A 468018-nucleotide genomic window follows, 5' to 3' on the forward strand; every position below is an offset into this window, starting at 1 on the left:
TCTATTTTATTTTAATAGGAAAAATATCATCGGATCGTATAATTTACTATTATATTACCTAACCTTACTTTACTATATACGCGTATTAGTAATACGCTTATACCTAGCTTTATATTTATTATATGATATTCCACACTATTCGTACAATAGTATACCTAGTACTATTTTATATAGATCGTTTAGACTATTCTAATAATACCTCTCTTATGTATTTTAATAGGAAAAATATTATTGGATCGTATAATTTACTATTATATTACCTAACCTTACTTTACTATATACGCGTATTAGTAATACGCTTATACCTAGCTTTATATTTATTATATGATATTCCACACTATTCGTACAATAGTATACCTAGTACTATTTTATATAGATCGTTTAGACTATTCTAATAATACCTCTCTTATGTATTTTAATAGGAAAAATATTATTGGATCGTATAATTTACTATTGCATTACCTAACCTTACTTTACTATTTATATATATCACTAACACCTTTATACCTAGCTTTATATTTATTATATAATATTCTATATTACTCGTATAATAGTATACCTAATACCATTCTGTGCAGGTCGTTTAGACTATTCTAATAATGCCTCTCTCGTTTATTTTAATAGGAAAAATGTTATCGGATCGTACAACTTACTATTATATTACCCAACCTTACTTTATTATCTATATACATTACTAACACCCTCACACCTAGCTTCACATCTATTATATAGCATTCCACACCGCTCGTACGATAATGCACTATATACTATTCTGTGCAGCTCATTCAGGCAATTCTAATAATATTTTTATTTTCTATTTTAATAGGAAAAATCTTATCGGATCGTACAATTAAATTCTTTAACGGATCCTACCCCCTGTTTCCAAAGTGGGGCATTTTTTTTGGTGCGCTTTTCAACGGATTATACTACAATCCATCGGAGAATAATTGATAGGGACTGCGGTTACCGGAGCGGAAGCTCGGCCTCCGGAAGCAATCCGAGGTCCCGGAAGGCTAAGCGCTAAGGCCGGTACCCTGCAGTGGTTAAACGGTAGCGGCAACGTGGCCTGCAGTGGTTAAACGGTAGCGGCAACGTGGCCTATAGTGGCCAAACGGTAGCGGCAACGTAGCCTGTAACCTTATATTTAGATAGCGCACTTAGCGGGCGTTCAGGCCGGGAAACGCGCGTTTAGGCCCGGGAACGGAATCACCCTCGGGGAGCAAGTAAGAGGCCGATAGCCTATAAGACCTCTACCTTACACCCTATCCACTGTGGTATTTTTTAGTCTATAAGGTTCAATTAATATACTAGTTTACCACACTCATTAGTGCCTCACAAGCCTATATTACAGTGATTCTCTTTTATATATTACAGGGCACCGCCCCTGTAATCCTTCTTCCTTCAGTGCCACGGCAACTGTCGAATACCGCAGTTAAAGTCTTCTTCGCTCTTAGTGTACTGCGCCGATAGCTATTTGAGCCTACATTTACAGGCCTTAATAGCATCTATTTCAACACTTACCTTATCGTACTCCCTAAATACTTCTTTAAGTTTAGCTTTAAAGGTATAGTAGCTTTTAAAATATTTTATAGTAATTTTCTTTTAATCCTCCGGCTTTTACTTATAGTAGTCGTCGAAAATAAGCTCGAACTATATAAAAGCCTTATCCTTAAGCCTAATAACCGCGAAAATTACCTTCGACTTTTTATTAATAAACTAATTTAGGTATTAACGAAAATAAATCTTAAGTTAAATTAAAAACCCTTTAAGCTCTGCCTTTTCTACTTTATAGCGTTCCGGTATCGGGAACTTAATAATCGATTTAAATATAATCGAAATAGCGAAAACTTATTTTTAAGTTTATTAAGCCTCGTCCTCGAGTTCTTTAAGACGCTTAAAGACTTATTTTACAGTAAAAGGTATAGGTTTAGTAAAAGGTCCCTCGGCGCCTGGGCTAAACGGGACGCCTCCTATTTAAACGTTTTTAAATCCGGCTATAATAGTAAAAAAATATCTTTAACTTATCTATAATAGAATTAAAATAAATATATAACGTATAACGAACCCCTATCTAGAACCTTTAAAAGAGATATTAATTAAAGGCACTTTTAAATAATCTTAGTTCGGTATAGCTAAATAGTATATAATAGTAGCTTATCTCTATTATAATAGTTTAAATACTAACGATTATAATTTATATTATATATTACGGAACTATTGATTTATACTAGCTAGTTCCTCCGTATATATAGTCCTTATACTAAACTATAATTAGTCTTTTAAGGCTACTAATTCTTTCTACTTAGCTTACTTAGTGCCCTAATTATACTAATTACTTTACTTAGTCTACTTAGTACCCTAATTACACTAATTACTCTGCTTAGTTTACTTAGTGCCTTAATTATACTAATTATTCGTCCTTTACTGTAATTAGCTCCCTTATACGTTCTCTTAATTAGCCCCTATTTCCGCGGCCCTATAACCGTCCTATACTAGGGTTATAATAGTAAGGCAAAGGTCTTATAGGCTATCGGCCTCTTACTTATTCCCCGAGGGTAACTCCGTTTCCAGGCCTAAACGCGCGTTTCCCGGGCCCGAACGCCCGCTAAGTGCGCTATCCAAATATAAGGTTAGGAGCTACGTTATAGGCCACGTTGCCGCTACCGTTTAACCACTGTAGAGCACGTTGCCGCTACCGTTTAACCACTGTAGGGCACCGGCCTTAGCGCTTAGCTTCCCGGGACCTCGGATTGCTTTTAGAGGCCGAGCCTCCGCTCCGGTTACCGCAGTCCCTAAATACTGCTGATTCAAGCCATTGTGTGGCCTCTGAGGCCCTATAATATATAGGGCTCAAATACACTATAAAATCTACAAACAAAAGCTGTATTTTAACATATATAATAAATATTTTTAAAATCTTTTTATAAAAAAAATACTTTTATATTATATAAAGGACCAGGCTATTATTATTAAAAAGCTTGAAGGATTTTTAGTCAATCGTTTTTTAGTAACTTCGAATAGAATTAAGTAACTGACTTTATTAAACGACGACTTTACTATTATATTGTCACGGTTTTGCGAGACAGTGGGGCCACGAGAGCCAATTAGGGCTGGACCGAGCGATCGAGAGGGGCTCACAGTCCAGTTGGACGGAATGGACAATAAGGTGGGGACCGGGGACCGGGGCGGAGCTCACGGCCCACGGTCCAGTATCGGCCAATCAAGAGTGGACCGAGGACCGTCTGTAAGTCAATGGTCCACGGTCCCAAGGTCTATATATACGGAGGAACTGGCTGGAGTAGATAGACAGTTCCGCAGTATGCAATACAAGTCACAATCGTTGGTACTTAGACTATTGTGATTGAGACAAGCCATTTGTTATATATTATTTAGCTATACCGAACCAGGATTGTTCAGAAGTGCCTTCGACTAGTATCCCTTTCAGCGGTTCTACATAGGGGTTCGTGACAATATTACATGGAAACCAGTCGCTTTCTTTTCCATTCCTCTATATCTCTATGCTTCGGTTACTCTATTGTACCATCAGGACGCAGCTTTGTAATATTTGAACGCCGCGGAGCTAAGACGGCCGCCGCGGCGCTTGTCTCCACAGCATTCATAAATATGCGCGCAGAGATGCTAGACAATTTACTTCCTTCATCAAACCTTCCATCTCAAATTCCCAACATAATGGCGCCTACTTACTTAATCGTTGGTGCGACTGGCAACACCGGCCAAAGTGTTGTGGAAACCTTGTCCAAGCTTTCAACATGCGCTGTCATCGCCTTGACACGATCGCTGCACAGTCCGGTCGCAAAACATCTCGCGATTCTCCCAAATGTTCAAGTCCTCGAAAAGAACTGGATGGATATCACGGCACAGTGGCTACGTGAGCACGAGATAGAAAGGGCCTTTGTCGCAACTCCTAGCCAGCCAAGTCAGTTTGCCGAAGAAACCACATTCCACGTTGCCGCTCTCAAAGCCGGCGTCAAATACGTAGTGCGCATTTCGACAACAGCAGCCAACGTCAGACCTGACTGCGAAGCCTATTATCCGCGCATCCATTGGGCAATCGAGGCTTTGCTCAGCACACCAGAGTTTAAGCCGCTGCAATGGACGTCTCTCCAGGCCAACAACTTCTCCAGTTTCTGGTTAGCTACCGCAGCCGAGTTCATCAAGCAATATCGCAAGACGGGTAAACAAGACACACTTCGGTTGGTGGCATCAGAGGATGCACCTGTTGGGACTGTCGACGCCAACGACGTGGGAGTTTTGGCGGCGCATCTGTTATTGCAAGAGGACGTCTCACCACATAACAACGCCAAATATGTTGTTAATGGACCTGAGGACATTACGGGAAGACAGATCCTTGAGTTGGTTGAGAGGTACATCGGCACCAGCGTGGACAACGTCATCTTCAAAGATATGTCGTTTCTTGATTATGTGATTGGTGCGACTCAAGGGTCCCAAAGTGTTTTGATGTCTATGAAGCATGGCCCAGAGACAGCGTGGAATGGGGAGTGCACAGCGTCTGCCACAAGTGAGGCAGTCTTGAAGCTGGCTGCGCCTACTCGGACACCAGCCGACACTTTGAAGGCAATGCTGCAGGAATGATGCCGTGGATAGTTACCTAGGCAGGATAGTGCGACATATTCTTGGCATTTACAAACCATACCATGGGTAAAGTTCCTCTCGACCTTTGAGTATCAAATTTTTATCTAATAGAACAAACTCCACTATGTCTTGTTGAAGAAAACCGCAGACAGTGATGCTACCTATCCAACTGATTGCTTTCAAATGACGTGAAATGTCAGCTTACCATAATTTCGTCCTGCGGACTTCGTGATTCTATGCCTGCCTGAGATGTGGATTCCCTGGAAGTGTTTGAAGCCCTGGCGGTATTAGTACAACCTGGAGAATTCTTCATGACACGCATAAACTTACATTCACCGCCTCTTCCAACAATCTCCCCTTCAACCTGTGTTGGTTTCGCGCAAGCCACGCCTTCTGCAGCAGACTGGAACTCCAACGCATGACACCGATCGTTAACGCAATCATCCCCCAGCACAGCATCCATCCCCCGCTGAAGAGCATCTCCCTTCCAGCCAAAGATATAGTCACCGTGCTGTCCATACCCTATGCTATCAATTGACATCTTAGGCAAGCTCACACTTTCAAGACATTGGCCACTTACCCGTCACCAAAGCTGTACACAAACGGCTGCCTCTTGGCTGTCTCATCAAAATAAGCCGGGTCATTGAACTGTGATGTATCCCACAGCATTTCATACATCAACTGTGGGATTCGCACCGGGTGTGTCTCTGGGCAGGCCTGACCGGCCAGTCTCCCTCCTCCGACAGGGCTGTATGCAACATGTGAACTGTGGTCGGGAGAATCCAAGTTTTTACCGTCCCAACAAGATGGGAATATCACAGAGCCCCGAATACCACCAGGGCACACTTTCGTCGGCAGCTCAGAGCTATCAGCAGAGTCACACGGGGTGAATCCTGTCGTGTTGCCATTGCAGCGGTGGCAGATGCCGGGGAAGGTACGGTCTTTTGACGTGATGTCTGGCGAGCCGGCGAGCATTCTGAAGCCCTGAGACACCAGTCAGGCTGGAAGATTGCAACCTAAAGATCTTGAAGGGGAAACTCACTGGGGGAAATGCTGTCACTTTTCCGTTACCAGATGTACTGCCAAAAACGGATGTCATGTAATAGACCGTAATCCCTCCTCCTACTGGATGACGGACTCCATCCAGTCCCACAAAGTTTGGACGTTGAGGAACAAGCTTGAAAGAGCCATTTTCTGGAGAGCGAAAATAGAGAGAGGCAGTCCAGTAGTTGGAGAAGTCTTCAGAATACGTGCAAGTGGTGCAAGTGGATGCCCGAGAGGGTTCCATCTCTGAAGGATCCATCTGGACTTGTCAGCGCCATTTGCTGCCATCAAAAGCAAGGTCCATCCTACTGTCACGTTGAATGAGTTTCCACCCACGATCTGGTGTGTATGTGGTGAAGGGCTCAAGCCGGGATTGACCAATGGATCCGTCCTCTCGATGACAAGCTGAGAGCACGCGAAGCGGAGGAGCTTGCCAACAATGACATTTTGAGAGGTTACAAGAACAACCTGAAGGAGTAGGCCCGCAAAAATGAATGTGAAAATCATGATTAGACGGGAATTGCTTGATCAGAAACTATCAGCAACAAGCATATTGAGACTGAACCGGGGGTCTGCCGGTTATAAGTAGACTGTGCCAGGTTGCCGCTCAATAAATGAAGACACCACCCTCCTCCAGCGTTGCAAGGAGCGGCCAATTGAAACTTGGAAGCAATTAAGTTTCGGGGGATATATCCGAGAGGCTATCGAAACCCTCGGCATAGTAGAGCTGGAGTTGTGAGGAGACAGCATACACAACTTACTTGATATACCTTACGTCCCAGTTGGCAAACAATGTTTCCTGTCGACCCAACCTGGGAGCTTAGCACACTCTCTTTGGACAGGTTCGGTCACCTGTCCGATTAGAACACCTTTCCCAGAAAATAAATTGTTTGTTTTCTTTCCGGAATACCTTGCTATTACAAAGTACTCTATACCTGGTAGCTATCGAAGTATATGGATAAATGTCAAAAGTAGTGCACCCCTAAACCGGGATGGAACCACCGGCAGTCCTGGCAGCACCCTCTGATGCAGACAGAAAAAAACATAATCTTCATTTCGGAATGATAGTTAAAGGGGTCATATCCTACTACTTCCATGCCAAAAGCTCTCCATTCATAACCCCAAACCACGAACCCTTCTTCTCCTTCCATTCATGACAAGCTTTGACAAAGTCATCAACTTCCTCGGGTGTTGCATGGCCTCCTCCGATAGTCCTTTCCCGAAGCTGGCTTCCCTCCCTGAATCTTTCCGCACAACTATCGCCAAAGAATTGGACTGCCTCCTCCTCCGAGAAGCACCATGAACTTGCCGTGCTCTTCACCTTATGCTGTTCAAACCCAGCTTCCAGTGCAGCGCTCTTCAAGCCCATCCCCATGTCTGGACTGCCTCCGGTCTCGAGAATCGTGCCCGTGATCGCCTTCTCCCACATGTCGAGTCTCTTATCCACCTGAAACCACCTGGTTGTGCTCATGATCATCTCCTTGCATCCAACGACGCCTCCTGGCTTGAGCACTCTTCGGACCTCTTTCAGTGCAACAGTGGCGTCGCAGGGCAGATGCATAATGACCATGTGTAAATGTACGACATCGAAACTATCGTCCTCAAACGGTAGGCGAGAGGTCACATCTCCGACCACAAAGTTGCCATTGCCAAGGGAGCGAGAAGTAAATGTGCTGCGTGCTGCATTGAGAGCCGACTCGGTGATTTCGACGCATGTCACCCTCCCTTGAGGCACGAGAGCGGCCAAGTCGGCAGATATGGTTCCTGGTCCGCACCCAATGTCGAGAATGTCGAAGTGGGACTTGATGTGAGGAATGAGATACGCTGCATCCCGCTGGGCGGTGCGCCGAGAGTGAGCGGCGAGAACGGCGGCTGAGTGGCCGTGAATGTATTTGTCTGCCATTTTGGATGATTGATGGGAAGAATCACCTGAACTCAAGCCGCGGCCGGCATGGAGATGGAGATCCGAAGAGGCCTACCCCACCCTGCGTCCAACTTTGCAAGGTTCTGAGTCAGCAAGGATGCCGAGTTGTTTCTACACTATTTCCACTACAACGTCTTAAGCCACGTCATGATTGCCCTTGTCATGACCCCATCCTGATATCCCAAAGCAGCATCGAGCACCGCTTGGACGTGCGCCTCACCTTCACACTCGACCATGATCCTCTCCCCACTCCCCAGTTCCTCCATCCAGTCTTTATTCTTTTCCTGTTTCGCAATCACGGTCCGGGTATTGGCGTACGACTCCCCGCCAAAGAATCTACAGTCGTCCAAAAACACTTCTGCTGTCCCAACCGTGATGAACAGCTTCTTCACCAACCTGGCCCCACCTTTTCCTTGAAACACAGCCTGCCACACCTTGTCTGCTCCCTCAACTCCGCACAGATTTGCCCAAACCTCCTTTTCATCCCCCTTCCAAGCCTCTCCAAACTCATCCACCTGTATTCTGGTCAGGTAATCTCGCTTTTCATTCATTTTGTAGCTTCCCATTGGGGAGTCCATCGACTCCTTGTGCAGTCTGACAAACGGACTAATCATCACCGCGGCCTGGAACTCTTCACCACTTTTGATCTGGAGCTTTGGGGCATAAGGGCTAGGGTTCTGGATGTGGGACAATACTGATCCAACCAGCGTACCACCTGCACTGTCGCCCGCTAAGATAATGTCCTCGGCAGAGATGCCGAGACCAGAGGAGGTGCACATAAGATAGGAAAGGGACGCCACGCATTGGATGAGCTGTGCTGGGTATGGGTGTTCCGGGGCTAGGCTGTATTCGAGAATGATGATTTGCTTCGCTCGAACTGAATGGCCACATGCGAGGATAAAGGGCATGTGAGGGGATCGCAATGGATTCACGAAACCACCGCCGTGAAAGTAAAGAAGCGTCGGGGCTTTCCCAGACCTGGATTTGGCTTCGACATTGCCCAGTGTCAAAATATGCAACACTGCTGGCGGCAAAAGAGCAGGATGAAGCTCGGTCAATGAAGCTGGTAAAGTGACGATCTGGTGTGCGATCTTGTGCTTGCTGCAGTAGTCCTTGATTGTGGATCCCGTGGAAACACGACGGACCAGCCATCTGAGCAGAGGGGTGGGAAATATGCTTCTTTGCGTGCGCAGAAATGTCAGGGCGCAGTTTTGGCGCCAGTGAAGAGATTTCTGGTTAGAAAACAAAAATGCTAGCGACCATTTTGTTACTGTTGATGATTAGCTGCTGTCAACGGGTTACAATGCGAAAAACATACAGAAGAGGGGAAATAAGGCAACCAAGGAGATCCAGTCAAGGACCTCCGGACTGGCGTCTGGGCGCAACTTCTGTTTTGATGTCATCTTTGACAAATTCACGAGAAATCGGGCCCCGAGGTGCCTAAAAACTATTATGCATCATTGGGCTTTATCAACTGCTGTCATTCAACTGTTGAATGGGTTGAGGTCCGAAGGAACCGAACAAAGTCAGGCCTCGGCAATGGCGGAAGCCGCCTACCTATTTTTAGCTTAGCCTCGGATGACGATGGACGCTAGCTCTGAACCCTTTTTCCAACGTCTCAGACGGTGAGGATACCCGCATCAACACTTTTTAACAAGAACTACAGGTCTCCCCAGATCATATTTCCAAAAGGTTGAAAACATACCATGAAAAGGGGACCATTTCATCTGACATAGCTCACAATGCTGTGCAGCAGACCCACAAAATCGAGCCCAGAATCTCTTTCACAATGTCCCTCAGCTCCTTGACGTTGAACAGCTGGGCAATCCTCCCGGCACGATAACTAAAGAAAAGGAGGAACCTACACGCGAACTATCCAAAATGCCTACTCGCTATACTCGCCTCAAAAGCAAAGAAAAAATACGAATGGTAAGAGCGTGTCCTCTTAAGGGTAACGATGACCAAGGACCTATTTGCGAGATATACCGCAGCGACATTATTCGGGCTCGCCGCAATGGTTACACGGCTCTTCCTTTTCCGGCACCCAACCAATCAAGATCGTTTTCCAAAACAAATATTGCCTCTGATCCCATATTTAAACAAGCCCTGCATCGAGCTTTGTGGCATTCAAGGTCTCCAAAACTCTCCAAGAAGCTCTGAGAACACTTCATCAGTCAAGCTTTGACGGTCATCTATGGGTAGACATGTTCGTATCAATCGTTGAGCATTGTTACCAGGCTAGGTACTTTGGCGCAGAGCATACCTATAAGGAGCCTCGTCAGTAGAGGTATGGCTTGAAAGCAATTCGAGACACAGTTCCAATATTTTGTTGCAGGACGACAATGTTTTAACCGATCAGCTTGTAGCCAATGTCGACCCAGAAACAAACCTCCTTAAACTAAAGAGTGAGAGTATAACCACATCGAGAAGACCAGAGCACCAGTGCTTCGTCACATTGCTTTGCGTATTGACGGTAATAAGCTGGCAGAGTTTGTCGTGAATGATATCATGCGATCCGGTATACTGTCTGCTGGTATTGAACAGCGAAGGCCGAGAACAAGAGAACATATCTTACAATGCTCCGACAGGACAAGATTGGCCACATTTTGGCACCCTCATGCTTGACCTCGGATACTTGTTGCAGCAAAGCTTTGCTGCCAATACCGAACTGAAACCTACTTTCTCTGCGCTCCTACATCGGTGTGAAAGGTTGAGCAACATCGACTGGTTCCGACGGTTGGGTTGGTGTTTGGGTAACTGGATGGTGCCGACGATCAGCTTTTAGGAAACAGGTCATTACCTTGTGTGATGGGCACAGTTATCTAATCCCCCGAGCTCCTGAGACCATAAGGTGTAGGCCAGCAACCCAGAAGTTCGAGACATACGTAAGGCCTTGATCCATGAATCGAGTTTAGATTTCTAGATTTCTATCAAATTCGACTACCATATTCCCTGTCCAATCAGTGTTACTTTCCAACCAAAATGTCGGTAATTTGGTTGTCGTCGGGAATGAAGTCAAGAGTAGAAATGAGCTGGCCATTGGAGAACCACGCCATCTGTCAATTCTCTCCCATTAGGGTAAAAGACGGGCAGCATCACGAGGAAATAACACCGTCTCGCGAATGTCTTCCAAGCCCAAGAAACCCTGTACAAGACGGTTAATACCCACTGCAGATAAGTCAGCACGATTCCCATGTCGCAAGGATCAACACGAAACACCTACACCCGAAGCCTCCCCAAGGAGGCATGCCAATTTCGTGGGCTGTCATGTACGGCCTCCATTCCGGCGTTTCCGGCTCAATCGGATGAGGTCGGTTGGCAAATGCGGCTGCTAGGTCTTCAGCGCTGTGGAGTAGTCGGCATCCAGTAACACATTCCTGTCCTCTGAGAATGACATCGAAAGATTGGGTTGTGTCATCCTGTTCATCAGAGGGATAGATATTGCAGGACCTCAAATGTTTCGGGAAGTGAGTGATGAAGAAAACATCGGTTGGAGGGCTGACGTGGGATTCTTCGCTGGCGAGGAATCTGCCGAGTGCTGCTTCTTCGCTCCTAGTGAAGTCTTTGTCATCGTCGGACTCAATACCTATAAAGTCTCTCAGAAGAGTTTTGGCTTCATTGAAACGGATGCGTGGGAGCTTTCCACTCTTCCCAAGACCTAGCTTGAAAGTGCCAGCTAGGGGGTAGAGTCGTTTTGCGGTGTTGGTGAGCGCAGTGTATTTGTCCTGACTCTGCAAAGAGTGTAGAAGTGATACCAGTAGACTATCAGCAAAATCGAGGATCTCTATCCAGCTATGCTGAAGATTGAATACAAGTTCCAGCATGGTGAACTGTGACCAAATCAGCATTTTCCAAACCAAGAAAAAGGAGGATTCTCTACCTCCGTGAGATGTCTGCCATCAGAAACGGGCTCCCTCCGAAAAACTGTGTGAAAGTCGTAGACGCGCTCCAGGTCGGCTGAAAGTGCCATTCCAAGGTGTATCTCACCTGTTGGCGCCAATCTGGCTGTCCTGCCGAAGTATGGAACTGTAAACAAGTCGTCCTCCTCTCCTGGGAATTCGTAGCCAACAAGTGCAGGGGTTGGGACGTGGTAAAAGTCATGGAGCTTGAGGTATTCCACTGCCAGCTCATGGACCCCCGAGAAAAGCTTGAAGATTGCTGCTGTTGCAGGAACACGAGCATCCAGGAGTCTGTTGTCGAGTCTCTCTTCGATTAACTTCGTACGAGATTGGATCGAAGCTAGAACTTCCCCTGAAGCTCCATGAAGGACATTGCTATAAGCACCTGGAGTCTTGGCGGCCGACAGGTAGTGGATATCGCAGAGCTCGATTGGAGTGATGTCAAAGTCAGTGTCATGAGCCACCGATCGAGCGGTAACCCGAACAAGTGACTCTGGCGTTAGAAAGCTGACGGTATCGAAGACACCATTGTCAAGGCCATTTTTTGATTCCACTGTAGCTTGAAGAAAATGCCCATTGGCGCATCTGAACAACACCGCAACTGAATTGCTGTCATCGGATAGAATTGGGCTGTTGTGAACGCGGACATCCAAAGACCTGGTGTCGGTGTCGTCGTTCGACAGGTGAAATGGTGCAAGTTGGGATGACATCTGCCTAGCATTAAGCATCGTGCACTGTTGTACGGTATTGAATAAGATTACTTTCCTTTGAGATCAGGTTGAGGGGGGGTAATTTCAAGAGTAAATGCCATGTGTCACTAGATAATGATGGAATTTATGGCAATAGCGGCGGCCTGAACATCTCGGTCAAGAGGTTTGGCCAAGCATGTTGAATCGGACTTGTGCACTGATGGTAGCACGAAGCTGAGCAAGACAGGTAGCGCTTGGTAAGAGTTTGCGGGGGTTAGTCGTTCTGCGTGGATGCAATCCTGCCTCATGGCACCCCAACCAGGTATAACACCCCAGAATGGTTGTTGATGAATGACATTGCGTGCCTTAGGTTGTCCTCGCTTTAGAATTTTCTATGACTTTCAAAATGGCCATTGATACACCCACTTCCTCAACCAAGACCCTCGAGCTTGAGGTTGTTAGATACGAGCAGCTCAGGCGCAACGACAACGCCGAGGTGAGGAAGCTAGCCCAGGCCTTGTCTGACCAGGGAATGCTGTTCTTGGACCTCCAGGGATCCACGGCAAAGCAATTCCTGAAAGACCTGCAAACCGTGATACAGCATCAACGAGCCTTTTTTGAACAGCCGCAGGAGGAGAAGTCCAAATATCACACGGGTATTCGATACAACGGGTGGGTACAGGCCGAAATTCTTCTTTTCTACTCATCGCTAATCCAGGCCCTTTTCTCAGATTTTACACTTCTCCCATTGGTGTCGAAAAGATTCACCTTGGTCGCAAGGAGCAAATGGCAGGGGACCGGTCTCAACTTCCCGAAGCACTTCAGCTGGTGGCAGACAAGGTCGAAAATGTCTCTTCGTTCATCGATAAGATACTCCGCGAGATTGGCATGACGTTGGCAAGCTCGATGGATGAACGATTCCCGGCCAGTTTGCAGGACGCCACCAGACCCGGCCAAAGTCATCTAACATTGGGCATCTCAAAGGCACGTGCCGGGACACCTCTAATGGACGGCCACACCGATGACGGTTTCCTCACTCTCACGTTCTATGACGAGCCCTTTCTCGAAGTCTTGGATAGGTCTACAAACGAGTGGAAGTTGGTTGAGGTGAATCGCAACATGCCAATTCTGAATGTAGCTGCCCAGTCGGCAAAGAACTCGGGAGGTCGGCTGTACAACCCCTGGCATAGGGTGAAGATGGGGGAGAACGAGATAAACTTGGTCATGTTTGATCTGTTTGAAGATTCAAATTAGTAGACTGCTAAGCTTGAGACCTTCGTTTTTTGTCTTTGGACGGGATGGCAATGGGTTAGTAGCAATACATATCATACCTAGATATCAAACACAAAAGCCACCTCATGTTTTTTGCGACAAAACCTTTACAACTATGGTTTAGGTACCCAGATACACCCACAATTTCCATCTGCTTCTTCTCAACCCAAGACCAACAGTCGGTCGATTTCTGCCCGTCCAAGATCATACCCAGTGACAAACTCACAGCATCGGAGCCCATCCCTCTTCAGCTCCGCCCAACATGTCTCAAAGCCAGTGGCCTTCCGTTGGATCATTTCTGACAGACAAAGCCTCTCCCTTCTTCCCAGCAACTCTCCATTGTCAGCCACCCATTGCTCCAAATCAAGAAAAGCACGCGCCAGACCAAGCAAAAAGACGCTGTTGATCATCGGGTGCTGAGCCCACCCTAAAAGGTCATGGGAAAACCTGCCGGAGTCATTGAGGTTCTCATCTTCTGGACGGCCAATTATGTCTCCTAAACAGGTCGGCTGTGGCAAACCCCTATTCTTCATCATTTCGAGACCCAGGGCCACCAGGTCGGGGCTGTAGCCAGGCCAATGCTGCTCATCCATGCAGGCAATACCTGTGCCCACCGGCTTGTAGCCCTTTTCTGCTCGCAATATTTGCAAACAGTTGGACACCAGGGGTGTGATTGTCTGGTGAGGGGAGCTGATGATATTTTCCAGGAGTCCTGCATGGGCAAACCACAGTGGTAGTAGGGCGTCTATTTCAACTGCCGACTTGTGTATCTGGATTGGTGACTTTGGCTCAAAATCGTTCATCTCGCACAGCGACCAGGTTCTCGTGACGGGAAAAGTCGGATGGCTGACCGCAGCATCATGACGCGAGGGGTCAAACGTCTTTTCCAGGCTCTGATAGCCACCAACAAGCCCCCAATAAGCCTCGCCCATATCCTTGCCATGTGGTCTGAGGGAGTCAATCCAGTTCCGAAGCAGTTCAGTCTCGACATGAGTGAAAGCACCAAACATCCTCCCTCTCCAGCCCAGCTCCCGCATCAAAAGGCTCTTGCTGCTGTCACCTCTGCATACCCATGGCTTGGAGTCTGCCAAGGCGTCAAGGAACTCATCTTTCCAACCGTCATCATCCTTGGGGCTCGAAGGAGGAGCAGAAAACCAAGATGACAATTTTCTTTTTCCGATCCGGGCGCGACTCGTGCAATGAATCTTGGTGGCAATGGTGGCTTTCTTGCAGATGATGTCAACCAGCTTGTCCTCATAATCATCCACGGTATCCCTGTCATCGAGACTCTGCCCGAGGCAATAGCCAGCCTGCACACGCCTCCACGCTATCTGCGGATCCATGATGCCCGTGTTCTGAACAATCTCCATAAAGTGTGCAATGTTGCCAATCGCCATCGCGCAGTGACCCGAGTGCGCGTTGTCGATCGAAATGTGCAAAGCATAGTAGTAGGGCGAGATCCCAAACTCGGGCAGCTCCTTGTTGGCTTTCAAGACCCCAATGGCAGGCTGCTCGTAGTGGAGATTAAACCCCAGAATCTCGGGTAAAAACTCGTTAGGAAAGACGGAAATGAGGAGTTGTCCAATGGCATATCTCCAAATCGTCTCATCCTCCATGCCATGGCGTGGGTGTGTGAAATCGAGCGAGTCGCCGTTGGGCAGGTCCACACCCACGCTCTGGAGAAGCTCCTTGTAGAGCAATATGTGGTTCTTTTCCAGATCACCATCACCAAGCTCTTCTGAAAAGATTTGCCAAGCATCCTTTGTCACGCCCCGAAAGGCGAAGGGGGTTGTGACCTGATGAATCCGTGCGAGCCATGCGCCATCGGTGTAGTTCCACGGTGCGCTGTTCTTGAGAAACATGCAGGCTTCTTCGAAGCTTTTGAACAGCTCAGGTCCACCACCAAGCTCCCTTCGACGCATGTAGGCTTCGAATTCCAGACCCACATCGAGCTGGATATCTTGGATGAAGCTTTGGAGACGGGAGGCATCAAAGGTCGCGATGTTGAGAATGCTGGGAGATCGGTCCTTGTACTTGGCCATCCGGAGTCCTTGTTCGAGTAACGAAAGCAACGTTTCTCGAACTTGGGGCAGGATTTCTGGGAACCGCTCCAGATTTTGAACTTTGTGGTAAAGATCTTTGAAGTGACGCATTCGTTGCTGCCGCTTTCTTTCTAGGCGTGGTGACTTGGGCTTTTCGTCGGTCAATATCGCTATGTGGCCTGTTGTGGAAGCATTGGACCAAGTTGGGAACGAGAGTCGTGGTTTTCGCCATGGGAACGAGATGTAAAGAAAACAGCTAAGAGGGACAATTATCAAGAGTAAAGATTCCAAGTTTAACATGATGGAGCAATTTTCTTGTGACTGAAAGCGACGAGATGTGTGCTTCCATTACGAAAAAGGAGATCGATCTCTGTGGGCATTCTATATCTAGTATTCAGGGCTTCCTAAGCTCTTTCATCCCGCGTCCCGCACTGAGTCATGTCAGCAACTCTTGTTGGGAGCGTGATGGATATGACCCTACAACGTATGGAATCATGGGTCATGGTCGGGTTCCGCAGTAAACAAGGTGCAAGTAAATGGAGACTGTTGATCCGAGAATCCGAACTGCTAAGGTCGATTAGCTGCCATACAAAGCTATCACGAAATAAGTAGCACGGACCGTCACTACGACGCAAGGTTTCTTGGTAATCATTTCAATTATTGAGCCTCCCTACTGTGATCAGATCTAGCCAAAGCCTGGTCCAAACTCTCCAACAGACTGGGTACAATGCTGTCCCCGAACAAATGGGGATGTACGTCCATAAGAGACCTCAACGCTTCTAACAGTCCTAGCAGCTGTCGAGAGTGGAATGTGATGGCTTCATCGAACTTTGACGCCACCCCTGGTCCACGTCTTTGGATCCACACTGTGCTGTCCAAAAGACTACTGAGAGCAAGACTATCCCAAAATATACCCCCTTCCATGATACCCTGAACAGGGGAATAAACGGTGTAAACTATTCTCGAAGCAGGGGGTATGATGAGTATATCGTCTTGCTCCAAAATAAAAGCCCTTTGTGTATCACTTCTCTCAAGACTCTTCAGCGCAGGGTCCGTATCAGTGTCAGAAAGAGAGGCAAAGATGCAAATTTTGAGACCCTCAAGATTACGCAACCAAACCCCACTCATGGTGGCAAAGGATGGCCCAAAGCAGACATGGGGAAGGGTGACGGCGTTGAAGTCGGTTCTGATCTCAGGCAAAACCTCGGGGCTTCCAAGTTGTTGGCATGCACTGGCACTCCTGCTAGTGCGTAGTCTGAGTCGCTCTACCAGATAGTCTAGTAGACGGAAACGTGGAAGCATGGTCAATAAAGGTCGATGCGAGTGGGTCATGTTTCTGAGATTGGAGGTGCCTCGATCGTGAACAGAGTTGGCAAGTTCATCCTTCAATAAACACAAAGAATCAAGCATCGCGTGCATACCAGAATCTAGAAAGGTTTCCTTGATGATCACTGGCTTTTCGAACACTTGGTGTGCTTTAGCGGCCTGGATAGCTTCGTTGGAGGTGAGATAGAGCACATCAGCATCCATGGGAGATGCAGCACGACCGGGCAGGACCGCATTGCCTTGCGTCCACATTGAGGCCCATTTTGTGGCTGCCTCCAGCGGTGGTGCCTGGTCTTGGTGGGTTTCAAGGGGCTCCTGCCGGGCCTCCTTTGCAAGCATGCTGTCGATATAAGGCATAATTGTAGGGTAATATTGGTTATGAAGCGTTTCCTCCAGGCTGGCCAAGCATTTTCCTGTGATTGGAGCCGTTCCAAGATATAGAGCTGCTGAGGTGTACAGGTCGGCTTCCAACTCGCTGGATTGTGGTGAGGTTGGGCTAGGTTCCGAATGGATTCGGGATGGGCTTGAAAAGCTGGGGGTTGTGGGTTCTGATGTTATGGTCAAAGGTTGATGTTGCCCAAAGGAGTTCATCGCTGAGGGCGAAAGGAACAAGGCTGAAGATTGCCAACACATGGGATCGTGCATATCGATGCTGTAGGACAGGTCTGCGCTGTTCCAGTCCCACATCGAGTCAAAGAGTGGCATCGCTTCTGAAGGCGCGGAGGACATCTCCTGGAAGTTCTCTAGCTGATTCAGCGACACGTCTAAGCTGGGCTGTGTGTCCCGAAGTTGGTCTTGTGCAGGTGCTATCTGAGCATCTCTCGGGCCATCATCATCGCCTGTACTCACTTCCGCAGGCGAGGTTCTCAGCGGCATGGTATGCTGGTGTCTTGGCGAAGATGGCAGGCAAGCTTCGCCCCGAGCAGCGAGAACGCCGAACCGGTCCCTTCGCAAAAGATGGGCCGCATAGTGACCGGGTCTGATGTCACGCAAGAAGACTGTCGCCTGTGCGTCCACGGCGACACGGCCATCCTGACTGGCTACCCACAGATCCTCCATTTTGCCATCAACTGTCGTCGAAGCCAATGTAATCAGATCAAAGTCGCGATGGGGCTGCAGAGGAGCCTCGTTCAACGTCTTTAACCGGCCACCAAGAAGCGCCTGTCGATGTCGCTGTAATAACACAGCATTGAGGCGCGGCAAAAATTCGTTGAAGAAGTCGGGGTAGCTTGTTGCAGACGCTCGGAGCATGTTCATTTGTACCTGACTAGCACAATTCCAAGCATAGTGAAACACCACGTCGGGAGACCAGAGCGCAACAATAAATGCGAGGTTTCGTAGACGGTTGTTTTCATTGTATGCCCGTTTTCGCTTCTTTTTGGTAGCCTCTTCACGCTTGTTTCTGTCTGCCAGGTGGGATAAAGCCAGCAGCTCTTTCCACTCTGGTTCTCTATTTGCCTGTGATCGATGCGAAGAAACGATCCTGGCCACAGAGCAAAACGTAGAGATGCGTGTGTCGAGGTGGTCACATTGGTCAACAAGGCCGTCGCGAATGCTTGAAAATGTCGAGATGGGCGCGTTGCTAGCCCATGCTTGATACAGCTCCTCGAGCCACGCTCGAGTCTCCTGATCAAACCCAAGGCTGGTGTCATGACCAGGCTGAAGCTCCCAACCCCTATTCAATCCCTGTCAGCGTTTTTGTGAGCACGGGCCGTGGCCGCAGCAACTGGAACTTACTTTGACGGTGGGCCGTGCACCATCCCCTTGATAGGTATGAATTTCGATGAGATTTTGCGGCGTTGCTGTAGGGCTGGGCATAAAGGCGTACGGAAAGCCCTTGGAGGAAGCTGAGAGCCTGTTGAGGGTATGGGTGTAGCCCTTGGAGGAAGGAGGTCCGACATCTCAAGCAGAAGAAGGGTGGGTGACAATTGTTCATGTATGCCTCGATGTAACTTGGCGTACTTTTTGCCTCAAGTCCTCCACTTCGGACAATCCCTCCCTCCCTGTTAATATGGCGTCATGTTGAAGTTCTGTTTGGTGTGTTCTGGCAATAGGAATCCTTCACATTGCTGTCAACAAGAAGGCAACATTGTGAGAATACATGTCAAACAGCATAACCCACGCTCCCATCTGACCAGTAAGGAAGCAGAGGGACAAAATATGAGGTAATGAAAACTGATGTATGTAAGCCGGATACTCGGGGCCATCATGCAGAGGCCTTGATGGAGGTACTTTCAAGGCTGAAGCCTGCCAAAATGCCAGGACAAATTGTACTATACGCTGCTGTGTAACTCATGGCACGGATGATCCGCGAAAGACATGGGGTAGGCCCATGCATCATTGAGACGCTGAGCGGGGTGCCTGTGAAGATGCCAAGAGCTAGATGCGGTTTATTAGGTGGTTTGAGGGCTGTGGGGCGGGCCGTCTGAGGCGCGTGGCTGCTGAACCGTTGGTGTCTCTGTTTCCCTCCGCTCCGCACACATCCAACCACTCACATCCGAGACGGACTCACATGTTCGCAGTTGGGCCTCACCAACGGCTTCCAATTCAGCGGTCCCCGGAGTTGAAAACCCTATGGGGCTCTCGGCGCTGTCCCGTGTTTCGGTCTGCGTGTCTTCCTTGGTTCTTTGAGCTCCGCGCCGCAACGGTGAATGAGAAATGGGGCAAACATTCCCTACAGTACACCGACTCGATCCTGCCTCGTGGCACCTGCCTCTAAGGTAGAAACATCCGCTCTACTATGCCTCCAAGGGATATGACTAGCTCCAACGCGGCTGCTGACTGGAAGCTGGAACGAGATCCGGGCCCCGATTTGCCCGATGACACACCAAAGCTGAAAGGGGCATCGGTTTAAAATGGACCTGTTCTTTGACGAACCTGTCGTGCTGGATGGCGAAATTGAATGCAAATGCACCTGCATCTTCTATTCTCCAACCTGCGCTGCAACACAACCGCATCTCGCCATCAAATCGACCTCACTCCCTCACCGCCGGCTGATTGACGACAACCAGCATCTAGAGATATGCAGCCTTGAGAAGCCAGCGACCACTCACGTCCTTGCCCGCATCGCACAACATGGCGACCAAAACGACCACCGTGACCGAGTTGCACACCATCTCGTTCGACCCCTCCACCACAAACTCGGGCGCGACTTCACGGAAAAGCCAGAGCCGCGATGCAACAGTCGTGGCTTCTGATTCAGAACCAGAGGCATCTCCAATCTCGCCCAAGTCAAGGCCGGCTCTGCTGCCCAAAGGCCGCGCCATCATCGTGACCACCCAGCTTTGTGGCCTGCTGTTCTTCAGCAGCTTCTGCAATGGCATCATCGTCATCGCTCTACCTGCCATGCACTCGGAGCTGGGTCTACAGGAGAGCCTCTTGGTTTGGCCCACCTCGAGTTACTATCTCACGGCCGGTTCCTGTTTGTTGCTGGCCGGCTCCATCGCCGATGTTGTCGGTGTGAAAAAGGTCAACCTCGTTGGCTCTTTCCTCAGTTCCATCTTTGCTCTGGCCTGCGGTCTGGCACAAACTGAAGGTCAAATAATAGCATTCCGGGCCCTTCAGGGCATCACAAACGCCATCATTGCCCCCTCAGCAATATCCATCATCTCCAATAGTGTGGCCGAGGGCCGGCCGCGGAACATGGGGTTTGCATGCCTCGGATTCAGCCAGCCGCTCGGGTTCAGTCTTGGCTTGGTGCTCACGGGGGTCATGACAGACACGGTGGGGTGGCGGCCAGCCTTCTACCTTGTAGCCGCCTGCAGCATAGTTTTGTTTACCATTGGGATATGGTCACTTCCGCAAGACATTCACTCATCCGGTAGCCAATCCGTTCTGAGGCGGCTCGGAGGTGAGATCGACTGGATCGGAGTAGGCTTGGCCAGCATGGGGCTGGCCATGTTTTCATACGTTTTAGCGTAAGCATTAACACCTGTGAAACATTCTGCGGGCCTGCATAAGCTAATTGAGTGATGCTTCTAGATCCCTGTCTGCCAACATTCAGGACATTCGTCAGGCTGTCACCATCGTTTTGCTCGTAATTTCTGTCTTTTCTGTTCCATCTTTTGTGGGGTGGATGCACTACCAGACCAGGAAGAACCGCACAGCACTGATCCCGAACTCTCTCTGGCGAAGCGGTGTGTTTACGAGCGCCTGCGTCATGGTTATGCTGACCAACGCTTTGATCAACTGCATGGAGTTGTATAGCAGTCTATTGTAAGCCTGTTTCCGAAGCTTCATGGTTTATGTCTAACGCGTTGTCTCCTTACCTTAGCTTCCAAACCATTCAGGGACAGTCTGCTCTGACGGCGTCCCTTCAAGTGCTTCCCTCTTTGGTAGCCGGGATTATCACCAGCATTCTCACGGGCATATTTGTCAACCGCATGCCTGTATTCTGGACCGTCCTCATCACTACAATCGTCAGCACTGTTTCGGCCTTGTTGATGGCCCTGGTCCGTACCGACCAAGTATATTGGGAGAACGCCTTTGTTGCGCAGATCCTCTCACCCATCAGCTGTGACCTTCTCTTTACAGTTGGCCTCCTGATCATTTCGGATGTTTTCCCGAAGCACATGCAGGCTTTAGGCGGCGCAGTGTTCAACACGTGTGCTCAGCTTGGGGTCGCCATTGGGCTAAGTGTGACGCAGGTCGTTGCCTCATCGGTCACAAACAACTCGCAATTTGACAACAAATCATCCCCCGAAGCCCTTATGGAGGGATATAGGGTAGCTTTTTGGATCATGTTTGGTTGGATGGTGTTTGTTTGTGGGGTATGCGCTGTTGGATTGAGACGAGTGGGTGCAATTGGTGTCAAGCGTGACTGATGCATTGTTGGGTTGTCCGATGATTGGTGTTCAAGCTTGTTCAATGGGTAGACTGATAGATTGGTAGACGGACGGGCCTATAGATACAGCATTCTTCGGTTGGAATTTAGGCACAATAGATAGGCACATACTTTGCAGAATCGAGTCTAACGCAGATGTATGTGCCCGTGAAAGGGAGCTGGGTTGTAGCTGTATCAACCGGACTCGCCCTCGGATTTGAGCCAACTTTGCATATGTATATGCCGACCAAGGGACATCCCGCGGCGATTTCACACTCGGGAACTTCCCCTACCTGGAATGATATGCATGACGGATGTCATGCAGACTGGATGCATCCATGATCTCCCCGATTGGAAGAATGCGACGGGCGAGTAGGAACAGTGCCGCTTGATGACTTCGGCAAAAACTAGCCTCCGACTGTGCAATACATGTACTGCTAAGAGGCTCAGATGGTCTACCTGGTATGCAGTGACTTTTTGCTCTTCTTATTAGCCACATGGGTAGGAATTCATGCCGGGTGGGGCGGGGGTCGCTCTCCTCCCTACTTTTACGTTCATCTCGTATCCGTAAACAACACTTGAACCAAGTCACTTGCAGGTCGATCAGCTCGACTCATCAGTTGTGCAGCGAAGGGCAGAATTGTATATGCATTGGTTCCATACCTGGTATGGAGGGGTAACCTAGTCGAATGTCTATTGCTTTCCAGTACACTCGTCTCCATGACAGGATTGGTATTTCCCACCCGCAGAGATAGCAAATGCTTCGGACTTTGAAACATTTGAACGATGTACCATTTTCGTTGTGTCGATAAGTTGGTAGATACTATCACTTCTGTGTCTTCGAGTTGACAGCAAATCGTATTGACAACGTGGAACTTCCTTGATCCTCCGCTGTGCAGTATCGTGCTCACAACGCTCCAACTAAATCAAAATCAATGTCACACAGCTTACTGTTTCTAAGAATAGTCCTGGTCGACAGTACGATGCTATCGGTGACCCAGGGCAACTACAAATCAGCATCCGATAGAGCTGAAAGGTTGATGCGGGTTTTTGCTGATGCTTTGTCCCAACCGTAACAAAAAAGCAATCTGTGTCGGGGTACTTAAGAGACTGGGTGATTGATGCGGCATCAGCTTCTATTGGACTGAGTGGAAGTCTGGCTTTTGATGCCAAGTCGGCCGTGGTGTTCTATCATTCTACCATTAGCCCGCCCGACTCCCAGTGTTTCAGAGGATGAAGCGGTGGGTGGTAGATTCCCATGTGTGAGCTTTTGGTTCTGGCTGGGTTGTTTTGAAGTTAGAGTCTCACCGTTGATGCATGTAGGTAGTTCAGCTCTTGTTGGGCAATCTTTAAGCTATTACTTAAGTTCAGACTGTGTTAGATGATGACGTTGCCATGGTATCCTTTCTGAGAGAATGGACTTGCGGTTGCTTTGGAGTGGCCATGAGTGAAACGTCTGTTTAGGTACCCCTGAGTTGGTTATATGCGATGTGCAGGCTTAGGTTGGCTGAAGAGTGTGTATGCGATGCAGGGCCCGTGGTGCCTTTGCAATCATAGAGGTCAAGGTAATGGATTCCATCCTTAAAGATCGCGGTGAAAATTCCCAGCAATGAACGCTACACAAGTTTTCAATTCTTATGATCCATGGTATATAACATGACAAATTCCCAGTCCAGTGACTTGCGCCAGTATGTCCGTCTCATAACCCAGCTTCTATCCCTACCAGTAACAGAATAAACAAAAACAGTGTGCATGTACCATCCACTACCTATACCGTCTGTTGCAACCTGCCGACCATGAACTGATCCAAAAACAGTAAGCTCTGGTCCATATTATCCTTGAGCAGCGACTTGCCCGCTGTCATGGGCAATCTCTCGGGTGCGGACTGTGTGAGATACACCTTGGCTCTGGTACGGTGCGCAGATCGAAAGACCTATCTTCTGTTAGTAAACAAAGCAACATAGGTACCAGGTATGTATCAGTATCAGAAGCTTACCCTCAGCCTTTTGACAATATCCTCGAACTCCTTCTTGATCTTTCCATCAACCCCCTCATCTGCCAACTGGCCCCTAAAGGTATGCTTCTTGACCACTTTGCAGAATCTTCTCTGCAAGAGAGGGACATTTCTTTCCTGGATCAGCCTGGGCAGGTACGCCTCCAATCCCAAAAACGCATCCAGGGCTTGGAACAGCAAGACCTGATTTCCACTCAGCCCATCAAACTTCTCCCACTCTCCATTGGTGTTATTCTGGTGTCCCACGCCCCAGGCATAAAACCCTTGAACGCGGCTCAGCCACACTGATCTCGCAATCTTGGCGTCGTGAACTCGGTCGTAATAGCTGCTTAGCAAAGGGCGTAGCTGGCCTTTGATGTCACGGACATGTTCGAGACAAGACTCCTTGTCACCCCGGGCGTATGTCACGATACTTTCGACAATGGAGCAGTAGATTGGTACACCTAGCACTTCGACCTCCTGAAAGATGCGGGCGAATTCCTCCTCTGAGGACTGAATAAGAGTCGAGAGGCCGGTATTGATCTTGAGGACGTAGCCTCCAGCTGGGTTGAAGTTGAGAACCAGGTTAGACATGTTGTTTCCGGATTCGGAATCGAGACCAAAGTGCGACTGCATGGAGTTCCAGGGTATGACGAGTTCCATGGGGAGGGCAATGGACTTTTCGAGTTGGGCGAGGCGGACTACTGGGATGCTTGCCCATCTGATTTTGTTAGCCACATGGATATCTTTGTGAACCCAGTCCAGACATGGACGACATAGGACGCTTACCTATAAGCATGTCTACACCAAGCCACACAGCAGTAGAACCCATTGTAAGCATCCCTGGGGAAGACATCCCATCTTCCAGCATCGGCCGCTTGTAGCAGTCTCTGAACTTCAGCCAGGTCAACCTTTTGACTCAAAAGCTGAGCGAAGCGTGTCCTGAACTCGAATATGCGCCTTTCGTTGATGTTGTCGTCAAGAGATGCATTCTCCGCTGGTAGGAGGGGAGCCATCTCATGGTAGATGTCTTTATATGCCTGGAGGCATGCGGGCCATATCTTTTCATTGTGATTGGATCTCGGAGGCCAGCAACCAGCTCCATCCTGTTGAACAAGGGTGGAGAATGATGAGGCGACTTCGTGGCAGTCAGACAGGTCGTGGATGGTGTCGAGCTTCTGTTTATTGAAGGCGCATGTTGAATTGTAGGTGTTCGTCGAATCTGAAAAGACTATGCCCGATCGAGTGAATCCTTTGAAAAGATTGAAGGACGGAATGGTGTGCTGAGACAGGCGCTTCATGAGCCATGGCCTCCATGGCGTAGACACTATGAGCGTAAAGATGCTCCCAAGAACGGAGAGGAAGATAAACTCTGAGAGCGGAGTCATGGCCAACTCCAGAGTCCTTAAACGATCGATATGACTTGCACGGTAGAAGGTGGTAGAGTCTGTGTAACTGGTCTAGTTACCAAGTAATTCGGAATAGATAAAGAGGTAGATGCGGAGGTAGACGATCAGCATCAACAGCAGTCGAGGGATTTTATATACAACAACCGACAACAGTCCTAAGGATACCAATACCCCCTCCCGGGTTCGGAACGGGCGCAAACTGCAGAAAGCCAGGGCTGAACGAATCACCTACAGGCCACTTACAGAGTGCCACTTTTCAGGCCTTGAACAATACCTTGATTACGCCTGTTTGTTCCTCGAGCGCTTGGATACCGCCAGTACCGGTGACATGGTTGGTGTGGGCACCATCGTCACTATGGATCAGGGCTTACCGAGCATATAGTATGTCTCTCCAGGGTATTCCGGATCCCGGATACCTTGCCTGACCTTTAGAACATGGTCCGCAACCTCACCCATGCCCACCCATGAGTCCCGGCAGTTTGGGTGGATATCTCACCAAAATCATACCACACCCTCCCACGCCAACACACCGGGACGCCCATGTCGGTAAGTCGCCGACCTTGGGCTCCCACTTGGAAACATCAAGGGGTCCTGGGCAGGTGGAGAGGACGGCTCTTGTGACACTCGGGAAGGATGCTCAGTCCATTTCGACCCAATGATAAGGAGTGACAAGACCGCTTTCCCCTCCCAGCCGAGTGGTCAACCGTCTTTCCTCCTTGGGATGTTCCCATGTGAATTCCCGTGACCTGAATTTGGGCTTCTACTGGAGTGGAGTGGAGTGGTAGCCGAGACGAAAGAGGGGCCCTCGTTGACGACTGGAGACGCTAGGAAGGGGAATAAAAAAGCGCTTCTTGATGCCTAACAGCTCAACGGTGCCGGTCACCGAGTAGACAGCATACCCTGGCCACAACGTTGAGGATTTCCACGTTCTTGGGTCTTCCAGGGTGGCTTGCTTGCTTTGTCTTGGTGGTGGCTGTTTCTACCGATTCCGACTTTTGCCCGTGCAGATTCCGCTAGACTGAGTGAGACCCCAGCGTCAGTAATCGTACACGTGTTGCCCACATCTCGACTCCCTGACAGCTTGTACCGTGGACTTGCACAGACCAATCGGCCAGCTTGAAAGGCAGGAATTGGTCTGTGAGACCCCCAAATCCAAGCCGGCACGTCCCACGGTTCACGGTGCGTGCCGCGGAAACTGCCAGTCGGGGCATGGTAGGTACCCTCTTGAATCAAGACACATCAATATTAAGGCACGTTGCCATGTCTCGATTCAAGACCCAGCGGTGGAAACAACGCACAGCGGTGGCTTGCTCGCCCATTTCGAGCTAGAAATTGCCAATGGCTTCAGAACATTCTGCGCTCAGCCCTTTTCCGCTGCCTTGCCTGCTGTCTGTTCCTGCTAGCATGACATGTGCTGCAGGAACCAAACAACGAGTGCTGTCCATGCTCAACCGTGCAGGCATCCATCAGAAGCTATCCCTGCGGTACTGAAGAGTTTTCAGCCACAATGCCCTACTGAAAGCAAGCTGACGTCGGTCAGGGACGTCTGAGTTGGCCGGGCCCAGCCTACATGCACACACTATGTCATCCTCCAAGTGGGAATGCCAACCGGCATCGAACCTGGCACGATTTGTGCAAGATCCAGAGATGTGCGAGACTCGAACCCGACTGTACTGACCGAGGGTTGAGATGACTGGCTGTCATGCTCTTGCCGAATCACCGTCACACAACTTGAGAACAGCTTGACAGGTGAATCGAGTGATTCTGAAAGAAGACCTGATGTTTAAGGGGAAAACATTCTCAGCATAAATTTGTCCATCGCCATAAAACAATTGTTCAGCCATAGACACTTATCCAGATCGGGATACGATCTGCTTCAGCAGAACAATGGAAGCGAGAGACACGACCCCTGAAAACACCAAAGCTGAATTTCCATGCCAAGACACGGCACGCGATCCTTGGCTTCCCGACCCCAACCAAGAACAACGCCAATCGGCACTGCTCTTAACGCGGTGCTACACGCGGGAAAGAATAAAAAACCACCCCCTGATGTACCAGCGCGGCGAGCAATCGATCAGTGACATTGTCGCTGGGCCAATGTCTCGGCGGGACTGCCAGAAAACCCAGTCAGAGAAGAGCAAGCGAGGGCTAATGGTGAATGATGCTTGCAGACACCAAGGGGCTACTCGGCCATCTGGGAGCGACCACATGCAAGTGCTGTCCAGTCAAAATCCTCAGCACAAAGCGGGCCTCTGGGGGCAATTCACAGGATGCGGGAGATCGCCCAAGACCATTGGTACCATTGGTTCAGTCTCTGACAGATCTAAATCGTGCTGTTGGGCGGCACGCTCTCGTCCCCTAAACCGATTCGAACACAAGCCTCTCGCGAATACCGGTCTTCCATTTCTCCTGGAGGCGATATGCTGCAGAACCAGCTGTAACAGGCAACTATCGTTGTTGAGCCCCGCAAATAATCTATGTGACTACAGCACTAACACCACACTAACACTCGAACAAATAGTCTGGGTCGGAGGCTTGCTAAACATTGGATGGAAAGCTAATCTTCATCACAGCCATGGGGAAAAAGCAAATACCAATGGCACAAAGAAGATGGACAGAAAACAAGCAGCCTTTCCTCACTCCTCGCCGCCGGTGGGCTTTTCCTCTCCACTGTTTGCTCACACGGCTGTGGAAGCAGAGGTGTCACGCGGGGAGGCCTTCTTTTGATCACCACCAATCCTTCAACTTCCACACTCATTTTCGGCCTTGAATATTGGAGAACTTTTACTCCCTCGTGCTCACTTCTGCCGCTCCTTGGCGTGACAAAATCCGCATTCCACTCGTTTTATCCATTTTCTAGCGCTCAAACAAGACCATGTCGAACTCGGGAGCGTGGGGCGAGGCGCCGCTCGGCGTGAACCTGGCGGAAAATCAGAACGGGGATATTATCGGCTCAGTCGTCGGCATCATGGTCCTCGGGCTCAGCTCCGTCGTTTTGCGGCTTTTTACACGGCTGATAAACAAGGGGCCGGGTCTGGCTGCCGACGACTATGTTATTCTTTTTGCAGCGGTGAGTACTTGAAAACGAAGAGGATGCCGTGGGGAACAAGGACAGGCTTTGCTGACCGGCTCACCGTAAATTCAGGTTATGGGCATTGGAACGGCGGTGTGTTGCCTCATCAGTGTTCCCTGGGGTGGCGGAAAGCATCTTTGGGTGGTCACCCATGAGGAGTTCACCAAGCTGTACCAAACCACCTACGCCTTCGTCATCGTTTACATCACTTGCATCTCGGCAACCAAAGTCTCCATCTTGCTATTTTACCGCCGTGTGTTTGGGACAAACGTGATTTGGTACATCGTCTTTGGCTTCACCTGTGCCCATTGGGCAGAAGTGACCATCACATGGCTCGCAGGGTGCAGGCCCATCGACTACTACTGGCGTCAGTATACCGACCCAACGGCCACGGGATCATGTATCGACGCACCGTTGTTTTACTTTTGCAACGGCATCATCGGATTGGTGATTGATGTGGCCATTCTTTTGGTGCCGATTCCCACAGGTATGTTCCCATTGTTTCCACTCGCCCGGTGACTCTCACATGGATCTCAGCTTGGCTCTCCGGAAGTCCTCACACGGTATCCCATGCTAACCACCAAAATCCCATCACAGTTTGGAAGCTCAACATGCCCACCACCAAAAAGGTGTTTGTAGGCGGAATCCTTCTCCTCGGCAGCTTGTGCGTGAATTTCTGTCTTCACCCCTCCCCATGCCCCTGCTCCGGCCACCCTTCGGTATCCGTGCTGTGTCTCGGTCACGCCGACCCCTTCCCCTCAGCTTGACTGTAACCTTGTTTGACCTTGCCACTGATGCCTTACCATAGTGTGTGCGTGGCCTCGGCCATCCGAATCGTCATGATGGACCAGCTCGTCAAGTCCCCAGACTTCACGTGGGCCATGTCCAAAGTCTTCATCTGGTCCTGCTGCGAGCCATTCATCGGCATTGTCTGCGCTTGCCTCCCCACCTATGCACCCTTGGTCAGACGCTGGTGGAGGGGTGAGCTGTCGGGATACCCGGACACGCCCAAAGTGTACATGTCGGATAAGCCCAGTCCGTCCAAGGCTGGCCACAAGATCAGCGGTAGGAAGCACCACGGGGGGCTGGATGCAACTCTGCGAGGGGACGACGAAATCGAACTGACGGTGGACATCTCGGGCGAGCCGGGGCATCATCTACCGGGACACCAGCGACAGGGTGACTCGAGAGACTCGTCAAAGACTTGTGTAAACGGGAAGAGTAGTCCAGAGGACTCATATCAGAACGAGATCATGGTGAGGAAGGATTTTTCATGGAGCAGCAGTGTCTAAGGCTAGGCACAGTTGAGGAGTTTGCATGGGTGGAATGCATAATGGGAGGAGGGACCGGCGTTCTTTAATGGAGGAGGTTTTCTTAACACTTTTTCACTTCGACATACACAAAGTTAGACATGGCCACTACAGGCCTCTCATCAAGCAGAGCATTCAACACAGCCATTCTCTTCTACAAAGTTCGGTGTGATCCCATATTCAGCAGGCTCCGGGAAGCCACACGGGCCATCCGAGTGGTTGAGAGCAGAGCTCCAACCGCTGACCAGTGCTAGCCAGGATCACATGTCGCGATCAACTGAGCAAGGGTGTCCTTTGAGGAGGCTCAAGTCCTGTGACACACGGTAGATGCAGGATTCATGAGGTAGACCAAAAGAACAGAGTGCTTCATTTCGTTTTCTATCCTCGACCGTTCATTCCCAAGAGATCGTCTTTTACCAACTCCACGATATTCTAAATCACGACTTCAAAATTCGGCTTGTCCTTTGCTCCCTGAAACCACTCCCAGGTCTTGGCCGCGATGCGAGTCGGATTTCTCACTTCGTCCTCCGGCGCAACCTGACCAGCAACGTTGATCACACCAATATGCACGCCCTCGGGTGTATACGACAGATTCAAGCTTTGCACAAGATTCCTCTGAGCGGCCTTGGCCAAGGACAGGTTGAAGAGCTGAGGGATTGGGTGATACGGCAGGGCAGAGCTCGTCACGATGAGCGCAGGCCGGCTTGAAGCATCCGCTTTGGCCAGCGACACAAGGTGTGGTATATACCGCTGTGAGACAATGTACAGAGCGCTGACATTGATCTTGGGAGCCGTTAGCAACTTGCCATTACCGTTCCCGCGCAGCGCGACTCACCTTGAAGTCGTACTCGACATCCTCGAGGGGATGGGTCAATAGCGCCGATGGGAGAACACGAGCGGCGTTATAAAACACCACATCAGGCTTGCCAAAGGCGGCATCGGCGTCGTCGAGTGCTTGGAGGAGGGAGTGCGTGTGTGTGACATCGACCGCGTATGTCCTCACATTTATCTGGCTGCTGACAGTGTTCAGGACGGCTTTTTTCTCTTGTTCGAGTTGCTCGGCGCGTCTGGCAATCAGGACCACATTGTTGTACCGCTTCGAGGCAAACAGCGTGGCCACCGACCGGCCAATACCAGGCCCAGAGCCAAGCACGAGGAGAGTTCTGCCAGGAGACATGTCGACCGTGTTGTGGGTGGTCAAAGAAGAATGGTAATACAAATTGGGAGGATTGATGTCTCAAGAGAAACCCTATAAGTACCTATCGGGTCCAAGAGGCTCCTGAAGATCGGTATTTGAGGAACTGAAATTGTCCATCATGATTGCTTCTTCCTCCCAAAATGGGCTAGGTGACCAAGGTCGCTGCGGATGAGGGGCTCGGCGACCCCAGGCCTTTCCCTTTTGGTTTGCTGCAAGCGCCTTCAGATGTGAGCTTCACCACGTCGTTGGCTCAATGTTGCATGACCCTGCATGCATACAATCTCCCGATACGGTCTCAGCTCGCAACCAGCTTGACCGCTATCCGACTCTGCGTTCCTGGAACACACTGTGCCGTCTGCACCGAACGCTGCCCGGTCAGCGTCGCGGACGCCGAGAAACGGCCCTCACATCCATTCCACATGGTCCCGAGACAGGCCCAGATCTCCGCATGAAATTTGGGAGAGTGCAAGACGGGACTGTTTACATACTAACACTCTTCCTCGCCAGCAGAATGATAATACAAACCTCCAGTCTCTTCGGGCACTCCCGACCTCAGCTCCATGCTTGGTTTGGTGACAAACATCACTGCCCCGATGGCAACAGCGACAAGACTAGCGACATAAAACCACGGCAGCCCGATCCAGAATCCCGACTTTTTCATGCCTACATTGAAGCACCAAGCTAGTACTGGTCCGCCTATCAGCGCGCCGCCAGTCTCGAGCATGCTAATCACGGCGTACAGCCTCGACGTGTGCTGGGGGTCAACATAAGCCGTCGAAATAGCCCGGCCAAGTGGCGCGCTGCCCGACCCAAGGGTATGAATGGTCAGGCCAATGAGGAACACTGCTATTCCTGTGCTGAACCCCTGGACGAGAGCTCCTGTCGCCATGAGAGCCAGTGACACCCTTGTCAGCACGAGATCCTTTGCGAAGATGGAAACCCCATATCTGCCCGTCGGATCGGTAATCAGCTTTCCTACACGAGGCAGCACAACCAGGACAACCAAGTGAAGGATGCCCAGCGGGGGCGTAAGCAGGTAACTGGTCTCGGCCAGCGTCCAGCCAAAGTATTTACTGACATGCTGGGCAAGGGTTGTCGAATACGCAGCAAAGATGGCAGGCTGTATGAGGAAGAGTGCCAAAGAGCTCAACAGCTGCCTATTCTTCAGCAGGGACAAAGAAACCCCAAACTCGTTCATCGCGTGTCGGAGCTTTTTCGAGAGTGGCTGTCGTCCTCGTTGTGCCGCTTCTTTCAGTTGGACGGGCAAGGTTTCGGGAAGGAAGAGCAAGGCGCCGAAGATGAAGGGAGTGAGAGCAAAGACGAGGGCAATGGGACACCAAGGACCGATGGTTTGCATGAGAATTCCGGCCAGGAACGGGCCTACCAAGGTTCCTGACACAGCGCCAAAGGAAAGATATAAGAAGCCGATAGCTCTGAAGGTCGGTCAGTGGCAGGCAGAACATGGGCTTGGGATCTACTCACCTATCACTTTCTGTACTGACGTCGGATGCCATTGCATTGAGCGAGTTCATGGCGACGGGGACGCCTCCGCCGATTAGAAAGAATAGACAGCCCATCACGACGAGGTACATGTTGGGTGCCACCCCAAAGAACAGTAAGAGTGGCCCCCATCCAAATCCAATGACGATGCCAACATAGGCGAGGGCGAATGTAGGCTTACGGCCAATTCTAGATTCATGTTGTTAAATTGAGTAGTCAAGACATCTCTGATCAGGCTGCGTACCGATCGGCGAGAACACCATATGGCAAAGCCGCCACAACACCAACCAGCGAATTGATCATGGCTGAGATACCACCAAGCAAAGCAAGCTCCTTCTGCACACCGTCGACTTTGCACATGTGCTCGTCGATAGGCTCGGAAGGGTCTTTGTCGTAATAAAGGTGGCAAAAAGCATCTTCGAGAAGACGGAACATCGGAATCATGTACATCATGCCGCTGGTGACAATGGCAAACGTGAGCAGGGACAGCAGCAAGATGATGCTACCGGAGCTTTGGACCTGGAAACGCGCTATGATTCTGTGCCATTGTGGGGGCTGCTGTGCCGGCTTTGAGCGTGTGTGTTGATAGTAGATAGCATCGGCTGCCTGTTCATCTTCAAGACTCAGCAAGGGCTCTGCTTCGATGAACTCGGGATTGGTGCTGCTAATGGTCGGCATGGCGTCTTGTGGTGTTTACCCGCGCAACTCGACAGGCCATAACAAAGCAGGAATTGTAAGTAGAGCAAATCAACAAAAGTTCTTCTGAAAAAGCCATCATAAATATGGAAGACGACGTTGCCAATTCCACCCCTGAACAAGCTGACGAGGCAATCAAGCTAATCTTCATGGGTCAGGGCTGGTTAAACGCAATATGCGGGATACGAAACACGATGCCAAGCCGCCTGAGGTCTTAACATGCTCTCTTACAATAGAATTGTCCAACTGTTAGGGCACTTCAGCCCTCTAATCTTGGCTGTCTTGGCGGCTACCAGCTCCGCCATGGGCCCACATGCCATGATCACAGGGTGGGTGGGGTTGACGGGAGCTGATGATCCTTGGGACGGAATTAACCGTCTGAGCCTCAAGGGCTCGACCTGTGGGGGTTCTGTGCCTCCCGCCGGGCGCGTGTTGGTGTCATGCTCGACGTGTCTTGTCTATATGACTGGTCATCATTTCTGCCCGATCCAATCGTCCCAGTGCCCGACAGGCAGCTGTGAGATGGCTGTTGCATGTGGCTATGAAGGGCTGCTGGCTGACCACCCTTCGCGGCGCACAGGCTGCCTGCTTTAAAGCCGTCATTCTTGCTGTTCATTTTTGCCATCTAAAACCTGTCTCATGCAGCTGGCAAAACCTCAACAGGAACCATGTACTCCGAATCCAAAGACCGTGTTGCACATCGCGGAAACTCGCCGTTTGTCCTCGGCGCTATGTCGTCGGCCCTTGTTGAGACCAACAATGAAACGCAGGTTCAACCATACACACCCGCAGAGCAGGCAGCGAACAGATATGCCACGCCAAAGTTCCAGGGTCAAAACACCACCTCTTATTCTGTCATGGTCGAAGCTCACAACGACGAGCCGCTTCACCAGCGACTCTCCACAGCCCAAGATACTCCCCACGACAAGGGCCCGAAATTTCTCGACTGGGTGCAATTCGAAGAAGCTACTCTTCCTCCGCGAGAAACCGCCCGAAAGTCCCGTCTCGAAAAGATATTCTCCCCGCTCAACTCGGTCAAAGCCGAACTCCCTGGCCACATCAGCATTGAAGGCTTCGGTGGCATCGCCGAGACGACTCACAACCTCTTCCGCTCTGTCAAAAAAGACGATTTCATGCGATCTGAGCGCATCATCCACCTCCCCAAATCGGCCGTCGATAAGGCATCCAAACGGGAGCTTGAAAGACTGGAGAATGAGCTCTTTGACCTGACAAAGTACAACGGGGATAGCTGTGACTACCTAACCGTTGTCACTTGGGCCGAGGAGGGGATGTCGGGCACCGTTACCCTCTTTAGAGTCATTTTCGAGGGCGAAGACGAGATAGTTGGGCTCCAGCCTGTAGCGGCGATGCAAAACGTCCCCAACCCCGTGCTGGTGAAAATGAGAACCCACGAGAGGATCCAGAGAAAAGCGGTATTTGTACCAGCTGACAAGGAAGCGGAAACGTTCAAATGGACGGCAACTTCGGCGCATTCGAGGGGGAGAAAGCCGTCTTATGTCAGGCTTGAAGGTGGCAACAGTGACGACCGACGGCCCTTTTCACCTGCATTGAGGGATCTTCGATCAACCAGCCATAGCCGAAGCCATAGCCGTCATGGTGCGCTGGCGGACGCAGATGGGGTTCGTGCTACAGTACCGCAATTTGTAGCTTTGATGCACGGACATAGAGCCTTGTTGGAGGAAGTCGAGTCGAGCAGCACGAGGCAGGTGATAACAGCAGACGGTGAGGCTCTGCCAGCTGTCACTCTGCTCAAACGCCCACGATCGAACCCGCACGAGGGAGACAGTGTGCATGTGGCTGTTTTGGTTCCAGATCAGGCTGCCTGGGCTGACAGGGAGATGCTCTGGATCGGTGAGGGTATTCTGGAGCTGCGGAAAAGAAAATACTGGGGCCTCATTGAGCGGCCGAGAAGCCGGAGCAGGAATAGAAGCAGAAGCAGGAGCAGAAGTGGAAGTCGGGACCAAAGTCAAAGTCGAATGCCAGAAACCCATTCACGCCATTCCAGTGGGGATCACGCCCGTCGGCGAAGTCGTAGCCGCATCCGCAGTCGGAGCCGAAGTCACTATGGTCACGACTCGAGGAGTCGTAGCAGACACCTTGCACTGGACCCTTTTCTATAGGGGGCGTGCTGTTTAATTTGGTACCCCGTCATCATTGATGTTTTAAAATTGGTCATGACGATAGTTTATTAGACTGTCAGGGCTAAGATCGTAGATCAGTCACCTGATAGGATGCTCAGATCCAGAAAAGCAAACCGAGTATTACTCATTATCATTCATGAACCTCTGGAGCCATCGATTCCGCCCGGTAAAGCTTCTGAATTTCTTGCCAAAGATCCTAAAAGAGCAAAGATTAGCATTTGTCCCACAAGGGATGAAGCAGAACTACTTACCATAACGGGATTGTCAACAAAGTGACAAAGACAAACAGCGCCCCGAGGATACAAAACACAACAAGCGGACCCTGCTGTTGCAGCCACCCATTGACAAAGTAGGTCAAGCCAAATGTCAACAGATTCCTAGTATTTATGGCCACAAATGCCTCTTCGTTCAGTTCACGGTAACTGTCCACAATGTATCCAAACACACAGGTGGCGGCAAACACCAAGCTCATGTTGGCCAGCCCAAAGCACAGCACTGGACCTGACCAATGTGTCTGGTACTCAATAGAGGCGCCAAATCCAAAAAAACCAACAACTCCCGTTATCAGAGAAACGGCCATGAGAGGGAGACGAAACTCTGGCTCGTAGATTCCCCTGTTTTTCTTGGTGAGGTAGATGCAGATCCAATCGTTAAGAGGACCTGAAATGAGCTCGCCGATGATGGTCAAGATGAACGGGGATAAGCTGATCAGGCCGGTCTGACTGATGGTGAAGTTGTATGGAGGGTTTACAAAAATGACTGCGTTCACGACGGAAAAAACGACAATCCAAGTGATGACGGTTCCTGAATATCGTGAGTGGGGCTGACAACTCAGGGGTTCAGGGGCTCAGGGGCAATCCAAAAAGGCCCACTCACCGTATACTAGGAATCCCCAAAACACAGCTGGATAAAACAACAATACCACGGGTCTCACAAACGGCTTCCACCCCGGAGCTCGAGAGTACCGCCCAGTATAGACCCTCAACGACTCCCAATAAGTATGCTTTCTCTCGGCCGCTTCCAACCTTGCCTGTTCGGTGACATTCGGCCCATGTCCTCCCTCAGTAAAAGAAGAAACATGCTGCAACTGCACCTCATGCTCCCTCCCCAGCCTCATCTTCCTCACACTGCCCTCTTCTGTTTCTTCTTTTCCCTTTGCCACAGGCACAGGAACAACCGCGTCCCTCCTATAGGCCGTCTCCGGTACTGCAAGAATAACACCCAACCCCAAAACCCCAAACAGAATCGCGCACACCCCAAACGTCCATTGGTACCCCTCCCGCTCGATTATATACCCAGCCACCAACGCGCCCCCGCTGATTCCCGTCAGCAAAAATAAATTCCACACCGCAATCCTCGTCGCCCGCTCGTGAACGAAGTACAAGTCTCCAATTGTGCACTGTACCAAGACCTCATAGGGTGCCATGCCGATACCCGCAATAATTCTACTTGCCAGAAAGGAGTCGTACTCCTTGACTGCAGCGCCCCAGATGCAAGTAATGAACATGATGAGGATAGCAACGAGGTAGATGGGTCGGCGGCCGATGATTTTGGCTAAGGGGTTGGTGATGAACAACCCGAGGCCTATGCAGAGGATGAGCCAGGCGGTAGACTGGGCGAGGGCGTCAAGGGTAATGTCAAGGTTGTGGGCTATTTCGACAAAGCCGGGGGACAGCATGGGACCGTAGGCTCCGACGACGGCGGCGGAGAGGGAGGTAATTAGGAGGATGAGTTCCTTTCGCCATTGTGGCCACTGGTCCGGTGTGTGTTAGATTTGGGGGAGGAACAGGGCAGAGGAAGCTGGACGTACGTTGAGGGGGTCGTTGGGGCTGTCAGATGGCTGAGGGACGAGAATCACGTTTTTGTAACGGCCGGTGCCGTGTTTCAGTTGATCTCGTGGTATGCAGGAAAATTCGGGAGGGAGGTCATCTTGGTCAGACATGAAAGCTGTGGGCAATTCCCACGTTAGTTGGCCTAGGTGTTCCAGTGGTGGTTTTGGTTTCGCAGAGAAAGCTTACCCGTGCCAGGCACGACTTCCATCTTTTTACAGTCCAGTATTCCGAAAGGCATGTTTGCAACCAGTACTGCGACTTGTGAAGCCGCAGCTGCAGGGGAAGAGGAAAAGCTGAGCAGTGTAGAGTAGCGGCAAGCAGTTAAAATAGTCCACCCTGTGGTCGAACCTTGGGTCTGAGCGGGGAAGGCACGCGGATATGGGATGGAAACAACAAAATGGACGACGACGACGTGAAGCACAGACCCGGAAACTCTGAACCGCGCGCCAATCTCCCCACATTGAGGAGACGATCGGTCCCTGAAGGCAGGTTGAAAGCACTCGTCAACACAAACAAATACTCTTTTCCCTTGTCCCATCCTAACATCCTGCTTATACCTACTTCCTTCCACAGACTTCCCCACACGAATCACGACCCCGGTGTAACGCTTCATGAATTTGTTACCATGCCCGCTACCTATGCAATATACATTCGGAAAAATTCAGGTTAAAGTCAAAGTCTCGCGGCATCCAAAAGCTCCTAACCATGGCTGACGCTATTCTACACCCCTTGCACCAACGACCCGCCGGCAAAAAATGATGTCGGTACTCCGTAATCTTTGCTTTTGTCCCATCCTGCACAGTTCTCCAACTTGACTCCAGATTAATTACATGCGGGGAACGAAATTGTGTGTGGCAAGCGGCAGTTGGGGTAGTGCCAAGGTGTGGCTTAAAACAGGTGTCTGGGTTGGGTAACATTTAGAGCACATATGGACACTGCTATGTAGAATCAATGAAGATCGTGGGATGAAGAGGTACAATTGAAGAGTGCAGCCAGCCATGTGAGAAGTCCTACAGCCAATGACTCCTCCAGATGCAAAATGCGCAGACGGCGTGCGTTCCCAATCGATCGACTGCGCACACTCCCACAACAGCTCGTCGAAGGCAGCTTAAAGTATCCTTTTGGAGAGGAGACGCTCTGGGTATGTGTCGTTTGGCTTTACAAAGTTGAGCCAGTAGCTTAGTGAGCGGGTGAGACAGCATCCGCTGACTGTATCTGAGAGGAGGTGACAGAGAGGGTACCTCAAACGGGTCGTTTTCGTAAACGTCTAGCATCTTGGCTGCCTCGCGCTCACAGTGAATCCAGTCATTCTGAATGATGCAGAGGACGTCGATCCAGATATATTCAAGGGCCTTTACTAGGTACTGTGTGAGCCCGATAACTTCCCGGATGGTCTTTAGAATGCCATCCCAACATGTCCATCTAAGCCCGTCCACCTAGGTAGCTTTGGTCGTAGTAAGTGTCTGCGATAAGCCCCAGTAGTAGTTCAGTGCAATATTCGGTCGAAGTTGGCTGTTGTATCTCAAACCCAACTTCGATCACCCGAGTACTAGATACCAAGGTAACGGAGCAAGAGTGTTCATTCCGCACTCGGTATGCAGTGATGCCGGATTCGATGGGGTTAACTAAACTGAGACAATTCTGCGGCTCTTCACGCTGTTAGTGAGGAAAATATCATCAAATCCATAATAGGCCCACCTCCAATCGTTTTGAATATGTCTATGTAATAATACCTGTGGTCACAATCGAACTGGTACTGTATCGCCAAAGGAGTCATCCCCAGGCCACGACGTAACCGTTGTCGCCGATTTTAAAGAATTCTCCGTCAAATGCCTCCAGTGGCTCGATGATAACCCAGTCTTAATCGCTGCATACCACAGCTGTCTCGCAGAGCTGGTCAAGATAGGTGTGAAGGGTCAAAGTCGTCTGGCGTTGTGATGGCACGTCGAGCCATTCGCCATTCTCGTCGGCACATGGTGGATCGTTTGGCATTCAGGTCCGTCGTAGGTAGGAATGGAATCAATCCATGTCGAACATGGCATACATAAATGAAGCAGTAAAAGCTCTCTCGGTTCCTTAACAAATGCAAAGAATAGCCTCAAAAGAGGCCTATGATATTGATACTGGGTTGCCGCCAGTCCAAAAAATACTGGACATGCCTCCGACGGCCCCTGTGTCCGCTATATCCTATACTAAGGCTCTACTATCCAAGATAGTCTGAGTATGCAAGGTTGAAGAAAGAAGATATAAGACAAATATATGCAAAGAAAAGAACAAATCACCAAGCTCCCCAACCCCCCTCCTCATCGGTATCGTGAGCAACTCCAACGACCCAGAAAATCTTTGTCTTTCCACAAAAGCACTCGCACAACGGGGTATGTTGTCTCATCTACGCAAAGAAGAATGACTCCTTGTATCACATGCCGCCCATTTCCTCTTCAACCCCCTTGCCCCTGTCCCTGACCTGCTTGCGTTGGTTGCCCTATCCCCCAGAATTTGAACCCGGCCACCCATCTTTTGTTCCTGGCTTGCTGGGCGGTCCAAAAAGATAGTCACCGACCCGCATCTGTGTCCTGTTCTTTGCCCTTGCCCTTGTCCTCGCGCTTGACCTCTGACGTTGGAGCCGGCGACGACTCGCTCTCGGCTTCATCCCTGCTCCGCTTCCTGGTGTTGCCTGTCCTCTTGGCCATGTAGAAGTCGTACCGGTCGGGAAACAGGATGATGTTGGCCAACCTGGCGACTTCAGCCTCGGCCCTAGTGACAGAGTTGGATTTGCCGGCAGCTGCGGCGGCGACAGAGTCGTCCATCTCGACATCGGCATCCGGGCTGCCACCGTTGATGTCGGCGGGCGGCGTGGGTGCAACGTCAAAGGGCGCAAGACCCATGGCTTGCAGTCCCGCTGGCCCACCAATCTCGGCAATCTCGGTCTCACCAACACGACCAATGTGTGTCGCCTCGCTTCCGAGCCCGCTGCCGGTGGAGTCAAAGTCGGGACTGGGGTGACCTCGCTGAAAGGTCTTGCGCTGGCGTGCAAGGTAGAGGGCGTTGTTTTGTGTGAGCGGCGCGGCCGGGACGTAGACGAGGATCGAGACGGGGCGGCTAGGGGGCTTGTCTTCATCGCCCATGGGCGGCGGCGTTGGTGCGCGGCTCGCCATGACGTTGGGGTTGGAGGTGATGTGATAGGCCAGGTCGGGATGCCAGACAATGTAGTCGCCCGTCTGCAGGGTCGGGATGGTGACAAGAGTCTTGCGAAGGTGCAGGTGAGGATGCCACAGCTCCGTCAACCGTTGCGCGTGGCCAGGAACAGCACCGTGGATGATGGTGGATTGCTCCTTGTCGAGCGCCCAGTTGGACGGGTCCAGGAAGGCTTCCCACTCGGGGCCATCACGGCGTTCTGGAGCCTTGGTCTTGGGGGAAAAGAAAGGACGGAGCAGAAAGTAGGCGGTGGCCAGCTTGGGGCTAGGGAGCAGGCGTATAAGACCAGGCTCGATGGTGCTCAGGGCGACGACACCCTGGTACATGCGGAAGACGCTGCATGCGCCGTAACCGTTGTAGAGATCAGACGTGGCGCTGACCCGGTGGGTTGGGTCCCATGGGTCATACTTTTCCCACTCGCCGTTGAACACAGCCTGGTAGGTGCCTCCACGCCCATATCCGTCGGGCTCCCAGCGCTCCAAGCTGCCATTGTCGACCTGCGCAATCACGGTGGACGAGGCAAAATCACCCAGCAGCTCCAGTTCGAGCGCAGCCTTTTGCGCCTCCTCGTCCGGGGTCAGGCTTTTGCTGTCGTTTGCCACACTATCGTCTTCGGCCTTCTTCTTCTTGCCAGCCGGCGCATCCGGACCCACCCCTCCGATGTTGGCGCCGTGGATGCGCAAACGATCGGCATAGGCGATGGGGAAGCGCGTGACCATGCGGTCGTCGGCGTTGTTGTCCCACAGCGACATGGCGAATTTCTGGGCAGCCATGACGCGGGGATGGGCGCGGGTGCGCACCTGGGCGGGGGTCCAGAAAAAGTCAAAGCATGTCGGATCCTGGGGCGTGGGCTCCTTGAAGTCGGTCTGCTTCTCGAGATACTTGACCGTCTCGTCGATGGTGACCTGTGCGTCGGTGCGGGGCACGACCCCGCGGATCAGGCCCAGGCCGTAGCGCTTGAGATCGCGAGAGAAGGCAGCCCTGCTCTCGGCATTGTCCATGTCGGCAAAGTCGATGCTTGGCGTGAGGTGGGAGCCGCGCTGAGCAATGTCGTCGACCTCGTCTCGCAGGGCCTCGATCAGACGGGCCCACGAGGCCTCGAGCTCGGCCTCATGGCCCTCGACGAGGCTGCGCTTGATCTGGGCGAAACGGGTGGGCAGCGGGACGGGCTCCTTGCCGTAAAAAGACAGCACGGGGGGCTCCATGGCGTTGGAGGTGCTGCTGACGGGGACGGGCCTGCTGCTGCTGCTGCTGCTGCGGGCAGAAGCAGCGAGGAAATCAGCAGCGGTTAACGGGGGAGGACCATCGCTTTTTATTAGCGGGGCGGCAAAGGTGGCCGTAAGGTTGCGGTGCTTGAGCTTGGAGAGCCTGCGGGGGCGCTGCTGGTGCGGAAACAAGGGGAGGTAGGCGGCGCTGAGACTTCCGTTGGTAATTGGATTTACGGAGGACAGCTGGAAGGACGGGGAGGTGGGCGGCGGGAGCGTGACGGCTGGGGCAACTGGTGGTGCCGGAGACTGCGGGCGTTGAGGGTGGTGGCAGGTCGTGCGCCGTCGTCCGCATTGGTTGCACCGAGCTCGTGCCTCGAGACCCATGTCGTTAATACCAATCGGGTTATTGCCAGCCGGACCGGTTCCAGCGAGGGCCAGCGGTAGCGGTTCTGTTGCTGGCATTATTGGCCCTGCCACCGTTGGCCCCAGCACGTCGTGTATCGTAGATTTTGGCGGGGAGGAGGCTGTTATTGTGGTCGACGCCCTCGTCGAAACATGGACGGCGGCGCCGCTTGCTGAGCTTGCCATTGTGCCCGACTGATCATCGAGTCTGTCTGCGGTCCTGGTCGAAGGTCGTACTGCATGAGTTGGAGAGAGGAATGGGGGTGGTGGGCAGCCCTCTGGACTTTTACGGCTTCTCGCTTCCTGCTCCCTCTCGGCGGGCACGCCTCTCTGGGGAAACTTCGGCCCAACTCGCAGCTAGCACTTTAGCCTTGCTCCTCCGAGATGCCTGTCCCTCTCGCAGGTTGTCTCGATTCGACTCCAGTCCAGCCCAGTCCACCAGTCCAGTCGTCTTGTTGCCCCTTTCCCTCGATGCTGCCTCGGTCTTGGTTGCTGTGTCTTGGTCTTGGTTGTGGATGTCGGGTGTTGGTGTCGATCAACGTCGTCCGAGGTGTCAATCAGTCAGTCAGTCAGTCAGTCAGTAGCAGCAGCAAGCTGGAGGCCAGTGTGTGGATGCATCGTCGAGTAATAAGGCAGCCCAGGACTTTGGATGTCGGGCCAGCCAAGGCGTCGGAACAGCGACGGGCATCAATATAAAGAGAGTCCCTCGTTATCTTTAGGCAGAATGGTGGGAGAGCGGGCTCTGCGGCCGGAACCGCTAAGCATTCTCGCCAAAGCATCCAGGGCCTAGATGCCACTGGGTGCCAACAGCACTCGGTGCATCGATTTCCGCCGTCGCGTTTCCATCCCACTCCCACTCCCGTCTCATCAGCAGCTCTGAGGTGGATGGATTTCAAGTTCCAGTTCCAGTTCCACCTCCACCTCCACCACCAGGTAGGGCCGTTGGACCGTCTTCGAGCGACGAGCCAGGCCCTGTCCCGGCATGATGCGCTAAAACGGTGCTGTCTGTGGGGGTTGCTTCCCCGCGGCTCCAGAGGCAAGAAAAATGGTCTGGAGAAGGAACGCGCATCCGGAATAATTTGGTCTTTTGCGCCATGCACGCAACATCCCCCCGCCGCCATTGGTCCCAGCAGCCCGCAGTGGGGCGCTTGTCGGAACGACGACTCCGCATCGCCTGAAGAGAGTGGCGCCGCTCAGCCGCCTCACGGCCCGCCATTCCCAAGCTTGAAGCTTCGGGCGGCATCCGAACGCGACTCCACGGATGGATACCCACTCGGTATCCAAAACAATACTGCAGTAGTACCGTGAGTACCTTTGCTCTGCTCTTCTCATTATCTAGTCTACCTGACCTCATGTGACTTCATGTAACAGGAGTATCCGCAATCCTCAAACAATTCAGCCTCTTTCAAGTGCCATCCGTCTCAGATTTATCTTTTTTTCCCTCTCTTCTGGTCTCCTCACCTCACGGCCCTTCCAAGGGTCCTACATACTCCATGCCGTACCCGTCAAGCACGTTTGATTCCATGTGCAGACGGCACAGACTCGGAATTGCCCCTCCTTCGCTTCCCGGGTGCTTGATCTGGTTGCCCAGAAACATCCCATCAAACGCCGTCCAATCTCATCCAATCCGTCACATGTTCATTCATGCCTTGAGCCGGTGTTCACCCGGATGGCCCAGGGGGCTGAGGGACCAACTCCCGTGTGAGCCGGGGAATAGGGGTGACACCTCAGTCCGCCCTGTCTGAATCGGGAACACGGCTTATACCGACTACTGCTGCGTCCGGAGTAAAAGCTTGTTGTATTATCGAGCACTCCAGCTCGTCAGTGACTAAGCTTCAGCTGATTGTCTTGACACTTTGGCCACTGCCCCTATTTGCGAAAGCCGTTAAGCCCACCGGCACAATCTCAACGCTCCCCAGTTGTATACATAGGTACTACAGCTAATTACCATCATCCCGAACCCATACAACTTCAACTCCCGCGTCATCGGTCACCAGGGGGCATGTCCTCCCGCCCAGCTCACGCTATACCCAAAAGCACCGCCAAAACCTCGGAGCTCACCTACCTCCCAACGGCGTCCTATTAGGCATCGTGTCCTTTTTGTGACTTATTTCTCTCGTGCCTTGTTCCCTACCCAAAGTAGCCTTGACACCAGCGCCGGTCGCAAATCCTAGGTCATCACGACGGTTGACCCCAGATTCATCAAGCTCACCAGGACAGACTCGGAGCATGCCGATGTTGATGCCACCACCCGTGGCGATCCCATCTCCGTCGTGGACATCACAGATCCTCCCCTCTCGGCACGATTTGCTTTCCAATCTGGTGGTAGCCTTCCCTCCCAGAGTATTATTGCGCCTGTCATGTCGTGTTGCCCTCCCCCGGATACAGAGCAATGTATCCTTCCCACAGCACAAGGTCACAACCGCCCATCCGTCCGCGTACCAGCCTGACCTGCTCTCATCCGTCCTGCCCCCCTCTCTCTCTCCACAAATCCCCATGATGAGATTGACGAGTGGACAAAGCCCCGCAGCCTGTCCAGTCAAATCTGGAGAAAAGGGTAGCATTGGCCGTCTCCAATTCTCGAGCTTGGACTTTGCTGGCTGCTTGACAGAAAGCGGTATGAGCACCACCTTGTTGCTCCCTCCGGCTGCTTCGTCGACCCCCAAAAGCCTAGTCTATTCAGGCAGGTCCCGGCGTGGACAAGACGGGGGAACAACCGAGGTTATCTCACCTCTCGTTTGAAACTGCCTACTTGGATGTTTGAATTCGTCATACTCGTACGTTGTGTAATGTCATCCTTGCTTGTGATTTCAACAGCACAAAGAAAAGAAAAACTGCAGTCACACGATCTGTTTAGGAAAGGTATCGAACCCCAGAAAATTCATCACTACTAAAGCTGTAAATCACCCAGTAACCCACGTGTAAGCCACGCAAAACCAAGGATCATCTTTTCTCTCCCCCAGACATCCCCGGGTCTGACCTCCATAGTCAGGATAGCAAGCATATTTATACTTTACGTCAGTGCCGTGAACACTATCCGAGTCCCCCACTCACAAACACTTCTTCCCCTCAGGCACCTACATGTCAACGGTCACGGACGTTGAGTCCCCCCCCCCTTCGGTACCGGCCCATCCTCATTCTATCCCGAGCGCTCTCAGCCATACGACCATGCCCTAGTCTTCAAACTTGACCAAGAAAGCATGGAAGAATATGACCAAGTGCACGCGTGATGTACCTCGCTTATAACAAAACAGCAGACTAGGCACTACACCCAAATCCCGCCCCCATTCAGCTTCCCCTCATCATCCTCATTCCCTGAGAAAGAAAGGAAAAAAAAGCACAAGCACCACCCGTTCATGCCAGTCCCCAGAAAGGCAGCAAGCTCCCGCACTACCATCCAGTTCTCACGCATCACGTAATGTCACCCTCCTTCTCTCTGATTCAATCTGTTGCTCCCCCATGTCAAAAATAGCTAGAGCCCATCTGGAGGAAATCAGGTACCAAGATAGATGACGATAAAACCATCTCTGCTCAACCAATATTTAACCACTGGCACATTCAAAACCACACCTACATGCTGAGCTGAGCCAACAAGTTTGAGCTCGTGGGGGCCCCTTTGAATATCGAGATGCGTGTGCTCCTCGAGGCCGGTATCGGACAACCTTGCGAGCGACTCGATCTTGAACAGGATGGAACAGTTTGATTGGCGCACTCGGCGAATGCGCTTTGTCGTGGGCAGCCCAGGTCAGGTAGAGAGAGAGCCTGATACCGAGGCGGCTATTAATTGGACTCTTTCTATACCTAGTTGGATTCAAGATAACTATGTACAAAAGTGGATCTAATGCCCTTTGTAATCCGCATCTACCAACCATCGTACACCTTTAAGCATACCCGTTGCTGACAAGCCACTGCTTGACACCCTCGGCGTCCCTCGTCTTGTATGCCGCGCGTCCGCGAATCTTGTCCTTGACCTGCTCCAGTGTCCGGTCAAAGCCCTTGGTGTCCTTGCCAGCAAAGAACGCCTCAATCTCCTTGAGCGTCTCAAGATCGTTAAACTTGGGCAAGCTCACGTTGATCATGCGGTCCACAAGAATAGGGTTGCCCGCCAACTTGCCGGTAAACTCATCCCAGTTGTCACGGATGTACGCCCACATCAGCGGCCTGGCCGCGCGGTTGCCAGCAAACATGCCAGAGAGAATGTGCATATCGGCGCCGGGGATCGAATCGGCCGCTGCTGCCGGAGGAGAAGAGTTGAAAAGGAAGGGCAGCAGGACCTTCTTGATGACCTCGACGTCCGTGGTGCGGCCGAGAGCTTGGAGGCAGATTTCTTTGCCGTCAATAGCTGGGGTAGTGTACCACTCCTTCTTCAGCGCAGCCACAGCATTGGCCGGGTCTGTGACGATGGCGGAGTGGTATACGGGCGCACGGAGGTTGGCTGGGATGGGCGACTGCTCGGGGTTGGCCTGGTACGCTGACCACCTTTCAAAAGCACCCTTGCGAATTCTGACCACGACTGTTAGCAAGAATATCGAAATTTGATTCAGAAAAGCACATACTCTTCATGCGAGTTAGACACCGCCGTGAGAAGCAACCTCTTGCGAAGCAGACCAGTGTTGAAGTCCTCGCCCTCCTTGGCTTCCCATCCCACCGTCTTGAGAGCGTTGTCAATGACCTCAAGGGTGAGCTTTTCCAAGCCAGCCTTGACTTGCTCGTCATCACCAAAGATAGACTTGATTGTTGCGAGAGAGTCCAAAGCCTGGCTGAGCACGCGGTAGTGAGTCTCCTGCTTTAAGCCTTGCACAAAGGACAGGAGAGCAGCTGTGGTGGCATGGCCTGAAAATGCAAGGTCGGCAGCAGATCCAGTGATAAAGATCTTGTCCTCTGTTGTGAGATGGTCGAGCTGGGTGCCGAGACGCTTGAGCCGGGACTCGGGGTAGTTGACACGGTAAAAACCAGTAGCGCCTGCGTTGAGCTGATAAAAGTCGTTGCTGACACCATCAATGGTAGACTCCTTGGTGGTGAGCGCCAGCGGCTCGATTCCCTTGGATCCCGTCTTTCCCTTGAGGGAAAGTGGCACCCACCAGGTGGTCTGGTCGTCCTCGGGCTTGACATCACCAGTAGACAAGAAACGGGACTGCTTCACAGAAATCCTTTGGTCTTCCTCGGTGACCGTCAGGACAGGGAAGCCGACTTTTTCGATCCAATTCTGCATCAGAGTGTTGACATCGGTGCCGGATGCTTCGCTCAGAGCGGCCCACAGAGCCTCCGTCTTGGCGTTGCTGTACTGATGCTTCTTGAGATAGATGGCAATACCCTTGAGGAAAGTCTTGACGCCGAGGTGGGACGCCAACATGCGGATCATGGAGCAGCCCTTCAGATAACTGATCTTGTCAAAAATTTGGTTCACATCCAGCGCGTCGCGGACCTCAACCTGAATAGGGTGGGAAGACCGAACGGCATCCAGGGAAAAGGCTTGGTCCATCCCCTCATTGATGAATTGCGGCCACACATCCCAGTCAGGGTGAAGATGGTCGGTTGCCAACCAACCGGCCCAAGTGGCAAAGCCCTCGTTGAGCCACAACTCGTCCCACCAGTCCATGGTGACGAGGTTGCCAAACCACTGATGGGCGAGCTCGTGGGCAACGACATAAGCGATGCGGTTCCTGAAGCGAGCCTCGGACAGCTTCTCGTCAAAAAGGATGGCTGTCATGCGGTAAGTAACCAGACCCCAGTTCTCCATGGCTCCGTGAGTAAACTCGTGTACGGCGAGAATGTCGCTCTTTGGAAGTGGATAGTCAATCTCAAACCGCTCGGAAAAGTAGTCAATGATCTTGGGAGCGTGCTGAAGGGCCCATTGACCTTGCTCCTTTAGACCGCGAGTGGTGTACACACGAACAGGAATCTTCTTTCCATTGTACTCTCTGTCGGTAAAAGCTTCAATGTGCTCAAAATCACCAACAGCCCAGGCCAACAAGTAGGTGCTCATGATGGGACTGCGCTCGAAGGAAACAAGCTTCTTTCCTTGGGTGGCCGGCTTGGTCTCCTTAACAGGCATGTTGGACAGGGCCACTTGGTCGTCGGGAATCTCGATGGCGAAGTCAAAGGTCGCCTTGAGGTTGGGCTCGTCAAAGCAGGGGAAAGCGCGGCGGGCATCACAAGACTCGAATTGAGTGCTGAGCATGTAGTAAAACTCATCATCGTGGGGAACACTGGCGGCCGGGGGAGCAACGGGCTTGTACTGGCTGCGGTAAAAGCCGGCCATGTCATGGTTGAGCTCGCCGGTGAACTCGACGGTCAGCGAGGCCTTGGGGGATGCCGGCAACTGCTCGGCAAAGGTGATGGTGGACCGCTGGGACTTGGTGTCCTCGGTGAAGTTGCTGGACTCCCATGACTGATCACTCTTGCTCTGGCTAATTTCAATCCTGGAGTTGAGAAGCTTGAGCTCGAGAGTGTTGAGGACAATCTCGGTGGTGGGCTTGGTGAGTTGACCTTCAATGCTGCACACGGGTCGGTCAGCATGCTACCCAATCCTTGAAGAAATCAAGGGGACCTACGTGACGGTGCCCTTGTATGACCAGGTCGTGAAGTCCAGGTCCGTAATCACCAGGTCGTAGTGGACCGGCTTGAAGGTGTCAGGGAGAATGTCTCTGTCCGTCATGGCTGCTCGTCTCCTCTGGTGCGAGGCGTGAGAGCAAGATCGGAAGCTCGTGAGAGCGACAGCTGGTGACGGGCGAATGGGCAGTCGACGCGGGGTAGCTCTCTTGGGATTGGCCGACAGTGACGACACAAAACGGGCGGGTGCAGACGGTCGAAGGGCAACAAACGTGGCTGAAGGAGAGGCACAGCGGAGAGGGGTAGATGGGATCAAAAAGCGTCCTCTGGCGAGAACGGTGGATGTTGACCTGAACATGAAAAGAAAAGATGACAGAAACAAGTCCAGTCAAGCTTTGGGAAAGCTGCAGAGCACTTGACCAACCCCACCTCAGCTCTCGCAACCGCGCCTCACCCGAAGCTGTGCTGGCAGATGGCCCCTCACCTGATGGACGGAGTGGAGGGGATGGCGGCAGTTGACGCAACCGATGAAACGCTAGGCACAAGCAGGGCCGCTTTCAATGCGCAGGATCAGTCCAGATTGGGGTCTGAATAGACAGCTGTGGAAGGGACGCTCCAGCGAGAAACAGTCAAGTGAACCGAAACAGAGCTTCCGGATGTGGGTGGGTCCCCGGGATCGAAGATTGATCGAAGCTTCGGGCGGAACGGGCGGGGTTGCAGCCCCTCACCGGTGGATCCCGGTGATGGCATGGAGATGTGGAATAGATTGTTGCAAAACACAGGCTGGAAGCACAAAAGATAACCATGTTCAATTCTGCCAAGGTATCCATGATAAATGGCCAAGCCGGCCCGCATGAGTCCTGCCCGGCCCATCACATCATAGCATCACCAGCCAGGTGACAAAATGGTGACGATCCATGTTACGTAGTGTCCCGAATTCCCAGTCCCAACTCCCAGAACGGAATGCAGATAAGAGCTGCGAGTCCAACCACCACCTAGGTAAAATAGGTTGTTGTCGCTGGCTCTGGAGAAAAGCGCTCGACCTTGAGAAGCAAATGAAATAGAAAGGATAAAAAGCACCACCCAATGACGACCTTAGTTCCATGCAACCCATCTAGTTCCCGGAAACCTCACTCTCGGCCTGCTCGGCTACCTTATCCCACCACACACCATGAGCCTCCCGATCGACAACCGACACCTTTCCAAGCATCTCCACCATATCCCTCACCTTGTCCACAAACTCGGCCAGACCCAATCCTGCCAGCTTCTCCCCTGCCGTGCTGGTGAATTTGACCTTGTCACTGGTGCTCACAGCTGCCAGCCGCGCGAGAATGTGGCCTCTGAGTCGTCCAAGCAGCAGCCTCAGGACCGGCTCTCTCACCTCGTCCTGCCGTGACTGCGTGGCCGCTTCTGCTCCAGCAACCAGAAACTTGCTGACCAAGGCCTTGAGCTGTCCCCTTGTCGCCGCCGGCATCGACCGTCCCGCCTCGAGCGCCGCCATGATGCCCTCCACGGCAACGTCGAGTGCCAGATCTCCCTGCTGCTCGCTCCTCTCCAGCACCGCAAAAATCCTCTGGGCTTCGTTACGCCAAGGGGCTCGGACGTCGCGCTTCAGCAGGTTTTTGCACTGCAGCAGGATGGCGCCAGTGATGACGATCCGTCTTGTCAAGCGCCCTGCTTCCACGGCGCGCTTGTGGTCAAGGCGAAGCATCTCTGGCATGTCGTCCAGCGCCACAGGTGAGAGCTGCGTAAACAAATTGACCAGGAGCTGCGCGTATATGCGGTTTGCTGTCAGCCGGGAAGAAGGGTGGTTGACGCCCTCTGGGTCTCTCCTTGAGACTTCAGCCAGCAGCTTTTGCTGCGTAGCCTTCCATGTCCGCAGCGCGACCGATAGATCAAAGTGTCCAGCTTCGAGATCCGAGGCGAATGCTTTCGCCTCGTAAACCGGTGCTTGCGTCACGAGTTTCGGCGCCGCAAGCTGGAGTAGGTAGTTGGCATAGTCGCTGAGCATGACGTCGATGAAGCCATTCAAGGCTTCGAGACGGTCAACGTAGTTGCCTTGGCTGAGCTTCTCCTCGGTGAGCTTCTTCACTTCTTCATCACGAACAGGTGCACAGAGTTTGGGCAGTAATGTTCCCATCGCCTCAAAGAACTTTTCGTACGAAAAGCTCCCCATGGCGAATTGCTGCTTGGCAGTTTCCGTGTCGAGCAGCTCGCCGATAAAGGTATGCATTGAGTTCCCCGGCTTCACCAGCCGCTGAAGCTTCTCTCGAATAGACTCGGCGACCCTGAGGAGCAAGAAAAAGTGCGCCTCTTGGTTTTGCGTCTGCATGGTAACTCGCATGTCCTCAAAGATTGGGTTGAGTAGGCCTGCCTGTTGCTCGTGATACTCGTGTGGCTCGGTCCGGAACTCCTTGTTGATGGCTAGCTCATGGACAACAATCCTGTTGTCAGGCAGCAAACTCTTTTGGCTGGGAATGATGACATTGACCTTGAATGTGTCGCGCTTTCTGGCGGGTGTTGACGGGGGAGTCGGCATTTGACTGGAGGCATTTTGTTGGCTGTCCTCTTCCACACCAAGCACGCCCATGGCAGTCTCGGTCACTGAATGTTCGGCAACACGAGGCTTCATGTCGCCAACAGGCTTCTTTGCCTTGGCCCTCCGAGCAGCCTTGACGGCGTCCGCGACCATTTGCTTGCCCCGAGTCGGACCGGCCAGCTTCTTGATCCTGACCAACAAGAGGAGCTGGTTGTCACGAATGCTCTTCTTGTACACCTGATCGACCGACCCGTCGGTGCTGTCCTTGACTGATTCCCAAATGGCATCAAGTTCCACAAACTGCATGACCATCAATTCCACAAGTGAGCTGGAGTCCCGAGCTTTCCATGCTATAAAGGCATTATAAAATGTTGCATAGACTTCGGGAAAGCTGGTAAAGAGTAGCGGCGGAGGGGTATAATTGTTGAAGGAGGTCAGCCGCCCGAGAATATTCTCAAACGATACAAGCAAGTCCCTGGCCTTGCCGACCAGCTCTTGTGACTGCGGATTCGGTAGCTCGTCTTTGGGTATTGGCTTTGACAGACCCGAGCCGTCCTGATCCGATTCCTCGACTGCCTGGCCTTCCTTATTGCTGAGCACTTGAGATGGGTGCCCCAAGATGAGAAACGCACTCAAGAAAGTCCGTACTGCCGCCATCTCCTCCACAGACCCCTGTTTCCCCTCGTCGAGGCCGCATATTCGCAGTATTCTGGACGTAACAAGAAGTACCTTTTCCTGAGACAGCAACACAGTGACCTTGTCAAACGATGTTTCCCTAACCGCATCAATCGACAGCCCAAGCGCAGAAAACTCGGCAACCGCTCGTTGCCGCTGGAGGGCTCTCCACCACCACTGAATCTTGGAAACTGCTGCATCCTCGGTCAATGGGGCTGACTCGCTGAGCTCCATCCCACCAGTCTCGGTATCGGCGTTGGGCATGGACTCGACAGGAGGAGATTTTCGCGTTCCCAAGCTCTGCCCACGCTCCCTCCCCCTAATCTTGGCCGCATTCCTGTTTCTAAACTCTTCCCTTCTCCTCTCAGCCTCTGCCAGCCGCTCCTCCATTTGTGACTTCATTTTTCTCGCCTCTTGCTCCCGCTTCTCCTTCATGGTCTCGGCGACAGCCTTGGCGCGCTTGACCTCCTCGGCACAGGAGGCAGCGATCTCGGCCAGGTTGCGCTCCCGGGCCTGGGCAGCAGCAAGCGCTCTCTCTTCACTGGCGCTCGTGTCCTTGGTGACAGCCTTTGCGATGGCTGCGCGCAGGCGCACCTTTTCGGCATGGGCGGCGCGGTCTGCGAGGCGGGCCTTTCGGTCCTCGAGAATGGACGCTCGACGCAGGTGCTGGGCTACATATTTGCTCTGGGGACCGCCCTCGAGGCTGTAACCATGTGACGATCGGGACTGGGCCGACGAGATGCTGTTGCGGCGAGAAGAGGCGGCGCTGTCTTTTCGTCGCGTCTGGTTTGTCGGGCGGTAGAAGAGGCGGGCAGCGATATGGGGAGGTGGGGTCGAGATCTTGGCGGCGTCGGCGTCGCCCTCGACGAGATCGATTTCTTCGTCGGGTGGTGGGAGAGAGAGATGGACAGGATCTGGGGTGCCGGCGGTGGGCGATCGGATCGATTCCTCGAGGTTCCTTTCGGGCTCGGTCAAGTCGAGCGACGGTCGCCGCATCGCGCTCGCCTTTGTTTGTGTTGTTGTGGTGGGCAAATCTTTGTCGTGTGTGCGGCTGGCGCTGGCGCGATGGGAAACTCAGCAAAAAGTGATAATGGCACAATTGGGAGGTGGAGAAGGGCCGTTATGTCATGGATCGATGGTCCTAGAGATGCAGCTTGCAGCTTGCAGCTTGCCTGCTTCGTGGGGTTGTTGCAGTGCCCGTCCTGGTGACAAAGAGAAGATGACAGAGACAAGAAAAAGAGACCGTGAGCCGGCGGAGGGAGGGAGTCAAAGAGAGCGTAAATAACTACTAACAGGAGGTCCGTCTCCCTCCTCTTGCCGAAAACAACCTGGAAGCGAACGGTGCTGACACAGACGCGGTCAAGATGATGCGAACAAGAATAGAAGGCTGGGGAACCTTGATGACGAACAGCCGAGCTCGGGCCATCCTGCAGCCTGGTTGCACAACGACGATGCATTGTGCCAAGCCCTGCCGTTGCTTCGTCCTCTGACAGAGTCGCACCCAAAAAAACTCCCACGGCCGACGTTAGCGGATCTTTGTTTCAACGTCAAAGACACCAATTATCCCTTCCCCTGAACCGAGCAAAAGAGCTAGTGCTCCCGGCTCAGACCGTCATTGTCTGGTTTCTAGATGACGAGTCGAGCCGAGACGGCATCACCTCCCCTCCAGCCTCTGCTCCTCCCATCTGTCACCCTCAGCATCGAGCTCCACCAACGAACTGTGGATGGTCCCTGGCCCCTTCCTCCCATTCGAAGCATGTAGCTCATGCACCAGTTCTCCGTTTCTGCCATAGTGTCCCCAGCTGCTGTCACCCGGTAGCTCGGGCGATACCAGCATCCAAGGTCCAGTATACGGCGAGTTGAACATGGTCCATCGATCTTTATTCTCTCGCTTTTCCCGTTCCTCTACTTCCACATCCGCTTTCGTCGAGTTCTTTCGACCTCTTTCGCTGGGCGTGTCACGGCTAGTTGTGACGACACGGGCGAAGATGCCCCTTTTCCCCTCTGTGCCCCCGGGCCACTTCCAACTCCTCGCCCACCTCGATGGAGTCCATGAGGTGATTGACTCTCTCAGTTTAACAAATGCTGACCTCGAAAGGCCTGTCTCTTGTGCTGACTTGGTTTCTAAAGTCGCAAACTTGGTAAGGGGAGGGCCTCTGTTCCTCGGATCATGGACTGCCCCAAACAAGCTCTTGTTTTTCAACCTTCGGCTTTGTTGCATCTTCCGCTTTTGTTTTCGGCGCCACATGAGGTAGGCTACCTCACACGCTACAAGGAGGGCCACGGCGAGGATTAGACCTATCGTGAGAGCTGCTGCTTGGCCAGAGGACATGTTTTCAGAGTTGGCTGTGCCGTCCTCGGCTGTTGGTAGCGGGAGGAAGGATGTGGTCACTGTTGTGTTGTCGAGGTTTGTTGGGATGTGCGTTGGTGCTGGGCTCCTTGTATGGAGGGTTGTCTGTGCCGAGGTGACAGGATTGCTTTCTGGCTCGGCTTGTACAGTCTGAGAAGAGTCCGTGATAAAAAAAGCAGGACTGCAAAGTTCAGGGTCTGCAGAGGCGTATCCGCCCTCTTTGGTTTGCGGTTTGAAGCGGAGGACATAACGAGTCTTGGTCGATAATGTTTGTGGGGGTATGTTGGGTGTTTTCAGGTTGATTGATCCGTCATGGCCGAGGTTGATTGCCCCTTGCGCACACTATCAGCACTGAGTGGCCGTGAGCAACAGATCAAACTTACTGGCAAGGCACAAAGCCATGGGGTTGACCTCGAAATTCCATGTTGTCAACCAGAGGTCATACACAGTATTGTTGAGGGCATTCCAAGATATGGGAATGTTTTGTCCATGCGTGTAAGACTCTGAAAAGTCCGGCTGCTTTCCGCTCGGCACATTCCAGAGGTATTGTCGTTGGGCATCACCTTGTCTCCTTTCCACTGAAAATAAACGCCTCCAGGTTGCCGACATACTGACAATGCATAGGGATATGAAAAAATAGAAATAGACGCGCTGCGAGTTGGCAATCCCACGGGACTGCGAGCCGCGAGGCCTTTATGTTGGTGATACCATCCGCCATTCCAGCCAAGCGTTGCCCGCACTCGAATGCAGTTGCTCTCCAACATGGTGGTGGTTCACCACGCGGTGTGCCCAACAAGCCTCGATCGGGCGGTGATAACCAGGTTGAGTGAAATGGCTGCAGGACCGCTTGGCCGCATTGGGGTGCTCCTGAGCGCGCCAACGAATGGAGACGACGGAATACCCGCAGAAGCGCGACTTCAAACCAACATGGCTATGAAGAAGGATATCTCTCTCTCTTGGCCCTGCGGTAGTGACCTGACCGCCATTGGTGGCCTAGCCGTCGCTGGCGCTTATACCAGACTGCCGGGTCTGTCATGGTGTCCTTTTGACCACTCATTCACGCCCACTAACACGTCCAAGCTGGGTAGAGCTTCTTGAAAGCAAATCTGCCTGGTCGCCAATCTGCGACAATATCCAAGGCTCATCACGAAGCCGACACGTCGTCGCTGAATACACAGCAGAGAGACGAAACCACGAGCTAGGTGTGTCAAAGTGGCCCTTGAGCCATATGCATGCACCCCTACATTATTCCGACCAACATGCCATGGACTGCAACACTGAATGTGCTCGTGATCATGGATCTGAGGTTACCTGGTAGAGATAAGCAACATGTCCTCTGCTCCAGTGCCATGATACCTCTGTGTCCAAATATGAGCCAAGCGACAGGGGAAAAAACCAAAAGGTTAAAGGGGGGCAAAACAAAGCGAAGGTGGGAGAAAGGCAAAATTGATCGCGGCAGGGATCGAACCTGCGATCCTCTGCGTTACAGGTGCTAAACAAGCTTGTAAAGCAGATGCCTTAACCACTGGGCCACGCAACCTTGGATGGAGATATTAGTCAGAGCTGTGACCTACGTTGTGGGCTGGAGTGGGGTGCGGGGTATGCTTTGAGTCTACACTAGGACATGATTGATTGTATTTATGTTTTCATCCTCTTTGTGATAAAGGATGCCATCACATAACGAATTCCGGTTGCTTCAGGTTTGCTTGGGTACCTATTTATGTAACAATGTATGCCAGTAAGAAATGAATGTCATTTGCCACGCTCTTGGAAACACCTATTGGTGGTCTGGAAAGCACTTATGAGGAGAGAGCCGATTACATCACACAACACAGCGTTCTGTCTCACTGTTTCACATACATATCGGAATCCCATATCCTCGGAAATGCACGTCCCTCTGCACTCTCCAAAAGCAGGCTGTACAACAGCGGCGTTCAGCCAGCCAAGAGCCTGGGCTTTGCTCGTCAGCTCGTCGCCAAGCCCCCAAGACTCGCCTTTGACGATGCAGAACGAGAATTTCGCTGGGCGCCAAGAGTCTTGGGATCCTCATGATTACCAACAGAAGGACCTGGCCAAGGCTGGGCGAAAGAATCATCATGCACCCTCTGGTCGGGAATAAATCTGCTTTTAAGCATTGCTCTCCCTCTTACCTCTGCTGAACCTGGAAGAAGGGACCATTCGTTCTTTCTCGACTGGTCACTATCTGGCGGCAACCTTATCACCGCCGACCACTCCCTGCCTTTGGTACAGCAGCGTCCACAACAGCACCCAGAACGACGACAATGTTATGAGATCGCCCCTCCGCTGCTTACAGGCTCGTATGACGGAGATCGCGGCTAAATAGCGTCATCCATATATCAGATCCAGGAGGACTCGCCTAGGAAGTCGACAGTCGCCGTTTTCAGTCAGAGCATCATGGACTCGCCACATCAACATCCGAGGAGAGTTGTGGACCAAGATGCAGCAATCATATACGAAAGCGACTCCGAGGCTGGCGTGTACCAACAGGGACGACGGCAACACCGAACAGACACTATAGAGCGGCAAGGAAACAGCAGACCAGATGTTTTATTCTCCAGAAAGCTGAAGCCATGGTACACGGCCCGCACAATCTTGGGCATCTTTTGTGCCGTGCTCTCGCTTGCACTATTGGGATTGGGAATCAAACTGGCCGTCAAGTATGAGTCGGCACCGCTCATTCACGTCACTGTGGCCTTTACAGTCTTTACGGTATGTTTGTCTGTTTTGTGTTAAAAATCTCTGCACGATGCTGATCAACAACAGGCCGGGGCATCCCTCCTATGGAGCTTGTTTGAATTCATCGCCATGTGCACCCGCGCCCAGAGAAGGGGCATCTACCCCGGCGCCCACGTGGGCGTGCACATGGGTCTCTGCCTCGTGTCTGTTGCGGTGGTGGGCTACGTCGGTATCTGGGTGTCGCATGGGCAGGACAGTCGGGTCGAGGCAAGCAGGAACAGGCTGGAATACTCGCCCTTGTACCACATGGGGGTGGTGATATTGATTGTTTCATCTGTGTTGCTGTTAGTATTCCTGTCCTAGTTGTCGACATGAGCGTAGCATCAGGGGACTAACGACAGGTCTAGACTTGTTCATTTTGTTATTTCCATCCTGGCCTGCCAGGAACTGAGGCGGAAAGATGACGGGGCTGTGCACAGAACTGTTGTCACGGTTCGATATGACGGAGTCGGCCCTACAGGAACGGCGCGACCAATGGGTTACCGGACGACGCCGGAAACGATTGGTCTGCCAGCCTACACGACTAGGGACCATCGGGATGAGGCAGCAATGATTCGATCTCCACCTATTGTGATAGCCAGGGGTGATTTGGGTGTGGAAATCATTGAAACTCCCACTACGACTCAGACAGTCTTGGGGGAGACAGAGATGGACGGACCAGAGGAGAAAGCACTCAGGTCGTCAAAGCGGTAATGGTAGAGGGTTTCCTACCACACGTCAGTTATGAACGCAATGCGATATACCTAATGGCTAATCAATACATGTGTATCCTACATGATATGGGTGACTACATCAAGAAATGTGTCAACTTCTCCTGAGAATTTGCCAGTTGGGAAGTCCGGGGCAAGCTTGTCCGAAGGATTCGATAGCTGCAAGACTACGGCAGATACGGCCCGTGCATGTGGCCTTTGGCTCGCTCTCGTCATCTTTCACTTTTCCCAACACCTTGTAGTTGTTTTCTTAGCCGGCATGCAATTACATATATCCCCTTCATCATATGCCCTTTTTCGCTGTACGTATCTCAGGTTGTTAAAGTTGTGTTTGTCTTTCCCAATCATGCCGACGGGAAACTAAGGAACGCCGGGACGACGAGCGGGGGTAGGCACCAGGGTTGCATCGAGAACTGTAGGAGACTTGAGAGCTCTGAATTTTGCGCTTTTGGTGCTGTCCATGAAAAGGCCAGAATATTTCTGGAGGGTTTGATCAGTTTGCCCTCTCAGGCAAAACACCAAACATCAGCATTCACATTCCTCGCAGTCAATCTCGTGGTGAAAGCAACTGGGAGCACGTGGGGGGAGGGGACACCGGGCCAGACCCTTGGGATAAAAATAAGAACTTAGCGTCATCCAAGCTCTCGGTGACATTGCGCTATCTAGCAAACGCGGGGCAAAAGAGACCTGTATCTCTCAACCTGCAACTGGAATGGTGTGTCTAAACTATGGGTAAAAGAGCCTCATTAGCATTATTTTTTTTCTTCATCGTGTTATGCTCGCGGTAGAGAATATTTTTGCCCCGGTATGGTTTGCCAAACACAGGCGGTCCCTTATGCAGTGAGATCAGATGCAACCGTGACAGTCAGCCCCTCACCAATCCCTCCCCCAACAGACAGTGCTGCTGCGCCGGCCGCCGGGGAAGAAACCGGTGAAAATTTCCTGAGGTTGAGTGGCTCTGCGCCGCAGGCGATGTATGGGATTTGAATAGGGGTTTTTGTTAGATTCTCTCTCGACAACAGTTCCAGGTTACACACCTCTGGTCCACAAGATGACGAAGTTTGTCGAGTCCCTGTCGAGGCCGGAGTCAGGTTGTTTAGGACATCGTGTACACGGACACCAGTGTTACCTATTTGATCCGGGGAGTCTACATGTATTTCGAACACTTTTGTACATCGAAGAGCTCTTCATTACTCCGTAGACCTGTCCACAACCGCATCATCAACTGATACCCGGATGTCTTGAAGCGCACTGTCAGAGGCCCCTCGTCAGCGCTAGCGTCGGTCTTCAGGGCTGATGATCCATGTGGGGCATGGATGGCATGGCTGGGACCCTACGGGGCCGTTCCCGAAGACCGAACGCGCAAGGTCCGCCCATCTTCATCATTCAGGAACCAGTTAATGGGCGGGTGAAAAATAACGATTCAGACGTTGAAACAAGTCGTCGGGAGTGACCTGAGGGATACCTGACATGGGACATGCCCGGCCTACACACTACTGACTGAGGTGTCGCATGGAAGATCGCCCAGCAGAACAGGTTTGGCTGCTGGAGGGTGCCTGGTTGGAAGTGGGTGGTGCAAGGTTTCTGGCAGGTACCACCCTCCTGTCGTGCATCATTAGCGCCCGACCCTCTGGAGCAACACCCCATGAGGCCCCAATCAATCCTCAGCATTTGCGGTGCACGCAGAGCTGAAGGCCAGAATCTCGTATTTCCTCCGTTCATTTCCCACGCACGCTCTCTTTATCAGAGTGTTTCGCTGGTTCTCTGGCTTTTCTGTCTTTGTGATCCTTTTGCTTTCTCCCCTCCAACGTCCCTCTCCCAGTCCGATGTGCTGCTGAGCTGGAGATGCTGCAGCCTGTCGCCGTCTGTGTCCCGCCGCCATCCCATCTCGATGATTTCACAACATAAATACACCGGTTCGCCCGCCAGAATGCCGTCTCGGAGGTCGTCTGTCGCGATCGCCTTCATCGCTCTTAGTTTCCTGCTGCTGCTCTACACATCGAGGAGGCTGGGCAGCTGGACGCCCTACAACGAGCCTTATCACCACGAGACCGATCCCCACAAGAGCCAACATGCGCCCCAGGGAGATGGCGCCCACGATACCAAGCCCGTACCGTCGACACAGGCCCCCGCCGTCGACCCCCTGTGCGAAGGGTTCCCCGACACCAGCAACATCCTGCTCGTCATGAAGACGGGAGCGTCCGAGTCGTTTGCGCGTGTGCCCACCCAGATGATGACCATGCTCAAGTGCCTCCCCGACTTCCTCATCTTTAGCGACATGGACCAAAACATTGGCGGACAAGAGATCCACGACAGTCTGGCCACGGTCCAGGAGGCTGCGCAGGAAGACAACTCGGACTTTGACCTGTATCGCCGACAAAAGTGGTGCGAGGTCGACCAGGAGAACTGCAACAAGCTCGGCAACCCGGCCCGGGAAGGGTGGAACCTTGACAAGTACAAGAACGTCCACATTGCTGAGAAGGCGTATAACATGCGGCCCAACTACGACTGGTATCTGTTTGTCGACGCCGACACCTACGTGCTGTGGCCCAACCTGGTCGAGTGGCTGAAGCAGCTGAAGCCGACCAAGAAGGTCTACCTGGGCAGCGTCACGCTGATCAATAACTTCAGCTTCGGACACGGAGGCTCGGGTTACATCGTCAGCAAGGCGACCATGGACGACTTCATCGGCAACAACCCGGGTGTCGGCAACCAGTACGATATGAGAGCAAAGCGCGAGTGCTGCGGCGATTACATCTTTGCCCTTGCGCTTAAGGACAAGACGGAAGTCGGGGTCCAGCAGATGGTAAGTGTCTCCCTCCCTGCATTGGCATGCTTCTTCCTTGGCACGCTCGCTCGCGTGGTGTCTTGGATCCCGATCGCTTCCAGCATTCTGGGACGAGGCTAACAACTGGACTGCAGTGGCCCACCATCAACGGCGAAAAGCCCGCCACTCTTCCCTTCGGCCCATCGCATTGGTGCCACCCCATTGTCACCATGCACCACATGAACGCCGAGGAGATCAACACCTTCTGGCACTTTGAACGGAAGCGATACCACCGCCTCGCGCAGTCTGGCAAAAAGACCGAAACGCTTGTGATCCGCGACATCTTTGACGAATTCTTGGCTCCCAAACTGAACGAGACACGCGAGGATTGGGACAACAACGCCGACAATCGCTTCTACCTCGACCAATCCAACGACCGCAAGTGGGAAGACTGGATGACGAACCGCATGAAGAAGCAGGACCAGTACAACGAGCACGAGAAGAAGGCACACGAGTCGTTCGAGGCCTGTGGTGCCGCCTGCAAGAGCTTGGGCAACGAGTGCTTCATGTACAGATACAAGGATGGTGCCTGCAGTATTTCCAACTCTTTCCAGCTTGGCAAACCCCTGAAGAAGGGGGCAGACAAGGACCGGACCATGAGCGGCTGGGACGTCGAAAAGATCAAGAAGTGGGTGGCCGATCAACCGGCATGCGACAAGATCCGTTGGCCCGAGGTCAAGACCAACTAGAAGGAGGAGTTGTCATCATGGTCGCCAATGGGAGTTTCATTCCGATTCAAGGCAAAAAACACACATTCATGAGCCATCAGCTCTGGGAATTTTAGGGATAAGGACTGCTTTGGCGTTTGGGTTGGCTTTGACGGGCGCTGTGGCATACTGGGTAGGTATAATGAAGGAAGGGAAAGACAGGACAAAGGAAGAGGAGCTCGCTGGTACAGGACTCCATCAGCATCATTGAACAAAACACGACAAAAGCGGCGGGAATAGATTTTTTTGGGGGGCACTTTTACAACCAGCGGCATCTGACAAGCAAGCAGGCGAGCACGTACATTGGTCATTTTCTCTTGATAGAATTTGTTTGACGGCATCTCTCCACTTCAACAATTGTATAAATCTGCTTTGGCATATGTAGATGAATGCAACCATGTAGACAACAGTGTGTGTTTGGGTTGTTGAAACAAGTGTTGCCACTCCCTTGGATTGGGTACCATACGGCAAACCAATAATCCCGGCGTGAGACACAGATCAAGACATGTTTTATTGCCCGTCTCATTTTTATCCAGCTTCACCTTCCCTGCTTCCCCAGCCCTCGTTCACGGCTCCGACTAGATATACGGCTGCAGACTAGGCAAAACCCGATCATACGCCACACTGGACGGCGGCTCCATTGCAAACATGTAGTTTCCCCACCATGGGCCGCCTCCCCACCAAGCCCAGCCAGTCCAGACATCGTTGTTCTGCTGCAGGTAGCTCAGCATTCCTGTCAGGGCAGCAATGCAGTTGGTGTTGGCCCCGCCGGCTGTCTCTCCGAGGAAGCCCTTCTTCTTATTCTGCTTCAGCCACTCGGTAGCAGCACGGACACGTTCAGCGCCGATGGTGCGGGAAACGCAGGTTTCCGAGGTGCCGGAGCCGTCGCTGTCAAGGTACTGGTGCATTTGGTAAATAATCTTCTCGCCCGTCGAGCCGGCTGGATCACGGAGGGAGAGGAGGTTGGCTCCGTTGCCCGAGGATACCTATGGGCGAGTATGGTTAGTGCCAAGACTGACAATGAAAAGGGGCAAAATAGGGGGCGTCACCCAGGTCCAAGCGCCAGTCCAAGAGTTTCCTTCGACCATGATGTACTGAGCCGTCGCTCCCGTGGCACGGATGGCGTCGATAGCAGCTTGGTTGAGGCGGCGGACTAGATCATCAGCCATGTCGTGATACTCGTTGTTGGTGTCAAAGATGACCTTGTCGTTGTTGACGAAGAGCTTGGCAATGGTGGTCCACCAAGCCGCGAAGCCAGCTACATCGGTTATGACATTGTTGTAGTAGCGGCCAAAGTTGTGGGGGTCAATGATGGCATAGGCGCCTTTGCTGGTGACATAGTTGACGATCTGGAGCTTAATTAGCGACCTATCAAGAACAGGACACGTTCACTGGGAAACTACATCAGTCAGGCCGCTGGCATAAGTGGCATCAAGTGGGCCATCAAGCCTGTTGGGAACAATGCGTTCCCTGACAAGGTGTCAGCGCTTTTGACTGGAGTACGTTATGTTGAATGTGCCAAGGTCCACTCACATCATGAAAGCAATGCGGAAAGTGTTGAATCCCTTGCCCATCAAGGCCTATCCCGTATCATCAGTTTTAGAAGCTACACAAGCAATCTGCCGTGTCGGATCAAGACTTACATCGATACTCGACCTCACCGGCCAGGTGTAGTGTTTTCCAAGCTGGCCAGGCAGAGTATCTTTTCCGAACTCAGCACCGGATTGGTTGACGCCAACGAACTGGAACTTGGTTGCCCGCTTGGTCGGGGCATCACAGACTGGCGCCGGAGCCGGGGCCGCCAGCGCTGACCCGACGGCAGCGGCGCCGAGAAGAAAATTGAGAAGCTTCATGGCGAACTCTCACACGATGATGGAGTGACAAGTTCAACATAACACCAACACGGCAGACTCATTTTTATACCAATAGTCAATATTTCCATTCAGTCTTGACGACTGCAATCAAAACATCACCAGACCACCGGAAATACCCCCTCCGCCCTCGCGATGAGAAAATAAAGTAAAGTTGATTAGGAGCTCTGCGCTGCTCAGATTTCCCTGAAACATTACGCCACGAGCGAGGCTCATATTCAGGCATGTCGGCGAGCACATAATTCGCGAGTGAAAGAGGCTCCAATCGGCGCCTTGGGAGGTATCTCGTCACCAAGATGCCGATGCAGACTTGCCAACAGCCGGGAATCGTCGTTGGAGAGTCTGTGGGGTTGACACTCTGCTCAAGGCCCGAATGGGGCTGCTTCCTCCGCCCTCCTCGAATCAGCCGTGAGAGCGCCATCGAGGGGATGGTCACAAGAAACAGATCAGATGGGCCGTTGAGCTCGTAGTGGATATTCTCACTTTAGCAAGTTCAATAACAAGATTGACTCGCGATAAATTAGAGACTGGAACGACAAAACGTTGATCACCTAAAGATCGATGATACAGATTACCTTAGTTAGGTAGGTACTTGAGGCTCGGTCCAAGTCATCAGACAAGGCTGCGATGTTTTTGCCTGTAAGGGAGGCTACTATTTCCCCCTGACTGGTATCTACCTTAGTCAGGTAGTAGGCGCCGATGTCATTCAGGTAGGTCAGATGATGGGGTACACTGTAGCGAAATCGTAGCCCTTTGCCTAGCGATCGCCTAGATACAACAATGACCGGTATGGCAAAGCGCCGCAAATTAGCATTGCTATAGTTGCACTAGCTTCCTTGGCGACACACAAGCCGTTGAAAATGCCGATCTAGATACAGGGCCGGGAGTAATCCGGCAACCGGAACAGGGGGGCAGAGCCGGCCCGCATGACCTCTGCCTTAACACCGATTTGAGCCGAATGTTTCGACCCCCTTTCCCCTCGTGGTTGGTGGGCATGTTGGTGTTACACTCTCTCCAAATCCTCATTAACTCGGCCAGCTGATCGACCGATTCGCGTTGAAATTTAGGACGGTACAATCGGACGTCAAGCCGCCCGGCAACGCTCTTAGCAACTGAACTCACCGGAGAAAAGTGGAGAGCAGATGGCCGGACTCCGGGTCATTCCGGGATGCAGACGAGGCTTGCACTTTGGAGGTACCTGTGGACGGAGGGTGACCTTGCAGACAACACGACAGTTAAGGCCACTAGGGCAGCCAGGAAGCAGCCGCCGACCATATTCTGCCACCACAGCATCAACACCGAATGGAAGAGGATGGGGCCGCAACGCATTCATTACCTCGGGGGCACTGAGTCTCGTTGGATTCGGAGCAGGTGTCATGTTCGGCAAGGGATACTATGAATTAATGCAACCAAAGGCTGAATGGGATTTGAACACGCCGAATATCCCCAAGGCTATCACGTATGCCAACCGATTCGAGATGCTGCATGCTGCCGAGGAGATTGCCCGACTGATAGGCCAAGATTGTGTCAGTTACGACTCTGATGTGTTGGAACATCACGGACACTCTGACTGGTCTACTTCCAACTCCTCAGAAAGAGCCGTCGCCGTAGTCTATCCTCGGACGACAGAGGATGTGTCTACCATCGCCCGGATATGCAGCAAACGCAAAGTCCCCATGATCCCTTTTGGAGCTGGCTCGTCGGTTGAGGGCAACTTCAGCCAGCCTTATTCAGGAATCTGCATCGACTTCACCAATATGAATAAGGTGATATCGTTCCACCCGGAAGACATGGACGTGGTAGTCCAGCCAGGAGTAAACTGGGTCGATCTCAACAACAAGATTGCCCACACCAACCTCTTCGCGCCGATGGACCCCTCCCCCACAGCCACCGTCGGTGGCATGGTCTCAACTAACTGTTCTGGCACCAATGCCTTCCGCTACGGAACCATGAAAGACTGGGTCCTCAACCTCACCGTTGTCCTGCCTGACGGCCAAACCGTCAAGACCCGTCGACGACCAAGAAAGACCTCGGCGGGGTACAATCTCACCTCGTTATTCGTCGGTGCAGAAGGGACTCTGGGCATTGTGACAGAAATCACCCTCAAACTCGCCCCTATACCGCAAGACACCTCCGTCGCCGTGATCCCCTTCCCCAGCATCAACGACGCCGCCGCAGCCGCCACCTTGCTCATCCGATCTGGCATCTCCGGCCTTGCCGCTCTCGAAATCATGGACGACGCCCAGATGGCCATCCTCAACAAGCACGGTAGCGCCACCGTCCGCCAACGCCGCTGGCAGGAGAAGCCCACCCTGTTTATCAAATTCTCCGGCACCACCGAAGCAATCAAATCCGACATTTCACGCGTCTCATCCCTCGTGGCACCTTTCAGTGCTCACCAGCCCATTTTTGCCAGATCGAAAAAGGAGGAAGCCAATCTCTGGGCTGCGCGCAAAGAAGCCTTGTTCACCATGGTTAATATCCGCCCCGAGGGAACAGAGATGTGGTCTACCGACGTTGCGGTGCCCATCTCGCGGCTTGCCGAGATCATCACCTGGTCCAAAGAGGAGTGTTCCAAGCTGGGCATTTTTGCCAGCGTCATTGGACATGTGGGGGATGGCAACTTTCATGTGGCTATGATGTATGACCCGAGGAATGCAGGGCAAAAGGAGGCAGTGGGGAAGACGGTCAAAGAGATGATGAGGAGGGCATTGGAGATGGAGGGGACCGTGTCGGGGGAGCATGCTATTGGGATTGGCAAGAAGGGTAGCCTCAGGGACGAGTTGGGGGTGGAAACGATTGGGTTGATGAGGGCGTTGAAGAGGGCTGTGGATCCCGATTGGATTATGAACCCAGGGAAGGTGTTTGACTAGCGTTGTTCTTTATCTCGCTCATATATATTAGGTAGTGGTATTTTTGGTTGAGTAGGTAGACACTGTTCAACACCCAAAGCTCGGGTATCATCGCGAAATGCCATATTCATTATCTACGCCCTGCCCTTAGTTGCCCAATGACCTCCTCTCCTACAAACACCGCCACAGTTCCGATCAAGACCCAGGCCCCGACATACCAAGCCCAGTCACCCACCACACCAAACACCAAGCCCCAGATCAAACCATCGAATACGCACGACGCAAAGCTCTGGCTCACTGCACCAGGACACACCTCAACCACAGACCGGCCGAACAGCAGCTGTTTTGCTTGCCAGAGCCCTATGATGGCCCTCCAGATTGCATACAGCGTAAAAACTGCCCAAACAGCATCTCGAAAAGTGATGAAAGAGGGATTTTGGATTTTGAATGAGACTTCGTATAGGATCGGGCTGAAATAGGTTTGCCGCCGTGGTTGACGTTTGTGGACATAGTCCGGGTTGGGTTGGAATTCGACCGGCGGCATTGATACTTGGTGGTATAAATGTGTTGGTGAATGTAATACATTGGTAAAAACTTTATTAGGGATGGGTAGCAAATCACATGGGAGTTCGGGTTCTTTCTATTAAATGCTGCCTGGGGGAACCACGCAATCCAGGAGACGTGCCAAGAGTCGAATGGCCATCGAGACCCGCAAAGGTGGTACTAAGTTATCGAACATCCATCCTAGCTACAACCAGACGCGCAATCTAATTATTGTCTTTCAGGTCATGGTCAACTAAGCCTTGTTTTCGCCATCGCGCGTGACAGTCTCAGCCAAACCAGGCTGCTCCCCCTTTTCTTTTCTAGCAATGACAGCCTCGATCTCGGCAGCCAAGCGAGACTCGCCCTTTCTGGTGTTCCACGGACGTGGCCCGTCCTTAGAGAACATGACCTCAATCTCCTCCAACGTCTTACCGCAGGTCTCTGGGTAAAACACCCAGAACCAGATCGCCGCGGCAACGCACAAGGCGCCAAATATGATAAAGAGCTTCCAGGTAATGTTGACAAAAGCTGGTGGCGTGAACATGCCCAAGGCAAAGTTGAAGACCCAGTTGGACAGAGCCGCCATCGACATGCCTGTGGCACGGGTGCCGAGGGACCACACTTCAGCAGCGTAGATCCAGCATACTGGAGCCAGCGTAAGGGCGTACACCACGATCAGGAGATACGAGAAGGTGATGACAGTGTTGGCCGGGGCGCCCGAGTGAACAGCAATGACAATGTTGGCATTCGGGGGGTTGCCAACTCCACCAGGAACGTCGGTGTGGTTGCCACCCATGACACCGCCGATGACGAAGTGGCAGAAGCCCATGCCAAGAGCTCCCCAGACAAGGAGAGTGCGACGGCCAGTCTTGTCAATGAAAAGCCTGTGAAGAAGTGTCAGTCTTTGGGTTGTTGCCGACCAAACGAGAAAGTACTTACCACATGACACCTGTAAAGATGATGAAGACGGCATACTGAATACCCGAAGTAACCATGGCCACATCGCCCTCCAACCCGGCCATCTGGGCGATATATGTCAGGTAATACACAATGACATTGGCACCAGCCAGTTGCTGCCACGCCTGTACCGTCATTCCCGCCATGGTCCTCTTCCACATTCCATTCTTGAAAAACTTCCTCCACCCCTTTCCAGCCTCCCTCTCCGCATTCATGACTGTGACAATCTCTTCCCACTCGGCAATCACCCTCGGATCCTCAATATTGCCATCCGCCTGGATGTTTGCCAGCGTCCGGATCGCTTCTTCATCCCTCCCCACTTTGGCCAACCATCTGGGGGACCGGGGCAGAAAGGGCAGCCCAATAATGAGGAGAACGCAAGGAATAAACTGCGTCCCCCACGCCGTCCGGAAGCTTGCCGTCCCCGGGATACTCGCACACGCATAGCCGATAAAGTACATGATCAAAATGCCAAACTCGATGGCGAGCTGCTGGATAATGACCAGACTCCCTCTCTTTTCCGCTTTGGCGATCTCAGCCAGGTACACGGGCACCTGAGCGGACGTGATACCAACCGTGAATCCGTTGAACACTCTGCCCACGATCAGCTGGCCGACGTTTTGGCAGGCCACCTGCACAGATGTCCCAATGAGCCAGAATAAGCACGCAAACATGATGGAGTCCCTCCGGCCAATCTTGTCCGAGATGGGGCCTGCGACGGCAGAGCCAAGGACGGAGCCGGCGGCGAGGGCGGAACCGATGGCACCTTGGATGACGCCCGAGGGATTGTTGAAGTAGGTGATGTACTGGTTCGTGACGACGATGGCCGACATGGACGAGATGTCGAAGCCGAAAAGGGCACCGCCCAGGGTGGCGATGATGGCCACGAGGTGGACATTGTAGATAGTGGGGAGCTTCATCTTGGGCATCCTGTCTAGGTGTCTGAGCCCCTTGGGTGCTGCTGATGGTGACACACAAGAGCTCAGGTGGGAATAAGCTTAAATAAATGGAGGAACCACCAGGCTGGTCGATGGGAGCAGAGGAGGAAATTCTTGACGTTATCTATCTCGCTTCACCATATGGAGGTCTGGATCGGCCGACCAATATTACCCTTTGCATCCTCGCATCCTCGCATCCTGCGTGAGGGGAGAGACATACAACCGTAGACGCGAGCCAATGCGGTCAGGCCGCTGCGACCAGGAAGAGGCATGGTTGATACAAGCAAGTTGAGCCGTTCTGGATGTTACCCTGATGGTCGTGCGTGCCTGTGGTCCAGGAAGCGTCAAGATGGTGGTGGAGCGAGGGAGGTTGGAGGAAATGACGGATCCCGCCAATCATGGGCCGGACCGTTGCGACGCAGCGGAAGTATGCCGTGGCATACCGTTGAGACTGTGACCGTCGATGCACCGGGTTTCGCAGCCGTGATAGGCGCGCTTCTGACCCATGCTCGGATGAATGTAGCATTGACGAGCAGGTCACTACCGCCTTCGGCAGTTTTATCGACGATACCTGACTTGCTGTCGATCGGTGGATGTGTCTCCAGGAATTTTCCCCGGCTTTTTTACCCCAACTTTTAGGTGGAGAGGCGGGGGCCTGATCACGGCGTGTTCAGTCAGTGTTTACTGTGTGGAGATGGAATGTGCCAAACCGGCGTCATATTTTCTGATCAGACATGGCAGCTGGCTGCCATTTTCCCGCAATACAAGATCCATCCGTCTACCAACATGATCAAGCGGCAGTGATGTACTGGCTGTGCGCCCGAATCCGGTTGCCATACTTGTACAACACCCACGGCACTGGAACCAACACAACGGAGATGAATCCCAACAAACTGCTGGCCCATCCGGTACCCAAAGACGAGAATAGCTGCACGGTAAACAGAGGGAAGGCACCTCCAAAGGCATACCTCAACAAACTGTTGGCACTGAGCGCACTCGCGCCGTGCAGCGAGCCATACGAGTTCATGATGTACAGGGCACCGCTGCTGTACACCATGATGTTTCCCACAGCAAAGGGCACTGCGGCCACGACAGGGCTCGCCCAGTGTGCGCCTGCGTTGGCGGACCACCCGAACCAAAACAAACTGGCTGGATTGAGGGCGCTGCCCACCATGGCGCCGTAGAGACGGTGCTCAGGTGGCACTTTGCCAACCCCATACTTGGTCTCCAATGCGGGATACGTGCGACGGTCAATGTAGACAACCCCAACGAACCCTACTACGCACCCCAGCGCGATGGAGAGAAACGTGAGGCCTTGCTGGCCCGGGGTGAAGTTGTAGTGGCCGCCAGGGCCAAAGATGTAGGGAAATGCGGCAAAGAAGCTGTAGAAAACGGCAAAGTTGAAGGCCATGTAGATGGTCATGAAGAGCACGATGGACTCGACAAAGAGCATCTTGAACGGCTTGAGAAGAATACGCTGGAGGATGGCGCGGGATGGCGGAGCGACCTTGGAGGACCGCGTGGGTGTTTTCTCGTTTCGGGTGCGCTTCTCCAGAATGATCTTTTTGTAGGTTTCGGACTGCGGAAGGGCGTACAGGTAGTTGAAGACGATCATGAAGAGGATAACCCATTGAAGCCATCGCCATCCCTTGGCCTCGATCAGGTAGCCGCCGACAACAGGCCCAAAGGCCGGCCCCAGAAAAGGCGAAACAAAGTAAAAAGGATACACGACGCCGGCGAGGGTGGGCCGCCAGAGATCGGCATTGGTGCCGCCGCCCACCGACACCACGGCACTGCCAAAGAAGCCAGCAAAGGTGCGGCAGACAATCAGAGTGACAAAGTTGGGAGCCAGTCCAGAGCCCAGGGTGAACAGGCCAAAGATGGGAACTGTCGTCAAATAGACGATCCTGCGGCCGTAGTTCTCGCTGACAGGGGCAGCAATGATGGCGCCGAGACCAAGGGCCCAGAGGAAGAGGGAGAGGCCGAGCAATGATTCGGTGCGGGACACGTTGAACTGCTGTGATATGTCGTTGGTACCCGAGGTGTAGACCGAGGAGGCAAAAGAGACGTTGACGCAGAGGAGGGCCGGAATGCTCGTCATGTAGAGGCGCTTCCACAGGGGCCAGTTGTAGGGACAGTCGGCATCATCAGGGCCTGTCCAGTCCAGGTCAACCAAGTCGCGTGCCTGAGGCGCTCGGGAGGGGAGAGTCATGGCGGTCGAGCGTAAAGGTGAGTGTCCTGGTGATGTGAGCAGTCCATGTTACCCACCTCACATCACATACCTGTCGACGATGATTCATCCTGTCGGTTATTCCCGTTGCGTGCCCGGGTGTTGTTGGTTGACTGTCGACGTTCCCTGACGGAAGCTTGGCTTGATGCTGCTTGTGGGGACTCGGACGAGGGAGGAGCTTTGACCACTACGAAAGACCAAGTTGTTGCACGTGACAGCGCATGATCCATGCCAACTTGGAAGGATCCTGGAAAGTCACTCACCCTCTTCCTCCCTCATCCTCACCACTGGTGACAATGAACAATGGCCGACCTCACAGCTGTCCCGGGCGAACTGCCCAGAATGATATGCCATGAGCTCGACGAGCCGTCTGACGATTCAACCTCCATCGAAACATGACTCGGTTAGGGTTATTACCCACCGGAAGGAAGTCGGGTAAATATCACGTGCCCGCGCGAAGGTTTCGCGAAGAGGGCTGTTTACACAATACACTTCAGCCTTGCTGTGCTGTTTGTCGTGGCAGCTCTCCAGCATCAACAACAATGGCTACCTTCATGAGCCTGCTGAACGAGACCTTTGTCCAGGATTTGCAACGAGGTGCGCGATTTCGAAACCCTCGCCGATGTCCTCAACACTCTGCGCCTTGTCCCGTACCGCCCGCCGCCTCGCCGTCGTCGCTGAAAGGCCCCTGTACGAAGTCGGATAGAGAAGTTCAAGGCTCTTCCCCTGGCATGAGCTGCCCACACCGGCCACACCGGCACTGGGCGCAAGGCGCTCGAATACAGCGCTGATCCCAATGCCTGCTTCTAACTCTACTACTTATCTAGAACACTAAGTACACTACGGGGTTACGTTTTTAATCTTTTAATTAGTCTATTTATAAATATCTCCGGAAAAACTAAATCGTTTAAAACTTCGTCCCGCTGCCCTACAATCCGGAAATTACTACGAGAGTTCGGCTTTGTATTCAGGATATTATCGATTGTTTTATAGTCTTTAAAAGTACTTTCTAAATCTATAATTATAAGTAATGTTAAAATACAGCTTTTGTTTGTGGATTTTACAGTGTATCTAAGCCCTGTATATTACAGGGCCTCAGAGGCTATACAATGGCTTAAATCAGCAGTGTTGAGGGACTATAGTACCGGAACGGAGGCTCGGCCTCTGGAAGCAATCCGAGGTCACGGAAAGCCGAGCGCTAAGGCCGGTACCTTATAGCAGTTAAACGGTAGCGCAATTAACGGGCGTTCGGGCTCGGAAACGGGCGTTTAGGCCCGGGAACGGAGTTACCCTCAGGGAACGAGTAAAAGGCCGATAGCCTATAAGACCTCTGTCTTATATCCTATTCGCTATGGTATTTTGTCACAGTTAACCCAACAGCAGGCCGCGCCACATGTGGGGCGCAGGACGCCCCTAACCTATCGTTAAGGAGGTCAGGGGATGACCAATCAGGGGTAAGCAGAAGTGCTATGGCGCCAAGGCTCATGAGCACTCTGCAGGATGCAATGTGCTAGGAGTGATCAGAGGGATAGCACGACGAGCACTTCGCAGGATGCAATATGCTAGGAGTGATCGGGGCCGTAGCAGGGCGAGCACCTCACGGTCCTGAGGTCTATATATACGGAGGAACTGGCCGGTGTAGATAGACAGTTCCGCAGTATGCAATTCAAGCTTGTATTCACGGTATCTAGTGTTTACATTGAGACATCTTGTTGTGCACTGTTTAGCTGCACCGAGCCACGATTATTCAGAAGTGCCTTCGACCAGTATCCCTTTCAGAGGTTCTGGATAGGGGTTCGTCACACGTTGCATACTCACTTCAACTCTGTCACGGATAAGTTAAAGGCGTCTTTTTACCACTATGGCCGGACCTGAGAATGTTCAGATGGGAGGCGTCCCGCCTAGCCCAGGCACCGAGGGACCTTCCAGACATATACCCTCTACCGCAGAGCAGGTCATCAAGCGCCTCAAAGAACTCGAGGACGAGGCTCAGCAGACCCGGGAGCAGATTTTCGCTATCTCGACTACGTCTAAGTCGACCATTAAGTTCCCGGTGCCGGAGCGCTATGGAGGAGAAAAGGCCGAGCTTAGAGGGTTCTTAATCCAGCTTAAGACCTATTTTCGTCAACACCCAGACCAGTTCACCAACGAAGAGTCGAAGGTGATCTTCGCGGCCACCAGGCTCAAGGATAGGGCTCTCGCGTGGTTCGAGCCTATCCTCGACGACTACTACGAGCAGGAGCGGGAGTACCAAGAGAAGATTACCGTGGAGTGCTTCGAGAGCTACCGTGCCTTTGAGGCTAAGCTTAAGGAGGTGTTTGGGGAGTACGATGAAGCAAGGCGCGCGCAGGGGAGGCTCTTGAGCCTGCGCCAGACACGCTTAGCGGCTGACTACGCGGCTCAGTTCAAAATCGATAGCCTGCGTAGCACTATCAACGATGAGGGATTAATGCAGCTCTTCTACTATAGCCTCAAGGAAGAGGTGAAGGATGAGTTATATAAGGAGTCAAGGCCCGATACCATCGATAAGTATATCGCCATAGCTATACGGATCGACGATCGGCAGTTCGAGCGTCGTACGGAGAAGAGGAACTACGGCAGGGGTACCTACGGTAACAACCACAAGGGACACTTTGGCAATAACCGTCTTAACGATAAGCGTAAGCGGAGATACCCCAGCACTAGCTACTCCGGTACTATATACTCGGGACCGATAGACGTCGACGCCATACAACAACAGAGGCCATAAGGCCGGGGCTAGGGCAGAGATAACCTTAAGTGTTTCAACTGCGGCAAGATAGGATACTTTAAGAAGGACTGTAGGGCACCTAAACGGCTCGGATGGAAGAAGGAGATCGTATTAACTACTATATCGAAAGGACCGAGGGTTATGGAGGTAGTAGCCATCGGGTACTAGCAAGGCGGAGCGGCAAGCTCCGAGGAAGACTCTAACTGGCACGCCGGACAAGAAGATATAGAGTTCCAGGAGGTGAAGGAAGCCCTGGAAAGGCCAAAGGCGGAGCACGAGGAAGGAGATCTTCAGATACAGGCATTGCAGGATTAACTGGCACAGATCGCTACGGAAGTCACTACGGAGGTCGCTAAAGACGAGGGTCTTACGCAAGGACCTACCAGGTGGACAATACCAGAGAGGCAGTATGGCAAGCACGGAATCACTGTCTCACAGGATACATCACAGCCTGTGAAGCTCTTATATAAGAGCTGGGAAGAGTACTGGAAAGGCAGGAAGGTCGCCAGCATTGGGATCGCGAAGTTGCTAAGGGATACACCAACACCCACATAGTATACACCCTGTGAGGGAGATACGGCACAGCTTCATCCCAGGTATCCGGAGTATTAAAGAGTACCTTGGTTCCAGTGTATTATACACGGATATGTGGAGCACCACCAGAGCAAGTCGCTATACGGCCACTGGCCGGTACGTAAGGTGGGTAAGGAGGGCAAACCACAGCCAGTTAGAAGGACTATGGCCCGATGGGAAAAGGCCTAACAGAAGGACCTAAACGACTACGTCTTATAGAAGGTTTAGGACCCGGTTGAACTAAAGGATGGCCTTTAGGTTATACAGATCGCACTAAGGTATGCGAGGTGCTGCGTCGAATACGTAGACGGTTGGAATATAGACGATAGCGTACGCTCGTGGGAGGAAGTGATACTGGGATGGTGCCCAAGCCTAGACTACGCTATATACCTGCGGGAGAAGGTTAAGCGATATTATTAAGCTAAGACGCCCAAGACCAAGCAGAAGAACCGCTATCGAGCATGGATGCGAGAGAATGCCAGAGACGGAAGATGGGAGGAAGCTAGGCGGGCATGGTTGAAAGACTTCGTGTTACTGGATAACCCGGGGCAGGAGGACGCTCTTAAACAATATAACCGCTTAGGAAACGACTCGCGGCCCTTCGCGGGGGCCGTTAACCTCTAACGGACCACGAACGACATCTTCGAAGGCATTAGCGTAAGGCGAAGGTATGGGACAACGACCCGGCGCTTGTTAGCGAGGTCGTTGCCGTATAGGGAGGAGGTAAGAAAGATAAACGCCTCTGGGTTACTGCACGATAGAGGGATCTCTAGGCAGTGGCACTGGTAGACGGTAGTGCAGAGACGAACTTAATTTCGTTACAGTTCGTGTACTAGGCCCGTATACTATAGAAGAAAAAGAAGGAATGGATAGTTATATAAGGTCCATTTCCTACGCAAAAGGTCTATAGGGAGACACTACCCCTGGATATCACAGTCGAAGGAAAAACGATATTAGTTATATTCGATATTATAGATATAGGACCCTCAAAGGATATAATCCTGGAGCAACTATAGTATAAAGACTATAACCCAGATATCGATTGGAGGGATAGTGGCCACCTACGACCAAGAGAGCCTTAGAAGTATCTAACCAACGATAGAAGATTAGGAGCACGCACAGAGCAGAGTGCAGGACGAGCATCCTCCACGGCACCACCGTAAGGAGCATAGAAAGTAATAATGTATTCTATCGATACAGGCGGCAAGATCGAAGAAGTAGGGTTGACGACGTTGGTGGAGATATCGGAGGTTAATAAATATGCTTACTACAATAACGTGGAGAAAAGCGAGAAAAAGGCGGTACCGGTGGAATATCGAGGATACCTAGCCTTTACGGCTAAGTATTTAGAAGGGCTTCCAGAGCGAGGACCGTAAGACTACGAGATTAAGTTAAAAGAAGGAGCCAAGCTACGGCTATTTAAGGTCTACCATACCAACGATAAGTAGAGTGAGGAGCTACGGAAATACTTAGACGAGAACTTAAAGAGAGGATATATTAGGGAGTCTATATCGCTAGTAGGGTACCCCGTATTCTTTATACCGAAGAAGGATAGTGGCTTACGACTATATATGGACTACCGCTAGTTAAATAACGAGATAGTGAAAAACAGTTACCCGCTACCGTTAATATCTAGGTTACGGAGTTAACTAGTAGGGGCGCGATACTTTATACGCTTAGATATACCTATCGGGTACGCCCATATACGGATTAAAGAAGGAGACGAATGGAAGATAGCGTTTCGCATACCCTATAGTCATTTCGAGTATCTCGTAATACCATTCGGGTTAACCAATGCGCCCGTAACGTTCTAATCTCTCGTTGACTATACTATACGGAAATACCTCGATAAGACAGCAGTATGCTATCTCGACGACGTTCTTATCTACTTACGTACTCTGGAGGAGTATAAGCGATACGTACGAGAGATACTTAACGCGCTATACGAAGCCGGACTCTCCGTTAATAAGGAGAAGAGCGAGTTCCACGTACAGAAGATAGTATATCTGGGATATCTGATATCGCCAGGTGAGGTTCGTATGGAATCTAGGAAAATTGTGGTAGTTAAGGACTGGCCTATACTGCAGTCACAGACATACGTTAGGGAATTCTTAAGGTTTACGAACTTCTATTAGATATTTATCCGTAGGTACGCAGGTATCGCGCGGCTACTTAACTACTTAACTAAGAAAGACGTAGAGTTCCGGTGGGGGCAGGAAGAGGAGCAGGCTTTCCAGGAGCTAAAAGAGGCTATTCTGAAGGACCCGGTGCTCAAACTGCTAGACCCCAGTCGACCATTCGAGGTCGAGGTAGACGTATTAGACTATACTATCGGTGGACAGCTAAGGCAGCGAGACGATGACGGCAAGCTACACCCGGTAGCCTTCTTTTCGAAGAAGCTTGATGGAGCACGTCAAAACTATCTAATCTACGATAAGGAACTACTTGCTATTATCGAAGTATTCGAGGAGTGGAGGCTATACCTTAGCGGTACTAAGTATAAAGTGCAGGTCTATACGGATTATAAGAATCTGCGGTACTTTACTACTACGAAGGTCCTTAACGTACGGTAGACACGATAGTCAGAGTTTCTCTCGGAATTTAATTTCCAGATTAATTATAAGAAGGGTTCGGAGAACGCCAGGGCAGACGCACTTAGCCGGCGAGCCGACCACCACAAGGATGCACCCAGGGAGTTACCACCACTACTTGAGGAGGCGCTAGATGGTACCCTCAAGCATCCACTATAGCCGTGGATGGAGTGTTGCGCAGTGTATCGCGAGAAGGCTACTTCTAGTAAATACTAAGGGAAGTTGGGCAACGATATTACAGAGTAATACTGGTAGGAAGAGCTGGAGCTACAGGGCATCCAGAAGGACAGTTAGGGAAGACTGTGGTATAAGAACCGAGCGTACGTGAGGCCAGGTGATAGGACGGTATTAGTGATGGAGATTTATGTATTAAAGCTCGGAGGATATATGGGTATCGCTAAGACTATGGAAAAGATTAAGTAGCACTTTGACTGGCCAGGGATTAAGGACGACGTTAAAGAAACTATTTAGTTATGCCACACGTGCGAGAGAACGAGGGTTGCGAGGTATAAGCCTTATGGATTTCTGGAGCTATTGCTGGTAGCAGAACGGCTATAGAGTTTAGTTACGATAGACTTTATTACTAAATTACTAGAGTCTAAGGATACGGTAACCGGCGTTAAATACGATAGTATATTGACGGTAGTCGACAGGCTTACTAAGTGGGCATACTTCCTGCCTTATAAGGAGACCTAGTCGGCAGAATAACTGGCGGATATGGTACTACGGTATGTTACATTAATATATATATAGCTAAAGGAGTTTATTATAGACCGCGATACTAAGTTCGTATCGAAGTTCTAGAGAGCGTTAATAACGAGGCTAGGGGTAGTAAGTAAGGCGTCTTCGGCCTACTACCCTCAGACGGACGGTTAGACGGAACGGCTTAACTAAATCGTGGAACAGTACCTACGGAATTACATTAATTTCGAGCAGGACGATTAGGTTAAACTATTGCCTACGGCACAGCTAGTATACAATACATCGCCAACTAAGACGACTAAAGCCATACCGTTCTTCGCGAACTTCGGCTACGAGACAGACCTACGGCAGGGACCTGCGGTTAAGGTGCCTAGGGCTGGGGTTAAGGCAGATAAGATGCATATGCTTTACGGTAAGCTTAAGTAAGAACTGGAGTTTGTAAGGGAAAGGATACGGAAATACTATAATACTAGAAGGCTCGAGGGACCTCGCCTTAAGGGGGGGGACATGGTATTCCTTTCCACACGTAATTTACGTACCAAAAGACCTAGTAAGAAGCTGGACCACAGGAGAGTGGGCCCGTTCAAGGTTAAAAGGAAGATATCGGAGACGGTATTTAAACTGGAGTTACCCCGTACGATACGTCTACGGTCATACACTTTCCATATCTCACTTCTGGAGCCCGCACCATAGGCAAGTAAGGCCAATACATAGGTAGTGGCGGAGGACGAAGAAGAAGAGTACGATATGGAAGAAATACTGGATTTACGGTTTAATAGAGGCCAATTAGAGTATTTAGTCAGTTAGTTAGGATATCCGGCTATAGATAACTCGTGGGAACTATAGGTATACCTAAATTGCCTAAATAAGTAAAAAGAATTCCACTAACGATATCCGGACCGACTAAAACCCAAGTAAGTAAAAAGACTCGGCCCCGGCTTATAGCCAAATAGCTATAAGACGGAGCCAAAAGAACCTCGACGGGAGTCGAACCCGCGCCTTCGACGTAGTGGCCGACGTGCAACACATTACACTACGAGGTTAAAAGGTGTAAAAGGGACCTAGGTATAAAGACTACCACGCATCTCAACCACCTTAGGAGGTAGAAGGTGCGCCCTCGGCAGTATCCTGAGGGGTTAGGAAGGAAGGACCGGCCGTGCCCGGGTCCAGAGAAAGGTCAGGCGGCTAGTTAAAAGCTAAAGAAGGGTCCAGGAAGGGAAGATCAGGGGGAGTAGCAAAAGCGTTCGCCGCCGGCGGGCCATGCGGGGTAGCAGGCCGCGCGGGAGACTCTCTCTCTTCCTCATCAAGGAGCCGAGACTCGCGACGAAAAGCAGTAAGGGCCCGAGCCTTAAGGATACGCGATTATGCTTTAAAACGAAGAAGCTTACTTAAGGTAGCCTGTTTTTCGGCATCCAGGCGTTCCTTCTCCCTAATTAAAGGACGAACTACGGGACCAGTTAACGAGGGAAGGGAACGGCCGAAGAGGAGACTTACGATCTACACTATGGACGTTATAATAGGAACGACTCGACTTAATATACGGGAGACACCGCTCGTATCGAGGAGAAGCCACACACTCGAGGTTATTCTTTTTATAATAGGTGCACTCGGGTATAATGAAGCCGAATTTCTCGAGGAAACGTACTTAATCGCGGCGACGGTCGGTACTCGTACGAGTTAATTTCTTTATACGATTAGACATAACGGCCAGGATAAGAAGGGAGAGAAAGGCTTACTATAGAAATGCGGAAGAAATAGGGATCGGTAACTATTTCAGGAACACGGTCGCCGGGGCGTCGACCTGGGAAGAGGGGCATCATATCACAGTTAACCCAACAGCAGGCCGCGCCACATGTGGGGCGCAGGACGCCCCTAACCTATCGTTAAGGAGGTCAGGGGATGACCAATCAGGGGTAAGCAGAAGTGCTATGGCGCCAAGGCTCATGAGCACTCTGCAGGATGCAATGTGCTAGGAGTGATCAGAGGGATAGCACGACGAGCACTTCGCAGGATGCAATATGCTAGGAGTGATCGGGGCCGTAGCAGGGCGAGCACCTCACGGTCCTGAGGTCTATATATACGGAGGAACTGGCCGGTGTAGATAGACAGTTCCGCAGTATGCAATTCAAGCTTGTATTCACGGTATCTAGTGTTTACATTGAGACATCTTGTTGTGCACTGTTTAGCTGCACCGAGCCACGATTATTCAGAAGTGCCTTCGACCAGTATCCCTTTCAGAGGTTCTGGATAGGGGTTCGTCACATATTTCTTAGTCTATAAGGTTTTAAATTAATATACTAGTTCACTATACCTATTAGTACCTTATAAGCCTATATTATAATAATCCTCTTTTATATATTATAAGGCGCCGCCCCTATAATCTACCTTCTTTTAGTGCCACAGCAATGGTCGAATGCTGCAGTCAAAGTTTTCTTCGCTTTCAGTATACTGCGCCGATAGCTATTTAAGCCTATATTTACAGGCCTTAATAGCATCTATTTCAACAGTTACTTTTAGCGCTTATAAACACTTTTTATTTTTTTTAAATTTATAAGGTTAAATAACGTTGAAAATAGTTTTAATTAGCGGTTTAAATTATAGAAAATTCGAGATATTTAGTGTGAAATTTTATATATTCGAAAGCCTAAAAATAAATAAATATATAATTCTTATGTTATAAATTAGTTTTATATTTTAAATATATCAAAAAGTTATTATTAGTTTTTGTGAGAGCTATTAGTTATAATCTTTAATATTTAAATTAAAACGATTCCGAACACGGTTTTTATTATTTTTACTTTACCGCTTTATGTTACAACCCTGGTGCAGGACGGTTGTGGGGCCACGGGAATAGAGGCTAATCAAGAGAACGTATAGGGAAGCTAATTATAGTAAAGGACGAGTAATCAGTGTGATTAGGGCACTAAGCAGACTAAGCAGGGTAATTAGTGTAATCAGGGCACTAAGTAGTCTAAACAGGAGTGATTAGTGTAATTAGGGCACTAAGCAGACTAAACAGAGTAATTAGTATAATCAGGGCACTAAGCAGACTAAGTAGAGGGAATTAGTAGCCTTAGAAGACTGGTCACGGCTTAGCATAAGGACTATATATACGGAGGAACTGGCTAGTGTAGATAGATAGTTCCGCAGTATGCAATTTAAGTTGTATTCACGGTATTTAGTATTTACATCGAGACAAGCTATTGTTGTATACTGTTTAGCTATACCGAACCAAGATTGTTCAGAAGTGCCTTCAACCAGTATCCCTTTCAGAGGTTTTAGATAGGGGTTCGTCACACTTTAGTAATTAACGAGATTCTTCTCTTTAAATAATATATAAGTAAAACGTTAAGTATAGTATATAATCTATATATTATTAAACGTATTTAAGTTAAGGTAGTAAATAAGCTAGTATATATTTAATGTTAAGTAAGGAGGAGGTTAAGCTAATAGGCATAAATTCAAGGTTTTTAAGCAGGATAAGCAAACTTTGAGCAGGGTGAGCATACCCTAAATAGCCCCTAAGCAAACCCTGAGCTGGGTGAGCAGACCCCAAGCAAACCCCAAGCTGGGTGAGTAAACCCTGAGCAAACTATGAGCTGGGTGAGCAGACTGGAGCTGAAGATGAGCCGGTCCTGAGTTTTGCTTGATTTAGTTTGGATAAAGCCGATAAGTCACGTGGCAAATTGTGAGCAGATTCCGGTGTTGTTACAGCGCCGACAGATTATATGGAAATATTGTTGCTTGTTCAAAATCTTGAGTCCAGGTGTAAACATTCACCGCAGGAATAACCAGGGCGAGTCTGTGATCAGTTACCTACAGCAGCTACTGGCCCCCGATGCCGATGGAGACCATGGTCAAAAGGAGGGAGTGATTGAGAACGGATTGGAGCATCTCAATAAACACTTTGAGACTGTTCTGGGCGAGGATGGAGGTGAGACAATTGTTTGAAAGAGACGCCGTGCACAGGTCAGGCTGGTTAATGGTACGGAATGAAGACTTTTTGCATGGCGCTGGAAGATTTTGGATATATGATTGTGTATGAGAAACCCACCTAAACCCAAGCTAATATCGTTGTCTGGTGAACTTGCGTGGGATGATGCAACGAAATGTGAATTATGACATTTGTGTCGATTTGTGTCTTGGCATTCCTTTGTCACACCCAATCGACAGGTTACCCAAGTATGCAGCGGTTCTGAGGGTGGTCGTTCGGTCGATGGCCTTGAAACACTTGAAGGGCGGGAGATCCAGCGCAGATGACTCGCCCACTCTGCTTCTGCCACACTCCCGCGCGTCTTGCTGCAGTATTCGGCGTAACGCGCGGCCCTCCCTGAGCTCTGATGGCTTACCAAACTGCCGGAAGCCCCCAAGTGCCGGTGGAAAGTCAGGGCGGGCAGCGGGTAGCGAGTCCAAACGAATCAGTAGCTAAGACATCCGATCCAGCGCACGGCTCCATGAACAAAAGCTGAAAGCTGGTGCCCATCTCCACATCTCCAGCTCCGCCGTAGGTGGGCATGATCATTGACGCTTTTGGAACCTCTTGATGACATGCCGGTTGGGACGGGATGCGGGGGGTTTGCGCAGTCAGGTGGTTTGTGGCGCGGGGGTGCCTGGCGCCGGACGGGTGCTGCAGCGCCCTGTAGTGTTTGGTTGAGTCCGTATTAGCGGCAGTCCCACGGCACCGTCTTTGGACGGACCCGGGAGCTTCATCAACTACCTGTCCGGCCACCAGAAAGGTCCTGCATCGTCAGCACCGGCCGCATATCGCTCTGTACGACACCGATATGAGGGGTATATTACTCCCGTCCTTTGCCTGTCTTCTTTCTGGGCTTCTCACCAGTTCGCAGTCGTTTGCATGAGAGGAGAACGTGACAGCAGCATCCACCGCCCAGAAGTAGCAACAACACCCCCGCCAAGCAGTTGAGACGCAGGTGAAACATTGAAACAAAGATCTTCCTCCTTGTCTTTCGCCTGGCAGCAGAAATAAATACCTTTGTTCGACCTACACAGAGAACTCTTGTGTCTCTGTCTTTGAGGTTCTTTTTTTTTGGCAGTTTCTGCTTTGGCATACCACAAAGGGAGGAAAGATATATTCATTACGACCGACCGTTGACCGATCGGCTGGCACTACATCCCATTTTGTTTCCTTTTGCCTATCTTTGAACTTCTTAATTCTGTCTTTTTTCCCTCTCGATTCATGCTTTTGCGGCCTTATCTCTATTAATACACCCCGAATAGTCATTAATCATGGACAGCAAGACGGTGTCTTCCCGCCTGCGAGAGCTGGTCAAGGTTCGTGCCCTTATCCTTTCCCTCTTCTGCCACAATGCTAACATTGCTATAGTTTCTCGGAACAGTCAAGGGCGATCTCGCCAACGTCACCGGACCTCCCTCCCTCCTCGCTCCCTCGTCCGTCGTTGAAGTCGGCCACTGCTGGGCCCAGCGTCCTGCCGTCTTTGCCGCCCCTGCCCACGAGCCCCTCCCCGAAAAACGCTCCCTGCTAGTCCTCAAATGGTTCCTCGTTGCCCTCAAGAGTCAACTCTACGTCGCCGGTTCCCCTGGCCCGCAAGCCGTCTCGATCAAGAAGCCTCTGAACGCCTTTCTCGGAGAGCTATTCCTCGCATCGTGGACCGACGAGGAAAACAAGGCATGCACCGAGCTCATCGCCGAGCAGGTATCTCACCATCCCCCTATTACGGCGATGCACGTCATCGACCGTCAAAACGGTGTCAGGGCCGACGGGTACGCTAGGGTGGAGATGACATTCAACGGAAACGTGAACATCAGACAGGTTGGGCATGCAATGGTGCACATTGATCGATATGACGAGGATCATTTAGTGCCGCTGCCAGATGTGAAGATCAGAGGATTCTTGGGCGGGTGCATGTACCCAGAAATCACTGGGACGTATACCCTGCACTCGAGTGGCGGGTACGTGTCTCAGGTCAAGTTCTCTGGAGAGGGGATGATCAGGGGAAAGAGGAACTCCTTTGAGGCAAAGGTGTACAAGAAGGATGATACCAAACAGAGGGCCATTTACACTCTCTCGGGAGTCTGGAGCGACGGGTGGGTGGTCAAGGATGCGCAAACTGGGGAGGTCCTGGAGATGTTCAAGCATGACGCGGTGGAGAATGAGCCGGTGCCCATGGATATCATTCCGGTGGAGCAGCAAGATGACTGGGAGAGCCGTAAGGCGTGGGGCAAGGTGCTGAATGGGATGGCCATGGGTAATCTCGAGGCTGTCACGCGGGAGAAGACCAAGATCGAAAAAGCGCAGAGACTGATGAGGGCTTTTGAGGAGTCAAGGGGCGAGACATGGGAGCCGCTGCTCTTCCAGTCCATTTCAGCGGATGATTTTGAGGTATTCCATCGCTTGGCAGATGGTACAGGTCATCAGTTGGCTGATGAGAGAACCAAAGGGGTGTGGAGAGTGAAGGATACGCAAGTCAAGAACCTCCAGAGGCCCTTTAGAGCTGGTCTCACGCCGCTGGGGTATTAATGCTAGTGAGTTGATATGGGTTCCACATAGCGTAGGCGTTGGTGGCTGTTTGTTGTTTTGGATGGATAGCGATATCGGACATGGTTTATTCACACGATTGATTATAATTCTGTTATCGGTGTCTTCATTCTGTGTGCGTCGGCCAACGACATGAGCTTTTTTTAACTTTCAATCGCCATATTTAATTGTATCGAGTCGGATCGTCATACAGGGACGGCTAGGTCCTAGGATAATTTGCTATCTGTGCAATACACTGCACCCTCTAGACTTTAGACTATCTGGTGTATAACTACAAAATATGCGCCACGCCAATCCTGGACTATCTTATGACACCTTGACCCATAGGTTGACTTATAGACAGACTTGCTCGAGGAGAGCCGATCTTCACCATGTTCGACATATCTGTCCAATTACAATACTCCAGGGTCACAAACGGTATTTTTCATGACTTTCCAGAGCCACAGTAAGGGGGGGAGCCACTTACGAAAGTGTCACACCAGGTCACTCTTCTAGTATTTTCTATGGGAGTGCACTTGGCCTTGCATTTCCACTGCCTTCGAGGCTTAGGCTAATATTTTCTGTTAAGTGAAGACATTTGGCCTTGGCCTGGCCTCAGCTACCCTCACAAAATACTGGCAAATTTCTGGCATTCAAGCCTGGTTTTATTGAGAGTGCTGCCCCCTGTGCCCCCCTTGTTAGGTGGCCCCGGCAAGTACCAGACGAACGTTTATCATCCTAGAAGGTTGTACAATCATCTTCACAGGCGCCGCTCAATGTGACAGGTCAATCTTCTTCACATAAGGTAACCCCTGGTTAATTGGGTAGGCAGTAACAAGTTTTTGTTGCAACCTGCGTGGCAACAGAGTGAGGATAAAAACTGCATTTCAAGATGCTCATTGGCCAGACCAAACATCTCGACCTCTTTTCTTGTTGAAAAGGAGGGTGACATATCCACCAGATTCAGCTACCAGCTCGTAAATCATGCAGCCAAGCTACAGAATTAAATCAAGTATAATTAATATTCAATTATTATTACATAATTAAATATTTTAATTATTTCATGTTTAATTCAATTACTTAATTATTTCACTATTTAAGCACTAGCTTCCTTCTATTTTTCATCTTTTGAATCTCTTTCTTTACCTACCAAAGTTCGAACTTCTTTGTGCTACCTATCCAAGTGCACACCTCCCTCTTACTTGGACTCGGGGCAAATAGCAGCCTCGCATTCACCGTCTACAATACATGCAACGCATCGACCTCTTGTCTGCCATTCGTACACTCGACGTCTCCATCCCCAGTGTTGGGGGAGAACCTCTCTCAGTGCAACTAATAGCCCACGCCAACAAAACACGACAGTGGAAGTTCCTCCTAAAGCCCAAGACACCAAGCCAGGGCCCAGGAATGGATCAAATGGTGAAAAAGTACCCGATCTGGCCCCTTGCCTTCGGCCAGTACCATCCCAATCCATCATGCCTATCGTCAATCCCTCTCATCAACTCGATGCCAGATCTGCGCGACATCCACTGGCATTGCCGGCACGTCCACAGCGCCCTCCCCCTCCCAGATACTTTTTCCTCCCTCATAACCAATTCCAAAAGCCCCCCATCAACCTTCACCTCTCCATCACTACTAGAGACGACCGACGTCCCAACCCACGCCTCCTCCAGCTCCTCTCCCAGCTCTTGACCTACCCGCTCACCCCGAACCTGACCTCACTTAAAATCAACATAATTTACTACACCCAAAACTACACCCGCCAAATCCTTCACCCCCTAAAAGCCATCCTCTGTTACGCTCCTAATCTGCAAAAACTTTTTCTCGACATCTGGTACCACCGCGGCGCCAGCGGCCCGGGCACTCTAGACGAGAAATACTTTGGCTTCGGCTTCACATCAGCCGAAAAACTTGCCACCAAAAGGCTAAAGCATCTTACAATCCACGCCTACCCATTTGGCCGCCCTGCCGTGGCAGGCGAATTAAATTGGAACACCGAGGGCTAACCACCAAATACATCCCCGGAGGTCGACTACTGGGCCAGAGAATTTTACTGGGGAGCACTGGAGACACTCCAGCTGTTGGACGTGGGGTGGATGGGGACAGACAAGATATTGGCCAGCGTGGAACTAGCGGGAAAGCTGGGGACCTTGAGAGAGCTGAAGCTGGAAGGGCTGTACGGACCTGGGATGACGCCCTCGCAAGTGGAGGGCTCGGCTAACAGAGGCTATGTTGAATGGATCCGGGGTTTCTTGCGGTACTTGCCACAGAGAAGACTGGAGCACATCAGTTTGCCGTTTGTAGGGGAGATGTTATTCCAGCGGAGGCAGTTACGTGGTGTGGAAACACATTGACGAGACTGGATATCACACGTTCTGCAGTGACAGATGATCTTTGGGTTTTGGGGAGGAACCTGTCGCGGTTGCGGGAGCTGAGGATTTGGTGTGAGAGGCAACACGGCCAGTCGGATCATGGCGATGGCGGTGAGGGCAGATGGCCGGAAACAACGTTTGGTGTGCTGGCTGATGCAGGCAACTTTCCGTCTTTGCGAGATTTGCACTTTACCTTTGAACTTGGGTTCAAAGAGAAGCAGATACAGCCGCCGTTGACCGAGGGGATACATGGTGGTCGTCGCAGTGGTCATAAAAGCCCTTCTCTGCAGCGGGTACATTTGTCCGCCGAACTTCCAAAGAGGAGGAATGACCCAAGCCGCTTTCGAGGCGTCCTGGATGCCGAAGAGCAAAGGCCTCTGCTAAGAACGCAATGAGCTTTGTATGCTCCGCACATCTTGATACCGGAGGAGTGAAAATCAAATGTCCTAAATTGGTCAATGCTGGGTTGTCTGAGGAGAAACTACAAAGAGCGTGGGCACTTGTGATGAAATATCAAGTCGGGGATCATGGAAACCGAAAGATTCAAGAATTAGAAGACAAGGCAGTGGCAATCTTGGAAATAGAGGGCGAAAAGGCGGCCATGGGAGATAAATATTGGGCCCTTGTAGCCGCACTCAAGGGTCCCCAGTGGGGTGATTAACGAGGGCAATTATACGGTATGACAGGTCCTTCAGAGGCGCGCCCGGACATTGCTCGCCTTGCTGATATCGTAACCCAGTTCTTCTGCAATGCCTAGGCCGGCCGCCCTTCCAGAAAAGATGCACCCGCCCAAAAAGGTCCCCTCCAGACTGTTGTAGCCGTGCACGCCTCCACCTCCAAATCCGGCGACCTCTCCTGCAGCATACAAACCATTGAAGACGCTGCCATCAGCCTTCATCACCTGGCTCTTCAAGTTTGTTTCAATACCGCCCAGTGTCTTTCTTGTCAACAGGTTCATACGGACTGCGATGAGAGGCCCGCTCTTCTTCTTGTCCAACAGCTTGTGCGGTGGCGCAATGCGGCTGCGCTTATCGGGCCAGTAGGTTCTCGCCGAGTTGATGAGCATGGTCTGGGCATCCTTGGAGAAGGGGTTGTCGAACTGGCTGTCTCGGGTCTCGACCACGTCCTTGATCTTCTGGTAGTCGAGGGGCACGCCTCCCGGGATCTTGGCCACCAGCTGGTTCATTCCCTCCACCAAGTCCTCCAGATTGTCCTTGACTACAAAGTCGACACCATGCTTGACGAAGTTTTGCACGGGAACGGTGCCCTTCTTGGAAAGGACGCGCTGTGTCAAGACACCCCAGACAGACTTTCCAGTGACATCTGGGTTTTGTTCCGACCCTGACAGGGCAAACTCGCGCGCAACGATAGCCTGGTCGGTGATAAACCAAGTATAGTCGTGACCGGTGGAGCAAATATACTTGAGCGTGCCGAGGGTGTCACAGCCAGGGAAGAGGTGGTTGGGCAGCCGCTTGCCGTTGGCATCGAGCCACAGAGACGATGGTGCAGGCAGCACACGAATCCCGTGGCCAGGCCAAATGGGGTTCCAGTTTGCCAACCCTTCTGTGTAATGCCACATGCGATCCCGGTTGATGATATTCGCGCCGGCACTTTCTGTAATATCGATCATCCTCCCGTCAACATGATGCGGCACCCCAATGACAAAGTTTTGGGGGACCTTGGGGCCCAATCTGTCGACGGGCCACGCGGCTTTCACCTTGTCAACATTTCCACCGATGCCCCCCGATGTGACGAGGACGGCAGCTCCGTGAATCTCAAATTGGTCGACTACGGTTCTTGACGACTTGACACCTCGAGGAGAGTTGTCCTCTTCGAGTATGCTTCCCTTCACACCCACTGCTCTCCCTGTAAGCTCATCCAAAATAATCTCGTCGACACGGTGTCGGTGTCTGAACTCGACGGTCCCCTTCTTGGCGGCCTTCTTCACTGGCTCGGCAAAGACCCTAACAACTTCAGGGCCAGTCCCCCAAGTCAAATGGAATCTGGGCACCGTGTTTCCATGACCATCTGCTCGTCCATCACCTCTTTCAGCCCAGCCAACGTTCACCAAGAACCCCAGTCCTCGAGCTTTGACATAGTCCTCCATTTCATCAGTAGCGAAATTGACAAATGCCTCCGCCCACTTTCGTGGCCAGTAATCCTCCTTCTCGCGGTCAAACTGGGCCGAGTTGAACCAGTCCTTCATTGCCAGCTCTCTAGAATCCTTGATGCCCATTCTTCGTTGGTAGGAAGAGTCGACGCAGAAGATGCCTCCCAAAGACCAAAACGCTTGGCCGCCAACATTGTTTGCGTTTTCTTGATCGAGGAGAAGGACGGGAATGCGAAGACGGGAGAGCTCAAAGGCAGCGACGAGACCGGCGAGGCCTGCGCCGACAATGATGACGGGCTTTTGGTCCTTGCCCGCGGACGGGTGTCGTTTGGGCATTGTCGTTGGAGAGGGGTGGTTGACGGGATGAAGTTATCGAGCAATTGTCGAAGAGGAGATACTCGGATCACTCGGAATGGGTATATCGGGGCAAAGCAGGTGCTTTGAGGCGGTGTCAGCTCGGTTCGTTCGGTTGGATTCGGCACCGACGCTGGAATTTGGCCTGAATTTGTAGTGTAAGCACTGGCAATGGCGACTGAGAAGAATAACAAAGGACAAGACCAAACATATGCTCAGGAAGGGCCGAGCAGGATTAAGACTGGTAGCCCCATGGCGGCGTCACGCGCGGTGCAACGCCAAGATTCAAGCCAGCCTCGGTTCGTTTGACTGATGGCAACGGATGGGCGTGGTGCGATTCAAGGTCCAACATCCCCCGCGTTGCGACGGTTGACGATTGCCAGCGCTGCTTGCTCTCAGTCGAGTGACATGGATCAGGGTTAGGGTCATATCCCAGTTCTGCCCCTTGCTATACCCCGCTTCCCCGCATTCCGCCTGGAGCTGCCAAGTCAGTCAGTCTCTCGGAGAGTCCACTCTGGATATTCTTACTCCAACGACTGTTCATCTTTTTTTGATTAGAAGTGCTTTCATTGCCTGGGATCGCCGACATGTCTTCACGCTTATAACAGCAAAAGGTCTCTACGATAACGTTCTCTCTGGTGATGAGCAAGGATTGGTGAGTCTATGCTCCGCTCCTGCAAGACATCACTGACCGAGATGCAAGCAGACGGTCACCGTTGTATCCAACTTTACACCTCCGCCAAGAACTCATGATGCAACTCCTCATTGTAACCCACACGACTGGAAAGACGGACACTTGCAGTTAACGTCTTTGACCACTGCGATATCTTGCAAAAATACCATAGTGCTCACGAACAGCCACGACTCTCCATGTCTCTCAATCACAAGGCTGGCGATGGGAACCATACCTACCCACTGCCACTACCACTGCCCCACAACAAGATGGCATAACACAAACACGCCTCGATGATAACTCCTCGGGGTAATCCACAGATCCAAGAACTACTCCTCATTCTCGCCCGTCAGGGTCCATGTAAAGGGAAATGCCGGTCGCTGTGGTCTAGGCCAGTAACCCCCCTGAATGGCTGTGCCGCGGTAACATATTAAGCTCACTTCTGGGTGCAACCGTCGTGGCCACTCATAATCGAGACGGATGTTGATCGTTACAGCTTGTCAACAGAACCGCGGCCAATCATGGGGCAAGACCGCTCGGTGAAAGAACCAGCTGAAGACCCCCCGCCGTTGCGGTGCGGCATTGAACCCCGATGACACCCTTTTACCGGTAAGTATAGTACGTGCATTATCTGAGAACAAGGTGAGATGCGTATTTTCTGCCTGTCGGTATTCTAGATGACCCGCAAGGAGATCTCTGTCCCTTTTCGAGAAGCCCGAAGCCTTGTCTGGAAGGCTCGTTATATAGCACTGACCCCATCACTCATGGCAAACCCGATCGTCGTCACCCTCGTGGTCCTCCCCGGCTAACTGATTTATCTGTCTACCTCGAATTGATTTGTTCCCTCTATCACCATGGTAGGTGTCGATATTCACGAAAAGCCAAAGGAAAAGAGATCCATCCGCACATGGACCCCCTGGCTCGAAATCGTGGCGCTCTCGGCCATTCTTATTTGTATTATCTGCTCAGCCGTCGTTGTCACCGTCTCTCATGATCAAGAAGTCTCAACCTGGCGCATCAGCCCGGCTGTGTGGCTCGCCATCTTTTCGGCCATCTCTAATGTGGCTTTCAGCTCTGCTCTGGCCGCAGGCATTGCCGTACGTTTCTGGCTCCGTGCTTCGGGTGGCACTCAACTCTCCCAGCTTCATTACATCTGGGATCATGGCCGCGGTCTCGGCTTCTGGCCCGCCATCAAGTCCGGCTCCGAAGCTCGCAAAGTAACCCTCATCTGTACCATCGCATACCTGGTTCAGTTTGCTTCGGGCCCTCTGTTTCAGCGATCAACCCACACCTTGGCTCAGAACCGGGTTGTCCAGCAGAACATGTTCTTTGACATTGCCAACAGAATACCCGATGGATGGTCGGGAAACTGGCAGTCAGACAGGACAGTCATTCACAACAGGAGGGTCATGTCGCAAACCCAAGCCTGGTACCGCAATGACTCCATCACTGTACCATCTACGGAAGGATATGTATGCGACGGCACTTGCTCCGGGTCGGTCCGCGGTGCGGGTTTTGTATACACGTGTGCCCCTACCACTTACCAGCCCCTTGACTTGTCAACAAACGCCTCACACAAAGCCACCGTCTTCCACATCCGAGCCGAGCTAGTTGCTGACGAACGGTCCGAACCATTACTCACTCTCTTGACCAAACACATTGACAAGCTCGAGGGCAACTGCCAAGCCACTGTCAAAATCGATCGCTGCAACATCACCGCCGCCGTGGTGGAACATCCCGTCATCATCCAAAATTCCACCGCGTGGTTTGATCACTCTGCTCTCAAGTTCAATCAGTCACTGCCCATCATTTCACCATACATTTCCGCCGGTGACTCCCTCACCACGCCGATCAACTCGGGAGTCGGTCCGCTCGCCGGCCTGCAAGCCTTTGTCTCTGGGCACATGTACGATAATGCGACCACAACCTTTAATCCGACCCTCAAGAAATGGCTCTTTGCTGGACCGGGGCCGGGAACATTGGCCGACGTCTTCTTCAGGGCTGAGCCTTGGGATTTTGGGAACCACAGTCTCATCAGCTGTGGGCTGAGCTGGGACAGCCCGACAGAATATGTGCTTGCAAATCTGCACGAGTGGCAGTTTCGCGTGGCCGAGAGAGTGGGCAGGGGTACCGAGAGGCAGAGCTTTGAAGTCACCAAAACGGTTCCGGTCTTGGTGTTTTGGAGCGAGAAGCAGTATCTGGGCCCAGCGTTGGCGGTTGCAATACTGGGGTTGCTCTTTGTGGCGAGTCTCAGTTGGGGTTGGTGGAGGCTTGAGAAGCCGGTTACGCTCAGCCCTTTGGAGACGGGCAAGGTGTTCGGTGGTGGCATCTTCAGGGGTGTCAGGGGCGATGCCACTGTCAGCGAGATTTTGAGAGAGGTAAGGGATATTGAGGTAAGAGTTGACACCGAGAGTGGGGTTGGTGCAGACGATCGGATCACACGGGTAGAGGTCGAGATGCAAAGACCCAACAAGGTGTACACCACGGGGTCTGGCTCCGGAATCTATTTGTCCGAAGGGATCGAAAGGGGCGAAGGATCTCAAGGCGGGTCAGTTGCAGGTAGCACACGAGTGCAGAGTCACCTGGGGCAGGCCTAATGGACGGTTTGCAACAGTTTGTTTCTCTGGAGCTGAACCTGGATATCTGAGCTGTTCGCGTCGAGTTCTTGCACTACCCATGACTTCAATAGCCACGACTCAGCATCCGAGATATATACGTTCTCACGATAGACACTATCAGGCACTATGTAAAGACTGTTCCTTCAGACACTCTCTCGCACCTGTTTCCACACCCTCCATATCGGATTTCAGTTCGTTCACATGCCAGGAAGCTTGTCAAGCCCTGTTACTCTTGTTAGTCTGAACTTTCTCTACAGAGCAAACAATCAAGAGGGGAAAACTTACAGCCATCGATGTTCTCCTTCACGGTCGTGGTCTGCAGCTTGCAGTTATTGGCCTGCGCCACGCTCTGCGACTTGATCCCGTTGCTCAACAGCGGCGTCGAGTCCATGGCTCTCTGCAGAGAATCGCCCTTCCAACCAAATAGATAATCGGCATGGGTCCCGTATCCCTTGCTATCGCCATAACTCCAGACAAAAGGCTGAGAGCCATCTGTAGGCCAGAGGTCCTTGTTGTTGAAGGGGGTGGTGTCCCACATTGTCTCCAACGCCACCTGCGGCATCCGGACGGGATGGCTGGAGGGGCATGGGCCGGCGTTGGTGAAGGCACCCTTGCCGGTGTTGTACATGTGGTCTTGGTGGTTAGGGCTGTCGAGATTCTTGCCGTCCCAGCAGGCGGGGAAGTGGTGAATGGCCATGATGCCGGCTGGGCAGGGCTCCTTGGGGAAATCGGCCGTTTCGGGGAAGCGGGTCATGACGTCCTTAAGGCAGGTGTAGCGGAGGCCGGGGTTGTTGCCGTTGGTGGCGGTGGGCGAGCCGACGGTCATGCGGAAGCCGGGCTTGAAGGCGGTGATCTTTTGCTTACCGTTGGAGTTGAAGTCTTGCTGGAGGTAGTAGACTGTCATGCCCCCTGTCAAGGAGCCGAGTAGGGCGTTGGGGTATTGTCCCACGCGCTTGTAGGAGCCGTTGCGGGCTTTGAAGTACATGACGGCGGTCCAGTAGTTGGTAAAGTCCTCGCTTGTAAATTGGGTTAGCCTGAAGTGAAGATGATGACATTCGATGAGAGGTCAGGATATCTACCTGAAGGAACAAGTGGTGCAGGTGGCCTTCTCGGCGATGTCAACCTTGGGGTCCATGCTTGCGTTAAAGGCGTTCCCGCCAATGATTTGGTGGACATGAGACGAGGGGACCTTTCCGGGCTCGACGATGGGATCAAGGCGCTGAACCGTCAAGGTTGCGCACCCGAAACGGAGGTACGCTTGCGCCGGGGCAGCAAACCCAAGTGCGGCGAGGGAGTTCCACTTCATGATGTTCTTTGTGATGACGATGATCCACGATGATCGTGGGAACAAGACAAGGCTACAAAACAGGTCGAGTCCAGGTCTAAATACCTGACGGGTCTTTGTATTCTGCTATTCTTGTCATTCAACCTTGGGTCAGAGCGGCAGCCGGCCTACAGGATGCATTCCCAGCGTGGTTGCCGCCACCGCGTTCATAGCTCCCCTTTATCCAGACATCATCCACGTCGGCATGACCTGCTTGGGCCTTCGTCCCAGCTCTATATCCCCGCATTCTTGAGTGTTTGGTTCGTCCAATAACCATACTTCTCCCTCCCCTCAATCAAATGTTTCTACCTCTCAAAGATCTTTTACTGGCTGCTGAACAATCACTAGGTAAATAGAGGACACATCCATTCTGCCACATGCGGCAACTTTGATACCGATTGGTTGCCGCCAGGATTTCATACAAGGCCTGAACAAACTGTAAGTAGGAAGACAATCTCTAGCAAGTACTCGGGTTGGTGGCCTTTCATTTAAGCTTCGTCTAAATCCCTGTGCACTACTCGGCTCTCCTTCCGAACCCGAGGACAGACCAGGAAACAACAGGTTGTCACGGCAGTTAAGCAATTGGATGGGCTTGTGTGCTGCATATCAAGCTCTCTCGCTTCTTGCTCGGCAAACCTCGTTGACACCGGCAGATTGCTCTAGATTGAGTGGGGCATTCGGATGTGAGTTCCGCTGTCGGTAGAGGCAAGGGGAATGCCGGAGGTAGGTTGTTGAAAGGGGGGTGAATGATCAACATTTACTGGGCAGAAAGATAGCTAGCTGTAAGCAAGTGGGCAAGAGTTCAGTTTTCGAACAAGTCTCTATTCATAGATTGCAAAGCTGGCTGCCCGAGCCTTCCTCCAGTGATAAGCGCATTTAACCGACGTACTGTTCTTGAATGATTCAAACAGTTGCGGGTACGCTGTACTCGACCCTACCTACCTACCTTGCGTATCTAACTTATTGAGGCTCCGCTGTTTCGAGTGCTGAGAAAACAGGGGGTTAAATACCTGGTACCCCCGAGTTTCAGTAGGTATGTATATTTCCATCTCTATTCATTTACAAATTGAAAGTAGCTGTGTAAGCCCTATCGACAGATCTCCCTCACTCAAACGCCAATAAAGCCATGATCCCCTTACCCCCGCCCGTAAAGTCAAGTTGGCTGCTTGTTCATATGTATCGTTATTCATTGCTGAACATCTCTGTGTTGTTTACTCTGACCTCTTCGGGCGTGAGCCCTTCCAAGTGTTGTCTTTTCTGCGTCCCTTTTCCTCCCTACTCTTGCTGTTCCATTTTTCTGACGCTATCGAGTGTCGTTTTGGTACCTAGGCAGTAAACCTATTGACACCATCCCGGTGTCTATTTAAGCTCTGATCCCACCCGCTCGTGATCTCATTCGGGATTTGTGCATTCTGGTACCGAATCGGACTTGACGGTGAAGCTGTGAGACGCTAGGTATCTTGCGACGGGCGATATTCCGGCGCAGAAGCCTCGCCTTCCTCGAGCGTGTAGATGATCCACCGTTTTCCAAGCTGTGTAGACGGGATGGCAAGAGTCAAGGCTGTTGATGTCAGAGCTGGCCCTATGATCTTTGGTGATGGCCTAGTAAAAGTAAACTTAGGTGACATGGACCTGGGTACCTTTGGCTCCTTTGGCTTTAACTCCTTCATGGTCAACTGTGGCTGTGAAGGGGTGGATGGAATTGATTTTCGAGGTAGCAATGAGGGTGACTCTGGAGCATCTTGCTCATCATCGTCGTCTTCGTCCTCCTCGGCCGCAGTTGAGGCTTCGCCTGTCGGTATTGCAGAAGAGGATTCAGGCCCCGGGTTTGATTTCTTGCCACTGCACGCCTTGACATATCGATGTCTCTGAAGCAATGGCAAGTTTTCTTTAGTCAGTTTCCTTAATAGGTACAAGATAGCCAAAAGACATACCTTGAGGGCATCTTTGCGTGAAAAGCACTTGTCGCAGTGAGGACAAGGAAACGGTTTTGTGGCTGAGTGTATCCTTCTGTGTCGTTTGAGATCGTGGTTTCGGCTGAAACACTGAGTGCAAATATCACATTTGAATGGTCGATCTTGCTGAGAGGACTCTCTTGACACCGGATAGACACTCCCTCCTACCCGCACGTTGAACTCATGATACGGCCCACCTGAACTGCCTATTGATGGGAGTGACGGAGGCGGTTGACCCAATCCTTGGGGCATATACCCTTGATGCTGATGAGCTACCATTCCGGCGGGCGGAGCTAGAGGCCCATTATGCGCGGGATAATGGCTTGGATGTAGTGAGGGGGGATACTGGGAAGCGGGCGGAAGAAGACTGGTGATGGGAGGAAGCTGACCTCCGAATCGGGATGGAGAGGATGATTGTGGCGGAGATCCGGGCAATGGCTTCCGTGCGTAATACTGTTCCTGGGATCCCGAGTCTTGGTGTTGTGAAGATAGCTTTGAATTCCATGCCGGTTGGAACCCGGGGCTGCTGGCAGCGGATAAAGAGTAGGCAGAGCTGGGGGAGTGTAGGTCGCTTGCCTGGGGGCTTCTATCGTCGGCCCCAGAAAGCGGAAAGCCGGATGACGGCGGGAGCGAGAAAGGGGGCAGTCCATCGCGGTACTGTTGTCTTCTATCATAAGATCTCGGTGATGATTGTTCCGCCATTTCTTCAGCAATTCCCTACATAACACAGGAAAGTGAGATGTTCTGGGAAAGACAGAGAGTGTCCAGTGTGACTGGGCCCGTTAGTCCTGGTCCGCATCTCAGCTGAACAGACCCCCGTCCCTTGAACAGGTGTGGCTGCGCCGTAATAGGCATCGCGCAAAACGCGCTTCCTTGGCGACAGCCTCTCAGAAGCTAGCACCGGTCATTTATTGCATGCCGAGCCCTGGTATTTCTTCTTTTTTACCTCATCCCGCACGGGAAGCCTAAGTCAGATGTGGTGCGACATTGTTGGACCCGTGGAAGCCACTGACAGAAGACTGAACACCGCAGACCATGGCGCGGAGTTGCAGCGGTACCCTTGGCAGAACGCCTCTTTTCTAAATCAGCATCATATACCTGACGTCTTGTTGAGATCCCCCCCTTGGCAGTCAGTCGTCTCTTATGCTTTCTGTGAGATGTCAGTATCTGAGCTACCGATTCGGTCTCTGCCACGCCACCAAGAGGTCCCCTCCGATGGCTGGTACGTCGCTCACCTATCGAAGCTAAGAAGCACCCGGTGATGTACATGCATGGCGTGACGCCACCAAGCCACGAAGACACCGAGTTAACTGAAAGACGGACGAAAAACTCCAGGAAGTGTCTTTCACGGCGCGGCGCCGGCCAGAACAATCCAGATGTTTCAAGTGCTGCGCCTCAGGTAGACTTTGGGGACCAATTATTGTGGATAGACTGGTGTAAGACGCGCGCCGTGTGGTCACACAAGCTGTCTGGGCGCTGAACATACATGTAAGCTATTTAGGTAAGGTGCGGAACGACACCGCCTGACATTGGGACCTCGCATACTGGCAAAAGAGGCAGAAGATCATCATTATGAGGCTCTGCCGACCTCTTTGGTCACGAGCAGCCAACTCGGATTACTTTTGAAAGGACTGCAACATTTCGCTTCATCCAATAACAAACAGTTGGCGGGTTGGGCAATGTTCTTGCACACGGCTAGAGCAGTCTAGGGGTTCAGGGGGCGGGAATTGCAGCAGACTTCCCACCATTGCTTCATGTTTTATAAAGCTAGCTTTCGTCGCTGCAGTCAACAAATCGGAGACCATATCGATTTAATCGGGTATGGTGTAGCGGTAACATCGTTGACTCTCACTTCTCAGAAGTGTCTGTTCTCTCAACAGCCCCGGGTTCGACTCCCGGTATCCGAGTCTCTTTTTTCCCACACTTTCTCACTTGCACAGACACATCATCTTGATACACATGCAATTTTTTTTTTTTGGAAGACTGCCTCGCTATTTTTATGCTTTCTTGCTCAATCAAACCCATAACGCCCCCTCCCACAACTCCATTATTCAAACCCATCGACGCCATTGTATGTGGCGAAATTATGGCAGGCTCAGGAACAGCTTCAATAATTTGGGATAGATGGGCGTACTGTTACATGTTACTGTTAGCAGAGCTCTGATGAAAACCAAGACTGTTTATTGAAGCTTACCCAAGTCCAGTGACTGGGTCCCAACCCTCTTTCACCGGGAAGCCGTTGCTCCCACATCCTGGGTTTGATCCAGAAGTGATGTCAGTGAACACTTCGGGATGATCATACTGCCTCGCTGTTAGCATTGTCTCTTCATCGCCCCTTTCGAGATACTGACCAAAACTTGGTGGATAAACCCGACTGGCCGCTTGCCTCGGACTAATCTCTCCTCGTTGATCAGAGTAAGGATAGAAGCCCAAACCGGTACCGCCACCGAGGTACCACTCATGCTATCAGCATATCCTCTGAGAACAACCCTGTAGTTGTCTCCAATGGCCGAAACATCAGGATAACCTCTGCCGCCTTTGTTGAACCTCTTGCCCCTCTCTTTTCCCAGCACACTGCCCAGCAAACTTGGCTCCCATCCCCACTGCGTGGAGGCTGCTGTAGCCGTTAGGTTGTATCCCAGCTCTGTGACGTTGGCCCGCTTCAAATACGCAGCCACGTGCTTCTCCTGCCATGGCGGCCTCATGAAGACATTTGAAAATCCCCCTCCAGAAGCAAATCTCTCTGTGGCTGTCTCGATGAACTTGCCCTTATTCTTGGGGTCGGCCTTGACCAGTGTAGCACCCACGCTCAAAACATAGGGACAGTTTCCCATGATTCTTGGAGAGAACACCTCTCTATTCGGGCCTAAACAGCCAGCCTGAGGGTCCCCCCTCCTTCCACCGACGCCATAGTCGCCAGAGGACTCTACCACAGTGACCCCCTGCAGTGAAAGCTTCAATATCTCCATGCACTGCCTGCGGGTGTAGGACTCTGGCCAGGCGTGTTCGAAGCCCGAATAGGAGATGGATATGACGTTTGTTGGGCGGTAAGTGCCGCACATCAAGTCGCCTTGGTAACCGTATCTGTCGTTGTTCGGGTTCGGGTACTCGGGATCGCGGCAGGAGTCGTCAGCACAATTTCCTGTCTGATTGAAGGCGGCCATGGTGCAAAAGGAGCCATCGATGGCGTCAAAGAAGGCTTTTTTCTCGTCAGTATTTTGATCAACGCACGTTAGCAATGAAGCCACTCACTATTGAAGAAGCCAGGGTATCTTGTATCAGCACGAGTCTGGTCTTGCTGGTACCATTCGTCGTCTGTTTGGAATAGAACAGTCTTTTGAGGCCATACCAACGGAATAGCCACTTGGAAATCAAGATTGGCCTCTTCTCCTGCTAGCTGGGGATCCTCAATCGGGCCCTCGGCGCCGTTGATCGACTTGAGTTCGGGATGAGTTCCTTTCGGGATCCATGGAGCGACATATTTCCAATAGGTATCCATGTCTTGTTGATTGTAGTGCTGAGCGAGACCTTGAAAGATACCTAACTCGTTGCCTTTAGTCGCTTTCGTTCCAGCTGGGATTTGATACTGGTCTATCACTCATTAGCTGCTTACATCTCTCAGTCAAACATTTTGAACCTACTTCGGATACATTGAGGCGTGATGTCCACATCACAGCCCTCTGTTACCTCGAACTCATCTTCATTCTGGTCCGGCTGGATATTTCCGGCTGGTTTGGTGGCAGTAGGAGTAGACACGCTGGTGGTGCTTGTCGCCCCTGACCCTCCCTGTCCCTTTCCCTTGCCTCTGTCTTTGTCTTTATCCTTATCTTTGCCCCCCTTCTTTCGTCCTTTGCGGTCACCCGGGCGTCTTCCCTTCTCGTACCAACTATCGTACCAGACCGACCCTCTCCGTCCCACCATCCTCTTGACAATCTTCTCATCATATCCACCAGCCATCAATTTGATGCCGGGAGTTATGTAATCAATGTGATGCGAAATGTTGTGAGGAACATGATATCTGTGAAGCATTTCGTCAGCAAGATGATCTGACATGGAAGGAACGCGTTGGAAAACAAGCGCTCACTCTGAACAGGCAATGTTTGTTACCCCAGATTCAGGGTGTTCATAAACATGAAACCGAGCAAAAAGCAGTTTCTCGACCTCCTGAACCGGCGCGTCGAACTGAATCCACTATTTCGCACCCGTCAGTACGTTAATGCCCTCAACTTCCCAACCACTCGACCTGTGTAAACTCACCTGCTTGTTCCCCGACAATCCTAGCCTTCTTTCTTCCACGCCCGAGGCCTTCAGCCACTGCTTGACCTCGCCCACCGCCTGTGTTCCCGGCGCAAAGAAGTCGACCACCTCTCGAGCAGTCAAGTGCTTCCCGTAGTTCGGCGATTTCGGATCCGATCTACTCCGTTTTCACGTCAGCCTTTTCCCCAAATAAAAGAAAGAAAAACAGAAAAGTTACACACATGTCCATTAGCAACTTGTGCGCCCGCTCCTCCTTTTCCCGCCCCTGTTTCAAGCCAATTCTCACAGGCAACGCCACCCCATCCTTGACCAGATCCCTCTTCACCCAGCCCTGGAGTTGCCCGTCATGCTGCCGTTCGTGAAGATCATGCGACCTCGGCACGATCAGAGGCCTCCCTGACCTCGCTGTCGTTGGGCCGCCCTCCACCAAAAAGGCCAGCCCCTGGACACTGGCGAGAGTAAGAAGAACTGATCGAAGAAGCATGCTGAATGGGCTTTTCCGCCGGAGTGTCGAGGAATCAACGGAAAAAAAGAACACGGGCAACAAAGGGAATAAGGAAAGCAACAGAGTCGACGGAAGGAAGGGGAGACCCAGAGCGCATCGACTGACCGAGGTAGCTTGACGGCACCGTTGATGACCGACGGGAGCTCATACTTATATTGATTCCCTAAATAGAACAGAGCCATCCTACAGTTTAATATCCCCGATGTGGGCCTGGCCGAGGCCCTTTCCCCAATTCCAGGTTGCCTTCCCCTTGGAAAGTCACCAGCAGTTACATCCGATCCCCAGTTCCAGAAATGTCGTTGCATACCTAATCGTCCTCCCATTGGAACGCAATGCACCTCTGCTGATATTGGACCTGACAAGGACAAGGCAATGCCACTGCGGAGGGCACGTGGCGAGTTACACAATCAATTTTCCCAGTTGCGTCCAGGTCCCTAAAGAAGCAATAACCTCACCAAGGTCTCGAAAAGCCACTACTATATAAAGACACTATTTTAAGCAATGCCTTTCGATTGTTTTTTATCCCCGAGGACGGGCAATCTATTCTGCCGGGTCTTGCATCGGCAGCCCGCTTAGGTTCTCTGCATCCGAACCACTCAGATTGCTTAATGCCCGCCCCTCCCCCCTTTTCTCCCCCTGAGCCTGGACTATGGCGTCCTACCTAACCACCTAGGCAGGACACCACCAGCTATCATGACAAACAAATAAATGGAAATGTGGCAATTGAAAGCCAAAGGTTCTTGTTCAATCAGAAGATTTTCCTGCCGGTAGAGATCAATCCGGCAAGAGTGTGGATCGCAAGTGGCAACGCCGGATAAATGCCCCCAACGCAAGACATCATCATCTCTTTAACACCCGCCGGTACCAAACCTCAAAAAATAAATTGCTCGGAGCCTCGGAGGCGTACCGAAAACTCGACAGAACCACGCTTCGGCTTGAGCGTTGAACCGCCACAAGTGCCACGTTGGTACCCGGACTTGTTGGTTGACCCAGCGTGACGATATCAACCTGAATCTATCGCACGCTACCTTGCCAAGACACTCTCCCGTTAGACAACTAGCGGTACCCGAACCCGATGATAAGTATCTCCGATGCTTCGGGTTTTTTTGGGCCCGTCCGTGTTGCAAGACACACGACTGCGAGACCTGAGGAACGATAATGCCTTTTGATCAAATTTTTCTTCTTCATTCAGCTCCTGCCGAGATATGAATCCCAGGCAGCAGACTCACGGCTAAGATTATCCTATCCCAAAGCGTGGCCTGATCATATTACCGCCTCCTTTCTCTTCCCCTAATCCTCCGTCGCAATTCCATCCGGCCACCCATAGATAGTGATGACATTCGTTCCCATGAATGATGTCAAGGGGAAAAAAAGAAAAGGAAAAAAAAACCCAAAAAAAAAAAGAAAAACCAACCCCTTCAAAGCCAGCTCCCTCAAATATGCAGAGCATCAATATTCGCAGCAATGTACTGCTTGGCCCCCTCACGGAAATCATCCTTCAGATACCCGTTCCGGTTGTTGAAGAACTGAATGAGCCTCTTGTCCTTGGTGTTCCACGTCGGCCAGTTCTCCTTCACCTTGCTCTTGGCGCTCGTGCCGCCCGACGCGTCGTTGGGGTCGAGGTTGTAGACAAAGTTGGCATAAAAGTTCTGGATGCTCTTGCTCGCGTAGTTGGGCAGGATGCCATAAAAGACCTGCAGCAAGTCGCTGCCGTGGAAAGTGCCCAGGATGGGGGTGCCCTCATTGTAGCTGGCCAGGTAGGACCAGACGGGGACGTTGGGGTTGGCGGCGATGGCGTACTCGATGAACACACGGCGGGTGAGCGTGAAGACGATGTCGCCGAGGAGAGCAGCCAGGCGCTTGAAGCCGGGGTAGATCTCGTTGAAGAGGCCGGAACCAAAGGGTGAGCCGGCTGAGATCAGGGGCGAGTACTGGCTGACCAGGCCCTTGACCTGTTGCGCGGTGGCGCCGTGGAAGAAGTATCCCCTGAGGTAGTCTTCGAGGCGGCTGGTGGTGGTGACATTCTTCTGGAAAAGCGAGAAGAGGGTGCCCTCGTCTTCTTGGTCGCCGATGATCATGGGCACGGCGGCGTACTTGCCAGCCTTGACAAGACGGTCGGCGCTGTCGGTCAGAGCAACACCGTCAGGGCGAGGCAGGTAAGAAAGAGCCACCGAGCTGTAGGAGAGGATGGCCGGGACAGAGTTGGCGGTCTCGAGGAAAGTCTCGTAGGGCAAGTTGCGCAGGCAGTTGAGGGTGTCAGCAGCACCGCCGCAACCGGAACGGGCAACCACAGTGTCGTAGATCTCCTGGCCCTTGGGGCAGTCGACGGGGTCAGCAGGGACAATGCTGCCCGAGTTCATGATGGCACCGCGGAACAGGGGCTTGCCCTTGTAATTGATGTTGCCGTCGTAGAGAGACATCTGGTTCCACACAGAAATGGCACCGGCCGACTCGCCCCAGATGGTGACCTTATCTGGGTCACCGCCAAACGCAGCAATGTTGTCGGCGACCCACTCAAGACCCATGCGCTGGTCAAGATGGCCAAGGTTGGCAGAGCCGTCCTGGAGGACTTCCTTGCCGGGCATGAAACCAAAGGCGCCCACACGATAGTTGACAGCAACAAACACGTAGGGCTTACCGGCGGCCATGGCATTGGAGACAAGCGGGCCTCCGTCATACATGGAGCTCCATCCAAGCTGCATGAAATGTTAGTCAAATGTTCTGAGCTTTCTCACCTTAAGGCTTTTTGCTTACCTCGAAACCACCACCGTAGATCCAAAACAGGACTGGCAACTTATCGCCGGCCTTGGTGCCAGCTGGGCGGATCACGTTGATGTTCAAGCAGTCCTCACTGATCTTGAGTGCCTTTTGAAACAGGGCAGTGTTGACAACCGTATCAATGACTTTGGCGAGCAGATCCTCCGAGTCGGTATCGGCCAAGAACTGAGGGCAGGCAGCGGCGATGCCGCCAGCGTCGTATGTGCCGAACGAAGCGGTGGTTCTGACGGGAGGCTTGAGGCGGAGAGGACCAACGGGGGCTTCGGCGAAGGGAATGCCATTGAAGGCTTCCGTGTTGATGCGGCTGACACCGACAACATTGCCCTGAGCAATCGAGACAGTGGGCCTGGCTCTCTTCTCCAAAACCTGAGTGGGAGGCTCAGGGGGGGCAGCGAGGGCCTGGCCAACGAGGGCCGCGGCGGCGACGAGAGTGGCGACGCCCTTCATGGTGTTTGCCGGACAAGAGGGAACAGGAAGGGGTGAGAGGAAGATGGATGAGATTCCCTGGCTGACGAGTCCTCATACCCAAGGAGGGCGGCGAGGGACGAGATCTATATAGCTCTTCTGCTATTCCATCTTGTTCAACAGCCACGGAGTTTGTGTCCACCTGTAATCTCAACGACAAGAGCTTGTACCCGCCTTGCTGCACTCCACCATCGTGGGTCACCGTGACATGGCAGGGCTTCCCCAGAAAAAGCTCCCATGTACATACGCGGACATGGTCTCCACCAAGCCAGCTGACTGACTGGCATCAAGGAGATATGTACAGGATGGGCAAGCGGCCGCGGGCAGCATCGGGCGGACTGCCGTTGCGGTACCGCTCCGAGGCGCAGTGATCTGGTTTTGGGGTTTCACTCTGAGCGGCTCTGGGTTTGTATGTACAGTCCAGGAAACAAATGATTGTTAGGACAAGACAGGAAGTCTGGGGTCCTGCACCAACAGCCATTGGAGGCTAGGGTGGTACCGCGAGATTCTGGGGGTTGGGTATGAAAACCTCCCACTCGCCCAGCCCTTGCCGTGGGGGAAGGCAATGGCCGAGAACGCCAGTGGTCACCTGGCGGTCTGGCGGATGATGGAAGGTGGTACTGAGAATGTCTAGCGCTCCCTCTTACGCGCATCCAGTAGTTAATGAGTCGAAGAGAAAGCAGAGTGGAAAGGCGCAAGAAAGCAGTCGACAAAAACACTGCGAAGCCGTCGTCAACCGTACTCCAACGGGCATGTGAAGAAGCTTTTGGTGCCTGACGCTAGAGGAGCCTCGGCTTGAGGGGATAGGTTGGACCGTTAGAAAGAAAGCTGATAAGTTGCGGTAAGTAGATCGTGTGCTGTAGATCCATTTCCTCGACTGGCCGGTACGCTAGAGGAAAGGCACTATCGAGGCACACTTCCCCGCAATCCGTACTCGCGCTCGCAACGGTCCTGCGTGAGGGGTAAAAGTGGCAGTCAACGCCTTGGAAAGAATAAGATCTTGGAACGACGGCCCTGAATCACCGGGGTGTGAGGTGGTCAAGCGAGGATATGGTGGTGAGGATCAGGGAAACTGTTGAGGAAAAGTGGATCTTTTGGATTCAAAGAACTGAGTGATATCAAGGTAATTATTGTTTTTACCGCCTCGAGCGTCAAGGTACCTTACCCACGAGGGCTATTCCATACAGCGCCTTGTGTGTACCCGCGACAGTGGAAGAGTCGGACAGTGCAGTCGGTGCGAGATGTGCCAGCGCCCGGTCCCTGCTGCAACGTGGGAAGTTGGAAGGCACGGGACGGGAGTTGAGCTGAGGTTGACTTCGGACGGATCTGGGGAAGTTGTGCTCAGGGTGGGGTTGTCGAAGAGTTGGGGAAGATATTGCGGGGAAGCCGGCCCTCTTTTCCCAATCCGTTTGCGACAGCCGACGCCATTCAGGTCTGGGGGAAGGCATTCGTCGCTCCGCCATCCATGAATAGCTCCTTGGCACTATGACGGCAGACCATCCGTAGTCTGTACAATGGCCACTCGTGAGTTCAACGTTTGACAAGGGCTCAAGGAAAAAAGAATTCAGACTCGGGTATCCACCGACTGACACGATGTTGCAAAGCAGTCTGTTGGCCAATATAGCGACTCGTCCACGTCTCCACGATGGTAATCGGGAATTACAACACAAAAGCCCGAGACTCGGAAGGGCACAAAATGCCAGGGCCCACCACCCGTACACAGTCGCCGATATCCCATGGAAGTCCACAGCATTAGAGCTAGACTGAGCTCGTACGATCTTCGAGTCTCGAGTCTCGGAGCATCCTCCACTCAATCACAATCCCGTCCTAGACTCTTCATGTTCCCCGATGACGAACACGAACCGCCCCTGCCACCGTCGTGCTGCCCTGCCTTCCAGGTTGTTGGAGAAGCCCAAGTGCGGGGGGGGGTGTATTAGTGCCTGGCCAAGCTCATCACAGTAGGAATCTCTTGTTTGAATTCTCCGACGACGGGTGGCGCCGGTACCTAGTCAACTCATCAACCTTCATCTCCAACTTTCAGATGTCAATCACATCAAGGTCAGGATGCTGCCGAGGTGCGAATGCCATCTCAAAGTAAACAAGGATTTCTTCTGGCAGTTAGGGTCGAGGGTTTGTATGTTTTTGATATCAAGCTGTGACTTGCCTTGCCTTACCCCGGAGCCCAGGACACCTAGAAGCAGCTCACACACTGAACACGATTAGAGACAAGAAAACACCACCATCTACGTTGCCAGGAAGACTCTCAGTGCCATTCACAAGCCAAATCTACACCTCCCAAGAACTAGCTCCAGTAGAGACACCAGAACCAACAGATGGAGGGGAGGAGGTCACCGAAAGAAAAAGCTAATGCACCCCGCACCCGCCAGACTACGCTAAGGACGTTGTATAGGTACATGTCTTCCCCAGATTTCCACAAGTGAGGTTGGCCGTGATTTTTATTAGCAACTAGGATGTCACCTTACCCGAGACTCAGGTACGTTTTGAGCATGTGAAAAGGCGCTCAACTGGGACAACCAGGTATCTAACTTGGAAAAGGCCCTGCCCTGACGATCTGTCGTCAGGCATCCGGCTACTTCCCTTTTCAGCAAGGAGTTGTTTTACCCCTGAACATCGGAATAAAGTAAGTACAAAGCTGGAAATGCTTGCGATGTTAGGGAGCCCATGGCATCTGGTCCGTTCCCACTTAGATATTCAGATCGAGATGCTTTTCTCCTGCCTTCCTTTGGGTACCTATAACACTGTTTCCAGGTCAGTTCCCAGTTCACCCTAAATCGCAAGTGATGCACGGTACGTATATGGGAGCCATTGACCAATGTTTGTCTCTTGAATCCAATACAGTGCATTTGCCGGCAGCTTTTGATTCCATGAAGCGGGGAACGACTAGTTGGCAGAAGGTATCATCTTTTCATCTGTTGCCGAAATAATTGTTATCATACCTAGGTAAAGCTCAAGCAGTCGCCCTGAAATACAGCTCTTTCCCATGTCCCCAGTATGGTAAAGCGTTCAGCTTGTTCATCAATGAAGGAATACTTTTCGTAACTGGCAGAATTGGATGTCTTCACACGCTAAAGTATCTTATCTTTCTGGACGTCTTCGCCCTTCGAGCGGACATTAAAAGAGTAATAATGACCTGTCAAGAATAGGTGCCCAGTTCAGCTACATGTACCTTTTTAGTGTTGTTCTATATCTGTACTCGAAGAAGGTAGTTAGCTTCCAAGAACGCTACCTCTTCAAAATATGTTGTCCTTGGCTCTTTCATGTCTGTCTTGGTTCAAGTATCATCTTATGATCTTGCTATTCGCCGGGCCTTCAGAATCGGCCTGTCAGCCCCAGCGAGTGGTGTTGAAAATCTTGGCAACTCGATTTGCTTTTTCAAGTTCACATTTGGCTCTGATGGCTTGCTATGCTATAGCAGGTACTATATACTAATAGGCATCGTCAGCTTCCTCTGCAGAACATCAAGAGATGGCCCATGCTCCACCGTTGCTTCTTCCGCCGAGATTGATGTCATTGCCGCTGCAGGATCCCATGAGGCTCGCAGGGATCTGCAACGGGCCGCAGCCGTGACAGCTTCAGACGAATGAACCCTTGGTCTTAGCCACCCTTGCCAGACGGCATTCCACAGTGGGGACACTTTTCCTTTCCAATTCCTTCATGATAATGCGGCAGGAGAAAACAATCATGAGAGAAAACGCCGATGTCATGTCCAAAGAGAAAAGCTGTCATCAAGGCTGTGACAAAACCATTGCTGGCCCATCCATGGCCGACAGCTTGTGCATAAGAAGTGCAAGAGATATCTAATAAGCCTCCGTAATCCCAAATCCAGTCAACGCCTGCCTACCATCATGCTTCATCATCCACTGCGTATCAGGCGCGTTTATGCCCTTGTCCAGGCTTCCAACCATTGCTATAAGAAAGCAAAGCGGGGTATCCGTGGGCACATGTACAATACATCAAAAATCGAAAAAAAAAACACCCCCTTGCTATTTACAGTCGACTCATTCCCTTTTCGTTTCATTTCAGCTCCGTCATCCCTTCCCTGTGATGTTCGAGTGTGTTGTGATGATGCGGCGAAAATCAGGCAGAGCAAAAGCAAAAAGCTAGGAAGATCAATCCTAGCAAACCTCCAAGGTCCCAACCGACCTCGCCGTCCGTCTCCTCTTAGCACTTGGACTGAGCAGAGGTCGGTCGTCCGAGCTGGGAGGCTCCTCCTCAAAACTACTGTTCAACATTTCCTCAAGGGGTTGCCTTTCCTTATCACGACGCCGCTTGAGCTTGCGCTGGCTGATGATGTGAGCAAAAACAGGCAGTTGCTCGGGCGTAGGCTCGACGAGGGGGCCGTGAAGGTCGATGAACTCCGGGTTGTCAAATGGTGAAACCCCTGAGATCTCTGACCCGAGGGCCTTGGCAAGACGTTCCTTGAGGCCGAGAATAGGCCACACCTTGACTGGCGTGTAGGTGATCTTCATACCGAGCCCGTCTTCACTGTCGACCAAAGGGGTCTTGTGAGGGGTCATGAACCTCTCCAAGAATGCTGCGGTGATGACGGCCGTATAGACAATGAAGTGGGGGTCGTTTTCTTGTCCCTCGTCGTGGGTGATGAGCTGGACCTTGATGTCACGGAACTGCGGCATGCGCAATCGAACACCCCTCTGGCTATCATGCGCCGAGCTGCTCGGCGTCATCCTACCACTGTAGGCGGGTATGCGGTAAAAGTGTGCTTGCGCCATAGCGAGAAGGGTGGCAACGATGTAGGGGTCATGGTCGATGTTGGCGGGGATCAAGAGCTTGGAGCGCAAGGCCTGCAGCCGTGCAACAGGCTCGTTGAATATGCCGTTGGGGCCAGAAGCAATGCGGAAGAGGTTCTTGCGAATGGCGGCAAGTTGCGACCGGTTGACATAAGCCAGAATAGGGAGGTTTGGCGCATACTCGGAGTCGGATCTCACGAGTGTGTGTGGATCCAGTGTAGCCATGGAGTCGAACGAGGCATCCCGGCTGGCAGCGCTCTTCCAGACACAGGGCAAACGAACCGCTTTTCGGAAGGCCTTCATGCCGAAGAAGAGGTCGAGTTCGGCCGATGTCTTTGCCTTGGACAAGGTGTGAGGGAAGAGGGTCGACATGACATGCTTGATGGCGCGATTCTTGCAAAAGAGCTTGGTAGGCGACGGGTCGGCCTGGACGAGCACCTGCAGCTCTGTCGTCAAGACGCGCGCCATGTGGGAGGGCTCAAGCCATCTGCCGTCGAGGTTCTCTGGGACAGGCTTCTCAATGGTGGGGTGCCTGTCGAACTGGACGCCAAGGAGTTCCGAGTGCCGGTCAGTCCAGCACATGGGCATGGCGTAGAGGGAAGTGCCTGCATTGTCGTGCATGATGTCGTACAGAGAGCCTGGATCGGGACGTATGATGCGGGTGCCGGGCCGCGGACCACGGCGTGATGAACGGGCCTTGGGACTTGCCGGCTTCGGCTGGGACCTTGGTATTGGTTCCGGGGCCGGAGGGGACACTGAGCGACTGTTGAGTTGAGGCGGGGTGGGTTCGGTGATGCGACGGGGCGAGGAGCCCGCGTCGCGTGAAGTTGTCGTCATGAGAGCAATGTTGCGCAGCTGACCCAGAAAGCTGCCGCTGAAGAGAGAGCTGTCGGAGGAGCAACGGGGTAGCGCGTGTCAGTAGGGAGTGCCTATGGCGCTGCTGATATGGAATTTCGACTTACTCAATTGCGAGCATGGAGCGGATCGGTGTTTGTGGTCGCCTTGAGGCTTACCAGGGGTGGCGGTGGGTGGATTCTCTGGCAGCCCTGTTGACGCGATTTTCGTAACGGGACCCCACAGGAAAACACACCTACACCCACAAAATGTACCGAATCCAAGGAAAGCGATCAGGCGATGAGGTGGCAGAAAATGGCAAACTGTCGTGTGTTGTTGTTATCGTGATGCGACAGCAGCAGTGTGTCTTCTTTGTCCACCAAGAGCTGGGCAGGACGGGAAAGGGCTGGGTTTAAGAAACGCGGCCGGGCAGGGCACGGGGGGTGGGAGAAAACCCCCTCTCCATGATGAGAGCCCGCCCTGCCTGCTGCGGGCGTGGCGACCGCCCACACAATTTGCACTTCTGCAGCCAACAGGCTTGCATTGTGCCCCGATTGTGCCGGTTGCAGCGACACGCTAGTACACGGAATCCCGTGACATGGTCGCCCAATGCGGCTTAGCCCGGCAACCAGGCATCGACGTGTTCGATCGCAGCCCAGCCACGAGCCCGAAATCCTCAACGTTTTCGTCACCATCGGGCCTTTGGGCTCTTGGTGTCTCAAGATTTGAGATCTCTTTCTCTTGTGTTCACCACCAAGATGTGCAGAACACCCAGAACACCCAGAACACCCGCAAAAAGAAAAGCAATCTCGGAGCACTCTATCTAGCTGAATGTCACTTTCATCATGCGTGACCAAGGATGACCAAGGTCCGACAGGAAGGAGGGCACACAAAACCGCAAATGTTTGGCGTCATCAGATGAATTGCCAAGAAAGGGTCACCTTTCGTTTAACCGGGGTGAGCCGACCAATTAAGCCGGGCTTATCCACACTCGCCGCCCCATTGCTCGCACAGCCGCTCGCAGGAAGTGGTGTGGCTGCCTGCGATGAGTCTTGGTGTGTCACGTGTGTAAGGTAACCAAAGAAGTCTTGATGCCTGAAGCCACAAGCTGATAAACTCACGAGCCACCTAGCCCGGGAGATGGTGAGCCACAGCGCCACATTTCAAACAGTCTCCACTTTCGACGTCAGGGTTCCAGGTTGACCATGTGCCAGATCTCCCAGCAACAGCCTGGCGAAGCACCAAAGTCAACCCCGCAAGGCTGCGACCGTTGATTGATTGACCTAAGCTGCGTAAGCCGAGTTGGCACTGAAGCTCCAAGCTCCCTGACGAGAACCGCATTCGCATTCCATCACACATCAAAACAAGCTGCTCTGTTCAGAGCGCAAGGCCGTCAAGATGCCAGTACGCAAACTGCCATTCCCAAATCCAATTCACTTCGAGCCCCTATCTCCGAGCTGGCTTCGTCCCACCGCCTTCACCCCCTATTTCCCAAGCTCTACCTTTGCCAGCCAGCTCGCTAACATGTCTCCCACCGCCACCACCAGGCCTATAACTCCATGTTCAACACCGACCCCAACCCGCCCCGTTTAATAGGCAACTTCCCCCTCCTCCCCCTCCGAACCAAGATCCGCGGCCCCGTCTACCCGCTCCCTTTCCCCGAGCCGGCCCTCCCCGAGAATGAGTCCCCCGACCAGGACTCAGAGTCCTACGACATCCTCGACGAGGTCCTCGCTCTCTTCCGCGCCAACACCTTCTTCCGCAACTTTGAGATCCAGGGCCATGCCGACCGGCTGCTAATCTATGGCATTTGGTTCGTCTCGGACTGCCTGGGCAAGATCAAGCCGACGGCGTCGAGGAGGGAGGCGACCAAGGAGGTGAACAACTTGGCGTTGGATACCAACTTTGCCATTCCGGGCGACCCGAGCTGGCCGTTGAGACAGGTACACTCCATTCCCTCAATGTTGCTGTGTTGAGTTGAAGGATAAGCTGACTGAATATTGGAAACCAGATGTACGAGCCTCCCCGCGACAGACAAGACGCCGAGGTCCTTAGGCAGTACATGATGCAAGTCCGACAAGAGCTGGCGGAGCGGTTGTTGGCGAGGGTCTATGCCGATGATGAGACACGACCGAGCAAGTGGTGGTTGAGCTTCACCAAGAGGAAGTTCATGGGCAAGGGTCTTTAAGCGTGTTTGTTTCTTTGATAAGACATATAACAATGTACTACAGTGATTCAAGGTGGTGAGCGGGCGCAGCACAAAATTACTTTTTAATTCTGCAAATGGTATCTATCCGACGCCAGGATGCAACCCATCCAATTTTTGCTGTGTCGAGGGCCTGGGTATCTGAGATTATAAACCCCCTCTTGAGTGATATTCCGTGTTGCTTGACCACGATTATACCTCCTCCACCTTCGCCTCACCGTCAACCTTCCGTTTCTTGGTCGGTGATGCGACATCACCTGTCGCAGCATTCTCGGGAGCCGGAGTCCCCTCCGTATCCAGAGGCGGTAAGGTGTCGGCTCTCTTCCGCTTCCCAACCGTAGCACTATCCTCCTCCTCGCCCGTCGCTGGTGTTTCAGCTGGCGTGCCCTCCCCGTCTATCTTGGCAGCCTTTTTGCTACTGCTGGGTTGAATCTTCTTGAACTTTCCTCTGGCCTCCACTCTGCCCTCGGCTGGCTTTGCCCTCCACGCAGTAAAGACATACCCGTCGGCTCCTCCACGCTCCGTCATAAGGGGATGTGTTCTCATGGGCAACACCTGCCATCTTCTGGCGCGGCTGGTCTGTATGCTCACGCCCTGAAGTAAGGTAGGATTCAACGGGAACTGCTCGTTCCCTTCCCAGCGCTCCAATTCCTCCAGGCTCTTCCCTACCGTCTCGGGCACGTTCCCGCTTGTCCAGGCGGTGCGCCGGGGGACGCTGAAGCAGTCAGCCAACGCAGCCAATGGCTCAATGGAGGGCGAGTAGATGGCAACAGGGGCTCCGCCTGCCAACAGTGGAAGGGTGTGCTTGAGAATGGAGATGGGGTCCATGGACGAGGCGCAAACTAGACCTGAGAAGTTACCGGCACGCGTTGAGTCGACAATGTACCGAGTGCGCGCAAACCGACGGCGCTTCCGGTGAAAGTTACCCCGACGGCTAGGCTTCCATGAAGCCAGCTCCTCTGCCGACGCTGTCGGTGGTTCGGTAGAATATGAGGTGTCAAGCTCAGGCTTGAGGAGTTGTAACCAGGTGAGGTTGAGGAGGTGGTTGAGAAGAGGGTGGGGTGGGTGATTTGGTGCTGTGATGTCAAAGTTCCAGTAATTGAGGAGCGAGAGGTTTGGCTGGCTGGTGCTGTGAATGACTGTGAGGGTATTGGTTTGGGAGAACGGAATGGCAAAGTCGGACCCCCTGGGCCTAACCTTTTGCTTCTTGTTGGTTGTCATCTTGGGCCTTTCAGGTACTGTCGTTTCCGGCACCACAGCTACCATGTCAACATCCCCATTTTCCTGCGCGGTTCCATTATGAGTCTGGGCGTCTGTCTTGACGTCCTGCTTGGCCTCTCTTGCCGGTGCCTGTTCAGCCACAGTCGCGTCTTCGCCCTCCTCCTCCTTTGGGTATAGCACCCCCATTCTCTCAGCCATGGCTGCCACCAACATGCCGCAGGTATCGTCAACCACCAGCCACCTGCCCTTGAGCTCATCTGGTTGAATTGGAATGCACGTCTCCTCGCCCTGGTCGGTCCGAGAGTGGGGGTCGTCAATCATGCTGTCCTCGCCGCCGTAGTGCACATTTCCCCAGCATCCGACAAGCCCAAACATTTCGGCGCGCATGTCCATGATCTTGCTAGCATCCTTCTCCTCCAACTGCCATTGCGCAAAAGTAGCGACGTCGATGGGGATGACCTGAAAGCGGCGGATGTACTTCTTCGTCTTGAGTAGCTTGTACTTGGCCAAACTGAACGTCGTCTTCTGGTCGAGGGCTGTATGAGATAACATCAGCTTGGCGATTACATCCTTGCCGGCATTGTTTCCCTCCCGCTTGAGCTCCTCGATCTCGTCGTGTGTCAACTTCTGGATGGCGCTGTCGTCGATAACTTCGCGGCCGGATCGAGCAACGATATTACCCTGCTCGTCCACCAAACTGAACTCTTCGCCCTCGGTCGCGGTCAGCACGGCATTGACATCTCGGTCTTCCGCAGTGGTCTTTCCTTCGGCCTCATCCTCTTCGGCGATGACCTCGGCGTGGAGCTCGCTGGCGGGAACGATTCGAAGACGGGAAAAAGCCTCTTCGGGAGTCTTGTCTAATACTTCGAAGGTGAGATGATACGGGCGACCGAGAACAAGGTTTGCGGGAAATGCGCCATATTTTCCTAGGGAGATCGTCCTGTTGATTCAATGTCAACAATGGCCCATGGCTTGGGCGACCAGCCGTCGCAAAGGGATGGGAAGGCGAGGGAAGAACCTACGTATCTGGAACGATTTGGATGATCTTTGTTGACCCTGAGGGCAGCTTGAGGCCAACCCAGGCATTGGGGCGGATGAGGGAATGCATGCTGTACACAGTCTCAACACGGTGAAGCTGTATTGGAAAAGGTCAGATGCAACGACATGGATGCATCAATTGCGACTCCCGTCAAGAGGCCCAGAAAAAATTTCCACCAGGGGCTGCAACCTCAGCACATTGCGGGGCGCTTTTGGCGGGGTTGGGGGACCTGGGGAGCAGGTACCTTGACGGCCACTGATAAGAAACCTGGAAGCTTATCGCTTTCACTGAACAACTGCCCGGGATAGCACGTATACTGAGAGTTAAAATCAATGACAATCTATGCATTAGTTTAATAACCAAACCCACCAGTCTACTCCAACTACTGTTTCTTGTTTCATCCACAGTCCTGTCCTTCCCGCATCTCTCGTCACCGGGCAGCCCACGTATAACATCACATCGTCCTGTCTTGAACCATTCGACTTCGGCCCTGTGTCTCCATTGACAAGCTCAACCAACAACAAAAAACCCAACAACACCCAAGCCCATGGCCAACACCAACTTCGACGTCTTTCTTTGCCAGGCCTCAGAGCTAGCCTCTTCATTGACTGTCTGCTTGGCCTGGACACAGCTCAACGATCCCGAACTGTCATGAACCTCGCCGCTCTCCGCAAAGTGCGTCCAAGTCATCAGCACTGGCCAGATCATGTGCTCAGCCTCCCGAATCGACGAGCTATTCCCCTTCTCTGTTGGGCTCGACCCAGCCGCGAAAAACAATGAGCTCCTATCCGCAGCCAGCGGGTTCACGCCGTTCTCATTCTTGCTAATCGGCGTAATCTCTACCATCCGTTGTCAGCTCAGCCTCTCGCAATAGAAGAACAAAATACTAACCATAACCCGTCCCAACAGGACTATCGCCCTCCACCCCCACCAACCTGAAATACTCCTGACAAACCGCGGGCACACTCACATCACTACAACCTCCTTCCTTCCCCCCGTTCCCCGCCAACCCATTCACCTGTAGCTGATTGATGCAATCACTCGGCAGCATCTGCTCACACCCCCCATCACCACCATCTTTCAGAATCTGACTCGTATTCCCCGTCCCCTGAACCAACCCGCCCGTGAACACCATGGCGCAAACCCTCCAGGTGCTGGCATTAAACGCCGGAACTAGCCCCTCGTCAGGCGGGATGATTTTGAGCGTCGTGGTCGTCATGAACTGCTTCTTTTTGTCGGATAGGGTAGACGCCACACCGGAAAGGGAAACATCAGGGGTGATTCCTATCTCCAACGCCCAGCCTTGCACCCGGGAGGCGGTGCCATCTGCTGCCCCGGCGGGGATGGAGAGGTTGTACCCCGTGATGGGAAATGAGGCGTTGGAGATGGAGTTGAATCCCCTGATGGTCTCGAGAAAGGGAGCAGCCGGGAGACCATAGGGGGCAGAAGACAAGGGAGAGGTGCCGCCGACAAAAGATTGGGCAAAGGAGGAGCGGGGCAGGAGCAGCATGAGGAGGGAGAGCGGGATCGAGTATGAGGACATGGCGATGATGTGCGGTTCCAAGATGGCTGTGATCTAAAGGAACAAGAAGAGAAGCTTGAAAAGGAGGTCGTCGGTCGAGTCCATTTTATGTCTCTCTCCTCCACAAACAAGGAGGGGCGAGATACACGCGCAATGTACCCAAAGCAAGCAGAGGCCTAAGAATAGAAGATTGTATTGGGCTGGTGGATTCTTGGCTGGATGGATTGGAGGCTCTGGCGCAACAACATCGGGGATCGAAAGAGAGAGAAAAGGCCGAGAGATATAGCCAGTGACAATACCACCGGCAGGATGTCTTGCAGCTTCTCGGACAATCACCTGCAAGGAGAGAGTCAGAGCACTACATACTCGGGAGCCGTGAGACGGACTAACTATGCAGGCAGAACTGTTGGCAGGTCTATGGTGAACATTGAAGAAAGTAGAACCTGTTCTTCCTTCTGGCGGGTACCCCTCCATTGGACCTTCACTTCTCCTGGACCAAATGACAAACGTCCCCAGGCCTCTGACGAAATGGCCGATCAACAGAAACACAACGGTTCCTCTAGCTATCTCGGTACCTTACCACGCTAACAGAACACAGTTCAACGGCGGAGTTGCAGCAAGGGGGGCGGAAAGCTTAATCCCACCTCGGCCGGGCCGCTGGGTTGTTAGCTCGCCGTCTTGGTGCTCGAAACCCTTGACAGATCAACCCGTGACCCCGATGCCCGGATGCTGCAGAACTCCAAAGTTGAATTCTTTGCTTGTGATCGTCCCCAACCAGTCCCTTGCCAACCGCCCCAAGATGAATGGCACGACAAGGTAGGACAATTTCTTGATTTTTCTTCTATCCACTCCCTCTTCTTCCAAACCACTCTAGACTCGCTAGCTAGCAGACAAGATCGAAGACCAATTACCACCCATCGACGCCGACCAGTGCTCAAAACTGTGTCATACGACCCAGAAACAACAGATTGGCTGGTAGGCTGACTGACAAAAAGTATACAGACAAACAATGTGACGAAAAACGACACTGACCAAACAAGTGAGAGGACGAAGGGGATATCATAGGTGTTAATATATGACACAGCCACAGCAGTAAAATGTTGTTGTATATACGAACACATGTCAGTCAACATCAGACCCATACCCAAGCCAAGAAAACACACAGGAAAAAAGAACCCAAAAGGAAAAAAAAGCCAGATACACCAAAAGTGACAAAAGGAGATGTTTAATCCCCAAAGCTCATCCACGCCCAGGAACCAACGGCACTTCCGAGAATGAGGATGGTCAAGATGGCCGCGCCCGCCCTGTCGCCGTTGGTGATGGGGGCGAGCGGCTCACTCGGACCTCTGGACCTGGAACCAGCGTTGTAGTTGGGCTTGCTCAGACCTGTGATGTTGTTGGCCGGAGGAGGTGCGTCGTCAATCAGCAAGCTGGACACAGCAGCCAACACATTCATCTGCTCGCCAGCGCCGCTCGTCTTGTCGACGGCAGGATCAACATAGACACCCTCCCTCCAGTAGAAGCCGCACCTCCGACCCGTGTCACCTCCTGTGCACTGCTTGACAGCAGCTTCGGTAGACGTCCTCAAGACCGGGAGGATCTTGTCCCGGGTATGCGGGGCGACCTTGGTGACCACGGACAGCCAGCGGTGGACGTAGCCCTTGAACGACAACATGTCTGCCGTGCAGGCGCCCTTGCGGCCCTCGCAGGGAATTTCGTAGGCGATATCGTCCTCGAAGAAATCGCGATGCATGCCCTCCCACAGCTTGTCGACTCTCGTCTTCCAAATCTCACTGCCGTTGGTGTAGTTGTACATGAAGGCGCTCCCGTGCAGCAAGAGGGCAGCGTTGTAGCTGAACTGGGCTTTGTTGATGTCGGTGCAGTTGTGCTCGACGTGGCCACCGTCATACACACGCCAGTCCTTGTGATCAATATACCCTACATCCCACAGCCACTGGAACGTCTTGTCAGCCCAGTCGGCATATGACTGGTTGAAGGTGTAGGCTGCCAGGCGGGCGCCCAAGTCAAAGAAGCAGCCGTTGGCAATGGTGTTCTTGTAGTTGTAACCTGCGTTCATGGGGGGAACCTGCCATCTCAGACCTCCGTTGCAGGTGTTGTCGTGTCTTTCGGGGGCGGCTTGGGTGTGGAAAACAGCCTGGGCCAGGGCGAGCCACTGGGGCTGGCCCTCTGGCGGATTGGGGAATTTATTCTCGGCCGCCAACATGGCACTCATGCCCCAGAAACCCTGGTCGTCGTTGCCCAGCGAGGCCGTGTGGTTAGGCGGCATGTAATCCTCGTCGGGACCGACCTGGTGAATCATGCCTTCGGTGACTACCTTGTTGTAGGACTCGTCGCCTGTCAGAAACCAATAATCGACGTAAGTGCCCATCATGGCTCCTCCTTCCCACCAGTAGTAGTCGCCCTTGTGTTCTGTGGGGGGGCCGGGGAGAATGCCGGGAATTTCACCCGACTGGTTGCCCTTGTAATAGAGCATGAGGTCGTAGGCGAGCGTGGCGGCGGACTCCTTGATTTCGGCTGCAAACAACAAAACAGTCAACATCAATTCATGGGATTCTCTCGACATGTGCTGGGTCGGGTCGGTACCTTTTGTGCCCAGCTTATAGACGGTAGCTCGTGCGCCAGGAAGCAAGCAGCTTGTGGTGGCCAGCAGCGCCGTCAACCATCGCGACGGGCTTTTCAGTGCTGGCGTTGTCGCCATTTTCGCGGCTGTGGTTGTTGCAATCGCCCAATCTTCTGTATCTGCTATAATATCCAACTCGAAAGTTTGGGTGATCTGGGGGTATGCGTCGTTGTCGTTGGTGGTCAAATCCGGAATAAGCTCGCGCTCAGGTTAAAGCGAAAGCTGGAATAGGGGAACGAGCGTGGGTTTGGTGGGAGTAACGAGTGTGAGGTGGCGGTGGTGGTGATGACCAGCACCTGGTGTTTACCTAGTTCATCAACATATATACCTTACAGGTGATGATGACGGAGGGACGGTGTTGACGATGATAACGGCGATGGAGGCGGTGGAGGAGGTGGTAGATGGAAAAGAGCGAAGCCAGGTGGAAAAGGCATGGTTTCAGGAGGTGGGAGGGCCAAGATGACGCGAAGAAACACCTCCTTGTCGCTGCTTGGTATTCTCGTTTGGCGCTTGGCTTCTTGGCTTTTCTGTTTTTTGGCTGCAATGGCTGGGCATCGGCGAGGCGGTGCACGCTCACCTCCACTGTTGACGGTGCCATTGGCTGTTGCATTTGCTCTCCCAGCCTTGGCGGCCATCAGGAACACTGCGATGCAGGTGGGCCTCTCTTTTTTTCTCGATGATATCCCTCGAGTTCCAATACTCTACAGTTCATTCCGGGCACTAGATGAGTCGTGGATGCTGCGCCGTTAGTCGATTCATCATTTTCGTTGCGCCGTCAGCGCCGGACACGTGGATATCAGCATCGAAGAAGCTCTGCCCGCTGCTGCTGGTGAGGTGGGCAGGGGAATACGGAAGCCAAGATGCACAGAGAGGCCACCTCAAGATCCCAACCTGGAACCCCCACCACAGGCCCCACATGCAACTGATCAACCCCAGAAACCGTGAAAACCCATCCCACCGATGTTCCAGACCCTCCAAACCCTGTTTTAATTCAGATCCAAGCGCCCCCAACGACTTCAACAGGAACGATAAGATATATGTACGTGTGGTAGCCCTCTGCTACACGGACTTGTCCCTGTCGTTCTCTGGCTATCTACCTGAGTCTCGGTGGTACACTGGTTGTCAACGCCGCCCACCTCACTTTGGCCAATTTCTTGTCTGAAATCTCGACTAACGCCTTGGAGACTTGGAAAACACTTGGAAGCTGTTGGCATACGTCAACCGGTACGCTCAACGGCTTTTTCTGCCAGCGATCACCTCTTGTTCGGAATTGTTGGCACGCGCGTCCCCGACAGCTAGCAATATCACAATTCGCGTATCCGTATCTGATGTGGCTGATTACATCTCGTGTTCAGTCATGGCTTAGACCGACAATGCATACTTTTTGTCTATTTACATATCCTGTCCATTTACATACATCAAAAAAGTTACTGGCGCACACACTAGCGCTCCCTATCTACCTAGTTGTTTGCCGTCTTGTCGTTGTAGTAATGGATCTGTCGGGGCAATGTCAGTTGGCACCATCTCAATCACTCAAGTAATTATGAGGGGAACTCACAGTATGGTCGGAGCACCCTGCAGGCGTTTGATAACCATAAGCGCCCGTGTTGATGAACAACTGCTGGTTCTTGCACACAAGCCAGGCTCCGACGTTCTGCCTCCTGATGCTCGGCACGCTCCACGTGAGGGTGTCTCCCTGCCACGCAAACGTCCCAAACGTCGACTTGGTCGTGTTGAAGAAGGTGGCCAGAGTACGAGGAGGGTTGGCCTTGTCGGCCGGCTCCTCCACCCAGAGATACAACGGTGGGTTGGATACCTTGTTGACTAGCTGTCCACCCTCGATGTTGAACTGTCCTGCCGTGGTGTGTGACTCGAGGATAGCGATGCCGGGAACATTCGCGGGCTTCGTCTGGAGGTATTTGTGATAGTTTGGAGGCGTCACGCCACGAATCCAATAGGCACCTTGCTGGAGGGTGGTGGGAGAGGGCGTGGAGACTGGTGTGTCTGCTTGAGCAACAGGTGAGGCTAGGCAGGCGCCCGCGCTGAGCAGGATGGAGACAATGGTTGACTTCATGGCGGTGGCGTTACCGGCGAGAGTCTTGGGTTGTCGACAAGCTTTGAGATGGAAGGTTAGCTGCACCTCGGCTTTTAAGGGGTCCCTCGGTCGGAACGACGCCGATCGGATGATCGAAGATCAATATAAGGCTCAATATATACACCGGGGCCTTTGCCTCCTGGCGAGCGCTTTGCTGGTGGAATTAACCTCTCCGCCGGTATTGAGCTGCTTTAATCCCGCGTCCCGTGAGAGGGGCGCTGCTTTGTGAACAGGAAAAGGTAGATCGGCTGCTCTGCTAGATCCGGGTAAATGGCCTCGACATGAAATGATCGATTGTTACTACCACATGAAAGAAACAGACTAATATTGAAAATATACAAGAAGCCATGTCCTCCACACATGAATATGTACACCAATACAGCTCGTCCCGATGTCCCTGAACCCCTGAATCCTTCACGTAATCACCTCAGCCTCGCGATGTTCGCATCTCGTAAACATTCTCCCGTCGCTTCCCTTTGGCGTGCATATCAGCAGGAGCCTCCACCACCGGCACCGTCCCGGGACTGATAGGCTCTCCCTCATAAGGACTCAGTGGCCAAGTGTTGTTGAGAGGGTGGTTATGTGTAGGAGGTGCAGGTGCAGGCAAGTCTTGCCCCCACACGGGCTTGATCATACTACTTCGGGTGCTTTCAAAAGGATTGCGCTCTGAAAAAGCCGGTCCCGGTGATGGACTCGTCAGTGCGAACCCCCTGGGATAAATCGCGTCATAGTAATCCTGAGCTTGCTGGCGATTCTGCTTCTTCTTGCGGCGTCTGCAAAGAAACATGATGAGCAGAGTGAGAATGATGACCAAGATTAGTATCCCGCCTATCACCGCCCCTGCGATGACGCCCTGGGTCGTACCAGGCATGTCCATAGGTCGGGAGCTGGGTGTTGTCGACGCGGAAGGCACGGGACTGGCGTGGATCATGGCCTGCTGCCAATGTGGTCTCTCACCGCATCCGACCATGGTCTGGAACGGACGATCGTGATATGTCAGCGTGTTGCAAAAGACCGAGGCAGGATTGGTGCTGTTTGATCCAGGTCAGGTTGTTAGAGACGACGCCTCAAATGTTCTTAGGACACCGTACACGTACCAACAGGTTGTATGTGGACCAAGATTATTGCAACGCCCACGACTGAAGTCGCCGTTGTCTAAGCAGGCTGTGGCGACATCGCAACCTACTGATGTTGGACAGCAGCCCACATGGTCTTGAGCGGTACTACAAACCAACCCTCCGTTGCATGTTATAGGCTTGTCTATTGAGCCATGTTGGACCAAAGCAAAGAGGCAGGGTTTGGAACGTAAGCAACGTACTGATATCGCCTTGAATATAGACACAGGTAGTGAGGGCATTTTGTCTCAACAACAGGCCCCGCGGACTAGGAGAAGGGTTTGAGGGACGCCGTAGGAGCGGGTGCCTGTGCTGGTCCATGATCCCAGTCAGGAGCCTCTGCGCGGAAATGCGTGGGCTTTGCCGCATGCCATCTTGATTCCGGCGTGAGAGCACCTTGAAAGCTTCTATGGGGACCTTCGGGGACCCCGTGATGAGCTTCTCCAAAGTGGGCTTCAACTCGGAGAATGAGTGAGAGGAAGAAGAGCCACATAACTCGGAAGGTTAAAGTTGGTACGGTCAAGCCCATGTCGGACATAGGTATTCGCAGAACTGGACGAGTGGAAATGAAGACATTCAGCAATTCTGTATCTTTGATCCACCTAGTGCTTGAAGGGCTTGCGAAAGTCTGGCCCGACAGTCTGGACAGGTCAACTGAGCGGGGCAGAACAAAGACTAGATCTCCACAAAGACCTTCAGTAGCTGGTGAAAGCTAGATATGAGCTCCTGGGAAGCTTTATTCAGAGCCTCATTCAGAGACCGACCATGTGTGCCGTGGCGTACGCGTTCTCTCAACTACAAAGAAAACCTCGGGAATTTTGCACAAATCAGGGCATTTCTGTCCTACCTAGTAGAATGCTGACTCAAGTACCTCGATTGCGCGCTGGCCAATGCACCGGCATGTGTGGGAAAAGGGGTAATTCAGGGGTAACCAAGATTTGTTCCTATAGCACGGCAGAGAACTCTAAATGGCCAAAATGTCTCATTTTCCTCACCAAAACCAGCTATTATTAAGGTGCTGTTATTCTATGTACGTATTCATTAGGCATTATTTCATGTCATGGCATCTGTGCGAACTTTGGCTCATTGACTCAGATATCGATCCATCTTGCCATCCATTTGTCAACAGCCTCCTTGGCCTCATCAACCAGCCCAAGTTCTGTCAAACTGTTAGCCCCCCATCCAAATGTTATCAGAGCCATCAGATGAAACTTACCCAAAAGAAGCTGAACACCACCTCTGATACCGCTCTCCAAAGCAGAGGCAATCCAAGCATGCGTGTAGCTGGTGTGCTCGCCGACAAAGATCAACTGTGTCCATGTGTTAGCTTTTTATCATGTCAGTCTTGAGCAAGGCAGGAAGACGTACCCCATCATAAGTCTTGAAGTACTCGGGAATATACAGCTGATGCTGTCCAATACTTGGGTTCGCCCAGCCACCCCTGGTGAGCTCGTCTTGAGCCCAGCACCGCCTGTTGTACCGACCAGTGTACAGCTTCCTCGTCTCCTCGCCGTGGATCTCGGTCATGGCGTCCAACACATACTGGACGTGCTCTTCTTCTGACAGCGACTCGAGCAGCGCGCCAGTGTCATAACTCGCCAGAATGGAAGCGGGCCCGGTGCCGTTGATATTGTAGGATGGGTAGCAGATGGAGCCGATACCAGGGATGTCGGTGGAGGTGCTGCAACTGCCGAGGATGGGGTTGGCGTACTTCTCCCAGAAGCGGGTCTTGTACTCGAGGGCGACCTTGCAGGCGTTGGCGTACTCGAGCTTGCGGATGGCGTTGGAGATGGTGGCAGGGAGGGTGGGCATTCTCCAGGAGCGGACGACGGAGAAGGGAGCAGAGATAATGGCGTAATCGTAGCCGGCAGAGGAGAGATTGGACTTCTTCCCACTGCGGGGGTTGCTGTCTCGGTAGGAGAGCTGGACCTTCTTGGAACCCGTCTTGGAGTCGGTGGAGAAGGCAACACGCTCGACGGCGCGGTTCATGATGGTATCCTTGTTGACCAACGGGTGAAAAGCCAAGGGAAGACGGTTGAGGCCGCCATCGATGGTCTTCCAGGAGGCGGCTCGGAAATAAGCGCCGCTGTAGATGCTGGACCAGTAGCTGTGATCGCTTCCGCCAATAACATCTGTGTCGTTGAGGCTACCTCCAAGGTGGTGTGTCAGGAAAGCAAACTCGGACCACGTATCACCTCCAAGACCCTTGAGACCGTTCTCGATCCAGTCCTTGTGAGCCTTGAACATGTTGTTGGCCACATCCGCATACACACTGCTGGGAGGCATGTACTCGCTCAGGGCCGCAGCCAAAGCGATGGTCGAGTTGTCCCGGGGCATAGAAGGGGTCCCCAAGGAAGGATCGGCCGCAATCTGGGCAGAAGTTGGTGGTAGACCGGATGGGAGCTTGAAACCGTTCCTGTAGACCAGTCCGTTTGGTGAGCTCTGGTACCAAGGCTGGAAACTGACGGTGAGGTTCTTGCTGTTCTTGTTCAGTTTGTTGATCTCCTCGGCGACCTGGAAGACGATCTGAGAGTCGGTGATTTCGAGCGTGCTGTTGGTTGCTGGATCATTGTAGGTCCAGGGGAACCGCATCGGGCCCATCTCCTGGTAGGAGTAATCAAAAGCCTTGCCGCGCAGGTACTCGGTGTGAACTCTGCCACCAAGACGGTTGCCGGCCTCAATGATCTTGACATTCTTGAGGCCCGCTTGAGTGAGGACGAGATAGCTCATCAGCCCAGACATGCCGGCACCCACAATGGCAACCTCCTTCTCCTTGGCGGCCTTGACGTCAATGGGCCCCGGTTGTTGGTCCTGGAGGAGCTTGACACCCTCGAACCAGGGACCGAGGGTTTCAATTCCCGTGGCGTTGGTCATGGCGATGGCTGTGGATCGTTAGCAAGTGAGGTGCGTCTTGTTTCACCAGAGTTGAACTGACCAGCTCGCTTCTCTGCTCTCTTTGCGTGGCGATTCTCGAGGAGCTGAGGCTCACTCCTCCCCAGAAGCTGCCCGGCGGAGTTCCAGGCGGAGAGGCATCCCCCAGACTCAGACCTCTCGGGAAGCTTCCACACAAGGCGTGTCTCCTGTCTCTTTCCCTGGATCTCGCCCACGGTGTGATGGGCATCTCTAGCAGAGAGAGATGAGCAAGAACCGTAGGAAACGGTGACAGGACCGGCCACGTCTCTCTCGACAAACAGGTGGACGTTGCCAAGGCGAGAGGTCACGGCATGGCGAATCTCGAGCCTGACAGGGTGGCTGTTGAGGTTGACTGAAGCAGCAGCAGCACCTCCGAGGAGGAGGAAAGATGTAAAGCCGACCATTGTGAGGAGAGGGGGGTGGTGGGACCTGGTCGTTCTACCCGGAAGTCAGTCTCAGCAGGCCTGGGGCTCGGGGTCTTTTATACGGAAGGGTGCCCTCAACATGGCCGTACCGACTTACCATCCCGAGCTCGGAGAGGTGAAGCCTCGGAACATGGACGAAGAGTCCGCCCACGCATAATCGGATCAATTGCTCCATCGATACACAGTTCCCCTGTTGAGGTCAGGTGCGGGATGGACGCCTGCCCGACAGCTAACGCCCGGTTTGTGTAAATCTTTGACAAATCGTGCCTCTCCCCCGCGAAGAAGGCGAATACCTACCCTGGTGTGTTCTGTTCTGATTGACTGCTTTGGGAGAAGATGGAGGGGCGGTTAGCAGCGTGGGTGGATTGGATCCTTGTCAGACTTTGTCCCCAATCCCTCTTCACCATCGTACCGAAGGATCCGAGAGGTGGTCTTTTGCGCTGTGCAGTTGCAGTAGTTATCGGGTCTAGTAGATATCTGCATATCCTGGGGAAGTTCGCTTGGAAGACGACCGTTGTTATCCGTATCTTGGCCCCCATGCTGGTGGAGCGCCCCCCCCATTCCTGTTCGGGAAGGTGGTTGATTTGTCAACAGCAGGACACAGCTAAAGGAGCAAAACTCCATCTTGTTGTCGTGATAAGGCGCGCTTTTCTTGATTCGTTTGTTGCAATTGGTCATGGGTTGTCAACGGCTTCGTTGATGTTATACCAAAGGCGTAGAGGGACCCGTCTCTGATTCCGAGGTGGTCAGCCGGGAGAACTCCATTTCCGAGTGAAAAGGCTACGTAAGGTAGCTTGCGTAAACAGATACAAATCTACCTACATATCTTTCCATCTTATCAGGGGCTCCTTTCGCATCATCGTTTAGCTCGTGTGCTAATAAGTCTCTCGTACTTCGGGTTGCCTGCCGGTTGTACAAGCAGTTTCGATGAGAGGTTCCGTCGTGTCTAGCTAACAAAGAAGTACCATCGTGAAGGTTGTTATCTCGCTTGCCCATGATGAAGAAGCAAAAAGCAAATTGGCAAAGGTGGCTTTGGCAATATGAAGTAAACAAACAGAGTATAAAAATAGGGGTAAAAACCGAGGCCTGTCAGTCGCAATGAGCCGGTTACATTGGGCGCAAGGCGGGTAAGGTAAAGGTAAGGTAGGTACCCTACCTACGGAGCATTGCATGGTGCTAAGGTAGGTACCAGATGACGCAATTCGAACCAGAGTTTTGATCTGAGAAGCTATAATTAAGGCATGAGCAGAGTCTCATGCGCCTAGATAGAGTCTAGTCCCAGTACCCACACGTTGATAGGTCTTTATCAATGTCCCTCGCCCCGTGTCAAACTCCTCCCATGAAACCTTGCCAGCCAACTATTCGCCATCATCACTCTGATTCTCTTGCCCCAGATCATGAAAACGAAGACCATCATGTTGTTTACCACCAAGATGGGGACGAAAGCCGCCACAACAATCGTGACATATCCATGCTTGAGGATCCAGTTCAACAGCTCCCCGCTAAAACCAAAGCTGATGGCCTGCTTGCCAAGGTTCATGATGATGAGCATCTCGCTCAAGTTGGCATTGTACGAATCAACCGCATAAGCCAATGTGAGTGTGAAGTAAAAGTAGCCAGCCCACTGGGTGATACCGATCGCGATGAAGTAGCATATCCAGTGGAGATCTCTGGCTGCAGCCATACCAAAGAGAACTTGGCCTGCCGGAGCAACAAACGCGGCAGGAATGAGAACCCCCAGTCTCATTTCGGCTTCTCTGATGCCCCCATTCCTCCTTGTGAGCCTCGCGGCCAGGATATCGGATGCCGGGAGTAGAGGAAGAGCAAGGCCGAAGCCAATAAAAGTTGCAATGGCGCTCAGACCAGAATTTGTCTCGGGCCAATTGTATGGGGGCTGGACAATCTTCAACGGGAAGACGAAGTTGAAGGAGAAGCCGCACAGTCCAATATAGATGCCGTAGGTGGCGATGACCCAGAAGGTGGAAGGAACCAAGAGATGGGTGAAAGCTCTGAATGGCATGGCCCAAAAGTCACACGTGTAGTCGAACTTGTCCGGGAAGATACTGAGCTGCTGTTTCCAAGACTTGCGCCGGGGTAGGACAAAATTGCCCGACAGCTCTGCAGTCTCTGGCTGCCGCTTCTTCTCATTGCCTTCTGCCGTGGTCGCAGCCGACGTCACAACCTCGAGGTTGCTCCCACTTGACGACCCACCTGACGGAGCAACAGGAGCTCTGAAATACAACGACTCTTCCACAAAAAGAAAACACAAGAGCAAAAGCGCGACACCAAAAGCCAGCTCGACATAAAAGAACAAGTTCCACGAATACCCGGCCGCAAGCATAAACCCGCAAAACATCGGCCCAGTTGCTCCCAGACACAAGGCAACCGTATACCACCCCAACTTCTTCCCTCTCTCGTGCAAGAAGAAGATGTCATTCACCAACTGTACCGGCAACGCCTCGCAAACCCCACTCCCAAAAGCATGCACAATCCTCCATGCTAGCAAACCCCCATACGTCGTCGATTGACTCGCCCCGATGATCCCCCCAATATATGCCACCAGGCTCAGCAACATGACCGGTCGCCTCCCGTACCTCTTGTACAACGGCACCAAGATCACACTCCCAAAACCGAAAATCAAGTTGGGGTAGTTCACCAGCCCTGCCGCCGTGTTGGGATCGACGTTGAACTGAGCGGACCAAAGCCCGATGTACACTGCCGGTCCGAGCAAGGCAGAGATTCCCAGAAAGGAAAAGGCGCAGGCGCAAAACATGATCATATGTTTCTTGAACTTGGTCCATTGTAAGGGGTCGTTGGGGTCGGCCGAGGGGACAGGGAAGAGGGCCTGGCCGTAGTGGGTTTCTTCACCCTCTTTGGCGGCGAGGCTCACGGTGCCTGGGATGGACTCCTCGTGGGCGTGGCTGTGGGGATCATGGCGGATGGCGATGGCCATTTTGGGTGGTATGTGAAAGAGGGCAATGTGCTTTTGTCAGATGTCTGTCACCCAGATTACCAAACTGTTGACACAGACGTCAGCAGTGGTATGTCTTGACACTGGACATACAAGAAAAGGTAACCAGATGGCACCCGGGGAAGGGAATCAGGAGGATATTATAGGTAAATCCCATCGAGAATGATCAGCCGGCCACGCGAACGATCCTGCAAGATATATACATTCCATCCAACCCCCTCATTCAACAATAGCAGTAGGAGAGTTGGACCGACACCACCGAGCTTCCTCGGACAATGAAAAGGCGAACTGGTTGCACAACAAGTACTTACGCCCCCAGGAATTACGCTGGTAGCTGCCGTGGCGACATTGTAAGATCTACATTCGGAAGATGGCAACCTGCAATGGCACGAGCCAATACTGGCACACACACACGTATATACAGTACCGCGGGAGGATGTCAGCCGGTACACCCACCTCATCTGCACGAACCATGCTCCAGATAGTGGGCATACTCAACCACGTGGTGAATGTGTATGTTAGAGTTGCCTAATCCCCCCTCATTTGCCTTGGTTTGTGACTTAGCGATAAAGCAAAACAGCAGGAGTAAGATACATGCTCACCGTGTAACCTTATTCACAAGGGAAATCTTGGGGGTAAAACCACAAGACAACATCGATGTCATGTCCACAGAGAAGCATGCACCTACTCGGACGGATTAAAGGATCAAACTGGATGACATTTACCAAAGTCTATACATCAAAAACCGCCTCAATCTCCTTCTCTGGCTGTCAGATTTGGAGATTGGAGGTACCAGGAGTGTGTTTCCTGCCAAGAACATGGGGAAGACGGTTGCTGTCTATCTGACCTGAAAGTGCCGGCTTGGAAGCCGACATGCGTTATGCTCTTGGCTCTGAACTGTCCGCTCCATGTCCATTAGATTCACCCATCGCACGGCATGTTGTGTTTATGCATAGTTCTCGTCCAATGTTTCTGTAGGTACTCCGCTTTGGGACGGTCTCTTTTGATCTGTTGGCCGTTTATTTCAGAACTTGTTCTGCGTCAACGGACGTCCAGTATAGATACTAACATGATTTTGTACGACCAACGAGCTTGTGGAACCAACCCTAGTGCTGGAAATTGTGTTACTACCTAGGTAGATCGGTGTTTAATGCGAGGAGTTGGGTTCTGTTCGAGAACTGACATGGTTTATAGTCGCCACGGCTTCAGTAACGGGCAGCTTATCTCCGCAAAGCTCTACGAAGCTGGTTTCGTAAAAACACCAGCACATATCGCACATAGAGCTGTACAACAACGTGGCTCGGAAATTCATTTCAGGCAGTCCGAACCGGCCTGAAAAATCCCTTTGTGTGTCTGCGATGTACCTCAAGTCACCAAAGAGCAAAAAAGGGCGTGTCTAACCCGCTCTATCCAGCTCAAAACATTTCCTTGGTTCGTCATGTTGTGTAACCCCAACATCAAAAAAACATCAACGGTCAGATCCAATCGGCGGCTATTAGAACGGCCGAATGGCCCGTCCCCCTCTTGCAGACGCCTTCGGTAGACGCTTAAGGGACACCTGGCCAGAGAGTCTCGGGCAAACATGGTACTGTGTTGATAAATCACGAACTGCGTGGATTTGAGGTACTCCAGAGAATTGTTTTTTAGCATGATAGGATTCATGACTGCATTGAGCCGTCAAAAATCTTGTTATCAGCGATGAAACATCACCGAAGAAGGGGGGCAGATTAAAAGTTAGGAATTAAACCGGCATATGGAACTCGGGATCAGGTGTGCAGTGTGCAAGACTCCATCCGAGGGTATATATCTATATTTACACATGAACCACCCAAAATCTCTTCCTGGGGGTATCCCGCTCAAAGTAGCAGGCCTTAGGCAAGGAACATGAGGGCCCACCCAGCCACTGCAGCAGCCAAAAGACCAGTGGCGGAACCGGTCACACCGGCGCCGCTGGTGTCGTCCTGGTACTCTTCAGCGGTCGTCTGCTCGCAGATGCCCGAGTCCTTGAGCGCATCGGCGGGGACATAGACCTTGGGAACGCCGTTGTTCATCTTCATGTCGATAGTGCCCGACATGCCAGCCTGGTTGGACTGGCAGGTGAGGACCTCAACGACCTTCTGATCGGCCTGGAAGCCGCCAACGGTGAGCAAATGTTTGCCGCCCTTGGAGCTGTTGTTGGTGATGCAGTACACGATCTGACTGCCGTAGGAGCCCTTCTTGGTGCAAAAGTAGTTGTTGTTGGCCTCAAGGATCTCGGAGGCGGTGTTGACATAGTCCTTGTCGAGCTTGATGATGTGGTTGCGCACCTTGTTGAGCGTGGCGGTGAGCTTGTACAGGGGCGACTCCTTGTCATAGCCGGACTGCCAGAGAGGCTCACGGTTGTGAGGAGTCTCGAAGCCGTTAAAGTGCTGCTCCTGGCCCTGGTACACGGTGGGAACGCCGTCGTTGAGGATAACGTAGGTCATGGCGTTCTTGGCAATGGCCATGTCACTGTTCTTGTTGGCGAAACGGGGCATGTCGTGGTTCTCGACAAAGGTGCCCAGGGCAAAGGTGTCGTTGCAGTTGTTGATGGCCTGCTTCTTGATCTGGGCGAGCTTCTCGAAAGAGCCGCCGTTGAAGCCCTCGATGAGCTTGTAGTAGTCGAGATAGTTGGGCATGCCGGGCAGGAGATCCAGAGTCTGGTAGCGGCAGAAGTCCTCGGTCTCGCCCGTCAAAACCTCGCCCCAGGCAAACACACCCGAAGACTTGACAAAGCCGGGCAAGAACTCGTCGTTGACGTGCTTGGCGGCGTCGATGCGGAGACCGTCAATGGAATAGTTGCTGACAAGACCCTTGATCCAGCTGTTCATCTCCTTGATCACGAATTCGTTGCGGGTGTCGAGATCGGCAAGGGCAACGCCATAGGGGTAGAGCCAGCAGTCTTGGTATTCGGTGGCGTTCAACCAGCCCTCCTCGGTGACATTGCAGTAGGGATGGAAGTACTTCTCGTCGTTGAAGGGGTTGAACTTGGAGTAATCGACCTTGGGAGGGGGGTTGTTGTCGAACTTTTGGGCCATGTGGTTGACGACAACATCGGCCATGAGGTAGATGTCGCGCTTCTTGAGCTCGGCCACCAGATCCTTGAAGTCCTTCTCGGTGCCAAACTTGTCGTTGAGGGCATACAGATCGGTGGTCCAGTAGCCGTGGTAGGGGTCACCGGCGGCAGTGTGCTCCTCCATGTTCTTGTTGATGGGGCTGATCTGGATGGCCGTGAAGCCCATGTCTTGGATGTAGTCGAGCTTGTTGATCAAGCCTCTCCAGGTGCCACCGCAGAACTCGTGGGCCTCACACTCGTGGTCGATGGAGCCATCGGTGCGGGCATAACGGTCAATCATGACCTGGTAGACGGATCGTGTCTTCCATTCCTCAGCGTCGGCAGCAAGGCCGAGGCCAGAGAAGGCCAGACTGGCAACGCCAGCCAGGCTCAAGAGTGAAGCTCGCATGGTGGGTGTCTTGCTGTCAAGCAGAAGCTGAGAATATCCCAAAATAGGAAAGCGACGATACTTGTAAGACGGGCAGTGAAAAGCTGGTTCGGATGCACCGGTGTCTTCGGCCCAATATTTTTTTTCTTCCTCCTTCCTTGTTATTTATGCTTAGTGAGTGACTCGGGTCAGATACCCCCTTCTTTCTTCGTCTTCTTGCTTCTCGTCCTAACACATTGGGGCCGAAAGGCAAAAAAAAAAAAAAAGAGTGTGAATACGCCTAAGACGGCGTTTTTGGGAATGTGTGTATAAAGCGAATGTAGGGAATAAACAACCGTTGAGGTGTCAAAGATGACTGGCGTCAGGTTGGACAGACTCTGGGGAAAATAAAAGGGGGGGGGCCCAGGGGGAGGGAACACCGCGTCTCTACAGGACGCTACGGACACGCTTTTCGACCCGACACCACTGTGCTGGGCATGTCGGGAGGGCCCCGGGGACACCGGCCAGTGGTTGACATTGGGGAGAAGGGGGCAGGGGGGGAGGGGGGTGTGTTCATGGGGTGTCCATGCAACGGGACAAGATGAGAGATGAGGAGATGAGCCTACCAGCCAAGACAGTCCAAGAAGAGGCTGGACACTGTGCATTGCTTGCGAGAATGGGGAACCAGTAGGGGACCCCTGCCACGCCGACTCGTGTCAGTCGAATGTTGACCCATCCGGTCTCCGCTTTAAACTGCAGGCTTTTTCTTGGACTGAAATTAGGGGCGTTTCTGTTTTTCTCATGTAACGGTTCTGCCGGCGGCAGTGTTGCAGTAAGGCATCCGTACCTACTAACTAACATGGCTTCCAAGTTCTATCTACCCTACACATCTATGGTCGGGATAAGCTTCCGAGGCGTGCGGTGTTGAAGAGGCACAGAGGGTTAAGTCATCCTGCCGTTGAACCAAGCCGTTGTCGGGTGTTAGTGTATGCCAGATGGCAGACCTGCTTGCCAGGCGGGATGGGGATGCCAGCGCGCGCGCGCCGCGGTGTGGCGTCGAATGACGGAACACTAGCCAGGTAGGTACCGGTAAGCGAAGGGGTGTGGACCTTTTGTTCATTCTTGGCGCACCACTCTTTTCAGGAACTCGAAGCCGCCGACCGAAACATCTTCTCCAGAGAAAAAAAAAGGAGCACCAGCAGCAGAAGAAGAAACACGAAGGCCACTAACAGCTGGCTCCATCCCGGTCATTTCGTCGTTTCGGCCTGTCAGTGTCAGCAACACAGAGACATCCACGACATTCTTCTCTTGCAGTGAGTGCCATCAACCCAGGGCAATGGTCCAGAACGACACCAAAGCAGCAGGGACATTTCTTGTCGTCGCGCTGGGCAGTCGACAGAGGCCGTGGCAAGGCGCGAACAATCACGCAAAGACTTCTTCTTTTCCGCTTTCCGAAGCCCGATCGAGCGGGTCGCATCGAATCTGCCGCGGTACCTCCTCTGCGATCCCTGTCTGCGCACGCTCGTATCGAATCAAGCTGCCAGGGCCCAATGGTCACAGTGCGCTGGACATGGAGGGTCGGAGGCGACAAACCAGGGTACTCTCCACCGTGCCGACACAGGTTTTGCACCATGAACCTCGACAAGCCTCTCAAGCTTCCAGTCTAACCCGCCTTATCGCCCGTCCCAAGAAAAGGGGCAGCAGTGCACCGTCGCACCGGCCAAGGCCTGGATAAGGGAAAATTGGGAAAGGCACCACCTGTTGCATTCATCCACATCCGCCCACCAGCCTCCTCTGCCTTGCCGGGTTCTTCATGTCGAGAACTTGTGTTTTTGTTTTGGCCTTCATGTTCATCTCACCGTCTCACGGGGGCCATGCCGGCATCTGCTTTCCTTCGACGGCCTTTCCAAGGAGATGGCCGAGGGTCCGCGAAATGATGTCGATGCCGTCGAGATGAAGTGGGAAAAGGAGAGCTGATGAGCCAACGAGCGAACATGCCGAAAGTGATAATTCCTATCAAAAGCAACTGATAGGCTGAGTGGCCTCGACGCGGCTCCGCCTATCTGCGCTCCGGTATTCTTCCGCGCGCGAGGGTGGCCAACGCGAGCTGGGGAGGTGTGGCAGCTGTGATGCTCCCACGCCCAGCATCCAGATCTCCACTTGGAAGGTCTGACCACGGGTTTCCATGCCCCCTTTTCCCGCCTCTCTCTCTCTGTGACCGGATGGGGCTTCGTCGTGTCGTGGAGTTCACAGCTAGGGCTGGCTGGCCTGTCCAACGTGTCTCGTCCGTCCGGGGGTCGGGAGGGGGGGGGGAGGGCTTCGATAGCGCGCATCTTTTTCCCTTTCTAATCTGTTGGTGGTTGCCATCATCGTCCTTCTTTGTATTGTTGTGTTTTCGAAAGTCGTACTGCTGAATTTTTGTCTTGTCTTGTCTTTTGTTTTTTATTTGGCATTGTCTCTCGTTTCCAAACCTACTGTCGCTCCCAATGAGAGGCGAGCGACGGTCAACATGATCCGCCCTCCGTTCTTTTCGAATGCCCTACTCATCACCCTCCTTACGGCCACCACACTCGTTCAAGGCCTCAGATACGACAAGGATGAAGAGAACTGGAACCTCAACACGAAGAAGTCGGCCAAGACGCCGCTCGAATATGACTACGATGTCTCTCTACGACCAGAAAACTACACCTACATGGGCTCCCCCCCAAACTGGCGGATGCCCGTATACACTCTCTTTTTAGATCGATGGGTCAATGGCGACCCAAACAATGACGACATCAACGGCACCCTCTACGAGACCGACATGATGAGCACGCAGCTACGCTTTGGAGGAGATCTCGAAGGACTGAGGGACTCTCTCGACTACATTGCTGGCATGGGTGCCAAGGTATGCTGAACGGCGGGGGCGGGGGGTTCGACCATCAAAGAAGAGAGGGCGGAGGGTGCTGACAGACGACAGGCCATTTACATTGCTGGATCTCCCTTCATCAACTTGCCATGGGGTGCCGACTCCTACTCGGTATGTGCAACTAGAGCTCACCTATCTTGGGTGTGGTGGTAGTGGAAGATGTACTGACCGAGGCCATGCCAGCCCATCGACTTGACTATGCTTGATAAGCACTTTGGACACATCCGTGAGTGGCAGGAGGTTATCCATGAAATTCACGAGCGCAACATGTGGGTTATCATCGATAACACTATGGCTACGTAAGTTTGCTTCCAGCAGGTGGTTCCGCTGAGGTGGTGCAAAATCTGACATGTCTCTCCCTGGCAGCATGAGTGATCTGATTGGTTTCGAGGGCTTCCTCAACGAGACGACGCCTTTCCGGACCGAAGAACACAAGGTTCTGTGGAAGTCTGATCGTGTGTACCCCGACTTCTCCATCGGTAACGAGTACAACGAAACATGTGACTACCCCGAATTCTGGTACGAGGACGGCAAGCGCATCAAGCCGCCAGGACTCAAGGGCTGCTACAACAGTGATTTTGACCAGTATGGTGATATCGAAGCCTTCGGTGTGTTTCCCGATTGGCAGCGTCAGCTGGCCAAGTTCGCCTCGGTGCAGGATCGTCTCCGCGACTGGCATCCTTCTGTGGCCGCCCGTATTGAACACTTTTCTTGCATGGCCGTGAGGGCGCTGGACATTGACGCTTTCCGTATCGACAAGGCCGTCCAGGTCACGGTGGACGCCCAGGCTTCCTTCAGCTCTGCGATGCGCAAGTGTGCCACCGAAATTGGCAAGACCAACTTTGCCGTCTTTGGTGAAATCACGAGCGGCAACACGCTTGGATCCATTTACATTGGCCGTGGCCGCGAGCCCGGGGCGGCCGAGAACTTGCATCCCGAAAAGGCCATGAACATGGACTCGGACTGGAAGAACAACCAGGACCTTTTTGTCCGGGAGCCCGGCAACAGTGCCCTCGACGGCGGTGCTTTCCACTACTCCATCTACCGTTCCATGACGCGTTTCCTCGGCCTCAGTGGCCATCTCCAGGCCGGTTTCGACTTGTCTGTCGACTGGGTCATGACCTGGCACGAGATGCTCAAGACCAACGACATGTACAATGCCAACACGGGCAAGTTCGACCCTCGCCATCTCTACGGTGCCACCAATCAGGATGTGTTCCGTTGGCCGTCGGTTGTTCAGGGCATAGAGCGTCAGTTGCTCGCCTATTTCATCATCACGTTTGTGCTCCCCGGCGCGCCCATCATCTACTACGGCGAGGAGCAGGCGCTCTACGCCCTCGATGGTACGGCTTCCAACTACGTTTTCGGTCGCCAGGCGATGGCCCCCTCGCCAGCGTGGAAGGCACACGGGTGCTTCCAGCTCAACGTCACGCAGTACATTGGCTGGCCCGTTGAGAAGGGCCGTCTCGGCTGCCAGGACGACGGCGTTGCTCGTGACCACCGCGATCCTGCGGCCCATCTGCGGAACACCTTCAAGCACATGTTTGCCATCCGCGATCACCTTCGCAGCATCGATCATGGCTGGTACCTCAAGACTCTCGCCAAGCAAACCGAGGAGATTTGGCTGGATGGTAGCACAAACTTCACCGAGACTGGTATTTGGAGCGTTGGCCGGGGGACCTCCGACACGCAACCCGAGGACGAAGAGCCTGTGTGGCTCATCTACAGCAACCGTAACAAGACCCATACTTACGAATTTGACTGCAGCAACCCCGATACCTTCAACAAGGGCGCCTTCATCGCTCCCTTTGACGCTGGCACCAAGATTCGGGATGTCTTTGAGGACGGACCTGAGATCACTCTCGAGGCTTCTCCTGTCAAGAACGAGTTCGGCAATAGCACCAAGAATGCGGGCTGTCTCAGCAAGATTGTCATGCCCCCTTATGGCTTCAAGATGTATGTGCTCAAGGATAGCTGGCTCGAGCCGGCCCCCATGATCACCAAGTTTGAACCCGGTCATGACATGTCTATCGATTCCACCGGCAAGGGCGGCGTGATCCCGATTCGCCTTGAGTTCAACCACGAGATGGACTGCGACTCTGTCAAGAAATCGACCACCGCCGTCCTCACGGTGGACCACTCGGGCATAGCCAACCCCAAGAAGCTCGACATCACCTGGGACAACAATGCCTGTGGGACGTTTACCCCCTCCGAGAAGAGGGAGTACATCGGGTCGATCGAGTCAACTTGGAAGATCACTGGAAAGCTCACCAATGTCCAAGACGGCATCATCAAGCTGTCCGTCAGGAACGCTACTAGAGAGGACGGATCTGCCAGCACCAATGCCAATGATCATTTCTTGATCCGGTTTGGGGCGCCAAACAACCCGGTCGTGTTTCCATCGTCGGCCAACTACTCCCGCACCCTCTTGCACTTTGACGGAAACAGGATGGCCATCAATCACAGCGCCGCGGGCGCTACGCACTTCAGGTTCAGCACCGACTTCGGTTCCCTCTGGAGCGAGTGGTTCCCGTACGACGCCGAAAAGACATACCAAGAAGTCGACGCCATGTACCGAGACAACACTCTCTGGACAGGCACGGAGCTGCAGAAGTGGGAGGGCAAGCACCTGCAGGTTCAGTACTTCAGCAAGCCCCTCGGCTCATCCGGCTTCATCCAGCACGCCGACAGCAACGACATCACCTTTGAGCGCCATGTCCCACACATTCGAATCCACGGTCCATACAACAAGTGGGGCTATGATGCCGGCTTGCCCGGCTCCATGGACTTGGTTCACCACCACACCTGGGAGCTGCACTACATGTATGAGTGGCCGGCCGAGTTCCAGCTGAACGTTTGGGGTATTAATCCCGACAACCAGCCCGATGTCGGCTTCATCTACGGTGACATTGACAACGACGGCATCGTCGACCGTCTTCCCCCGAGCAGTCTGGCCAGAAACGTGATCAACATCACCGAGGCCCCCCCCCTGCCGCAGCTCGCCTACAAGCTCGTCTACAACGACGCCACGTGGAGATTCGAGTACATTCCCACTGGTCACATTGGCATCCAGGTGGTTCTCTTCATCCTCCTTGCCATCATTCCCGTCTTGCTCGCCGTGCTTGCAGGCTGGATCTACATGCACAGCTTCTACCAGGTCAAGATCAACAAGTCCGGCTTCAGCTCCAAGGGCTGGGTCCCGCTCAAGCTTGGCAACCTGTCCAAGCTTGACTTCCGGAATCTTGGCAAGGGTGGTGTCGAGATGAGCCCCATGCCTCCCCCGCCTCCCAGCGCTGCCTTGGTTCCTTTTGGTAGCGGCGGTGGTCAGAGGACCGTCTTGATCGCGACCATGGAGTACAACATTGACGATTTTGGCATCAAGATCAAGATTGGTGGTCTCGGTGTGATGGCTCAGCTCATGGGTTCTGCCCTGAAGCACATGAACCTCATCTGGGTCATTCCGGTCGTCGGCGATGTCACGTATCCCTTTGACAGCATGCAGGCCGCCGAGCCCATGTACGTCCAGGTCATGGGCCAGCCGTACGAGATTGAGGTCTACTACTATACTGTCAACAACATCACCTACGTCCTCCTGGACGCCCCCATCTTCCGCAAGCAGACCAAGGCCAACCCCTACATCGCGCGCATGGACGACATTGAGTCGGCCATCCTGTACGCCGCCTGGAACTCCTGCATTGCCGAAACCATCCGCCGGTTCCCCGTCGACATCTACCACATCAACGACTACCACGGTGCCGCCGCCCCTCTGTATCTCCTTCCTCAGACCGTCCCCTGCTGTCTCTCGCTCCACAACGCCGAGTTCCAAGGTATGTGGCCTATGCGCACACCTGAGGAGCAAAAGGAAGTCTGCGAGGTCTTTAACCTCCCCCCCGAGGTGGTCAGGGACTATGTCCAGTATGGTTCCGTGTTTAACCTGCTCCACGCCGGTGCGAGCTACCTCCGTATCCACCAACGTGGCTTTGGTGCCGTCGGTGTGTCCCGAAAATACGGTGACCGTTCTCTGGCCCGCTACCCTATCTTCTGGAGTTTGAAGAACATTGGCCAGCTGCCCAACCCCGACCCCTCGGACACTGCCGACTGGGACCCGAACGAGGATATCTCGAACCAGTCGAAGGAGATCGAGATTGACCAGAGCTTTGAGGAGAAGAGAGGCGACCTCCGCCGTCAGGCCCAAGAGTGGGCTGGCCTTGAGGTGGACCCCACAGCCGAGCTCTTCGTCTTCGTCGGGCGTTGGAGTTTGCAGAAGGGTGTTGATTTGATCGCTGATATTTTCCCCAGCATTTTGGAGAAGTACCCCAAGACGCAGCTCATTTGCGTCGGCCCCGTCATTGATCTGTACGGCCGTTTTGCGGCCCTCAAGTTGGAAAAGCTGATGAAGAAGTACCCCAAGAGGGTCTACAGCAAGCCCGAGTTCACCCAACTCCCGCCATACATCTTCAGCGGTGCCGAGTTCGCCCTGATTCCGTCTCGTGATGAACCTTTCGGCCTGGTTGCCGTCGAGTTCGGAAGAAAGGGTGCGCTCGGTGTCGGCGCTCGTGTTGGTGGTCTTGGTCAGATGCCCGGTTTCTGGTACACTGTCGAGTCCATGACCCCCTCCCATTTGCTCCAGCAGTTCAGGCAGGCTATTGTCTCGGCTCTGGATTGCAAGTAAGTTGACCACAGCGTTCCTGCCTTTGCTGACGAACACGACTGACACACCTGATACTTTGCAGACACAACAAGCGCCAAATGATGAGAGCGTGGAGTGCGAAGCAGCGTTTCCCCGTCGCCCAGTGGCTCAAGCAGCTGGACGAGCTCTACAGCGAGTCCATCCGCATCCACCAAAAGGAGGCCAAGAAGAAGAAGTTTGATGCGCTCAGCCCCAGCCCCATGGGGACCAGGCCATCGTCTCGTGCCAGCAACATTTCGAACACTTACGTGGATCCAACCGGCGGCGCTCACACTCCAGGAATCACCCCCAGCCCAAGTCCAGGACCAGAACAAGGCCTCATGACGCCGAGACTGGCTTCCCCAGAAGCCCTGCCCACGCCCACGGCGCCATGGGCAGGTGGTATGAAGTCCAACTCGCCTCGTGAATCGGTTGCCAGCTCCATCAATGGAAACACACTGTACGCCAATCCCGCGGCCCAAAGTAGTACTGTCAGCGTTGACAGTTTCGCAATCAGGGCCCAGAAAGACGGCATGCACTCCCCAGGACTCGCCCCATCGGACAACGGACTCAGCCTCCCCCGGCCGGCCTTTGGAAATGCCAACCGCAACAGCAGTCTTCTCAGTCTTCCCGATGTCGTCGGTGACAGGCAAGACTTCAAGCTGCAGCAGGTGGACCAGTTCTTCAACGACACCAACGGAGAGTACTATGCCGAGTTCGAAGACATGCTCGAGACGTTGAGCGCCGGCAACTCGACCAGCGAGCTGTGCATCGAAACATTCCTCAAGAGAAGCGAAAAGGAGTGGTTCGCAAGATATCGTGACGCCAAGCTTGGGCGGTATAGAGAATCCCACATCGGCAGCCCTGGCAGCCGGCCCGAGTCGAGAAACGGTCTTGGTGGGCGAAACGAGTCGGTTGTCAGCCGTGGACGTCAACGACACCGCAGCATGACCCCCAGCGGTCTGGCCAGGTCCGTCTTCGAGACCTCGCCACCAGGCAATGGCGGCGGCGGCGGCGGCATGGTGGACGATGAGTTCCTGTTGGGCGATGGTTACAGAGCACCAACAGGTCTCAAGAGGTATGAACACACACCCCCCGTCTGGAGAACATGAATAACGATGCTAACCTTCCTTGTTGTGCAGAATCATGTCTATTCGCATCGGTGACTGGCCCATCTACTCGTTCTTCCTCGCCCTCCAGCAAGTCATTTCCGTCAGCTCGTACCAGATTGTCCTCCTCACAGGCGAAACCAACCAAACGCCAGAAAAGCTCTACATGGTCGCCGCTACCTACATGGCCACGTCGTTGATCTGGTGGGCACTCGAGAGAAACTTCAAGTCTGTCTACTCGCTCTCGGCCCCGTGGTTCTTTTACGGTCTTGCCTTCATGTTGATTGGCATTTCGCCCCTGCTTTCCGACTGGCGCGTGTCCAACAAGCTCGAGGAAGCTGCCACCTGCTTCTATGCCGCTGGCGCCAGCTCCGGTGCCCTGTCCTTTGCGCTCAACTTTGGTGACGAAGGTGGCGCGCCTACCAAGCAGTGGATCACTCGTGCCCTCGTGGTGTCGGGCTTTGCGCAGGTGTTCAGCATTGGTCTCTGGTACTGGGGCTCCATTGTCTCGACTCTGGATCCCACATCCACCATCTTCGTCGGCACTTCCAAGGTCCCCCAAGCCATCGTCGTCGGCATTCCCATCTGCCTGCTCATGTGGGCCATTGGTGCCATGCTTTATGTTGGTCTCCCTGACTTTTACCGGCAATCTCCGGCGAGCATTCCCGGTTTCTGGATCTCGCTTTGGCGCCGCAAGGTCGTCCCCTGGTTCTTTGTCATGATCATCATCCAAAACTACTGGCTGTCGGCTCCCTATGGCCGCAGCTGGCAGTTCCTGTTCAACACGCAGCACGTTCCCGGCTGGGGTATCTTCTTGCTTGCCTTGGGCTTCTACGTCGGCCTTTGGGCCCTCGTCTTGTGGGGCTTCTCTCATTTCAGCGAGGAGCACACCTGGCTCCTGCCCATCTTCGCCATCGGCCTCTGCGCACCACGGTGGGCGCAGGAGTTCTGGGGCACATCCGGCATCGGCTGGTACCTCCCGTGGGCTGGTGGCCCTGTCGGCTCAGCCATTCTTTCCCGCTGCCTGTGGCTCTGGTTGGGTCTCTTGGACAACATCCAGGGCGTCGGGTTGGGCATGTTGCTGCTGGCCACGCTGACCAGACAGCACGTCCTGACCGTCTTGGTGGGCGCCCAGGTCATCGGCAGTGCTTTCACCATGCTGGCGCGGGCGACCAGTCCCAACGCACTCTCGCCCAACACCACGTTCCCTGACTTCAGCCAGGGCATCATGCCTGGAGCAGCGAGTCCTTACTTCTGGGTGTGTCTGGGATTCCAGCTGATCATCCCCTTTGGGTTCTTCAAGTTCTTCAGGAAGGAGCAGGTCGAGAAGCCCTAAAGGTTTTGCTATACTACCTTTATCGTAATGCCTATTGTGCGTCTTGTTGCTGTTGCAGCCATGTTGGTGTTTTATGTCGGGTTGGCGGGCGGGCCGGCGTGCAAGGAAGCCTTTGTTTTTTGGTTTTCATTTTCTCACTCTCCATGACGAAAGGGTAATAGACGGAAACGGATTCCAATGTCAAAGAAACTTATGGGAGGTTGGAAATAGGTTTTCCAACTGGGAAAAAGTACATGATGACATTCACACACAGACACACACACAAACACACACACATACACACACACATAACTGCCTAGAGATTCGGTCCGACATAACATACATTTTCTTACAGTCCTTTACTTTTTATTTATAGTTGGCGGTAATTACATCTTTGTAGTGTATATAGTTGACGAAGCATCCATGATTTTCTGAAGTGTATTGTTGTTCCATTTCCCCTACGTCATGTCCCATCTTCTTGGGTCACCTTGTGCTTGCTTGCTCCTGCCAGAAAATGCGAGCAACCGTTGGCCAAGTCGTCGTACCAGTTTGCTCCCGTTGTCGTACCTACCACGAACCACACACCAGCACAAAGCCCCAGTAACGGTCACCGAGTCGGCTACAAATAGCGAGTTACTTTCGGCCCTCTTCCTACACCATTTTCCCCCTCCAACGAACTCACTCATCACCCCCGCCACGTACGAGTCGTCACCCTTTGCCTTTTTCCATCTCGATCCCCACCCTCCTTGCCAAACATGGCCGGGTACCTCCTCTCCAAGCTCGGCTTCGACCTGAAGAATCAAGCAGATAACCACAACCCTGGTAACAACGACGACCGCCCCCCTCCCCTCCCGCAACTCCACATCTCCACCGAGGACCACTTCCCCCCTTCCACGCAAGGGACCTACCCCCGTCTGTGCCAGCTATCCGACGGCTCCCTCCTCAAGAGCTACACCACCTTTGGCCCTGACAGGGAGAGAGTCCTGGTTGTATCACGCAGCGTTGACCAAGCTCGTTCGTTCGAAGTCGTGGGGGAAATCACACGCTCCCACGGTGACTGCGACAACTGTTTTCTTGCTGAGCTGGAGCCGGGGGTTGTGTTGGCTGCTTTTAGGAACCATGATTTGAGCGGTGAAGATGGTAATAAGCCGACCTGGTTCCGGATTACGGTTTGTCGATCTCGGGATGGGGGGAGGATTTGGGAGTATTTGAGCCAGGCGGTGGAGAAAGGGGGCTCGGATGGGGTGTGGGAGCCGTTTGTAAGGATTCCTGTGGGGAGGCGAGAGGAGGTGCAGTTGTTTTATTCGGCCGAGGCGGAGCAGGGGCAGAGGCAGGACACGATGGTGGTTGTTAGTGGGGATGGCGGGGAGACGTGGTCGGAGCCGAGGAGGATTACGGGGGAGGAGGGGTTGAGAGATGGGATGGTGGGAATTGCCGGTATGAAGGATGCAGTTTCTGGCAAAGAGGCGCTGGTGATGGTGTTGGAGACCACAAGGTGTGGGCCTGGGAGGTTTAGCATTGAGGCGGTGATTTCGTACGACGAGGGACTGAGCTGGGCGTCAAGGCAAGAGGTGTACAAGCCATCTGGAGAGGGTAAAAATGCCGGGGCACCGCAGATTGGGACTCTGGCTGGTGGGGAGGGTGTGGCGGTGGTATTTATGACAGATGAGGATGGGAACGAAGGGGTATGGCCTTCTGGGGCCAAGATCAAGACTGTGTTAGGGGTTGGGTTGGGGAATGGAGTGATCAACTGGAGTCGGGAGGCTGATACTGTTTTCGAGGAGGGGAGTTCATGGCCAGGGATTCTGGGAGTCGGTCACGGGGAGGCGCTGGTGGTCTGCGAGACGAGGAGCAGAATTGGGGGTAGGCTGTTGAGCTTGGATCTCTGACATCCATGACCATGTCCTAATCGGCCTCTTGTCGTATGACAGCATTTGACGAAGCCCGAGATGAGGAACTAGACGGTAACTCAACATGATTTCTTCAACTACCCAAATATTTGTTGGATTTCGCTCGAATCCAGTCCTCCAGATCAATATGGAGTAGTGGTTGCTTCGCCCAACTGCAATATGCACAAACCTAGAGTGGTAACCTGAACCAAACCACCGGTTTTCTTGGGTCTTAAGCGAACTGGAATATGCGCCGGCAAAAGAGCTGAACAGACTGCACGGCAGTCGTGACGGGTGTAATCCGTACCTAGGTATTTATCCGCCGCTCAGCATATCACAGGCGCGGCAGATCCTTCGACGCGATCATGTCTGCCTTACCCCGGATCGGTTAAAAGCACCTCTTCCCGTCTTACCCCAGATCTTGGACTGATCACCATTCACGAGCTGAGAACTGAAACAGCTAACCGCAGGAAGAAGTGACAATGCAGTCAGCGCTCCCGCTGACAGTTTCTCTTCTCAATTTGGAGCGCGGGGCTAGTTCTTCCACAAGATATGATGGCTTTATAGGTGGTTCACTTCGTCTTCCCTTCACCCAAAGCTTACCTGCCCATCGTTGCATTTGAGATTCCGTGATACCTCCTCTGCTTGTAGCGTTGCATGCATGGCCGTGTGCAGCGGACATTTTACGATCTTCACCTCTCACCTAGTTGACGTCGAACCTCCAGGGTAGGCGTCATTGTTGTCGGGGTACTGGAAAACCCCAGCGTCGAACAGTTGGGACAACTTTACCAGCACCATGTTGCTTCACTTCGCCATATACACCACTCTTTTTCTTACAGTTAGTCATGGAGCCAGTCTTCCTAATCTCAGCAATGAACATTCACTCGATGATGGTGACAAGGGCGGAGGGAAGCGTACAAGAGACCCAGGCTATGTGCGCATGCCGGTGTCGAGACAGAAGTTCAAGAGTAAGGGAAAGTCAAAAAGGGGCTGGCATTGGGGACCCCCGACCGACCCTCAGAATGACTCCCCATCTTTGAAGTCAAATCAACCCTTCAAACCTACTCATGCGTCATCATCGACAAGACCAACGCCAACTCTGACTAGAATAACGAGATCCCCACCAACCCAGCAGTCTCCGACTTTGCATCGCCGAGCAGCAGACAGAAGATGGGGCTGGTCCAATCTTGAAGAACTGGGCGGCATTGCCTACATCATCCAGTGTTCGTGCTCCACCCTTGAATTCCATTTCCACCTGATTTCAACCCCTGCTGACAAGTCCACAAACTTCTTTCTATAGTGGACATTGGCACGCCCCCTCAAAAAGTCCGCGTCTTCGTCGACACCGGCTCGTACGAACTCTGGGTCAACCCCCGCTGCAGCACGTCGGCGTCGGATTCCCTCTGCCAGACGTTTGGCAACTACTTCCCATCCAAGTCAAACTCCGCCATGCACATTGGTGGCAACTTTGCCGTCACCTACGGCACAGGGGCAGTGCGAGGAAGCTACTGGAGCGACGTGATGAGTATTGCAAGTCTGTCACACCTCCCCCAACTCTACAGGTACTTCTCACTTTCATGCTTGAGACTGACAACCCCCTAAAAAGTGCTCCAAATCCCCCAAGTCCAGTTCGCCGTAGCAGCCGACAGCAACTACACCTTCGCCGGCATCCTCGGTTTAGGCTACGCTTACCCCTATTCCATCCCCTACCCCTCCGTCCTCAACCTCATGGTCTCCCAGAAGATGATATCCGCCCCCATCTTCAGCCTCGGCCTCGGCGGCGACGGCGACGGCTTCAGCGAGATTATTTTTGGCGGAGTCAACCGCTGGAAGTTTGCCGGGCCGCTGGTCCCGGTCTCCATTTGGCCTCCGGTCAAAGAGCAGGATCCGAGATGGGTGCAATACTGGGTCAATGTCACCAGCGTCGGGTTGACGAAGCCAAAAGAGGCAGGAAAACTGTACACACCTCGGGAGGGGTTTTCCATGCCGACGTTGATCGACACAGGCTCGACGTTGAGCTACATCCGGGAGGACCTCGTGGCGGTGATAGGGCAGCAGTTCAACGCCGAGATTGACACACAGGGGAATTACTTTGTAGACTGCAAGTACAGGGACGTGGCGGGGACGGTGGACTTTGGGTTCAACAGCGGCGCGATGGTGATCAATGTGCGGTACAAGGATTTCATCTACCAGCTCTACCCGGGCAGGTGCATGCTTGGGGTGCAGCCGGCGGATTATGGGAGCACGTACTATGTGCTGGGAGACACGTTCATCAGGGGTGCTTATTGTGAGTCTTGCCCGTTTCTTAGAGTCAGCAAAATATCTACAAAGCTGACACATGCATACATAGTGGTATTTGATCAGCAATCAGACGTTGTGTGGATGAATCAGTACTATAATTGTGGCGACGGGGTAGTAACAGTGGGACAAACCCCAAGGGATACCGAGAATGTTGTCGGCGCATGCTAGCTGAGGTAGCTTTTGCGGTCATTGTGTTGTAGGTACCCTGAGCATGTATAAAGCAACATGTTTTCTCCCACAGTCCTCTGCACCTGGACTCTGAACCTCGAACCGCCTACTTCTTCAACTGCGGCCAACACAGGGGAAAGTCATGGAAACACCGGGAAACATCAAATTCCAAAGCTACGATAGGATCATGAATGCGAACCTACGTGGCCACCGAAATGCGTACGAGCATCCGGTGATCATGGAGTTTAGAGATCGAACTGTACCAAGACGCCTAGTTGCAAATCGCGCTCGATATGCCATGGCCGGGTGTATTTCCTAGTGACCATGACCCCTTCGGCATGGCTGGGAACCTCCTTCCTGCCGCCCGCAGGTGTGGAACCTGCAGAATTGTTCAAGCCACGGTTGGTTCGCCCGGTGTACCATGAAAACGGGCTCGTTTATGTGCAGCGCTTCTGTTTTGCCAGGCCGTTCATGAGCGACTTTGTTCATACCATGACCATGGCCATCTACACGGGAAGTTGGGGGTTCGATAGTAACTCCGGAGGTGCAGAACCATACAAGACGAGTCTTGGCTTCCGGTTCAACACATTCGAACTTGGCAAGGTCTAGCTACTGTTTCTGGGAGGATGCGGGCGCAGATGGCCAGGTTCATCAGAGCACCAAGGATTGAGCTGAGATGGAGGCTGTGCTTGCCGCACTTGGGTATCGTGACTGGTCTCTTGAGGGCTGGGTTCGCATCGTCATCATTACCAAGTCGGAATATCTGGGAAAGAACGTTACTCGAAACATGCTCAAGTGGGCAGCGGATCGAGCCCATCGACCACCGGGGCTAGACCCCAAGTACCAAAACGAACAGGAAGCCCACAGATGGGACGACTAAGTCTCTCCGGAGAAGCGATTGCAACACGTAAACCCACACCTTTGTACAATCCCAAGTCGACAGACTGTAATAAAAGCAGTACACAATATGATCGGCGAGCACAACGACGTCAAAGTGACCGCTGCTGAACATGACAATTGCGACGGAAGTGGTCATGTCTGGCAGGGTACCAACTACGCGATTGAGCCGAACCTGCTACCCGAAGACCTGTTCGTGATACAACCCACAAAAAAACATCCTACCAAGGAGCTTGAGAACCGATTCGTGCATTTCCATCATCGAAGCACATGGCCATTTTCACACATGTGAACTTACCCTCGGACTCAACATGTCCGTTCGTCGCCTCCATGGTGTACAACCTAGACAAGAAAACCGACGCCAAGGTCCCGCAACAGCTCGATGGCTACCAGGCTATTGACGAAGACGGCGCTGCTCTGATCGGTGTCATTTCTGCGCTAGAGTCACGTCCCCCTGTCAAAGAAAGCTGCTTTCCTACGCAAGTGTCAGGAGGGCCTGCGATGCCGTTGAACCGCAACAATATGGCCCAATGGTGGATCGATGGTTGGGAGAAACTCATCATCATCACGACGTCCCAGTACGTCCATCACCACGCTACTGAGTCTATGCTGAAATGGGCTGAAAAAGGTTGGCGACGGAAAAGCGAAAATGTGGGAACCTGTTCGCAATCAAGATTGCTGGAAGGAGTTGTCGCAGATGTTGGGTCGCTATGCAATGTACGGCTGTGAGGTTGCCTTTTGGTATGTACCTCCTGAAAAGCATTGGCTGGCTCAGCTGGAGGAGTACATAAAACTCATAAAGGAGAAAAATAAGGTGGCGGAACAGTTAGAAGAGGAGAAGGCAAAGAAGACAAGGGAAGAGAAGAAAGTATTGGAGGAGGAAAGGAAAGTATTGGGGGAGGAATAGAAAGTAGAGGAGGAGGATGACAAAGGTGGACTAGATGTCGAGTCAAATGATGGTTCAGAGAGTGAGGAAGTGATCATCAGCCATGAAAAGAAAAAGAATAAGGGCAGGAAGGCTAATAAGAAGAAGGGCAAGAAGCGAAGATGGAGAGGTCTCAGGGAGAGTACCTGGTAGAATTGGGTCCTTGGCTCACGACGAAGCTGCAAAGCGAAGATGATAGATCGGTAAGTAAGGTAACTTGTGTCAGTGTTATAGAAGAGAAGGGTTTACCGAGCAATACAATGATCATTCTTCATACCATTCTGTTACACAACCAGGGAGAGTAAGCAATTTGTATCCCATCAGAGAATTACCTCCCGTAGGCTACCTATCTAGTCAGGATGGTACTGGTGCTGTTGTGGAGCTTGAAGGGCCAGAGGTGGGGGAACGCAGGGCCCACGCAAAGAACAGGATCACATCTGTCAAAGATGGTCTGGACTTTTCAAGGAGATAATGAATGCAGAGTTAAATTCATGAACACTAGTGCCAGACTAGGCTCCCAGAATGCCAGGACAGAGATTTAGGGCTGTTGTGGCGTCGACGGACCAGTAGAAACTGGATTTTCTACGAGCTAGATACCCTGATTCAGATGTATGTGGTGGCTGGCTGGTGCTGCGCCATCTCACATTCTGGGGGCGCGGAATTCTTTGTACGAATCGCGTTGGTGCCCGCGTTTGGATGCTCGGGGTGGAAGTTGCTGTGAAGATCGAGGTAGAAAAACACTTCGATTCCCCATCTCAGGTAGCGATTTGTTGTCTAACGGCATATAATTGATCAACCTTTGCTACTGTGCTTGTCAACACTGTGGGCTTGGAATCTGTGCCCAGTAATCTCTTCACTATCACCGCCAGCTAAAAACAAAGCAACCATGGCACCAGTCTATGCAGACCACCCATTCCCCCTTATCCAGACTCCTGTGTTTGCAGCGAAACAAGACCCGCATGCAAAGGTTGGACCACCTCCATCATCTGATCACCCCTAACGAAACACGCTATTCACACTTCAACTGCATGTACAGGTGGACAGCTTCGACCGTGCCGCCTCGGAAATGGCCAACGCGCACAATCTCATGATCCGCGGCCTTAATTCCATCTATCTTCAAGCTCCACACATCACAGCTCCCGACGTAAAACCCTTTTGCCGGTACATTGCGGCTTTCACCAACCTGATTCACGTCCACCACCACGGCGAGGAGACACATTTCTTTCCAGAGGTAGAGAGGTTGTCGGGGGTGGAGGGAATCATGGAGACGAATGTCCATCAACACGGCGTGTTCAAGAAAGGGCTACACGATCTGGAAGATTACATCAATGGTGTTCTGGCGGATAAACAGGAGTATGACGGTAAGAGGGTAGTGCAAATGATTGATGTATTTGGGAGAAGTCTCGTTGAGCATCTGCGGGATGAAATCCCTACGTTGCAGAGGTTGAGAGAGGTGGATGGAGAGGGGAGAAAGATGGCGGAGTCGATTGAGAGGATCATGGGGGAGGAAGGGGAGAGTTCGATGGTTTGTGCCTTCTCATATACCGACTTTCTCTTTGGCGATCGACTGGCGGCTAATCAAAGGGGGTCATAGAAAGCACTTGGAATGCCTGGCATGTTGTGGTGTTTTGCCAATCTGGACATCCACTTCGAGGACGATATATGGCTGGACTGGCCTGCTGCACCGGGCCCTGTCAAGTTTCTGTATCGGAATGTGTTCTGGTGGGTTTATACTGATCTTAGGAAGTTTGGATCAGTTGACAGGAACGGCAAGCTGAGGGCTCTATATGCTGTTCCCAAGTCAGAATAAGGTAGTGTGCCTGGGGATGGGCCCACTTTGTGGACGGTTCGGTTTTGTTACTACCCCTGTTTGCCCCTATTTGCCCCCTTTATCCTCTTATTTCTTGCTGCTTTTTGGATGGACACATGGTTACATAAATATTGAATGGATCTGATTACATAGTCGGAGCAGCGATATCAACATGCATAAGAATAGATACATGTGGACATTGCGTTACATGTTGAGGACTTAAAAGATCAGGTAATTCACACGCCTTTGATCATGTTTCAAGGCCTTTCTACCACTAGGTATCTTCTCTTATAAGACTTTTAATCAATATTTCAAGGTATTCTTGCTGTTTGTAAACTGGCCTATTGACCATCTACGAAGGCCAGTTTATGATAGTTTAGACGCTAAAGTTTCACGTGTAATGGCTGTTCAACACAAGACACCCTACCTATGCAGTCTGTGCTACAGCTTCCCACTTCAGTTCCGTCAAATCCAGTTGCGAGTGCCTACCTACCCTTCCACGGAGCCACCTAGCTAGCAATGCATGCTCGCCAATGTTGTGGCATCGGCTTGCTGCCTTCCAATTCAGGAAACTCATTATGCCGGTTGATCTGCGCTCCCTTCTCACTCAACCCACCAAATGTCAGGTCATCTATTCCCGTCTCGATTTTCGCAATCCCCGCACTTCATGTTGCTCCCATGCAGACTGCATCACCTGGGGGTCTGCCGTAGGAGGAGAGGAGGACATCATGCAACGTCAGACACACATAGCCGAGAAGCAAACACGGCAGTATCTGGACCTCCTCGTATCCCGGATGCCGGCATTCGGCGGCATTGCATATCGGCCGTACAATGTCTGATAAGCCCACTGCCTTTCAACGATTCTCCTTCGAGTACAATGAAGGTGGAGGAGCGTTTTGGTAGCCCATTGTCCCTAATTCTCGAGTTCGACTACAGAAAGCATGGCAGGAAAACCCGAGGCTGTCGATCCTGACGGGATCGGAATCATCTCGAGCCACGAAACGAGGTCATCCGATCGAGGCCCTGAAAAAACACCTGCCAAGCCCTATGAAATGGAAACACACGATGGCCAGGAGCCAGACAACATCACGGACCAGATCCCGCACTCTCTGCTCGAGGAATTGGCACCAAATGGCGAATACGAGCACATCCTCTCCAAAATCAACGCCATGTCAACGGAAGAGGCCCTAGCCATCATCCGCGAATCGCTTACTTTCCACGCCGATGACTGGAACTTTCCCACTGTCATGCGGACAAGAATGCAGAGACTGATGAAAGAGAGCCCGAAAGAGTACGGCGACTTTTATGAGCGAGATCTCAGAATCGATGCTGTCATGATGCGCTGGTCCAGCCCCTATCCGGGGGTTAGAGCTGTGGCTGAACTGACTGACAATGACTCCACCCCCGTAGAGACCATTAGGGCTTACTTTCTGGGTATATCGTGGGCTGTGATTGGGACCTTTATGGCCACGTTTTTCAACTCGAGATTTCCGAGCATCAGTACGTGTTGGCCTTCATTTATCAAAGGACATGGGGCTGACAGACACGGGCAGCTCTTAGTGGGAGTGTTATTCAGATTCTTTTGTACCCGTGTGCAAAGGCCCTTGAGTATGTCCTTCCGGACTGGGGATTCACGGTGTTTGGGACGAGACACTCGCTCAATCCGGGGCCGTGGACGTTCAAAGAGCAAATGTTTGCGACGATTACCTACAACATCGCTATTTACACCACCAACTCGTATGGGATGGTGCGTTGACTCTTTTTCTATATTCGCCTCTCTAAAATGATGCTGATAAATACAGATCCTCGTCCAGAAGATGCCCATTTTCTACGGCCAGAGCTTTGTCAACTATGGCTACCAGCTCATGCTGACCCTGTTCGTTCAGCTCATGGGGATGGGCTTTGCAGGATATCTCCGCCGGTTCTCAGTATATCCTGTCAAAGCCCTCTGGCCCACCATCCTTCCCACCATTGCCATGAATCGAGCATTGACCAGGCCAGAGCCCAAAGAGAACATTCACGGTTGGACCATATCCCGGTACAACTTCTTCTACGTCTGCACGGTATCCATGGCGATCTACTACTGGCTGCCGGGTTATCTTTTCACAGCCCTCTCCACCTTCAACTGGATGACCTGGATTGCTCCCGAGAACTTGACCTTGGCCATTTTGACTGGCTCATCTCTTGGGTTAGGTCTCTTTAACCCAATCACCACTTTTGACTGGAACATTGCTACATCTTCCTTTGCCGCCCTCGCCAACCCTTTCTTCGCCACAGCAACTGAATGGTGCTCCGCTTGGCTCGGAGCGGCAGTCATCCTGGCCATCTTTTACAACAACATGAATCACTCTGCCTACCTCCCCATCAACTCCAGCTCGGCCTTTGCCAACGATGGGAAACCGTACCGTGTGCAGAATGTCATCTCAGCAGACAACAAGCTCGACGAGCAGAAGTACCAAGCCTACTCCCCGCCGTTCTACTCTGCCGGATACATCCTGACTGTCGGAGCCAACTTCGCGTTTTACCCAGTGTATTTCTTGTACATCATGGTCAACCAGTGGACGACGGTGGGCAAGGCCTATGTTGACTTTTACCAGGGGCTGAGGAGGGGGAAAGGGAACTATGAAGGGGCGATGGATGTCCATTCGAGGCTGATGAGCCGGTACCCCGAGGTGCCGGACTGGTGGTTCATCTTCATTTTGGTGGCGGCCATTGTCGTGTCGGTGATTTTCTTGAGGATATATCCACTGGAGACACCTGTGTGGCTTGTTTTCCTCATGATAGGCATCAACATCATCTTTGCCGTCCCGCTATCTTTGTTGTCGGCCACCACGGGGACCAACCTGGGGCTTGGGAGTCTGATACAGGTGCTGACGGGGTATCTTCTGCCCGGGAACCCCAATGCTTTCTTGTTTGCGCAAACCTTGGGCAGCTGGGCGTTGGCCGGTTACGGAGACAACTATGTGCAAGATCAAAAGATGGCCCACTATGTCAAGATCCCCCCGAGGGCCGTGTTTAGGAGCCAGATTGGGACGATCATCATCACCTGCTTTGTTGCGGTTTCGACCCAAAACTTCATCATGGAGAACGTGAAGGGCTTGTGCGAGCCGGACCAGCCGAGCAGGTTCACCTGTGCTGCTGACGGTGCACCGCTGTATGCCAGCAGCTTGATGTGGGGATTGCTGGGCAGCGAGAGGATGTTTGGTGCCATGTATCCGATGTTCAAGTGGTGCTTCTTGATCGGGACGGGCATCGCGGTAGTGTTTCTGGTCGGGCAGGGATACGGGCCGAAATACCTGCCGGGCATCAAAGAAAGACTGCGGGGAAGACTGAGACCAAGGACATTTGCGCAGCTTGACAGGACAATCTTTCCTTTCGTGGCCAGTCTGTTGTGGTTGAACCCCGTGTTGATCATCCACGGATTCCAACACTGGGCGCCATCCAACCTGAGCTACAAGACGCCCGGGTTCATCCTGAGTTTCATTTTCATGTACCTGCTGCCAAAATACCGGCTGGCATGGTGGGAAAAGTACAATTACGTGCTTTCTGCCTCGTTGACGGCAGGCGTCGCCATCAGCGCCCTCATCATGTTCTTTGCTGTGGGATACCACCCCGTGAAGCTGGATTGGTGGGGGAATCGGGTCAGCCACGCCGGCATGGACGGGAAGAGTGTGGGGATCCTGCCGATTCCCGAGAAGGGGTACTTTGGACCGGAGCGGGGCCAGTTCCCGTAGTGTAGTCTTTAGATCTGCTGATCTTGATGTTGAGAGTGAGGCTGTTGGCAAGAGTTGGCGAGGCCTCCAGTTGCGACAGTCCACGTTTCAACCCGACATGGAATCCCGTACATAATGAGCGTGTAAGTAGTCGTGAGCTTCGCTTCAATTAGTAACATTGAGCGTATGGAACATCGCGTCGGCCTTCCTCCAGTAATAAGAATAAGTGTGGTTGGGTCTGGACCAGAGGGGCCAATGAGCACAGTCACCACGCGTCACCACCCGGCAGACGGCTCGAGTGCCGGTGCGGGGCCGGTGATTGATAACGGGCTTGGCGTCGTTCTTGACAGGAAGTGTTTGCTACGGGATAAATACTCTAGATTTGATCCCATCATCAGCCAGTTGTTCATCAAATGGTATAGATGGGTTGCCTCTGGTGGATGACAACAGAGATCATAGAGAATCAGCCAGTGTCTTCTTTTTCGTCTTCAGGAGGCAAAAACAACACTGCCTGGGTGGTGGATACAGGAGATACCGGTTAGGTGCATACCGACGGAACAGGGACAGCAACTGATATGAAGCAACAAAGATAGCAGGTGACCAGTGACCAACAGGGTGCGTCCGGCGGTCGGCACCAGCTTCCATTCATTGAGCACAGCCACGAACGGTGCAGAGAATCACAAGGGCCAAGACGGTGCCCCACTCTCCGTGGTGATTCGGGAGTCTGTGATTGGGCTGCTCCCCCTTCTCCAGCCCTTGGCCGACGTTGTCCCAGCGGTCCCAAGCAGGTTCCAAGCGCTCGGCGTTAGCCTTGTTCCTCGTTGTTGGCGTGGCGTGAATGGCGTGGATGGCGTGGATGGCATGGGAAGAAGCGTGTTCCGTGGACCGTCCCCGTGAGATCTGATCCCCCATTGCCCCTGGGGCAATGATCCATTGATCCCTTGCCTCGTGCTGCTTCTTGTTGAGAGAGATCCGGCAAGGGTGCAGTTGCATGTCTTGGAACGGACCAGCATCATTTGTCATAAACCCCATGCTCTTCGCCCCCTTCCCGACTTCCTTTTATCTTCTGGAATTCTTCTCTTCTTTCCCTTGTGCATTGTCACTTCGCTGGAACATCAATCCAGAAATCACTTTTATTGAATGGGGACAGAGAACGACCTTGACGTCGAGGGCCAGACGGAACCTCCTATACGTGGCCTAAAGAGTTCCAAAAACACTTCCGCTTCGGCGTCATCCCCCACCCTCGCCGGCACCGTCCGTACTGCCGGCACCGTCTCCGCTGACAGCACCCCGACTCTCCCGGGCTTCACCCCCGAGTCGGCTCATACCCTCACCGTCCCCGATGTCACCTCTCTCCTCGAGACCGACAGCCAGTATGTGTAGCTCCTGTTGTGTTGTGCTTCCCCCTTTTTTCTCCTCTCTCAAGGCCACTAACCCATCCCCCCAGAAATGGACTCGACAATACCGAGGCTGCCCGTCGCCTGCAGCAGTATGGCCCTAACAAGGTTGAGGGTGCTAAGGGGCTATCCCTGTGGACGATTCTCCTAAGACAGGTGTCCAATAGTTTGACACTTGTCCTCGTCATCACCATGATCCTCTCCTTTGCCATCGACGACCACATCGAGGGCGGCGTCATTGCCGCCGTCATTTTGCTGAACATCGTCGTTGGCTTTGTCCAGGATTATCGTGCCGAGCAGACCATTCAGGCTCTATATGCCTTGTCTGCGCCCACGTGCAAGGTTGTCCGGTCCGGCCAGACCGAGTCTATCAAGGCCGAGCTTTTGGTTCCCGGTGACCTTGTCCGCCTCGGCGTTGGAGATGTCGTCCCGGCAGATCTGCGCCTCGTAAGCAGCATCAACTTGTCCACCGATGAGGCACTGCTGACGGGCGAATCTCTCCCCGTCAGCAAGCATGCCGAGCTCATCCTCAAGGACCGTGATGTTCCTCTTGGTGACCGCACCAACATGGTGTACTCGGCCAGCACTGTCACCCGCGGCCGCGCCATGGGTCTTGTTACTGCCACGGCCATGAACACAGAGGTCGGCAAGATTGCCGAGCTCCTTCGGACCACCAGGGGCAAGACTGTCGATGAGGACAGCAGCATGGTCAAGAAGATCTGGACGAAATTCCGGAACGGCTTGCGTGTTATCCTCGGCCTCGACGGCACCCCTCTCCAGGTCACGCTGAGCAAGTTTGCTCTTCTCCTTTTCGGTCTCGCCATCATGCTGGCCATCATTGTCTTCTCTGTCAGCAAGTTCAACATCGACGATGAGGTCCTCATCTACGGAATCTGCGTGGCTGTTGCCGTCATTCCCGAATCTCTCATTGCTGTGCTCACCATTGCCACGGCCCTCGGCACTCGTGCCATGGCCAAGGGCAATGTAGTGATTCGCAAGCTCGCCGCCCTCGAGGCCGTGGGCGGAGTGACCAACGTGTGCTCGGACAAGACGGGCACACTGACGCAGGGCAAGATGGTGGCCAAGAGCGTCTGGCTGGCTGACGGCACCGAGATCACCATTCAAAACACCAACCACCCCTTTGACCCCACGAGCGGAGACGTCCGCGTGGGTGACGTTGACTGGGTCCTCTCCGAGAAGGAGAGGAAGACGCCCGCTCAGCTTACCTCATTCCTCGAGACAGTCGCCCTGTGCAACAACTCGGCCGTCACCAAGGCTGACGCCGCTGGCCCCTACACGGCCATCGGTGAGCCCACCGAGATCGCGCTGCAGGTTCTTGCCATGAGATTCGACTCTGGCAAGCCTCAGCTCACGGCGGGGGGCAGCCACGGATTGTTGGCCGAGTACCCCTTCGACTCGTCGTGCAAGAGAATGACGGTCGTCTGCCGCGCCGACGGCTCAGACGACGCAGACAGCGCCTCTGCATACGCTTACACTAAGGGTGCCATCGAGGCCATCCTGCCTCTGATGAACGCCTCGGACGCGCTCAAGGCCGAGATTGTCACCAGAGCCGAGGCTTTGGCAGCACTAGGTCTCCGTGTTCTCTGCGTCGCTCGGAAACCCGTCGACGCCTCGCTTTTCTCTGTCGGGCCCAAAGAGGGCTCGGAACAGAGCAACAACGGTCTCCCCGAGAGAAACACGGTCGAGTGCGATCTCGTCTTCTTGGGTCTGGCTGGTCTCTATGATCCTCCTCGTGTCGAGTCGGCTGCCGCGGTGGCCAAGTGCAAGGAAGCAGGCATCACGGTCCACATGCTTACTGGCGACCACGTCAAGACCGCCACCGCCATCGCCTACGAGATCGGCATCTTGTCTCGGGACCCTTCTGCGGCGGCTTCATCTCCCAACAGCATCATGGTTGCCAGCGCATTTGACGCCCTGACCGAAGCCGAAATCGACGCCATGCCTTCTTTGCCCCTGGTCCTTGCCAGATGCAGTCCTACCACCAAGGTCAGGATGGTGGAAGCCATGCATCGTCGCAAGGCCTTTTGTGTCATGACCGGTGATGGTGTCAACGACTCCCCCGCCCTCAAGATCAGTGATGTTGGCATTGCCATGGGTCTGAACGGCAGTGACGTGGCCAAGGAAGCGGCCGACATGGTTCTCACGGACGATAACTTTGCCAGTATCGTCACTGCCGTGGAGGAAGGCCGTCGTCTTTTTGACAATATTCAAAAGGTATTTCTCTCTGCTCATTCTCATCAATGGAAACATGCTGACGGTAGTAACCACAGTTCCTCCTCCATCTACTCATTTCCAACATCGCCCAGGTCATCCTACTTCTCATCGGTCTCGCCTTCAAAGACAACAAGGGCGTCTCTGTCTTCCCCTTGTCGCCGCTGGAAATCCTCTGGGCCAACCTCGTCACGTCTTCCTTCTTGGCCCTCGGCCTCGGCCTGGAAGATGCCCAGCCGGATGTCATGCAGCGCCCGCCCCACGACCTGGCCGTCGGCATCTTCACCAAGGAGCTCATCATTGACAAATTCGTCTACGGCACCGCCATGGGCGGGCTCTGTCTCGCAGCCTTCACCTCGGTGGCCTACGGCGTCTCTGGCCCCGACGGTCTGGGCGAGCTGTGCAACTCGGACTACTCGCCCGCTTGCGACCTTGCCTTTAGAGCCAGAGCCACCACCTTTGCCACCTTGACGTTCCTGCTGCTGGTCACTGCTTGGGAGTCGAAGCACTTCACCCGATCGCTCTTCAACATGCACCCAGAAAAGTATTCCGGTCCGTTGTCGGTGTTCAAGACCATCTGGCAGAACAAGTTCCTGTTCGGAGCCGTGTCCGCTGGCTTCGTCATTTGCTTCCCGCTCGTCTACCTCCCCGTCGTGAACCGGACCGTGTTCAAGCATGAGGCCATCACTTGGGAGTGGGGCATCGTGGCTGCTTGTGTGGCGGCCTACATCTTGATTGTTGAGGCGTGGAAGGCTGGAAAGAGGAGGAGATTGGGGGGGGTGCGGAACAAGAAGGCCGTGGTAGGGGTTGAGGCTGCCTGAGGCGACTTATCGTTGGTTGGGGGTATGTGGCTGCTGATGCTGTATACCTATGCACGTTGAATGATGTTGGGTAGCACGGGATGATTTACGAAATGTTGGTTGGATGACGATCATGACGGAAAAATCTCACGAGGCCTCTCCCGGTAACCAGTCCGGAGATATGTATCTGAGTGTGTTTGTGGCTTTTCGGCTGTGTTTGGGATCACCTCTTGTTGAGTTTGCAGCCAGAGGCTTGAATGAGGTGTGGCGATAGTTTTTGTCTACTTTTTTTTCCATTTTTTTTTCTTCAGAATCTGGTCTTTTTACATAGCCATGACCGCCTAACTCGGACACACTCTTTGCCTGACGCATTGTCAGAGCGTACTTGCGTCTTGTCTGCCTGCATACCCATCACACGCTGTGTGACCAAGAATCTCCAATAGCAATTACACGCTCAATTCAAAAGATCTACTAGCAGTACACTACCCGTATCTACGGTAGGTAGAGATTGACCACTCAAATCCCAGCACAGAAACTCCAAACAAGTACAAGGTGGTATAGAACAATGAAAACAGCAATTCACTCCGGAATTTTTGATGCTCACTTGACAGTCCCAGCCCCATGGTGTTCAACCATCGACATCCAACAATCCAGCCTGCAAACACAGCGCTAACCCCTCCGTCCGTACACGACCCAGAAATTCCAATAAGCGTGCAACCTCCTATCCCTCAAATCTTTTCTGACCGAGGCCATAAAGATCCTCACCTCATCCGCCGACCATCTAAGCACCCTGGTAAACAGAGCCAAGCTCATGCTCTCACACCCCCAGCTGAAATTCTCGTGGGCCCACTTCCCCAGCTCCTTGTGCTTTGGATCTCTAGGCCATGTGTTGATCGGCCACTTGACCTGCCTGGCCACGATGTCCACGTACCCTGCCTCGGCCATCATGTCCGGCACTCTGTTGATGGCGTCCAGGGGAAACCCAGCTTTGTTGGCGGCATCGTGCATCAGCTCGTGCCACTTCGCCAGGGGTGAGTCGGGAGGGAGGGTGCCGTCGTCGCAGCGGATGAAGAAGTCGATGTCGTGAACCTCGGTGTAGCTGTTGGGGCCGGCAAGGAACTCGCGAGACTGGCGGAAGAATTTGGGCCAGTCCTGGAAGGCGCCGATCATGAGCTGGCAGTGGATGTAGTCGAAGCGCTGGGTGAAGTTCCACGGTTGCTCGAGGTCGTCGACTTCAAAGATGAGGTTTGGGGGGACGCACTGAGGCTGCACCGGAGCAAGGTCAACGCCGAGCACCTCTGCTTCGGGATGCTCATCAGCTAAACATGGTGTCAGTACACTCAGTACACTGGTGTGCTCCGTAACGCAACATGAAGAAACGCACCGAACTCTATCGCCCAGATGCCTGTGCCACATCCCACATCCAGGGCCCGTTGAATGTTTTGAATAGGGGCAGTGCTGTGCTGCTTGTCCAGGGTGAGCCAGACCAAGTGACATTGGAAGTCTGTCGCAGCTGGGTTAGCTAACAGTGCCTGGTTTGCGGCCTGAAGATGTTCATACCCAATCGCTCTAGCTCTTGCTAGGTGTGTGAGATCACAGTCAGCTATGGTGTTTGCTTGTTTGAGACATGTTGGTTGGTGACGGCCAAATCCTACCTCGTCCATTGGAAGGACATATTCTGAATTTGGTTAGCTGAACGATCAAGACGGTTCGGATGCACGTCACACTCACTCGCTTCCAGGTAACCCTGGTATTGCCTGCCATGTTCCTTAACCTGCAGGATCAATTCGTCGCGAAGAGAAGTGGTGGATGAGTGAAGACTGGCAATGGCGGAATCTCCGTCATCAAAAACGGAGTCAACCTCATCTGAGTCCTGTGCAGTTGGTTGCGTCAGCATCCCGTACCCCTTCCCCCCCGAGCGCCTGATGGGATTACATCTGGTTGGAGCTCCTCTGCCTCGGCAATGGTGACAACGGCGGCGGTGCTCACGGGCGCATCGTCCCGAGCCGGTGGGAAGGTGGTTGCCGTTGGGCTCGAAGCCGATGATGGCTCTTTTGCGGGACTGGTCGGGGCGGCGTCGGCAGGTGTGGCGGGGTTTGTGTCGGGGGCCGTTGCTGTTAGCTTGTTGTTCTCCGCATCGTTGGCCATTTTGCTGTTGAAGTGTACAAGGGTGTCCCCACCAGGCACACAACACGCAGAAATACGATGGAGATGGTGGGAAAGCTGGAGCTTGAAGTCGGGAAGATCACAGAGAAGAGCAGCTCTGGCAGCGGGAAAAGAAGCCAGGCGTGTTTGATGGCCAGGCGTGTGTCCCGAGACACTTTTTCGCCTCCAGGACGGGCTGCTCGGACGGGCGACGCTTGTCTTGAAGCGGGAAGGGAACAGTGGGGAGGGAAGGACCCGAGGGTCAGGCTTGATCAATAGCGGGGGGGTTTAGCGACTGGTACCCACTGGTAGCGTGCTGCAGGCGTGTGTCTCGCTGTCGGGTGGAGATACACAAAGGTCATGAACCAACTGCCCGGTGCAGTCTGCCCGTCCCAATGTCCGAATGGGGACAAGAGCCGCCAACAGCATCCCCGGGCCCTGTCTGTGCTCCGTGCCCAGCGGTGAGGATGGGGTCCAGATGGAGACGCACATTCCATGGAAGAGGGAGAGATAGAGGGGGATGGGGAGGTGTGTGTTGGTGATTAGGTAGTAGGTGTTGTTGGTGGTGGACTGAGGGTAAGTATTGCTGATGTGCATCTGCATTCATTCTCCCATTCCCTCATTCCATCCATCTTATTAATTACTCTACCTACCTTCATACCTACCTTACCTGCTCCCATTTCCAATCCCGTTCCCCGGGTAAAATTAATAACTCGGCCTGCCTTGCCCTGCCCTGCCCTGCCCTGCCCTGTCCTGTCCTGTCCTGCCCGCCAACTGCCTGGTCCTTGTACTCCTCAACGCATTTCGTTCAACAGAGCTGGAAACAGACGGCCCAGCCCACCTACCCAGCAGTACCTATGGCTCTCACCAACCACCCCGCAGCAGCGCTAATAGCACGCGCTCTCGAGGCCACTGGAGCAACTGCCGCGACTGTCTTTGTCGCTGTGGTGGCGCTGTTCGTCCTACCCACCATCATCCAGTGGTACCGTCTCTCACATGTTCCCGGGCCCAAGCTGGCCGCCATCTCCAAGTACTGGCAAGTCCGCGAGTCTATCAAGGGGACGCTCCCTCAGGTGCTCAAAGAGCTCAACGACAAACACGGTGCGTTGCAACCGTCTCACCACCTCACCAACCACAACCTGGAAGCACTTGCTGATCATCCTCACCATCACCTACAGGCCCGCTTGTGCGTATCGGGCCCAATGACCTCGTCACCAGTGACCCCGATGTGTTGCGCAAGATGATGGCCGTCAGGTCGCCTTACACCAGAGGACCGTGTAAGACTTCACCCAGCTCTTCTTCTCCCGCGGCTCAGACAGAAACGAACTGACCCATTTGCTTTTTTTGATGCACGCCAGGGTACGAAGCTTGGCGCTTGAATCCCACGAGAGACAATCTGTTTTCTATGCGCGATGAGGTCGGCCATACGGCCTTGCGCAACAAGATGGTTGCCGGTGTATGTCCCGTCTGGTGTTGCCCGTGAGATCCCCTACAATCCGATGCTGACGGTGCGGTTGGGTAGTACTCGGGCAAGGAAAATCTGTCCATGGAAAGCACCATCGAGACTGAGATTGCTCGTCTGATCGACCTCATTGAGAGAAAGTACATCTCCACCCCCAAAGACTATCGTCCCATGGACTTTGGTGAAAAAGCCCAGTATTTTACTCTCGATGTCATCAGCGACCTGGCCTTTGGCGAGCCCCTGGGCTATCTCGAAAAGGATGAGGATGTTTACGATTACATCAAGATCACCACGGCATCTATCCCGGCCATGTTGACCCTCGGAAGTATTCCTACACTAGCCAACATCATCCAGTCTCGCTTTCTTCGATGGCTGCTGCCCAAAGAGACCGACAAGATTGGCTTTGGTGCCTTTATCGGTGTGACCAACCATGCCGTGGCTGCTCGCTTCGCCCCGAATGCCGTCCCTCAGCAAGACATGCTTGGTTCTTTTATTCGGCACGGTTTGAACCTCGAAGAGGCCCAGGGCGAGGCCGTCTTGCAGATTGTGGCCGGGTCCGACACCTCTGCCTCCACCATCCGCGCTTTCATGCTCAACATTTGTACCCATCCACCGGTTTACCAGAAGCTCCAGCAAGAAATCGACGAGGCCGTTGCCAAGGGGATCATTTCCTCTCCCATCAAAGATGCCGAAGCGCGGCAGCTTCCTTACCTCCAGGCGGTCATCAGAGAGGCCATCCGTATTCTCCCTCCTGCTGGTGGTGCCTTTTTCAAGCAGGTCCCTCCTGGTGGCGATGTCATCTGCGGCAAGTTTATCCCTGGTGGAACCCAAATAGGGTCTTCCCCGCTTGCCATTCACCACAGCAAGAATACATTTGGCGAGGATGCCGAAACATTTAGGCCAGAAAGGTGGTTGGAAGCGGATGAGGATCAGTTGGAAAAAATGAAGGCTACTGCAGACCTGGTCTTTCATTATGGAAAATGGCAGTGTCCCGGCAAGACTGTGGCGCTGATGGAGTTCAACAAGATTTTTGTCGAGGTACGTGCTTTCTCAGAGGTTGGCCCATCCAAGATGGCCAGATGCTAACGTCAACTCAACAGTTGCTGAGACGATATGAGTGGTCCGTCATCAATCCCTTCAATGCTGCCAGAGTTAACAACGCCGTATGCTTTCCCTGCCACCAAATAACTAGATCGCTTCCCTGAGAGCTGACAAAATTTGACAGGGCGTATGGATGTTTGACGATTTTTGGGTGCGTGTAACTCGACGCGGGCAGTAGTGGCTCATATGTTCAACTGTATTTGAATAGCGAGGCGATAATTGCGAGTTAAAATCGAATTGATAAAACTGACAATGACTACGTGTTCGACTAAGGTAACACTGAGCTGAGATGTTAACTTCCAAGAAAGGGCCAAGCTCCTGACTTATAGCTCAGGGGTGTCCTGATAGAGCTGCTCATCAGCTGCAAGTCCATCAAAAAAGCCCGGAGAAATACGGTCCCCGCTGACGTCGGCGTTGTCGATGGTGGCCCTGATCTCCTTGACGTCCTCGTCCGAGAGCGTCACATTACAGGACGCCACGTTTTCTTCCAGATACTTGACCTTTTTGGTCCCTGGGATAGGGATGATGTCGGACCCCTGCGCCATGAGCCACGCCAGTGCCAGTTGGCCAGTAGTACAGCCTATCTCCGCGGTCAGCCGTCCTTCTCTACAGGGCGAATCAAATGAGAACGGGGAACCTACCCTTCCTCTTTGCAATCTCGCCCAGTTTCTCGACGACCTCAAGGTTCTTGGGAAAGTTCTCGGGGCTGAACCTCGGAACCAGCCGGCGGAAATCATCCGCGGCGAAATCATCGACAGACTTGATCTGGCCCGTGAGGAAGCCCCTGCCCAGCGGCGAGTAAGCAAAGACCGTCACACCCAGCTCACGACACGTGTCCAGCAGATGAGTCCCGGTCTCGTTCTCAATATCAAGCTGCCAGGGGTTGTACTCCATCTGAACAGCGTCGATCTGAACAATCTTGGAAGCCCGGCGGAGGGTGTTGGACGAGCATTCTGATATCCCGATTGCCCTGATCTTTCCTTGTCTATTTCCCTTTATCAGTACTTGCTTCGGAGATGTCGGGGTGGGTGGAAAGCGGATGGCTTACTCCTTCAACTCCTTCAACGCCTGCGCTGTCTTCTCGATGGGCGTCTTCCCATCCGTGCGGTGAATGTAATACAAGTCAAGGTACTCCACGCCGAGCCTCTTCAGGCTCTTCTCGATGGACTGTCGGGCGTACTCGGGGGTGGAATCAATCACAAACTTGAACTCCCCTTTCTCATTGGTCCGGCCGCCGAGGGCGAACTTGGAGGCGAGGAAAATGTCCTCGCGGCGCTCGGGGTGGAGGGAAAACCACTTGCCGAGGAGTTCTTCGCAGTCTCCGTACACGTCGGCCGTGTCCCAGTTTGTGCAGCCGATGGACCAAGCATGGTCAAGGAAGGCAAGGCGAGATGATTCGTCTCTTCAGTGATGAGGTTGTAAGGTCAGAGTTAAGGAGGTGATAAGGGGGTGCGTAAGGTATTTAGGATCTCACCCTGGGTTTCCATAGGCGATGCTCAGGCCCATCAAGCCGAGTCCGATGGCTGGAATCTCAGGGCCGTTGCGGCCCAATTTGCGAGTAGGAATGGTAACTGAAGACATGGTGTTTCAGGAAGTGCTTGTATGCCTAAGATTGGTGATTGAGGGTTTTGAAGACTGTGGTGCAGAAAAAGGTAGGTGTTGATTGCAGATCTTTTGGTCCTTATATACCTCCAACACCCATCCACAGCACCGAAGTCGAGGTTATGAGCTAGATCAAATCCATACGGGGCTTCCAATGAAGTCCTTCCCGTTATAGGTTCATTGCATCATACATGGGCTCGACCGGGAGTTTAGAACAATTTTGCTTACAAAATAGTGCATCCTCATAGCCCCATATATTGGATTATTTTGGCCACTGTCGCCGGAGTTTGGCGGCCGCGAATTTTGTGGGCGGGATTTAACGCCGATGCTGCGGGCCGCGAAAGGGGTGCTAGCTGTACCCGGGTTAATGCCGTCTTCTTCATGATTCTATGCCAAAGTACTATCACAAATCAGCACCCTTTATTCCCTCAGGTAAAGGCTCTTGTCTCGTCCAAATATTCATTCCCACCTTTCCTCCCGAAAGCACAGGCAGCCCAGCATGGAGAGTCCTCTCATCACCCCGCCCATCAGGCAGCAGATTCTCCCAGTAAATGGCATTGCCCTCAACAGGCCGGAACGTCACCCCGTTCTCCCACTCCTCATCGCAGTCTACGATCCCCTCCTGGCACCACTTGTCGTTCGCAGGGGCGTCTAACCTTGGGAAGTTGGTTCCGCCACCCATGGTATCGTTGGCGACATGAACATAGGCGAAGAAAGAGCTGACCCTGTTTCCTCCAAGACCTTGGGTATGGAAAGAGGATGTGAACCAGTCGGTGTGAAAGTGGTAGCGTTCTGATGGGCCGTATTTGACCAGCTGGAGGGGTTCCAAGTGTGTCTCGGGTGTGTCGTAGCCCTGGAAGGCGAGGGCTCGGGATTCAATGCATCTCACTACCGCATCGCGGGGTGCAGTGGTGCTTTGTGATGTCCGGACGGAGAGATGGCTTTTGGAGTTGCCCCTCGTCACACCGGAACGGGTGAAGGTTTTTTCACTGTGGTGTGGTGAGTCTATGCTGTTTTTTTCTTCAAATAGGCCACATGTAAACACGCTTACGTCAAATTCAACAGGTGAGCACGTTCTGGCGGAGTGATGAAGTCTTTTATGTAGATGACCAATGGCGACTTTGAAACCATGAGCACTTTGTATGGCGGGTGTTCGCAGACATAGTTGTTGAGATCAATGGGCCTGTGGCTGTCATCTTCATTGTTCGATGTACTCGTGGCGATGAGAGTAGATGCGCTGAGCGCTGTAAGTAGGAGCGACTTGAGCAGAGCCATGATGGGACTAAGTGTCTGGTTGGTGTTCAATCCAGCCTTGAAAATAGATATTTTCAGATGAAAATGGGAATGACGTCTCTTAAAAGGGTCTACCCCTAAAAACAGCTGTGCCGGAGATGGGCCGATGACAAGCAGACGTTTTGACATGATGAAACACACGGGTGTTGCGTTTGCAGCAGCATGATGCTGCGCAAAGCTTTCTTCTGTCACAGGCGGTCGATCTGTGCCCCATATCATGCACCCCTGTGGAGAACACTCCTTGTCGGCCCTCCAACTCAAATGAAGCCTTGATCCCGTATCCCAATTTCCTTTGTTTTTAAACACAGGCCCGGTTATCTCAAAATGAGACAAAAGAATTAGTCCATGATCCATCATGAGAGAGTCAATCTGGACGTTGTACACTCTTGCGGTGTTGTTGCAGCGCGTCTTGGCATGGGAGCATCTCGAAGGCAAGGAACTAGAGACAACGCTCGAAGCTCGCGACCGGACACTTGTTGCATGTAAGTTGCTCAACGATGCTTTTTCATTGCCATACGTTCTGACATATGTCTAGTTGTCCTCCCAGATGAGTAAGGAAAAGCAGAAATCAACGAAATCAACCCATCTGCTGGTATTGATACCTGCCATTTTTCTAGGGAACACGCTCAAGCCTTGGAACCTGAATGGGCCGCCCTCCAGAAACAAAACCAAGAAGATGTCTATGTTAGTATAGACTGCTCGCAAGACGCAAAACTGTGCCAAAAGTACAATGTCCGATCATGTCCGACGATCCGACTCTACAAACAAGATGGCTCTTACACTTCCTATCGTGGTCCGCGAAAAACTCAGCCTATCAAGTCATTTGTACAGAGACAGAGTCGCCCCGTCGTCTCTTATGTGAACGACCAGTCCATGCCATCATTTCAGACATCTGACGATATCACATTCATCGGACACTTTGGGCCTAGTGAGAAACAAATCAAGGAGGATTTCACGAAGCTGGCAAAACAGTATCATGATCGATTTTCCTTTGCCATTGCCGACTACACTCTCCCGAAGGTACTTGTTGAGTGTTTCAACAATGTCGACGAAACAAGTCTGTCGGCCACCAGCAACGACGTGGCCAGCCCTGGGGCGCTCCAAGACTTCATCTTCAGTTGCTCGACACCACTGATCCCTGAAATGACCCGAAGAAACGAAATGGACTTCTTTCAGGTGAGTTACTGGCTGTTGCCATAGGTAATCCGAATGAGTTCGATTAGCTGACTCATCACTGCTTACGTGTCAAACAGTCAGGGAAAAGTATCGTTTACTTCTTCGCCCATTCTCAGCAGAAAAAGGACGCATTTGTCTCCGATATTCGACCATTGGCCAAGAAATACGACGAGTATCTTCACTTTGTTACCATTGACGCAAAAGAGTACGCCGACGCAGCCAAATTGATGGGCCTGAAAGAGGGTAGGACAGGTTTGTCGGTGCAGAATCCCAACAACGGAGACGTCTTTCCTTATGCTAGAAAGGAAGCCATTTCGGCGGCTGTAGTGGAAGCATTTCTGGTGGACATTATCCAAGGGAAGGTGAAGCCTTGGAGAGGAGAGGAGCTACACCAGCAGGGGCATGATGAGCTTTAGAACTGAGGCATCAAGCTGACTGGCTGTAAGTCATCGGATTCATAGTTGGAGTACTGTAATATCTCAAAAGAAGAAAGATGGGACACAATACAAAAAAGAATCGTGGACGTTAAAGAAGGCAAGAATGTGGAGCCGAAAAGGAGCCAAAATGGAAATTAGAGTGCCCAATAACAGGATTGAACTGTTGACCTTCGCATGACTTGATATTAACCTTGCGGCAATATTAGTACGACGCTCTAACCAGCTGAGCTAATCGGGCCATTGATTTTTTGTGTCCAAATTTGAAATACACATTCCAATTCGAAGCCGCTCTATGCAGTGTGATAGTTGGTAATGTGTCTACTTGCCTCCGCTGGGGCAGAATTGTAGGGAGTATATGGCGGAGTATATCTTGAAGTTCTACTACGGGACTATTGGCTGGGAAAGGTGCCCAGGAATGAAAGAGTAGTGGTTGCGTCTTGATAGGATTCTTGAAAATCTTGATCGAAGCTTGTCTCTGATGCTGTTGTAGAGGGGTTCAGGGGCAATGACAATGCCAAGACAATCCGAAAACAGGACTTGTGTTGACATTCTCCATGCTCAAAGTATCGAATTCTGTGTCGTGAGATAAGGAGTTGGGCAAAGAACGGCATGTTTAAGCCTTTTGAAGAGTGCCTCTTGTTTGAGATAATGACAGAGTCAAGAAGCACCTGAGGTCTCGGTTTCCACCAGGGCCAAACTCGAGTTCAACATTTACCTTGGACTCCGGAACAAAATATAGAAGCTCGAAAAGCATAGATAGAGTCTCTTGCAGGGAGCCGCAAGTTGTCAAAAATCTCATATATGAAGGTCTTTCACCTTCCCCGTTCACCTCTCTCATTTCTTTTCCCAAGATCGTCAAAGCGCCTCATCAAACCGCATTCATGAACGAGCATTCAAAAGCAAAGTGCTGACCTGCTACAACCTCCACACCTCAGTCAGCATAGATGGAAGGTCAACAGAACGCCATCACGGCCATTTGGAGCCTAGTCGACTCCCCAGTACACATATGGGGCCACATACGCAGGCCTTTAAATACCTACCTTACCCTTATCACAAGCAGTATGGTCTGTGCTTAGGTTGTGACAGCGGAACGGAACCCCTGCGTTGTGCCCCGCAATGCATTGGCTTTTTTTGGTGGTGGCCCACTTGGGCTCTGGACTCCCAAGGGACCCCAGTTGTTGTTACCCCGCCAAATGTGATGATCTGAAAGGAGAAAAGCCCCTTGTTGACCGCTCCACGTAATTTCAGCTTCTCTTTTCTCTCCCTCTTCTCCTGCCAGCCCTGCCTCAATAATACCCAAGCCAACATGTCTGACAAAGTCTACCGCGCGAGCACCACGGCGCCCGTCAACATTGCCGTCGTCAAGTCGGTCCTCCCCATACCAGTCCCTCCCCCTTTGTCTAACAGCAGCAACACTAACACTCCAGCCCAACACCAGGTACTGGGGCAAGCGTGATGCCAAACTCAACCTCCCCACAAACAGCTCTCTGAGCGTCACCCTCTCTCAAGCCGACCTCCGTACCCTGACGACGGCCTCATGCTCTGCCTCGTTTCCTGCCAGCGAAGGCGACTCTCTCCTTCTCAACGGCGAGCCATCCGATATTTCGGGTGCCCGAACCCAAGCATGCCTCCGTGAACTGCGCTCTCGCCGCGCCGCCCTCGAAGCTGCCGATCCCTCCCTCCCTAAGCTTTCCACCTACCCCCTCCGCCTCGTCTCCGAGAACAACTTCCCCACCGCCGCCGGTCTGGCCTCCTCGGCCGCTGGCTTCGCTGCCCTTGTCCGCGCCATCGCCAACCTCTACGAGCTCCCAGCCTCCCCCTCCGAGTTGAGCTTGATCGCCCGCCAAGGCTCTGGCTCTGCTTGCCGCAGTCTCTTTGGTGGTTATGTTGCCTGGAGAATGGGCAACAAGGCTGATGGCACCGACTCGATGGCCGATCAAGTTGCCGAGGCCTCGCACTGGCCCGACATGCGCGCCTTGGTTTTGGTTGTCTCTGCTGCCAAGAAGGGCGTCAGCTCTAGCTCTGGTATGCAGCAGACAGTTGCTACCTCTGGCCTCTTCCGCGAGCGCATCGCCACCGTTGTGCCCGAGAACATGGCCATCATGGAGAAGGCGATCGCCGAAAAGGACTTTGAGAAGTTCGCCGAGGTCACCATGAGGGATAGCAACTCGTTCCACGCTACCTGCGCTGACACCTATCCGCCCATCTTCTACATGAACGATGTTTCGAGAGCCGCCATCCGGGCTGTGGAGGCCATCAACGAGAAGGCTGGCAGGACTGTGGCGGCGTACACCTTCGACGCCGGCCCGAACGCTGTCATCTACTACCAGGAGAAGGACACGGAAGCTGTTGTGGGCACATTCTACCATGTTCTCCAGGGTGCGGATATCGGCGGGTGGAAGAGTGCGGACATCAAGGGTCTCAAGCCCACCATCTCGCTTGATGAGAATGTTGCTGGCCTGTTGAAGGCCGGTGTTAGCCGGGTTATCATGACGGGTGTCGGCGAGGGGCCGGTCAAGACAGACGAGTTTCTTGTTGCTGAGGACGGAACTCCGGCGAAAAGGTGATTTTGTCAGATGTTGGGTTAGATTTTGTGTTTGATGTTGTTAGCTGGATATACCACGATGCCATTAGCGCCTGTAATACATCTAGATGCTCGGGTTCCCACAAAGGGGCCGGATTCTCTGTTTTTGATCATCAAACTTGGGGAGCACATGTCTGTAGTCAATTGCAATGCTGTGCTCTGTCAGCAAGGGGCTGTTGAGAAGGGTCAGGGTCCGATAAGCTGCTGGTGGGAAACGATAAGCTCATAACCCTGGCCCGCGTTACGTCAGAAGCGCCCCGACCGCAATCGTTCACTGCGCTCGGCGCGCGCCAAGCCTGTTCCTGTGCTGCTGGTACCTGTGCCTCATCTTGGACCTGGGGTGGATGGACGTTTCGATGATTGCAGAGCAGGTTCGAACACGAGACGCAAAACGTCGAATGAGCACAAGAGCTACCGCGACATCCATACCACACCTGATGCACCAGCGTTGAACGAGCCAAAGTAACCGTACCCATCCACCTAAGCCACCCGTGACCACCAAAGCCACCCACGCACCTCAACGGGGGGAAAGGTCGCGATGAGCTCCGGTAAAACATGCTACGACATCGACCCAGCAGGCGACGTGCTCTGCACTTATACAGGCGACGGCCAAAAAGAGCCCTTCTTAGCCGTCGGTTTCCCCCTCCTACGTTCAGTTCCCTTTGCGCCCTTCCCGTCCGATCTCGACTAATTTCCTCCCTTGTTGGTATTATCAGACTAAAACCGTCGTCCCAACCGCCAAAGCCCTCCTCTACGCCTTCTTGCCAGCCGGATATCCCCACACCGTCACGACCGACTATCTACCGTACCAGACCTACGACTCCCTCCAGGCGTTTGCCTCGTCCATCACGTCGTTGCTGGCCTCCCGCGCCGTGTTGGAAGGGTTGGGGGTAGGGAGCAGCGAAGCCTCCCCCACGGGCGCGCTCATTCTCAAGATCACGGGCGATACCATTTCGAGGATAGCGACGATATTGTTTGCCCACCGCATGGGTCAGGCGATAGAGCCGGAATGTAAATTCTACCGGTTCCTGGCCGACATCTTTAACGATGCGGCTCAGTTCTTGGATCTGTTGACTCCGGCCCTGCCGTACCTGCCAAAGTTGGGGGTGATTGTCTCGGCGGGGGTGCTGAGGAGTCTCTGTGGTGTGGCGGCGAATGCGAGCAAAGCTAGTCTTTCGGCGCACTTTGCTGTCACGGGGAACCTGGCCGAGCTCAACGCCAAGGAGGCGTCGCAGGAAACTGTGGTGTCGCTGTTGGGCATGCTAGTGGGGAGTCTGGTGGTGAGGTTGGTGGAGGATAAGCACAAGGTCTGGGGGCTGATGATCATCCTTGCGGGTTGCCATTTGGCCATGAATTACCGGGCTGTCAGGGCGGTGAGGATGACGAGCCTGAACAGGCAGAGGGCGACGATTGTGTTTAGGGAGTGGTTGGAGAGCGGGACCGTGTTGAACCCGGCGCAGGTGTCGCAGAGGGAGAGCATCTTGATGAACGGGAGGGGGGAGCTGAGCAGCAAGACGGGGGACTACACCGGGTTTTGTGACTTTGCGACATACGGAGAACTTAAGGGGTGGAACCCGAGGGGGTATCACAGGTATGATCTGGAGACCAAGACGTATTTTATGGGAATATGGCATCGCGGCGGGTACTTCTACATGAAAATTGCCCTAAAGGAAGCCGTCAAGAGTCCACTGGCGGCTTGGTTCGATGCCGTCAACCACGCTTATCACTTTGGATCCGCCTTCAAGGATGGACTGGAGAGCCATTACGAGAGCGAGAAGCCTTTGGGATACGTGGATGAGGAGCAGAAGGAGTCAATATTTGCAGCTCTCGGGGCCGCTGGGTGGGATTTGGAAGCAAACGCGCTGGAGACGAGGTTACCAGTAAGGGTACGAGTAGGGGATAAGAAAGGTCAGTTTACATCTTGGACTCGGGACCGCTCATGATTTGTTGACTGACATATCCCTCCAGGCACACCGGAAAAGGAGGGGCTTTTGCGGCACCCCGGGCATCAAGAGTCAAAACATGATTGAGTTCATCTTGGACAGAGTGATTATCTGCAGAAGAATGCCGACTGGAATACAGAATTGGAAATAGATCAGACAGTTGTACACCATTAGAGATACCACGCAGCCTCAAACTGCACCTAACGATTAATTTCATCTTGCTTTTTTGACCCAAACACCACCCTCATGATACTCCGTTCCCTCTTGAACGTATAATATACACAGCTTTTACACAGACCAGAAGCGAGCAGGGATTTTTGTCATTCTCTTCATCTCTCTAGGTGGGTTTTAAGCCAGTCCAGTAGCCCTTAGCGCCCTCATCTTGACACCCTCCCAGGTGTTGAGCTTCGGCCTGACATCCAGGTAAAAGTTCAGCTTCCCTCCACCTGACGTGTCCCGCCCCGAGTAAAAGTCAATCACGTATTCCACCTTTGTTCCGCACCTGTCCACGATCCAATCGTGCCTGTCAAACGGCGCTGTATACCCCAGCAGAGTGTTGATCCTCGCCTTGGGCGTCATTTTCCCCTTTTCTCCCGCAAACGAGTACAACCTTGGACCGCCGCAGGACTTCGAGTCGTAGTGGGCCTCCCACTTCAGAATCTCAGCCCAGGCGCGCTCGTTGACGGCGTTGTGGATGGGCACAACAGTTTTCATGTCCTTCGCCTGGGCCGAGGTAAAGCCTTTCCTCCTCATGGCCTCGAAAAACTGCTTTTCCGATGGGTAGATCCAATGGCCCGACTCAGACGTGCCGGTTTCCTGCTCGCTATTCTGGGGACAGGCGGATGGACCTGTGTCTCTGGACCGGGGGATAGAGGAAACTTCACGGACCTCGTCGAGGACAGAGGCGCGGGGCTTTGGCGGGGTTGTGGAGGCGGATTCTGTCGAGGTGGGGGAAGAGAAGGAGGGGAGGCGCAGCCACGATGTCCACGAGGAAGACTGCTGTGGTTGTTGCGGTTGTGTGGAGGGTTCTGATACTGGTGGTCTTGACTTGTTGCTGGCATTCTGTGCTGCTTCCCCCTTTGCCCTCGCCTGCTGCATCCACAGCTCGCGGGTTTTATGGTCGACTGGGCACTTCTCCTCAGCGCCAGCACTTGCGCCGGGAGCTCCGGCTTCTCTCATCCTGGCGGTGTTTGGTGTGTTTGATGATGGTGTCCCTCCACTCGGGTCGTCCTGTCCTGCCTTTACCACGTCTTTACCAACTAAAACTGTATCGACAAACTCGTGGTGCATTCTGTGCGCATAATTATTCCGGGAATCGTTTCTTCGAGGGTCAGTGGAGACTCGGGGACTGTCGCGAGGCTTCGTGTGCGACGGTCTTATTTATGTATTGTCGCAAAGGGTTGAAGTCAGCACGACGGAGCTGCGACGTCAGGAGGGGTCAAGCATGGAGCTTGGACTTGAGGTTGAACAGTGAGTCGCAAAAGAGGTCACAAGATGCATCATGGAACTTTGACCTGCCCGCCCCTGCTGGGTGGATATTTTGAATTCAGCAGCTGTCGCGACCCGTGGTGCCGGATCGGCCTCTGGTTGGCCAGCTGGCAGGTCCCAGTTTCTAACACTGACCTCAGACGATGCTACAGTGAAACAAATATTCTGCTTTTATTGAAGCATTTTCTGGTTTTCCATGTGTATTGGAGTTTTCATGTACATATCGCGATATCCTACTTTGACATCGGCTCGGCCGGAGCCCCATTCCCTGCTTCAAGTTTCAAGAACGGTGGAGTGGGGGTTTGAAATGTTTTTCATTTCTTTTTGCCTATCAATGCTGAACATGATCTGTCAGGGTGAAGCCTGAGCCAGCTGTTTTGCCTGTTGAGGTCCCATATCATTGAACCAAAAACACCCTTGGATACTACTCCAGCGGGGATTCTGATCGATCCATCTTGCCACTTCCCATCCCCAATCTCCAGTCCACCACATACATCGAGGCACTTTCGTGCCCTGCACCAAAAAAGTGCAATGCGCCTATAAACAAAAGAAAGGCCGCCGCCGCCCTCTCTTCCACGAAAGAGCGTTATGCGGGCGTGCCATGCTGATCCCAGTGTTTTGATGTCCTGTAAACCCACCGCCCATGCCTATGCTTTTCCGCGGCGTCCATGGGTTTTTATTCGCCTCTCTGGCGTATGTCATACCTTATCCGGGTATCATGACATCTAGTTGAAAAAAGTGAAAAAAGGTTCCCTTCGAAACTCGTGGGGAAGTGGTGTGTGATGGTGCGGGAAGAGGTAAAGTTGAAGCACATCCACTCTAGGCGAGTGTGCCTACATGTGATTAAGAGTCGGCAGAGATGATGCTCAGGCCCAGGCCGCGGCACCGCCGGTCTCAATGGCCTCAATCTCGTCAGCGGTCAGGGGGACACGGTGAAAGCGGGCCGGGAGATCATTGCGGTCGAAGTAGACACCGGAGGGGGGAGCAACCGAGCCAAGAGCAGCACCGGCATTGCCGCCAATACCGGCGTCGGCGCGGATGGTCTTGCGGAGGGGACCAAACTGCTGGGCGTGGTCACGGTAGGCGCTGAACGAGGTGTGGGCGGAACCGTTGGTGAAGGAAGCCGGAAGGGAGTTGGTTGGAGAAGCGGGGTGGGGGCGGGGAGTGTGGTCAATGGAGACTGTGCCAAGAATACGAGGTTAGCATGCGAAGCGTTCAAATGGCTCAATTCCATCGTCGTCGTCATGGACCCGGACTCACCTGGGATAGTCCGCTTGCCGAGGAACTTGATGGAGGGAGTACGCTCGGCGTGCTGAGCAGCCTGGCGAAGAACTCTGGTGGCAAACATTTTGATATGGGTTGGTTGGCTGTAGTAGTATAGTCGGGGAAGCTCCGGTCGTTCCGCTCAGTGAGTGCTCCTCGCTGTGGGTGGTTTGTCGGGGTGGTTGCTGGATGCTGGATGCTGGGATGGGCAGTATATAGACGGGTCGAGCGAGGAGACGTGAGCGAAGACGATCGGGGGACTTGAGGATGGAAAGGAAGATGGATGGAGGGCATGAGAGTTAAATGGGCTTTTTCACAAGCTCCCGAATTTGCAGCCTCCAGAAAGGGCTCCCCACGGAACTGGGTGCGACAGCCAATCAGCAACAGCCCTCACCAACTGCTGGCCATGGGAACCCCGAAGTCCGGAGTGGGAAAAAACCACGCCATTGCCTGTTGCCCAGCGCTGCATCCCACGCCGGCCCTTCCTTTGCAGGGCCGCAGCGCCCTTCCACCCCTCCAACACGACCCCACTCCACCCGTTTCTTCCCGCTGCGACACCACCTGGGCGACTACGTACAATGGGCAACTGAACTGCGACTGCTCCCCAACGAGGCAACTGTCCATGTGAACCTACCTACTCAATCATCCCCTCGGCCTGCCCCGGCATCCATCCTCCTCACGACTCCCCGGGACTTCTACGGAATTGTTGAATCTACAGTAGGTTTGGATGTTTGCTCTGTGGCCGGCGCCCATGATGTGACCAGAACACTAACTGCCCCAACCAACCCCACTCTTATCGCGTTGATAATGCCAAATGGTAAAATGCTGATGTTCGAAGACCAGGCGAGCTAGGGGGAACGGACACGGAGCGGCAGGGGAGGGCACCAGCTTCCCCGCGCTCCCAATTCAAGATGGTGTTGACGCCATGAGGTGATTTTGGGTTGGGTGTCAATGAACCATGCCCCCGCCCTGCTCTAGTGGCCCTCTCTTGCCTGCCCGCCTGGGAGCCAATGTCCGCTCCTCGGCCAGAAGAGACCAAGATCGCATGTTCCAAGACTGGGGGAGCACGACGTGAAACTTGCATGTGCGGGTGTCATCTACCGTCGTGCATGTGAAGGCGAGCCCAGCCATGCATGCACTGGGATCTCCAAGTGGCTCTCAGTTTTCTCAAGTGCTTCTCTGTCCATTTCCATCCTCGTCCCATGTTTCCTTGACCCCCACCTACCTTTCTCCTCACAGGCACACCCAAACACGCAATTCTTGGTGGAGGATGAGGTGCTGGTTGGCACCATCTCTTCAGACGCTTCTGGCCATTGGTCACGGTATTGCCACTATCTACACCACGGACCGTGGGTGGTAGCAGTTTGTCAAGTCTATCGAGCAATAAAAACCGGCATTATTCACCCGGCTTATACGGGCTCTTTTACCCATTTCGTTTACTCCACCAGCGTTCCGAGATCTCGCGCATCTCACTGGAGATGGGGCATGCCGTTGTGAGTGGATATGAGCAACAACCGGCCCGAGCAGTCCGCAGGGTTGATTCCTGTCTTGCGTCCACTTCCGTTACGTCAAGCTTCAGAATGAGGCTGGGCAAGAAACCAAAACCCTAGCCCTAGCTTTCTGTCTTCTGATATTGTTGTTGCCAGCCATCCACACCAACAACAACTAGGGCCCGATTAGCTCAGCTGGTTAGAGCGTCGTACTAATATAACCTCACAGTTATAAGAAGTCATGCGAAGGTCAACAGTTCAATCCTGTTATTGGGCAGCTCCATTCTTTTAGCTCCTATCAGGGTCTTGCAACTTTGGATAGTTTTTTTTTTCTTCAACCATTCACCAGTTGTTTTTGTAGCTGAGTTGTCAATCTCCCTCTTCATTAGCCACCTTAATCGAAAGCGTCCCAAGTATCAACCAGAATGATACTGGATGGGGTTGCCCAGAAGTTTCCACCAAACCAAACTATTACCCTTGAATCCCTAAACATCAACAGCAGTGCCCATTGTTTGCTGAGCAGGGGCAGATGGAGGAGCCCTTGGATCATGGACCTGGGCTGTCTCGGGTCTTCCTGTGGCAGGAGACTGTGGAATGGGAGCCGAGATGTCTCTTGTTGTCCTAAACACTCATACGATCAGTCAGTACCACACTGTCTCGTCTTCCGCACGCTGCGGCAAGTTGAACACAGCAAACTTACACGGGCGAGTTCTTGCGGCGGTAGTGATGCACAACAACCGCTCCCAAAATGGTGCTGACGAGGTAGGCCATGGCAGCCAAAAAGGAAAAGGCCAGAACGGCCCTCCAGGACGCGCAGCCGCCGTAGCCCCTATCCCAGACTGTGAGGTCCGGCACACGCCACCACCCGCCCCAGTAGTATCCCCAGTAGTTCCAATACCAGGAAGCGTTACACATGGCCGAGCCGGTGCGCTGATCATACTCGAGTTAACTTCTCTCCCACTCTGTTTGCAGGGCCAATGCTGATGTCGCTCAAAAAGGAGAAGCAACTATAAACAAGGGGGATCATACCGAAGTCAACAAGCCGAAGACAACAATCCACATGACAAACAGGATCGCATCCATCGGGAAGGCCAAGTAGGCGTAGATGAACGGTGCGATAAAGACAAGCGCAAATAAAGTGCTGATGGAAGCCGTGATGATGGCATATACGATGCGAGAATCGACTGAGACTCCTGCCTGGGAGACCAGATGCAGGAAGCGAGCGACGAGGCCGAGGACGATGACTGAACAAATCACCTCAAACACCCGGAGGATGATGTGGATCACTTTGGATGCCGCCCCCATTTTGAAAAGTCTTGATTCTCTCTTTCGGGTTCAGGAGTTGGTGTTTTGATTCAATGCCGTTGTTGACGATAACTGATGGGCGAAACAGAGGTGCACAGCTGATGGAGCAGGTTGATAAGCTACTGCTGTTTCTTTGTCTATTTATCCCCCCAAAGCTATGGTTTGGGACGTCATATGCCCCGGCCATTGTTCCAATGTGTGATGCTGTCTCGATGCGGACAGCGGGAGCTCCAGGTCCCCTATTTTCCGAATGCAGACATCACAACCACCATAACCAGCAGGTGGTGGCCCATCGGCATAAATATCTTAAAGGGGAAATTCCACTGCAAACAGCTAGGTTACCTGGTAAGGTTAGAGTGTACAAGTACTTCGAAGTAAGGCGCGCGAAGAATAGGGGTTCAACTTCATGCCCAAATGCATCATGTGGCCCGAATTGCATGTAGGTTGGAGCCATGGGATCTCAGTTACTTTACAGGAGCACACAGCACCACATACAGCAATGTTAATGCACAACACGGACAGGTGATAGGAGAAGCAGAAAAAGAGATGGAGCAAAAAGTACAATAAGAAAAAGAAAGGCGTCTGTTGTCGACGGGAATTGAGCCCGACGTGGGGGTCGAACCCACAACCTTGAGATTTCGGAGTACTCCTTAAGAGTCTCACGCTCTACCGATTGAGCTAGCCGGGCTTTGAAGCCGACTGAGCCTTTATATTTGTTGAAGATTGGGGGAAGGAATCGGTGTTTTGAGAGCAAGGTTGCAAGGTTGTGGCTAAATGGGTTGCGGCATTTCGGCGTTGAAAATTTTCACTGCAAAGTTTGAGAGCCAGACTTGAGACATGGACCCACTTAAAACAACGTCACTACCGCACTTAATATCAACCGCCAAATCCTCATCAATCCTACTATATAACAGTATATCACATTCTTGTAGCCACCTAATGATTTTAGATGATATTTAAGAATATCCTCAGAGATTCTTTCCAACCTCAATATCGAGTTGCATCATCTGTATCCCCAGATCTTCCTACCCTATTTTTAATTTTCAAATGCTGGTATGCCACAACCCCGGTGAAGGGGGGGGGAAATCCCGCAAAAAAAAGACAACGATTTCCCATGACAGGATATCTCATGCTTTGGACGAGCTGGGAATCGAACCCAGGACCTTTCGCATACACTGAAGTATGCTAAGCGAACGCTCTACCAACTGAGCCACACGCCCTTGACTTTGGATGTAAATAGCAGGTGGAATTGTCTTTGATGAAGGTCCTCAGCAGGATAGAGGAGCGGAAGCGGTGTTATTCACACCCTTTTTCGGACAACTGTCTTGGTAGAGCAACCCCCTTCCCGTGGTCACCTAGATGTGATCTAAGCAAGTCATCCTGAGTACCATATCAGAAATGGTGGGTTTGCTGTTGTTGAAGGCACCGATGTGACCTGGACTACTTCTTTTTAATCCCGTCTCGATGGCGTGATGCAATCGTAGTGCCCAATGACATTATGACATCTCCCAGTCCCCGCAGATAGAGCTTAAAGATACCCGGATACCTGATTTTTAGGACAAGGACAGGCTCTACACCTGAGTCTTGTTTTGAGAAGACCATCGCAGAGAGGAGAGTGGCAGCTTCCACTGGATTCACAACCCATCTTACTCCAGCCTAACATGGAAACACGCAGCGACTCTTCGACTCCCAACCCGGACTATGATCTTTCAAGGCCTCTCAATCTCGATGGCAGTGGTCTTAGGCAAAAGCTCGCCTCTTATGGAGATCCACACTTCTCCCTCTTCATGCGCAAACTCTTCATCAAGGCTTTAGGGTACAGCGAGGACGCTCTTTCTCGGCCCATTGTGGGCATTGTCAACACCTACTCAAGCTTCAACCCCTGCCATGCCAACATACCCCAGCTAATGGACGCCGTGAAAAGGGGCGTTCAACTAAGCGGTGGCCTGGCTATCGACTTTCCTACTATCAGTCTCCACGAGTCTTTTGCCTCTCCGACCAGCATGTATCTTCGAAACTTGATGAGTATGGACACCGAGGAGATGATTCAGGCCCAGCCGGTCGATTCTGTTGTTCTGATTGGTGGTGGGTCTCTTCCAGTTGTCATGCTTTCTTTCCATGGATGGTCTGAATTACGAACTGACACAACCGACAGGCTGTGACAAGACCACTCCAGCTCAGTTGATGGGGGCCATCTCAGCCAACAAGCCGATCATCCATCTGGTGACTGGTCCGATGATGCCGGGCAGCTTTCAGGGTGCACGCATAGGGGCTTGTACAGACTGTCGCAATAACTGGGCCAAGTTCCGTGCCGGCACGTTAGATATTGAAGACATAAGTGCTCTCAACGAGGAGCTTGCACCAACAGTACGTCTCCAGTTTCCCGCTTTCGCTCGGCGGTCTCTTACATCATGTTAGGGCGGAACCTGTGGGGTGATGGGTACAGCATCAACCATGTCCTGTATCCTTTTGGCCTTGGGCCTGATGCCGCTTTCTTTGCCAAGTGCTACAGCACCGGCCGTGTCCTCTTCGCGCCTCAGAATAGCAGAAGCAACAGGCACCCATGCAGTAGCCCTCGCAAGATCTCAGCTCCGGCCACAGGCTTTACTTACAAGAGAATCCTTCCTCAACGCCATCACAGTCCTGCAGGCAATAGGTGGCTCCACCAACGCCATCGTTCACCTGATGGCAATCGTCAACCGCCACCCTCAGCTCGCCGGCTCCATCAAGCTACAAACCATCGACGACATCGGCCTCAAGACCCCCCTACTGGTTGACCTCAAACCATCAGGCGACAATTACATGACTGACTTTCACAACGCTGGCGGGATGCTCGCCCTCCTCCACGAACTGAAACCTTTGCTACATCTCGACGCAATGACCATCACCGGCCGCACCCTAGGCGAGGAGTTGGCTTCCATACCCTTCCGCCCACTACCCCTAGACTCACCACTCAGTTCCATCATCCACCCTTTCAACAAACCCTTGTACCCCTCCAGCTCCCTCGTCATCCTCTCCAAAGGCAACCTCGCCTCCGCCGGCGGAGCGGTGATCAAAGCTTCTGCCTCTAAAGACCGCAGCCTCCTCTCCCACACCGGTCCCGCGGTGGTGTTTTCCGGTCCACAAGACCTAGCAGAGAGAATCGACTCCCCCAGCCTCAGCGTCAGCCCCTCCTCGGTGTTGATCCTCCAGAACATCGGCCCGGTAGGGAATCCAGGCATGCCAGAGGCGGGATTGATCCCCATCCCGAGGAAGCTAGCTGCGAAGGGGGTGTCGGATATGCTCCGCATCTCGGACGGGCGCATGAGCGGCACGGCCGGGGGTACAATCATATTGCATGTTTCCCCCGAGAGCGCGGATCCGGAGTCTGTCTTGGGGATTGTCCAAGACGGGGATGTGATCACCTTTGATGCAGAGAGGAGATATTTACATGTGGAGATTGATGAGGACGGGGTCAGGGACAGGATGGCGCAGCGGAAGAAGATGATGGCAAATGAGGGCAGTGGGAGTGCTTGGGTTGCCAGGGAGAGGGAAAGGGGTTATAGGGGGTTGTACAAACGGGAGGTTAACCAGGCAGAGCAAGGGGCTGATTTTGGCTTTTTGACGGCTGCTGGCCCATCTTGAAGCCCTGAGAGAAGTTTGGAGAGCGTGGCGTTCATTTAGGGAGTTAGTGTCAGGAGGACGACACAAATGTAAACACACGGTTTCAGGGCAACCACCATCGCCACCCCTTCAAAATTTGCTCTTGACTTCGGAGACCCCCATCATTTGCCCATAGCATATGCCGCTATTTGCAACTAGAAACCTTAGGCAGGGGAGGTTTGCATTTCTAGTGCACACCTTCGCCTTTGAAAACCCCCGAGTGATCTATCCCTCCTTTCTTAGGGCATCAAGTCCTGAACAAACGGCTGGATCAAGAAGAAAATTGATATGGGTTTTCTTCTTTTCTCCCCGGTCTCCATAGCCCAGACAGTATTCACATTCAGGAACCAAACAGAAAACCTCCGAACCCGCGGCCCGCCCACCAGGATCAGGGGAGAAGAATAGATGTATTGAGAGCTCCAATATTCAACGGCTCGATATAGCCCAGAGACGCATGTCATTTTTTCGCCATGAGGGGAAGAACGCGGCCGAGGCCCACGGCAGCCTTGTCAACCGGGACAAGTCTTCACCCGCGGGTAGCGAAGAATGGGCGTTCTCCTTGTCCGGTTGAGAAATGGCACAAGACAAACAAAGCCCTAATTCTAGAGCTCGGCATCCAGTGCAACCTCGCGAGAAATGTGCCCACCCTATTGGGCTCTCAGCCTGCAGGGACAGTTACACGCCACAATCAACGCAAAGTGAAAAGGATGCAGGATATCCACTGCCACGTACATATCTCATATCAGGCACCTGCTCAACCTCGAACTGTTGGAGAAGAAGACAAGAGCAGCCGAACAAGGAGGGGCAGGCAGATTCTGGTTGGGGAATACACGTCCCGCTCAGCCGGCCGCTTGTTGGCCGCACCGGTACCGAATCGTTCTTTTGATGTGGAAAAGCCGTGGAGTCGTCTAGAGATGTCCGTATATCGGGTGTTTGCGCCCAAAGACAGTCAGGCTGTGAGAGGAAGCAAAGAAAATATTGCTTCGTCTCGAATGTTACCGGGCCACGTTTCCTCCCTCGTCCCAGATTGGAATTGGACAGACTTGATGACCTGTGAGGAAATCATTGTGACGAGACAACTCTCTTTGACCGCACCCATAAGCCTTCGCTACAGCCACTGCATGCAAACAAGAAAGTAGACCCAGCACTTACACACACCTCTTGGAGAGCATCTGGAAAGGGCGATTGACATGCCGCCATGTGGTCGCCGACAAATTCGGCACCCGCAGGTTTTTCTCGGTTCTCGCTTCCACTCAAGCTCGCCATCACCTCGCTGTGCCTTGCATTAGCTCCCTGCCTGGGAGGGCGGCTGTCGCCGGTGATTCGCTGGAGCCGCAGCGGAACGGTCGGGTCATCTTTGCGACAACGGTTGTGCCTTTTGGGGGACACAACTCCAATCATCTTGGCAAGCTCCTTTGGCCATACAAATTCCGTGCGTACCTGAGCAGCGGCTTTTTTGGGGAACACCAGATCGTGGACTCTGTGGGACCACAAGCCTTGCAAGGTGACTCGGATCCATCTGGCCCAGTTTTGGGAGTGGCCGCCAAAGCTCCATGGTTGCAATGGGACCCAGGCGGCGACAGTGATGAAAAACTTGACATGTTTAGCCTCATGTCATTTGTGCCCGTCGTCTGGGGACCTACCATGGGCCCATCACGAGGAATTCGAGAGTAGTACCAAGTGACGATTGCAGCTTCGGACCACAAGGCTTCCTCGGCTTTCTGTTGAACCGACATGAGTTGGCAGACATGCCGTGGCTGCCCAACGTAGCGGGCAGCCGCCTGCTTCTTGGGAGGCCAGTTGAAAGAGAGAGAGCACATGCGCTGACAGTGGACCAGAGGTTTGGACAGGGGAACAGGCGAGAAAAAAAGCCAGGCAAAACACTGGCCGGACCGATTTGGTGCATGTCAGATATTGCCTCACCTCTATCGAGGTGGCCAAGAGGAGGAGCAAGAAGAAAGGAGAAGAAGAACAGGCAGGAGGAGGCGTGAATGCATCCATGAGAGAGTTACGGTTGGGTCCTCTCCTCTTACTTGGCCACCTGAGAGCTTTGCAGGCTTGAGCGACGGGTGGAAAACGCATATGCGACGGGGTTCAATTTGCGAGACAGTCATGTCATCTCAGTGAACAATGGATGATGCTCCTGAACGCAAGATACTTCCCGCCATGCAACGTGGGACAACAGCAGCCCATGTCCAAGACTGCATGCTGATGACCTTTCTGGGCGCGATGTGTTCAGTGAGCAGCAATTGTGTGATGTAGTTGTATATGTCGGCAGTTGCAGTTTCAGGCTTGATCCGTAGGTAATAGACATCGTATCGACGGAACCATCAAGCGATCAACAATAAACCTGAACAATGCAGTCAACAGTCCGGCGAAAGGTCACACTGATGTGGGGTGATCTGGGAGCCATGCCGCCAGAAATAGGCCAAAAACTCTGATTTCTCGCGGATTCTGCTGTTTCGATCGGAGCTTGACGGAGCTGATTAGTCAAGCCGGAGCCGTGGCAGGATGGAACCGTGGAACTGCCAGCAGCTACCACGGGTAGTCAACGGACCGGACGGGTGGACGGGACCTGGCAGCTAATAACAGATAGGCTCCCCAAACCCCAGCGTACCGGACAAGCCAAGAGCAGTGTATATGGGCAGATAATTAGTGGTATGAGTGGGCAGGAGGAAGATGTGGTATCGAGGATGAACACCGGCAGAACACGCTTGTGCAAGGTACGCGTGGCGATGGACGAATGACATTCGGTAGAATAGACAAGAGACACCCTCCAACTTTTCTGGTCGATATTGGACGTGATGGAGGGTACCAAGTGGGAAGGACGGGGAAGGTCTGGACTGCGACTGACGGAACCCCGGGGTGGTGGCAACGAACAATGCCTCTCCGCTGGCAGACCTGCGGATATGAGATCAGAACTGTGAGGACTGCTAATTATCTGGGGATATCCTGCGTTATTCGTCAGCAACTGTGCCCTCGACCTGTCCATGATCAGGAAAGTCTTACCTTAAACCAGTACCTGCATAGTAAAACAATGCGTGACCTTCACGTGAGCTGCATGGTCAAGAGAAAAAAAAGAAAGATTTTTTTGATGACCGAGCATGAGGGAGCACGGGGCTGAGGGGAAAAGGCTGACGGCCCCACCTCGCGGAAAAAACTTGGATTTTCCGAAGTTTGAATTCTGTCTGAAAAGCGGGGACGACATGGACGGCATATGCAAATTCTGATTGGCGGTGCCAACTCAGTAACTCACAGCTCTTCGGGACTGCCAGCCTCTCCGATTTCTTGCGTCATCAACCGTCCGAAGCTCTTATGCCTGATCAGCCATTGTTCAACGCCCATCCCTTGCCCGCAGCATCAAGACGAGAATTCAACCAGTCTGTCAGTGGACCGTCAGTCAAACGCGTCACGCTCCGCACGCGAGATCCAGCAGTTCAATAGCATCAGACCTTGGCACTGTGGGGCCCCAACCACAACACCGCATCATCTCCATCTCAGCGCCGACAATGAGGGGTCTCCAACTCAATATCTTCAGCTGGCTGTCCTTAGGTCGGAGCTCACAAAGAAGTCGAACTCGCTGAGCCCCTCCTGGACTGCCTGTCCAGCCTCACACCTCAACCGGCCGTCAGAAACGGCCCTTTTGGTCGCGAGGATATGGTGGTTTGGCGTTTCAAGGCGAGTCAGAAAGGGCATGGTGAGCTTGGTACTGGCTCCCCGCGGCGTCTTCAATCCCCAAGTTCCCCGTTACCAGACCCTGGATCCTTTTCTTGACCGCTACCACACCACAGCAAGGCATGCATCTGTCATGCCCATCCACCATCGCTCGCCCCACCGTGAGAGCGTTCAAAGTCGTCTCCTCTCGCATGCATTCGACTTCATCAGACATGCTGGCTGCATGTCCCTCTTGTCCTATTTGGTCATGACACAAGGCATGGCAGGAATATGTAGTGGCTGGCTTTGAACAGGTGTTTCTAGAGTCCCCCACAGATGCTGCCGGTCGCGACCTCCTCTTGCCAACGGTCTGTTCACGTGGCCTGGCTGAATGAGGGTTGGTGAAGAGCCCTCAGACAGACATCTGTTGGCTGTGTAAGGAGCCGGCTGATTGGCTGCCCGCGTCGTATCCGACTTGGCCAATCCATTTCTGGTACAACTCAGACCTATCTCTTGCTTTTTTTTCTACCGGATTTTTGGCCTAATCACGGCGATTCGCGAGTCTTCTGTCAGGCGAAAGCCAAGTCGGCGGGAAGTGATTGGCAGTCACAGCTCCGACAGCGGTGATGGCAGCAGTTCTCTGACCTGAAGGCCAACCGCCATAAATCCTCGAATCTTATTCATGGTCTCGCGGCCAACCCCACGCCCGGCGACATCCAGGATTCTGAAGTGCCCGACTTACACGTGGTGCCACTGACACAACCGGCCACCACCACCACCACCACCACCACCGCCGCCGCCGCCCACCTGAGATTCTTGCATCGATATCGGTGGTGCCGTGTCGTGCTCTCTGGCATTGACCGATTCCGGCTCAAGAGGGCAACAAAAGCCTGGAGTAAAAAACATTGGACAAGCTTCAAGTTGCAAAGAACATGTCGCGAGACACGGAGTAGTGTAGCCAGAGCAGGAGAAACACGAGAGTTACAAAAGCCATCCCGCACCACCACTACGCTCATCAAAGCATGCGGCCAGCAATTGGCCCGGACAGGCTGGCAAAAAACCAAAAAAAAAAAAAGCATATCTGATGGCCGCAGATGCCTCCTCTCTTCTGCCGTTGTTCTTCAGTGTTGACATTGCAATTCACCCCCTCCCTCCCCCCCATCTCCAATTTCTAAGTCCCAGGCCCGAAAGTCGGGATCAGCAATCGTTGTTTTGCCGCGGGTGGTGACGTACAGGGACAATACAAAAAGCCAAAGTTCGAAAGTTGGGCGCCGGCCGTCACAGGAGTCGCGCCAACAGCCGCCAGCGTTTCCAGCGTTGCGCTCTCTTGTTGTTGCCCGTGTCTCTCTCGCGCCGTCGATAGCCTCTTTTTGGCATCCAGGACGGTACTTGGTTCCAGAGCCTTTTTTTTGGGTGGTGGAGTTTGTCTGTCTTTGGCGGCTTCCATTTGGATTTTGGACCGGGCTGGATGCCCCGCAAACCCGAGCAGTGACCAACGCACAACTGGTACCCTGACACCCTGGCACCCTCACTCTCGAACCCTGGAAACCCAATTGAACCCCACCATCCGCAGGTTGTTGACCATTCACACACCCTTGCCCCGTCGGCTCACCAGCCCACCGCCCACCCACCGTCCACCGCCCACTTGAGCTGCTCCAGCACTCCAGGTCACTCCCACACCCACCTCGGGTGTGCCACACAAGAAAGCCACTGTCTGCCGTGTCTGTCTGTCTGTCTGTTTGTCTGTCTGACCCCAACGACAAATTATCTTCCTTTTTTTACCCTACTCCCCCCGACCCTACCTCTACCTACCTACCCCGCCACTCGATTCCCTTCCCCAGACGCCGCAAACCTACACCCATCGTCCAAGGTCGCCAGCAACACATGTCGACCCAATTAAAGGAACTACGGCTGCCACAGCTGGTGGAGGAGAGGAGGAAACACGAGCTTCAGCAGCAGCAACTACACCACCAGCTCCCACCACCATGTCTTGACGAAGAGCAGCACGCTCAGCTGTTCTTCACCTTCAACTCGGCCTCATCATCGTCCGACTTCGCTCTGCCGTCACCTGTCACGCCAACCTTTTCGCGCTCCAGCCAGCAAGCCAGGTTCTCCAGCTCGTCATCGTCTCTCGAAACCACCGACAGCCCGGCTTCGCCCTCCCACCCCATACATGTCATCAAGTCGCCTACCAAACTGCCACTGCCGGATGTTCAGGAGGACCCATCAGAGAGGGAGGACGACGACACGGCCTTCATTGTGTCCGAGTATGGGGACACTGAATTCCCTACCTGGTCCTACTGCTTGTGTAAGGATTGGATTTTCGTCTTTTTTCTTCTTTTGCGTTACGCTGTGCTAACCCAAGTTGCGCAAACAGGTGATGCTGGATGTTCATGCGATTACAATAACGACACCAGGAAAGGTAGAAGCACCCATCCCTACTCGAGACCTGGATCAGACTACGACTTGGGGTCGCTGAGCGACGGTGATTTCAACGGAAGCCCACGGTCTAGGAAAAGGCGCGTCGGATCCGATGCAGGGATTGCGAGCTGGGGGACCAGGCTTGGTTCAAGATTGACAAGCCTGCCGCGTTGGAGATCGGCATCCGTGTCCAGGCGTGCCAACCTGGCGTTTTCACCCGCATCTGATCCAGCTCTTGCAGAACAACGAAGGCCCAGCTTCTCTCATGCCGCCTCGAGCAGATCGTCATCCGTCTCTGTGCCGGCCATGGCCCGCGTCCCCGAGTCTGTTCCCGCAACGCCTGCGCTATCATTCTACGAGAGCACCGACAGTATTGTACCGACTTCTCCCCTTGATATCCAGCCAGCGGCCATGGGAAAAAGTCTGGAGCGGGACCGATCCATGGCCACCACCCCTCTTCTCCCACCTCTGATGATGGAGAAAGCCGGTCACCAAACCCAACCGCAGTCGCTTCAGACGTCGCCTTTGCAGTCGCCCGCAGTGGTGCCCTCCCCGATACCCGAGTTTCCAGTGCAGGCGCCCTACCCGACACCTCCCCTCAGCACAAAGGCGTCTTTCACCTCTCTCCGCCGAGGAACTGTGTCGAGCATCTTCAGCGACCTTCCTTCTCCCGTGGTGATGACTCCCACCATACTTGTGGAGCAGCAGCCAGATGCATGGTCGGACCGTCTGGGACATGCAAACTTCACCATTGACCCAAAGCCATATGTTCCCGAGAAGGCGGATCTGGCCACCTTTCAAGCATTCTGTTCAGACTGGAACCTGGCCAGGACCAATTACGCAAAGCATCTCGGGCGGACCGGAGAACACTACGGCACCACCTCCAAGACGTACACCCTCACCGAGGCCAAGTGGGCCGACATTGAGAGGGAGTGGCAGCAGGCGGAGCAAGCCTTGATCCAGAGGGTGGGTCAGTCTGGGAACGGCAACCCTTCCATTATCTCGCATTTGCGACGGACGGCCGAAGAAATGGTTCCGTGTGGAATTCCCCAAATCCAGAATAATGACGGCAAGTTTCCGGCACTAGGAGATTCCGAGATTGTGGGGCCCATGGCACGCGATGCTGTCATGGTCCGCGACGGACACGACGAGAAGAGGAGCGCCTCGATCTGGTTGAAGAATTTGGCCGAGAAGGTTGGCCTGAGAAAGTAACCACCACTCTCGAGGCCCATGTCTCAAAGACACCACTCCACAAAACTTTACGAAGAGCACGACACGTCTCGATATGAACCTGAGCAGTCGGCTTTCTGACAGCATTGCATAGCATTGCGGTTTTCTTTTTCTTTTTTTTTTCTTTTTTGTTTTTCCATATTTTCTTTCCTTAACTGAGATACCCCATCGGTTAACATCATTCCTTACATAATGTTTGTCGGGCTGGTATGGCATATCACATCTGATAGGCGCTGGTGTTATCCTTTTACCTCCCCTTCATTTTATCGTGGCTGCTATAGCAAAGTAGGTTACACCTTATTGTTTACACCATGTTATTTAGAGCTAGACAATGTTCTGGCACTGCTGAGGAGTTGTCTTGTACATAAAAAGATGTATCTGTGTATCTATCCATCTTATCTACTGGAAGGCATGGAGCTTGGTTGGGGGGATCAGACGACTGGGTGTCTGTAGGACTCAGAGGGCATCACATTGGGGGCGCCGGACAAAAAAAAATTAGATGGAACATTCACAGCATTACCAGGGGTGGTAGGAATTGGGTTCGGGTTTGGACTCGGTTCCGGCACAAGGGGACACGGCGGCGGTGGCGGCGGCCAGCCATGAGGTGTGTGGGAGGACATGGGCAAAAGGCAAAGAGACAGAAGGAGCTACTAGCTAGCTGTTATTCAGCATGAGGCCAGCCAAGCGAAGCAGCATGCTGTGTCCATTGCCTACCAATTCAGTCTTGAACCCCTTCCAATCGAAACCTCCTCGAATTTTGCCTTGTTGACCGTGATGCCAGCATGGGATGGAAGAGAAAAGTGGAGGGTAGCTGACACGGCCCGATCTACACACCCTCCCCACAAAACAATCGGCACAGCAAAAGTAAGTTAGCCTATACCATATTATAAACCATACCTCAAAAGCAGATTAATAGGCCTTTTGAATATCTCTAAAGACCTTTTAGACTATATTGAAGGGTCTATAACTATCTTTTAAGGCCAGACAATTATCCTTCAAAGCATGGTTCACAATATAATGTGTGGTTAACCTACTTTTGTGTGTCAATTATTTTGTGGTAAGGGTACTACGGGATGCTGTGCGAGTGTCACGGTCGGTCGGGTTTGGTTGTCGTGGTGAAGGGGTTACAGACGCCGAGGGTTCCTCTGCCGGTGCCATGCAGCCTGTTGTTTTTGACTGCCTTAGCTTTTCATGTTAGCCCTGGTGGTGCCAACTAGCCTATCTTCTAGTGTTGGGAAGGATTTCTCGGGACCCGGGGCTGATGATGAGGGCTTGGCTTGCGCACATGGCAAAGTGCGTCCCATCTGAAGGGTAAGGTTTGGGCAGTGTGCCTGATCGAGGTTTGCCTGAGACAGAGGTGGTGATGGTGATGAGGCGGCTTCTTTGTTTTAGCGGATGGGTACGTACTTGGGGGCTTTGGAGTGGTTTGACCTAGACTGGCCAAGATGGGCTGAAAGACACGGGAACAGGCAGGGAAAAAAGGAGGGCCAAAGAAAAGGCCGTTGTTTCAGTTTACCCGCATCATCATCACATCTTTGGTTGTTACCCTACCTTAGGTACCTGCTCACCCACACCTTATTTACCGCGTAGAGACGGGGAAGAAAATGCAACTGCAAGAGAGAAGCGTATCGGAGAGTCAGAGCGATCAGGGTATCTTGAAGCCACGGGGACAGTGGTGCACTGTGCTGGTACCTACGAGAGGGATGGTGGCTTGCGTGGCCTGCTCTCTGCAAGTGGGGTGGGTGTACAGAGCTGCGGTTTATCTGATGTTTCAACGCCACGGGGCAAGCCATCTAGGAACGAACCACACCTTATTGGGGGGGATGCAATGGAGTGAAAGAAGTGAGACATTGGAAATGATCATGTGGAAGCCATGATTTGGAGTTTGATGGTCCAAAAATAGAGGGTTTTTGGGGGATACAATATCGCGGGCTCTTGTGTTGGGTTGGTGTCGATGTGCTGGTGTCCCTTCACTCTACAGGCTTGAGGAAACTTGAGGCAGGGTAAAGTCCGACAATGATGGGCGGCATGGATGGAGGTGTCAGTCAGTGAAATAGTGGTGTGGTTGCTGTGCAGGAAATAGCGTGGTGTGCTATATAAGGTAGTAGGTACTCCGAATTGCTCGTCAAGACGTTGGGATGAATGAATTTCAGCCTCCTTGATGATCCCTTGGATGAGCCGTTAATGGCTATACTTGTTCCCCCCCAGAAACGTGCTACCCTATGGGTGCTTGATATACCAGGCACTCGCTATTGTAAAAGTAAGATATCTGTCCGTCAGGAAAATGGATCAAGTATCATTTGAACATTTCCCATGCCATACGGCGCCATATCTGGTGTTTTTTTCACGATCCTCCCTCATTGGTACAACAGTACACAGCGTACAGCTTCCCCTCAGTGTTGCAAGTCTGGCCTGACTCGACCTAACAACGAGCCACACAGCATGATACAGCATCAGATAGCAGATAGCTACCCGCTAGGGAGGTGTAACAAGAGTACGGCATCCGAATTCCAAAAGCCATCCGTCGTGTTTCCCAAGCCTTGGAATCCCCACTCGTCGGTCAAATTCTTTTCCCTATACCGTCTTCAATACCGACCTATGCCACCGGCTCCTCTAGCCCCATGCTATATCTCGCAGCGTGTCGCCGCTCATGAGCTAAAAAAAAAATCTAACGCACATGCCGCTGCATCTGAACAACGGCAAGGCTAAGCTCCGGGGCGGAAAGGTACAGGTGTCTTGTCTGTGCTCCGGCTCATTTTCGACCCTGGAATACCGTCCGCCTGACTGCTGCTCTATCCAGCTGCTGCTGCTGCTGCTGCGAAACACGTACACCCGGCGCGGTGTGTGTCATCTGCGGTCCGACCCTCCCTCATGTTTCTTTCGTCGTGGTCCGGGCTCCCTGATTCGCTTTCCTGTTCGGCCGCGAGCATCAAGTCAGACTGCACCTTGCCGAGATTTTCTTTCTTCAGTCACATTTTCCGGTTGGCATGGTTGGCTGCTGCTCGAGTTGAGCGGACACTGTGCAGCTGGACGTAGTGATTCTGTTGCGAATCTTTGTCATCTACCTTTTCTCGCTGTGCTTTCTATTCGAAGAAAGAATAAAGATGGATGGGTCATCGGACACAAACATATCCGGGACCTTCGCTCTTCCGACTTTGTGTTGCTCCCAGTGCCGCGGCCAACCTGCCCGACATATGGATGTACGGTCTCGGTCCTAAACGCTTCTTGTTATGTTGTGGGTATTTATTGACCTGTGGGCGAGAATCTCCGTCGCTTCAACCTGTTTCATGTGACAAGGTTTGTTGCAAAGGACGTTTCTGGGATTGCTTGGTCATCCAAATCTCTTGTTCGGTCAGGAAAGCGTGGTAAGGCACCTGAAGTTGTCTTAGACATTGTGGGAGCTCGGGTTCGGGAGAGCAGCTCTACAGTGCGCCATCCCGACAAATAGCGCGATACTCGTGCTTGAGTACCAAGGAATAGGGTTAGGCAGAGGCCTCCAAGATTGCTATCAGTTGGCCGGTTGTCACCTTGTGCTTGGATGCGAATATATTTGACCAAGCATTGGCCAAGAAGAACCAGAACAGCCAGACTACCTTGCGATGTACTGAGATGGCCTCTAGGGTAACACCAGCGGCTAGCAAAAAAGAGAGACATAGGGCGAGAAGGCTATCCTATTCGATCACCTGTGCAGTTCTGGACATGCTTGACATGTCGTCATCCACAATTCGAATCTTTTTTAAAGTTGAACGGACGGTTCGCCAAAGGCAGAGACAGTCTCATCGCCGGAGAGTGGGCCGGATCGTCGTCTGTGTGTGGCAGTGAACCTGTTTCTCGGATGAGGCCGAGCGACGCCGTCCCGGGCAACCAAACCATGCTTCTGGGTCAGACGTTTCACCTGTGTTGAGACTATAGCAAATGAAATGGCTGTCGGCAGTCGAGGCCGACGTGTGGTTGCCAAGGAAACAAATTTCGCCCCTTTTTAGCCCCTTAAATTCATCACATTGGTGGATTCTATCGCTTCCATGATGGTCTGCAGAGAGTCTTTTGTTATGATTATGATTAGGTCTCTGTCTGACCAGGTAAATAGTATACCTATCTTGGTGTTGGCCTGTCCATCAGATTCCGTTGCCCATTCTCTCCATCAGCTGCTCTTTTGTGGTGCCAAGCACGTCATCCATGATTTCAGCATTTGGAACCCCAAACGCGCCATATGGACGCTGCAACATGTCTCTGAGTGTCTCGTACTTTTGCCCCAGCTTTCGTGAATCCTCAGGCTCCATCTTGCGTTCGAGTTCGTCAAGGTCCCCATCGGTCTCTTCCCGGATGTGAGGCTCCAGATCAAGCCAGATGGCCTTGAGTGCCGACTCGAAGCTCTCCTCTGATGGGTCGTATTTGGCCATGTGGCGGAGTTTCGCGTTGATCTAATGCAGGGTCAGTTTGTGGTCGAGGTTCAACCTGAGCGTGCAAACAAAGCAAGCTTACACTGTTGTAGTCATCAGACAACCGCCGCTGTCGTTCTGATCCCCCGGAGATATGGTACTCCAAGGCTGGGATAAGAGCAAGGTTCTCGACGATAAGGTAGCGGGCTAGGGCCCAAACAAACTCATCGGCGTTGCGCTCCTCGGGTTTGGTTTCTACGAGGACGTGATATGCGTCGGTGATGCGCGCATGGTCGCGTTTGACGACATCTGAGAGGGTAGGCATCTTGTATGCTCGTTTTGTTGTTGATGTGATTTGGTGAGAATGAGGTGAAGATAGTCAGTTTGTAAAAGAGCGTGAGTGACGGCGATGCCTGGTGGGTCTGCTATTGTAGGCGGTGTGGTGTGACGTCAACCACTGTAATTTTGTCAGTGGCCCGCTGTTCCTCAACATTGCGGGTGTCGCTGCAAACAGCAGTGGACGGCAGTGACTTCGGGTCAACAGAAACCACATGGAAACCCATCAACAGAGTGTTAGAGTTGATTAAAATGTGGAGTGGGCAGTATGGAGAAAGAGGTAGTCGCGACTTTGGAAATTGCGTAAGCTTCACTGCCTTTTGGCAATCAAAGGGAAACCACAGTGACAGCAACCCAAACCAGTGGCAGGAATACCAGCAACAACACGCTGCGCCGATGATGACGGCAAAGAGCAGCACCTGAATTTCCTTGACAGAAAACAGCAACGTCTCTAATACCTTAGGCACTGCAGCTTGCCAGTCAAGCACCCGCCGCGCCCGACTATTGCCAACAACAGCAAGCAACTGCATCAGTCACCTCCAGCCCGCGTGCTTCCAGCAACGATGCCCGGCTTCCGCTCAATGGCATACTTCTTGGTTATTCCATGTTGGAAACCTTCGCAAAGAGCCTACACACGATACTGCGATCATGCGACGAGGGCCTGCACTGACCATACGGCATCGATATCTGCATAGCCAGCATACATATACAACTTTCAAGGAATTTGCAATTATCCGAGTAATGCTACACTATGGCATGGCATCTTTGGCTGTGGTGAATAGGATCCTTTGGTGGAGACAAGCCAGCATCAGAAGAACAACTATTGGCTCCCACAAGCAGCAAGTCGGACAGGAATGACCCGACCCAACCCCTTTCTCCTCACCTTCTGTGCTCGGGACTCTCACAGACATGGAGGAGAAAGCAAACCCATACCTTAACTAATCCAGGCACCACCATCCATCAACATGAAGTCACCAACCGCTGTGACGGCCGATGATCACCAACGCTACCAGTACAAACCCCTTCCAACAGGAACATCCATCAGGGTGCTCCAAATCAAGGGTGTACAAGAGGGGAAGCTCTGCATTTCTCTCGAGTCGATCGATCTTGCGGACGACCCTTTCTTCTACGCCCTATCCTATACTTGGGGCAACCCTCATGCCAATGGCGTGGACTTCACCGAGCACTTCAACACCGTCTCGGGCGAGTACACCAGCGAGTCAAAAACCGAGACTGTTTGTCACGGAAAAAGCATCTACATACAGACCAACTTGGCCGATTTTCTTCAGGAGCTCCAGAGCTCTCTCGAACAGCAAGACAGTCCCTTCCAAATACCCCGCAGCCATGAATTCCGGATCTGGGTTGACGCTGTCTGCATCAACCAAGATGATCTCGAAGAGCGGGCTTTCCAGGTTCAGATGATGGGAGATGTGTACCGAAAAGCGGCCCGGACAATCATCTGGCTGGGTCGTGGAGATCAGTACACCACAGACGCTGTCGAGGCCATTTCAAAATTGGCAGCATGTCCCCAAGACGTCTTTGTTCAAAGCAATATCACCCCCTTTCGCCAGCAAGAACCTGATGTCTACACAGCGAGTGGTGTGCCCTACATTAGTTGGATGGAGTGGTGCAGTTTAGCCGCTTTTTTCAAAAGACAGTGGTTTTCCCGCTTGTGGATTGTCCAGGAGGTCATCCTCTCCCGAGAGCTCTTTCTGATGTGCGGCAGTCACCAGATTTGCTGGGAAGTCCTAGTGACAGCAGCACGCACCGTTGAGGCTCGCTGCAAAGTCCTGGGCTTCAGTCCCAGCACTCTCTTCATGCAAGCTCACGAAATTGCAGTTGCCTTGGAGCACAATACCGTCCAGTTGGCCCGCTGGAGAGATTTCTACTATGGCACCTCGGCACCGGAACCACAGACCAGGATCACTTTTGAGAACCTCATCTACGATACCTGGATCTTTTCAGCCACCGATCCCCGCGATAAAGTCTATGGCATGTTTGGACTGATGAAGACGGATCTCAAGGCAAAGATGGCTGTGGATTACACCACTCCTGTTGAGCTTGTCTATGCACTGACGACCAAGCACATGATCGACCATTACTCGTCACTGCAAATCCTGTCATGTGTTCAAGACGCTTCTATCAGAAGGATCAAACCCTCCCCATCATGGACGCCCGATCTCTCACTGCCATACTTCAACATGATTTGCTCAAATGGCTTCTTCTGCGCGGCTGGGGTGGAGAACAAGACACCGCAGCTTCTGCCTTCATCGTCCTGGGACCGCCTGAAGTTGAAGGGCTGCCTATTTGACACCATCGTGGAGACGGGAAATGACAGAACGAACCACGTCAACTCCTCTGTTTTGCTTGATCCCTCTTGGTTTGAATTGTGCATGTTGCTCTCACAACCCTATCAGCATACAGGAGAGCCACGAACAGAGGTTCTTTGGAGGACCCTGTGCGCGAACCAAACTTCTGAATCTGTTGTCCCTGCTCCGAAGGACTATGGGATTCTTTTCAAAGAGTTATTGTCTGCGATGATCATGGTCAGGGCAGAGATTGAGTCAGAGGCATATGCAGAGGACCAAGCCAAGCAGGAAACCAGAGGTGATCCTGGGCCGCCACCGGATTGCTGCACAGGCTTTATGGATGCACTGGGTAAGGCTAAAGAAAAGTGGACATTCGCCGAGTTCGACACATTGGGCCGGGAGGAAATCCTGCGTCATCTCTGCCAGAGACCGAGATTCCTGAGCTCTGATCGGCATGGCTGGTTGATTTATACTCTGACAAAACTCCAAATCTTGGCTTTGACGGAAGACAACCCAAATACACCAAACTGGGAGGAGCTGGAACAGTTCTTTTACAACCCAACTTATGTCATGAGAAGAAAGAAGGGCCATGACATTGTGCTCGTTCGACAAAACGATGAGCGGTTCTCGGCTAGTTTTCATAAGAGATATGGGAAGCACAAGTTGTTTCTGACGGAAAAGGGGTATCTTGGACTGGGGCCAGCGAGCGCCAAAGTGGGAGATGTTGTTGCGATTCTGGCTGGTGCAGAGGGGCCTTTTATTCTGCGCCATGGCCATCCGGGATGTGACATTGGAGAAGAAAACCAGGAGGAACGGAAAGAAAAAGAGGGAGAGAATGAAGTGATGAGTCTTGTGGGGCAGGCGTATGTTCATGGCATCATGAACGGTGAAGCTGTGGAGGAGGAAGGCTTTAAGCTTCGAGAAATCGAACTGGCTTGACCGACAGCCTCTCACCTGGTCGGCGGACGTCGTTTCCCGATAAAGCTCTGGCTTGATTTCATGGGGGATTAAAGGTGCTGTCAGGCGTGCGGGGTAGGACTACCTAGTGTCCCCAGATGACCACCATCCAGGCTAATGGCTATTTAACAATTGCCGACAACTACCAGTTGAGAATGTGGCGGATAAAGATGAACCGCTGTGCCGGTAGGTTGCGTGTCATGCTCACCAAGAATAAAAGACCTGGACCCTTCCGCAGGCTGATTCAGAACTTTCAACCTGCATACCTAAGGTAACACCCCTGAAGAGACATCGGTTTGTTTACGTTGAGAGTATCCACTCAAGATGACTTCCCGGACGGATTTTGGCCAGCAAACGCTAGGATCGGAGGTGGCCAAGGTGTTTGCTGACCAGATCAGAGGAAAGACTGGTACGTCCTCTTCACACCCGGCCTTATCAAGTCGAAACTCAGCCTGTCAATCAGCTGCTAACAACCACAGTGCTGATCACCGGCGTCAGTCCTAAAGGGATCGGATCTTCGACTGCTCTTAATTTTGCCTCTCAGACCCCAGGGCTTCTCATTCTTGCATCTCGCACCCGAGCTCGCGTCGAAGAAGTAGCCTCCCAGATAAAAGAGGCATATCCAACTGTCAAACTCGAGATTGTCCTTCTCGACCTCGGTTCGCAAAAGTCCATCCGTCAAGCGGCCGCTGAAGTCTCCAGGCTCACAGACAAGTTGGACATTCTCGTCAACAACGCTGGAATCTGTGTTGTGACCCGCCAAAAGACACCGGAAGGCATCGAGCAGCAGTTTGGCACCAACCATATCGGGCCTTTTCTTTTCACCAACCTCCTTCTTCCTTTGTTGCGCAAGGCAGGCAAAACCAACCCTCCCGGGGCAACCAGAATCATCAGTCTCACCAGTGCCGGCCACAGGCTGTCTCCCATTCGGTTCTCGGATTACAACTTTGAAGGGGGAAAAGAAGTCCCCCCAGAGGAGGACCATTTCAAGCCGTTGGCCGGGGCTTTTGCAAAGTGCACTGAGGATGGCTACAACGGGATCGTCACGTACGCGCAGAGCAAGACAGCCAATATCTTGTTTACCTTCTATCTGCAAAAATACTTGCCTTCTCAGGGGATTGCAGCTTATACGCTGCACCCAGGAAGTACGTCATCTTTTCTTCTTCTCACCTCAGGGTCTATGAGCAAGCTAACGAACCATGTTCAACAGGCATCTTGACCGACTTGAGCAGAGATCAAGATGAAGAGCTGGCGGCACAGTTCTACAAGGTGGCCCCGTACTGGAAATCCCCTGATGAAGGCTCATCCACCACGTTGGTTGCCGCCTTGGATCCGGCTTTGAACGGTGTGTTCTGCCTTCTTTTGTGCCGCCCCGATCTTACAGATAATGGAAACTGACAGAGGAACAGATACCAAAGGTTTATATCTTGTAGATTGCCAGTTCACAGAGCCACATCACCATGCCAAGGACCCTGTTGCTGCCGAGAGGCTATGGAGGCTGAGCGAGGAGTTGGTGGGAGAAAAGTTTGCCCTGACGGTTTGATTACTTCTTGAGTCTAATAGAATCATGCATATTCTACCTACCTACCTTGCCCCAAAATCATCCGTCCCGTTGGAAAATACGAATTCCTGATTCAAGACTCAGGCACCGGGCAGCAACGGTCTAGGCTCCGCAGTTAGGCACACCCAACGGACCAAATACGCCGGGCGCCATGGACACAGCCTCAATTACTTAGACCCCAGGGCCATCCGCGCGGTCGTGGCATCGGCTGAGTAGTGTGATTTGGTGTGCTAGAATTTCCAATCGTCATGCGGGTCTCATGCAGGCAAGACAGCGAAAGCTGGGAGATGGCAGGTTTGGGATTGTGGTGGGGTTGTGTCATGGTTGATTGGCTGCCATACTGTAGACTATTGGGTGCAGCATCGCCCTGGACAAGAAGAGATGGGTGGATCTGACTGCTGACGGGGTGGTCGTCATGAGAGGACGCGTGACGGCGTTGGAAGTATGGTTGAAGGGGGCATAGCCACCATTTGTATTGCCAATTTTCCATGCGCGCCGCGCGACTCTTATGACTCTAGTGGTGTATATAGGGTCTGGTGCCCTATCAAGGACGAAGCATTCGTCTGGATGTTTCTGTTTCTTTGTTTCGACGGTTTGCCGCTGATACCAACAATCTGGTCATCTAAGATCTTGAGGGCCGACAGTTCTTTATCCCACTGTATCAATATTCTTGCCCTAGTGCACTGTTCGAGAAGCATACTGCCAACTCTATCTCTAATTTATACCTGTCTCATCGTTCAAAAGTACCGCTCAGAAATCCTGCATTCGGGAACACTAGGTAGCCCCCACACGTCGAAAAAAAAGGGGGGGGGATTGCAAACCGAACAGGACGGAGCCGCATCCGGACCCGGTTGTCACGGGATGGTGCCACAGGTAAGGCAGACCGTCTTACTCAGCTTTCCATTTTGAAAGATCTTTTTTTTTTCTTTTTCTTTTTTCGCTTCACCAATCTGTTGCTCAAGCTTTTCTTTGTCTCGGGTATTTTCACCTCCTCCAACCGCGACAGAAAGATTTTGTGGGCTGGCTGTCTGGATTGTGATAAGCTCCATTCGGGAAAGAAAATGAACAGATAGCAAACGGACAGAGATATGTGGGGCTGCGTACCACGATCTTTGATGAAGATTGCTTTTTCACCCCAGCCCCGAAATTGTCGGTGCCCCCGTTGGAATAGATCATATTTTGTTCATCTGATTTCACTCTTGTCGTCATTCTTATCCAAACACATCAACCCCTGGCCAAAACCCTGCATAGAAAAATCATTGACCTCGTCCCAAATTCAGCCGCGGCCATGCCCTTTTTCAAAAGATGCCACTTTTCACACCACCATCACCACCACAGGTCATCACCACCCGGAGATCTAGAAATGTCAGATTTTCAACACCACCCCGGCCATTCGAGGATAAACTCTGGCAAGTCATCTTCAGCCAGCAGCAACAGCGGCTACGATCCCGACGACGACGCCATCACGCCGTGTCCGCTGCTGGAGACAACAACTAGCCATCAAACACACCGCTCTCACCTCCGTGACCTTCAACCAATCCACCACCGTCTATCACCAAATCAACACAAATATGGCAGCCTGAGTCGAACCTCGAGCCAGAAAAGGCCGGCGTCGAGGTCCGAGTCGTGGAGGAGCAGCCAGCCTCGGCCATTCCACGGATATGTTGGGGACTACGACGAGGAAGAGGAAGGGTTGGATACGGAAATCCTATGGAAGCAGATGCTGGCGGTGCAGGACAGGTTCGGGTGCTATAATTCAGCGAGAATGAGGGCGGCTCTGGAAGGGGGCGATACCTCGATTCGTGAGTTGCTTTTGGAGTCGAGATAGATTCAGAAACTACTGACACACTGAACAAATAGCATCGAAAATATGCCTTGATCTCATCAACGACAGCATAGGTGAGATGTCCGAAGACGCAAGGCAGAGGATCGAGTTATTCCTCGAGAGGGAAGGCAGCGGGGCAATGATGAGAAGAGGGAAGTGGAAGAAGTTTTGGCACAGGGTTATTTATGTCTGAGTTCTTCATTGTCAAATAAACCAAATCATGGAAATACACCAATCCGACCACCGCCAAGAGCAATGGAAAGCAATACGATCCTCAACGCTCCATCTCCCCCATCTCCAGACGAGGCTTACTCCTCCTCCTCTTCGCCCCACTGACAGACTTGACAGCCACCTCATAATTCTCCCCACCGTGCCCAACAGCATGAACAACCACCTCCTCCCCAAACGGCCACCCCGACCCCTTCACCCACCTCCTCTCGTCAATCTCGCTCTCCTCATCCCCCGTCTCCCGCTCATCATACTGCGCAAACATGCCCTGGTCCCTCTCCCCGCGCAGCAAGCTCTTGGCCTTTTCAAACGCCTCCTTCCGGGGCACACAGCAACCCGCCAGCTCGGTCCGCTGAAACGCGGTGCTGTTCTTGTCCCCTTTGGCATGTTTGAAATCCCATTTTGTCTGCAAGATGTAATGCAAATTGGCATGTCCACAACAGGTATCCGTCTCGTGCTGCGGGACCGTCGGGCCGGCGCCCTCTTTCCCTTCTCCGGGGTGGGAGTGATGAGGCAGCTTGTCCTCGTTGGGCTTGGCCACGACGCCGACGAGGAATTCCTGTCCCGAGGGGGACAGGGCGTACACCTGAATGTTGTCGCCGTAGGGCCATTCCTGATACGGATGGAGGCTCGACTGGGTGACAAACTTGGTGAAATCCGAAGGCGAGTAGTTGAGCGACTCTTTCAGGGCCACCTGGGCCCAGGCTTTTGCGGAGTCCAGATCGGTGTGGGTTCCCAGGACATAAGGGGTGCGGGTGGCTCCAGAGGTCGACTCGTGGTGTTCGATGATTGTCAGTGTCGTGTGATAAAGGTTTTCTGGCGCGCTTTGCGTAATGCCAGAGGAAGGAGCGTCTGTGTTGGCTGATGGCTCCTCTGGTGCTGCTATTGGCGTATTCTCATGGGGCGACAAATGCTGTTCGGCCTGGGCAGCCATGGTGTCCTTGGGCTCTGGATGAGCAACAGAATCCGTTTCAAATTATCCACATCAAATTGAGCAACTCGAACTTTCAACACATGTCCGAACAGGTTTAAGAGAGGCACTACAAGTATCTGATGTAATCGGTACTGTCCGAGCTGCTTGCGGTTGGAACATGGAGATGCATCCCGGTACATGACGCCAGTCTTGCGAAGGGTCATGTCTGTGCATCCTATGATAAGAACCCTCTCTAACTGCCTTGATTCTGGCAGTTTCTTCACGTCGGGTCCACATCTGGGGGTGGTCATCATCACACCTGCAATCAAGCGGCACCTCCAGGGTTAAAGTTGATCAACTTGTTGATGTATGGTAGATGCCGAAAACGTAACCTATGAGCCATGCTACCTCATAATTCCGAGTAAAATAACTCCATAGGTTTGCTGCTAATCATGATACGTCATGGCAGAGGAGGCTTCCCATGTCCTCTTGCCCTCAAATTTGGTATGCGCCTTTGCCAAGGAGTAAGTGAATTCGTGGCTAGACTTCGTCCCAACGATAACAAGCCTTTCTCCCTGCCAGTTCGAACCGCAAAATGCCCGAGAACAAAAAAAAAAGAAAAAAAGAAAAAAAGAACAAAAGAAAATGTCAGAACTACAAGAAATGCTCAAGCAGCTGATTCCTTGTGTTCTCCAGAGACACCCATCTTTTCCTCCGACGACAACGTTTCGTTGCGCTCCTGTCTGAGGGCAAGATTGCGCGTATTTTTGGTCTTCCAAGCGGGAGTCCCAATATACTTGATGGCTGTTCAACGAAACAAAATGGTTAGCAGGAATCGAAGAGAAACAGGAAGCATAAACGTACCGCCAGGCTTGGTATCATCAAACATCTCCTCAATCTCCTCAAGCGGCTTGTTGGCGGTTTCCGGGAACATGAAAAATACATGCAGGAACATGGCTGCGCAGAATGTCGCAAAAATAAGATAGACCCTCCAGGTAATGTTGGCAAAGGCCGCAGGAACAAAGTAGGCCAGGGCAAAGTTGAAGGCCCAATTTGCCGATGTGCACAGGGCAACCGCTTTTCCACGAAGACGAAGGGGGAACAGCTCGGGAGGGTAGGTCCAGGAGACAGGACCCCAGGTGGGCGCAAATGAGGCGACAAACAGGTAAGTTGCAGCGATGATAGCCTTGGCGGGCGGTCCCTCCACCGCCATCGACTCTGCCGTCGAGGTGAACTCTCCGGGGTAGGGCGCGCGGCCGTAGACGGCAAAGAGGCCTGCGTTGATACACAGCCAGAAACACATCAGGAATGCGCCCACAAGGAGAGTCGGTCGGCGACCCCAGCGATCCATCCAGAGGAGGGCGGGAACGGTCATCACGACATTGATGACAAACTGAATGCCGCTCGGGAGAAGGACGGCGTTGGTACCAGGCTCGGACAGGCCTGCCATGGTGAAAACATAGGTAATGTAGTACATCATGACATTCATGCCCGTCAACTGCGACCAAATTTGCGTAAAGACGCCGACCTGGGTTCGGTTAATCATGCCGGGAGTGAAGAGCTCAAAGTAGCTGACATCAGCATTGGCGCGCTCAAACTCAACCACCTCGCGAATCTCCGATAGCTCCCTTATGACCCATGGAGAGTTGGGATCTCCCTTTCCGTGGATCAGCGTCAGCACTTCCACGGCTTGCTCCCAACGATCCTTCTTGGCGAGCCAGCGAGGGGACTCCGGAAGAAAGACCAGTCCCAGGAACAGGAGGACGGCGGGAACAGCTTGAAGACCCCAAGGAAGACGGAAGGCGGCGGTGCCCGGGATGAAGGAGCTGCCGTAGCAGATGAAGAACATGATGAGTATGCCCCAGGTGATAGCCCATTGTTGGAAACCGATGAGACGACCGCGCTTCGAAGGAGGGGAGATTTCAGAGATGTACACAGGAACTTGGGCAGAGCATATTCCGACCGAGAACCCGTTGATGACGCGACCAATGGCCAACATGGGAATGTTGACCGAAGCGCATACAACCACTGAACCAATAATCCTGGACGATGCAGATCAGTCCATAGCTCCACCACAGCAACACCAAAGTCCAAGAAGAACTGCGACCTACCAGATAATGGCGCCAAGCTGAATCGAAGTCTTGCGCCCAAAAGCATCCGAGACAATGCCAGACACGAGAGCGCCGAGCCAAGAGCCGCCGGGCATGGCAGCAGTGATACCACCCTGAACGTCGTCAGTGGGTCCGAGACAGAGGCCATTCTCATCATGGCCCCTTTGGTTGAACTGGCAGAGATAGGGTTGGGTCGAGATGATAGCCGACATGGACGAAATATCAAAGCCAAACAAGGCTCCGCCTGTGACGATTCCACCGTTAGACAAGCTATCCGAACGAGAAGAATGGTCCAAGAGAAAAGGGCTCAGACGTACCGATCACCGCCACGGCGGCGATGAAGTATATGTTGCCGATCTTCCACATCTTATGATCTTGCCTCCAGATGCCGCAGAATCGAGAGAAGGAGAATATGTGATCGGTTAGGAGAGGGTGAAGTTCTTAGGTCCGGAAGGCAGTACGGCTAGAGGTTCTAGGTTGCTGGCCAAAGGAAAAGGAAGAGAGTTGTAATGATGGAGTCGGAAAGGTCAGAGACCGGGCCTGCAGAGTGGAAGGAGACCACAGGAACCCAATGGCGGGGTACCGGGGCAAACAGGTGTGGGAATCAACTGGGGAAGCATTGAATGCGTGACGCGTGTGTGTGGGGGCGTGTTTGTTGGTAAAGACAGGAAGAGATCGCTCCTTCCTCTTTGTGACTGACAATGTGCCCACTTAAAAGCAAGCAGATCTGGGTGAGCTCGTGAGGCGAGTGACAATGTTGTTTTGCATGCCTTGGACAGGTCACTGGGTCAGACTGAAGCTCGGATTGGGGCTGGCCGCTAACAGACACCACGATATATACCTACCTGGAGCTAGCCTGTCTGAGAAAACTACAGGATCATGGGGCAGTTTAAGAGGAAGTCAGTTCCAGTGCCCTCGACCAGCTTCCTTTCGGCCGGTCTCCTAAGCTCATTTCCCCGAGATTGCAGCCTCTATCGAGAGGCCAAGTCAGGCGGTGAAGACGGAGAACGAGGCTCAGTTGCTCCGAGGGCATGCCGTGTAAGTCGGTAGCCCATTCCGGCAGGAAGGAGTGATTTGATTGGCTGTCCTACAGTGTCGGTATTCTTTGTCCAGGTCACCCAGCCTTCTGTGGTGCAGTCACGGCAATATAAAGTCTTTTGCAGGTTCCAATCACCGATGCTGCTTTATCACCATGTCTCGCTCGGCCGAATACCGCGGCGGCTCTTCTTCAAACCTTATCCGACGGGCTGGAAAGAAAGAATCGTTTCCCCGATCTTCCTCACAAACAATCCCCGGACCCGACCTACTTTACCCTATCCAAGTTGAGTTGTCCATAGCGTCAGCAGGTTTTGTGAGTGGCTCTCAGGTAGGAGAGGCAAGATCGACCCCGTACCCGAGTTTCTCTTGACTTGGACGCCTTGTAGTCGGTGTAAGCATCAGCCATGGTCTGCGGTGCACAGGGGGGGTGGTACCAAGGTGCCTCAGCATGAACGGGGTTTCGGGCGATAAATGCAATGAATAGCTTGTACACTGTACATCGTTGCGTTCTTTGATGTCAAGAGGTCATGATGGCGGACAATCAACAATTCATGGTCCAAGATAATTTGAAGTGGACATGGGCCCGGATGCGGCAACAAACTTTATGCATTTGTGACAGCTTTCAATGCTGTAAACAATGCAATTCAGACAGATACTTGTGGTGGGTGGTGACTTTAAACCATGACGTCACAGAGAAAGGAGCGGGATTGTTGACAAGAAGGGACGGCCCGGAGCCTACCTAGTTTGAGAATTACGAGTTAATTGTCAGATGAGGCTTTTCACGATCGAAATCACCGACGGACCTTCGGCTTCAATGGTCATGTTATCAATGGGATACTAAGTGTGTCAGGCTGACAGTGCTAGACTGCATTCGCATCTCTGAGAGCATTTGAGGTGTCCAAAAGCCGAGGAAACCCGTGCACCTTTGCATTTTTCACGTGTTTTCTTTCTCAGCCTGTCATGAGGGCTTCCATGGTATGTGCCGGTGTTTCTTTTGCATCCGATGTCATATGATGCTGTAAACACAATGCAGTACCTGTCTCGTAGTGGTAGCCAAGGGAGAGCCATAATCTGTTCAGGATGGAGAATGATAGGGGAGGGCAGCGAAAAAGACGGTGAGTTGACTACCTGGATACCACATGATCCGCGGATTGTCTGTTCAGTATACCTATCAGCCTCAATTTGAGTTTCTTAACAACTTCGTTCAGTTTGTGACACAGGTAGGCTTTGTTTGTCACTCCACGTCATATCGCACTGATGTTTTGTTTTGAAAATGGGAGAGGGAAAAACCCTGCATCGCCAAAAGTTCCTTCGTTGTTCTCAGTTTTTTATCAGTGGGTGCTTGCTGTTACATACGTGATGGCTGGAAACCAGGGGAATATTTGCCGCATGCATGGTGTTGTGCATGTTGCCTTAATTAAGGGGCCCAAGGGGACGTAATAGCTAACCCTATCCCCTTCTATACCTTAAAGTGCTGCCAGGAGCAACCAAGTGCCAAGCACTGTGAGAACCCTGGTGGCTGCTGGCTGCTGGATGAGGTCAGCTGTTTTCGCATTTCCCAGCACGTCAATCCAGGCTTGGCGCTCTCAGCACCGCAACCTTGAACCTGAATGCAGCGCCTCTCTGGCAGAGCTCTCCACGTGCCCGTGTTGTTGTTGTTTTGGGTATCGCAAATACATCGAGTGAATCACTTCTCCGCCAGCGTCGCTATATCTACCATGTCTCCGTCAAAACCGTCCTTTAAGCGTTCAGCCGACAACCGATCCATATCTCCGCCTCCTCTGAAGCGCAAAGCCCAAACTGCCATCTCGAGTATGTGCCCATGCTCGTGCTCGTCTTATTCTTGCCCCATTCACTAAGAAGATACATGTGTAGAAAGTGCCGTAGCCAGCTTCTTCACGCCCGCCTCTCAGAAACCGAAAGAGCCTACTGTCTGGTCAGAACGAAGTCCCGACGACAACTCTCCTGCCACCTTACTCGTTGCCAAGTACGACAAGACCGAGCCCGACGCCCCGGCCATCAAAAGGAGGAAGATCGCCGCCTTTGACCTCGACTCAACCCTTATAGCAACAGCGTCGGGAAAGAAGCACGCCGGCGACTCTGCAGACTGGAAATGGTGGCATGAGTCGGTCCCCGCCCGCCTGCGGCAGCTTTACCAAGACGAAGGCTACCAAGTGGTCATCTTCACCAACCAAGGCGGCCTAACCCTCCATCCCGATCCCAAGACTAAAGCCCCCGTCAAGTTCACCAAGAACCGCGTCGCCGGCTTCAAAGCAAAATGCAATGCTGTCCTGGGACAGCTCGGGATACCTGTCACATTATACGCCGCGACAGGCAAGGACATATTTCGAAAGCCTCGGCCGGGCATGTGGGAGGAGCTTAAGAAAGATTACAGCCTCCCAGAGGAGGAGATAGATCGGGAGAACAGCATTTTTGTCGGTGACGCGGGCGGTAGGACAGCAGAGCTCAAAGGGCAGGCCAAGGACTTTAGCTGTTCGGACAGGAACTTGGCGAGTAATATCGGGATCAAGTACCTCACGCCAGAAGAATACTTTTTGGGGGAGAAGTCAAGGGAGTTTAAGCGGGATTTCGACCTGGAGAATTTCCCGTTGCCCGAGGAGGAGGAAGAGACACCAAGATTTGAGAAGAAGCACGAGAAGGAGATGGTCCTCTTCGTTGGCCCTCCTGGTGCAGGCAAAAGCACCTTTTTCTGGAAGGAGCTCAAGCCATTAGGTTACGAGAGGGTTAACCAGGATTTGCTAAAGAGCAAGGACAAGTGTTTCAAGACTGCTACGGAGTGGCTCAAGGATGGGGAGTCGGTTGTCATCGGTATGTATACCCTGCCGCCCCCCGGCTTTACACCCTGGAGCATGATAATATTGACCTGACAATAGACAACACGAATGCAGACCCCGATACACGCGCCCAGTGGGTTGACTTGGCCAAAAAGCACAAAGTACCCATCCGGTGCGTGTGGTTTAAAACACCCCTCCATTTGTGCGAGCACAACAGCGCGGTCAGGGCGCTCAACAAGAGTCTGAATCCTGAAGATCGACAGCTACTCCCGCAGCTTGCGTTCAACGGCTTCAAGTCAAGGTTCAAGGAGCCCAAGGACAAGGAGGGTTTCGACGACATCACGGAGGTGGAGTTCAAGTTTAAGGGGTCCAAGGAAGAGTACGCCATCTGGGGCAAGTATTGGGTGTAAGTGCGGTGAGTGAAGATACGATTTCACAGGATTGTCAGCAGATGGTTTGTCAGGATATGATCTCTTTCCCTGCCCCATCGGGGCTTTGGGTAAAATTTCCCTTTTCATACCCCTTGGCCCTTCGATCAGGTAGCCAACATTGCTATGCATGAGAATCACGTAAGCCCATCCCGCCAATGCTACCCGAAATGATCAAATTCTGGTGACTACCTTTCCTCAACCCAAACGCCTATTTTTTATGCAGCCACAGTCCCAGTTCCTTCCTAATAAAAGCACCAGACAGAAACTCCAAGCAGAAAACGAGCGTTACATACATCTACTTGCCTACTCTCTTCCGGGCTTTCTTGGAGGGCCTGCTGACGGTGCCGTTATTACCACCAGTCCGGCTTTCGGCCAACCGAGCCAGTTCCTCACGGGCATCTCCGTTGTTAACAGACATCTGCTTCTTGAGGCTTGACCCTCCGACCCTCGTCACCTTTTTCCCTCTCCCATTCGCGGCCCTTCTAGTGCCGTCACGATGAAGGATTTGGTGAATTCTTGTCTTGGCCGCCGAGGCTGCCAACCGCTCTGTCTGGGGATCGGGCGCGACCTGCACTTGTTGATCATACATCGTCCAGTGCGAGCCTATTGCCTGGTGATGGTGAGCTGGCCGACCATGAACCGGAGCGGTAGACACATGTGTCACGGGGCGAGATGTCGTCGTCGAGGGGCCGTTGCCAGCTTGAGGTGTTATTGATGAGACATGTGACGATCTCGAGTGAAGAAGACCCTGGAGGGGTGGTCTGATGTGATGACTCGGAGCTGGCCGTGACTGGTATTGGGCCGGGCGTGAGAAGGGCTCCACGTGATCCGCGTGCTTTTGATGAAATTCCTCGAGGATTGCGGCGTCCATCGCACTCATGGGCTTCCTCTTCTTGCTCGGACTTGGAGGGGGACATTGCCAGGGGAAACATTTGGCCGCCGTCACTTGATCCTGTTGCAGGACTTGATTGAGGACTTGGGTGGCGCGGCGCGACTGTCTGATGTTGACGCTATTGGGAGTCTTGAAGGGCCCTTCCTGACGATGGTAGGCGTGGTCGGGCATTTCTGGGAAGGTTCGTCTTTGATGCGGATCCGACTGGCCAGCCCTTTCGAAATTGCCGAGGCGTTTTTATCGACGGCAGCAAGTGAAGGCTTATCCAGTTGTGAATTCCAAGGTCGGAGTGGGGACTATCTTGTGGTCGTGAGAGACGATGTCTGGTAGTCCCTGGTGATATCAGCAATACAGTTGATAAAAAAGATGGGTTGCTCACTTACCGTTGCTGTCGAACAGTCAGTCAAACCGATATCCCGACTCTATTTGTCACTCTCTCATGGGGACAATGAAGCCTCATAATACGCCATTATTGGTGACTACATGCTTGGTGTAGTCGGTATTGTTTTTTGGTGGCCGCTTTGGGTAGGCAGCTGGTACCAAGTATTGTTGGAATACCTGAGCCAATGGAAGCATTGTCGGTTGCCTTGGAAGTTGGTGGTCAGGGCAGGTGTGACGGCAAGACCGCTGGTGGCTCATGCTCTACAAAGCAGCATGAGCTTTCGAAAAGTTTGACTCGAAGGCGAATTGGGCCCTCCATCATTGCGGCGGTGCCCCGGAGTGTTGGGCTCCAGGGTTGTTTCATCGGATGTCAGAAGCCGGGGTGGCAAGCACGTACCGCTTCGTGACCTCTGGAATATTATATGCCGGACAGCCAGTTGTACAAGCTGACTTGTCATGGCGGGCAAGCGCATTGCACTCTTGACAAAAGCAGGGAGCCGTGGAGCCGCCGGGAACCGCAAATTCGGTGAGGCTGGCGGTCAACGGAAAGCTCAGCTCGGGCCGCTATCATGGTGCCAAAGTTCGGATGGACCGCGGCCGGAGACTTGAGACCGAAGAACAATTCCATCTTGCTTGGACTTCTGCAAGGTAACCTTTGAAAAGGTGGTATTGATATTGCACTCTTGACGATCAGTGTCTCGGGCCGGCCCGCCAGGTGAGAGCACGCTGGTATGGATCATGGATACGCTCACCAACATCAAAGCGGCCTGAGAGGCTGAGTACAGAATCCAGGCATCGATAGCAACCATCTCACCTATCCCATCCCACCACCACCACCACCAGCCTGGTTACCATTGCAATCTGATCATTTTGATACGGCGAGACCACAGAACCGGACATCGCCGCCTTGCGGTGTGCATATCAATGATTATCTGCAATGCTATCTCGACATGGCTCGCGAATGCACCCGCTGGTAAGCTGCTATCACCTTCTTGTTGGAAACCCCAGTTCCAACACGGCGGTAATGTCAATGGCACACTCCAGGATCGATAAGCGAGAGCTGTGACACTGACATGTGGTTGTCCCCACACACCTAGTGTACTGGAACAGGTGGGCGTCTTGTTGGATATCTCTGAAGCTCCCACACTTTCATTTATCTCGCAGAATCTCACAGCTCGCCGATCACAGCAGAGCCAGGGTCTGGCCGGACATGTGATCCGACTTCGCATGATGCTTCCTGATTAACCCCTTCAGCTTTCCCCAGATCTTGTATCTCGCATGGGACGAACTGGAGGGAAAAGGGACTGGGATTTGGATAGTAAAGCCTCCGTATTGTTTTCGTGTGTACGTAGTGTAAAAGTCATTGGAAAGTGAACAAGATGAAAACGATTGGATCGGGAGTCTCCATGGCACGAGACCCAATGCGGGAAGTGGCTTGACCCCTGGTGGCTCGGCACTTGCGGGGTACATGGGTTCGGCCGCCGTTGGCCTCTTGGGCGCTCGGCTTATCGCTAGCAGGGAAGCCCAGTGCAGGCTTCTAGAAACGGAAGGTGGAATTTGCCGTCACCGACCACACAGCCAATTTTTCAGCTCCAGGTCCCGTTCCCCCCAGGACACAGCAGAATCGACAATCTCGACGACAGCTTTTCCCTCAGGTTTCCGTCTAATAACCCTCACTGAACAATATCACGAGCAGTGTGTTATTTTTGTTATCTGCTCTTGGACTGAGATCTGTGCCGCCCTCCACTTGACGTCAACCGCGGACCAGGTAAAGCCTCCGGTGGCATCGCGGTGGCCACTTTTCGAGATGGATTTTAGATAAGATACACCGATGGCACGCCTGATTGAGAAGGTGGCATTCGACGTCAAGGTGCAGTCAGGCTCCTGCGTGTGTTTCTTGGCTTCAGTTTTGGTCGACCGATCAGCGAACTTGCGGCGGCATCTCAACGGCGACTGGCCAGCAGCCGGTGGCTTTTCTCGTCGACCTTGCCCCTCGCCCGTGCCGTTCCCACCCATCCGTGCTGCTCATTGGCCAATTCACTGTATGTGGGATAGGGATTCCCGATTCTCAACAAGCACTCTCATCCATGTGTGCCTACCTCCCTTGTAGGGAAAACTCGACCGACACTTGTCCCGGCACCAGTGCCTTAATCGTCGGCCCTAGTCACTTGGCCACCTGCACCTTTCCCGCTGGTGGTTGAAGGTCGAGATCCGCCACGGCCTTCCATGTTTCCATCGCCGCGGTTCCTCCATCCTGGGCGCACAGCGTCTGGCCCGCCGGAAGTAACACCGAAAAGACTCTCACTACTCTATCTCTACCTACCACCCTACCTGCCTACATACACCACACAACACATACACACAGGCCGCATGCCACATGCTACATGCAACATGCTACATGCCACCTCTCGCCTGTGCCTGCTTGTGGTTCGTCGGTTCCCTGCGTTGCCTCTTCTTGTTCGCTCCGGCTTCTCCACCGACTGCTCTTCCTGGTAATCCTTTTGTCCCTTAAACCTGGTTCCCATGGAGAGACGAGGTCACCGGGATGTCTCGTCAGGTCTCCTCACTGTGCAATTCGCTGATTTCAGTCCCCTCCTACCTGGTATCTCCCGCCTTATCGCCTTATCTAGGGTTACGCTTTTCACAAGCACCACAGGCTCACGAGCCAGCCCGGCCATTTAAAGTTCTACCGTCGCCCCTCGGCGCCTGCACCTCTGGACTTGATTGACCAGGCCAGTGTCTGATTTGGTTCCTCGCTCGCTCGCCGGCCGCTGTCCTTTTCGCGTTCAGTTCACCGTTCCACGAACCACCTTGTTGGTAGCGGACGTCGAGACAGAGCTTGAGCTCTCATATCAGATCCAGTCCTCCAGGCCTCCATCCCTTCCCCGCCGTCCCTACCCTGTCCCTCAGATTGTTCTCTCTTGCCATGGCGACCAACGACAACATCGAGCCCAGTGCTCCTCCCTACTCGGCCCAGCCCACTGCCCTTCAGCAGCAGTCTAGCTCCAGCACCGACATTGGATACCCAGACGAAAAGAACGCCTCGGCCCCCGTTCAGTATGCTGTCGACCCCGAGAAGCAGAGCACCCAGGCTGGCTCCCTTCGCGGCGACGGGAGAAGTTCGCTACCTACCGTCATCTTGCGGCTTGTGGAGAGGTTTTTCTGGAAGGTCGTCCAGGTAGCTCTGTTTATCGTCTTCAGCGTGTTAGTAACCAGAGCACACAAGAGCCCTCTCCGGAGTCGAGTGCACCGAACTGATATGTGATGCCCGCAGATGGTGGATTTATGGCCTCGTCAAGTACCGACACACCGACGGCAAGGGATGGTTGATTCCCTCCTTGATCTACATCGCCATCTGTCTTCGCATCTTCTTCAACTTTGTTCCATCGTCTCTGGTCATGCGCCCTGTGCGCACCGTCTGGAAGCACACGGCTGTCCGGGTGTACGATCGAGTGCCTACTCACCTCCACCACATTCTTGCCGCCTTGATCGCCGTCGCCGTCTTCTTGATCGGCACCTTTGTGCCTGAAGAGACCGGTGACAACACCCGCGCCAACCGGGCCATCTCCGTCTTCGGTCTCATGGTTATGCTTGGTCTCCTGACGCTTACGTCGCGAAACTGGAAGCTCATCCCCTGGCGTACCGTCATTGGTGGCATGCTGTCCCAGTACATCATTGCCATCTTCGTCCTTCGCACAAAGGCGGGCTACGACATCTTCAAGTTCATCTCGGACATGGCTCGTGCCCTGCTCGGCTTCGCCAAGGACGGTTTGATCTTCTTGACGGATGAGGATCTGGCCAACAGCAACTGGTTCTTGACCGGTGTCATTCCCGCCATCATTTTCTTCATCGCCCTCGTCCAGATGTTGTACCACGTCGGCTTCCTCGCCTGGTTCATTCAGAAGTTTGCCGTCTTCTTCTTCTGGAGTTTGAGAGTGTCTGGCGCCGAAGCCATCGTCGCGTCCGCCACCCCCTTTATTGGCCAGGGTGAATCGGCCGTCTTGATTCGTCCCTTCATGGACCATCTCACCAAGGCCGAAATCCACCAGATCATGACTTGCGGTTTTGCGACCATTGCTGGTTCCGTCTTGGTGGCCTACATTGGCATGGGTCTCAACCCCCAGGCTCTTGTGTCGTCTTGCATCATGTCCATTCCTGCCACCCTCGCCGTGTCCAAGATGCGCTGGCCCGAGACGGAGGAGCCCATCACCATGGGCAAGGTCGAGGTGCCCAAGAACGAGGAAGATGAGGAGACTGTCAACGCTCTTCACGCCTTCACCAACGGCTCGTGGCTCGGTCTCAAGATTGGTGCCACCATTGTGGCCTGCCTCTTGACCACGATTGCCTTCGTTGCCTTGATCAATGGTCTCCTCAAGTGGTGGGGCAGCTACTGGGGCATGGTGACTGACCCTCTCCTCGTCGACGAGAACAACAAGATCCTGTCCATCCAGCTCATTCTCTCCTACTGCCTTTATCCCGTCGCTTGGTTGCTGGGTGTGCCCAAGCAGGATCTTCTTTCGGTGGCTGAGCTCATTGGCACCAAGGTGGTCATCAACGAGTTCAAGGCTTTTGCCGATCTCGTCGACCCCAAGCAGAAGTTCGTCGATATGCTTCCCCGTTCCAAGCTTATCGCTACCTATGCCTGCTGCGTAAGTTTTTTTTTTTTATTTTTATTTTTTTTTATTTTATTTTTTTAGTTTTTTTATTCGTCTCAGATCTTGGAGCATGCGTTGGGACTTGACACTGACATGTTGAAACAGGGTTTCGGAAACATTGGTTCCCTCGGCATTCAGATTGGTGTTCTTTCCACCATTTCCCCCAAGCGGTCCGGTGATGTGGTCAAGGTGTCCATCTCGGCCTTCCTCTGCGGTGTTCTGTGCACCTTGACATCGGCCAGCATTGCCGGCATGCTCTACAACGATGGCATGATTGATATGTCGTAAGCAAAAGAAAAGAAAGAAAAATGAAGAAAATGGTGTGAACGTCGCTCCGAACCGTGCAAGGAGACAAGACGCACATGTAATTTATCAATCGTTCAAGATACCCCGGATCGGTTGGATGCAAAGTATTATCAAATTTAATAATAAACACGAGCAATACAAGCTTCCGCGGGAAACGTGAGTAGCTCTGGGGTTGCTTTTAATCAACTCAAAACCCGAGGGGTTGGGACCGGCGAATGACTCATACCGGCATAAACGGATCATTTTCTCCTCCACAAGTTGCCGAAGAGTGAGCAGATACCGGATGAGGCGGCAAGCACATACGAAGCTTCGCGACGCGAGGATCCTCTGGGTGGAGGAGCAAGTCAGAGGAACAAGAACAGGCAACAAAGCTGGCCCTCAAAAACTTTGTCTTCTTTGGGCTGAACACTGCATTGGACGGAGTAGAACCCCTCAAGTAAACAAACCCCTGAATCAGTTGATATGGGGACCGGCCGCCGGCCGCTTTGCTACACGAGAACAACATGATCCCGACCGTCATTACCAAACACAGAACCCACGGGAAGCCTGCCGTCTTCACCTGTCAGAGTGTGAACAAACACAGCCCCGACGACCCTGAACCGATTGTCCCCTCGAGTGCCAGACAAGTAGGCCTCAGACGAGGGCACCATCCGCAGAGCCATGGGCGTGGGGATGCCTCCGCTGAGAAATATGCTGTCACCCTCTGCCAGGCTCAGGGGACCACTGCCGATGAGCTTGTCGCTGTAGGCGTTTGTGCTCATGATGAATAGATTCCTCTGGTCGAGGGCGAGCTGGTTGCAGGTTTTGAAAAAGTATCTCCAGGCTTTTCTGTTCCGTCGGAGGATGGAGATGGCCCTGGTCATTTTTGAGAGGACCGAGTCCCATATCGCTTCGGTGGTGGCTTCGGGAAGGAGGGGGGAAGAGGACGATGGGCCATTGTCATCGTCGTCAAGGGCAAGACTGTCGTGGAGAGAATGGTAGTCGTTCAGGTCGGACGGACGCGAGAGGTTGTCGAGTATCTCCAGGAGCTGTGAGAAGCCCTGAAAGTCGTCTCTGCGGTCGGGGAAGTCTTCCGGTATGTGCCAGTATTCCGGCCGACTGTTGTTTGGCGACCGGACCAAGCCTTCCAGGACGGCGAACTGGCGAGTCTTCCAGGTTTCTTTTGTGTCGGAGCGTCTGGCCCGAAAGAGGTCTTTGAAGATGGTCAGGTGCCAGAAGTGCAATGTGTAAAGGTTTGCAGCAAGGGCCAAGTGCAACTCGGCCCCTTTTAGATGATGCGTGGGTGCAAACGGATGCGAAACCCACATCACCGTGCCGGTGAAGGTCCCGGCTAGTAGAAGAGCTGATGGATCTAGCAGTTGGTAATCGTACCCAGGTGTAATGTCGTAAGTGTTGTTGAGGCGGTACCTTGAGGTCAGCCACGCACTGGGTCGAGGGGTGCTCCAGTCTGGCACCCACGATATGGTCTCAGTAGCACTGGGATCACGTATGCAGGCTGTACTGATACCGGCATCCATCAGCATGATGAGTGCTTCTGGTCTCCATGCAAGAAGATCTTTCGCCAGGGTGAGGTAGGTTTCCGTTGTTGAAAGAGAGTAGTCGGGTGGCGAGGGGCTGGCACCGCAGGTCTGTAAGATGCCGGAGATGGAGAAGGCCTTGTCTTGGGGCTGTGTGCTGATCCGCTCCCGCAGAGCCGCCCGGATGCCATCAAGTGCTTCAGCAACCTGAAGTGTCTCGGTTGCTGTAGCCGAGTCACGAAGCCATGACTGTCCTTGCCCAAAGCCGATCCCGTACCAAACGAGATACAGTCTTCTGGTTTGGATGCCTGCCAATACTGTCATCACAAACCAGACAAGCACGACAGGGGCTCCAGCCCGAAAGCTAGTCAAGACTTGTATCTGCACGAACACCCTCGTCAGATAGGCCCATGCGCCTATCGCGGAGATTAGCCCAATTGCGGCGACGGTCCAGTGAAACAGTCGAAAGAGTAAAGGTGAGTCCCCAAACCTGTCCCAATAAGCAATAATGTCATCTCTCAAAGACGACTTCCTGTTACCCGAGACGTGGATTCGTGAAGATTCAAACCCATTGGAAGGCCGCGGCAGTCCAAGCCAGAGATCAATCATGGACTGCCAGTGGGCTAGGACCGAGGGGCTGACGGGGTATGACGCCGCCGTCTCCTCAAGCTCAGCCATCGTCTTGAAGCTGCCCATGCTATTCTGTGCCATGAGACTGATTGCACTGATGAGCTCTTCCCAAGAGATCTCCTTGGTGCCGCACAGGACGACTAAATGGCGAGCCAGAATCAATTCTTGAAATGTCCATGACCGGTGTATCCATTCGCGATCAAGCACCTGGTCGAGATCAACACTGCGGGTTACCGGCTCACGATGCTTTAACCTGACTACGCATTCATGTTTTTAGCATCGAAGAAGATTCAAAAGACAGGACGCCCCAAGAATGAAGGAGCTCACATCTCATCGCTTCCCACACGGCCTCCCTATACCTCGCAGACTCAGCCCTCGCGGTTGCTGCATCAGGAGCAGTACAGATACGCAGCGGTAGCTGCCTGCCGAATCTTGCTAATTGCGATAGATACTCCATAGCTAGATCACTCCGGTCATTGCCATGTCCCAGCCAAACATAGGTCGACTGTGCTAGGGAGAAGATGTGCTGCATCAAGGGAATTTGGTCAAGTTTTTCCTGTTCATTCTCTTGATTGATGCATATTGAATCGACCCAGAGTGTTGCAGGTGTGCTGTACCCATGACGCCGTCGTATCTGACAGAGGGCCGCATAGCAATTCTCAGTGATGTCGACATGGACGCCATGACATACAATGGTTCGCGTGGTTGGGGATGGCCGCTTCCCGCCCCAGACATAGGAAAGAGCAATGAAAGACGGCCAGCTGTCTTCAAAACTGACTACCCGAAGGTCGCCATGGAGCTGAGGTAGGAAGTTTGACTCGTGGCTGGGAGGTGGCGCCTCGAGCTCCAACAAACGAATGGAACGTGTGTCTGGCGGGAGAGGAAACCGGGAGTACAGTGCATCAAGTGATTCTTTCAGGCTGGTGTTGTCTGACGATCTTTGCTGCTGTTCCATTGAGTCGAGTTGAGGTCTTGGAGCAGCCACATGCATGTTGGCATCTCAGGTGATGGGTGAAGGCGTGCTCGTAAGGCTGTGCCGCTGCGGGGGAGGTTGACGCCAAGCACGGCGCAGACAAGCCACATTCCTTCCAGTTTCTCAGCCCGTCACCTCCCAATGCTTATCAGCCCCTTCCACCGCTTCTTGACGGTCTCTAGCGGTCTAGATTGTTGACCTTGGCGTGACCCCCCAGTTCCGCCCCTTGTCTTGTCGACATTGAACAAGGCGAACGGTCACGCAAGAACATCATGACGCCACGAAGCTTTCTCAGTGTATGATTGCGACTAAACGAGCTGTCTGACCACCTCCCAACTGGGATCTGTCACGAACCCTGAGTGTGGGCCCTGCGCCCACCTGTCCCGCAAGGCATGGGTCTCTTTGTCTCGAGTATTTGAAGCTCCCCGTTTCTCTCTTTCAGGTCCTGAATTGGAACTGATCCATTGTTCTTTTCCTTCCTCGGCTCCTGGCCTCTGAGGAGGTCATTATATTACCACCAAATCCAGTCGCCGTTGTGTTCTCTCGTGCTCACCGAACAAGGGCCTATCAGGCTCATCTGGCTCGCCCACCATGGCGACAACAACAACAACAGCAACAGCGGCAACGGCCACTCCAACCGTGGTTCGAGCTCCCGCCCAAGCGGGCGTGTTCGAAGGCCTCAACCCCTCCATCTACAATCCCGCCGACCCCCTCGTCCTTTTCATCATCCAGGCCACCATTGTCATTGCCCTCACCCGTGCTCTCTACTGGCCGCTGTCCAAGATCCGAGAGCCGAGAGTGATTGCAGAGGTCATCGCAGGCATTCTGCTCGGACCCTCCGTTATGGGCCGTATCCCCGGCTTCACTGATGCCATCTTTCCGCCTGCCAGCATGGCACCCTTCCGACTTGTGGCCAACATTGGCCTTGTGCTGTTCCTCTTTTTAGTTGGACTGGAAATCAACCTGGCATATTTGCTGAGCAACTGGCGAATCGCCTTTAGCGTCGCAGCTCTGGACATGACGATTCCCTTTGGACTCGGTGTGGCGGTGGCATATGGGCTGTACCACGAGTTTGCGGGTGAGCCAGGAACGGCCCCCATCTCATTTGGCATCTTTGCTCTCTTCATCGGTGTGGCGATGGCCATCACGGCGTTTCCAGTCCTATGTCGAATCTTGACGAGCTTGAAGCTGTTGAACACCACCGTCGGAGTGATTGTCCTGACCAGCGGCATCGCCAATGATGTGGTGGGCTGGGTTCTTCTTGCGTTGTGTGTCACGCTTGTGAATGCTGGAGCCGGAATAACGGCGCTGTATGTGTTTCTGGTTTCGGTTGGATACAGCTTGTTCCTGGCATATGCCGTCCGTCCGGCATTCATCTGGGTGTTGCGCAGGACGAAGAGCCTGGAGAACGGGCCGACCGAGGGCGTGGTTGCGCTGACGCTATTCATGGTGTTGGCGTCCTCCTTCTTTACGAGCATCATTGGCGTTCACTCTATCTTTGGGGCTTTCATGGTCGGGCTGATGTGCCCTCATGAGGGCGGGTTTGCAATCAAATTGACCGAGAAGATTGAGGATCTCACTTCTACACTGTTTGTGCCGCTGTTCTTTGCGCTTTCGGGAATCAATACGAACATCGGCCTACTCAACACCGGGACCGTCTGGGGCTATGTGATTGCCATCATTTTCGTGGCCTTCTTCAGCAAGTTGGCTGGTGGAACTCTGGGCGCGAGGTTGAACGGGCTGGTCTGGAGAGAGTCTTTCACCATCGGCACGCTCATGTCATGCAAGGGGTTGGTTGAGCTCATTGTTTTGAACATTGGCCTGCAAGCCAAGATTTTGAGCACAAAGACCTTCACCATGTTTGTCATTATGGCTCTCGTCACCACCTTTTCCACGGCCCCGTTGGTCAGCTGGCTCTATCCACCCTGGTATCAGCAGAAGCTCGACCTGTGGAAGAAGGGCAAGATAGACTGGGATGGCAATCCTATCATACCAGCGGATGGTCAAGACTCGGAGGAAAAATACCGCAAGGGGGATGTGGCCACCCGTCTGCTGGTCTATCTTCGAACAGATGGCCTGTCCTCTATTCTGGGGCTCATCTCGTTGTTTACTTCCTCCTCTGCCCCAACACCAGCGGCCAGTGCCTCGTCAGACAACGAAAAGGCAGCCGACCCCTCCGCCGCTCACACAGATGAGCAGAGGCCACTTCGCATTCAAGGGTATCGTCTGGTGGAGCTGACAGACCGCAATTCTTCCGTCATGAAAGTATCCGACATTGAAGACTACGCCTCCCACGACCCCATCGTCAAGGCCTTCGGCACCTCCACCGCCAACAACACTTCCCGCGACGTCATCGTCTCTGGACAAATCGCTGTCGTCCCCGAAGAGGGATTCGCCGACACCCTCGCCACCCAAGCCTCCAAAACCAACAGCGACCTGGTCCTCGTCCCCTGGAGCGAGACAGGCACCATTTCCGAAATCCAAAGCTTCTACTACGGCGGCAACTCCAGCATCAAGGACAACATGCTCGCGAACAAGGATTTCGCCGGCCTCGTGACAGACGTCTACGAAAAGCACAGGCACCTCGCCGCCGTGGGAGTCTATGTCGACAGCTCCCTCCTCAGCACCAGCCACCCCCGGTCAAGGATAGGCGACGACTCCCAAGCAACAAAGACGGGAATCACCCGACAACTCACCCGAGACGCGACAGGTGTCAGCCTAGCCGAGGCCCAAGACATCGGAGCAGCCAAGTTTCACTCCGCCGAAAGCAAAGGCCCAAAGGTTGTCCGTGTGCTCTACAGAGGAGGTGAGGACGACCTCTTTGCGGTGAGGCTAGGGTATCAACTCGCCCAGACCGACAAGGTCGTCTTGGAGGTTGTTGTCGAAGCAGCGGCCAACCGCGCCGACAGTGAGATGGCCGCGCTCAAGTCGGTTCTTTCCGAAAGTCTGGGCGACAGGGTTGTCTACCTTGATGCTCAGGACACAGCCGAAGCGATTCAGAGCTTGCTGTCGCCATGCAGGCAGGTGCGCAGCTCGCGGTCGGTTCTGGTGGTGGTGGGGAGGTCTGTTTCGTCTTGGTTGGCATCTTCTGTTGACGCGGGCCCGTCTTCTTCCGCCGCGGCTGAGCTGGCTGCCGTTCGCAAGGTTCTTGGGCTGAAGGCGGCACGTCTCGCTGCGGAGGTGAGGAAGGGAGCAGGGGACAAGGCCAATGTTAGTCTGCTTGTTGTCCAGGCCAAGACTGCCCCAGCGACGACGACGACGACGACGACGACGACTGCGGGCGAGGGAGGAGTATCTGCCTTGAAGCGGAAACCGAGTACATATTCGCAGGAGAGTGGTCATGTAGGAGCGTAATTTGGAGAGATAACATCCAGATGACGGGAGATAATGATTGATTTACTCACTCAAAACAGAGGACCATGTCGAGCTGTTTGCAGTTTGAATGTTTGAAAAGGCTACCTGCACATAAAAGAATCTATCAGCCGAAACACAAAAGAATATCTGCAGGCAAACAGTGTTTATCCCCTAGCGGAGCTATATCTATACAACACCTTCTCATCTCTGGCTTTGTAGGGTCAAAGCTAAACTTGTAACTAGAGACGATATGAGCTACAACCGCCAATGCTAATAAAGCCCAACATACAAGGTATGCGGCAATTCTAGAAGAGCAAGAAAAGAAGTGGAATCTAGTAATCTTCCGCGTCCTCGTCATAATCATCTCCCCCAAATATCTCCTCCTCATCCTCCCCATCCCGGTTCACCTCCATATCCTCATCGTCATCCTCAAAGACCTCGTAATTGCCAACGTCGTAATCATCCCCTCTCTTGCGCTCAATGTCGTCGTCGTCATCCTCATCATCCTCAGAATCAGAAGGTGGCATGGGAATTCGACCCCTCCCGCCGGTTAACCCCAGCTTCTGTGCAAGAGCTGACGTTGCCTTTCTGGAGCGGCTGAATTGCTCATTCTCTTCGTCTTCTGACTCAGACTCGTCGGTCTCTTCGGAGGATTGACTATCGGATTCTTGTTCTTCCCCTTCCTCTTCCTTGCTGCTGTTGTGGTGGGCATCGTCATCATCCTCACTGTCGTCCGAGATAACAGCTCGGAGCCGTTTGTTGGCCCTCATTTTCCGCACTTCCTGATCCGTGTCATCGTCAGGGCGAACAAGCAAAGCGGTGCTATCGCGGCGGGCTCGTTTGATAAGCTGAGGCATCTCATCGTCCTCGTCTTTTTCGGCACTGCCGTCCTCTTCCTCGGAATCAGAGTCCACCACCCGGCGGGCTCGCTTGGTTGGCCGAGGTACCACCTCTTCTTCTTCTGAGGTCCCGTTCTCGTCCTCAGAGTCAGAGTCCACTACACGGCGGGGTCGTTTGGCCGGCCGAGGGACGTCATCCTCGTGATCGTCTGAGTCATTTTCCAGATCTGAAGACTCCATGATTCTGTTTCGTCTGCGCTTGAGCCTCGCTCTAGCTGCTTGTTGATCAGATTCAGTGTCAGGCACTTCCTCCACGCTGGAGGATGCGCGAAGTGTAACTGATTCCGGTTCGGGGCTGGAAAATCCAGTGAAAACCTCGTCGTCGTGTTCGTTGCCATCTTCTCCAGCCAGATCAATCAGCGGGCGGTCCCCATCGACCCCCTCATCATCCGAGTCTACCACGCTGCCACCCCCTTCCCCGTCATCTTCAGAATCCCCCTCGTTGCTGCCGTCGCTATTGTCAACGTCCACAATATTCAGATCATCTGAATCCTCATCGCTATCCTCCGATTCAATCTCTGAATCATCAATCCCCGAACTTTCGTACTCGTCCGGTATCTCCTCCCCCTCGTCGGAGTAGTCCTCGTCGTCGAACGCCACGTCCGTCGCCCCGTCTTCATTCCACTGCAGCAGCTTTTGAAAAGCGCGCTCGCCTCTCTTGTCAAAAAACTCAATCACTGGCCAAACCTTGAAGCCCAAACTCCACGCTCGCTGCACATAGGTGCCCGGCTCCTCCTCTTCGTCCGAGTCCGAGTCAGAATCAGAGTCGTCCAAGCCGCGCATATCGTCCGCCGCATAACAAGCGATTTCCTCGGGTGTGATGGTGAGAAACTCCTCCTCGACTACGCCCGGGCTTCTGGTGTTGCTGGTCCCGTTGACGTCGTCGGCGGAAGTGGGCCTGGCGTCGGCGACCGATGCTCTCCTGGCTTCGGCAGCGCGCTTCTCGACATTGGGCCAAACCCAGCGGTACTCGACAAAGTTCTTGGTTTCATGTCCCCTTCTTCCGTGCTGTATCTCTGCTTCCTCTTCGCTGGTCAAGGTGTAGTGGTTCGCACTCGGGTCAGCGCACCAGAGCAGATTCCTTGCCTCGCAGTGGTTGTACTTTGCCAGAAAGAAAGCATGCTGTAGATTTGGAAAGGCACAAGTAAAGCTCTGAAGCATCGGATCCCCCGTCAAGAAAAACAAACCCTTTTCAAAGGCAATGTTGCGGATCCTGTCTGTAACTCCTGGAATGACGGGCATGGGCCATGGCGGGAAGTGACGGGACATGGCGCTGGCGACACGGTCGATAAAGACCACGTCACGCTGGCTGTGAAAGCGGACTGAGCCCCAGCCTCCCCGGAGAGCCAGCTCATCGGGGAGGTAGCGAAGGGCGAACTTGCGGCTCTGGTGGTGTATGGCAAGCACGGTCCGGGCCGCCTTGGTCTGCTGTTCGAGTTGGACGGTTTCCCAAATCTCGGGAGGGGTACCGTTCTGGGGCACCAAATGGCCGACGATCTGGAATTCATAGAAGCGCGCCTTCTCGGACAAGTCTGGACAAAACTGCTTCCAGATGAGCTGCTGGAGCTCGAGCGGGAGCCGGCTGAATTGAGGGATGAACTGAGAGCGTTTTTTGCTGCGTCGTTTGACTTGAAATAGAATCCGGCGGGTGCCGTTCTTATCATCATCAGAGTCGGATGAGTCTTCCGAGTCGTCCTCACCACCATTGTCCTCTTCCGACTCCTCTTCGGAAGAATCAGCGGCCATGTCGTCAATGAGGTCGAAGCGGCCGTCATGCTCGGAACACTCTTCTTCTTCGTCGCCGTCAGAATGGTCCTCTCTGTCGCTGCCCTCCTCGTGTGAGCCAGATTCGTCGTTGTCGTCGTCGTCGTCGTCGTCGACATCAGAATGTGAAATGTGGGTAGCAAACGGATTGCCCTCCTCCAGACTGTCCTCGGCTAGCTCCGACACATACAAGCCTGTGCCTCCATCTTCGTCGTCGTCCTCGTCTCTGCGGGGCATCTTTTATTGATTTAATCAGGCAAAGGCGAGCGAGTGGTGCTCAAGGGATGGACGACGCGATGAGTTGAAGTGTCGAGTCGCGTCTGGGGTCTTTGGTCTTGGGGTTCATTGAAGGTTGTGACGATGCCAAGCCGGCAGGCAGATTTTTAGCGTGTGCCCGCTGAAAGCACAGACCATATCTGCTGCTCCCCTACATGGTTGATGCTGACTCTCATCATTACCACTTATTTCATCATCTCAATCCCAATTCACTAATAGTAGTTAGTTATCTTCCGCATGAAATATGTACATGAAATCGGCCTGCTACTCCATATGTAATCTATCACAGTTCCGGACCCTCCCAATTCTCCCTCCTCAACCTTCCAAACCAAGCCTGCTTGTGTGGAAAGGCAATCTCTTTCTCCTTGCTGAACCCTGCATATTGTAAATGTTGAATAAACCTGCAAAAGAAAGCCAGCCAGTTAGTTAGCCATTTAGGCAATCCTGCCATCAAGACAAGCATGTCATCATACCTCTCATTGTCCACCCTTGGCTCTAGGCACACGCTCTGGGTCCGATAATCAGCACAAAAGGCCCAGTGCACCAAGCTCGTCAGCCAGCTCTGCACTCTCCCCCGTGCCCACTCTTCACCAATCAAGACATGGCAACCGCGATCATAGTCGTCAATAGAACCTCCGGCATATCTCCCCAGAATGTCTTCCTTGACCCAATAAAGCTCAAAGTAGCCAAAGGGCACACCGTCCCACAGGCCAATAGCTGGGAAGCTATGCCTTGACTGCAATGCATTGGACAAAAACTTTGGCGAATATTCGCCCCAAAAGGCCGAAACACGAGGACTAGAGTGCCATTGTTGAACCAAGGCTGTATCGCTGAGTTGACAAAGGTGTGTATGTGTTGAAGACTTGGGACCTGTGGGTCCGAGGTACGGGACCGGATGAAGTGAGATGGAGGCGACCCTAAAGGACAGGTACTGGTTCACCGAGGGTATGAATCGGGTATAAAAGACTTCCCCCATGCGAGGAGGTTTCGGGCGGAGGGGATGCCGGGTGTGATTGGTTATGGTGTAAGGCAGTGATGCAGGAGGGTAGTATGTCGGTAGGTGGGATGCCGAGAAAAAGGGACCGATCGGAAAAGAGGGTACACTGGCAAGGGTGGTAGGTGGTGGCGCACCGGGGAGATCCGAAATGTCGGCAATTTGTGAGATGGTACGCTCGCCCTGGGCTGGCGATCCAGGCCGGCTGGGAGTCGGCGACGCAGTACCGGATCGGGTGAACTTGGTGGTGGGCTGGAGCGTGAAGAGGAACAACCGGCCGGGGGTCTGCCAAAACATCCTGCGCGAAACAAACATGTTGGCCCATTGGTCGTCTGTGTCGTCCAGCGCGGTTCCCACGGCAGAATTGAAGCTTGCAATCAAGCCCATGCGCTCCAGTTTTGGTATCAGGTTTCTCCCCTTCAGCAGGCCGTCTCTCTTGATGCGCACTCGCCATTCGCCACGCGGCCTGCCAGCTGCAGGCGTCAACCGGGAGGCATCCGTCGTCAGGGCAGACGGGGGAGCCTTTTGGTGGAAGTACCAGAATAGCGTGACCCATAGCATCATGGCTACCTGCCGAGTAGGGCTCGCTGCTGGCTTGAAGTCATGGCTCGAGGGGCTCGATATCGACGAGATGAAGAGGCTGTCGTTTAGGAGGGTGGGGCTTGTAAAAGCGTGGATGTGAGACATCTTTTGGGGCGCGGGGCTGCCATCGACATCGGCTCGTATCGAGTCGTTATCGGGGGTGCTTCTGCTGCCAGAGCTGCCATCGTCCGGGTCAACAGTGTGGATGACGATGGTCCAGCCGGCTGGAAAGGCGTTGTGGTGTACAGAGAGGTCATTGGACTTGAAGAAGAGGCCGGCGAACACAGGTGTAACAGTATAGCTCTGCCCGTCGGGCAGGTAGATGACCTGTGACCCCATGGAGGGTTGTAGCACGGGTGCTGCTGTGAAGGCGGAAGCGTAGGTAGTGATGGAGGCGGGGCGTTTAGTGCACTGCGGGGTACCTATGGTGTCTGTTGGGCAGCTTGATAGGTCGCGGGTTAATAAGGACGAGAATAAGACGGCGGCGGGCCTTCTTCTCTAGAAGATTTCCATGGCGATATCAGAGTGGCGCTGGCGGCAGCAGGCATGAGATGTATGGGGTGATTCTGCTTGCAGCTTTATGTGAGCTTCTGACAGCTGCGTGCCTCCAGCGGGCGCAACGAGGGGCAGGGAGGGGTTACAGGGATCAGCTTGCGCATCTTCCGTCATCCAGGAACATCGGGAAAGCCAATCCCTGCTTCTTTGGTAATCACCCCACTGTTATTGGAGGATATCGGACAGGGATCAGAATTTACACCCAGACCCTTCTCTGCCTCTTTCCAGTGGGGCTTTCTCAAGTGTGTTCGCTAAAGCGCTGTTATCTGCATCCATCATCAGCATTGGGCAACATCACTCCACCTAGCGATCATTCAACATCTGACCGGGACAGACACGCCAGCTCAGCCCCCCCTGGAACATCAGGTATCAAATGTATGAGGTAGATTCGATACACTAGTATCTCAGGAATCTTTCTTCTTGGACTTGTCTTGCCTCTTCTTTTCCTCCTCTGTAAACTCCTCGTCCTTTTCCTTCTCGTCAGACCGGTAGTCCTCTCCGTTCTTGGTATTCTCCTCGTCCAAAGCTTCCTTAACCTCCTCTCCCAAGTCCCTCGCATCGTCCCACTCAACATCATACTCGATGGCAATCGCCTTGATCTCCCTCCTCAGCGCATTTGCTTCCTGCACCAACTGCTCCCATCTTTCCAAGTCAAAGCCCTTCGCCTCATACAAGGCATTCTGTCGCCTCGACACCGTCACGTTCATGGCCGCCTTGTAACTGAGATCCTTGCTGATATAGAGAAACCAGAGATATCCGCCCATGATTGTTGTCAGTCCGGCAAGGTAGGTGACTGGTTCAATGAGATCCCACCCATAATCGGTATGAAACGTGACATAGTACACAATCACCCACCAGCCCGTCAAAATACCGAACCCTCCCTTGGCCAACAGGTTCGCACCACGATGCGCCAGCAAGTCACACTCCTTCTTGATCTTGGCCAGCCTGTCTAGCTCATGGCTCATCTTTCGCAGCCTGGATCGCATGTAGAATGTCCTGTCGTTGAAACTCGGCACCGTCACGCGCATCTCCAGGTGATAGCCTTCGACTTCGATGGCAAACTCGCGCCCTCGTGCTGCATCACGGATGAAGTCTCCCATCTCGGTGCTCGAGCTCCAACGGACCCAGCGCTTTTCCTTTCCTTCCCTCTCGGGGCCCTCGTGGCCCAACCCAGAGTACGACGCCACGTGTGTTCTCTTCGACGCGTCTTGTCCCGCGGCGTCCTTTTTTCGCGCTTCGGATCGGCTTGTCGGCTTTTGATCACCATGTTCGGTATCCTCGGCCCGGAAATATATACTCGGAATCTTTTCTTTACCGTCTTCCAACACAGGTGGTAGCTCGGCTTGGATGAGGCGCTCGACGTAGGATAGCGGTTGTTGCGGGTGGACCAGTATGGCTAGGGGCTGAATGGTGTCATTTTGAGATATCGAACGGGCATAATCGGGCTTCTCTTTATCATCACTGTTGCCGTTGTTCTGCCTGTCCTTCTCGACGCCCATGGGCAAAGGAAGGATCAGTTTCAGGAGCCGAGTGGGCGTGGTCAGAAGTTTGCCTTTGGTGATGGGTTGGATGTCTTCGCCTTTTGGGTCGACGGTAGGCTTGTCGGCTCCCTCGCGGTGCCATGGTCTTTTGATCTGGTGCTGTCGGACCTTTACTTCCTGCTCCTGTTGGTCCAAGAACTTTTGGTCGAGTTTTCTGGCTTTCGTATCCCCAGGTCGTTCGGCTGGCTTGGACGAGAAGTGGCGCACGGCTGGGTGGCATAGGGGGAGTGGGAGACAAGAGTGTCTGCGCGGAAGAGATGTCGTCAGTTGGCGCGGCAGCCGCCGGAATACATGATTCATGGCGTTGTATTTGAGTTTGGAAGTTTGTCTGATCTCATGCAGGTGGCCTGCAGGTGGGAGCTTGGTGTCGAGGAGTCAAGGAACGAGGACGTGTGCAGGAGTTGAAGAGAGAGAGCTTCAATATATAAAAAGCAGTGTCGTAGGGACGATCATAAAGTCATCAAACACACAACCTCAATTAGAAATGGGAAAGATTGACCCATCCTATCAGGCCTGGAAAAGATGTGAAGTTTGGGCAGCTGGAAGGTAGAGGCTGAGCTCCAAGCGCGCGCATGACGTCACCGCAGCCAGCGAGCGTGCTTTCTACGGTGGTGGGTCCAGTCTTATTGCCAGGTTCCAGTGTTCCACGCTTAAAATAACGTCTTGGAACCTCCATCAGACCATCACCTTTCACCATCACCATCATCGCCATCATTACCCAAACAACAGATCTGCTCTTGACCCTCGTCGTTCGGTGTGATCCTCTTCCACGCGGGAATGTGGGCAGCCCAGCCAATGCCAGTGGAATCATCATGTGGCTTGACACTAGAGATAAGGACTGGCGATAAGCCAGGTACCTACCTATCTGGTAGATACCTGCTCCAGAAATGTCTCCTTGACGGACAGCGCCCAGCATCCGTCAGTGCCATTGTAATCCAGATCAGTTGAGTGAACAGGAATGGACGCTTCTTCTGGCTCGAGCTCACCCGCGACTCTTGCTACCGAGCCCCCAACCCGCGATCGAGCGAGACTATCCTCCCGACCTGAACGTCCTTGCGATACCTGTCGCAAGCGCAAGCTGAAATGCGCAAAGGCCCCTGGTCATGAACGATGCGTTCTATGTATATTCCACGACCGCGACTGCACCTATGAAGATGCGCCTCAGTTGAGGAGGAAAAGAGGCTCCGGTGTCGGACAGCCTTCCCCGGAGACGGTGGACAGCAGCACCGCATCCGGCAAGAGACGAAAAGCTATCACTGAGGATGCCACCCCATCACTCCTCGACCAAGCTCTCGGCCTCCACCGAACGACACATTTCAAGTACATTGGCTCGAGTTCTCCCCAGCAAGAGAAGCTAGTCGACATTATACATCAAGTTGGCCCATCACAGGACTGCTTGACCGGCACCAAGTTTCGTCGTGTTGCGCACCATGTTACCTTCTTGTCCAAGCCCGACCATGATGCGCCCTTGAGCAATGACACAGACCGAGATCTGGAAGCGATAGAGAGCCTAGTGAGTCCCCACGGGCGAGGTTTGGTGGACTTGTATTTTGGAACAGTGCACCCAAGTTACCCAATCCTCCACAAGGGCGTTTTTATGGAGAAATACAAACGATCCTATACCGAGTTTTCGCCTCCGCTTCTCGCGGCCGTGTACCTGCTGGCCATGGACTGGTGGGAGTTTGACCGCGAACTGTCGTCACAGGCCAAACCGGATACCGGCGCCTTGTCACAATGGGCCACCAAGGCGCTGATGGATGTCATGCATCGACCCAAGCTGTCGTCAGCACAAGCTGCGCTCTTGCTGTTGCAGAGGGCGGGCTGTGACTCATGGATCCTGACGTCCCAGGTTGTTGCCCTGGGTGAGGAGCTAGGATTGCACTTGGACTGCTCCGACTGGAATATTCCTGACTGGGAGAAGGGTCTCCGCCGCCGCCTTTCCTGGGCCCTTTTTATGCAGGACAAATGGGGGAGTCTCATTCATGGCCGTCCATCCCATATTTCGTCCTCATGCTGGCAGCTTCCTGACATCACCCTGAATGACTTTCCCGAGTCCGCGGCTGATGACGAGAATAGAGAAGGCAGCAGCGAAGTAGAGAAGGGTCGACTCTTGTTCATCTATTTGACCAGACTAACCATGATTATGACAGAGGCAAAGGAATGTCTGTATGGACCACACGACACTCGAGTTCAGGCAATTGTCAGATCTGCAGGCCTTCAGGGGCTGTTGGAGCTCGTCAAGCCTCTTGTTGTCCAGCTGAAGGACTGGATGCACTCTCTCCCGCCAGAATTGCGCATGTCTGATATCAAGACGAGGAAGCTCTGTTCCAACGGCTACCTCCACCTTTCTTACCTTGTGACCGAAATCATTATCCATCGACACATCATCAGCAACCTTGATAGTGCCCCCTCGCCGCTCATAGCTCTGTGCCGCGATGCCGCGCGGGCCAGACTCGAAAGGGCTGTTGCCTTTGTCGATGCTCTCAAGCCGGAGCATCTCCAGGCGTTTTGGTGGTTTGCCGCGCCGAAATCTCTGGCCTATATCAGGACGTATGGTGGGCTGCTGTGGGCTACCAGTGCCACGGAAGACGAGGCTGAGTTCTACCGGAAGAAGCTGGCGGATTTCCGATGGGGGTTGAAGGTTAGGGCAAAGGGGGTGGGGTTCGTGACGGCAGCCTTGAAAGAGATGGAGGAGAGCCTGAGCGAGATTGATATGAGTAGGGGTGTGGCTGTCCCTGAGTCGACAGGTGGCTGAGTTTATGGCTTTGTCAAAGCGATGTGGCGGCAGGACTGGGAGCTCTCGTGGTGCCTTGTATGACTGCAGATTTCAGTTTGGTTTGTCGGTTTGATCTGGATGGTTATCCCTCCAGTATGCTGGACAAGTTGTACATCATGACTTTGCCCCATTTGCAAAAACAGTCATCCATGTATGTCCCTGACATCTAGCACCGTCGCTGAGAGCTCTTGTATTCCGTCTGAGAACCAAAAAATCATCATGGAAGATGGCACAATAGCACCAGCAGCGGCTAGGTACTTGGACTTGTCGGGTCGGGCTGAACCATTTGAGGAAAGAAGTACTTTTTCTGTTGAAAAGGGGTAAAGTGATGTAGTTGAGAGGGTATAATGTGTTGATATTAAATGGTAATACACCAAATATGTTAAACTGTGATATATAGCCGAGGAAAGAAAAGGAATATAACTGCTAATTTCAGGCTCTTGGCATATACGGGAGTTGACCTGCGTACTTGTTGACTGAACGGACTGGTTTGCTCTTGACAGCTCTAACGCTCACGGTCGAAACCTTGCCTTTGCAGGTAGACGATAGGGGATAGCAGATCTGTGAGCAAGTGGATTATGGAGCTCCAGGTTCCCTAGGTGGACTGATCTGGCTGGTATATAGAGTAACGATATTGATTGAGGTATCAGACGTTTCTTGGACGTACACGATTCCGTTATCAACCATCTCAGCTGCTGAATGATAATGATTGGCTTATAACATCCTAATCATCATATCCGTGTATACTATCTGTATCATCTCCGAGATTTCTTGGGGGTAATAAGGCCCCACCGAGACCTCCAAGATACTACTCGAGTTGACAGGCAAGGTGAGGTCACAATGACTGTTGCATCAAGTACATCCATCCGTACATCATATCTCTTCGAGACAGCCCTGTATATGCCGCAGGAGATTGCCAGATGGGTTGGATTGGACGGATTGCTTTGCTTTGTGGCTCTGTGGGGAATACACCGATGCATCCCTCGGTTCAGCGGCAGGAAGGAAAGACGAAGCTATCGAACAAGGGGAAGCGTGGGATGGATGTGGATCAAGCTGGCCAAGCGAGCATGTTGCGGTCTGCGAGATTGTGTGGACTTTGTTCCCTCTGCCCTGTAGGGTTGGAGAACGGTAAATAAAAACGGTCGAGCATGGTTGAAGGGTGCCATCGCAAGCGGGTCGAGAACCACGGCAACCAATGTCACTCCAGGTCAGACGGGACAGTTGGAATTTTTTCTCCCATGTTGGTCATCCAGGATTATTATTCTTTGCGTAACAAAGTACCGGAGAGTTGCCCTTGTTGAGAAAAAAGAGAGGCTAAAGCTGTCGGAAGACGAACCTGGTCATTATGTCATTTTCTCACCTTTGTTATTGCTACCATTCTCAACAAACCCCTGAAAACCTGTATCAAACACACAGCTCTCGGCGGAGGAGAGAGCGCGGGGGATAACTGCCGCGTTTCACCCCGTGGGGAGACAGGGCAAATGCGGACTTGTCTCCGTATACCGTCCTCCGACTGGTCCTCCCACATCATTTCCGACCATGGTGAGGTTAAAGTTTGCGTCGGATGGCCAGTCGATGGCAACGAAACAGTTTGATTGGGGATACAGACGGGTCGGCGATCGTCTGAGTATTTAGCCTGGGGGATTTGTCTAGTCTGAACCAGCACCGAGATGACATCCCGCTGATCCCCCACTCAAGAGACCAGCATCCGGACAGGGCTGTCGTAGTGTAAATTTCAGCGGATAATGCCGATATCGTAGAGTAGTAAGGGGAGGGAGGATATCGGGCTGGTTGCTCCGTATCTACCAAGTGCACCGTATCGACTCCGTATTGGCCTTGTTCCTAGTCGCCGAGGCGAAATCCTAGACGGCGTCGAAGATATCGCCAACAGCGGCCAGACAACAAATCACAGAGCCACGGCCGGGTTATGGTGACCTGGGAGAGATGCGGGGCATCCACCATGGTCAAATGCCGAGCGTCCGTGAACTTTTTGGCGCGGTGAGCAGCGGATCTTGGCGCGAGTCCAGGCGCACGTTTGGGGAAGCACAGGAACGCGCCATCTCATGTCCAGATCTAGAATATGCTATGTCCTGTAGATATATAGGTAAGACACGAACACGAAGAGAGCTGACAAGTTAATGTACTGTACATGCCTATCTCTAGAGGCAACAGAGCGAGATGAGGACTGGAGGAGGCGTGTCGCTTGCGAGCACAAAAACGCTCACCTTCAGCCTCGGGATGTGTCACGGCCCTAATAGGACAAGGATACCCCAGCCGTGACATATCCCCCAGTGGACATACTGACCCAATAAGCATCGATCCTCAGCAACGGAGAATGGCCCTAGCTCGCTGACGAACTTGTGGTAGGGCTGAGATTCTGCGTGCCTTGCACAGAAGCCACCGAAAACGCCATCCCCCTCTTTTCCATCACAACTCATCACAGTACGAATCGTTTGGAGTCAACCAACACTATCCCAGCACCGTCACGGGCAGCATGCTCTCTCACACCGAACTGTATCCTCGTTTGGTACCTACTCCATTCCGATCATGTACATCGGTTGGGTTCTGGCCGCCGTATCAGGTTGTTGGTGACACCAGATCAGATTTCGTCTGATGAGAATTGCCGTCGGGATGACATGACAGACAGCACAGATGAGTAAGCCCGGCTGGCTGGCTTCCAAGCTGGAAGCAAGGTAGGGCTCCGAGGCCCCCAAATATCTCATCCATACGGCCGGTGTCGAGTGGCGAGAAGCGGTTGATAGTGCTTGCTGTGCCTTTTGTACTCCAGAAGCTGAAAGCTGCTGAGAACATGGACATGGCGGTGAGGGCGGTGAGAATGAAGCTCTTCCACAAATGATCAGGTAAGCGAGTGCGAGACACCAACCGTTAGTATAGCGCGGCGACGGGCCGCAGATTCTTGCCCCGTTGTTTGGTGGTCACGATGAGATACACTTTACGAGCAGAGCAAAGCAAAGCGAAGCCCCGCTCGACGGTCCCGTCATCACGATCGCCACGGTACCATCTGTGGTTTCCTAATCCTGTTGCGGGCCGGCTTGGACGGGAAGCCAACGGCTGGCAAAAATACCAACGTGGTACGGGGACGGTTGCCCGCAACCCTACAGGGCAGACTGCCGCCCGCCCTCCAGTGCCTCCGTATCTCTGGAAAAACGGGCGAGACGCCCTGGCCTGGTCAAAAGGAAGGGGTGGGGGGGGGGGTGGGCGATAATTATCCCTGCCATCTCTCTCGCCGTGTTTCCTTCGGTCGTGTCCGTTTTGTTGTTTTATACCTATTGCCGACTTTGGAAATCCGAGTGTGGTGTGGACAGTGTGGTGTGTGTGGTGGGGAGCTGGTGGACGGACGCACAAGCTGACTCGGGTCTCCTGGGCCCTATCCAAACAGGCTAGCCTGAGGGAATCTCATCCAACAAGCCCCGATCTGTCTCGCTGGGCGGGGTGACGACGAGGTGAGACACGGGCGGGTGACTGTGATGAAAAAGCAATAGGGCTGAAGCCTAGTGTTGTGTAGTGTACAGTAGCAAGGTCCGGGCCTTGAAGAATGGAATGAATATACATACAATCAACTGTCAGACTGACACGACCGAGAAAGCCGACGGTGATTTCTTGCTGATCTCGTGCTTGATGTGTGTGATCAGAGGGCAGCTGTCATCATCGGCCACTGTCGGCACACAACCGAGTGCAACCATAAGGAAGGTATCCAGAGAGATGTCCTCCTCAGCTGGTCATAGAAGAAATCATGTAAGGAAAAGACCAAGACACGGCCATGCCCAGCTCGTCCAGGGCGACATTAGTTTGGACTCCAAGCTCGACGCCGTCTCGAGTATTGGGTAATACCTCACCGCTGTCCCTCTTTTTTGAGACATGGGAGAACCCTCGACCCGACTCGCCATGGCGCCAAAACCGTGCGACAGAAGCCCACAAGGCACAACACCACAATTTCCAGTTCCTTTTTCCTTCAGGCGTGCACTGTCAAAGACCGCCCATCCTGCCATCCATGCCCCCGCCCTCCAGCCCAGGGCTAGGTACCTCCACTACCTAATCAATGCTCACACCCCCCTCTCCCCCGGGCCCTCGAATACCTCCCCAGTCACCTACCGTACCAATCAATCACCCCCCCGGGCCCCCCTCCCCTCTCCCGTCCCCATCTCCATTATTCTCCAGGGGCCCATCCATTATCCATTACGGAGTATCCATCCATTTGTTGAAATGCTACCGCTACCGCTGCCGCATCGAGAGCTCTGATCTCCCTTCCAATGTTCTGTTGATAGTATTTTTTATTTTTATCTCTTTTATACTTTTTATTTTGTTTTTTCGCCTTCACTGCTCCTCCTTACCTCCCGGACATTAGGTAGTACTAGGCTGGAAGACGGATTGAGCTCGCGCCTACTTTACAGAGTACCCTTACCTACAACACAGCCAATCCCTCCGATCCCTCCAATCCCTCTCTCCGAGTTGCACCTGAGAGGTGCATCGGCAACACCGAGGCCTCTCTCTCCGTCTCTTTCTTTCTGTCTCTGTCTCTCTGTCTCCTGTCTCCTGTCTCCTGTCTCCTGTCTCTCGCGCGCGCGCTCGCCCGCTCTGGACGGACACCAGCAATCATTGTTTCTTGCTGCTTGACGGAAGCTTGGTTTCAGCTGCCGCTCTCTTCAAAACCAAGGCGGTGGCAAGGCTGAGGTGTCGAACCACTGGCCCTGTGGTTCAGCTGTTCAGGTCCTTGGTAGCCCCCAGGGACGTCATCTCTCGAGCTCGAGTCGACCATCAATACGAGCAGAAACCATGGCTGCCATTCCCATTCAGGCCCCGTCGTCGCGACACGGGCCAAGAGACACCATGAACAGTGGGCCGCTACCGTCTTTATCAGGCCGCGATGGCGGATTCCCTCCAGGTCCCTTTGCGCCCATGTCCCATCGCATCCCATTTAACGACAACCTCTCGCCCTCGGCTGCTTCGAATCCCATGGCGATACGCAACAGAGACACCGACTTCGCACCTCCACCGCTTCCTCCACCGCGCCTGGTGCCCATCAACGGACCCATCGACCCAAAGGAGCATCAAAAGTGGGAGGGAATGCGGAAGCGCGACGCCAACTATGACGGGAGCGTAGATAGCGGTTTGGGCATGAGCCCCCACGACTTTCGCAGACGCGACTCGGACTACGACGAGACATACCACAGCTATGGCTCCAACAGGTAGCTTCCCCCTTTGGATTCTGTAATAGAGGTCCAAGGAGCGCAATCGCTAACAGTGTAAACGAAACACACAGATCTACGACCCTCCCATCCTTCAGCGCAATCAGCCAGACCATGAAGAGCTTCCGTCCAAGCCACGAAGCCATTGACAATTCCATGCTCAACAGGCTCAACAGGCCCACCATACGCCGTTCCGGTCTCAGCACATCCCACAACGAACTCCCACCCCCTCGCGCCCATCACGCTGACCTTTCGACGCTATCTCTTCCCCACAGGTCCAAGCAGCCCTTCCTCGATATTGGTTACAGCAGGTCCCCCATGTCGGCTACGTCGCCTGGACCTTCGCCGTTTGGCCACCCGGGACCTATGGATTACCGATCCCCATTGAGTGCCGCTGATAGTACCGACCTTGAGCGTTCCCCGCGCTCGCACAGACTGCACAGCACACAGTCCATGACGGACAGTGAAGGACCAGGTCTCTCGCACGGCGGGCATGATTACGAGGGGCGCGACGAGGATGCGGATTTTCCCATGGAGGAAACTACGCGGATGCGCAGGCTAAAAATAGAAGACCCCTGGAGGGAAAGGGAGCGCGAGAGGGAAAGCTACCAGCCGGGTCAGAAGCGTCGTGCATCGTCGCCCCCAAGCGACGATGTGCCCATGGCGAGCGATTCTATGCGGTGGCCTGGCCGGGATGGGTCTGGCATCTCGCGCGGATCCCCCACACCCAGGCTGCTCTCTATGCCTCAAAATTCCACCTTGGGAGGCAGATCCCCTGTGAGTCGCAGCGGAAGCTACAGCAGTAATCTCACGACGAGTAGCATGACGCTGGGCCGTCGTTCGCCGGGACTGAGCCCCAGCGGTCTCTCGCCGACAGATCCGATGAACTGCGGCAGCCCCTACGGCACACCACTCAGCATGACGGCTGGCTCGCCCAGGTCGGCAATCGGGATGGGCCTGGGGCGGTCAGCGGCCGCTGCGGCACAGCAGCCGACGGGAAGAATTGCGCTGGTCCCCCCCAGAAAGGTGGCCGAGATGCCCAAAAACACCAATGGGAGCAGCCTGGCCGCTAAGCTCAAGGGCCCTTACATGTGTGAATGCTGTCCCAAGAAGCCCAAGAAGTTTGAGACGGAAGAGGAGCTCCGGTATGGTTTTTTTTTTTCTTTTTAACAAAAAATTTTTTTCGAAACGCAGCATGCTGATCGAGCTTACAGCACACACGAGGCTGAAAAGCAATATGAATGCACCTTTTGTGGAAACCGCTTCAAGAACAAGAATGAGGCCGAGAGACATCAAAACTCTCTACACGTGCGTCGGCATTCTTGGTCTTGTTCAGCCCTGACGGGCTACGAGCGGGCCTTCCACGACAGCACGGCAACACCGGGTGAAGCCGACACGTGCGGATACTGCGGAAAGGAGTTTGGACGCAACGGGCCAAACGCCAGCGTCACCGACGAGGACTGGGAGAAGCGGATTCGCCATCTCCAGGATGTCCACAAATTCCGCGAATGCAATGCCAGCAAGAAGTTCTACCGGGCCGACCACTTTCGGCAGCATCTCAAGCACAGCCACGCCGGCACCAGTGGCAAGTGGACGAATATGCTCGAGAACGCGTGCATGATTGAAGAAGACGGTGTGAGTGTTGGTAGATGAGGGACGGGGTCATCAGTATGGGAATAAAGCGGGAAGGATCAAAACAGGGCAGATTGCCGGGCCGGGAAAATCTCTGATGGCCGGGTCGACCAGTGACAGCTTCAGAAGGCCCTTTTTTACCACCTAGGGGCGTCAGGGTCAAGGTCGGACGCACTTCGGGTTTTCCATTCAGGACACGCGGTGTGGCGGACCTCTCTTCTTCTGCGCCAAGTCGGGGCAGCATGGAGCGGGACCTTCGCAGAACGGGGCCTATTTGGGTTAAATTGTTCAGATGAAAGGAGGGCAGATACGGCGCACCTCAAACGTCAAACCGGGCCAAAACACGGCAAACATGCAGGCTGTCAGCCCTCCTCTCTGTATGTATGGCTTCCAGATATCGCTCACGAGCAGGGCCCCACACCACCACCACCACCACCACCCTCTTGTTTACCAATGGCACGTTGACCAGCGTCTGCATGGCAGCTTCTCTTGCAGATGGCTGGATGCTGTCGTCAGGCCTTGTTTTTTCCGACCCCAACGGTCTGGTTGAACCTTGGCCAGAGGGCTATGCAGGGCTTCACACCACTCTTGGCAGAAGGAAGGGAGGGGGGGCGGTTACGACGAGCCGAGGACAGGCAGTTTTACGTGATGACGACAAATGAATCTCATGTCCAGTTTTCTGCTTTTACACATTTTTTCTCTCTTCAAGCCTGGCTGGCTGTCTGTCTTGGCGCATGGTGGGAGTGGAAGGGGGATGTTGTTTATCACGAGTACATTTGGGCGGAAGGGCATTTTGTCATTTTTGTCATTTGATCAAGCATTTACCATCACGTACATTTTGTTCTTGGCAGCATTGATGGGGAAAAGCGTGAGGATCGATACCAGGGGCGAAGGAGATAGGTGTTGTCAGTGGCTGGGTTGTATATCGTACATACGGTTGGTCTTTTATCTCTTATTACGAAGAGTTCAAAAAGTAATTCATGATCCACTGTTCTATCTATCATCACTTCGGAAAAGAAGAAGCGGAAACGGGAGGATTTGTGAGGGGGCCCACTTTGGAACTTTTCAGGGGTCCAGAAGAGGTGGTGCCGAGAGGGGGCCGCTAAACCTTACCAGGCGCCGCCGCCGCTGTCCGCCGCTTTGGGGCTGTCAGTTTTGCGGCCTGCCCCGCATTTTTCCCTTCAGTGAATGAACTGACGACTGCGGGGCAGAAAAATCCACGATCGATCCACCCGAAACCGCTATCTACCAATATAGCAACAAACCACATCGATACAGCAATCACAATCACACGCCGAATTGGTCTTTGTTGTCATAAAAATAACTTTGCGCCGCATCAACTAAACATATCGACAACAGAAAGCGACGACACATGGTACTGAGCAGGATAAACGGCTCGGAAGAGCTGTTTGTGGGAGGGTAAACCTTTCCTTTTGTCTCTCTCTCTCTCTCTCTCTCTCTCTCTCTCTCTCTCTCACTATGTGTGTGTGTGTTTGGAATTCACAGACTGACGTTCTCGGCCTCGACAGCATCTTCGGCGTCACACGCCCCCGCGTCATCACCGAGCACAAAATCACCCACGTCCTCTCCGTCATCAAATACTCGCTCGACAGCCTCCAAAATGAAGCCTACCGATCCCTGCAGCACATGTCCATCGACATTGACGACATGGACGACCAGGATATCCTGGTGCATCTGCCCAAGATGGTGAGGTTTATCCAGCGGGGGTTATACGGACACGACTACACCGAGGAGAAGCAGCAAGAACAACAAGAACAACAACAGCAACAAGAAGAAGAAGAAGAGGCGGCAAAGGGGGCGGTGCTGGTTCACTGCGCCATGGGGAAATCCAGGTCTGTCACGGCCATAGTGGCGTATTTGCTATGGAAACATCCACATCGGTTTGGGCTTGGGAAGGGGGCGGTTGATGCCAAGGAGGCGGTCGCAAAGGCGGTGCAGTGGGTGAGGGGGACGCGGCCGATTGCTGAGCCGAACGAGGGGTTTATGGAGCAGTTGGAGCTGTGGGTTGAGATGGGGTGTCCGGCCGGGAGTGATGATGCGGTGGAGAAGGAGGTCAAGTATCAGAGGTGGTTGTATAAGAAGGAAGTGGAGACGGCCGCGGCGGTGGGGAGGGCGCCGGATTGGATCCGGTTTGAGGACGAGGAGGCTGAAAAGGAGCAACAGAAACAAGACGAAGAGGGAGGAGGGGGGGGGGCGTTTGAGTTGAGGTGTAAGAAGTGTCGGAGGAGGCTGGCGACGGAGCCGTTTGTTGTGCCGCATCAGGGCAGGGGGAATAAGGCCAAGGAGGATTGCCCGCACTACTTTGTGGAGGCCTTGTCATGGATGAGGGATACACTTGAGCTGGGGGAACTGGAAGGGAGGCTCAACTGCCCGCATCCAAAGTGCGGGTCATCAGTGGGGAGGTATTCCTGGAGGGGTTTCAAGTGCAGCTGCGGGGATTGGGTAGCCCCGGCCTTTTCCCTGCAGCAGAGCAAGGTTGACAAGGTCGCCGTGATGGGCGCAGGGAAGAATGGCACGGCCGGAGCGAACGAGATAGCGAGCCGGATGGCTGCGCTGGGAATACGGATGCCTCCGGGGCAGAGGGCAGAGAACCTTTGAGAATCTCCTCTGATCTAGTTACCTCCCACCAGGTCAAGGCACACCGCCAAGCACACCATCGCATCACAAAATCCGCGGTTCGGATGATCCGAGGGATATGTTGCAATTTTGGTAGTGCGAGACGGCATGCACGGGTGGCAGATGAACAAACACACATGCACACAGACACACACACACACACATTGTCCGACCCGTGGGTAAGTGCACCAGCTGAGTCTATTGTGACGGTAGACGATATCTGTTTCAGTAGACGAGCATTTGCCGTGGGGGGAACGAGGCACTGGTGTAACCGAGTTCATTGTGGAAGAGGGTGCAGTGGTGATGTGGAAGAAAGGGGTTGATATCATGTAGGGGGTTGCATTTGATGGTCTGTGTTGACCACCTTGCATGTGCTGTTTCCTCTGGTTCTTCTCACTCGGGATAGGAGCGGAGCGGCACTCCAGAAATATTGAACCAGTCTGTTTGATTTTCGCAGTATAGCCTTCACAGCCTTGGTTCTAGGCAGATGGCTAACTTTGCGGCTCTGCTGCTCATGATGGAGATGCCAAGCCTGGTTTGGTAAAGCAGGGTCATGGTTTTTATGTCATGGCGTCGTCACTTGTAAGCCGCTCACATTGCATGATCATGGTCTCCATGCTTCTTGTTGCTTGTCTGCATCATCTCCAGAATCGAGTCAGCTCGTCGTATGTTTGCCTTATGCACACCACCGCTCACCACGCAACGGTCATCCGATCTCAGTCAGAATGGTTGCTGACGGAAAACAAGTGCTGGCTTCCCGCGCCGGGTAGGCGGGTTCACGGTTCAACATGTCAGCCCAGATCACGTTTCCTCCCGAGCATGTCGCCATTTTGATTGAGTGAACCTTACCGGTCCGAGGCTTCCACACTTGTTGTCTCATATGCATGACAACTCGGATCTTTCTTGGTTTCTATGACGACTTCTTGTTCTTTTGGCTCCCGCCGATCACCCATCACCCATTCACCTCGGTACCCGTCCCACCCGTTCATCCTCTTTCATGATAATACCCTAGAACAAAAGGAAAAGGGGTGGGTGAGACTGATCATAGCCGTTGCGGTTTGAGGTGCGTGGAAAAAAAAAAAAAAAAAAAGTCGTTGATACCACCTGATCATATTAGAATATGACAAGTCACATTTTGGCAACGGAGATGCAAGATATTGTGTGATGTGAGAGGGGGAGGTGGGCAGAGAGCAAGGTTTGATGAAATCGATCGAGGGTAAGCACTAGGCTGCTTCAAGACCAGAAGCCATGAACCAGCTGATGACTTGGGTTGCCGGCAGCAGTAGCAGCAGCAGAGATAATGTAAGAAGCAGATATTTCCATCTCTACAGAGTGGAATATATGTGATGTATGTACCTGCCTAGACAAGGAGTTTGGGTTCTAGAATTCATCAAGATCCCTGACCTTTATCCCCCCCGGCCCCCCCTCCCTGCGCGCCCTTGGATAAAGTCGTTAGTTTTGGGGCTTTGTATCACCACACCATCACCACTTCCTCCCTCTTCATGCACAGTTCTTCAGTTTCACACATACCTAGAATCAGCCAAGAGACCGGCCCGGGATTTGTTTTGTTGAATGCGACGGCAACACACAATCAGCTTTCGGATAGATAGCTAGCACGGCACGAGATTAAACAAAAAGAAAAGAGGTACATACGTTGGGATTTGGTGAGTAAGTACCAACCTACCTTGGGCCAGGGTCAGCGTAAGACGGTGGTTGTATAAGCCGTTTTATATGGGGCAAAAAGCACGCTAGGTAGCAGCCTCTCTCATCGATCAGTGAGGAAAATGAAGCTCCTCGGTCCGGGTTTCTGGTTAATAGGTTAGATGATCCCTTGAAAATGCTCATTTTCGAGCTTCCCTACCACTGACCGAGCAACTCTCACAAGATGGTCTCTTGCATTCCCCCTCCCCCCCAAAAAAAAAAAACACTCCCCAGATGCAGGTGAAGGTCGTCTTTCTTGGCGTAGGATTTCCAATACATGTCATGTTGTACTCCCACATCCACCCCCCGGTCCGTTTATCGCGGCGTCATGCCGTTGGTCCTGCACGCTGCACAAAATATATGAGAGGAAAAATGTCGCTTCTGCCTTCCTACTTGCTGCACCGAACGGAAGGATGTTCCGCTCCCGTGGTCCTCCATGCCTCAAACCTCCCGCCCCGTCGTCGATCGTACCCCCCGCCCTCTCCCCAGTTCGACGCAGTTTTGATCCTGTGCTTCTCTGACTAGGTAGGTAGATCAACAACCGTCTGACATGGCATTAATACCTAACCTACTAGTGATCCTCCTCCAGCTCGGGTATGCCTTGGGAGGGAGCCATGTAGGAGCAATGCGACGATTCATACCCTTTCAACCGACCAGTGATAACCACCTTCTTCCCACCCCAGTCTCCACCGTCCACAAGGCCCCGCGATCGCCCCAGGCAAGGTGACGGCACAGCCCGTTTAGCTAGCTCTTTTTTCTTTGTGTGGAACCGAATGCTACTGTCGTAGGATCTGTGGTGATGATGGAGGGAAGGAAGAAGAAGCAGGCCAACGGCGCAGCAGCTACTTGACTCAGCAAAGAGAAACCCCACGTCCAAGGAAATATGAAAAAGGCGGAGGGGCACGGCAAAGTATACTATTTGCATATAAGCAGGGGGAAAACAAAATCAGAGAAGACTGGGGGATCGCCAACAGGGTTACCCAAAACTCGGCAGAAACCATCAATTCTCCCCAGGATGGCCCCCAACAAGAATGCCAGTCAGTCAGTGCCTGAACCTTTTCGTTCCTGTCGTTGTTGCTCTCGTCTCGGTCCCCAAGAGGCCTGCGAGAGAAGCACCTCGCATTCGGCCCCTACGCGATGGTGTAAAAAGGGCTGAACCGCTCGCACAAGTGCCATGGGACAGGGTATTCGGTATATATGTATGTTGCGTGGTTCGTGGTTCGAGAAAAACGTCTCGATTTTATCCGTGTAACCCTAACCCATCAACTCTCTGCATGCTCCTCGCTGTTGGCACCCCCCCTACTTTCTACTCGCCCTGTGCAGCAAACCCTGGCATTCTTTTGCCTGCCCTATCCTGCCCTATCCTGCCCTACGAAGAAGGAGGGCTGCATTAGCTCACACACCCCACCTGCTTGGATGGCTGCACGACCCAAAAACGGTGTGCGGGATATGAGTTGCAGCAGCAACAACTGCCAACAACAGTTAGGCAAAACGGTGGTGGCCTCTCTCTTTTGCTGCGCCGCAGGGCACTCGGTTCGGTAACCTTTTTCTTCTCTCAAAACCCCTGCTTGCCCCCCTCCTCTTTGCCGAGTGGGAATTGTTACCCTTCTGGGAACCACGTCTCTGAGTGGTCCAGGAGTGCGAACTTGAACCCATCATCCAGCACCGTTTTCTCCGCGCAACAATGAACCAAGATTTGTGGTTGTGGTTGAGGTGGGTATCGTCGGCCCTGAAGATACACAGACACCTACATGTGTAGGACAATGATCATCTTTTGCATATTCGCCGTCGGAGATTGCAGCGGACCAAGCAGCAATATCAAGGCAAGTTCTTGGGCACCGAAGGGAAATAGTTTGGATCGCGCAGTCTTTCTCGGTTCCGTTTGGCGATCTCGGCTTGCCTCTTCTTGAACAGCCGCTGTTGGAAAAAGGTGCTGCAGAAAACTTGGTCAGCACCCGGCCCTGTTTCGCCCAGAAAAGGTTCACGGAAGCAAAGCATGGAGGGAAACTGACGGTTTGAGTTCAAACACGCGAGGCTCTTCCTCCTCGGCTGGTGAAACTGATGTCTCCTCTTTTTTCTGCAAGACCGTTAGCACAGGCACACGACACGACACCGCCAGCGGGAGGAGGGAGGAGGAGGCGGGAGAGTCGGCGGATCTAACCGTTGCTGCCGCCTTGTCCTTGTCCTTGTCATCTGTCTTTTTGCTGTCATCCTTCTCGTCCTTGTCGTCCTTCTTCTCTGCCTTTTCCGTCTTCTTCTTCTGTTTCTCTTCGTACTCCTTCTTCACCCGCTCAATCTCGTCTTCCAGCTCCTTCTTCTTGCGCGCTTCGATGGCGGCATGGTCGATCTTGGGGGTGCAGAAGCCTGTGTCTTTGAGATGAGAAGGACAGACGTAGAACCAGTCTTTGTTGTCCGATGTGATCAGGACACTGGAGCTGGGCTTGTAGCAAATCTCGCATGACTTAGCCGAGGTCTCGGCAACCTTGCGGTGTGTGTACTCGTTTGAAAACGCCATCTTCGGGCATTCGAGACAGAGAGAGAGAAAGAGAGAGTTGTTTGTTGATGTCGTGATTCCAAATAATGCTGAGCTGTCGACGCGACAAGCCCCAGGCAAGGCGGCCGCGGGGTAGCTTCCTCCAGCCTAAGCCTTAAAAACACTGTGTTTACACAGTACGCGGCACTGTGTTTTCGAAATGTTGTCTGCCCCTGATCAGACGGACGTCTTCATGAGAGATTGTCTATGTTGTTGTATGGACTCGGGTCTATCTTCATGAAGCAAACGAATCTCAGGGCCAGCCAAGTATCCAACCATTAATCCTCATCCATGCCCTCCCCATCCAAGTCATTCTCATCATCATCATCATCCTCGCCGCCTTCTGCATCTTCATCATCGTCTTCCTCTTCACTCGATGTCCCACTTCCTTCGCTTTCACCCTCACTCCCAGGATCATAATCCTCTTCGTCTTCATCTTCTTCATCCTGTAACCGCTGCTCTGCCTCCCACTGTGCCTTTTCCAGCTCTGTCATGCCCGCAGTCTGCGCATTCTCGGCCTTCCCTTCCCCGGTTCCATTAGCATCATCCTCCCCACCAGTGGTTTTATTATTCTCGGCCAGCTCCCTCTTGGCCTTGCGCTTTTCAGCCATGCTCTTATCCGCCAGACCGTGCCGTTGCACGTAATTGGCATTGATCCCCTCAAAGTCCTCCTTGTCCAGCATGCCAAACTCAATCTCCTTCTCCACATTGCCTGACTCGTCCACGTCGAGCTCAACCACAATGTTGAACGTCCTCGCCAGCACCGAAGTGAAGCTCAACGCCACGATCCTATCCAGTGGCAAGAACACAATCGGCTTCTTGAACCCCCACAGTATCCCCGTCGGCAAGAAGAACAGGTACCCATCTTTGCTCCCCCTGAAGGCCTTGACGTGCACCGCCTTTTCCGTGGGGCGATGGGCTTGCCTCGTTACCGAGTGGAAAAGTTTTGGGTCCGACGCAACAATGCTGCAAGAGTGGTTCCCTGCGGATTTGAGAGAAGTTGCCAGCGCCCAGTGGAACAGTGTACTGTAACTGTCCGACACGGCTTCTGCCGTCTTGGCGGAGGCGCCCCCGATCGAGCCTGGCTTTGGAGCTGCCCCGGGGACAGTGAAGACGAACGGTTCGAGAGCGGTTGGACTCGTTGGCGCAGCACCCGCGGCGGGTTTGGCCGTTCGAGTAGGAAGGTAGCTGTTGCGGGGGAGGACGACGTAGTTGTGTTGAACTGTGGACTTTTCGGGGACTGGGAGATAGAAGATGTGCTCTGTACGGCGGTGAAAATCACAAAAATCAGTAATTGCCCAGCAAAGACAGACCGAGGACAGAGAACGCAACGTACCAATCTCCTTCCATGGGTACACGATCCCCTGCACAGGCGTAGAGCTGCCGGACACCCTTGCGTACAAAAAGTTCTTGGTGAAGCACACATCGTACTTTTTGCGCTGTGGCGCCGATGCGGAAATATCCTTGACCTCGAGCAGCACCTGTTCTGAGGTAGCTGCGTCAAGACTTACACCTCCTCCCGCCGTACTCCCGTTCGACTGTGTCTGTTGCGACGGCTGTACTTGTGCGATATCGACCCGTCTTCGTTTGGCGGCCGGGCCGTCGTCGTCTTGTGTAGAGCCATGGTCGGAGGCCGTGGCAATGCGCTCGTATACAAAGCTGGCGATCTCGTTGAACAGTCCGACACGCGCTGGAGTGTCTGGTATTTTGCTCGTCAGTATTCTCCCTGGACCGACATCACGGGGTGCACGACATGGCATACCGGCGGCTTCCTGGATGCCCGCGAAGATGTCTGGTCGCGTTTGGAAGACTGATTGGAGAGTCTCAACATTGAGCTTTGCCGGCATGGCGGGCAATTGGTAGTGTTTCGAGATGTGGGAGATGTCAAATTACATGTGGTTGTCTATGTGTGTTTGGAAAATGGTTGCCAGGTTGCCAGGTTGCCAGGTTGCCTTATCGTGCGTTTGGAGTCTCGAGTTTTCGTGTCTTGGACGCGTTAATTGACTTGGTTCTCCCATAATTTAGGCGCCAACATCATGTGACGTCAGTTACAAGTTCCCTAACCCTCTCTCTTTTCCATAGCCAAAACAAAAAACAATATGTCACAACCGTGCTTGGATTGTCCAAGGTACCTATCAATTGTACCGGGGCAAAGTCCTTTTCTCTATTTTGACTCTCTAACTCTATCTTACTCTCCCCGTTCCTGTGATTAAACTCAACCCTGGTTACTGACCTTGCACAGCACCACTAACCACCGTCACTTTTTCCTTGCCATTTCCAGGATCAATCACCAATGTCTCCTTCGGCCCCGTGCTGACCGTCATCGCCGGCTTCATGGCCGCCGCATCTGTCGGGGAGGACCGGTCGCCTCTTCCCTTCTTCCCGCGCCGTCTTAAAGTCGGGCTCACTGTTGGGATACCGCCCTGACCCAAGACAGGTTTTCCCGTCACATGCACTTTCTTGTCCTCGTCCGTCCACGTCTCGAAATCAAACGATGTCCAATCCTCGGTGCCAATTGTCGGCATCGATTCCATGGAAATGGGAGTGGTGGTCCAATCCCAGTCTGTGCCGGTCAAGTCGGACTCGATGCTGACTAGGGAGGTGGAGAGGCTGTCTGTCCAGGACCAAGAATCATCCGTCGTCCAAGACCACGAATCATCTGTGGTGGTGGAGCTTTCCCAGGAGATATCTGAGGTGCTGCTGGCGGTGTCCCAAATCATGGTGGTGGTTGTTCCCCAAGGTTCCTCGGTCCAGGGGTCGTAGCTGCTGGTGGAAGTGGGGACAGCCGAGTAGGCGCCAGTAGAGTACGAGGTGCATTTCGAGGCTGAATACGAGGAAGAAGAGCTCGAGGCTGGTGTCATCACCCAGCTTTCTGAGGAGGTTGAGGAGAGCTCCCCATGTTTCGAGTCGTCGTCGGCCGAAGAGGGCGCGTCGGACCCCTCTTCACAATCGCCATGAAACTGGCCGATGCCATGGGTCGATATGATGTTGGTGCCGCAGTTTTGGTATTGAGCAAAGTAGATCTTGTGCTCCTTCTGTCGGAAAAGAGCTTTGAGCTGCGTCAGAGGTTGTCAAGTCTCGGATGGAATGAGGCAGACGTACCGTATACCGACCGCAGGAACGTATCTCCAAGAATGTAAAACTGATCCCAGGAAGGGACAACGCCCAGGAGACAGATGGTTTCCTCGTTGTCACCAAACACACCTGGTTCAAGCTGGAAAATAAAGTCTTTGTAGGGCACACGGATGGTTTGGTTCCCAAAGCCGAAATCAACGCTCCCCTCGGCATGGAGGTGGGAACAATCGACAATGGTACCGTATGTTGCATTGTCCACGGCGTCTGGGAAGAACCTTTTGATGTTTTCGAATACATGGTTTGGCACGTAAGTGAGGGTGGTGCCTGTATCGGGGAGAAAGCGTTCTTCGAAGCTGTGTTCGGTCACAGGCATGGACAGGCACGACCCGGGTTGGGTGACGCCGATGTAGGTGAGGTTGATCCAGTACCGGTAGTAACCATCCTCTTCCTGGTTGAGCTGGCTTGCCATCTCAACGCCGTGGAGGGGCCCTCTGAATTTGGCCATGTCGATACCGCCAAAGACAATCTCGCCTAGAGTGACACAATCGAACTGTTAGAATGCCGGCAACGAAAGACATGTGATGATGAAATGAGAAACCTACCATTTTCATCATCTACGCTTCCAAGCGAGAAGCTGAAATCCTTGTCTCGAATCAAATTCTGTGAATACATGGCATCGATTATGCCGCTGTAGTTTTGGTTGTATCCCTCTCCATATGCCACTCCAAAAATGCCCGAGATCATGCCCGACGACCACGTCGCCACTCCAAACTGAACCGGCTGCCTGAGCGAGAACATTTCGTCGTCATAGTACTCGGATGGATCTGTCTGGCTCGTCAGTGCCTGTGATAGCGGACAGTGAAAAACGACCGGCTGGATGAGGTCTCGCTCACCGTTGAAGCTGATGGCATCCTTGTAGAATTCAATGTGCGTTTCCCCGCTGCCGTACGTGATGTACTTGGATGGGAAGGTCCTGTTCATGCTGATCACAGTTTCCGACTGCTGTGGCAGATACATGCCCAGTGACCGGCAGAGCTTCTCGTAGGATGGATTCCAACCAACCATGGTGCAGTGTGGACTGACCCATGTTTCGGAAGAACCAGTATCGAAGTCGAGGGTCACGGCCTGAGCAGGCTCTCCAATCCACACTGCCTTGCTTGTTAGCATGTGCCATATCCTCTCACGAAGGCCGGACTCACTCTTGATGCCATAGGCCATCTCCTTGAATATGCTGGTCAGGTTGGCCTGGGCAAGTGTAGCTGCAGGCGGGGCGGAGGATGTTGTGCTTGTGCTGTAGTAGTCGGAGGTATATTGCGCCGGAAGGCGCTGTGCATGAGGGAACCCACGGCTTGATCTGGACTGCTGTTGACTGGGGCTTCGTTTTCTCATCGGCAAGCGAACAATGCCATTTTCGGCATCCTTGGAACGTTTAGCTCCAGACGCCGGGTCCGCCTTTGCAGCAGCGGTTGATGTTGCGGACACGAGAAGGCACAGCAGGATGCTCCAGCCTTGGGGGAAGTGCATGATGAGACGGGAGATGCACAGAATGTGCGCGACAGCTGCAGAGAAGCAGGTGAATGGAGAAGCTGCTGTACTGGCAGGATGTTGTGTTCCGTGGTGAGGAGCAATGGCTGCCAGTCAAGTGCCATGATCTATCATATATATGTAACAGCCGTCAGGACTCAGAAGGCGCCTGAACAAGTTTGATCATCTCGATCTTGACCTACCCGACGCTAGATTGGGCGCGGCTTGCACGTTTCAACCAAAAGGGTTGTGTAGCTTCAGCTTCAGCACAGCATCTAGGTATCGGTATCACCATGCTGCCGACAAGTTCCGTGGGGAACCCGAGAGGTGCTTGTGTTAGTAACGGCCCAACAGACGATCGAAACTGTCATAGCAATCAGCCCACTTGCCGTCTGGGAGACTGCAGCCACAGGATCTGTGACTCGAGGCTCGGTGGTGACAAGTCAAACAATGACGCTGTCGTGATAGTTCAAGCTACCCGCAGATCCCCTTGGCAGCACGCAATCGGCCGTTTGGTATTGAAATAGAGGAGATGAGCCAAGCACCTATTTTGCAAGCGGCAACCGACTCAATGCCAACCCAGCATGTTGCTTCACGTGCTTGATGACCATGTTAGGTATGAGCTCAGCACGGAACTCTTGTATGCCTAGGACGAGTGTTAGTGCGGGGGTCGATCTCTGTTTTGGTTGTTCATTGCAATACTACCCTGGTGTATGCCATATAACAAGGCATTGAGCAAATGCTTATGAGGTGTGCCTTGACCCAGTTGGGTTTATTCAAATAGGTAACGGCGGTTGTTGGTCCGCCTGGACTATTATGGATTGTTTAGGTATCCCGTCCGTCTGCAGAGCCAAGTGCCAGCCAAGTCGGGACATAGTTGTATTTCTAGGAACACAAGACCTTGTCATGAAGAGGACACCCGATATAGAAGGGTACAAGCGAGATCATCCACTCAGCGCTAGCTGAGCACCCTACTTATAGCTTTTAGTTCATATTTTCGTACGGTGCTCAAATCAACAAGCTTGGGTTGATCATCCACGCGCCGCTGATAAAGGTCCATGCGTAAACCACGAACAGGGAACTGTTTTTGTTCAGTCAACATGATAAGCAAGAGCTTCTTTAAGAAATGAAATTGACATTTACCGGTGGTGAGATATGAAGTGTATGTGGATAGCTAGTGTCGCAAGTCATGACTACTGGCAATTCGAACGCCGTACCCCGTATCCATTATTTCAGAATCATATTTGCCTCAATAAAGCTGCTGGATGTTCTGAGCTCGTTGAATATCTCCCGAAGTCAACTGGCATCTGAAGTCGCTGTGAATACAAGCGTAGGTGCATGAATCAGAAGGCTCGAAACATGCTGAAGGAAAGTGACTATCGTGAGGACGACAAATAAGATCTGGGCTGGGAGTAATAGATGAGAGGCGTTTTCGAGTATAAATATCAGACAAGTATCCCCTTATGATATGATCTCGACACCTCTCAAGTCAGTCAATGCCTGTATCGGTCCTACAACGCCGCTTGCGACGACAAGGCTGCGGCTCAAGTCTCATGGTGGAGGACTGTCTAGGCAGCTTTCGCAGTTGTCGGGACTGAAAAAGCGGTTGGTCAGCGGTTTGTCAACATGAGATGACCAGCTGAGAGCTTCTATCATGAGTGTCAAGAACGACCATCTTCACGACCCCACGGCTTTGCATCTGCAGCTTCCCGTGAGACAAATGCAAACATTTAGCTGTGACGTCATGGTAGGACGAGCTCAATATCGCGACGAATGCAATGGGGAGGAGCAAAGTGGATGAGAGGCCGCCGTCCCCGTTAACCCCTTTTCCTGTCGGAGCTGGATGCCGAGCAACATGAGTAGGTGTCGCAACTGAGATTCCGGGATTTCCAAACGAAGACGACATGGTGACATGATGGCTAGCCGCGCGGGAGAAAATGACCAAACATTTCCAGTAACTCGCGTAATCCATGTTTGGGAATGTCTGGATACCTAGAGATGAGGTCGTGTCCAGGCCGCAGCGGGCTCCTTGTTGGGCACCTTGAGGGTTGAGTCGGAACTCGGAACTCCACAAAACGTCCAGAACCCACAGAATCCACAGAACTGCATCACCTCCCGCCAACTCCCGCCCAGCCCGCAGCCCAGACGACGTAGCGTAACCCTCGCGCCGGCGCCATTGGATATCTGAAGCTCAACTGCGTTTCTTCCAACAGCCATGGCGCCACTCTGCTTGCGTGGTCTCTCGCCTGCGTCTCTTCAGTGCCCTCTTGGCCACCCCCCTCTCATGCGGCCCAAGAGATGGATATCTTAGACAAGCGCTTGCCATCTCTCCAGACAATGAAACTATGAACCCCTCCGCCAAGCAATTTGTTGTCTGCTCCACAATGTCATCTCGCCCCTCCTCCGCCATCCCCCCCTTTACCCCCTCGCCAAGGGCATCGATTCATCGCGTGATTTCCATTTCTCTCCAAACAACACCCGCCTGCAATAATGGAAGGTGGAGGTTAACCAGCTGAGGCCTCCGCAGCGAGCAAGAACAAGACACGGGTCTCGTTCGGATATGCGGCACATACCGCTGAATGGAGCCCCGGTGGGGATGACCCCCCCCCTCTCTTGGGTCAGGTAGGGTAGCTAGGAAACAAGCATAAATACCTTCCCGCTCTTGCCACTCTTCCAGAACTTCCATCTCAACATCTCCAACCTCCAAACCAACTCACCAAGTCAACACTCTTCACCAACATAACAAGCACACATCAGACACCATGTCTTTCCATCTCTCTGCCCAGGACATCCGCGTCGATGACGGCCACATCCTCCGTGCCCGTCTCGACAACGGCGAGGGCGAGTGGGTTGACGCTGAGCTCGACCTCAACACCGTCCTTGGCAACAACGACGGTAGGTCCCATCCTGTCTCCCGGCCATGTAGCTTGCCTTTTATCAGTTGCTGACGGTTTGTCTCCGCAGGCCTCTTTGAATGGGAGGGTGGTGACTTCGCCGCCAGCGCCGAGGGTATCACCTTCCAGCTGGAGGGTGACGAGAACGTTCCCATTCTCCGTGCCGGTCTCACCAACATGAACGGCGATGTCAACTGGCATGACGTCAACCTTGCCGAGCGCATCACCAACAACGGCGGCCAGTTCGAGCTCCGTAAGTTACTGCTTTGCTCTCTGCTCGCTCCAGGTCGACCATCTTGCTAACCAATGATGCTCTGGACAGAGTAAGCGCGAGAGCCGTGTGACAGATGGACTTCCACTAGGATGGTGTAGGGACATGGGATACATGATGGACTCATGTAAAACCGAGATCTTGAGTAGTGTTAGCCATGCGCAATCAAACAAGTAAAATTCCAAACTTGGGGTGATCCTTTGTTGTGTTGTTTGGTACTGGGTTTGATTGTGATAAGGTATCTGACTTCTGTAAACATCTCTTGACGGGATGTGTAGTCCCCGAGTCCAAGACTTTGAATACAAGTTGCCGTACCCACCCAGGAAAGGTTTCAGGTGGTATTGTACATGCAGGTCCTCATTCTTACATCCCGTTCTTCCTCGGGCTCCAAACTCAACCCTTGGTGAACTCCCTCGACAGCTCAATGGCCATCTTGATGATCATCCCATTGCTCTCCCGAACCTTGATCAACATGTCGTAGAACAAGGCGTGAACCCCCTCGGGCGTGCCCGTGATTCTGACTTTGTGGGCGGCACGAACCTCGAGAAACTCCCTCTCCTCGGTGATCGACAACCAGGAACACCCAAGCGCCTCGTCGGTGATCAAAGGTCTGGCCCAGGCAAGCCCGCGCTTCCGCATCTCCTCCCTCTTGGCTTGATTCTCCATCGGGCGACAGATCTCGTAGTAGACCTCGATGACGGGGGAGTCATGGGCGACGGCGACCACCATGAGGTTCAGCTGAAGCCCCTCGAAACCGCTGTAATCCTGGACGTCGGGGGTGTTGATCGTGAGGACTTTGGCGAGGTAGTTGTAGACTGTGCCGGCGGGCTTGTAGGGGTTGGGGTACATCTTGACGATCCAGTCGTAGGCATCGGGGGCGAACTGGGTCTTGGGATCGTGGTGGATCCTGAGCATTTTGGTCGCACCTGTCAGGTCGCTGGTGTGGAGATAATTCTCGACGCGGGGCTTGTCGTTGGCCCAGTCGGAGGCGCGGTAGGCTTTGGAGAGGTTGAAGGGAGGGGGCTGGGAGTGGTTGTGACTGGTGTTGACACAACGATAATCGACTGGGAGGGAAGAGAACGACGGTTAGCTGAGTTCTTGAGGGAAAGGTAAAGGAGAATGAGTACCTATCTCGCAAGGGGTCAACAACGACTTATTGCTGACATTCTCGTGGCAACCCATGATGATCGAATTGGGGATGGTGATCGACTTGAGAGAGTCAGGAAGAGTAATAGCTTGATCGCTCAGGAGAAAAAGCAGGCTTCTGCGAGTGAGAAAGGAGTCTGCGCGGAACAAGGGGAAAGGTCTGATCAAGAAGACCGATTTGGCGGTTGCTCTCTATTTCACCAGTGTCAAGCAAGAACTGTAGTGACAGGGGAAAGCTAGGATTGGTCCAAACTCCTAGCAGGGCACAAACGCTGCCTAGATTGCGAGGGTAGGTAGGTAACTGTCGGGTTCATGCCACCCTTAGGAGCCCTAAAATGCACCAAAATATCGTTGGCAATAGAACTTTGCTGTCTACTATATGAATTTCTCTTTCCTCGAAAATCATATGGCATCAAGTGCGATGGCAAGGCAAGCAACGAAATGAGCTCGGGGCCAACAAACCTGAAGCGGGCCTGCTTTGGATGATTTGCCTGAATCTGTGTAGACAAAAGGGGCTTCTTGCCCAGCTAGCGTTTGAAGCTGTACACTCCAGTACCTCTCCGGCAATTCTAGACCTCCATTGACACCTCCTTGCTTGATCGAGACCCCAGGGCTGGAAGATGGGCATTCGACACCCGGCTCAATCACTGCCTCCACAACCTGGACTCCGCTACCATGCACACCCTTTGGAATAACAACAAGCTCCACCACCCGCGTTCCAGAAGGCATCACCATTCGCAGTCTCCCTCGGCAGAGATGCAGGTTGCGCCTCTCAAATTTCCTTGCGGTGATCATAGTACATTTTGTATTCCTCGCAAATAGGGCTGTTCTCGTCACGGGTCTGTGTTCTGCATTCAAAGGAGAAACCAGCGCTTCGCAGCTCTCGAACAAATGTCTTGCTGTCACCTTCCTTCTCATCCTGAGTTCAAAACGTCAGCCCTGAGCGCAACCAAACCGAAGAAAACCATCGTAGACTTACAAGGACGGGCGAACGCATTCCAAACTTCGTAGCAGAGACCGCTGTAGGTCACCGTCTTGGGGTCCCGCTGGAAAAAGATTGAGTAGAAGTAGTCGAAGGCGACTTTGGCGCTCTCGACGAACTTTTTTGTTGGACTGGTCGGGCTCCAGTGTCCCATTCAGAGTGGCGCCGAGAAAGATCCTGGCCATCGACTCGAACGCTGTGGTGCTGATGTGTGGGCTCGCATCTCTCCACCATTGGTGTCGTCTGAGCACGCGGGTTTGAGGGCCTGACAAGCAGATAAGAGAGCAAGGAGATCTGTTGCGAGGATCGGATGCATCTTGGCGACTCTTTGTTGTTGTCGAAATAGCGAAGGTACAAAGTGATACTTTCATATGGACTTCCAGTTAGACACCAATGATGTTCAGTTGAATACTTCGGAAACAGAGGTTTGAGGATGATTGGACTGGCTTGATTCTCTACCCCTCTGGCTATCTAAACACAATTCCCAGGTGATCATCGATCTTTTCGGTATGTGTGACAGCTCAGGATTACCTCCACTTTGTGCCTTACAATTCAGCTACAGGCCGCCATGCAAATCCACACCAGATATCGATGTAGTATTCCGCATCTTGTACATGTCCAACAATGCCTAAGGATGGCAGATCTTGATCTCGGCCCTGAGGACCGAGCCATCCTTGGCAGCAATCCTTGCAGTGAAACTGCCTCCCACCTCCCGGTGCTCCTCAACTGCCATCTCGATCTCTGCCAGATAAAGTCGCTTGCCTTTGTGGTTTGCCTTTGAACCAACAGGTGGTTGTGTACATTCCCGCTTAGGGGGAGGGGATCGTCGAGCATCGAAGTGTCAGGCGCCGGCCTCTTTTTCCCGGTGGCGGGAGCTTGAAAGATGGGAGCCGTGAAGGGATTGGGCATTGACGTTTTACTCTCAAGACCTTGGCGTCAGTCATGGTACATTTTGTACTCCTCGGACCATCCTGTTTTGTCCAGCTTGAACGCGCCCTCTACAGCCAGATCCCCGAATGAAATGGGGAGCTTAGCGCCCGCCTAGACGAATGTTAACCGGATTGCTCACGAAGGCTGCGGTGCAACAAAGGTGACATACACTCCCAGTAGATGATCTTCCAGACCTCCAGTAAAACCATTCATATGAAAGTCTGTCTGGTACGGTCGGAGTAGGCTTGGTATTGTAGAGAGCTCGTCGCGTACGGTCTTGGCGGCTACAGTGTAGAGCCGAAGCTGCTGCTGTGGATCAAGTCCAAACCTATGAACGGTTGTTTGAAAAGCAGATGTCAATAGGGGGTTTGTTATTGATGGTGTGCCTTTCTTCTTGTCTAGTCCCCAAAGCAGACGACGATCGTCCGTTTGAAATTGCTCGTTCCTCGGCATCACTTGAGAACAGTTCCCCTTTGAGAATCTGGGCTGCTCCAGAAATTCATTTGATTGATCCCAACGCAAATGGCAGCCCACCAAACTCACAACTACGACTATCTTTTACGCGTTCCCATTTCAGACGATATCTCTTACTGAAAACTACGGAGCATGTATCTCAGGCTACCTAGAGTCAGCCCCATGCTACATCGATATCAGACGAAGCGGTGTGCGATATCGCCATCAGTTACATTGGCACTGCTTGTTTTCCCTTTACCTGTTCGAACATCTCGTGATAGCGGGGCTCTAGGTCTAACGAGGACTAGCTGTCCGTCATAACCCCAGCCATGGTTTCATCACCGCAACCTGACGCTGACGGACATCGGTGGGGCTTCTGATAGCAGCATTGATAAGGCTGTACCTCACGGAGTTTCTGAAAGAAGGTATCATCCCATCATGAAGCCACACTAGCTATCAGCAAATTCTGGCTAGTAACTAACCAGGGATGCCTCCCTTTTTTTCGCGATGCTTACATGCAGCAACCGCATGTACATGGCGATCTTACCATGCCCGGCCTTTCAAGGGGGGTACGGACACCTTATAAGAGCCCTCGCTCTCCCTCGTTCCTGGTGAAAATGGTACTTCTTCAGCATCTTGCTATTGGGACGCCAAAGAATTCAAGTTTACCAGTCCAACACTATAATGGGCCAGCTTAGCGCCTCTACTGTGAGCTCGGGGTTGAGGTCACACGACAAATGGTTTCGCCATAACGTCTCAGACAGGTATTGGTGGTACGTCAGGGCCACGCCAAATTCCACGTTCTGTGCCTACTGAGCTGTCGTATGTGTTGGCTAACTAGCAAAAGGTCCAGGAAAATTGGTTCCCATCTCATGCTGCTACTCACCAAAGCGGGATACACCCTCGATGCTCAAGCTGAGGCATTGTCTTTTCTCTACCACACCGTCGCCCCTCGCCTTGGCCCAAAACCAACATCGCCAATCCCAGAGTGGCAAAGCTTTATGACTGACGACTTCACCCCAATCGAGTACAGTTGGAAGTGGGGACGAGGAGACAACCCGCCAGAGATCCGATACAGCATCGAGGCTATCCCACCTATTACAAACAACCCATCTGACCCTTTAAATCAAGCAGCGACCTACGCCCTCCTATCACAGCTCCAGTCAACAACACCCGAGCTCGACCTCTCTCTGTTCCACCATTTTGTCACATGCTTTTTTGGCCCCCAAAGCCCTGTCCTGACCTCCACAAAAGCCACGCACCAGCAATCGTCTCTCTTTCTAGCCTTCGAACTGTCACGGAAAACTAGCCAAGATTCAACCAAGTGCTATTTTGTCCCTGTATCAACCCCGTCGAACAGCGCAGCCGAGCAAATTTCTTCGGCGATCAGGTCCTCCAGTTACCACTCCCATCTCCCCGCCATCGATGAACTCGAACAATTCTTTCGGCAAGACCAAGACGGCCGAACCATCAAGCCAATCATGCTTGGCATCGACTGTGTCGACGCCTCCGAATCCCGTCTTAAGATCTATGCTCGGTCCACGAGGACTTCGTTCGAGTTTGTGAGGCGAGTCATGTCCCTCGGGGGCCGACGCCGGGGAATGGAGAAGGAAGAGGGGCAATTGAAAGAGCTTTGGTGCCGGGTCTTGGGCCTGCCAAAAGATATGAACACGGAGGAAGAGTTGCCTTTTCGTGATCACCCTACCGCCGGTACCCTCTTCTACTTTGATGTTGGGCCAAAGGAGGCGGTGCCAGATGTGAAAGTTTATATACCCGTGAGGCACTACTCAAAGAGCGATCGGCAGATTGTGAGTGGACTGACCAGCTTCATGGAAAAAAATGGGAGCAGAAGGTTCGTGGACTGTTACAAGGAGGCGATAGAGGGACTAGCTACCGAAGAGGGGATCGATGTAGGGACGGGAGTGCACACATATGTTACTGCGGCGTATAAAAAGGGTGGGCTGGCTGTGACAAGTTACTTTAACCCACAGATGTATCACGGGGCAAGGTGGGCTTGATGTCAGCCTGGTTAATACCTCGTTATTCGAGCTTTTTTTTTTTTTTTGTTCTTCACCTTTTCTCAGGCATAGACTTCGCAGAGCAAGGCTTTATAGGAGGATAGAGTTATCCTTTCAAACAATCTGAGACAGACGGCAATCAGACATGGCCCCTTGTAAGTACTTTTTTTTTCAATATTCCAGCCCGAGTTCTGTTGTCTTCGACCAACAGCCTGCTCATCTAACTCCTAATAGTGACGTCTTCCATAACCTGGTATCTACTGAACTCCTTAGAGCAGTGAAGCCACCGCGCATCCTCACCTCCCAACGTTTTCCCGTTCCCGAAAATCACAAATCCTTCACCAACACCTTGAACCACAAGTCCTCCACCAGCGCCCTATTCTCCCCATCCATCTTGGCCAGCTCCTCATGCGGAAACTCCCTCCTCTCCTCCGTCACCGCGTACCCTCTCCTCACGTACCAATCAATCAGTTCCTTCCTTGTCCAGATAACCGTCATCTCCATCTTCTCCGCCCCGTGGCTCTTCGCATACTGCTCTGCGTTGGCCAGCACCTGCCTCCCTATCCCCCCGGCCTGAAGAGTGGGGTCGACGGCGAACATGCCGAAATACCCGATTTTCCGAGACGGCTTGAGAAGCACCTCGCAGCAGCCCACGAGGGCGTTTCCGAGGGTTGGGGAGAAGGCCATGATGACTGCACTGTGGGGGGTGTTGATCTTTTCGACGATGCCGGCGACGTTGATACGCGTGCCGACTAGGAGGTCGGCCTCAGTTGTCCAGCCTTTGCGACTTGTCTCGCCGCGGTAGGCGGATTGGACGAGAGGCTGGAGGAGGGGCGCATCTTCTGGGGTGGCGAGGCGGAAGGTGAGGGCTGCTTGGGACATTTTGGAAACAACGGAAGGGTTTGGTGGTGGGGGTGGCGTTTCTGGAGGACGGATTTGTGGAGGGAGTTGAGATGGGTTGCGGAAGGAGAGGAAGTGCTGGAAGAACCCTTGAACAGTTTAATTTGCGTGCTGATGTCTTCGAAGGGCGTAGTTATCAATGTCAAATTTTTTTTTTTGTCATATGAGCGAGGTAGTTGTTGCCAGTTGGTTGAAAAGTGAATGGATGAGTCAGGGTGGGAATCTTCCGAGGCTCCGCCGACCGACTTGACCGACATTGGAATAGAGGCATCTGGTCAAAACAAGAATCACCTGATGAAGTACCACACGATGTCTTGCTGCTACCCAGACCGCTTGGCTGATCTGTTTATGTTTACACTGTCCAACAGAGTACCGAGGTCAAAAAAAACATTGGAAAAGGGGTTCAGGGGTAAGCAAGGGTTAGGGTCTATGTGGGCTTTTCCGGTATCGGAGGTTGTCGGTGGCAACCAGGTCTTGTCAGTCAAGTATCACGATGAGCAAAAGCAGATCCTTCGCTTTGATAGACTCAGTTAGAAACGGCAAAATCAAAAGGTGAAAAAGTAAACAATGATGCAATGAAATTGGTTGCGGCACATTGGGGAGTTTGACGGCCTCCACTCAAGTCTGCCCCTCTTCCTCGGACTTATAAGGCGGATCTTCCTGGTACAGGTGGTACTTGTACCGACTGCCCTCATGATCATCTCTTAACCCATTTTGGCCCTTCCCATAAATCTTCTCCCTAGCCGTCACCGGTTCCTCACTCGGATCAGGCGGCTCAGGATAGACCCCCCTCCTCCTCAGCTCGGGAATTAACAAGTCCACCACCTCTTCAAATGTCCCCGGTGTGGTCACATACCCAATGTTAAACCCGTCCACATCAGCCTCCTTGACCCACCGTTCCAGCTCATCCGCAACCGTCTGCGGGCTTCCCACGCTGACCGGACCAAGCCCGCCGATTGCCGCGTGTTCAGCCACCAACCTCGGCGTCCATCTAGGGTGTTCCGTGCTGGCCGTGGTGAAGTTATCGAGAATGCTCGTGACCTTGTGTGCCTCGACACTATCCTCCTTGCTTATCTCCTTGTCAAGCGGTAGCTTTGACAGGTCAATTCCTGTCCAGCCGCTCACCAGCACCAGACCTCCAATGGTGGAAGCATACTTCTTGAGTTCTTTCAACTTCTCTTGGGCGAGCTCATCTGTATCGGCAACAATGGGCGTGAAGGTGGCGAATACCTTGATGGATCTCGGATCACGGCCCTTCTGGGCGGCCAAGGCGCGGATGGCGTCGATCTTTGGCCTTAAGACTGAGGGTGAGTGACCAGAGACAAAGATGGCTTCCGCGTGGGTGGCGGCAAAGTCGGAGCCTGCCGAGGAGGTGCCCGCTTGGAAGAGGAAGGGAGTGCGTTGAGGAGAGGGGTCAACGATATGCTTCGCGTCGAGAGAGAAATATTTGCCTTTGTGGTTGATGGTGCGCACTTGGGCCGGGTCGACGTAGCTGTCGTTGTCTGGGTCTGGGGAGAGGGCGGTGGGGGACCACGAAGATTCCCATAGCCTGTGGACAGTGTTAGTTTGGGCAAATTATCACGACCCTAAGACAAGACGTACTTGTAAAGAACGCGGAGATATTCATCTGCTTGACGGTAGCGTTCGTCGTGTTCAATAGGATTGTCGAGGCCAATGGCCTTAAAGGCGGACTTCTTCCAAGACGTCACTATATTCCAACCGATACGACCCTGTGTGAAGTGATCCAGAGTCGAAAAGCGTTTGGCTAGAAGATAAGGTGGCTCAAAACTGGTCGAGGCTGTGATGGCAAACGACAAATTCTTGGTCACTGCTGCCATGGCTGAGATGGGCTGGAAATCCTGTCAATGGATTGTTCACAATCCCATAAAAAAAAGAAATGGGAAAGACTGACAATTGTTGGGTCGGTTATTGGCCATTGTGCCGCTCGCCTGATGCAATTGTCAACGCTCCCTTCGTATGTGTCGTAGCCACCATATGTGTCGGCGAGGAACAGAGCGTTGACCCCTCCCCTCTCAAGAAGTTTGGCGAGTTCAATCCAGTAATCAAGCCTGCGCTTGGTTGCCGACTTGTCAACTGGATTCTGTTTTAGTTATCAGTACAGTGGTTCAAATCGCACAGTACATGCATAACAGGGGTTTATCGTCGCACCTTCCATTGTCCTGGAGACAGGTGCCCGACAGTGCTCATATCGAAAGCATTGATGAGGATGTGTTTCTTGCCGTTCACAAGCTCATGATGAGCCCTGTTGGGGGCTGGTGGTTGTTGGTTTGTGTTCGACATTCTAACTTGTGATTTGTGGAAGAGTGGAATATGAAGAAGAGTAGTCGCAGCTTGAACTAACATGAGAGTCGGAGAGTCAAGTGTTTATATATATAGGCATCCAATGAGTCCAGAATGTCTTGTACCAAACCAGGGCCATTTGCATGAGGTACAAGTCTTGCCGGTTCGCAGCAGGGAGGGGTTTATCTCCGAATTCATGTTGTAATTCACCGGCCGATGGTGTCATGCATTGTCCCGGCAAACTACAGCCACATTCCTACCAATGATGAACCATCAGAATGGCGTCGTATTACGGATTGAAGACAAATTCTTAGCCTCATGCACACCGCGATAGACCGGTCATCTCATCTTCAGCAATTACAAGGCCAGCAGAACCGAACAATCACCATGTCAGCCCAACTCCAGCATGAGACGTTTCAGTGGTGTTTTACTGTGGCAGACTGCAAAAAAACCAAAATGCTATGTTATGTGTGGAATAGCTTCAGAATAGATGGTATGCAAGACCATCTAATAAAGATGTAAAAAAAAACCAAAAAGATGTGCCCCCACGCGGGATTGAACCGCGGACCTCATCATGTCACAGAATGCTTACGAGTGATGCGCTCTACCACTGAGCTATACGGGCCTCTAGAACTCAGTTGATGGCAAGTTCAAATTTTCGGTTGATGACTCGACAAAGCTCACCACAAACTTCCCATTGTCAATGGCTATTCACAATCCCTTGTTGTCGCTCTTCAAGCTCGGTGTTTCCGCTGACGACGCCCGCTCCTCCACGAACTCCACTTTGGAGGTGCCAAACTCGCGCACAACCAACCAAGCCGGGAAGATGGCGATGGCCCACAGTCCAAAGTTAATGTAAACACCCCCAACCTCAGCAAAGACCACGAGCGAAGTGAGGCCGTAGCTGACAGCCTGCCACGCCGACTCAGTTCCCCGCAGAAGCGCGGCATAGCGGACCACCTCCGACTCATCTTTGGCCAAGTTGTGGATGATGAAGTACAGAAACATGTAGTTCAGCTGGAAGCCAACGGTCAAAAACACGAAAACACCGAAGCCCTCACCGAAGTTCCCGTCAACCCAGTCGAACGTTGGTCTGGTGACGCGATAGCGGGTGACAAGAACCGTCGCCCACGTCCACCAAGCGCCCTGCAGAACCACAATAACCCAGAAGCTGGTGCGAGCACGAGTCTTGAGAGCAATTCTTGTGCGATCAATCCAGGCCTATCATGATACGGCTGCTGTTAGCCTGATTGAACAAATTGAAGGTGGAACGAAGATGGGGCTTACACCGAGTATCCACCCCGAAACAACAGCAATGATGCCAGACAAGAACGATCCCAAAGCACGAGATCGGACAGAGAACCACACTGTTTCCTGTTAGTTCTTTTTCCTCGCTGTCGACTGTCAAGACCAAACTTACTAGCAAGATAGGTGAAGTAGACTGCCTCTGCAAAGACAGCCTGCCCGATGAACAACACCATCAAGAGAAACTTCTTGCCCAAGAACAGCCTCGCCGTCTCCTTGAGCTCGAAGAGAGGACCGCGCGTGATGGCCAGCTCCACCTTCTTGCCATCTGTTCTCTCGACCTTGTCCGGTGCATTGAGCAAAAATCCGAAGAGGGGACCAGTGCACTGCATTGCAATGAACACCAGGAAGACTGTGTATGACACTTTGCCAGCCTCGCTGTTCTTGGCATTGAGACCAAGGTTGATCGCACCGCCCAGAATCTGACCAGCCAGTCGATATGTCAGCCAGTAGCCGATAGCTTTGCCTCTATTCCAAGGCTCTGGATAAGCAATGGCAATAGCAGCCTCGGCCATCCAAAACACACCGGCCGAGATACCGCAGAGCGCAGCACCCAACAAGACGAGCCATTCGGTCCCGAAGCGGTTATTGGTATAAAGGCCCGCTGCATATGGCGCGTAACCGATCCTGCTCAGAGTCAGTCGTCAGAGTCCAACCGATAAAATCTCCGCCTTGCTATTCCCCAGGGCAACGCACGTTCCGAAAATAAGAGCACCCTTGATCCCGACGTAGTGCACCAAAGTACTGGAGAAGTAGCACGATACCACCATGAGACAGAAAGTCAGAGCATTGGCTGCATTGATGAGCTGTGGTGAGGCAGCGCCGCCGGCCCCAAGCGAGTTCATGGCGCCCCAAATTCCCGGTGCCGCCAGATTGCACAAACCCAAAACGGTCATGTTCCAAAAGGTGGAACGGTACCATTTGACCGGATGCAATTCAGATTTGGGAGGCTCGACTTCACCCTCATTGTGACGCGAGACGGTGTTGTCGTGGAAGGCCATTGTGCCTTGACTGTCTGGAAACAGACTTGCTGGAAGGCTCGGGGAGCAAAAACAGGAAATAGTAAGAGGTGATAACAAAAGATTCTTTCTGACATGGAAGTCTGGATGACACCTGGGCAGTTTTATCTTTGCGCAACAGTTGCACGCACCTCGGCACTCACATATCCAGTTCTTCAGGAAAGCAATTAGCGGGTGCTGTTCAGTCTCACTGAGGTAATCAGACCTCAGCGGTGAAAGGTAGGAGCTATAGCACCAGGAAGGAAGCCTTGGATCTTGAGCTGGGCCGGTCTCGGCTTGTCTTGCGAACAATGATCAATAAGCACGCAATGCTCCCGAGACGGCAAGGCAACCTCAACCCCCACACCCGGAAGCCTGGTAACTTGGCGATAGCGCCACCCGCGCCGTTGTGTCGTCTTGAACCCTTGTTCACAACCGGTCGTTATATCCGGTGAGCATGAGGACTCGGGCCCGGATTTACCTTCCACTTCTGGTTTTGACGTGTACCAGGCTTGCGGTAGGATTGGGCATGGTAAAGCCTGTGATGGTGACACAAGCAAGGTGATCCGGGCTAAAATGACGATATAATACCAGATCCGCGGAACCGAATACGTTGAACATTGACGACCGAACACACCACGGCTACCTGGTTAGGTACTTGGGTAGGTACCGAATTCTCCTGGGTGCGTACTATCGTCGGGAGCTCACAGAACAATCCACCCCATCCGAAAGAGGCCTTCTTTGACAGTAAATAATTGAACATTCATAGGTTTCAAATTTCTCGACAATCATGCAATTCATACTACGAGTAATCTAGGGTAGATCCCACCAACTCTCATGCAGGTCCTTCAGATTCACCTCCCCCGGTAATCGCAAGTATGAGGTCATGTCCGAGTTCTCATCTGCCTCCTTGCTTGTCCAGCCATTCCCGAAATACCATGCAAACCGATTGCCCTCAGGCCCGAGATACGTGTACTCCCAGTCCTCCCATCTGGGCTCTCTTCTCACAGCCGTGACATGGCCTGCGCTTCCTGGCCAGATGCCGTGGATTCTACCGCCTGGACGCCCGCCATTGTACCAACTGCTACAATTATCACTAAGAACAGTCGAGGTAAAAAAGGCATCAGAGTACTCGACGAACTCATCAGCTGCTCTCCTGGATGGCTGGATGCTCTTGATCCCCTCTCTTGCTACCTTCCTCAGGATCTTGGCGAAACACACCAGTTGGACCTCGACGGAATGCGGGACAGTACCCGACGGACCTGTTCCGTGGGGACCATGGACGAACAGCAAGTTGGGGAAGCCCGGGGTGGCGAGACCAAGATAGGTGTACGGGAAGCCATAGCCAGTCTTTGACTCTGGATCCCAGAGCTCCCTCAACTCTGTCCCATCCTGTCCCTTGATGGGGAATGGTGTCACCATGTCCACGTTCGCACCCGTCGCGCAAAAGACAGCATCGACCTTCCTTTCTCTGCCATCCACTGTGACGATTCCATCTTCTGTGAACCTCGCGATCCGCGAAGTGATGTACTCGACATTATCTTCCGAGATGGCCTCCAGGTATCCCGGCCCTGGTGTCAGGCGTCTGCAGTTTGGTGAAAAGTCTGGAACGATGTGCTCCAACAACTCTGGCTTCTTCTTCAACCTCTGCTTCATGATCTCGATGAACCTTTCCCGAAGATCAATGTTCGTCTCTGACCCCCTGAAGAAGGCGGAGAACCTCCTCCAGTACTTGTCTTCCAGTTCTTTTCTGAACTTGAGGTACGCCGTCGGATCCCTCGCAAACAACTTCTTCTGCTCCTCAGAATAAGGCTGAGGACCAGCAGTCCGTTCATCACCCGCCCAGCTGCCTGCAATCCAAGTCTTGTTTCTCGCATAATGATCCAACTGCTTCACCCTCTTTTGCAGATTGGCCACCAGCTGAATCCCAGAGGCACCATTCCCAATCACCGCCACAGTCTTGCCGTCAACATCAAACTCCCCATCCCAATGTGATGCGTGTCTCAGGTGGCCCTTGTACGACTCGATCCCTTCGTAGTCTGGCAGCTTCCAGGCGTTGAACCGCCCAATGGCGTTCAAGACAAAGTCGAACTCTTCGACCTTTGGTCCTTCCTCCTCTTTGTGTTGGGTGCTGACTTTCCAGACTGACTTGCCCGCATCCCACTCGAGTGACTGGACTCTGGTGCCGAATCGTGCGAGCCGGTAGACATCGTGCTTCTTGGCGACGGATTGCCAGTAGTCTCTGATCTCGCCGCCGGGGGCGAACTGGTCGGACCAGTCGGTTTTGGGCTCGAAGGTCGATTGGTAGACGTGGGAGGGGATGTCGCAACGGACGCCGGGGTAGGTGTTTTCGAGCCAGGTGCCGCCCTGTTGGTCAGGTCACGGGTTAGCACTTATCTGGGAGGAAGGCATTTACAAGAACACCTCATCTTGGGACTTACAAAGTCGTCGTTCTTCTCAAAGATGGTCAGTTGGATGTTGGGGACTTTGGCAGGAAGCAAGATGCCAGCTGTGATTCCCGCTAGACCACCGCCGATGACAGCTACTTTGAGGGCACGGGGCTGGTCAATGAAGCGGTCGACGAGGGAGATTCGGGACTTTGGGTATGTAGAGATCCGCTGGGGAATCGTTATGGTGGAAGGGGGCAGCCCTGGTGAGGTTGCTGGGGTATAGTGGTCTGAATGGGAGTCTGAGTTGGTGTCGCGATCTGACGAAGACAGCTCGGGAACCTCCAGGGCGGAGATTGACAAGTTGGACAGTTTCTCCGTAGCGTTGATGGCCGCTACGGAGTCTGGGAGGGTTGTTATGGTGGCCATGATGTTTGGGTGTCTAATTCAACGAAGTCAACAAAATCGAAATTGCACCACAAAGAAGCACCCGATGCGCTACAGGCTCTCTAATACCTGCTACCAAACCCTCGCGGACAGGTGCACACCCTCCATCACATCTCCAAGGCCCTCTATGCCACCATCATGCAGTCACAAATGTCGTGATCTGATTCCCCGGCCCCCGCCTTCGCTCTCTTCACGCCAGCTTCCCGATAACCCTCTCCCGGAAGCCGACCGGCAACATGAACAATAACACCATCCGCGGGGTCAATGCCATCATGCCTCTGTACCAGCCTCCTGCCCTGTTCGTTGTCCCCCACGCTACTCGTTGATCCACAGCATCAAAGATCCCGCCTCCTTATTCCCGGACTCCATCACCAGGTACCAATTGGAAGGATGACAATAATTCTTGGGAGTGCAGTGACACCAACGACAACTTCAATTGCGCCATGTTGTGTCACTTTAGCATGCTTTTAGAGGTTCCACTCCGGTGTTTACTATGCAAAAAGGGGGTCGGCTGGTAGATCGAATTGATAACGGGGTACGGGGTTTGGTGCCGATTAGCGTTGGATCAGGATGGTGTGATTGACGCGCGGTTGAGCTTAGAGGACTAGCATAGGCGGGTCTTGGCTTTATGGGGAGTTCATCGGAGGCAGCGAGGATGAAAGTTTTGTTGTGCATTCACAATCTGCTGTGTCAGTGAGCTTTTCAGTAGTATGAAGTCCAGTTCCAGTCTCGATGTAAATATGGGGCAAAGAATAAAAAGTGTTGGGGGCCATTCAGGGGTAATCACCATGGGTAAAACCCTAACCCTTCCCAGCAATGGGATACTCGAGCACCACTGCTTTGGCATCCTTCCACGTTGAGGTACTTGGCTGTGGTAAAATCCCATTGTGATGGGAATTTCCAAGCTTCATTCATCACATATTGCCGGAACAATCTGTGCAAACAGTCGCTAACCTCTCCACAAGCCAAACATCCCGCCTTTCGGTGGTAGAGGGACCAATCTCCAAACCACCCCATCCCGAGCAACAGTTTTGTTCAATGGTTTAATGGTCGTGAATCTCGAGCAGATTCGTGATCCTGCAAAAGGCTGTCGCCACAGAGCCGTAGTCCCTGCACCATCCAATAGTGACAGTCGACTTGGGCTTGCAGCTGGTAAACCCCAGTTTCCTGGGACCCTTTACGTTACCGAACATTATGCTACATGATCAGAGAAAAGTGATCGCCGACTTAAAGGTGATGTCGTCCGCATAACCACGCATCTCTTCACCTGTCAAAGCTGTAAGAAGCCGTTTCCTGTCAAGTCCAGACCGTTATTGCCAACGGTGACCCATTCCATTGGGGCTTGACGTCGATCCTTTCTATCCAGCCCCAGCAGTCAACATGACAACCAAAACCTCATCACCAGAGAAGCGAAAATGGTACCAGATACAATGGTTCCAGCCGCAAGACACGCCTCGCGAGAGGAAACTTATCAACAAGCTCGATCTCCTGATTGTGCCCTACGCCTTTTTGGCATATTGGGTCAAGTACATGGACCAATCCAACCTCAGTATGCCTTCTATCACTGCCTCAAGCCCGAGTTATACTCACTCCTACTAACACGACACAGACAACGCCTACGTCGCCGGCCTGAAAGAAGACCTCGGCTTCCAAGGCAACGAGCTGGTCCAGCTCCAGACAATGTACATCATCGGCGCCGTCCTCGGTCAAATCCCATTCATGTTCCTCTTCACCTACGTCCCCATGCACTGGGTCATTCCATTCCTCGACGTCGCCTGGGGCATCTTCACTCTGCTGCAGTACAGAGTGACGGGCTTTGCCGAGCTGGCCGCCTACCGGTTCCTCGTCGGGTGGTTCGAGGCGGCCTTCTTCCCGGCCATGCACTACATCTTTGGGGCTTGGTACCGGAGTGATGAGATCGCTCGGAGAGGTGGTGTTTTCTACCTTGGGCTGACGCTGGGAACGCTCACCGCGGGGCTGATCCAGGCTGGCGCGAGCCAACGTCTTGAGGGAGTCAAGGGGTTGGCGGGGTGGAGGTGGATGTACATCATTTGTGCGCTCATCACCATTCCGATTGGCATCATTGGGTATTTTGTTCTCCCCGGGACACCAGACAGGCCGAACGGATTACTGTTGTCAGAGGAAGATGTCGCTGTTGCCAAGGAGCGTCTGCAGAGAGATGGCCACGTCACCGAGGGAAAGTTCTCGTGGAAGGGACTGGCCAAGATTGCAAAGACGTGGCACTTTTGGGGGTTGATCTTGTTTGACGTACTCTTCTGGAATGGAAGCATAAACACTTCGACCGGTGGCTATCTTCTCTGGATCAAGAGTCTGGGGAGGTTCTCCAAGGCGAGGGTGAACGAGCTTGGCACCATCTCGCCGGCGCTGGGTATGTTTTACACGGTGGCGATCTGCTTCGCTTCGGATTTGGTGTTGGGACCGGCGTGGGCTATCACGGTGGCTCATGTCTGGAATATCATTGGTTTGATCATTCAGGTTATCTGGGAGGTGCCGGAGGGTGCGTTGTGGTTTTCCTTCATGACGACTTACAGCGCTGTGGCTATGAGTTCGGTATTGTACGGATGGGTCAACAGTCAGCTCAAGGCAGCCCCAGCGGAAAGAGCATTCACGTTGGTTCTTATCAACACTGTTGCTCAGAGCACTACGGCCTGGACGCCTCTTTTGGTCTTCAAGACGGTTGAGGGGCCGAGATTTACCAAGGGTTACTCTTTCGTTTTGGCCAACGCCGTTTGTTTGATTGGCATGGCGCATGTGTTGAGGATATATCTTGCTAAAAAGGAGTAAGTTTTCGAGAGATAACCTCATGAACCGAGGCTAACACTCTGCCACAGCGCCAAGAGAGCAGACGCCGAATCTGGGTCAACGACGGGGACATCACTGGCCGAGGGCAACAAGGCGGCTGAGAAGATTTGAGACGCAGTATTCGATTTGTTATGTATCTCCAACTCATCTTCCACAGTTCCTGGTCGAGCAAACAGTATTCTCGTGAATATACCGAATCTCACCCGACTCCACCCTGATCAAGTTGTTCGTCTGCGTGCCCGGATGTCTCGGGATAGCAGCGTCGAGAAAAGGGAACAGATGGAAGATATCCACCGCGCCCAATTCCTCGTCAATTGTGTACCGTTGATTGCTGACGTTGAACGGGGGCGGGAAGTTGAGGAGGCAGTTGCTGGTGATGTAGAAACCTCCCTCAAGACGGGCGCAGTTCTTGGCAAAAACAGGCTTGACGGTATGGTTGCCCCATGCATCGATGTACGCGTCTCCCGCTGCTTTGAGAGCCTCCCGAGATTCACGCTTTTCCACTGGGACAGGGGCCCAGCTTTCCTGTCGATTGTAGATCAGGGACCCAGTCGCGTTGAACAGCCAGTCGCCTGTGTCACACACGATTGAGTCGATGTGTGTAACCTTGCTGTCGGTGAAAGCAAGCCTTGTGCCAATGACGTAGGGATGTTCTGTGGTGGCGACGATTTCGGTGTATGAGGCGCATTGGGTGGTGTCGTAGATGCTGAGGTTGAAGTCGATCTTGATGCCTTGCGACAGGACCCCTGTGGTGATGTTCACAAGAGCGTCGTTCTCGTAGTAGTCGACATCGCTCGATAGTGTCGAGAAGGTCGGCTCTCCAGCAGTGAGTGCATCCAGGTATTCTGCCGTTGCAGCCTTCAGGAAGTCTCGGGTGCAGGGAGTTTGGCCCAGAACTGGCAAAGCCAGGGCGATGCTGGTAAAGAGGAGAGAAGGCAACATGATGGCGGTCGAGACGCTAGAAGCGGTTACTGTCTCTTGGTGAAGCTCAACATGTTGAAGAATCACTTCCCCATACTTGAATTTGTACATGGCAGGAGGTTGTTCTTTGGGACCAAATGAGGGGGTGGTCATGACGAGTGCCGTCCCGTTGAGATTTAGCCGTCATGTATATGAGAATTCGGCGTTAGAAAAGCAGCATCCTTACCAGGAGGGGCACAACGGCAAATGGGATTGCTCAATCATTGTTGTTTAAAGCCGCCATAAACCCTCTGATCATCCGGTGAGGGGAGGGAGTCGTGCATAGTCCCTGAACTGCCGAGTTCACAATACAGAGCTTCTAGGGTCATGTCAGTATGCGCGAGTGTTGACAAGCTTTCAGGGGCTCAGGGGTTTTTTGACAACTGGAGGACACGGACCATACTATCGTCTTGGGGGGATGACGTCGGTTGACTTGGTAACAAATTGCGAAAGTTTCCCCGTCGTCAGCAAACGGGCAAACCAGGGGCGCGGAAGCCGGGCGACCCGGCCCCGATCGCTGACAGGGCTGAAGAAGGGCAGGCTGGAGCAGCAAACCTGGATCGTCGCAAATCGAATCCTTCGTCCAAAGCCCGGCATCTTGGCACCTCAATTTCGCCAATCTCCACCACTTATCTTATCGGCCCCCATTTGCTGCAACAACGAGGCCCAGTACCACCACCAAGAATGGCCCGCAGGTCTACCAAACATTGCGTTCCTCGAGCCGCATGACCAACTTGGGCATCTACAATGCTAATAATCCGAGGTCGAAAACTCGAGTCCGAATCGCCGCCACCACCGTCCCCTCCGGGCACTGGGGGTCTCTTCGTCGGCCACCCATGAATGTGGGAAGGATTTTGGCCTAGTGTTTCAAAAGTCGCCGTCGGTGCCAATCGCTGCATGTGGTGAGCGCTTTCCTCTCTCAGCAACGCGTCTTGCTGTGCCGCAGCTAGTGGCACTGTTTTGGGCATGTTAACCGTTGAGTTTGGACGCCGAGTATGCCCAGAGACTCCAGATCGGCCCTAGCGCACACTGTGCAACGGTTTAGACCACCAAAGATGTGCAAGACAAGCAGGGAAGCAGGGGGCGGAGTTTGGGGCTTGTCTTGAACTCAACATTGACGGCCAAGAACTCCAGATTTGTCGGCGAGCCACTCACGGTGCGACAGAAGGTGCTGCTTTTTTCTCCCTTGCCCTCACTCCCCATGGAGCTTCTTCCTCATCTCTCTCCTCTTCCACCTTGATGGTTGAAGAAACCTAATGTTGCCCAACTCACTCTCAACATACTGATAGCTTTTTGAGTGCCAATGAGCCTCCGCGGTTCAGAGTCATCTGATATTTGCAGTTCGGATCTGGGGAGGAATCCAAGTGACCTGGTGGTCACAAATCATTGACACGATGTCGGGAATCCTTCGGTCAAAATATCGAACGGCACTTCCGCTCTTCCTTTCAGTCTTTCAAGGCCTGGCCGAGGCAGTGTCACCTGTCTCCATCAAAGGAACAAAGTTGTACGATGAAAGCGGCGCTCAGTTTTTCCTCAAAGGTACTCCCTGTTGCCCATTCCATCTTGCTCTCGGACTAACATGATCCAGGCACGGTATATGTTGCTGGGGATAATCGCAATGATCCTTTATTGAACACGACCCAGTGCCAGATAGATGCAGAACATCTAAAGAATGTTGGCGCCAATGCAGTCTACATTTACAGCATTGATGTCTCCAAGCTCGGTCAGCATCGAGGCTGCATGGAGGAGTTCGACAAACAGGGAATTTATGTCTGGCTTCAGCTGGGACAGCTTCCCATGGTTCTGTCTAGGGTTTGTTTTTCTGACTCGTCAATGTTGGTAACAATTCACGTATCTAACACAGTTTCTTCAGAGCGATAACACTCCCAGATGGGACCTCGGCTTCTACAACACCTGGACCTCAATAATCGATTCGTTCTCCGAGCACGATAACCTCTTGGCTTTTGGAATCGGGCAGGAAACGATCAACGGCACGTCCGTCACAACATTGGTGGCCCCCTCTGTGAAGGCCGCCGCCCGTGATCTGAAGCTGTTCCGGGACAAACGAGGATACAGACCGATACCCATCAGCTACACTGCCGGAGACTTTGAACAATATCGTCTTCTGACAGCTCAGTATCTCACCTGTGGGCCCGCCGAGTCTAGCGTAGACCTTTACGGCATCAACATCTTCAACAACTGCTCTGACGACAAGCTTGACCGTCTGCGGTCCGAGTTCTCCAACCATCACACCCCGGTCGTATTCGCCGAAGATGGCTGTTTTCCAGAGACCCGCGAGTTTTCCGAAGTCCAGACTTTCTTTGGGGAGTCCGAGTTCTCACGAATCTTCTCTGGCATGAACATCTACCAATGGGGACGCAATGAGTTCGGATTTGCTCTTGTTGTCTATGGTGACGAGGCCGACCGAAACCTCGGCCAACCCGATACATTCTTGCCAGCATACACATCTCTCCAGCAGGTTTGGAGCGAAACCGTTCCCCAGTCCACCTCCCGAGATGCCTATACCTTTTCATCGACACAACTACCTTGCCCGACAGCTAACCCCCAGGTGGGCTGGTTGGTGGATAGAGCTGCTGCATTGCCGGTGATATCGGGATTAGACATCAACACCGTGACCGCCCGTACGAGACGAACCAGACCAACGACGTCCACCTCAGCAACGGCAGTGCCTACTGAAAGCGGGGACAACTCTAGGGACAACTCTAGGGACGAGGAGGTCCTCGCCAGTAGTGGCATGTCCGCAGGCGCGATTGCCGGGATGGCCATCGGTATTGTCGCCGCCGTTGTTGGTGGAGCAGGTGTTGCCTTTTGGTTTTTGCGAAGACGGAAATCTCGTCAAGGGGAGCCCGATGACCACGACGGCCCTTATGAGAAAGCTGCGGCTGACTCTGATCGTCTCTCAACTGCCAAGACTGAGCTGCCTGACCAAGAGAGAGCTGCAAATGAACTTGAGGGCAGGTTCCACCATCATCAACTACCAGTAAAGACGGATTGGAAGTACCCTCTCGAGGCTGGTAGTAAACCTGTCAGTGAACTCCCTGATGGAGCAGGTCGGCCTGGAAATCATTTTGAGTTGGAGGGGAGCCCAGTGCATGGGCCGGGGTACAACCCAGGAGCAGAGTTGCCTGCGCCTGCACCTGTACCGAAGTAATGAAACTTGACAAGACGCGTCAATCTTTGTTTGTTTCAATTTTGCACACCAACATTTTCTTTCTTTTCCTTTCCGTAAATAATAGCCTACTTTACTTTGTATCCCCAACTTGTACAAATAAAACCCTTTGAAGAAAATAGCGCCCCGAGGAATGTGCACAACCCAAACAAACAAACATTGCCCCTTTTTAACCGCTAAACGACAGCTTGACAAGCGCGTCTCGAACTAACAAAACATTACACCCGCACAACCAGCTTGCCACCACTGATTTCACCCTTCCTCATCCGATCCAGCGCCTTGTTGATGCTGCCTAACCCAGACTCCACGTCAATAATCTCTGGCGGCTGCACCAACCCTTCCTTCAGCAACCTCTCCAACCAACTAACCAACGCCTCACCCACCGCCGGCACCTCATGGAACAACTTGATGGGCACAGTATGGAAAAGCGTCCCCTCCGGCGCCGTCTGCTTAGGCAAGCCCGTCAACCCAATCAAATGCGCACTCAACAACGTCGAGTCATGCGGCGTCGACGGCGGGCTCGGAGGCGCCTCACCCTCTTTTAAGAGTGGCTGCTCACCACCACCACCCAGATTATCCGGCGATAAAGCCTGCAGCAGACTCGTCGCCGATTCCCTTCCGCGAGTATCGATCCCGAACCTCAACTTGCCCTTCAGATTCCCCTTGATGATCGCTACCGCTCTTTCCGGGTCGTGGCTGTCGACCAGCAAGTCGGTCCTGATAGCCTTGTGGTTCGCCAGCCGGAGTCCGTGCTTGGCCTTGTCCACCACGGCAACGGTCTTCAACCCTGCCAGCTTGGCCAGTTGGATGGTGAGGTTGGCGGAGGTGGACGATCCGCCCCAGACGGCGAGCCAGTCCCCCTTTTGGGCGCGCTCATGGGAGCGGATGCCATCTAGGCACTCGGCGCGGATGTCCTCTGCTATCCTGTCGGCGGGGAGGTCGCGGACGAGGGAGTGGAGGTCTGGTCCGTCGAGAACGTGAGAGAAGTCAAGACCGGCGCAGACACCCAGGGCGAGGGCTGCAGCGACAAAGGCGACGCCGAGGGTGGAACCTTCTTCGATGGAGAGGGATGGGGGGAGGCGTACGGTGTTGTAGTCGAGTCCGACGACGTATTCTTGGTAGGCCGCCTTGCGGAGGTCGCGGTAGTCGGTGGAGATGACGAGGACGCGATCCTTTTCCTGAAGGCGGGTGGAGGAGGAGGAGGGGGCTCGTATTACTGTGCCGGCGAGCTCGCGGCCGGAGATGTAGGGGAGGGTGGGGATGGCGAAGTTGAAGTCACTGATTTGGTGTCAGTGAGACCTTCAGATTAGGCAGACAGAACAAGATGAACTTACGGAGCCTTCCAGTCGATGGGGTTGAGACCAATGGCCTGGGTGCGGACCAAGACTTCGTGTTCGTCTTGGAGTTGTGGGACTGGGTAGTCGTCTGTCAACTCGTAGGGTTGCCGTGCAGCATGCAACAGCAGGACCGTCTGGGTTTCTGGTGGAGGGGTGAGGGGTTCATCTGGCCGGACTGGGGCTTTCTCTGCCTCTGTGAGGTCGAGACTGTCAAGCTTGGGGCTTGATAGCGACTTTCTGAACTTGTGAAGAGACATTTTTCGGAGGAAGGACGTTCCACTCATTGTGTCTCTCGAGCTGCTGTAGGCTGGCACCGGCAGAGCTTGTCTCTGATCAAAGAAACCAGTACGACTCGACTTTGAGCTGCCGCGGTAGGGTAGGCAAGATAAGGGATGTTGAGAAGGTGATGTCAGCACGGGTAGTACCGCAAAATCCGACCGAGATTTGTCAACTTAAGTAGTCCAAAGACACAACTACGCGCTCAGATTGCGCCATCATGGTATTTGTATCTATTGGTCTCTCTCTCTCTGGGTCTCAGATCTGGATGTCCACTTGGTGTCACAGCCTCGACACACCCCCACACAAACTGCAAAGAAACACCAAATCCCACCATCTCCACAGATTAACGGGAATAAATCCAAGATTCACCTGTCATCTCAGCTTTCGGGATGGCCTCCGGTCCGGGGGTGGTCTAAGGTGGACTTGGCGACGAGGCGGCCGCTATGAGCATCATTCCCCACGTCAATTGCGCCATCGCCTCCCGGCTCCGGGACCCATCCAACAGCCACGGGTCCTGCCGATCCACATTCGGGCCCATCCACGGCGATGGCGGCATGATGTGATGCCCTTTGGTGCCGTCCATATGTAGGCCCTGCCTGCAGCTTGCAGACAATGCCGACATATCTCCAGGATTCCCGCACGGCGTGATAAGCAAGCAACCAGCCTCTCAACCAAGACACTCACTATCCTCTTTGGACGCATCTCGCTGGCACCTCTCATCCCTCACCATGGCTGCTACCACCCCAGCTGTTCAGACCAGGCAAAAAAAGCCACTCATCGTCAATGCATTCGTTGAAATGTGTACGTATTCATTACCGGAATCAATCCCACTTGCTTGCATGAAAGAGGCACAGAAGACCCAGCTCAGCTCAACTGAACGCTTGCTAATGCTTCTGTTGGATTTCAGGCAGTGGGCACCAGTCCCCAGGACTTTGGCGGCACCCTGACGATGAGTCCTGGAAGTTCAATGATCTTGACCATTGGGTTGAGCTTGCCAAGTTGCTAGAGGAGGCCAAGTTCCACGGCATTTTCATTGCTGATGTTTTGGGTGAGTAAACAAGCCCCCTTTTCCAACCCCTGACTTTGAACACAAGCAAACGACACTGACACAACCGCAACAAAATAGGTGGTTATGATGTTTACAAGAATTCTCTGGACCCTGCTGTCATCAGCGGCGCTCAGTGGCCAGTGAACGAGCCTCTCTCCGTGGTGCCAGCCATGGCGGCGGCGACCAAGAACATTGGTTTCGGCGTCACCATTTCCACCACCTACGAACAACCGTACCATCTTGCCAGACGTCTTGCCACAGTCGACCATCTCACCAAGGGAAGGTCAGTTATTTTTGCCCCTCTCACCCACCCTCTGTCTCCAAACTAACACCACCTCCAGACTCGGCTGGAACGTCGTAACCTCCTACCTCGACTCCGCCGCCCGCAACATCCACGGCAAGGCCACCCAGCTCGCCCACGACGACCGCTACGCCCAGGCGGAGGAGTACATGAAGGTCATGTACAAGCTCTTCCAGTCCTCCTGGCGCGACGACGCCGTCATCCTCGACCGCGAGAGGGGCATCTACACCGACCCTGCCCTCGTCAGAGAGATCAACCACAAGGGCAAGTTCTTCGACGTCCCCGGCCCCGCCATCACCCAACCCTCCCCCCAGCGCACCCCCTTGCTCCTCCAAGCCGGCACCTCCCGCGCCGGCAAGATCTTTGCCGCTCAGCACGCCGAAGCCATCTTCACCTCCGCTCACTCCCCGGCCGTCTGCGCCAAGAGCATCACCGAGATCCGCGAGCTAGCTCGTACTGAGTTCGGCAGAGACGGGAACAAGATCAAGGTTCTGGCTTTGGTCACCCCAATTCTGGGAAGGACAGAAGAGGAGGCGCAGGCTAAACACGCCGAGTACCGCAAGTACGCCTCGACCGAGGGTGCCCTGGCTTTGTTTGGCGGTTGGACAGGCATCGATCTTGATCAGTACGGTGACGATGAGGAGCTGAGAGAGGTCGAGAGCAACGCTGTCAAGTCTACTGTCACTGGGTACGCCAAGTTTTCGCCGCAAAACTCCAAGTGGACGAAGCACACTGTTGCTGAGCATGTTGCTATTGGTGGGAACGGGCCGATCATTGTTGGTACGCCCGAGCAGGTTGCCGATGGGTTGGAGAGGTGGGTGGAGGAGGGTGGGGTGGACGGGTTTAACTTTGTGAGTTTGTTCTTGCTTATTGGTGAATAGAGTAACAGAGCTGACAGGTGACACAGGCTTACGCTCTCTTCCCGCAATCCTTCAAGGATATCATCGAGCTGCTTCTCCCAGAGCTGCGGAAGCGTGGTCTTTTCTGGGATGACTACGCCGTCCCAGGCGGCACATATCGCGAGAACTTCTACGGTGAGCCGGGACAGAAGCACCCACTACCTGAGCACGTTGCTGCCAAGTTCCAGTGGAGGGCTGGTGTGCCAGCGGAGGAGCACCAGATTCCGGAATAACTGGGGAAAGTTCTCGATATCTTGATATACAGAAGAGACATATACACACTATGATGATCCCATCCTGCTCCGGTCCATCTGTGCATCCAAGTCCCGAAAGGACTTTGCGTTATCATGAGGCATAAAGTAATAGTTAAAAGGGGCTATTACTATCCTTTTAAGCCTATTGACCACCCTCTAAGACCCATTATTGTTTTTGAAGCGCTATTAACAATCTTTTAACGCCTATCAACTATCTTAAAACACCTCTTAACTATCTTTGAAGGTATATTTAATATCTTTAAAAACATATTAACTATCTTTTAAGGCGTATGAACGATCTTTAAATGTATACAGATTATCTCTCAAGGCCTATCAATTCACCTTTAACGTCTATTCATTACCTATATCTCAAGGCATACCAGCTATCTCCCAAGCCTCCCTTGACGGGCAAAGATGGAGGTCTAGGCAGGCATAACCTTAAAACCCTGTGGCTTTGCCTCTTAACTCGAAAATATAAGGCTATCATATCTGATTCATTCTATACATTACATCTCACCACTTCACTCTCCAATTCCACCCTTTTACTCGAACTCTGACCCAAAAGAAACACCCAAATGCGCCAACATAACTGGCAATAGCAAACACAAGTGGTCTCCAATAAGCCCTTCTATCCGTCTCTCCTCCCATGTCTACCAGGCCGCCGGCGATAGGTATTCCTGTCAAACATGCCAGGCTGGCAAAGGTGTAGGAAGTGGCGTAATACCGACCATAATCATGCGTCTCGCACAACTGGCCCAAACAAATGGGCACCAACGTGATGTTGGAGCCACTGACAAGACCAAACAAGACTGCAAACCCCGTTATCAGTCCAGCACCACCACCTCCATCTTGGTCGAGCGCATCGGGGAGCCAGAAGCAGGCGACAGACACGAGGCAGATAGCAATGGACACAACCATCGTGTTGTAGCGACCTGCTTTGTCGGCGATGTACCCAGGCAGATATCGCCCAATACAAGACGCCCCATTGATGATGGCAAGAAGCTGGTACGCGAACGCTGCATCGCCTCCAGCGTCAGCATCCTCGGCCAGCCCCTGACGAGCGAGATAATAGCTTGGTATGTATGACACCGGGACAAAGTACGCCCACTCGATGAAGAAAACCCCAGCAGTCGTAAATGCCATCGCTCCTGTACCATCAAGAAACATGCGTGGGTTGGGTAGCATATCTCGCCACGTAGAGGATGCCTTGGCCTGTCTGATCTCAAGACGACTTCGACAAAGGAGCACACTGGCAACGCAAAGTACGAGCAGCACGAAACCGACAATTCTCATGGCCCATGCCCATCCGACCTTGGGCACCAGTGACTGCATCATCAAGGGCCACATGACACCCCCCAGTGCGCTCCCCACAAAGGCAAACCCACTGGCTGTCCCTCGCCGCTTGTCAAACCAATGTGAAATGGCCCCGATAGCAGGTGTGAAGAGAAGGGAACACCCAGTGCCGGTGAGGATGGAGAAGGCAAGGATGAACTGGTAATACTCGGTGCACTGAGCGGTGGTAAAGATGCCGACAAGCAGACAGACAGTCCCAAGAGCCATCAGTCCCTGGGGACCGTGTCGGTCGAAGACGGGGCCGATCTGCACGCCGCAGAAATAGGAGACAAAAACAAAGATGCCAAAGATCCACCCGATGGCTTGGTTGGAGTAAGTCGGCAGTACAGTCGTTGCGACGAGGGCCTGGAACATGCCGACTGAGTTGACGAGTCCCATGCCACAAGTCATGGCACACCATGAACCAAAGGCCACGCTCCAGGCTTTGAAGCCGCCTTCGGGGTAGGTGATTTTCTTGGGGTCGACATTTTGATCTTCCGAGTCTTCTGGTGTGTTGATGGGTTTCCCAGCCGCAGGAGGCCCTGGCGTGCTCATGGTGCTGGCCGCAGTCGGCGGGAGGGGGGATCAGGTCGGGTGCCTGATTGGTAATATTTCCGGAGAAGCAATAGGTGCCAGGCTCAGATACTTTCCTGTTGAGCTTGATGGTCAATCTCATGTGAGGTAGGAAGGTGCGAACATTGAAGGTGCTCACTCACTTTGTTGACAAACACCCTCATGATCGATTGCGTCATTGGTCAAACCGATACCACATCGGCAAGAAAGAGCATCGACTGTCCAAACCAGTCGGCGGAATAGACTCAGTGATTATTGAGAGGATGAGCAGAAATTCGCGCGGTTATGGTGTTGAATAACTGGCATTTTCAGGGAATCCCGAAAGCTCGCATGTTTTCAAGGTAACAGTAGGTCAGGTTCACGGCACTCGATGATTTAGGCCGCGGCCTTTGACCATGTTGATCATGACGATCCACCGCATCCCATCGAGATCTCTTTCTGTAAGTAAGAAGATGGAAATAGCACCAATCAGAGACACAACTACGCGATCAGTTACAGGTCTATACTGACTGGTATCGAGTATTTAAGGTCGACTGTACCGCGATGAAAATGCCTCTCTATCTTGCCATCAGGCAGGCAGACATCTTCAGGAATCACTTGTTCCATTTTTTTACGACTTAAGAGATTTCATTCTCTCGCAAATTCAACACCATGGCAGCTACCACTCTTCCTGCATTCAACACGCTCGTTGCTGAGTCTATCTCGCAACACAGCCAGATTCCACCTGAGCAAATCATCGTCCTCGACAACTCAGACAAATACTGCCCGGACGGTATCAAGACCGACCAATCTCAAGACGAAGAAGGCGAAAGCCTAGCCGCCATTTTCGGCACCATGGCCAGTCTCAACAAGGGTGCTCTCCTGGACAAGAACCTCTGCACTGGCAACGGCGGCCACTCCTTCCGCTCCGCTCTCCTGAGCGCAACAGACGAGCTCGCCAACCTCGCCCAAGGCCGCAAAGTCCGTTATGTCGAGCTCGGCCCAGAGCCATTCAAATCAAGCGTCATCATCACCCACCTCATCAGCTCGGGCGTTCAACTCTCCCAGTACGTTGGCATCGACATCAACCCCGAGTCCGAACTCACCATGCGTGCTGCCCTCGAGCCCATCATCGGCCCCGATCGGTTTGCCTACCTCGTGGCCGACTTTTACAAGACCTCGGCCGACGACCTCCCACCTCTCCCCGGCTCTGACAAGGAAGGCGAGACCATCACAGTCATGACCAACCTCGGCTTCCAAGAAGGCAACGACCTACCCTCCCGTCTCGGGCCCATGCTCTCCCGCCTGACGCGTCCAGGCGACCTCTTGCTGTCAGAAATGCAAGTCTTGCCATCCTCCGCCCCATCATCAGACGCCTCCGACAGCGAAAGCGACAGCGACGTCAGCACCGCCAGCATAACCGACTCCAAGCTAGTCGAGGAATTCTACCACCATCCCGAGATGCTTAAGTTTTCCTCCCTTGTCGGCAAGAAATTTGATCGGAACTTTGATCTCTCCCCCCAATCAAGTCCCAGCTCCAGCTCGGAGGATGTTGGTGGTGGTGGGGCAAGCAGCAATGATTACGAGTACATTTTCCGGCTCGTCCCGCTTCAACTCTCAAATGTGGGAGAGGTGGCTGTTGCGACAACGTTGGTGTCGTTGCCGATTCCGGGGGGGAAGGGGAAGAATTATGTTCTGACGAATAGCTGCATCAAGTACACGAGGGAGCAGTTTGCCAGGGCGAGGGAGACGCAGGGGAAGTTTGGAGTCAAGGGGTGGAGGGAGACGGGTGACGGGTCGGTTGTTTTTCAGATCGCGGAGAGACGTCACTGATTTTTTTTTTCTGTGTTTTTTCCTTTCTTCAGATCCTGTTTGGGATGGCTGAATATCTCGCTGGAAGAGATGGTTTGGTGTATATGCATCAAAATCTGTAATTCAGGGGTAGATCTAGAAATGCAGCTCTTTTATCATGCCAGTCAGAACTTTACCATGCCGTGTAAGGTGCTCATGTCAGCATTGTCTGAGCCTTCATAGAGGGGGGAGGGACAGGTAGGGTACCATCCGTCGTCATGACTTGCATACGCGGAGTTAGGACATACGCTATGGACAAGCAAAATAGAGCCTGCGATAAAATGTCAAGGCCTAAAAGATACTCACCATGCGTCCCGAGTATCTTTCAAGGCGTGTTCGTTATCTTTTCAGGCCTCTTGACTATCTTAAAAAGACATATTAGTATGTATGTCACAGGCCTAACACCTATCTTTCAACGCCTATTAATTTCTTTTACAAGGCATGTAAACCACTCTTAAAGCCCCTTATTCCCAGAGGTAGTCTCTACTTTTATGTCCATGACGTCCCACCCCATGCCGATCTCTCCGCTATCTGCATCGGTAAGGCCCGCTGCCGCCCTCCCGCCCCTTATACGGAAGGTAAAGCCGCTGGTGACCAACAACCCCTCCTCAACCTCAGTGCAACCCGAGCATAAATCAAGCTTAGATCTTAATCAAAGGTTCTGTCACGCCCTGGGCCGAGATGATCTCGAACACAACATCCCGGAAAGTCAATGCTGTCATCCCGTCGATCACCTTCACGTGGTGAGCTGGAATACGAACTGCACCGCCAGCAGACATGGAAAAATATCGTTACTTTTGTTACAAATCACCACACCTAGCCGAATAAATACACTAATCAAACACATATAGAAGCGAAGCAGCCAAAAATGAACCACTCCCCCTCCCTACCAACCACCCAGCCAATCTCATCTCATGGTATCACATCACTTTTTCATCCCCACATTCATCTCCCGTCCCCATCCCCAACCAATATCCTAAATATACCAACCAAAGCCATCCTTCCAACCCCCCCCCTTTCCCATTTCCCAGTCACCCAATGCCATATCCCTCCCCCATATTCCCAATCATCCGACATTACATCCCTGCCCCACCCACCTCACCATTACACAAAATTAAAAGTTATAGTACCTCGGCTCATCAAACACATGATACCGGTGCCCCCTAACTCCCTCCCCTCTAAACATCCTCGGGAACCTCCACCCCTCTGGCACCTCATGCTCCTCCACCCGTCTATCCCTTACATCCTCCGGCACACCCCAAGCAAACTTGCTGTCCTCCTCCGAGTTGGGAACCACAAACTTGGCCACCTGCAACTCGGTATCGGTGATGGTGCTCCTGCTCACACGGGCATAACCCGTCCTCCGGAGACCCTTGAACAAGATGTACTCGCACCAGCGGTCCCAGTCCGTCTTGTCCACGTCGTGCATGCCGCTCACGTCGGAGACGTACGTGTTGTAATTGCCCTTGAGGGGCTCCGTGACGAGGTAAGACAACAAAACGCTGGGGCGGTTGGTGCTGCCCATGAGCTTGGAGAGATACTCTGACTGGAGACGACGGTCCTCGGGGTCCTCTTCCTGGCCAGAGTGGAAGACAAAGACGTCGACGAGGGTTCCGTAGACGTCAAGAGTGGCGTGAATGGCAGGAGCCAGCTCGCCGACCGGGCTGGGAAGGAGGTGATGGGTTGAGTTGACGATGGGGAATTTGGACAACAGAGCCGCGCCCCAGGTGTGCTTGTTGGGACCCGGACCATAGTCGACGTACATTCCAAGGTCTTCAGCAAGGAACTGAGTGGTGTCACGGTTGCCCATGATGACGCGCTGCAGATCAGACTCCAACAAACCAATCACATCAACCTCCATCTCCTTGATAAGATCGCGCATGCGATACTCGGAAGACCACATGTCGTTGTCGAGAGAGAAGTGAATCGTCCAGATGCCAGCCGTGAAAAGGCGGTCCTTGGCGTGGTAAGGCTTGTAGTCGTTGGTAGGGAAGCGCAGGAAGTTGGCGGAGAGGAACAAGAGGTTGAGAACACCAAGAACGCCAAAATGATACTTCCTGTGGTGAGTGTTGACAGGACGGATGACACCAACCTTTTTCTTGCTGCTGCTGTTGTTTTTGGCCTGTTGGGAAATGAGATCAAAGAGCCCAATGCCGAGTGCCAGCATCATGGTGATCATGATCCAGTCAGTATGCTCCCGAACCAGCGGGCCACCAGGCACAAAGGCATAGGCGACAACCCAGACGTGGAAGAGAACCAAGAAATTGTAGATGAGGAAGCCGAGACCAAAAGTGGCCGCAGGGCTCTTCTTGGCAGCGTTGCCAATCATGGGAACAGCGATGGCCATGAGGTAGGCAGCCAAAGTCAAGCCACCGTAGTAACCACGCCATTGCTCATAGAGAGTAAGGTAGGCAGCACCAATGCAGCCCAGACCGTATGCAGTCCAGCTCGTGGCAAAACCAGGTCGGAGGACGCCGATGAGAATACCAACAGTCGTGGCAGCGATTGTGTACCAGCCATGGACATTGGAAACAGGTCCTCGGATCGGATAACCATCCCAAACCCAGAGGATCATGGTGCTGGTGTCAGAGAGAAGGGAATGCAGACCGAAGAACAGACCGCCAATCCCGATAGCAGACAGAACAGACGATCCACTCTTCTTCTCGGTCGTGTTGCCACCCTGGTGAGGGCCACGGCGAGTGAACCTCAGGGCGGCAAGAATAGCAAGGAAGAGACCAGTGGCGTTCCAGCCACCGTTCTCAGCATGCATGATGGGCCAGATGGGATTGTTTGTGTACCAAGCAAACTTGGCAACAGACGACATGAGCAGACCAATGGTCCACGCAAGGATGCGAGCCTCAAGTCTGGTGGGCTGCACAGAGTCCGAATACCAGGTAGCAGCCCAGCTGAGACAACCCATGGAGACGCCAAAGCCAACAGTAAAGAGCCGGTAAACAGGGTCCTTGACCAGATAGGCGAGAAGGCCAGCGAGTGACAGAAGGTGAGTAATGCGCTGGTTGCTAACGATGAAAGAGCGCAACGGCCTGATGGCAAGCAGGAAAGGCGAAATAGTGGTCATGACGAGGGCCTCATAGCCGGAGATGCCCATGTGCCACAAGGGAAAGTCTATCGACGTGTCAGCTACATGGTTAGTACCAAAATCTTCCAAAAGTACTTACACCAGATAACCACACCCAAGCTGGTCAAGATGGACCAGAACACAAACTGTCACTGGTTAAATGGGCACTCATAAGCGCATTGTGGACACCACTTACGCCATGGTAAACATCAGCCGCAATGTCGAGGAACTCGCCAAAGCGGAATCCGGCAGAATAGACACCACCAGTGGCCTGTTCCTTCCTAGGCGCATTGTTAGCTTACGGTGGGGGCTGACCGGTATATAAGACAGGCTTACTCCTTTTCAAGCACAGCAGTGGGCACAGAAGAGTGGTTGACTCTGCTAACTGTTTTAGAACCAGCCTTTCGACATAACATTTGGTCTTGGGTATTGTACAAGCCCATTGTACAAATGGGTTGAGGCTATCTTGGGAGCCATTGGACGTACCCCTTGCTCGCGCCCTTCACATCCCGGATTGTGATCTCGAGCGAGTCAAAGTCCAGAGCAGTCACGGCGTCAAAGGACACATCGAGGACAATCAAGGCCCATTCGAAGAAAGCGTAGATGGTGTACGCTACACGTGTTAGTGTCAGACATTTCCGTTCCGATTCGACATGACCTACCTCCCGCAACACGGTGAACCTTGTGTTGGATGAAAAAGTACACCAACGGCACCAGAGTACCGAAGAAAGCGCCCGCAATGTATTTCCTGTACTTGATCGCTTTGGCATTCGGGGGACTGAGCGCAATGCAGCCGGTTGTCCACGGAATCGTAAAGACAATGTACGAGATCATAAGAATATCGTGCCAGTCATGGTCGTCGGTAGACGTGATGTAGGTCCACCCGCCGCATGTGAGAGTTCGGATGATGCCGGACCATCCGATCAGCTTCGGTAGCGTTCGGCCGGGCTTCGCGGTCAACAGATACCATAACCCGACGAGAGCAAATCGAGGACCTGATGATGGTAGGCTCGGTGTCAGTGCCGAGCCGGACTGACCAGCCAAGGGAGAGAGGCCGTGGGCACATACCGGAGGTAATGGCAATGAACAGCATGAAGATGGACCGTTCAGGATAACGGTCACCAATGGTGGCCGACACAGAAGGGAACCATTCTTGCGGATAGCCGTACCACTCGTTCTGGACAATCTTGTGGTAGTGAAGAGCAGACCCAATGACGAGGGCGCTCAAGAAAGCCACTGGGATCCGGAGGAGCCGGGAATGGTCAGCAAAAACAAATGCTCCGTCCGATAAGGTGAATCAGGTTACACACAGGAGGCAGCGACAGTGTGCGACCAGCTCACCCACTGGCCATTAAAAGACAGGACGACGCCTGCGTCCTTGTCCTTGTAGGAGCGGGACGACGACGACGCCATTGTGGCCGTGTCCGTGTCGACGCGGCGCGGGGTTCCGGACGAGGGTTCAAGCTCAGGCCAGGCCAAGGGCAGGGCAAGGGCAGAGGATCCGATAAGACGTGTGTGTTTGGTTGGGAGATGGGATCAAGCGCTGGGATACATCGCCGTGGGCAGTAGCAGTCAGTGTCTGCAGAAAAGAACAGATGGAGGAGAAGGGAAGAAATGTCACAGCTTGGTCTTGGCCCAACAGTTGCTGTGCATCGAGAGACGAAGGGAAGGATCGAATTGGACAGGATGGCGAGACAACACCAAGAGCGCCAGAAACCTCGGCGCGATCCGCATTCAGAGAAATCCACAGGCGCCAAGCCGTTGACCCGACTGCATGGCCCCTGCAGCCACGGTGAGCGTCGGTGAGCCACAGGCAGAGCCCAGGTGAACAGGGCCCCACTAAAAAGTTCAACACCAGCCCATGGCAACAAGCTTCCACCATTCCATTTCTCAGAACATCTCCAAGCTTTGCGTAATCCACCCAGCACTGCAACTGCACCGTCGTTTCCCTATCGCAACCAACCCAGCGCATTTCAGACCTGTTTTAGAATCCATAACCATGGGTGGCGCCGCAGAAAAGGCCCGCTTCTACCTCGAGCGAGCAGCTCCCGAGCTCCGCGAGTTTGAAGAAAAAGAGATCTTCACCAAGGTACATTCCCCCGTCGCCTCTAGCTCTGTCACTCTCTTTTCAATGCGCTGACCTCCAAAACTCCAGGAGGAAATCCGCTCCCTCGTCGTCAAACGCTCCGACTACGAGCACCTCATCCTCTCCCCTGGTACCAAACCAACCGACTTCCTCTCCTACATCTCCTGGGAAACCTCCCTCGACCGCCTCCGTGCCAAACGCTGCGCCCGCCTCAAAATCCGCAACTCCTCCTCCCACGCCTCCCAGGCACGCACCTTCAACATTTTCGAGCGCGCCGTCAACAAGCACCCGGGCTCCCTGCAGCTCTGGTTCGCCTACCTCGACTTCGCCGCCAGCGTCAAGGCCACAAAACGATGGAACCGCATCGCTACCCGTGCCATCCGCCTTCACCCGTCCGAGTCATCTCTTTGGGCTCTGGCTGGCCGTAGAGCCGCCAAGGCGGGGGATATGGAAAAAGCCCGGGCGCATTACTTGAGAGGGTGCCGGTTTTGCACCACGGAGCCAGACCTTTGGGTGGAGTACGCCAGGTGTGAGATGGAGTGGCTGCAGAAGATCGAGGCGAAGAAGGCTGGGAAGGGGGTTAGAAAGGGGGTTAATCCTGTCGAGGCGATCAAGGACACGGAAACGCTGCAAGAGGGGGATGTTATCGAATTTGACGAGGAGGATAGCGAGGATGAGGACATGGACGGCGAGTTGATGCTTCCTGATCCGGATGCCGAGGGTGCGGATGGGAAGCCAAAGAACAAGAAGGTCATGACAGAGGAGGAGACCAGGAAGATTGAGCAGAGCCCTGCGCTGAGTGGAGCGATACCAATGGCCATCTTCGACATAGCACGGAAGCAACAGTTCTTCGGGGCGAGGGCGGCCGAGATGTTTTTCGACATGTTTGCGCAGTTTGGCGGGGTGTCATCGCAGGAGAGGATTGTGGGGCATGTGCTGGGTGCGATGCAGGAGCTGTATCCTGGCCATGCTTGCACTGTCAGCTGCTGGATTAGACAGCCGGTTGTGGGTGTGAACGCGTTGAGTGTGGAGTTCCCCAAGGCGCTCAGGGAAGTGCTGGCGAGGCTGAAGAAGGGTCTGGAAGAGACAAACGACAAAAAGGCATTGGTAGAAAAGATGGTGAGCTGGTTCGACGGGGTTTTGGCCGTCGAGGGATTGGACGAGGGGATTAAGATCGTGTTGCAGCACACAAAGGGGTCGTTGGAACAGCAGGTTGCGAATTGATACCCAGATAAAATGATCAATGGAATTACAACTAGAGGTCGATGTCTTTACCGGGGTAAGGGTCATGATTTTCGCGCTCAAACTGTTCTGCCTCGTACCCCGCAAGCAACTTTCGGTCGATGACTATGTCAGGGTCTGGAGCTGGGGGTCATTCTCGTTAGCATGATTCCACCCATAATCATTACAGTAATCTGGTTCCGCCTCCCACAGCACGACTGACTATCCGCCAACAGCCATATCCGATAGTGCGAACCGAGGGGTGGCCCATCCGCCGAATCATGGGTCCGAAGATCGACTGGTGTTTCACCATGCAAGAGAAGCTACGGCCTCACCCTCTCTCGGCAACCGCCATAAGAAACTTCCACTCGGAAGCCGAGACCTTGCTGACGCTCAGCCTCGACTGCTTGATCATTTGCATCTTGTCCAGAGGCCCCCCGGGCGCGCCCAGTTCCCTGAGTTCTTTCAGCGTAATCGGCTTGTTGAACTTTTCGTGGAATTTGACGTGAACAACACTCCATTTGGGGTCGGAGGGCTTGGACTTTGGGTCGTAGTATGGCGCTTTGGGGTCGTGAGCAGACACTATCCAACACGTTAGTAAAGAGACCCTCGATAGAACACATTTGCCGTGAGCAACCTACGATCAGGCGAGTGCTCCTTTACAATCTCCATCGTCCCCACGATCCCGGGCTCCTTGCAGTTGGAGTGGTAAAAGAAGGCCAAGTCACCCTTCTTCATGGCTCGAAGGTTGTTGCGGGCGGCGTAATTGCGGATGCCTGGTGAGATGTTAGAAGGAGAATAAGTGGGAGACAACGGGAAGAGATCAGCATACCATCCCACGGCTCTGGCTCTGTCTTGGCCGCCAGGTCGTCAATCGAAAATTTGACATCAACACCGTTCTCATACCGAGACTCGGGCTCGGCTTTGAGAAGCCAATAGTTCTTTTCTTCGGACTCATCCGGGGCAGGAGAGGGTGAAGCTTCTTCAACCTCCTCCCTTTTGACGGCCTTTTTGGTTGCTTTTTTGGCTGGTGGTGAGGACTTATTAACCACAGGCTCTGTTTCCTGTTTTGAGGTCCTTGATTTCTTGGTGGATGGCTCGTCCTGAGCAGGATGTGAGCACGTTTGTGGTCCACTGATGATCAGATAATCTCAAGCCGAGAAGGGAAACCACGTACCTCTTCAGTTTTGATATCTGCCTTTGAGGCCTTCTCATTCTTCACAGCTTTGGGCTCAGTCTCATCCTCCGTCCTTTGCAGACGCATTGAACGCCGGCGCGGCTCAGGAGCTGCCACGGCTGGCTCCTCGGCATGGGTAGACTTTCTCTTCGGCATTGTGGAGGCTGCTGACGCAAACCGGACGGCTGCAAAACCTGAAAAATTCACTTTGGTTGTATGTGATGAAGGGGGACGGTCAGATCTGATTGGAAATTTAGATGGTCGTTGAGAGAGACCAGGCCCATGCCAAGCCAAGGATAGCCACCAGGGAGCGCACGCGACACGCGACGTTGCCCGGCCCTTTGGAACCATGGACTTGCGCTCCGCGAACTTACCGATCTCTTAGTTTATGCTTGATTTATATTCTGAAAGTCATTTGGTATTGAGAACTCATAACCGAATGACATGGCCACTCACTATTCTAGGTAATGGTGGGTGCGAATTGATCTGGCTGGTTTTGACGATGAAGGGTTGCCCTCCACAGAGCGGGTCTTGACGCCCGGATGGGACTCCCGAAGAGGATCCCAGACACCATCGGCCCGGGCCGAATTCAACCCCCGGGCATTGGGAGTCCGCGATATCTTGAGGAAGAGGAGAATTTTCTCCGGCAAGGTACATGCCTCAAATACTTTCATGAAATATCTGACATTTTCCTCGCTGGAAATGATCGTCTTCCCAATGACAACAGGTACCCGCCGCTGCCCATGCCCAAGGCAAAGTGACAATGATATTGTGAATCTGGGGTTGTTCTGCAGTGGGTAATCACGTCCCCTGGGCCACAAGTCCACAGAGCAAGCAAGGCAGGCAGGCAATCACGTCCTCTGAGGGGTTCCAGGAACGAAGTGCCGACGTGGGATCTGACGTGTTGTCAAAGAGGCGGATGTCACCAATGGAATGCATTCCCCCACGGATGGGAACAGCTGGTAGAGCGAGCCCATCGTTGCTTTTCGCTAGGTGCCCCCGGGCACTCCGGTTATTTGGACAGAATCAACAGTCGTCGAGATGAAATATCAGGATGGCCGATATACTGTTTGTATCATCACCACGACTTTGTTTCATCCAAGTTCTTCCGCTTGGGTCGACTTTTTCCCTGTTTCCCTGATGAGCACAAATCATTGCTTGAGCATTAGTTCACAAGCCCTGCGATATTGACTTGGTGAGTTGGTGAGTTGGTGACTTGACAGGTGTGGCTGCCCGAAGGCTTGGTTGTGGCCCTTGACGGCAGATAAGAATGAGCACCTCGCGGACAAAGCAGATCTTTTAGATTCGATATTCGACGAGTGCCTTGCGTGCGTAGAGAGCCCTGGTCTTCCTACATCGCCGCGCTGTGGTTTGTTTGGATGGCACGATGGCTGGACACAGCGGCCGGAGAGCAGGGGTCCGTGGAGGATTGACGAAACAAGCGGCTGGGGTTGATTGATCACCATTGCTGCCGAGCACACCAGGCCCTACCATTACCATACAACAGCGATTTCGGGCCACAAATCTTTGATGAAGATCAAGGGCAAATAGAAGTGGTGAATAAGGCCACGAAACATAGCAGGTCGGCCGGTGGGTATAAATGTGGTGGTAAGCGTGCCGTGACCCAAGAAGCACTTCAACCACACCGGATGTGGGGGAGGGGGCGAGGAGGGGGGAAAAGCCACGGGGGACTACGAAGAGCCAAAAAAAAAAGAGCACTTTGACGAGTCAACAACTTATGTAGTGTACCACCTCGCTGGAAAGAGAAACAGTACAAGGCACGGGAGCGCAATCTTTGTGACTGTGGACATGCAATCAAGACGCAGTAAGGAAACAGTTCGGAGTGGATGGGGACAGGCTGCCCGGATCTACCGTCAAGGTGAAGAGGGGAGGGGGAACCTGGAATGGGAAAGGGGGGGTCAGGTAGGTAGGTGGTGACGACCAAGAATCACATCAACGCTATGGACACCCACGCCCGGCCACAATCTGTGTCTTGCTCTTGTGCCTCGTGGGAAACACAAAAAAAAGACGGAAGAACGGAGGACGAGGACGGGGACGAGGACTGGGACAGAGGTACCAAAGGCATTTGAGTTTGGCTGGGCCGGGGTGGTGGAGGTGTTCGATGCCCTGTCAAATGGTCTGCTGGTCGGAGAATTTTTAGTGCCTGGCTGTAAAAGTGACTTTGGTGCTGAAGGTCAACCGACAATAAAATGGCCAACTGCCCACCTCCCCCCTTCGTTTCCTTTCCTGCTTCATTTCCCGTCTCATTTTTGCCCTTTTTTTCTTCCCCTTTCCACCGTCTGGATTGTTTTACAGCGTTGTTGCTGATTCTGCTGCCATATGAACAAGGCGTTGCTATCATTCTTCAAGTCCCTTTGCCCCAGAACGGACCCAGCGCTGTTAGTGCAAACGGCCAGTGGGAGCAGCACAAGAATAACAAGATGACAACGACAACATTTCCAGCGACACGTGGGAGATTGGGGAAACTGAGGGAGAGGGAATGAGAAACGATGTCATGATCACCAGATTCTCGACTACGACCAGCACTGGATGGATTGACGAGGATGGGCTCATTAGGGGTGGGAGGACCACCCAGGGCGAGCAGGCCAGGATCACCTCCACGACCCCAATCCACTTCGCTCAAATCCGGGGCCCTGGGAAACGGCCTGAATGAGATGGGACTGGCCATCAACATGCGACAACCTCCTCTGCTGGCAGTTCGACAACTGCAAGAGAGAAAGGGAATGAGCATGGCTGTTGTCATTTTCAGGCTGGAATGTGCGGCAAAAACAGGCACCAGACGATTGCTGGGCCAAGTCCAAGTCATGCGGTGATTATCGGCGGGGCAGCAATGCGGGAGGTGCGGCGGTCTGTCGGCGGTCAAGCGAGTCGCCAAATCTAGGCGCCGGTACATCTTGGGCGTCGGCAATGAGGACTCTTTCAATTCTGGCGACACTCTTCATACGGATTTCTCCTCATTTGTGTGACTTTTTTTCCGTCACCGAGCGCTGCTCTTTGAGTTTCACTGTGGAGCGATTGGCTGCTGGTCAGGCCAAAGCCCATCCACCCCATTATCAGCATCTCTGTCCCATCATTATCAAGACTTCAACGCCACCCATCCACCACTCTGTCACCGGGTCGGCTACCCCTGAGTATAAAGGGACATGGCTGCCCATCGGGAAACATGCCCATCGGGAAACATGCCCCTTCATTTATACTTCATCCTCCTCGAGCTCGCTCCCGCAACAACCATGGCACGAGCATCGTGAGACCCTTCCCAGGATGTCAAGATCACCATGAGACCCAGCAAGAACACCCTCACCTCCTATTCTGGCTTTCGAAAAGTGTGACGCTTTGTTGGATATTGGACGGCCAGAATTTCCCTGGTTTCTGAAGCCAAGGAATATCACTTTCGATGCATAAGGCGTCTCTGTGAATGACCTTGTCAGAAACGGCTGACAGGGCTGTGAGGTGCCATTGGAAAACGCTGGCCATGATGGTGAACGGCCAGAGCGTCAGAGGCTCAGACAGAGCCTTTGGTGGAAACACACGGTGCACGGGCCACTGTTTTGGATGTCGCGCCTCATCTGTGGCTCTGATTGGTCGTAGAGCGCGGGAGGGACCCGCATGACTAGGCCGTTTCAGGAGGGCCCCAAGGTTTGTCCGGCTGAAAAGCAACCAGCGTTCCTTTTCGCGGCGTGCGCTCTGTCACAGCACAGCACCACTGGACAGTGGACATCCGACAAGCACGCGCGACCTGGGTACTGAGGTAAGACCTGCCCTTTTGTTTCCCTCATCCACCCTATCCACCCCCGGCCTGCCGATTCGTTTCCGAACCTTATAGCAGAAGCCCGACGAGTGCCTTTTCCACGCCTCGAGCTGCAGGTCTGGCAAAAGCCGGGACTTCGTGGTGGTGACTGTGGAAGTCTCGAGGTTTGGGTGACCACCCGAGAGGCGCTGACGGCGAAAAATTCTCGCGGCTCCAGCATCAACCTCCGGACTCCTAGTTTCGAGTACGTCAAACCTTGGCCGTATGGCCTCCACTTTCTCATTCCTTCCCCGTGTCCCGGTGTTCGCCTGGCGGTTGCTGCTCGGGCAGGTGGTCCTGCTTGGAGCCGGCGGTTGTTTGGCTTTCCGGAGCCCGGTTGCTGGCTCCCGGCGGTGCTCCCGAATCGGCATCCATCCATCGCATTTGCGACAGCGGCAGTTTAGGCCGTCGCAAGAAGTCTGCGACTCCGGGCAGGCTCTGTCCCTGGTTTTTTTTTTCTGCTGCTGCCACCCTCTGCTGTTCCCTCTCTGTGGCCCTGTTGCTGCTCGCTTGGGTGGACCCAGCACCACTCCCCCCGGGCTGCCGCACCACACGCAAGCAGCAGAGCCCTGCACCCAGCGCCAGCCAGAATCCGGTGTCCCTGCCCCGTTTTAACCCACTGCACACACACACTCCTCTGCCATACCCGACCACCCACCGCGACGCGACTGATACTTGCTCCATCGCGACAAGTCTCTGCCGTGCGACTCTGCATCTTTATTCCATCGTTTCCCTTTGACTGGCACGTGCTTTTATCGAATTACGTCGTCGCTAACCGCCGGTCGCAAAGGGTTTTCATTGAAGCTGATGGGTGCGACTCTCCCGTCCTCGTTGCCGTAACCACCTTCCCCCCGAGCCTCCATCACACATCGCGACCGCCATGAGTTGGATAAACGACGGCGCTGTTCCCTCTCACAATGGCAACGGCTTTGCGATCGCCGACCCGGCTGCTGTTGCCGGCGTCATGATGGACCCTTCGGCCTTTATGGGAAATCCCGCCCAATTCAACCCGCAGTTCGCGAACCCCCAGCAACTCGCCATGCAGAATACCCCGATGCGCAATGCCTCGCCGTCGTTTCCGAACGCGATGTATCAGACCAACTCAGTCATCCCATCGAAACGGGCTCGTCCCAGAGAAGATAGCATTGGACAGTCACCGCGACAGGCACCTGGCATGCTGCCAACCTCACGCGCCGAGACACCCCAGCAGTCGCCGTTCCCGGGCTATCAACCACCAGGCATGGCGCAACAACAAGGTGGCCAGCCGTCCCCATATCCTCATCTTCAGCAAAACGGCTCGGCCAATGCTACTCCGTCTCCCATAATGAGCAACCAGATGCGGCCAGGCAGTGTGCCACAGAGGGTGTCGACCGCATCTCCCCATCCATTCTCGCCTGCCGCGCAACAATTCCCACAGACGTCGCCGGTTCCATCTGAGCACGGAGGAAACCCGCAGGCTTTTATGCAACAGAATGCTTTTCCACAAGGCTTTAATCCTCAATTCACGGCCCAATCTCCTGCGAGGCCGTCGCCGTCGCCCAATCCCATGGGAAACCCCATGATGGCTCAGCACATGACCCAGATGCAAGGTCAGCTTCCCCAGCAAATACAACAGATGCCTCAGCAAATGCAAAATCCAATGGCGGGTCAGATGCAAAACATGATGCTGCAGCAACAGATGGGCCAAGGGCGCGGCGCAATGGATCCCCAAAAACAGCAGCAACTTCTGTATCAAATGCAGATGCAGCAGCAGCGGTCACTACAACAGCAAATCAATGCTCAGAACATGATGCAAATTGCTCCAAACACAAACTTGACACCGGCTCAAATCCAAGCCCAAGCTCACGTCCAGGCTCAAGTTCAGCACCAAGCTCAGCAGAGGAATATGATGGCCGGCAGACCAGGTGTTCCGAACGGACAAATGCCACCAGGAGGAATGAGGCCCCAACAAGGCATACCGGCACAACAGTTTTTGAGGCAGGTTCCTCCAGCCCAGTTTCTGAATCAACTCCGCGCCTTTTTTGCCTCGAGCGGTCAGGTGATGGACCAAACGCTTCCCACCATTGGGAACCAGCCTATCGATCTACAAGCTTTGTTCCACGCAGTCATGAAATTTGGAGGATACCGCGCCGTCACACAATCAAATGGTTGGGTCCAGGTATCCATGGCCCTGAATATCCACCCGCAGCAAGTACCGGCGGCACCCTCCCACTTCAAAGCAATCTACGAGCGGTGGCTGTTCAAGTATGAGGAAATGGTCAAGATGCGCATGCAGCAGGGAGGGATGCAGAAGGCTCCGCAGATGGCCCCAGGAACGCCTACTAAGATTATGCCTCCTGGCCAGATGCCGGGGCAGATGATGCAGCCCGGTCAGCCATCACCACTCCAACAAGGTCCGATGCCGTCGCCAGCCAAGCCTCCGGGTGGACAGCAAGCCGGCATGAACGGTTTCCCGGTTCACGGTCAACAGCCCATGATGCCCAGCCAGACCCACCAACAGCGCCACAGCTTGTCCAGAAGCATACAGGCCACGCCCACGAATGAGGACTTTTCTATGCAGTCTCCTGCCCAAGGAAAACCTGGCAGCATGTCTGTCCCCGGCTCGGCGCAGGCAGAAAATCAGGGAATGGCTGAGGAATTGGCGGGCACCGCCAAGTTTGCCGCCCCCTTTGTCACGAATCCCGAGGAGTATATGCCGTCTTCTCGGGAACACATATCATATGGAGGAGTTGACGCTAGCCTGATAAAGGTTGGCCAGGAGCTCCAAAACGCCATGATCGACCTGCCAGCTGCCTATGAACTCGGGAATGTCGATCTCCATGCCATCACCAAGAGTCTCCAAAGCGGCATTCATGGTGAAGTTCGGCTTGCCCTCGATGTCCTTGCAAGGATTACGGCCAGTGACTTCCACTCTTTCGCGCCGACCAACACTATCCCTATCCCTCAAATTGAACTCAAGTTCTGCCCCGAGCTGGTAGAGGCGCTGGTGGACTGCGCAGAAGAGCAGATTGAGCTACTCGCCGAAAGTTCGGAGGAAGCGTCCAACGAGATTGTTATTTCACCCTATGAGGATATTGTCCGGGCTTGTCGCATCGATAGGCTTACCGTCAAAAGCATCCCGGTCCATGGTTCCTCGGAGTATGACCTTGAGCGTGCGGCTGACAGGCTCATATGCATCACAACTATCTTCCGCAACATGTCCTGGCGCGATGATAACCATCCGGCTCTCGCCGATGAAGCCGTCATCAAGTTGTTGTGCGTGGTCATTAGATACATGGGAACCCGCGAAATGCTGCTTCGGAGCAACGCAAACACACTGGATATCATGAAGGATCTGGTCACACTACTCAGCAACATTGCTGGTGCGATTGAAATACCAGGGCGAGAACAGGCCTTTTGCTTGTTGCAATTTCTGCTCGCCTTTGCACCCAATCCACCCCCGACGATGGTGAACGGCAAGCTGTACTTTTCAGTCTACGACCCTCGGTCGCACCCCTATCTCCCACACGCCGTTGATTCGCTGGCCAAACTACTCGCGCGGGACGAACCGAATCGGACACACTACACGGCCATCTTCACGAATGAGTCTATGCTCAACACGTCTCCACCCTGCGAACTGCTCACCAGAGCCTTTGCGCTTGCTATCGCCCCTATTCCCGACTGCACCAAGGAACCTCGCCACCCGTTGCCCCCGCTCGTCGAGGTTCGGAAACCCATCATCATGCAAGGTCTCCTCGCTGCCGACATCATGGCAGGGCTGGCGCCGGAGTTTGACAGCGGAGTGGCGCGATCATGGCTGGCCTCGGGCAATGGGTTTGCGCAGAACTTGTATGCGCTCGTCCGGCAAATCAGCAGTCTGTACGAAAGCCAGGCTATGAGGCCAGGGCGTGGCCCGCCAAAGCGAGATGCCGAGCTCGTCTACATCTCGTCGGTCGGCATCAACTTGATCAGGAGGTTGTGCGAGAAGGCTAGGGACCCCCACCGCCCAGCAGGTGAGAGCGGTATTCCGCCCGAGATCCTGCCGGCGAGGGAAAGTGTTTTGCAGGCTCTGCAGATGCATGCCAGGGAATGGACCGTGGAAGGGATGTTGACTGACTTGGTCGCGTATGCCCGCCTGGTCCGCTGAAGCATCCTCATTGGGTAGTTTTCTGTATATGTTGTAACCTATCAACCCTTTTTTGAAAAGTGTGTTGTTCATGGCGGTACTCTTTTTTCGGCGTTAGTTTAGCGAGCGAGCGTGGTTTTGGGCGCTTGGGTCATGGTTGAGTGGCTCATCTGGATAGAAAGAGAGATCTTGTTTTGCGTCTATATGTGAGGGGGGTCTTGGACAGCGACTTTTCGACAGGGGCAGCCAACGATTGGTATGATATGTGTTGTATGGATCTTTATTTCGGTGTGATTTGGAAAAAAAGGATAGGTGTGGTAGGACTGGTTAAGGGGCGGTTTACATAGGTAGTCACAGTATTGAAACTGTGAGGCGTATTGAACATTTTGTCGCTTTGTTTGCATGTCGTACTACTATCGTCCCGTCGATCGATGTTCGGCAGTGTGTTGCAGCAAAATTCGGTCACTGACCGATCTTGAGGTTCAATGGACCCTAGATTGTATCATACAACTACCGTCGTCCTCCAGCATGGGGGTATATCATTTTCCATCTCCAGAACTGCATCTTGGCCTCCTGATATCATACACGGCCTCCCGTCTCCCGGCATTCACCCATTACAACCCCCTCTCCTCCAGGAAAGCAACAATCTCTGACCTATGGTGCCCCTATTTCCCTCAGCATCAGCGTTCCCATACTCGTCTTCTTGTCGGATGCAAACTCACCCGAACTTCCACATGCCCCGTCAAACTGTTGACTCTGATGTCGTTTGGCGACAGATTCAGCGCCTTGGCAAGCTCCTGCTTGAAGGCTATCCTGTTCCCCTCGATCTTTTTGATGATTGTGAGCTTGAAATTGCCGCCGCGCTTGGCGTCCTGGTAGACTGAGTAGTTGTTTGTGCGGGAGCGGCCGAGGGCGAAGGGGAAGTATGTCTTTTGGCTTTGTCTTGGGAGGGATTGTGGTGGGGATGAGGAGGGTTTTTGGGGTTGGCTGGGAGCTGTGGAAAGGAACTGTCTGAGGAGGGGCGTGAGGGTTGGTTGTTGCCGGAGGAGGCGGGAGGGGAGGAGGGTTGGTCGAAGCATTGTGATGTTGTGGTGTTGTTGTTTCTGGTGAGGCACACTCGGGGTGGTGATTCGGGTGGGCGGGTTAAGCAAGGTCAACGGACCGGATTGTGGTGGTGGTCGTCGTCGCAAGTGGCTGTCGTACTGATGCTATCTCGAAGCTCTCTTCGCGACTGCTGCATCGAAAAATGGTCGGTGCTCGGCGGAACAAATGGCCGGCGGCCGCCCGCAACAGTTTGGAGGGGACACAGACATGGCGGGGGCATGTCAAAGCAAAAGCTTGAGGCGCACAGACCACATCTCTTCCCAATGCGGGTTGCCCACTGGAGGAGCATCGCACTTTGCAATTTTTGACCCCACCAAAGAGAGCGAAAGATACCCTCACTGAAAATTGGTCGGCTTTGTCAATTCGGCTCTTCTTTTCGCTCCCCCTGCCAGTACCCGACCACGTCCTCGTAGCCCCTCGATCGACCGACCGACCGAGACCTGCGATACGCCCCCAACCGACGGAATCGATTATTTTTCACGACTTCGTCACTCCCAACTCGGAGGATCTCATCACAACAACAACGACACCACAGCCCATCACCATCATGGCTTCCACCACCGCCAGCGGCGGGTCCGAGTACGACCTGCTCAACAAGCTCGCCCCCAACCTCGACCGCCACATGATCTTTCCCCTTCTCGAGTTCAGCGCCAGCCAGCTTGTTGACGAGGATGGACAGGTCAGGGATGAAGCCAAGGCGCGCCAAATCACACAGGCCAAGTTTGCGCTCACGAAGCGCACCAACATGACCGACTACGTCGCCAACCTGTACTGCGAGCTCGAAGGCCTCGACGAAGCCCCCGCCGAGTACACCGAGAGGAAAAAGCAGGTCTTCAGCCAGCTGGAGAAATACGAGCAACAGACCGCAAAGATCACAGAGCTCCTCGAGCGCGACGACGTTGTTAATGCCCTCCGAAGCGACAAGGTGGCCAACTTGGAGTTCTTGAAGCGGGAGCACGATGTAAGACTTGGTACTGTGCATATTGGGAAGGAAAGTTGTGGTGCTGACTAGAGTGGTTGGACAACAGGTCACCATCGACATGGTCAACGCCCTCTTCGACCTGGGCAACCTTCAGTATAGCTGCGGTAACTACGGTGACGCCACTGAGACCCTCTACCGCTTCCGCGTCCTTTCCACAGACAACGACAAGGTCGCCTACGCCACATGGGGTAGACTGGCTTGCGAGATCCTCACCATGAGCTGGGAGTCGGCGTTGGAGGAGGTTCAAAAGGTCCGCGAAGTTATCGACTCGAAGCTGTCGCAAAACCCCCTCGCCCAACTGCAACACCGGACTTCCCTCATCCACTGGGCTCTCTTCCCCCTCTTCAACTACGACAAGGCCCGTGAGCCCATCCTCGACCTCTTCTTCAACGCCGGATACATCAACACCATCCAGGCCAACTGCCCTTGGATCCTGCGCTACCTTGCCGTGGCTGTTATCACCAACCGCACCAAGGCTAAGAACATGGGGGTCCAGCAGAAGCAGATGAAGGACATTGTCCGCATCGTCAAGCAGGAGGCCTACGAGTACCAGGACCCCATTACCCGCTTTGTACACGCCCTGTGCATCGACTTCGATTTCGAGGAGGCCCAGCAACAGCTCGTCCTTGCTGAGGAGGTCCTCCGCGGCGACTTCTTCCTTCTTAATCATGCTGATGAGTTCGTCGACTCGGCCAGACATCTCATCTTCGAGAGCTACTGCAAGATCCACGCCCGTATTTCCCTTACCGACCTCAGCGCACGGTTGGGTCTCAACGCCGAGGCTGCCGAGAAGTGGATTGTCAACCTGATCCGCGACACCAGGTTGGACGCCAAGATTGACTACAAGGAGGGTACAGTCGTCATGAACCACCCACCGACCTCTGTCTACCAGCAGGTGATTGAGAAGACAAAGGGCGGTTTCTTCCGGACACAGGTTTTGACTTCCGCGGTTGGTGGCAGGTCATAAGGGAGAGGAGATGGTTGAGGATGTGCTTGCTGTAGAAGGAGATGCCGGGACCATGACATTTGCTTTTGTTACCCCTTCACAAGAGAGAGAGAATGGGGGAACTTCTCTCATCATCCATCCGGAAAGCCGGAGAGAGAAGATGGGAGCTCCACGGGTTTGGCGGGTGGGGAGGCGGCGCGGCGTCAATCTAGACATTTCTGGGTGAGGAATAGGAGGAGACAAAGCAAAAATGGTTGATGTCTTTGCATTGCTCTCACGGTTTACCACAGTGGAATTGGAAGCGATGTAATATACCTCATTATCAGGCGTATTGACAAAAATGGCTTAATGGACTGTTTTGAATGAAGCTTTTCTGGTGTGTGGCTCTGTAACAAAAACTCAAGGCTTGATGAGCAACCCAGAAACGGTGTCATCTTTCTCATAGGAGCGAGCAAATGTCCAGGAGACAGACTTTCATGCCATCTCTGGAATATTTCGCTTCACTCCATCTGCCTCAGCCTTCCATCAAGAAGAAGTGAAATGACACCATTTCCCAGCGTCTCATTTCAGCACTTTCAACCGCCATAAAAACTGGCAGACCACCACTCGCCGGAGCCGGTCACATGAAGAGCGTTTGCCACACTTGCTCACGCAGACCTGCATACTCTTCTCGTCTCACTGTGCCAAGGCAGAGCCTGGTCTTTTCTACCGTACTTAGAAGAGTCTCTTGCCACGACGTGCTTCCCCTCTCTTCCTCTTCCTCCACCTTCATTGCCGGTTTCTCGGCGTCCTTGACCCTAGTCTTCCCAAGAGGCAAAAGGACTTCTAGAACATCATCGTCCCTTCAGACATCAAAATGCCCCCTGAACGGCATTTCCGGGTTCAACTTTGGTACTGCGTAAGACCTTCTCCGTTCCAACCCTACCCGTCGGGCGAATCTGCGGGTTTGACTTGAGGATGATGTTAAAATAACCATAGCACCGACGCGGCGGAGGTTCTTATAACGAGCAAACACCTGTTTGTTTGGATCTTCACTGCCAGCATGTGGGGCCTTGCGAGCTGTGTATTGTTCAAAATGAATGGGTCCCTCGTTCCTGATCGTGAGTACTTGATGAAGGGTTTGTTTGAGGAGGGCGTGTTGCTGGATTGTGTAGAGTGTTTGGAAAGATGTTTGTTGTGGTGTGGACGTGCGGGGACAGATCTCAGCTTTATGCATCACTGCATATTATTTGATGAGATGACCCTGTGAGATGTAGTCAGAAACTTGCGGATAGTTCCTCACTTGAGAAATACACAATGATAGGCATCCAGGCATGCCACGTTTGGCTCTTCATGACAGGGGCTGCTGCTGCACAGCCATGCTTACCTACCTGCCTCACCGAATTGAGGCAAGCAGCGATCTTTCCGTGCAGCTTCTTGTTTCCATCCCTCTGCTCTGCTTTCCCCTACTTTCGGAAGGCAAACTTTTCTCAACACTTGATCGCCTCAAAAGCATTCTGCCTTCTGTCTTGCAGCCCAACAAGTCCTGTTTTGTCATGCCTCGCTCACAGATACGGAACGCGGTCAGGAGGTCAGTGAGAAAGGCCAAACCGGTACCTTCCGGTCGTCAAGGGGAGGGTGGTACGCCACCTGAGGAGGATAAGGGCGATGAAAACTACCAGTGTGGGGAGTATTGGTTTTGCGTAAGCTTGTTGTACAGGTTTTGCTGAGTGTATGCTAAATCTGACTGGGGGTTTAGCACCGCTGTGGTGAGGGGCCGTATACGTTGTTTGAACACGATTGTGAGAGCGGGGAGTGTGGACATCATGCTCGGTGTTCGAAATGTCACGTTGAGTGGGGGTGTGCGTGAGTGTGGTGGGTGGTGGCTAATATGTGTGCCGTTCGAGGTTGAAGAAGTGTAGCAAGTCTCAGTTTGCCGATAACATAACATGTCGATTGAATGCAGGTACCAACTACAACTGGCCAAAGATCATATACTCTTCTCAAGTAAATTATCTACCATGACGAATGGAAATCGCCCAAGGCAAATACTGAAATTTTGAGATGTGTTCTGTTGTTCTGAGGCAGAACTGGTAAACGGTATCTAGCAGTTTGGGGTGATCAGCTGATACTGAGCAAGTGGCTCTGGAAGGCGCAGCTCTCATGCCGCCCAACTCACTTCTCTTCCACTGGGAGCGCAAGAGATGTGATAGCAAATGGTGCGGAGATTCTCTAACCATCTCTTTTCGCGCTCAGGCTCTACTTTTTCCATCCTCATCACCGACGTCCAAAGTTCAACCTTTTCTCTCATTAGGAAGCCACGACAACGACCAGCGATGGCCGAAAGCCGACCTGCCACCCGGGATGAGTTCCAGATCGCGATTATGTGCGCCCTCCCGCTCGAAGCTGAAGCAGTGCTGTACCTTTTCGACGAGTTTTGGGATCGAGAGGGCGACCCCTACGGAAGATCACAACAAGACTCGAATGAATACAGGACAGGGAGAATTGGCCAAGATGATGTTGTCCTCGTTATTCTCGCTGAGATGGGCACTATAAACGCTGCCAATGCTGCCCGCGACCTCCTATCCAGTTATGTCAAGATCCGATTATGTCTTGTTGTGGGTATCTGCGGAGGTGTGCCATCACCCGAAGTTTCCAGACATGACGACTATATTCGATTGGGCGGTGTTGTTATCTGATCATCAATAAATTTGTCTGAGCATCTAAAAAACAGCACGGTAAGCATGGAAGCGAAGTTGAGAACACCCTAATCGGCAGCAGGCGAAGCCATAAAATACGTAATCACGAGCAGGCGAAGACATGATAAAAAGGGATCGTTAGCCAGCGAACCTAGCATAGTATCTCCATCCAAGCTTTGGTCTGGCAAATCTTTTAACTAGTGGCGCTGTTTGATCGAAAGACCTCCGACAGTAATTTCGTATCGATAGACTAGCGGATGATTTGGAGCTGGATAGAACATCCGTAATAGATAGTCACGAGACTTTGATTCTTTCTAATCCGGAAGACGGTTTTCAGACGGTGGGGGACTATAGGTAAGCTTTCTAGGTAATTGTTAGGGTCTTGTTTTCTATCGAGCCCCTTCATATCAACGGCAGACTGATAGCTGTCGGATTCAAAGCCACCCAAGCATATAATTCTCTAATGCGCTGTTTCAATATTGCCAGTCAGTTCCAATCTCCCTCAAGTCCTCTATCAAAGCCGGCGGGTTATCCAGCCCGGCAAAGGTACCTCCAAAATCATGATCTGCCACGCTGTCAACATCTGATCTAGCATCAGCAGAACGGTTCCAGACACAGAGACTTACTTCGATACTTGGTAAGATTCCCAACCATTGCAATAACCTCCCGAGGCCAAAAAGCAGTGTTGTACTTGAAGAAGCTCACAAGAAGCGGCGCATCCGTCCTCGCCCGTCTCGGCACTCTTTCAAAGGCACCCGGATCTTGAGCGTAGATGTATATCGATGATCGAAATGTCCCCGTGAGGTAGTAGAGTGAAACACAACGCAACAATTCGTTTGTCGTTAATATGGATGGGGCTGTACCGGCTCTTGGGTCCGACCCTGTGAAGAATGTCAGTGATGTGCCAGCAGCCTGTGTCAGGGCTACCCTACAGTCAATGTACTTGTCGCCTATCCAGGCTAGTTGTCCTACAGGGTTGTCGTGTAGGGCCAAGCCAACTGTGTTGGGCTGTATGGCAGACGTGAGTTAGTTGTTGTAGAAGTCATCCAATAATGCAAGTTACCTTACTAACCTTGGTTGTCTGCATAACAAAATATCCCATACCATTGACACCCCATTCCACCGACCTTTGCAATTCGAATTGCTCCAGCGGCGAAAGAGAAATATTCCTCGCTGAAATCTCCTCAGGGGTAGTAGGATGAAAGAACATAAACACAAGATGGGCAGCTCTTGCTGTGGTGTTGAACTCATCGTACAAAGTAAACGAGATAGCCACGCCATGAGCAGTCCCGTGGACAGCGTAGGCTTCATAGCCAAGGACCTTCGTCATGAGCGTGTTGTACACACGTGCTGTGTCATCCAATGTCCAATTTTGTGGCGGGGATGATGAGAATGCAAACCCGGGCAGTGAAGGGATGATGATGTCAAATGAGACATTTCTGCCGGTGGACGTTCTTGCTCGTTGGGTCAGGTCTTTGATGATGGGTAGAAACTCTAGAAACGAGCCGGGCCAGCCATGGCATAGAAGCAATGGTATTGCGTTTGGGTCTTTGGACTTTTCGTGGATGAAGTGGATTTGGAGACCCTCAACCGTCACTGCGTAATGATGGAATCTTTAAAAAAAAAATAATGTATCAGTCCATTGGGCTAGGTAGTTCTAGGAGACAGACATACTTGTTGATAGACGCTTGTTCTCGTTCCCAGTCAAAATCATGAAGCCATTCTTGCTTCAGTGCTTTGAGAGCGTCAAGATCAATCCCGAAGGAAGACCCAATCCCTGGATACTGCGGTTTCGCCGGAAGCTGTGTTGACCGGATGAGATCCAGCATGTGAGGAACATTCTTCGAAAGGTTTACCCGAAATGGTTTAACCTTGAAGGGAGCCGCAGGTGATGGGATCGTCAATGCCGGTGTAACAAGACCAAGCAGCGATGTCGCGAGGGTTACCAGTCTGAGCAGCATCATCTTGACGCTGTGGAACTTGTCTTTGCGCAAGCTGCATGAGAAAATGTCTTAGCTAAAGCAATGCAGCATTCTAATGTGACCCTTCTAGCGTCTATCGCGTCTACCTATATCTCGGTGATTTCCCATTTTGGCCGTTTCCGCTGGTTGCCTGTGGTGTGTGACCAGCGGCTTATACGTCCTTATGTGGAGCCATTCACCTTTGACTGTCCGACCGCGAATTTCTCGCCCAACGTTACCCATGCGGCCACATAACTCAGAGTACGGAACGCTTTCGGATCAGCATGGTCGCCGAATCCCTTTTGCAGTGCATGCTCAACTGCGGCCCAGTTCACAAAGCCGAGGCCCTCAACTGCCTGTCTGGTCAGGAGGGTCTCAAACATGCGGTTCAAAGGACCCCCTTTAGGCCATTTGGTTGGTGCTAGGAAAGGGTGTTTTCTCCGTCGGTAAAGCTCATCAGTAATGAATGGCCTTACCGCCTCACGTAGAATCCATTTTTCAGTAAGACTGTGAAGACCAGAGCCGGCTGTCTTCCAAAGGGGACCCTGCTTTTCTCCTTGCTTTGGCGTGGCTGTTTCGGCGGGATTGTACGATAGCTTAAGGCTGGGAGGAAGTCGGTTCACGTACTCGGTCAAGTGATGATCCAGGAAAGGGGTACGTGCCTCAACACTGTGTGCCATCTCTGTCCGGTCGCCCAGACACGACAAAAGGACATTGGCAAGACAGCTCTTATTCCACATGTACAGGGCAGTGTGCAGTGGGTGCCAGCGCCCTCGCATCTTGGCGCGAACAGAAGCTGGGTGTGATGTAATAAGCGTGGCCCGGCAGTCGAGGTCTTGGAACTTGGATTGGACCCAGGGTGCAAAGAGGCCCTGGGTGGGATGCCACGCCAGGATACTCTCAGCCATACCCCGGGCGTTCGCGTCGGAAAGCGAGGGGTGGTCGAGCCGGCCGTCGTACTGGTTAGCACCGATATTGCGCCAGATGGCTCTCATCTCGGCATCCGTTGTCTGTCTCATGGCCTCGCGAAGCTCGTTGTCAGAGCTGAGTGTCGTATCTGGCAGCGCGAGGTCTGGCTCGCAGAGAAACTCGGCAGGGAAGTAGGGATATCCAGCAAAATGCTCGTCGGCTCCTTCACCCGTGAGAACGACCTTGACACCATGATCTCGAGGTAGCGTAGACAAAGCAAACTTGGCCACGGTGTTGAGGTCGAAGTGGTGATGCTCGCAATGCCACACGGTGTCGGAAAAGTCGCTTGCCAGACGTGCCTCGTTGACATCGACTTTGATGGTTTCAACCCCAAGCCATTTTGCTGTTCTTTCTGCGATACTGGACTCATCATAACCGGATTCTTCTGGGAATCGAACACTGAAGCAGGTAACTGGAGTGGTTGGTGCACGATCTCCAATTTTTACATGCTCCGTCTTTGCCAGGTGGGTGACGATACCAGCGACAGCTGACGAGTCGATGCCACCAGACAGGTAAATGCCAACTGGGACATCAGCGCGCAGCCTGAGACGAATCGAATCGACCAGTCTTTCACGAACACCTTCGACCATCTCTTCAAGCGGCCTTGTCTCGACTTTGGTCTACCATGTGTTAGCACTATTCCCGCAAGAATGGCCAAACGGCGATATCCTTGTTACTGACCTTATCTTCATACTCAGCGTCCCAGTATGCTTGATCTTCGATCCCCTTCTCCTCTGTCACCTGAAGCCAATGCCCAGGAAGGACCTTGTGGACTCCCTTGAAGAGGGTCCTGTCGTCAAGCATCCACCCACCGCTGACGATAGCACCAACGTCCCACTCGGCCTTCCATCCCAGAGGCAAAAAAGCCTTGGCCTCTGAGGCGATCAAGAGTCGATCGTTCGACACAGTCCACACCAGCGGCTTGATACCGAACCGATCGCGAGCAGCGATCACTCTTCTTTTCCCCTCACGACGATCATACAAGACGAATGCAAATTCTCCCCGCAAGTACTTGAAGAAATGAGGAGCGCCGTGGATCTTGTACAAGGCTACCACGAGTTCACTGTCGCTTTCTCCTCGAAATTGGTAGCCATGCTGCTCGCGACACTCCTCCCACAGTCTATCTTGGTCGTAGATCTCCCCGTTTACGACAGCATGGATGCTTCCATCATCACTGACAAGGGGTTGGGAGCCGCTGGGAGAAAGGTCGTTGATGGATAAGCGGCAGTGACCAAGGGCAATGCTGCTGTCTTGGCTGATCCAGACTCCGGCTTCATCTGGGCCACGATGATTCAGGATGTCGATGGAGGACCGAAGTTGCTTTTCAATGGGACCAGCCGAGAACGTTGAGCCATTTGTCTGAGCTGAATTGTGTGTTGGAGGAGTTTGTTTGGCGACGGCAGGCTGTGAATCAAGCCTGCCTCGCGGGAGGGCAATGCTGACTGTGATGCCGCACATCTTCAGGTATGATACCCTAGTTGGCTTTCGTGATGTATCAGTGTTTATGCTTTGTCGAAGTGTTGACTTTGGACAGCGAGAATGGTTTCTACGGCTCCAGTGCATCAATCTAATCTGACCCAAAGATAACCTGGGCCTCTATTGATAACTTACATGGCTGTCGACTTACTAGTCGATGGTTAGTTTCCAGGTTCCTCATTTTAACTATCTCCGAATCAGTCAAGTTCGGCCCGGTGCCGTTTTTGGCCATGTAGCTGCTTCGCCCGCCGTTTTGATTCGCCACCACGACAGTTTCACTACATCTACCACTAATCAACGGTAGACTGCATGCAGAAGAACTGTTTCACTCGACACCACCTTAGCAAAGTGACAATCACTAATTCTCTCTGCATCGCGAAAACACCACCACGATAGAGGCTACCGCCAAAGCTCCAGTCATGCAGCAGCAATTTCACCTCGGGACGCTCATTCAGGGGCACTGCCACGAGGTCGACATGTCCACGATGGAGACACTCGACGAGCTCAAAAGTGAATTGGGGAGGACTTTTGGATTTGTCGATGCAATGTGTGAGTCTTACGAAATTACAGCAAGGGATAATGAGATGACCGCATGCTAATTAATGTTTCATTGCAGCGATCACTTTCCATAGCCCCACAATAGGAACGCTGACTTCTCTTGAAGAAGTCAAGTATTGTGATGGCCCGGTGGAGCTACGAGGATCCCAAGATTCATCGGTCCGCATTCCGCCCGGACCAAAGACGCTTCCTGTCGTCGGTAACCACTATGAGCTGTATCCCGACCCCCTTGGAAATTTCGACAGACTCTTTTCACGATACGGGCCCATGATCAAGACTGTAAACATGGGAACAACAACTTACCACACCAATGACCCAGAAATATCACGACACATTTTGCTCGAGGGAGAATTCTTCACCAAAGCAACATCCAACCCCTCGCACCCGTTGTACTACCTCAGCGAGCAGAATGCACTCTTCACCTGTGACACAGCATCCCCTGCCTTTGCCATCAGCCACAAATTTGTGCCACCTGCACTGTCACCCCGCGCCATAGCTCACCATGCACCACTCATCAGAGCAGCAGCGCGGGATATTTTCCCCGTCCTTGATGAGCTCTCCATCAAAGACCTTGCATTCAACGTCTATCAATACATGTTCAAAATGGGCGGCCAGGTTATTTGGCGTGTAGTAGCCGGACAGGACCTGCAGCATTTCAAAGCGGTCAACACACCGCCGGCGTTACCAATCAGGCTGTTTGGGCAATATCTGCACCTCATGAAGAAAGTCTCGTTGCGCCCCGCTTGGTACGGACTACTGCCGTTTGGGGATGCAGCCCGACTTCGTGCAGTGCGCGATGTACTTTGGGCGGAGATTGCCAGAGCCCTGAGGGAATGTGCTTCACCTGACGGGGAGACGCTGTCGCTATCAGATCCGACTGCGTCGTTGAAAGCGACATGTATTGCTGATTATCTCAGCCTGGTTAGAGACGACAAGGGCCAGGGACTACCTGAGGAGGTGCTTTTGGCCAACACTGTGGCGGTGCTGGGTGCTGGTTTCACTACCAGTGCCTCGCTACTGTCATGGAGTCTCTATGCGCTAGTAAAATATCCAGGCAATCAAGAGAGGCTCCTGCAAGAGCTTGTCGACCATGGGGCAGACAGCGAGAAGGACTGGACTTACGACCAGTTGCATGCCATGAAGTTTCTCGACTCCTTCATCAAAGAAACGCAACGGCTCCACAGTCCAAGTTTCCAGACAACGAGAAACGCAAAGAAGGATCTCATCTTGCCTGGTGGTTACTTCATCCCGGAGGGCTCCGTCGTCACGACGTGCTTTCCAAGCCTGCACAAGAATCCAGCTCACTGGGACAGCCCATTGAAATTTGACCCCGACAGGTGGCTCGAGCAGGGGTTTGCTGCCCAGGCAGCTCGCAAGGGGCTTTACACACCCTTTGCTGCAGGTAAAAGAGGATGTGTGGGGTTTAATCTGGCACTGGCCGAGGTCAAGATGGTGTTGGCTGAATTGGTATACAACTATAAGTTTGAGGATGCGTCGCCGGAAGCTGTTGTTTATGACCCAGAGTTTCTGGTCACTCGGCCACTCAACTTCTATGCGAGTGCCACGAGGAGGACGGAATGGCCATCGAAGAGAGCTGAGTAATGAGGGTTTTATTTTTCTATGTTTCGAAAGGGCGTGTTTGCTTTCGTTGACTTCATGTTCATACTTGGTTTCTTTGTAATCATAGACATATTCGTCACACGAAGAGGGGCAGCCGCTACACTTGGGAAACATCATAGGTTAGCGAAGGCGTCAGAAAATGGAAACTATTGTTTTTGAGTTCAAACAGATTATCTTGGAGATTTGCGTGTTGCTCTTCTCACCCACCAGCTCACTATTGTCCTTGGCACTGATCCCTGAGCTAGTTTAGGGGGTTGTTTACTTTCCCCCCTATCCACACCGACCCCTGAATGGCTGCCCCACTTTTCCTCACACTCTTTTTCCTTGCCGGCGACGGCCGAATTCATCGGAATGTGGTGTGAAACTTTGGATCTGCTCGGGGAAGTGACAAATACAGATTCGGACCTTCGTTTCTTGTCCGCTTTTGGCACGCTCCGACTGTGCAGGTGTTGCAATGCTGTGCGACAACCCAGTGTGGCTCAGAGCGACATCGCCGTACCTGTCAATAACCGCAGTCCATTGCCCCGTGGATTCAGACCGCAAATGCCGTTGATACCTATGTAGTAAGCAAACGAATCATTTCCCTATTTTACCCTTCCAAGCCTAGGCGCTGCACAGCATATCGTCGATCCCCGCATTGCCAACATGGCACAAATCACCAGCGCACACCTCCAGACGCACAACACAGCCAAAGACCTCTGGGTGGCAGTTCATGGATACGGCAAGTCAAAATATCTCTTCTTTTTCCCCCCTTGCCTACCTACGGCTAACAAGAAGTGCAGTCTACGACCTGACCTCATTCGCAGCCGACCACCCTGGCGGCATTGACGTCCTTCTCGAATGCGCCGGCACTGACGCAAGCGAGCCGTACGACTACGCTGGGCATGGCGATGATGCGACAACGACGATGCAAAAGTTTAGGGTTGGGGAGCTCGCTGGGTATCACCATGCCAAGAGCAAGACGCACACGGGTGGGGGTAGGCCTGTTGCAGAGTCTGCTGGTGGTACGGGGTCGTCGTCGTGGATTGTGAAGGCCGCATCGGTGCTCAATTCCAGGATGATTTTGTCCTGTCTGATCGGCGGTGCTGCGTTGCTTGGGTTGAAATTACTTCAGCGAGCGCCTGTTGAAGGGGTGGATGGGCGATCGTTCAGTGGGGTGGAACCAGTGTATTCGTTCTTGGGGGGGTTGCTTGTCGCCACGGTGGTCTGTCTTGTTGGTGCTGGGTATGTCTACAATGAGTTTAATCGGACGCTGAAGCCTGAGAAGGACGTGTTCGATTATCCAGCGCTCATTCCAAGGAGAAGAGACCAAAAGCTTGAAACATTGAGCACTTAGGCCAGCTTTGGGGTAAGGCTGTTTTAGATAGACATATACTGCACATAGAAATCATCAATTCTTCCTACAGCACTCCAATTTGTGTTTATCACAAGTACCAAGCTGCACCACCTGCCACTCTGTCCAAGACATAACTATAACGCTGAACTTGGTCAACATCATCCCGATCAAATTTCCCCATGCTGATGTGCATATGCCAACAATTACTAAACATCACTCCGACAATGACGTTTGCGCTTGGGTTATCTGCCATTCCAACTGAATCCGACCCGGCCCGTGCCAAAAGCGGCCAGCTTCCGAGCTCGAGTTACACCACCCGCTTGTCACTCTGAGACACACAACCCCTCCGTCATTTCTGCTGGAAAGAATAATAACAAGATCCTGATCTTTACTTACGGCTGAGGTTTGCATCCCTCCAAATCCTCCTCACACATTACTCCGTCTTCCACACAAAATTCCCACAAAATGTCCCACCTTCCGTGTTTTTGCTACAAAGGATTTGGCGAAGAGAAGCGCCAGGAGCTTTGGTACAGCCAGGCTGTGCGTATCGGAGACCAAATTGAGTGCTCTGGTCAAGGTACGATTGCTCAGATCTGGTCTACCCTCTTCACCAACTAATCAGCGACAAAACAGGCGGCTGGAACCCCGAAACAAGCGAAGTCCACAAGAGCTTGTCCGACGAGTTCGACCAGGCGTTCAAGAATGTCGATCTAGCCCTTCGCACCGCTGGCGGAAAGGGGTGGTGCCAGGTGTACAAAATCCGGGTGTATCTTACCATCATTGACGACGAAGCGGTTGAGGCGTTGGTTCGCAACCTGAGGACGTGGATGCCGGATCATCAGCCTATTATGACGGCGATTGGGGTGAATAAGTTGGGCTTGGAAGGGATGAGGATCGAGGTGGAGGCTGTTGCTCATGATCCCGAGGGGGCTGCGAAGCATGCTGCGGAGGAGGCAGCTGGTTCGCATTAGGAAAGGGACACGCAGGATGTGCCATCGATAGCATCAATTTACCTTGCATTGCATGTGGTATGTTGGTTGGTTTAGTCATAGCAGTGATCTCGGGCGGTGAGATTTTGGACCGAGATTTATTCCAATCAGGCGAATGGGGAGAAAGCCGTGGGACATGCGAGATCTCATCTTCCCCACGTCTTTGTGATCCATACGACGAGGGACGTCCCGTTAAGGTTTTGCACAGCCACCTTGGGGTTCCCCCTTTTAGGCAAGTTTCATGTGCTTGGCCGACGCTTCACGGCTTGGACACTCCACCATGTATACCAGTTGGTCATAGGTAGCATCAACAAAATAGATGGTTCCGAATTTGTCAGCCCATGATAATGCCATCTTTGACATCTCCCATTTAATAAGCCGCCCCGATCTCCCTTGGTTCACAATTAACTTACTCAACCATCCACCTTCGACGCACCAACACCAAATTCGGCGTCATGACCAACCCGTCAGCAGCACCAGTTTCAACCAAGTTCCTAAACGTCCTTGTCATCGGCGCAAATGGCTACCTTGGAACTGCCATTTGCAGCGCCTTTCTACGAACCAACGCTCCACCAACCTCCTTTCGAGTCCACGGCCTCATCCGCCGCGAATCAGCCGCCCACCAACTGGCAATGAACGAAGTCATCCCCATCATCGGCTCTCTCTCCGAACCCGACATGGTCCGCACGGCTGTCTTGTCCCACAGCCCTGTCTGGGACATAATCGTCACCTGCACCGAACCCTCCAGAGCCACCGAAGCAGCCCACTGGTCTGACCTCTTGGCGTTCATCCAGGACTTGGCCTCGGAGTCCGCCTTCCACGGGGTTCGCCCCTTCGTCCTCTGGTCGTCCGGCTGTAAAGACTACGGCACGACAGGATTACACGGTGAAAAGAGCCTCACGCCGCATTCGGAGGACTCACCGCTTCAGTCTCACCCCATCATCCGCGGCCGGATGGACGCCGCGTTGCGCGTTCTTGAGGTGGCCGGTGCTGAAGGATCTGACTTTACGGCTGCCGTGGTGAGGGCTACACCTGTCTTTGGATATAGCGGGAGCTACTACGGCGCTGCGTTCGATTATGCCGCGGCATTTGCTGGTGCCTTCGGGAAAGATGATATCAGGAGTCGAACCCTGGACTTCACGTCAGATGAGGGGACGATCATGCATGGAGTTCACGTTGATGACTGCGGTGAAGGTTACGTGGCCCTGGCGACGGCGGCTCTACCGGACGATGATCGTAGACGGAGAATCGCTGGCAAAGTCTTCAACATTTCTGGGAGGAGATATGAGACATTGCGCGAAGTAGGCGCCGCCTTAGCGCAGGAGTATGGATTCGGACACGGAGCGAGGTTCGGTCTAGCTCAAGACGAGCTGCCAGAAGCGGTTTCTGGGCATAATTGTGGACTCGTCTTTGGCTGGAGCCAATGGGTGAGCAGTGAAAGGATTCGGAACCTGACCCATTGGTGTGACAAACGGTCGCTCTTCTCAGAGAATATCGGTGTCTATAGGCTGGCTTATGAAGCTGCTGTTGAGGCTGGATTGGATGACGTGGAAAAAGTGAGAAGACGGATGGCTGGGAACTGGGGGGATGATCACAAGGCTACGGAGTAGACCCTTGATCGTCAGACTGCATGTACACAGAGGCTTGACCCTTCATAGCTGGGTAGCCAGTCAGAGTGTATCGCTGAAATCTGTATTCAGTGCTGGGAACGGACGTACGCCGCTGCTGTACAAACCGCTGACTTTCGGCGGTATTATGGATCCAGGAATCTGGCACAGCTCAACCCGAAACAGACTATGCCATATTACAGTGAAGTTGCGAATAGCCTCGTGGTCGTGTGGCCGCTTGTGATGGTTGGGATGGGTTATCTGTGAGCCCAAAGACCGCGTGCTGCAGCATATCCGTATGGATAGCTCGGGTCATGACCCAGTAAAATCCACATGCTCCGACTTAGAACAACCTTTGTGTGTTTTGGTTGTTCGAGGTCAACATATGCATCGTGACTCTCTGACCGTGCCATATGCCTCCTTCAAAGAATGTAAGCCTCAAACTAGCGGTGACAAAGCTTCCGGGCGGTGTGCCATATGCTAAACAATAAAATAGACAAGCATGCTAGTCGTCGGTTGTACGTTTGACTTGGCTGCATCTTGAGAGCCTCGACTGGTTGAGGGGTTCCCAAAGTCTAAATCAACTAAACTCCGCCCAAGTTTCGTAATGACTCGGGGTTCCGGCAAGGGGTGTTCGGTGTACAGATTGAGTCAAGAGCCCACCGAGGTTACCAAAAACGGTATGTAGGTAGTGCGAGTGGGACAACACCTGCTGCTTCTAATTTCTGGGTTGACAGATGTCAGGCACGCAACACCTCGTACTTCTCGCATTTCAGGTTGCTTGCACCTCCTCGCACTGCTGCACGTCTTGAACATCTCCCTGTGATGAGCGGTAAGTTTTGCTCCTGAATCAGCTTCCACTTCGGTCTTAAACTGCAGATCCAAGCTCATTTCTCCGCCGGCACATGGAAAAGCGTTTCTTGGTATCTGGTCAGCGGCTGTAGATGAATCTTTCAAACTCCGGGCAGCGGTGGTGTAACCTTCCCAGTGGTGGGCCGTATGTCTCAAATCAACGGTAACAACGCAGTCGTAATTGCTGCATTTGATCTGCTCAGCCTCCTTGGTCCGGGTCCGGATAACACCGTCCACTTCCACATTTGGTGCTGACCACCTCACCCAAACTCGGAAGCTGATATTTGGTGTATAGACTGCAGTGCGACCGAGAATTTGTTTTCCCAGCTGTTTGTGGGCTCATTCGCGCGTTCGTACTATGGGACCTAATGAAGCCATTGTGTTTCAAATACCCAGATCCCGGCCCCCCGAGTATAACTGTCCTACGTGGATGCATAGCTAGGTAGGCAGGCATGCATGCTGGTACTTTAAGGCACATAGGATTAACCCTTGCAGGCTGGTACCCAACGATCGACAAGATCGAATGGTGGATTCTCAATGTACAGTACGATTCCCAGGGCTGAGGTGGTGACAGGCCGTTCCCGTCCCTCGTGGCGACAGCTAAAGGTAGGGATGCACAAAGCCGGGAAGTGTGCGACCGACTTGGACCCGCGATGATGGCTGTGGGGGTCCTGGACCTGGGACAACGTACATGCGGGCAGGCCCCGTATGCCTGCAGTATTGTTGATCGTCATGTTGTATGGTATAATAGCTTGAGAGTCTCCCATCCACATGCATGGCTGTTGCTGGGTGTTGTCAATTCCTGGAAAGTGATCAGCGTGCCAGCCTACTAAATTTCCCGGTGCCAGACCTATACCTCAGCAAACCAAACAATGTTTGGAACATTAAACGTAGCGCATGATGTTCGGCAACAGACACCGTTAAAGTTTGTGGAGAACAAAGATCTATCATCGGCACTGAGCCGAAACAGTCGAGAGAAACCTCATGTCTCCTGTGAGTTTTGCAGGTCGAGAAAAGTATGTGGAGCACCCCCCTGTCGATCCCGATGAAGTATTGAGGCTCACAGAGTTATGCAGGTTCGATGCAGTGGTCAGCCCTCGGGTTGTAATCGATGCCAGGCTGTAGGAACCCAATGCAGGTACCCTCCGCGTGAGCCACGACGGAAGAACCGAGCCGGAACTGGCGGTGACAAGACTGGCACCAGCACCCAGTCCCAAAAGCCAAAGTCAGATTCAAAGCCGTCGAATGAGCAGAATCAGGGTCTAAAGTTCAGCAAACGTGGAACATCTGAAGAGGGAGACGGGTCAGCGCCAGGAGTCGACCCGCAACTTTTGGATCAAGAGATGAAGAGTAATAGTTACTGGTACCAAGAGTTTGGCGGTCATGGTCTGGCTACTCCCATCTCACTGCACTCTGGTGAAGAACAAGGCAGTAATGACAGACTGGACGACTGGTTGGACACCAACGGCATTTTGGAGTCAGAATTTCCCTCGATCCCGGGAAGGGTGGACGATTTCCACCATTTCAATACCGACATGCTGAACTTTGGCACTGTGGATAGTGGGAATGACAATTATTTCGATGGTGAGTTGTTCCTTCGTCTTGTCTGCCATCGCCTCGTCGTTAGCATAAAAGTTCTGACCGATCTGTGCAGCCCTCAAACAATCAGCACCTACAACTCCGGCTCTTGTGAACTTCCCGGATCACATGGTCCTGTTCGAGGCCTCGGCCTCAATTCCTGAAAGAAATCCATCCAACAAGAATGCTTCCAACCACCAGGAAACGCTCAGGCATCTATCACCATTGTCATCATGCCCATCGAGCCACAATCCTGCCACCCCATTGACTGCCGAAGATACACAGATGGCGAATATGGCCGAGTTATCCGCGACGAGCGGCTCGTGTGGTTGTCTCCAGCTCGCAGCATGTCTCCTTGAGGAGCTGGGTACAAAAGCGGCAGCAGGAGACTGTGACCGTGTTCGGATGGATGTCTTGTTGGGCGACTTCCGCGATGCACTCACACAATGCACTGACATTCTTGATTGCGAGCGCTGTGTTGAGGCACGGGAAATCAACATGCTCTTGGCCATGTCTGCAAAATACACGAGCACAATGTGCCAACGATTGGCAGTATGTTATGCAGACCTCAAGCGAGCTCGGGGCTCGGAGAAAGATGGTGGGGGAGTAGGGGACTTGAGGTTCTCGACGTACCAGATCGAAAGTCTCAAGGAGCAAGTCGAGGTGCTTGGCTGTCTTGTGATGGTCCAGATAGACGACTTTGCGCAGATAATCGCGAGGTTGAAGACACGCCCGGGCATTCGGAAGGGACACTTGACGCTGCTGGCGGAGGCGAGGAACAAGGTCAACGCCTTGCAGGTCTTGTTGCGTGGAAGACAGGAGAGTTCGTTTGTGAACAGTGTAAATAATAGGTATTAGAGCAGATACCTATCAACGACGCGGTCTTGCTGCGATGGAAATGTGTTGTTGTTGACCGGTAGCCGACCAGCATCTTTGTCCCGCTCTGCCTGGTGGGTGATTGGTTCTTTCCCAAAACACCGCACCTTCCGCTGAGTTTTCAGTTGGTTGCCTGAAAAATAATGAACAAATCACGTCATGTTCTTGTCAAATTCTTGCAAGAGCTAAAATGCTGCGAATCATAGAGAATCTCGACAGGATTGAGAAAGGCTCAGGTGTCAAAACAGCTTGAGGGAGCGTCACAACCGAGGTACGTTATATGACAAGGTCATCCAAGGGCCCAAAGAATATCCAACATCTAAAACTAATTCTTGATCTTGTAACTCTACATCATCTACATGTCTAGGTTATATCTAACACAAAATCCTCTGGCTATCTGTCTCCTGTCCAAAGCTTTACATAAAAGAAGTGTTTATACAGGACCAACCCCCCCGACTAAAGATTCCAGTGCGCAAAACGATCGCTCATCCCAATAGCCCAGTCCAAAGCCCTGATCACCTCCTTCACCTCGCTCGGCTTCTGTGGTGGCTGGTGGCCACCGCTGTGCACCATCTTCTTCGCCAGCTTGGGTTCACAAACAGCATACGCCACGTCCGACATGGCCCTCATGAAGCTGTAGTCCTTTTTTCCCGCGACATGAACAGTCGGGATCCAGATCTTCTGCTTGACGAACGAAGGGTGCATAATCCTTGGCGCTAATGACGGATCACCCCCGGCCTCATAGATGCTAAGGTCAATATCCGGCAAGAGGGCATTGTTTTTTCTGGCCTCTCCCACAGTGCGATCGAGAAGCTCGAGAAAGACACGCTGGTCCTGATCGACTGCTGAAGGATCCGTTTGATCGCAGAGACTTTGGATAACCTCCTCACAGACACCGACATCGGCGGAGCAGGGGATGACAGACGACATGATCAAGGCGAACTTGAAAGGGCGGAGTTCATTCTGCGTTTGCTTTCTGTGAAGGTAGGAGAGGGCGAGGGCACCGCCTTGGCTGAAGCCGAGGATGCCATCAAAGGGACCGAGGTCGTCAACTGTCCTGTCGAGGTGCTCATGGGCTTCGATCATTTGTTCTGGTGAGTACCCAGCCGTGTGGGAGAAGAAAGGACCATCGAAGGCGGCCATGCCTGTTGATTGCGATGTTAGTTTTCCGCTACTAAACTCAAGTACTTGTGGTTGATCTAAGGCACTTACCAGGACCTCGCTCGCAAGGGAATGGCCCATCCACAAAGACAAAGTCAAAGCTTGGATCGACTGCCTTGAGAAATGGCCGGAGCTGGGCCTCCAACATCTTCCCCGAGCTGCCTACTCCGTGGAGACACAACACACGCATGGTAAAGGTTGGTAAGAATGATACACCAAGGAAATGCAACAAACCGTTCAAGTTGAACGTTGGAAAGTAAACAACAGAGACTGAAAAGAAATATGAACAGGGCTGACTGAATGGGGAACATGCATACAGATAGCCCGTCGAGGAATGCTCGCTTGCAGGCTCTGCGCACCTGCTGCCCATTACCCCATTTGGCCCTCTCCGTCACACAGCCACCCGGACTTAACGTCGGACAGCCAAGCCTCACTCGCGATAACACTGCATCAACTCGGTCCGTAACACTTACAGACGGGTGGACTGACGATCACTTTTCACACAGAGTCGCACAGTACTGTCTCGATATGCCTTCGTGATGGGAGCAAGACTTTACAAAACGGCTTCGTTGTCTCCCCATGGTCCGTCTTGAATGACCAGGATCCGACAGAGATAGAGCAGGTATCAGAAGACAAACAGAAAAAGCTTCAGCCCGCAGCAATGGATAACAGTCAGCAAGAGCCCATCGCCATCATTGGCGCTGCATGCCGTCTCGCTGGAGAGGTCTCGTCCTTGGGGACCCTGTGGGACATGATCAGCAACCGCAAGACTGGTCATGGCAAGATACCTGCTGAGAGGTGGAATGCTGATGTCTGGCACCATCCTGACCCAGACAGGAAAGGAGGTGTAAGTTAATCTCTGAAGAAAAGTACGTTGGCGGTACGTGTTGACTGATTTGGTAACCAGATTGCCGTCAAACATGGGTACTTTCTCAAGCAAGACGTAGCCCACTTTGATGCGCCCTTCTTTTCTACCACTGCCAAAGAAGCGGCAGCAATGGACCCCATGAAGAGACTGCTTCTTGAAGTCAGCTATGAGAGCATCGAGAATGGTGAGTTTCCTTTGTGCCAAGGGGCCAACATGATGCTGACATCTACCCGCAGCTGGAATACCAGTGGAGAACCTCATGAACTCACGGACAGGCTGTTATGTGGGTTGCATGACAAACGATTACGAGATGCTCTCACTCCACGACATACATGACATTGGTCATAATGCTGCGTCAGCAACGAGTGAGGCTATGACAGCCAATCGTGTATCGTGGTTCTTTGGGCTCAAAGGGCCTAGCCTTACTCTGGACACCGCTTGCTCGTCCAGTCTGTATGCGCTGCACCTCGCATGCCAGTCGCTGAGGACGAAGGAGACAGATTCGGTACGTTGAATCTCTGTCCAACTTCAGTCCCTCACCGTGGTATGATGTTCTGACCTTGCTGATAGGCACTTGTTTCTGGGGTAAACCTTCTCCTTGTCCCCAACACCATGCATCAGCTCTCAGCGATGCACATGCTCAGCCCTGAAGGGATATCACACACCTTCGATGACCGAGCGAACGGTTATGGTCGTGGCGAGGGTATTGGCTCCCTCATCGTCAAGCGCCTCTCTGACGCTATTCGAGACGGTGACACCATCCGGGCTGTCATCCGCGGTACTGGTGCGAACGCCGACGGCAAGACACCAAGTATCACACAACCGAGCTCGGTCGCTCAAGCTGACTTGATCAGAGACACTTACGCTGCGGCCGGTCTCCCTCTCACAGACACCCAGTACTTTGAGTGCCACGGCACAGGCACACCGGTTGGCGACCCGATAGAGCTTGAAGCCTTAGCCACAACATTCGGCGTAGCTCGGAATGAGGCTGGCCTTGGCCCTCTCTACATTGGTAGCATCAAGCCCAGCGTGGGCCACACCGAAGGTTGCTCTGGTCTGGCAGGCGTCTTCAAGGCTATTGCTTGCCTGGAAAATGGCATGCTCGTTCCGACATATGGCGTTGAGACCATCAACCCCAAGTTGAAACTCAAAGAGTGGAATTTGGCGTTGCCACAGGAGAGAGCAAAGTGGCCTACCCCTGGGCAACGCCGGATCAGCGTGAATTCGTTCGGATTTGGCGGCGCCAACGCCCACGCAATTCTTGATGACGCTCACCACTATCTTGCCGAGCGTGGGTTGGCAGGAAACCACAACACCATCGTCTGGGAACGTGATGGTGCTTATGTTAATGGACATCACCCAGTAGCCGACACGCCGCGGCTATTCCTGTTTAGCTCCAAGGACCAGGCTGGCATCCCTCGCCTGGCTGATGTTTACGCAAAGGCACTTGGTGCCGCTCATTCTGCCAAAAAGGATTCCCACTATCTCAGCAACCTGTCGTACACTTTGGCTTCCCGAAGATCTCACCTCGACTTCAGGAGCTTTGCCGTTGCTTCAACTTTATCGGAGCTGACAGAGAAGCTTTCTAAAGGGCTTCCAAAAATTAAGCGCTCAGCCCGACAGGACAACAACCTGGTCTGGGTGTTCACAGGACAAGGAGCCCAATGGTCAGCCATGGGACGGGAACTCCTCGGCAACCCAGTCTTTGACAAGAGTGTCCAAACCTCACAAGTCTATCTGGCCAATCTCGGCTGCGCCTGGGATGCGGTCGAGGAGCTCACCAAGACCGCTGGTTCCAAGATGCAGTTATCTGAGTACAGCCAGACGCTCTGCACTGTCCTCCAGGTCGCCCTCGTCGATTTGCTTCGGTCTTGGGGGATCAAGCCTCGGGCCACAGTTGGACATTCGAGTGGTGAAATCGGCGCTGCCTACGCCGCGGGTTACATCAACCACGCTGATGCCGTCAAAATTGCCTACGTCAGGGGTCTCAGCTCTGCAACGGTTACCAGACAAGGAGCAATGTTGGCCGCTGGCCTTTCCCGTGAAGAAGCTAACGAATATTTGAAAAAGGTCCCAGCACAGTCTGCGGTCATTGCTTGCATCAACAGTCCGTCCAGTGTTACTCTGTCGGGTGATCTTAATGCCATCCATACCCTTGAGAAGCTGATTTCGGCTGATGGCAAATTTGCGCGGACACTGAAAGTGAAGACAGCATACCATTCTCCTCACATGCGCGCCGTTGCTCAAGGCTATCTCGAGCGTATTGGCCACATTGATACCACTGCCGAAGGGGCTGACGCCAACAAGACAGTCATGTACTCCTCGCTGACTGGAAAGATCGTTTCACCAAAAGAGCTCAGTGCTCAATACTGGGTTGCCAACTTGACTTCCCCTGTCGAGTTCTCGGCAGCGTTATCAGCCCTTCTCGCCCACACTGTGGCATCCACCACTGGCCGTGGAAGACCAGTCCCCGTTCGCTGGGGCGGCATCCTCGAGATCGGCCCTCACTCCGCACTGCAGGGGCCTGTCGGCCAGATCATGGCAGCGAGCAACTCGGAAGCCATCAAAGAGACACCCTACATGTCACTGCTCCTCCGTGGCAAAGACGCAAGAGAAACATCACTCTCTGCTGCTGCTCAGCTCTGGGCTCTCGGCCACACGGTTGAGCTCTCTGCAATGGTCGACTCCTTCGACCTTCCCGACACAAAACTCCAGCACAAAGCCTTGACTGACCTGCCCGCCTACCCTTGGAACCACTCCCGCCGCTTCTGGCACGAGGCCTACATCACGAAGTCCAACCGCTCCCCCAGATTCCCCAGAACTGACTTTCTGGGCGTCCCGGTTGACATGCAAAACAGCATGGAGCCCAAATGGCGCAATCACCTCCGTATCACGGAGAACCCCTGGATAGAAGACCACAAGATCACCGGAACAGTCCTCTACCCCGGCGCAGGGATGCTTGTCATGGCGTTGGAAGGTGCCCTCCAAGTCTCCGACCCAACAAAAAATGTCCACGGCTTCCGCTACAGCAACATCCGCTTTGAGCGCGGCCTCGTCGTCACAGCAGCAGATGAACCCGCAGTCGAAACATCTCTCAGCCTTCATCCTGACCCTAACATCCCCGGCAAGTTCGGCTTCACAATCTACTCCACCACCGGGGACTCTTGGACTTGTCACTGCCATGGTACAATCTTCCTCGAGTACGACGCCAGCGGCTCAAGCGAGGTAGAAGACGCAGGTACAGCTGTTGACCCCTGGACCCTGCACACGGCCAGATACAAGCAGCTCTTCTCCGACTCTGGCGCCGAAGAAATCGACGTTGACGAGTTCTACGACCAGCTCGAGACAATCGGCATGGAATACGGGCCCCTATTCCGCAACGTCACTTCGCTGTTTGCAGTCCCAGCCCAACACGCCGCCCACGGCGAGGTCATCATCCCAGACACTGCCTCCGTCATGCCCATGAGCTTTGAGTACCCCCACATCATGCACCCCGCGACAATGGACGCAATCTTCCATTTGTTGCTGGCAGGCTTCAACGACGGCCGTCCCATCGACGAGGCTGCAGTGCCGTACAGCATAGACGACATGTTCGTTGCCAGCGAGCAACCCCACGGCGCCGGGTCAAAGTTCCTAGGGTACGGCCAGCTGACAAGAAAGAGCGGAGGTGGCCGCGAACTGGTGGGGGATCTGGTGATTTCGGACGAGAGGTGGTCTGGGCCAAAGATGGTCATCAACGGATTTGCTCTTCGCCAGGTCACATCTGCTGATGATGCTGGAATTTCCGGCTCCCAGGAGGACACCTTGAAGAAAAAGTGCGCTCGTGTCACTTGGAGTCAGGATACCGACTTCATCAAGACAAGCGAACAGCTTGTGGGTGTGTCGACTGATGCGTCATTACCAGCTCAGCTGTCCGCTTGGTTTGATCTCTTGCAGCGCAAGAAGACTATTGGGGAGGTCTTGGTTGTCGCGAGGGGACAGTGTCCCGACACCTCGGAGATTGTGGGCGATGTGTGGCGTCGTGTCCGCAGCCGTGAGGGCTTCCAGAGTGTCAAAGCTGTGTCAACCTCTGCCTCTGGTGTGGAACAACTCCGTGCATTAGTTCCGAATGCTGAGCCTGTCGATCTGTGGGACATCTCTGGCGACGCCGAACCGCCCGCGTCAAGCAAGGGTTACGACTTGGTCTTGGTGATTGGAACCGACAGCTACCCCGACTTCTCCACGGAGCTGCAGAAGCTGGCTCTCCTTCCGCAATCTCATATCGTTCTCATTGGCGAGAAAAATGTTGAGGCCTTTAGCTCAGAGGGGCACCAGTCGTCTCTCCACCTCCAAGGGAATGGCGATGCAGCGGTGGTGTTTGCATTTGCTGCTGAAGAAGCCACAGTTCCGCTGGAAGTCTGTCTTCTTCTTCCATCTCCCACTTCCAAGCAAACTTCAGCGTTGGCCTCCAATCTCACAACAGTGCTCTCTGCTAGTGGCATCAACAACATCAACACCATCACCTTGTCTGACCTCAGCACCCTCGACCTCACCAGCAAACACGTTATCTCCCTACTCGAGTCCGATAAACCCTTCATCTACTCATGGAACGAAAACGAGTTCACAAGCTTCAAGTCACTCATCTCCTCCGTGGACCATCTCTTCTGGCTGACGCATGGCGGTGTCCTACAATCATGGGCAGGAGGCGTAGAGTTCGCCGCAGCTCAAGGCTTGCTTCGTGTCTTGCGCAATGAGTATACCCTCGCATCCTTGCCCCATCTCGATCTCTCCACTGGCTTCGACAGCACGACGCTCTCAAGTGCCGAGCTTATCGCCTTCGTGTGGCGGGCTTCTCTTTTGGAGGGGGCCGAGATGGAATATGCCGAGTTCGAAGGCAAAGTTCACATCCCTCGTGCTGTGGCCGATATCGGATTTGACGGGGATTTGCAGCTTGCTGATGGGACAAAGCAGCCTGTCCTTGGACCTCTCAAGGGCGGTAAGCCGCTGAAGCCGATTGTCGTAGGGGCTGAGAAGAAGATTGTCTGGGTTGAGGACGAGGAGGCATCACTACCGCTTGGTATGACTGAGGTGGAGGTTCACGTCGAGTTCGTTGGGCTGAGCAGTGGCAACACCTTCTCGCTGACTGGCACTGTTGACGATGACTCCATTACTGTACTCGATAGGTGCGTGGATGCAGTTGGTGTGGTATCTCGTCTCGGAGGCGGAGTAAACTCGCTCGTTGTTGGCCAGCGTGTTGCTGTCTTGAAGGGACATGGGTGCAGAACTCACATTCGTCAGGATGTCAGTTTGGTGGCCCCCGTTCCGGATAGCATTCCTTCAGAGAAGACCGCGGCATTGCCAAGCGCATTCATTACTGCTTTGTATGCCTTGTCTCATGTCGCAAGATTGGACAAAGGTCAGACGGTGCTCATCCACTCTGCTGCCAGCGCTCCAGGACAAGCAGCCATTCAGATTGCTCAACACCTTGGAGCTGTCGTCTTTGCTTTGGTCAGCTCCAAGGGGGAGAAAGCCATCCTTGTGGAACAGCACGGCTTACCTGTGACGCACATATTTGATGCTGGGTTGCTGAACTTTATTCCCGCTATTGGCAACGAGACAGGGGGTCGTGGTGTCGATGTTGTGCTCGCGCACGAGGCAGATGCTGCTGTTTCGGCATCCCTGGCCACGCTTGGTGATTTTGGGGTCTTCATCGATCTCAGAAGCAGCGAGTCTACCGGCAGCATCAGCTCTCCATTCGGCAAGAAGAATGTATCCATCGTTCGTGTCATCATGGACAGCGTGGCTCAGGCAAAGCCTCACATCGTCAAGAGCCTGTTCCAACAAACCTTTGACATCCTCTCAACCAACACCATCAGGCCCATCACACCTACCACCGTCTTTTCCGCCAGCGATGCTTCTCAAGCACTGCAAACCGCCACAACACAAGCTCACGGGAAAGTTGTACTGTCCCTCCAAGGGAGCCCCTCAGTCCTCATCCCTCCCGCCCCAGCCCCTGAACTCCAACTCGACCCCTCCGCAACCTACATCATCGCCGGCGGTCTCGGAGCTTTAGGTCTCAACATCGCCGACATGATGATCGCGCAAGGAGCCAAGCACCTCATCTTCCTCTCCCGCTCGGGCGGTACGAAGAACCAATCCGACCTTGCCCGCCTCCGTTCCCACGGCATCACAGCCGAGGCCTTCCCTTGCGACGTCACCAACTCCACCTCTGTCTCCAAGGTCTTCTCCCACCTCCGAAGCGCCAAGCACAAAATTGCTGGTGTGATCCAGTGCGCCATGGTTCTGGAAGATGGCATCTTCGATAACATGACCCATACCAAGTGGTCCCGCGCATTTGCTCCCAAGTCGGCCGGCTCCCGGAACCTCCTTGCTCAACTCTGGCCAGATGAGCAGCCGTTCTTTATCTTGCTGTCGTCAATTACCGGTGTGATAGGCAACACCGCCCAAGCAAACTACGCCTCAGGCAACACGTTCGAGGATGCCCTAGCCCTCTGGGCTCGAACCCACCTTCGGATTGCCGCGACAAGTGTTGACGTCGGGTTGGTAGCTGACTCCTCTCACTTCACCGAGGCAGGTGAATTCGGTGATTTGGAAGGCTACCTCCACCGCTACCAACACGGCTGGAACGGACTCCAGACCACACTCGACGAACTCCGCGTCGTGCTCAAGTCCATCATGAGAGGGAGCACCGCCGACGGTGGCAACATCCCTGCACAGCTCGTCCTCGGACTAGGTGACTCCCTCATCCGGGATGAGAACGGTACTGGCTTCGCAAAAGACAAGAAGTTTGAGCTGCGGGTCGTGAAGTCGGACAAGAGCGGGGGTCAAGCAGGGGGGAAGACGGAGAAGATCGGGGAGGTGTTGAGTCGAGCGTCGAGTGTCGGTGAGGCGGCTGCTGCGGTGGAGGAGTACATCAAACTGCAGATTGCTGTTGCGATTGGGGTTGAGGTGGGCGAGGTTGATGCGCAGAAGCCCTTGCCGGAATTTGGAGGTACGTGCCCAACGTCGACGTGTGAAATGTTTAATCGGGATACTGACATGGGCACAGTGGACTCGCTCAAAGCGGTTGAGATCAGGAACTTGTGTTTGAGGGAGATGCAGAGTGATATTTCTGTGTTTGAGTTGTTGAGTTCGACGCCCGTGGCCGAGCTTGCAGTCAAGATTGTGACGAAGAGTGGGCTGGTCAAGTTGGATGCTGAGGCTGTCTGATAGATTGTGGAGAGGTAGAGGAGATCACTTACAAAATTAGTTACCAGGGAAGTACCAGGGGGGAAATAGGTGTTGGTGATAGACGATAATAGTTCATAGATAGCGGATACACATCTTGAATTGTCCCAAACGCCACCCAACCTTTCAAGGTTCAACCACCAGGCTCAGACATCCTATGATTTGAGAATCAACACGGAAGTGCCGAACTCACCTGCGTCATCACCTGCCTCTTTGGCCCAGAACAGCTTTACCCCTCCCAGCTCTTGAAGTCAGAATCAAGTGAGCCTGGCATTCTGAGATATGGATCCTCGGATATAATGAAGTTGTTGCCAGAAGCCATGTTGCTGACTGGCCAGCATGATACGAGCTTCTTGCAATGGTACCAAAGAACTGATGATGTGGAGCAGTGTAATCTGTATTGCAGGAACCATGGTTAACTATTGAGTCAATATCGGTTCAGCATCCCATCGGGACCGAGTCCAAAGCAACTGCTAATTCTTATCAACTTTATTGCGCATTGTCCTTCTTACGGCGAGCACATATCAAGTAGAAATAGCCATGTCTCCCCTCCGAGCAATCCCAATATTTCCTCATCCTCCTGTCATCTCCAACCATATGAGTCCTCACTACCCTAACATTATCACCAAAAAAGACCCAACATGATCCCCTCATTCATCTTCGCCCTCTTCTCACTCCCTTTCCTTCTCAGTCGGATCTCACCTAAAGCCAGTCACCGCAGACCTCCACAGCGCAGCCAGCACCAGCAAACGCCAGGCAGTAGAAGGCTTCCACTTTGTCAGCTGCGGAATCAACTACTCAGTCCTGGTCGCGAGTTCTCTCCCATCCCATCCATGTATATCGCAAACACTAACCACCCAAACACGCACCAGTATTGCGCCGACGACGGGGACTGCATCCCCACCCCCAACGGGGGCTTGACAACCTGGGAGATAACAGGAAACTAACTGCCTCTTCCCTGGGAAATATGAAGTTTAAATGGAACTTGGGGAGCGATTGGCGGACCAAGCCTTTCAAATATCGTGTTGGGTTAGTAATTAATTGCCCCTTTCCGTATTATCTTACACCGATACATTCTCTTTTTGCTAATGCGAATCGCTTCCTGCTAAACACGCCTATCTAGCAATTTGCAGCGACATTCAGATGGCCTCGTATTCACAATCTACAAGGACGACCAACACACCATGTACCTTGATGAGGTTGGAACCAGTGTCGTTCCATTTATTTTGCCCTACCCTCAACGGAAGAAGGTGCCGTACCCTTGAAGTACCTCGGCGGTACGATGACGACAACACACACTTTGGGTACGGGCGGGATTCAAGACCCAGGAAGAATGAGTCAAGTGTCCGGCCGAGAGGTACATCCTACAGAGGCGTGCCTACCTGGGTATTCTAGTGTTCACACAATTCACCATCTTCCATCAATAACAAGTGTAGAGTTGCTGTATTCTTTTTGAAGCCCGAACACATACTTTGTCCATATCATAACATGAATATTGCTCTTGTTCCAGACCATACTCTCACGTATCCCTCCCCGCTAGCCACGCCCTCCCCTTCAACTCCCCAATTACACTATCCCTCATCCACCAAACCTCCCCCCTCTCCACCGCATCCAACTCCCTCTCCACTGCATCCAACTCCCTCTCCCTCCCCCCAACCACTCCCTCACTCTTCCCCCCACCCTGTCCCTCGACCCCAACAGACATAGAAACCTTCTTTTTCCCGTTTTTGGCAGGCGTCTTCCCCTTCTTCCTCCCCTTCCCATCCCCAGCCTCTGTCTTGTCCACCACCCTCCCAGCAAAAACCCCTCTCCTCTCGGCCCACTCAAACAACAACCTCAACCCCAACAACCTATCCCTCGACCACCCCTCCGTATCCAACCCAGCCCTCAACACCAGCTTGGCATCCACAGCCGTGCTCGCCCCCTCCCCCTCGCCCACCCCCCACCACTACTCCCCAACCGATCAAGCACCAACCCCCTCTCCGCGTGCGTCAAATCCCGCAGCGCCTGCAACTCGAAAACCCACTCCATCGGATCCCTCCCACCCAACCCCTTGTCAACAACCTCGCTACTCCCCAGCGCGCGCAACGTAGCCGGGAAAGTCCCCTCATGCGCCGGTCTCCTCCGCAAATAAACACTCTGGTTGTTCCTGAACTCATCCGCCAGACTGGGCTGATTTTGAAAATCAATCGTCAAATCCCAACAACCCAGTCCACCAGCGTCCGTGGCAACACGTAAGACATCATCTAGCGGCGGAAGCAAGCAAGGAGTCTGCCGCCGGAGGATAACAACCTCCGGATCTGTCGCATCACTCCCCGTCTGCGACGCCGCCGCCACAGCCGTCGCAGACCCCGGTTTCAAATGGATATTAATCGGCGTGTTCATCGGCTGACCGGTAGCCAAATCCTTCGCAACCAAACACCGGGGTTCCGTAGCCAGAACCCAAAAGTGACGAAACGCCTGCAGATGCGCCCGATTGTCTTGGACGTTGGCAGGAAACAGCGGGTAAAAAGCGACCAGGAGAGCAGCAGTGGCAAGGTTACTCGTCCCAAACGTGGCGGTTCCGCACCCCAAAAACAGAGCGCCAATCGCCAGGTGAGCAGCCATGTGGCTTCCGTACGTGGTGCTCTTGTCGTCTCGACCGTGCAGACCTCTCAAACGACGGAGCACAGTGATGTCCCCCGTCCCGGCCATCACCGTGGCGCAAGACAGCGCCACCAGATCCATACACATCCTCGCGTTGCTGCGAGCTAGCTCCGCGTCAAAGTTCGTCACCGGGCTTCTAACGATCCGTACAAACTCGTCGAGGTAGTGAACAAGCAGATCCCGAACTTGGATATTCGCCGAGCCGGCGAACCGAAGGCCCAGCGAAAAGCAAATGCCAGCCAAGATGGAGAAAAAAGACATGTCCCTGCTTTGAAGCTTCCGAGTGCTGCTCAGACGTGCCCGTGAATGATAAATAGAAGGCAAACTGCTCTTGATCCAGTCAAAGGTAGGTTTGATCTCCTTCCAAAGAATAACATTCTTCGCCACCGTCCTCAAAAGCAAAACATCAGGCCGGACATAGTCAAACTGCAACGTTGTGTCAGGAACATCAATCTTGCGTGCAACAATATGATCCTCAGACTTCATGAAAATGAGGGCAATAGCCATCACAGCGCCAGCAGCGGCACGGTCCAAGACATGAGCCAGCTCCACGCGCTTGGTGGACGTGGCGATTGTCAGGAGCTTTTCCGTCAAGCGCATATCTCTCAGCCCCTTCAGGTCGCCTCCTTTGCCGAGGTTGATGAAGCCCAAAGCAAAGCCGGCAGCCAGACGATAGCCTTCGTCGCGAAGTGGGTTCTCCTCCTCTCCATCCTCGAGATACTCGATTTCCGACATCATGATCTCGCTCATGCGGCGGTGTTGGCTGTTGCAGTAAAGAAGCCCAATGCCCATGATGCCAGTGGTTTGGGTGTGTTGCGACAAGTTGAGCTCGGCAGCCCCTCTCGGCAGCATACGAGTGACGTGCACCGACAGAAGGCGCGTGATCAGCGAGTCCATGGTCCCCAGATACGAGGCTGCCAGGCCGAGAAGTAGGCCAATGGATGTCATAGTATGCTTGGGTGTGAGGTACTTGAACGCAACCCACTTGGCGACCGACTTGAGATGACCGTTCAGGCCGAGGGCGAGCAGAAATCCGGCATGTCGATTGTTCAAATCTGACCCCGGCTTGTTGTACAGAATCCACGATGTGTCAATGCCTTTTGCATGAGGTGAGATGGCAAGTCCACCCGAGACGCCCTGGTGGAAGAAGGCCCAGTTAATCTTTTCCTCAGTAAACATGGCCTTGTCCACGCCGACCGAGTTGTTAATCGGCTGGACGACGCATGTGAGCTGAAATCCGTTGATCTGATATTTTTGAGTAAGAAGTGGAAAGCGAAGAGCAAAGTACAAGAGGCCCCTGCCTGCTGGTATGGCAAGGGTACTCGTCGCCACAGTAGCGACAAGCTGCTTTTGTTGCTCGAGATACTCTGGCTCCGTTGTGCCCGGCTTGGGGTTGAGGCGGACGACGCGGTGCTTGGATGTTGATAAGAGATTCTGAGCCTCATTGAGCCGTCTGTCTTCTCTAAACAAGGAGCGCACCACGGCCTGGCGTTCTGTGGCCTCTGTCTCCTCTGCGCGGTCGTGGAAGTCGTCGAGGTGCTGACACAGCATTCGCACATCCCATTTCGCAGCGTGTGATGGGGCCTGGGGCATGTTAGCAGATAATAGCACAACTATGAACCGAACACTCACATTGATCTCAGCCCCAAGTGGTCGCCATGTCTTTGATGGCCGCAAGACAGTGCTGATGTCAGTCCGACTCACTAGAGAGAGTAGCTCCTTGGACCACGAAGGCGGTGGGTTTGGTTGACACATGAATATAATGTCCTGTAAAGGCGTGAGAACTGCCTCCGGCAATGTTTCGAGAATTTGTGATGTGAAACGAGCCTCATACATGGCCACAACCACTTCGTACCGGTTCGTTGTGGTGCCAAGAAGACCAAAGAACTTGGCAAACATGAGCGATCGAGGTGTTAAGGATGACCAGAGCTGCGATCTTGACTTTCCAGAAACTGCATCTGGGCAGCCAGTGGAGTAGACGAGAGGCAATGTCGGGAACTTGCCCCCCTTACCGTATGCAAGATGGTCCTGAATCCAGCTCAGCACGCAAAAGCAGGTCGGCGGTTCAACTACCTCGGCCGCGAGAGTAGGAACCAGATCATGTACTGATTCCAGTTCCACGTCTATGCCCAGCGCATAAATGGCTTCGTGCCTCTGCCAGCCGAGCCACCTAGAGACCTGGCAGAGCGCTGTCCTCAAATCGACCTGGCCGTGTATCGTATCCTCGGGAGACAGAATGTTCAGTTTCTGTTCCTCGAGGAAAAGATGGAGCGCCATCATCATACTCCATGCTGCATTACTGCGTCCAGGGCTACCTCTGCCGAGAGCCGTGGGAAGGTATCCATCAAAGCCAAAAGCCAGTACGCCGCCAGAAGACGCCATCCATCTCTGCGCTAGTTCGATGTGAATAGCAAGGAAGCTTGGTGGACGAGGGCCTGATTCGGCAGTCACGGGGGCCGGTTCAAAGACTGGAGTATCAAGAAGCCACCGCCATGCTTTGGTGCGAGTCCAAGGCGGGCACGCTGATGAGCTGGGGTTTTCGTAGACGCGCATCGTGTCCCAGCTCTTTGGGCATGGGGGCTGTGCTGCGCCCTCCCCATAGCTCCTGAGGGAAGTCTCACTGTTGTGCCGCAAGGCGAGGAAGCTGGAAAAGAGCAGTATAACGAGTGCTGTCCATTCCTTGTCCACTATGGGGCGGCTTAGACCCCGAACACGCCCGCTCTGAAGCCACTGCATGATGTGCCACCACCCTGCCAGTAGCTTGTCGGCATAAGGAGTAGGTAGGACACTCCGGCAAGTATCCAGGACGCGACGTATTTGAGGCGATGAAGGCTGCAACTGGATTCTCACTCGATGAAACCTGCCGTCCTTGTCTCGAAGGTCAACCACACCACGCGAGTTTGAGTGACAGACGGAATCTATCTGAGTGCAGGTCATGCCAATGCCCATCGACCGCCTGCCTCGAACCTCTTTGTTGACCTTGTGGCTGCCTGCGTAATCGAGGCTGTGCAGGTTGTCAGAAAATAACAATGGTAATGTTACAGTCGTTACTTTGCCCCAAGGGGACTGCAGGCTGAGCTCTCTTCCGCCGGAGGTGTCTTCAGACAAGATCATGATGGTCTCATGCCCGTCGGATAGTTTGCATGAATCGACCACGCTTTGAACCCTCCGGGGCTCTCCGGGAACAATAGTGAGGCTGCTTGGGTTTGAGAAACTTTTCATGGCACTTTTTGTTGTGATCTTCTCGTCACGAATATCGACATGGAGGGTCAGAAGCTGGAGTCTCCTGTCGACAGGGTCCTGGATACCAACAAGAAGCATGGCGCGCCCTTGCTCATCCGTGGCAGTAGGAGGGCTAGCAAGTATAAAGACCTTGGAGTGTGTCCTGGCAGGCTTGTCCGATAGAGAGTATCGCAGGTTGGCGTTGTCCATGCTGAAGCTGTGGATCTTGGTAAGCATCATCTCCCGTGTCAGTCCATCAAAGTCGTGATCCTCCAGACCCATACTATGAAACCCCTCAAAATCACCACCAGCACGAAGCTCGTCCAGCAGGTTATCCACCGGCGCTTCATGGAGGCTGTTCAAGTCTCGATTGCCGCTGAAGCTGCCACTGAATACTGAACCGGCATATCCACTACTCATGCGAGCACGCTGGCTCCCCTGGGAGTCTAGCCTCCTGCTTGACTGTTCGGTGAAGGTTGCTCGATCTTGAGATGCAGACAGATCAGCACGAGCCAACAGAGAGCTTACTCGGCGTGACTGCCTCCGAGTAGCATCGTTGCGCTTGTCCGGATCCAAAGAGTTGAGAGCATTGTCCAAGGCCTTTTCGCTTTCCTCGATCCTAACGCTCTTCCTGGTTCTTTTGCCTGGAAGTGGTGCACCAAAGCTCTCTCTCATGGACGGGTGAATCGGGGTGGCAGCTCCGCTTGGCAGGCCTGGAGCCATAGAACTACGTCGCCGCGAAGATGATGTTCTCCTCTTCTTCTTTTTGCTCAGAAATGGGTCCTCATTCTCTAGATAGGTCAGTCGCCAAACTGTGTACATGCCGGCTTCGCGGTTAACGGTAACGGCAATATGCAAGCCCCCAGCTTCCGATGCCGGTAGATTCGGGAGCTTGACAGACTCTATGTGAAGCATTTCTTCGGCAGGACTGAGAAACAGGGGCCCGGTCGAACCCCTCCGACCCCTTGGAGGCTTCGTCCGATCTTGCTGTGTCACCACCAGTCCGATTTCCAACAACGGATCCGTCAGGCAAACAAGCCGAGGCCAGTGACTTTCACTTGTTACCATAGGAGGTTGCCACATATTTTCCAGTGTCGAGCTGAGTCGGAGGGGCAGTACTTTCGGGTTGCCCAACCCCTCGGTCGAGAACTCGGGCCCTCGTTGGGTATTGGACGACGATGGCGGCGGCTGGAACGACACGAAGGAGTTGGGCGGTACTTTCGGGAGACGCAACGAAACCGGAGCTGTATTGTTCGCCCGTGGCTTGCGTTGAATGATGACACCACATGGTGCTGCGCAGGCAGACTCGACTTCGAAGGGCATGTGGACGACATGGCTGGCACCGGAGAGGAAGTAGATGTGCGCCTGGGTCTTGAGGAAGACGACGAGAGCTTTCGAGAGGTTGGGCTTTTCGAGAGCCTTCTTCTTTTGCTTGTCGTTATCTCTAGACTGGTGTTCGGCCGAGGCAGGGAAGTTGGCTAGGAGGGCTTGGGCGATAGGTTCGTTTTCGAGGTCGAATTTGAAGCTCTTTCGAAAGACCCCGCCGCGGGACCAGAGCACACAGTTCTTCGTCGTGAGCAGTTCATCCTCATATTCGTTATCACCGTCCTTGCTAAGGCTGATGTCCCACGTGTAGGTAGATGGAGGCGGGTCAGGGTCGAGTATCCCTTCTTGAATGGCATGTCGCAAGCCGGTGGGTTGATGCACCCCGAGTGAAGCAATCGAGGCCATAGTTTTGTTGTGTTTGGTGCTGTCCTGTTTCCCTCCTCAAATTATACAAAAGGTCGAGTGCCGGGTAATGGTTGAAGGTAATTGCTGGCGATCCATCTCCTTCAGTCCATTCGCTGGAAAGAACAGCCTGGAAATGATCTTCTTTCTTCGTCTTGTCTTCAGAGGGCCGCAATGCCCATCGCAGGGCAGTCAGTAGGTCAAGAGCACTGTATCCCAGAAAGCGCGTCTGAGAGCCTGGAACCCGCGTCTGGGGGTCGCAAGGCTGCCCATTGAATATCCCCACTTTGAGGGGCAGCTGTCTATTGGTCAAAGCTTACCCCAACCACTGCAGGGACCGCCGTTTAAGCTCTGACGTAGCTTTTGGCCGCGCCTAAAGCTTCCCGAAGCAACTCAACAAACACTCGGCTCCCCACAGGCAACCTGAACCCCATAGCCATACGACCCTCGCTCTGCGCCCTGCTCCAAACCCGCCATGAAGTTGCTGCCGTCGCCTGAATCAACATGACAGGAAGCTCGCCACAGCCCGGCGACAACGATCCCCACCATGACAAGAGCCCGACCGAGTCCAGCAGCGCTGGTGTGGCGCTCAAGCACCCACCAGCCAGCGACGCAACAACAACAGGCCCAATGAAGGAGCTCAGGGTTAACACAGGCGCTGGCGCAACCTCTGACGATGAACCCGATGACACATTAGAGCAGTCTAGTGATGAGGATGGTGAAAGGGAGGAAGAGGGCGAGGAAGAGGCAGAAGAGGGCGAGGAAGAAAGCGAGGATGAAGATGAGGAGCCGAAGCTCAAGTACGCGCGATTGACCCAACACCTCGGGCCCCTTTACCGCAATGGAGATGCGACAAGCACCTTTCTAGTTGCTGGAGACAAACAGATCATAGGAACACATAATGGAAACATCGTCGGTATCCCTAACCTGCATTGGCACGAAATGGTGTGACTGACCGCCTAAACCAGCATGTTATTCAACTCCCTGTTTTCCAACCATTACGAGTCTATCATGCCCACTCAGCCTCTGTTACAGCCGTTTCCATCTCCCCATACCCTCCACCACTGTCGACGCTCAGACCCGATGCCACCCCGAAAGCTACTCCAAGTAGCCCTCGAAGACCGGGTTCATCTATCGGCGAAGGCCATGTTGTCCCAACACCACCACCGAGAAGGGCCACCCAACTCCAAAACACAGTGCCGAATACCCCGTCTAACAATATTTACATTGCTACCTCGTCGATGGACGGAAATGTCTGTGTACAATCTCTGGTCGATGTCAAGGATGTGTCGCTGCGCAACTTTGCTCGCCCTATCCAAGCCGTCGCTCTGTCTCCAGACTACAAGCACGACAAGACATATCTTTCTGGCGGGTTGTCGGGTCAGCTAATTCTGACGACGGGTGCGCCGCTCGGTCGAAGTACTGCCACAACAACGGGGGCAGCTGCGCAGGCGGCAGGTTGGCTTGGTGGCATGGTCGGCGCCAGCACAGGAAAAGATACCGTTTTGCACTCTGGCGAGGGAACTATCAACACCATCAAGTGGTCTTTGTCGGGAAAATACGTCGTCTGGCTGAACGAACATGGCATCAAGATCATGCGTACAAAGCTTCATCTGGAGAGCGCCGATGCAGACGATGCCTGGAAGCGCATCGGCCACATTGATCGGCCTCAGACGGCAGAGTGGGAGACTATGGCCAGCGTGTGGAAGGGAAGGGCTGAGTGGATCGACGAGCAAGCCGTCGAGCCTGATGAGCCTGAGAAGGAATCTCATGAAGTCCTCCTTTCGCCAGCTGCGGAAAGACTGAAACAACAACAGGTCAAGCACAGCAAGACGATAGAGCGTCTCTTGGTTGGTTGGGGTGGGACCATCTGGATCATACATGTTCACCCCGGGGGCGTCGGCGTTGGAAAGCATGCCGGGGAGAAGTCCGCTGGCCGGGCAGAGATTGTAAAGTTGTAAGTTATCCTCCGCCCGTTGCCCTTTTTTCAATTGTGTTTGCTGACCCCTCAGACTTCGTATGGATTGCATTATTTCTGGCATTTCGTTATATACCCAAAACTTGATATTAGTTCTCGCCTATTGTTTGCCGGACGACGACGACGCCAACGACCAAGACGACGGTACCGCGGCTCGCGGCCACAAGCACACATTATCCAGTGGTAGCGAGCCATCAGGCGGAATTCGTCGCAAGCAAAACAGCCAGCCTCCCGAACTGCGGCTGATCGATCTCACTTCTCAGGCAGAGGTCGACAAAGATGGCCTGACGCTCAGCCGGTTCGAAAGGCTTTCGTCCAATGACTACCACCTTGGTGTCTTGCCAGCTCAAACAGTGGCTGCTGCTGCCTCTAGTAGGGGCGCCCTGGAGACGTTGGCTGGGCTGGGCACTGAGATGCTCAACGCGGCTCTCAACCCTATCTCTCTCTTCAGCTCAGGTGCCAGTATCAGAAGCAAGGACAGCAACGAGGGCACATCGCCTGTCAAGATTGCTGCCGCGTCGGCTCTCTTGCGATCAAAGGGTGGATCTGTGCATCCAAATCTCACCAAGCCCGGAGTCAAGATCTTTATACATAGTCCGTATGACTGCATCCTCGCGACGAGGAGAGATTTGGGGGATCATCTGTCGTGGTTGTTGGAGCGACAGCAGTACCAGCAAGCATGGGAGCTTGTCAACGAGCACCCTGAGATCATGTCGACGGCTGTTGACACGAGCCCATTATCGCCGGACCATACACAGACAACCGACGATTTTTACGATGAGACCGCTTCCCTTGCCGAGGGAATGCAATCGATGTACTCGGCGGCAGAAAAGGAAAAGAGGCGGATCGGCGAACTGTGGCTGCAAGAGCTGGTTGAGGCTGGCGACTGGGTACGAGCTGGACAGACCTGTGGAAAGGTTTTGGGAACTCCAGACCGCTGGGAGAAGTGGGTGTGGACATTTGCTGGGGCGAACAAGTTTGACGAAATTGTCAATCACATCCCTACCGAGCGGACACGGCCCCCAATCCCGGGAACCATCTACGAGGTTGTGCTTGGGCATTACCTCGAGACGAGCAAACCCCAGTTCCGCGAGCTTTTGGAGAGATGGTCTCCTGACTTGTTCGAGATTACCACCATCACGACAGCCTTGGAGAACCAGCTCAACTACCGAGAAGTGAGGGAAGACAGCGTGGAGGATGGCGAGGTTGGTCGCGACTGGCGCATCGTAATGGAGAGTCTTGCCAAGCTTCATGAAGCCAACGGCAGGAATAGGGAGGCTCTCAAATGCTACATCAAGCTGCAGGATGCGGATAACGCGATGAGGTTGATCAAGGATGGGCATTTGGCTGATGCCGTGGCGGATGACATCCCTAGCTTTCTCACTCTTCGTGTTCCTCAAGGTCAGGCCAAGATGTCGAATGATGAGCTGGAACAGGCGACTCATGAGGCGATTACCCTGCTGGTGGACGAGGCACAGCATGGACTGGTCAAGCCGGATGTTGTGGTGGAGCAGCTCCAGGAGAAGAAATTGGATCTGTACACGTTCTTTTATCTTCGGGGTTTATGGCGGGGGCAGGGGATTCACGAACATAGCGGGGAGTCGAGGGCGAGGCTTGTGACCGACAGTCAGTCTCTGGTGGACAATTTTGCTGATTTGGCGGTCCATTTGTTTGCAAAGTATGACCAGGGACTGTTGATGAGCTTTCTCAAGACTTCGACTGCGTATGCGTTTGAGGAGGTGAGGTTACTCCATCTGTCCTCTTTTGCGTGTGTGTGTGTGTGTGAGGAGCATGCTAACAGTCTTTTTCTTAGGCCGTCAAAGAATGCGATCGATACGATTACATCCCCGAGCTGGTCTACCTGTACTCCAAGACTGGGCAGATGAAGCGCGCCCTGACGCTCATTATTGAACGGCTGGGCGATGTCAGCCGCGCGATTGCTTTTGCCAAGGAACAAGACGATCCTGATCTTTGGGAGGATTTGCTCGAGTATAGTATGGACAAGCCCCGGTTCATTAGAGGGTTGCTTGAGGAGGTCGGGACGGCGATTAATCCCATCACTCTTGTCAGACGGATTCCAGAGGGGCTGGAGATTGATGGTTTGAGGGAGGGGCTGAAGCATATCATGAAGGAGCATGATATCCAACACAGTATCAGCTCGGGCGTGGCAAAGGTGTTGAGGAGTGAGGTGGCGGCGGCGCAGAATTTGCTGAGGAGTGGGCAGAGGAAGGGGGTGAAGTTTGAGGTTGTGGTTAAGGGGGGCGATCATGTTGATGTCAAGGCGAAGGATGTGCCTACTATTGTTGGGGAGAAGCATGAGGTTGTTGATGATGGGGTTGATAATGAGGTGCCTAAGCCGCCGGGGAAGAAGTGGGCGCCGGGGCATTGTGCGGGGTGTTGTGAGGCGTTTACGGAGTGGGAGATGGAGACGTTGGTTGGGTTTGCCTGTGGACATGTGTATCATTTGTCGCATTTGCTGGAGAAGATGCACCCGGAGGAGAGGGTGGATCAGAGCTTGGTGAGTGCGGTTGGGGAGAGTGTGTCGCATCGGATAGGGGCCAAGGTGACGCATGCGATGTTGTTGAGGGACAAGATTGCGGGCGGGTGTCCTGTTTGCAAGGAGGCGGAGGAGACGTGATTTCAAAGATGAAGTATATATACGTTGGCCTGGCTACATAACGATGAGTTGGTTTCATGGACAATTTTCCGTGTGCAAGGTGTTGTGGCTCATCTAATCAATTACTTTTTTTTGTCAATTCATATCTCATTATCCAGAAATTCAACCCTGAACCCTCTTCTCAACAAAAGTCACCTCCCCAAAGTGCTTCTTCACCTCGGGCACCTCCAACAAACCCTTGAGGTACCCCTCCACAGAAGGCGCCTGCTTTCTCATCTCCCCGTCAAACAAGAACTTGCTCGCGAGAGTCATGGGCCCCAAAACAGCCAAATCAGCCAAAGTCAACTGGTCACCAACAAGGAACTTTCGCCCATCCTTGACCGCCTCCTCAAGCCTCTTGACGGCTCTCTCAAGGTTGCCAGCGCACTGGTTATACCTTGCCTCGTCATAAGGGATCATTTTGGCCAAGACCATCAAGAGAGGGGGGATGGTAGCGCCGGAGAGCTCAGACTCGCCAAAGAGAGCCCATTGCTCGATCAAGGCGGAGGTCTTGGGGTCAGCACCGAGGAGCTGGGAAGAGGCGGGGCCGGAGGAGGCGATGTAGCGCGCGATGGCGAGACCTTCGGTTAGGTGGAAGGTGTCGTCTGCGGAGGAGAAGGCGGGGACTTTGCCGAGGGGGAATTTGGAGAGGAAGGAGGGGTCTTTGTTTGTGACGCCCATTTGGAAAGAAGGGAACTCCAACTCGACATTGTTGAGGTCGGCGGCGACTTGGGCCTGGGAGGGGGTTTAGTATCATAAGGGGAGGGGACAACATGGGGGAAAGGGGGACGTACAATGTGGACGCGGTAGTTGCCGGGGTAGGAGTAGATCTTGCCGATGGGTGCCATGGCTACGGTTGTGTGTGAGATATCAAAGAGTACGAAGAGAGAGCAGAGATGATGTTGCGAGATGTTGAATGAATTGCGTGACTTGGTTCCAAGGACTATAAACATGAGACTGAAAAGGGAATGAGATGGGCCATATATATATATGACACTGAGCCCGGACGCCACTTGGCAACGGCTGTATACAGCGGTAGCTCAATCGAAGTCAAATGAACCCGCGGCTCAAGTGCTCAACCCCTCCATCAAGCTACCACGACTGTCGTAATCTGTGACACCAAGCCATCCTATCTTTCTCCAATCTCCACTCTTGTTAGTGTACAGCTTGCAAAAAGGACGGATGGGACGACGGCTAACAGCACATCAGAGCCATTTGTCCCACAAGCTGTTTCACCGTTGTCCCCCTTCGCTCTCCGCGCTGTTCGAGAAGATTCGTCATGGTTGCGGTCCAAGTGGGATATTCTGACAAATCCATGGCTTGGAGGAGCTAAGTGGAGCTTATAAATGACCCAAAAACTGTCTGTGCTTGTGCAAGGGGGGAAAATAAACAATGATCTGTACACTTGAATGCGATGGCTTGTTTACCTTTTTCACTTTACTGCCTCTTCGCCGAGCTCTATCGGAACAAAGTAGTGACAGTTAAAAAAAAACTAAACTTGTAAAATGAAACAAAGATTCAAGGTGAAAAAGAAAATGCAGGAGAAGCTGTGGACGAGCTGGGAATCGAACCCAGGACCTTTCGCATACAGGTGGGTATGCTAAGCGAACGCTCTACCAACTGAGCCACACGCCCTGATTGGATGGCCTTGCACCTTGGACATTCACCCTAACACAATTCAAAGTACCAAGACTCCCTTGGTTGTTTAACCTCCTGAAGCATGAAATTATGAATAATGAGGCTAAAGTACACAAACATGGCACCTATCGATAGAGTCGCCAGAAGGCGCTTGTACCGTTCTACACCTTCAGGAATATCCCAACTGAAAGCACACAAGTGGCTGAAGGCTAGGGGCGCTCAGTGGCCCGTAGCTATGCTCTTCGCTCTTTAACCATCTTTTCGAAGAAATATCTCAATCCAACTGCGGTAGAATCGCATGGCCACAGAAATCCAGCGGTTTCAAGAAGCTTCCGGCCGACGAGCTCCAGCGAATCTGCACTCAAGATCTAAATACGAGTTAAAACCAATCGAAATTTAAAGTGTCCCTACCTACCTGTGACTATAAAAAAGCCCATTTGCGGACTGCCGGTTGCGCTCGCATTGACATTTCTAGATAGACTGAGAATTATTAGTTTGCCACACGATAACACGGAGCAGGAAGACGAACTTGGATGTGTGAGCGGTGAATGGAAGAGTTCTCGGTCTGTCCTGTGCGCAAGCTGTTCTGCCTATGCGTTTAATGATGGGTTATGCTACGAAACGGGGTTATTTGGTGACTGAAAAGATCGCCTGGCAGCAGGTCTGCAGCTGGTTGAGCTCGTGGAGCTCTTGCTCATACTGCTCCCAATATGTTGTAACCTGCGCCTTTGCCATCGGTTAGCACTATTCAAGTACCCTAGATATCGACCCGAACCAAGCAATCTTGCATACCTATTCGAATGTCACCAGTATCCAATCGAACTAACAGACTTTTGTCCTGGGCAAAAAGGTGAGAGTCTAAAAATATCCCGAGGCCGTGAACAGTTGGCGCCCACTTTCGGAGTGCTCGGAACCTATCGGATCTTCAAGAGCAAGATGGTGGAGAGTGAAACTTAAAAACGAGATGCATGATGGCCGTCTCCGAGGTCAGGTCCGGTACTACTTAAAACCTGGCCGATTCCAAGGCCACATCACTTGCCTCCGATGAGACAATCATCAACCATTGGAGCAGTTGCTTAGGTATATGGCCAAAAACACAAGAAATCTATAAACTGGCCTCATTTCAGATTCAAAAGACCTCACCAGAAATGTCCAAAGACAACAGTCTCCTTTCGAAGACCTCGGAGAATCACCACTGCTAGAACCTATTACTCTAGAATCATGTCTCCCACGAAGCTAGATCTGGTATATGTCGTGATGACAATTCTGTCATCAGTCTCAGCTTCCGAGCTTATCCTTACTTCTCCATGTCACACCATAATTGCACCAGAGACACTCCCAGCAACTGGAATTCCTACCATCGAACTGGCAATAATCATGCCAACACCACCGAGTGCCTCCTCACACATTCAGACTTCAAACTTGACAATCCAAATGAACTGGCTCGGGGGTGTAGGGTGGACAACTATGGACGACACGCTGGACACTTTCACGATGGGGGTAACAGTCACCACCCCAACATCAACAGTTTCGGCAATTGGGCCATTGCCAACGCCCATAGTAATTGCTACGGCTTCGGCTTTATGAGACTTCCATGGTCAGAGGGCGGTGCTTTGGTCTTTGCTACCTTACCAAGGTGGGTACCTAGCTAGCTGAGGTCAATTACAACGCACCTGGTATCTTGTCTCCCTTAATCACCTGACACTCTATGTAGGGCTAGTCTATACCGGAAAATGACTTCGCAGAAACAATGAGCACACAAATCAGAGAACTGGGGGTTGGGGGAGGTGTCAGAGGCATAGGTTGTCATGTGTTACAGGGTATAAACTAAGCCGCTACTCCATCGTGTCAATATCCATCCCATTTACGTGTACCAAGTAGGCTCAGGGTGCTCCCCGAGCAAGACATATCTTCCCAGCTCTCGGTTCTTGTAAGCCACCGGATCGTGCAGAGTGTGGGTTCTGATATCTCTCCAGAATCTGTCCAGCCCAACCTTGCTGGCAGTTGCCCTGGAGCCAGTCACTTCAAACACTCCCGCTGTCACCCGAAGACCAACATCGGTGGTGACAACCTTGACGGAGGCAACCAACTCGGCCCATTCACCACGCTCCTCGATGGGGAAGGCGGCTCGGTTGTTCTGGTAGGTGCCATAGATGCGGTCAGCTTCGGCCCCAGCCTGGTTGGCGAGGGCCTCGGCAGCACGGAGGTGGGCGAAGAAGTTGCCGTAGGTGGAGAGGATGTAGAATTCATCGGTGGCCTTCTCCTTGTTCTGTTTTGGCAGGTTAGGCGTTGTTTTCCATCTATTGTGGGAAAGGATGGTACTCACGTCGCCGCCGTATGGCCACGCTCTTGTGTTGGTTGTGGTGTACTTCTTGGCAAAGTCCAAGGCGCCGAGGGCGATGCCAAGGTAGAAATTGCTGAACACGAGTTGAATACTGCATTGTGTTAGTATCAGAACAAGACAAATGGTTGTAAAGGTAAACCTACGTAGGAAGCAAGAGAGCGGGAAAAGGAATACCCAGCACAGCCGGGTCAGGCTTCTTGGTCGCCACATCCCAACCAAGAGCATCAGTCCATGGGGCGGAGATGCCTTCAATCTTGGCGCTACCAGACTCCGTCAACCTCAAGCCAACATTGTCCCAGTTGTAGTGGAACTGAATGCCAGCTTGGGCAGTAGGAACGATGGCAAAAATGTGCTCTTCAGGTCTGTCATGAATGGCACCCTCGAGGACAATCAGATCAGAGACAGCGGCGCCAGTGGTGAAGTTCTTGAAGCCGTTGTAGGTGATGTTGGAGTCATCGTATGTGATCTTGAGGTCATTGTCTCTTGGGTTGACAGCGCCGCCGACGTAGTAGTTGTTTTCAATGATGAGCTTCTGGAACCGTTCGGCCTGCTCATCATTGCCGACCACGTGGGCTGTTCGTGACCACAAGAGGTGGTATCCAAGCAACATGCCAATGGAGCTACATCATGTGTTAGGCTTCAAACGCTTGCCATGGGGAAGTGAAGAGGAAACATACCCGTCGCCTTTGGCAACTTCTCTGATGACCTCATAGCCGACACTCCATGGTTGCTCACCACCACCGTACTTTTTTGGGCCGAGAACCTTCAAAAGCCCAGAGTGCTTGAGAAGAGCAACCTCGGCTTTGGGGGACTTGTTGGCTTTCTCGCGAGCAGCAGCATCAACAGACAAAACAGCCGCAACTTCACGAGCACGCTCAAGCCAGCCTTGAGCATCAGTGGGATAGGTCGCCCATTTCGACTCGTACTCGGCGTAGACTGCTGGGTCAGTGGCGGAAGGAGCCTGGCTGATGACAGGAACCACTGGAGTGGCCATTGTGGTGTGCTTTTTTTGTGAGGGACACGGTGTAGGGGTATCAAAAGGTTGAAAATAATGGTGGGAATGGCAGAAAGGGCCTGTTGACGGTAGACTAAAGAGTTACATGTTGAGAATGTGAGTAGTATGCCCTGTTCTTATACTAAGGCTCATAACCTTCCACATCAACGCCATCATGCCCTTCGGGTATCCCTCTGCTGCTGCCATGACGACCGCATCGATCGTGCTTCCCATCTCGTCACGAAAACTCCCGATTGGTATTGCGAATAAAGCCTCCAAAATTCCGTGAGTCGCTTTTCTGGTAAGGATACGCTTGTAAGAAGCAGGTGAGACTCTTCCCGCCCCGAAATCAAACAAAACGGCTCTACCCGGCGCTATTGGGATTGAAGGCCTGCGTGTTTCAGAGCACACCACAAGCCATGGGCAGCAAATGGCGACTAAGAAGAGCAACCAAGACCCTTAATCCCAGCAGGCTGCGTAGTATCATGCTCATTGAGATCTTGGTGTCTTAGATGGATTAGATTGATTCGATGGGTTAACGATCTGACATGTTTGGCGTGCTTCAACCTCCTGCTGCCGCCGATCTAGGATTCCAGCCAGTCGTGAACGCCCTTCAAGATGACGCCACAGGTCCCAAGAATGATAACAGAGCTACCCGCAGCTGAGGGATGCAGGAAGGAGCCGCTTTGGAAGCTACCACTGCGATGGAGCTTTGAGTTTTCTCTCGACTTACACCTGCTGTCCAATTATCTTCGCCGGCTCCACCTCCGTCCTGGCCATGAACCCCCCGTGCGCAGCACCCCCCTCTGCTCAAGCACAAGCAGCAAACGAGCACACTCCGAATTTCCGAACGTCCGCGACGCTTTCAAACAGTTCTTTTTCTTCATTACAGTGATGGTCATTGGAAGACTGAAGCTAAGATCCAGTCTCCCAGCTCCGCCTTGCTAGTCGATTGCGTGCTGGGGGTCCGCATTCCCCACGCCAAGACCAGGCCGATCAAGCGAGATCCTCCCCAACTCTATGCTGTTGGCGCATGGCATCATTGCCTTGCGCGATGACGGGATGCGCTCACATCTCAGTCAAGAGAACTGCCCAACTTTTTGCGGGGGCCCCAAGTGTATAAGAGCGAGCAGGATGTTTAGAGGATTGCCCAAACCAGTTGCTGAATTGCGTGATCGACCCGGTCTTGTTTCTTGAACGCGAGATAGTCGAGACGTGAAGAGATCTTATCTTGCAGCTTGCTTGAGCCAACGCTACTCATCTTGGACGTCTTTGTTTTCAACCCCCCTGAGTTAGCCCCTTTCCGTCTCTCTGCCAACACACACACAACAACAACAACAACAACAACCACCACCACCACAAAGCAACAATGGCTCAACCACACGAACTCAACACCGACCCCGACCGTCTTCTCTTCGCCTACTGGGTCCCCAACGTCTCGGGCGGCCTCGTCGTCTCCAAAATCCCCCAAAACACCTCTTCCTCCCTCAAATCCAACCTGACCTACGCCCGCACCGCCGAACAGCACGGCTTCGAGTACGCCCTCACCCAAATTCGCTTCACGGCCCTCTATGGCGCCTCGGAACAGCACGAGTCCGTCTCCTTCTCCCAGGCCCTCCTCCACGGCACCGAAAAGCTCAAAGTCATCGCCGCCATCCTCCCCGGCCCATGGACACCAGCCGTCGTTGCCAAGCAGCTCGCCAGCATCGACAATTACACCGACGGCAGAATCGCCGTCAACATCGTCTCGGGCTGGTTTAAGGGCGAGTTCCACGCCATTGGGGAGTGGTGGCTGGATCACGCCGAGAGATACAGACGCTCGAATGAGTTCATGAGGTGTCTGCGTGGTATCTGGACCGCGCCCGAGGATGAGGGTTTCACCTTTTCGGGAGACTTTTACCGGTTCAAGAATTACAAGCTGGCGCCTAAGCCGGTGCAGAAGCCGCACCCGCCTATCTTTCAGGGGGGGAATAGTGAGGATGCGAGGGTCAATGGGGCTGAGGTGGCAGATTGGTATTTTATGAACGGGAATGATCTCGAGGGGTTCAGGGCGCAGATTCAGGATGTCAAGGCGAGGGCTGCCAAGGTTGGCAGGGAGGAGCACGTCAAGTTTGCGGTGAATGGGTTTGTGATTGTGAGGGATACCGAGGAGGAGGCGATTAGAGTGCTGCAGGAGATTCAGGGCAAGGCCGACCAGGGGGCGATTGAGGCGTTTGCGCAGGAAGTGAAGAATGCTGGCCAGAGCACCAAGGAGAAGCAGGGCATGTGGGCGACGAGCACGTTTAATGATCTGGTGCAGTATAATGATGGGTTCAAGACCAAGTTGGTCGGTACCAAGGAACAGGTGGCCGAGAGAATTGTGTTGCTCAAGGCTTTGGGTGTCAACTTGCTCTTGACTGCCTTCCTTCATTACGATCAAGAGGTTGAGCAGTTTGGCAAGGAGGTGCTTCCGCTGGTACGGAAGCTCGAGGCCGAGGGACGTGGCAAGGACGTCGCGTATGAGATTGAGCGGACTGGTGCCGTTTATCAGAAGCACTAAGCCTTGACCTGTACGATTAAATTATGATAATGAAGCAAATAAAACAATACCCATGCTCATCTAGAGATCACCCTCCTGCCCGACAATAACGTTCACCAATTGGCTGTTGTTTGATGTGACATGCTCGCCGGCGGTGGCTCGTACTTGAGCCTTCCACTCTGGTGTAGGGAGGTACATTGGTGAGCACCAGAGCTGATATCGTGTGTCCTGCACCGGATGCCAGTCCCACAAAGCGTCGTCATGTCCAGTCTTTATTCGAATGTCGTAAGAGTAGGCACCGTAGACGAGGTCCCATGTGACTGTGAGCCTGACCCAGCCCTCGCGATTTGGCGATGACGCCGCTGCTGCAAGGTTGACTGGCGTAGACAAGACACGACGCGGCACCGGTTGAGGGATCTCGAGCTCTTTTGTTGACCTGTCTGTCAAGGCAAATTCGGGAGAGAGCAGCGTGCGCGAGAAGGCTTGGGCAATCTCAAATTCGCCAAGAGCGCCAGGGTGAAGCCCATCGTAGGATCCTTCTCTGCAAAGGTAGTTCTCGCAAAGATGAACCAAAACAACGGGTGACGACGGTTGATTCCAGCTTGGGATTGCTTGAGCGAGCAGTTCGTTATACGTCTCGACTCTCACGGGTAGATCACCCAGTCCCGGAACAATAGTACGCTGCGGTACGTTTGCGATGGCAAATTTGAGGGCCTGGTTGTGAGTGCGCGCTTCTGTTATCAAGGCCTCCATGCTCTTGAGGGTTCCCCCTGGATCGCTTATGCCCCACCCAATGTCGTTGAAGCCCAACTCTACAAGGCACAGGTCCGGCTTGTGTGTGGCAACCTGTTCGCCAATTCCGTCCTTGACGACGCATGCTGCTTTTCCCCACCAAGAATAATGATAGCAATCCTGGAGGAAATCTCGGTCCACATCTGGAGCGTATCCCCCATCGCGAGTTCGATCATCCTCTGGAGGAGGTGGGATGGTGCCCTTGTGCGGCCCCACAAACACAACGGGAGTGTTGTTTTGTCGAAACCATTCCCATATTCGATACCGCCAAGTCCAGTCGCCTTCACGGCCGTGGGAAATCGAGTCTCCCACGATCATGATCCTTGTGGCCGGTCGTGTCGGTACGCCGCCCATCCTGCTGTGTAGGTAAGGCTTGTCTTGTGGTCGCGTTCATGATGAGCAAGGCGCGCGTTGTGAGGGGTCAATGGCACCGGACCCAAAAATAGCCGAGGCTGGACCAGGGAGGGTTAGGGGTCTGCGAGGGTGTTATCCCTGAGCCCCTGAATTGAGATGGCCATGACACACACACGAGTCAATTGCATTTTTCCAATTTGTTAAAGAGAGTCTCAAGTTTGTTATTTATCTAAAAAATTAAAATAAAATAAAAGAGCGTATGGAGTTAGATATCGGTGAAGACTGTCCACTTATCACCAACCTTCATTCCCATAAATACCGCCTCATTTCCATCACCGCATAAGAAACCATTATGAAAAGTCACTTCCATCATCACTTGGCCCATTCACCATGATCGTCGTAAAGAAAGGTTCCCCGCCCTGATTATTCCCACTATATCCAAGGGCACCCCTCATGCAGCGAGACCAACGCAAACATGGTAGCCGCGGTAGAGGTTGTCGCACTCAAAGTCAATCGTGACCTTTTTGTTCAACGCGTAAAACTCGTCCAAGGTAATCCCTGCTCCCTGCGCAATATCGTGGCATGTATCTCCAGCGACCACCTTGTGGAATTCAGCGCAGTTCTCCACGGTGCCTGGCTGTGGCTTGATCCCCGTAGAGGGAGAAGACGAAGGAGTCGAGAGAGATGTTGTGGTAACGGTGATGAATCCGGTAGGTGTGGGTGTGGGAGTCTGGACAGCTGGTTGGGTTGACCCGGGACGGACAAGCTCTGGGTACAGCGGGCTGCATTGTGAAATGACCTCGGACACGTCCACCCTCTTCAAAGTGCCCCGAGTAGGTATTCTGTAGACTCTGACACCAGTGTCGAGGACGAGAACGCCGTCCCATCCGATATTCAGGTTGCCTGACCAAACCTGCGCCGTGCAACTAGGGAACTCATTAGCAACTGGTGTGAGACAGTGCAGGCATTGTGTCACTTACTCAACAGCCTCCTCGGGTGAATTAATCCGTCCGCCAAGGGACCAGGTCAATGTCTTATCTTTGCTCTGAGTCGTCGACTGGCTAGAGGAAGAGCTCGTAGACCATGACACGGATGTCTCGACACTCACGACGTCGGGAATGCCAGCTTTAATGGACATGCCGAAAGTCAAACTGGTAGACGATGAAGTTGTCCAAGTCGTGGATGTAGAACGCATGATCGTGTCACCGAAGCTCCAGTTGTGGGCCACTCCATCCCATTTCACCTTTTTGGTGCTTAATGTCTCCAGCTCGAGATTCGCAAAGGGATTGTACGAGTCAATGCGGACATCCTCGAGCACCGGATCTTTGGCCAGCTTCCTGATAAAAACAGGGGACAGCTGGTCCATCTCCTTGCCTGCTCTTCCAACAAAGCCGATGAGCATTCCCGATCCAACCTCCATGACAAAGTTTCCTTGACCAGTTGTGTCTTGCCCGTGATCAAACTCGCCTCCAATGGTGGTTTTGAACAGAATGCGGCCGGTGCGTTTTCCATCACCGTTACCCCACAGAGTCATCTCGGTGATTGCTTCGCCTGGCTGAAAGTGGTAGTCTTTGGATTCACCCTCCAATGCTCCAGCGCTTCGGGTCGCGCCATCAGAGAAGGTAACCTGGATGCCCCGGAGAGTTTGCTTGTTCTTCGTGGTGGCTACCCTGAAGACGCGAATCTTTTGGACGGTTTGGCCGGTTTCCGCCAGCAACTCAAATTCGCTGCCTCCTTTTCCACCGACACGGAAGGTCGGCGCCCAGACGTCTCTCTCCCATGTTGCGGCAAGGGATGTAGTGGCCAAGAACCCAGCAATAAGGGAGGAGCAGAATTGTGTCCAACGCATCTTTGCAGTTAGATTATAGCAAATGGACTGTAAGGGCGTTTGTCAAAAGTGCAACAGTGTTGAGGAAGGGTCGTGGGTTGATTGGTTGAAATGAATGTGAAGTGTATATCAGTGTAGGTAAGTAACGAAGGAATGGCTGAAGAGAGTGACTAGGTAGCGAGGCTTCCCAACGAATGAACGAGGCTCTCGGTGTTATATTCCTGCCTGAGACTGCGCGATGGGGTGAGGATTTAAACTCTGAGTTGAGTTGAGGTGGGAAACGACAGGACTTTATACTCAGAATGCCTTGCCACTGACGACCAGATCTGATAGATACGTCTCGGTCAACGGGTCTGTTTGTCTCTCTTGTGGCGTGCGTCGACGACGTAGGTCAACACCATGTTCACGTCGTTAATCTGCGCTCAAGCCATCAGAGAACGCATGATAATTGACCAAATTTCAGGGGTATCGCCGTAGTGGCGGGTAGATCAGGGGTCAAGACTTGTAGGCGCTCTTCAACCCAGGCGGACATTTCCATTGGCTGCCTAGGACCGGCGTGCAAAGACGGCATGTCCTTGGCTTACGAGCTTAACCGGCCTAGCACTTGCAGCCCTATGAGCCAGGGCATAGGCCAACACGTCGATTTCAACTATCACTACCTGTTCCTTTCGTTGTGATTGTAGATGTATTCGTCCTCAAATAAATGCATCTTTGTCAGTAATTGTTGTTGAAATCCGATTGCGGTCTGAGTTGAAGGTAGGTATCAACCACCGTCCCAAGACGTCTATCAAGATACCTCGTTCGAGTAAAATGGGTTGGATTTAGAGCTATCATGGAAAGCCTTGAAACCCCATTGCAAGGCTCGCCTCAGCAACCCCCAAATATCCCGGCCTGCCCCCAATGCGGCCATGGTTTTGAAAGCGGAGACGTCATTTTAGGCCATCCCCTGCCCGCAAACAGACCGTTCTCGATACCGACTGGGACTTTTGGACAATGCTCACGCTCGCCAAGGCAACTCCTGATATTCCGTCGATTAAGGTGGGACGTCTCATGTTCAGCTGACAGCGATGATTTCATCCCAACCTGCAGCTACCTTAAGCTGCATCTCAGCCTCATGTTAAAATCCCAAATCCATCCTAACTTGGAGTCATAAACGAATGCAGGAGCCTTCGCTGAGTTGGCCGGATGTTTCACCGTCTTCACCGGCCAACAACAGGTCAGAGCCTTACGAACACTCAACAGCCACAGACGGAGCCTGGGCCCAAATCGGCAGCGGCCCGAAGGTGGTGTGGTCCGGGAGCCCGAATGATCGAAATTGGATCCGAATAGTAGACCGGTAGAAAGGGTTGTTTGTGTGTTGTCCTGACCCTAATACCAAACTCCTGCAGTAGTGCGTACGGTCTCTAGGTCCAATTCTCATCAGCTCGTTGAAAGTCCTTAAGTCACAGCCTATCAAGGGCTTGCCGTGTACCTGAAACAAATTTGGCACTATCTGCATACATGTAAGCGTCGTCTAGGCCAAGCAACGCCAAGCCCCAGCCTGCTTAACGTGGGGAAGGGGAAAACCCAACGGGCTGGTCAAAGAAGACCATTAGTCGAGAGGAAAACATGAACAAGAGACAATGTAAAATCACCAGCTGTATACTGCTGGAACTTCAAAGTGTGGGTCATTCCCGGCATCGTTTTGCCGTAGGATGATGACGCGAGAAAGGAAGTAGGTGCAGCTCCAGCTCCAGCCAAGGACGCCACGTCGCAGCCTTGAGATGTCAAACAGAGAAATCGCAACAATTTTTTGCGGCTTCGGGTTCGGTCAACTGCGGAGGGAGATTTTCAGAGTCAAACTTAAGGAGATTGAGAGCTTACAATAGCCCTCATGATTCACGTCCATGAGGTAAGAGATATGAGTTGACGATCCCGTTGTCGGATGGCACGGGAGGGAAGCCACACTTGACCCAGGACCAGTCGGTCCTCATGGCCAATTCCAGTTTAACATAACCAGAGACTACTCCTAATGGTGCTGCTGTGCTGTAAAGAGACCACTGGCCATGAATAGCTTACCTGAGCCAAGACTGTGGGTTAGGGTTGTAGGAGTGTTGCTCCTTGTCAGATTAGTCAATGAAGCATGATCCAAGCAACACACTTCCAAGTCTATGTCTCTTAACCTCTGCGATGTTAGAATCTTCTATACACTATGATGTTTCAAAATCTTGCAATTCTACCCCTGATAGCTGTGCATGGGCTGCGCAAGCCTTGCATCGTATTTCGCATTCAGCCCGTGTGATATCTGGATACCTGGTAAGTCTTTGCCTGCTTCATTCTTGGTTCGTATATCTTTTTCCCTGGGTATCGTCCTTCTCCTCCTTTATCGTTCCAACTTCGCAGGGCCAACCAAGCTATGCATGGTCCTTGTTACCTACCTCAAAAGTCCGACGTCCCATCATACATACACTATCTAATTTCTCGGCGCCCTCCCGTCCTATAAACGGAAGCAAAATCAACAGTCAAGCACTGAGACAAGGATGCAAATACGAAGTACACCGCTATTGCCATTAGACCATCGGTATCGACAGATTCAAACCCATGACGCCAAGATTGGGTCTATGCCACCCGCCAAGACGGAGATGCAACCTTAGGCTCCCCGTACGATATTTCCCGGTCTGTTGTCATCAACAACGAGCCAAGGACTTGGGGTGCCGATCCTTCCGTGGTTAGCTCAAAAAGTTCAACGATATCTCATCGACGGTTGATTCTGGACGTTGATTCCTTCTTCTTCTTGTGGTGAATACCGTCACTAATCTCCAGTCCACAAAGCTCGTCTTTCCTTCTGTTCAAGGTACATTCGTTTCTTTGACCAAACCAAGAAAATGCATTCGAAATTCTTGGTCTTGGGTGCTCTGCCCATCCTAGCCATGGCGCGGGCATATCCTCCTGTTATCAGAGGCCGGCAAGACCCAGACACCACGACATCCATCGAAACCTCTCGTCCCACCTCCCCGACTCACACTTGGACAGCCGCGGGTGATGCATCCGCCACAGGCCCGTGGGATGGACACTACACCGGAATCTACACCGGAACACTTCCCGACGATGACAGCGGCCACTACACCGGCATCTACTCTGCCACTGCAACCGGCTGCTCGGGCACGTGCACTGGAACACCTGTCGCGGACTACACCGGCATATACACTCCCACTGGATCTGCGACTGGATCTGCCACCGGCTGCACAGGCATCTGCACTGGGACACCGACCGCGGCCTACACCGGCATCTACACGGGCGAGCTCCCCACCACAACCGGCCAGATCGCATCAAACGGCACAAGTACATCTGCACCCGTCGTCATCGGCGGGGCTGGCAAGGGAGTACAAGGCGCGAGCTGGGTTGGCGGAATCATGGCCGGCTTTGCTGTTATGGGGCTGGCTCTTTAAGAAGAACCTGGATTATAACCTGTCGATGAAGTGGATATGGGCTTGGATATATATATGGATAGGTAGCTTGTTTGAGATATAGTACAAGGTATTTAGCCGATAGTACTCTTCGACGATAACGATTAGGGTGACTTGCTTTGGTGAATTAGTTGACTTATTGTTTACAAAGTATGTGGTGATAGACGAGGAATAGTATTAGGTACCCTACCTGGTAGGTAGGACAGAGAAACACACAGCCAGCGCTTTTCCAGCACCCGTTATTCTCTTCATCAACCTGGTGTCTGCAAAATCATTCACGCCGCTCGTCTTGGAAGACGCTACCTATGCCTTGCTTGACTCATCGTTCCAACTTGGTTCCAAACCAACCAAGCCATGCACGGTCCTTGTTACCACTCGAGTACAACGTACACCTTCCCACTAACAGCAACAAACACAGGTTCGCTGCTGTTGGTGTGACATTCGTGTTCAACATGTTGTTGGGCCGAAGTCGTCCGCACCTCATTTCACGGTGCCTTCCCGTCTTATTAAGACTCGATGAAGTCAGGTATCCATGTGGCACTTGACAGCTTTTGTGTGTACTAGTCAGCAGACACGCATTCAAGGTTGGCGATGTTGGATGCACATGCGAGGTACAGCGCCGCTGCCATTGGACAGCCAGTACAAAATGGATGCCAACCCCTGACCACAGATGGGATCTACGCCACTTGTCCGGATGGAAATGTGACCTTGATCTCACCATCCGATATTTCCCAGAGCCGCCAGGAAGGCTGTTGTCATCACACAGATGGTTAAGCACACACGGGGCGCCGATCCCTTCGCGGCTCCTCAAATGCTCGACGACATCCCGTGGGCGGTTGAGTCTTGTCTTTCCTTTTTACATTATCTTGTGGTGGATAGGTAATATCACTACTTTTTAGTCCAACCGGACCAGTCCTTCGTTTTACTTACAGTCGTTTTCAGTTAAAACAAAAATGCATTCCAAGTTGTTGATCTTGGGCGCTTTGCCCATGCTCGCCATGGCACGGGCGTATCCTCCCCTTCTCAGAGGACGTACAGATGGCGGCTACGTCACGACTCCCGTCAAGACATGCGAGGATATTGGGCAGCAGACCTGTGGAGATGGTTGTGTTCCCTTGGAGTACAGCTGCTGCCCCACCGAGGAGGGAGCTTGTGCAGCTGGTTATAAATGCCAGATCGGAGACAACGACAAGTACGGGTGCTGTCCCGAAGGTCAGACATGTGTCGGCAATGGCGGCTCTGTCACGACCACCTTTTCGACCCCACTTCCTTCTTCAAGCGCTCCTGCCTGCGAGGAAGAGCCGCTCCCCATTGATGACGTCGAGGAACCCGGGCCAACTTCCACTGATGCGATCGAGGAGCCTGAACCGACCTCCATTGATGTCGTTGACGAGCCAACTTCCACTGAGACTGCCGAAGAGCCTCTGACCTCCGAACCAGCGGAGGACACCGAGCCCACCGGCACCGACCTTGTCGACGAGCCCGAGCCAACTATAACCTCCACCATCGTCGAGTCCGACCTCCCCAGCGTCGGAGCATCTGATAGCTTCGAGCTCTCTGCCACGACCACCCAGGAGCCCGGCACCACAGTAACTGGCGAGCCCTCAGCCACCGGGACAGCGACCGCAATCCCCATCGGAACCCTTACCTCCCTTTCCACGACCCTCACCCCCCTTCCAACAAGCTACACAACCTCCACAATCTACACTACCACCCTCGTGACCATCACCTCCTGCGCCCCCACCGTTCCCTGCAACGGCGCTCCCACCGTCATCACAAAGACCATTCCCTTCACGACCACAGTCTGCCCCGTCACTCCGAGCATTATCCCCACGGGCACAACCAGGCTCCCCATTCTACCCCCCGTCAAGCCGACCTACGGCTGCTCCCAAGGCGTCGGCGCCAACTGCCCTCGTCCCACTTCCCCAACTCACACTTGGACAGCAACGCGCACCCCATCGGGTACAGCGCCCTGGGACGGAAACTACACCGGAATTTACACAGGCTATCTCCCTACCACGACCGGCCAGGCTGCATCCACTACGTCGAGACCGGTCACGGCTGGTGCTGGCAAGGGAGTGCCGGGCGCGGGTTGGGTTCACGGAATTGTAGCAGGTGTTGCTGTTTTGGGCCTGGCTTTGTAAGGAGACACTGGGGATAATAGCTGATACAGGTATTAGATAGCGTCGGTATGTAGTTGGATAAAGACATAGCACGACACTTACCCCGTGCTGCATTAACACAAGCAATCTTGGCATGTCGTGTTCCTGGGTCGCTTTCTTCCGTGTACCAGACTGGTTGTGACTCTGTCAGAAGTTAACCTCCTCAATCCCACCCATCCAGCCCTTGCTCGCCGCATTTACCGCTTCCAGTCAAAGGGGGTTGCATATTCCTGACAGCCTAAGGCCATTGGCAAGAGAATTATGTTTCGGTTGTGGTCTTCTGCCGCACCACGGTTTAGTGGATAACTTTAATCTTGTAGCACTAATTAGATTCATAGCCACAGCGGGATTAACCTTCAGCTTTTTTAAGCGCATGGTTATAGGCAGGGTGTGAGACTGGAAATGGAATAAGAGGCCGGCTTCGTATGATGAAGCGACTGGGAATTCGTGTGTTACTCGGAAGGACACGCGCGGGCGAGTTGCTGGCTATAAGCCGGGGAGGTAAACAACAGAGAAAAACAAATACCAATGTTCTCGTGGTTCGAGGCTGCTTGTGTAGGTGCCAAGAAACATCCTCAGCTCAACAACCCCAACCCACATAACACCGCGCCAGCACGATAAAAAGCTTGGCAGGGGTCGTAATATCATCTTCACCATCTTCAGCTCAGAACGGAACCGTGAACGACACGTCACAATTTTTTGTCACAGGCGCGAGCACAATAACACTGACCTTCCACCATAACAGCCCTCCATCATCACAGTCCTTCATCGCACGATTCCCACAGTATGAGCGCCCCATTCACCCTCCCCAACCCAGCCGACCTCCTGTTCAACCCGTCGCTCAAACGGCAAGCCTCCGACTCGGAGGGATCAGACGCCTCGAGCACGGAATCCCAGAAGAATGCCAAAGTCGCCGAGTCTTCCACCGCAGCCTCTTGTAACAGGCTTCTCTGCCCTTCTCTTCGCTGTGAGGGCTGGGGATGTCAAGACACTGATCGCAGCGGATCATCCACCACCTGTTCTCCCGTGCGAGATGTGTTTCGAGGAGCAGCAGCGCAAGGAAAGCGGAAATGGCGAGGAGCAAGGCGCCGATGATGATTATGATGGCGATCAAGAACCGGAAGACGAAGCCTCCAAGAAGGAGCCCGATGACCAACCAGCTCCGCTACCACCCTGTGCCACTATTTGCGACTGGATAGTTCACCCTGATGACTTGTACAGCAAGTACACCTGGCACAATCCCAAATGCCCCAGCGACGGACCGCTCGTCAGCTGCGAATACTGCATGGAAGAGGAACCTAAAGAATGCCCTACCGAGTGTCCCCTCTTCCACGGGCACAGGATGTGCGTCTGTTTGACCCAGAGCACTGAATGTAAACTGACCCGGCACTTGAGCGATATGGGTCGCTGGAGTTCGAAGCCAAGGTTTGGTGATGCCGCTCCCCACAGGCTAGGGGCCACAGGGAGTACTAGTCCGAAGAACTCGAATGCTCTTACTGCCGTGAGGAGCTCGACTCTGACCACCACTCAACAGACTTTACTGCATACTACTGCCATAACCAATGCTGCACCACTTGGGAGTTCATCCCCTGCGAAGAATGCACCCCCAAGGGGGTGTTCCGGCCATGCCCCGACTGTCTGGGCGAGGACGCGTGTGCATGCGAGCCATATACGGTCCCGTGGCAGAAGATGTGCAAAAGCTATCCGATGTACAACTGCTGGCCAGTCAGGGTCTTCGACCAGCCCTTCTGGCAACGGAGCTGGCATGTTGGGCCTGATGGGGAGCGGTCGGCTGAACCCGAATTCTGCAGTGTAGAGGCCCCGCCCTGTATATGTGACGATTCGGAGAAGGAGGCCGATGGAAAGGGGCATCCGACTGCATCCTAGCTGCAGGGCTCAATTCTCCGGCTCTTAGATGCCAGATCAGGGGTGTAATGCCGTGCTTGAGGCAAATCGACACAGCCAGCAATGTACATACACAAAGCCAATTATGGAACAACCAGATTCATTAATACTACGTTCTCTGTCCTGCCTTTCACAACCCGTCCTCGCCAGGAAAAGAAGTGAACGCAGCCAAGCAAAGCACACCAATCTGAAGACCGATAACTGACACCTTTTGAACACTCAGTTAGACTTGTACCATCTATCCATCTTGGTTTTCTTCAAATAGCAACGAGACAAGAAAAACCCCACCGGGCCGTGCTAGGTGATTCAGGCAGAAATCCGAGTCTAGAAACACAATCAGCCTTGTTGCCCCATCACAACTCTTCAAAAACAAGCTTATCCTGGTTCTCATCCGGCCCGTCCGCCAAATACTTTTTCCGGAGGTACTCCAGCCTTGCCCCTTTCCCGTCAGGGTCGGACTGATGTAGCTCTGCCAGATGCAACTCCGGCGACGCGAGGTTTCCAACCTTGGAGTCATCTTCCATGAGCCTTGACCCCCCCGGTATTGTGGTGCCTCGTGCAGGTGGTGGAAGGGAGGAAAGAGAAAGAGAATCATTGTTGCTCACCTGCAAAAGCCCGTTGCTCAACCCATCACCATGGATCAAATCCAACACACTGCTGCTCGACTTCTTTCTAAGGGGCTGGGCAGGAACACCCAGCATCCCACCGCTCTCAGCCGCACCAGCGACCCTAAGCGGGAAGGGGAGCACGGTCCCCACCACCACGGGCGCAACCTGGCTGACCACCCCGCCAATATCCCTCACGAGACCGCCGAGGAAGTCCCCAAACGACTCCTCATGGCCCTGCCCCTCCGGGATCGACATCGTAATCTGCTGCAGCTCCGAGCTGGAGAGCTTGGACAAGGCCTGGAGGGCGGTCTCGCCAAAGACGGCCCGCTTGGCCACAAGGATGGCAGCTTCACGGTCGGCTTGGGAGAGGGATTGGGTCGAGAAGGAAGACTCGGAAACGTGCTCGACAATCTTCTTTGTGAGCTGGTAAAGGGGATCGCGCTCGACGGCGCGGACGATGACCTTTCCGAGGTCGTCGAACCAGCCCTCGGCGCGGTAGGACTCGGCACGGTTCTTGATAGTGTCAACGAGGAATTTGCCCAGTTCGATGCCGATGGTGATGCCGGGGAAGAGGCCGAAGAGCTCGGCTTGTTGACCGTTGGTGGCTGGGCCGTTGGAGGTAGCAGCGAAGGGGACGGTTTTGAGCTTGACCTCGCCGGTGGCGGTAGTTTGGGTGTACTCGGTCGAGCTGAGGATCTTGTTCGCGGTCAGGGGGAGGGCGGGGCCGAGGCGGCAGATGATGGGGTCAAAGTTGATGGAGCGGTAGTGGGTGCTCCAGATCGAGGACATTTCTTGCAGGATCTTGCGGGTGATGGGGTTGTCCTCTAGCTTCAAGATGGATTGGAGGGCAGCCTCGGCGAGGATGCCACGCTCGAGCGTGCCTTGCAGCACAGAGCTTACATCAGTCAAGGCAGATTCAGTGGCCTGATTGATGACACCGAGGATGGCGTGAGCGATGGCGCCGTGGACGCCGCCCAAGAACGGCTGGAGGTAAACAGGGGCGGCAGGGCCCACGTTGCCCTGCACAAATTTGGCAACCTTCTTGAGGTCGTCAAAGAAGCCCTCAGCGTCAAGGGGTCCAGGAGCTGGAGCGGAGGTGTAACCGGTGCGAGGAGCAGGCTGGGTCGTGGGACTGGCGCCGGGGGAGGTGGTGGAGTAGCCGTATTTGACAAGCTTGATGCCCTGGTGTTCACCCCAGGGTGGGAGGTTGCCGTCGAAGACCTTGAGCATGCCCTCGTAGTCATTGCCGAGCGGGCCTATGACACTGGCCGAGTTCTTGTCGCCGCCACCGTAGACGTGAGTACCGATGACAGCTTGCTTGGAACCCTTGCGGATAACAGGAGCACCAGATTGACCTATCCGTTGTTAGCGCAACATTATCCTGGGGAAAAAAGAATCCAAAACTCACCACCAAAGGTCGAAATCCGGTACTTGAGCATGCCCCTTCCCTTGTTCTTGGCCGAGTCAAGGACGTAAGTGGTGCTGGTGAACTGCTCCCACATAAGGGCACCCTTCTCCTCGCGGCCATCGGCATCCTCGAGAGTCTTGTCGGCAGGATAGCCAACAACACCAATCATGTCATCGCCACTCTCAGGAGTGTTCTTGTACGTGAAGAGGCGGAGGTTGCCAGTGAAGGGCTTGTCGAGTTTGACGAAGGCGACGTCGGCATGGCGGTTGTTGCGGTCGACAACCCACTGGGCGTTGGTGACAACGACTTTGCCTGAGCGAAACTGCACGATAGGAGAGTTGATGCTGGAACGTCCGTGGTAGCCGATGTAAGCCTTGATGTCGACGGCCTTGCCGAGGCCTCTGCCATAACCAGACCAGTCGAAGACATTGTGGCCGGCAGTCACCAAGAGGTCTGGGGCGATGAGCCAACCGGTACCCATGGCGTAGGACCTATCACCAGGCTGCTGGCCTTCATAGCGCATCTGAAGCTTGACGATGGCTGTCTCTTTGTCAACACTTGCCGGTCACAGATTCGCGCAGAAGAGGACACTCACAGCGATATTTTCCGCCATCCCGGATATCGTTGTCATCGACCAGAGAGCGGTGGTCCGGGTCAAATACCGACTCGGAAGTGTCATCAGTGGAGAAGAAAGACTCTGGTGTCACCTGGGTATGGGCGTAAGGAATTTCCCAGGTGGCAGCCACGGCGAGATAGGGGTCAGAAGACATTTTGGTTTGATGTGTGAACGAGTTTTGATGATGTGAAAAGTGATGCGGCGAGTGTCCGTCGTCTGAGACGATCACCACGTCCATCTTATACTCCTTTCCTGGCGACGCCAAGCCCAATCGTCAACTGAGGTGCCTCCTTTTGTTGTCGTCAACAACTTGATGGAGAAACGACGCAAGCCTCTTTACTTCTGGACTAAACTGTTTCGTGATCGATTGAAGGCCTCGCCCAATAGTGGCGTACGCTGGAGAGCGCTTGCGCGGAGGAGAAATCGGAAGTGCCTCGCGACATTGAAGCTGAAGCTTCATCTTGAAACATCCTTTGGCTCCAATATCACAAGCGGGGATATCTCAAAAGGTCCATGCAATCCTTCAGCTGAATGTTGGAAGCCGAGTTCGTCGATATCCATATCTGTGTGTGGTTAGTGCTGCTGGATGTGGCCGGCTGTGCCTGCAGGTGAAATTGCACAAAACGTTCTAGAGTTTTCGGAATGCGTTAGAAGGCTCTTGGGAAACGTGGTCTGGAACTGACAGGTGCAAGCAGTTTCACACGAAGGTTTTCTTTTGTAACGGATGGCGGGCTCGGGTCTCCAAGCACCTGGAACGAAGATGGCGTTATGTACGACAACCGAGAATGGTAAGGCTGTCGCTGGCACACCAGCTGAATGGGTGTTGACCTCAGCTAGGCCGTGCTATTGGCCCGCCCTCCACATGCTAATGCGACCTGCTGCAGAACATCACAATTGCCACCACCCCAAGAGTCCCTTTTGGGGAAGCCCAGGTGCGGGTGCGGGTGCGGGATGGAGCGAGCCGCCCACTCTGGTGAGGGGGACGTCCAAGGTGGTACAACCTCGTTGCAAAACGCTCACTTGCAAAAGACCTGATCAAGTGTTAGCAAGTTGTGAAGTAAAAGCCGGCCGCATTTGTTCGCCCAGGAAAAATCCCAAGATCATATCCGATCATGGTAGGTATTCACCAGTTGGGCCAAGCGCCATGACAGGGCGGGTCGACGAAGAGCGCTCAACGTTGGGAATCCTCAGCATTATAATAACTCCAGCGATAACTTTCGGGCAAAAGTCTGCCCGCTCGTACCCGAGATATGCCAGATCAGGCCCCATTTCTCGCCGGTGTCGGGGCTCGGGGGTTTGTACCGGAGGTCCGGACCGCGGCGGAAGTAGTGGGGCCGCCGCCCTCTCTGCATGCAGTCAACCGTCCTCTGGAATGAGCCAAGCAACCAATCGAGTGGTGCCTTTTACACTGATCGGAACTCCCCTCTCGGGCCGGGATCATGTCCGGGGGGTTGGCTGAGGGCATCAGGGCGAGCTCACTGTTGGCAAGTCCACAACGGTGTTGGTTTCTTGATCACCTTTCCAGACATATGCCGAGGTGCTCTCTCTCGCTTTGTTGCAGAATGTTTCCGGGTACCAAAATAAACTTCTTACAGCGCAGATCAGTCAGCGGTCTGCACAAAAGACAGTAACAATATGGTAAGCTGACGGGCCATAACGTTGGGTTTGCTCTGGAGGAACACAACATGCTAAGGTTCTGAGGCATGTCGCTCTTTTCTCTTTTGGTGGTGATATGCAGGAACACGGGGGTCCAGACCTTGCGGGTCAACAACTTTACCCCATAATCCATTTGGCGCTTCCCGCGGTGGTAGTGCTGACGGGCTGATATCAAGCTTATCATGTATGTGGCTGCATGATGACAAAGATATTGACCTCGTCTCGTGCAAGAAACAAAAATAACTGGCATCGTGGTGACAGTAAGGGTTTTGATGCCAAGAGCACGTGTCTGGTTGACATTCCTGATCCTGATGAAGTGGTCTGTGTCAGCCTCTTTGCCGAGAAGAAAATTATTGGATTTGCCAATGACTTGAGAACTGGGCACGAATCATGACCCCTATTTCATTGAATCGTTGACAGCTTAGGCTAGCCGCACTCCAACAGTTGCCAGTAATGAGCTACCTTATGGAGGAGCAGAGATCAAAGGGAGAATTCAGGTGAATGAGATGGTCTCGCGCCCCAAGTTGATGGCGAAGCAGCGAGACACTGAAAACGTGGAGGCGGAGACTTGACGATGCACAGGGCCAAGGGCGCCGGACCCCGTCCTCCTCAGCTACGTATGGCGGGGAAAGGGGACACGGTGCAACGTGACATTTAGGTGACTTTGTTCTCCTGTGTTTGCAAACACTGTACCTTCCTTGGCACTCAGTAATGAACATGGACACTACCTGTCTGCCGGACTAAGTCCGGATGGTCTGCCGTTTGGTGCGGGTTGGATGCTTTTGCTGCTTGCAGCCTTTTGACGGCGGCCATCCACGGCTCTGGAATTCTGCCATGACCGAGCTCTTCAACCAGTCCAACGAGTCAACGACAGACGATCCTATCCAATTCTTGCATCCCTTTTCGTCCTCCCGTTCCCAACACCAACAGCACCGTGCAAACGCCTGGAAGCGCTGCTCTCGGCGCCGAACCGTCACCGATTGTCCGCGGGTAGAGCAGAGTCCGGCATTCCTCCAAACATGGTCCGACAGGCGACAGCCGCGAGATCGTCGCAGAACGATTCAGGGTGACTCGCAGTGTTCCAAATAGCCGGACGGCCATCGACATATAAGTAAGGATCACGTCCTTGCCATTCCAATGCCCTCTCACACTTCAGCATTCTTTCCTTGTCAAGATACTCACCATTGCATTGCATCTGCCATTCCCTGACCTAGCTCCTTGTCTTACTTTCCAGCCAAACCCAACAACAAACCGCAAACATGCCTGGCGTCACTTCCAACACTTCCAGCAAGTACAATGCCATCCCCGGTCCTCTGGGTTTGGCGTCGGCTTCGCTCGAGGGCAAGGTCGCCTTGGTAACTGGTGCTGGTATGTATCATCCATCCTTGTCGAGGGTTAAGCCTCGAAGCCCTTGCACATGCACAGCAGCCCCGCCAAGCACTTCCCCTGTGCGCGGTACGGGGCATTTACCCCAAGCCAAAGTCCGGTGCCAAGCCCACATCCCGCCCCTTATCGTGGCACCACATGCGAGCTGCCTCATCTATCTTGGGGATCGGCATTCAACCGTGACCTCACAGCTAACACAATGTAGGCCGTGGTATCGGCAAGGAGATGGCTCTCGAGCTCGGACGTCGTGGCGCCAAGGTCATTGTCAACTATGCCAACAGCGATTCGGCCGCCAACGAGGTCGTCCAACAGATCAAGAAGAACGGCACCGATGCCTTCGCCGTCAAGGCCAACGTTGGTGAGGTCGACCAGATCGTCCGTCTCTTCAAGGAGGCCAAGGAGAAGTGGGGCAAGCTCGATATCGTCTGCTCCAACAGCGGTGTCGTCTCCTTTGGTCATGTCAAGGATGTCACCCCTGAGGAGTTCGATCGTGTCTTCAACATCAACACCCGTGGCCAGTTCTTCGTCGCTCGCGAGGCCTACAAGAACCTCGAGGTCGGTGGCCGTGTCATCCTGATGGGCTCCATCACCGGTCAGGCCAAGGCTGTCCCCAGACACGCTGTCTACTCCGGCAGCAAGGGTACCATTGAGACGTTTGTCCGCTGCATGGCTATTGATTTCGGTGACAAGAAGATCACCGTCAACGCCGTCGCCCCCGGCGGTATCAAGACCGACATGTACCACCAGGTCTGCAGAGAGTACATCCCCAACGGCGACAAGCTCGACGATGAGGGTGTTGACGAGGTGAGCCTCCTTATGGATTTACTGCATATTATCACAATGCTAACTGCAACAGTACGCTGCCGGCTGGTCCCCTCTCCACCGTGTCGGTCTCCCGATCGATATCGCCCGCGTCGTCTGCTTCTTGGCGTCGCAGGACGGCGAGTGGGTTAACGGCAAGGTCATCGGCATCGATGGCGCCGCTTGCATGTAAAGTACGGACAGATATTGGCTGGAACTAATGATGCGTTGCTTTCACAATGGAGGTGTTGGTGGATAGATGGGAGGGCAGGCTGGATTACCGGGTTATAGATATGGGGGCAGACAGAGCACATTTTGTTGTTGAGAGATAGCTGCAGTGCAAATATGTGAATCAATCTTGGATGGCTGTTTTTACTGGTATGTTTCACAATCAGGGAGCTCCAATTCAGCCTTGCTTTCGTGCATCTGTTGTTGAGAGCGAGACAACAACAAGTGTGGTCAAAGCCATCGAAGCCACGGGGGACTCTAGTATTGCGTTAGATGTCTCGATTGGGCTCCGATGCTGACTGCATCGTGGACGAGGAATCTTGTGTGACTACATGAGGCAAGCCTGCCACATTGACCATCCAGACTCCGGGGTTATGAGGGCAGACCATACCATGGCTGCGTCTGACAAAAGTGTCTCGGCGTGGCACCCCATCACGAGAACCGTGAATGGCCAGGTTTCAGCCCTTCCAGCAAAGAGATGCCAATCCATACGTCAGAGACATGACCATCAAGAACAACGGGCATGAACACTATAAAAGTAAAAAGGTATAAAGACAGCGGAAACATCGAGTGAGAAGTGGGCCATTCTTTTGCTTTCTTGTCAGCAAAAAGGTTGAGAACTTGCCTACGACCCCCTGTCTCACTACCGCATAACTTTATGCAATTGCGAACCCGCGCACAGTTGGCATTCCTTCCCATTAGGGTAATAGCACACTAAAAAGCGCCACAAAAAAACTCTCCCCGGAAGTCGGAACGGAACGGCGACGACGAGCAAACGGCAGGAGCTCGGGTGATACCGTGAAAAGATCATCAACTGGCGAGCAAACCCAGAAAGCATCTTGGCCTCCTGCCAGACACCACTTTCAACATGGTAACCAACGGATCCTCACACGCCAAGAAACCGGAGGCTATGCATGCCTCTGGTGTTCTCTCCGAATGGCAGAGACTGCAGAAGCAGTTGACTGGAACCGGGGTCGTCTCTGTTGATGGCGAAACCCTGACTGTTGCTGATGTTGCGGCGGTTGCACTGTAAGTTCTCCGTCCCGTCGCTTGTCAACAACAAGGAAAGGCTAACCCTGTGGCTAGTCACGGCGCAAAAGCACGTCTCACCGATGACGACGATATAATTCGACAAGTCAATGAAAGTGTTGCTTACCTTGCACACGAGCTCGAAGCAGGGCACACCATCTACGGTGTCAATACCGGCTTCGGAGGCAGTGCAGATACCAGGACTCAAGATTTTGAACGACTTCAGAGTGCCGCCATCCAGCATCTCAATGTCGGTATCCTTCTTCAAAGTGACAAGGGCAACGACAACGGCAGAAACGAGCTTCTCCGAAGTCATGCTCTCCCCAGCCCAGTGGTCAAGGCCGCCATGCTGATCCGCTGCAACTCCCTCATGCGCGGCCACTCTGGCGTTCGCACCAGCGTCATCGAGTCCATCATGAGGCTTCTCGCCAACGACATGACCCCGGTCGTTCCCCTCAGAGGCAGCATCTCCGCCTCGGGAGATCTCTCGACTCTATCTTACATCGCCGGTGCCATAGAAGGAAACCCCGACATCTTTGTCAAGCTCGGCAGCGGCAAGATCATCCCCGCTAGCGACGCCCTCCAAATCGCCGGAATCACCCCCGTCCGCCTCCAAGCCAAAGAAGGCCTCGGAATCACAAACGGCACCGCCCCCAGTTGCGCCATGGCCTCCCTGGTCATCGCCCAAGCCAACCAGCTCGCCTTGTTGATTCAAGTCCTGACAGCAATGGGCACCGAAGCCCTGAACGGCACTTCCCACAACTACCACCCCTTCATCTCCAGCACCCGCCCTCACCCCGGCCAAGCCGAAGCGGCTTCGAACATCCTGTCTTTTCTCTCCAACTCCAGTATCTCCCCTCCTTTTTCCGCCGAATCCTCCCCCAAAACCCGCCTCGGCCTCGCTCAAGACCGTTATTCCCTCCGCACAGCCCCGCAATGGATTGGTCCCCAATTGGAAGACCTTCTCCTGGCAACAAAACAAATCACAACAGAACTCAACTCAACGACCGACAACCCCCTCATCGACCCCTCCTCAAGCTCGATCCACCACGGCGGCAACTTTCAAGCCATGGTCCTGACCTCGGCCATGGAAAAGACCTCGCTTGCACTGCAAAATCTCGGCCGGTTGATATTCGCGCAGTGCTCAGAGGTGATCAATAACATGACCAGCAAGGGCTTGCCGCCGAACTTGTCGGCTGACGACCCCAGTCAGAGCTTTACGGCCAAGGGGTTTGATGTCACGATGGCGGGGTACATGGCTGAGCTGTCGTATTTGACGAGACCGGTGAGCGCGAGTGTGCAGGTCGCTGAGATGGGGAATCAGAGCGTGAACTCTATGGCGTTGGTGGCGGGACGGTACGCGATGGAGGGGGTGGAGATTTTGGGGCTGATGTGTGCTACTTATATGTGGGTCTTGTCCCAGGCTGTTGATTTGAGGGTGGTTCAGATGAGGTTCAGGGAGGAGGTGAGGCTTTGGTTGCCGAGTTTGGTGAGGGATCATGTCTTCGGGGGGAGCGGTGCGGGGAGGGTGGAGGTGATTGAAAGGGTCGCGGGACAGTTGGGAGACATGATACTACAGAGGTGGGATGAACTCGCGCATTTGGACTTGAGGGAGAGGTGTGACAAGGTTGCGAAGGAGTCGACGGGGTGGTTGCTGGATGATGAGCAACCCTTTTCGAAGGGGGAGATGGTGGATCGTTTCTTCTTGTCGGAGTACAGGACTGCCGTGAGAGAGTTTTTGGAGCAGCATTACAGGGAACAGCATGACATGTTTAGTGATCAGGGACAGGCGGGAGAATTTGTCGGTGAGGGCGGGAAGCTGGTGTATGAGTTTGTGAGGAAGGAGCTGGGAATCCCGCTGAACAGAGGGGTAGAAGATCATCCGCCATTACTGTTGAGGACCAGGGCAGAAGGAGAGGACGATCATGGTCACGGTAATGGCACTCAGGCGGATCCGAGAACCAAAATTTTGGGAACACAGGCCTCTAACATTTACGAGGCGTTGCGGAAGGGGGTGCTGCATGACCGTATCATGAAGTACGCAGAGGAGGCTCGTCTGTGGGCATAAGATGGAAATTAGCAAGTCGGTAGACGAACAAATACACATACACAAGCACGACAAGAACAATTCCACTCAGAACTGGTCAATATTTTCCTGGAAAGATAATGCTTTGAGTAACCCTAACCCGAGATTGTTGTGCGCTCGGCCCCTAAAACTTAAACTTTGACATGGCGTCAGTGAGGCTCATGCTCGCCTCTCTCTGGCGACATTTCGAGTGCGACATTCCTCAACCGTCGAACCGAACAGCAGCGAGTGTTCGTGGCACCAATCCAGACACATCGACCATGGCGAGCCCCACCAGAATCATGAGATGAGCGACTGGGGGCATTCTTACCTTATCGCGTTGCATCGCAATCAACGAGCCCCATTTCTTACCACCAGCTGCCTGCTCTTTGTTTACCTGATACTTTTTTCTCGCCCATCCGCGACTCGCACACATCTTCCAACGACCACTCCTCCGATCGGACTGGCTGACAGGCGCCATGCCGACCTCAGTCCAAGATTACCAGCCCGCCATGACATCTGGCACCACAGCCGTCGCCAATTTGGGCCTGATCACCTCCCGCCCAACGGGCCGGCAGGGCTCCATCAGCGACCCGGAGTCGGCCATGTCCACCATCACCGACCAGTGTGCCCCACCAACCCCACCTCCTCCGCGAAGCCGCACGCCACCACCGCCGCCCCCACCCCGTCGCCGGACCTCTGTCACCGTGTCCATGGTTCACGGCAACAGCGTCGATGAGCTAGGCGCGGAACCCCGTCTTGCTGTTCTCCATCGCATCCCGACTTACCTCCAACCTCCATTGCCATGGCGCGAACGATTGCTGCACTTCACCTTTGCGTGGTACACCGTCACCATGTCCACTTCTGGCATCGCCATGGTCATCGCCCTCACGCCCCATCGCTTCACAGGTCTCGGCACCATAGGGCTGATCATCTTCCTCCTTGACCTCCTGGCGTTTTTGTTCATCACGGTGATGATCATCCTCCGGCTGGTCATGTACCAGCACACCTTTCGGCGGGCGTTTACTCGACCCCACGAAGCGCTGTTTATATCCACCCTCTGGCTTTCCATCTGCGCCATGTTGCTCAACATTGACGAATACGGACGGATATTTTTGACTCCGGCGGCATATGTACGACTTGCCCCGTTCATGAGAGTCGCTTTTTGGACCTACCTCGCTGTTACCTTTCTGTTTTCGGTTTTGCAGTATCATTTGCTGTTTACGGTCAAGGAAGAGAGACGGCTGTCGATTGATGCCATGACGCCGGCTTGGATCCTACCGATATTTCCGGTCATGTTGGCGGGCTCGTTGGCGGGTTCGTTGGCCAAGTCACAACCTGCTATTCAGGCTCTTGAGATGATATCTGCTGGGTTGGCGGCGCAGGGACTGGGAATATTGGTGTCGATGTTTTACTATTCAACCTATTTGTCAAGGCTGATGGCGTTTGGACTGCCGGTGCAGAGGCCGGGTATGTTTATTGCTGTTGGGCCACCGAGTTTTACTTGCTCTGCGCTGGTGGCCATGGCGGGTGAGGTACCGAGGATATTGGTGGGCTTGCCGGCGATGGAGGTGATTGCATTTAGTGGTGGAAATCCAGGGGTAAATATCCAGACTCTCGGGGCTGGAATTCGGCTGTTGGCTATGACGACTGCGGTGTTCTTATGGGGGTTGAGCTTTTGGTTCTTTGCGAGTGCGACCACGGCGGTGGTGGCTGGGATGCCGGATAGGAAGTTTCATCTCAGTTGGTGGAGCTTTGTGTTTCCCAATGTTGGCTTCACGTTGGCGTGTATACGCATGGGGAGGGTGTTGGAAAGCGCGGGAATGCTGTGGTTCAGTACGGTCATGACGGTTTTGTTGGTGGTGGCTTGGGGGTTTATTGGGTTTCGGTGTGCGGTGGCCGTGCACAAGAGGGAGATTGTTTGGCCAGGGCATGATGAGGATTCTTTGTGATGCCATGGATGCCGGGTATATTTGTCCCAAATATGAATACTGTTGACACGTACAGAATACCACGAATTAAATGGCTCTCAATTAGCTCTCGATCCTAATGTTCAGTTCCAAGCCGGGCAGTCGGAGAGCGTTTGTCTTGACACCGGTTATCCACGGTCAGCCGTCTATGTCGCTTCACGTGCTCTTTGAAGAGCTGTCAGGAGGGGATCTGCGGGGGATGGGAATTTACTTGCAAGGGCAAGTGGCAAACCCCGCTTCGAATGTGAACGCGGAGGCGCCAAGACTGGGGAAGTTGCCGAGGTCTTTGTCCCAATCGAGAGGTCTTCAATCCTCAAAACAGTCGGCGCCTCAACAGGTTTAGAAGAGACCTACGAACTCGAGATCTTCCCACACACAGCAGGGCAATCCGGACGAGGGCATCATCAACATGGCGTCTATTTCTCTCGGTGCGTTCCAGCTCTATTGGGCTTCCATTGTCCGAACATACAGCCCTCATCAGATCGAGTTCTTTGGCAGTCTTGCTGTTCAGCTGCTCTTCTTCTGGGTCCCTGCCATCGCCTATACCGCTCTCGACTACATCCTGCCCAGTTTCTCAGCTAGGCACAAACTGCAACCGGCACCAAAACAACCGACATGGAAAGAAATAAAACATTGCGCCTATATCGTCGGCCGGAACCAACTCATGAACACAGTATTTGCTCTCTTGATGCTGGCTAGATCCCACTACACCGGGAATCCCTCGAGCTTCCAAATCACAGAGACTCCTCCAACTCTCAACATCTTCCTCCGGGACTTTCTCATCAGTTGGATCGTGAGGGAGATCTCCTTCTACTACGTCCATCGACTGTTCCATACACCCCGATTCTACAAGATGATTCACAAAGTCCACCACGAATTCATCGCACCTGTTGCTCTGGCAGCGCAGTATGCCCATCCGATCGAGCAAGTGGTGGCAAACACCCTGCCCGTCGTCATGGCCCCTATCTTGTTGAGGACTCACATCTTGACATTCTGGGCATTTTTGAGCTGGCAGCTCATCGAGACGAGCACTGTGCACAGTGGCTATGACTTTTTCGGTGCCATCGCGAAGGGACATGATGTCCACCACGAGAAGTTTGTTGTCAACTACGGAGCGTACGGGTGGATGGACTGGCTGCATGGGACGGGCCCGAAGCAGAGGGCCATGTCGAAGAACAAGAGGAATTGAGATGGTGGCGGGTCAGCGGGAGCTGAAGCCTTTTGTGTTCTCCAACAATGACTTCGATCGTTGATGTCATTCGGATGAACAGACACAAATGAACATTTATCTTGAGATTGATCGGAGTTACATACGTCTGTGACCTCGGGGTAGGATGCACCGTCCGCCAAGCCCGCTACAAGACTGGCGATATCCAACAACCTGGTTTCCCTCAGCCCGCGATCACACCATCAGGACACGCCTCAAGGTGGCATTCCTCCGTGCTCGCCTAACTAGCCCTCTATAGGACGCAGTTTTATCCGCGAATTGTCTAGACAAGACGTAACGGGGAGCGGTGGATCATGTCACTCCGGGGGTTGACAGCGACCCTTGCAACCCGGGACGGAGGTTCCCCTTCCGACATTACAACATCTTGTGTACATACCTCAGGTGCAACGGCCCGGTGGCCGCTATAATAAGACATCGTGATACCCATCGCTTTTAAATGTTTTGGTTCCTGTTCTTCATCCATCCTTTGACGCCTGGCAGTTGATCAGAACTCCAGCAAAGACACGATGGTCAAGCTCCTCGACATCGGGCTCTTCGCCCTGGCCCTGGCCAGCAGCGCTGTTGCGAAGCCTTGCAAGCCTCGTGATGGCCCCGTGACCTACGAGGCCGAAGATGCCATCCTCACAGGCACCACCGTCGACACTGCTCAGGCAGGCTATACCGGCCGTGGCTACGTCACCGGCTTCGACGAGGGCTCCGACAAGATCACCTTCCAGATCAGCTCCGCCACCACTAAGCTCTACGACCTCTCCATCCGGTACGCCGCCATCTACGGTGACAAGCGCACCAACGTCGTCCTCAACAACGGTGCCGTCAGCGAGGTCTTCTTCCCCGCCGGTGACTCTTTTACTTCTGTCGCCGCCGGCCAGGTCCTCCTCAACGCCGGACAAAACACCATCGACATCGTCAACAACTGGGGATGGTACCTCATCGACTCCATCACCCTCACCCCCTCCGCCCCTCGCCCCCCCCACGACATCAACCCCAACCTCAACAACCCCAACGCCGACACCAACGCCAAGAAGCTCTACTCCTACCTCCGCTCCGTCTACGGCAACAAGATCATCTCTGGCCAGCAGGAGCTCCACCACGCCGAGTGGATCAGACAGCAAACCGGCAAGACTCCCGCGCTGGTGGCTGTCGATCTGATGGATTACTCTCCCTCCCGCGTCGAGCGTGGCACCACCAGCCATGCCGTCGAGGACGCCATCGCCCACCACAACGCAGGCGGTATCGTTTCTGTCCTCTGGCACTGGAACGCTCCCGTCGGTCTGTATGACACCGAAGAGAACAAGTGGTGGTCCGGCTTCTACACTCGGGCTACCGACTTTGACATTGCCGCCACGTTGGCCAACCCCCAGGGTGCGAACTACACTCTTCTCATCAGGGACATTGACGCGATTGCTGTCCAGCTCAAGAGGCTGGAGGCTGCTGGTGTTCCGGTCTTGTGGAGACCTCTTCACGAGGCGGAGGGTGGTTGGTTCTGGTGGGGAGCCAAGGGGCCGGAGCCGGCGAAGCAGCTTTGGGATATCTTGTATGAGCGTCTGACGGTGCACCATGGTTTGGATAATTTGATTTGGGTGTGGAATTCGATTTTGGAGGATTGGTATCCGGGTGATGATACGGTTGATATCTTGTCGGCGGATGTGTATGCGCAGGGTAATGGGGTAAGTTTTTGTCTCCGAACTGAAGATGGTATGGGATGATGCTGACATTTTGATAGCCCATGTCGACTCAGTACAACGAGTTGATCGCCCTCGGCAGGGACAAGAAGATGATTGCTGCTGCAGAGGTTGGCGCTGCCCCTTTGCCCGGCTTGTTGCAGGCTTACCAGGCCAACTGGCTGTGGTTTGCTGTTTGGGGTGATGACTTTATCAACAACCCCAGCTGGAACACGGTTGCTGTTCTCAACGAGATCTACAACAGCGACTATGTGTTGACGCTGGATGAGATTCAGGGGTGGAGGAATTAGTAACTTGAACAAAGACATCCGAGCTGCCAATCAGCTATGTACATACTGGTCTGTTCAATACAAGAATAAGCATCGCCACTTTAGGGATAGACAGTTGTCTGTTTCATGTTAGTGCAAGCCATTCAGCCGCGCCCAGAACACCTTTATGCAGGTCTATCACTTGGGCGCTGCCAACTGCTGATAGGTGTTACACACTCATGAGCGTACCATTTCTCACCACAGACCCCGCATTTTGTCTTCAACCTCAACAACGCTCTCCTCGTCAGCACACGCTGACAAAACCACAACATGGAGACTCTCAAGCCCTTCCTCGCCCCCCCTCTCAACCTCCCCACAACAACCCTCGTCCCCCTCGCTCTTCTCTTCCTGCTCACCACATTCATCATCATCCCCACTCTCATCCAATACCACCGCCTCTCTCACATCCCCGGCCCCCTCCTCAACTCCCTCACGTCTTTGGTGTACGCCCGGCGCACCCTCAAACCCGGTTCGGCTCAGTACGTCTATGACCTCTGCAGGCAATACGGCCCCCTGGTGCGCGTAACCCCCAACATTGTGGTGTTCTCCGACGCGGCCACATTCCGCTATGTGTGCTCCCACAAGGCAAAATACACAAAAGGGCTCTGGTTCGAGTTCTCCCGTTGGGATCTCAAAAGGTGGTCGTGCATCGCCATGCGAGACAATGAATCAAGAAAAGAGAGAAAAAACAAGCTCATTCCTGCTGTAAGCGCCCCATCCCCTCCTGACAAAACAAGATAAGAAGGGGGGAAGGGTAACAAAAGCAATCAGTGGTCCGGTGCTGGGTTAGCAGCGATGGAAAAGAGAGTCGATCGACAAGTCGGGGCTTTTATCGACTTGGTTGAGCGGAAGTATGTCTCGGGTGGTTCCGACACAAAACCAATGGAGTTTGGACACCGGGCGCAGTTTTTTACTCTGGATGTTGCCACGTCTGTGACGTTTGGACGGCCGTTTGGGTTTTTGGATAGGGACGGGGATGTGAACCGGTATTTGGAGATTACGGAGGTCATGCTGCCGATGTTTGGGGTTTTGGGGGCGCTGCCGCAGTTGGTGTATGCGATGCATACTTGGCCTTTGAGGAAGATGATGCCGGGGGCGGGGGATAAGGTGGGTTTTGGGGTTTTGATGAGGTGAGTTCCTCTGTCTAGGAAGGGGGAAAATGGGATGGTTGCTGATAAGGGGTTAGGTTTGCGGAGGAGGAGGTGAGGAAGCGGGTTGAGGGCGGTGCGGAAGAAAAGGGAGAGAGGGATTTGATAAGGAGTTATTTGGACAATGGTATTGAGGCGGAGGATGTGGTGCAGGAGTGTATCACGCTTGTGTGAGTGAGTCCCTCGACGTGAGCAGTACCGAGCTGATGAAGATAGTGTTGCTGGGTCTGAGACGACGTCCGTTGTCCTCCGCATGACGCTTCTTGCCCTGCTGACCACACCTGAAGCCTACCGTAAACTCCAGGCCGAGATCGACGCCTTCTTCAAGGAATCTGACTCTGAAGAAGTCATCAGCTACACCGACACCAAGGAGCTCAAGTATCTATGGGCAGTCATCCACGAGACGATGCGCATCTGGCCCAATGGTGCTGGGCTGAGCTTCAGTAAGCAAGTGCCTGATACGGGGGATACCATTCACGGCTATTATCTTCCCAAGGGGTATGTATGCTTTTCTTGACTGTCATGAAGCCTTTTATCCTAACGACTTCACCACAGAACCGAGATCGCACAATGCATGTTAGGGATCACCAGAGACAAAGCCTTATTCAGCCCAGATGTTGACATCTGGCGGCCTGAGCGTTGGTTAGAGGCAACTCCAGAACAACACGACGAGATGTGGGCAGCCGTGGAACTAGGCTTCAGCACAGGAAAGTATATCTGTCTGGGGAAACAGGTTGGGTTGATGGAACTTGGAAAGTGGTTCACCGAGGTATGTCTCTCTGACCAGGGTGACCATCAGTGGTCAGGATGATCCAGGGCTGCATTGCTAATGGTTAAACAGATCTTCCGACGCTACGATATTGCCCCTGTCAACAAAGCCTCACCGCTCAAGTTGGTGGATGGGGTTACTTGGTTGTCATCAGACTTCTGGATTAGACTCACGAGAAGAGATAAGCAACTGTAATGCCGGATTCCCACATAGCGCTTCATCGTGCCCAACCCGAAATCTGTCCTTCTATTATTTCACACTGCTTAATCAGGGAGTTAATGCAAGTAGCAGGCAATACCCAGCGTCTGACCTCTCGTGTAAGCCTCCTCCGATCACTCCACGTCTTCAATGTTCACTTCGGCCGTCTCCGCATCTTCCATCTCCACTTCCTCAACGACGTGTTGAGGGTTATAGTGATCGTTATGCCGGAATTTCCTCTCTAATGGTAGTCTCAGCACTTCAACTGGGCTAACAGAAATGAGTTCTTGTCGCTCTACCTACCTTCATCCGTTATTCTAGGGCCAGACATCCACTCTCTACCCCGCTTAATGGGAGAGAGAAAGCTACATCCCTAGTAGGGTACCCCTTCGGTGAACAGAACATTGATGCCAGGACACTTGCGTGAGAGGTAGTGCCCAGATGTGTGCTTTTGTCGAGGTCAAGATAAGTTCCAAGCTAATTTTCAGGGTCGCGGCGCCACTGGCGCTGTTCCCGAACGAGCTTTTCTCAAACTGGTTTCCAGAAAGCCTAATCTGGGGTGGCCTGACGACTTCTGCTCTTCGGATGAACCGAGACTCTCCTGAGTCTTCGGATTGTGGGAGCTGAAAAGCCGGATTTCATGGATGACCTTGCTTAGAAGTCCAGGGAGTTCGATATAATCTTTGGCTCTGGCAATTGCCAGCTCCTCCACGGTGTAGTTGCTCATACATAATCGGTGCGGCGGCACAAACAAGTCTATGCTGGGCTTAAACCACATGCACATGGCTAGGTACGTGCTTTTGGAGGCTTAGGTAGGTATGTGTTGAAGGGAAAGGGAAGCCGGGGACAGCAAAGTGGGAGATGTTGGATCCGCGTCTGATGCGTCAACGTGGAATGTTGAATTTGACTCTCTAAGGTTGCGAGAGAGATGGAATATTGATTGGTATAGCTGCTGGAAATTGGGACCGCGCTGCCTAAATATACTAGGTACATGGAGCTGTAAGAGGCGGAGCAGTGAGCAGAGGCAACAAAGTGAGCTACCCAAATGAGGGCAAAGAACCAAAGGAAACGGCCTGCAGTCAAGGCAAAAGTCAACAAAGCCTTCAAGTCAAGTTCTTGCTTATTTGCCAGCGGACTTAAGTGGGTTTCACTGGAAATCAAAATGCTTGCTGTGTAATAGATATGGCCAGCTATGCTCTCTCTTGACTCTACACGCAAATGGCCAAACACGAATAAAATCACAAGATACCTTAGGTACCTAGGTACAATGCCAATTTAGCACGCTTGTTCGGATCCAACAGAGTGTAAATAGACAGTTCCGCAGTATGCAATACAAGTCGCAATCGTTGGTATCTTAGCTATTGTGATTGAGATAAGCCATTTGTTGTACACTGTTTAGCTGTACCAAACCAGGATTGTTTAGAAGTGCCTTCAACCATTATCCCTTTCAGAGGTGCCGGATAGGGGTTCGTCACACCTGGGTATTACCTGGCACCTATTATGTGCCACACGTTAACAACTTTTAAAATAAATATCGATTTAGTCCTGATCCACGTACTTTACGAGGAACTTAGCGAAGATCGTAAATACAGTTTAAATAGTATTATAATTGTCATGGCACTGGCACAGCTGCCATGCCTTATTCTATCAACTGCTCTCACGGCCCCGCTTGCCTGGTCAGTCAGTGCTCGCGCCCTACCACACAGCCTGCACCTTGAAATCCCTGTAGGACTGACTGAGCAAGGCTTTCCTTTCCTTTTTACTTTCTTAGCTAGAATACAGTCAAATTAAGTGGTCATATTGTATCCTTGCCTCCTTGAAGCCTCGCTCGTGACAATAATTATCTCCGTTAAAGTAAACAGAGCGAGAATTAAACTCGTAATTTCGAACTGCTTTTGGGACGAAATTATCGATTCTAAATACCAGTCCGTAGACTAGTTTTAAGTACTTAAGTAAAGTACGGGTATTAAGTTTGGTTTATATATAAGCGGCTTAAATAGCAGTATGTTATTCTCGGTACTCCGCATAAACCGTTAGCTTTTTATTATGTCTTCGGATATTGTGACCTTCCGTCAGGATGGCTCGAAAAGAGACTCCCAGGGGAGCTCCTTTCGTAGGTGGGAGGCTCCGGAGGAGGCTCCCAGTGGCAGACTTAGTGAGGCCCTGGGACAGTTGCCAGATGAATGTCCTGTCGCGAAGGCCTTGCCAAGTCTCCGGCTTGTGGCTTCCGGAGGCGGAAGCCGGGGCAAGGACTCTAACGGAGAGTCCTCATGAAAAAGAAAGAGAAAAAGGAAAGGGGCGAGCACCCAACACAAAGGATATGAACTGTGTGATATGGTGAATACTAGGGAGTCTCTCGAGAAAGCTCCAGGTAGAGGTTTTATAGATAGCTACGGAGGGTCCCTGACCCGCATGTGCTCCTCCATGTGAAGCTCGCAGGCTCATAACATCGAATCTATAAGAGCTTTTTAAATAACGAGAACTTTTAATATCGACGGCGGTCAGCTTTTTACGAAGTATTTAGTGCGTTTGGGGGTAAATATATAGGTCCTAATACCTTTACAAAATCAACCTTTAGTGCGTTTAAACGCGTCCTAATCTTTGGAACGTTTAAGCCTAACAGTCGAACCGGTAGTTATTATAGCGGGTATCTTATTAATCGTTGAATTCAAGGTCGGTGTAGTTGTAGAATAGCTACAAAACTATATCTTGTACGATACTTTAACTGCAAATTATTAGGGGGTCTAAAAAGGTGTCAATTCTGGTGTTGTGAGAGCGTGAGTTGCCTGGGTGGCTGGGAAACGCCGAATCCAGTGGCTCAGGTCCCACTGGCAAGATATTAATTCCTTAACAGTGGGCCTCATTGACTAACCTGACACCACGCAGTATGAAAATCATTTTCAACCAAAGCTGAAAATAAGTTTGTTAGAGTGAAAAGTGGGATAGGGTGTCACTCATTAGCCACGCGCCCTGCAAGCGAGTCCGAGAACGGCAAAAAATTTCCCTTGACACAACAATACATGGCTGCGTAGTTATCTGGTAATTTTCTATCTTCTGAGGTATAGTCGTGGCGGCCATCATGCGTCGAAGCTCCCTTGCAATGCCTGTAATGATACCTATCTATCTTTTGAGGTGATTTTAACTATTTGGAATGCCATTCTGCTATCTGCGGAGGCCCGATAGCTGCCTTTGGTGACTTGTTGACTATTTTCGAGGGTTCTTAGTGGTTGTCGAGGGTTCTTTGGCTGGTACCTACCTTTTGAAACCATGGGTATCTCCATTACTTTTAGGTCATATGGACAGTCTCGCGGTGGGCATGATTTCGAAAAACATAACTGCGACAATCGATGCTCTCATCGTGATTCCTAATCTCTATTAATATACCACATAGGTAGGTACTGAACCCACCCTGGTGAATTAACTTGCACTTAAAACACGCAAGCCCAAGTCTACATAACCCGTTTGTGATTTAGAGATAGTTTCTGTGTCATCTGGCTACCTATGTATGTTGCTGCTCTGCCCTTTTAGCCTTCTTGGATTCATCCAGACTTCCTTGCCGGGCATGCTCATTTCTTCCATCATGGCCGTACTAAACCTCCCGTCACTTCAAACTCTCCAGAAGCCTTCTCTTTTGACCGAGTATAAACCGAACTCCGTTCTACGAATCCGTCGCTCGGAACAAACCCATGACGTTCAATTGTCCTGAAGAGGAGCTGGGCTATCACCATATTCGAAGTCCTCCCTTTGCTTTTCCCATTCGAAATAGCAAGAAGCTAGCAGCGCAGACACCACTCCACCGTCCTTGAGCAGTGTTTGAATCATCCTCACGATGGCGCGAAGGTTATCTGAATAAAGAGCTGCAGGCATGAGGTACCTATAATCCCACCGACCTTGTTCATTCAGCTTCTTAGGCACCTTCGGCAAAATTTCCCGTGGAAGAAGGTCTCGAAGTTGATTGTAAAGAGCACATGGCTTTTTTTCCTCTTCGGCTCTTTCCTGTGGATCCAACTCCAAACGGCGTCTCATCTCGACCCGAACGAGGTGAAAGATCTCCATCAAAGAGTAAGAGCGGGTAGATAAGGCGCGTCCATGCTTCTTGAGCTCTTGAATGAGGATTAGTGTTTTCTTGGCAGTGGTGAGCTGTGTAAGTTGTTCTGCTGAAGCTCCATGAAGACGTGCGGTTGCAATGAGTGACTCGACGTATTTGATCAACGTACAGGGATCATGGCGTAACGCTGACAATTTCATAACGTTACTACCATTCTAAATACAGTTGAGATACAACGGGATCATAGCCTAGTAAAGGTATTCCGTGTATTCGAGTTATGTGCATGGAGCCTGGAAATCTATCGCCCGCAGGACGCACCATCCAGCGAGTGAAGCACGATCAACATCAAGAAGGCAATTGATTGGACTTCGAAGTGTAAAGGACACCACCTTTGACCTCTTCCAGCTTGTTCCACTTCGGTGTGCTTGTCGACAAAGTAACCCCACTCGGAAATTGATAGTCCTTTCATCGCAATCGATGAATTGTGGCTCAGCCCGTTGGGCTTCTGTTATCGACGTACACATCATTCTCGTGCCGCCCAAGTCATAGCCAACAATCCTGTGATGTGCTGTACTTCGGTTCTGCTTCTTGGTGTAAGCTTTCTTGAAGCTGTGGCCATACCCTCTGAAGCCCTGGATGGTGTCTGTCGGCTGGATACTATGTGTGTGTATAGTGCAGTCTTAGTACTGGCAATTTTGACTTGGATCTGGAAGGGGTTTTTGGAGAGCTGAACGAGATATTTCGGCGATAATTTGAAAATTCATAACGCAAGTTTGGTCAAGCCGTACAATGCAATCGCTACGATAACGAAAGCTTGAGGAGACGTGTCTTGAGAAATCTGGACCTGGCAGGATTGAAAAGCATAATTACAACAAACACAGGGCAGCAACGCCATGGTCACGTCTATTAGACTCCAGCACATGGTTTGTCACAAATGAGACCGGTTGCAGTTGCAGTATGAGAGCGTATCTGCGTGCAGAGCCGGGCACGCAAATCAACACCCGGCGCGGCTCCTTGACGAGGCTGTTATTCATTTGCCGACTTGGCGCAGTAATGGAGAAAGGAATGGCAAATGGTGCACTGTGTTATGCACAACATGGATTGCAACTCTTTGATCAGCCAACCAAACCGGTGTCTTGCCTGGGACCGCGAGGACCGTGACCCTGCTTGAGACAAAGGAGCTTCTCACACCAACATCATAACAAACCTGACGTACGGTACAACGCTCTACTATCACTACATTAAGTTTTGTTGTATCCATGGCCTTTGCCCCAAGCAAGCATAATTGAAGACATGCTCGTGACCAAAGCCTATTGGCTACCAGAAGTGCAAAGTGGTGGCACCCCTTAGGAGAAAGAAAGTCAGAGAGGCGGAGTACAAAAACGAATAATCCAATGAGTCAGATGCAGACTCGGATGCAGACTCGGATGCAGACTCGGATGCAGAGTCGGATTCGGATTCGGAGTCGGAGCCGGAGCGGAGTCGGCTATGTCGTCGATTAGCCAGTCAGCCGCGCGGCAGCCTGACCTTTTCAGTTCAGTGAATCGGAGTCCCGTTTCCGGCGTGCTGGCCGATCAACACCCTCGATCTCGCATAACTTACCGGGGGCTCCAGAGACACGGGAGAGGTACAGCAATCTGCATCTCATGTCGACGGCCTTCTGTGCGCTGTCGCCGTCGCAAAAAGAATCATGCCGATGCCCCGCCCCCGCCAGTTGAAAGACCTGTGCCGCTTGTCCTTGCTCCCCCCCCCCCCCAACATCTTGCTCCAACGTCTGCTACTCAAACTCTCGGCTCCATAAACACATTCCGTTTCGTGCCTTACGTCATTGACTCATCGTTTCGATACACTATACCACGAAAATGGGCGTCCAAGACATCACAAATCCCTTGTTCAGGGACAAGTCCTCGGCGAGCGTCATCACGGCAGCCCTGTTGAGCTCTTCCGTGGTTGTGCTCGTTGTTGCCTTCTTCCGTTTCCTACGTTCCCGTTCATCGTCGCAGAGGTTCATCGCGGAAAACAATTGTAAACCAGCACCAGCATGGCCTCAGAAGGACCCCTTCTTCGCTCTGGACTTCATACTCGAGGGCTTCCGGCACTTCCGCCAGAAGACATACCTTGATCTCTGGAGGAAGTACTACGCCGATTTGGGCCCGACCTTCACCCTCCGGATGCGGGGCGTGCAATACGTCAACACGATCGACCCGGAAAACATCAAAACGATACTAGCATCGCGCTTCCATGACTACAGCCTGTCGGAACGGGTTGAGATCATGGGGCCGCTGCTGGGACGCGGCATCTTTGTGACGGACGGCGACGAGTGGGCGCACAGCCGCGCCCTCTTGCGCCCCAACTTTGCCAGGGACCACGTCGCCGACCTGGGCATGATTGACCGGCACTTTGGCGACCTGATGGCGCTGCTGCGCCCGCACGCGGCGGCCGGGTCCGCCGTTGACCTACAGCCGCTCTTCATGCGGCTGACGCTGGACACGGCCACCGAGTTCCTCTTCAACAAGTCGACGCGCACGCTCTCGCTCGAGCACGCGCGGCCCGCCGAACACGCATTCGGGGACGCCTTCCAGCTCTCGCTCGACGAGATGGGCCTCGTACTCCGATTGGGGCCTTTCCGCTGGCTCCGCCGCCAGAGCCGCGAGATCACGGATGCGCATAAGTTGTGTCGTGCCTATGTGGACCGTTTCGTCGACGAGGCCTGGGCGCTGAAGCAAGGGGGAGAGAAGACGGACAACAGGACCTACTTCCTCAAGGAGCTCGTCGAGAGCACCAACAACAAGGAAAAGGTCCGCGACGAGCTCCTCAACATCCTGATCGCCGGTCGGGATACGGTGGCAAGCCTTCTCGGGAGTCTCTTGCGCGTTCTGTCTCAACGTCCCGAGATATGGGCCAAAGTGCGAGCCGAGGTCGCCCAGTTTGAAGGGAAACTGCCGCGCTACGATCAGCTGCGCAACCTCAAGTATGCAAAGTATTGCATCAACGAAGGTAAGAGCCGCCGGACCCGCTGCTTGCTGCATTACCTTGTAAACTTGCCCCTTGATGAGCACTGCTAACACCATCAAAGCCCTTCGTCTTTGGCCAGCCGTCCCACTAAACAGCCGCCTTGCCGTCCGCGAAACTGTGCTCCCACGCGGCGGCGGGCCCAACGGAGACGACCCCGTCTACGTGCCCAAGGGTGGTCTCGTCAACTACTCCGTGTATGCCATGCACCGGCGAACCGACTTCTTTGGCGCCGACGCCGGCGAGTTCCGGCCCGAGCGATGGGAAGGCCAGATTTACAGCTGGGTGAGTTGGAGTCAGGATTCTGCACGAGCATAAGTAGAGATGAAGTAACTGACAAGTCCAAACAAGCAATACCTCCCCTTCAATGGCGGGCCACGCATCTGCCTCGGCCAGCAGTACGCGCTGACCGAGATGCTCGTTGTGCTTGTCCGCTTTGCCCAAGAGTTCAGCCACATCGAGAGCAGCGACCCCACGCCGTGGCAGGAGGAATTGCACTTGACGGTACGGCCGGCTAACGGCGTGCTGGTTACACTCACGCTTGCAAAGCCTGCTTAGAGGTTCCAACAATAATGAGTCTGGCTGAGGATACGTCCGGAGGGATAATTAGTGGGTTCTCAACGCAGGGGGACCGGCTATCCAATGTTTATTATATGATAATCATGATGATGCTTGAAGAGGCCCTTTCGACGATCCAGGCCCCGTCTTGCCTTGACAAAGCTTAGAACCTGATTGATCACCACCACTCAAGGGGAACAATTACTAGTTTGGATTTTGCTCAAGCGGGAAGGTCACATACTGGTCACAGAGTGAAATTTGCCTTTAGACAACAATGAGGCTGGTGTGACAAGGGCTGTAATATCAGGGCTTGGAACTCATGGTTCAATTCAGGCTAATAATCTTCAATGGCCTCGAAGAGCGTGATACTGAAAGAAGAAGAAGAAATACAGTCTTGGTGATCCTGAATGTATATTTTATCCTTCCTTGCCTGGCCCGTGCCCTTGTTGGCCTCAGGCCGCTGCCAGGTCCTCCAATATCCTACAGGGCCAGTGGGCTTTCTTTGATAACCGCCATGCCTTCTGATTGTCTGCCTCACTTTGACCAGTGGTTCTAGCGTGCAGTTACCCCTCCTTGCGGTGGTATCGACAGTGTTGTTGGTCGTGGTTGCGGGTGGTTGGCTTTTGCCGTGTGACAGCTGGCAAAATGGAGAGTGTCAGGGGAAGATGCTCGTGAAAAGTGGGTGGGACAATTAAATGGGAGAGTATTTACAGTATAAATGAAAGATGTTGTATGAGTCTTTTCCTAAAGTTCCATTTTACAAGTACCGAATCATTGGGTGTCCTTGAAGACCTTTGGGGTATGTCTTATTAGACCCCCCCCACCCCCCCCTGAATAATGAACAAAGAATTATGACTCTTCCACTATTATCGCAGAGGGGATTAAAGATGAAACGCGTAGCCTCCCACGGAGTTGCTTACCTATGCTGCAGGCGCGGCCGCCTAACTGCCCGGTTACCTCCTTGGATAGGTAACCAATTGGGAGACTTCCAGTTATCTGGAAGTTACACTCATGTCAAGATGCGGCCTGGAGGAGACGATACAACTCGGATCCTGTCGCCTTGATACCTACCTACTTACCTACCTAGGTGCATGGTCCGGAAGCAGAAGGTGAAAAGCTTGTATCGGGGCCCCTCTAACTCGCTTGCTCTAAATTGCTCCGCACACCGAACTCGCTGGAGGGACGGGGCAGTCGTGGTCGCTGTGTGATTCCTATAGAGCACCTAGGTGTGGAGTAGGGATTTTACTGTGGAATTGCCACAGCGCGGGGAAGCGTATAGTGGGTCTATGACAAGTTCCACATTGTAAGACAAAATACCTACCCACGAGTGAATGATTAAATGAAATTAAACGTGTAGAAAGGGCGTCCAGTGATCCTAGTCGACACACCATGGATGGGGTTGGTTTCAAGGTAGCAATGGTAATAAAACTCTTACAAAACAAGCAGGTAAAAGGGGAGCTAGTTTTGTGAGAACCAACTAAAGACCCGATGTCAATCAAATAATTGGTGACAATCACAAAACAGAAGCTATCTTGGTATTGTTCAAGTTGAAGTTGTCAACCCCAGCCTCCGCCTCAACCATATCCCAGACCTTGTCAATCCTTTTTACCACATTTCCCGACAGCGGACCTTTCCCAAGCGCAACAAGAGTCTGGCGCAGTTGCTCCAGCGTCCTCGCCCCGATGACCATCCCATCTCCCCTCCCGGCCTGCAGCGCGCTATGGTATGCCACCCACCGGTAGGCTAACTCGGCCTTTGGAATCCCGCTTTCCGTGCTGATCCTATCCCAGTAGTCCAACGCCGCGAGGAACGCGGGCTTCTTGTACAATGTCACATAGAGCCCACCGATGGGGTTGCTCGGATCGAACCGGCCCACGGGGCCATCATCAAAGTCCCTCGGGGATTTGGTCAAAAACCCACCGGCAAGTGGGGAGTACGCGTTGAAAGACATGCCGTGCTTCCGCAGCACGGGGAAGAGGTGGGCCTCCTGCTTCCGGGCGATGAGCGAGTAGTTGCCCTGGTAGACCGTGGGCAGCACGAAACCCCTGGCTTTGGCGATGCGGACCACTTCCTCGACTTCGATTGGTAGGAAGTTGGAGAGGCCGAAGCGCTTGAAACCGCCTTGGAGGAACAGCTCGTTGATTCCATCGAGGGTTTCCTCGAACGGGGTGTTGCGATCGGGGGCGTGGAGGTAATAAACATCTACCTGGAGGGGAGGGGGGTTCTATCAGTCCCTTGTCGGTGTGGCAAGTGGCACCTGCACCCACCCCGTCTTACTTGGTCTGTTTGCAGCATGTGGAAACTCGTCTTGGCCACTGATAAAATGTTGTCCTTGGTAGCAGAGGTGTTGTTACCAAAGCCGCCAGGATGTTTGGTGTCGATGGAGAATCTGGCTGTGGCGCCTCTTCTCCCGAGAAGCTCCTCGCTGGACCCGTAGATGCGCGCCGTGTCGATTTTGTTGACGCCAAATTCTTCGAGCAAGTCGAGGACTTTGGGGCCGTCGACTTTACGTCGCCAACTCCCTCCTCCGGCCCCGTAAATGATGTTGATGCACGACATGATGACAGAGGAGGGTTGTTGATGGTCTTGATTCGCCGCTCAGAGATCATGCACGCGGAGTGACGAGCAACGTGAGGAAGTGTCAGAATAAGTGGTGGTGGAACCATCCATGTGTTGCATTATTGTTTTCTGGGCGTTTCTGTTACGGCACAGACTGCCAAGACCTCTCAATGGCTTGTGGGGGCTTACATACGTCAGGTCATGTGACTAGCTGGTTTGTGCGTGACGACCACCCCGCGCACAACGCCACCAATTCGGTCACTGCATTCTAGTTCAGTTCCCCACCAACAATACAACACAACTCGGTAGTAATTGCCGCAGTATTTCTCTTTTATTTACACCGTACCGTGACGGTTTCCATGTTATATCTACTCAGCAAGCTTGGAGACTAGAGTCACAATAGCGTAGAGCCGCATTCTAATGATTGGAAAAGTCGAGAGGGGAGCTCATCTGGATGAAGCTCTGCTGGCGATGGCAAAAGGGAGCTATGCGGCACTGAGCAAGACCAAAGTGTTGTGTGCCACTCTGAGCGGGACCAACGGGTCTGGGACCAACGGGCCCGTTATCGAATATTAACAATAACAGTGCACACCGCCTGTTCAAAGCAGTAAGGGGTAATTCGCGCGTCGAGATCAAATAGTTTCATCCCCGGTTTGAGCCAGGCAGATGGAGCGGACTGCAGTATTCATTGGGACGTAGGCTGGGTGTGGAACCTTTTGGTCCAACGACCAAATGAAGTGCTAACCGCCTTCCTAATTGACACTCATTTTCCTCCAATCGCTGGAAGTTGTGGAGACCCTGCAATGATGGCAAGATTACGACTGCCACATTACACTATAGGGGGGATGGCGACCGGCGCCCTTGAAACTCTTAGAGGTTTGAGATTCCATAGGGTACATGATCTAAAAAAAAGTAGTGAACGTTTTCTTTTGGTAATATGGGATTCAGTATAAGCACACACTGTTTCCTGAGGATGGCTCGTGGGCCTTACCAAACAACATTGAAGATGAACAATGCTTCATTTAATAGTCTAGCCAATAAGACTCCGTACCAGTTGTCCAACTCAGCCAAGACTGACCGCATGGCCTTTCATGAGTCAAGAGATTCGATGCTACACGTGTAGAGTAGATGCTACAACACTTCCTGCAGGGCTGGGGGCTAGGCAACCTTTCGTGGTGCCAATGTTTCTTGCCTTCGGTAAGCAGTTACTCCATCACTTGACACCCATATGTACTGCCAAGGCCATAGACAACAATATGGAAGGACATGATTAGTGCAGGTACGGAATACCCTCGCCACCAATGCAACCTAGATGAGGCCCCGGCAGCTAGTCGAGAACGTATCGAGAAACCGATGCAGAAGCTCTGTGCAGCAGCCTTTAGCGTACTAATAATTATGTTCCTGCAATGACAAAGCGACGCTCGGGTCCGATGTCCGAGGTAGGGTTAAATGCGATCCTGGTCCAGCTAAGAAAGCTTCGCTGAGATCCCGGCCGATCAGATTACTGGATTTACCCCGCGTGTTACCCTTCGGACGGCACAGTCGCTCTTTCAATGGCACAGTCGCTCCTTTCAGTACGAACAAATAGGTCCAAAAACATATAAGCCACTCTTCCCGATACAACAACCTAGAACCTTCGCTACCTACTTATCCGTTCCGTTAGAATCGACTCCCAGCGCTTGGCTACTTACCTTTATGTCATAATCCTGGACCCTATTTTGTCTCACCACTCTTCATGCAGGCGGCACAGCCAGCATCAGCAGCCCAGCTCTGTCAGCCGCTCAGTAACGCCGACAGCATGCAGCCCTCCCGGCTAACACCAGGTGCTGGGTCACCTTCGCCGGCACCAGGATGGCAAAGGCAGCCGCCACAGTCTCTGGAGATGCGCATAAACCCGTCCTGGCGACGATCGGCCTGCGACCGCTGTCGCACGCAGAAGTTAAGGTGCGTGCGCGCCAAGGAAAACGACACCTCGAGGCCCTGCACACGGTGCCTGCGCATCCGATGTCCGTGTTTCACCAGCTCAGCCAAGCCTCCCGGGAGAGGTTCTGGCAGACTACCTCCGGCGCCAGCGCAGTCTGCGTCCTCGACTGAGGTAGGGTCGGATGCGGCACCGCCGGCGAACACATCGACCTCCGACAGGAGGAAAGCGACAGTGACCCGGCGACGGGCGAGCGGGGATGTCTCGCTTGAGCCGGAACAGACCTCGCCCGTGTCAATGGGGATGGGAATGGGGTGGCCATTTAACCAGGACGAAGACCAAAATGAAGAGGCTGGAGTCTTTGACGATGGCGGCATGTTTATGCTGACGCCATCCGAGCAGTACCAGCCCATCGACTTCTTCGACTTTCTAGTCGACAAGGGTTCGAGTGGATTCGATTCCGTCGCCAGCGTTCCCCTAGACGTCCACATGAGACCCCGGGCAGCTTCACTATCCCGCTTCCGCCCCGTCACGCAAGCCCTGCCGCCCCTTCCAACCTTCAACTCCACCTTGTCGCCGTCCGAGTTCCATTTTCAAGGGGAGCGAGACGACGAGCCCGAAAGTGCTGTTGATATTTCGGTTGATGAAGATCAAGCTTGCATGCCCTCTCAGACCCCGAACCCGGCGGTTCAACATTCCCCGGGAGTTTTGCTTGCGCGGCTCCTCGAATCCCTGTCGGTACAGCTGGTCCGGCTCAATACGGAACCCTGGGACCTAGGAGTGCTAAGCGTGACAGGCTCGATCGCGAACTCGGGCGAACTCAATCTACTTGAAGCGGAGGCGCTCGCTAACGATGAGCACACCTTCAATCCGCTGTTTTCCATCCTCGTCAGCACGGAGAACTTACTCGATATTTGCAAAATGTTCATGGCACCCGAGAGCAGTGGAGGGTCCGACGAAGCCTCCACGGCGACATCAGTGGCCGCAGGTTCAGCAAGCCGCTCGGGGTCGAAGAGACGGGTGCTCTCCATGCACGAGGCAAACGAGAGCCGTAGCATCCAAAGCGCAGCCAAGCGAACGTGGAGGCCGAACAGTGCCATATCGTCGCTTCCATTCCCCTTCTCTCCCCCCTGCTCCTCCTCCTCCTCGTCTTCGGGCTCAAACAGAAGGAAGTCATGGCCTACCTCCTCCTCCGTACCGGGGATGCCGACCGGCCAGACGACCATCACCGCCGCCCAACTGCTGACCGTGGTCTCGTGCTATCTTCAAGTGGTCACAATCTACAACGACATATTCTCACACCTCCTCTTCAAGCTCGCCTTGCCACCACCGTCACCGTCGCCTTCTACACAGCCCCTGGGGACCAATAATACTGGCCCCATCCCCGCCGGGATAAACGTGACACCCACATCGCGGCAGCAGCGACACTCACACAACCATTACACACAACAGGCCCAGTCCGCCACTCATGGTCGTGCGCCAATGGTGCACAGGCTGGTCCTGGCGGGGTACTCGGTGCTGTTGAACTCAGGACTGCGGATGCGGCTGTTGGTGGAGGTGGTGGAGCATCAGTTCGAGCAGATCGAGCGCGCGCTGGGCCTGCCCGGCCAGTACTGCGTGTCCGCAAGTCACCACCAGCAGGCTCAGCAACAGCACAGGGACATTGGTGGAGGAGGGCAGGGGCTCCTCGCCGGGCGGGAGGTGGCGACACTGCTAGAAGCCGTCATGGAAGGTGCCGATGCTGACGGAAATGCCAACGCTGGCCGTGACAGCATGGGAGTCGTCGCGTCGCTGCGGGAAAGCCTTGGGAAAGCGCAGCGAGTGCGGAGCCGGGGGGACTAAGGGGGTTAAACAGACACAAGGGAACTATAGACGAGTACGAATTCTTCTTACTTGCTACAAGAAATAAGGTGAAATAAAAACCAAGAGCCCGAGCAGCTGAGTTTCCAGGATAGATATTGGAAACATAAGCACGATTAAATACAACGAATATTTACAATAAAAGTCATTAAACTTGTTAAAATAAGCCCTAGGCCAATTATAAAACCACATTTAACAAGTACACCATCCAACGGTAAAAAGGTGAAAAAGGGCTATTTATAAGGGCATTAATCGTGACTACGTAAAAAGTACCCTATTTTTTACTTTGTTTTCCACAGTTTCAAACCTTAAAGACGATTATTAGAATGTCGCTGATAGGGAAAATCCCTTGTTAAAATAAGTAGTGACTTTATAAGATTTACTGTGGAAATCAATACATACACCGAGCTAAGAAAACAGCGCTGAGGTACCTTGGCGAGGGCTAGCGACTCCCTACCGTAATAACCACCTAATATAGGCATACATCATTGAATATCCACACTCGATTCACGACGAAAAGAAAGATGGAAATAAGGATATTACTACGAGTATTATTTAAATATATTTTGTTTCGGTTTCATTTGCTTGATCGTTAACTTTAGTGATATTTTCGACTTTCACCTTTGGATCCCTATTTTGAGAATAACTGAACTAGCGTTAGATTGTAATGTGGCAATGAATCAACGTTTAAAGATCAACTCGTGCTCGGCCGCAGCTCAACATTATTATTCACACGGGTGCACCAGTTCTAGCCATGCCCTAATCTTTTAGCTAAGCCAAATACCTAGATGTTGGTAGCTATGAGGTACAGTGTAACCTGATAAAGCCACAGGGCCTGCGCTGTTTTCCACCGTCCACAATTATTTGTCAAGCCACGCGGCTACGCCGCATAGAGCGGCGAGCGTCTGATGATGTCTGCGGCCCGCTCTGCGACGGCGTACAGCGTGGCGACGGGGTGCCCGCTGAAGTGGAGCGGGATGACGGACATGTCGACGACGCGCACGTTGGCCGTCCCGTACACCCTCAGTTCTGGGTCCACCACACCACCAAGGTCCCTGGACATCATGGCCGCCGTTCCAACGATGTGGTGGTCGACATCCACTATGTTTGGATGTTTCCAAAGAGTTAGCTAGCCGCTATTTTTTCCCGTTGTTGGCTGTGGGGGGGTAGGTGAGCTCACAGGTGGTTTTGATAAACTCTCTCCACTGGGCGTCAGTCGCGTTCTCTGGCAGGATGTCCAGGCTCGGGCGGATGCGCTCCGACACAAGCGGGCCTAGTGCATCCGTCTTCCCCAGCCGCGCGGCCAACTTAGCGGCCTGGGTCTGGGCCGTGATGTCAAAATCGACGAGGTTGAACCGTGGGTCGATCCTAGGCTCGTTGATCTTGGACACGTCCGCCGAGGCGAGGTGGACACTGCCGCGCGAGAAGGGGAACAGTGTCCAGTGCTGCGACATCAACATGCCGTTGCCAAAAGCCGTGGTGACAAACTCAACCAGCGTTGTCGCACCCTCCGAGTCCCCAAACACTAGGTCGTGCTGCGCCCGCAGAACCGCCTCGACGGCGCTCCTGTTCAGCAGTGCGCCGGCGTCACCCGATGCCGAGACAATCAGGTCGGCCCAGCGCGGCAGCTCGTTGCGGGTACTGTTGGCAATGTCGGCGAGGTCGCTGCCGAATACGTCGGCCGGGCTGGCCCAGGTCTGCGAGACGACGGCGCCCGTGGCGTTTGCCGTGGTGTTGTAGAAGACGATATTGTTTCCCTGGTCCTGGAAATTCTCACCGACCCCTGGAAGACTGACTACAACGGGTATTCCGAGTCTTTTTAAGATTCTACGTCTCGTTAGTTTTATCAAAGTGTTTTCCGTGTCTTGCCCGCCGAGGTGGAGGCTGTGGACTGTTTCACCCACCCTTGATTCCCAACCCCCGAGCTTTCCAGGACAAGCGGGGTTCTGAGTGACCCCGCCGAAAGGATGACCTCCTTGGTGGCAGAGAGGACGACGGCCTGTCCATCCTCGTCCAAGTACTCGACGCCTGTGGCGGTATTTGCTTTCTTAGAGCAGGGTTTGTTGTTCTTCCTCCAGACCAGACGCCGAGCCGTGCCCTTGATAATTTTCAGGTTCGGCCTATCCTCAACGGGGTACCAGTATGCCCGAGCCGAGTCACAACGGATGGACGGCAACCCTGGCTCGAGGGTAAGCGGGTTTGCCGATACACCGCGGTTTTTGCCGCGACCCGTGTCGACGTTTGGCAGAAGCCCGAGCTCCTCCCACGCGTCTTGCACCGCCGGCATGAGGGTCATGTTGCCCAAGGCGCTCCCGTAGCCCGTGTGGATGGGGCCCGAGTAGCCGTGCACGGCTGCGTCAAAAGTCACGCCCGACGCCTGCAGCCCCGGGCCGGGAAAGGTGAAGTTCTCGGCCCCCATGGAGTAAGGGTACAGGCTGGCCCAGTTCCAGCCCGGGTTGCCGAGTCTCTCCCAGGCGTCTAGGTCGGCCTGGTTGCTACGGACGTACGCCATGCCTGGCCGTCGGGACAGATGTCTGTTAGATCACTGTCTTAGCACAGAAGGTGTGCAGGTACAGGTGATTCCATACCATTGATGGCGCTGGTTCCCCCGATCGCCTTGCCTTGGTGATAAGTCAACGGCGTGTTGTTTACACCGGGCTGGGGTACGGTTTGGTAAGCCCAGTCGATTGGCGTGTTGTACGCCGCCATGGTGATGTAGCCGCTAGCGAGGGTGACGTTGGGGTTGTTTCGCTCGTCGCCGCCGGCCTCGATGACCGCGACGCGCACAGTCGGTGTCTCTGAGAGCCGGTTTGCGACCACGAGTCCGGCGGTGCCGCCGCCAACAATGACATAGTCGAAGACTTCGGCCCTTGTTGCGGCGATTGCGAAGCAGCAGCTTATCTGGAGAAAGACAAGAACTTTCTCATGGGGTCTCATTGTTCGTCAGAATGGACCTGGAGCCCCCTCTCAGTCGTCCGCAGGCTTGTCGAGATAAGGTAACGTGGAAGAAGTTGATTGTCAGTGGCTTGAGGTCGGCTGTTCGTAACGTTCTCATTACCCAAGAAGGAACGCTACCCCATATATGTTGTAGAATAGAAATTGCATTTTATGATGCATGCGCATGGAGAAGAGGTCATCGCGTGCATTTAGACCATATAGCAGGCAGATCTGAATTTGTGGGTCAAGGGCGCAAGGGGAGCTGGAGAAGCACGCGACCTTGCGACAGAAGCAAGCGGCCTACAAGGCAGAAAACAGGAAGGAGCCTAATGGCGATGTTCGCAAGAAGCGCCCCCTGCCGGGTGGTAGTCTGGCCAAAATCCTACAGACCGCTCCGAGAAGGCTCATCTCCCGAAAGTCCGCTCCGAGGACACCGAAGTCTCTACAAACCGTTCCGGCCAAGCCACCAAGGTTGTCCTTTACCCCGACATGTCCTCCAGCTTTCCGATTAGACGCCCAGCAGTGGCAGCTAGCGGTGGCAAGCTCGCCGCAGAGTGCTCAAGTCCAAGAGAGAGCATGCACTCCAACTCAGAATGTGTTCCGTTCGGACCACACAGAGCCTCAAGTTACCTCGTCAAAACAGTTTGCTGATCACTCCTTTTTGCAATCCAGACTTCCGGGTGTAAGAGCTAATTGTTATCCCCGGACAGTGGTATTGCATGGGCTAGGGACGGAATAGATCGTGGCCCTCAATTGCACACAACAGGGATGATCTAGGTACATCACCCTGATGGCCAATTGGCCATAGCAGATTGTACCTGCTACTTCCCGCGGTTGTACATACTGCATTCATGCGGCACAACTCTTTGGCCCGTTTTGCCTCGGTTGGGTGCTACGGTAGGAAAGTCACTCCTCAAATGGTGCATACGGACGGTAGCACCGTATCATGCTCCGATCCTTGAGAAAAGAACCAACTTCCGGCGCGCTGCCTGTATTTTCTTGAAAGATGTCGCAACTGTATATACTCAGCCGATATTTTATGGATCCCAATCCCACTTAACAGGGGTGGTCTTTGGTCTATTCCCTAGTGGGCATCTTGTAGTCCTTGGTCTATTCCCTAGTGGGCATCTTGTAGATTGTACTTTCTGCTTTCTGCGGTCGTCCCACACGCACACGGCACATTTTTTCGCCCGTTCACTCCAGGTCCGATCCTCACGAGAGAGAATTAACTGCCGGGGGCTGCCATCAGTTTCCTCCCGAGGAGCTTCCCCGCCGGTTACAGGTCAGGTTTGGCTTGTAGCAGCTCAAATAGCACAATGACCTGAGGCATCGTTTTTCACACTCTCTCACCACTCAGATAATATCGAACTTGGCGGCCATGGCAACTCAGACACCCGATCGAAAATCGGATTTGGACAGGGACCCTGCTATCGCTGCAGCAACCACTGCATCGACATCCAGCATGGCGCCCCCGGTCAGTGTCTCAAGGGACGATAACGATACCGAGAATAGCAGCGACGGGAATGGTAACAACAGCAAGACAGGCGGGGCCAAGGACAAGGCCGATAGTGGCGTTACCGACTTCAAGCCCTCACCCCGTTTCTGGGCCATCCTCATCACGTGCGCTATCATAGCCCTCCTCAGCGCACTGGAGAACACCGTCATCACCACGGCGCTGCCTCATATCGTCACCGAGCTGGAGATAGGCGAGAACTACGTCTGGATCACCAATGTCTTCTTCCTCACAGGGTATGTCTTGCAATCAAGGTAGAGTCAGATGAACAAGCCCCGCTAACCTTTTGTTTGGAAAAGTGCCGCCGTCCAGCCCCTCTTTGGCCAGCTGGCCAACATCTACGGCCGTAGATGGGTCACCATGGCCATCGTTGCCTTCTTCACACTCGGCAGTGGCATCAGCGGCGGCGCCACCAACGGTGCCATGCTCATCGCCGGCCGCGCCGTCCAGGGCATCGGCTCGGGAGGCCTTTACATCATCATCGACATTATCATATCCGACCTGGTGCCGCTGCGCGTGCGAGGCAACTACATGTCTGTCGTGCTGCTCACCTACACGTTTGGCATGGGAATCGGACCCTGGGTCGGCGGAATCATTACAGAGAGGACCACTTGGCGCTGGGTCTTTTACCTGACACTTCCGGTTAGTTACCTAATTAATCATGCTAATAATGCCCTCATACCTCCACGAGACTAAGATCCATCATTGGTGCTGACCACGGTTCGCTTTATTTCTCTAGATTGGCGGCGCGTCGATGGTTATGATCTTCCTCTTCGTCCGAACCGCGTACAACCGCAGTGAGTCGCACCTTCAGAAGCTAGCACGCATCGACTACACGGGCAACGTAATCCTGATGGCTTCCACCGTTGCCATTCTGTACGCAACCACATATGGCGGCACGACCCACCCGTGGTCATCGGGTCATATCCTGTCCCCGCTTCTGATCGGATTCGCGGGCTTCGTCCTGTTCGGCTTCTACGAGACCAAGGCCAAGGAGCCAGTGGTGCCCCCGAATCTGTTCAAGAACCGCACCGTCGTCATCATCTTCATCGCCACCTTCCTCAACTCGATGGCCCTGTACTGGAACCTCTTCTTCCTGCCCGTCTACTTCCAGGCTGTGCTTGGCGCGTCGGCGGCCCAGGCGGGCGTCGATATCCTTCCGGCCATCCTCACCTCCCTGCCCTTCTCTATCATCTCGGTCCTGATGCTAGTACGCTGGGGCCAGTACAAGCCTCTGCATATTTTTGGCTTTGCCGTCTCCGTGATTGGCAACGGTCTCTTCACCCTCCTAGACCGCGAAACCACGACGGCAGAGTGGGCCATTTTCCAAATCATCAAGGCCATTGGCTCCGGCTTCGTGCTCAACACCCTCCTGCCCGCCGTCCAGGCGCAGACGCTCGAGCGCCACCAGGCCTCGACGACCTCGGCCTTTGCCTTTGTCCGCTCCTTTGGCAGCATCTGGGGCGTCGCCATCCCCGCCGCCATCTTCAACAATCGCTTCTCCCAGCTGGCCTGGCGCATCGAGGACCCGGCTGCACGCGACCTGTTCCAGGGCGGCAACCGGGCCTACGAGAACGCCTACGTCTCCTTCATCGGATCTTTTCCCAAGCCGACGCAGGACCAGATTGTTGGCGTCTATCAGGACGCGCTCAAGCTGCTGTGGCAGATCGCTATCGCGTTTGCGGCCGTCAACTTCCTTATTGTTTTGTTTGAGGAGCGGGTGCCGCTGAGGACTAAGCTTGAGACTGAGTACGGGCTGGAGGAGGAGAAAAAGAAGGAGAGTCAGAAGGAGGCCGAGGGGGTTGCAGCTGTTGATGTGGAGAAGGAAGCCGCGGATAACGTTGTGGCAAACGAGCTTAAGACTGGCGATGTCGCCTGACCATGAGATGAACCTGGATTCTTTTGCAGATTTGAAAATACAAAGTGTTAGTGATCATTACTGGCGTCATTTTAACGTGTCCCATCATGGTTGTACATGTCACCAATGTAGGAAGTTCAAATTCCGAGGCAATGGTTGTACTAAGACTGGGAAATTCGATATTTGGGAGAGAAGGTGCAAAAAGATTCCCCAACAAGTTCAGAATGAGCGAAATCATGGATATTGAATATTGAGAATTTGAATGTATGATAAAGTTCACCCCAATATACGAGGCAGAAGATATTTAAAGACTGCTTGTTCTGTGAGATGAGACGTAAAAATACAACGGAGGTATTGACTGTTGCAAAGCACGATACCCAGTACAGCAACTTTCCGTTTTTCCTTTCTTTTTTTCTCCCATCTTTGCCCTCGATGAAAGGTAACGTACCTAGACTCGGGAGAGCACCAAGTTATTACAGCAACGACTTTACATATTGCACAAGGAAATTGCGACATTGTGTAAACACTTCGTTCATTTCACAGCCTAGACCTAATCATAATCTATCACGAACTCTTCGCAAAGGGCGACTGCTTCTCGTCTCGCCATCTCAAACCCAGCCCATGCCTCACAAACCCAACAAGTCTCAAGAATCCTGCGGGATCCTAACCACTAGCTTCTCCCCACTAACCTTGGCCCCACGGAGCATGTCCAGCCCCTTGAGAATCCCATCCCATCCGCCCTTGAGCTCCCTAACCGGATGCGGCACGACACGCCCATCATCAATAAGCGCCTGCATCTCCGCCGCCGCCTCGACCCCCAGCTTGTAAGACTCGACGCGAGCAGGCCGCGTGTACGTCGACCCAGCGCCATAATCAACCGAGTACCCCGTCGTCTCAAAAGCCATAACAACACCCACCTTGACCGCCTTACGCCCCCCCGGCCAAGACGCGTCCAGCGCCTCGAGGCAGACATAGCGGCCGCCTCGGCGCGCAATAGCCCCCATGCACGCGGCGTAGGACTCGGCGTTGGTAATACAATCAAGCGCGTGGCGTATCTGGATACCGTTTCCAGTAGCCTGGCGTGCGTCCTCGACAACCGAAGCAGATAAGTACGATGCGGTGCCGGCGGCGCCGTATCGTCTAGCCAGCGATGCGGATGCGGGCGACGTGATGGCGATGGGCCTGTACCCGGACGCCTTGAGCAGCTGCGAAGCCATCGTCCCCGACGCGGTGGCCCCTCCGTACACAAGCACGGGCTCTGACTCGACCCCGGTGACGGGTCGTGATGGTCTACCCTTCAGCGCTAGCATATCCTCGCCCCACAGCGCGAGCGCCGCCGTCGTCCAACCTATGCCGCCTAGGACCGCGGCTTGCGCGTCGGTCCAGCTTGCTGGGACCCGCAGGGCTAGGCGCGCGTCCACGGTCGCGAACTGTGCGAAGGCACCGTCGAGCGGCCGTGCCGGGTTGTACGCGAAGAGGGACCCGCACACGCGGTCACCCTCTCGGTAGCTGTGGGAGTCATCGGCTGGTGACGTAGCGATCACGATGCCGCAGTAGTCGCATCCCGCTGTGGCGCCGGGGTCCGGCATGTATGTCGGCATCTTGAAGTCGTTTGGGTTCAGGGCCGTTGTGAGGACGCGGATTAGGACGTGGCCTGCCGGCGGAGGTATGGTTGGCATGGGCACGGTGTTGGATACCGCTAGGGGCAGAGCCGCCGGCTTGGTGCTATCGATTTGGATGATGGCTGTTTGGGTGGCATGGCTGGCATCTGCCGCCGCCGCCGCTGGGTTGGCACTCGACGTTGTCATCTTTTTTTCCAGTCATACAAGTGATAACCGGTGGAAGCTTGAGAAGTGCTGGAATGGGTCTCGGAGATGGACTTGTTCAGTCTGTGTAGTGTCTGGACAGCATTTGGGTCAATTTTTTGTTCTTTCTTCGACCACCATTTCCAAGTCAGTGGTATGTGTACATCGCAGAATTATTTTCCCAATGTACCTGAAGGCTCTGAAGCCTCGCCAGGGTGTCATTACCGGCTCCGCCTTCCTCCGACTCTTCGCCCCTTGCCATCCATGGACGTCAATGTGCCGCTCCGAGATGGTGGTCAACTGGAATCCTCCTTTGATGCATCCTTATGCCCCTCCTCCGACGGCAGCCGAGAGTCAAGAGAAACGGTTGCCGTCTGGCCTTGCTCACTGAGGAGGTCAGTAGGTCCCATGCATCTATCGGAGGGTCCGTCCTTGCCGGGTGGACATCTATGTTCGGAGGGTTTTCTCCGTATTTAAGAAGTCGGCCAGGTCCCCGACCCTACCAACGATGCCGAATTAGACTATACCCAATTGAGCAGGCATTACAGAGATACGAAGTCTTTTTGTCATGATACAATTGGACCAATCATATAGCAGGGTTTTGCAGATTCTAGCGTTGTGATTGAACAGTTTCGTAGAAATCTCCGAGCCCAGACTAGGGCTCGTTTGGAGCTCAAGGTGATCGCCGCTTAGATGAGCAAGCAGTGCAATCAACTGGGTCGAACAAAAGCGTGTGCAGATCTGTTAGCGCTCTGGCAAGTTTCTACACACCACATTTTTCAACCCAGTCGCCAATGCATCCAGAACGGCATTGGACACACACAATGAGGATCCCACAGAGCTGATCAATTACACTATTAAGTTATGCGTGATAGGTATGTGAGATCCGAACCTGACAAAGCCTCACCGGATGACTTGCATTGTAACGCTGCATGAAACACTGAGAAGAGAAGCGATCGGCGCTCAATCCCGCCATACCCATTGGCTGAACCTCCAAGCTTTTAACGAATGCTATACTGGGGTACAAGGTACCTTGCGCTATGAGGCCCACTAGCTGAGAACGGCGCCCGAGAATGCGAGACAATGCGCTAATCTTCCATAAGCTGCCTTCAATCAACTGCACTGTTCTTTTTCTCTACATCGCTTAGCACCCGGTCATCAGACGGTGGCCCCGTGTCAACGACTCGTTCACATTACTACGCTGTCTCCGATTCACACCTCTCCGAATAAATTGTATCTTTTGCAAACAAACCATTTCACATGCAACATGCATTTACCGAAGCCGTGTGCAAGTCTCAAGACAATAGTTGTTCACAGCGGTAAAGGTACTTTAATGTCCAGTCTTCCATACCTAGGCTACCTTAGTCATTACATATTACTCGGACAAGCGGACACGTGTGAGATCAATGCTTCATTCCAGCTATGGTAGGATATTCTACCTTTGGAAAAACTATCCGAATCCTCCGATAGCCGCTTAATCTAATATCGGAAATCTCGGAATGCATCCACAACGTTGCCAGCCCCGGATCTCGGTCACAGGCTCACACCTCGACAAGCTTCTCCTCATTCTCCCTCCCACCCTCGGCAGCAGCCGCCTTAGCCACGTCCGACAGCTTGTACCGGATCCTGGGATGCGGGCGGACCCAGGTAGCGTACAGGCGGAGGTCTCGCTCCCAGTGGAACTCGTGGGGGTTCACGACCTCCCAGTCGAGCTTCCAGGCCATCTTGGCGAACAGAATGCGGGCCTGGCGGTAGCCCATGTTCTGGCCGATGCAGCTGCGGGTGCCCGCACTGAAGGGCCGGAAGCACTCGCGCACGTCCTTGGCGAAGGCCGGGTCGTAGTCCGAGTGTGTGGCGGGCAGCCAGCGCTCCGGGCAGAAGTCGTGCGGCTTGTGCCAGTAGCGTTCGCTGTGGAAGGCGGCGAAGATGGACGTCTGCACGCCGCACCCCTTGGGGATGTAGTGCCCGTCCACGGTGGCGCCGGGGCTGACGCGCGGCTGCCCAAAGGACCCGTTGGTGTGCAGGCGCAGCGACTCGTCGATGACGCCGCTCAGCCACGGCAGGTGGGTGAGCTCTTCGTCCTCGATGTCTTCGTATCTCTTGAATTTGCCCCTGATCTCGGCCGCGAACTTTCTGAACTTGTCGGGGTGCTGTGCGAGGAACAGGATGGCAGACCAGAACAGGTTCGTGTCTGGGTCCAGCCCGCCGATGAAGATGTGATTGGCCTGCGCCAGAATCCAGTCCATGTTGGTGTTGGGCATGGACTTGCCCTCCTGGATGAACGAGGTAAAATAGTCGCGCTGCTTGAAATCCTTGGCATTCTCCACGCGGTTGGCCACGATTTTCTTGTGCTTGCGAAGGAGCTTGACCAAGCTGCGCGGCAGAATGAGATAGACGAGTGGGTGGACGAAGGGCCCCAGGCGCTTGAAGGCCTGGTCCATTGTGACCCAGACGGTGACGGCGTTGAACCATCTAAGCAGGTCCGCGTCTTTCTCGTTCTCGATGTTCCCAAAGTCGTAGCCGTAGCCCAGGCTCCCGGCCAGGTCGCAGGCGATCCAGTCGCTCCACTAAACACCATTCAGTTGCGCTGCGTGGAGAGAGAGTAAAAATTGATTGTTGAAGAGATGAAAACAACTCACGATGGTCAAGTCCATGCCCTCGGGCGTGTCGCCCTTCTGCGCCATCTTGTTGATGGCTTTATCGACCACCCCGTGCAGCACGGGATCCTGCTCTTTGAGGGCGCGTGGACTGAAAGCCGGAGCCATCCACTTGCGAATGGTGCGGTGCTTCTCGGGATCCGACTCGGCAGCGAGTCCGGTGTGTGGCCCTATTTTAAAGTAAAAGCTGGATTTTCTAAACGCGGGCTTTCCCTTGGTGCCGCTTAGAAGGATATCTAGGTGAAAGATAAGTACTCGTTAGGACTGGTGGGCCCAAGGATGGGAGACTGAGGAATGACTGACCATTCTGGGCCTGGACGGTGAAGAAGACAATCTCGTTTGGCGCGATGCGTACGACGTCGCCTGTGGGATTATCTGCGTGTTAACGACAAGGTAATGAAGGAGCGAAGAGGATTGTGGGCAACTGCTGACCGTATTTCTTCAAGGCAGCTTCAATGGACCATGGGTAACGTCCCTTGAACCACTGATACATGTACCAAGTGTTGCTGAGTGCCGCCCATTTAGGGCCTGGGTACTTGGCATAGGGGTGGAAGTTGAGGAGGTAGATGGCGCGCACGATATGGTAGACAAGGTACTAGGTCGATGCAAGAGCGGCTGTTAGTTCTCCTTGGGGTTATTTGGACCCAACTTGAAGGAATGTACAAAAAACATACAAGCCCCGCGGAAAACTTGAGCCAACTAGTCAGGGAAACCTGCCCCAGGGCTTCCTTAAAGTCGGCGACAGAATTCATGGTTGTCATTGACGATGGCGAACCGACAAACGGCAGATTGACCCGCCAAGTTTCAGACATTGTTGAGAGTTCGTGGCAGTCCTCTTTTTGTCGTTGGAAATTTGAACTGTCTGGGCGTCAGATGAGGACGCCGATTGAACCACCTTATGCTTGATGACGGCCTGCCACGCAGCTATCCTTTAGACAGAACCGCAAGAAAGCGACACTGCGACCCACGGAGCCGTTTACCGTTGGTTCATGATAGCTGCAGGGTCGGAGCGACCAGTCTTTGCGCAGCTTGAGGCGAGTGGCGAGTAACAAGGCAGTCCCAAACACAAAGAGGGCCGGGACGATCCTTCAAGTGTGCATAAACCCTCCGACACAAATGTAACAGCTCCAGTGAGGAGATCGGGACGTCGGCGGCGGCTTATTCTTTGCTCCGAATTCGGTCTTCGGAATACTATACCAAGTCAACTACACGCTGGCTCCGGGACTCCACCCACCTCTTCCTCGGACCCGGATCATCGAGGGCAGAGTTACATGCGGATAGTTCAGAACAAGGAGCGTGCAGCGGTGGCAAGTGGTGGTTTACCGGGGGCCGCCACTGCACCGGCTAACATGGCGGAAAAACGAGCTTCCGTGAAGAACCTCAATGGCAGCAAGGTGAGATATAGGTCGTGTAGAATGCTCCCCGACTGTCGGGAGAGAGCCTCAGAGTACTTTCGACAGTGACATCTGAGATTTTAGCTGAGCATGTTACATGTACCCAAAGAGCGAAATACCGCACCGCCACAACAAGCCCTTGACTTGAACTTGCGGTACTCGCCTAGACGGCACAGCCTTTTTGTGTCGCGTCCTGTCTGTTGATCAGTCCCAGAAACCAAGAACCAAAATGTCTTCGGCCAAGTCGACCAACGAGCCCATCGCGGTGATCGGCTCCGCTTGTCGCTTCGCGGGCGGTTCCAGCAGCCCCTCTAAGCTATGGGACCTCCTCAAAGAGCCCCGTGACGTGCTGAGAGATATCCCAGACAGCCGCTTCAGCGCTGAGGGCTTCTACCACCCTGACGGCTCGTACCACGGCCGCTCCAACGTCAAGGCCTCGTATCTCATCGAGGAGGATGTGCGGACCTTTGACGCCCAGTTCTTTGGCATCAAGCCTGTCGAGGCCGGCGCTATCGACCCACAGCAGCGCCTGTTACTAGAGACGGTGTACGAGGCGCTCGAGTCGGCGGGGCAGTCAATCCAGAGCCTCCGCGGCAGCGACACGGGCGTGTACGCGGGCCAGATGTGCAGCGACTTTGAGTTCCTAGCATACCGCGACCTCGATGAGCTGCCCACGTACCGTAAGTGGAAAAAATGATTATCCAGTGTCCAGACCAAGGAAATGCTGACTCTGGCATGACAATTTAGATGCCACCGGCACAGGCCGCAGCATTATGGCCAACCGCGTCTCCTACTTCTTTGACTGGCACGGGCCGTCGATGACGCTCGACACGGCTTGCTCGTCCAGCTTGTACGCCGTGTACCTCGCGGCCCAGGCGTTGCGGTCGGGCGAGTCGCGCGCAGCCGTCGCGTGCGGGACCAACCTTCTTCTTGGACCCGAGTACTTTGTCAGCGAAAGCAAGCTCAATATGCTGTCACCGGACTCGAGATCGCGGATGTGGGATGTTGCGGCGAATGGATATGCGCGAGGAGACGGTGTGGCTGCAGTGGTTGGTACGTTTCCCTGAAGCGGGAGCTTGTCTCTGGTTTCACCAAAAATAAAAAAATAAAAAAATTGACCGCTAATCAACACAACGGTTTCGACACAGTCAAAACACTGAGTGCCGCACTTGAAGATGGCGACGATATTGACTGCATCATTCGCGAGGTCTGCGTCAACCAGGATGGCGCCACAAGCGGCATCACCATGCCCAGTGCCAAGGCGCAAGCCGCACTCATCCGGCAAACATATACCAAAGCCGGCCTCGACTACCTTGGCGATGGCAGACCCCAGTACGTCGAGGCGCACGGAACCGGGACGCCAGCTGGTGACCCGATCGAGGCCGAAGCGCTCAGTACTGCCTTCTTCCCAGATGGTACCCCACAGGCACAGTCACAGCAGCCGATCTATGTCGGCTCAATCAAGACGGTCCTGGGCCACACCGAGGGAACCGCCGGAGTGGCGGCCTTGATCAAAGTGTCGCTGGCGCTTCAGCATGGTTTGATTCCGCCAAACATGCACTTCAACCAGCTCAACCCCAAAATTGAGCCCTTTTACCACAGCCTCCAGATCCCTACCTCCCTGGGCGAGTGGCCGGTTCTACCTGCAGGGCAAGCGCGCCGTGCCAGCATCAACAGCTTTGGATTTGGAGGTGCCAACGCGCATGCAGTCATCGAGAACTACATTCCCGAGCTTCACAGGTCGAATTTGATAAGTCGAGAGACTCTACTCTCTCCACAACGACCCGCGGCACTTCCCTTTGGAGTGTATGGTCATGGTGGGCTGCTGATTGATACCAAGAGTGAGGGTGGTTTCGAGGACGAACACCAGCCCGAGGAACTTCCAATGGGGCCCTACGTCTTCTCGGCTGCGTCGGAGCAATCCCTCGTTGCCAATCTCGAGGCCTATTCTGCATATCTGGCTGGGCCAAGCGCCACCGCGCTCAACCCTCGCGACCTGGCATGGACTCTGCGCCAGCGCCGTTCTAATCTGCCTTTCAAGGTGGCTTTCCCGGCTGGCTCAATCGAGCAACTCCGATCCAGCATTGACGCAAGGTTAGAAGAAGCCAAGTCCAACAAGACGGCGCTGGGACGGAGGTCATTGCTGCCGCAGAACAGTAAGCCCCGAGTACTCGCCGTTTTTACTGGTCAAGGCGCACAGTACGCCCGCATGGGAGCTGAGCTACTCAATCGCTCTCCCATGGCGCGGCAAACCATCAACCAGCTCGAAGGGCATCTGGCCGCCCTTCCCGAGTCGCAGCGGCCTCGGTGGTCTCTGGAGCAGGAACTGCGGGCCCCGCCGGCCACAAGCCGTCTAAACGAGGCCACCTTGTCTCAGCCTCTCTGCACGGCGCTGCAGATCGTACAGGTGGACCTCCTACGCGTTGCAGGCGTCGAGTTCACGGGAGCCGTTGGGCACTCGAGCGGCGAGATTGGCGCCGCCTATGCCGCCGGTCTCCTGTCAGCCCGCGACGCGCTATTGGTGGCCTACTTCCGGGGCTTGACCGCGTCCAGCGCTGCCAGCCCCAGCGGCGCCCATGTCAAGGGAGCCATGATGGCCGTGGGCACCTCGATGGAGGACGCGGCCGAGATTGTTGCCGAGTTCGAAGGCGCAGCCACGGTGGCGGCTTGCAACTCGTCGGCCAGCGTCACGCTCTCAGGCGACCAAGACGCCATCGACGAGTTGGCCATCATTTTCGAGGACGAGGGGAAGTTCAACCGCAAGCTCAAGGTCGACAAGGCGTACCATTCGAGCCACATGCTGCCTTGCTCGGCGCCGTACATTCAGGCCCTTGGCGGCAGTGGTATCAAGGTGCGGGCTCCTGCCCCTGGCAACTCCAAAGGCCGCCCTGTCTGGTACTCCACTGTGTACCCAGACCTGGATATGTCTTCCCCTGAAGCGCTGGGAAAACTGCAAGATGGCAGCTATTGGTCTGACAATATGGTGCAGCCGGTGCTTTTCTACCAGGGGTTGAACAAGGCACTGGCGGCGACTGGAACGTTTGACCTCGCGATTGAGATCGGCCCGCACCCGGCGCTCAAGGGCCCAGCAACCCAGACCATACAAGAGGCGCTGAACCGTGACATCCCTTATCATGGCGTGCTCGCCCGCGGCACCGCGGCCGATGTCGCCCTCTCTGCTGCTCTTGGCTTCCTCTGGAGCCAGGAGAGCACGTCCCAGTCACTGGTCAACCTTGAATCGTTCGAAATCGCCGCCGGCGCCGCCAAGGGCGACGGGTACCGAGTTTTGAAAGGGCTGCCCTCGTACCAGTGGAACCACGAACGGGCCTACTGGAGGGAGTCGCGACGCTCCCGCCGCCTTCGCACTCGCAAGGTGCGTGTCAATCCCATCCTCGGAGCCGTCGAGCCCGAGATCTCGACCACGCAACAACGCTGGCGCAACATACTCCGGGAGCGCGAGATCCCATGGCTGTCGGGCCATCAGCTGCAGGGCCGCACGGTCTTCCCGGCTGCCGGATATGTATCGACACTGATCGAGGCTGTGCGCCAGCTCCCGCAGATTGCCGATGCCGGTGGTGATAGTAGTAACACGATTCGCTTGATCGATATCTCCAACTTCCGCATCTTGCAGGCCATATCCTTCGGCGAGGATGACAGCGGCGTCGAGATCCTGGTGACGCTGGAGAACATCCTCAAGGACGACGAGCGCCAGAGCTTGCGGGCACACTTTACTTACTCGGCTTCTGGTTCTGGGCGGGACCCCGACGCCTTTGCCTTGTCCGCGAGCGCCGACGTTGAGGTTCTGCTTGGCGAGCCCGACGAGAGCTTGCTGCCTGCGCGCCAGGCTGACCCGCCCAACTTGGTCGACGTGGCCGACGACCGCTTCTATGGGACCCTGGCTGACCGCGGATATGGATACACTGGGCCGTTCCGCGCCTTGTCTAGCCTTCGCAGGAAGCTGGGAAAGGCTGTTGCCCAAGTCTCCATCCCGCCGCGGCGGCCATTGGACGAATCAGGATCAGAATCGTCATACGAGAACACGCTTCTCGTTCACCCTGGCACGCTGGACGGCGCCATCCAGGCCGTACTTCTTGCCTTCTGCCATCCGGGCGATGGTCAGCTTTGGTCACTGCACGTCCCCACCGTTATGGAGCGGATTCGGGTGAACCCAGCCCTCTGCGGGTCTGGCTGGGGAGAGGCCGAGTCCGTTCACGTGGCCGCCATGTCGGAGGCTAGTGCCGATGGTGATAAGGCAGGCATGGCGGGCGACGTGGACATCTTTGCTGCACCAAGAGGTAACTGGGCTGCAGAACACGCCGCCATTCAGGTCGAAGGCGTACGCACCGTCCCTTTTGCTGGTGCGACGGCTGCCGACGATGACAGGATATTTGGTAGGATGCGTTGGGCGAACGGCAGTCCGGACGGCGACGACATGTTGGCCTTGGATGCTGAGACCACGCCGTTCGAGCGGAACCTCGTTGTGGGCGCCGAGCGTGCCGCCCTCTTCTACCTGCGCGAGTTTGAGCGGGATCTGGCTCCCGACCACCCCGTGAGAAGCCACCCAACCTACAGCCACTACCTCGCCTTTGCGCGTCATATGAACGGGCTTCAGAACCAGGGCCGCCACAAGCATGCTCGCAAGGAGTGGGCCAGTGACACCCTAGAAGATGTTCTCGCTGCTACGGAGCCCTTCAAGGACTGCATTGACATCCGCATCATCCACAAGGTCGGCGAGATCATGTCTCCCATCTTCGATAACACGGCGCCTGTCGTTCCGGAGCAAACTGTTCCCTTGCCCATCGAGCTTCTGGCAGAGTACTACGCCGACGCCGTTGGCTCGAATCAGTGTGCCCAATGGTTGGGCCGAGCGGTGAAGCAGCTCGTGCACCGTTACCCGAACATGAACATCCTCGAGGTCGGCGCCGGGACTGGAGCCGCGACCAAGCCCATCCTAGCCCACATCGGAGCCCAGGGATTCTCGTCGTATACCTACACCGATATCTCAGCCTACTTCTTCGAAGAGGCCACCTCGATCTTTGCGCCCTACACGAAGCGCATGATTTTCAAGACACTGGACGCGGCGCGGGACCCCATCTCACAGGGCTACACCCCAGGCTCGTACGACCTAATAGTAGCAGCGTCCGTCCTTCACGCAACTCCAAGACTGGGGCAAACTCTGCGCAACCTCCGTCGGCTCCTACGCCCCGGCGGCTTCCTTATCGTCAACGAATCTACCAACAGCACATTTGCCCGCGATGGCTTCATCTTCGGCACCATGCCAGGCTGGTGGACAGGAATGGACGAAGGCCGTACTCTCTCTCCGCTCGTGGGGCCCGAGCATTGGGACGAGTTGTTGAGGGAGAGCGGTTTCTCGGGGGTGGACACGATCACGCCTTTGGAGGCGGTCCAGGAGACGCACTCCAACGCCGTCTTTGTCTCACAGGCCGTTGATGATACGGTCTCGTTTCTGCGTGAGCCGCTGTCGTCTCCTTTCCCCGGTGGTGTTGGTGGTGACGGTGCAAGTCTGCAAGACCTAGTCATCATAGGCGGGGCTACACTCCGCACGGGTCGCGTCGTGTCGGAAATCAAGCGCGCCCTTGCTCCTCACGTCTCGGGCAGCGTCATCACCTTCAAGCGTCTGCTTGACCTGCCTGCGGACTGGCACTCCAACCTGTCGCCAGACGCTTGCGTGCTAAGCCTCTCGGAACTTGATTCCCCCGTATTCGAGGATCTGACGGCGGCCAGCTTCGACGCCCTCAAGAGGCTCGTGGCCGTCGAGCATACCCTCCTGTGGGTCACGCGCGGCAAGCTGTCGGGTGACAGCGCCGCGTCCGGCATGAGCGCGGGATTCCTCCGCGCCGTCGTCCACGAGGTCCCCGGCCTCCGGGTGCAGTGCGTCGATCTGGACCCCGAACTCCACCTTGGTGGTGGGGCTAACGGTCGAGCGGACGCCGCTCTCCTCGCCGAGGCGCTGCTGCGGTTCCGGCATCTCGCCCGAATCCAGACTCAGGTACAGACGACGCAGGCTCAGGAACCGCCGCTGTGGTCTGTCGAGCCCGAGATCGCCGTGGACGCGCGTGGCCACCAGCTGGTGCCGCGCTTCCTGCCCGACATTGACGCCAATGATCGGTTTAACTCGGCTAGGCGGACCATTACGCGTGAGCTGGACGTGCGCGAGGCTGACGCTGTCGTCACGGTGGAGACGGAGAAGGACAAGGACAAGACGGGTTACCGGGTTGTCGACACCTCCCTGCTTCGGGACGCAGATAAACTGGCTTCCGAGTTGGGCAGCAACACTACGGAGCTGCGTGCGACGACCGCAATCATCTCCCCGGTCGATACTCCTCTTGGTCTGCTCTTCTTGACTTTGGGTCTGGAGGAGGAAGAAGAGGCCGGTGACTCCCGCTTCTTGGCCTTGGCCGAGTCTCTGACGTCCAGAGTCAGGGTCCCAAGGTCTGCCACCGCTCCTATCGCCAACTCCAAGGGGCGTGTTACTACCTCGCCGTCGTCTCCGGGAATCCGTGAGACTGAGGACGCAAAGCTCCTGGTCCAGGTTGCCGCCCACCTCCTCGCCGAGTCTGCACTCCAGGGTCTCGTGCCGGGCCAAAGCATCACATTCCACAACGCTTCGAGCGGTCTCGCTCGCGTGTTGGGACGGCGGGCGGCGGAGCGGGGTCTCAATGCCATCTTTACGACCAGTCGGGGTGCCGAGACGACCGGGGGAGATCATGCTGCTGCCACAACCATCTCAATCCCAGCTTTCTTACCAGCAAGGGAGATACGATCTCGGCTGCCCAAGGATCTGGCTCGCTTCGTCATCGCATCGGCCCAAGACTCCCACCCGGCGGAGACAGAGAGAATTGTGGCCGTGCTGCCTGTCAATTGTCGCGTGGACCGTCTTACCACCGCCGCCTTCCAGGGCCAACCGGGCAGGGACCTGTCTGGAATGTCACCTTCTCCTTACCGTTCCGCGACAGAAAGTGCCCATGGAATGTTGGGGGACACCCTCCAGCGGGCCCTGAAGCATGCGCAAGAGGATCTCAAGACGCCGCCGCCTATCGACGTCGATGTCGATTTCCCGGTCCATACTGTCAGCGCTAGCGACTTGACTGCTGCCACCTCGGTGCTCCCGGACCCTCTTGCAGTGCTCGATTGGCAAGCTACCCCCATTGTGCAAGCCCGTATCAGCCGGTTAGATACCAAGCCTATCTTCAAGTCGGACAGGACCTACTGGCTGGTGGGACTTTCGCGCGGCCTTGGACTTTCCATTTGTGATTGGATGATTGCCAAGGGGGCCAAGTACGTCGTCATTAGTAGCAGGAGCCCCGATGTGGAGGCTGGCTGGGAGGAGAGCTGCCGGAAGAAGGGCGCTGTTGTAAAGATCTTTGCTAAGTCAGTTTTCACTTTTTTTCATCCTTATTCTTGTCCTTTCTCTCGGCACCTATCTGCCTGGAACGACCTTCTTACTAATTGATCATCATGTGCCAGTGATATCACCGACGGCAACTCTGTCGAGACCTTGTACAAGACCATCTGCGACACTCTCCCTCCCCTCGCTGGAGTCATGATGGGAGCCATGGTCCTCCGTGACCGACTTGTCCGCGACATGACATTCGAAGACATGCAGATCGTTCTCGGCCCCAAGGTAGACGGCAGTCGCCACCTTGACCGCCTACTAGGCGACCGTCCTCTTGACTTTTTCATCTACTTCTCCTCCATGATGCAGGTCCTAGGCAACCTCGGGCAAGCCAACTATGTCACCGCCAACGCCGCCTTCCCCGCCCTCGCTGCTCAGCGTCGGAAGCGGGGCCTGGCGGCCAGCATTGTGGACATCGGCGCCGTCTCGGGCGCCGGTGCCTTTGGCGTCTTTTCAAGCGAGTCGGCAGACAACGGCGAAAACAGCCTGCTCCTCGTCGGCCTGCGTCGCGTCTCCGAGATAGACGTGTACCAGCTCCTCGCCGAGGCCATTAACTCCGGGTACGGCCACCTGCCGCTGGGGCCGGGTGAGGAGCCGGCCATCGGGCTCGGGATGCGCTTTGTCTCGCCCGGTGAGCCCTCCCTTCCCAGGTGGTTCGGCAACCCGAAATTCGCGGGCTTCGTGCTTCGTGATGAGGACGAGGACAGCGCGCACCACGGCTCCGCAAACGGCAAGAATGCCGCCTCGGTGCAGGAGAGACTGCTCCAGGCGCAGAACACGACGCAGGTCCACGAGGCCATCAGAGACTCGTTCCTTGCCAAGGTCCGGCCGATGCTGCAGATCGAGGGCGCCGACGACGACGCGCTCATGAGGATGCGCAGCAACGAGATTGGCATGGACTCGCTCATCGCCGTCGACATCCGCTCTTGGTTCCTCAAGCAGCTCTCCGTCAGCATCCCCGTTCTCAAGATTCTCAACGGGGTGTCGATTGGCGAGCTCGTCGACGAGGCCGTGGCCAAGATTTCCCCTGAGCTTGTCCCGAGCCTTAATTCGGATTCGGCTTTGTCTCCAAGGCCTACATCCGCCGGATCTTCGGTCCCGTCGTCATCATCGTCCTCGTCATCAGTCCCCAACTCTCCAGCAAGTCCAGCCACCGAGGCCACCTCCCGGATGTCGCACGAGACGGTCGGGGAGGCTGACCAGGACCTCGTCTCGCTCCCAAAAGGCAAGCAGCCCGAAATACCTGCTGTCATGACCAAACCGTTGACACTTGAAAGATCCATAAGCCTCTCGCACACCCAGTCCATGTTCTGGGTGGTCCACTCGCTGCTCGAGGACAAGACCACCCTCAACCATACGGGCTTCACTCGCATGACGGGGCGGGTGCGGGTGCAGGACCTCAAGGCGGCCGTCCAGCAGCTCTCGAATCGTCATGAGAGCATGCGCGCTTGCTTTTATCTGGAAGACCATGTCGTCAAGCAGGGCATCCTCAAGACGGGCAGAGTAGAGCTGGAGCACAGGGAGATAGGAAGCTACGAGGAGGTGGAGCAAGAATTTGATCAATTGAAAAAGCACGTCTACGACCTTGCTCGGGGCAAATTCATGCGCATCATCCTCCTGACGCGGACCGATTCCCCGACCGACAATTACCTAATGATCGGCGCACACCACGTCAACTTTGACGGCATGTGCACCCAGATCATCCTCCGCGACCTTGAGGCTTTCTACAGCCGCCGGGCTAATTTGGCCCTGAGTTCCGCCGTCAACCAGTACAGCGCCTTCATCGATAAGCAGCGAGAGGACGAGATCACCGGGGCATGGGATGGTGACCTTGCCTTTTGGCGTCGCGAGTTCGCCACCATCCCCGAGCCGCTGCCGCTGTCGCGTGCCAGGGTCTCGGCACGGAAGCCTTTGCTGCGGTACGACGTGCATTTGGTCGAATTCAGGCTTGATCCGGCCCTGGCGGAACGGGTACGGGCTGCGGCCCGGCAGCACAGGGGCGGCACCGCCTTTCATTTCTACCTCGCTGCGTTCCGCATCCTCTTGCAGCGGTTCCTCAGCCTCGGCGCCAGCAGCCATGGCGGCCAGCAGAATCAGCCAGCGAGTAATAACAGCGGTGATGATGATGATGATGATGATATCTGCATCGGCATCGCCGATGCAAACCGACACGACGAAGAAACGCTCGGCAGCGTTGGCCCCTACATGAACCTCCTGGCGCTGCGGTTCCAAGACCGGCCTGCCACGTTCGCATCGGCACTTGCATCGGCGCGCGACAAGGCCTTTGCTGCGTTGAGCCACGCCGCGCCGCCCTTCGACACCGTGCTGCAAGCCTTGCGCGTGCCCCGTGACGTGTCGCACGCTCCGCTTTTTCAGGCCTTCCTCGATTACCGGCTCGGGTTTCCCGGCCAGCAGCCGTTTGCGGACTGCACGCTTGAGGCGCCGCGGTTCGAGCTCGGGCGGACAGCTTATGACCTGAGCGTGGATATTATTGATAATAACAACAACAGCAGCGACGCCAGCAGCGCCACCGGAGATGGAGGCGGAGGTAATGATGTGCTAGTGTCGGTGTATGGACAGGCTGCTCTCTACGAGCAGGAGGATGTTCGTGTCTTTGCTGCCTGTTTCGAGGACCTGATTAGGGAGTTTGCGCATGAACCGAGCAGGAGCTTGGTTGGGACCGGGAGCGAGTGGAGTTATCGTGATGCGGATGTCACCAAGGCGTTGGAGCTCGGCAGAGGTCCCGCATTTGAAACACGATGGCCCGGCACGTTGGCACACCGGCTCGACGACGTGGTGGCCGCAAATGGAGACAAGTTGGCTGTCCGGCTTGCAGTTACGACGACCGGCAGCGAGGGTGGTGATTATCTCACCTACAAACAGCTCGATGACAAGACGAACGCCATCGCTGCCGCGTTGATGGAAAACGGCGTGTCCAGGGGCCAGTACGTCGCCGTCTACCAGGAGTTAACGCCAGACTGGATCTGCTCAATTATGGGCATTCTCAAAATCGGAGCTGTTTACGTGCCACTGGACCCAGGCACGCCCGCTGCCCGGCTCGCCATGGTTGTGGCTACATGCCATCCTGCTGCCCTTCTCGTGGACAAAACGACACAATCTGGTAGTACCGCCCTTGCCCTCGCCCTCGATACCTACCCCACTACCGTGATCGAAGTGTCAACAGTCCTAGAGCCTGCATTTAAGCCCAACAACCTTCAGCGGCGGATACAGACCGTGCCGGATGCCCGCGACCCAGCCATCGCCCTCCACACGAGTGGCACCACGGGAACTCCCAAGGTCATTGTCCTGACACACGCCAACCTTACCAACGAGGTCGAATCCTCGACCAAGACCTACGGGCTGGATTCCAACGTCACCGTCCTGCAGCAGAGCGCACCCGGTTTCGACATGTCGGTCCTGCAAATTATGCTGGCCCTGGCTTTGGGCGGGACGCTTGTAGTTGTGCCGCGCGGGTTTCGTGGAGACGCCGTGGCCGTGACCGAGTTCATCGCCGAGCACAAGGTGACGTACACGTGCGCGACCCCGACCGAGTACCGCAGCTGGTTCCGGCACGGCGACTGCGCGGCTCTGCGGCGCTCTCACTGGTCCGTCGCACTTAGCGGTGGCGAGGCCGTCGACCATTCACTCCTCGGTGCCTTTCGCGAGCACTTTGGGGTCGGTGCCGAGTCGTCGCCCGAGAACATGCGGCCTTTCAGGCTGTTCAACGGCTATGGCCCCGCCGAGACAACTTGCTGCTCCGCCTCCATCGAGCTCACATCCATGCTTACATCCTCGGCCACGACCCCGGCCACGATCCCGGCCGGACATGCCTGTGCCAACGAGTCCGTCTACATCCTCGACGAGGAGATGCGCCCCCTGCCACTCGGCCTGCCCGGCGAGATCTGCATCGGCGGCGTGGCCGTGGCGCGCGGATATTTGGAATCGGGCGAACAGCCGGTCCTCACCGCCCGAGCCTTTGTTCGGAATCCCTTCGCCACCGATGAATACATACGCAAGGGATGGACGACCATGTTCCGCACCAGAGACAGAGGCCGCCTCCTGCCTGACGGATCTCTTGTCGTCGAGGGCCGGATTGGCGACGACACCCAGATCAAGATCCGCGGCGTCCGCATTGACCTGCGGGACATCGAGCAGACTATAGTCCAGGCCTCTGAGGGCGCAGTGGTCGAGGCTGTTGCTGTTGCGCGGACGACGACGACCTCGTGCTCATCCGCTGCAGAGCAAGATTCCAAGTTTGTCGTTGGCTACGTCGTCTTGGATGCCGAGTTCCTCAGTCATGACGTGCAGCCACTTGAAGAAGGACCAACTGCGGCAACTTCACGAGTACAGGGATACCTAGCTCGCCTCCTCTCAGACCTGCCACTCCCGCGTACCGTCCGACCCAGCATGCTGATTCCGATTGACAAAGTGCCACGCACCACTTCTGGAAAGACGGACCGACGCGCGCTAGCGGTCCTGTCTCTCGACCGATCGTCCGCCTCCTCCAATACCACACACCAAGAACAGCCCCCAACAGACATGGAGCTGCGCGTCCAGGCCATATGGGAGCAGGTCTTGAACTCCCAGCCTCATCCGGGTGAACATGTCAATCACCATAATACATATGAGACCCCCCTTGTGACGGCGCAAGATACCGACTTCTTCCACGTTGGCGGGACGTCAATGCTGCTCCTAGATCTACGGCAGCAGATCAAAAGACAGCTGGGACTCTCGGTCCCATTGATGCAATTGTTTGAGCACAGCACGCTGGGCGCCATGGCCACCTTTCTCACCGCGCAGGAAGCGAATCAGCAAGCTAATATTGTTGCTGCTTCACCCCAACCCCGAATCGACATCGACTGGGAGGCTGAGGCGACTCCTTCTGATGAACTTCGCCAGCTGGCGGGGCAATTCCAAACCCCCCTCCCGCGTAGTAGCAGTATCATTGACGAAGCTGAGGCCGAGACAAACCACACCGCGCCAACGGTGATCCTCACAGGCGCTTCAGGCATTCTCGGACGCCAGGTCCTCCACCGCCTTCTAGCCTCGCAGCGAACCGGCACCATCGGCAAAATCATATGCGTCGCCCTGCGACAGATCAAATCCCGCGTCGCCTCAAACGCCCTGCCGGCCCCAACAACGCACCTAATCTATCTGCCTGGCGACCTCCGGCAAAAGCGGCTGGGCCTGACGCCAGCCGAGTGGGCATCTGTCGCGGCGCAAGCAGACACCATCGTCCACGTCGGCGCCGAGGTCTCCCACACCAAGACCTACGCCACGCTGCGGGCCGCCAACGTGGACGCTACCGCCGAGCTGGCGAGGCTGTGCCTTGAGGCGGGGGTATTATCGCGTCGTCCAGTTCCCTTCCACTTTATCTCGACGGGCGAGATCCCCATGCTCGGGTCGTCGAACGGGACCGAGGAGAGCGAGACGCTGATACTCTACGAGGAGTCGGTACGGTCTGCCCAGGTGGTACCCGACCAAGGGGATGCGGTCGCTAGGGGTTACGCCGCCACCAAGTGGGTGGGCGAGAGGATGCTTGAGAACCTCGCCGATATTTCTGGCGGCATCGCTAGTACTAAAGCGGGATCCTTCCGCGTCTGGATCCACCGGCCCTCGGCCATCACGACGCCGCAGGACGAAACGGCCGTGGGGCCTGACGCGCCCATCCTCCCGAGGATTTTGTTTTACTCGCGCCTGTTGAGGGCCGTCCCTGGGGACGGGACCAGCGGTGGGTTTGGAATCCGGGGCTCGATGGACTTTGTATCGCTGGAGAAGGTGGCTGAGGATATTGTCAATGTCGTTGTGGAGGCTGCCAGCAGCACTCAGGCTGTTGGCGATATTGATGATGTTGATGACGTGAAGGAGGCTGACACCACTGACAACACTCGGGCGGTGACCAGGGGTGTTCAAAGCGGGGGAGTCACGTACGTGCATCACACAGGGGGCACCGTCATGGAGCTGGCGACGTTGCGGGAGGTCCTAGAGGCAGAGGAGGAGAAGGCCACCGGGCAATCGGAGAGGTATCTTGCTGATGGGGAGGAGACAAGGGCAAGGCGGTTCGAGGTCCTGCCGTTTAAGGAGTGGACGGACAAGGCGGAGGCGGCCGGCTTGCACCCGCTGCTTGCCGGGTTGTTTCGGGGGGTTGAGCAGCAGAAGAGGGCGGTGGTTTTTCCTAGGTTTGTTAAAGGTCCCAGGTAGCTTTATATGGGCGAGGGAGAGGGAGGATGGGGTGATTTTGATGGGGTTGTTATGCGAATCTTCTTTTTCGGTTAACGTACTTTATCAGCGAGTCGGTCATATAAGTGGGCCGGCCACTTTTGACCACCCTTCGAATACCATCCTCCATTATAATACAACGAAACTATCAACCAGCTATAATAACATCAGAAACAGCTGAGTCTGAGGCATCTGCAGCCTCCGGGCAAGTGCGCGCATTATGGCCAGGCTTGCCGCATACACCACAGCACTGAGTCTTCGTACGAGACCCCCCTGTACTACCACCACTTTATCGATTTTCCTGGATTACGTGCTCGCCCACGGCCTTCTGATCCAGTAGATCCTGTGCCTCTTGTACAGTAAGTGACCCTCCAAGCCTCACACGTATTTTTTTTGGCTCTCCGGCACTTACTTAGTGCCTTACTGGCCTTACGGCGCGAAGAGACCTCTGCACGAAAGAGAGCCACCTAGTGCATTATAGCCGTTATACCCTTAGTAAGCTAGTCTACCGTAGTTAGCATTAAAGTCAGGGAGCTATTTTGATAGTTTGTAATATAAGTCTTAATAAGCGTTAACTATAAATTGGCTTCTCGGGGGTTTTATAATATCTAGAATACCTAAAGTTATGGAGTACCGGGCCGTAAAATTTGGGGTATTAGCGTACGAAGCTTTATATTTAGTTTAGAAAGCACCCCTTTAAGATCGTACGGTATAAAGCCAGTACCCGCAAAGCTACCCTATATATTCTTCTCTATTATAGATTGTGACGAACCCCTTTACAGAACCTCTGAAAGGGATACTCTGTTGAAGGTGCTTCTAGACAACTGGTTCGGTGCAGCTAAACAGTGCACAATAAGATGTCTCGATATAAACACAAGATACCTTAAATACAAGCTGTGATACATACTGCGGACCTATCTACGAGCTATTTAGTTCCTCCGTATATATAGACCTTTCTTGCCGTGCTCACTCTGCTTAGTACCTAAACACACTAAGCATTCTGCTTACTCTGCTTAGCTCTTGAGCGTACCAAGCATTCTGCTCATTTTGCCTAGTACCTAAGCATACTAAGCACTTATTCTGCCCTCCGGATTAGTTCCGCTAGATCACAGGTATCTACTGGTAATCCAACTCCCATTAGTTGTCGTTCTATGTTAATAATTGGCTAGTTGTCACAGTTAACCCAACAGCAGGCCGCGCTACATGTGGGGCGCAGGACGTCCCCAATCATTAAGGAAGTCAGAGAACAGCCAATCAAGGTTGGACAAAAGTGCTATGGCGCCAAGGCTCACGAGCGGTCTGGAGGATACAAGATGCTAGGGTGATCGGAGGCATAGCACCACGAGCACGTTGCAGGATGCAATGTGTTAGGAGTGATCGGGGCCGTAGCAGGGCGAGCACCTCACTGTCCCGGGATCTATATATACGGAGGAACTGGCTAGTGTAAATAGACAGTTCCGCCATGTGCAATTACAGCTTATATTCACGGTATCTCGTGTTTACATTAAGACATCTTGTTGTGCACTGTTAGCTGCACCGAACTAATTGTCAGAAGTTACCTTCAATCGAGTATCCCTTTCAGAGGTTCTGTAAAGGGGTTCGTCACACTGTGCCCTAAAGCCAGATAAAAAACCTATATCGGTGACAAATAGGAACTGATCTAAGGAAAGTTATCAGATAGTTGCGAAATAAAGAAAAGGCCCTGTATAAGGCCTTGGGGACTAGTTGTCCTCCACTTCAGCCGCCTCTTCCACCTCTTCCTCTCCATCCATTACGGCTCTATGCTCCAGCTTCCACGCCAGACTGTATTCTACCAAGCGGCCTGAGCTCATCAGCCAATCCAGAACCTCTCCCAATAGCCATCGGTTCCGGGATCCCAAATCCCGGAGTACGGAGGTAAGGTCTCGGTACGTGCGGATATTATTTCTTGGCCAGGATCTAGGCTTCGGTAGTATTGGACACCATAGGACGAGGCGCTCCACTGTTTCGCGGCCCTCTCCACAGGTACAGTGGGGAATAGCCAGGCCTGGGACCTGCTGCTTAAATAGGAAGTCCTGTAGGCCTATCACTCCTGTGCAAGCCTGAACCAGTAGAGAGAGCTCTAAGCTTTAGTTAAATCCTTGTGTTTCTTTAGGGCCTTATCTGTGAAAAGTGTCTCTGGCAGTCCTTCGTCTGCTATCCTAGCAGGTCGGCCTTCGACCTGCTTTCTCCAGCGGTGTTCCCATGCTAGATAGACTGCCTCTTCTGCCGCGGATACTTGGCTCTGTGTGTGGCGTTGTCCGTGACTCTCTCTCCGGCTCGCTCCCTCTCCCTGGCTCGCTCTCTGGCTCTGGTGGTGGCTGACCCATTGGTTGATGGTAATGGTGGCTCTCTCGGTAAATGTGGGTTCCTGTGGGAGGATGGGTCTTCGGCATGGTCTCCGTCTCTGGAAGCGTCGGTATATCCTGTTGCGGGCTTCCTGAATAAGCTTTCCTGGTGGGTGCTTTGGTGTATCTGGATCGTGTCCACAATGCAGGAACGGCTTCTGTAGCCGGGCTTCAAAGTCTGCCAGTCTCTTGTTCAGGTACAGGTCCAGTGGTGGTACCCAGGTTTCTGTCTCCAGGTTTCTGATCGGTGTGGCTTTGTATTCCCCGGCCACTATCCTGAGGTTCTTTGACTGGGCCTTCGCCAGCCTCTTCGCCAGACGCTGTGGTTGACCTCCGGTTGGTGTGAGAATGTGGTAGTTGATAGCTCCGTATGCCATGGCGCTTCTGATGCATTTGGTATATACCTCGCGCGCTCTGGTGAGTCGGGACCTCAGGTCTTGGCTGTAATCCTGGATAGTACGTAGTCCTGAGTCTTTAGCTTTTCAGCTACCTTCGACTCGTGTGCTCTCCAGTTGAGTCTCCAGTCTAGCCATATACACAGGAACCTGGCGTAAGACTGTGGTTTGGCTTCCATACTGTCCCGGCTCGCTGGTTGGGCTAAGTGTAGTGGCTCGGTCCACTGAGCTCGGCCTTTATTGAAGTGTACGAGCTCGCTCATTGCCGGGTTGAACTCCATACCGTGGGCTGTAGCCCACCGTAGGCAGGTTGACCACGCCTCCTCGAGCTGCCGGCAGTTGGCGCTAGGGTGTTTTCCAAAGGCAAGTATGTTTGTATCATCGGCGAACCCTACCAGGCTTATACCTGGGTGGTCCATGTAAATATTATATCCAATTTTTAAAAATCAAAATGAAAGCAGTATATGTGTAGTCTGAAACTATTTTTTAAACAATTGTCCATTGAAAATAACCTTGGAAAGACAAGAGAGCATTAGCGGTTGAAGGCGGGTGTGCCGCTTGTTCCTTAACGACACACCCTCCCTGTAAGCGAGTCCGAAAACGGCAAAACATTTCCCTCGACTGGAATGAACACTCTTGATGGCTGACTATGTGACGAACACCTTTTATACGTGTCTTTTTGATGCACGTGTGATTGCAACAGTGATTCAACCCAAATTCTAACCACTACGACTTTCATGTTTTTCTGAGCCCATACGCATGACTTGTTTCAACTATCAATGAGCTCGATCGTGATTTCATGGATGGACAGGTTGTGTTGGATTGACCGAGTGAATCTGCAGATTGTCAGACGTCAGTGACAAACCTGGACGGCGCAAGGCACTCACAATCATCCTGCCATTTGCTATCAGGGATTCCGAGGAGTGCCAAACTGGCAGTTCTCTTCTCTAGGAAGGATGTGGCCAGAGATTGCTCCGCAGGCGTTAGGGTTTGCTTGCTGTCTTTGCTGCTGCTCGCCATCTTGAGGATCGGGTTGGGGGTAGATGCTATAGACCTTCACTATGAGATAGCCTATTCTTTACCTTTGTAGACATCGCTGATATAGGAGAGTCTTGTTACACAGGATCGGGGTTTATTTCTACATTCGGAGATTTCAGCGACACGGGGAGCCGGAGCTGTCTCTCCGCCAGTACCAGGTACCACGATAATGTCTGTACGCGTTGAAGTGCACTTCCGGGCCCGGGGAACACGCTCCGTCACGTTGTATATCACCACAGATGTTGTGAACCAAGAGCATGCCAGCAAGCCTCATCTTTACGGTGGTTCCCTGGTGATGGCTGACCAAGTTGTCAACGCCAAGGCACTGCCGCTGTTCCTCTAGGGTGTGGGGATGTTATGACCTCAACAACATGGCATGGCGTTACTATTACAGTCTTCGGTGAGGATAAACAAGACGGATCCCTGTGAATTGTTGAAGACCAATGAGTCGACCCCAACCAACTGTGATCTTGATGAAGAATATCTCCTCATAAATTGTTTGAAGATCTGCAACGTCCTGTGAATTTTCACCGACTCACAAGTCTCGTACAAGATACGGATTGGTTACCGACTGACAGCCTAGTTTGGCAAATACCTATCTTGCCAGAACCTAATACACATAGATGAAGTCTTCGTTCTTGACGTCGGTCATGTCCCGTAAAGCATTGTCCTCTTCCAGCGCCTTTGGCTTTACGCCAGCACCCCCCTCCTCAAGCTCTGCCGCCTTGCCGCTTTCCACTTGACCTTTTCCAAACATGGACTCGTCAACAAGCACGGCATTCTTGCCCAACTCTTCCCGACGCTTGGCGTGCCGGCGGTTCAGGTACATGAGGTAGAATGGGATGAGTCTGCCAAGGTCTTGTCAGCCACTGCGTTACGCATGTCGGGTATCCTTGTCACTTACATCGCTAGCGCCGCTACCAACACCAACATGATGAGGTTAGATATCAAGCCCGGTCGATACAAAGGGGCATGATCGACAGAGTACAGCAGTGGGCCGATAATGTTACCAGTACACATCCCGATGAAGACCATGCCAGACGTGCACTTCTTTTTGGTGTCACCTCCCGTGTTCTGCGCCTGCCACGCGTAAATCAACGGCGTGATGGCAGCCATGCATGACACCAAGTAGTACCCAAACAACAACACCCCTTTCTGTTCGCGAGGGACAGTCAACATGATAATCGTGCCCACAATGGGCAACACGCAGACCCCCGCAATGGTCAGTCCCTTGTGCTTGAACCTCGTGGCGACCCATCCCGAGGCAATGATGACAATGAACTGGATAGCCCCAAACGGGATGTTGAACAAGATGGCCTCGAACTTGGTGTATCCAAACGATTTGACGATGAGACTGCCAAAAGTTCCAATACCACCGCTCACAATCCTGCCATGTCCTGTCAGCAATCCTCTCCCCATGACACCCCGGAACAAAACTTACGAAATCGCAACAATAATGACAAACCAACACCAAGTCTTCAAATCCAGCAAACTCTCCCACACATGCTCCCACCTCCACTTCCCGCTCGACACCCCCATCTGGTTCGCCCTCAACCTCTCCACCGCAATCACCTTTTCCCTCTCGGTCAAATACTTGGCCTCCATCGGCGAATCCGGCATAAAAGCCAGCACCACCCCCGCATACACCACCGTCAACAACCCACAAAAGAGAAAAATAATCTGGTACTTGAACATCACCCCACTCTCAATATGTCCCAGCCCATAGGTAAACAGGCTCCCGACTATCGCGGTGATCCCGTTCATCGCATTCCAGTAACTCGTCCGCAGCGTCTGCTCCCCCCTCCTCCACCACATCTGCGTGACGGCGATGCAGCTCGGTGCGATCATGGCCTCGAAGCTGCCTAGCATGAAGCGGAGTCCGAGCAAAGACTGGAAACTGGTACAAGCAGCCATGATGGCCTGTGATGAACCCCACAGGAAGATAGCAGAGGCGATGACTTTCCCGTTGGGGAACTTGACCAAGATGAAAGCGGCGAGGGGCTGCATCACCAGCTGGGCGATGTAAAGGATTGAGCCGAGCCATGAGTACTGCTGCCCGACGAGCTTGGCGTCTTCGGTGATGCCGAAGATGGAGACGTAGGACAGGGACGATTTGTCGAGCTGTTGGAAGAAGTAGGCGCCGAGGAGGAGGGGGAGGATGCGTGTGTCGATGCGGCGGAGGACGTGGCGCTCTTCGTCGCAGGTGAAGGTCGTGTCGGTTTGGGCATGGGCTTGGAGGAAGGTGGTGGCTTTGTCGGTGGGGGTGTCTGTGATGGGGGCAGGGCTGATTTCGTCCGTTGCGAGTGCTGCTGCTGCTGCTGGCCCATGGGCTGGCTGAGATATATCGGGGGTCGTCATTGCTGGCAGATTCGACCCTGAGGCTCTGAAATGACCGAGTGACAAATGAGGACTGTATGAGCTTGTGAAACCAGACCGGCACCATGTCCATGGATCTGGAAAGAGGAGATTGATCGACTGAAAGGTGAAGAGGAGGTGGTTGAGGGTCTATCGCTGCTATTTACACCGAGATATATGCAGATCATATGGTAGTTCGGCAGTGATGGGCCAAGAGTTTGCAGCTATGGCAGCCAGAGGGTATCTTTCCCGGCACGGAAGCTACTTCGATGCAACAGACCATAGCTGTGCATATCCACGAAGGACAATGTGTCCATTCATTGGTGGGAATTCAGGCTGATATTGAATGAGTGCAGATCGTCTGGCGAGACAGGCCAGTTGTATGGCCGTTGGATAGATACCACCGTTGCCGTAGGCTATATCTTGTTGACTTCCATATTAGTATCAAGGGCAAAACCGTTGCTCCGTCACGGAGATCGGTGCTATTGTCATGGACGATGTGTGGGGGCCCCTGAATTACCCCTGAATGGACCCACCTAAATTTGTTGAGCCAAATAAACACCTGGTGAAGTGATTCATGGCATCATCGCCTTATCTGGCCTATGTGGCCTATCGAATGGAATTCTCCATGATTGGTGCATTATTCAGCGCCAGGGGTAGTCGGGCTGACGACTCATACGGAGCGGTATTTGGGAGCGTTGTAAGGCTTTGTTGGAAATAATCCATGGTGGAAGACAACAGAGCTGATGATGAAGTGGTTCACAGAAAAGTGGATATTCTGAGCTGTGCAGCCAACAACGCCAAGCATTATCCTTCCAGGCAGCAATGGCGATGTGGGTTTGGCCGAGGTGTTGGTTGAACAAAAACACTCAACCCACTCAAAGACCGCTGCCACCCAGAATTTAGTTTCTACTTTCACTCCATGTTCAACTGAACAGCACACAAACCAGCTTAAGCCCCATCATGTCCTTAGACTCGCCTCCAGCCTCAAGCGATAACACAGAGGAGAACGCCCCGGCCTGGGGCAGTTTGCCTGTGGAACAGTACATTCTGGTACTCTCCTGAACAATAAACAACACAAGAAGTGCGACTGACTCAATTAATCTGTGTAGCAAAATTGGAACGCCGACTCTCCACAACCTGTCGCAGAGCAACGTGATGCACTCGTCAAAGCGTTCATCAACGAAGATGTCATCGGACCAGAGTATCAGTCAATCACACACGTTCCAACTCAACAGGAAATCAACACCATCTTGAAACCTTGGCGCCCGCAGAAAATCCGCGCCATTGCCGCTAAACACCTGAGTATCTCATGGCCTGATTTCAAGAATGAAGGGTTCTGCGTCTTACGAACCTGGTATCAGGGCGGTGAAGAAGCCGACGCAAAACTGGAGGAGTGGTTTGGCTATGATGAGCTCAAGGGCTTGTCCGAGGTCGAGATCGAGGAAACGTTGTTAGACCGCGACCGCCAAGGAGGCGACAAGATGAAAATGAAACCAAAGAATAGGTGGTGGATGGTCCTCGACGACAAAGACATGTTTGATGTGGAGGACGAGAACAACGACGACGACTGGCTGGACGTGTACAATATCCTTCCTGAACTGGCGGCCCCTTCGGTGCATCGGGGATTCAACGTCATTGACGCACTCGACAACCTGCACTTAGACGGCACCCCCTATCCGAGAAAGAGCGAACCGAGCGAAAAGGCGTACGAGGATGCAGTCCTGGAAGTGGCGAGTGGTGGTCTTCGATACCCGCTTGTCATCCTAGATCAGGAGGCTTTCGAGACGGGCCAAATATACCTTGTGTGGAGGGATGCCAAGGGAAAGGTGGTCAAGGATATCCGTGATGACATCGCAGGGTTGCCATACCTTCAGCATGATATCCATCGTGTTTGTGCGTATGAGATAGGGTGGTGGACTGAGGCGTGCTTTGGAAAGCAATACGACATCCATGGAAAAAAGGGAAAGATGATGCGGAAGCTGCTGCCTTTGGTGAAGGAAGCAGCGAAGCAGACGATGGCACACAATGCAGCGATATACGGATGGTGAAGTTGCCAAGCCGTTGGTTCGATGCTCGAATTTCCGAGGGACTTGTGCTCTGTGAAGGCCTTTTGTTCCCCTGAAGATCGACCCACAATCTTGAATGGAATTGTCTTGTATTGTACTAGCCAGTTTCCACGAGTCGTTGCTGTGCCTCATAGAACACCAACAACTGTGGCGGAGATAGGACTAGCAATATGTTCCTGATGATAGACGGCGGTAGCTTCCCGGTCTGTCATAATGCAATGAACTTGTGCAGAATATTGAAGGTAAGCACTATTGTTGGCCCTAGGGGCGTCGCACATTCCTCAAGATAAAACGGACAATCTCTGCATCGCACTTGTTGCGCCTTTGTTGGTGGGGGAAATATGATTAACGACGTCATACCTCGTTACGCCTGCGCATAATAAATAGTCAACCGAACATCGTTTCTACAGCATCTTTTACCATGGAAAACATTGTTTTCAGTCCTGATCTTACCGTTGCCGATAATGTGGTTCTTGAAAACCTCAGCGGCGAAATCGAGACTGGGCTCCTCGGGGCCAACCTCGAGTCGATCAAAGGTACCTTGACTATTGAGACGACGCCCTCCTCTTAATTTCCAAATTACATGAACACTCGCTGACAGGTTGTTGAATATAGCCCGAAGAGACTCTCGTGACATAAGCGCTCTGCAATCATTTAACGACCCGAAGAGCCAGTTCTTCGACCCTACCGTCCTCTCGACCTACGATCTTCGACACCTGCGCCGTACACTGCCTGTCATCGTCGACAAGAATGTAGTAGCGCCATACATTGCATCGGCACGTCGCATCGTGCGCCATGAGACGGATGTGGTCATGGCGACACACCTGATCCTCTACTTCAGCACCTCGGTGCCCAGCGCCATTTGGCTGTTCTACAACTTCACCTACCTCCACGGCGTCCTTCACTTTCTCATGCAGGCCTGGTATACAGGCAGCTACACCCTGATGAGGCATCAACACATCCACCAAAATGGCGTTTTGACCAAAGACTCTAGTCTGGTACGCCTATTCGACATGTACTTTCCCTACGTCACCGATCCATTGATGGGCCACACATGGAACAGCTACTATTACCACCACGTAAAACACCATCACGTCGAGGGCAACGGACCGGACGATCTCTCCTCCACCCTCCGATACCAGCGCGACGATCTGTTTCACTTCCTCCACTACCTCGGCCGTTTCTTTTTCTTCGTCTGGCTCGACCTCCCACTGTACTTTTTCCGCAAGGGTCAAACTGTAAATGGCGCCAGGATCCTCTTTTGGGAGCTCTTCAACTATTTTTCCCTTCTCATACTCTACCAACTACACAGCAAAGCGACGACGTTTGTCTTTCTCCTCCCGCTTCTCCTTATGCGCCTTGGCTTGATGGTTGGCAACTGGGGCCAGCACGCGTTTGTGGACCCTGACGAGCCTGACTCGGACTTCCGCTCGAGTATCACCCTCATTGACGTCGCTGTGAGTTGTCTCGTCGCTTTACGATGCATCATCGTGCTAATGTCCATCACTTCCACAGAGCAATAGGTACTGCTTCAATGACGGCTACCACACCTCGCACCATCTCAACCCGAGACGGCACTGGCGCGAGCACCCCATCGCTTTCTTGCAGCAAAAGAGGAAATATGCCGAGGAGAAGGCGTTGGTGTTTCACAATATCGATTACCTGATGATTACGGTGAAGCTTTTGCAAAAGGATTACGACCACCTCGCGAGGTGTTTGGTGCCCATTGGGCAAGAGCAGATTGAGCTTTCGATGAAGGACCGGGCGGAAATGCTGAGGGGTTTGACGAGGAGGTTTACGGAGGAGGAGATTAGGGAGAAGTTTCCCAGGGCGGGACAAAAGCAGAAGGAGTTGTGAGCGGGGTCAAGGACATGATGCGGCTTGTGGCGTTTCAGCGGATAGCACATAGAGGATAGAACATCTCATGGGGAACACTTTTCTTCTGACCTGGCTATCGACCGGGAGCGCTATTCCGACGGATCTGTTTGGCTCACCTTCGGAAACGGGTACCTATGCTCTCCTCGCAACAAACATCATGCAGGCAGGGGTGGTATCGTGCCGCACGCAGCGTTCAAACTTTTGCAGCGCTCAACATTTTGTTTTCTTCATCTCCGCGCTCCTCCAGCTGGCTCTTTGACTTCTTCCACTCGAAGGGTCCATCGACCGGTCCAGATTGTGGCGCTTACTGAGCAGCCGCCATGGGCCCCACCGAACCTGTGCTGTCGAGGTTACACTGGGGATCTAGCGCACGGGAGGCGCTTCGCCATGTGGTTAGTCAATTCCGCACATACGAGCAGAGCCCTATTTCTGGTCTACCACAGAACGACTACTGTATGGAGGGTGGGCCAGGCAGAACTGTAGTTCACCACCCTCATACCAGCCACAGGCCGTGTCTCGTATATCCCCAGCTCACCGTACCTTGAGGCTACAGATATCTGTCAGCACTATTTGCAAAAGGGTATCATCGTGATGGATAGTGGAATGCATGCTTTCGGGGGACTGGAATGGGGGTCGGAAGAGGACTGAATCAGCGTCAAGTTGAGGATATGACTATCTCCTCAGGTTGAGATGAGTATAAAGAGCCTTAGCATCGACCTTCTGTCTCGTCGAAGACCATCATCAGTCAGGCCAGCAGCCCTCAAGACGATCAACATGGCTCCCAAGTCCCTCGCCATCACGGCGATGTCCCTCTTCCTCTCCCTTGCCTCCGCCACCCCCGTCACACTCGAAGCGAGAGATCTCCTCAACCCCATCGGCGCCACCGCCACCGCCGACCAAGAGAAATGGTCCCCGGCCCTCGACTACGACACCGACAGCTGCTACAACACTGTCGCCATCTCCCCCACAGGGCAGCTCAACGCCGGCCAAGACCCGGGCAAAGGCCAAAACGAAATCCTGAGCTTCTGCCGCAAGGAAGACCGCCTCACCAAGCGCAACGTCTACGTCCGGTCCAAGTGCAACAACGGCTGGTGCGCGCACATGTACGACTACTACTTTGAGTCTGACTTTGGCATTGGCGGCCACCGCCACGACTGGGAGCATATCGCCGTTTGGGTCCAGAACGGGGAGCTCAAATTTGTGAGCGCGAGCGAGCATGGCAAGTGGAATATCAGGTTTCCTGGGCAGAACCCCCAAATTAGATTTGAGGGGGGGACGCACGCCAAGATTGTGTACCACAAGGACGGGGCGGGGACGCACGCGTTTCGGTATGCGACCGGGGGGGATGAGCCGCCGGAGAATCACTGGCAGAGTTGGAGGTGGGGGGTGGGCGCTGGGTTGTTGAATTGGGATTGGATTGCTGGGAATTTGAGGACGACGCTGTCGCAGAAGGATTGGGGTTCGGCGGAGATGGCTGTGAGAGACAAGGACGGGAATGCGTGGAATTTCGGGTGGTATTTGGATCGCTCTAGGTACTACTGTGTGACTGAGCTTGAGTGCCCGGGTAACTTGGCTGGCGCGTTCAACCCCTGGGCTTGAGAGGCACGCGTAGCTGTTGTTACAGATGTTGTCGAGTGATTGAGACTAGTGTTGATAGACTGTTAGCGGAGCAGTGGAATAGAAAGGAGGCTTTGGTGTACTGAGCTGCTGTTGCTGCTAGTGACTTCGACATGTGAATCCCCATACGATGAGACCGAGAGCCGGCTAAATCGAAGTCGAGATGTTGCGTCGAATCAAGCTTTATTGGCACTGGATCTACTTTTGATCTCCACGATCTGCATGCTCCCACGTGTTGAGCTTCCCCTCAGTGGGGGGATCAACAGGCTAATATTCGGCCATGGGGGAATTATGACCGAGCATCACGTTATCATCAAGATGGACACCTGCTGTGACAACCGCTTGGCCGGCAACGACTCTCCTGCACTACAGAATAGACCACAGCCATGACAACACAACCCAAGAAACGCTATGCCCTCGTCGGCACCGGCGGCCGCTCCTACTTCTTCTACTCGGCCATCGCAACAACCTACTCATCCACCTCGTGCATCGTCGGCTTCTGCGACACGAACCAAACCCGCCTCAACTACGCCCTCTCCCGGCTCACCTCCCTCGGCCACCCCCCGGTCCCTCTCTACCTTGCCTCCGACTACGACAGGCTCATCTCCGAAACCAAACCAGACGAAGTCATCGTCACCACCGTCGACCGCACCCACCACATCTACATCATCCGCGCCCTCCAACTAGGCTGCAATGTCGTCTCGGAGAAACCAATGACCATCGACGCCCCTCGGTGTCAGGCCATTTTCGACGCTGTCAACGAGACCAAAAGAAACGTCAGAGTCACCTTCAACTACCGCTACGCACCCCACAACACCAAAATCTACGAGCTCTTACACTCCGGCGCCATCGGCGAGGTGACCTCAGTCCACTTCGAATGGCTGTTGAACACCTCGCACGGGGCAGACTATTTCCGCCGCTGGCACCGCGACAAGCGCAACAGCGGAGGGCTACTGGTCCACAAATCCACTCACCACTTCGACCTCGTCAACTTCTGGCTCAAGACAAGACCTCTCTCCGTCTACGCGCAGGCAGACCTCAAGTTTTACGGCAAAGAAAACGCCGAGCTGAGGGGCGTGACCAAGTTTTATGATCGAGTCAGGGGCAACGAGGAGGGAAACGCAAAAGATGACCCGTTTGCGCTGGACTGCAGCAAGGTCGAGACGTTGAAGAGTTTGTATCTTGATGCTGAGCACGAGGATGGTTATTTTCGGGATCAGTCCGTTTTTGGAGATGGCATCAGCATAGAGGATACGATGAATCTGCTGGTCAGGTACAAGAATGGGGCGGTCATGACGTATTCTTTGACGGCATACGCGCCGTGGGAGGGGCTGAGGGTTAATTTCAATGGGACCAAGGGACGGATAGAGATGGAGGTGGTGGAGAATAGTTATGTCAATTCGGGAGGGGATCAGTCATTGGAGGGGTGTTTGGAACGGAGCACCATCTTGCTGAGGCCGTTGTTTGAACCGCCTGGGGAGGTGGAGATTGGGGAGGCAAAGGGGGCGCATGGGGGAGGGGATGATGTCTTGTTGCAGGATTTGTTTGGGGAGCCGGTGTCGGATGAGTACATGAGGGCTGCCAGCCACGTGGATGGAGCGGCGAGTATCTTGACGGGGATTGCGGCGAATAGGTCTATTGCTACGGGGCAGGTGGTGTTTGTGGATGATATTCTGAAGGTGCCTGATAACTAGAGGAGATACAATCCCAGCATAGCTGCCGTCATGACTAATCCGAAGCTGTTCAATCCAACACGTTCACCGTTATTTGTGGTTGTGGTAGCACCAGCGGCGGTTCCAGTTCTGCTGGATGTCGGGGCACCGGTGATGGAAGAGCTTCCGTGGGCAGAAATGGGCATGGTGCTGAGGTCAGCCTCAGTTGTGGTGGTTGTCAGGGGGGCAGAGCCATCATGAGCTGTGATCAACATGGTGTTGAGATCGGGGTCTGTGTATGTCGACATGTAGGCGGTGTCGGTCTCCCAGCATGCCCACCCAACCATGGCGAGCGAGGCACATCGTTGGGTTGATGCGCAACAATCGGTATCTAGGCACCTCGTATGTTAACACCGGGAACTATGCTGTATTAGGAATTCAACACTCACCGCACGGTGTGTCGCCCGCATCAGCGCAGACGACACGCGGGAGAAGCCTCCCGTGGCCGAGCCGCGCGTCATCCGGTTGAGCCGAGACTGTCGACGTCATGGTCAACATGGCCGTGACGGCCAACTGAAGGCTGGAAGAGATCATGATGCCGACAGCAAAATGTTTGGTCTGGGCTCTCATTGCCAATGTTCCTCCCCCTCTTCCCCGGGGCCGACAGCCATTTTAACAACCACAGGCCTGGCCAAAGTGTTGTTGACCAGCTGTCGTGGCTGTGGGTTCTTCCCTCAGCCGCAAGCCTCCATTCCCAAACCACTCCCTCTGTATGGATAGTTCCCAATTCCAGCCACCGCAAGTGTTGTCACTCACAACGTTGTCCATCGGCCATTCGACCACATCGCCAAGCGGCTGCGAGATCTCCGCACAGGGGTCCAGAATTCACCGACGGCTTCCTCGCCGCATTTCGGAACGATCCTGCTCGAAAACATATTCCTCTTGCAGCATTCCCATTGGTACTGCCGAGAAGGAATCTCACGTCAATCGGCCAATGTGGCAACCTAAATGTCACCCTTCGGGAACTCCCGCACATCTCTCTGTGCCCCGCAAAGCTTGTGTACAAAAAGGTCCCAGACAGCCGCCTCCGAACGTCTTTGTGTCCCCCCAACGTGCACTTCCCCGAGATCTTAACCTTGCATCAGCCGCAGCCCACTCATCACCACCAAAACCATGGTCCTCCTCTCCAACCTCCTTACCCTCCTGGTCTCCCTAATCCACATTTACATCCTCCTCCTCGAAACAACCCTCTGGACACATCCCGCCTACGGCCGCAAGATATTCCGGATGACAGAGGAATTCGCACAGCAGACAAGATTGCTGGCGGTGAATCAGGGGGTCTATAACGGGTTTTTGGCATTGGGCCTGCTCTGGGGGATATGGCATCCTGTGCCGATGGTCGGGCAGCAGGTCAAGTTGTTTTTCCTCGGTTGTGTCTCTTTTGCTGGTGGGGCTGGGGCGTTGACCGTGGGGAGGAGGGTTTTTTGGGTGCAGAGTGTGCCTGCGATGGTGGCGGGGATTGCGGTTGTGGCTTGGGGGTAGGAGGGTGGCGGTCACCGTGGTTGGAAGTTTAGGGAACAGATTGGGGACACTTTCCCGATTGGAGGCTTGAAAAATTCTGGTAACTTGTTCTTGGTGTCTGAATCACACTGATGGTCTTCTTCTGGAGCTGAGCTTGGCCGTTATGACAGCATCTCCTCCTGACGTGACCTCTTGACACGAATTCCGGTGACCACGCGTCGTGTGCTGCGCTCATGGTCATCCCCAGTCTGTCGCCCACCTTGCTGCATGATAGCAGCGTAGCGGCTGGAACGCCTGTTGGCGGCGAAGGACGTGAGTCGGAAGCGGCGCAGTCCCGCTCCGAGGTCTTTGTTGGCGCGGACTTCGCCGTGTCCAAGCAGCCCTTTTTCTAGAGCAACTGCCAGGAGGGCGCTTATGAGTGTTTTTTTTTTTTCTTCTCGAATTTACCGCTCATCCCAGCTGCGACACCCAAACGTCGCTTTGCTTGCCCTTCATGGCCCCAGCTGGTCCCGAGGGCCTATATCCGTGTTCCTGCATCGAGACGGCCTCGAGTTCGGGACTTGGCCAGGCAGTGTTGACGGTTGTTTCCCGAGGGCAGTAGACTTGCGCGTAGCTGTCATCGCCATCCAGCTGAGACCTGTGATCCGTAAAAGTCATCGCACCAAACGACCTGCCGAACGACTTTCCCATCGTTGCCCTCGCTCCTGACGACAGCTTGGTGCTCGGGGGAGTCCTGATCTTCCTCCAAATCACAGCCAGTGCCGGCATGCAACTGACGATAACTCCGACGGTTATTTCGGCAATGGCGGTTGACCACAAGGGCACCCCGTACGTATCGTTGAGCTCCTTGTGATACCAAATCACTCGGTAGTGAAGTGTCAGGATACTCGAGATCAGCCCAAAGAGCCCAACCAAGAACATTGCGGATACGGCCAGCTTGCGCTTCAAGGGAAGCCTCAGGCTCCAAACTGCCGGCAGCGGCAGAATTATCATGCCCACATCGACGATGACAGACCCAATACCCATGACGAGCCAATAGAGCCGACCTTTGAAGCACCGAGGCTGAGAAAAGGCCATGAGATAGCTGAAAACGTCTTGGCCGGTCGTTGGCGAGCAGTTGACCGCCGTAGCGATGGCTACCGAAAACTGAAAGGCGAATAGGAGCACGATGCTGATCGTTGTTGCCATTCTCATCCATCGAAGAACGCTGAAGATGTTATAGTAGAGAAGAAGGACCGAGCATTTAACGAAGAACTGCGCCATGGGCGTGATTACTTGGAACAAATGGGCAGACACGAGGTGGATCTTTTTGAAGTCTCCCAGTCGGACATTCCAGGTCTGTATCGCGTAAGGACTCTTGCCTGTCATTGCTATAGACGAAGAAGTTGTCAGCACGGTCGTTTTGACTTGGTGAGGCACCAGACGTACCGCATATGGTTATCGTCACCGCAGCGAGGCTGGTGACGAAGCCTGTATAGAACACCAGCTCGTGAATGCGGTTCACCCGTTGACCCAACCATGTTGTCGAAAATATTCGGGCGGCCGTAAAAGCGAGCATAAGTGCTGTGCAGAATCCATCGAGAACAAAAATTTGCCAAGCATCCGACGTCGGATTGTCAAGGTTTGCTGTCACCCCAGGCGGTGGTGCTGCCATCGGGAAGTCAGCGGCGAGTGCCATGATTTCTGGGGTCATCTTTGACGTGTCCATCGTGACGGTTGAGCCTTTTGGCCAACTTCAAGTTGTCGTGAACTGTTTGCCGCAAACCAGAGAGTCAGCAGGGCAAATCCGGAGGAGGAGCACAACCACCCCTTAGATGCCTACTCAATTGCTCGGGTTGGCCTCCGACGCGGTGAGTTACATCGCTTCAGGCAGAGTGAAGCACTGCCAACGACCAACGCTCTTTTTGGTGATAACATTCTTTAGTAAGGTTGCGATGGGGCACAGAGCAAGAGTTGGGCAATGTTCGCCGGGCATGGCCCAACGAAAAGTTGGCTGCAGATGGAGACCGGATGGCGGTGCCTCACAGGCGCATAGGCTGCAGAGCCAACAGGCACCCCTTACCCTATAGCGCGTCACCATAACAAGGCAAACCGCATTACACTCGGTTCAGAGGGATAAGAGTCAGCCCTTAACTCCGCCAGTAACAAGCGCTGAGGCTGGGGAAGGAACCTCACTGGTGGCCGCCAACAGCACCTTCGAGCCCGAGGATGAGTCGAGTATGATGGATGTATGGATGTTACGAGTGACCCTCGGTCAGCCAATGGCTGTGGTTTTCTTGCTCAACTTTTTCCCAACTTCGAAGGCATGGCCGTCTTGTGAATATGAAAAGGCAGCGCTTGGCCTTGGCCATGTACTGATTATGTATGTCACTGCATTCGGTGCAGAATCGGTGACTCTTAAACACGCCAGCCACTTCGTCTAATGTTGAGAACGTTCCGTGAGAGGTGACACCTACTTGTATCTTGAACGTGTATTTGAAACTCGCCATTGATATGAACATTGTTGCATCTTTCACGATGTCCTTTCGCACCGTAACGATCCCGCGTGTCCCCAAGACCGTGGCAAGAGTTTGTGCTACATGGAAACATGAAAATATAAATGAGACGGCTGGCACGCTTTAAGCTGTCCAAGCCTTCTCACGACTCAAGGATATATATCACCTACCTAACCACCTAGTACCGTACCTACGTGGTGTCCATCATACCCGTGCTTTATCACGAGCTCTAACAGCTTCCACGCCCCTTACGACATTATAACCTCATCGTTATACTCTAAGCACTATCGACCCACTACACCACTTCCGCTGCTTTACTACCCCTTCACCATGCCCTGTGACAAGAAAGTCGACGAGCCTAAGGAGGACAACAAGGCGGAGGACAAGGTCGACACAATCACCGAGGACAAGGAGAAGACTTCGGACAGCTCCCCTGCCGTCCCCAAGATGATGGGAACTTGCCGAAAATGCAAGATTTCTTACTTCGAGCCCGATCAGCTTTGTCACTGCCAAAAGCCTAAGTGGGTACTGTTGTAAGGTACCCTGACCGTAGATGTTGTGACACTTGGAAACAAAGAGACTCGGTGTGTTCCTCTGGTGACCTGCAAAATTCGAGGTTTACGAACAGCGCATCGTCATACAATAGACACAGTTGTGCTTAGTTACCTGAGAGCCGAGGGAGTCAGTTCTCACCTCAGACTTTCTCATTCTTGCCCGACCTCGGAAATATCGCATTCTCTGGCCTGTAAGCCTCTTCGTTCTAGAAGCCCCAACAGAAAGAAAAGACGGGCTTTGTTCGTTTGACGACCGAATCTTTGCCTTGAGCACAGAGTTGCATATACGTAGTACGATAGGCAATGGAACCCAAGTGACTCAACATCGAGCCATGAGGTTTCTGGAGACATATAGCTCACCTTCGGTGTACGTATGGGGACAGGATCACGAGGTAGAGTTTTATCCGTTCTTTTTCTCCAAAACAATAAATATCTGCTAAATGGCCGTCAAGGTTCACGGGTGGCACTGAGATCTCAAAAACGTTCCCTAAAGCTGCCTGAATATTCCCGGACTCAGGTATCTTTTTACAATGCCAACAAGGTGCTGTGGTGCCCAGGGACATATGTAGCACTTGGCGTTGTCGATACGTCCGATACTTTTGCGATACTCTAGCGAACATTCCGATCCAAGGTACACTTGAAAGGTCTTGTCAGGTTTCACAACATTAGTTCTGCACACGAGGACCACCCCTGATGAGGACAGAACGGCAGAAGCTTGTCCTACACGGAGGATGGACAGTTAAGGCACGATACCTAGCCAGATCTACCCGAGGCCTCTCAAACATTCACAACGACTTCCCCATCTTCACGAAAGGTGTTTAGTTTCTATCAGCAAGTATCTTCTTTACAATCGCAGCATGTGCAATCGACCCAAAACACTGCAGGAGACTGCCGCCATGATGGCCGTGTACGATCGGGAGCAGGCCTACAAAGCCAGACAGGAGGGGATGGCCGGGGACAGGACCGACGCAACAGCAAACAGCGATGCCAAACCTTCAGACACATCTATTGCCGGCCCCAAACGTGAAGGGGCAGAACCTGAGAGAATTTGTTCATGTTAGAAGGCGAATCGTCCCAGCTGGGCTTTTAGGAAGCCTAGAGACGGTGATTGCGACTGACAGCGTGTACTCTCTTCGTTGTTTGATGATGGTGGCCGACAATGACTATAAGCCACACAGGTAGGTATGTAAGGTAGAAGGCAGTTAGTTGGCTGTATCGATTCCTGCATACCGGTCTAATAATTCGACTTCATACTGCTCACTTCTGGTGGGGCCCGGCGTCAAGTGAATCAACCAGCCACCTGGTAAAGTATTCTTGGTCTACAAAATAGTGGGCAAAGTTACCATGTAGCGCTGACAACCAATTAATCCACCCACCTCCCGTGCCTGATCGCAAGCACCACTTGTTCTCATGCCCCAGTACGCCAAACCACAAGTCATAATACCACTAGCGCACCTCGCCAACCATGGCTGAAGACAAGAAACACACAGTTACCGAGAGAGAGGATGTTCAGAAGGACCCTAAGACGACTAGCAACAATGGTAAAACCTCAAACTACGCCTCCACTGCTGTCCCCAGGCTGGGCATCTGCAGCAAGTTCGTTCTCCAAGCGCCCTTGCCCCAACCCGCTTGGTATTTGCGGCCACTGTTTGGCCGGTTTGACGAAATAAACGACAACTACCGGGTCCTTATTTGGGATGCACTGAGGGATAAAACGGGAAGGTTGGGACACTCATACTGGGGGAATGACATGACAAGGGAGTGCCAGTGATAGTCGACTATTGCTTGATCTATGACTTTTGGTTCAAGAACAAAACCTGGTAGATGAACAGCCTTCCTGCTGTGACGTGCCCGGAGCTATCACCCCGGTCTTTACCCCAATTGAAGACATGGATGTGCACGATGATATGGGCAAGTAACTGAATAGTGGCGAAAATGCGCGAGAAGTTTGGTGATCCCTGCTTACCTTTTATACTGGCAGGTGTGGTGTTTGTTGATGGTTTGCAGTTTGGCTGGTTGCAGGAGTGGTACCTACTAGTGACTACAATAAATCCGGGCTTTTGCCCAGTTTCTCTTCACTCGAAGCAAAAGTCCACGTCTTTCCCCACAGATCGCTCACCGCTTGTATCTTCTCTGCGAGACCGTATCCTTGACTACGCCTTGCTTCATCCACAACGCACCCCGACCATCCTGTCAACAAGTCGCAGCGGAATAAGAACTCAACCCGGCTGGATGACCTGGACCTCATTAGTACGTAGGTGCGTCCCCAGCCATTCTACACTATCACTGTAGAACGCTTATCGCGCGTGTTTCATGTCAGGGCGGCCCGGATGTCAAAGGAATAACGCGCCTATCTATGTCCAACTTAAGAAATCGCGTTCGTTTTCTTTGTGACCCCTCAGGGGGCGTGCCTGGCCCTCTGCCGAGATATAGATAGGAACAAAGCCAGCAATTTGGCTTCAAAGAGCGGCCGGGCTCGTACCCATCGGCAAATATTAGAATTTAGTGTCACGAGGAGAAGGATCATCGTCATAATCAAGAGATCAATAGACTACTTTCCCTGAGCAATGGGTCTCACCTGCGTTGCCTTGCGGGCTGGAACAGTGCCTTTGTCGGAGATGCTATTTCAACCTATTCATATAAGGCCAGCCCGGCGCTCTTCTCATCCGAAGACCATCTTTTGACTTCTCTTGTCATCTCTGTCCGCTTCTAAAAAAGAAACCATGAGAATTCCATCCGCCATCGCCGCTATCCTAGTGGCCGTTGCCTCCTTCTCCCTCGCTGGTGCCGTCCCCGTCGTTAGCGACGTCGAAGCCCGCGAGGCTGACCCATGGGGCCCGGTCTGCTTTTATGTTGCTAGGCAGCCCAAGAAGCCTTGCACCTACTGGAAGCAAAAGAGACAGGACACGCCGGTCATCACCAAGATGGGTCCCGGTCACGTATATGTCCCACCTCTCCGATTCGGCGGTCTTGGTCACGTCTCTGTTGCTCCTCTCCCTGCGACCAGGGTTCAGGTCATCCCCATTGAGGACCCGACACCGGCCCCGGCACCGACTGGCAAGCTTCAGGTCATTCCTATTGAGAAGAGAGCCCCTCAGCCAACGTTCGTAACCACCTTTACCGTTCCTCTTCTGACCAGTCTGCTGACACCGGGTGTTACAGTCAGGCCCACGTTTAAGACGACGATCACCATATCGCCAGAGGCCACCTCCACCAGGCTGTCAACTATGACGCCTATCAGAGTGATCACCGTCACCCAGACAATTAGGCCGACTAGCCCTATTCCAACGTTCACCATCACATCCACTGCACCGCCAAGATCGATCCCAACGTTCACCATTACATCCATTCCCACGCCTGCTGAGCCGGCCTTGGAGAAACCTACCAACATCGATTTGACCTCCACCTTCCAGCCTCCGCCTACCCTGGAGGTACCAACCAACATCGATCCGACTTCCACATTCAAGCCAAGTCCACCCCCAAGTCCAACTTTGACTTCCAGCCTGAACTTGGGTCCTCTGGTACCTCCCACCATAACCCCAACGCCATCCCCAACACCCATCGCAATCCCCACCGAGGCATCGGAATTCAGTTCTCAACTCACCTTTCCACTACTTCCTCCCGTTACTGCTCGCGCGTTACATCCTTCCCACAAGGAGGTGATCATCGAGCTGAAGCCGGATGTTTAAACCTGTCTTTTCCTTTCTTTGCAGATATAGTAATCCAAAAAAAATGAATACAAGAATGATTTCAACCAATCTTCGTGACATCCCTCCCTATTCATCCCCAAAGTCCTCCGTAACCATCCTAAAGACCTTGTCCCCCTTATCAACCCTCACCACCCACCTCCATCCCTCCTCCACTCCCTCCCTCCTCTTGATATCAACCTCAACATCCCTATCAGGAGCCATAATCTGCCCCGCAGCCCCCGTATTCCAACTGGTCGGCGCCTCCCACCCTTTTTCCTTGTCCACCGGCTCCATCTCCAACCTCGCAACAAAAGCCGCCACCACAGCCAAAATCTCATTCGTAGCAAAGTGCCTTCCGGGGCAAAGCGTCTTGCCTCCTCCAAAGGTCCTAAAACAACTCTCTTTCGGGCGAGAAGATTTGTTTTCGGGCAGGAACCTCTCCGGGACAAAGTCATTGGCGTTCTCCCCCCAGAGCTTCGGGTCAGAGTGGACTACCCTAGTGGGCATCTGGATGAGCGCGCCTTTCTTGAGGAGATACCCGTCCAGGTATGTGTCCTGCGTTACTTCCCTCACTGGCGTGCCCATCCCCACATAACGAAGTGTTTCCTGGTAGGAGGACAGCAGCAGAGGGCAGTTGGCTTTCAACGTGACAATATTGATTGTCCTTGTGACCGTCCCGTCCTCGCCACGAGCAGTCTCAATGCACGCCTCCACTTCAGCCCGGATGGACGCCAAAAGGGCAGGGTTGGCGTGGACGTAGAACAAGGTCCAAAAGGCAGCGGGGATGGTGTTGACCATGATGGCGATCGTGCCCCCGATCTCAATCTTGGCGATGTCCTCGACGGGGAGCTTATTCCGTGTGGCGACACCGTAGCGGAGGCGGGTGAGGAGGGAGGCTGACTCCTGCCCGTTGGAGGTGTAGTATTTGTAAAAGGCTTGGGAGACCTTGGCTCGGGCGGCGATGGCTTTGCGGGCGAAGAGGGTGGGGAGGATGTTGATTATGATGGGCATGATGCCTTGCTCGAATTCCCAGAAGGCATCGGCGATCGACTGGTCGTTGTAGGGGTTCATAGGGCCGTAGACGGCTCTGGTCGTGGCCGAGGTGAGGGTTGTGCGAAGCCAGGAGTAGAGTTTTATGCGTTTTCTTTGGCCAATGGGGGGTTCGAGCAAGTCGAGAGAGCTGGAGACTTCACGTAACATGTCGCGGTTCATCTCGTCAATGTTGGATGGTTTGGTTCCGTCTCTCAAAGCGATGTGGCTTTCGTGAGCAACGCCGTGGTCACCGTCATCGCCGTAGACGTTGTGCTGTAAGATGGCGTCTGATTCCTTGCTGCTGCCGGCTATGATGCTTGAGAATTTCATGAGGATGGGGTCGATGGAGAAGGCTCGGTGTTGCCTTTGTATCGACTGGATCAAGTCTGGACTTGAAACGACGTACATCTTCTGTCCTGGGAGCGGCACAGTGAAGATTGGCGCTCCAGTTGCTGCATAGACATCAGAGTAATAGTTGTAGGTTCGCCTGTATAACCCAATCATGTGGCTGATGATTGGAATACGCTGAGGAGCGAGTGGAGGTTCGCGCGGGTCGTAGTCGAGGAGCTTGCGAATGGCCAAGTACCCCAGGGTCACAGCCCCGGAGACGGTGGCAAGCCACAGTCTTGGGTCCATCGTAACTGTGATGTTGGCGATGGTGAAGCTTGACAGTGGTGATGTTGATGCGGGGAAAAAAGAGTTTAAATTGACCTTTGTGGGACGTCAGCTTCGTGCCTGAAGCTCTGTTGGCTCTGCCCCCCCTGTAGGGCTGTAAGCGTGGCGTTCTTGAACAGGTCTAAGACATCGGCGTTGGTCCAATCGGCAACATTGTAGATAAGCGTTGACGGTGAGCGCCGCCAACAAAGTCGCAACGCATTGTGTGTTGTTTCTCTTGGGAATCCGAAGCTGGGAATGTTGGTTGTTTTATTGGATGTGGAAGGAAGAGTGGAAGCACGAAAACAGAGCCCGGTCCCACGCAAAAGGTCCGCTAGACTTCGATCTATGGAAAAGTTCAGTTAGAAGCACGTCAGAATCACTAATGCACTTTTACCAACCAACAACAAGCCAGATAATAGATGTCCATTTCACCACGCCTGCATGAACAACTTGCAAACCACCGTCACGTCTCTTCTCGAAGAGTCGTAACTTCGAATCTATCCATGGTCGATGGGACCGGAAGGCGATCGACTCAACTATTTCTCCCACTCTCAGATTTCAATGGCAGCCACCTCAGTCCCGCCCCCAAAGCGGCTTGGAGGGTGATCGCAAGCTTCTCCTCTTTGCACCCTTTCGAATGTCTTTTTATTCAAAGTTTGTCTCAGAAGCTTGTGCCTGGTGACTTTGAGTTTCCGTTACATCAGAAATCCACTTTCCTGCTGACGAATTGGCGGGGACGGTGATTGCAGGACTTTGTTGTTTTACCCTGGAGAATCACCGGATTGGTGGAAATTGGCGATGCTGGAGCCCCACGACACCCACAAAACACCACGCAAGTCATCGTTCCAGTACCCTGGTATACTTGCCCGGCAAGTTATCCGAGGGCGATCACCGTTGGACGGACGCGAGGACGAGAGCGCAAAACCGGCCATGGCTTCCAAACATGTCTTCGGAACCACTTCACCTAGCGCGGAGAACACGAGGGCAAGGATCTTGGAAAAACACACAAGCGGCCAGGTTTCACCAAGAAAAGATTCTCCGCCTTGCTGGAGCAGGACCAGGCTATCTTGAGCAAGGGTATTGCTAACAGGTCATAGATCCATGATTGGAGTGATCAGCAAATCGTGTATAAATCCTCAGTCATATAACCTTCCGTCCCAAGATGTTGGTTCGCTACTACCAGACCCAGGACCATCCGAGCCTTCCCTGTCAGATCTACTACTCCTTCAAGTGCCTAACTTGACGACATAGAACCACCATGAAGCTCCTCGGTCTCAGTGTATTTCTCGCTCTGGCCCAGGCCACACCCACCCCTACTCTCCCTGAGGAAAATACGGTGAGGCTGGAGAAAAGAGCCAGTATCTCAGAGGCAGCGACCCTGGGATTTGCCTCTTTGAACGGAGGGTCAGTATCATTCCCTTGTCATCTCTCTTTTAATCAAGGCCGACAACTAACAAGCGTTTCCACAGAACGACTGGAGGTGCAGGTGGTACAGTAACGACTGTGTCCACGCTCCCTGAGTTCACCGCCGCTGTTGGCGAGAAGAATACGACCCCAACCATTGTGGTAATTCGTGGAGTTATCACGGGCAACGAGAAGGTCCGCATTGGGAGCAACAAGAGTATCATTGGCCTGCCCGGTTCTGGCCTGAGGGGCATTGGCTTGCACTTCCGCAGACAAAACAACCTCATCGTACGCAACATCGTCTCCTCCTTTGTTGTGGCGAGCACCGCTGAGGATGCACTCAAGATCGAGGTCAGCTCCTACCTTTCATTCCTCCTCGCCTGGTAGTAATCGCGCCTACTAACGACCGCCCAACAGGGAAGCACCAACGTCTGGGTCGACCACTGCGAATTCCACTCCACCCTGAACAGCGACAAGGACTTCTATGACGGCGCTGTTGACTCGTCCCACGGCTCCGACTTCATCACCGTCTCCCACACCTACTTCCACGACCACTGGAAAACCTCCCTCGTCGGCCATAGCGACAATAACGGCTCCCAGGATAAAGGTAAGCTGCGCATTACGTACGCCAACAACTATTGGAAGAACGTGAATTCACGTGCACCGCTTCTCCGCTTCGGAACGGCCCACATCTACAACTCTTTCTACGAGAACATGAGCTCGGCTGTCAATACCCGAATGGGCGCTCAGGCGCTAGTTCAGAGCAACGTCTTCCGTAATGTTACGGCTGCCGTCGTCAGCCAGGATTCCAAGGAGGTCGGGTTTGCGGTTCTGGAGGGCAATGAGCTTGGTGGCGGCCTTGCCAATGCCCCGGCTGGGAACTTGGGGTCGAGCAGCATTCCCTATTCTTTTTCTCTGCTGGGTGCGGGTGCGGTGCCGTCGAGGGTGCCTGCTGAGGCTGGTGCTATTCTCAAGTTCTGAGTGTCGGTCTTGTGTTGCGGACACATGAGCATCATATCATACATGTAAATATGCGCAACCTTTGATATACCTATCTTCATCTCATCCCGGCTTTGGCCGACATGTGGCCGTCTTCTCGGAACTCTTTCGGCATGTTCGGTGCTTATCATCTCGCCTTGTACCACTTCTTTGATAAGTCAAGGGCTCGACCCGCTGAGTACGCTTGGCTTCTTCGGTAAGCCCCGGGCTTATCGGCTCGCTGAGTAGGACTTATTCGGTAAGTCCAGTGTTCATCTCATAATCTGCGGTGAGCGCCTGACACTACCGTTTACAAGCGGCTACCTCAAAACCGTACAGACTTCAAACAGGAATTCTGCCCTTTCAAACAGATAGCAAAGCGCAAGACTTCGGATTCTACTCACCTAAGATACCTATCTTGGACAATCACTACCTCGGTCCAACTCTGACCAGGCACCGTTGCGTACTCAGCAATCCCCGTGGTGGCTTCGGTGGCTTGGGTTTGGGTCATTCGTGCTTGCAGTTGCCTTAGTAAGAGCACCCAGTCAGCGTCTTGTGATGACTCGATCCACACCACACGTCATTGTTTTTTCTCGGAGTTGTCGTCTTCGTCGCTTTGGCTTCCGTCTGGGGGGCAGAAACACATTCAACTTGATCAGGTTAGGTACCATGGAAAAGAAAACTATAAGAAGCTGAGCTGCCGTACTACCGGCCTCATCATGGAAAACATCAGGTTGAATCAGCACATTGAAACAGAACAGATCATACAACTCAAACCACGACAATATGAGTTCCCTTCTCTCGATCGCCTTGATGGCCTTTCTCGCTGTCACCTCAACGGCGTCACCCCTAGCGGCGAACTCGAAACCGTCCACGACCGCCGCCTCGGTCCCCACATATACACCCCTTACCCCAGCCGAGATCAAGGCCCTGCAGACTGAGCTACTCCTCGCCCCCTCGTACAAGGACAAGGAGAAGGTCCTCTTCCCCCCCAACAACGGCGGCAGCGCCAACAACGTTTCCTTCCAGTTCGTCCCCAGCAACGGCCCAGCCCCCCAAGACGGTAGCGTCATCGTCGGCAGCGTCGACTCCATCCCAGGCCTGATCGGCACCAACGTCGCCGCAGCCATCGGCTTCATCGGCCCCTGCGGCCTCAACGTCCCCCACCTCCACCCCCGCGGGAACGAGTTCCTGACCGTGGTCAGCGGCACCCTCATCGGGGCCTTTCTCCTCGAGCCGGACGGGCCGTTCGTCGGGGACGTCCCCCAGGTCGCCATGACGCTGAGCAACTACACCGGCATGCTGTTCCCGCAGGGGCACACGCACTGGCAGTTCAACCCGACGTGCGAGCAGGCTGTGTTTTCGGCCGCGTTTGACAGCAATGATGAGGGACGGTTTCAGGTTGCGCAGACCTTTTTCTCCTCCATGCCCGATAATGTGCTCACGGCGAGCTTGGGGAATCCTACGTTTTTGGGACCGAAGCAGCTGGATCAGCTGAGGGGGATTATCCCTAGTGCTTTTGTTGTCATGGTGGATAGTTGTGCCAAGGCTTGTGGGATCAAGACTGCTTAGGTGGTTGGTCACTGACTACCTCAGCTAGGTAGGGGGTTCCGTGGGTGGATGGGAGACTCCAGGATGGCGGCTGGGATTTTTTTCAGAGGGAGGGAGTTTCGATTGGGGGCATACATGTAGTTAGTGTTGGCTAGTTCTCTTTGGGTTGATGAAGGGAAATGCAGGTGGTGTGGGTGCAGACTGTGGTGTGTTTGGATTATCATCGTTGTTGTCACATAGATATTCGGTAGCAAGCTTCTGGGCCGTTTCGATTTCCTTCTATTGCCAAAAGTTATGAAACCCCATTCCTAGTCTAAAAATGAACCCTAAAGACACCGGCTCGAACCAACTCTTGTTCACCCAGTCATGCTCTGCCGAACAGGGGGCCTGCATAGAGCATTGAGTGCCAGAGACACCATAACCGCCATGTGCGCGCATCCTCGCGAGCCTCCCTCTTTGTCAGCACCCTCCAGGCGATGAATCCGCTCAGGCCAACCGGCAAGGCATAGCTGCGCCATGTAAGCTGCCAAAAGGAGGCGCAGGCGCAGGACCAGAACAAGACGCAGAAGGCCAGCGCCAAGCGCGCCACCCCGTCCCCAAAAAGGAGAGGGACGGTCTTCCGGCTGCGCTGGCGATCACCTTCCTGGTCCTTGATATCCTGGATGTGTATCGTGGTGAGGATAACGGCGCTGATCAACGCCGTCCACGTGTGGCCGCGATGAGTGACGCTGTTGTGGGGGCCGATGGCCAGCCGGAGCGAAGCCAGGTTGAAAAGACCATATGATGTGGCTAGGATGGCATCACGGAAGACTGAGTCGCCGGCCCTAAGGTCATTGTAGTACCAGGTAAGAAGCTGGATTAGGAGGCCCTCATTCCAAACATTGAAGCTGTAGTTCAGCCACAGTGCCACCGGAAGGAGGCAGAGGAGTGCTTGGCGAGTCTTCTCTGGGGTGATCTTGCCCGATGGGATCGGACGCCACGGTTTGTTTTCACGGTCTTCAGCAATCGACTCGGGCGATCGTTGGTTCGCAAGGTCAAAGATCAAGAGGTTATAGGCGTTGAACAGGAGGACCGTGGGGCAACGCTTAAGGATGTCGACGGGTGACGGATCTGGTCCGGTGACGAGTCCAGCAGAGCTCCCAGCCGCTGCTCCTATGATGCCAAATATTGTGTTGGGAACAGCAAAAGTGAGAAAGTCATTCTCGACAAATCCCCAAAAGATTCGGGACCACCAGGTCAGAGAATAGACGAGGGACCGAGCCGGCGACGACATCCTCCGGGGGAAAGACTGGCAAGAACGTCGGGTCTGTAATAGGAAGGCGAAGTCACCGGAGGGCCGTGAATGAAACCAAACTGTCATGACCCCATCTGCCGTATTTATATACCTTGGCTTATTTACGAGATTCGCAAAACTAGTTCGGTAGGTAACCCATCACTTATCCACCGAGGGAAGATGATGTCGGTGCGTCCGTCACGTGGACTGTGTCGACAACCGTCGTCAAAATGGCCGTTCTTTGACTGTACACGAGAATCTTCGACGTCGTCATCTTCAGACGCATCGCATATGGCCTGATCGGGGTGTGTGCCTGCTACGGTGTCGCCTTTGAGATCGTCTTCATCACGCGGTGCAACCCGGTGTCGCAGGAATGGGATCCGGTGCCGTGGGGTAGCTGCAAGGACCCCAAGGAGACGCAACTGGCGCCAAACTCGATCAATCTCGTTCTCGACGTTGCCATTGTCGTCTTGCCAATGATCCCTCTGTTGTCACTCCAGATGGCACTGACCAAAAAGCTCGTCATCACGGGCATGTTTGGCTTTGGTTTCGCGTAAATCCTGGCAGCTTTCATTTCAAGAGGATAACACGCTTACCAACATACCTATCAGCACCGTAGCCGTAATGCTCTACAGAGTCTACGTGACAGTCCACGCCAACCCGGATCCCGCCCTCGCCCTCGCCGACGTCGGTCTTCTCAGCTTCATCGAGCTCTGGCTCGGCATCACCGTCGCCTGCGTGCCCACCACCGCTCCCGTCTTCAGGACCTACGTCAAGCCGACGCTCTTCAAAGCGCTCAGCCAGTTCTGCGGATACTCGAGAAAGACAATCTCCAACCCGATCGAGACGACCGGCGGCCGTTCTGGCCACCACCACAACTTCCGAAGCAATCGTGACTACGCCGAGCTCTCGATCGCATCCACCTTTGACAGCCGCCGGTCCTCTGACATCTCCCTTGTGCCCCCTTCCGGCGTCAAAACTCGGACTTACTGCGGTCCCGGTGGGGTGGTTGGATCCCCTGGGTTCCAAGGGGGGGTCTACGTGGAGCAGCAGTTTCACGTGCAGGAGCTCGGAAATAACAATCGCATTCGGTGAAAATGAAAAGAATAGAATTGGACCGAAAGGTCCAAATTGGGGATAGCTGGCGAACATGAACGTAAGACATTGCCATATTGAGAAGGAGAGCATCGCGTGACTGGCTGCCCGATTCTCGAAAATGGTGTAAAGGCGTGGCACGGCGCGCCCCATGCCGCAGCGGTCCTTCCAGTGTTAAACGGCTGATTGGGGAGGAAGAGACCGATTACATGACTGTGTGCCTCAGAAAGTCTTCCGCAAACATTCCCAACTCTTTTCCAAGACAACTGAATGTGGTCCCGTGCCCGAGGGTTGCATTCTGCAGTCAGATCACGACATTAATTTATGAGGTTGTCGGTGAGCTGTATACACACCAGCCTAGCTTATCAGCGTGATTGTTTGCCTACTGTAAGGATGCAGTGAACGGTTCGCATATATTCAATTGAGGCCCAAGAGGATCGGATCGGGGAGTTGGACGACGTTGGTCTGGTAAACGCTACAAGCGCCACCCACTTGCACCACCTGCCGTGCGTAAAACTGAATGGTACGTACGCACAATGAATGCCGCGCTAGGATCACTTACCATACGATGGAAGCCATTCTCAGGGTCCTGATGGGCCGCAGTGGGACAGAATCCACATGCAATAGAAGGTCCAACGGTGTGGCTGGAATGGACGGGGCTTGGGACTCTAATGGAGAGCATCAGGATTTAGCAAGGGATCGTCGTGATTCGGATAAAGCTCTTTCCTATTGGGACTGACACAATAGGCGTCCTTTTTCATTTCTGCGATCGGGGCGTTGGGAGCAAGAATGTTGGTGATAGAACCAGACATCGAGCCGATCCTTTGATGCAAACACTTTAAGCCCAGGCACCCAACGGCAGAAAGAAGATAGCCATGAGTGTGGCGCGGCATGAAGCTGACTGATGATTGTTGATATCTCGCTCCGGAAACAATTAAGGAAGGCATGTTAACCTGGGTGGCTACGATAAACCCGCCGAAGGAACGCTGACCAGAACTGGGCCTGCCCCACAAGGCGGTCTCTGGTAAAAGAACGAGTGTAAGGCAGATGTACTTACTACCGTGCCTTTACATGACTCTACATGATCTTCCAAGAGCCCAACGGGCTGTCTTCATGACAGGAGTACCATATTCTCCATAGACACCAGGCATTTTGTAGTTCTCCGGTCCATGAGAGAAGCCTACTCTTCCTACCAAGCTCCTCGATGCAACGCCTGGCAACTCTGCAGAAAGCTCTCATCTCACACCGTCACGCTCTTCCATAGCCTGGCCAGCCAGGAGTTCCTCTGGACCGGTGGAGCCCTTTCGGGAGTTGCCATCCACCTAACACTCTTCATCCGTGGCGAGTGGCATGTTCACGCTCCAGAAATCCTCTGTGCCTACGGCGCCCTCATCGCTGTCTCAACCCTGGCCGGAATCCTCTATGAAGCTTCAATCATCGGGCAGGCACTCGCCTGCCACTTGCTAGGTCTGACTGCTAGCATCATCACCTATCGCATCTCCTTTCATCGCTTGACCCGTGCCGGGTTCCCGGGACCGTTTTGGGCCCGCTTCACAAAGCTGGGTCATGTGTGGTACTCTCGAAACTCCAAGAACAACCTGTACCTGCATGAGCTGAATGCAAAGTATGGGGACGTTGTGAGGACTGATATCAAGAAGCCCCCATTTTCAGAAGTTAAACACCATCTAACGTTTTTCGTTTGTCTCAGGCCCTGCCGAGGTCACGGTATTCCTCCCTGAGGCTCCCGACGTCATGACAAGCCGCCACTCCAACTGCGTCAAAGCTGAATTCTATGATCTGATATGACCTGAAATGGCACTGTTCGCTGCACGGGACAGAAGTGTCCATTCGAGGCGGCGGCGAGACTGGCAGCCTGCTTTCTCTCCTCAAGGTTAGTCCTACCCCTTCAAAAAAACGGAATCAATACCTAGGGATCTCGGCTAACTGAACCGCCAAGCTATCAGACATTATGAAGAAAAGGTGCTGTTGCACATCGAAGAGCTAGATCAGCAGCTGGAATTGAAAGCAAAGAGCGGCGCCGTCGTGAATGTCACCGACTTTCTGCTCTGGTTTACCTTTGATCTGATGGGCGACTTCACCTTCAGCACCCCATTCGGGGTCCTCAAGGGCGAGGACCCGAGATCCCACGAGATGATCCTGCAGATCAAAAACGCCCGGGTGCTCCTCGGTCCCCTGACGCCAATCCCCTGGCTCCTGCACATCGGCACCAAGTTACTTCCTAGGGTCCTCTGGATCAAGGATTGGTACGAATCAGTCGACTGGTGCCAGGAGCAGATCCAAGCACGCCTAGCCAAGGGGCCGGCGCCGGAGCTACGAGATCTCACTTATTACATCATGGAGAAGGAGAAGGAGAACAACGTCGATGCTGGGCCTTGGCTCAGGGGGATAGTCTGCTCGCCGTCTTGGCGGGAAGGTCAGTTTTCCCTCTACCTTTGTGCGCCCAGTGACCGCTGATGCACAGTCAAATAGTGAGCCAACCGCGCAAGCCCTCGCCGCGGTCCTCCACGAGCTGGTGCTGCACCCAGAGCACATCGACAAGCTCCACGCCGAGCTGGGAGACACATGCCTAACCGACACCAACGCCCTGGCCGAGCTCCCCCATCTCAACGCCGTCATCCAGGAGGCCATGCGCCTCCACCCATTCCTGCCCACCGGCGGAATTCGCAAAACCACCGACACTGGCGTGACCATCCGGGACGTGCACATACCGCCTCACACGACAGTCCTAACTCCTCTTTACACCATCTCCCTGCGTGAGTCTCGGCCCATCCCTTATCTCACCGATATTAAACTAACCTTGAAATGTCACCCAGGCGAGGATTGCTTCGAACAGGGCTCCTCCTTCATCCCAGACCGGTGGACCACCCGCCCGGAGATGGTCCGCAACGCGGCCGCCCACGCCCCGTTCAGCTTGGGCAAGTACAACTGCATCGGGCAGCACCTCGCCATGCGCATGATGCGTGCGGTACACGCTTGCGCGGGTCATCAAAAAGTACAGGTTTTACCATCCTCCCGGGGTGGACGGGAGCGAGATGGAGGGGGAGAAGGCGGATCGGTTTACGTCTTTTGCTGGGCCGGTGCCGCTTGTTTTTGAGCTTAGATGAGGGTCTGGTGCTGTGGTATGGCGATGGCAGAGAGATGGATGCCGTGTACCTAGGTAGGCAGCTAAAGGTATTGCATATAACTGAGAATAACACAATTGTATGATTCAGTGTTGCAGCCTCACCACAGTCTGTACCAGTTTACACAGACTAGACAGAGCTTGAATGCGGCAGGAGCTGGCTGGAGCACGCGCCGCCTGCCACCATCGGTGACTGGGAAGGCAGCTGCCGTATTTTCCAAGTACATAGTGCACCACGAGTGCCGGGTGTGTTATTGCCGGCGGGTAGGTCTGTGCCTTGCGTAGGGCTGTGGCACACAGCGGACGACCTTTCGGCACGTTCAGCCTGGGGATAGGCAGCTTGGATAAGGGGGGTAGGTGCGGGACGTCTCGCGGTTTTCGTACAACGGATGGTTGGGTGGTTGGGTAGGGCTGAGCCGCATCAGGAACGGTGAGGGAGGGGTACCACAGTTCTGGAAGTGTGGTCTCAATTTGTTTGTTGGTGCACTTCTTGCCCGTCAGCGTCAGGGTAGGTAGCATTGTGGGGTCATGGACTGAGGAGTGTTGGTGATACAGCAGCAAGGCGGACATCGGTGCAACCAACAAGGTGGGATAGCGAGCCGGATCATCGTGAGTGCGAGCAATATTGCCTATAACGCCATGACCGGGCAAGGATGCTGCTGCATGGCCTAGGTACGGTGAGCGCATGGAGTGATGTGAAAACAGATATGCACCAATCGAGCGAGGTACTGGGAAGGATCTAATCGCCGAAGCATGTAATAGGCTGAGTAGGTAGGTCATATGCGATCTCCTGTACTACATTGGACTTGTGTGGGGCACCAAAGGGCCCAGGTTTTCCCAGACCCACACCGGTTTGCTCTTGGGGCTGGATTTTCTTACTGTTTTCTTTTGAACCAACAACCAACTACTATAATACTAATTTGCTTACTAATTTTGGCCATTTTTTGGCCTCATTTTCGCCGCCGGTGACTTTCCTAGGTCGCTAGCCCAACAGGTTATGAGCTCTTTTGACGTTTAAATCACTAAACAAACCGAAGTCGACGCCCTCGTCGACAACCTAACCTCGCAAGGCCAAATACTATACCGGACCTTACGACTTTTCGACCCTTATCAGGCTAATATCACGTAATTAGACCTTTCGACGGTAATTTTAGAGGCGTTAAGAGAGTTAACTAACTTCCTAATTAACGGAAGCCTAGTTTTAACCCTAACGTTTATCTTAACGAAAAGTTAAAGCGACCGACCACCCCTTACCGATAAAAGTATAGTTTACGGCGCTAACCTTCTCTTAACTAAGTTTCCTTAGTTCTACTATTTCTATAACCTTTTAGCTAGGAAATTACTATTTTCCGGTAATAGTCGAGAACTCTATCCTACCTTATTAAGAGACCGATAACGGAGTAAGTATCTCGCTCTCTATACAAGTCAATTTAACCTACTATAGGCGGCTATAAAGTTAAGTGGCGCCTTTCTTTAAGTCTTTCTTTCGATATCTTTTTTATAACGTCTTTCTTACGACTTTTCTTTAATTAGTTTTTCTTTTAAAATAGCTAGTACTAACGTTACTATAGCCTAGCTCTTAAAGCTTATAAAAGCTATAAGGAATACTAATACTATCGCTACGGTTAAGTAATAAACTTTTTAAACTTTACCGGCTTTAAACTTAGAGACCGATCTTTTTAGCTAAGAATTTTAATTAATCTAGTCCCTTATATATTATAGCTTAAAGGACTATATTAAGGCTAATATATAATTATTAGCGGAAGAAAAGATATTTACCTTCGACTAATAGTATATTAATAACCTAAATATTTAGAACCTAATAATAACTTCCGTTAAAAAGCCCGAGATCCGATAACGAATTTTTAACCTCGGTTAAAAGGCCAACAGTATTAGTACTTATAGTCTATATTAGAAGATTATTTAAACCTTATAGCGCGGTACTTTCGATATCGCTAATATATTTTTAAAAAAGTATTTTACTCTTAAGCGTACTAACTTCGCCTTATTTTAAACCTATTTTAGCTGGCTCGAGGTCCTTTACCGTCGTTTTAATACAATAGAAATTAAGATTAGCTACGTAGCTTACCTCTAAGTTACCTTAAACGGTATTAAGACCGCGTACCCCGATTTATACGACCGGTTAATAAGGAAGATAGAAGACGGTACTATAACTTAGGCGCTCCTTTACTAGGAGTATAACGCTAAGGCCGTTACGGAGGAAACTACGCCGGCTTACTCTAAAATTATTATCGAAACTACTAAGGCCCCGGCCGCGACTATACCTTTATATACTATATTATTAACTTCGTTAAAAAAGTGCGATTACTATACTAAGGGCTTAAAGAAAGGTAACTAATACTATATAGGCTATAGTCGTTATTACCCGAAGGATAAGGCCTATTAGTAATATAATTCTAATAAGGCTTTAAAGGATTAGGAATATAAAGAAAAGGTATAAGCGAATAGGTAAGAGAGGCGGTAAAGTACTAGCTCGTTAATAGAGACTCTTTAAAGCTATACTAGTAGCATTATTAATACTAAATCTTCGAGGGACCGACCTACCTATAGTACCCTAATACTATTTAATAATTTCGTTAATATATCGCTCTCTATTTACTATAATAATAATTAATCGGATTTTCGTTTTGGCCCCTAAAGGTAATACTTTCGTTAATAAATACCCTTAAAGTCTAATAGGCCGTCGAGGTATTTAAAGACTATATATATTACGACTCCGGATATACGGATTTTATATTTAATAAATTAAAGTAGTTTACCGAACTCTACTTATTATTTAAAAGGAAGGAAAAGAAGTTCCTTTCGTCGTTAAAAGATATTATAAAGTATAGTTATTAAAGAGCTGTAGCGCTAAAATCTACCTTTTTAAGTAACTAGGTTATTACCCTAAAGCTTAAGGAAATAATATACTATTTATAGACGCCCGTTAATTTAATATCGGCGGGCAAGCTATTCGATAAAGGTATTTTTTAGGACTAAGAGAGTTATAACTTAGTTTTTAAAGGTATTAAGTAAATAATATATAAGTTAATTAAAAATAATAACGTATATTAAATAAATACGATATCCGGCGCCGATTTCGGTAAAGTATTTTTAGCGAAGACTTTTATTAAGGCCGTAATAATATCTATTAATTACCGGGTAATATATTATTATTTAATATATATTAATAAAGATAATATTTATAAAGTTTATACGTAAGCGGGGATTAAGTTCGTCGGTAATAACTTTTTTTACGAACCTTGCGTAATAGTAAAGATAATAAATTAATTAGGTTTATCGATCCCTATATAGACTAATAACCCGTTCGACTTTATCCGTATCGACGTTATTACCTATAAGAACCTTAGATATTTAGGTTATAAATACTTTATTTACTATATAAATATATAAAGTAATTATAAGTAAATTAACTTTATAGTAAAGAAAAAGTAAGTATTCGATAAAGTTAAGGATTTCGAAACGAAAATCGCGCGCTAAACCGGGTATAAGATTAATATTATTGGCTTTAATAGAAGTACGGAATTTACTTAGGGCTCTAGGACTTTTAACGATAGCCGCCTAGCTACTTAGGCTAACCAGGAAGGCATTACTATCCTTAAGACCGTACTTTACTTATCGTAAATAAATAAAAAGGTAGAGAGGGCCGCGAGGACTACGCTTAACCGCACTAAGGCTATTATACTAGCCTATAAGGTACTAGAAAAGCTATTCCTATTTATTATATAGTCTATAATTTACGTAGGTAACCTATTACCCTCGAGGGTTAACGAGGAAGATATTAATATTTATAAAAAATATATTATAAAGCTTAATATACCTAAGGGTAAGCGGAAGCCGTATATTCGGTACTTACGCTTATACTTTTATAATACGTATTATTATATTAAGCTAGCCTACTAGGCTAATTCGGATAAGTTTACCGCTAAAGCGAAAAAAGGAAAGCTTATTAGTTATATAAATATATATAGTAAAATATACTAAGTTTAAAACCTAATTACTAATAAAGTCGTAAAGGTTAATACTATAAAGTTTAATAAAAGTAATTCTTATAAGCCTAACGATAATAAATATAAGGATATTAAATATAAAATAGTTTTTATTAATAATATTATAGCCGAAAAAGAAAATACCGCTATTAATAGAACGGTATTCCTAAAGAAAAAAGTTATTTTTAATAATAAACCTATTACTATACCGGAGCCCGCTATATAACGGAGTACTTTAATAATTAATAAAGGGAAGGCTAAGGACCTTAGGTAAACTATTTTACTTACTTCGAAAGCTACGCCGTTATTAATATTACCTTTACTACTTAAGGCTTTAAACGTAAAAAACTTTTTCGACGCCGAAAAGGTAAAGGATATACGGTCCGAGGTACCTATCCTACTAAATTATAACTAAACGCTTTATACTACTAACTTTCCTACTATAAAAGAGCTTACCTTTCTTATAAAGCTAATAGGGGGGGAGGAGGATAAGGCTATAGGGGGGCCTAGTAATAATTAAGCCGATAATAAGCTATTAGATTTAAGTACGGATAGCCTAGTCGAAGACTTTAACGACGATTTCGAGCTTAATATAGGCTATATAGAGAAAGCGGTAGCTTCTCCGCCGGTTTAGGAGCGGCCTCGTAGAATAATAATAAGAAATTAGGGCTTAAGCTTTTATAAAAAACTATAGTAAAGTAAATACCTTTATTAAAGTTTTTTTATAGTATATCTTAATAACCTACGATTACGTAAGGTAGTAGCCTACGCCCTATCTACGGTTAAAATCGATTACCTTTTATAAACTATTAATAAGTACTATATACTTAGAAACTACCGGTAAGCGAAGAAACTTAAGAACTATTATAAGTATTAATTACCTACTATAAAGGAGTAGGACGCTAGCCTATTAAAAAAGAACGTTTATAAGCTAATAAATATACTAAAAGGCTATAACGTTTTACCGAGTAAATAGGTATATAATAAAAAGATAGACCCTTATATTAATAAAGTAAAGGCTAGGGCGAAATAGATAATATATAGTAACTTTAACAGGGACTCTTAGGCTATATAAAACGTTTACGCTACTATTATAAGTAGCGTGGCAGTTAAATACTTTTAAGCTATTATAGCTATAAAGGACTAAAAGTACCTTTAATACGACTTTAAAATAGTATTTCTTAATACTAAAATCCTTAATACCGTATAGTACTATATACGACTACTAAATAGCTTAGGCAAGCTACTAGGCAAGATATACCGGCTTAAAAAGGCATTATACGGCTTAAGGAAATTACCTATCTACTAGTACGAAATAGTAAAACCTATAATAGTTAAACTGGGCTTCGATATCCTTTTATTAAACCTTTACCTATTCTATTATAAAGAGATAGGTGCCCTAATAGTCCTATACGTAAATAACCTACTTATATTAACGCCTATAATAAAAATTATTAAAAATATTATTACCGGGCTAGAGAGTAAGTATAGTATTAAGAAATTAGGTAAGCCGAAGAGGTTCTTAGGTTTTAATATCGTAAGGAACCGCGGAAAGAGGTAGGTCTACTTATCTTAGGTAGCCTATATCGACGCCTTATTCGAGAAGTTCGGCTATAAAGATATAGCCGGCGTAATTACGCCGTGGTTAACTAAGCTGGAGCTCCCTTTTACGTAGAAGAAAATAACTGCGGAAGTAAAGAAATATATTCGGAAGACCGGTTCGTTAAACTAACTTTCTACTAATACTCGGCCTAATATTATTTTTACCGTTAACTACCTTTATAGAGGTAATTCTAAGCCCTTATTACGTTACTTAAAGTTAATAAAGTACTTTTTCCGGTACTTAGCTATTACCAAGAAGCTATATATTATATTGGGGGGTTCCGAGTTCTCGGTAAAAGATATAAAGCTTATAAGATTCGCAGATACCTTATACGCGGATATCTTACCTTAAAGATATTCTATTAGCGGCTATATTATCTTCGTGGCTAGTAGGCTAGTATTATAGAAGAGTAAGAAGCAGACCTTCGTCGCCCTAAGTACGACGGAGATAGAGTTTACTAACTTAACGCCTATAGGGTATTTATTATAGTAGGTATTAAAGATATTAAAAGATTATAATATACTATAGTTAAGGCCATATATATTATATATCGATAGTAAGAACGCCGAAATTATAGTTCTAAACCTTTAAAATATCGTTAGGACCCGGTATATCGATATATAATATAAATGGGTAGGTAAATAAATAAAGGAAGGAAGATTTAGTATTTAATATATCTTTAGGTTAGAAATACCGGCGGATAGATTTATAAAGGTACTATAAAGGGAGAAGTACGTAAAGTTTATGCAGCTATTGGGAATATAAGATTTTCCGGTTTAAGATATGCAGGAGAACGTGTATTTATATAGGAAAAAGGCCACTAGGGTATTGGGCAAAGGAGTTAAAGGAAGTGGGAAGAATCTAGGCGTATATTGGCCTTCGGAGGATATTAACGATGGCTTCGTTTTGGACGGCGGTGTGCTGTCTGTGGGGGGGTGTGGGGCACTAAAGGGCCCAGGTTTTCCCAGACCCACACCGGTTTGCTCTTGGGGCTGGATTTTCTTACTGTTTTCTTTTGAACCAACAACCAACTACTGTAATACTAATTTGCTTACTAATTTTGGCCATTTTTTGGCCTCATTTTCGCCGCCGGTGACTTTCCTAGGTCGCCAGCCCAACAACTTGAGCTTTCCAATAGGTAGACAGGCAATATATCAACATACTGTCCGTGTAAAAGAGCCATGTGGCGTAGAACGCACAAAGGTGTCTGGGACATAAACAGTAAGGTAACCGCATACTGTCCTCGACGCCCTATGTGAGAATGAAATCCTCGCATTCTTGCTGCATGCTCGGCGGCCTGAACAGAACCAACAGACTCTGGTTACCCCAGAGGTCTCTGCAGAGGACCTGTCGGGTGTCGCCCGGCTGATAGCACAGGTGGGGATGCCGGTGCATCTAAGCAGTCGAAAAAGCGCAGCAACAAACCAACGTGCATAATGAATGTATGTGGGATGCTGCAATCATCAGGAGTAAACCACACAGGGCTTCCAGCATGAAATCAACCAACTCCCTTCTACACCGTACACTGACATTAACGTGCCACTTCGGTCGAAAGAGCAAAGGATGCCATGGTCGAGACTCTACCCCCACCTGGATTTAAGAGATAAAACCCCCTTCCTGGAAAGTCCTGTATCGCCGAGGACTTTTGTCCAACTACGAGACAAGCTGAATCGGACAAGATGATTGAAAGTATACCGCAGCAGGCCGAGTGCCTCGCCGCAGCGGGACTCCAGAACCGAATCCTTCTTCCCACTTCTCCAGAATATGCATCCCGAATCGAAGCATACTGGAGCAAGAGCTCCCAGCTCAAACCGGCTTGCTTCATACAGCCAACCTCAGCCACCGAGGTCGCCGACGCACTGAAGGCCCTGGTTGCTGCAAAGCAAACCTTCGCCGTCCGCTCCGGGGGGTGCAACTTCTGGCCAAGCAACAACATCGACCATGGCGTCACCATTGATCTTGGTCAGTTGGCCTGGATCAAGTACAACCCCGATGACGAGACAGTGAGCATTGGGCCAGGCGCGCGTTGGGGCCAGGTTTGTTCTCTCTCCTTCTCCCTGCCCTTCATACTCCGTGTGGGATGATGCCAACTTCAGCTGCGGCTAGGTCTATGAATACCTCGCCAAATACGACCGCGCAGTGGCAGGCGGCCGTGAAGCTAGAGTGGGCGTGGGCGGACTACTCCTCGGCGGCGGTAACACTCTCTTCACGGGGCGTCGCGGTTTTGCCTGCGACAATGTGATTGAGTACGAAGTCGTCCTGGCCAACGGAAGCATCGTCAAAGCCACCGCCAGCGGCGAGTACAGCGATCTTTTCAGGGCGCTCAAGGGCGGCGGCAATAACTTTGGTATTGTCACCTCCTACACCATGCCCGCAATCCCATGCGCTTCCATCTGGGGCGGGCTCGTCATACTCCCCCCAGATATCATGCCCGCGGCGGCCGACGCCTTTGTCGATTTCACTAGCAACCTGGAAAAGGATCCAGACAGTAACTTGATCCTCATGATTGCCCATCTCGAGCCCAAGCCGGGCACCGTGATTGCCGGCTTGTACGCGAACGTGGCGGGTGTCGAGAAGCCGCCAATCTTCGACAAGTTCCTCACGTTCCCCGAATTGTTCACAACATACAAGAAGACAACCCTCGTTGAGTGTCTGAATGCAACGGCCCAAGGGACTGGCTATCAGTAAGCCCACTTTCGTCTTCGTTACAAGGCAGTCCGGTAACTGGTGTACATCGGTGCTAATCATCATCCACAGCGGCGTCTGGTTTGCCTCCTCCTTTGCCAACAACCCGGCCATCCTCCGACGGGCCGCAGAACTACACCAGGAGCTGGCAGCTGAGTTTGAGGCGCACATCACCGACCAGGACTTCCAGACCCAGTGCATCTTCCAGCCGCTGCCGCGCGCCTTCGCGCAGAACTCGGTCAAGTTGGGGGGTAACATGTTAGGGTTGGAACGTAACAAGGTCGACGGTGTGCTTTGGAGCGCACATATCATGGTTCGGACAGCGGAGCAGGAGGCGTGGGCCTACCCGCGTGTGCGCGCTTATGTCGAGAAGGTGCGCGCTTACGCCGCTGAGGTCGACGGGCTCCTCCCCTGGATCACGGCCAACTACGCAAACCCGGAACAACCGGTGCTGGAGAGCTACGGACCGGAAAATGTTGCGCGGATCCGGGAGGTTGCCAAGAAGTATGATGCCGATGGTGTTTTTCAGACCTTGTGCCCCGGGGGTTTCAAGATTTCCAAAGTCTAAGACTTTGGGTTCTACGCAACGATCAGACAGCAAAACAGAATACATAAAGATGAATCCGATCTATCTGTCCGTTTTTATTTACTCAGTCCTCCTGATACATAGGCTGTTGGTCAACTTTGCTGGGGGCTGGTGCAACCCCAAGCTTTGAACAGGTCTCATTGACAGACCTCGGCACACACCACGCTACCTGGTAATTATTCTTGCACAACACTCCTTTTTTGCCTGCATATGCTGACCCAGAACAGCTGAAATATATACCTACCTACATTGCCTGAGGTACCTTACCCAAGAGGTTTATGGTGGGAGAGAATACTAGATCGTTCGAAGTCTTGGCGCTGCCCATCAAAGCGTTGGCGGCCTGTTGATCTTTCTACCCATCAATTACAACATATTCCCTTTGCTTATCGCTATCCCCTGTAGCTTCCTCCCTCACCTTTTCCCTTTCTCTTTTTTCCTTTTCCTCCCTTCCGGTCTGGCCTTCCGCACGGTCGCTGGCCTCTTTCAAAACAAGCCTAGAGAAATGCGTGGCCAGACAGGTGTCAGTACCAAATCTCGCAGTTGCAAGGTCACTTGAGAAGATAACTAGAACCAGGTTTACCTGTGGTTGCCGACACGCTGCAAAACACGAACCTGTAGTCATGTCTTTCCACCATGACGTTAGGCACATTGGGCCTCAAGCACGTCCCACCCGGTAGATCGCAAGGACGGGGTTTGTGATACTGGGTTTGGCGTTGTGCCAGGTTCTCTCCTGTCAACCTCATGGGGATGTCTACAGACAGATTTATCGCCGTTCCACGCTCGGTCGAGCACACAAAAGCATCACACGCCTCTTGAGGTAGGGACAAAAGGCCATGCGAACCCCGCAGACAGGAACATCTTTGGTGGTGTTGGGTTCGTCAGGTCCGCGCCTGGAGCACATTGATAAGCGACGCTGCACATCTCGTTTTGGTCTGGTAGGAGTTGCTCGTGCTGGTGAGCGTGGGCGCGTTCTTTGTCTACCAGCTCCATTGGAGCTTGTACGGAACCCAACGTAAGCCTGCTTTGGCTTGCTCCAGGTGTACTCGTAGGCAAGCCCGTTGATTTCCTACCGCCTCTGCCTTGAACCGCTATTTATGGGACCAGCTTGTTGTCAGTGTAGTGTATGTGCATGTGCAATATTCAAGTCTGGGGGGAGAAATGACATTGCATCTCTGGCATTGTTCACCGAATGTTTGATTTGATGGTGGGTTGCAACCACACCACTTTTCTACAAAAGAATTGATCAAAACGGCATCTGGGCCCCATCCGTATTGTCGTGCTGTGGTCATGACGGCACAGGCTCTGTGACTTGTAATATTAAGGTGGACGTGACGGTCGGCTTGAGCTTTGATGGAGAGCCAACTGGTTGTGGCACAACTAGAGTGCGTCCCGGATGACTTGATACACGCATTTTGTCCTATGACTATCCCCTGGTGACCAGTATAAAAAAGTCCTTGATCTCTCTCGAGTAGTCATGACCCAATTAGTCAACCTGAAATTTTGATAGGTATTGATTGCTCTTATGACATTGAGTAATCATGACATTATCCGTGGCAAGACTGGCTGAGGTTGGATCACTTTATCTAGACCAACATGTTTACTTCAGTCTTAACCAGGAGACAGACAGCTGATAGCAGTTGGCAAAGCGTCATCAGTTGAGCCTGCAACACTGCGATCTGAGTACCCAGTAACATGAAACCCAGAGTGGAGTCTGTGCGGCTCTGTAAGGTCATCTGGGCGACTGGCATGGGTCATTTCGTAGTTAGATTTCAAGTACTGTGTTACTGGCGTGACGCAGCACATCTAGACTGTTATTTGCAGGGAAATCCAACGCTGATTTCGGAAGACATACTGCCAAAAACTGAGGAATATTTCTCTCCTTATCTTCTGCATTCATACCCCTCAGTCTTTTAATGAACAATGAATATATAAGCGCCGATAGAAAATGAAAATCGAAAATAAAACGGGAGGTAAAAAATATAGGTACTTCGGTACATCGAGCTCGTATTTTTAGGCTCTTAGGCAGAATAGTTATAAAGTATAGCTCTTCGTATATCTAGATATTTACCACTCCGATCTTTAAAGCCGCTGGATATACCGAATCGGGGTAGTCTCGTCAGTTCAGTGCGTATATAGATAAGCGAGAGAGATAGTAAAATAATATAATTTAAATTCCCCCTTTAAACGCAGTTATCCGTCGGCTACTAACTATACGGCGGGTTATTATCCCGCTAGCGGGAGGGAAGAAAAAGATTATAAAGTTAATCGACTTAATTGAAAATAGTAATTAAAAAGTATTTTTCTAGAAGATAAGCGTACGTAAGTATTAAGTTTACTTACCTTAGGTTAGTAATATTAATAACGTATATATTAATAAAAGAATTTAAAAGGTTTTCTATAGTAATCCACTTAATGCTTATATATAACTAAATGCCTAATTACTTTATATAATCTAATATCTATCCCGTAACTCTAGCGGAACCTAGAAAGCTCTATAGAATACTATCTTTCCTTCTTTTAACCTTTTATAAAGCCTTTTACTTTCTAAGTTAAATCTCTAACTATTAAAGGATATTTATTAACGTGTAGGTACTACTAAGTAGCTTACTTATCACGGTTCTGGAAGACAGTGGGGCCACGAGGGACCAATCAAGACTAGACCGCGCCGTCGAGCGGGGCTCACGGTCCTAATGGGCAACAGACTAATAAGATGGGGACCGGGGACCGTGGTGGGGCTCACGGTCCACGGTCCGGCATCGGCTAATCAGGAGCGGACCAAAGACCGTCTATAAGTTAACGGTCCACGGTCCACGGGTCTATATATACGGAGGAACTGGCCGGTATAAATAAATAGTTCCGTAGTATATAATATAAGTTATAATCGTTAGTATTTAGACTATTATAATAAAGATAAGCTATTATTATATATTATTTAACTATACCGAACCAGGATTATTTAAAAGTACCTTTAATTAATATCCCTTTTAAAGATTCTAGATAGGGGTTCGTTATACGTTATATATTTACTTTAACTCTATTATAAATAAATTAAAGGCGTCTTTTTACTACTATAGCCGGACCTAAAAATATTTAAATAAGAGGCGTCTCGCCTAGCCTAGGCGCCGAGGGACCTTCTAGATATATACCCTCTACTGTAAAGTAAGTTATTAAGCGTTTTAAAAAAACTCGAGGACGAAGTTTAATAGACCCGGAAATAGATTTTCGCTATCTCGATTACGTTTAAGTCGATTATTAAGTTTTTAATACCGGAACGCTATAGAGGAGAAAAGGTAAAGCTTAAAGGGTTTTTAATCTAGTTTAAAACCTATTTTCGTTAATACTTAAACTAGTTTATTAACGAAAAGTCGAAAGTAATTTTCGTAGCTATTAAGCTTAAGGATAAAGCTTTTATATAGTTCGAGCCTATCTTTAATAATTATTATAAATAGGAGCGGGAAAACTAAAAGAAGATTACTATAAAGTACTTCGAAAGCTATTATACTTTTAAAGTTAAGCTTAAAAAAATATTTAGGAAGTATAATAAAGTAAGGTATATATAGAGGAAGCTTTTAAGCTTATACTAAACGCGTTTAACGGTTAATTACGTAGCTTAATTTAAAATCGATAGCTTACGTAATATTATTAACGATAAAAAGTTAATATAGCTTTTTTACTATAGCTTTAAGGAAAAAATAAAGAATAAATTATATAAGGAATTAAGGCTTAATATTATTAATAAGTATATCGTTATAACTATATAAATCGACGATTAGTAATTCGAGTATTATACGGAGAAAAGGAATTATAATAAAAGTATTTACGGTAATAACTATAAAGGATATTTTAATAATAATTATTTTAACGATAAATATAAATAAAAATATTTTAATATTAATTACTCTAATACTATATATTTAGGACCGATAAACATCGATACTATATAATAATAAAGACTATAAAGCTAGGGCTAGGGTAAAGATAACCTTAAGTATTTTAATTACGGTAAAGTAAGATACTTTAAAAAGGACTATAAGGTACTTAAACGTCTTGGATAGAAAAAGGAAATCGTATTAATTACTACGTTAAAGGGACCGAAGGTTATAAAAGTAGTAGCTATTAAATATTAATATGGTAAAGCGGTAAGCTCCGAAGAAAACTTTAATTAGTATATCGGATAAAAAAATATAGAGTTTTAAAAAATAAAAAAACCTTAAAAAAGCTAAAAGCGAAATATAAAGAAGGAGATCTTTAAATATAGGTATTATAAAATTAATTAATATAAATCGTTACGGAAATTATTACGGAAGTCGCTAAAAATAAAGGTCTTACGTAAGGACCTATTAAATAAACGATACTAAAAAGGTAATATAATAAATATAAAATTAGTATTTTATAAAATATATTATAGCCTATAAAGCTTTTATATAAAAGCTAGGAAAAATATTAAAAAGGTAAAAAAGTCGTTAATATTAAAATCGCGAAGTTATTAAGGAATATATTAATACCTATATAATATATATCCTATAAGGGAAATACGGTATAGCTTTATCTTAGGTATTTAAAATATCGGAGAGTACTTTAATTTTAATATATTATATATAAATATATAATGTATTATTAAAGTAAGTCGCTATACGGCTACTAACCGGTATATAAAGTAAATAAAGAGGGTAAGTTATAGTTAATTAAAAAAACTATAGCCCGATAGGAAAACGCTTAATAGAAGGACCTAAACGATTATATTTTATAAAAAGTTTAAAACCTAATTAAACTAAAGAATAACCTTTAAATTATATAGATTATATTAAAGTATATAAAGTATTACGTTAAATAAGTAAATAGTTAAAATATAAACGATAATATATATTTATAAAAGAAAGTAATACTAAAATAATACCTAAGCTTAGATTACGCTATATATTTACGGAAAAAAATTAAACGATATTATTAAACTAAAACGCTTAAAATTAAATAAAAAAATTATTATCGAGCGTAAATATAAAAGAATATTAAAAACGGAAAATAAAAGGAAGTTAAACGGGTATAATTAAAAGATTTTATATTATTAAATAATCCGGGGTAGGAGGACGCTTTTAAATAATATAATTATTTAGGAAATAACTTACGGCTTTTCGCGAGGACCGTTAACCTTTAACGGATTACGAACGGTATTTTCGAAAGTATTAGCGTAAAGTAAAGGTATAGAATAACGATCCGGCGTTTATTAGCGAAATCGCTACTATATAAAGAGAAAGTAAGAAAGATAAACGCCTTTAGGTTACTATACGATAAAGGGATCTTTAGGTAATAATATTAATAAACGATAATATAGAAATAAATTTAATTTCGCTATAGTTTATATATTAAGCCTATATACTATAAAAGAAAAAGAAAAAATAGGTTATTATATAAAAATTATTTCTTATGTAAAAGGTTTATAGAGAAATACTATTTTTAAATATTATAGTTAAAGGAAAAATAATATTAATTATATTCGATATTATAAATATAGGACCCTCGAAGGATATAATCTTAAGGTAACTATAGTATAAAAACTATAATCTAAATATCGATTAGAGGGATAGTAGTTACTTACGATTAAAAGAACTTTAAAAGTATTTAATTAACAATAAGAGATTAAAAATATATATAAAGTAAAGTATAAAATAAGTACCCTTTACGGTACTACCGTAAGGAATATAGGAAGTAATAGTATATTTTATCGATATAGGCGGTAAGATCGAAGAAATAGAATCAACAACGTTAATAAAGATATTAAAGGTTAATAAATACGTTTACTATAATAACGTAAATAAAGGTAAGAAAAAGGTAGTACCGGTAAAATATCGAAGATACCTAGCCTTTACGGCTAAATATTTAAAGGGGCTTTTAAAGCGAGGACCGTAGGACTATAAAATTAAATTAAAAAAAAAAATTAAACTACGGTTATTTAAAGTCTACTATATTAACGATAAGTAAAGTAAAGAGTTATAGAAATATTTAAACGAGAATTTAAAAAGAGGATATATTAGGGAGTCTATATCGCTAGTAAAATACCCTATATTCTTCGTACCGAAAAAAGATAATAGCTTATAACTATATATAGATTACCGTTAATTAAATAACGAGACGGTAAAAAATAATTATTTACTATTATTAATATTTAAGTTACGGAATTAACTAGTAAAGGCGCGATATTTTATATATTTAAATATATTTATTAGGTACGCCTATATATAAATTAAAGAAAAAAATAAATAAAAAGTAGCGTTTCGTATACCCTATAGTTATTTTAAGTATTTCGTAATACTATTTAGGCTAACTAATATACCCGCGATATTTTAATTTCTCGTTAATTATATAATACGGAAGTATTTCGATAAAATAATAATATATTATTTTAATAATATTCTTATTTACTTACGTACTTTAAAGAAGTATAAACGGTATATACGAAAAATATTTAACGTACTATATAGAACTAGACTTTTAATTAATAAAAAAAAAGCGAGTTTTATATATAAAAGATAATATATTTAGGATATTTAATATTATTAAATAAAGTTTATATAGAACCGGAGAAAATTATAGTAATGAAGGACTAGTTTACGTTATAGTTATAAATATATATTAAAGAATTTTTAAGATTTATAAATTTTTATCGGATATTTATCTAGAACTATATAAGTATTATAAAACTATTTAATTATTTAATTAAAAAAAACGTAGAGTTCCGGTAAAGGTAGAAAAAGGAATAGGCTTTCTAGAAGCTAAAAAAGGTTTTTTCGAAAGATCCGGTATTTAAACTATTAAACCTTAGTCGATTATTCGAAGTCGAGGTAAATATATTAAACTATACGATCGGTAAATAATTAAGGTAATAAAATAATAATATTAAGTTATATTTAATAACCTTTTTTTTAAAGAAGCTTAAGGAAATACGTTAAAACTATTTAATTTACAATAAAAAACTATTTACTACTATTAAAGCGTTCGAGGAGTAAAGGCTATACCTTAACAATATTAAATATAAAATATAGGTTTATACGGATTATAAGAATCTATAGTATTTTACTATTACGAAAGTCCTTAATGCGCGGTAAATATAATAATTAAAGTTCTTTTCGGAATTTAACTTTTAAATTAATTATAAAAAAGGTTTGGAAAATATTAAAGTAAACGTATTTAACCGGCGAGCTAACTACTATCAAGATATACCTAAAGAGTTATTATTATTATTTAAGGAGGCGCTAGATAATACTTTTAAGTTTTATTATAGCCGTAAATAGAGTATTACGTAATATATTAGAAAAAAGGCTATTTTTAATAAGTATTAAAGGAAATTAAATAACGATATTATAAAATAATATTAATAGGAGAAGCCAGAGCTATAAAGTATTTAAAAAAATAATTAAAAAAGATTATAGTATAAGAATCGAATATACGTAAGGCTAGGTAATAAGATAGTATTAATAATAAAGATCTATATATTAAAGCTCGGAGGATATATAAATATCGTTAAAACTATAGAAAAGATTAAGTAGTACTTTAATTAGCTAAGGATTAAAGACGACGTTAAGGAAGCTATTTAGTTATACTATACGTACGAAAGAACGAGGGTTACGAGGTATAAGCCCTATAGATTTCTAAAGCTACTACCGGTAGTAAAACGGCTATAGAGTTTAGTTATAATAAACTTTATTATTAAATTACTAAAGTTTAAAAATATAATAACTGGCGTTAAGTACGATAGTATATTAACGGTAATCGATAAGCTTACGAAATAAATATATTTCTTACTTTATAAAGAAATTTAGTCGGTAAAATAATTAGCGGATATAGTACTATAGTATATTATATTAATATATATATAATTAAAAGAGTTTATTATAGACCGCGATATTAAATTCGTATCGAAATTTTAAAGAGCGTTAATAACGAGGCTAGGGGTAATAAATAAAACGTCTTTGGTTTATTACCTTTAGATAAACGGTTAGACGGAACGGCTTAACTAAATCGTAAAATAGTACTTACGGAATTATATTAATTTCGAGTAAGATAATTAAATTAAATTATTACTTACGGTATAACTAATATATAATATATTATTAATTAAAATAGTTAAAGCTATACCGTTTTTCGCGAATTTCGGTTAAAAAATAAACTTACGGTAAGGACCTACGATTAAAGTATTTAAAGCTAGAATTAAGGTAAATAAAATATATATATTCTATAGTAAGTTTAAATAAAAACTAAAGTTTATAAAGGAAAGGATATAAAAATATTATAATATTAAAAAGCTCGAAGGACCTTGCCTTAAGGGGAAGGATATAATATTCCTTTTTATATATAATTTATATATTAAAAGACCTAATAAAAAGCTAGACTATAGAAAAGTAAGACTATTTAAAGTTAAAAGGAAGATATTAAAAACGATATTCGAATTAGAGCTACCTAGTATAATATATTTACGGTTATATACCTTTTATATCTTACTTCTGGAACTCGTACTATACGTAAGTAAGGCTAATATATAGGTAGTGGCGGAGGACGAAAAGAAGGAATATAATATAAAAGAAATACTAAATTTACGGTTTAATAAAAGTTAATTAAAGTATTTAGTTAATTAATTAAAGTATCCGGCTATAAATAATTCGTGGGAGCTATAGGTATACTTTAATTATTTAAATAAGTAAAAAGAATTCTATTAATAATACTTAGACCGGCTAAAATTTAAAATAAATTTAGAAAAGCCTTATCGGGTTTTTCTAAATTTAAAACCTTAATAAAAATCGAATTTATACCTTCGACGTAATAATTAATATATTATACGTTATACTACGAGGTTAATAAGTACGAGAGAATCTAGGCTTAATTAGTACTATATACCTCTACTACCGTAAAATAAAATCGAAGATATACTATTTACGAAAGGTAGTAAAAAGAGAGATCTATACTTAAATTTACGAAAATATATTTATAAATTTAAATATAGAAGAACTTTGGTAAGAGTCGAACCTACGCCTTCGATACCGTAACCGATATACTATATACTATACTATAAGGTTAAAAAGTATAAGGAAAGTAAAATATAAATAGTATTACGCGCCTTAGGTACTTTAAAAAGTAAAAAGCGCGCTACGGGCGGTATCTAACGTAATTAAGAAGGAAGGACCGACTATATTAAGGTCGAAAGAAAGATCGGAAGGCCAATTAAAGCCTAAAAAGGGGTCCGGGACGGGAGGAGACTACGGAACGGTATCCTAGGCGGCGTCCGGCCATATAGGAGTACCTAGCAAAAAAGTAAGAGGCGCCGTAACGGTAGATTGCGCTACTTGGGTATCCTCCTTCTGGATATCCCGCGCGAAAAGACGCTTCTCGCGATTACGAAGAGAATAGTATATTCGTTTTATCCCGATAAACTAAGTAGTTAGTTACGAAAGCTAGTTTTCGAGCTTTTACTCTTTACACTCGAGTCTATCCTACTCTTTTATCGTTCGGATTACTATAGAATAGTTAATTATAGTATAGGAAAAAAAGGAAAATCTACCTACGAGTAAAACTAATATCCGATCTATTATATAGGATTTTATAGCGTACGTATTCGGCGTACCGTAAGGATTTAGGGGCTATAATATAAAAAGATTTAGCGGTAAAATAAGTAAAATATAGTATTACGGTAAAATTATAGCGGCGGATTTAGGAAAAAAGGATAGAGGCCTATTTAATTTTATAATAACGTTTTTATATACGGTTAAATATAATAAAGGTAAGGAGAAAAGGGAAGGAAAAACCTATAATATAGTTAATAGTAAAAGAAGACTAAGCCGCAGGGGCTTCGGCCTGGAGAGGGAGCATTATATTACGGTTCTGGAAGATAGTGGGGCCACGAGGGACTAATTAAGACTAAACCGCGCCGTCGAGCGGGGCTTACGGTCTTAATAGGCAATAGATTAATAAAATAAGGACCGGGGACCGCGGTAAGGCTTACGGTCCACGGTCCGGCATCGGTTAATTAAAAGCGGACTAAGGACCGTCTATAAATTAACGGTCCACGGTCCACGGGTCTATATATACGGAGAAAGTAGCCGGTATAGATAAATAGTTCCGTAATATATAATATAAATTATAATCGTTAATATTTAAACTATTATAATAAAGATAAGTTATTATTATATACTATTTAGCTATACCGAACTAGGATTATTTAGAAGTGCCTTTAACTAATATCCCTTTCAAAGGTTCTGGATAGGGGTTCGTCACATTACTGCCCTACAAACTAATTTTATAGTGGGCAGTACTGCTGTAAGTAGTAACGGAACTTCCCGCTTTTATAAGGGACCTTTAAAGACTTATAGGGCTACTATAGCTTAAGGCCTAGTTAATAAATACTAAAACCTTCTAAAGTAGCTACAAGCTTATATAGTAAGTTGCTACAATAGTGTGATTTATAGGGCACCTTTACTACCGAAGGTTCTATAGATTTCCGTAAGTCTATACTAAACTCCACCTAAGCCCACTAAATACCTAAAGTATTATAGGGGCTTCTAGGGCCTATAGGACCTATAGTAGGCCTACGAAGGCCTATATATAGACCTTTCCTCTTTCCTGTAAAATAGTTCTTTAGTATGTAATATAAGTCACAATCGTTAGTATTTAAACTATTATAATAGAGACAAGCTATTATTATATACTATTTAGCTGTACCGAACTAGAATTGTTTAAAAGTGCCTTTAACTAGTGTCCCTTTCAGAGGTTCTGGATAGGAGTTCGTCACACTAAGGCTAATAAGCTAAGGCTAAAGGCAATAAAGGCAATTCTTATTCCTTATACTAAAATAATGAAAAAACATATAAACTAACTACAACACTACAAATATACCCTCAACAGGGTCTCTAAATAAACATACCTGCGTAATAGTAGCTCGCTCGCAATCTACACTCTACGTAGGACAAAAAAAAGACTCTATAGGCTCGCAAGCTATATAATAAGCACCTAATCGGCCTAATTAAAGGGCCAGAATTGCCTACACGCGTGCAAAGCATAAAAATATAAAGAAATAAAAGTCGATATCCTATCTAAAATAAAATGCCCGAAGTAGACCACTTATATATATAACTCTTAAACTCCCGATTCCCCCAAGAGCCCTACTTCCTTACTTAAACCCTTAGGCCTATAGCCGCACCCTAAACCAATATCTTACTATATTACAGTGCTTTACCTTCCTTCGGCAATACCGTTATATCCTCCCGCTTCCGCTTGCGCACTGCTGTATTTTACAGCAACCCTATATAGGTTCTATATTATAGGCCTATTAGGGCATACCAGCTAACACCGTTAAAAATAGTACTATTAGCAGTTTCCCGTATAATATCTATTTACTACGTTACTCTATAGGTCTGTAATCTAAAGCTTATAGAGAAGCTATAGCGAACTATGCGCTTATAGTAGTGCGTAACGGAAGTAAGAGAAAGGATATAACGGTAATACTAAAGGAAGTAAGACTACTGTTATTATAGTGAGTAAGACGTTATAGTATAGAGGCTTTAAGTGCTTATACTTAGTTTAATATAAATGCTTTTAGTGTATATATATTATTAATTTATATTTTTACTTACTTACTTACTTATTCTATATATAAGATTAAGAGGAGAGGAGAGGTTTATTTATATAAGTGTGCTGGTCTTCCAGCAGGTTCTGTGGGGCACTGGACCCTTGGTGAGTAGCAAGGTACTCTGTGGGACAACTAAGTTATAGAGAGTATAGCTTAGTTCTATAGACTTCGATATCCTTCGATAGCTAACAAATCTTCCCTTAATATTTTCTAAGTAGGTTTATAGAGAAAAAGTTAGAGGACTTACCCGGCACCTCAACACTTAAGTTTTACCTAGCACTTATTATGTGCTACACGTTAATATATATAAAAACTGAACTGAGGAAGGACGTCGTTTTATAAAGTACGACAATTCGATTATAGAATTCAAATCCGAAATCAAGTATATATATTTGAAAGCTGAAATTAAGTCTTGACAGGGGGGTAGGGTGGCGGTGGCGGTCCTAACCACACACCCCCACCCAAAACTAAAAGCGGTAATATATTTCCCTCGACCGGGAAGAATATAGACTGTCATTTCCAGGGAAATCTAATGCAAATTTCGGAAGATATACGGCTAAAAACTAAGGGATATTTCTCTTTTTATTTTATATATTTATACCCCTTAGTCTCTTAATTAACTTAAAGTATTAAAGTTGTCACGGTTCTGGAAGACAGTGGGGCCACGAGGGACCAATCAGGACTGGACCGCGCGATCGAGCGGGGCTCACGGTCCAGGTGGGCGAACGAATAAGATGGGGACCGGGGACCGCGGTGGGGCTCACGGTCCACGGTCCAGTCTCGGCCAATCAAGAGTGGACCGAGGACCGTCTGTAAGTCAACGGTCCACGGTCCCAAGGTCTATATATACGGAAGAACTGGCTGGTGTAGATAGACAGTTCCGCAGTATGCAATACAAGTCACAATTGTTGGTATTTAGACTATTGTGATTGAGACAAGCCATTGTTGTATACTATTTAGCTGTACCGAACCAGGATTGTTCAGAAGTGCCTTCAACCAGTATCCCTTTCAGAGGTTCTGGATAGGGGTTCGTCACATAAGTGCCGATAAAAAATAAAATTCGAAAATAAAACGCCATCGGGGATGCCGCATAGACGAACACACTTGAAAAGCGACGACTTCCCTGACACGCTAACCTCCAATGCAGCTTCATGGCGTTCTCTCATAGACAGGGCAGCTTAAACAGCCGCACAGTTGTAGCTGCGTGCTTTGTCATTCCATGACGATGCCACCAAGTCCTCGTATCCTGGGTTATAAACCTGCAGTTCCTCTCCAGTGCAGTTTTCTTCTCTATAAATTAGTCAGCAACATTTTCTTGGGAAAAGGAAGTTTTAGATAGGGCTTACGAGTAAAGGGTGCACCAGTTTCCCCAGTCTGCTCCAACAGAAGAAACACCACGATCGCCAGGTGGGAACCAAGCGGAAATGGTAGCTAAAGACCCGGTCAGTCTTCGCTCGAGATAGTTCTGTAAAACAGAAATAGAACAGCTGTGACAACTTACTGCATTGGCCCCACAGAGTGGTGAAGTGGTGGCAGTACCCCTGGAAACGAGGATTCTCGCAGAGGTAGATACCCGGGCTAGATCTCTTTTCTGTGGGCAGTCCGTTTGCCCCCAGGACAGAGAGCAAGGAAAGAATTGCACCGTTGAGCAAGTTGGTACGCATTTTGAGCGGCTGGGGGGGTTGATGGTCGGGACTGCTCTGAGGCAAGATGAGAGGGAAGTTTGATGGCCAACATCCTGTCTTCTGCGACCATTTAAGAGACATTAAATACTTCACCCACTCGTGTAAATCTGGGGATATGAGTACCGACCTTTGGGATATGAGTACCTTTGTGTCGCCGGCGGTTTGTTACACCTTGCGTGTAATACCCTGACACACAAGCCGAGTAGGGTGGCAGCCAAAAGTCCAATCCAATCACTAGGCCAGGGATGGGAAGACCAGGAAGACACGTAAGTCCCGAATTGTCTGTCTCTGCGACATGTGCGAGGTTCAAAGACAGGAACGGCAGGCGCTTGGTGCGATCCAACCATTGTGTTGCATAAAACACTGTCTCTGTCCAAGCTTCCCTCGACCGAACAGAACGAGATAGCAACAGCATGCTAGAGGCCCAGCTCCGAATGCTGGTAACAGTGTGATGTCCAGGATCTGTCGCACAGTGACCTGCAACCATACCACCAAATTACAGCAAGCGCAGGTGTCAGTAGGTAAGGCCGGGTGCCCCTAGTCTAATCCCAGTCCACCACTAGGTAGGGTGGTGAAAACACTGCGGCCATGGCCTACAGTGAGTCGTACCACGAGGGATTTCAGATAATCCGTCCCATATCGCGACTTCAAGCATATGAAACATGGATAATCACAAGAGTAGATATGGCAGAGTCATCAGGTCCACCGGGGTAGAATTCCGCCATTATTCGTGGTTCGAGTACAGTGACCGCAGTCGTGTGGTCTTGCCACCCTCTGCCAACGCGGCTTATAGAGTGTGCTAGATCTCCAGCTTCAAATAAGGTACACATACACATCACTATATCTTGCAGCGGTATAGAAGTCAGCAAAAAATGACATTCGTCAAAGTTCCAGATCACAGTCTCAGGACCATCTGACCATGTCGCAAAGCACATCGTCAGGCGAGCCAGACCTGTCCACGTCCAGGCAATATCCCCGCGCCCAGACACCAAACATATCAGCATACAACGGCCAACTCACAAGACTAACTGCATTTTCCTACCCTCTTATAAGCCTCCACCATCGAACAAGGTGCCCGAGGGCATGAACTAAACTTTCCTCCTAATAGGACAGTTTCTCGCAAGATTCGGGCTCCACAAACAATGGCTTGCTACATCCAAGTTATGGGCAGCAAAGCCATGCCGTTACCCCTGGTATATCGCCTTATGCGGCCATGACATATCGCCATTGGGGGCAGGAAACTGAAGAGGATCAAGCCTGGCCTGTTTACTGAGATTGCCATGCCTGAGAAATGAAGTGACAAATCTGTGGCCTGGCGAGAGATGCATGTCAAGGGAGGCAATCTGTGTCTTGAGTTTGCAAAGTAGCATTTGAAAGATGTCCTATGAGCGGTCGGAAATGCACCGTTTCAGTGCAAAAATGATGGCGACAAGTGACAGTGACAGCACGTGTCAGTGGTTGTTCTCATTCCTTCCCATGGAGCACACCCCGAACAAGATCGTCGTACCCCTCCCAGACATCCCTTTGCATTACCCCTCCATTGTCTTCCAAAGACTCCCCATTCGAATCCAACCCCACGTGTGTCTGAGGAGAGTAATAAATGCTCATGTACACGCCTGTTTTCTTGGTGTAAGTAAACGACACAAAGGTATGCGTGCCCTCAACGTTCTCACTGTTCCCACTCCTGTCAGTTCACTCGTTCCTCTTCAACTTCCAACAACAGGCAGCCACTTACAAAGTCTCCCCCAGTTCCTTCCGATAACCCCCACCAAACACACCATGACCTCTGTTTGCGAACCACTCCCCCAGCCCAGCGCAAATGATCTCATCACTCAGCCCCCCCTCGACTTTGTTCACAGGAATATGCAAACTTCGTATCGACCGAGCCAGGGAAGCCAGGCCTCATCTCCACCGCCAAATGACAGTACGCTCCCTCGAACAAGACAGACTTTGTCTCGATATCCTCGCCGGCACCGATCTTGGGCCGGAATAACACACTCCAGAGCTCCCCCAGCTGGTTCAGCATGGCCTCGGTATCCTCCGTCTCGGTCCTCCCCCCAAGCGTCATTGCATCTTTTGCCTGCTGGAGGGTTGTCACGCCGGTACGGAGATAACACTTGATTCGAGCAGAAGGAGAGTCGATGCAATCGATGGCGATCATTTCCACTGTTGGCCGGGACGGCCCCGAAGGGAAGGAGCAAAGATACGAGTCAAGCAGAGCGATGGGGTGGTTGTAACTGCCATAGGGTCCGTCGCACTGGCGGGCAATGTCGAAGATGATGTCCTTGGTCGAGACGGCGGCTGACGGGGAGGAGGCAGTGTGAAGCCATTTGAGGAAGGGCATGAAGTACACCTTTGCCATGATGTCTCCCCCGTGAGCCAGGTCACAAGCCACCCAGGCTTGGGAGAGGGGGGTTTCATGGGGAACTTTGGGAAGGAGGGAAGGGGCGGTCGAGGCGGGGAGGAAGAGGCTCCGAATGAACGTGTTGTACTGGCCGAGATGGATGCTGGGGATTGACTTGGTCATGTTGTGGAGGAGGCGGGTGGTCTGTTCTTGATTGTAAGGGTCGATCGGCGTACCAGCTTCGGGGCCGGTAGCCTCAATGGTGAATCGTACGGTGCGGACGTTAGAGGTCTCTTTAAAGTTGACGCTCAGCTCCATGGGGGAGCCATCGGCCGTGATGCGGGCGTTGAAAAGGGGCTTTTTGCCGGGCTGGGGACGGCCGCCCAGGGCAGGGATGATGAAGCGGTTGTACCTGGTCGAGTCTCTCGTCAGTCGAGCCCAGCGATAGAAGGATGGTAATAAACGAGGAAGAGGTTCATACCATTTACCATGAATCTCGATATCCTGGTTGCTGTACCCGCTACTCTGCAGCAGTTTTATGAAAGTGAGAAGGGTGGTTTCGTGCCAGAACTCCTTGGAGTCGTCGTCGAATACCTTGACGAAGGTATCCTCCTGGCGAGATACCTCAACGGCGACAGTAGTTGAGTCCATATTCGGGTAGAACTTCCCAGTTCTGATGATGGAAGAGTATGGTACGATGCCTAATGGGCTGGTGCCCGATTTCTACACAGCTCCCTGTTTGCTTGACGGGGCATTTCTGCTTCTTATACTTTGTCACCCAGTTCCTGGTATGTCCTCTTTTCCAAGGGCCAACATGGCCAAGAGCTCACGACAGCAAGTCCGACCATCTCACTCGCAGCTCCTACAGTGACTACCGCTCCTCGGGCCTCACGAGCATGACTACACAACATTCATTTTGCGTCTGATATCACTGGTTTCAGCCAATAAACCGGCCCATGACTGTCATGCTGCTCTTGTCTGCTCTCGGTTCAATTTGTGGGGCCACTGTTCCTGATCACAACAGTCCTCCCATTGGCAAGCGAGAGCCCACATGATGCCATTCAGAGCTCTGATCTACGGCCGCTAACCATGGTTGATTAGTTACTGTACGGAAGAAGTCATACGCATTTCTGAGGAAGCAACGTGAGGGCCATCGCCGAGGTGTGTGCCATGAAATAAGCGCGAATACGGGCCTTCCATTTGCTCATTGGGGTTGATGATTAGGTGACCGGCGCAAAATACGGGTGTCATGCCTGACAATAGCACAGGGGCAACCAATTCTAACACCTCTCTTCCTCTCTTGTGATCGGTGCTGGTGTTGAGGGAGGGCTAGGGTCTCATTCTGTGTTGTTGCACAGACCACGCCAAACCTTTGATCGCTCAGGAGGCAGGCCTCCCTTGCAGGTGGTGATGCTTGCCGATCAAAGTTCTGGCACGAAAAATCGATCTCACATTTGGTCAACCTGCACGCTCTGTCTCGGTGAGGTTGAGTCGTGAGGGTTTGGGGAAGTGAGAGTTCCCGATTCAGACGACTGTGGGCATCTGATTCGTCACTAATAAGAAATAAATATCTTATCTTAATAGAGCTCTTATCGTTTTTCACCTGCCAGCTACCTCTAATATACCCTCCAATAATTCGGAAGACCTCACCGACTAGACATCGCTGTTCAAAGCTTTTCTATGGTGGTAGATAAGCTATCATCCAGATCATTTTCTCAATAATTAGATTAGATTAATATTTTCGTAATACAAGTGAGTGATAAAGAAGTTTAACACCGGTTTGCTACCTGTGTCTAGAACCGTTGTACTACCTAACATCGATATGGGGACTATCGAAAATAAGATTCTATTATTTTCTCTCTAACCATGAGAAATATTTCCGGGATCAGGGTTTTATCTTGCCTCTTCCCTGGTTAGTGGTTACTCGGTGAGACTTTTATTGGCCGTAAGTCGTGGCTCCACCTTTATTCGGCCTACTACAGTGATTCAAGTCCTTCTTGTCCAGTGAAAAGAGTCGAATCTGTTTGCTCGTTTGACCATTATTGTTGTGAT

At 52.5% G+C, this 468018-nt stretch overlaps 157 protein-coding genes and 9 non-coding genes across 166 annotated transcripts; 84 read left to right on the forward strand and 82 right to left on the reverse strand.

The window, feature by feature from the left end:
- Positions 1-3477: 3477 nt before the first annotated feature.
- QC764_503160 (uncharacterized protein) lies at positions 3478-4614 on the forward strand (the record flags this gene model as incomplete). Its single annotated transcript, XM_062947574.1, has 1 exon — positions 3478-4614. The coding sequence occupies one exon, from the start codon at positions 3478-3480 to the stop codon at positions 4612-4614; it is 1137 nt and encodes a 378-aa protein (XP_062798359.1).
- Positions 4615-4691: 77 nt separating this feature from the next.
- On the reverse strand, positions 4692-5155 carry QC764_0072240 (uncharacterized protein; the record flags this gene model as incomplete). The annotated part of the gene is made up of 2 exons (XM_062940663.1): positions 4692-4892; positions 4945-5155. The coding sequence occupies 2 exons, from the start codon at positions 5153-5155 to the stop codon at positions 4849-4851; spliced, it is 255 nt and encodes an 84-aa protein (XP_062798360.1). The 3' UTR covers positions 4692-4848.
- Positions 5156-5190: 35 nt separating this feature from the next.
- Positions 5191-6182, reverse strand: QC764_0072250 (uncharacterized protein; the record flags this gene model as incomplete). The annotated part of the gene is made up of 3 exons (XM_062940664.1): positions 5968-6182; positions 5657-5917; positions 5191-5598 (listed from the first exon to the last, which is right to left on the reverse strand). Exons 1-3 carry the CDS (start codon positions 6163-6165, stop codon positions 5191-5193), a joined length of 867 nt encoding a protein of 288 aa, XP_062798361.1. The 5' UTR covers positions 6166-6182.
- Positions 6183-6745: 563 nt separating this feature from the next.
- Positions 6746-7561, reverse strand: QC764_503140 (uncharacterized protein; the record flags this gene model as incomplete). The annotated part of the gene is made up of 1 exon (XM_062947573.1): positions 6746-7561. One exon carries the CDS (start codon positions 7559-7561, stop codon positions 6746-6748), a length of 816 nt encoding a protein of 271 aa, XP_062798362.1.
- A 146-nt stretch (positions 7562-7707) lies between these two features.
- Positions 7708-9112, reverse strand: QC764_503130 (uncharacterized protein; the record flags this gene model as incomplete). Its single annotated transcript, XM_062947572.1, has 2 exons — positions 8901-9112; positions 7708-8852 (listed from the first exon to the last, which is right to left on the reverse strand). Exons 1-2 carry the CDS (start codon positions 8983-8985, stop codon positions 7708-7710), a joined length of 1230 nt encoding a protein of 409 aa, XP_062798363.1. The 5' UTR covers positions 8986-9112.
- Positions 9113-10474: 1362 nt separating this feature from the next.
- On the reverse strand, positions 10475-12330 carry QC764_503120 (uncharacterized protein). Its single transcript, XM_062947571.1, has 3 exons — positions 11463-12330; positions 10806-11412; positions 10475-10750 (listed from the first exon to the last, which is right to left on the reverse strand). The coding sequence occupies exons 1-3, from the start codon at positions 12207-12209 to the stop codon at positions 10656-10658; spliced, it is 1449 nt and encodes a 482-aa protein (XP_062798364.1). The 5' UTR covers positions 12210-12330; the 3' UTR covers positions 10475-10655.
- Positions 12331-12417: 87 nt separating this feature from the next.
- Positions 12418-13540, forward strand: QC764_0072290 (uncharacterized protein). The gene is made up of 2 exons (XM_062940665.1): positions 12418-12842; positions 12902-13540. The coding sequence occupies exons 1-2, from the start codon at positions 12565-12567 to the stop codon at positions 13422-13424; spliced, it is 801 nt and encodes a 266-aa protein (XP_062798365.1). The 5' UTR covers positions 12418-12564; the 3' UTR covers positions 13425-13540.
- QC764_0072300 (uncharacterized protein) lies at positions 12580-13683 on the reverse strand (the record flags this gene model as incomplete). The annotated part of the gene is made up of 2 exons (XM_062940666.1): positions 12580-13403; positions 13502-13683. The coding sequence occupies 2 exons, from the start codon at positions 13681-13683 to the stop codon at positions 13217-13219; spliced, it is 369 nt and encodes a 122-aa protein (XP_062798366.1). The 3' UTR covers positions 12580-13216.
- Positions 13684-16141: 2458 nt separating this feature from the next.
- On the reverse strand, positions 16142-19014 carry QC764_503100 (uncharacterized protein; the record flags this gene model as incomplete). The annotated part of the gene is made up of 2 exons (XM_062947570.1): positions 18548-19014; positions 16142-18485 (listed from the first exon to the last, which is right to left on the reverse strand). The coding sequence occupies exons 1-2, from the start codon at positions 18709-18711 to the stop codon at positions 16142-16144; spliced, it is 2508 nt and encodes an 835-aa protein (XP_062798367.1). The 5' UTR covers positions 18712-19014.
- A 303-nt stretch (positions 19015-19317) lies between these two features.
- On the forward strand, positions 19318-21854 carry QC764_503090 (uncharacterized protein). The gene is made up of 3 exons (XM_062947569.1): positions 19318-20727; positions 20792-21025; positions 21084-21854. The coding sequence occupies exons 1-3, from the start codon at positions 19886-19888 to the stop codon at positions 21631-21633; spliced, it is 1626 nt and encodes a 541-aa protein (XP_062798368.1). The 5' UTR covers positions 19318-19885; the 3' UTR covers positions 21634-21854.
- Positions 21855-23246: 1392 nt separating this feature from the next.
- On the reverse strand, positions 23247-25944 carry QC764_503080 (uncharacterized protein). Its single transcript, XM_062947568.1, has 3 exons — positions 24415-25944; positions 23629-24346; positions 23247-23565 (listed from the first exon to the last, which is right to left on the reverse strand). Exons 1-3 carry the CDS (start codon positions 25011-25013, stop codon positions 23401-23403), a joined length of 1482 nt encoding a protein of 493 aa, XP_062798369.1. The 5' UTR covers positions 25014-25944; the 3' UTR covers positions 23247-23400.
- Positions 25945-27109: 1165 nt separating this feature from the next.
- Positions 27110-33079, forward strand: QC764_503070 (uncharacterized protein). The gene is made up of 6 exons (XM_062947567.1): positions 27110-28104; positions 28180-28594; positions 28705-28771; positions 28916-31651; positions 31706-32848; positions 32970-33079. The coding sequence occupies exons 1-4, from the start codon at positions 27910-27912 to the stop codon at positions 29397-29399; spliced, it is 1161 nt and encodes a 386-aa protein (XP_062798370.1). The 5' UTR covers positions 27110-27909; the 3' UTR covers positions 29400-31651; positions 31706-32848; positions 32970-33079.
- Positions 27542-30594, reverse strand: QC764_503060 (uncharacterized protein; the record flags this gene model as incomplete). The annotated part of the gene is made up of 3 exons (XM_062947566.1): positions 27542-28463; positions 28520-30200; positions 30253-30594. 2 exons carry the CDS (start codon positions 30592-30594, stop codon positions 29850-29852), a joined length of 693 nt encoding a protein of 230 aa, XP_062798371.1. The 3' UTR covers positions 27542-28463; positions 28520-29849.
- Positions 31103-32793, reverse strand: QC764_503050 (uncharacterized protein; the record flags this gene model as incomplete). Its single annotated transcript, XM_062947565.1, has 3 exons — positions 31103-32048; positions 32098-32304; positions 32360-32793. 3 exons carry the CDS (start codon positions 32791-32793, stop codon positions 31103-31105), a joined length of 1587 nt encoding a protein of 528 aa, XP_062798372.1.
- A 400-nt stretch (positions 33080-33479) lies between the features above and the next one.
- Positions 33480-34952, forward strand: QC764_503040 (uncharacterized protein; the record flags this gene model as incomplete). The annotated part of the gene is made up of 1 exon (XM_062947564.1): positions 33480-34952. The coding sequence occupies one exon, from the start codon at positions 33480-33482 to the stop codon at positions 34950-34952; it is 1473 nt and encodes a 490-aa protein (XP_062798373.1).
- A 141-nt stretch (positions 34953-35093) lies between these two features.
- QC764_503030 (uncharacterized protein) lies at positions 35094-37776 on the reverse strand (the record flags this gene model as incomplete). The annotated part of the gene is made up of 5 exons (XM_062947563.1): positions 36992-37776; positions 36784-36920; positions 35850-36726; positions 35225-35777; positions 35094-35169 (listed from the first exon to the last, which is right to left on the reverse strand). Exons 1-5 carry the CDS (start codon positions 37416-37418, stop codon positions 35094-35096), a joined length of 2070 nt encoding a protein of 689 aa, XP_062798374.1. The 5' UTR covers positions 37419-37776.
- Positions 37777-39357: 1581 nt separating this feature from the next.
- Positions 39358-41796, reverse strand: QC764_503020 (uncharacterized protein; the record flags this gene model as incomplete). The annotated part of the gene is made up of 1 exon (XM_062947562.1): positions 39358-41796. One exon carries the CDS (start codon positions 41794-41796, stop codon positions 39358-39360), a length of 2439 nt encoding a protein of 812 aa, XP_062798375.1.
- Positions 41797-42187: 391 nt separating this feature from the next.
- QC764_503010 (uncharacterized protein) lies at positions 42188-42942 on the reverse strand (the record flags this gene model as incomplete). The annotated part of the gene is made up of 4 exons (XM_062947561.1): positions 42188-42315; positions 42366-42396; positions 42462-42486; positions 42608-42942. 4 exons carry the CDS (start codon positions 42940-42942, stop codon positions 42188-42190), a joined length of 519 nt encoding a protein of 172 aa, XP_062798376.1.
- Positions 42943-45124: 2182 nt separating this feature from the next.
- Positions 45125-48520, reverse strand: QC764_503000 (uncharacterized protein; the record flags this gene model as incomplete). The annotated part of the gene is made up of 3 exons (XM_062947560.1): positions 45125-46113; positions 46167-48107; positions 48165-48520. The coding sequence occupies 3 exons, from the start codon at positions 48518-48520 to the stop codon at positions 45492-45494; spliced, it is 2919 nt and encodes a 972-aa protein (XP_062798377.1). The 3' UTR covers positions 45125-45491.
- A 756-nt stretch (positions 48521-49276) lies between these two features.
- On the reverse strand, positions 49277-52372 carry QC764_502990 (uncharacterized protein; the record flags this gene model as incomplete). Its single annotated transcript, XM_062947559.1, has 1 exon — positions 49277-52372. The coding sequence occupies one exon, from the start codon at positions 52370-52372 to the stop codon at positions 49277-49279; it is 3096 nt and encodes a 1031-aa protein (XP_062798378.1).
- A 658-nt stretch (positions 52373-53030) lies between these two features.
- On the reverse strand, positions 53031-54631 carry QC764_502980 (uncharacterized protein; the record flags this gene model as incomplete). Its single annotated transcript, XM_062947558.1, has 2 exons — positions 54110-54631; positions 53031-54058 (listed from the first exon to the last, which is right to left on the reverse strand). Exons 1-2 carry the CDS (start codon positions 54333-54335, stop codon positions 53031-53033), a joined length of 1254 nt encoding a protein of 417 aa, XP_062798379.1. The 5' UTR covers positions 54336-54631.
- A 542-nt stretch (positions 54632-55173) lies between these two features.
- QC764_0072440 lies at positions 55174-55266 on the forward strand. The gene has a single exon. It is a non-coding gene; the product is annotated as a tRNA-Val (tRNA).
- A 267-nt stretch (positions 55267-55533) lies between these two features.
- Positions 55534-57281, forward strand: QC764_502970 (uncharacterized protein). The gene is made up of 3 exons (XM_062947557.1): positions 55534-56456; positions 56511-56767; positions 56831-57281. Exons 1-3 carry the CDS (start codon positions 56142-56144, stop codon positions 57174-57176), a joined length of 918 nt encoding a protein of 305 aa, XP_062798380.1. The 5' UTR covers positions 55534-56141; the 3' UTR covers positions 57177-57281.
- Positions 57282-58125: 844 nt separating this feature from the next.
- QC764_502960 (uncharacterized protein) lies at positions 58126-60978 on the forward strand. The gene is made up of 2 exons (XM_062947556.1): positions 58126-59999; positions 60116-60978. Exons 1-2 carry the CDS (start codon positions 58839-58841, stop codon positions 60707-60709), a joined length of 1755 nt encoding a protein of 584 aa, XP_062798381.1. The 5' UTR covers positions 58126-58838; the 3' UTR covers positions 60710-60978.
- On the reverse strand, positions 60963-62871 carry QC764_502950 (uncharacterized protein). Its single transcript, XM_062947555.1, has 5 exons — positions 62371-62871; positions 62261-62307; positions 62131-62197; positions 61777-62076; positions 60963-61713 (listed from the first exon to the last, which is right to left on the reverse strand). The coding sequence occupies exons 1-5, from the start codon at positions 62578-62580 to the stop codon at positions 61306-61308; spliced, it is 1032 nt and encodes a 343-aa protein (XP_062798382.1). The 5' UTR covers positions 62581-62871; the 3' UTR covers positions 60963-61305.
- An 869-nt stretch (positions 62872-63740) lies between these two features.
- On the forward strand, positions 63741-65471 carry QC764_502940 (uncharacterized protein; the record flags this gene model as incomplete). The annotated part of the gene is made up of 1 exon (XM_062947554.1): positions 63741-65471. The coding sequence occupies one exon, from the start codon at positions 63741-63743 to the stop codon at positions 65469-65471; it is 1731 nt and encodes a 576-aa protein (XP_062798383.1).
- Positions 65472-66026: 555 nt separating this feature from the next.
- On the reverse strand, positions 66027-67879 carry QC764_502930 (uncharacterized protein; the record flags this gene model as incomplete). Its single annotated transcript, XM_062947553.1, has 2 exons — positions 66027-66877; positions 66933-67879. The coding sequence occupies 2 exons, from the start codon at positions 67877-67879 to the stop codon at positions 66247-66249; spliced, it is 1578 nt and encodes a 525-aa protein (XP_062798384.1). The 3' UTR covers positions 66027-66246.
- Positions 67880-68678: 799 nt separating this feature from the next.
- QC764_502920 (uncharacterized protein) lies at positions 68679-70100 on the reverse strand (the record flags this gene model as incomplete). The annotated part of the gene is made up of 1 exon (XM_062947552.1): positions 68679-70100. The coding sequence occupies one exon, from the start codon at positions 70098-70100 to the stop codon at positions 68679-68681; it is 1422 nt and encodes a 473-aa protein (XP_062798385.1).
- Positions 70101-77705: 7605 nt separating this feature from the next.
- Positions 77706-77776, forward strand: QC764_0072510. Its single transcript has one exon. It is a non-coding gene; the product is annotated as a tRNA-OTHER (tRNA).
- Positions 77777-81464: 3688 nt separating this feature from the next.
- Positions 81465-83362, forward strand: QC764_502910 (uncharacterized protein). The gene is made up of 3 exons (XM_062947551.1): positions 81465-81524; positions 81581-82025; positions 82078-83362. The coding sequence occupies exons 2-3, from the start codon at positions 81981-81983 to the stop codon at positions 83230-83232; spliced, it is 1200 nt and encodes a 399-aa protein (XP_062798386.1). The 5' UTR covers positions 81465-81524; positions 81581-81980; the 3' UTR covers positions 83233-83362.
- Positions 83363-84704: 1342 nt separating this feature from the next.
- On the forward strand, positions 84705-85235 carry QC764_502890 (uncharacterized protein; the record flags this gene model as incomplete). Its single annotated transcript, XM_062947550.1, has 1 exon — positions 84705-85235. The coding sequence occupies one exon, from the start codon at positions 84705-84707 to the stop codon at positions 85233-85235; it is 531 nt and encodes a 176-aa protein (XP_062798387.1).
- A 1057-nt stretch (positions 85236-86292) lies between these two features.
- On the reverse strand, positions 86293-88047 carry QC764_502880 (uncharacterized protein; the record flags this gene model as incomplete). The annotated part of the gene is made up of 1 exon (XM_062947549.1): positions 86293-88047. The coding sequence occupies one exon, from the start codon at positions 88045-88047 to the stop codon at positions 86293-86295; it is 1755 nt and encodes a 584-aa protein (XP_062798388.1).
- Positions 88048-89592: 1545 nt separating this feature from the next.
- Positions 89593-91335, forward strand: QC764_502870 (uncharacterized protein; the record flags this gene model as incomplete). Its single annotated transcript, XM_062947548.1, has 1 exon — positions 89593-91335. One exon carries the CDS (start codon positions 89593-89595, stop codon positions 91333-91335), a length of 1743 nt encoding a protein of 580 aa, XP_062798389.1.
- Positions 91329-92662, reverse strand: QC764_0072560 (uncharacterized protein; the record flags this gene model as incomplete). Its single annotated transcript, XM_062940667.1, has 3 exons — positions 91329-91579; positions 91642-92390; positions 92436-92662. 3 exons carry the CDS (start codon positions 92660-92662, stop codon positions 91554-91556), a joined length of 1002 nt encoding a protein of 333 aa, XP_062798390.1. The 3' UTR covers positions 91329-91553.
- Positions 92663-93820: 1158 nt separating this feature from the next.
- On the reverse strand, positions 93821-96034 carry MET32 (transcriptional regulator of sulfur amino acid metabolism). Its single transcript, XM_062947547.1, has 3 exons — positions 95871-96034; positions 94615-95785; positions 93821-94548 (listed from the first exon to the last, which is right to left on the reverse strand). Exons 2-3 carry the CDS (start codon positions 95335-95337, stop codon positions 94132-94134), a joined length of 1140 nt encoding a protein of 379 aa, XP_062798391.1. The 5' UTR covers positions 95338-95785; positions 95871-96034; the 3' UTR covers positions 93821-94131.
- Positions 96035-96450: 416 nt separating this feature from the next.
- On the forward strand, positions 96451-96542 carry QC764_0072580. The gene has a single exon. It is a non-coding gene; the product is annotated as a tRNA-Glu (tRNA).
- A 43-nt stretch (positions 96543-96585) lies between these two features.
- On the reverse strand, positions 96586-99485 carry QC764_502840 (uncharacterized protein). The gene is made up of 8 exons (XM_062947546.1): positions 99114-99485; positions 98893-99049; positions 98720-98826; positions 98277-98653; positions 97888-98226; positions 96987-97834; positions 96830-96936; positions 96586-96768 (listed from the first exon to the last, which is right to left on the reverse strand). The coding sequence occupies exons 1-8, from the start codon at positions 99374-99376 to the stop codon at positions 96720-96722; spliced, it is 2247 nt and encodes a 748-aa protein (XP_062798392.1). The 5' UTR covers positions 99377-99485; the 3' UTR covers positions 96586-96719.
- A 1075-nt stretch (positions 99486-100560) lies between these two features.
- On the reverse strand, positions 100561-104002 carry QC764_502830 (uncharacterized protein). Its single transcript, XM_062947545.1, has 2 exons — positions 102152-104002; positions 100561-102093 (listed from the first exon to the last, which is right to left on the reverse strand). Exons 1-2 carry the CDS (start codon positions 102620-102622, stop codon positions 100831-100833), a joined length of 1734 nt encoding a protein of 577 aa, XP_062798393.1. The 5' UTR covers positions 102623-104002; the 3' UTR covers positions 100561-100830.
- A 1742-nt stretch (positions 104003-105744) lies between these two features.
- QC764_502820 (uncharacterized protein) lies at positions 105745-109086 on the reverse strand. Its single transcript, XM_062947544.1, has 3 exons — positions 108372-109086; positions 105888-108295; positions 105745-105817 (listed from the first exon to the last, which is right to left on the reverse strand). Exons 1-2 carry the CDS (start codon positions 108383-108385, stop codon positions 106777-106779), a joined length of 1533 nt encoding a protein of 510 aa, XP_062798394.1. The 5' UTR covers positions 108386-109086; the 3' UTR covers positions 105745-105817; positions 105888-106776.
- On the forward strand, positions 108982-110607 carry ARC18 (subunit of the Arp2/3 complex). The gene is made up of 4 exons (XM_062947543.1): positions 108982-109311; positions 109376-109647; positions 109791-110186; positions 110255-110607. Exons 2-4 carry the CDS (start codon positions 109642-109644, stop codon positions 110429-110431), a joined length of 579 nt encoding a protein of 192 aa, XP_062798395.1. The 5' UTR covers positions 108982-109311; positions 109376-109641; the 3' UTR covers positions 110432-110607.
- TRM6 (tRNA (adenine(58)-N(1))-methyltransferase non-catalytic subunit trm6) lies at positions 110573-112890 on the reverse strand. Its single transcript, XM_062947542.1, has 2 exons — positions 112693-112890; positions 110573-112610 (listed from the first exon to the last, which is right to left on the reverse strand). Exons 1-2 carry the CDS (start codon positions 112776-112778, stop codon positions 110642-110644), a joined length of 2055 nt encoding a protein of 684 aa, XP_062798396.1. The 5' UTR covers positions 112779-112890; the 3' UTR covers positions 110573-110641.
- A 329-nt stretch (positions 112891-113219) lies between these two features.
- Positions 113220-114252, reverse strand: QC764_502790 (uncharacterized protein; the record flags this gene model as incomplete). The annotated part of the gene is made up of 2 exons (XM_062947541.1): positions 113220-113558; positions 113617-114252. 2 exons carry the CDS (start codon positions 114250-114252, stop codon positions 113220-113222), a joined length of 975 nt encoding a protein of 324 aa, XP_062798397.1.
- A 1204-nt stretch (positions 114253-115456) lies between these two features.
- QC764_0072650 (uncharacterized protein) lies at positions 115457-116950 on the reverse strand (the record flags this gene model as incomplete). The annotated part of the gene is made up of 2 exons (XM_062940668.1): positions 115457-116766; positions 116836-116950. The coding sequence occupies 2 exons, from the start codon at positions 116948-116950 to the stop codon at positions 115457-115459; spliced, it is 1425 nt and encodes a 474-aa protein (XP_062798398.1).
- Positions 116951-118165: 1215 nt separating this feature from the next.
- Positions 118166-119183, reverse strand: QC764_502770 (uncharacterized protein). Its single transcript, XM_062947540.1, has 2 exons — positions 118431-119183; positions 118166-118368 (listed from the first exon to the last, which is right to left on the reverse strand). The coding sequence occupies exons 1-2, from the start codon at positions 118944-118946 to the stop codon at positions 118333-118335; spliced, it is 552 nt and encodes a 183-aa protein (XP_062798399.1). The 5' UTR covers positions 118947-119183; the 3' UTR covers positions 118166-118332.
- A 134-nt stretch (positions 119184-119317) lies between these two features.
- QC764_0072670 (uncharacterized protein) lies at positions 119318-120176 on the reverse strand (the record flags this gene model as incomplete). The annotated part of the gene is made up of 2 exons (XM_062940669.1): positions 119318-119998; positions 120154-120176. The coding sequence occupies 2 exons, from the start codon at positions 120174-120176 to the stop codon at positions 119395-119397; spliced, it is 627 nt and encodes a 208-aa protein (XP_062798400.1). The 3' UTR covers positions 119318-119394.
- Positions 120177-121027: 851 nt separating this feature from the next.
- Positions 121028-124151, reverse strand: QC764_502760 (uncharacterized protein). The gene is made up of 4 exons (XM_062947539.1): positions 123018-124151; positions 121451-122964; positions 121299-121392; positions 121028-121241 (listed from the first exon to the last, which is right to left on the reverse strand). The coding sequence occupies exons 1-4, from the start codon at positions 123397-123399 to the stop codon at positions 121174-121176; spliced, it is 2058 nt and encodes a 685-aa protein (XP_062798401.1). The 5' UTR covers positions 123400-124151; the 3' UTR covers positions 121028-121173.
- A 575-nt stretch (positions 124152-124726) lies between these two features.
- On the reverse strand, positions 124727-126373 carry QC764_502750 (uncharacterized protein; the record flags this gene model as incomplete). Its single annotated transcript, XM_062947538.1, has 1 exon — positions 124727-126373. One exon carries the CDS (start codon positions 126371-126373, stop codon positions 124727-124729), a length of 1647 nt encoding a protein of 548 aa, XP_062798402.1.
- Positions 126374-128262: 1889 nt separating this feature from the next.
- On the reverse strand, positions 128263-130547 carry QC764_502740 (uncharacterized protein; the record flags this gene model as incomplete). Its single annotated transcript, XM_062947537.1, has 2 exons — positions 130458-130547; positions 128263-129900 (listed from the first exon to the last, which is right to left on the reverse strand). The coding sequence occupies exons 1-2, from the start codon at positions 130494-130496 to the stop codon at positions 128263-128265; spliced, it is 1677 nt and encodes a 558-aa protein (XP_062798403.1). The 5' UTR covers positions 130497-130547.
- Positions 130548-130995: 448 nt separating this feature from the next.
- Positions 130996-140293, forward strand: QC764_502730 (uncharacterized protein). The gene is made up of 7 exons (XM_062947536.1): positions 130996-132718; positions 132791-132850; positions 132923-133038; positions 133106-137407; positions 137473-138486; positions 138551-140114; positions 140137-140293. Exons 1-6 carry the CDS (start codon positions 132341-132343, stop codon positions 139851-139853), a joined length of 7173 nt encoding a protein of 2390 aa, XP_062798404.1. The 5' UTR covers positions 130996-132340; the 3' UTR covers positions 139854-140114; positions 140137-140293.
- Positions 140294-140587: 294 nt separating this feature from the next.
- On the forward strand, positions 140588-141721 carry QC764_502720 (uncharacterized protein; the record flags this gene model as incomplete). The annotated part of the gene is made up of 1 exon (XM_062947535.1): positions 140588-141721. The coding sequence occupies one exon, from the start codon at positions 140588-140590 to the stop codon at positions 141719-141721; it is 1134 nt and encodes a 377-aa protein (XP_062798405.1).
- A 796-nt stretch (positions 141722-142517) lies between these two features.
- QC764_502710 (uncharacterized protein) lies at positions 142518-144190 on the forward strand (the record flags this gene model as incomplete). Its single annotated transcript, XM_062947534.1, has 4 exons — positions 142518-142944; positions 143022-143255; positions 143328-144008; positions 144072-144190. 4 exons carry the CDS (start codon positions 142518-142520, stop codon positions 144188-144190), a joined length of 1461 nt encoding a protein of 486 aa, XP_062798406.1.
- A 1227-nt stretch (positions 144191-145417) lies between these two features.
- Positions 145418-145994, forward strand: QC764_502705 (uncharacterized protein; the record flags this gene model as incomplete). The annotated part of the gene is made up of 2 exons (XM_062947533.1): positions 145418-145715; positions 145762-145994. The coding sequence occupies 2 exons, from the start codon at positions 145418-145420 to the stop codon at positions 145992-145994; spliced, it is 531 nt and encodes a 176-aa protein (XP_062798407.1).
- A 762-nt stretch (positions 145995-146756) lies between these two features.
- Positions 146757-148075, forward strand: QC764_502700 (uncharacterized protein). The gene is made up of 3 exons (XM_062947532.1): positions 146757-146979; positions 147049-147537; positions 147607-148075. The coding sequence occupies exons 1-3, from the start codon at positions 146899-146901 to the stop codon at positions 147820-147822; spliced, it is 786 nt and encodes a 261-aa protein (XP_062798408.1). The 5' UTR covers positions 146757-146898; the 3' UTR covers positions 147823-148075.
- Positions 148076-148326: 251 nt separating this feature from the next.
- On the forward strand, positions 148327-151556 carry OPT6 (oligopeptide transporter 6; the record flags this gene model as incomplete). The annotated part of the gene is made up of 3 exons (XM_062947531.1): positions 148327-149322; positions 149376-149569; positions 149625-151556. Exons 1-3 carry the CDS (start codon positions 148764-148766, stop codon positions 151554-151556), a joined length of 2685 nt encoding a protein of 894 aa, XP_062798409.1. The 5' UTR covers positions 148327-148763.
- A 1119-nt stretch (positions 151557-152675) lies between these two features.
- On the forward strand, positions 152676-156362 carry QC764_502680 (uncharacterized protein; the record flags this gene model as incomplete). Its single annotated transcript, XM_062947530.1, has 3 exons — positions 152676-152908; positions 152983-155167; positions 155224-156362. 3 exons carry the CDS (start codon positions 152676-152678, stop codon positions 155983-155985), a joined length of 3180 nt encoding a protein of 1059 aa, XP_062798410.1. The 3' UTR covers positions 155986-156362.
- QC764_502670 (uncharacterized protein) lies at positions 156359-158112 on the reverse strand (the record flags this gene model as incomplete). Its single annotated transcript, XM_062947529.1, has 6 exons — positions 156359-157283; positions 157349-157468; positions 157525-157543; positions 157620-157642; positions 157696-157837; positions 157900-158112. The coding sequence occupies 6 exons, from the start codon at positions 158110-158112 to the stop codon at positions 156634-156636; spliced, it is 1167 nt and encodes a 388-aa protein (XP_062798411.1). The 3' UTR covers positions 156359-156633.
- A 203-nt stretch (positions 158113-158315) lies between these two features.
- On the forward strand, positions 158316-160936 carry QC764_502660 (uncharacterized protein). Its single transcript, XM_062947528.1, is given in 7 exon segments — positions 158316-158860; positions 158876-159210; positions 159288-159386; positions 159468-159565; positions 159632-160609; positions 160672-160734; positions 160797-160936. The coding sequence occupies 6 exon segments, from the start codon at positions 158967-158969 to the stop codon at positions 160848-160850; spliced, it is 1536 nt and encodes a 511-aa protein (XP_062798412.1). The 5' UTR covers positions 158316-158860; positions 158876-158966; the 3' UTR covers positions 160851-160936.
- A 59-nt stretch (positions 160937-160995) lies between these two features.
- On the reverse strand, positions 160996-162253 carry QC764_502650 (uncharacterized protein; the record flags this gene model as incomplete). Its single annotated transcript, XM_062947527.1, has 4 exons — positions 160996-161252; positions 161314-161657; positions 161721-162074; positions 162147-162253. The coding sequence occupies 4 exons, from the start codon at positions 162251-162253 to the stop codon at positions 160996-160998; spliced, it is 1062 nt and encodes a 353-aa protein (XP_062798413.1).
- A 424-nt stretch (positions 162254-162677) lies between these two features.
- On the reverse strand, positions 162678-163682 carry QC764_502640 (uncharacterized protein; the record flags this gene model as incomplete). The annotated part of the gene is made up of 2 exons (XM_062947526.1): positions 163326-163682; positions 162678-163263 (listed from the first exon to the last, which is right to left on the reverse strand). The coding sequence occupies exons 1-2, from the start codon at positions 163547-163549 to the stop codon at positions 162678-162680; spliced, it is 810 nt and encodes a 269-aa protein (XP_062798414.1). The 5' UTR covers positions 163550-163682.
- Positions 163683-163752: 70 nt separating this feature from the next.
- On the forward strand, positions 163753-165312 carry QC764_502630 (uncharacterized protein). The gene is made up of 3 exons (XM_062947525.1): positions 163753-164049; positions 164130-164743; positions 164821-165312. Exons 1-3 carry the CDS (start codon positions 163923-163925, stop codon positions 165157-165159), a joined length of 1080 nt encoding a protein of 359 aa, XP_062798415.1. The 5' UTR covers positions 163753-163922; the 3' UTR covers positions 165160-165312.
- Positions 165313-165320: 8 nt separating this feature from the next.
- QC764_0072830 lies at positions 165321-165418 on the forward strand. Its single transcript has one exon. It is a non-coding gene; the product is annotated as a tRNA-Ile (tRNA).
- Positions 165419-166360: 942 nt separating this feature from the next.
- MVD1 (diphosphomevalonate decarboxylase) lies at positions 166361-167747 on the forward strand (the record flags this gene model as incomplete). Its single annotated transcript, XM_062947524.1, has 2 exons — positions 166361-166545; positions 166619-167747. The coding sequence occupies exons 1-2, from the start codon at positions 166487-166489 to the stop codon at positions 167745-167747; spliced, it is 1188 nt and encodes a 395-aa protein (XP_062798416.1). The 5' UTR covers positions 166361-166486.
- A 555-nt stretch (positions 167748-168302) lies between these two features.
- On the forward strand, positions 168303-169953 carry QC764_502610 (uncharacterized protein; the record flags this gene model as incomplete). The annotated part of the gene is made up of 3 exons (XM_062947523.1): positions 168303-168395; positions 168481-169672; positions 169733-169953. 3 exons carry the CDS (start codon positions 168303-168305, stop codon positions 169792-169794), a joined length of 1347 nt encoding a protein of 448 aa, XP_062798417.1. The 3' UTR covers positions 169795-169953.
- A 102-nt stretch (positions 169954-170055) lies between these two features.
- QC764_502600 (uncharacterized protein) lies at positions 170056-170997 on the reverse strand (the record flags this gene model as incomplete). The annotated part of the gene is made up of 1 exon (XM_062947522.1): positions 170056-170997. One exon carries the CDS (start codon positions 170995-170997, stop codon positions 170056-170058), a length of 942 nt encoding a protein of 313 aa, XP_062798418.1.
- Positions 170998-171399: 402 nt separating this feature from the next.
- QC764_502590 (uncharacterized protein) lies at positions 171400-172895 on the reverse strand. Its single transcript, XM_062947521.1, has 2 exons — positions 172456-172895; positions 171400-172375 (listed from the first exon to the last, which is right to left on the reverse strand). The coding sequence occupies exons 1-2, from the start codon at positions 172750-172752 to the stop codon at positions 172115-172117; spliced, it is 558 nt and encodes a 185-aa protein (XP_062798419.1). The 5' UTR covers positions 172753-172895; the 3' UTR covers positions 171400-172114.
- A 1233-nt stretch (positions 172896-174128) lies between these two features.
- On the forward strand, positions 174129-174225 carry QC764_0072880. The gene has a single exon. It is a non-coding gene; the product is annotated as a tRNA-Ile (tRNA).
- QC764_502580 (uncharacterized protein) lies at positions 174211-175325 on the reverse strand. The gene is made up of 3 exons (XM_062947520.1): positions 174978-175325; positions 174649-174878; positions 174211-174569 (listed from the first exon to the last, which is right to left on the reverse strand). Exons 1-3 carry the CDS (start codon positions 175251-175253, stop codon positions 174434-174436), a joined length of 642 nt encoding a protein of 213 aa, XP_062798420.1. The 5' UTR covers positions 175254-175325; the 3' UTR covers positions 174211-174433.
- Positions 175326-175854: 529 nt separating this feature from the next.
- On the forward strand, positions 175855-175941 carry QC764_0072900. Its single transcript has one exon. It is a non-coding gene; the product is annotated as a tRNA-Lys (tRNA).
- Positions 175942-175994: 53 nt separating this feature from the next.
- On the forward strand, positions 175995-179317 carry QC764_502570 (uncharacterized protein). The gene is made up of 3 exons (XM_062947519.1): positions 175995-177338; positions 177409-177620; positions 177672-179317. Exons 1-3 carry the CDS (start codon positions 176915-176917, stop codon positions 178875-178877), a joined length of 1842 nt encoding a protein of 613 aa, XP_062798421.1. The 5' UTR covers positions 175995-176914; the 3' UTR covers positions 178878-179317.
- QC764_0072920 lies at positions 176389-176473 on the forward strand. The gene has a single exon. It is a non-coding gene; the product is annotated as a tRNA-Ala (tRNA).
- A 2743-nt stretch (positions 179318-182060) lies between the features above and the next one.
- QC764_502560 (uncharacterized protein) lies at positions 182061-186947 on the forward strand. The gene is made up of 2 exons (XM_062947518.1): positions 182061-184857; positions 184927-186947. Exons 1-2 carry the CDS (start codon positions 184434-184436, stop codon positions 186180-186182), a joined length of 1680 nt encoding a protein of 559 aa, XP_062798422.1. The 5' UTR covers positions 182061-184433; the 3' UTR covers positions 186183-186947.
- A 3222-nt stretch (positions 186948-190169) lies between these two features.
- QC764_502550 (uncharacterized protein) lies at positions 190170-191450 on the reverse strand. Its single transcript, XM_062947517.1, has 2 exons — positions 190683-191450; positions 190170-190621 (listed from the first exon to the last, which is right to left on the reverse strand). Exons 1-2 carry the CDS (start codon positions 190902-190904, stop codon positions 190316-190318), a joined length of 528 nt encoding a protein of 175 aa, XP_062798423.1. The 5' UTR covers positions 190905-191450; the 3' UTR covers positions 190170-190315.
- A 430-nt stretch (positions 191451-191880) lies between these two features.
- On the forward strand, positions 191881-194163 carry QC764_502540 (uncharacterized protein; the record flags this gene model as incomplete). Its single annotated transcript, XM_062947516.1, has 1 exon — positions 191881-194163. The coding sequence occupies one exon, from the start codon at positions 191881-191883 to the stop codon at positions 194161-194163; it is 2283 nt and encodes a 760-aa protein (XP_062798424.1).
- A 342-nt stretch (positions 194164-194505) lies between these two features.
- On the forward strand, positions 194506-195724 carry QC764_502530 (uncharacterized protein; the record flags this gene model as incomplete). Its single annotated transcript, XM_062947515.1, has 4 exons — positions 194506-194590; positions 194661-195326; positions 195392-195526; positions 195591-195724. The coding sequence occupies 4 exons, from the start codon at positions 194506-194508 to the stop codon at positions 195722-195724; spliced, it is 1020 nt and encodes a 339-aa protein (XP_062798425.1).
- Positions 195725-196186: 462 nt separating this feature from the next.
- On the forward strand, positions 196187-198535 carry QC764_0072970 (uncharacterized protein; the record flags this gene model as incomplete). The annotated part of the gene is made up of 3 exons (XM_062940670.1): positions 196187-196615; positions 197157-197544; positions 197916-198535. 3 exons carry the CDS (start codon positions 196187-196189, stop codon positions 197924-197926), a joined length of 828 nt encoding a protein of 275 aa, XP_062798426.1. The 3' UTR covers positions 197927-198535.
- QC764_0072980 (uncharacterized protein) lies at positions 197842-198729 on the reverse strand (the record flags this gene model as incomplete). Its single annotated transcript, XM_062940671.1, has 1 exon — positions 197842-198729. The coding sequence occupies one exon, from the start codon at positions 198727-198729 to the stop codon at positions 197842-197844; it is 888 nt and encodes a 295-aa protein (XP_062798427.1).
- Positions 198730-199375: 646 nt separating this feature from the next.
- On the reverse strand, positions 199376-202615 carry HGT1_2 (high affinity glucose transporter; the record flags this gene model as incomplete). The annotated part of the gene is made up of 6 exons (XM_062947514.1): positions 202127-202615; positions 201665-201901; positions 201137-201589; positions 200820-201063; positions 199573-200750; positions 199376-199512 (listed from the first exon to the last, which is right to left on the reverse strand). The coding sequence occupies exons 3-6, from the start codon at positions 201183-201185 to the stop codon at positions 199376-199378; spliced, it is 1608 nt and encodes a 535-aa protein (XP_062798428.1). The 5' UTR covers positions 201186-201589; positions 201665-201901; positions 202127-202615.
- An 810-nt stretch (positions 202616-203425) lies between these two features.
- pnk1 (DNA kinase/phosphatase Pnk1) lies at positions 203426-205222 on the forward strand. The gene is made up of 3 exons (XM_062947513.1): positions 203426-203669; positions 203733-204686; positions 204752-205222. The coding sequence occupies exons 1-3, from the start codon at positions 203468-203470 to the stop codon at positions 205060-205062; spliced, it is 1467 nt and encodes a 488-aa protein (XP_062798429.1). The 5' UTR covers positions 203426-203467; the 3' UTR covers positions 205063-205222.
- A 156-nt stretch (positions 205223-205378) lies between these two features.
- Positions 205379-206146, reverse strand: QC764_502488 (uncharacterized protein; the record flags this gene model as incomplete). Its single annotated transcript, XM_062947512.1, has 1 exon — positions 205379-206146. One exon carries the CDS (start codon positions 206144-206146, stop codon positions 205379-205381), a length of 768 nt encoding a protein of 255 aa, XP_062798430.1.
- Positions 206147-207080: 934 nt separating this feature from the next.
- QC764_502480 (uncharacterized protein) lies at positions 207081-211299 on the forward strand (the record flags this gene model as incomplete). Its single annotated transcript, XM_062947511.1, has 3 exons — positions 207081-209560; positions 209631-211005; positions 211117-211299. Exons 1-3 carry the CDS (start codon positions 209283-209285, stop codon positions 211297-211299), a joined length of 1836 nt encoding a protein of 611 aa, XP_062798431.1. The 5' UTR covers positions 207081-209282.
- A 2430-nt stretch (positions 211300-213729) lies between these two features.
- On the reverse strand, positions 213730-213996 carry QC764_502470 (uncharacterized protein; the record flags this gene model as incomplete). The annotated part of the gene is made up of 1 exon (XM_062947510.1): positions 213730-213996. The coding sequence occupies one exon, from the start codon at positions 213994-213996 to the stop codon at positions 213730-213732; it is 267 nt and encodes an 88-aa protein (XP_062798432.1).
- Positions 213997-215028: 1032 nt separating this feature from the next.
- Positions 215029-217791, forward strand: QC764_502460 (uncharacterized protein; the record flags this gene model as incomplete). The annotated part of the gene is made up of 1 exon (XM_062947509.1): positions 215029-217791. One exon carries the CDS (start codon positions 215029-215031, stop codon positions 217789-217791), a length of 2763 nt encoding a protein of 920 aa, XP_062798433.1.
- Positions 217792-218123: 332 nt separating this feature from the next.
- QC764_502450 (uncharacterized protein) lies at positions 218124-220691 on the reverse strand (the record flags this gene model as incomplete). Its single annotated transcript, XM_062947508.1, has 1 exon — positions 218124-220691. One exon carries the CDS (start codon positions 220689-220691, stop codon positions 218124-218126), a length of 2568 nt encoding a protein of 855 aa, XP_062798434.1.
- Positions 220692-221013: 322 nt separating this feature from the next.
- On the reverse strand, positions 221014-222645 carry QC764_502440 (uncharacterized protein; the record flags this gene model as incomplete). The annotated part of the gene is made up of 2 exons (XM_062947507.1): positions 221014-221131; positions 221204-222645. The coding sequence occupies 2 exons, from the start codon at positions 222643-222645 to the stop codon at positions 221014-221016; spliced, it is 1560 nt and encodes a 519-aa protein (XP_062798435.1).
- A 620-nt stretch (positions 222646-223265) lies between these two features.
- On the reverse strand, positions 223266-224702 carry QC764_502430 (uncharacterized protein; the record flags this gene model as incomplete). Its single annotated transcript, XM_062947506.1, has 1 exon — positions 223266-224702. One exon carries the CDS (start codon positions 224700-224702, stop codon positions 223266-223268), a length of 1437 nt encoding a protein of 478 aa, XP_062798436.1.
- A 658-nt stretch (positions 224703-225360) lies between these two features.
- DAL81_2 (Fungal specific transcription factor) lies at positions 225361-227157 on the forward strand (the record flags this gene model as incomplete). Its single annotated transcript, XM_062947505.1, has 1 exon — positions 225361-227157. One exon carries the CDS (start codon positions 225361-225363, stop codon positions 227155-227157), a length of 1797 nt encoding a protein of 598 aa, XP_062798437.1.
- Positions 227158-230960: 3803 nt separating this feature from the next.
- QC764_502410 (uncharacterized protein) lies at positions 230961-234038 on the forward strand (the record flags this gene model as incomplete). The annotated part of the gene is given in 4 exon segments (XM_062947504.1): positions 230961-231734; positions 231749-232385; positions 232460-233530; positions 233600-234038. 3 exon segments carry the CDS (start codon positions 231973-231975, stop codon positions 234036-234038), a joined length of 1923 nt encoding a protein of 640 aa, XP_062798438.1. The 5' UTR covers positions 230961-231734; positions 231749-231972.
- A 1351-nt stretch (positions 234039-235389) lies between these two features.
- On the forward strand, positions 235390-237881 carry YVH1 (tyrosine protein phosphatase yvh1; the record flags this gene model as incomplete). Its single annotated transcript, XM_062947503.1, has 3 exons — positions 235390-235436; positions 235547-237236; positions 237402-237881. 2 exons carry the CDS (start codon positions 235390-235392, stop codon positions 236634-236636), a joined length of 1137 nt encoding a protein of 378 aa, XP_062798439.1. The 3' UTR covers positions 236637-237236; positions 237402-237881.
- A 1284-nt stretch (positions 237882-239165) lies between these two features.
- Positions 239166-240907, reverse strand: QC764_502390 (uncharacterized protein). Its single transcript, XM_062947502.1, has 3 exons — positions 240517-240907; positions 240368-240432; positions 239166-240288 (listed from the first exon to the last, which is right to left on the reverse strand). The coding sequence occupies exons 1-3, from the start codon at positions 240868-240870 to the stop codon at positions 240174-240176; spliced, it is 534 nt and encodes a 177-aa protein (XP_062798440.1). The 5' UTR covers positions 240871-240907; the 3' UTR covers positions 239166-240173.
- Positions 240908-241055: 148 nt separating this feature from the next.
- Positions 241056-242735, reverse strand: QC764_502380 (uncharacterized protein; the record flags this gene model as incomplete). The annotated part of the gene is made up of 3 exons (XM_062947501.1): positions 241056-242149; positions 242225-242587; positions 242651-242735. The coding sequence occupies 3 exons, from the start codon at positions 242733-242735 to the stop codon at positions 241167-241169; spliced, it is 1431 nt and encodes a 476-aa protein (XP_062798441.1). The 3' UTR covers positions 241056-241166.
- Positions 242736-243113: 378 nt separating this feature from the next.
- On the reverse strand, positions 243114-247108 carry QC764_502370 (uncharacterized protein; the record flags this gene model as incomplete). Its single annotated transcript, XM_062947500.1, has 4 exons — positions 245163-247108; positions 244566-245111; positions 243991-244494; positions 243114-243937 (listed from the first exon to the last, which is right to left on the reverse strand). The coding sequence occupies exons 1-4, from the start codon at positions 245485-245487 to the stop codon at positions 243114-243116; spliced, it is 2199 nt and encodes a 732-aa protein (XP_062798442.1). The 5' UTR covers positions 245488-247108.
- Positions 247006-248883, forward strand: QC764_502360 (uncharacterized protein). Its single transcript, XM_062947499.1, has 3 exons — positions 247006-248382; positions 248452-248634; positions 248704-248883. Exons 1-3 carry the CDS (start codon positions 248250-248252, stop codon positions 248706-248708), a joined length of 321 nt encoding a protein of 106 aa, XP_062798443.1. The 5' UTR covers positions 247006-248249; the 3' UTR covers positions 248709-248883.
- A 162-nt stretch (positions 248884-249045) lies between these two features.
- QC764_502355 (uncharacterized protein) lies at positions 249046-249834 on the reverse strand (the record flags this gene model as incomplete). Its single annotated transcript, XM_062947498.1, has 2 exons — positions 249046-249716; positions 249810-249834. The coding sequence occupies 2 exons, from the start codon at positions 249832-249834 to the stop codon at positions 249046-249048; spliced, it is 696 nt and encodes a 231-aa protein (XP_062798444.1).
- Positions 249835-250570: 736 nt separating this feature from the next.
- On the reverse strand, positions 250571-251147 carry QC764_0073160 (uncharacterized protein; the record flags this gene model as incomplete). The annotated part of the gene is made up of 2 exons (XM_062940672.1): positions 250778-251147; positions 250571-250704 (listed from the first exon to the last, which is right to left on the reverse strand). Exons 1-2 carry the CDS (start codon positions 250932-250934, stop codon positions 250571-250573), a joined length of 291 nt encoding a protein of 96 aa, XP_062798445.1. The 5' UTR covers positions 250935-251147.
- A 1700-nt stretch (positions 251148-252847) lies between these two features.
- Positions 252848-254181, forward strand: QC764_502350 (uncharacterized protein; the record flags this gene model as incomplete). The annotated part of the gene is made up of 2 exons (XM_062947497.1): positions 252848-252936; positions 253011-254181. The coding sequence occupies 2 exons, from the start codon at positions 252848-252850 to the stop codon at positions 254179-254181; spliced, it is 1260 nt and encodes a 419-aa protein (XP_062798446.1).
- Positions 254182-254508: 327 nt separating this feature from the next.
- QC764_502340 (uncharacterized protein) lies at positions 254509-255063 on the reverse strand (the record flags this gene model as incomplete). The annotated part of the gene is made up of 1 exon (XM_062947496.1): positions 254509-255063. The coding sequence occupies one exon, from the start codon at positions 255061-255063 to the stop codon at positions 254509-254511; it is 555 nt and encodes a 184-aa protein (XP_062798447.1).
- A 636-nt stretch (positions 255064-255699) lies between these two features.
- Positions 255700-257531, reverse strand: QC764_502330 (uncharacterized protein; the record flags this gene model as incomplete). The annotated part of the gene is made up of 4 exons (XM_062947495.1): positions 257251-257531; positions 256994-257182; positions 256684-256931; positions 255700-256630 (listed from the first exon to the last, which is right to left on the reverse strand). The coding sequence occupies exons 1-4, from the start codon at positions 257443-257445 to the stop codon at positions 255700-255702; spliced, it is 1563 nt and encodes a 520-aa protein (XP_062798448.1). The 5' UTR covers positions 257446-257531.
- A 391-nt stretch (positions 257532-257922) lies between these two features.
- On the forward strand, positions 257923-258007 carry QC764_0073200. The gene has a single exon. It is a non-coding gene; the product is annotated as a tRNA-Thr (tRNA).
- Positions 258008-258087: 80 nt separating this feature from the next.
- On the reverse strand, positions 258088-259936 carry QC764_502320 (uncharacterized protein). The gene is made up of 4 exons (XM_062947494.1): positions 259384-259936; positions 258803-259314; positions 258670-258749; positions 258088-258603 (listed from the first exon to the last, which is right to left on the reverse strand). The coding sequence occupies exons 1-4, from the start codon at positions 259686-259688 to the stop codon at positions 258094-258096; spliced, it is 1407 nt and encodes a 468-aa protein (XP_062798449.1). The 5' UTR covers positions 259689-259936; the 3' UTR covers positions 258088-258093.
- A 554-nt stretch (positions 259937-260490) lies between these two features.
- Positions 260491-263191, reverse strand: QC764_502310 (uncharacterized protein). The gene is made up of 2 exons (XM_062947493.1): positions 262127-263191; positions 260491-262052 (listed from the first exon to the last, which is right to left on the reverse strand). Exons 1-2 carry the CDS (start codon positions 262499-262501, stop codon positions 260499-260501), a joined length of 1929 nt encoding a protein of 642 aa, XP_062798450.1. The 5' UTR covers positions 262502-263191; the 3' UTR covers positions 260491-260498.
- Positions 263192-263899: 708 nt separating this feature from the next.
- On the forward strand, positions 263900-265324 carry SEO1 (MFS transporter (Seo1); the record flags this gene model as incomplete). Its single annotated transcript, XM_062947492.1, has 2 exons — positions 263900-264068; positions 264129-265324. The coding sequence occupies 2 exons, from the start codon at positions 263900-263902 to the stop codon at positions 265322-265324; spliced, it is 1365 nt and encodes a 454-aa protein (XP_062798451.1).
- A 162-nt stretch (positions 265325-265486) lies between these two features.
- QC764_502290 (uncharacterized protein) lies at positions 265487-266416 on the reverse strand (the record flags this gene model as incomplete). The annotated part of the gene is made up of 1 exon (XM_062947491.1): positions 265487-266416. One exon carries the CDS (start codon positions 266414-266416, stop codon positions 265487-265489), a length of 930 nt encoding a protein of 309 aa, XP_062798452.1.
- A 354-nt stretch (positions 266417-266770) lies between these two features.
- On the forward strand, positions 266771-271322 carry QC764_502280 (uncharacterized protein). The gene is made up of 3 exons (XM_062947490.1): positions 266771-267841; positions 267891-268114; positions 268176-271322. Exons 1-3 carry the CDS (start codon positions 267697-267699, stop codon positions 269472-269474), a joined length of 1668 nt encoding a protein of 555 aa, XP_062798453.1. The 5' UTR covers positions 266771-267696; the 3' UTR covers positions 269475-271322.
- On the reverse strand, positions 269523-271351 carry QC764_502270 (uncharacterized protein). The gene is made up of 2 exons (XM_062947489.1): positions 270827-271351; positions 269523-270770 (listed from the first exon to the last, which is right to left on the reverse strand). Exons 1-2 carry the CDS (start codon positions 271111-271113, stop codon positions 269711-269713), a joined length of 1347 nt encoding a protein of 448 aa, XP_062798454.1. The 5' UTR covers positions 271114-271351; the 3' UTR covers positions 269523-269710.
- A 105-nt stretch (positions 271352-271456) lies between these two features.
- On the forward strand, positions 271457-273710 carry QC764_502260 (uncharacterized protein). Its single transcript, XM_062947488.1, has 5 exons — positions 271457-271909; positions 272016-272156; positions 272235-272439; positions 272498-273308; positions 273365-273710. Exons 1-5 carry the CDS (start codon positions 271837-271839, stop codon positions 273587-273589), a joined length of 1455 nt encoding a protein of 484 aa, XP_062798455.1. The 5' UTR covers positions 271457-271836; the 3' UTR covers positions 273590-273710.
- Positions 273711-274123: 413 nt separating this feature from the next.
- Positions 274124-275497, reverse strand: QC764_502250 (uncharacterized protein; the record flags this gene model as incomplete). The annotated part of the gene is made up of 1 exon (XM_062947487.1): positions 274124-275497. One exon carries the CDS (start codon positions 275495-275497, stop codon positions 274124-274126), a length of 1374 nt encoding a protein of 457 aa, XP_062798456.1.
- Positions 275498-276166: 669 nt separating this feature from the next.
- On the forward strand, positions 276167-277499 carry QC764_502240 (uncharacterized protein; the record flags this gene model as incomplete). Its single annotated transcript, XM_062947486.1, has 1 exon — positions 276167-277499. One exon carries the CDS (start codon positions 276167-276169, stop codon positions 277325-277327), a length of 1161 nt encoding a protein of 386 aa, XP_062798457.1. The 3' UTR covers positions 277328-277499.
- Positions 277500-278370: 871 nt separating this feature from the next.
- Positions 278371-283399, reverse strand: CWH43. The gene is made up of 8 exons (XM_062947485.1): positions 281735-283399; positions 281493-281660; positions 281087-281419; positions 280911-281037; positions 280761-280802; positions 280621-280705; positions 280525-280570; positions 278371-280471 (listed from the first exon to the last, which is right to left on the reverse strand). The coding sequence occupies exons 1-8, from the start codon at positions 281835-281837 to the stop codon at positions 278460-278462; spliced, it is 2916 nt and encodes a 971-aa protein (XP_062798458.1). The 5' UTR covers positions 281838-283399; the 3' UTR covers positions 278371-278459.
- UTP6 (U3 snoRNP protein) lies at positions 281743-283826 on the forward strand. The gene is made up of 2 exons (XM_062947484.1): positions 281743-282513; positions 282580-283826. The coding sequence occupies exons 1-2, from the start codon at positions 282286-282288 to the stop codon at positions 283732-283734; spliced, it is 1383 nt and encodes a 460-aa protein (XP_062798459.1). The 5' UTR covers positions 281743-282285; the 3' UTR covers positions 283735-283826.
- On the reverse strand, positions 283776-286549 carry QC764_502200 (uncharacterized protein). Its single transcript, XM_062947483.1, has 5 exons — positions 284909-286549; positions 284564-284834; positions 284373-284507; positions 284067-284313; positions 283776-283875 (listed from the first exon to the last, which is right to left on the reverse strand). The coding sequence occupies exons 1-5, from the start codon at positions 285257-285259 to the stop codon at positions 283863-283865; spliced, it is 1017 nt and encodes a 338-aa protein (XP_062798460.1). The 5' UTR covers positions 285260-286549; the 3' UTR covers positions 283776-283862.
- Positions 286550-288535: 1986 nt separating this feature from the next.
- On the forward strand, positions 288536-292842 carry QC764_502190 (uncharacterized protein; the record flags this gene model as incomplete). Its single annotated transcript, XM_062947482.1, has 3 exons — positions 288536-288565; positions 288794-288921; positions 289602-292842. The coding sequence occupies 3 exons, from the start codon at positions 288536-288538 to the stop codon at positions 292840-292842; spliced, it is 3399 nt and encodes a 1132-aa protein (XP_062798461.1).
- Positions 292843-293287: 445 nt separating this feature from the next.
- On the reverse strand, positions 293288-294114 carry img2 (54S ribosomal protein img2, mitochondrial). Its single transcript, XM_062947481.1, has 2 exons — positions 293544-294114; positions 293288-293486 (listed from the first exon to the last, which is right to left on the reverse strand). The coding sequence occupies exons 1-2, from the start codon at positions 293898-293900 to the stop codon at positions 293436-293438; spliced, it is 408 nt and encodes a 135-aa protein (XP_062798462.1). The 5' UTR covers positions 293901-294114; the 3' UTR covers positions 293288-293435.
- A 358-nt stretch (positions 294115-294472) lies between these two features.
- Positions 294473-297906, forward strand: INT6 (eukaryotic translation initiation factor 3 subunit E; the record flags this gene model as incomplete). Its single annotated transcript, XM_062947480.1, has 3 exons — positions 294473-294886; positions 294954-296751; positions 296832-297906. The coding sequence occupies 2 exons, from the start codon at positions 294473-294475 to the stop codon at positions 295872-295874; spliced, it is 1335 nt and encodes a 444-aa protein (XP_062798463.1). The 3' UTR covers positions 295875-296751; positions 296832-297906.
- Positions 297907-298168: 262 nt separating this feature from the next.
- Positions 298169-298531, forward strand: QC764_502160 (uncharacterized protein; the record flags this gene model as incomplete). Its single annotated transcript, XM_062947479.1, has 1 exon — positions 298169-298531. One exon carries the CDS (start codon positions 298169-298171, stop codon positions 298529-298531), a length of 363 nt encoding a protein of 120 aa, XP_062798464.1.
- Positions 298532-298869: 338 nt separating this feature from the next.
- Positions 298870-300495, reverse strand: QC764_502150 (uncharacterized protein; the record flags this gene model as incomplete). The annotated part of the gene is made up of 4 exons (XM_062947478.1): positions 298870-299096; positions 299158-299539; positions 299604-300144; positions 300206-300495. 4 exons carry the CDS (start codon positions 300493-300495, stop codon positions 299005-299007), a joined length of 1305 nt encoding a protein of 434 aa, XP_062798465.1. The 3' UTR covers positions 298870-299004.
- A 179-nt stretch (positions 300496-300674) lies between these two features.
- Positions 300675-302959, reverse strand: QC764_502140 (uncharacterized protein; the record flags this gene model as incomplete). The annotated part of the gene is made up of 2 exons (XM_062947477.1): positions 302143-302959; positions 300675-302081 (listed from the first exon to the last, which is right to left on the reverse strand). The coding sequence occupies exons 1-2, from the start codon at positions 302917-302919 to the stop codon at positions 300675-300677; spliced, it is 2184 nt and encodes a 727-aa protein (XP_062798466.1). The 5' UTR covers positions 302920-302959.
- Positions 302960-303093: 134 nt separating this feature from the next.
- Positions 303094-305285, forward strand: QC764_502130 (uncharacterized protein). The gene is made up of 2 exons (XM_062947476.1): positions 303094-303486; positions 303554-305285. Exons 1-2 carry the CDS (start codon positions 303357-303359, stop codon positions 305095-305097), a joined length of 1674 nt encoding a protein of 557 aa, XP_062798467.1. The 5' UTR covers positions 303094-303356; the 3' UTR covers positions 305098-305285.
- A 475-nt stretch (positions 305286-305760) lies between these two features.
- On the forward strand, positions 305761-306451 carry QC764_502125 (uncharacterized protein; the record flags this gene model as incomplete). The annotated part of the gene is made up of 2 exons (XM_062947475.1): positions 305761-305836; positions 305898-306451. 2 exons carry the CDS (start codon positions 305761-305763, stop codon positions 306449-306451), a joined length of 630 nt encoding a protein of 209 aa, XP_062798468.1.
- Positions 306452-306657: 206 nt separating this feature from the next.
- On the forward strand, positions 306658-307494 carry QC764_502120 (uncharacterized protein). The gene is made up of 2 exons (XM_062947474.1): positions 306658-307028; positions 307085-307494. Exons 1-2 carry the CDS (start codon positions 306917-306919, stop codon positions 307420-307422), a joined length of 450 nt encoding a protein of 149 aa, XP_062798469.1. The 5' UTR covers positions 306658-306916; the 3' UTR covers positions 307423-307494.
- A 401-nt stretch (positions 307495-307895) lies between these two features.
- QC764_502110 (uncharacterized protein) lies at positions 307896-309050 on the forward strand (the record flags this gene model as incomplete). Its single annotated transcript, XM_062947473.1, has 1 exon — positions 307896-309050. The coding sequence occupies one exon, from the start codon at positions 307896-307898 to the stop codon at positions 309048-309050; it is 1155 nt and encodes a 384-aa protein (XP_062798470.1).
- A 1086-nt stretch (positions 309051-310136) lies between these two features.
- On the forward strand, positions 310137-312367 carry QC764_502105 (uncharacterized protein). Its single transcript, XM_062947472.1, has 4 exons — positions 310137-310341; positions 310395-310915; positions 310976-311483; positions 311554-312367. Exons 2-4 carry the CDS (start codon positions 310772-310774, stop codon positions 312333-312335), a joined length of 1434 nt encoding a protein of 477 aa, XP_062798471.1. The 5' UTR covers positions 310137-310341; positions 310395-310771; the 3' UTR covers positions 312336-312367.
- Positions 312368-312692: 325 nt separating this feature from the next.
- QC764_502100 (uncharacterized protein) lies at positions 312693-313884 on the reverse strand (the record flags this gene model as incomplete). Its single annotated transcript, XM_062947471.1, has 2 exons — positions 312693-313498; positions 313566-313884. 2 exons carry the CDS (start codon positions 313882-313884, stop codon positions 312810-312812), a joined length of 1008 nt encoding a protein of 335 aa, XP_062798472.1. The 3' UTR covers positions 312693-312809.
- Positions 313885-313999: 115 nt separating this feature from the next.
- On the forward strand, positions 314000-321902 carry QC764_502090 (Type I Iterative PKS). The gene is made up of 5 exons (XM_062947470.1): positions 314000-314361; positions 314422-314566; positions 314619-314887; positions 314953-321373; positions 321431-321902. The coding sequence occupies exons 1-5, from the start codon at positions 314176-314178 to the stop codon at positions 321589-321591; spliced, it is 7182 nt and encodes a 2393-aa protein (XP_062798473.1). The 5' UTR covers positions 314000-314175; the 3' UTR covers positions 321592-321902.
- A 1594-nt stretch (positions 321903-323496) lies between these two features.
- Positions 323497-330299, reverse strand: APC1 (Anaphase-promoting complex subunit 1; the record flags this gene model as incomplete). Its single annotated transcript, XM_062947469.1, has 2 exons — positions 325888-330299; positions 323497-325839 (listed from the first exon to the last, which is right to left on the reverse strand). Exons 1-2 carry the CDS (start codon positions 329206-329208, stop codon positions 323497-323499), a joined length of 5664 nt encoding a protein of 1887 aa, XP_062798474.1. The 5' UTR covers positions 329209-330299.
- On the forward strand, positions 329405-333821 carry VPS41 (Vacuolar protein sorting-associated protein 41; the record flags this gene model as incomplete). Its single annotated transcript, XM_062947468.1, has 4 exons — positions 329405-330117; positions 330174-331162; positions 331218-332922; positions 332997-333821. The coding sequence occupies exons 1-4, from the start codon at positions 329710-329712 to the stop codon at positions 333819-333821; spliced, it is 3927 nt and encodes a 1308-aa protein (XP_062798475.1). The 5' UTR covers positions 329405-329709.
- A 31-nt stretch (positions 333822-333852) lies between these two features.
- Positions 333853-335389, reverse strand: QC764_502060 (uncharacterized protein). Its single transcript, XM_062947467.1, has 3 exons — positions 335267-335389; positions 334634-335201; positions 333853-334574 (listed from the first exon to the last, which is right to left on the reverse strand). Exons 2-3 carry the CDS (start codon positions 334790-334792, stop codon positions 333963-333965), a joined length of 771 nt encoding a protein of 256 aa, XP_062798476.1. The 5' UTR covers positions 334793-335201; positions 335267-335389; the 3' UTR covers positions 333853-333962.
- QC764_0073490 lies at positions 335390-335474 on the forward strand. Its single transcript has one exon. It is a non-coding gene; the product is annotated as a tRNA-Ala (tRNA).
- Positions 335475-337119: 1645 nt separating this feature from the next.
- On the reverse strand, positions 337120-338815 carry QC764_502050 (uncharacterized protein; the record flags this gene model as incomplete). The annotated part of the gene is made up of 4 exons (XM_062947466.1): positions 337120-337746; positions 337804-337912; positions 337965-338441; positions 338499-338815. 4 exons carry the CDS (start codon positions 338813-338815, stop codon positions 337342-337344), a joined length of 1308 nt encoding a protein of 435 aa, XP_062798477.1. The 3' UTR covers positions 337120-337341.
- Positions 338816-340184: 1369 nt separating this feature from the next.
- On the forward strand, positions 340185-341354 carry QC764_502040 (uncharacterized protein; the record flags this gene model as incomplete). Its single annotated transcript, XM_062947465.1, has 1 exon — positions 340185-341354. One exon carries the CDS (start codon positions 340185-340187, stop codon positions 341352-341354), a length of 1170 nt encoding a protein of 389 aa, XP_062798478.1.
- A 60-nt stretch (positions 341355-341414) lies between these two features.
- On the reverse strand, positions 341415-342479 carry QC764_502030 (uncharacterized protein; the record flags this gene model as incomplete). Its single annotated transcript, XM_062947464.1, has 1 exon — positions 341415-342479. The coding sequence occupies one exon, from the start codon at positions 342477-342479 to the stop codon at positions 341415-341417; it is 1065 nt and encodes a 354-aa protein (XP_062798479.1).
- Positions 342480-342675: 196 nt separating this feature from the next.
- QC764_502020 (uncharacterized protein) lies at positions 342676-344563 on the reverse strand. The gene is made up of 2 exons (XM_062947463.1): positions 343460-344563; positions 342676-343405 (listed from the first exon to the last, which is right to left on the reverse strand). The coding sequence occupies exons 1-2, from the start codon at positions 344326-344328 to the stop codon at positions 342931-342933; spliced, it is 1344 nt and encodes a 447-aa protein (XP_062798480.1). The 5' UTR covers positions 344329-344563; the 3' UTR covers positions 342676-342930.
- Positions 344564-346476: 1913 nt separating this feature from the next.
- On the forward strand, positions 346477-347735 carry QC764_502015 (uncharacterized protein; the record flags this gene model as incomplete). The annotated part of the gene is made up of 2 exons (XM_062947462.1): positions 346477-346602; positions 347118-347735. The coding sequence occupies 2 exons, from the start codon at positions 346477-346479 to the stop codon at positions 347733-347735; spliced, it is 744 nt and encodes a 247-aa protein (XP_062798481.1).
- A 971-nt stretch (positions 347736-348706) lies between these two features.
- QC764_502010 (uncharacterized protein) lies at positions 348707-349897 on the forward strand (the record flags this gene model as incomplete). The annotated part of the gene is made up of 1 exon (XM_062947461.1): positions 348707-349897. The coding sequence occupies one exon, from the start codon at positions 348707-348709 to the stop codon at positions 349895-349897; it is 1191 nt and encodes a 396-aa protein (XP_062798482.1).
- Positions 349898-351906: 2009 nt separating this feature from the next.
- QC764_502000 (uncharacterized protein) lies at positions 351907-354690 on the reverse strand (the record flags this gene model as incomplete). Its single annotated transcript, XM_062947460.1, has 4 exons — positions 351907-352144; positions 352426-353783; positions 353837-354376; positions 354432-354690. The coding sequence occupies 4 exons, from the start codon at positions 354688-354690 to the stop codon at positions 352127-352129; spliced, it is 2175 nt and encodes a 724-aa protein (XP_062798483.1). The 3' UTR covers positions 351907-352126.
- Positions 354691-355965: 1275 nt separating this feature from the next.
- QC764_0073570 (uncharacterized protein) lies at positions 355966-356665 on the reverse strand (the record flags this gene model as incomplete). The annotated part of the gene is made up of 3 exons (XM_062940673.1): positions 356479-356665; positions 356101-356273; positions 355966-356037 (listed from the first exon to the last, which is right to left on the reverse strand). Exons 1-3 carry the CDS (start codon positions 356498-356500, stop codon positions 355966-355968), a joined length of 267 nt encoding a protein of 88 aa, XP_062798484.1. The 5' UTR covers positions 356501-356665.
- Positions 356666-356806: 141 nt separating this feature from the next.
- On the forward strand, positions 356807-358581 carry THR1_2 (Trihydroxynaphthalene reductase). The gene is made up of 3 exons (XM_062947459.1): positions 356807-357476; positions 357700-358298; positions 358351-358581. The coding sequence occupies exons 1-3, from the start codon at positions 357368-357370 to the stop codon at positions 358486-358488; spliced, it is 846 nt and encodes a 281-aa protein (XP_062798485.1). The 5' UTR covers positions 356807-357367; the 3' UTR covers positions 358489-358581.
- A 541-nt stretch (positions 358582-359122) lies between these two features.
- Positions 359123-361719, forward strand: QC764_501980 (uncharacterized protein). The gene is made up of 2 exons (XM_062947458.1): positions 359123-359552; positions 359610-361719. The coding sequence occupies exons 1-2, from the start codon at positions 359392-359394 to the stop codon at positions 361618-361620; spliced, it is 2172 nt and encodes a 723-aa protein (XP_062798486.1). The 5' UTR covers positions 359123-359391; the 3' UTR covers positions 361621-361719.
- A 377-nt stretch (positions 361720-362096) lies between these two features.
- Positions 362097-363569, forward strand: QC764_501970 (uncharacterized protein; the record flags this gene model as incomplete). Its single annotated transcript, XM_062947457.1, has 1 exon — positions 362097-363569. The coding sequence occupies one exon, from the start codon at positions 362097-362099 to the stop codon at positions 363567-363569; it is 1473 nt and encodes a 490-aa protein (XP_062798487.1).
- A 427-nt stretch (positions 363570-363996) lies between these two features.
- On the forward strand, positions 363997-364776 carry QC764_501960 (uncharacterized protein; the record flags this gene model as incomplete). Its single annotated transcript, XM_062947456.1, has 1 exon — positions 363997-364776. One exon carries the CDS (start codon positions 363997-363999, stop codon positions 364774-364776), a length of 780 nt encoding a protein of 259 aa, XP_062798488.1.
- A 545-nt stretch (positions 364777-365321) lies between these two features.
- On the forward strand, positions 365322-366910 carry MAN26A (Mannan endo-1,4-beta-mannosidase man26A; the record flags this gene model as incomplete). Its single annotated transcript, XM_062947455.1, has 2 exons — positions 365322-366482; positions 366539-366910. 2 exons carry the CDS (start codon positions 365322-365324, stop codon positions 366785-366787), a joined length of 1410 nt encoding a protein of 469 aa, XP_062798489.1. The 3' UTR covers positions 366788-366910.
- A 77-nt stretch (positions 366911-366987) lies between these two features.
- On the forward strand, positions 366988-368979 carry QC764_501940 (uncharacterized protein). The gene is made up of 6 exons (XM_062947454.1): positions 366988-367510; positions 367577-367935; positions 367992-368123; positions 368170-368451; positions 368509-368722; positions 368795-368979. Exons 1-6 carry the CDS (start codon positions 367076-367078, stop codon positions 368915-368917), a joined length of 1545 nt encoding a protein of 514 aa, XP_062798490.1. The 5' UTR covers positions 366988-367075; the 3' UTR covers positions 368918-368979.
- Positions 368980-374444: 5465 nt separating this feature from the next.
- Positions 374445-376822, forward strand: QC764_000160 (uncharacterized protein). The gene is made up of 3 exons (XM_062939710.1): positions 374445-375965; positions 376045-376265; positions 376332-376822. Exons 1-3 carry the CDS (start codon positions 374831-374833, stop codon positions 376536-376538), a joined length of 1563 nt encoding a protein of 520 aa, XP_062798491.1. The 5' UTR covers positions 374445-374830; the 3' UTR covers positions 376539-376822.
- A 1092-nt stretch (positions 376823-377914) lies between these two features.
- On the reverse strand, positions 377915-379146 carry QC764_000170 (uncharacterized protein). Its single transcript, XM_062939711.1, has 2 exons — positions 378816-379146; positions 377915-378744 (listed from the first exon to the last, which is right to left on the reverse strand). Exons 1-2 carry the CDS (start codon positions 379095-379097, stop codon positions 378052-378054), a joined length of 975 nt encoding a protein of 324 aa, XP_062798492.1. The 5' UTR covers positions 379098-379146; the 3' UTR covers positions 377915-378051.
- Positions 379147-380832: 1686 nt separating this feature from the next.
- QC764_000180 (uncharacterized protein) lies at positions 380833-382860 on the forward strand (the record flags this gene model as incomplete). The annotated part of the gene is made up of 1 exon (XM_062939713.1): positions 380833-382860. The coding sequence occupies one exon, from the start codon at positions 380833-380835 to the stop codon at positions 382858-382860; it is 2028 nt and encodes a 675-aa protein (XP_062798493.1).
- A 612-nt stretch (positions 382861-383472) lies between these two features.
- Positions 383473-386035, reverse strand: QC764_000190 (uncharacterized protein). The gene is made up of 4 exons (XM_062939714.1): positions 385467-386035; positions 384783-385392; positions 384059-384705; positions 383473-383979 (listed from the first exon to the last, which is right to left on the reverse strand). The coding sequence occupies exons 1-4, from the start codon at positions 385813-385815 to the stop codon at positions 383759-383761; spliced, it is 1827 nt and encodes a 608-aa protein (XP_062798494.1). The 5' UTR covers positions 385816-386035; the 3' UTR covers positions 383473-383758.
- Positions 386036-387193: 1158 nt separating this feature from the next.
- Positions 387194-389207, forward strand: QC764_000200 (uncharacterized protein; the record flags this gene model as incomplete). The annotated part of the gene is made up of 3 exons (XM_062939716.1): positions 387194-387564; positions 387628-387970; positions 388068-389207. The coding sequence occupies 3 exons, from the start codon at positions 387194-387196 to the stop codon at positions 389205-389207; spliced, it is 1854 nt and encodes a 617-aa protein (XP_062798495.1).
- A 623-nt stretch (positions 389208-389830) lies between these two features.
- On the reverse strand, positions 389831-391253 carry QC764_000210 (putative secondary metabolism biosynthetic enzyme; the record flags this gene model as incomplete). The annotated part of the gene is given in 3 exon segments (XM_062939717.1): positions 389831-390994; positions 391013-391086; positions 391217-391253. The coding sequence occupies 3 exon segments, from the start codon at positions 391251-391253 to the stop codon at positions 389831-389833; spliced, it is 1275 nt and encodes a 424-aa protein (XP_062798496.1).
- A 1048-nt stretch (positions 391254-392301) lies between these two features.
- Positions 392302-404014, reverse strand: QC764_000220 (uncharacterized protein). Its single transcript, XM_062939718.1, has 5 exons — positions 394323-404014; positions 394081-394243; positions 393952-394011; positions 393631-393884; positions 392302-393558 (listed from the first exon to the last, which is right to left on the reverse strand). Exons 1-5 carry the CDS (start codon positions 394458-394460, stop codon positions 392533-392535), a joined length of 1641 nt encoding a protein of 546 aa, XP_062798497.1. The 5' UTR covers positions 394461-404014; the 3' UTR covers positions 392302-392532.
- Positions 395272-409037, forward strand: QC764_000240 (putative Hybrid PKS-NRPS biosynthetic cluster; the record flags this gene model as incomplete). Its single annotated transcript, XM_062939720.1, has 4 exons — positions 395272-395722; positions 395790-396095; positions 396191-402434; positions 402531-409037. 4 exons carry the CDS (start codon positions 395272-395274, stop codon positions 408658-408660), a joined length of 13131 nt encoding a protein of 4376 aa, XP_062798498.1. The 3' UTR covers positions 408661-409037.
- A 3856-nt stretch (positions 409038-412893) lies between these two features.
- Positions 412894-415189, reverse strand: QC764_501930 (uncharacterized protein). The gene is made up of 3 exons (XM_062947453.1): positions 413919-415189; positions 413382-413864; positions 412894-413325 (listed from the first exon to the last, which is right to left on the reverse strand). The coding sequence occupies exons 1-3, from the start codon at positions 414833-414835 to the stop codon at positions 413088-413090; spliced, it is 1638 nt and encodes a 545-aa protein (XP_062798499.1). The 5' UTR covers positions 414836-415189; the 3' UTR covers positions 412894-413087.
- Positions 415190-415668: 479 nt separating this feature from the next.
- On the forward strand, positions 415669-417135 carry QC764_501920 (uncharacterized protein). The gene is made up of 2 exons (XM_062947452.1): positions 415669-415885; positions 415945-417135. The coding sequence occupies exons 1-2, from the start codon at positions 415796-415798 to the stop codon at positions 416881-416883; spliced, it is 1029 nt and encodes a 342-aa protein (XP_062798500.1). The 5' UTR covers positions 415669-415795; the 3' UTR covers positions 416884-417135.
- Positions 417136-417236: 101 nt separating this feature from the next.
- On the forward strand, positions 417237-418758 carry QC764_501910 (uncharacterized protein; the record flags this gene model as incomplete). The annotated part of the gene is made up of 3 exons (XM_062947451.1): positions 417237-417437; positions 417517-418358; positions 418417-418758. Exons 1-3 carry the CDS (start codon positions 417323-417325, stop codon positions 418756-418758), a joined length of 1299 nt encoding a protein of 432 aa, XP_062798501.1. The 5' UTR covers positions 417237-417322.
- Positions 418759-419469: 711 nt separating this feature from the next.
- QC764_501900 (uncharacterized protein) lies at positions 419470-420378 on the forward strand (the record flags this gene model as incomplete). Its single annotated transcript, XM_062947450.1, has 1 exon — positions 419470-420378. The coding sequence occupies one exon, from the start codon at positions 419470-419472 to the stop codon at positions 420376-420378; it is 909 nt and encodes a 302-aa protein (XP_062798502.1).
- A 404-nt stretch (positions 420379-420782) lies between these two features.
- Positions 420783-422090, forward strand: QC764_501890 (uncharacterized protein; the record flags this gene model as incomplete). The annotated part of the gene is made up of 1 exon (XM_062947449.1): positions 420783-422090. The coding sequence occupies one exon, from the start codon at positions 420783-420785 to the stop codon at positions 422088-422090; it is 1308 nt and encodes a 435-aa protein (XP_062798503.1).
- Positions 422019-422678, reverse strand: QC764_0073770 (uncharacterized protein; the record flags this gene model as incomplete). The annotated part of the gene is made up of 2 exons (XM_062940674.1): positions 422019-422439; positions 422498-422678. The coding sequence occupies 2 exons, from the start codon at positions 422676-422678 to the stop codon at positions 422087-422089; spliced, it is 534 nt and encodes a 177-aa protein (XP_062798504.1). The 3' UTR covers positions 422019-422086.
- Positions 422679-423221: 543 nt separating this feature from the next.
- QC764_501880 (uncharacterized protein) lies at positions 423222-423590 on the forward strand (the record flags this gene model as incomplete). Its single annotated transcript, XM_062947448.1, has 1 exon — positions 423222-423590. One exon carries the CDS (start codon positions 423222-423224, stop codon positions 423588-423590), a length of 369 nt encoding a protein of 122 aa, XP_062798505.1.
- Positions 423591-424019: 429 nt separating this feature from the next.
- QC764_501878 (uncharacterized protein) lies at positions 424020-425545 on the reverse strand (the record flags this gene model as incomplete). Its single annotated transcript, XM_062947447.1, has 2 exons — positions 424998-425545; positions 424020-424939 (listed from the first exon to the last, which is right to left on the reverse strand). Exons 1-2 carry the CDS (start codon positions 425275-425277, stop codon positions 424020-424022), a joined length of 1200 nt encoding a protein of 399 aa, XP_062798506.1. The 5' UTR covers positions 425278-425545.
- Positions 425546-429178: 3633 nt separating this feature from the next.
- QC764_501871 (uncharacterized protein) lies at positions 429179-430307 on the forward strand (the record flags this gene model as incomplete). The annotated part of the gene is made up of 2 exons (XM_062947445.1): positions 429179-429721; positions 429781-430307. Exons 1-2 carry the CDS (start codon positions 429469-429471, stop codon positions 430305-430307), a joined length of 780 nt encoding a protein of 259 aa, XP_062798507.1. The 5' UTR covers positions 429179-429468.
- Positions 430308-430394: 87 nt separating this feature from the next.
- On the reverse strand, positions 430395-431975 carry QC764_501870 (uncharacterized protein; the record flags this gene model as incomplete). Its single annotated transcript, XM_062947446.1, has 1 exon — positions 430395-431975. The coding sequence occupies one exon, from the start codon at positions 431973-431975 to the stop codon at positions 430395-430397; it is 1581 nt and encodes a 526-aa protein (XP_062798508.1).
- A 386-nt stretch (positions 431976-432361) lies between these two features.
- On the forward strand, positions 432362-434570 carry QC764_501860 (uncharacterized protein). Its single transcript, XM_062947444.1, has 3 exons — positions 432362-433400; positions 433466-433751; positions 433818-434570. The coding sequence occupies exons 1-3, from the start codon at positions 433255-433257 to the stop codon at positions 434379-434381; spliced, it is 996 nt and encodes a 331-aa protein (XP_062798509.1). The 5' UTR covers positions 432362-433254; the 3' UTR covers positions 434382-434570.
- Positions 434571-435164: 594 nt separating this feature from the next.
- On the forward strand, positions 435165-435950 carry QC764_501850 (uncharacterized protein; the record flags this gene model as incomplete). The annotated part of the gene is made up of 1 exon (XM_062947443.1): positions 435165-435950. The coding sequence occupies one exon, from the start codon at positions 435165-435167 to the stop codon at positions 435948-435950; it is 786 nt and encodes a 261-aa protein (XP_062798510.1).
- Positions 435951-436293: 343 nt separating this feature from the next.
- On the reverse strand, positions 436294-437202 carry QC764_501840 (uncharacterized protein; the record flags this gene model as incomplete). The annotated part of the gene is made up of 1 exon (XM_062947442.1): positions 436294-437202. The coding sequence occupies one exon, from the start codon at positions 437200-437202 to the stop codon at positions 436294-436296; it is 909 nt and encodes a 302-aa protein (XP_062798511.1).
- A 180-nt stretch (positions 437203-437382) lies between these two features.
- Positions 437383-438297, forward strand: QC764_501830 (uncharacterized protein; the record flags this gene model as incomplete). The annotated part of the gene is made up of 3 exons (XM_062947441.1): positions 437383-437387; positions 437459-437755; positions 437814-438297. The coding sequence occupies 3 exons, from the start codon at positions 437383-437385 to the stop codon at positions 438295-438297; spliced, it is 786 nt and encodes a 261-aa protein (XP_062798512.1).
- A 1255-nt stretch (positions 438298-439552) lies between these two features.
- QC764_501827 (uncharacterized protein) lies at positions 439553-441412 on the forward strand (the record flags this gene model as incomplete). Its single annotated transcript, XM_062947440.1, has 5 exons — positions 439553-440188; positions 440255-440340; positions 440557-440731; positions 440805-441071; positions 441132-441412. The coding sequence occupies exons 1-5, from the start codon at positions 440110-440112 to the stop codon at positions 441410-441412; spliced, it is 888 nt and encodes a 295-aa protein (XP_062798513.1). The 5' UTR covers positions 439553-440109.
- A 7109-nt stretch (positions 441413-448521) lies between these two features.
- On the forward strand, positions 448522-450305 carry QC764_501820 (uncharacterized protein; the record flags this gene model as incomplete). Its single annotated transcript, XM_062947439.1, has 3 exons — positions 448522-449088; positions 449159-449736; positions 449810-450305. Exons 1-3 carry the CDS (start codon positions 448732-448734, stop codon positions 450303-450305), a joined length of 1431 nt encoding a protein of 476 aa, XP_062798514.1. The 5' UTR covers positions 448522-448731.
- A 15145-nt stretch (positions 450306-465450) lies between these two features.
- QC764_501815 (uncharacterized protein) lies at positions 465451-466617 on the reverse strand (the record flags this gene model as incomplete). The annotated part of the gene is made up of 1 exon (XM_062947438.1): positions 465451-466617. The coding sequence occupies one exon, from the start codon at positions 466615-466617 to the stop codon at positions 465451-465453; it is 1167 nt and encodes a 388-aa protein (XP_062798515.1).
- Between the last annotated feature and the right edge of the window lie 1401 nt (positions 466618-468018).

The sequence above is a fragment of the Podospora pseudoanserina genome, chromosome 5, assembly GCF_035222485.1.
Source record: "Podospora pseudoanserina strain CBS 124.78 chromosome 5, whole genome shotgun sequence".
Lineage (NCBI taxonomy): Eukaryota > Fungi > Ascomycota > Sordariomycetes > Sordariales > Podosporaceae > Podospora > Podospora pseudoanserina.

Excerpts from the sequence above, each read along its gene's own strand:
- CWH43 (XM_062947485.1), bottom strand. The coding sequence starts at position 281,837 with ATGGCGTCGTCGTCGTCCCGCTCCTACAAGGACAAGGACGCAGGCGTC. Across the intron at positions 280,706-280,760 it reads ACTGCTGTGCTTGAAAAGGA|GAAGGAACAGGCCACTGGTG; the intron begins GTAAGCCTGTCT and ends CAATGCGCCTAG. Across the intron at positions 280,472-280,524 it reads CTTGGGTGTGGTTATCTGGT|ACTTTCCCTTGTGGCACATG; the intron begins GTAAGTACTTTT and ends ACACGTCGATAG.
- QC764_502960 (XM_062947556.1), top strand. The coding sequence starts at position 58,839 with ATGAGGCCCCAATCAATCCTCAGCATTTGCGGTGCACGCAGAGCTGAA. Across the intron at positions 60,000-60,115 it reads AAGTCGGGGTCCAGCAGATG|TGGCCCACCATCAACGGCGA; the intron begins GTAAGTGTCTCC and ends ACTGGACTGCAG.
- QC764_0072290 (XM_062940665.1), top strand. The coding sequence starts at position 12,565 with ATGACTTTCAAAATGGCCATTGATACACCCACTTCCTCAACCAAGACC. Across the intron at positions 12,843-12,901 it reads ACGGGTATTCGATACAACGG|ATTTTACACTTCTCCCATTG; the intron begins GTGGGTACAGGC and ends CCCTTTTCTCAG.
- UTP6 (XM_062947484.1), top strand. The coding sequence starts at position 282,286 with ATGGCAACAAGCTTCCACCATTCCATTTCTCAGAACATCTCCAAGCTT. Across the intron at positions 282,514-282,579 it reads AAAAAGAGATCTTCACCAAG|GAGGAAATCCGCTCCCTCGT; the intron begins GTACATTCCCCC and ends CCAAAACTCCAG.
- QC764_502270 (XM_062947489.1), bottom strand. The coding sequence starts at position 271,113 with ATGAGTGGAACGTCCTTCCTCCGAAAAATGTCTCTTCACAAGTTCAGA. Across the intron at positions 270,771-270,826 it reads CCCATCGACTGGAAGGCTCC|TGACTTCAACTTCGCCATCC; the intron begins GTAAGTTCATCT and ends ACACCAAATCAG.
- QC764_502730 (XM_062947536.1), top strand. The coding sequence starts at position 132,341 with ATGATCCGCCCTCCGTTCTTTTCGAATGCCCTACTCATCACCCTCCTT. Across the intron at positions 132,719-132,790 it reads TTGCTGGCATGGGTGCCAAG|GCCATTTACATTGCTGGATC; the intron begins GTATGCTGAACG and ends GACAGACGACAG. Across the intron at positions 138,487-138,550 it reads GCACCAACAGGTCTCAAGAG|AATCATGTCTATTCGCATCG; the intron begins GTATGAACACAC and ends CTTGTTGTGCAG.
- QC764_502590 (XM_062947521.1), bottom strand. The coding sequence starts at position 172,752 with ATGCCCTCCATCCATCTTCCTTTCCATCCTCAAGTCCCCCGATCGTCT. Across the intron at positions 172,376-172,455 it reads CGGCAAGCGGACTATCCCAG|TCTCCATTGACCACACTCCC; the intron begins GTGAGTCCGGGT and ends TTCTTGGCACAG.
- QC764_502280 (XM_062947490.1), top strand. The coding sequence starts at position 267,697 with ATGTCGGGAATCCTTCGGTCAAAATATCGAACGGCACTTCCGCTCTTC. Across the intron at positions 267,842-267,890 it reads CGCTCAGTTTTTCCTCAAAG|GCACGGTATATGTTGCTGGG; the intron begins GTACTCCCTGTT and ends AACATGATCCAG. Across the intron at positions 268,115-268,175 it reads TTCCCATGGTTCTGTCTAGG|AGCGATAACACTCCCAGATG; the intron begins GTTTGTTTTTCT and ends CAGTTTCTTCAG.
- QC764_502200 (XM_062947483.1), bottom strand. The coding sequence starts at position 285,259 with ATGGTTCCAAAGGGCCGGGCAACGTCGCGTGTCGCGTGCGCTCCCTGG. Across the intron at positions 284,835-284,908 it reads CAGATATCAAAACTGAAGAG|GACGAGCCATCCACCAAGAA; the intron begins GTACGTGGTTTC and ends CATCCTGCTCAG. Across the intron at positions 284,314-284,372 it reads AAAGGAGCACTCGCCTGATC|TGTCTGCTCACGACCCCAAA; the intron begins GTAGGTTGCTCA and ends CGTGTTGGATAG.
- QC764_502840 (XM_062947546.1), bottom strand. The coding sequence starts at position 99,376 with ATGCTTCTTCGATCAGTTCTTCTTACTCTCGCCAGTGTCCAGGGGCTG. Across the intron at positions 98,654-98,719 it reads ACAAACATTGCCTGTTCAGA|ATATCATGTTCCTCACAACA; the intron begins GTGAGCGCTTGT and ends AATGCTTCACAG. Across the intron at positions 96,937-96,986 it reads GGTTTATCCACCAAGTTTTG|TATGATCATCCCGAAGTGTT; the intron begins GTCAGTATCTCG and ends ACAGCGAGGCAG.
- QC764_501920 (XM_062947452.1), top strand. The coding sequence starts at position 415,796 with ATGTCCTTAGACTCGCCTCCAGCCTCAAGCGATAACACAGAGGAGAAC. Across the intron at positions 415,886-415,944 it reads CTGTGGAACAGTACATTCTG|CAAAATTGGAACGCCGACTC; the intron begins GTACTCTCCTGA and ends TAATCTGTGTAG.
- QC764_501980 (XM_062947458.1), top strand. The coding sequence starts at position 359,392 with ATGGTAACCAACGGATCCTCACACGCCAAGAAACCGGAGGCTATGCAT. Across the intron at positions 359,553-359,609 it reads GATGTTGCGGCGGTTGCACT|TCACGGCGCAAAAGCACGTC; the intron begins GTAAGTTCTCCG and ends CCCTGTGGCTAG.
- QC764_502560 (XM_062947518.1), top strand. The coding sequence starts at position 184,434 with ATGTCGACCCAATTAAAGGAACTACGGCTGCCACAGCTGGTGGAGGAG. Across the intron at positions 184,858-184,926 it reads TACCTGGTCCTACTGCTTGT|GTGATGCTGGATGTTCATGC; the intron begins GTAAGGATTGGA and ends TTGCGCAAACAG.
- QC764_501940 (XM_062947454.1), top strand. The coding sequence starts at position 367,076 with ATGGAGACTCTCAAGCCCTTCCTCGCCCCCCCTCTCAACCTCCCCACA. Across the intron at positions 368,124-368,169 it reads CAGGAGTGTATCACGCTTGT|TGTTGCTGGGTCTGAGACGA; the intron begins GTGAGTGAGTCC and ends TGATGAAGATAG. Across the intron at positions 368,723-368,794 it reads TTGGAAAGTGGTTCACCGAG|ATCTTCCGACGCTACGATAT; the intron begins GTATGTCTCTCT and ends ATGGTTAAACAG.
- QC764_502950 (XM_062947555.1), bottom strand. The coding sequence starts at position 62,580 with ATGAAGCTTCTCAATTTTCTTCTCGGCGCCGCTGCCGTCGGGTCAGCG. Across the intron at positions 62,198-62,260 it reads TTCCGCATTGCTTTCATGAT|GGAACGCATTGTTCCCAACA; the intron begins GTGAGTGGACCT and ends ACACCTTGTCAG. Across the intron at positions 62,077-62,130 it reads ATGCCAGCGGCCTGACTGAT|ATCGTCAACTATGTCACCAG; the intron begins GTAGTTTCCCAG and ends ATTAAGCTCCAG.
- QC764_502020 (XM_062947463.1), bottom strand. The coding sequence starts at position 344,328 with ATGCGTTGGACACAATTCTGCTCCTCCCTTATTGCTGGGTTCTTGGCC. Across the intron at positions 343,406-343,459 it reads TCACCCGAGGAGGCTGTTGA|TTGCACGGCGCAGGTTTGGT; the intron begins GTAAGTGACACA and ends TGAGTTCCCTAG.
- QC764_501860 (XM_062947444.1), top strand. The coding sequence starts at position 433,255 with ATGAAGCTCCTCGGTCTCAGTGTATTTCTCGCTCTGGCCCAGGCCACA. Across the intron at positions 433,401-433,465 it reads TTTGCCTCTTTGAACGGAGG|AACGACTGGAGGTGCAGGTG; the intron begins GTCAGTATCATT and ends GCGTTTCCACAG. Across the intron at positions 433,752-433,817 it reads AGGATGCACTCAAGATCGAG|GGAAGCACCAACGTCTGGGT; the intron begins GTCAGCTCCTAC and ends ACCGCCCAACAG.
- QC764_503120 (XM_062947571.1), bottom strand. The coding sequence starts at position 12,209 with ATGCTTAATGCTAGGCAGATGTCATCCCAACTTGCACCATTTCACCTG. Across the intron at positions 11,413-11,462 it reads ATGGCAGACATCTCACGGAG|TTCACCATGCTGGAACTTGT; the intron begins GTAGAGAATCCT and ends ATTTGGTCACAG. Across the intron at positions 10,751-10,805 it reads TCCTTGGGGAGGCTTCGGGT|TGGGTATTAACCGTCTTGTA; the intron begins GTAGGTGTTTCG and ends ACTTATCTGCAG.
- QC764_501930 (XM_062947453.1), bottom strand. The coding sequence starts at position 414,835 with ATGACGACCCCCGATATATCTCAGCCAGCCCATGGGCCAGCAGCAGCA. Across the intron at positions 413,865-413,918 it reads GTCATTATTGTTGCGATTTC|GATTGTGAGCGGTGGTATTG; the intron begins GTAAGTTTTGTT and ends AGGACATGGCAG. Across the intron at positions 413,326-413,381 it reads TTGGTAGCGGCGCTAGCGAT|ACTCATCCCATTCTACCTCA; the intron begins GTAAGTGACAAG and ends AGACCTTGGCAG.
- QC764_502260 (XM_062947488.1), top strand. The coding sequence starts at position 271,837 with ATGGCTGCTACCACCCCAGCTGTTCAGACCAGGCAAAAAAAGCCACTC. Across the intron at positions 272,157-272,234 it reads TTTCATTGCTGATGTTTTGG|GTGGTTATGATGTTTACAAG; the intron begins GTGAGTAAACAA and ends GCAACAAAATAG. Across the intron at positions 272,440-272,497 it reads GACCATCTCACCAAGGGAAG|ACTCGGCTGGAACGTCGTAA; the intron begins GTCAGTTATTTT and ends CACCACCTCCAG.
- TRM6 (XM_062947542.1), bottom strand. The coding sequence starts at position 112,778 with ATGCATTCCCTCATCCGCCCCAATGCCTGGGTTGGCCTCAAGCTGCCC. Across the intron at positions 112,611-112,692 it reads ATCCAAATCGTTCCAGATAC|GACGATCTCCCTAGGAAAAT; the intron begins GTAGGTTCTTCC and ends TTGAATCAACAG.
- QC764_000170 (XM_062939711.1), bottom strand. The coding sequence starts at position 379,097 with ATGTCGTGCATCAACATCATTTACGGGGCCGGAGGAGGGAGTTGGCGA. Across the intron at positions 378,745-378,815 it reads ACATGCTGCAAACAGACCAA|GTAGATGTTTATTACCTCCA; the intron begins GTAAGACGGGGT and ends CCTCCCCTCCAG.
- QC764_502830 (XM_062947545.1), bottom strand. The coding sequence starts at position 102,622 with ATGAAGGGCGTCGCCACTCTCGTCGCCGCCGCGGCCCTCGTTGGCCAG. Across the intron at positions 102,094-102,151 it reads TCTACGGTGGTGGTTTCGAG|CTTGGATGGAGCTCCATGTA; the intron begins GTAAGCAAAAAG and ends CATTTCATGCAG.
- THR1_2 (XM_062947459.1), top strand. The coding sequence starts at position 357,368 with ATGCCTGGCGTCACTTCCAACACTTCCAGCAAGTACAATGCCATCCCC. Across the intron at positions 357,477-357,699 it reads CGCCTTGGTAACTGGTGCTG|GCCGTGGTATCGGCAAGGAG; the intron begins GTATGTATCATC and ends AACACAATGTAG. Across the intron at positions 358,299-358,350 it reads ACGATGAGGGTGTTGACGAG|TACGCTGCCGGCTGGTCCCC; the intron begins GTGAGCCTCCTT and ends TAACTGCAACAG.
- QC764_502580 (XM_062947520.1), bottom strand. The coding sequence starts at position 175,253 with ATGGGGGCGGCATCCAAAGTGATCCACATCATCCTCCGGGTGTTTGAG. Across the intron at positions 174,879-174,977 it reads TCTTCGGCTTGTTGACTTCG|CGCACCGGCTCGGCCATGTG; the intron begins GTATGATCCCCC and ends GAGTATGATCAG. Across the intron at positions 174,570-174,648 it reads CGCCGCAAGAACTCGCCCGT|GACAACAAGAGACATCTCGG; the intron begins GTAAGTTTGCTG and ends ATGAGTGTTTAG.
- QC764_502130 (XM_062947476.1), top strand. The coding sequence starts at position 303,357 with ATGCAGCAGCAATTTCACCTCGGGACGCTCATTCAGGGGCACTGCCAC. Across the intron at positions 303,487-303,553 it reads TGGATTTGTCGATGCAATGT|CGATCACTTTCCATAGCCCC; the intron begins GTGAGTCTTACG and ends GTTTCATTGCAG.
- QC764_502630 (XM_062947525.1), top strand. The coding sequence starts at position 163,923 with ATGAGAGAGTCAATCTGGACGTTGTACACTCTTGCGGTGTTGTTGCAG. Across the intron at positions 164,050-164,129 it reads CGACCGGACACTTGTTGCAT|CAGAAATCAACGAAATCAAC; the intron begins GTAAGTTGCTCA and ends AGTAAGGAAAAG. Across the intron at positions 164,744-164,820 it reads ACGAAATGGACTTCTTTCAG|TCAGGGAAAAGTATCGTTTA; the intron begins GTGAGTTACTGG and ends CGTGTCAAACAG.
- QC764_502700 (XM_062947532.1), top strand. The coding sequence starts at position 146,899 with ATGGCACCAGTCTATGCAGACCACCCATTCCCCCTTATCCAGACTCCT. Across the intron at positions 146,980-147,048 it reads AACAAGACCCGCATGCAAAG|GTGGACAGCTTCGACCGTGC; the intron begins GTTGGACCACCT and ends CTGCATGTACAG. Across the intron at positions 147,538-147,606 it reads AGGAAGGGGAGAGTTCGATG|AAAGCACTTGGAATGCCTGG; the intron begins GTTTGTGCCTTC and ends AGGGGGTCATAG.
- QC764_502360 (XM_062947499.1), top strand. The coding sequence starts at position 248,250 with ATGTCTTTCCATCTCTCTGCCCAGGACATCCGCGTCGATGACGGCCAC. Across the intron at positions 248,383-248,451 it reads CGTCCTTGGCAACAACGACG|GCCTCTTTGAATGGGAGGGT; the intron begins GTAGGTCCCATC and ends TTGTCTCCGCAG.
- ARC18 (XM_062947543.1), top strand. Across the intron at positions 110,187-110,254 it reads CGAGCTGGCCGTTGAGACAG|ATGTACGAGCCTCCCCGCGA; the intron begins GTACACTCCATT and ends ATTGGAAACCAG.
- QC764_502760 (XM_062947539.1), bottom strand. The coding sequence starts at position 123,399 with ATGGTCGGCTTTACATCTTTCCTCCTCCTCGGAGGTGCTGCTGCTGCT. Across the intron at positions 121,393-121,450 it reads ACTTCAAGACTTATGATGGG|TTGATCTTTGTCGGCGAGCA; the intron begins GTACGTCTTCCT and ends ACATGGACACAG. Across the intron at positions 121,242-121,298 it reads TGGTGTTCAGCTTCTTTTGG|AACTTGGGCTGGTTGATGAG; the intron begins GTAAGTTTCATC and ends ACAGTTTGACAG.
- QC764_000190 (XM_062939714.1), bottom strand. The coding sequence starts at position 385,815 with ATGAGACCCCATGAGAAAGTTCTTGTCTTTCTCCAGATAAGCTGCTGC. Across the intron at positions 385,393-385,466 it reads GGGAACCAGCGCCATCAATG|GCATGGCGTACGTCCGTAGC; the intron begins GTATGGAATCAC and ends CCCGACGGCCAG. Across the intron at positions 383,980-384,058 it reads AGAGTTTATCAAAACCACCT|TGGATGTCGACCACCACATC; the intron begins GTGAGCTCACCT and ends ATCCAAACATAG.
- MET32 (XM_062947547.1), bottom strand. The coding sequence starts at position 95,337 with ATGGCGGAACAATCATCACCGAGATCTTATGATAGAAGACAACAGTAC. Across the intron at positions 94,549-94,614 it reads CACGCAAAGATGCCCTCAAG|AGACATCGATATGTCAAGGC; the intron begins GTATGTCTTTTG and ends CCATTGCTTCAG.
- QC764_502390 (XM_062947502.1), bottom strand. The coding sequence starts at position 240,870 with ATGGCGTTTTCAAACGAGTACACACACCGCAAGGTTGCCGAGACCTCG. Across the intron at positions 240,433-240,516 it reads AGGACAAGGCGGCAGCAACG|AAAAAAGAGGAGACATCAGT; the intron begins GTTAGATCCGCC and ends ACGGTCTTGCAG. Across the intron at positions 240,289-240,367 it reads CGCGTGTTTGAACTCAAACC|CACCTTTTTCCAACAGCGGC; the intron begins GTCAGTTTCCCT and ends AGTTTTCTGCAG.
- QC764_000160 (XM_062939710.1), top strand. The coding sequence starts at position 374,831 with ATGGGCGTCCAAGACATCACAAATCCCTTGTTCAGGGACAAGTCCTCG. Across the intron at positions 375,966-376,044 it reads AAAGTATTGCATCAACGAAG|CCCTTCGTCTTTGGCCAGCC; the intron begins GTAAGAGCCGCC and ends ACACCATCAAAG. Across the intron at positions 376,266-376,331 it reads AAGGCCAGATTTACAGCTGG|CAATACCTCCCCTTCAATGG; the intron begins GTGAGTTGGAGT and ends AGTCCAAACAAG.
- QC764_502660 (XM_062947528.1), top strand. The coding sequence starts at position 158,967 with ATGGCTCTCACCAACCACCCCGCAGCAGCGCTAATAGCACGCGCTCTC. Across the intron at positions 159,387-159,467 it reads GCCTTACACCAGAGGACCGT|GGTACGAAGCTTGGCGCTTG; the intron begins GTAAGACTTCAC and ends GATGCACGCCAG. Across the intron at positions 159,566-159,631 it reads GCAACAAGATGGTTGCCGGT|TACTCGGGCAAGGAAAATCT; the intron begins GTATGTCCCGTC and ends GCGGTTGGGTAG.
- QC764_502910 (XM_062947551.1), top strand. The coding sequence starts at position 81,981 with ATGGACAGCAAGACGGTGTCTTCCCGCCTGCGAGAGCTGGTCAAG. Across the intron at positions 82,026-82,077 it reads GCCTGCGAGAGCTGGTCAAG|TTTCTCGGAACAGTCAAGGG; the intron begins GTTCGTGCCCTT and ends ACATTGCTATAG.
- QC764_502105 (XM_062947472.1), top strand. The coding sequence starts at position 310,772 with ATGTTTGGAACATTAAACGTAGCGCATGATGTTCGGCAACAGACACCG. Across the intron at positions 310,916-310,975 it reads AGTTTTGCAGGTCGAGAAAA|GTTCGATGCAGTGGTCAGCC; the intron begins GTATGTGGAGCA and ends AGAGTTATGCAG. Across the intron at positions 311,484-311,553 it reads GAATGACAATTATTTCGATG|CCCTCAAACAATCAGCACCT; the intron begins GTGAGTTGTTCC and ends CGATCTGTGCAG.
- QC764_502090 (XM_062947470.1), top strand. The coding sequence starts at position 314,176 with ATGGATAACAGTCAGCAAGAGCCCATCGCCATCATTGGCGCTGCATGC. Across the intron at positions 314,567-314,618 it reads CTATGAGAGCATCGAGAATG|CTGGAATACCAGTGGAGAAC; the intron begins GTGAGTTTCCTT and ends ATCTACCCGCAG. Across the intron at positions 321,374-321,430 it reads GCCCTTGCCGGAATTTGGAG|TGGACTCGCTCAAAGCGGTT; the intron begins GTACGTGCCCAA and ends ACATGGGCACAG.
- QC764_000220 (XM_062939718.1), bottom strand. The coding sequence starts at position 394,460 with ATGTCTGAAACTTGGCGGGTCAATCTGCCGTTTGTCGGTTCGCCATCG. Across the intron at positions 394,244-394,322 it reads TCAAGTTTTCCGCGGGGCTT|TACCTTGTCTACCATATCGT; the intron begins GTATGTTTTTTG and ends GCATCGACCTAG. Across the intron at positions 394,012-394,080 it reads AGCTGCCTTGAAGAAATACG|GCGACGTCGTACGCATCGCG; the intron begins GTCAGCAGTTGC and ends ATAATCCCACAG.
- QC764_502060 (XM_062947467.1), bottom strand. The coding sequence starts at position 334,792 with ATGTTTATAGTCCTTGGAACCAAGTCACGCAATTCATTCAACATCTCG. Across the intron at positions 334,575-334,633 it reads GCAACTACCGCGTCCACATT|GCCCAAGTCGCCGCCGACCT; the intron begins GTACGTCCCCCT and ends ACCCCCTCCCAG.
- QC764_502320 (XM_062947494.1), bottom strand. The coding sequence starts at position 259,688 with ATGGCCTTCCACGACAACACCGTCTCGCGTCACAATGAGGGTGAAGTC. Across the intron at positions 259,315-259,383 it reads GGTGCTCTTATTTTCGGAAC|GATCGGTTACGCGCCATATG; the intron begins GTGCGTTGCCCT and ends GACTCTGAGCAG. Across the intron at positions 258,750-258,802 it reads CTACTTCACCTATCTTGCTA|TGTGGTTCTCTGTCCGATCT; the intron begins GTAAGTTTGGTC and ends AACAGGAAACAG.
- QC764_502570 (XM_062947519.1), top strand. The coding sequence starts at position 176,915 with ATGGAAACACGCAGCGACTCTTCGACTCCCAACCCGGACTATGATCTT. Across the intron at positions 177,339-177,408 it reads TTCTGTTGTTCTGATTGGTG|GCTGTGACAAGACCACTCCA; the intron begins GTGGGTCTCTTC and ends CACAACCGACAG. Across the intron at positions 177,621-177,671 it reads ACGAGGAGCTTGCACCAACA|GGCGGAACCTGTGGGGTGAT; the intron begins GTACGTCTCCAG and ends ACATCATGTTAG.
- img2 (XM_062947481.1), bottom strand. The coding sequence starts at position 293,900 with ATGCTTCGACCAACCCTCCTCCCCTCCCGCCTCCTCCGGCAACAACCA. Across the intron at positions 293,487-293,543 it reads CGGGGCATGTGGAAGTTCGG|GGGCACCATAGGTCAGAGAT; the intron begins GTGAGTTTGCAT and ends TGAGGGAAATAG.
- QC764_502550 (XM_062947517.1), bottom strand. The coding sequence starts at position 190,904 with ATGCCTACCCTCTCAGATGTCGTCAAACGCGACCATGCGCGCATCACC. Across the intron at positions 190,622-190,682 it reads TGTCTGATGACTACAACAGT|ATCAACGCGAAACTCCGCCA; the intron begins GTAAGCTTGCTT and ends ACCCTGCATTAG.
- QC764_503080 (XM_062947568.1), bottom strand. The coding sequence starts at position 25,013 with ATGACTCCGCTCTCAGAGTTTATCTTCCTCTCCGTTCTTGGGAGCATC. Across the intron at positions 24,347-24,414 it reads TGGTGTAGACATGCTTATAG|ATGGGCAAGCATCCCAGTAG; the intron begins GTAAGCGTCCTA and ends TAACAAAATCAG. Across the intron at positions 23,566-23,628 it reads ATATTGTCAAAAGGCTGAGG|GTCTTTCGATCTGCGCACCG; the intron begins GTAAGCTTCTGA and ends AACAGAAGATAG.
- QC764_502120 (XM_062947474.1), top strand. The coding sequence starts at position 306,917 with ATGTCCCACCTTCCGTGTTTTTGCTACAAAGGATTTGGCGAAGAGAAG. Across the intron at positions 307,029-307,084 it reads AATTGAGTGCTCTGGTCAAG|GCGGCTGGAACCCCGAAACA; the intron begins GTACGATTGCTC and ends GCGACAAAACAG.
- QC764_502310 (XM_062947493.1), bottom strand. The coding sequence starts at position 262,501 with ATGGCCACCATAACAACCCTCCCAGACTCCGTAGCGGCCATCAACGCT. Across the intron at positions 262,053-262,126 it reads TTGAGAAGAACGACGACTTT|GGCGGCACCTGGCTCGAAAA; the intron begins GTAAGTCCCAAG and ends CCTGACCAACAG.
- QC764_503090 (XM_062947569.1), top strand. The coding sequence starts at position 19,886 with ATGGCGACCAAAACGACCACCGTGACCGAGTTGCACACCATCTCGTTC. Across the intron at positions 20,728-20,791 it reads ATGTTTTCATACGTTTTAGC|ATCCCTGTCTGCCAACATTC; the intron begins GTAAGCATTAAC and ends TGATGCTTCTAG. Across the intron at positions 21,026-21,083 it reads GAGTTGTATAGCAGTCTATT|CTTCCAAACCATTCAGGGAC; the intron begins GTAAGCCTGTTT and ends TCCTTACCTTAG.
- pnk1 (XM_062947513.1), top strand. The coding sequence starts at position 203,468 with ATGCAGCGCCTCTCTGGCAGAGCTCTCCACGTGCCCGTGTTGTTGTTG. Across the intron at positions 203,670-203,732 it reads AGCCCAAACTGCCATCTCGA|AAAGTGCCGTAGCCAGCTTC; the intron begins GTATGTGCCCAT and ends ATACATGTGTAG. Across the intron at positions 204,687-204,751 it reads TGGGGAGTCGGTTGTCATCG|ACAACACGAATGCAGACCCC; the intron begins GTATGTATACCC and ends ACCTGACAATAG.
- QC764_503070 (XM_062947567.1), top strand. The coding sequence starts at position 27,910 with ATGTCGAACTCGGGAGCGTGGGGCGAGGCGCCGCTCGGCGTGAACCTG. Across the intron at positions 28,105-28,179 it reads ATGTTATTCTTTTTGCAGCG|GTTATGGGCATTGGAACGGC; the intron begins GTGAGTACTTGA and ends CCGTAAATTCAG. Across the intron at positions 28,595-28,704 it reads TTTGGTGCCGATTCCCACAG|TTTGGAAGCTCAACATGCCC; the intron begins GTATGTTCCCAT and ends ATCCCATCACAG.
- QC764_502970 (XM_062947557.1), top strand. The coding sequence starts at position 56,142 with ATGGACTCGCCACATCAACATCCGAGGAGAGTTGTGGACCAAGATGCA. Across the intron at positions 56,457-56,510 it reads TGGCCTTTACAGTCTTTACG|GCCGGGGCATCCCTCCTATG; the intron begins GTATGTTTGTCT and ends GATCAACAACAG. Across the intron at positions 56,768-56,830 it reads ATTGTTTCATCTGTGTTGCT|ACTTGTTCATTTTGTTATTT; the intron begins GTTAGTATTCCT and ends CGACAGGTCTAG.
- QC764_502770 (XM_062947540.1), bottom strand. The coding sequence starts at position 118,946 with ATGAAGTCAACCATTGTCTCCATCCTGCTCAGCGCGGGCGCCTGCCTA. Across the intron at positions 118,369-118,430 it reads CAGGGTGCTCCGACCATACT|ATCCATTACTACAACGACAA; the intron begins GTGAGTTCCCCT and ends TTGCCCCGACAG.